The sequence below is a fragment of the Coloeus monedula genome, assembly GCF_965178545.1.
Source record: "Coloeus monedula genome assembly, chromosome: Z".
NCBI lineage: Eukaryota > Metazoa > Chordata > Aves > Passeriformes > Corvidae > Coloeus > Coloeus monedula.
This window is the reverse complement of record NC_138822.1, coordinates 35253436-35830151: the sequence shown is the minus strand read 5'-3', so window position 1 is coordinate 35830151 and position 576716 is coordinate 35253436. Positions and strand designations below refer to the sequence as shown.

General features: G+C 38.1%; 3 protein-coding genes and 1 long non-coding RNA gene across 10 annotated transcripts; 2 read left to right on the top strand and 2 right to left on the bottom strand.

Annotated features, from left to right (window-relative positions):
- The first annotated feature begins 93139 nt into the window (after positions 1-93139).
- On the top strand, positions 93140-94991 carry LOC309585245. Its single transcript, XR_014227285.1, has 3 exons — positions 93140-93254; positions 93523-93614; positions 94890-94991. It is a non-coding gene; the product is annotated as an uncharacterized lncRNA (long non-coding RNA).
- Positions 94992-144198: 49207 nt separating this feature from the next.
- On the bottom strand, positions 144199-397052 carry KDM4C (lysine demethylase 4C). Of its 3 annotated transcripts, none has more exons than XM_082301399.1 (22): positions 396878-397052; positions 384203-384367; positions 378239-378414; positions 375321-375435; positions 367141-367334; positions 354274-354323; positions 345931-346034; positions 341319-341456; positions 266327-266520; positions 262853-263091; positions 260412-260773; positions 258418-258529; positions 244391-244572; positions 243374-243590; positions 242374-242450; positions 225951-226006; positions 222694-222802; positions 179100-179285; positions 172670-172840; positions 150837-150956; positions 146982-147074; positions 144199-145149 (listed from the first exon to the last, which is right to left on the bottom strand). In XM_082301399.1, the coding sequence occupies exons 2-22, from the start codon at positions 384344-384346 to the stop codon at positions 144973-144975; spliced, it is 3216 nt and encodes a 1071-aa protein (XP_082157525.1). In that variant the 5' UTR covers positions 384347-384367; positions 396878-397052; the 3' UTR covers positions 144199-144972. The 3 variants fall into 3 exon arrangements, with proteins under 3 accessions (XP_082157525.1, XP_082157526.1, XP_082157527.1); XM_082301400.1 differs by having other exon boundaries at positions 243419-243590; XM_082301401.1 differs by lacking the exon at positions 396878-397052 and adding an exon at positions 380891-381055 and having other exon boundaries at positions 384203-384318.
- A 34492-nt stretch (positions 397053-431544) lies between these two features.
- On the top strand, positions 431545-461930 carry GLDC (glycine decarboxylase; the record flags this gene model as incomplete). Its single annotated transcript, XM_082301668.1, has 24 exons — positions 431545-431662; positions 434432-434567; positions 438566-438730; positions 441617-441694; positions 442243-442390; positions 442614-442810; positions 444010-444106; positions 445090-445195; positions 446243-446382; positions 447126-447206; positions 447690-447787; positions 448235-448319; positions 448409-448450; positions 449464-449606; positions 450434-450509; positions 453631-453756; positions 454651-454800; positions 455246-455358; positions 455986-456127; positions 457461-457572; positions 458838-458933; positions 459883-460055; positions 460720-460800; positions 461787-461930. 24 exons carry the CDS (start codon positions 431545-431547, stop codon positions 461928-461930), a joined length of 2847 nt encoding a protein of 948 aa, XP_082157794.1.
- A 3229-nt stretch (positions 461931-465159) lies between these two features.
- UHRF2 (ubiquitin like with PHD and ring finger domains 2) lies at positions 465160-544128 on the bottom strand. Of its 5 annotated transcripts, none has more exons than XM_082301937.1 (16): positions 543595-544128; positions 529764-530006; positions 524270-524532; positions 513424-513642; positions 496902-497011; positions 487869-488055; positions 484787-484910; positions 484296-484403; positions 480738-480842; positions 472757-472896; positions 470604-470766; positions 469925-470062; positions 469009-469132; positions 468443-468606; positions 467591-467689; positions 465160-465588 (listed from the first exon to the last, which is right to left on the bottom strand). In XM_082301937.1, exons 1-16 carry the CDS (start codon positions 543745-543747, stop codon positions 465442-465444), a joined length of 2487 nt encoding a protein of 828 aa, XP_082158063.1. In that variant the 5' UTR covers positions 543748-544128; the 3' UTR covers positions 465160-465441. The 5 variants fall into 5 exon arrangements, with proteins under 5 accessions (XP_082158063.1, XP_082158064.1, XP_082158065.1 ...); XM_082301938.1 differs by having other exon boundaries at positions 468443-468603; XM_082301939.1 differs by having other exon boundaries at positions 472757-472863.
- Positions 544129-576716: the final 32588 nt, after the last annotated feature.

Here is a 576716-nt window from a genome sequence, read left to right as displayed (position 1 = left end):
ATATTTGTGCCACATTTGTTTCAGCAAAACTTTTCTGAAAATACTTCCTTATTGATCATCTGAGGGTTTGGTTTTTTTTAATCAGGAGTGGAACAGAAGTGTTTCCTGGGTAAAAGGAAAATGGTACCTTTTTTGGGGGGGTGGAGGGGGAATGATTGCTTGTTTTCTGAAAAGAACAAATAAGGAATTTTTTTTTATAGCTTAAACAGTTGGTTTTGCAATAAGAAAAACTTAACTCATTTTTCAGAAATGCTCCCAACCCTTAATAACCCATTTTCCTGTTTATCAGCTGCTGATTGAAGGATACCAAGACAAATTCATAACAGTTAAAAAGTTAAATATAACTGCATAAACCTACAGAAAATACAGGAGTCATGCTGTAAAGACAGATAACATACAATGTGCTACATTTTTCACAGATGTTTGATGACTTAAAAAAAAAATAAAGGCGTAATATCTACAAATTCATTTTAGGAGCAAATTATTTCAACTAAATTGATCATAGGACAGTCTGATGTAGGCTCATGATGCCTACTGATTGTCAGATTGAGATAAATTCTGTCGTTACAGAACTTCAGCCCTACAAGATAGAGTGGCAAGGCATACTATCACAAAAAAACTCAGTTAAATGATCTTGTCCTCAAACCCACAGCTTCTCTCAAGTACAGACTTTTTTCACCAGAAATTCATTAAAATTGAACACATAAGGGATATCTTGCTCTCATCTCCTTAGGCATATCCTTAAAGCCCATAAGTCACATCTAATTCTGGACAGAACCTCAGAACATATTGAAACTGGAAACTTTGAGATCAGACCTAAAAAGGGCAAGGGGTTTCTTCCCCCTTCACTTGCATGAATCTCTCAGAAGTTTTTCACTTCCATCCAACTCATGATTCATGATTTTTTGCATCAGAATTTTTTTAAAAAATAAAAAATATGTAAGTTGACTCAAAACTTCACTTATTTATATAGCTCAAAGGCATGCCAAAACCACCATGCAAATAGCTTAAAGTCCATGATCTCAAAACTGCTTCTTCTGAACAACCAGTTAAACTGGTTTCAACTCTCAAAAATTCCTCAGTGTCATTCCAACAGAAGTATGAGTTGTTTTGTCAATGTCTCCTCCTTTTGAATTTAGTCAGAGATGGATCCCAAACTCATTAGATTTGTAGCTATTGTAATTTTTAATCACAAGCACCATATTGTAATCACAGATGCCATAGTATAAGAAGGTAGAGAAAACTGACAGTGTAAATTGAGAAAAATAGAAATAAGTTAAAAATAGAGCAATATCAAATGTTCTTTTAATAACACCTCTGTAACAGATTATCTTGTATGTTGTTGAAATGTGTCACATTTTCATTATTTTTTTTTTTTTTAAATTAAGCTAACAAGGGGAAGAGGAGGGGCAGGCACTGATCTCTTCTCTCTGGTGACAGTGACAGGACCCAAAGGAATGGCCTGAAGTTGTGTCAGGGGAGGTTTAAGTTGGATATCAGGAGAAGATTCTTCACCCAAAGGGTGTGTGGGCACTGGAATGGGCTCCCCAGGGAAGTGGTCACAGCATCAGCCTGAGGGAGTTCAAGTAGTGTTTGGACAACATTCTAAGACACAGATTCTTCGGGTGTCCTGTGAAGGGCCAGGAGTTGCATTTGATTATCCTTGTGTGTCCTTTCCAACTCAGAATATTCTGTGATTCTGTGTTAAGATTTGGTACATATTCCAGCACAGTTACAGGTTTATATTTTAAAAATGTATTGTTTGGGATTTTAGAATGAAACAAAATTTGTTGGTATTATTGGAGAAAAAGTAATAGGCATTTTTCACCTGTCTCAACTAAGAAGATAACACAGAAACTTGCCCATTATTATGAGAAACCCACATTATAAACCAAGAAAATTATCTCTTGTATTGAAATGACAGTCTCATTGGCTGTGTTTAGCTACCAGTGGACAGAATCATTTACACTTGTGTTCAATCAAATATATTTTGATTGACATAATGCAATGCTTTCAACCCTCATTTCCTACTTATGCATCATGAAAGTATACTAGTTGCTACTTTGCTTCTAATTCTGTTGCTGCTGGGCTTTAATGGTTCTCAGATTCAAATTTTGATTTCCTCAAGTTTTTCTCTGGTGTTGTATGAAAGTTTTGTCCCTGCTTAGAGAGGACATCTTTGGCTCAACATAAAAAAGCAGAATAAAAAATCATACTACTTTAGTCTTTTCCCCCCACAGCCAGCATCTGAATAGTGATGAGTATCTTGTGGTAACAAGGCAGTGCTTGGAAATAAACTTTGTCACTAAGAAGTTTTTCTAAATGTCTCAACTTCCACAAGGTACTTGAAAAAAACTTTGGTTGCATTTAATTTCAGATATATACAGGAAGGAAAGGAGGCTAGAGAAAATAAGAAGAAAATAAAAATGAAAATAACATGAATGTGTGATGGAAAGACCTGAGATTTCCATAAGCAGGTAAAAATGAACAATTGGCACAAACATAGGAAAGATAATTGGGCTTTGTTTACAAAATAAGGTGAAGTCCAAAGGAGAAACACTGGCTTTGCCGAGAACACCAGTGTTTTATAAAAAGTTTTTTAAAAGCTTTGATTTGGAACACAGGCACAGACAAATCTGTCTTGATTCTTTATGCCTTTCAAACAATTCCAAAATTAATTTGGATATGACTGTATGTGATATTTATGTACACAGGGTCAACATGCTTGGGGTACTCAAATCCATTAATGATCTTACCCTGCTTTACTTCCACTGCATTTATGAACGTTAATTATTAAGAAAACATCAATGACATCCAAACATGGGTAACTACTGGTTAAACTCACATGGCTTCCTTCCCAAACTGTCTTTCAATGACCCTCCTCCTGAGGTTTCAAATGCAGTTTAAGAGCTGCAGACATTTCGATGGCACCAGACTTGAAACTCATAATGGGCACATTATTTGGCCCCATTATAAAACAGCATCATCCATCTAACAAATGAAAAGAATTTAATGGGAGCACTCTTAATTACAATAATTTGGAAGAGAAAGACATCAGCTAAAAGTGAAGTGAGAAGGTCATTCAATGAGATTTGTGACTTTGGAGTCCCTTTTCAAGTTACAGTAGGTAATTGGACTCAATGATCTTAAAGGTCTTTTCCTTAATGATTAAATTATTATATAATTCTATGATGCTAATTCCTACCTAGTATTCCTGTTTTTCTTGGAGTTTATGACAAATTTTCTTTTTGCTGGAGAAAGCAAGACATGACTATTTGATGCTTTCGTTCTGATTAGATTTTTTTATTGGCACAACAGTTTCTAATATTGTTTAGAAGTAATGCAATTTTCTGACACTAAAGGTTGGGGAAAAGGGGAGATAACACACACCGATCCCCTACCGATGGATGTTTGCCCTCAACCAGGATGGAAGACAGAAAGGGCATGAAGAAAGAACAGAAACTGAAATAACTTTTTCCAATCTCACAACAGCCTTGAGTCAGAAAAATACTTCACATGCAGCTCTACTAAGCTGTTGCATACACAACTCTATTGCACAGGTTGTAGTAAAGTTCACAATAAAATATGTACTGAACCAACATACAGTTGTTTTTAGCACAGGGTACACCATTCACAAGCTTTTACTCACTTCTCTCTGGAGGTAATTCCTGCTTCCTTTTCTCAGAAAAAAATTTGGTGCCTTATTTCCAAGAACCAGTTCATGCCCAGGGACCACTAAGACCTGTGGTGAGACCTGTGCTCTCCCTCCCCTCTATGAGACCCCCTAAATGGCAAGGCAGGAAACCGCAAGAGTACCTGTAGTAGACATACCATATCTGTGCCACACAACTAGATGTCACAGATAAAAGACATAATTGACAGAGTGGTGGGATACACACCACCTTTTTGACTGACTAAGTTACTTTCACCTCAGGCACGTTCAGTAGGCCAGACTTCTGGAAAAGGGAAACAAAGGCAATTACTATAAACTTTTTAATATCATAGGTATTGACACTCTGTTTTAATAATGTAACTTTTATTAAAGGCTACATAAAAATTCCATTTTATCCACGGAGTCTGACTGGCTGTTGGCTGTTTGAGAAACAAGATAAATGAATACACTGTCTCAGCAAAGACAACAGTCCATTATTACAAGCAGATATGAATGACCCTAAACCAAGCTGTCTATAGGAAAAAGCAGCCCTTTGGCACCCAGGAACACCAAAGCTAATGGCAAACAATGGATGTGAGATCAAAACTTAGTGATATATGATTTTGACCGAGAAACAATTTGCTTAACACAAGTAAGTCACTATTTAAAAACTAGAGAACGCACTAATAGCTTCAGCTTCAAGGGTAATGTTAACAGTATTGACAACGCACTAACAATAATTTAAAATTTTACTTATTTCTTTATTATCTTATGTGGAGGATCTTGCTGACAAGTCTGACGTGGTCTGCTATGATTATAGTGTCTGATGGTTAACTTCAGAAAAACATCATCATAATGTTCCTTTGTTGAAAATTTTAAAATAGAGGCATTTCTTTTTCCCCTTCTTTTTTTTTTTTTTTTTAATTTAATTTTTAATTGAAATGTTTCTTGGCCAAACATATGCTGTTGCAATGATATGTTGCAATGGAGTGGAGTTTTCTGGTATTTTACTCAGAAATATGTATTATTCACTAATCTGATTGCCTTAATTTTGCAGGAAACAGGACTCTATCTGTATGGCCCTTCTGTGGCACATAAAGATGCAGCTGCTATAAATCACAGAAATGGTGACATAACTAAAGGGAGAGAGAGCTGCATGTAGCATTTTTCCTGACCTCTTTGCAAAAGAGTCAAGTCTAGAGTTTAATGAAATGAAATCTCTTTCAAGGGAATCCGAATGAGGCTGCCTCTGGATCAATGTTCTGGGGAAATTATTTCAGCTGGCCTCTGAGAAGATTTACACCTAGGTCTTCAGTGTCAGAAGTTAAGGCAGGCTGCATTCACTACCTGGAGACCTTCTTATCACTTCTTATCCTAAATCCAGGAGCTGCCTCTGAAATTGCTTGAAGTAAAAATGTTTTAGGTACAGAAAAGATATAAACAAATTATTAAGAGCCCAAGATCACTATAACTTTCATATCAAAAAAGTATTAGCCTACCTAGAAATTTCCTGACTGTAGCAGGGAAAGAGATTAAAGTTGTTTTTCACTCAAAAAAAGGCCAAAGGATGGAGTAAGTTATTTTCTTCTCATTAATAGTAATGGTTACTGTCTGTATTATAACAGTTCTTACACTAGGCACAATCTTTAGTCAGAAAACTGGTTTTCCTGTAGTAAACTAAGCAAAATAGCATTTGAAATTTATTTTTATTATATAGTTTTCTTTATTAATTTGGGGATTTTTTTCTTGAAACTGCTAACTCCATCAATAAGAGAACAAATTTCAAAATAATTTGGTTATTGCTTAACATCATTTACTACAAAAATCATACTCCAGTAAATTCCTTTATTACTCAAGCAACTGAACTATTAACATAGTTTTATATTAATAAGCCACTATCCTTTCATCAAGATAAAGCACCTGGTGCTTTTTTCAGATCCTAGCAAATACTAATAATATACTTCAATTAAATGTTTTGATGTATGTCCCAATTTGCTTAATATTAAAGAACTGCAATATCAGCTGTGTGAACACTTACTTGGTTAGCTGATCTTTAAAATCACACATTCAAACAGTTTAATTGAAGCTGGAAAAAGATAGGTTTAGGGTATTCAAACATCTGAATACAGTGATTTAAAAGGAAACAACCAAACCTCCTGATTTCTATTAGACAGAAACACCTATTCTTTTGCAGTGCCATAAGTGGTCTGAATTCCTCACCTGAGAATACAGGCAGAAAGGTCAACAATTATGCAAAATAAATGATGGGTTTAGAACAATCACTATAACCAGCTGTTACAAAGTAAGCAGACTCTGTATGCCTGCCTGCCAGGTGCTAGCCTCTTTTCCCTGTGGGGATGATCATCATTTCAGGAAATGACAAAGTAAACAATATTCCTAGATACCCAGGGAAAAACACCTACCAGTATGTTAGGAAACCTAAGGGCCCTATACATATATACAAGGGAAAAAATACTTTGGCTGATCAGTTTTATTTAAAAAATAATTATTTTTTATGAAATATATCTGTAGGAATACTACAAAATTATAATCTAAAAATAATTACCTAAAAAATGTCAGGTTTCCTCTTTGTTGGATGCATCACATTCTGCCACATTTATCTCCACTATTCAATGACCTGCGTTCTTGTCACTGTTTGTAAAAAGTCATCTGGTTATAAGTACAAGTATTGAGAGAATTAAACGCGAAGTAGCATCCCATTAGAAATGCTATTACCCTCTTTGACGGAACAAAATGAGTATTTTGTGACTTACATGTTCAATTTCTTTGTATTTTGAAGGATCAGTTTCACATCACTCATCTGCTGCTTTTAAAATTTGCCTAGAAGCTTCATCAAATACTTTTGAATAAAAATATATCCAAGGGAAAGTGGTTCAATTAGGAATTCATGTAAATAGAAGGTTTTACTAAGATTATTGGCCCTCCGTGCAACACAGTGAATCCTAAAATTTGGACCCCCTCTCCCTACTAACAAATGACTTCCCGAATAATCCTTCCCTCCCTTATTTATATTTTTTTACCTTTTTGTACTCAGAAAAAAATGAGAAATCATGGTCAGAGCCTAACATATGGTACATGGAGCTCTGCCAGTGCTTCTCTTTTCTAATTTGAAATATCCTTCCTGCTGTTTAAATCTTTGGTCAGCCTTAAGAGTACTCAGCAGTCCTCAGGAATCAGCTGTAGTGCTTTAGGAAATTATTCCTAAAGTACCGTTAAAATCAGTGCAGAAATTCACCAGCTACATTATTTCTTCTATTTACTTATTGATATCAAGGATCTATAACCTGGAACTACAAAAGAATAAAGCATCCCACGGCCCTTCTTGACCAGGAAGTGTCTATAGAGTTCAGGATGTACAGAAATACAACAGCAGGTTTGTAAGCGGTGCTTGTCTCTTTCTGCATTTGCCAAGTGTTATTCAAAATGGGAAGTGAATCTAAAGCAGAGAAGAAAATTATTAGAAAATATTTTCCTGATGTTTCATGGTCTGTCCTATCACTGGCTGCAGGGTGAACAGTGAATAAAAGACCAGACCCATGTATCTAATGTGCCTGGAAATCCCATATTCTTTGGAATTATGAGACCAAACTTCTGTAGCGCAAAAGGAAAAAGCCTTATCAAGGATGAAATACTGGATTATCATTTTATTATCATTCTAAAATAAAGTTTAAAAGGAAAAAAAATGAGAGAGGTGGAAGAAGCACAGGCCTAGGCAAAGATTTAAGGTTGGATCAACATCTAGATACGGGGATAAGTAAAGTACCTCTAAGCAGAAGGCTACCTAAAATTGTGAACACAACACTTAGTCAATAAGAAGTCAGTGTTCTTACTGGCTTTGGTTGCAAGCAAAAGCAAGTTTCTAACATTGCTTGAGCTCACAGTGCGAGCACTGGCAACGGACCACCATGATCATGCACTATCAGTCAGTCTGTCCTAGCAGCCTAGGGTGGTGAGACCTGGTATTGCAGAGAAAATCACAGCAGTAGGTTTAGAGGCTCTGAGGGAGTGTAATGAGGAAGTTGCATGGTTTCTTTGGTTGTTAGGTATCTCTGTACAAATCTGCATCCATTGTCTGTGGACCAAAATCACTGTCACGCTCACTGAAAGTAGTGCTCTGTAGTATTCCCACAAGCCAGGAGGAACAGGCACAGCCTTTTTCTGAAGGGAAAGTCTAATCAAGGGCAACTCTGACTTCTGCCCCTTTTAAGCCCAAGAACAATATCATAAGCCCTAGAAGTATAATGGGGGACCAAAAAATAAAACTTCTCAAGTGATATTTTGGCAGTGTGACTTTCCCCTGGCTTCGGAATGATGAGAACAAGCTCAAATTCAGCCAGGTCTATTTTTCCCTAGCCAGAAAACAAAGGTCTCAGAGCTAAAATGTCACATTGCTTATTTTCAATTTTCAGATTGTAGTCAAAAGCTGAGGCTGACATTTTGTCTTGAACTCTGATAGCTGCAAGAAAACAAAGGAAAAGCACAAAGGTGTGAGGAATTAAGGACAAAGTATCCCTTAGATTTGCTTCCATTTTCTGGATTTTGGTTTCTCATGACTGTTACTGAGCCTTGTGCCACTCAAGCCTTTGGAGTACACGTTGTCCATGCTGGCTGCAACCAGCCTTTTCCGCAGTGCCATCAGCCTAAGGAGCACTGTGGGTTCCTGGCCTTTGACCATATGCACAGATGCTTCTAGTTGCTGTGTCAGCTTCTTCTGCCATCAAAGCTAATTTTTTTTTTCTTATCCGAAAGCACTAATATTCCCCTCTAACTGTCCCCAGCCTATATACTGAGTGTTCTTTTAAGTTAAATTAAATTAAATTCACCTTAGACATCATGATTATAATAATTTTAGCCATCAGTTTTAGAGTATTGCACATGAAGATCTTGATTAGACACTAATTTGTGTTCCTGAAATAAACAAATGCATGGTAACATTTTTTAAAGACCTGACTTTTTGCCATATAGAACTGTACTGGGACCAATTTTTTCATAAGCCATTGCAGTTTTGATTAGCACAGGTATTACTTGCCTTCTGCATCCCTCAATCATTTGAATCTTGCTCCAGTCCTCTAGGGTTTTGTCATTTCCTTTAGTGAGACTGAAGGAAGGAGTTAACTCATGAATGCAAGCCTCTGGTGAAAGCACAGTGGCAAGTACCACACTCACACCGATAATCCTGTAAGTACAAACAATTTACAAAGGTTCAAAGGCATTATTCCTTAGTCTTAACAGCCCTCACTCTGAAACCAAGATGAGACATTGTGACAACTATTCCTATTGCTGACTTACATATTTTTGGGGTACAGAATTCGAACAAGCCAAGAAATTACAGTAGAAGAGATTGTTCAAAAATACAGCTGGAAAACTGTTATCTCATGTATAATTATCCTGAAGGAAATAATTTTTAGTGGTCTAGTGAAAGGTGTCTCTGCTCAAGGCAGCAAGTTGGAACTAGATATCTTTAAGTTCCCTTCCAAACCAAACCATTCTATGATTCTTTTGTAAAATATGCTCTTCTGTCCATTAGACACTATTTAGACCAGTTACTGTTAGAGGTTGAATGGAAAATCAGGGGGTCATGTTAACATTAAAATTTTCTAATACCACTTCACATTGTTTGAAAAGTTCTCACTGAAAATATGAAGATTTTGTCTTAGATAGCATGAGGAAGAAGGAAGAAGAAGACTGAAGCTGCTTAAGTACTAATAAATCAAGATACCAGAGAACATAAGAGGATAAACTAACAGATACAGTGCTGGCATATTTGCTCTATACTAAGCATAGGCACTTTACAAAAATCACTTACTAGCTGTTACTTGTACTGCATGTCCCCACCATTTTCTCCCATTTTGTCCCTGCCTCAGTGGAACACATTGTTTACGGTTCTTCCATTACCCTCTCTTTTCTTTGTTTACTCTTTTTCTGAAAGCAGGTTTCCACATCAGGATAGCATTTAAATCTGACTATGCAACCTTAGTGGAACACAGAGCACAGAAATGCATGCAATAAATGTGGTGTATAAAAGACAGTCTTCTATCATTTATTTGCCATCGTGATTTGTTAGGGAAAAACAGGAGAATAAAAAGAAGAAATGGAAAAGTGTTGTCAAGGTCGCCAACATTTCTCTGGTGCAGGATTTCCCCAGGTGAAATTATTTTAATTTACAAATTTGCAAAGATAAAAAAGGCCCTGCTGTGAAAACCACAATATTCACTGTAGCGTGTGGTGCTGATGAGTTCCACCAGACGATAACGCAAATTGAAATCCCACATTTCTAAGACCTTTCATTAGTGGGGGAAGAAAATCATGTGAAGAGTTATAATATAGTTAATGGTATTGCAGGGTTGATCTCACTAATTTTACAATTCTGTTACGTGCATAGGTTATCATACTAATTAGCTTCATCTGGAATACTAGTCACCCTAATAGAGGGCTTTCATGTTTCCTTTTACTTCAGTTCTAAAGCTTGCAGTTTGATGGTTTCAGACTGCAATAAAATTCACAAATCCCACAAAAGAGGTCAAAACTGGATAATTGGATTTTAAACAAACCACTCTGCTGTAGGCATGCTACCAAAGGGAAAACAGCACAAGAGAACTGTCCAGTAGTTATCAGATTTAAGTATATGAGAGGTACACCCCAAAAATCAGAAGAAAATCTGGCAGGTGCCATATACTGATTTCCTTATTTTTGTTGAGGGGTTTTTTTTTTGTGGTTTTGGGATTTTTTTGTAATCTCAGATTCATCCTGCAGACTACTGTGACAACCAATATCTCTAAACACTCAGCTGGATAACTAAAGAGTTAAATTTTAAACAACACTGTCATCAGCAGTGAATGGCTCTGACAGAAGGTAAGCACTAGATCTAGCTCTTCTCCTTAGTATTAAGGCTTGCATTAAGCATCTACTCAGCAATGAAAACACCTTTACTATGAAAAACAGAATCCTGAAAAAAACTGAAATAAATTCTATCCAAAAAAAAAAAGCCTTTGAGGGTTTTTTTCAATTCCTGAATTACTTTGCTCCTTTTTCATGTTGTTCCCAAGAGTATTATAGCAAATATGCAAAGGCAACAAGCCATTCAAAGAAATCTCACCACTTTGAGAAAAGATTTTAGAATGCAGAGAGTTTTTATGATTGAAAATTAAATCAAAAATTATGAATGGAAATCTTATAATATGCTTGAGTTCATTTAGAAGAAAGCAGTCTTGAGTATCTACATTGACCCATTTGTGAATTGTCTGCTTCCAAATTACAACAAATTACAGTTCCAGAGAGAACCTATACTTCTTCTCTAAGCATCTTGTCACCCTTCTTTATTACACTTTTTGCTTGCTCTTAAGTCCAAAGCTTAAAAACTCCAAACCAGAAAGGCAACATAAAATGAAAAAGTGATTATAAGTGATGTTGTCAATTGCATAGACTTTACTGACAGCAAGAAGAGTTTAAAAAGATAGTAACATTCTCTACACAAATTGGCAAGATATGTGGTAGTTTTTGATAAAATCTTTAATTTGATAGAAGATTGCCTTTCATTTTGATGGCTGCATGTTTCATAGGCTCCAAAGAGTTTAGAATTGCCTCAGCTTCAAGGCAACTTACTTGCTGATCTATATTCCTTATTGAAAAAAGTCTGAAAGAAATTTTTATTTATTGGGCCATCACAAATACAACAGAAGCAGAGTTCTGAGTAAACTGTTCCTACTGAAGCAGAAGTTTGGCGAGGATTTGGAAATTTTTCCACTATTCCTACTGCTTTGCTAAGGCCACCATGAAATCTCATGTATGCCGTGTTTTTTGAGAGCAAAGAATCTCCAAGGTGCTCTAACCTGAATTTTTTTTGTTAATGCAAATACCTTCTCATAATTATTTTCTCAGGACAGGAAATGGTGATTTTTCCATATCTGTTGGTTTGGTGTGGTTTGGTTTTGTATTTTCTTCCAAAAAGGTGGTGACTTTAGGATCAGTTTAACTATTCCAGAAGTGGAGTAATTTATATGGGCAAAAAGGCAATGCTTTACATATTTAGTATCCATATTATGAATATATATATTTGCTGCTTTAAAAAGGCTTAAGGAAACCTTAAGACAGTAACTTTCTGCAGGTTCATGGCAGATTTTGTTTTCAGTGTCCCTTTTAGTGTCCCTGTCCCAATAGAAAGATAAATATTTTCTCAGCTAGAGAAAACTCTGAAAGAAAAAAACCTCTATGGCTTATCCCAGTGATCATTCTCCCAAAGCTGAAATAGACAAATGCCAAATAAGGGTTAAAAAAATATTTTCATCTATGGCTCTGTAAAAAAAGAGGAGGAGACAAGGGAAAAATCATAAACATTTTTTTATCTTGAAAGTATTAAAATCTCTTGAAAGGACAGAAAACAGCCAGTCATTTGAAAACAGTTTTTTCCAGTTGAACCTATAGTATTCTTCATTTGTTTCATTTTATACACAGGTAAAAGAATCAAAAGTCGTGCTTAGTTTGGTTTGTCATTGAAGGCTTATAGCTGAGCACTCTCATGCTACATTTGGAGTTCTGATGCAGTCAGAAGGAAACTATCTCAAGTCACAGGAATCATTACATTGAAGGAAAGGCCTGCCGGTGTGTTTTGTATTAAATGGAAGCAGTTGTTCTCATCATCTCTGGAAGGGCTCCATAAAAATTGTACCTGAAGAACACAAAGATATTTAGTTATGCTACTATAAGAATGTGTTTTAAGCTTCTTCCAGATTTGGAAGACCATAAACTTAATACTCCATTGTATGTTACAGCGGGGATTACTGTAACAAGCATATATCAAACCAGGAGTCCCGTGGAAAAGAAGTATATATGGACAGATTCGTGGTAGCTGTTTCAGAGATGTTTATTTCTCCAGCCGCATGGCCGAGGCTCAGCTCAGGAACTGTTCCAGTCACGGGACCCAAGGGTCCTTGGCCACACCGGGGAACACAAACCAACCAATGGGAATGAGACTGACCAGGAGCAGGGAAACCCTGTGCCTCCGCCCCAGGGCCCCTCTCCCAGGGCTCTATGGTAGGGGGGGAGACCCCAACATATGTTATTTGATCATGTTTATGCTGCATGTTGAGGAATTATTCCTAAAAAAACCAACTTATTTAAAATGTTGTCTGTCAGAAGTTAATGGTTTTATTCTGAACACACTGTATGTTAAGGGATGCATATTTGTAGGCTGGACTGTACAAATAAAACTGTGGACTTTATTCCCTTGAAATGGTATGGAAGAAAGTCAGTGAAAACAGGAACAAGGGAGTAAGAAGTAAAAACAAGCCAATGGCAGTTCTCTGCTTAAATGACCTCTGTGTTTTCAGCTATCTATCAATCCTTACTTCAGGGGATATTGCAGAGTTTCCTGTGAATAAAATAGAGTGAATGAAAATGTATAGCCCTGACTTTTGAAGTCCGAGATACTTCTCAGCTCCATTTAAAGCTGAGAATGCAAAGTTCAGACTTAAAGAAAAAATATTTTGGTAAGTTAATAAATCTCTCCTTCTTAAGGTTTGTGAAAGGGTGAACACAGGAGGCTGAGGTTCCAAATATTTTTATGCAGAGTGGTAAAATGGAAAATGTTTTTAAAAGCTGGACTGTTCACCTTCTTTCTCAGCCCTGTGGAAGAAGATTTTGTTTGGCTAATGGGTAGGATATGCTCTGTATACTCAACACTAGTTCAATGTGTTCAAGTATAGGAAGATGTCTATCTTTGCAACTGAGAAGGGAAAAGAAAAGTTAAGTTTGTTTTTTGTTCAAAAGGCCTAACCTCAAAAGATACTCAAAGTCCTTCACCCTCAGGGGACTGGCTTAGCACACTGCCGAACCAGCCACTAATTGCTTTGTTAGATTATTTAATTAACCCTGAACAAACTCTCTTGGGGGATGCAACAAGAGACATTTAGCCAATCTCCCTCTACATGAAAACCTTGACTGGTGAAAGATGAGAAGGTAAAAAAAGTGGCCCCACTGGAAATTACACTGCTGACATTTTGCAGAGTGATACCTACTGAACATAGTATTTAATCAGCACAAATATAATTTCATGCACCTATTTTTAGATTAATTTTTAAAACTTGAGAGTAAGACTTGCTTTTCTTGGGATTTGCTTTGGAAAGTAACATTGCTTTCCTATTTCTTATCATCCCATCTATTTCTTGGGTAAGTCATTGACAGTACGATGTGTAACAGCTGAAGAAGGAATGATGTTACAAATGGTATCAGGATACCAGTCCATTTGTTTCAAGTGACTTTTTAGGACAGCAACAGCTAACTGTCCACCCAAAAATCTCTAAAAAATTTGATGCAGAATGAGATGCTATGACAAGTACCAGCTCTGACAGAGGACAAAAGGAAATAAAGCCCAGTTGCAGTCTATCATATATAAGGTATATTTGGATTGTGCTAATGTCATAGGTTAGCAAGCATAGTCCCAGAAGGGATGTCCTTGCTAAGGGGTGCTTAAAGTTTCCTCTGGGAACTGACAGAACCTATCAGCTGGCCAGTTTGAATATGGACAATTCTCTAAGCCACTTAAAGTTGTGACCACCTCTGTGATCCACACTTAAGAATAGGCAAACTCCCCCCCAAGCTCTCTCTCGTTTCTGGCACTGGCACAGGTGGCTGCGGGGCCCGTGTGGGGGCCAGCGGGCCCGGCCAGGCCCTGCTCAGGCCAGGCTGGGCCAGGCCACGGCTCCAGGATGACCCCCCCAGCAGGGCTGTGGGCAGCCAGAGCGGCTCGGAACCTCCCCCCCCTCCACTGCAGCCAAGATTTCAGCAAAGCAGCACCTCTGTCCTGCAGAGGCCAGGTGACCAACAGCGATAAGCCACACAGCTGCAAGGCTGAGGTGAGATTAACCCTTTTATTGCTGTGAAGAGCTGAAAACCTGAGGGAAGAGAGAGAGAAGATGCTTAAAGCTGAAATTCTGTTGTGAAGCTATGATATGTCAGAGTATCCCATTGTAATTCCATGAAGATATGGGGGGTGGAGTGTTCAACTCGCAAGCAAAAGCACCTGCGCTGAGATAGGCAGATGCTGATGCAGCTGTAATTTCATGAGAAGTTTGGACAGGGAGAGATGGACCAGATGAGGACTTTTGCTCCAAATGGGAAAGGAGAAAACCTCAGTCCCTAGAGATGCTCCCAGAGACAGTCCTAACAATGAAGATGATGAAGACCCTTTGCTCCCAGGGAAGGAGAAGGGCCTCTGTTTTTGTTTCTGAATGGCTCAACCTTAAAATTGTACCCCAAAAACCTTCAAGAGTGGACCCTCGAAAGCAGTTGTAGGAAAAGCTACAAGTCAGGAGGAAGGGATTCACATGCCAGCAGAGAACCAACCCGGGCGGCTGTCTCGTTGTGATAATGTTTTCATAGCACGAGCAAGAAGAGACTTTTCTTTCTAAATGGACTAAACAAGGTTATTATGGAAGTGGTAAACAGACTGAACATCTCAAGGGTTGTCTTTTTACATTGTCAGTGGGAGAAGGGAGGAAGGTGGGGGGAGGAGGAGAGTTCTGAAGGTGGTGTAATTTATTTTTCTTTCCCCCTCTTTTAGGTCTGTTAATAAACTTCTTTATATTCTTTCAAGTTTGGTGCCTGCTTTGCATTTCTCCTAATTCTTATCTCACAGAAGATAAACAGTAATGAGTATTTTGGACCAAACCACTACAGCTAAACAACTGCTTTAACAGTAAACATCAGCAAACACAGCATATACTTCAGCACAGATTAGTACAGAGTCTTAATAGAGACTCCACCTAAAAGAGCTGGTATAGATTCAAGACTGGAAGGAAAAACGATCCAGGTTAAGAAAGTATGCTTCATCTGAGTAGCCACATATTTTGTTGAGGAGACAGAAAAAGTTTTAATGTTTTCAGTCTAACTTTTGGAGGTTTTGGCAAAGACTTTGAAAACTGCTTCATAATTTGAGAATGATTAAAACAAATACAGTATCATACTATCCAGGAAAGCTACTGTAGGATATTTTGTTGAACATGTCTGGTCCAGCTGGGGTGAGCAATGAGTAAACATTGATGTCCATGCAGGAATGAAGCCCTACATAACTGAAAGTTTGCACAGCTGCATTTTTTGGGAGCTCATGACATATCTGCTAAATTGTAATATCCAACACATGGCTCTTATTTGAATATATTTATTAAGATATTAAGTATACCAGAATACCAAAAAATTACCAAGGCAACCGTGCAGCGCGCACTTTGAAATCTGAAGTACAACAAACTTTAACTGCTCCCTGCTCAGGGATCTCTTTCCCTTCAAATGGCAGCATCCCGTAGACATAGCATGTACTCACTCTCATGTGGTATTGAAACGTATGTTTTCATAAGAGTATTTTTTGAAGACTATTGTAGCACTGTGAATAACATCCTCAGTGTCTGTTAGACTGAAAATATTAGGAAATTTAGGATTAAAGCTTACATTATTTTTAAAGAGATTCCCTTCAATTGCTTGCAGAGCCATGAAAAAGCCAAAAGATTTCTATGGGTGAGTCAACCCAAGCAATGGCATAGCACGAAAGCAAGTATTTGTGGCAATACTGAAATATCAGATCAAGGGCCCCTGACCCTACCATCATTTTCTGTTTCAGTATAAAGAATGACAGCCCAGGTACCTCAATTAACCTCAGTTTTTATGACAACTCTCAGACCAATCTGTTACTATTGAAACATAACTACTTCTTTAGAGTTTTGATGGTAAAAATAACTACCTTAATTGTTTTCCAAAAATCTGTTGGAAATTAATTTCAACTGGATGGAAACCAACAGAGGGATCATACCATTGATACATTGCAAAATACGTTTATCCTTGCATTAAAATCATCTCACTGTGGGACTCAGATGTTCCTACTGCCAAAAAGAATGGAAGCAGTTGAGTTGCACCTATGCCAATCAGTAGACAGCCAGACACTGTGATAGATGGCATTCCCTCATGCATGAAAGAAAGGCAAAAAACCAAACATGCTTTGGACCTTTTCTGATGTCCAGCCATGGCTACAGGCTCATATAGGCCACCACCAGAAGTGAGGATATCTGATATGCCAATTCAGCATCAAAACTTACATGTACTTTGCCAAGGAGCACAAATTCAAAGCCTAAAGGTTGTCTGGAATTATGCTAGCAGACAAGCTATGGACACAAGAGCCTTTAGGGCCCTTTTATGCTCCCTTTCCCAGCATTCAATTGTGCTTTCCAGCCAAACTCTGGCAGATAACTTACTACATGGGAAAATGGTAGATGGTAATGGCAATATTTTTTGGTAGTTTGGAATGAGATTTGACAACCTATTCCCTCACTGGAATATTTTTGGCATGCAGTAGTTTACAAGAAAACCTTGTGTTATAAAGTAAAGTGTTGATGTAATTGGCTGTAGTGTAAATATAATTTCTTAATTTATTCCATGTTTCTGCCAACCTTATTTTTCTAGCTGGTCTTATACTTTATAGGCCATTAGAATAGAATATGGAGACTATCATTTATTATTCCATGAAGAAAGATATTTCAAATTTTGCAGTATAAATCCTGTGCTTTTCCAGTGCTGCTTCTCTGCTGCAGCTCAGTCATCTGAATAAGAAATAAGCTTATGCCAGTGTTAGGGCTTAACTAGCAATGAATTTAACTTTATTGTGATATTTATGAAAGCTTTTAAAAATGTGGTTAAGCGGAAACCTACCATTTGGTTTCCTGAGACGGAGGACTTAAAAAAGCTGTGAAGTTACAAGTTCTTTCTTCATACCTCAGATTACTCTGCCCTTCTTCTCTTCAGCTATTTCCCTGAGTCCTACCCTAGTGACCCAATAGTCTTGGAAAATTGTTTTTTGCATGTTCAACTGTATTTTTAGCAAAGATGTATCCATGTTATCTATAAGATAAGCAAGGAGTTTAAAAACTGGGACCAAAAAGCCCCAGGCATTTTCCAGGCTATTGCAAGTATAGCAATTATCACTAGTAGTACAACAGCTGTGAGAGTTGTTACTTGACTTTACCCAGTTGCACTTACAGCTCTTAAGAACCAGTTTGTAAACTGTTCCTTTACTGAGGAATGTTCCTTGGGATTGACAGAAAACTGCATATTAAGCACAGTTTTCCAAACCACTCCTCCTCCTTTTCATTAAAAAAGTGAGTGTACAAAGAACCTAGAAAACATTAACATGACAGCAATAAAAAAGTGTGTGTGTGGCAGGGCAAGTGGCTCCAACCATTCTGCCTCCCAAGGAGAACTCAGACAACCAGCTGTGGTGGTCACCAACCCAAGTTTAGCATGTAACTTTCAGTCACAGTGAGAACCCATAATTCCTTTGTTCTGTCTTTTACATGTTTTCTCCCAATTGGTTAATGTTTTCCCCTTCCTGTTTTATGTATGAAGTTATGTATATTCATTTCCCTTCTTTAATATGTATCAGTTCTAGAAAGTTCTTGGTCCTCGGCACGCCATTGGATCCTTCCCTAAGTCCCTCCTATGTGTTGTTCCCATTGGTTCCCTTGCTGTCAACCCCACCTACTTGCCTTTACCCCATTGGCTGAGATTCCTTTCCCCGCCTATCTTGTGCCCAGTATAAGATCCCTGGGTCCTTCTACCAATTGCCTGTTTGTCCCTGTCTTTTCACTGGAATGGAACTATCTGGAACACACACAGAGAGTCCCCTCTTTTTACTTCTTTATCTCTGCTGTTGTGTGCCTACTCGACCAGCTTAGAGGGAAGCTCCCTTGGGTGAGGAGCTCAACTCCATCAGCCTGCTTTACCTGAGGGTGTGTGACTGCCGTAGCAGGGACAGGACCATGGCTAGACGTCTGGGCCCCTTTTAAGCTAGCACGCAGCACCCCATCAAGTGTGTTTGATTAATGACCTATAAATGCAATAGAGACTGTTGGTTTGGGACATATTCTGAGGTGCCTTGCACTGGCTGAGAATTCCTGCACAGCCAGTGAAACTCAAAGGTGTTTTTCAGGGCAAGATCTTCAAAGGTTTAAATTATTTTTCTGGAGAGGTAAAGTTCTGATAATCTAATGTCTGAGGAAAAATGAAATTTTACTCACAGTCCGGAATAAGTAACAGTTTTCTTTCCCCCAATAGCTCTCTTAGTTGTAGCCCACTTGAACAATCCTGAAAAACAGGATCTTCTTTCCTAACTTATGTCTTCCAAGTACTTTATTCTCATAACTGGATTTTTTTATCCTGCTAACTTTACCTGCTTTCCCTGTGCCCTATGCATGTTGCATTTTTGTCTGCATCTGAGGAGGCCTAGAAGGCACCAGCCTACACTTCCCAGGAGCTGCATGATTAGAAAACTCTGCAACAAACAGTAAGCTGTGAATGAGAACACCTTGGTTCTGGGGACTATGTACAGAATGTCAATATTTACCCTGGAAAAGAAACGTTTAGTCATGTGGTTTATATCATGAAATCATGGAGTGGTTTAGGTTGGAAGATGCCATCATTACCATCTTGTTCCAACCCAGGAGCACCTTCCACTAGACAAGATTTTTCAACTGTCTGCCCTTGAGGACTCCTAGGATGAGGCACTCACAACTTCTCTGGCAACCTGTTCCAGTATCTCACCATCCTCAACAGTAAAGAATTTTTTTCTAATACTAACCTAAACCTGTCTTCTTTCAGTTTATATATATTACACCTTGTCCTGTTACTATGTAGAATCATAGAATGACATGAATTGGCAGGGACCCTAAAGGTCATCTAGTTCTAACCCCCCTGGGCAGGGAACTTTCCACTAGACCTGCATGTGGAAAGTGCCAGGGATGGGTCTTCCACAACTTCTGTGAACAGCGTGTTCCAGAGTCTCACTACCCCAATGCAGCAGTCTGGATGATGGGGAAAAAAACTAACAGGATTTAGAAGTCACTTTGGTTTAGCCTTGTAATATTTGCAATGCTAATGAAGGTTAAAAGCCTATAGTTAAAAGTCAGATGTAGATGTAGATAGAACTTTGAACTCATGCTATACACCCAAAGGCTTTGGAGTGCTTTTCAAAATCTAAAAATTTCCAGGAGGAAACTATATCTAAATTCACATAACCATAAACTGATAACTGCAGAAAAGAGATGTAGAAAAGAAAATAAGACAAAAAGACTGGCAATAAAGGATACACAACAACCAGTAACTCTCTTCTTAGAGAACACAGAAGTTCAAAATTATAGTGATTAAAACAGCTCTAAAACATGGACACATCGAGAACAACAACTAAATATTTCAGTCATGACAGAAAGCTGAGGTATTGTGGCTAATAAGCTTGGAGAAACTTGTCTTAGGGTCATTTCTTGTAAGTTTGTTCTTTTCCATAAGCCATAGTTTCAAGACAACTGATAACTCTGCATCAAAGGATTTCACTGCAGGGGGTCAGTAATGTCAAAGAAATGTTCTGCAACCTTATGTAAAAGATACCTGAGCATATACAGTAAGTAATTTTCTGGACTATAAAACAACGTGAAACAAATAACAAGAGAGCAACTACCACCATTTGATTATTGGGAACAGGCACTGAAATTAAAATTTCTCATAAATGCTTTTCTCTGAATCCTCTGGGATACATTGCAGAAAGATGGAAAAAATTTGCTTATTGTAATAACATGTTCCCAAAAGAGAGATGAACCTATGTATTTTAAAGGCTGTTTTATTACAAAACACTAAAGCACATTTCAGGTTTTCCCCTGTTAAAAACACAAATGAAGTATCAGTGACATCTATAAATAAAAGCATTCAAGGGTTCAGCTTGGTTCCCTTGTGCACATTTGGGTTTCAGTTGTTATCAATGGATTTTGGATTCAGCTCTTTCTATTTCTGAATGCTCCTAAATGAGAGAAATAAGCTAACTGCAGACAAAAGACATACTAGGATACTAGCTGTAGCATGTATTTAAATGTATATGCTTTCAAAGTTGTTTGGTAAACAAACAGAAAAATAAATCTTAACTAGAAGTGCAATAAAATGGAAACAGAAAAGACAAAGGTACATATTAATGAGCAGTGAAATCATCCAGGATGCCAGTGATGGTGTGAGTATTATAGATAACAGTAAGGAATGAGATAATTACATAGCTGAAAATATAGTTGCTATCTCATATAATGAGGATATTATAAAGGGAGCTTTTCAGTCTCTTTCTTTCCCAAAGGAATATGCAGAGAAATTGGAACTCATCAGGTTAAGAACCTAATAAAAGCAAGTTCCTTGCCTCTCATTTGTAACATCTCCTCCTTGTGGTAATCACAGTGACTTCACTTTCTAATCTGGTGAGCAATTACCATTACACAAGAACCACACATTCTTTAAAATAAATCATTTTTCAAGTGATTTTAGTTTAATTCTACTAGTGATTCCTAACCATATCCTGGGATCTAGCCATTTAGTAGTGCAGCCCTTTCCAAACATGGCCGAAACTTAGCTGCAGTTTTTATTCTTCAGTTTTCTTGGCATGTTTTTCTTTCAGTAAACTATACAACTAGCTCATTTCAAAACAAGCAGTAGGCAAAGCAAGGTAGATAGAATCAAATAATTTGTTATTTAAATACACTGCTTTCCAAATATCTGTGCTAGGTACTTCCTACAGTACCCTGGAGTCTAATTGAAGACCACTGGTTGAAGCCACAGACCTCTTAAAACAATTTATTTCTGTATTGCTGACAAAAATATAGTCATAAATACAAAAATGTTCTGCTGCTCTTTAAACTTGTCATAAAGATGCATGTATCTGGAAGACAAAAGCATCAATGGATCTCAAGCTATAATGGCACAAAAGTGTCTGCATGAATATACCTTTGTGCACAGACCAAAAGTGTATGTGTAACAGATATAGACTGAAAGAAAACACATCTGCTAGGAAAAAAATCGTGGAAATACTGTTATTTTAAAATGACATTTTAAAAAATACCTTTTTTTTAAGGGCTGTGAAATGAAGAGCTCAACAGGTGTGCATTGGGCAAACAATAGAAAGTAGAGTCTCAAGCTACAGAAGTAGGGACTACAATACAATAGACTTAAGAACATCTGCAAAAAATAATTCTGAAGATAGAGTGATTTTGTGTCTTTTGGGCAAGAATATATTTAAATTCTGAAAAGACAAAGATGACTTCTTGCTGAAAGACTATCATGATGAGACAGTAAAACCAATAATTTTTATCTCCTATATAATGGTGGAGGGAGTTAAGCAATTGTGAAAAGTGTTGCATGTTGCATTTAAAGTAGGTCTCAAAGGTGCATCTTTTCCCTAGGTATATGTGCTTCCAACAAACACAAAAATAGTAGAGCGAGTATTTTGAGAAGCATGTGTCATGATCTGCTAATGCAAGCGGGGGTTGTGATGGGTCGTTTATCGATCTCAGAGTGCAAAAGGACACAAGAGATTTCAGTTTTAATCAAAACAGTGCACCTTTATTAAGTGCCCACAACACAGTAATGCAGTGGAAGAGAGTAAGAGAGAGAGAGAGAGAAAAAAACAAGGTAGAGAGGGGGAAAAAGAGGGGCAATAGCTACCAACGGATGAGACGAAGTCCTCGTGGTCTTCTGCCAATAGATTCGTCTTCTTTCCGTGGGGAGATCTTGGGCTCAGTTATTTCAGAAAGTCCCTTTATAGTCCTTTTCCGAAGCGAGGGGCAACTGGCCAAGAGGTGGGGATATCTACAGCCGTTGTTATGGAGCCCGTTGCTTTGGGAAACAGGTACAGGACAGGCGTACAGGACAGGTCATTCCTTTCTGCTTCAGTGCAGTCCTTCCCGCCTGGGCAGCAAGAACGGCACAGTCCATTGCGACCTGCACTAATTTTCCTCAGGAATGCGTACCAGTTCCCAGTGGGCACACCCGTAGGCAACACTTGGCAGACACCCCACCTCAGCCAGGCCAGGACTCCTGTGTTTAGCCTCTGTCCTCGGCGATGATCGTGAGGCAGATGAGGGATCTTCGGACCGTCTCTTACAGCATGTATGATAGCAGGACTAGAATGTGAGCAGGGACCACAATTCCTGCTTGGTGAACACAAGAGTTTCTTAGGCTTTGAAGCACCCTGTGTATTTATTTTGTTCCAGCAAGGAGCCTCTTGTTCACTTCTATAGGATATTGTTCATAATATTGTTCATTTGCAAAATGCTTTTATCTAGAAAATTCAACAAAGAAACAAAATTTCCCTTGGAGGGCTGGATTAGCTCTTTCTACAGCTCAAGAGTTGTCTTTTGTATTTGTATTTTCCTTCTTTGGGGTCCAAATGAGAATGTCATTTAAAAAAAAACAAGGCAGAAAAAAAGATATTTCTGCAAAAGGCCCCACTTAATAAATAGCATGAAAGCGTTCTTTGAAAACTCTCCATCTTTTTTACTTGTTTTGTACTGGGAGTCAAGGAGATTGAGGAACCTCCTTCTGACTGGCTAAGACTCTGATTTTTCACTAAGTACAAGTATGCTTGAGTTCTGAGGAAGTACAGAAGCTGCCAGAAAAAGTCTTTCTGATTTTCCAGATCAAACTTACACTGTTGAAGGTGAGTGAAGAAGGGACAACTTTACTTTAGAGATACAGAGGATCTCAAGAGTTTTGCTAAACTCCTCTTCCACTGATTCATTCACCCTCCTGTCCCACGCATGTCATTTCTGATACTGACATTCAGGAATGATGAAAAGGCTCAGATGTGCAACCTTGGAGCATACGCCCAGACAAGAGTACTCTGCATTACCTAAGGAAAGCTGTACCCTTCAAAAGGCTAGAAAATCAGTCTTAAGCAAACCAAGGAATGCCTCCTTTAAACATTTGCAGTTTAAGCTGTTTCTCTCGTGGATGTGGATTAGTTACTGGTCTTAATAAAACTTACTTCATAGTGAACCCTACCCTTTTTATATTAGATTCAGAAATACCCTGCATTTCCTGTATTTTTTCATACATGGATGAAGTACTTTGATGTCTGATCAGAAAATACTTCCAAACAGCAAAATTTCACAGCACACTCTCAGTATCCCTTGAGAAGCCCATATTGAACTTTCAGCTTTCAATTTTAATTTCAGCTTTCAGCTTTCAATTTTAATTACTTTATCAGAGAGAGGAACTGATGGGATCCCAGTTCTATCTTTGCTTCCATCTAATTCCCTTTTCCAGCTCCTGCGTTTTTCCAAAAAGCTGGGGATTGCTCTCAGCAGTAGTTTTCAGTTCTGTTCTGAGTTTACCAGGAGGGATTTGCTGCACAGCAACAGAAGATGAGGACAGGAACACACGCACTGGAGAAGCAAAGAACCTTAAAGCTCTAAAGCAGAAAAGAAAGGTATCACTTCTGTGTGGTTCTGCCTCAGTACTTAGTATCACATGTTAGGACACCCAGAATATTATTGGAACTTAAATGTTATTCAGAGATGCTGAAACAGGTCTTCACATCAGCAGTAAAATTTCTTATTTGGACAGTGTTTCTTATGTCATGCAAAACAAGGGGGTTTTTTATTATGTTGTTTTAAATATCAGGGCTGGCCAGAAAACTATTCTGTTAATTTTTAGTCAATTATATAATTTTCTGTTTACTGCTAGTTCAGCTTTCTGCTAAGATGGAGAAAAAAAAAAATCAGCCAAACATTATACAACCATTTAGTGTGCACAATAAAGAATGCCTGAAAAACTGAATTATCTAATTGGCTAGAGTGTAAAACAGCAGAATTCACCACTCAGAACTTATTAGTATGTTCATTTAATTAAGATTATGCAAATTCTTTCACAAAAAGTAATATTTTATTATAAAATTGCATTCTCTTATTCAGACATTTCACTGTTTGAATTTTACTAGAGTATGTTCATTTAGGACAACAGCTTTGATCATAAATATGCACTTATTCACGCCCTGCCATGTCTTATTGATTAAACTGGATATTTTCTCTCTTGTTAGAATGAAGTTGCAGTTCAAAGGTTTTAGAAAAACCTCCACTGTAAGAAACTGGCAAAGGAAGTCTGTAGTGTACTACAACCTCCAGAGAATTGCACAATGTTCCCTCTTCCTAAGCTTCTGTGTTTGTGGCTGAAAAAAGAGTATGTGCAGTTTGTGCTGTAGTTGAAATTCAATAAATATTTGAAAAAAAAGGGTATGCTTGAAGACAAATAAGAACTGTGTTAAATGCCATGAAATCAGCAGACAGGTCTTCAACTGTTCATTTATTTAAACATATCATGATGTATTTCATCCAAAATGTCCAAGTTACAAGTGAAAGCTTTGGCTCACATCTCCTAACAGGACTACTAACCCTTCCACTACCTTATAGAAAAACGATCCCAAAATGTAGTAAAATTGTTGAATCCCAGAGACCTGTCATGTGAAGTAGGGAATTCTCTGATCGTTTTTGTGTATAAATTTCAATCAAGATGTCTGTAGGCTTTTTGCAGCAGAAGCAAAGAATGCAAAAGTTTCCTCTGTTTAGATAGAAGGATTAGGTGTGTGGGGGGGGGGGGGTCACTTCTAATTTTTTTCCCTTCTTTTTTCCTTTTTCCTAAAATCTCTTTGTGATTTAATAGTTCTCCGAAACTCTCACTAGTAAGTACTCCTATGGCAAGCTTCAAAATGGAAACGAAATATCTCCTCAGCCTCAGAGAGAGTACACTGAATAATAAAATAAAACAAGTCTTTGTACTTACACAGCATTCTCTGAGGATTTCAAAGCACTTCAAAAATACATTAATTCTCACAGCAAGGTGAGTAAGAATAGGAGATGGCAATGAGATTATTATCCTCATTTCGCTAATAGATACACCAAGATAGGAAAGTTGAACAACCTCCCAAGCTTGTGGTACACAGTCAAGAGAAAGCAGATCTTGTAACCCCTACTTCACAATATTAACCAAGACCATTGCCAATGGCTAGCCAAAGTTTGCTAACCTCAGGACCTTACAAAATATCCCTGAGATATCATACAGCAACCAGAAAAGGCACAATCCAAAATGCATTAATTTGAATGAGAATTTTTCTACTAGAATAAACACACTGAACTCTGAAGGCTTCCCTGAGCCTAGCCATCCCTAGTGCTATTAAAATGGAATAGGTTTTGGCAGTTCCTGCCACAGTGCCAGGAAGTAATCTAGTAATTGTAGTTTTTGAAGGATTTTGGAATTGCTTTTTTAAAGCACTGTTTAGCACAAAATAGCAGAGTTCTCAAGAGCATTTCTGTTCTTGTGCCTGGGATGACCAGCTCCACTCCAGGTGCTGTGGGAAGGGAGTTCTTACTCTGGGAGGCTGCAGGCCATGCCAGCTGGTTTTTTTCAGCATTGTCTTTGAATACAAGCAAGAGTATTATTTGTATTTTTACTCATAGATGTATTAATTTTTTGCTGGTTTCTCATTTCAAGTGGTCACCAAATAATGCCTTTCAACAGAGCTAAGTGAGTGCTACAAATCAAGAGAAAAGAGCAGCTAATTTCAGGATCAGATTAGCCCTTCTCTACACCATTCACTTTTTAATATCAACACATTTTTGGTTTGGATTTCTTCTACCTCTCTCCGCATAACATTACATGAGTCCAGCTTGCGGGTAAGAGTGCCACCTATTGAGTCCCCGGCAATATTTGTCATCATCTACAAAGGAAACAAAATCTTATATACTATTTTTTGTGATGCATCTGTAAATGACAAAAAGACAAATAATGTCTTCCCAACTGAACCCAAGACTGCTACGTATTTAGAGCGAAAAAAAATCTTTAAATTAAAAAAATTAGAGAATTTAAGACGTGGTGCTTCCGTAACAAACACATCTTCAAATACTTTTTTTGCCTGTAGAAAATCAGGAAGGGGGAAAAATCAAGATACAGAAAAAGGTCAAGTACTTATGAGAAAAAAACTGTCTCTAATAAAAGAGCAGTTTGTTTTAAACAGTTCAGATATAGTTCAGGATAAGTTTGTCCCCCAACTCAACCCAGAGAGGATTTTTCCCCCTCATCTTATTGGCTAGTCATTATGCTAATTAAATACTTCAGTAAGCCAGGGTGTGCTAGATGTCACCTTGGAAACACTTAAAACAGTATTGAATAATATAAAAACTGAATATAAGGCAGTCACATTACAGGGTTATATTACAGAATGAACTAGGTTTTCTTTCTTGGCAGCAAAATTGCAAAGACAGTGCATATTTTTAAAAATTGCTGGAATCTCTAGAAAGTGAGAAAAACCAAAAAGACTTACAAGAACACTGACGTTTTTCCACTTTATTACACTTGCGTATGAATCGCATTTTCCTGGCATCCTGAGCAATGATGACATATGAGAAATATGTATATTTTTAGAAGACTTGTATTATTGCTGACTTGGGTATATATACTGAGTTTAATCAAGAGAACTTTTACTTACCTTATATGCTTCACTTAGTGGGCACTAGCTAGACCATTTCCTGAAATGTGCAGAAAAATAATCAGATGAGAAAACTATCAGAATTTCATCAGTACATGAACTCTTATCTCCACAGACAAGTGCATAAATGTGTATACTTCATTTTAACTTTCACTGAAATAGCCCTTTTTTTCCCTTCCTTTTCTGAGCCATGATGCAGTAGTACTGTCAGTCCAAAGCAGAATTTGTGGACACCATCTATGTAGATAACCTCAGAGAGAGCCTACCAGATTGGGAATGAGGAAAAAATAAATTCCTTTAATTTAGCTACAAACAGCACCCTGAATTAATCAGATACTGATCACTCTTCAGGGTCATTCTCTCTAAGAGCAGTGATGTGCCAGAAATTACAAAGGGTGAATTCTGGTAGTGTTATTCTGGTGCCAGTGTGAGCATTGCTTCAATGAAACAAAAGCAGGAGGGAAAGAAATACCTCGAGGAAGCCCTGATGGAGAGTTGTGAGTGAATGTGCATATAATTATTGTCCCCAAATGACCACAGTGATGATCAGATAACCCCAGAGTAAGGAGGTGAACATAAACAGCTGTCACAAACTCCAGAATCTCAAATATCACAACAGAGGGGTGGATCCTCCCTCAGTATGCAAATATGTGTAAACATAGATACAGATACACAGATTCATTTCCTGAACCCAGGGATACCTTTTTCTTAATATTACTTAAGCTAGTCTGCAACATTCCTAGGAGATTTGTGAATCTGGCCTGTGAGCTGTACAGACAAAAATCCCAAAACTTAATCAATAAACCTTGTCTACATATGCTTACTTTATTCCCTACTCTTCAGAAGCTAGACTCCCCAAACTGTCTAGCAGTTCTAGGGCATAGCCCTTTCTTTTGCTGTAATTCTTTCCTTCCTTTGGATTGATTAACAAATAATAAAATTTAGTTCCCTCAGCCTTATTTACTTCTCAGAAAGGTCTGAGACTCCTGTGAAGAGGCAAGAAAATCTGACTTCATACAAATTGCTGAAATCATTCTGAGGAATCTTCATCTACCAAAGTCATGCTAACACTTCCCACTGGAATGGTCTATCTAAAGGTTTGAACCCACAGTATACCCAGGATGGCAAGATCCTGCCTTTCTATACATTTCTAGTTTTTGTATCAGTGACATTCCTCTGGATATAAGATGTATTTGTCACTTTGCACATAACAGAGATTATTCCTAGCTGTCCTCACTTCCTGGATGTCATGCAATTTATAAATTGGACACCAATGTTAAGAGGATGGATTGAAGAAAGGTAGGGAATATTTGTGGCACCAGAGCGCTTATCACCTGTAATACTGCCGAATATGTCCCTTTCCCCTGACCGAATTTTGAGCTCAGGTTTTGCCAGCAGTCACAGCAAGGTAAAAATCACACCAAATAAGAATGTAGGGGGGAAAAAAAGGAAAGAAATGGAGCACATCAAACAAAACATGCCATTTTAATTTAACGCGAAAGTTCTTTCAAGTCCTTTTAAGGGTAAAAATCACTCCAAGTAAGGATGTTAGGAAAAAATAGAAAATCAAAAAGAAGTATGTCAAAAAACAAGCTCCTTTATTTTAAAAGAAAGTCTTTTGAGGGCTCAAGGCCTGAGCCTCTGTTAGGACTGCTACACAGGCTGGATGACTGCCAATATATCGGGTTGCAATAGGCCATTAGAAGAGGCTGAATATGGATAATCTTCCCTAAGGGCTGAGTGGAGTCATACTGCCTTGATTACTTTTTTTAATTTAGATTAAAAATCCCTATAACAGTTGCCAACTAATTGGAAAAAGACTTTAAAGTAGCTTTAGGAAATTAGGTAAGAATAGTTTTTATTATTGTCGCGAGTAGCAATTGCTGCAAACCTCTTCCTCCTAAAGGATGGGAAGTCAATCACGAGAAACTCTTATCAGAACAGAAAACCAAACCTTGTCCCTTACGGGATTTCATCCTTTGAAAGCTTGTTTTACTCTGACTGTTTTATTTCAAGTCAACGTCAGAGAGCAAAACAAGTGTTGGAAATGCCAGTCTCTCAGCAATCCATGCAGACTTGCACAATGTTTTTAAAAAAACAAGTTAGCTTCACTAACTTGTGAAGGTGACTAGCCACTGCAACCATAGGTCCAAGTTATGATTTCCTGAACTTTAACAAAAATATTAAGACCAATATTTTAATTAAAGTAGAGGATGTTTCTGATTTAGTATGAGCATTCTCCCACAGTCTTGTGATACAAATCCCAGGATTCCTTGTTCTTTATCACTCCTGATTAGCAACTCATGGACCATATAAATTGCAATCTGATTTGAACTGTGGAACTCAAAGATCAACTACAGCATTAAAGACCACAACAATCATCTGATTTCCAGGAAGAAACATAAATATAAGAGTCACATGCAACAGCAGCAATATGTTAATGCTCAAAAGCCAGGTTGTGGAACTTCAAAAAAATTAGAGAAAATACCACTGCCAAAAGTGGTGAAATACTCACATGTAATCAAAATTCACAGGTTTGAGAAATAAATCAAACAGTGACATGGAAAGTAAGTTAACAGAGGCCTCTGTCTATTTTTTTCCAAGTGAATTTCCATTTGAATGTCATGATAGCAGTGCCTCTGCAGGCACTGTCAGTTTCAAGGAGTTACAGGATTATGCTCCAAACAATACTGCTTTCAGTCACAACCTTAATGAGAGGTTTGCAGAAGTAGCCACAGCATCCATGTGATTAATTCAGGTATACAATCAGATCAATGCTTTCAGGAAAATACTTTCTGAGGAAACAGATTGATGCATTGGGATTGCATATTCTTGGCTATGAGGGGCAGGTTTTCAAGTGCTCAGCTGTCACAGCTGGGGTGACATTTTAAAAATGTTGCTGAGAGTCCATTAGCTCTATTGCCATTTCTTCAATCAGATTTTTTCTATAAATAAATAAATAAATAAATAAATAAATAAAGTGTATATATATATATATATATACTAAATAACGTGTTTAAAAACCTGGGCACAGCTCTGTTCATTCAGTCTGTGGACATAGAGCAACACTCATATCTGGCACCTAAAGGTTCTCTAGAACTTTCTCTCAACCCAGTATGCTCATAGTACCTTTATTTTTTGTGTGTGGTACAGAAAAAAAAAAAAGCTAACTACTCCCTTGTATTCCCAAAGAACATCTAAAGCACCTGGAGCCATATTTTAAGAAGAGAAGCTGAGAAAAAATAGAGAGCTCTATGTATGTATCAAGATTGATTCTGAAATAATATAAAGTCTGTAAAGGGATTTACTGAATAAATCAAAAGAGGAAGGCAAATTCTTTAGACATACTAGATTTTCAGAGCAACTTGGTCCCTGACCCAAGATAGCTATTTACAATTCTTGGCCCTTGCTGAAGGTGAATGTGTCTCACCAAATGCTGCTCTGAGTGTCCCCTATAGCTAAGCATCTGGCTCCACTGTAGACTCATCTAATAACAAATGAGCAAATGTTCACAAATCTGGAACACATATTCAAACAGACTACAGCCAGCTTTAAAATTAAGCAACCCTCTCTTAATCTATACTGCACATATTTTGGAGAATGCTATGTTTCATGACAAATAGTAGCCATGTCATTTGACTAATTTCTGCAACGTAGTCCCTTTGTATGTTTTAGGTTATTGTTATGGTCTCTAATATCAACAAAAATAAATTCACACACTTGAACAGTAAAATTGCAAGAAATTTAGAGAATTTTTTTGCATCTCTGCAGTTAGGTAACTCCTGCTTCATAAAAAAACTTGTAAATTATCAGTTATTAAATATAAAGAATGATAGAAAGAACCTGTTTCAATTCTGAGTCTTAATACTGACTAGAGAAATATTTAAAATATTTTTTCCTCTTCTGCTTCTGTCCTAAAATTCAGTCATTGCATATTATAAGACTGGGGAAAAGAATCAGCACATTTTTAGTCTGTAATGCCATTGTAATAATGTGAATGGAGAGTTTACGGAGAGGAGTTGTTTTTTAAACCTATACATTCAAAACAGTCTTGGTCAAGTAAGGTGAAATTGCTGCATTTTGGGACTCATGGCAACCCAGGAACATAATTCTCATTTTCATTCTACTTTGGAGTCATGAAGGACTGTGAGAAAAAAATAATAAATTAGTATGAATTGACACTGGACCCTAGACATTTCTCACCTTTCTGTACCAGATTTCAATTCTGATGCCTAACCCACAGCCAACTAATTTTAGATAGGAAAAGAAAGGTTGATACAAGCTTAAAAATAATTTCAAATGAGACATAGAATATTCTAGAAGTATAAATGGTACAGAAGTATAAATGGTACAGAGCTTTGAATCATGGCATTCTCAGTGCCCAGCATCTGTGAGAAGTAAGGAAAGACTTGCAAATAAAAAATATTCCTCAAAAGCTAGTAACAGCATTCTCATATGTTGCTCTTCTACAAATAATTCCTCTAAGAAATCAAAAGTCACAAAGCCTTCAAAAGGAATGGATAGGAACCTTCTACCACTAGCTGCTTTTGAGCCCATTTATTTCTGTGTACAGCTATGAGTCATTGCAAGCAAAATAATCCAGAAATTTCAGCAGATTATTTGGCCTCAGTTGCTTTGGCTGCAGTGCTTACTAGAAAGAATGGTCTCCCAGGACAGTCCCACTCCAGAGACAGTGCATATAAAGCAGCTTTCAAAGTTGGCTAACTTTACTGCCTCAGATGTATTTTGGACATATTTCCATTTCCTTCTGTAGACCATTAAGACACAACCCCACTCCCATTTTCTTCAGTTGTAAAAAAAGCTTTCACTAGTTTTCTTCTTTCCAGTTCTTGCACAGAGGTGGAGTCTGGTTACCTGGGTAACAGAAACACAAAATCAGGTATAAAATCAGAATTTGTTTGGCTTCCTGATTAGGCTATTGAAGAGCAAGGGATGTGTTAGACTTAAATAGTTTTCTGCACAAATGTCACTAACTGTGTAATACAGATACCCTCTTAGGTATACATGTAAAAACTGAAAGAAGATGACATAAAAGTAGCCATCTAGGATCAAATCACAGAATACGGTCAGAAGTTCCTAGGATAATTCAGGCTGTCTTAGACTTCAGAAGGTCTCCTAACCCTGGTTCAGCTTACTGCTTGCCAGGGCCTAGTGCGATCTCACGAATGCTTCTGCCCAACCCCACTGTCCTAGCCTGGATCCTTGAAGGGCCCTGCCTTCCTAGGGCAGAGCTTGGACAATACCCATGTTGAATTTTATGGCATCCCTGTCAGCCCCTTTCTCCCTCTGCTCCAACCACTTCTGAATGGCAGACCAGCCCTTGAGTGAAACAGCTGGTTCCCCTCATTGTCATCTTCAGCCTTGAGGCACGTATCCTCCGTCTCCTACTCTGGGATCACTGAGATGTCAAGCAGAACAGCTCCCAGGACAGAGCCTGTGGGACCCCAGCTGCTACCCATCTCCACAAAGGACACAGCCCATTAAACATGACTCTCCAAGCCCTACCGTTCAGCTGGGGTGTTTGTGGTGTACAGACCCATACAGCATAGTATTGTCTCCCAAAATTATGCCAATTTGGAGGTGGTGCTTAAAGCAAATAATAATGGGGAAAAAATAACACTTGCACTGGTATGGTTTCTTAGATTTTAGCATCTAGAAACTAAGTAATTTAAATACTTTAAGTAGGATATATTGGTGGATATAAATATTTTTTAAATATTTTCAGTTACTTCCTAAATGAGTCTCTCCTGACAGTAAATCCTATAGTGTCATTAGTATTGTGTGGGGGAAGAAAATCTTCCCTTGCTGAAAACATCCTGCCAAATAATGTCATTTTCTCCATCTTCATTCTATTGCGGGAAAGTGTGACTAATCAGTCCCTGTTCACTTCCTTCTCATCATTCTTGGATTTATCTAGTACCCCCAGTCATTTTTCCTCCCATACTAAGGAAGCCTAGTCTGTTTAATCTGTCCTCATGTGGAAATGAATGGAACATAGTTGTCATCTTTCTCCCTTTCTAGTTTTATTGTGTCCTTTTTGAGATGCTATAATGAGAGCTGTGCTTAGTATTAACGATACGAGCACATCTTGGACTTGGGGCATAATAATGTTTTCTGGTTCGCTCTAATGTTCTTTCATAGTAAGTCGTAAGAGTTGATTTTCCTTTTTTCCTGTCTCTGGGTATTAGGCTGATGTTTTCATAGAAATAGACACAATGCCTCCACAATCTTCCTTCTGAACAGTAGTGCATTTAGAGTCCACCCCTGGGAATGTGTACACCCTGTGTACATATAGGCAGCAGGTTTTTTTCCCAGATGCACTACTTTCGTGGAAATTATCTTTCGCTTTATCACCAAGTCGCTCAGTATTGTGATGTCCTTCAGCACTTCTGCAATCAGCTTGCATTTAACCAATCTTAATGTTATACTATCAGCAAATATTTTTACCTCTCTCTCTCAATATATATCCACTTTCCCCATAATTTTAGTGAATATGTGGATGAACACTGTCATAGGTTAGCAAGCATAGTCCCAGAAGGGATGTCCTTGCTAAGGGGTGCTTACAGCTTCCTCTGGGAACTGATAGAACCTATCAGCTGGCCAGTTTGAATATGGACAATTCTTTAAGCCACCTAAAGTTGTGACCACCTCTGTGATCCACACTTAAGAATAGGCAAACTCCCCCCCAAGCTCTCTCTCGTTTCCGGAGCTGGGACAGGTGGCTGCGGGCCCCGTGTGGGGGCCAGCGGGCCCGGCCAGGCCCTGCTTGGGCCAGGCTGGGCCAGGCCACGGCTCCAGGATGACCCCCCCAGCAGGGCTGTGGGCAGCCAGAGCGGCTCGGAACCTCCCCCCCCTCCACTGCAGCCAAGATTTCAGCAAAGCAGCACCTCTGTCCCACAGAGGCCAGGTGACCAACAGCGATAAGCCACACAGCTGCAAGGCTGAGGTGAGATTAACCCTTTTATTGCTGTGAAGAGCTGAAAACCTGAGGGAAGAGAGAGAGAAGATGCTTAAAGCTGAAATTCTGTTGTGAAGCTATGATACATCAGAGTACCCATTGTAATTCCATGAAGATATGGGGGGTGGAGTGTTCAACTCGTAAGCAAAAGCACCTGCACTGAGATAGGCAGATGCTGACGCAGCTGTAATTCCATGAGAAGTTTGGACAGGGAGAGATGAGCCAGATGAGGACTTTTGCTCCAAATGGGAAAGGAGAAAACCTCAGTTCCTAGAGATGCTCCCAGAGATAGTCCTAACAATGAAGATGAGGAAGACCCTTTGCTCCCAGGGAAAGAAAAGGACTTCTGTTTTTTGTTTCTGAACGGCTCAACCTTAAAATTGTACCCCAAAAACCTTCAAGAGCGGACCCTCGAAAGCAGTTGCGGGAAAAGCTGCAAGTCGGGGGAAGGGACTCACATGCAGGCAGAGAGACCTCTTGTAGCGGGTTGAGTTTGAAACTAGGCAGAAACACCAATTAAGTGTAGTGGTTTTGGTTCAAAATATTCATTACTTACTTATTTTCCTTCTGCAAGATAAGAATTAGGAGAAAGCAAAGCAGGCACAAACCTTAAACAGCTGCAGTACAATGAAAGAGTTTTATTACTAATAGAATTAAAAGTAGAGAGAAAATAACAAGGAATTAAAGCAAATACCACCCCCCCCCCTTCCAGCTCTTCTCTCCTTTTACCCAGCTCAAACAAAGGATAACAGAACATGGGATGTTAGTCAGTGTTCCAGTTCTTGAAAAGTCTCTCTCTTATGCTTAAGGAAAAAAGGGTTTTCTTCAGTTGCACGTGGTTCCCAAACTGCCACCAACAGCAGACCCGCCCGGAAACAATCAATCTGCTGTGTGTAAAACATCTCTCCCATGAAAAATCTCACAGTTCCTTCACACTGCAAAACATGGGCCATCACATGGGGTTATTAATCTTTTTAAGGATAAGTTCTTTTGGCCTGCACACAAAGGCTTTTCTTCGCCACAAGTCTCTAACAGCCTCTTACTACTTCTATATAGCCTGGCATAGGCATTCTTCACAATCTTCACAGGCCACACGAGGATTCTCCATCCCCCCATGTACTTCAAATGGATTAAAGAGACAAACAGTTTGTGGTATTACAGTTTCTTACCACGGCATGCAAGAAGGTTTCTTTTAAGCTGCGCGCCAGAATCGCGGCACCGCCCTCTTTTCTCCCGTCGCCATTTCCAGCTCCGTCCCATGTGACTCACTTCTCTTTCTCTCTGACTCTGAAGGCGCCATGCTGAAGGGTGTTTTTGTTCGGGCTTTACGGTGGGGAAAGCCTCGCTCCCTTTGTGCTGCTGGCTGCATGGTGTCTTCTTCAGTTCAGCACGAAGTGTGCTGGCTGCAGACAGGAGGCTCTGCCGGCTCCCGTTGACTCTGCCGGCTCCGCATGGAGAGAGGGACCCGCCTGTCCCCAGAAGCCGCGCTGGATGGGTTTAGCTGTGAGCAGTCCATGGCTGGGTTTAGCTGTGAGCAGTCCATTGCTGGTTTTAGCTGTGAGCAGTCCATGGCTGGTTTTAGCTGCCTGCAGCTCTGAGGCAGTCCCCCCCCAGTGACCCAGGGTCCGTGCCGCAGCGTTGGGAAAGGGGGAAAGGGGCAGTGGCCCTGGCCTGGCCCGGTGGGGCCTGGAGGCTCAGAGCCCCCCCACCTTCCAGCAGGCGAGCTCCGACAAAAAAGGGGAAGTCCTGCCTTTCTGTGCGGTTTAAATATGTAAATTGTGAGAAGCGTCATTAGTCTAAAAGACTGTCCATCAGCTCAGGGTCAACCCAATACACCTCTTCCTAAATGGACTGAACAATATTTGGAAGTGGGCAGCTGTGTCGTTGTGATAATGTTTTCATAGCACGAGCAAGAAGAGACTTCTCTTTCTAAATGGACTGAACTTACTATGAAAGTGGTAAACAGACTGAACATCTCAAGAGTTGTCTTTTTACATTGTCAGTGGGAGAAGGGAGGAAGGTGGGGGGAGGAGGAGTTCTGAAGGTGGTATAATTTTTTTTTTTTCCTTCTTTTTAGGTCTGTTAATAAACTTCTTTATATTCTTTCAAGTTTGGTGCCTGCTTTGCATTTCTCCTAATTCTTATCTCACAGAAGATAAACAGTAATGAGTATTTTGGGCCAAACCACTACACTAAATTGGTGTTTCTGCCCGGTTACAAACCAAACCCGTTGCAACACATATCTCAACTCCACTCTAAATATTTCAACATCTGACAGTTATTTTTTCTTTTTGTTCCAATAGTAGTAGTATTCGGAGTAGAATTAGTATTGTTGTTGCTACATTTAAAAACCACAGGATCTTGTTCAGCCATATAATCTCCATCCTTAAGGAATTCTGATACATTTTCAGGGCATGACCTCATTCTTCAGACACCAAACTGAACATTTTCTCACTATCTCATACTTATGCATATGTATTACTGTGTCTGTATTGTAGCTTCATCCAGAGTGTCCAGTACAGAAGTCAAACATACTCATCTATTGTACCCAGACCTGCTGTGAATCCCTTCCTAAGAACAAGTTTCAAATTTGTCAGATTTGACTCTTCTGGTCTCAGGGTCATTTTAAACAGTAAGTTGTACACCACAGTTCATAGGTCAGCAATTTTGTACTGATTGCCTTTATAACTCTTGGTGAAATATAATTTGATCATGACAATTTATGGGCTTTCAACTGCCTTTATTGGAACTCCTCCACTGCAGAGTTTTGTGATGCATTCTGAACCTTTACTTACCATGCTTGAAACCTCTCCCAGCTCGATATAACTGTTCACTTTAGATAACTACTGTCTAGCCCATCATCTGCTCTTCAGACAAATAGTTGATGAAATGAACAGGCCTGCAGCCACAACAAGTTCTTGATGTAACTCACTTCAAAAGGTTTTCTATATTGATACTCAGCCTTCAATAACCAGTGCCACCATTGTAACTGTAACTGGGCATATACCTCCTTCAGGAACACAGACAGTTATCTTCTCTAGTCTTTAATCTTTAAGAATTTGACAATAGCAGTAAAAGCTATCCAGAAGAATATAGTATATTTTCGTTTGGATTCTCTGTTGTGACTTTTAGACTCTTGTCACTGAAGGGGAAAGAGCTGGAGGATCAGCGCTCTGCATGTTTGACTGCAGTCGGGGATATTTGCTGTATATACACATTTAAAGAGACATCTAGACACAGATTCAGTGCTCTAAATATCTGTCTGTCCTTGTTAGCTCTTCTTTCGGCCTCTGCAGTATTCCTGTTGCTTAGTAAATGACTGCCTTCAAGTGCCTGCCTTGACAACTGAGCTCTATATAACAACCGCCAGCAAAACTCAAGTTGAATCAAGGGGCTGCTTGAATAATTTATATGAGTGTTACTTTTACAACTTCAACACATTTACAACTAAATCCAATACAGATGAACGGTCTATCCATGGCAAATTGGGCCAGAGAGAGCCTACAAGCTCATGAGATTAAAAAAACCCAAAGAATGAAAGGACAGGAACTGAATTCTACTGGTGCTGATTATATACTTTCTACTAATATATAGCTTCCAACAAAATATGAAAATACCAAAAATGGTTTATCAGAACAACAACATGGGTTTGTACAGATGCAAGCCTTTAGCCCACCTCCATTCAGATTTTTTTTCCTGGATTATGTAGGCTATGCTCAGAATTACTGAATTTAAGAATGTGTTGACTAAATTCTTGTTAGATTTGGCCTTTTTTAAGTGAAAATGCAAAATATTATGCTTAAACTGGCATCATCTGGTTCCAGTTAAACCATTCTCAAGTAAAAAAAGTTCTTAGGCAAACTGTTGGTTTGCTTGTATAATTTTCCAGGTTGCACATACCATTTAGTTCTTCCTAATAATGTAGCACTAATTATAAACGAAGTAACAAAACTCAATTAAAGTAAATTGCTATTGTTTAATAGACCTCATTTGATATATACAACGTAAGATATGATTTTTAATTCATTTACACAGATCCAGGCAGATAGTAATTAAAATAAAAGTATTTATGGATTCTCTTTATTCTTCTATGCAATTTTTTGTGACAAGGTTTCAAAAAGGAAAGGGGAAGGAGAAGAGGAAGGGGAAGGGAAAGGGGAAGAATAGGCAGGAAGGGAAGTTCAGGGGAGGAAAGTTCAGGGGAAGGGAAAGGGAAAGGGAAAGGGAAAGGGAAAGGGAAAGGGACTGGGCAGAATTGATTAAGATGGACTAGAAAGATGGAAGTGGAAAGAAAGGAAAGCTGTGATTTTGAAAAACAAGAAATGAATAACAAATGTGCATGAATTTCTCTTATTCTATGTCATCTCAACTGTTTTTTCAAATTTCCTTACAGAGGAAACTGTATCCTGGAGATTGATATGCTATCAAGCAAAATATAATTTTGAAGATCAGAGAAGGTGAATCCCTTCAACAGAAATCCTGGCAAACTGTAAAACTGGTAACAATGGATTGGCTGCTAACAAGGAAGGCTGAGGTACTCAGCAACACTTCAGCCTCAGTCTTCAATGGCAAGCTCTCTTCCCACACCTCTTAAGTAGATGGACAGCAGGATAGGGACTGGGGGAACAAACTCCCTCCCACAATAAGTAAAGATTGGGTTCATGGCCACCTCAGGAACCTGAAAGTACATTAATCTTTGGGACCTGATGAAATGCATCCCAGAGTCCTGAGGGAATAGCTGATGTAGTTGCCAAGCCATTCTCCCAAGATATTTGAGAAGTCATGGCAGGCAGGTGAAGTTCCAGGTGACTGAAAAAGGGGAAACATTGTACTCATCTTTCAAAAGAATAGAAATGAGGACCCTGGGGACTACTGACCTGTCAGCCTCACCTCTGTGCCTGGGAAGATCATGGAGCAGACCAGAAGCTGTGCTAAGGCACACGTAGGACAGGGCGGTGGTTCGGGACAGGCAGCACAGCTGCACCATGGGCAGGTCCTGCCTGACCAATTCAGTGCCCTTCTACAATGGGGTGACTGCATTAGTGGGCAAGAGAAGGGTTACAGATGTCATTTATCTGGACTTCTGTAAAGCCTTTGACATGGTCTCCTACAACATCCTTCTCCCTTAAAATGGAGAGAAATGGATTTCATGGGTGGACTGTTAGATGGATAAGAAAGTGATTGGGTGGTCACATCCAGAGGGTAGTGGTCGATGGCACAGAGTCCTGATGGACAAGAGGAGCAAGGGGTGTCCTTATTGTCCATATGGGGACCAGAGTTATTTAATACTGTAATTAATGACATTGACAAAGAGACTGAGTGCACTCTCAGCAAATTTGCAGATGATGCCAAGCTGCGTGGAAGGATGGGATGCCATTCAGAGTGAACTGGACAAACTGGAGAAGTGGGTCCATGGGAGTCTCATGAGGTCAGCCGGGGGCCAACACAAGCCCCATTGCCAGCACAGGCTGGGGATGAACAGATCAGAGCAGCCCTGCCCAGAAGGACTTGGGGGTGCTGGTGGGTGAGAGGCTGGACATGACCCAGCCATGGGCACTCACAGCCCAGAAAGCCAAACGTGTCCTGGGCTGCATCCAAAGCAGTGTGGGCAGCAGGGCCAGGGAGGGGATTCTGCCCCTCTGCTCTGCTGTGGTGAGACCCCACCTGCAGTGCTGCATCCAGCTCTGGCGTCCCAGCACAAGAAGGACATGGACCTGTTGGAGCAAGTCCAGAGAGGCCAAGAAGCTGATCAAAGGGCTGGAGCACTTCTCTTATGAGGAAAGGCTGACAGACTTGGAACTGCTCAGCCTGGAAAAGAGAATGTGTTGGAGTGACTTAATTAATTGCAGCCTTCCAGTGCCTAAAGGAAGCCTACACATAAGGGGGACAGGGACTATTTACAAGAGCCTGTAGTAAAAGGACAAGGGGAATAATTACAAACTGATCGGATCGGATATTACAAAGATACTCTTTACTGTGAGGGTGGTGAGGCACCAGAACATGTTGCCCAGAGAAGTTGTGGGTGCCCCATCCTAGAAGGCCAGGCTGGAAATGGCTCTGAGTAACCTGGTCTAGTGGAAGACGTCCCTGCCCAGCAGCAGGTAGGTCATAACTAGATGATCTATAGGGGCTCTTCCAACCCAGACCATTCTATGGTAATACACCATTTATTTTGAGAGCTGCATTTTCCTTAATGTAGCAACAGCATAAATGTGAGTGGGAGTTGTCACCTTAACCATAGTTTAAGGTGGTAGAAGCTGTGTAAATTGCTAGCTATTTGTGTAAGTGTAATTAAAGATGAATCATAAGGTGAAATATACAATCAAAAGAAAAATGACTACTAGTTTTACTGTGTGACCCGCTTACAGAACCACTGAATACTTTAAATTTTAAAACTCCTTTTCTGGAGGGAATGTTGCCAGTAATAACAGTCATACTACCCCCTACAGAAAAATGTTGATTGCCTTGGTAATATTGGAGTTAAAAATACAGTCTGGATTCCTTACTATGAAATTTAGAGTAACAAAGTCACCAGTTTAAGATGAAAGACATGCAATACCTACTGAGTATGCATTATTAAATTACCATAATTCTAACAAGTGGAGGAATTAAGCAACACACAGCTAAACTGTTCATTTCCACATGATCTGGGTTACATATATCTTAGGAGCATGTCTCAAGTTAGGTCTGACAACATATATACAAAGCCACAATGTTCACAGATGTATCTGAACAGTCATAGAGACAACCATGGCCAGCTGTAGGGTATTTAAACTGCATGTCCTCACTTTCCTCAGGCAATGTGGTTTTCAAAGGAGCTGCAACGCTGACTGTCTAAACCAGAAGCATCCAACAGAATCCCAATTTAAAGAGATTAAGGCAACAGTGTAGAGATTTGAGGAAGGTCTTACTAGTGATTTGTTCAGAATTTAGAAAGGAGCATAAGACAGTTCACAAATATTTTCACAAAATGTAACTGCTAACTTTGCAGACAAACGCTATATGTAAGAGTGCCACCTGGTGACTGAATTATGTCAAACACAAAACAATTAAATGAGCCTATTAACTTGATTAACTATTCATAAATAGGATCCCAGCATCCCTGAATTGAGTGACCTAAGTCCAAACAATTAGCAAGGAACTATGGTTCAAAGTTCAAATTCAAATTTGACAAATTTCAAGATCCAAGTTCTTTCTGACAGCTGGAAATACATGTAATACTCAGTAACTCAGTGAAGCCAAGGGTACTTTGTATGTTCAGAATTTGTCACCTAAATGAGTCAACACCATTTTAACTTGACAGAACTAGTTTATGGTTGAGATGTAAGTGTGAAGTGTAACTGCTAATATTTGCTCCAGAGTAAACACACAGTAATGCATTTAGCATTGATTTGAACATGTCCACGGTTTAAGTGACAATCCATCTTTTCCACAACAGAAACAACCAGTATTGGCTAAGAAGTCTTCAATTAAAAAAAAAATAATTAGCTTTTCCAAAACTCTGTTCTATTTTAAGTATTGTATTTTCAGTTAAGGAACTTGGAAGCAACCATCCACAAAAGTCTCACTAATAATTGTTCCTGATTAACACAAGAACATCAATAAAAAAGATAATTGAACACCTTTTTTTTAATTAAAATAATCAAGTCAAGGAAAACAGCCTACGTGACAGATTGCTTGTGTAAAAATAATTGACTCATTAATCTTAACCATATGAACATGTTCACATTAGCAGGGTCAGCTGCTAAGGAAGGATGGAACCGTAGTTACATATTCACAAAGGTGTGCAGTTGAAGTTAGCCTAACTGCACAAAACCTTTCCTTAGGAACTTAATGGAAGCTTTAGAGTTAGCTTTAGATAGCTATGCCATGCCAAAACCAGAGAAATTTTCAGTGACTCTCAAATAATGGCATATGGATTAAAAATCTTGTCAGCAAAGAAATGCCCTTTTATCATACTAAATAATCAGAACAAAGATGTTCAAATCATGGTCTCCATCTACAGAAATACATCCTTAACCTCAGTGCAAAGGTATGTGTTTAAACCTTTTCTTGGTAATAAGGTAACTAGACTTTTAAGCTAAATAGGCCCAGAGTTGAATTGGGTTAATGCAAAAGGCTTCACGCAGCAAACATTGATAACAGCATATGAGACCATATAGATATTCAGGAAAAGTTTTCAGCAATGTGTGTATAGCTGCTTGAATGAAATTGGTCCTTGTGCTGATTACACATTATGCAGGGTAAATATCTGTAGCTGTGCACCACCATAATGATGGTGTTGGCAGTGCCCATAACAGGCCACAAACTTCGCCTTAAGCTGACAGTTCAGGGCTTAGTTCCCAAAAAGGTTTGTCTGAATTTCATTTAGGCTCCCTGGAGATTTATTTTACTTCAGCAGAAAAAGCAGTCATCTGATGACCAGGTGACTATTGTTTTGTCTTTTGTCCAGTTTTGAAAGTAAACTGTATTAAATAGCACTATGCAGGGATACGTGTTTAGTAGACAAAAGCAGTAATAATGTAGTTAATCTATATGGAGTGAGAGAACTGTGACTTAGAAAGAAATGAAGCACAGATAAGCAGCCATCATCATGCCATCAGGGCCTTCAAAGCCCAAGCACAGAGCAGTACCAGATGCCCTGTGCTACAGGCAGCTAACCAGTCATTTCTGGTCACGTTGGGAGCTGGGCAAAACCAGTTCTCATGGTAATAAAGAGAAAAAAGGACAAATATTCAAACAAGAGTGAAACATACCTTGTATAGCATAACATGGACTTGCATGAGGAGGTATACTTACAGCTTTTTGCCAGCTAGGCTAGTAGTTTAATGCCTTAGAAAGCCTCGGGCAGCCTAGAGAGGTAGCACGGGCAATCCAGCATTCAGTAGCTCTAAAAGCGGCCAATAGGAGCTGCAAATCTAATACCACCAGCAGAAGCAAAGAGGGAGAAATATAGCTCTTAGCTTGCCTATTTCCCACAATTAGAAGCTTTCAAAAGAAACAGAAGCACACAGATGCTCGCAGAAAAGAGTTGCAAAGCCAAAAGAGGGCGGGCCCCGCCTTGGTCCTCTCTTTTATTCGGAGAAGGGGAAAGGGGAGGACTGGGGGCGGACCCGGGGTGACCGGCCAATGAGACACTGCTAAAGAGTCTGAGTTACATTTGGCTTTGCCCATGCTTGGAACAAAGGAGTTCAGCTTGGGGAGGGGAGCAGGCAGCAACACTTGCAGATCAGTGAAGAAAAAGCAAGCTGCACAGTATACTGCTAAGCACACAAAATTGGCTGCTAGTATACCCTAGGTGGAAAAGAAATACCGCTAACATCAACCCCACCTTTCCGCCTGCAAATAGCTTAGGATACTGGTGATGGGCCATACTCCAAAGTCTTCAGACTGAAGCTACAATTAACCTTAGGGCCCAAAAGGTTAGTGAAAGGCTGAGCACATCACCAGAGTGAAGTGTAGACTTCAGGAGGTTTGTCTTTGTGCCATTTTATCTACAAGTGTTTTGATCTGTAAGCATCAGTTACATGCTAGTATCATTGCAAATGCGCTACTAACGTTCTTCAATTAAACTGTTAATATTTTCATTAGACTAAAAATGGATTATTGGCTTCACATGTAAGGTGGATGGCTGTGGATACAAATATGCAGCTAGCAAGAATTTCTCTTGCTTCTTTCCAGTCCCATGAGATATTTTTCTCTCTCATGGAAGATATTAGTAGAGTTCTATAAGCTATGAACACCTCCAACCTTGCAAAGCTTTGTTTATAGTACAGTAGGAAAATATTTTGACAATGGATGTTTTAGGACTTTAGCCAATCACCCCAAGGGGTGGCTGATCCTTTGACCAATTAGACTATGAAGAAAAAAGTCTATAAAAGAGTTTGTAAAATAATTTTTAAAAGGGAAATCTTGCTGCACAATTCCTGCTAATTGGATCTCTCTTCTCGTCCCTACCACTGTGGGACACCATGAGAGGTGGCCTTCTGCTGTAAAAGGATTTTGAGTGTAAAAAGGAGTTATAAAGGCCATTTTGTAACCCAGGTAAGATAGATGTGTAGTACTTTACATTAGTTTGGTTATTCGATGCAGAGGCTGGCACAAGAGGACAGCGTGTCTATGACACAGTACTGCTGCACAGAGCATCTGCCATTCTGAAGCACCTCAATTCTTTCACTCCTGGAATTTCAGCCTTTAGAGAGCACAGAAGTTACAGCTATGCATTTCCACATTGCTGTTTGATTAGACCCACATGGAGCATTTTCAGTTGTCCTCTATGCTACTGGACCATAAGATTTCTACACATGAAAGTCAGCTATTGTGATTGCATTGCCAATAATAATACACTACAATAAAATGGGATGCAAATAAATGCTTGGAGCCCAGCCAGCTGCTGTAAATCTCAGCTAAGCTAAGAGGACAGCTCCTTGAAACTATCCAGGCTAAAACAATTGATGGCATTTGAAGATCTGGGTCAGCATGTTACAGAACGAGGAACTATCTCCACTTTGATTATTTTGAGAATAATTGTTGAGATAAGCTTATTACTCTGATCTTCTCAAACATCTGCCTTTTCAGTGTCCATGATTGCCATCTCTTAATTCTCTTTCAATTTTTTAGTTCAGAGAGCACATTAGCTCATTAAAGCCTACATTATTTTCTTAATATACTGCAGGGTTTCCCCCAGAATCAATGGTCTATCAAGTACCATGTCTTTCACTAGGGACTGTAAGTCAAAAGGCGAACCTCAGCCATCCAAGCACATCTTTTCGAGAGCAATATAAATAGTTTCTCTTTAAAGAAGTGCAAATAAAATTGTATTGTAGCTTATGTCTTAATCAATAAAAGTTAGGTATTTTCATGCCTCCCCACTACCTTTTCAACATAGTTTTAAGTATACTCCTTCTTTCTTTTCTAGATGAGGTCTTCATAAAAGATCCTTTAAATATGGATTTTCTGGTAGGGTCTTTTTAATGCTTATGGAAATAGACTCCATGACCAGACCCAATGAAAAACCTGGAAATACCCAGGCTTTGGACACCACAGAATTTAAACACACCAATTGACAGTGCTTTTGTGGAATTTATCTTTGTGGGTTAATGCAAAAGGTTAATGCAAAAGAGCGCTGGATTTCAAAATAATTAACTGGTGATCTTTCTAAAAATTTCTTCCTTTTATCATGCCCTCTTCCAAATCAAGGAAAGCAATTTGCTTCACAGTTTTAAACTATCTGCATTCATTAGATGATTAATCAATCATCTACAACTTTTTGTATGGAAATAAATAAAATTAATGTTTGAGAAATATATTGAAAGAAAAGAAAGCCACAAAACTAATTTGTGAGGGACAGCCACAGTGAAAATGCAAACATCAAATGCCACAAAACAAGTAGATTTACTTTTAAGTTATATTCAGAAGAAAAAAAGAAGTATTCCAAGGGAGCTTAGACCAAAAAGGACCACATTTGCCTGCAGCTGAGAGATGTGGAAGGAACATATCTTGTCTCATTCAGAAAGAGATTTGTAAGGGATTTTTTACTGTGGGCAGCACCTTAACAGTGCAGACTTCAACCACAATAATTTTGTAAAAAAGAAATACTGGAAATATGGTAGAGATATTTTTGGTATCTGTCTTTAAGGAAGGCATTAACTAAGCAAAACACATACACACACGCACACACACAAAGTATCCTAGTGTGAGTTATTAATACTCTTCTTTATCCAGAATGATGTATTTTTATATCACTTAAATGACACACATGTTTTCCTCACTTTTTTTTCCACATATGCTTTAATAAAATTCATGATTTTTGGTGTACTGCAGTCAACCCCAGTTTGTTCTTTTTCAAATTCACTGACATATAAACACAACCAGTCCTTTTAAAAAGAAAACAGTTAGAAAGCTAGCTGACAGAGAGGGGACTGTGAGACTGACAGGTGTATTAAACAAACGTGTGAGAAGCTCCCAGAAGATGCAAGTTTTACCTTGAAATCTAAATAAAAGGTTAAAAAAAGTTACTCAATATATTGTCTTCTGTGAAAATACAGTTATATCATTACTAGATGTGAGGCTAACCAAGGTCTACTGAGGAAGGTCTGAAAAGTAAAAGATGGGGAAGAGAGGGGTTGTGGAGTTTGTCATGGCAGCTGTGTCTAGACATGTATTTAAACCCATTTTTGAGATGTCCCCTTAGGACTTCATCCCCATTCACAAACATTCCCAAATGTAGAGCTCTTTTCTCCAGCTCTGGTGATTTTTTCCAGACATTTTATAAAAATAAGCATTCATGAGACTGTTTTTCCCCAAAGCTGTTGTTCATTGTTAAGCTGGTCAGATTTCCACTCAGGAAAGACAGCTCTACAACTACGAGGACTTGCCAAGACACAGGCCTAGTGACCTCCACCTGCCCTCTCCTGCCTAGAGCTCACGTTGGAGTGCTTTGCTTCACAGAATGTCTTGAACTGATATGATGTCATCTCCTTTTAATCGTGCTTTCTCGGAGTTCTAGAAACACCAGGTTATGGCTGCATAGACATAGGGAAAAAAATCCAACCTGGAGCTTTAGTTAGTATTCCTAATTTTTCCCTGCTAAAATAAAAGGAAGAATAAATTTCCTTTGAATTTCCTAATTTTCTATGATGTCTGATATATGAGATGCTTTCCAGTACTTTGGTATTTTTACAACAAAACAAAAAAAATTAATGAACAAAATTCATCTTACTCTACAGATAAATTCACTCATTTTTTATTTCACTATAGGTCACCCTTTTACAATTACTTCCAAATCCTCTCTAAAACTGATTCTTACTAAATTCAGAAGAGACTATAATGAAAGGCAAATATATTTATGCTGAAGTCTTTTTATATTCTGTTTCTCTTACAGTTTTCATGCTGTATCTCTCTCTTCATCTCCTTCCAAGTCCTAGAACCTGGTTTATCCTCCAGAATAGATATATCTGAACTCTGAAGAAAAGCAGTAAAAAGAAAAAGAGGGAATATTTAGTTTCTCATAACAGGCCTCTCTTCCCTTCTGACTTTTCATGCCACTGTAATATTATGTCATTATAAAAAGGAGCAAAATAATTCAGTTCTGTGCTTTTTTAAATAACCTTTTCAGGTTATCAACAGAATGATAGCCAAATTTCTTAACAGGATTTCACAACCAAATATGCTTGGTGCACAACACATTTTCACACATATGCATGTATATTAAACTGATGGAAGAAGATGAAGAACCTGCATGGGCTAGGGAAAAACTAGAAGGCGAGTTCCCCAGATATTTGTGAAAATTTAGAATAGTTTTGTTTCCATATAGTTATGTCTCACAAACATTTTCCTTTTATTTTCTAGCTGTCTCATAGCAGTTTCTTTCAAGTCTGTGAAATCCTTCATAAACTGATTCAGATATAACAAGAGAAACTAACTGAAATAGCACAAGGGACACTTGATGAAAGTGGTAGAACAGCAGAGTAGAACTGATGATAGTATGCACTTTTCACAACAATGAACCTCCAGAACTTGTGGCCAAAGGAGGCAGAGATGAGTATAACAGCATGTTCAGAAGGATGTCAAATTCACTCATGAAAAAGAGGTTTCAAATCAGAGTAAAGGACGTAAATAAGGAGGTGTCTTAAAGCACTTCACAGAACCACAGAATGGGCCAGGCTCAAGCAGGGTCATGCCAGAGCACATGGCACAGGATTAAGTCCAGGTGCTTCTTGAATATCCCCAGTGAGGGAGACTCCACAGCCTCTCTGGGCAATCTGTTTCAGGGCTCAGTCACTGTACAGAAACCAAGTTCTTTCTCATGTTCAGGTGGAATTTCCTGTGCACCAATTTCTTCCCGTTGCTTTTTGTCCCACTGGACACAAAAAAAACCTCAGCATCACTGAGCAGAGCCTGGCTCCATCCTCTTGACAACCTCACTTCAGATACTTACATTTATGAGATCCCCTCTCAGTTCTCTCTTCTCAAGGCTGAACAGAACCAGCTCCAACAGCTTTTGTTCATAAGAGAGATGCTCCTCTCCTTTACTCATCTTTGTCACACACTCCACTGGACTTGCTCCAGGAGCTCCATGTCTCTCTTGTCCTGAGGAACCCAGAACCAGGCGCAAATCTCCAGATGTGGCCTCCCCAGGGCTGAGTAGAGGGGCAGGATCACCTCCCTCAACCTCCTGGCAATGCTCTTCCTAATGCCCTCCAGGACACCATTGGCCTTCCTGGCCACAAGGACACACTGCTGGCTCATGGACAGCTTGTTGCCCACCAGGGCCCCAATGTCTTTCCCCACAGAGCTGCTCCCCAGCAGATCAGCCCCCAGCCTGTTGCGGTGCCCAGGGTTATTCTTCCCCACATGCAGGACCCTGAATTTGCCTTTGTTGCATTTCAGAAGGTTCCTCTCTGTCCATCTCTCCACCCTTTTGAGGCTCTTCTGAAGGTCTGCACAGCCCTCTGGGGTATTGGCCACTCCTCCCAGCTTTGTATCGTCAGTGAACTCGCTGAGGAGGCATTTGTGCCTTTGTTCAGTTGTTGGTGGAGAAGTTAATACTGGACAGTATTTAACCTTTGGGAACACCACTAGTAACAGGCCTCCAACTAGACCCTGTGCCACTGGTTACAACCTTCTCGGATCTGCAGTTCAGCCAGTTTTCACTCCTCCTCATCCAATGAGGGGATGAGGGGGTGTGTCCATTCATCCAGTCCATACTTCCTGAGTTTGCCTATGAGAGTGCTGTGAGAGACAGTGTCAAAAGCCTTGCTGAAGTCAAGGTAGACAGTATCTACTGCCCTCCCTTCATCCTTTCAGGTATTTGGTTCATCATAGAAGGCAAACAGGTTGTTCAAACGTGCCTTACCTCTAATGAATCCATGCCAAGTCCTGATCAACTTCTTGTCCTCCATTGTGGATAGAATGAGGCCCTCCATCACCTTTCCTGGGACTGAGATGAGGTTGACTGTCGTGTAGTTTCCTGGGTTGTCCTTTCCCTTTCTATGACCAGGGTGACATTTGCTTTCTTCCAGTCCTCTGGCACCTCTCCTGATCACTACAACATTTCAAAGATGGTTGTAAATTGCCCAGCTTTGGTGTTCATCAACTCTCCCAGCACTTGTGGGTGCATCCCATCTGGGCCCATGGAGTTGTGGATGCCAGGTTTACCTGACTCCAACCCACTCCTCCTTGAGCAAGAAAAAGTCTTCCTTGAACCCTTCCTTCTCCCTAGTCTCCTGGGTCAGAGATCCCTGAGGGCTGTTCTTGTCAGTGATGACCGACGCAAAGGCAGCAGTCACTAACTCTGCCTCCTCTGTGTCCTGTGTTAACACAGTCCCACCTCCATTTAGTAACAGAGCTACATATTCCTTGGTGTTTCTTTTGTTACTGAAGTATTTAAAGAAGCCCTTCTTGTTGTCCTTGACCTCCTTGGCTTTACATCCCTGTTCAGATTTAATTCCAGGTGGGCCTTAGCCTTCCTTGTCTCATTTCTACTTACCCTGCCAAGCTCTTTCTATGAATTCCAAGTGGTTTGAGCCTGCCTCCATCTCCTGGGTATTTCCTGCTTACACTTGAGTAACTGACAGGAGTTCTTTATTAATCCACACAGATGCCTTTCACCCTTTGCCTACTGTCTTGTCCATTAGGATGAATCATTCCTGAGCTCAGAAATGGTGCTTGAATATCAACCAACTCTTGGATCTCTCTTTACTCCAGGGCCTGTTCCCATGGGATTCTTCCAAGATCCCTGAGGAGGCAAAAGTTTGTTAATTTCTGTTGTAGCCATTAAAGATTCTGGGGTAGCATGGGTTACTATTGTATCAGGAAATAATGATTTTATTTAAAACCTCTATTAAACCTTTCCAGCCTCTTCCACCTATTCCAAAGTAAGGATTTGGAAGAAGAAATAAAAGGTAGAATATTAATATTTAGATAGCTTTTTGAAAAGGATGTCCAATGAAACAACTCTCCAAAATGGCAGGAAAAGGCTAGTTATCTAATTTGATTAGTTGTTCACCAGTTAATGAAGAGGATTATGTCAAAATTTTGCCTAGAGTGCCAGAAGGCTGGACATGAAGACCGAAAAAGACTTTCAAAAGGGAAAGCAACAGTGCTGACAAATACAATACTTACATTGAAATAAAATATGACAGAATCAAACCAGCTCATTTCCCTATCATCCTTCTCTTGGTTTTGGGGAGAGGATTTTTGTTGGGTCCCCTCAGGATTTTGGGGGACCCCTTCTGTTCTACCAGAAAATCAGGCAGACATCTTTATTTGGCAACATTTATGCAACGCATTCAGTGTTGAGCAAATGCTCAGTCCCACTGAACACAACATAAACTTTCAGGCAGGCATACATATTTTCAGGCTTAAGGCCATGGTGATTTTTTTTCTCCCCTGTATGCAGTTATGCAAATTTTTCATTCTGCTTGTGTTGTGAGTCTTTAATTACTGTCCAAGTAACTGCACTAGCAAAATCAGACTAACAGTGTAGTCTGAAAGTCAATACTCCTACACTCTTCTGAGATTAAACCTCTGACTTGCAACAGATTGCAACCAAGGGGAATGAGAGAACTGGTCTTGTCAATGCTTATGGCTAATGACTCCTTCCATAAATGCGTGCCATAACAGAATCATACTTTTAAAATTAGGATAGATTACTTCAGAAGCAGAGATACAGAGATTTGGGCTATTATAGGCAGAAAGTGAGCTAATTTGAAGGTACTGCTATCACATGGGAAAAAGCAAAGCTAAAAGAGAGAATTTACTCATTGCAGACTGTTTGCAAGCAGAGCCTATGTAACCTTATTAATTGGGTAAACAAAACACAGATTTTTTTTTTTTTTTTTTTTTTTTTTTTTTTTTTTTTTAATATACCTTTGGTAAAGTATAAACACAGGCATTTAACAACACACTCTTTATTGTGACTCCTTGCTGTACCTATGGAATTACATGGGGTGAAATCCCTCAATAAAAAGTAAACATTCTCATTAATAAGCACATACAGCTGCCAAATAATCTGTGATTTCCTCAGTTAAAGAGTTGATTTAACAGTGCTGGGCCTGCACTATGGCTGAGCTCTGATAGCTGTGGGAAAATCCACCCGTAATCTGCCAAACACTAAAGAATAATTTGACTTTGAACATAGTGGTAGCCATTCATTCAAAATCAGGGAACTAGTATCTATATTTTTAGAGTCTTTGGACTGAAGCTGCGGCAAGCAAAATCACACGAGTTCTCAACCTAAGAATTTAGGTACTGCCTGAATGAAGTACAGCTGTGGCAACACAGACCACTGTGGATGCTGCAGAACCCACCTAAAAACCTGCTGAAATGGTGTTTATAAGCCAAATACATTAAACTGCTCAGTACATTTTTCTAAGGCTGGAAAACTTCAAGGAGCAGTAACAACTAAGATCATTGTCCTTAAAACTGAAGGCAGAAAAGTAGCAACCTGTACTGCTGCCTTTCTGCTTAGTGCTACAGGGATGCCAACACCAAGCCAACAAGTATCACCCTGCCTGACAAGAATATCTGTACACCTCCTGATCCCCTTTTTAGGGTTAGCCCAAAATTATCCAGGAAAATGTAGCATCTTAACTTTGTCATTAGAGGTAAACAGGTCTTGGCCAGCAATACTGGTGATAGATACTGTATAATACCTTAAATGAAAACCCCTAATTCAATATTTCAAACCCAGTATTGGCTTCTTGGAGATGGATGAATCCTTAAAAATCACATTTATCATCCCCTAAAGGATCAAATTCAAGGAATAGTTTTTCCTTCCATCTTTTTATAGTATAAAGAATAAATTGTAGGAAGTTTGTAACTGTTTTTAATTCCAGCAAGTGCTTAGCTGTGGGCATATTAAGAAACACTAGCACAGAAAATGCTTGACATTGTCTGAGAGTAGCTCCTTAAGTTCCTAGAAAAGATGGAAGTTAAATAACCTTGCTTATATTAGCTCACATACACTTAATTTTATGGGTTAGGATGTGCATGATTAAGTCAAAGAAATTGTTATCTTCTCTTACATTTGTCATTAAAACATCAAAGGTAAAAAGCAGTCTTCTTTTAAATTACATTGGAAAGTTTAAACTCAATCTAATGTTAGGGTTAAAGGGAAATGGGGATGGGGAGTGTGGGGAGGAATTACTATTACCTAGCAGCTAGTCACTTAAGCAGATTCCTTAACAGGTCTCTGAATAGAACTCCCAATGTGGGAATTACTTGTTTCTAGTACTAGCTGGCAATGAATGAAGTAGACAGTGATAGCAATGATGAATAACAACTAATAATGCATCTTCATTAACATCTTAGTTCAAATCAGGAATGTTTTTGAGAACAGACTTCAGGTTGTTCCCACTTAAAACACTTGATATCTCAGTCCAAATACATGAACTAGATGCCTTCTGGATGAAACCAATCTAGAAGAGGGGCTCTATGATCTCACCTAAAATTAATTTGATGATCTATTGTCAAGGAAACTTTATTCTCATTTAAATTTGTATCCATACCATCATTTTATAAATTTTCTTTTAAATACATATTTTGTTTATCAACACATTAAGCATTTGAGGTATGTGTTCTGGAAGATTTTTCCTCGAGTACCAGAGTTCTAAACCCTCAAAAACCTGAGGACATAGAAAATTTGCCTCAAATTCATTGATTATGCCAGAAAGCTCTCTCACATTCTTTATACCCAGACCAGGTTACTATCAGTTTTTGCAGGAAAGTTAATGGGTATATTTAGTATAGTTTTCAAAATGTAATATGAATTTCCTGTAGCATTTGAAGATCTGGATTGGATAGTACACATCAATCAGAACAGGAGCACTTCATAAGCTGTCCACATTCCTTCTTGCTACTGTCTGATCACAGATACCTGGGCATTAATTCTGTCAAGTTATTCTTCTTGTGGTGCCCATGTGTCCTGACTTTATTCTAGCTTGGGTAAAAGCTATGCCTCTCACACTCTTGGCCTGTTATTGTGGGGCTGAGGTTTGATAGCAGCTGCTTCCTCTAACATTCATGCATTCCTCTGCAAGGAATGATTGATGCCAATTGGCTCAAACATGAGCCAAAATCATCTTTTTCTTAAATAGTTAAATTGGCTTTGATTATTGGAGTACAGAACTTCATAGCTAAAGGACTGCAGGCTGCAGAGCACACTTCTGGGCCCAAAACCTACCAGTCCACTGTCCTCAGAAGCCCCTGTTTCACACAGCTCTCCGGCGACCTTGTGTGCAACCATTTCAGAAGGGGCCACAGCCACGAGTTCGCTTCTGACATGCCAAGGGCTGTGCAACCACCTGAGCCGCCAGCAAGGCTCAAGGTGCAGCTTCAGCATCAGAGCATGTGAAGGGAGCAGCTGCTTATTCAGCAGCAGCTGCAGAAGCAATAGATATGGAAGGAGCCAGTCAAGCTGCAAAAGAAGCTTCTGTTGTTTTAGCAGAAATCTGCAAGCTGATCTTTTCCTGTTTAGTGATACATGAGTAGTGGTATGGAAAAAGAATATCAAGAGCATGGGAAAGAAATCACTTTAAAATCTCAAGATGTATTCCATGTTCTCCATGTCAATTTAAACTAAAAAAAAGTGATCTTTTTAAAACTTACTCCTAAATGAAGAGTACAGACTGTGTTTCCTCTTCTGAGCTGAGTAAACACAATGCTCTACAGTAAGAGTTCCACATATTATTGAGACAAGCCAATATTAAGCATGGCATCTTCAGATATACTCTTCTTCTTCCCAAACCCAAAGACACAGAGTCTCCACCCCCACACCCCACGGTAAATGCAGGAATTTAAGTAGTCTGGAAGATTTACTGATTATCTCTGTATAACAAATGGAGTACTGTTAACCTTCTGTTCCTTAAGATTACATAAATTAAGAAAAAAAGGCAGGATTGTGTTACAAGAAAGTTCTGTAGCTTTGTTTCCAGCTTCAGTCCACTTCTTTTAGGAAATAAAGTCAAAGAGCTATGACTATATTAGCATAAGATTTTATATCAGTTGATCTACAGAAATTTTTTTTTTTAACTAAAAAGGTAGAACATTTTCTTCATGGTCATCTTTATAAATTAACTTGTTTATTGAAACGGATGTCTAATCTTGGTTTAGGGATATTTGTAATTATACTGTTGTACATTTAACTACTAATGAATAATTCAAATCATCAAGTTACTCGAAGATCCAGTCAAATAAAAGTGCAAAAAAATTTCCTCATTGCCTTGGTTTAGCCAGTTTATTTTATTCTTTCTTTCTTGTTGAGACAATTTTTCTTCAAAGCCAAAAGATATTTATTTATCAGCCATATTACAATGTGTTCAAGTTAACTGAACAACAAAAGCTCACATGTCAGTAACTTGGGAGAAAATTAAATCTGTTGGATTCCCAGTGGCAATTCAGAGTGTAAGGATCCCATCCAAATTTACAACTATGACTGGGAAAAAAGTGGATGACCAAGCACACTTAGGGCAACATTTTCATATGTGGGAGGGCAATTTAGTTTGTTTTCCCTTTTCATGACTTGCAAGCAAAGATGTATTTGCACAAAAATATGTGGATATTTTAAAGCAATTAATTAAGCATGAAATTTATAAGAAAAAATTATTGTTGGACATGATCTGAGCATCCAAAATGTACATGTAATTTCTGTGTCTTCTAATTTGTCTACATCCTTTATTTTGATTGTGCAATTAGGAAAGGAGATTAATTAATTTCTGTCTTACTAGAAGAAGCAAGGCAAATTCAGCAGCCAAGATGTCAAAGCTATGAAGGAAAAAAGAAAGAAAAACCAGGTCACAACACTGAAAAGAAAAGCTCCAGGCAAACAGAGCTTCTACATACCAATATAGGGAAAATAAGAAGCCTGAATTTAGGGAGCAAAAGCTAGGCTAAAATGTGTCATTTAAAGTCTCACTGTAAGAGAAAACACAGTTAATGTCAAATCTTATAAACATGAATGTAAAAATAAAGGGGGAGGAGATCATCTAGCTCTGAGCAATTTAGTGGCATTAGTGGTTCAGAAATGTTTTATGTGGTTCTCATTAGAGCTCATTGGAAGATTTACAGGTAAATATATTTTCATTAAATAAGTGTTTCACAGAAGCTGGAACATTTTACAGTGGCATATTGATTTCAATATAGCAGTTTTCAGCTAAAGAAAGAGTAAGAGACCAACAATTGCTCACAAGATTTGCAATCAAAAGACAAACTCTTCGTCACTACATAGGGGAAAAGAAACTAAATGTTTTGGTTTATCTCTGGTGCATAAGCTAAAACGAACTTCAAGACCTGGAAAACAAAATAGTCATTTTTAAGCCCACACTGACTTCTCCCTTGGTCCCCTTTCTTGCCATGAAAGCTACTGGCATTCCAGCTCAGCTGATGAGGCACACTCCTATACCCAACAGCCTTCCTGACAGTCAGGCTATTATCCTGAACTCTTTTTTTATGGATCTGCTGCAAGGATTGTGTCACAAGAAGACACATACTTGCATGGAGTGCATTGGTCACTTTTGGAAGACCTTATCACATTGTCTGAAATATATCCTTGAGTCCTAAAATATGTGGCTTCTTTAAACAGAAAAGACTTGGGCAGATGCTTAGACAAGGCTATTCTAAGTTTATGAACATATTTCAGTCAACAGTATCCAATCTGTGATATGTGATAGGTCATGATTACTCACAGTAGTCTCAGCTTCTTTGTAAAGATTCAGAGAGAATAGGATGGTGTTCTGAAACTCTAAAGATAAAAATCTTTAAGAAATTACTGTCTGTAATGACTCAGAGCGAGTAGATGATCTCTATACAGACATGTCCTGTAAAGACTGCATAGAAAACTTTCCTCCTCCTAATGCCTTAAGAGGCCTCCTAGAAACAGAGACTAGACAGGAGTAAGGGAATAAGGTAGGTATCTATTTGAAAGGCCTTCAAAGGTAGCCCCTGGAGAGCCAGAGGCTACTGCCAAGATGGACCCCAAGATGGACAACAGGTCACGAGTTCTTCACACTTTTATAGGTTTGGTTCATTTGCATATCAGGGTTAATTCTCCAATTAAAGCTTCAGTGTAATGATGTAATTCCCCTCCTCTTGCCCCCCCTTAGAGGCTCTTTGGTTTATATTTTTTGGGCCTAGGATGGTCTGGGTGTCCTTGAAGAGCAGGCCCAGAGAGGCTTTGTTATGTCCACCTGGCATGAGACAGCAGAAGTTAACAGGATACAAGAAAATTCAGAGTTACACACGAAGCAGTACAGAATTTGAAAAATATAAAAGCTAAAACCTAAGGCATCACTCCCCTCCCAATGCCTAATTCCCTTTTGCTGAAGCAGTTTTCTTACACACTTCCCTATTAACTCTCTGTCCATACCTCCTGTGTGGTAATCCCTTATAGCCCTATTAACTCTTCTGTCCATACCTCCTGTGTGCTAATCCCTTATAGCCTTTTAGACTGAATAACATCCTGTCTAAAACACCAGCATCATTACTTGTGCATGTTTGTGTCTGCAGCAATATTTAACCCAAAGTGATACCTCGGAGCCTCATGTCCTATTGTGTATGCTATTACACTATAACATTATAAATTGCTCTTATTAATGACAAAATTTCTGTCTTGAAATTGTGTTGACATATAAAAAGCACATCTAAACCAGATTTACACTGCTTTTAAAATGAATATTCTTTACAGTTGCTTGTTTACTCATGACAAGGGCTAAATGTATTGCAGTACCTTCTCACTAAAACCCATATATAAGTCGTCTGTAGAAAAGATTCCAGCATATAACAGTGTGATAAAGGTACTCAAGAGTACAACTGTAAATAATTGAATTCTCTTTTAAAAAACTATATGTGGAACTTATAGCCTTGGGCTAGACATCCTCTAGTTCAGACTCCTGTTTCAAGAAGAAACAGATCACACAGGGGAAGAGGAGAAGGCTCAGGTACTTCAGGTGTCACTCTCTAACAGCTCTCTGGAACAAAGGGTTATACTTTCTGAGTTTGACCACAGCAGATGGGATCATAAACTATTGCATTAGATTCCTAAATTGACTTTTTCTTGTGAACCTCATATCTGTGTGTTCAAACTGAAAATTAAACAAGCTATAGAAGGCACTGTGATTTGTGGATTTATTGTGTTTAGCAGTCACTGTGTCTTGTTGCTTATCTTGGGTCTGTACAACCCGAAAGTTTGTGAAAAAAGTAGATATCTTTAAATTGTTTTGGATGAGTTTGAGAGGGGTGTTTTGTATGTTTCCAAATTGTTAACTCTAGAGAGAGACATATTTTCAAAGTGCTTACCATGAAATTCTGTGTACTAAGTTTAGATCGAGTTCCTAGAGTTCAGTATGGCAACTAGTACATGTAATGGCACAACAATGTAAAAAGTAATATGAAGCAATGAAATGTCATGCCATAATAGAGAGTGCTTTTGTTAGATCTTTAATGCTAAAAAGTGGTTCTGACATTAAATGACCTAAGATGGAAATTGTCCAAACCAAAGACAATTTTGACAATTCATACGTAATTATATTTAAATTGAAATGTGTGTTAATATATAAAAACCAAACAACTTGTGTATTTCTGACTATTCAAACAAGTTGTCTTCCTGAGTACTAAGCATGAGACAAACAGGTAAGTAAGGCTCTGAGACAGATTTTGACATTCACTGCCTTGGATGTCACCAACTACTTTGATGCCACTGTCTAATACCTTAGCTGTATAGAGAAACAAAGATGACTCAGTGACCCTCTGTCTGCCCTGTCAGGGCTGATCCAGTAAAATGCAGGCTGAGTTCACAAGATGCATCTCTGCACTAACTTTCTACTGCAACTGGACCAATTCATGCTGCTCTGAGCAGGTCTTGTTAGCTGCCAAGCAAGTAACTTCTCTAATATAATCATACAGCTTCTTCATCAGAAGTGTCTGAGGTGCAACTAGCACAAGGAAAATGATAATGCCCACACCCACCCACACAAGCAGAGCTTTTTATACAATGTTGCAGTCAGAACCATACACGTTTTGGTGTAAGACAGACCTACCTAGAATCTGCTTTTGTACCATCATGACTTTCATTTTTATGAGAACTAGTACTATCCTGTGAGTAATCCTGTCAAATGGCCAGTGTTTCAGAAAGCCCTAAGAGCACCTGAAATTGCATAGTCCTTGGCACTGACACCATGACTTTTCTGTTTGTCTAGAACAGCTTCTTTTACAGAGCTTACCGTGTATGCTAACCACTAACAGAAAACAACATCGCATGGAAAATCTGATCTTTACAGAAAGATTCAAAATCTACAACAGGACATTTACTCTGAAAACCTAGATATTTGACAGTGAATAGACTTTAAATGGTTGCTTTGCTGTCAGCTATTGGCTGGATTTGCTAAGTGTTTAACAGCACATAGTAATCCCATACTCATATAAAATTAAAGAGATAACTGACAAGCAGAATGGAGTAATTCAAATTGGCATGTGTCCAAGATGGTAATTTTGCCATCCCTACACTGAATACTCCCAAGGGATCTTTAATGATTTACGGTAGGAAAGTATGAGTTTTGTCGGCCAGTGTGCCACAGTAGAACACTCCTCCATTCCACAATCTCTGCCAAGGTTTGAGTTCAGTGCTGGCTTAAAGAAAAAAATATCAATTCCCAAATCAATCTCTGAAGTGCTTTGGCAATAAGTGAGCCAATGTCAGCCTTCCAGAACCCTGACATAATTTTCCAATTTTTAGCATCTAGGGCAGAAGTGACTAGTAGAATCACGCTTTTCCTCCAGAAGTATCTGGTCCTACAAATGATATATAGGCCTATCCCAGTGGAAACCATCAGTGCAATTGATCAGTTCCCTTTTGTCCTCTTTATCTATGAGCACAACGAAGATGTGGGTCTTCAAAATAAACAAGAACAAGTACTGAATGCAAAGAAGAAATCAAAGATTTTCATACACATCTTTCAAAACTTGTTCAGTTGTCCAGGCATTCACAATACAGATCTCATTTGTTGAGGCAAATACATGGGATTATATTTTCAAGTTAATTCCAGCTCCACTAATTTAACCTTAGCACTGCTAATGAACCTCAGCTTAAGACCTGGCTAACTACCAATGCCGTACCTGTGCACCCAACAAGTGCTACACCAGAGTTCTGGTTTTAGGATGAGGTTTTACTACCAATCCTTATTTATGCCAAACAACAGGAAGCACAGCACTCCTCCTTACTGCTGCCCCTCCCAGACCTACAATACTTTGTCATGGTTTAACCCCAGTCAGCAGCCATGCCCCATGCAGCCTCTTGCTCACTCCCCCGCCAGTGAGAACAGGGAGAAAATTGGAAAAGTAAAAGGCAAAAAGCTTGTGAGCTGAGATAAAGACAGAGTAATAGGGAAAGCAAAAGCCACACAAGCAAAGTAAAACAAGGGATTAATTCACTGCTTCCCATGGGCAGGCAGGTGTTCAGCCATCTCTAGGAAAGCAGAGCCTTATCATGCATGATGACTTCGAAAGACAAATGCCATCATCCCAAACTTACCATCCTCCTTCTCCCTGCCGCTATATATACTGACATGGTGCCACATGGTCTGGAATATCCCTTTGGTCAGTTGGGGTCACCTGTCCTGGCTGTGTCTCCTCCCAGCTCCCATGCACTGCCAGTCCCCTCCCCAGTGTGGCAGTACCAAAAGCAGAAAAGGCCTTGGCTCTGTGCAAGCCCTGCTCAGCAATAACAAAAATATCTCTCTGTTATCAACCCTGTGTTCAAAGCAAATCCAAAACACAGCCCAGTGCCAGCCACTGTGAAGAAAGTAAACTCTACCCCTGCCCAAATCAGCACATCTCTGAAACAAGCATTGGCCCAGTAAGTTCCGAGTTCCCACACCCACATGCTGACAAGACAAAACAAAGTACAGGAAAGCTGGTCAAATACAAACTGAAGTGGAAGGAGGACAGAAATACTTGAGAATAAATGTTGCCACTTGTACTGCAGAACTGAAATCCAATATGTGGCCTAAATTAAAATATTTGGTGTTGCAGCTCATATGCACAAGTGAGGTAAAAAGATACCATGAAAGTGTTCAAGAAAAAGAAAAGACACGTTCATATTTAACCAGAGACAAGTCTGTCAACAAGGAAAGCAAATTTCAGTGCAGAGAAAAAATGGCCATGTCTTTCTGCTGAAGAGAGAAAAGAGGAGGAGTGGAGGTAAATAAATAAAAGAAGCAGAACATCTAGCATGGCACAACCATGAAAATTAATGCTTGAAGCAAAAAAGAGGGACAAAAAGGATCTGAAAAAGTACTGATAAGCTCAAGAGGAAGAGTTATAATAATGTACATGGAGGAGGAGAAAATAAGGGGCAGAACTATAATGTAAAGAATGCTAAGCTGGTAAATCCTACAACATTTTTATGACACAGGATACAGGAATAGATTATCTAGGATTCTTCCCAACCCGAGGAAAACAATGTCAAATGACAGTTAGTTTCACCTAAGAGAACATTGACATTAAAAGACACACAGAGACAGAAAAGCAATCTGAAGGAAATTACATGGATTTTCAACATGAAAGGAATTATTTGTACAAGCTTTTGTACATAACACAGGGTAATTTCATAACAGGAAAAATTAAGTACGAAATGGTATAATAAATTGTTCATTTGCTACAAATCTAAAGTTGCTGTGGAAGAAGAATGAGTCATGGGCTGTTTGCTGCACAGTATTTGCTCTAAAACCTGAATAATGTGACAATAATTCAGGGTTAACACAAAGGAAATCTTTTTTCCAAGGCTTCAAAGTAACAAGGGAATGAGATAAAGTGGATTCTGCAACTCCAGGAAATGGGAGATGAGCTCTATTTTTTCTACTAACATAGAACCAGTTTCACTGACCAGGGTAGTGTAATGTCAGCCATCCGCAGTGAGTAAGAAAGATTTCACACCAAGCTTAGTCCCCACATTTTAAAAAATACAAAAATTTCCCTGGTGACCCTAACTCTCTCTTATGTACTCATCTACATTGAGAACCTGAGAACTTTTACAACAAAATAAATCAAAAATCAAAATAAATTCGGTGTCAAGTTGTTGTGGATGGGAGCAGGGGGAGTTTTTCTTGTAAAGAATCTAAAAATAAATTACAGATACTAGTTCCCTGATTTTGAATGAATGGATATCACTGTGTTCAAAGTCAAAACTATTCTGCAGTTGTCAAGATGGATGGATGTAAGTGATGGACAACTGACTAAAGAAACTGCTTTTCTATGGAGAGAGAAAGGAAGTGAGCACTATTTGGAGTCCTTAACATTTCAGAAGCAGAAAATTGCAGAAGTCTATTTCTCCTGTAGTGTACAAGTGCTATCATCTCAACTGTGAAGATATAGTTAAACACTCAGAACACTCTTTTTTCCAGTTGTAAGGGCACCCTTTTACAAAAAAGAAAAACATGAATGCAATAGGGTCAGAGATGGAAGATGTGGAAAGTGAATGCTGGCCTCAGAAAATACAGCTTGTTTACCTTTTGTATTGGTGCAATTTTCTTTCATACTGTTTATTAGGCAGGAAGAAAATCTGCTTTCCCCAGATACACTCAGATGGGCTCAAATATAAGTTCATTCAATTCATTAAATCTCGCTGTATTGTAGGAAAAAGCCCCAACACATTACTTTATTGTAATAATTTTTTTTCCAACATGGAGTAATGGAAGTTTTAATTGCATACTCAAAAAGACTAGAATTGCTTTTCTACCAAAAAAAAAAGGAAAAACCAAAAAGGCAGAGTATAGTTCATGTTACCCAATTTTAATTTTTTAATACATTATTAGAATTTCGGCATGGAAATTATGGCTCATAATCAATAACTAGTTAATGGTATATCTCTATGTTTAAAATGGATAGTGCTAGGTACATATATTCAGTTTATAATTGATGCTGCCTACACACAGCTTTCTATACAGCCTTTCTGGCCTATTTTTCAACACCCTGCTATTAATTTTCTTGCATAAGTTATTATGTATATGCATGGAAACAGGCTCAGCTGCTTAGAGTGCTCTTAAATATGAAAATTTTCAAGCTACCTCAAAATGGTAGCATTTTAAAACATTACCAAGATGTCCAAAGAAGAGGCATTTATGTTTTTCTTTATTATATATGTTTTCTTTGTATGTTTTAATAGAGTATCTTAGCATAATAATAAAGGCAGTCATGATGGGATACACTAATTCAGGATATAAGGGACTTGCCAGAATTCTGCAGTCCCTGAAAGTGGATTAATTGTTCATTTTTTCCTTTATGGTTGCACTTTACAGTCGGGAAGCTGAAGCAGAGACAGAGAAATTCATTCATCCAAAGCCACACCTGAAGTGTGCGGTAGAACCAACAACTAAACCCAAAGACTCTTCCTTCTTCTGCCCTGTTGTGTTATTGTCTTCCTCTACAGTGATGCCTCTACTATAAGTAACAAGCCTGGAAATCAGTTGGAAAGGTCTCTGCTACATGGACAAGATTTTCTCTTCCTCCTCAGTCTATGGTGTTGCATCTGCCTATTGGATCAGGTCTTTCCTGAAAATGTCAGGTATCAACCCCCCTGCAAGAGGTATTTAAGGACCTTCTTTGAGATTCAGCAATACTTGAATTTTCCTTCACTTTCTCTGTTTATAAGTTATGATGTTTGGGATTGAAATTAATAAAAAACTATAAGGCCTTTCTGTAAGAACAAAGTCAAAGGAATATTATTGGTAGTTGTGTTTTGATTATCTTTTGGTTATATCTTTTATTCATAAAGTTTCCAGAATTTTCTCAGTGTCAGGTTTTAAGCAAATGAGCCCCCCCAAAAAGCCCTTTTCTTGGTTATTTCTTTGACAAATCATGACTAAGCACTTCCCAAGCAATATTCATCAGAGATTGCAAGAGGACAGAATAAGATTATTTTGATAGATATCTTAATGTTGAGGTAGATGAGGTAGGTCTTAACAGAACTAAGCTAAGACGGGTAAAAGAAACAGTCACACAAAAATGCTTTCTTCCTTTTAAGCTCAATTACGCTAAGCAGCTGCGATGCAACTACAACCTTCATCCTCAGACATGACACACTCAAATATTTAACTGTCTTCTCTCTACAGAAGGAGACCATTACAGTACCAGGATATTTTTTTCTCCACAATTGTCAATGAAAAAAATAAACCACACTCACCTATTCTTATATTTTCCAGTTCAATATAGAAACATATGGAAAGTTTGTCTTCATTCATCCACACCATAATCCACAATCAAAACAATTTTGAGGAAATGAACCAAGAAAAAAAAAAACAATGAAAGTTCATAATCTTCCTTCGCTTCACCTGAAGGACACCCCTTTCCTGAGTGAGAAGATGAACTTTTGACCTGAGTGAACCATTTACTTTTTGAGAACGCACTGTCATAGAATCAGATGGCATAAATACGTTAAAGGAAGTCTCTGGCTTCAGGATCCTGAAAGGAAAGCTTGCCATATGTTTTCTGGTGACATATGAATATTCAGTTTTGACTCTCAAGGTGCTTCACATTAGGAAGAAAAACAGTATTGGGGGAAGAGCAGAGAAGGCCTCTTCTGCATTTCATTTTTCCTTAGGATTTTTTTTAATTACAAAATTCACAAGGAATACAGAAATTCATACTAGCTTAGGATGAAAACCGTTTTTAGAAACCCTTTTTTAATTAGCCAACTGCTCACAGAAGCAAACTCGTCTACTTCATTTAGCCAGACTATTAAATTTTTGTGAAACAGCGAAGGGAATTTTGGCATGGTCTTTGCCCATGTTAATGTTGTTACAGTGGCAGGTATGGGCATGACCATTATATTGTACCTGTAAGGGTAAACCTTTTTACTTTATTTTGTGAGCAAAGAATAGTATTTTGTGCTTCTGTTCATGATGATTTGCTGAGTTTCAAATTCTTTGCAGGGAAGAACTTTTGCACTAGGAGAGCCCATTCTGCCTTCTTTTGTTTGTGCAGTCATTTTGAGCACAGAAGAATCCTTGAAGGCAGACACAAATTCTGAGATTTATATCTTTGAAAGGGCATAATGCCTGCTTACTATTTTCAGGCACTGCTATTTGTGAACAGGTAAGCATACTGATGAATGAAGATGGTAGTCAAAGAAAATAATCTGCTCTGACACTATTTTTCCTTTTCCATTCAACATTTATTCGAGTTTATTTATGCATTTGAAAGACAAGTGAATTTGTCAACTTAGCTTGTTAGATAAAATATTCAATTTCATCCTTTAAATAACATCCTTTTCACCAAGAAATCAATTTGTTAATCCTAAAAAATATTTTAAACCCCTCCCAAGGTAATAGAAAAGAGAGAATGGTGAGGAAGCAACTGTTTTTCAGTGTATAGCTTGCCTTCAGCAGTAACTAACTAGCTGAAACCTCTGTCTGGCAGCAGTTGTTATTTTCGAGGTCCTCCATAAAATATGTCTAGAAGATGATTCCAATTTCTTTTTATTTGAGTCTGTATATCAAAGGCCACACCTGAGTGATTTTTATAATTAAGATCTCTGAAACTCTGATTCATGTTGATCTTTCAGCCTCAGACCTTTCATGCTTCATAACTTCTTTCCTAAAATATGGCTCCTAGAATTGAACATGTTGGTTCCAACTATGCTCCCCCTAATGCTCAGCATTAACCAATTTATAATTCCAGCTCCTTTGAGTCTCTTTTTATTCCTGCCAAAGATTGTTCAAATAGCTTTGGTGTATTATTTATGATTAACCCTGTTTCCCAAGGTGATTTTTTTTTTCTCCCTACAATTCATGCATTTGCTAGGGTCCTTTCTAAGCCTACTGGTATAACTTTCCATCTTCAGTCAACTGGATGACCTAGATCAGTTCAGATCTATCGTTTTGCTGTTTTCCTTATCTTTTTGCAACAAATCTGACTTTCTGGTTAGTATGAAGTACATTTTCCTTCTTCATTTAGCTATAAGTAAGATTAATTTCCATACGGTGTATGTTGCATATGTGTACATCAGCAGTGGCACTAATCAGATTCACTCTGCAGAATAACAAAAACAATTTTTTGTTATATAAAAGTTTGGTGAATATAAAATAAATCTGATATATGCTTGCTCTAAAGGAATAAAGTGTTTACACAAGGTAACACTGACACTTGGTCAAAAAGGGATCAATGACCAAACATTGTGTAAAAATTCATATTCAAAAGATGTAAGATGCTTTTTTAAAAAATTGAAAGCAGATAAATTGCAGCTCAGTTAGAGAATAGTAACTCCACAGAACTCCCAAAGTAAGGAAGAGAAGAAGGATACATGCTTTCAGCAAGATCATGAACTGAAGCAACAGAAAATCCTCCTTGATATGTCTTTTACAATATGGGAAATAAGAAGTTTAAATTGAAATCAGGTTTAAATTACTGTTTTTAAAAAATGTGAAACTCTTGTAGCTCTTGATCTTAGAAATGGAGAATTGGCTCCAAAAGGGATCACATGAAGTCAGACAAAGGTTGAGGTGGAAGTGGATTTCTGGACATCATCTGATTCAACAACAGGGCTACCTAGAAAAGCCTGCCCAGGTCTTTGTGCAGAGGTGTTTTGAATACCTCCAAGAAGGGAGACTGCAGTGTTTCTGGACAACTTAAGCACAGGCTAAATCAGCCTTACAGTGAAAAAAGTGGTTTTTAATGTTCAGAAAGAACCACATGTGTTTAAGTTTGAGCCAATTGCCTGTTGTCCTGCCACTGCATTTCACTGAAAGCAACTCTTGCCTTCTTTGCATCCCTGTTTTGGGTATTCGTAGACATTCATAAGATCTTCCCAGAGCTTTTTCTTCTCCAGGCTTGACAATCCCAGCTCTCTCAACCTTTCATCACTTTAGAAATTCTGCAGCTTCTTAATAATCTGTGTGGCCCCTTGCTGCTCTCTCTCCAGTATGTCCACATGTCTCTTGTGTCTCTTCTGCAGAGCACAGAACTGTACACAGCACTCCAGGTGAGGTCTAGAGTAGTCAGAATTATTCAGAAACAGATTTTTCTTTATACTTAAGCCAGGTGTGCTCCACTTTGGACCCTCCTCCAACCCTATTTTTATGTTTCTAATAGCTCTCAAAGCTTTGCTGGCACTTATTTTAATTATCTTGACATCAAACTATGGAGCTTGCTGTTTCTCTGAATAGATCAAAAGAGCATATGCTATGCAATCTTTATCTCTAAATGATTCAGAGAGAAAATATCAACCTCAATTAAAACCATTAACATGGTCTCTTTTGCTTTATCACAGCTGTGAGATAAAGACCAGATGAGACACAGATTTTGGATACAAAGTTGGGGAAAATAAGTTCAAGAATGTTCAGTTAAGAAGTCAATATGAAATCAGTCTTCAAAGAATGTGGAGCCTGGGAAGAAGTGAGTGTCTGTGTTTCAAAATATATTCAAGATCTTTGCCTTTTTCTTTTCTTTTTTTTTTAAATTTATTTTCCATTTAAATAAAACAAATTAATTTCAAAAGGGAGTTTCATTATATTAAAGCAGAAAAAAAAAGGGTAAAATGCAACTTCATACCAAAAGTACTCAGAACACACAGTCTGAAATTACAGGTAGTACAAGTGCAGTGAAGTTGAGTTTCATTGCATTAAGGTAAACAGCTCTTGATTATTGTCAAGACATTTTAGGCCACTTCAGGTTTTAGCTAGGTGCCTCAGGATAGGTTAGAAGTCAACATGCCACTCACAGTTGAAGTGTCCGCAATGGTAGGAGATGAAGAGGCCAAATATGCCCAACGTTCCCAGTTAGTATAGCTTACTTTTACATTTGTTGCTCTGGGGAAAATATCACATCAGCGTCTAGTAATCCATATGATCTTCAGAGCACGTGTCAGACCCATACCTGGAGGATAATTGTCTCTTGCACAAAAGCATAAGAACAGAGTGAGGACAGAGTGTGAGAGATCATCCAGGAGACGAACTCTGAGAGTAATCTTGTATCTTCGTGGATAGACACTTCATCATTAAAAATTCTATGACTCTATACAAAACAGGTTAAAATTGCTCCTTTACAGGAGAGAGCACCAGGCAGCAACGAGCTGAGGCACAACTGCTTGTTTGCCTCTGCACAGTGCATTGGTGAGACTGCTGTTTCAACACTACTCTTTTAAGCCCAGATGCAGGAACAATGTGAAAACCATTGGAAGAGAACTGTAAGAGAATCTGAATAACCACAAATAAGCATGGGGGGTAAACTTGTTCCTTGTGCTGCAGGCTGTCATTTTATTACTGAGCATTAACACGCAAGGAGAAAATGGGTATATAACAACTGCAATGTCATGAAAACATCACAGTCAAGCATAAAACTGTACAAAACTAGTCTCTCTTAACAGTGAGTATAATCAGAATGAGTTTGTCTGAATCAGATCAAAGTTCCTTCTAGTTTGGAATCACATCTCTGACCAAAGTTATTAGGAAATACTTCAAGAAAGACTAGGAGAACAGAGGAAGAATATGGTGTGCTTCCCTAGAGTACTTTTTCAGGTGCCAGTGGATCCATACAACTTCAAACATATGACCAGCATTTTTCCTGTAAAGAGGGTGAATAGGTATTATTCTACAATTTAATAATGATACATCCATGACATGTCCACTGGGGCATGGAGAATGCTGACGTAAAATCTTAGAGGGAAGTCTTTGACGGGAGGAAGTGTGAGATTCATGCATGGTTTATTAAAAAAAAAAAAAGTTTCCTAATTCTGTTCTCAATACACCTAAGAGAATAATGAACATAGAATTTTATATGCATTAAATCAGTTTTAAAGTTTAGCTAGAAGTTGTAGCCTTTTTTTCCCCAAAGAACACAGCTAGGAATACCAGTATGCATAATTTTAACATTCAAGGTAACACGTTTTCTGCAGACAATTCAGAAAAATATACGTGCTTATTATAACACAGGTAATTTGTTTGAATTTGTAGACAGGTCCTGTAGACAGGTCTAACCCCATCCAGCAACCAAAGTTTACACAGATGTTCCTTCACTCCATGTGGTGTGACAGAGGAGAGATTCAGAAGGGTAAAAGTGGGAAAACTTGTGGGTTGATGAAGGTGACTGCCATGGGAAGCAGTGAATTAATTCCTTGTTTTACTCTGCTTGTGTGCATGGCTTTTGCTTTCCCTGTTAGACTGTCTTTATCTCAACGTGTGAGTTTTGCACCTTTTATCCTTCTCATTCTCTCACTTATTCTAATGGTCAGGGACTGAGCAAGTGGCTGCATGGGATTAATTTGATGGTTGGGGTTAAACCACGACACTTGAAAAGACAAACACCATTGGCCTGAATGTCCTTCCTTCCTTCTTCTTTCCCTCCTTTCTATATGCTGACCATGATGCCATATCCTATGCAATATGCCTTTGGTCAGTTGGGGTCAGCTGTCCTGGCTGTGTTCCCTCCCAACTTCTTGTAGACCCCCAGCCTCCTCACTGGGGATGGTGCAAGGAGCAGAAAAGGTCTTGACTCTGTGCAAGCACTGCTTAGTAGTACCTAGAGCATCCCTGAGCTATCAACATTATTTTCACCGCAAGTCCAAAACACAGGCACTTACTACTTACTGTGAAAAAAACCCACAAACCTATGCCAGCCCAAGCAAGCACAATCCCATTGTGTCAAACCTCATCATAGATCATCATGTCTTATCATGCATACCCAATACTCTGCAATAACCTAAGGCAACCATACTACTAAGGGGCAGCACACATTTGGGGAAAGAAAGGGAGAAATGATGGGTTAGATGTGAACAGTATGTCATATGTTTGTTTAAAAAACCATAGCCTTGCATGCTACACAAAAATAGTTACTAGATCATCTGAAGAATCTCTTTAGCGCTGTGACTTTTTCAGACCTCTCAATTCCCATTTATTTAATGTTCGTAAGTTCAGGAAAGGATATTACAAAATTTGGAAACTTTTCAAGTAAATATTGAATCCAAGCCCATAATCTTCATGGTATTAATAAATCATAAATCACCTGCCAGTGTATCCAAAGAACTGTTACTCATTCACATTTTATTGTAATTACAGAAATATGTTTTTCCTGAAAAATTTTTGAAAAGGTGCACATAAGATACAGGAAGGATACACAAAAAACATGCAGAAACAAAAACCACTTTGTTCTTCCTTGAAGTTTTTATCTGTTTCCAGTCATTAGAATCTATCTCAGTTATTAACAGGGAAATAACATTCATCAAGCTTGCACCCTCCATGCTATCAAAAGGAAGCAAACTTCTGAAGGAGCAAAACACCTTTCGGTTGATTCCATCGTCTCCTCTGGTACCAACATCACTGACTTCAAAGAGCTTTCATTTATACTGGTGTGCTCCAGAGATAAATTTGGCCTTTCAGCTTTATGTTTCATTTTCAAATACAAGACACTGAGGATGAAATCTTAAACAGACAATACAGCACACTAACTTTCAGAGAGTACACATACTTCCTGCTGAACTCAATCAACTTGATTTCATCTCTAACTTGCTCAGATTTTGCAACAGTAATGGCAATAATCCTGAGTGCCCTCAGTGAATAGAAAGAAAAGCCATGCCCTTTTTTTTTCCAACACTAATTCACTTTCCAAAAAAAACCGTCTTTGATTTAAGAACTTCAACATCAAGTTCAATTCCATTATATGAAGTAAATAGATTACTCCAATTTACAGAAATTTGTAACAAGTTACTTGTACAGAACAGGGTAGGTAATCTTATCTGCACAGGAAAACCTTGTAAGTTTATGGACAATGTTTATATATTGATTTTTCAAAAAGTGTGAGGGGGTTTTTTGCATTTTGTTGACACAAAAGGAGACAATGAGTTCATCAAACTTTATAACTTGGTCATGTGTTCAGTGAGAGAAGGAAGGAAGGATAGTGTAGTAAAGAAAAGCCTGATCTCAGTGTTGAAGTGGCCTCAGGCACTTAATTTGTACCTCTGGCTGAGAGAAAATGTCAGCCTGCCTATGTTCTGCTGCTCCCACTGAAACTTAAATCCAGCTGTAAGCCTTTTTCACAATAAAGAATCTCTTGGCTGCACTTATTTTAAGTTTTGTTCACACAAAAAATGAATCACCCCGAATGAAATACTTACTTTACATGGTCACTGATATATATATTATTTTCAAAGTGAAGCAGAGCAACACTGCAAAACTAAGCACAGGTAGGTCAGACTTCCATCTGAAGAACAGTGTATAATGTACCCATATAGATTTGCTAAATTAATCACAGGTTTCTTGTAATCTTGTCTGCTGCTCAAAAACAAACAAACAAACCACACAAGCACTGATGCTTCTAATCATGCATGCAGACACTCTTTCAATAAAGTCTTTCAGGCAACTAACATACCCCTGTATTAAAATACTGTGGGTACAGGTTTCCTGGCTGATGTTTCAGAAGTATTACCTTAAATTCCTTTAAACACTAGAGAAGGTTGTATAAATTTCTGCATCTTTCAGTGGGCACTGGTAACAGTCTCTCTGCATTTTTAACAAGATGCAGGTCTTCAAAATAGGAGGTTTTAATTTGAATAAGTTACTTTGGAACTAAGAGGTAAAAATCATCACAAATTAATTAAAACATCGTCCTTTGTTTGTGGTGATTAATAATACATAAGGAATCCAGGTTTTACATAATTCATCAATCTGACGTAAACTGGCACTTTCCAGTTCCACAGAGTGGAAACCCAGCTACTCCGTGACACTTGAAAAACAGCTCTGAATGGATGCGCCGCATCCTTCTGCCACAGGACTTAAAGTCGTAGCCATCCAGTTTGTCACATACAAATGAATTTTTTAGGACTGAGGCAGTAAGAATATAATAAAAAAAAAAAAATGTGCTGAGTTCCAAACAGGATTTTTTTTCTCTTTCAAGCACTAAACTCACAGAACCTAAAAGCAACATGCTAGCAATTAAAGATGGAGAAAGACTCCAGTAAGATAATGTAGCCTGTGCTCTTATGACTGAAGGATTATTTCCTGAGCAACTTGAAATTTTTAAGTATGTTGTTCACAAGGTGATCTAGCACTAAGCATATACACTACAAAGCTCAGTCTGAAGCAGCAGAGTGGCAACACTGGAATTGAATCATAGTGGCAGTAGATCCTACTTCTTTCCAGATGTGCAAATTCCTATCAGGAAGCAGTAACAAATAGGCAGGCAAATACTGCCTTAGCATAATTTTCTTTCCCACCATGGACAGACTTTGAGACTCTCACAGAAAAAAAGCAAAATTGTACTGAGCTCCCTCAGTTCTTAGTCTTGATCAAGTTGTGTACTTCTACCTTCTTTGATCTTCTTTTGTTATCCTCTTAACCCTCTACCTAATTGCATAGCCTCTGTAAACTTTTTTTTTCTCAAAATCATTCTAAGAACTCTGGCTTCTTCAGTTGTTCCCTCTCTGATTTGAATTTCTTTGTGACTTTTCTCTAGGGATCATGTTTCTTCTCCTTTCTTCACACTGTGACAGAGCATGAGGAAAAGAAGCAGCTCATAAAAATCCATCTCCTCTTATTGATGGGTAATTATAACCCTTGATTTGTACCTGTGCACAGTATGGCAACACAGTCAAAAATGTTGGCACAGAGTTCTGGTACCTGAGGGTGACACCAGACCCCCCAGCATGCACTGGCCTGCTTAGTGATTTAAGGAATTTACATTCCTGATTAGCTTCAAAATTCTGTGTCAGGTATTTCTACAGTAAATATTTCTACTTCTTTTAGTGTTCAGTAAACCCTGAGGTATGCTGACCAAACCTAAACCTCTGGCAAGATCTCAGCTGATTATCAGTGGGTTTGAATCAAGTATTTAAAAGTAAGCACCAAATTATCAAATTCTTAAATCATGATCAAATTCTTTCCTTACAGTGTGTATGGAAACTGTATTATACTGATCCCATTTAATTACCTATCTTAAAACTACCAAATCTTTTCTGGTGAGAATCACTCTTTATAAAATACTTCTTTCTTCATATAATTCAGCTATTCTCTTCTTATAAAATACTTGTTACTGAGTGTAATTCACCTCATCTTGGAACATAAGTAATTTGATTAATATTTTAGGGATAAAGTACGTAACATTTCTTTTTCTTCCAGTTTTCAAACCAGTCGTATTTTAAATGAAGATATGCCACAGCAAAAAGTCTGGAAATTAAGTCTTTTAACATCTTGAATATTTCGAATTCTGTGATGACTTTTTTTTTTAAGGCAGAGATGTATTTAACACTAGTATTATTTATATTTAAGTATTACACCAAAAAACAACAGCAGATTGCATTTGAGTGTGATCTATAGCCCCACCTCTTAAAAAAGGTTGCTTGCATGAGAACCTCATCTTCTTTATTAATGGCGGGTGCTCCACATAGCCATAGCTGGATCATTTATTTATGCTCATATACATGAATTTTCTATATGACTTTTTATAAGCAATTATTGTTTTACCAGACCTTTTTTTTCTTTCAGAAGGCAAATGTTCAGCACATCAATTATATGAGTCCCCATTTTAAGCCTTCTGCACCTGAAAAGATTGCCAGTTTATTGGTACAATTTTTCTGAATATTTTCATTTGTAAAATTCTTCTTTTGTGCACCTTCTCCTAACTTTTTTAAAAGTAACTTTTTTTTTAAAAATAACTTTTTTTCCTGCGATGCTAGCTGTAACCAAAGTACTGTTTGGCTGTGAATAAACAGAAAAATTAGGTAATATTTAAAATAGTTATAACATTTATGCACTATTCTGCTTCTTGTGCAACTATGGACTAGTGGCAAAGACCTAACTGCACGTAACCAAAGTTTTTGAGCTGCTACAATAAAGCACAACATTATGACAAGACAATACACTCTTATTGTGGTAAATATCTCTGCAAACCCAGTGGAAAGATCCTGGCATATGTGAGTGAGACATAGATCTATTGATGTATACTATGGGGTTTTTTTTTTCCTTTGGTACATTTAAAATAGAGAAATACACTTCAAATTTTAGTAGTTATTTTCATATTAAAATATAATTCCCTCCTTATAATATATTCCAGACTATAATTCTGTGTTTTCCCCCCACAGAAGAGATAGAATGAGTCTGTAAAATCTGAAGCATATTGAATAAGTTCCTTGGTTTCTAATGGCCTTGTGGTTTGTGAAAATATTCAAAATACAGGGACTACTGCTATTGATTACAAAGAAATTAATTTTTCAATATACATCTGTATCTCCAGTCCTTAGGTCTATCACAGTCTTATGTATCCACCTGAAAATATACTGAAAACAAAATAATTTCCAAGCAGACAAGAAAATACAGTTAGATTTTTTTTTACTTTTTTGCTTTTTAAGATAGTAGTATTTGCTGTTAGACTGTTTTACATTCTAATACTTCCATTTTCCACAGTCTTCAGCTTCCCTATTAAGTATTGACTTCTGAAGACATGTTTTCATTCTTTATTTAGATTTTTTGCAATAAATAACCAATATTTGCCTTAAGGATAACCTACAGCAGTTTTGATAAAAATAAGCCTGTTGGAGGATGAAACAAGCATCCCTAGTCCTTAAATAGGCAACCATTACTAGTTTTCCTAGTGAAAAAACAAAATGCTTCATAGACCTCCAGTAGAGGATGGTTCACACATGTATTTGAAGCATTTATTTATTTACTTCTAGAAGAATTAGAAGTTTTCAGTTTATTGCTCCTATTGCTCTTACAGAAAATACTGAACCCATGTATTATGCCCATTAGCCTAAAAGTCCTCAGAGCAACAAAAAACTTGTAGGGAAAAAGGGTCATAAATCAAATTAAAATCTGTTAACAATTAACCTCTTTCATTTTCATTGATTTAAATACATACTGACGGTTATTCTTCTTTTCTGTAAGATGGTGAACTTGAAAGACCTCCCAGGGTAAATTCTGTATATAACCTGATACACAGAAAGCTTAAGCAACTTTTCCTGACATTTACCAAAGTTGAACACTTTTTTCCCTTTTCTCTGATTTTAGTTCCAACAGACAGTGTCAGAATACAGAATATGAAGCTTATTGAGCTTCTCAGATTAGTGCAGCAGAAACTGCTTCTAATCCTCCGTCATCATCAAATTGACTAGTCTGACATTGTCGGTGCTGAGCGCTGCATGTACCAGCAAACACTGGAGGCTGAAAAAATATTCCATTCTAATCTAAAAGAAATTTATCCAGTACTGCATAGACCTTGCCTGTATCTCCTAAGAGAAGATACAAAGAAAAGGAAATAATCTAAAAATCTATATTTGATTGAAAAAGTGATGTTTGGAAAATGTTCTGATGCACTATCCATTTCTGAACTAATATTTTGTATTATAAGGCTAGCACAAATATTTTATACTATAGTTCAGCAAAATACGTATTTGTTAAACAGGAAGTATTTGCATATTCAAAGAACATGGGTCCAAGCCAGGATTCTGAATCCAAACAGATGGCAGGTAACTAAGGCTAGTTGAGACAGGGCTGTTGATGGCAAAACCCAAATGCTTTACTGGCAGGGTGATGCATTATAAAATTTCCAAGCTTATGCTGAGTTTATATTACAAACTAAGAGATTCCTCCTATCAACCTCCACTTAAGCTGCCAAATTCTCCTCCGAGGAGCTACCCATTGCAGTGCATTATTTTATCAATCCTAATGCTAATTTGCAAAAGAACAAAGTACCAAAACCCAAATGAAAATACCACATACCTGAAAAGGCTTTTAAAGTAAAGATTTCACCATCTGTTCTACCAGACAACACCCACCTACATTCCCCATGTTGAATACAGTCACCTTTTAAGAAGTTCCTAGAAAACCTAAGCATTGTTGATTTAGGACTTCCAGGACTTAAACTAAGCCCTGACTAACAAAACATTTTTTTCAGAAAAGAGGTGCTCTTCTTTTCTGAAGAAAGTCAAAATATCCATCAGAAGATGAACCTTCATATCCTTTTTCTAGATGCTCTACTGTCATGAGAGAATTTAGGAGGAAGCTGCAAGAACAGAATCACACCAACCAGAGACATAGATTTTATTTTCAAAATAATCCAGCCAATAACAGATAATCAGTGGTTGTATCTTTACATTAGTAATGACAAGAGGGGGTTAACTTAACAGTTGTGTTATGAAATTACTCACAGAATAAAAAGAGAAAGCTGTCATTGACACTTTTTACATATGTTTCGTGTTAGTTTTTGAGGCATTACATGTTTCAGACATGGCAGCAAATTAGGCTGTAGACTTGTCTAGTAATACTTCAACAAGATGACTTGAAAAGTAGAAACATTAATAATAATTTCTCATTGCTTTGATGTCTTTCTGTAAATTTTGGAAAAGGTGGGAATGAACTTCACGGCAGGATTTAGAAACCAATGTAGACTGCAAAATTCATGTGAGAGTGACTCTGTCACCTCTGATCTCTCCTTCAGATTAACACAGTGGCTAGTGATGGCTACTGATGATCCAATCCAGGAAGTCATCTGAAATGGGCTGCTTCTCCAAAGTTGCTGGAAGAAATCTCATCACAAATGCAACGCAAGCTTCTACTCTCCAGGGAACTGAAGTTGAAAAGAAGAGGTGATTATGCTAGTTCTGAGCGAAGAATCCTGTTTCATGTATCTTTGCAATTCTACAATCCTTTTAGGGCAGGAAATATGGGGATTTTTTCTTAGTTTGGGTTTTTTTTCTTAGTTTGGGGTTTTGGAAATGAAAAAATCTTAGTGAACAAATGGCCTGATGAATACCAAGTACACTGCAGCACATGACCATGCTCTGAGTAAGCCAAATGTGCTTTCTAAATGGAGGAATCTAGGAATATAGGAGATGCAGATTATAACTTCCCTGGAGTCACTAGGTGATTTTCAGTAGGCAGAAACCACTGCTGAAATATTCACTCACAAACAGCAAAACAAAATGACAAGCAAAAAAACAAATGAAAGTCAGGAGCTTCTCTCCAGCAAATACTAGATTTTGCAAGACTCACCTGAATACTATTCTCCAAAAGGAGTTTTCTCACTGAAAGAGTTAATAGCAGCAAAAATTACAAATAAAGCAAAGAACAATTATGTTCTAAATGCATCCCTGGTGTCATCTCAAACAGGTAAAAAATTTCACTGATTCTTTTACCAAATCTGTTTCATGCTGAAAAACACTGATATTTCATAGTTTGAAGATTATGCACATAGTTTGCTTTGGAAGTTGCATAACCTCTTATTGAGGTGTATGAAGATTTTCCAGTAACAAAATCTGTACTGCACAGAAGTGGCATTAGCAACCAGAATCAGTAAAGACAAAAACTGGATCTTATGAACTGAAAAATTCACATATATATATACAGACTCACATTCCATAGGAGAGGAGGAAATCTGCAGACAATGTATATAAACAAAATATTAAACTGTCATATTACCATGCCTGAGACTAAGCAGATATGAATTTTTTTTTTCTCTGCTACAATGGCATTATAAACTGTGCAAAAAAGATCTCAAGGACTCTAAACACAGTCACACACGCCAAGGTACTAGACAAATAAAAAACATTAGTTGCAATATCATCTATGGCAGTAGCAGGTCTTGACTGTACCATGGAAAAAAGGTATATCTTGACAGATAAAACTGTCAGGGGTAAAAAATTAATATATGTTTAATTAGAATTAGTACCTTGATGTGAGATTCCACTTCTCATCCATACTAAAAGGATGTTTAAAATTTATATTTTAAAGATAAAACATCATTCACTAGTACCATCAGTTAGCTGTTAAGATGGCAGTGTAGAGGAGGGGTTCAGGGACCAGCAAGTTCAAAGCCTGAGCTTCCATGGCTGGATGTTCTGGTCATGTCCAGTGCATTTTTTAAACAGTTTCCATTTCATATATCTCCTGTGTTTAAACAGCAGGGCACTCTGGAGCCAAGTGAGGCATTTCCCAAGAGTCCTTTGGTGGGGACAGAGCAGAAATTAAAACAATTTTGTTTTGAAGTGAAAGCCCAAAAGGAGTTTGCTGAGCCTTTCTGTTTCTCTTTAGATATTTATGTCCCTCTTTGGGAGGAGACTGCATGCAAACAAAAATGCATGTCTTCACACTGTGGCAAACAAGCTAATTTGACACTGGTTATTCTTATGAGCATACCAAGGAATATCACCAACTAGCATCAGAATATAGTCTTTAATCACATGGGGGAAGTAGTGTGTTCCCTAAGAAAAGAGAAACTCATAGACTTCAAATAATATTTACATCTGACCTCCTGCATAGTAGAAACCATAAATGTCATCCAGCAGCTCCTGCATCAACATTGTAGTTTCTGTTCCAGTTGCAACCTTTGCTTTATGAATGCTTTTTCATCTTGATTTAGAGATCTCTTGAGTAATGTCAGAATGCATGGTAATAGGGACTTAATCAGGACTGAACAGTCAGCAACTACTCACTTCTGGCTCAGGAAGAGCCAAAGTAATATGTCCATCTCAAGCAGTACATCTTAACACAGTCAAAAAAGGAAAGACTACGCAGTCTTTATCTGGTACAGTGACATCTGTTCTCTGACTGACTTTAAAGAGCACCATACACAGAAAAGCCCTGAAATCCAGTACACAACGTCTTTTTTTGGCAAGGAATAGAAAATCAGCTTTTCCAATTATGGTGTTTCAAATTTCTGCCTCTCCTTTGAACAAACACAGCAGAAAGCCCACCACAGTTAACACTAACTTAAACTTCTTGGTCTTCCACTGTGCCTTGGATTTTATAAAACTATTTATAATAAAATTAATGGCCATTTCAGCATAGATATTTAAAACAATACGGGGGCTATGCCATCCTTCTCCCTGACTCACAGCAATGGGAGAACTAACATACTGTATTTAATATAGAGTGCCCATATTTTAAGCAGGCTTCAAGATACATTCCATTGAAGGTCAATACACTGTTAGTGAAAAGACAATTTTAATATGGGAGATAAAATATCTTGATCAACCAGTCCCCTAAATAACCTTTAACCACTGAAATTCCTTCAAGATATTATGTAGTTTAGGGGCTAATTAATACTTTTAAAATGCCAGGACACTTACAGACCAAAAGATGCCATATACAGATGGCTACTCCAGTATATATGAAATTTTTGTCTATACTTTGGACATGAGCTATTGAAGAAAAGGGTGGTAGAACAACTACTTAAATGAGTCCTTCCTCTTCTATAAGGCTGACTGAAAACAGGCAAGATAAAATAACTTTAGGAAGAATTGCTTTGTAAAGATCCGCAATATTACTGACGTGTCACGTGAGTTACAGCCCAATATAGCAAAAGTGGCATTTCCATTACAAGATGCTGCTTTCAAATACTTGTAGTTTTCATAGAAGGAGGTAGAAAATATGGCTGAAAATTCAATACATGTTTACAATTTGCATGCATGTTTTTAAGACTTCTCTGTATTTCCTGGTCTAAGAACATCTTATACGCATTAGTCTCTAGTTTAAAATTCTATAAATGTGGTTCAAAAGGCTGTAAACACACTAAGTCATATTACATTCCAGGAATGTGAGACTATTGTTCAAATGACAGTTGGAAATAGTATCTACTTCCTTTCATCCAACTATATATTATAGTCTCCCTAAGTGTCCTTCCTGAGAAGACAGAAGAATTTTTCCTTCTGAAAACAGACAAAATCCATGTTGCCATGTTTTCACTGAGTTTTCCTGAAACAGCTTTTAAACTGGGACCATAAGCAAGGCTTTTATAGCAAAGCGAGGAAAAATTTGCCTAGGTCTGACTTTAATTGAATGATTCCCCAGCTGTCTAAATCCTACTGACACGAAGAACTGTCCATATGACAGAGGCACAAGCAGAATTGGTTTTTTCACGCTTTTAGAAAGATGCAGTGGATATATTGGGTTTACATGGGAAAATTAGTAGTGGGGGTGCTACAGGTGTGCCTTCTGTGACAAGACGCCAATAGCTTCCACCGTGTCAGACAGAGATAGTTCTCTCCTGAAGCAGAGGAAGAGAAGGAAGGAGTGAGATAATATGGAGTGAGCTGACCAAAGCCCTAATTCCCTATTCCCTTGTGCCACTTGGAGAGGAGGTAGAGAATTTGGGACTGAAGTCGAGTTCATGAAAAAGGGAGGGGTGCAGGAAAGCCTTTGAAGATTCATTTTCATTTCTCTTTATCCTACTCTAACTTTTCATTGGCAATTAATCAAACTAATTTTCCCAAGCTGAGTCTGTCTTGCCTATGACAGTCATTGTTGAGTGGTCCTGCCCTGACCTTCTCTTGGCACAAGCCTTTTGTCATATATTCTCTCCCATGTCCAGCTGCAGAGCCAAAGTGACAGAGAGGCTTTGGTGGGCTTAGGCATCCAGCAGGGCCAGCCCCCCCAACCCCTCCCAGCACTCTGCAGCACTTATAAAGAATAAGAACAGGTAGGCTATAGCAAGCATCTTCCAGTGTATTAATTCAGGGTTAGACACAAAACTGCCTACACGAGACAGTAAATGGAAAGCATCTGTACCTTGTGCTGCATCTCCCTGTCACTGTGAAGCTCTATACCTACTATCACCACTAAAGGTAACGTTAATCTGTTAATCTGTTAATTTGTGTAAACTAAAAGTGTACAGTAGAGAGCTGGCTGTGAGTAATTATTATGCTATAAATCTCTGTCTTTCACAATTTGTTTTACTCATCTGTAAAGGGGATTTAAATATGTACATAAACACTTTGGTCTATATTTCCCAGCCAAATATTAGCAAGCCTCAATACACCTTTAGCAACATCCCACAGCCGTGGGTGATAGAATACCAGTATAAACATTTCACATCTGAATTACATACATGTAGTAGAAGTGAAGCTGATTCATTTAGGCCATTTAAGAGAAGTTAAGCACAACTCTCTATGTTCATCTCTGTGCTAGAAGTGTCTTTTCTACATATACAGCGTAAAAAAATTAGAATTTTCACTTCTTCTACAACTCATCCAGTATATTTTAATTAATGCTCTAAGTGACACGAGCCCTGAAGAAAAGGTTTCAAACAGAAATTCAAAGAGGGAAAGAGAATGCAAGAGCCACGCTGTATTTATAACAGTACATTCACGAATATCACTAAGTAGGTCAGCGACCCTTTTGCACGGCAATCTAAAAATACACATGTGCTCACAAACCTGAGCAAATATGGACACAGCTAATGTTACTGCTTCTTCCTTTACTCCAGCATTTGTCAGCACAGTAGTCCAGAAACTCTGGCCATGACAAAAGCAATTCCAAATTTCTCAGATTTCTCTCTCTAGCAATAAAACAGAGATTTACGTGGTTAAACCTACAGAAGAAAAAGAAACAAAATCATCCCAGATGACTAGTTTCTAGTGGGTAGCTTAGTAACTGAACTCTTTATCCCCTGAAGGACTACTCAAACCATTTGTTTTCATTTTCTTGACATCCTGTCAGTGGTAACATAACTGGGGGTGCTGCTCTGCTTGTTATTTTCTGGGGTGAAAATTATTGTCTTTGCTGAGGAATCTTAAGAGGTAATGAATAATAAAAGTTAGAGGAATATACCCAGCCATGTGATCTCCCAGGAAAGAACACTTGCTCTTGAGTCCACTTGCAAACCACAGAAGGCAGTGAAAAATCTCAGGAGCTAGGCCACTAATGTAGGTGGAACTATGACGTTCTCACTATGGTCCCTAAAAAAAAGATTAATTTTATGAAATTTTAGCACTTTTTTGAGGCTGATCCTTTAAGAATTGGCGCTTTTCTTTGTGCACAAAGTAGCTGCTCAACTGTTAATAGCTTGCTACTTCTGTGCTTTCATTGTCCTTGTATTGCCAAGGATGTGGCAGTCATTGTGATGATATTAAAGACTTCAGGAAAAAGCAGGAATATCTGGGATGTTGGCAGTGCAGTGCATTAAAACATTACGACACCTAGACCCTCAATTCAGGCCCAATGAGCTAGAATTTTTGGCTTAGGAAACAAGTGAACACAGGTTAAATGATCTCATTCTAGCCTCTAGTGAACATTAATCCACATCACAGAACCATCACGCAATTTGTCAGAGTAGTTATATTTTCTTCAAAACATAATCTAAGACTAGTGAGTTCTGAGCATGGTGCTGCACAGAAATTGCTGTTTCTTTTCATAAAGAGTTTGCATGATGTTTGACGTTGACATCTGTTGGGGTTTGATGCTGGCTAAGTGCCAGGCACCTACGAAAAACCATTCACTCATTTTCCTCTGCTAAAGCTAAGCAGAGGAAGGGACATTAAAACGAAAACTTCAGGAGTTAAGGATTAGGGAAAAAACATTTTAAGGGCAAAACAGGCTCAAAAACTTAAACAGTATAAAGAAAATTTATTATTAAAAGAATTAAAAGTAAAAAGGGTAATGAGAATTAAAATAAACCTTTAGAACACTTATTTTCTTCCCAGCCCCTCCCTCTTTCCCACCAACAGCACAAGGGGACAAAACACAGGGTTTTGGTCAGTCTTTCACTTTGTAAGAATCTTTCTTCAGTTCATTCAGGGAAAGGAGTTCCTTCTACTGTTGTGCCGTGGGGTCCTTCCCACAGGAGACAGTTCTCTATGATTTTCTCTAGCATGGTTCTAATTTTCACAAACAGCCCGCCAGACCTGCTGTAACATGAGTCCCTTTCACAGGCCAAGCAGTCTTCCCACAACTGACTAGTGTGGGTCATTTTAGTTCATGGGGTTTAATCTTTTAAAGATAAGCTTTTCTAGTTTGGAAGGGAAGGCTCTCTTCTTCTCTCTCTAAAGGCAAGGGTCATCTCTCTTTGTTTGAGTTCCTCACTAGATAACAGCTTTTCAGTATACACACACTCCAGCGTGAGCACTCTTCTTCACAGGCTGCATGTGGATCTCTGCATCCCCCTATGCACCTAATGAATTACAGGGAAATACTTTGTTTTATTACAGTCCTCACCACGGCTTGTAGAAAAATCTTGGCTCCCACTCATGAAGCACCTCCTCCCTCTGCTTCTTTTCATGCCGCCATGTTGGTTCTCCTTACATGTCCTCACTTCTTCCCTTTTCTCTGGTTTGGAAGAAAAATGTTGTCCATAAGTATTCTTGTTCTCAAGTTCTATCAATTGAAAACTTCTTACAGAGCTTTGCTGCACTGAAAAGGTTGATCTTGTCTGCTTCGTGTTGGGGAATTGTTTACCGTGTTTTCGTTGCTGGCCACGTGGTCTCTGCCGGCACCGCACAGGCAGCCCCAGCTGCATGGTCTCGGTCTCGGTCTCGGGAGGGCCCCAGCCGCGCAGCCCCTGGCAGCTCCATCCACCCTCCCCAGCCCTCAGGAGAAGAAACTGAGATTCCCACAGTTTGCCTGTCTTAAGTATGTCATGACAGAGGCGTTACCAACTTGTCTAATTGGGCTAGTAACCTGCCCATCATCAGAGCCTTCAGCGATTGGCTCTGTGCCAGACCTAGAAGTTTCAAGCAGATTTTCTCCCATCCCCACCAAGAACCAGGCTGTGTTAAACTGACACAACATCTTCTGTTCCAGGCATTGTTTCTAGATACTAATTTTCATTCATACTTGCCTGTAAAAGTGGTAAGAGAAATCTAAAGGGGATTAACATGAAACTTATGTACATTAACAGCAAACCAGAACTGCTTCTAACAAGGGCAGAGGTGCAGTCTATTGCACCTTAATATTAGAGCTGCAGTCTCCCAGAGGTATTATTTGAATCTCAGAATCCTCATAGAAAACGATTTCTAATCTGGTTCCTCCTTACTCCCATGGGATGGTAAGTTACTGCTAACCTAACAGTGCACAGTTCCCCACTTCTGCGTTCAGTAGTAGCTTTACTGCAAAGATCAATAGAAAAGCGGCTGCATAGAGTGCATTTACCGATCCACCTTCTAGCCCCTATTCTGGTAAGGGAACAACTGAGTGAAGATCCCAGCTTCCTCCAAAGTGACAAGACCAAATACCTTCTCAAAGATGAAAGGTGGCTGTCACAGCGCATTGTATCCTTGAAATGACAGAACAGCCCAAACAAGAATTTAACCATTTCCTTCTATGTAGTTCTTACTTATGAGTTGAAGGACTGGGAAAAATTAGCACCTTATTCTGTAAATTTCTAAAAGCAACCCTTTTTATAGAAGAAAGTACTAATGGGGGGAAATTAAGTCTGGGATTTATGAGAACTCATTATGCAACAGCTCTAAGAGTACTCCATCTACTTGTCCTCTAGTACATCAACACAGTTCAGGAGTTGCACATTATTGTTATAACCTCAAAAGAAGGAATCTGATGAGCTTTCCAACAGCACAGTTGTAATTGGATTGCTTTTAATATCAAGAATTTACAAAATATTACATGTGCCACATGCAGAGGCAGTTAGAAGGCAATTATGTAAAGTCCCAGTAAACTGACACTAAGCCAGTCTACAGTATACAACCTTGTCAGAGACACAGCAGTGGCCCCTGAGGCTGGAAGAGGTCTGGAAAGCCCAGGAATGGTTGGCACTAGGAGCCCAAGGACCTGCCTATCACACATGTTATGACATACAGCTATGTAACAACCTAAAGAAGCTGCACTTAAGAGATCGCACAGGCAGAGCTGCTTTAAAAGAGAATAGATACAATAGGAAGAGTCAGTGATGCAATTGCGACACCTCAGAAAAAAAATAAGTGGAGCTAATTACTCTAGCACCCTGTATTGTATGGCTGCTTTCCTAACTACTGCCTTTACAATGTTGAAGTTAAATTGTATTTAGTAGTTGGTTTAATGTGTAGCTAATTTTGCCTAGGAAGTCTGGCTACCTACCTTTTTGGACTGGCTGTTAAATATTAATACCACAGGGTCCATCCATATGGCCACCTGAGCTGAAGGAAGCATTGTATCTGGAGACATGCTGTATATGTAGCATTGCAAATACTTGCAGCTTTTGGAACCAGTGGAATTTAACCAATCTACATAGTCGTAGTCTGATGGGAGAATGTTTTCAGATTTTGCCCTAGATACCAGGAGGTCTGGTGGAAAAGCTCCATTCCAGAGAAGGATGGGGAGCATGGGGTCAGCTCTTAGAAAGGCACTTGAATGTCAGGCTTGAAACCACGGAGATGATGACTGTTGCAGAAAAAAGAAAGTAGAGGCAGTCCTGCCAAACAGAGAAAGCATAACTACATCGTGAGGAGCCAATTTAATCTTGGTTTCTGTCTCAAATACTGGTTTTCAGAGGCATGTGGAGGAGGGGGTGCACATGTGCCATGTCCAGGAGGCAGCTAGGAGAAGATGGAGGAAAGCCTTGTGTCTGGAGCGACTCTGACCGGCAACCACTTGGCATCTCACATGGGACAGGCAGTCAGCAGGGAAACACCGAAGACGCTGCACCCCAGAGAGGCTCTCCAATTGGATGGCAAAAGGTCTCTACCAATGGACTGCAGTGGGACATTGCACAGGGCCAATGGTGCCCTGTCAGCAGGCTGGCTTTGGGAGGAGCCAGGGGCCATAAAAATAGCTGCAACACAAGCTCTGGGGACTTTTTGGCTTTGGCTTTTTGAGTTTTGTCATTTTGGGCCATTCTTGAGTCAGGGCTTTTTGAGTCTTGTGGTTTTGCTTTGGCTCCAGCCTGCTGAGGTCTGCTTCTTGCCCTGGCCCTAGCCTGTTTCTTGTTCTTTTTGCCCTGGCTCTAGTGTGCTTTTTGGCTCTTCTTCCCTTGCTGACCCTTGCTCACCCTCGCCCACTCCTCACTTGCCCTCTTGTTGGGCACTTTGTGGCACACCAGCTGACCTCCAAGCTTCATTTGTAGCCTGTGTTCTGCCCTACCCCCTCACCCGTCCCAGTCGCCACCTGTCCTGCCTCCCTGTGTCCGTGACCGCCACCCTGCCGCTTTGTCCCCGCATCCCTGCCTGAGCCACCTGCGTCCAACCCTGCCTGCCTCTGATCCAGCCCATTGCCACGATCCTCATTGCGACCCTGTCCAGGGTCCCACACCTCCTGCCCAATCCCCACTCACCTCGTGTCCAGCTGCCCGTCATGGCAGGAGCTCTGCCTATGGGGCCGCGCCTCTCTCAGTGCATACGCCACACCTCATGGACGTCGACGGCACTCCCCGACCCTCTGGTGGTAATGCCCGCTTCTTCTCTATGTCTCCCCTTCTCTCTCTCTCCCCCCATCCTTTTTCATTTTCCTTCCTCCTTTTCTGTCTTCGCTAGCCCTCTCTAGTAGGGCAACTCCTTTCTGGTTTTTCGTTACCAGTAAATGGTTCTCAGATAAAATGTTAGTCTCAGTTGACTTAATTTTGTTCTAGACCATCTATCTTTAAAAGAACTCCTTGCAGTTCCCCACAGTGAAATGCAGCATACATAAACATCAGTTCAAAACAAATATTTAAATCAAAACTTGTATATCCAGAGTAGAATAAGGACAGCTAGAGGCGCCCATGCGACTAGTTACTGGGTGGCATATTTCATGGTTGTCTGTAAAGTTCCTAGGATCATAAATCTTAAACATTCAGGACTTCACCCAAAAACTTCCGTATTAGTGAATTTGTGGGATGATGGACAACTAAGCTGTGCAAAACAAGGTAGCATAATCAACAACCTGAAGAGTAAAAATGCTGCCAAACTCCTGAAAAGAATTAGAAGCAGCAAACTGACTCCAAATTGAATTAGGTTCATTCAGGAATTTATAAGTAGTATTTTTAAAAATAGGAATGTTACTGTGGAAAAGAGTGGAAACTCAATGATACCATCCGTTAAACCTTAGTAAGAACCTCCTGAGGAATAAAATCTGATGTTTCAATTCAAATGTGCCTTTACTTCCATTATTTAGCCATGGCCGGAGAAAAGAATGAACACAAAGTAAAGCACAGCAAATCAGATCTTTTAAAGCTTTATATAAGGTAAGCCTTATGACTTAGCCAGTGCTTGAGCAAAGCTGTTAAGTGTTAATGCATATAATCTATCTAGCCAGCTAACTAGTTTAATCCATCACAGAGTGTGTGAAAACATAAAAGCAACCCAGCTGTGACAAGTTAATAGTAGGGTGAGGCAGTAAAATGGTAACAAAAACACACTTTGATTAATGATTCTGAATTGTCCAGCTCTGGTATAGATGGCTTTTGTCTAGGTTTACTTAGTGGCCAATCAATGCAAAATAGATCTGGTGATTTAAAGCATTACACCAGATCAGAAATGTTGCCCCACAATGACAAAAACTGGGGAAAACACATTTTCATAGGAAGTAAAAGTAATAATTCATGTAACTAGACCTGCTTTAAAACACACCGAACTCAGGGGTTATTCCAGTAATATCTTCAGTGGAAGACATGCTAATAATTTGAATGAAGTAAGAACCATTCCATACTATTAGTCAAAGAGGCAAGGAAAACCTTCTTTGACCTTTAAAATGTGTGAGGCTTTCCTTCCTTGTATCTCAGTTTCCATTTCACAACCCTACATGAGCAGTTTCCAAATAGGGTCAGGAAAAAAAACCTATAAAATGTCAGATGAAAGCTTCCTTTCTTGGCATCTCTTAAATCTGTGGTGTTTTGGATACCCCACTTAAGTTTAAAATAAGCACACAAACTCTGGGAGACACCAGAGCACTGAACAGTCATCATTCCTACTCCTTCAGTCCACAGAGTCTTTGCTGTTGAAAACACTATTGAATACACACGCAAAACGGTCACTTTGACCTCAGGATATGGGAGGCTTGAGGAAGTACCTCTCAATCTGAGGAATTCAGGCATCTGTTATATCCTAAGGGAACACTGCAAGCACCAAGCTGTGTCTCTTCTAGGCATTTTTCTTCCCAAATAGGTGTCCTACCATTCTGCAAAATACCTGTAATAAGGTAAAGATTATTCCTAAGTATGCTTCCTGTGGGAACTGTTTGGCAATTGAGCTTGTAACAATTAAAAGGGCAATGAAAGAAGATAAAAAACTATCTATAAGGCCTTTCACATTTGTTGAGCAGTAAGAATGACCAAGAGAAAATATTCTACATACCTGTAGAGTGGAAATAAAAGCTAGAACCAAGCATGCAGAAAGTGAAAAAAAATCTCTGTTTTCTTCACAGCAAGTAGTTACATGAATTTTGCTGCTGTATGACAACATGCTGTATGACAACATACTGCATGACTTGGACAAAACACTTTTTTAGCCTGGAAGATCAGACTAACAAGAGTCCATCTCTCTCACTTGTGCAAAATGCCCTATATAGCAGGCTTTCAGTTTGAGGTGTTTGATAATGCTAACCCCTCTGACCTGCACAGCTGGTCATGGTATGGACTTCCACGAGCAGGGTGCAGGGGAAAGTGAAAGCGATGAATGCATCTTGCCAACAAGGAGCAGAGTTTTCTGGAAAGAACACAACATCCCATTTCCTTGAACACTGAAGGAACCACAAAACTGGATATCGTTGCTTCATTCACAGTTTCAAATATCCTGACCATCCACTGCACAGCACACTTAGCATTCCTTTTGCTGCAACCCCGTCTGTGGTTTCTGTGGTTGCTTAAGTCTTACTACTCATTCTCTCACCCTTCATTGCCACCTTCTCCATTTGCTGTCATACAGACCTCTATCTAAACATGTTTAAATAAGTTGCATTTCACTCTTCACTCCTTAAGTTTTGAATATCTCTCATTCTTGTCTTTGCTGTGAGTTGCAGTGAAGTGTACAGTGACTTCATAAAAGGAACTTAACACTTCATAAGTGATATGAGCAATAATAGTGCTGGACAAAACAGTCCAAGTCTGTAAAAACAAAAAATGCATCACAGTTCACTTCTGACATCACAAGGTCTAAAACAAATACATTATAATAGTCCTGCTGCAGTGGCCTGTAACAGAAGTTGTAAGTGTATAGACTTGAAACAAGAATTTGTTTCTTAGCCATTGCTAGATATATGGGTATTTGGGGGGTTGTGATGGTTTTTAGGCAAAATAATAACAAAATTCAGTGTGTAAAAAGTAAAACAACTCAAACTTGGAATATCTGGCAATTTTTTAGGAGAACAGTACCACAGCTTAATTGTCAGCACAGCAACTAGCAACATAGAAAGGCTGTCATGTAAAGTGACAACATGCCTGCAAGTAGCATAGCTGTCCTAAAGAGAACTAAATTGGCCTGCCTGTTTATAGCTACCCATGAGAAACTGCATGCTGTACTAAGTAAAGGCTGGTAGCACGATATTTCCATCTACCACTTTTGAATGGGAAGTGTATCTGTCATCTCATCTAGCACAAGTAGACATCTAACTATGTCTGATAATGAACAAGGGACTTGCTGTGTTGGGAACTGATAGTAAATTGGAACCAACGTTTTCAAAAAGGCTGTGTAAGAGAAGGATATAACCTGTATAGATTTGGCTCTACAGAGAAGAGAAGAAATACTTAGTCACTGACTATTTCTGATAGTTGATAGTTCAAGACCTTTGTTACCTGACATGTATTCTCAGCAGCCACATTCAGAGTTACGTACTGAGACACTCATGTCCGACAATGCCTAAAGGTTAACACTAGCCTACAGCTGCTGCTAATCCTTCAAGCACCTTTTAGAGATAAAACAGTTCAGTGGGTGAACCTAACCTAGCCAGCTGTCTCCAAAGAAACACTTAGAAAGTCCTGTGAGATGTGTCAGATTACAAGCAGTGATTTGGAGCATCATCTGCGCCAAGTAACTGTAAGTGCTACTGGCAACATCCAATTACATGCTGACAGAAACACAAAACACCACAACCCTGATGTGATAAACCAGCTTGAAAACCCACATCTCCCAACAGAACATGACTGAACATCCTAACAGATGAAAACAGCTAAACGGGTGTGTGGCACAGCTTAGCTGTTTCTTTATCTCTCTTTTAAAGGTTGGGTTTCTACTTTGGCTGCTACATGGTGTGGCCAGTCCTCATGGGAAAGGCATGGCTTCAGTAACATTCAATGCAGAATTCAAAGTAGCCACAAGGACTAGGGAGAGGAGGTGCTAGAAGGAGTTTCCTTTTTTTTTACAGGATATTTTGGTCCAGGCCTGATACAATTGATGGCCAGTCAGCAGAGAACAATTAGAACAATGATTCTATGCAATGGGAGCATTGTATATGTCTAGCTACAACAGTTCTTCCCAGGTTTTGCCTACTAAATAAGAGCATCTTCCTACTGAATGTTCACATGAAGGAAGAGGCCAACATTTAAGATACTAATTCAGTTTCTGATGAAAAATTGCCAGACAGAATATTATATAATGCAAGTAAAATCTCTAAAGAAATTAGAAATGTCCAAGAGAATTTCAACAATATTAAAAGCAAAGAATTGATTTTGAAAAACATATGTGTATTTTTTGAATAGGAGTGGTTTTTTATAAAATATCTGCTCTCCTGACTGCTTTAATTATAAAATTACTTTTAAAATATGGTAATTTAAAAATACAGAGGGTAAGATTGCTTTCTTTCAGACATGAGGTGAAGCATGAGGTGAAGGAATGTGTTGCTACTGATTATCTATTGAGTGAATGGGAATTAGAGAAAATATGCTAGGACAGGTGCTGCAGTTGCAAATATCATATCTAAAATGTTAAGGAGAAGCCTTCCCTGACCAAAAGAGAGGAAAATTTCCTCAAACTCAGGAAAAAGTCTTAAATGAGAAAAAATAAAACCTTTAAGAAAAAACAAAATCTTTTTTTAAATAAAAACTTACAATTGAGATTTTGTGAGGTAACATTTTTCTGAAAATACTTCATCCTTTCCTTGCACTTTACTGGGGTCTAACATTGTAGTTTGCCAGACCAATAAGCTTTGTTTTCAGAGAAAGGGAATTTTTGCTGCAGAGTGAGAATGTAACTGGTTAGTGGAAAACAGCCTCTGATGTCATTTTCCCATATTATTCCTAGGAAACATCAATGAGCTTTATTAAATAAATCAGGTTTATGACAGAATATTCTTAACTATAAGTTCTTATGAAATTCACAAATTACTGAAAGCAAACAGACATTACACAAAGGAAGAGAACATTGCTGTGGGTTATTTTTTTTCCACAAAGAAACAGGATGATAGTCTAAGCAGGGAGGTGAAGGAAAGCGGCAAGGAAAGTACAGAAATAAGCAAAACCAGAACATCTTCACATTTCATCAAGCAATGTGGAAGGGAAAGGGGATAGGGGAAAGAGGAAGGCAAGGGAAAGGGAAAAGTAAAGGAAATATACCTAGCTGAGAGAAAGTTCTGCCAGTGTGCCGAGATGCATACTTTTGCATACAGAATTTGCCAAGCTGCTATAAATGAAAGCCTTGCAATAGAGGAGGGGAGGGGAGGGGGGCATTGGGGGCAGTGGGATTGACAGCAATGAGCTTACTAAAATAGAACATTTGTATTTTGCCTCAGGAATAAGATTCCATATTACGATATATTTCAATGGTTGGAATTGCCTGAAGCTTTCAATCAGTATATTTATTGTTTATGAGTTAGTGGGCAAAAGACATCTACCAGATACTGATAGGATTCAAAGGCCAGAAAGGAGAACAGCATTTCCAGCTGCAAAAGCAGCTGATATCCTACCTGTGTCAATGAGACCTTACTTCTTATAACGTTTCATTCATGGTTTTTTAAATGATCCTTAGTTATGACCCCTAGAATGATCCTTGGTCAGGGTTACAGAAGTGAGAAGATAAATTTAAGTTCAGCTTGGGACCCAAATGATGGTCTAACATGTTGTCCTTCTCACTTACGACGAGATAGATTAAAAACTTAAAATTCAGAATTTGAATGCTTGCCAGAAAGGAAGTAGATACATAGCTCAGAAGTATGGGATAAACAGGCTGATTGAAACTGGTGCCCTGTTTTGGCTCATCTAACACTATAAGAAATGTATGCAGAGAGTTCAGTCTAAATGACAATTTATCAAGGAATAGCTTAAAAAATAAAGAGAAATTTCTAAATTGAAGATCAATGAATGTGGTTAATCTAAGGCTGTTCAGTATCCCTAAACTACTATAGGCTGCTGTTACACACTATAATAGCTTGCTGAGCATTTGTTAACTCCAGCAGAGTATATGTGCAATTATTTCTAATGAACTCCCCAGCCCCTTAGGAAAAACTAAAAGTCCTTTTGAATTGGTTCTACCTGTTGGCTGCATTAAATTTGGAAACAAAAGCCATACGTTCTCCAATCTCCCCATACGACAGGGCTCAGAGCTAGATTGGCATGTTTATTTTCAGAAAACCTCCCAAAGCATTTTAGGCATGGCCAAACTAATACATCTTTCCTTGACAGCTGAAGAACTTTTATTTCCTTAGCTAGAGTGTAACAGATTGCTTGCAGTTTAAGTCTCGATGTTTAGGTTGCACTGCAAAATCTGGCTGCCTGCTGGGGTTGTAAAGAGGTCCCATGCAGAGAGGGGAATTCTGGGAACATCTGCCCACATAAACTTTATGCAGCCAAGGAGTCAAGGGAAGGAACAGCAATTTGTGGAAGGTGAGAGAAAATAATTTTCCCTCACATATCAGCAAACGTTCTACAAATATACTAAACTTTAAAAAGTCTATCTGCTCTTGCAATTCTTGATGATTTAGCTGGCAGAACAATTTAATCAGAAAGCTAGGACTTCATCCTAATGGGGACACATTTTTTTCATTTTCAGAAAATTCAATAAAAGTATTTTATTTATGTGTGCTTTCAGATATGCTTGCTTTGACTTTCCTCTATATCACAATGTAATTGGAAAAATACAGCATCACAATCACAGGATTTCCATTTTCATGGCAGATTTACATTAGATTGCCTTTATCTGGATGATTCTTGATCACCAGTCAAAGTAACAGCTGGTGCACTCCGCTTCAGCTGTACTTGGACATTGGGAAATGTCATGTTATCAAAATGTTTTAAGTGCACCTATCAAAGCTGACATAAACTGGAACCTGTGACATCAGCCAAGCAGACTGCAGGTTTATTGCACAGTTTCACATCACTCTGCAGAAAGTAAATTGTGCACAGGAAGTGAAACACAGAAATTATTCTAATGCTAAACTGACCTAACTTTCAACTTTCCTAGACAATATAATTCACTTTAGGTCACAGAACTTCTCAGGCTGTTTCTGGAACTTTAAATGTTTACTGTTCAACAGCCTGTAAATATCTTTCCAAGATCAGCCTGTAAAAGATTATGAGGGCCCTAAACCACTTGTTTTACCAGTATTTTATTCACACTCATGAACTTAAGTAAATAAAACACACTTTAGGAGTACAAGTATTCTGCATATGTTAAAAGGCTCCTTTTACTGAATGTACCAAACAATAGTTTAGTCAGTGGATAGCATCGAAACCCTTGCAAAAACCTTTATATGGTGTTAGATCAAGAACCATTACTGGGAGACAGTTGCAGACAATCAGAGAAGGTTTTCTTGGTATTTAAATCAAGATTTTTCCTCATAAACTCCTAATTATACACAGGGATTATGCTAGATGCATGCAGGATAATAATTTCCAGTTGCTTTAGCCAACGATGAGTTCAAATGTTTTTTTTCATAATATCTATACTGACACTTTATTTCATGACACATTATTATGTTCTAAAAGAATAAACAACACATATCACCAAATGGCCGACAATGTATAAGAGGTGTACACACCAAGTGTTCTTTTCACAGTGGATTTTCAAAAGGCTTTACAATTCCCATTTTGGCATAAAATTAGGCCATAAATTGACTGAAGGCAGCTCCCAGACAGAGCTAGAGTTCTGCAGCCTGAATTTCTCATTGCCAATTCGGAAGGCAAAAAGAATTTTAAGTGCAAACAGCTCATGTGTGCAGGAATAGATTATAAGCACCAGGTAGAAAGCAGTGAATTCATAGGAATCAAATGTTGCAATGAGGATGTTGCTGTTCAGTTGCCAAGTTATTCTCAAAGAAAACAAGATATAGGTGAGCACTTCAGTAGCTATATTCTCAAGTCTATGTCTTTTCCTGAATGTCCATGGTTTGCCCCTAGTACATCCCTCTTTAATCTCTATTCTTAGAGATAAGAATGCATATTTGCAAAGGAGCTTGAAACAGGACTAAAAAGCAACCTTAAGCTTAATGTTCTCACTCATAGCTCATACATACGTTGGTGAAAGTGAAAGAATTGCAGCCTCAAAAATAAACAGAGAAGGCTGAATTTACTGCTGAGTGTCTTGTGACCTTTTCAAGTACCTAGAATAGTAATCATTTAGAATTTGTAAACAGATACCCCAGATGATGTTTGCTGTGAGTAACTCTACTTCATCCTCCGCTACAATACTCAGCAGGTGTCAAGAGCAAATTTTAGTGAAACTCACATGGATATAGCAGAAGTTTGGTGTCTCATCCTAGCTGACACTCTTGGTAAGCCAAATAAAACAACTTACTGTAAACCATGGTGTATATGGGAAAGCTCTGTTAAAAAATAAGTTTTGTGAAATGTATCCTTACAAAGTTACTTCTGCTTTTCAAGTGAGATCTTTCTCTTTTTTTCTAAAGTAATTTTTTAAATCTATGCTCTCTATTCAGATATCTTTGATAAGCACATGCTGGTGTTATTAAAAAGTAATGGATTTTCATGTTTGTACATGAAGAACCAAAGGTCCTTAGCAATGTTTCTCTCCTTTTTCAGTTTACTCCAGGTTTATGTGCACTGCTTCAGGGCAACAACTCAAAGTGCCTGAGCTGATGGCAGGCTGGGCATCAGTTTGCACATAGGACATGGTAAGCAATTGCCTTTGTATCAGTTGTTCTGTTCTGTTTTCTCTCTCTCTTCTTCCACATTCCCTTAGCTTATCAGACAATTTTTATATTAACTCATGAGTTTTCTTGCTTTTACTCTTCCTCTTCTCTTCCACCATCCTACTGGGCATGGGGAAGGTGGGAGGAGTAAGGAAAAGTCTGTGTGGTACTTAGCTGCCTACCAGGGTTAATCTACAACATCAAGATAAAGCACTAAGAATCTTTAAAACAGAAAATCTATGATGGTAAATAAATAGAATTTTTCAGAGATGTGGGTGTGGTCTTTTGTTTTACTGAGTCCACTATAGATGAACATGAACTATTCATGTCTAGTGTTAAAAATCAGCTGCCTTTTCTGTTGAAAATAACTCAAGAGGGAAAGACCAAGCACACTGTTAAAAATCTTCACCGACAGGATGATCTGTCTTCATTTCCCAATGTCTTCATGGGGAAAGATTCCCCAGGAAAGTGGTCAGGGCACCAAGCCTGTCAGGGTTCAAGTTGCAACTGGACTACATTCTTAATCTAAGGTTTAATTTTAGTTAATTCTGCAAAGAGAAGAGAGTTGGACTTGATGATCCTTATGGGTCCCCTCCAACTTGTGATATCCTATGATTCCATGAACAAGCAAATGTTTATATATAAGCATCAAAGCAGATTTTGTTGAGGGGACTACCAACAGCACAGCTCATGGCTCTTCACACTATGAGCTACACTGTTTGTCAGTCCTCTTCAAGCATATCTAAAGAACCATGAGAAGAAGCATGTAAACTATTTGATAGGCAGCATTTAATGTAAATCTGCACTCATATTAGAGTGTGTAAATGTTTTGGTCAACACTTTCTTTCATTTAGACCACTCAGCTTACCATGTGCTGCACACCGAATAGCTGAGCAGCTCTGCAATATGTATGCCAGGACGCACCATTCCCTTGCTGGTACAGAACTGAATTGTGTGTTTCTTAGGTGGTGTTCATGACAAAATCATCCTCAGTTTGTCTCTTTGTCTCATCCAATCACCAATAACCCCATCTGATTTACATCATTACCTGGAGCTGTTGAAATAGACTAAATTCAAAGATAAAAAGATAGCTAGTCCATCACTTCACTTCACTGTTCTTTTCTTACATTGGGTTACTGTCCTATAGAAGAAAAACATGAAATATTTCCATGCTCTGCAGGTAGCCTTTTAGCTCAAAGGAAGGTCTTCCTGAAACCACTGAGTTACCTCAGCCAGTACTACCTCTGTTTTTGACAGGCACTCACGTTCTTCACCGAAGCTAACCTGACAGATGGGCTGAAAGCCAAGCCCAGAGGCTGATCCAGGCAAGAATAAACATCTGGAATCTTTTGTCAGGTGGCTTCTGCTTTCATACTTGAGGGTAAATTTGTTCAATATCCTTTAGCATCTGGTTAAAGAGGAAAAAAAAAAAAAACCCTAAAGAAACTACAAAAGCCTGACTTCTTAAATTGAGCTTTGAAATGTGAATAAATCTTCACCTCTGAAATCATCATAGAAGTACAAAAGGCAGAATTCATGAGGGGACTTCAGGGCACAGAAAATCAGATGTAACATAAAATGTCAAGGGTGAAACAAAAGTAGTTATTACTCTGGCTTCTCACAGTTATAACTGTGCATGCATGCATTTTAAACTCCAAGCTCCATTACATTGTAATCCTACTCATATACCCCTGACACCACGGAGCTGTGCTATTAATGATGTTGCTCTTTCTCAAGTCAGACCTAAACTTTTCCGTTTTGGAAAAATAAAGTAATAACTAAAATCTGTGTTCTCAATGTGTTTGCACTAAATACGGGCAGTGGTACCTAGAAGGGAAAAAAAGATTCCTTCTTTTGCTCAGTGTGACTTAATAGGACAACTAGGATCAATCTTCTCTAACATTTTATGCTAATTTGAGAGCACACTTTTTTCTTTCCACTAGTCAAGCCAACAAGAAATTAGTTCTGAAGATATAAAATTCACTGGAACAAGAAACCAGAGTTGCAGGTAGAACCTCATAGCAGTGAAACAGTGATCAGCCAAAAATTAGCTGATACTACACTGCCCATTTGAGATACTTATATTACCTAAAAGGAGAAAGGGACATACTGTGAGTGCAAATTGATTGTCCAAGGACACAAAAGCAAAAGTTTTGAGATAAGAGTTTGGAGAATTCCTATTGAGACCTCTACTTCATTTAATACCCCATTCTGCCATCATTATATACCCCTTAAACTGCAAAGTAACTTATTTCCTTACCCTAAACCCCAACATGCTACAATAAGAATACTATGATTGTAAAAAAATTAAAAGAACCAGATTCAAGTGGGTGATCTGACCACCACGCATTGTTACACGAACTTGTCTCAGTAGCAATTTTTACAATTGAGAGGTCAAAGAACCTTGGTGCATTGGCAAGTGGCTGTGTGGCAGATCTCAGAAGGTCATGATCAGCAGCACAGCATCTAGTTGGAGGCTTGGCATTAGTGGTGTCCCCCAGGGTTCAACACTGGGCCCAGTATTGTTTAACTTATTCATCAACAACTTGGATGAAGGGGCAGACACATCCTCAGTGAGTTCACTGATGACACAAAGCTGGGAGGAGTGGCCAATACCCCAGAGGGCTGTGCAGACCTTCAGAAGAGCCTCAAAAGGGTGGAGAGATGGACAGAGAGGAACCTTCTGAAATGCAACAAAGGCAAATTCAGGGTCCTGCATGTGGGGAAGAATAACCCTGGGCACCGCAACAGGCTGGGGGCTGATCTGCTGGGGAGCAGCTCTGTGGGGAAAGACATTGGGGCCCTGGTGGGCAACAAGCTGTCCATGAGCCAGCAGTGTGTCCTTGAGGCCAGGAAGGCCAATGGTGTCCTGGAGGGCATTAGGAAGAGCATTGCCAGGAGGTTGAGGGAGGTGATCCTGCCCCTCTACTCAGCCCTAGTGAGGTACATCTGGAATGCTGTGCCCAGTTCTGGGCTCCTCAGAATAAGCAAGACATAGAGGTCCTGGAGCAGTTCCAAAGGAGGGAAAAAAAGACGAATAGGGGATGGGGGCATCTCCCTTATGATGAATCACTGAGGGAGTTGGGCCTGTTCAGCCTCAAGAAGTATAAAAAATACCTTAAAAATTATCTAAAGTAGGGCATGTCAAGAGCCAAGCTCTTTTTGATGGTTCTGAGCAATAGGACAAGAGGCGATCGGCAAAAACTGATGCACAGGAAGTTCCACCTGGACATGAGGAAGAACTTCTTTACTGTGCAGATGACAGTGCACTGGAACAGACTGACAGAAAGGTTATGGAATATTCCTCACTGGAAATATTCAAGAACCATCTGGATGCAATCCTGTGGAATGTGCTGTAGGATGACCCTGCTTGAGCAGGAAGATGATTCACTGTGGTCCCTTCCAGCCTGACCCATTCTGTGATTCTGTGATTCTGTGAACCCAAGATCAAAAGATTTTGCAATCCATACAGCTATAAAAGCAGATTCAAATTCCATTTTGTCCTGCTGCATACAGCCTGTTTTGTTCCCTAGGTACTGTATTTACAGGGCAGATTATGTTTACACAATCCAGACTTCTTAGAAGGAAATTAACACTGTCAAGAGTATGGTTGTGATATGAGACTCATAATCTTATATCCATGATGAGTGTCTAGTGTGCTTAAACAACCATCAGAATTGTCCTGTATGGCTGTTTTGAGGTTCACTGGAGAAGCAGTTTGGATTGTTAGAAAATTCAGATGAAACAGAATGAATCTGTAATCCATGTTGGAACTGTAAAGTGACAGTGACTTAAAAGGAAAAAAAATACATCGTTGGCTCCAGTTTTTCTTCCTACTTCTTTTTTGAATAATTGTGTGGCAGGGTTTCTATACCCTAATCCATTTACAGAAATATTGAGTATGCATTACACATCAAAATAAATAATTTCCCCATATCCTTGTACTCCAAAATATGCAGTTAATTAAACTAATTTGTCAGTTTTTGTAATTTGGAAACTTTTCCTGTCATCCTCTCCAATCACTACTTATTTAAATTTCATCCTTGGCCAGTTTCATGATAATGTTTATCTGCTCCAGAGGACTGGAAATGAGAGTAATACACTGCCATACCATTTAATTTCTTTCTTAAAGCTGGAAAAAGCAAAGCATCAACTGGCCAGTTAGATAACACAATGTCCCATGTAGGTTATTTGCTTATGATAGCTGGGGGCTAATTTAATTCCTGAGCTGCTTGTTTAATGGTTCTGAGTGGGCTTCCCTGCAGTTAAAAATGAACTGTACATAAAGTTTCTATAAAATCTGAATGAAAATTTTCTCACATCAGAGACGGTTATATATTACTGCAACACACATTTAACATATTTCATTATCTGAATGGAATAGTAATTCTCTACTATTTATATACAGGTTGTTTTATGGCATTTATCTTGTAGAATAAAGACAGAAAGAAGGGAATATCAAAACCATACCAAAAACAAACTTTTTCCCCCCAGATGTCTCGCTTGAGCTTTATTTCTGATTTCTATTTCAACTGCTTCTGAAAAGTCTAGCAAAGAATTAATACAGGTTATTATATCAGATGCATAGTGTGTGCTTCTGGTTTTGCCACCCTAGGAAATTGAAGGCTCATATGCAAAAGAGTATTTTTAATGCTCTTTCTCCTAATAAGAAAGTTCCAAACTCCCAGATCTGTGAATATCCAGAGGGACATTTGTCTGTAGACAAGTAAAGATGTTTGCATGTATCCTGTCTCTCCCCTGGGGAGCATGCTATAGAACACTATACAAGGTAAAACAAGTCTATGTCCCAGCATTTTATCATCATACTGCTTCTTTTGGTATAATGTTCCTTACTGTGTACCAACTATATCTTGAATCAGATAGAAACCATTAAGATGTCATTCCTGCCTCTTGATTGAATCTAGCTTTCAACCAACTTTGCTACCAAAAGCAGAGGCATGTGCCAAGCATTTCCAGTTGCCTTAGCTTGTGTTCTTACTTACACTGCCTGCCTAGCAAAGCGAAGAAAGAAGACTAAGCTCAGGAGAAAGGGATAACAAAAAAGGTACCACGGCATATGTTGGGGGTTAGGTTTTCTTTTTTTCTTTAGGGAATTTTCTTCCCATATGTTATCATAGAGATGGTGAACAGATGTCCATTTAAAGGACAAAAGATGTAGCCAGGGCCTTTGGCATACCATTGAACTGGTCCTGGGAGGGGAGGAGAAGTGGTGTGGTGTTGGCAGTTTCTTAGCTGGGGGTGGGTCAGTTGGGAGGGTGCACAGCTTTGGGTTTTTGGTGCAGGACTTCTCTGCCCAGGGGGACTTGGTGCTACAGCTGAGCCTTCTTTGCCATTCCTCATTGCTATCAGTGGGCCGTGAATCGCGCCGAAACCGAGCCAGGAGACACTTCAGAGACAGAGTCAGAGAAGTGGGTATTTATTCGGCGCACCAGGTGTGTGGGGATCACTCCTCCAAACACACACACCGGTGCTCCTTACAACACAGTACTATGGGTTAAATTATGAATGTTCATCACATTCCTTGGGACAGGCACAGTTATACAAATTATTTCTTGGAAGTCATTAATATCATTAGCATGCAGTGCGTGTCTTGCTGGTTGCGCTGAGGAAGGCCTCTTCTCTTCCTCGGGGGTCTTTCTGATGAAAGTCAGTAGTCTTCCTCACAGTGCACTTTTCACCTTTCTCCCTGGGCACATGTAGTCCTTTGAGGAATGATTCAGCAGTCTCTGAGATGATCCTTGTCCCCTCTATCTTGACAAGATTAGGGCGAATTCAGTTTCTTTGGTTTTGTAATTAACATCTGTTGTCTGAACTAGTATTTGCTGTCTCCCAATAGTTAACTTGTGCTTACATGAGTTAGCTGTTGACTGCCCGTTCCTCAGCCGCTGCTCACAGAAGCGGTCATTGGACAGGGACATTTTGACATCCACCCTTGCGGGGAGAGAGACCCTCACCATCTCCCTGGGTGCCTCAGGGGAAACCTGGCCCCCGCCTCCTTCCTCTCTCTGAAGGAAGCACCTCCCAGCTGCTTACTGGAGCCTTGGCTGCTGCTGCCATCACCAGAACACCACACAGGATACATGAGAGCCAGGAGAAACCTGAAACACCCATCCTCTCCACCTTCTCTCTCTCCCTGGGGCAGCTCAGAGCTCTGGAGCCACCCGAGCCAACAGCACCCATGCAGCCATGGGAGAGGCATTCCACCCCTCTGCCTCACTCGGAGCCAGCAGTGCTCCCTGCAGCCACGGGAGAGGCACTCCACCCCTCTGCCTCACCAGGAGCCAGCAGTGCTGCCTGCAGCCATGGAGGAGTCACTGCAGCCCCTCTGCCTCAACACAAGCCCTCACCGCTCTCCTGCTGGTTGTGGTTGTAACTACACCAAGGGGGAAAGCCGATATTGGGCTTCCCCTTTTTGTTTGTGTTGTTGGTGGTGTTGTTTGTCTGTCTTGGTTTTATATATATATATATATGGGTTTTTTATATATTTGTACATATATATCTATTAGTAAAAACTGTTGTTCCTTTTCTCATATCTTTGCCTGAAAGCCCCATAATTTCAAAGTTACAACAATATGGAGGGAGGGGGGTCATCTTTTCCATTCCAGGAAAGTTCCTGCCTTCCTTGGCAGACACCTGTCTTTTAAACCAGGACAGCATATAACACACATGCATCAAAAAACTCTGCTATTTATAATGGGGCAGGAAACTGGAAAGACAGTGAAATATGAAGAATTTCACAGACCTAATAGCAGTAGCTACTGATCAATACTACTTCTGCCATAGAATTGGAAAATCTGAATTTCCTAGTTTCTGATAGCAGAAGTATGGTTGCTTTTTTTTTTTTTGTCTTGGGGCTTTGAGTCATTACTGTCCCTTTGCCTGTAAGAACCTTTATTTGACTTTCTGTATTCTTCTCAGTCTTCTCTTTTTCTCTTGAAAAGTTAGACTGGGATGTTGAAGGGCCAAAACAAAACTGCATTTCAAGTATTTGACCTACTTCCTCTTCTGGCATTCACCTGAGAATTTCAGTCTTAACCTTGTTTCCACCCAGCAGTTATATGGTGATAAGCAACAGCAAGCACCATTTTAATAAGATGCATTTCCCCTTATTGTCACAGAGAGCACTTTTCCTTAGACTTAAATCTCTGTTGCAATGATGTTTTCCTTTTTGAGATTTGTGTGGATAGTCTTGTAAACAGCCTTCTGGAATTCACTTGCTACTACCCTAGTATATACTAGCATATTTGTATTTTGTATGTGTCTTCTGCTCTTCCAAGTCACCTGACGAGGTGCCATCTCTCCATTTGAACACAGGTGGGCATCCAGGACTTATTACTGACATCATGTAGTAGGGAACTCTCAAAGGGTCTTTGCAGTACTGTGATTCTGATGAAGTAACTCAGTCATTAACAGCTGACTGAGGGTGGATGGAATGGAGATGATCTCCTTCACAGGATTTGTATGCTGCCGTGTTTTGGATTGGTGACTAAACCAGTACTGACAACACACCAGTATGTTCTCTGCTGCTGAGCAGTGTTTGCTTTTCTCTTTTTTCCATCCTCTCTCCTCCAGTGAGTAGGCAAGAGGGAAACAGCCAGCAGACTTGACCCAAATTAAACTAAATGACATTCTGTGCCATATGACATCATGGTCAACAATAAAAGCTGGGGGAAAGGAAGAGGAACTATGTACACTCACGGCTGCAGCATTCACTTCCCTAAGCAACCATCACAGCACTCTGAGGCCTTGCTTTTCAGTAACACCTCCCTGCCAACGGGAAGAAAAAAAATTCAACTTTGCTTTGCTGGCATGCTCAGCTTTCCTTAACCCATTAAATTGACTTTCTCACAAACTACAATCCTTCTTAGTTTTGCTTTTTTTATTCTGTCTTCTATTCCACCAGGATGGGGAAAGTCTCTGTGTTTTTCTTACCCACTGGACAGGGACAACCCATTACAAGAGTAGGAATCTTCCAGATGGTTGTTACAACTGTCATACTATCTGGCAAATAGTGTCTTATATTACTATTTTGCCAGTGAAACCTGCAATATTTTATAACATGTTAACTTTGGACAGACAGTCTTTCATGGTATTTCTTTCACACTGACCTGTCTCACAGCCACAGCTGAGGGAATTCAGAGATAGCAGTCAAGAGAAAGAAGGTATTGCTTATTTTATTTCCAACATTACACAGTAGTTTTCAGTGTAAACACGTGACCTTACCACTCAGCAACACTAAGTAACTATCAAATGGTAACGTTTAAGTCAGTGGTTTCCTCATGAAAATCCTAAGCTTCTTAGCTTCATACTTTGATCCTCAAAATTCCTGAAATTATTGTTAGAAACTGGCAGAAACTTGGTATTGACCAAGTAATACCTTAATATTTGGCATCTCCTAGGGTAAGAATTTGACTGGCTGTCATGAAAAAAAATGAAGAAAAATACTGAGTTTATCATCAATTATGAAATTAATGTGTCAGCTAATGAAGTCAGCTTCATGGCTATCAGATAGTTCTAGATCCTCCTGAAGATTTTGATACATGAAACTGAGACAGGTACAAGATTTTTCTTCTTTTATGCAGATGTGCATACGTTATGTCTTTCTGGTACACTAACTTATTCCAGTGAGTTCATCCTAACTTAAAAAATATGAATTGTACACAGTTTCATAACTCTGTGTTTTAAATATCAAATCCCATTATACTAAGGATTCGTCTAAATAATAGCACAGGATTTGCTTCTACTCAGAGTAAATAGAATAGGGACTTAAAAAGAGTAAATTTGAATTAGCAGTTAACAATACAATTTTTTTTTCTTCTTAGCTTATCACAAGCTCAAAAGCTCTCTATTTTCTTCACTTTATAGAGAAAACTTATGCATCTGTAATTTGAGTAAACTATCATCTAATTAAATAATTTAGATTGAATATGCTAATGTAAAGGATCATAAAAAAAGAATAATTACAAAGGGACTTCAAGAGGATAATGGCAAATGAAGAATGCTGGATCCAAATAAAATTCTTATGTTCTCTAATTACTGAAAACCCATCTAAACAAAGAATTGAGAATATCTTATTTAAGCATTGTGCACAATGAATGTCTCTTCAGACCCTTGAAAAATATTGATATGATCATGTATTTGTTAGATATCACCTAACAATTTTCAAAGCCTGTGAGATCTAGGGGGAAAAAAAAGGAAATACTCATGAATGCCCCGGTTCCACAGGTCTGTGGGTAGTCTCAACACCGTGTCTCATCCCAACAGTAAGGCAGCTCATGCCTTCCTCAGCATCATATCCCTGAAGGCATCAGAGAGGGAGTTCCACTTACCCAAAGTGCCTTCACACTAGCAACAAGATTCAAGCTGCTTTGGAAGAAGAAACAAAACCAAAACCATTTACTTCAGCAAACAGATGCACACGTACATGCACAGAGTACAGCACTGCAAACAGGCATAACAGCAGGCTTTGTGCCTCTTATATGCCCTTTTCTACGATTAGTGGGTTTGAGTAGCTCTCATATTTTTCCTCAAATATCTACTTTCTCATGCAGTGAACTGTTTGCAATGCTGATACATGGAAAGACTGTTGCTTGTTTTTCCTTTATACTAAAAAAAAAAAATCAAGATTTTGGGGAGCTTCCACAGGTTAATTGCACATTTTAAAATATTTTCAGTCCAACCTACCTGTAATTTCATCAGAATCAACAGGAAGTCTTCAGAATATTATCATTCAGCCTTTGGTCAAGAGACAAAGGTTTGCAAGGGTATGCTGTTTAATCACACTAGTAAGGTGTGCCTCTTACCAGTAGTTATTTCAGTATCTATATTTTCTGTATGGCATCCCTGTAGTAGCCTCAGATTCCATGTACATAAGCAGTCCCTCCAAATTTTACTTAAAATGCCAAAACAAGTAGCAGATATGGGGAGAAGTTGCAGTTTCTAACCAAACAATCTCCTTAATCTCTACATGCCTTTTATAACATAGCACAAGTATTTAAGAAGCATCAGTTTGATCTCAGGAAGCTGAGAAAGCAGTTACGTAATTTCTACAAGAAATATTCTACAAGAACTCTATGTCCAAATGAAAAAATACAAAAGAAACATTTAATCTTCAGTTGTATTTATTTATTAGGTAGAAAGCATTCATTAGATGAAAAGTAAAAAATACATAAAATCTTGTCTTTTTATTTTTTTAAACCCATTTGGATCATCCAGAAGCACAGCTGAACTACAGGTATATTTCTGAGCAATTTCAGCATAAAAGAAACACAGTGTTCTGAAAAAAAAGCAAAACTGGAAAACATCTGTCCGTCACACCATCAGACTACTCAGCCAAATACACCAGCACATACACATAAGCACCCAGGTTGAGGACAACAAGACATGAAAGAGTCAAGAGACAGATAATCTTAGACTGTAAAAGAAAGAGAAAAACAACTTGAAAAGCTAAAAATGTGAATACCAGAGTCTGTTTTCTACCCTGGTATGATCTGGGGATATAAAGAATTAAGCTTTTCTTGATAGACAGGAACTGAAATAACTGTGTATGTAAATAGGAGAATTTTGCATAATTGTGCAAGATCTATTACATTCCCAATGAAAAGATCTTGATTGAAGCCAGTTTTAGTTTATAATTTCTTTTGGTGTTTCCTTACATACGTATTATTTCCAATTAATGTGTTTCAAGTTTAAGTTGTAGAGCTGGTTGTAGTTTCTGAAAGAACCCTACTGGAAAGCTAGTAAGATTTGTGGAGCCATAAGAGAAACCCTCAAAGAAATAATGGCTCTAAGTTGACTACTAAGTAGAGAATTCAGCCTGCTGAATCTGGGATTTATGGGACAAGCCCTTTGTATTGCTGTTGAAATAATTTAGTAGAGAGACTGTGTAGATTTCTAGGCTTCTCTAGAAGTATTTAAGTGAGAAAATACAATGTACGGATGTAATAAATGTCTGAATTTCCTGGGCTTGGACCAGAAAGAGGAGTATACGTTGCACTGAAAATTGTACTTGTGAAAAACCAAGAGATGAGAATTTATGTAAACTTCAGTGTGTGTGTACACATCAACAAACACTCTGCAGCTGGGCTGCATTCCTGAAAAAGAGGCATAAAATTAGGGAAAACATTAGAAATCTGCAAACCCACCTATAACCTAACAGCAGAAAAAGAAGGTAGAAAATATAGGAAATTAGTTTTACAGTTATTTCTCACATACATCATAGCTTGTAGGTACTGAGATAAAAGAGAAAATGAACCTAACACCTATGATTGAGGAGAAGGCCTGCAACTTAAGAAAAAAACAATCTCACTCATACCTTAAAATTCTCTGGTTCTATTTTAACTTACCTAATTTTAATAGTAATTAGATACAATACTTCCCCCTACAGAGATTATTTTTGCAGGATTATTGAAAATTGAGCCAATCTCTAAGGCAATTGTGCTGTGATATGATCCTGTGTGAGCTGGTGAACAAAGGCTCAGGATGACTCAGATGCACCTTCATTGATGGTTCCATACTGTTTTCAGCTGCCCAATTATCTGCCACTCAAGGGGAAAGAACTGCAGCTCCCTAATTGGTAGAATTTATGACAACTTTTTTTTCCCCTTTGAGGAAAGTTGCCCTCTGAGACATTGACTGAAACAACTCTTTAGATACAGTAACAGCACAACCCAGTATAGCCATGTCTCATTCTAATTTTGCAAACCATACATACAGTATGCGTTCTTAATAGATTAGACAAATATTTCTATGAGTTTCAATAACTTACTAAAAAGGTATATTCAGACTTCGGTAGACTGTTCGTAATGTTGCTACCAACCTATTCTCCATTCCTGCAAATATCTGCTTCAAGAATCTAGCTTGCCCCAGTTGCCACAGCTATTCCTACAAAGTTCTGTTAACACTTTTTGAACTAGATTTTCTGCTGTGGTTTTCACAGGAAATTCCATAGACGCTCTCTCTGAAATATCAGGCAAAGTATGAATGTCCTTTCTAGCAAACCCAGGAAATATTCAGTGCTGCAATTACTAGGATGAGAAGCACAAAGTCTAGTTAAATTACAACCTCTTTGAACCCAATGTCTTCTGCCAAAGTTCACCCTGATCATTGACGCATAAACTATAACATTAAGGTGATTATCTGAGACATGAACCAATAGACTACAGCTGCATAAAGAACAAGTAGAGACAGTTGCAGTGCTTCAGTTGACTGAAACAGACAATCTTTTTGGAGCTTCATACAAGCAGATTGTTAAACAGGCTTTTTTCAGCCTGTTTCAGGACCAAAGAAATTAGAATCTGAGGAGAGATGACTCTCTACAGCCTAGCCCAAGTCCATTCATTACCAACAGAGGTTACCTACCATGCTGCAAAGTTGCTCCTGACTTCTAATGGCACAAACATGATCCTCATAGTGTGCAGTGATTATGATTCTCAAGAAAATGTAGGTATCTAATTCCTTTAAAATGAAGAAACCTACTAGCTTTTTTATTACTTGTATGGCTAACAGTTACTTAATTCACCACAATTAGATAAGTATTTTCACCCAACCAAGCCTCACTGGAAAGCATATGGGTGTTAACGTGAATTCTGAAGGAAAAAAAGTAGGATTCCATGGATAAGAAGAAGATTATGCAAACACAGGAACAAAATCCTACCCTTCCAGAAATCTAAATGAGATAAAATTACACTGACTCTAAATATATACTTTTATATATGTGTAATTACATTATATTCACTCCAGCATAAATGGTATACTGCCTACCAGCAGCACTCTGTTTATCAGTTTCTGGGCAGAGACTCTGCTTCTACATTCCACCTGCACATTCCCTTCCCCATACACAACCTTATCAAAACCAGATAAAACATAAATTAAGTGATTTGGAATACATTCTGCTGTCCTGAAAAATAAAATTTAATATAATGAAAGATCAAATTTTGGTCTTAAATCAAACTGTTTTATAGAAAAGGGATATGGAATATTTAAGTAGTTTTCTTTTCAGGCAATATGGTAAATTAAAATTATTGACTGCTTTGCTGAATAAATTTTAAAATATTTAAAATACTTTTGGGAATATTGAAATTGTTTATATACTTTGACAATGCTTACTGTACAACATTTGTTGCTATTGCTTTACTTTAATGTCTATACACATACAGTGGACAATATGTTATTTTTAGGTCTTTGAATTTGCTGAAATTTCAATGCAAGGACACCAAAGATATCTAAGATAACATAATAAAACTGTGAGTTTATGGCATGCCAAAATCACAGGCATTTTGTATTTGAAGGTGTTATTTTAGCAGCACCTGAATTCAAATTACCACAAGTTCCACTAAACATAATTACATTATGCCTAACTATAAGTTGTTGCACCAGAATAAAGATTTTTACAGTTCTGCTTTCAAATATATACAGAATGTATTAAACTGAGGAGCTCGAGATGCCAGGGTACAGCTACAGTAGTTTGAGAAAATGTGGCAACCATGTACCCAAATACACTTGAATTATCTTCTAAATCAACAGCAAAAAGTATTCAGGATGGATTTTGCAAACCAATCTGTGGTCATTGGTATTACCAAGCAGCTTTGCCAGATATATTGGTAAGATACAGCTATAGATGCTATGAATTCATTCTGTGGGCATATCCAGAAACTAGGATTTGCTTGATTCCCAGACAAAACTGACTACTTAAACCTGCTGCCATTCAAATGCTCCCATCTTTTCACCTCTGATGCACAGGCAAATTGCATATAGATTGGAAAACTGGGGCTAAGTGTCAGATAATACAGATTTTGGATATAATATGAGTATGTGCAGAATGCCCTGTCTGCTCTCTGCTGAGGGATATAAAAACATGCCTTGGACTATTTTTACAGACTGTGGTTTTCTAAAGCACATTATTTGAATATAAAATTATTTTTCCCTTTTCCAAGATCCAGCTTTCCCCAAACCATATACAAATTTTCCTTTTTTGGTACTATCCCTTAGTCCTGTTCTGTCTTGTACTGCATCTCCCTAGTCCTCAAGCTAACCTCGGCTTCTGACAAGACTGAGTAGTTTCATTCCATCATGACCATTTATGTTTTGCTAAGCCTGCTGTGAAGATTATGAAACAAATTGCCAGCTCTGGCTAAGCTGGCCTTTAAAAAAAAAAAAAAAAAAAAAAAAAAAAAAAAATCATCTGGTTCTGCTCTTACTAACAACCAGAAAAATAAGCACCTTCCCTGGATGGGACTTTGTCTGTTCTTTCATTCTATAGTTTTTCACTCAGGGTGTCCAGCTGGAATGGGAGCATGGTTCTTACAGCTTCTCTGAAGACAGTCCTGCCACCCTTCGTTATCACACACAGTCCCACACAAGTTCAATTCTGTACAGCTTACCTGCAAATTTGTCTTTTGGGCAACAAAGGCCATTTGCTAATAGTAAGGTGAAAATCACATAATCTATGAAACCAGACCTCAACCCCTTTCCACTCTTCAAACAAAGAGTGTTTAAAAGCAGGAGTTAAATTAAACTCTGTAACGTTCACTGAGTTAGATCTGAGAAGCCTCCTGCTACTGAAGGGTGGATCTGAGTGCTGATAGGGGAGGCTCCTGACTGAGCAAGCAATAGAATAGAGTTTGTACCTCCTGTTCTGTTGCAGGGATCCACAGTCTGCTCCGACTCGGATCAGCTGTTGTTTTGTAATTTCTTTGGGCCACCTGCTGTCAGTACTAATTCTGCAGACAGAAAAGCACTCAGAGGATAGGTGGGGCACAAATACTCTACTTCAGCTGAAGTAGGAAAGTATCAGAGACTAATACAATTCTTAAAGCTGTACTTTGTATGTGCTATTCTTTCCTAGGCATTAAGTACAATAAATGCAGAGTTTACAAACCATCAAGTTTAATGTACTAAAAAACTATTAGTAAATATGATCCTCCAGAGGAGTTTCCCTCCGTGTCCTCTCCTTTCAAATATTCCTTAAGCTTAGTAGCAAAACTGAGCATCTCTCACCTCATGCTATTACTTTCTTAGTAATTTGTGGATGGTTGGTAATAACACTGGAGGAAATGTTCCTCCCAGACTAGCACTGCAGGAGTGCCTATCTGCAATGCAGATGCCTGCTGCTTTCAGTACGTGACATGCACAAACGTCAATAATCTTAGAAGAGCAAAAGGGAAAAAAAAATGGAAAAAAAAACGTTTACCAATTAGGTGCCAGTTATTTATCCCTGGATTTCACCTGTTTTCAAAAGCTTACCCATCTGATCAGATTATGCTAATATAAATATACAATAATCAAACAATTTTTTCCATCACATATAGTGAGAGTGAAGAATACATAGCATAGAAATATTGTAATTCACCAATCTTCTGATGCCCAGAGCATCTAGTTCCTAATTCTGCTCCTCGTTCTTCTATGAACTCTGCCATATAACTTCAAGCAGGTTACTTCATCTTCTTGTAACCTACTTGAAGTTATCCCAGTCTCGTGGGCTTTACCTATAATACAGAATAGAATGATAGAATCATATAGATTGGAAACGACATCTAGGATCATCAAGTCTGACTGTTAACCTGGCACAGCCAAGGTCACCACCAAACCATGTTCCTGAGTGGCACACCTACACATTTTTAAATATTTCCAGGGATGGTGACTCAAGCACTTCCCTGGGCAGTCTGTTCCAATGCTTGACAACCCTTCCAGTGAAGAAATGTTTCCCATTTTAATGTCTTGTCCTACCAGAAGTTACCTGGGAAAAGAGACCAATCCCCAGCTGGCTGTAGCCTCCTTTCAGGTGGTTACATATATGCAGAGTAATAAAGTAATAAAGTCTCCCCTGAATCTCCTTTTCTGCAGGCTAAACAACTCCAACCTTCCATCAGCTGCTCCTCACAGAACTTATGTTCCAGAGCCTTTACCAGCTCTGTTACCCTTCTCTGGACACACTCCAGCACCATGTCCTTCTTGTAGTGAGGGGCCCAGAACTGAACACAGAATTTGAGGTGTGGCCTCACCAGTGCCGTGTACAGGAGGACAATCCCTGCCCTGGTCCTGCTGGCCACACTGTTGCTGGTACAGGCCAGGATGCCACTGGCCTTCTTGGCCACCTGGGCACACCCTGGCTCATGTTCAGCTGCTGTCACCAGCACGCCCAGGTCCTTTTCCTGTGGGCAGCTTTGCAGCCACTCTGCCCCAGCCTGTGCTGCTGCCTGGGTTGTTGTGACCCAGCACTCGGCCTTGTTGAGCCTCACACCACTGGCCTTGGCCCATTGATCCAGAATGTCCAGATCCCTCTAGAAGATCAGCACTCCTGCCCAACTTGGTATCGTCCACAAACTGACTGAGGATATACTCGATCTCTTTGTACAGGTCATCAATAAAGGTATTAAACAAAAATGGCCCCAGTACTGAAGCCTGGGGAATACCACAAGTGACTGTGTGCCAGCTGGATGTAACTCCCTCCACCACCACTCTCTACGCCTGGCCATACAGCCAGTTCTTTACCCAGTTGAACAGCACATCCTTTACATTTGTGGGCTGCCAGTTTCTTCAGGAGAATGATGTGGAAAATGGTGTCAAAGGCAATACTGAAGTCCAGGTAGACAACATCCTCAGGGTTATTCACTAATCAGCTCATCTTATCATAGACGAAGATCAGGTTGGTCAAACAGGATCAGCCTTTCACAAACCCCTGCTGGCTGGGCCTGATTGTCATGTGATGGCACTTAGGATGATCTGCTCCAGGCTGAAAGGCCTGTAGTTCCCTGGGTCCTCCTTCTGACTCATCCTGTAGATGGACATTAAATATGCCAACCACCGGTCACCTGGGGCCTCTCAAGTTAGACAGGACTTCTGGTAAAAGATGCAAAGTGGCTCAGTGAGCACGTCAGCTTCCTCAGTGCCCCTGGATGAGTCTCATCTGACCCCCACAGACTCGTGGGTGTCTAAGTGGTGTAGCAGGTTGCTGACCATTTCTCCTTGGATTGTGGGAGCTTCATTCTGCTCCCCATCCCTGCCTGCCAGCTCAGGGAGCTGGGTCCTCACAGAACAATTTGTCTTATTATTGAAGACTGAGGCAAAGAAGGCATTAAGTACCTCAACCCTTTCCTCATCTTTTGTCACTACGCTTCCACACAGCATCCAATAAAGGATGGAGAGTGTCCTTTTCCCTGCTAATGTGTTCATAGCAACACTTTTAATGATGTTTTATGGCAGTAGCCAGATAAAATTCTAGTTGGACTTTGGCCCTACGGATTTTTTCCCTGCATAACTTCACAACATCCTTGGAGTTCTACTGAGTCGCATGCCCCTTCTTCCCAAGGTCATAAACTCTCCTTTTTAACCTGAGTTCAAGCCAAAGCTCTCTTTTCAGCCAGGCTGGTCTTCATTCCCACTGTCTTATCTTTCAGCATATGGGGATGGCCTGCTCCTGCACTTCTAAGATTTCCTTCTTGGAAAACCTCCAACATTCCTGGACACTTTTGCTCTTCAGAACTGCCTCCCAATGGAGGCAACCAGTCTCCTACACTGCCATCTGGAAATCCAAGGCAAGAGTTTTGCTGATCTGCCTCCTTACTACTCCAAGAATCAGAAACTCTAAGGCTGCATTATTCCTATGCCTAAGACAGCTTCCAACCATCACATCACCCATGCATACTTCTCTGTTCACAATGGGGTGCCTTCCCTAGTTGGCTCGCTCAACAGCTGTGTCAGAAAGTTGTCTTCCATGCACTTCAGCAATCTCTTTAGAATGCAAATATATCAGGACAGAGGTGGGATTAAGACTGTAGGCTGCTTTTTAAAGACAGCACAATGATTCTAGAGCTATTTGTACCTATTCTTCTATGAACGCTAATTTTTTTTTCTTTATCTAAAATAAAGGACAGAGAAATTAAAAGAAAATTAATCCAAGGTAATCTTTGCAGTAAAATCTACTCCTGACTCACTTTTATGTGCTGTCCTTTCATTTATGTCTTCTGAAGCCTAAGCTTCAACATGTTGTTTTCCATCTCTGTAGGGACTTTGATATGCTTGAGGGTGGACTTGTTCACAGCTAAAGAAAAATTGTCTAGAGCATTATTTATGATTATTGGTTTTTAAAACACTCTGGTCCAGAATTTAATACCAAGTTTCATGCTAAAGCATAGATATAAAAGTAATAAATCCAATTGCCCAACATTGTTTTCTTGATTCAGGAAACCCAGCCAGGAAGTCTCTGAGGTATTTATGCTTCTTACCAGCTAGGCACATCACCCAAAGTATCACAGCCACATAGCAATTCTGGGATAAAAGCTGTCTCTTGCTGTCTTCTTCCAGTAAGTAAACAAAAAAATTGTGTACGCATTCACAGGAGTCAAGCTTTCCCTGAAGTTTCATAGGCTGTGGGCAAAAGGGAACAGTGTTGATTCATTTTAAGTAACACAGGGCACAAAATTAATTATTGTACAAGCTGAAGCATGTCTGTTACAAACAACCAATTCTGATAAAAAAATTGCCACAGTTAGGATAATTCAATACTAATGTTGGTAAGATATTTCAATAGCTAATTGTATTTGCTTAATACTTATGACCCTAAATGATAAAATGGTAAATTTAAAAAGAAATACAGACTTTTCCTTACATGATTAACATGTTAAAGCAGGCCCAGTCTATGACCTAAAATGCCAGAAGGTTCTTATATTTTTCATTTGCTGTAAGTTCTGTCTTAAAGAAAACTGAAAGCAATGAAAATGCAGAAGGTATCTATCCAGTTTTGGGAAAACATAGTGTGATAATAGACTTTCATTATAGTTATAACACCTATAACGGTTATAACTTGGGTAAATTAATGAACAAGTTAAATTTACATTCCGTTTCTAGAGGCCATATTCAAAGACCCCTTTCCCAGCAAGTGGATGTGAAATGTCTCTCTTTCACATCTGTGTAGGGTGCATATGCCCAAGCAGTGCAGGGGCAATTTGTGTGAGGAGAGGTTGGAGCTGCCCCATGCTAGATACATCTCATTTCACATGGTTCCAACAAACTCACCACAGACAAGATGGTGGCTCCTCTGGGAAAGAAACGTAAGAAAGTGCAAAAGTCAGACAGTCAGAGGAGGAGGGAAAAAAAAGAGTAAGAAACAAAAGAGGTAACATCCAGGACAGGGAAAGATGACTGGGAGGAGGTGTTGCATGGTGGAGCAGGTATTTCCCCATTGTCCATGGACAGCCAACACAGGACTGGGTTTAAACTAAGACCACAGCATGAGGGGAGACCCCATACTGAAGCAAAGGAAGTGTGACAAGGAAGGAGTGGTAGAGAGGAACTGTTATGGACCAACCACACCTACCATTCCCCATCCCCCTGCACTGCTCAGCATTAGAAGAGACAAGTTGGCAATGGATTGGAGCTGAGCCTGGGAAGATGGCTTTGGTTCTCCCTATCTAAACCTATGTTAACTGGCTATAAATCAAATTAATGTTTCCTAGGTCAAGCCTGTTTTGTCCATGACAGAACTGGGTAATTTCCTTGTCTTTATCTCAACACACAAGATTTTTCATCATACTTCTCTTCTTGTCCTGTTAAGGTAGGGGAGTTGGTCAGCAGCGGGACAAACATTGGGCCACATACCATAGCAGTGGAAGACAGCAGAGCTTTAGGGAGACTTTTAACATTGAAATATGGGAACATCACAAAGGTGGGAAAGAGTGAGGCAGTAACTGCTTGAGAACATATTATGAGTGGCAGATTGACTCTGGCCAGTAACTAAGAACCCCACAGCTATCTGTTCACTCCCCTTACACCTCCAAGGATACAGGAGAGACACTAGGAAGTGCAAAAATCAGGAAATTCATCAGTTACTATAAAGGTAGTTTAATAAAAAGGAAGAAAAAAAACCAAAAAACAAGAGATGTAGATGCCATAATTTACCATCTCCCACAATGTCCAGCCAGTCTCTGGGCAATCTCTCTCTCCCCAGAGAAACCCTCTTCTCTGTTTTTATTTTCAACATATTATATAATTTGGAGTTACCCTCTTGTCAGTTTTGTTCAGATATCCTAGCTGTGTTCCCATCTCACTTCTTGGATACCTTCACCCTACTCTGTGAAGGCAGAATAGGAAAAACAGAAACTAATGCTGTACAAGCACTGCTGAGCATTTGCCAAGATACTGGTGTGTTATCAACACTGGTTTACTCACAAATCCAAAACACAGCACCATTCAGGCTGCTGTGAGGAAAATTAACACCATCCCAGCCAGACCCAGCATATTACAGCAGTGTTCATATTGAACAATTCCTCAGAGGTGATAAGACTGCTTAAGGAAGTAAAAATTAATCTTTTTAGATTTGTATTCACCAGGGTTGTCACCTAGGAGGTGATGATGAACTGAAAAGAAAATAGTGGAACAGGATAAGAGACAAAGCAGAAAAATTTTGATGCTGTCAAGTTAGGTTCCTATCTCCTGCAGAGAAACAGATTTCTGCTTTGAATTTGTCATGGAGCTGATATCAAAAAAGTATTGTGGAACTGCTCTGAAACTTTTTCCATGGAGACTTAGGCAGACATGGTGGAGCTGCAGTAGGGCATTTGTCTCTCTTCATTAAATCTCTGCTCTGCAAACAATATAAATTCACCATCTAGCCCACCCTGACTTATTTCCAAATCTCAGCATTTCCCAGGCATCCATCTCCACACTCTTCCTTCCAAATGCACTGAAAGGTTTCCACTATATAGCCACCTATGGAACATACCACCTGGGAAGGTGTAACATGTAACATAAGGCTGAGTTGACATCTGAGGGGTTTTTGCAGCTGAGAGGAAGCTGAAGGGGGTTCACCCCTCGCGTGCCAACAAAAGGATGCCCGGAGGTCAAAGCCACAACCCCTCTGGAAGGCAGCAATCCCAGCTGAGACACACAAAAAGAAGGGGTAGAGCTCCTTACCCACAGGAGCTTTGCTCCTGTTGCTGGAATAAAGGCACGAAGGCAAAGAAAAAAGAGAGGGGACTCTCCGTATGTGTTCCATGCACGCACATTCCAGTGAAAAGACAGGGACGAAAAGCCAAATTTCTGCCCGGGTCCAGGGACTTTATACTGAGTACAGAATAGGCGGGGAAAGGGATCTCAGCCAATGGGGTAAAGGGAAGTAGGTGGGGTCGACAGCAAGGGAACCAATGCGAACAGCACATAGGCGGGACTTAGGGAAGGATCCAATGGGGGTGTCAAGGAACAAAGAACTTTCTAGAACTGATACATATTAAACAAGGGATATGAATATATATAATTTCATACATAAAACAGGGCGGGGAAAACCTTAACCAATCAGGGGAAAACATGCAAACAGCAGAACAAAGGAATTTTGGGTTCTTACCCGGACTGGAAAGTTATGTGCTAAATTTGGGTGCTGACCACCACAGCTGATTGTCTGAGTTCTCCTCAGGAGACAGAGTGGCTGGAGCCACCTGCACGGCCACAGACATCTTGACGGTAAGAACACCCAATAATTCTTGTATAAATTAGTTTTATTCTGATTTTCAGTATTGTGGAAGTGATATGTCGCTCATTGTAACTCTAGATACATGTGGTATCGATTAGAAATATATAATTCTACATAAGAATTCAGAACTTCAATGTTCTTGACCTAAAGTAATATGTATACAAAAAAGTCAGCAAAAGACTTCTTGAGAAAATGCAGATAATGTTTTTATTTTATTAAATCCCATTAATTCAGGTAGATTATTTTTTGCTCCAGCCAAACATCTGAGGAAGGAGCTGACATACAGCAGCCTGACACAAAAGCAATTGAGGCACATTGACAAATTGATCTGTTAGTCCTAGCAGGATGCAAAGCATTCTGGGATACCAACTGGAAGTCAGTCAATTTAATGTGAGGTAGGGAATGTTGGGCCCCATTAGCTTAATATGCTGTTAAGTTCACACCCTTTGCACTAAAATATAGGAAACACATTATCTGGCCGGTTAATTCACCTAAAGAGCTGCAGCAAGTAGAAGCAGGTATTTTCAATGTGAATAAATTAATTTGGGGGTGAATTAAACCCTGGTCCCCACTGAGGTATTTATTCACATGTACCTGTTTTCCAAAACTGCTGAGGTCATTTTGAAATAGATGAGAAAATATATTATTAGTCCTTTATTTTTTTTTCTGATTTCTCCTTTTCCATATCATGTTAAATATAACAATTAGATTGCAAATTGGCATCAGCAGAAAAATGTAGTGAGACTGAATTTTTATGATGTTTTTCCCAGATATTTTTCCTTTCTTCTACTTTACAATCAGTTTCCAAGATAATTGTGCCTCCCTTCACTGAAAATGATGACTGTACTTACGTAGTGCCCTGTAGAAAGTGAAACTGCATGCCTCAGTGAATTCTATCATCATTTCACCCCCTAATGAGTGAGATTGTTTGCAGGCAGATGAAATTAAATTGTAAGCTCTATTGACTTCAACAACAGGTGCCATTTGTGCAAACCCAAAGGGAACCATTGAATTGTCAAAAAGATTTAACTCTTCCTCACACCCTGGCATCAGATAACATCTTCTTGGTACCTGCACCTCACTTAGTTCCTGGAACCAAAATTTATGATCTCATCCATAACATCACCGGCAAAATGTCGAGAAGAGCTGAATTAACTGCAAACAAAACAGCTACGGTTTCTGACTGCTCAGTTGTATCAAGCCTGCATAAAGTAAAATTAGGTAGAAAGAGAACAGTTAAGCTGAATTAAATTCATCTGGAAAGCACTAAGGATTTCACAAACTTTCCTGCTGGTTTAGGATTTTTTGGTTTTTTCTTAATCCTCCATAGTTAAAACAAACTTAAACCTGTACTTGTAAAATTTTAGCAGGAAGAATTTAATTTACAAATGTTCCCATAGCCCCTGGCTGTGCCAATTATTTTGTCTGCATTTGCAAGTAAATCAAGATGTCACTGATAAGCTATGCAAAAGAAATCCATGCAGAATGAGGCTTTCACCCTTTTTGAGCAAGAACCATTGTGATCTTACACAATAAATTAGTATTAAGTCAATGACTGTTTTTTTGTGCAAGCACAAAATATTGTCATTCTTAGTTCCAAACAAAAAGAATGCTGAAATCCCAGTGTTGAACAAAATAAGAGCTGGTGCTCTTTGAGTTACTTTCTTAATGCTGTTTCTTTCCCTGACACAAGAATTCTGTTCTTGTCAGATAGAGAGTCAATCACTCCTATCTAGCAAGAGAATCCTCTCTGTTTCTGGATATAATTTGATATTTCAATGATGTGAAGAACAATTAAATACTTAAGAATTACATAACTTCAAAAGTCTCTTTTGAGATGAAAAATATGCAAATTATAGTGTCTAATATGGTTATGGTAAAATTCTTTAATTTTGACTTAAAAGCAAAGAGATTTCAAGACAGCATGATATATTTGATCCAATGAAATAATCAAACCAACTTTGTATCACTTTGGTGGCAATTTATCTTCTCTGCCTGAAGCAGAAAGATATTCCTGCTGCAATAATGGATTTATGTAGTTTCTCCCATATCTGTTTCTTTCAGTTTAAGTATTCAAAAATGTGAAGTCCTTTAGTGGGTAATAGCTCCAGGCATGTAACAGATACGAGACTTCCAGGAGATGAAGTTTAGAACATTCCCTTGTTGGATATTGTTACAGGGTTACAAGTCAGCACTCTTCCTCCGCTAACAGGCCCTTGCATTCATTCCCTTATTATGCCAGTTGAAAAAGGGAAAGAAAGGCTCAGGAAGCTAATGGCCTGCCATCGCAGAAGCAGGACAGAATCCGTGTTTAAATAGCCATCCAGCAGGATCCCAGCCTTAACAACCACGGGCGCAGGTCTGCAGTAGCAGCGGTACCTGTGCGTGCTCCTCGGAGGTGGCCTCACTGCCACGCCCGCGGCGGGTGCTGCCTGCTGGGCACGGCCACCTCCACCTTCCAGCCGGGAACAGCGAGCGAGGAAGCCTCGCGGATGCCTGAGGAGATAATGCCTGTTTTATTCGGGTAAGAAGTAAAATGTGCTGATGACATCTTTGACATTTAACGATGTTGCTTTCATTTTGAACACATCATTGAACAGATATTGAATCCATTCATTCTGATAATAGACTCAGTGCTGCAGAGCTTTCATTTAAATAAAAAAAAAAATACATAAAATGTAAACCACACACGCTTTTCTGTGTGGGGTGAAGGGAGGGAAGAGTTGTGACACCACATATGATACATATTAAGATTTTTTTGAGCTTGCCTTTTTGCGTGCACACATCTCTTTGAAAAACTGAGTTCAGTTTCCTATTCTTGTCTGCAGCTTTTCCAATCTTGAGATCAAGCTGCATATTATTCTTTGTCAGACTGGCTATGTTAAAATAAATGTTAAAACTTACATATATTGCTCGTGTTTTTCAATTTGGCTGGGGAAGGTTTGGTTTAAGTACTGTTTTTGAGGCAAAGTTGTAGCATTTTTCTTATCTCAACAATTACACTTCGTATTTATATTTTTCCAGCTAATAAGAGGAGTTGGAATTTAAATCAAATTATTTGCAAAAACCACACAGAAATTTTCAGCTTTTGCTATGTCATTCTTCTAACTGTTAGAGCATTGCCACATTTATTTCCCCAAATTCATTTCTTAGTGCTTTTATGTAAAGTAATTCAATTAAGAGTGTTTGGGCAAAACTAGGTGGTGTGGTTTAACCCCAGCCAGAAGGCAAGTCCGCCACAGCCTCTCACTCACTTCCCAGCAGAGGGGTCAGGGAGAGAATGGGAAGGGTAAAACATAGAAAACTCATGGGTTGAAATAAACGCAATTTAGCAGGGAAAGCAAAAGCTACGCACACAAGCAAAGAAAACAAGGAATTAATTCAGTGCTTCCCATGGGCAGGCAGGTGTTCAGTGACTTCCAGTAAAGCAGGGCCTTATCATGCATGATGATGACTTCAGAAGACAAATGCCATCACTCCAAATGTTCCCCCCTTCTTTGTTCTTTCCCCACCCCCCCTTAATACACTGAGCATGGTACCACATGGTCTGGATTCTCCCTTTTGCCAGGTAGGGTCACCTGTCCTGGCTCTGTCCCCACCCAAGCTCCTAAGCACCCCCAGTCCCCTCCCCAGTGTGGCAGTACCAAAAGCAGAAAAGGCCTTGGCTCTGTGTAAGCCCTGCTCAGCAATAACAAACCCATCTCTACACTATCAACCCATTGTTCAGCACAAATCCAAAACACAGCCCAATGCCAGCCACTGTGAAGAATGGCAACTCTACCCCAGCTGAAACCAGCACACTAGATAGGATACATTCAAAGCTGAGGATCACTGTGAGCCAAAATGTATACCAAAATCCAAGTCCAAATTTTCCTCTAATGTTGGGTGGGTATTTTTGGCAAGTGCATCTTCACATATTTTTGTGAAGTCAAATCACATTTCTAACACAACAATCCACATGAAAATATGTTCTTGTGCTAAAATTTAGATACGTTTGCAAAAAAAAAGTGATCCAAACAGCTTTGCCCTTGGTCATGGAATCGTAGACTGCCCTGAGTTGGAAGGGATCCACAAGGATCATCGAGTCCAGTTCCTGGTCCTGGACAGGGCATCCTCAAGAATCACACCATGTACCTGAGAGTGTCATCCAAACTCTCCTTGAACTCTGGCAGGCTTGGTGCTGAGGTTAAGCTGTTTCATCAGGAAAGTTAACAAAGAGGTTTGAAGTAAAGCACGCTCATAAGATTAATAAAAGGAGTCTCTTAAGGAATATAGTTGAAAGGGTGGGATAGATGTCCAGCTATGTAATGACACCAGGATAACTATTCTTTGTCCCATAAGCTGGCTATTTACTTTCACATATTAGAGGAAAGGTCTCGCTCCTTTAAATTTCTTGTTATTGCAAATCCACATAAAGAAAGCACTCTGTGGTCAACACTCTGTCTCCATTCTCAGGTTTGAACAATCTGTGCTATGGGGCAGTATGGACACCCTTTCAAGACAGAGAAGTTGGAGAATATTCCTGTTTTATTGTACATGCAGGCATCTAACCTACTCCCTGCTGCTAATTCTACCAGTGGATCCCACAAGCAAATATTTCTATAGCCTTCTTTTCTTCTCAAGAAACTTTAGCATACACCAGTGAACAAAACAACCAAACTTAAAATCATTAGCTACGCACCAATGGGGATGTTTATAAATGCAAATCTCTCTCATTATGTCCTACCAGAACTTTCCTGGTGATTTAAGAACTACCTACCCACATACTTTCAGAAGCTCCAAGGCTAACCAGCAGCTACTGATTGCACTTCCAAATTTAGACAACCAAAGTGGCAGGTAGCTGCCTAAACCCTTTATGATCTTTCTGGCTTATTGTCTCTACATTTTTTCAGTTTCGTCATTCACACAGAGAAGAAAATGGATTCCTACATCAGTTTTCTAAAAGCCTAGATAGGTTAGAGATTAAAATCTGCTCAGGTAATCCATCAGCACATGAATACTACTCAGATGTCAGAAACAATGGTAAATTTCTTTTGATCAAGCCATTTAAATCTCCAAACACAAAGGACCAAATATTCACAGGGCTAATGAACCACCTGGTAATGAACAATAAAAATTAAGTTCTTATTTAATTTCTCTATAGTTGAAGGCAGTTTTCTATCTCCTGTCACTTGGTATCAGTGAGCAGGTTTCCAGCACAGCTGAAACAACACTAGACTTGAAAGATGTATAAACATTGGTATCATCAAGAATATTAGCAGCTATGAAAGCCAAACCAAGCTTTTGCCAACAGCTGCAGCTACTTTCCCCATTTCAGTACAAAGGCTGCAAGTAAACAACAGCTCATATTAAATCCTGGATGTGGCAGGAGGCAAATGAGGAGACAAGCACTTCTTCTAATGCAAACTAACACCCTCATGGTAGTTTCTATATGAAATCTAACTTGAACTTGAATTCCAGCCATTTTTTTCAGTGCTTGATTAATCTCTGAACCAGTAACTTTAGACCCACTCTGATAGAGAATGCGGGTAGCATAACAACAGGTAGATATTCAGTGGATAAAACTATCTAATCAAGCAAGATTTGTGCAGCAGACCAATATAAGTCAGCTGTAACTACGTTCCTTGAAATGGAATACAAATTGAATTTATAGCTTTCTACTATGTGTGTCTGTCAAACAGTTCTCAGCAGCCATTTCTGGCATGTTATTAGCCCTGGCAGCCAGGAAGGTACCCATGTCCTGGGGGCATCAGGCATGGCAGGGCAAGGGAGGGGATTGTCCTGCTCTGCTCTGAGGCAGCCTCACCTCCAGTGCTGGGGCAGTTTTGGGTGCCACAGGATAAGAGAGATACAAAGCTATTGGAGAGTGTCCAAAGGAGGGCCACGAGGATGGTGAAGGGTCTGGAGGGGAAGCTGTAGGAGGAGCAGCTGAGGGCACTTGGTCTGTTCAGCCTGGAGCAGCCTGAGGACAGACCTCACTGCAGTTACAGCTTCCTTGTGAGGGGAAGAGCAGGGGCAGACTCTGATCTCTTCTCTGTGGTGACAGTGACAGGACACGAGGGAATGGCCTTAAGCTGTGTCAAGGGAGGATTAGGCTGGGTATTAGGAAAAGTTTCTTCACCCAGAGGGTGGCTGGGCACTGGAATGGGCTCCCCAGGGAAGTGGTCACAGCACCAGCCCGAGAGAGTTCAGGAAGCATTTGGACAATGCTCTCAGGCACACAGTGTGACTCTTGGGGTGTCTTGAGCAGAGCCAGGAACTGGACTCAATGATCCTTGTGGGTCCCTTCCAAATCAGGATATTCTATGATCCTAGATTCTATGATTGTCTTTTGGAAAGCATGCAAGTATGCAAGTAATAAAACACTTTTAAGTGCTTTGTATGAGACTACATAGTAGTGAAATACCCTCCACTCTGAAAGAAAAAATTTCTTCCATGAGATGGGAGATTTGATCTTTATCCAAATTAGATATTATTTTTATATTAAGATTTATTATTTTAAAATTTAGATATTATTTTTAAATTAACATTAAAATTAGATAAAAAATTTCAAATACCAAAATTCTTTTATTTCCTTGCATTCCCCTTTGTTTTTCCAGAGGCACAATTGGACTTTTTGCTACATTTTTATATGTCTAGGTCCTGTATTTTACATTGAAGAGAACAAAAAACTGCATCACATAAATAAAATATGTGCTACATTATGGTAAAGGGATTAAAACTGCAAACCTGACATGAACCTGATTCTCACATGGAGAATCAATCTTTATCAATTAATTTCACAAATTCTTACCCTGAAATTGTGATGGTACACAAATCTCTACTCAAAGTGAATAGCCTACCGTTAAAACAACAGATCTGAGCACAGTTCATTGTTGACCACTTAGTTTTGAACTAATAAACTTAGCCAAAAACATCTGAAATTTTCTACAATTCATAATAAACTAATTTCATTCTTTTAACCTGTAAGTCAAGGACAGTATGCTTCAGTTCCATGTTAACAATAAACAACAGAATTAACAGAAACATGCAAGCATAAAGCCTCCATACGAGTCTGAAATCAAGTATGCACATAGTTCTACAAAGTATCTTTTGGGATAAAGCTAAGATGATGCTAACGTTGACTGTTTAGGGGTCTCTGAGTGGCACAACAGTGGAGAATGTATTACACAAGAGGAAGGTAACAACCTGCTCCAAACACTTATTCACTTGTCCTGATATATGATGGGTAATTTTAAAATAGTTCTCTAGATGATACTGATAACAGTTATGAACTACAGTCTAATAAGTGCATGGTAGGATACAGAAAAAAAAAAAAAAAAGCCTTTGGTTACACATTTGCGTTTCCAAGGGAAATTGATCCTTTAGTGGGAAAAGTAATCTACAGGCTTGCAACACTGCATTTTGGTCTCTGTCCCACAGATGCAAAGCAGTCATTTAGTATCTGGCAAAAACTGTCTCAGTAGAAACTAGCACATACATAATTGTCTGTTTATTAGTTTAAGACACATAATGGGGAACACATTTTAAACTGATTACATCCTTTAGGTAAAGCCACATAAATATGCAGATTGATCATGCATTTGAAATTGTTAACTCTCAGTGCGAAGTCAACATTTAAATGTGTGTCCTCCAGTTCTGGAAACTGTTTATTAGCCAGCATATCAAAGCAGGTAGAGAACTAATTCAGTTCCCATGACAGTAGCATGCTGTTCTACTGCCAAAATTGTTGGTTTTCACATGCAGGAGAAATCCAAAGCAGTGTGTAAATTATACATATCAAGAAGGTTCTCCGTCCATCTACAGGGTGCCTGCGATGTATCTCTCTTCTGATACACTTCTCTAAATGGTTTCTCAGCTTTAAGCAACTTTCTGCATCTTGTCAAGCAGACTTTTCAAATATTAAAATGTCCCAGCCCAAAGCAATTACCAAACCCTCAAGCTCAAACACCAATACGGCTCTAAAGGAAAGGTGAAAATGTTTCATACAGTAAATTGAAAACATAATTCCTGTTTAACCTGCCATGAAAAGAACTGATAAAGTACTATCAGTATTTACAGACCAATTATTTAGACAAATTTTCGTGGGAAGGCATGCTTCAATATTCAGAAAGATGCCCTAACATGTGGATTTTTATTTAGCAGAAGTATATCCAGAAGGATCATTGCAGGAACTGCTCTGCTGTAGCCCAGTGTTGTTTTTCATATTATTCATTTCCTTCTACATACCACCAGTATTTTCCTTTTTTTCCTGATGCATTTTTCAATCTGGTGCCGATACACAACTGAAAAGTAGGGACAAGATCCACCTACAAAGACAAATTAAGCACAAAAGACTCAAATAATTTAAAAGTATTTGTCACCACACACACATCTGCCTAGCAAATCAACCAACACAGTAAGCCTTAGGTAACCTGAAATCCTAGCTCTAAAAGAGCTGATTACTGCAGGATCTTAATATTCATGAGATTTCTCTTTTCTTTCAAAAGTCCTTTGGTAAATAGACCTGTCTAACAAATTCTAATCCAAGGCAAACTGGGCCAGATTTCCCTTAGTGCCAGTTGCACAATACATTTCAAAATTCGAAATTTAATATTTGCAGGAGCAAGAGTATTAAAAGCTGGCTGATGTTAACACAACGGTATTTCAAAGCATGCAAGCAATTATTTCCCAAGTGAGTTACTGTCAACCCAGGGGAGCAGCCTCCCTGCCCAGTGGAAGGGACAATGAAGAATTTAGTAGGCCCAGACTAAGCAAACTTTAGGGAATTTTTCATTTTTCTTTCAAAGTGAGTGTCCTGGTGCCCCTTTTCTGAGGAGGATTGTTGTTGCCAGTAGTGAGTGCTTACCAGAAAAGACCATTCATACCCAGCTATGCCACTTGATGTAGTTTACTGCACCTGCACATCTCTAAACAGAAATTTAAGTGCCTATGTTTTCTTGGGATGGCTGCTTTTTACAAAACCTCTACGCTTCCTTGAATGTAAGTTCTCCCCTTCTAACTTCTCTTTTTCTCTATTTTTATTCTTTTTTCATCAATATGCAAATTTCGTTAAGGACACAATACAAGTCAACATTTTTTTAACTATATAAAACACTCCTCCAGCCCACTGATAATAATCCCACTAATGCGCATTATCTGTTAATGCATTTTTAATAAAAGGAAATGCTCCTGGTTCAAAAACTTCAGGAAATTCTCTTCAATATTAAATTCTTAAAGTTTAAGAGACACTAGTTTTTCTTCTGGAGTACATAGGGAACTTTGGAACAATTGCATTTTTGAGTCAATCTTCTTTATAAATACATCATAAAGCAAAGTTAGTCACAACAATTACTTAAACTATAATCATTTTGGATGTTGGGAAGACTCAGAAACCCAAGAGCAGTGCTTTTTAACCACTTCACATTTATGCATTATCTGCCTCGAGTCTTAAAAATTAATTTTATCTTGTTCCTATTCTTCCTATCTCTACTATCTTTTTTTTTTAATCTGATTTAACAATATTTCATAGTCTCCCTGATAAAATACTCTTAAACAATTTTAAGTTGTTTCACAAATATTTTCATAAACATGGTTAACAATTGAATTTGTTTTCATTGTCCAAAGCTTTGGGGACATTAAAGTTGGGTAACTCTACAAATAACTTGGTTTTGAAATGTTTCATTATTTGCTCAGTAGCATCATTGGCAGCACTTTTTTAGCATTAAAACACAATTGTGAGTTGATTTCTTTAGTGAATTTTATTTACTTTTTCATACCTGCAGCCATAGGGCCAAAATATTGAAGGGCATATAAATCACCGGTTTTCTCTGTTGTTTTGGTTTGGAGGCATAGTTATGGAAAACAACAAAATCTAATGCCCTGAAAGTTTAAAAACCATGAGATTTTATCCAGCAAAGTACAGCTCAACATATAGAGCAGAAAACGTCTAATAATTTGCAGAGGTAAATGCAACATCCAAGAAGAATATGATTGGAAAAAATATATAATTTTGTCCTCTTACATGTGCATAGCCCTCTTTACAACTGTCATAGGTTAGCAAGCATAGTCCCGGAAGGGATGTCCTTGCTAAGGGGTGCTTACAGCTTCCTCTGGGAACTGATAGAACCTATCAGTGGCCAGTTTGAATATGGACAATTCTCTAAGCCGCTTAAAGTTGTGACCACCTCTGTGATCCACATTTAAGAATAGACAAACTCCCCCCCAAGCTCTCTCTCGTTTCCGGCGCTGGCACAGGTGGCTGCGGGGCCCGAGTGGGGGCCAGCGGGCCCGGCCAGGCCCTGCTTGGGCCAGGCCGGGCCGGGCCACGGCCATCCTGGAGCCATGGACCTGTTCCAGCCATGGAACCCCCCCCACTGCCGTGCCGTGGGCAGCCGGAGCGGCTCGGCTCTCCCCCCTCTCCACTGCGATAAGAAAAATTCAACATTCCAGCTGCAAAGCTGCAAGGCCGAGGTGAGATTAACCCTTTTACTGCTGTGAAGAGCTGAAAACCTGAGGGAAGAGAGAGAGGAGATGCTTAAAGCTGAAATTCTGTTGTGAAGCTATGATATATCAGAGTATCCTGTTGTAATTTCATGAAGATATGGGGGGTGGAGTGTTCAACTCGTAAGCAAAAGCACCTGCACTGAGATAGGCAGATGCTGACACAGCTGTAATTCCATGAGAAGTTTGGACAGGGAGAGATGAACCAGATGAGGACTTTTGCTCCAAACGGGAAAGGAGAAAACCTCAGTCCCTAGAGATGCTCCCAGAGATAGTCCTAACGATGAAGATGATGAAGACCCTTTGCTCCCAGGGAAGGAGAAGGGCCTCTGTTTTTGTTTCTGAACGGCTCAACCTTAAAATTGTACCCCAAAAACCTTCAAGAGTGGACCCTCGAACACGGGAAAACCAATTGCTATCTGTGTGTGACCTTGAACAAGCTGCAAGTCGGGGGAAAGGACTCGCAGGCAGAGAGACTCCTCTTCCTAAATGGACTGAACGATATTTGGAAGTGGGCGGCTGTCTCGTTGTGATAATGTTTTCATAGCATGAGCAAGAAGAGACTTCTCTTTCTAAATGGACTAAACAAGGTTATTATGGAAGTGGTAAACAGACTGAACATCTTAAGGGTTGTCTTTTCACATTGTCAGTGGGAGAAGGGAGGAAGGTGGGGGGAGGAGGAGAGTTCTGAAGGTGTGGTATAATTTTTTTTTTCTTTTCATTCTTTTAGGTCTGTTAATAAACTTCTTTATATTCTTTCAAGTTTGGTGCCTGCTTTGCATTTCTCCTAATTCTTATCTCACAGCAGATAAACAGTAATGAGTATTTTGGACCAAACCACTACACTAAATTGGTGTTTCTGCCCGGTTACAAACCGAACCCGCGACAACAACAATTAAGATTATGGATATGCATGCCAAGCTGGCACAGAAAAGTCCAACTAAAATAGTGTCATAAATTGTTCTGATATTACAAAGTATAAAAAATAAAAATGCAATTATATAGGATAACAAAGACTGAAGAAAAAGCCTCACAGCAGGACAAGCCAGAAATGCTCTAACAGAGAAAACAGGACTTCATGGTGCCAACAATATGCCCAGTGACAATTTGGGCACCTCAGTCCTTAAGCCAATGACCATAAATATTTCCTGATCAACATGATTTTTCATAAATCTAAGTTACTTTACAGCTTTTCCTAGAACCTGAATCCAGCAGCTTGAGAGAGTTTGTGAGTTGTAGCTATAGAATTTTGCTATAAGTCTCATATGAATTTTCACCAGGAATGGTGAATGGTATCTCTAACTGAACTAGTCTTTCCATGTTAATCCCTTTTCAACTTACTGCCATGACTTGAAAGGAAGAATCTAGTAAAATCAGTAGGGGTAACATGAACATCATGTTTATTTGTCCTTCTATATTTCCACCCATGGTGGTTGCAGAGCTCCTGTTCTGAATCACAGATGAAGCCCAAAAGCACAGGTCATGTTATAATGCAGTGTTAACAGTACACTTCGTGATACCTGCCTTATCAAAGGGAAAAGACCTTTCTAATGGGCTGGTAGAAATTAAATGTATTGTTTTAGTACACCATCTGTAGTCCAAGCAGTACAGTCCCTTTGGGTATATAGAAAGGAGTGAAATATCTTGCAGATGTGATTAATTTTTGGCAATTCAGGTAGCTTTCTCCATCAAATTGAGTCTGACACAGAAAGATAAAACCTGGTGGTTTTGTGTTGGGTTTTTTTTCTCATTTATTACATGAAAGGACTAGCACAATAACAATGAAATTCATGTCTAAACTGAACCATTTTCTCAGCATGCTACCCTCCAATATTCCTAGGTGGCTTCTTTAGAGAAGTGGCATGCTATTCATGGACTTTATCTGACACAGGTGAATAAGCTAGACTTTCCTTAAATAAGCTATGGCATCCTGTAGTTCCTTTCTTAGTGGGTTTAACCTAGCTAACTCATTATACACAGATAGGTAAACTCCATTACATTGAATTGAATCATACACTGTGGAACTACATGAAGTTTAATGATGTGGTTTTTTCAAAGCCGCAGAACATTCAGCTTTCAGACATTTTGGAATATCTCCTGACTTCATGTCCATTTATAAAAAATCAGGTAACACCAGACCTTTTTGCCCATGTTTGGGTGACAGGCTGCCAACATAATGAAAAAAATTCTTCTGATTTCATGAAACCTCATTTCTGATAGATTCTCTTTGGCAAATTAGTCAATATTTTTCCTGTCATGAACGGCAGGCAGAGGTGGATTGGTTAATAAATTCATAGACATATTGCTAGAGATAAATCTTTAAAAGCAGGAGTTTTACGTACCATGGATGCTATAGCAAGTATGCTATTTCTCCAAACAAAGAGATGCAATTGATCTGTCTTGGGGAAAAGAGTAAAACACTGTTTAATGCCAGAAAAAAAGAAAAAAAAAAAGCTTTGTAGCCATGTTTAATTATTATGGGAGAGATTCAGAGCCCATGGAAATCAATGGAACAATTTCAACGCACTTTTGATCAGGCCCATAAATAGAATTGCTTTGTGAATCACTGTATTGCAGCAATTCAATACAAACTGCTTCAGAGGATTTACTGAACTTCCAGAGAGGAATTGTTGGATTTCACAGAAAATAAAGCAAAACTCCCACATGTGATTTGGATTCTTGCAGAGTGTAGCATTCAGAATGCAAGAGAAAGAAAGAGTGTGGCTGGTATTGTTTCAGGGATTAATTACTTTGGCACTCCTTGTATGTAGCACTGCTTCCCCACTACCAGGATCTGCTGGTAAGAAAGCTACACTTTTTTCTCAGGAGCCATGCTGGCTGCTAGACTGATAGCTCAGAAGAAACTACATCAGTCCTATGTGGGGAGCGTAGGTAAAAACCTCTGCTTACAGATATCTTCCAGCTGAGATGGGCGGTGAGTGAGTGCCTATTATTTACTCAGGGTTTCAGGGTCTGCCTTCAGGCTTCTGGACCAAATGAGAGTTTACCCTGCCAGCTATGGCAGATCCCAGGTGTAAAGGCTCTCTTCTGCTTTTCATGTCTCACTTTCTTTTCATGTTTCCATTACAAACCAAAGTCTCCTAGCATTAAATTTATCTTGAGGATAGAATGAACTTAGAAATTAGCAGAACTGTAGCCAGAATGGGGCATCTTCTCCTTGGCAACACTACATAATCCCCCTGAATCCCCTGAGTCCAGATGACATAGAGAGGAGAGTGTGTCAGGACACTATGAGTTCTTTGCTCTGTCGACTTGAGCAACGCGTGTAACTTCTCTAACTGTTCCAACACAAGCGTTACTCTCAGCTCTCTGCCTGCAGAATAGACTTGCCTGAGGGAAATTCAGGTCTATAATATTTCTTCTTCATTTGCATGAATATGCAATTTACACATACATATTCAAATGCTCAAAACCCAACAAAACCTTTTATTTTTTCCGTGTTCTTAAGTTTTATCCCATCTGCCTCTGGGTATTTTGTTTTGTATTTCCTTGAAACCAGATCCCTTGTTTCTATGCAAGATCTCTAAGCACAAAGGAAGCAGCAAGGATGGGAACTTTTCCTTCTTTTGCTTTTTTATTGCTCAGGTTTGATTGCATGTGGATGGTTACTATCATATTAGCTGGTTATGCTACAAATACTGGTCTCCATGCTGCAATGTATCAATTAGTAGTGACACAGGACAAAGAAATGTGTGTTCATTATCTTTTACTTTGCTACCCAGGAAGGTTCAGGAATTCCAACTGATTTGCTTCATCTTTCCCATTCCTATTCCATGTACAGATAATCAGCAAAAAGTCAGTGGTCTCCCCATCTGAAACCAACATATGACTTTCTGGTGTTTGGGATAGGATAAGAAACAGCATGGAAAGCAAAGGGTGGCCATATAAAATCAAATACACAAAAAGAAAAAAAAAATTTTCAGTGCACTGGTCAAGTACTAGAAAGGTGTCAGAATTACTCATGAAGGCAGCTGAAAGAATAGAGCCTACTATTATTGCATGATTACTTTCACAGCTGGTTCCAAGTATAACCAGCAATACACTGCAGGTACCAGTGTTACATCTTCTGAGAGGATGAAATGCTGCAGTCAAAGGAGGGTATGAAAAGATTGATCAGGATTAAAAGGCAATCCATGCCACTGTATCGAAGGCAACATTTTTCCTTGCTTGTATTTATTTTATTGCTGTCTGTGCATGTTTGTCATACTTTCTTATTGATGATTTTAGGAAATATTGAAGAGAAAATGAAGCTCTTTTATCTGCTTTGTTCCTCTATCATACTACATCTAAAGAGGTAAAATTCAGATAATATACAGATCACACACGTATCTTTTGAGATTTTAAACACAGACCTAAAGCAATGAATCAAAAACATGGCCAACGACATGAAAACTCTGTGCTTGTGTTGTTAGTCATACCTTCTAATATTCGGCAAAATTCTGTTGTTGGGTGGGAGGGGCAACACACCAGCTTACTGTGGTATTCTATACACAAGGAGTAGTCAGGTTTTTCTGCTTCAGACAAATTTATTTTCTAAGGAAAACAACAGTAGCTGCAGCAGTGGTGCAGAAATAGTAACAAGAGCAAGGTGTTCTCTGTGAGAACAGTGTTGTAAACCCCCCCCCCCCCCCCCCCGACAGCTAGCAAGTTACATAATTGCAAAAAGTCTTAGTTACTTCCATGTAAGATAAACAAGCCAGCCCAGCTAGAGGTTATATGTACACCACGAAACTCACTTTGAAAGACGAGAAACATCCAGGTTCACGGCTTGCCTTTTAGAAAAGAACAGAAGGCACAGCCATTACCTAACTGCAAAATTTCTTTTTTACTTCTTTCAAGCATATTTATTGATACAGTACATGCAAAAAAACCCAAACCAAACCAAAAAAACCCCACAAAGAGTATTACTTCATTCTCCTTATCTCCTTTTCTGACTGTTTTCACAGTCAGAGTATGTTTAGGAATTCCTTGTTGGGTGTCTCCGCTGACTGACACATCCAGCTTCCAGATATCCAACTTTCTCAGGATTTAAATTGGAAAACTTCCTGACTGATAATACACAGCCCCAGGTCTAGTGCACCCTTCCAATGAATCAGTAAGGAAGGTTAATGAAGTGATCTCACTGCATGTGCGAGAACAGAGAACAGCTCTCTGCTTGCCAGCAAATCAAAGATCAGACGAGTCTGAGGCAGGACATGCAGTTGCATAGCACTGCTGTGGTTGATTATGTCACACTAGAAAAAGGATCTGATAAATAAAGGAAAACATACACACAGAGGGTTTATGATGTGTCCAAATAGAAACAGTGAAAGAAACGGAGATGTACCGCAAACTTCAAAAATACTTTTCCTGTTATTATTCTCTCTACATAGCTCTCCTGTAGCTCTTATTAGCAATAAGGCATTGCTAATATTTGCAGGCTAGAGGGGTTGGGTGGTAGAGGAGGCTTGTTCCTTCCCGAGTTAATTAATATTAAATGACTTATTAAATTATTAAATGATGAGAAGGTAACATTTGAAAACTTAGGAAATCATGTGACACATCAAATATGTATTCATACTTCTAACACCTGTCTTCATTAAATGCAGCCAAGCTTGTGTCCCTAAGTAGAGAAGAACAGAGGAATTGTTACATTGCTATGATTAGGATGGAAAAACTACATCATATGATAATAACAGTGGTGCAAGAGTGGAACAGGATGTCCAGAGGGGTTGTAAATGCCCTATCCCTGCAAACATTCCAGGCCAGGCTGGATGGGTGTTTGAGCAACTTGGTGTAGTGCAAGGTGTCCCTGCCCATGGCAGGGGCTTGGACTAGATGATCTTTAAAGGTCCCTTCAACCCAAACCATTCTGTGACTCTCTGTGAAAATTAAATCACAAAGATACTTTCCACAAAGATGACCAGAACCACTCTCTGAGCTCATGTATTTATTTCATAACCAGTATTGTCAAGGTTCAGTTCTCAAAGTATCAAATGAATCATGCTGCCACTGCTTTTATTTATAGTATGAAAAGGTATTCAGCACTGTGCAATTATTAACATTGACTTTTCTCCACCCTGCCTCCAGTAAAAGGCTTGTTTCTTCAGTCTTTCATTTCACTAGCTTTGCAATTTGTTCTGCAATGAGACTGCTACAGTAAGCAGCACTAAAGAGCAGCTCCAATACCCACTCTCTGGGGTTACTCACCATCTTTTACATGGGGAATGGAAAAGGGACAGATGCAGCTGAGAATCTCAGGTTGCAGAAAGATCAAGTCAACTGCAATTACCATTATATTCATTTGCTAAATCATTCAGTTGAGATTATAATTACAATAGGACAAATAATTTTTATTCATTAGAGCTCCATTAAATTAATTTGAAATTCAAGATAGTAGCATTGTGATAGTACAGCCATATTAAAGTTGAAATATATTATCTCCTGATTGTTTTCCCCTGACAGAATACTTTTATTTACACAGAATTAATATACAGGCATCTTCTTTAGCAGGACATTGAAATTTTACAAACAAAACTTTGGATATTTTTAACTAGAGTCATCATAAACAGACTTCATTTGAAGATAAAATGGGAAACCCATATGTTTTCCAAAAATGGAATTTCATGGTAAATGTCTTCTTAATGTTAGTACCAAGAATATTTTCCTTTTCTGACCACCAGTAACTTTCTCCGTAGTCCTTACCCTGTAATCAAAGCTTACATATAACTAGCCTTATTCAGTCTGAGGTTTTTGAAGCACCCATCCTTTTTACAGCACAAAACTGTGGTAGAAAGAAGCTTCCTGCCCCAAAACAGCTCTTGCTATTCCTTACCTATTTTAGACAGATGTTGGTCTAAAATTTTCCTAAAGACCTACAGCAACAGAGATTTCACAATGCATATCACAGCACTTTGTTTGTTTTAACAGAGCTGTCCCTCAACTGGCAGGAAAAACAAGGGACTAAAACTGCATCTCTGCAGGTCATTTATTACCAGCTTGTCTTGGTAGCCTGTGTGATTGGAACTAAAATCATCTCAATCCCCATTGGTGTCTGTGTTTAGGACTTTATTGTGCATTTTATAAATCTTCATGTTGTTACTTTAATTAGCACAGGAACTGCCAGCAAAGCCAAGCCACAGCTATTAACATCCAGCCAGGCTTCCTTAGGCAGGATTCTCCCTTGGAAAGTAGTATTCCAGTCACACTATCCATGATTAACTGCTCAGGATTTCTATTCACCCAGGGAACAAGTGCATCCTCACACTAACTAAGTTTGGAAGAAAAATTCTCCTTCGGTGAATGCAGCTCCCTCTCTTCCCTGTATCTTTGTAGTAACTTTGTATCCAAATGTAGAGAGCCACATCTTGTTAAATGAGAAAAGTTTGATTTGATGCCAGAATGCTTAAAAACCAAAGAAACTATTAAAAATCAACCATAACTGGGGACTTAACTATTGAGCAGGGTCTGGTAGTTTCCTCCCAAATGCAACAATGAAGCTGACCCTGGAAGTCTGGTGGGGAGGAAGCAATTACTGCCTCAATGACTGTTTAAGCTAAAAGTCTGCTTCAAAATTAGGTTTTAAAAAACTTTTTTTTTTTTAATTACGAAAAGCTTTTATATAAGACTGTGTTCCTTGTACTTCATTGAAGAATACATCCAAACTTACTAAATCCCAATGAGATCAAGGGGTATCTTGTTCATGCCACCAGTCAACCAACAATCAAATCACAAGGGGAACAGAGAGCAGAGTGATGACAGGCCACTGCAAGGAAGACAGCTTCCAATTCATCATGAGTACCAGCCACTATGACTTCAGCCTTAAACCCTTCACCAAGGGAGGAGGTTTAACTTTCTTTAGAACTTTAGTGGGATATTTTCATTCCATTTTAACTATTTTCAGCATTTCAACTGAAGCCACAAATTATCTAAATCATGTGTTTCCATATTGCCTGGAAAAAATGAAACAGGAATAGGCTTTCATTCAAAATTAAATGTCCATTGATCTATCTGTCACAAGACAACTTTTTGAAGGTGTGGAGTTTTTGTTTGGTTTGTTTGTTTGTTTGTTTTTTAATATGCATTTTAAGTACATTCTTTGGTTCTGTAGGGCTTAATTGAGATTACTCTCATTTTCTCATAATTTTCTCACTAAACCTACATGACTAAAGAATTGGTGGTTGCATCTGCCAGCTAGTCTAAAAGGAGAGAACCATTAAGAATTACTTTGCCTTATTCTTTCTTTTCTAGAATGTGCATTTTCAGTCATTTAAGAAAAAATTACTTTCCATTTATAAACTTGAAATGCCCCATTCTACCCCACGAAAACATGATTAGAAGAGATAGGACTAAGAAGCATATGCATTCCCTTGTTTTACTTTGCTTCAAAAGCAGATTATCAGAATTAATTTTGCTGCAGACAGAGAGTCTTTTATGAATCCATAAATTCTAGTTAAAACCCAGTGAACATTCATTCCAAATACTTTGGTTCCCTTCTATGATCTATGCATTATTTTATTTCTTCAGAAATGTACGCTTGAGTACAGCCTGTGCTGTGCTATAAGATCACCTCCTGCTTTCTTATTTCAATGCTCTCAAAGCGTGAGAGCAAAAGGAGATACCAAATTTTGTAGGAATCCATTGTATTTCATTTGCAAACAGTTCTCTTAATTTCTGCAGTGGCCAGCTCTTTTCCCATAAACAAACAAACAACACAATCAAATAAAACACAAACAATCCACCTGAAATGAAGTACTCAGACAGTTGCCTTGCATGGTTAAAGTATGCAGGTTACTATTGAAGGATGTGTGTTACATTGCAGAGTACGTCTAATTAAAAATTCAACTACTTCAGATGTTGTATCATGGATCTCACATCTGAGAGTAATTTACTGCATTTTTACATGTAAAGACAAATCAAAAATAAGAAACTGGAGTTAAAATAGTGCTCTATTTCTGCAAAAGTGACCATTTGTCGCTAAGCATAATTCCTTTTCTGAAAGGACTGCTAATGACAAAATCACTATCAAATGGAATGCCATCACAGCTCCCATTACCTCTCTGGGGAAGCTGCTAAAAGACTTTCAAAAATCGTGTAACTTTCAAAAGTAGTGTAATCTTTCAAAAGGTTACACTACTGATGAGTTTCTGAAGTTCTATCTGAAAATATACACCTAGAAGTATATTTTACATTCAGAGGCTGCTGCTCCAAATGTCTAGATACAGAACTTGGGTTTTCTACTGTTACTCTTTTTTAATGAAAAATTTGCTTTAGAATTAGGTCCTTCTATGGATATGTGGGAATAAATTTGGTAAAATTCAGTTTATGAAGTACTGTGATAGAAAGTAACAAGGAAAACCTCACTTTTTCTGGATATATTTTCATATCAAGCTGGAAAAACCAATGTCAAAAAAATCCACCTTTTAATTATACATGCTGTTTACAAGATTTTTAGAAAACTGATTTTTTACATAAAAAATTGCCAGGTAATTAGTTCTAATGCCGTTATGGATCAGTATTCTTGCAGTATACTGTCACAGAAAAACTAGAAGGATACTCATGCAGCGTACTGATTTAGCGAGGATTCTTGAGGTATTTCCCTCTGGCCTGAACCTTAACCCCAGAACTACACCCTAACAAATTCTAAAAGATTCAGAGGGAAGAGTACAGCATGTAATGCACAATTAAAATCTTAACTCACTATGCAACAAGGCAGGAGAAAATAAAGCTCACAATGGAAACTGAAGATGAGTCTGCCACAGACACTGGAGGAGTATGTACAGAGCTGTATAGAAGATAAGAATATTTTCAGTCATCCATTCTACCTTGCCCTTCACATGTTAAAAACTGTTGGGGAAGGGAGCACCAGACAGGAAAGGAGAGATCCTAGCAAGGAAATTATATTGGCTAAGGGCTATATGCAAAGCATAAAACACAAAATCCAGATAAAAAGAAATGGAGCAAAATGCAAAGCAGTATTTTTGCCATAGGGAATACCACATAATTCACTAGAGAAAATGGATTTCATGGCCTGACAACAGTAAGGGGATGCCAGAGACTGTTCTCATAGCAGAACTAAGCTATAATTGCTGTATTGTTATAATTTTTATTGGGCAAAAACTTGCAGCTTTCACTCAGTCAGCTCTCACATTAGTGCTACGCAGCATTTAACAAGTAATTTCGGCCCCCATTCTCCATTTGAAAAATATGATGTTACTCGCTATGGAAACTTTTAACCTTCCTCATTTAAAGCACTGTCAGACATGTCAAACAAAATGCTGCAATAGTATTTGCCATGGAGTCAGAGCTGCTCTTTCACTACCATGAAAAGAGTAGAGATGTGCATGTCTCAGACTTGAACTATCATTTCATCCTTTAAGGCATAAGACTGGCAAGGAAGGGGAGAAGACAAGACAGAGAAGTTGTGAAACTAGTGAATACACCTGTGATATATCCCAGCACATCTGGTAAAAAATGGCAAAAATGGCAAAAAAAGTTGGTAAGGTGCACCAACCCTTTTGGTCGCTCCTTCCCCAGCAATCATAGCCATCTACGTAGGACCCTCCACTGGCCCAGAAGTGGCATCTTTTCAACTGGAAACTTTTAAATTTGCCACTAAGACAATTTGCTTTGAATCACTGAGAAATCAATTGTGTTGACATACCAGTATTGTGTTCCTCCAGGGCCTCCTTTAGCGGCTGTCATGTTCTTTCTCTTAAAACGCATCATGAAAATAATAATTCAGATGGCAAGTGATTACCCTCCTGGGGTTTCTCTATTGTTTCTCCTGTCTTTTAAAAACATTACTAATTGACATGAATTTTCTCATTACTATCTCAGCAGTTTATTTGATGGACACTTCACAAGGAAATATCTACAAGAGAATATTTTATTTTTCATGAAGTGCCTTATAGTTAAATAGCTTTGGGGGAGTGCCACAGAGCAAAGTGCTGAAACTTGAGAGTAATGCACTCAGATCACATGTTTGTATAGGGTGGGGGTTGTGGTCTATAGGCACCCCTACAGCACTTGTCACTACCCCCAGCAGTGGAAGCCCAGTCAAATAGCAGGTGAATTTTCCTGAGAAACAATCTTCTTTGATTATTCCAAAATCTTAGAGTGCTGTAGCGCGCAACACTATTATTGCATATCAGACATCCACCTTCTTTGGGAAAAAGGATCTTGGAAAGCTCAACAGTTGATTTAAATCCTCCTTTAGTGTTTCAAAATATTGGGGAAAAATTTCTGCACACATGATTGTGTCTTGGTCCCGCTTGTTCTCTGAGCACACAGTGATACTTACGCCACTGTCTCAGGGGTATCCTGCAGCTCATTCTGCAAAGATTCACCTCCATTTATGGCAACCATCTCATGTAGCCTCTCCTTGACTTTACCTTGGCCCAAAGGAGCTACTGAAGAATTTCATTCATGTAGTTCTTTGTGTTATTTGACAATGAACCTTCCATTTATTTTTCAAATATTCTTACTGAACCAGCTTACATGGTCTCACATTCACTAACTTCTCTAAGCAAAGACATGATCCCTGGAGACCTTCCCAAAATCAAACCAGGAAGATGGCATCAGAGTTGTGAGCTCTTGCTACAATATGCTGTTCTGTGTTCCTTTGTTTCAGTGGATGACAAGGGTAAGAGCATTGAGAACCTGATGATTTCTCGTTTTAGCCTACAGCACCATTTCCTGTAGCTATGTCTTTACTCAGTAGTCTCCAAAATGCAGTACAGTCAGTATCCATTTTGTTATCTGAGATAGCACTGCTCCCTCTCTACAGACCATACTGGCATTATACATGAACAAGTGAAGCAGAACATGTTCTGCCTGTCTCAAGCCAAGTCTTAAAGCACTGGATAGATAAAACCCACAGAGGGAGCATGAAGACACCCTGGAGACACTGAACTCCTTCCCATTCCAGAGACCTCTGTCCCTTGCATCTTGGCCCCACATGATTGTCACAGAATAATAGGAAGCCATCCTTTTTTATACTTGTGTCATTGGAGCTGGAAGAATTTTAGCTCATTTTAGTCTGCTTTTTCGTGGGAGACTTCGAAGTGGGAGATACAAAACTAGATAAGTAGAGAACAGAGTGGTTCCATCTCTTCCTTTGAGAGGACTGAACACTTGAAATAAGGAAAAGAGATATTTAGCACAGAAATCTATCTTACCTCTATTTCAATATGCCAACAGGAAAAGGCAAGTGTTCTGCTCCTTTCTCTTTCCAGCTAAAAAATAATAAATAATGAATTCATCTGTTCCTGCTTTTACCCACCTAACAGGACTTGAAGAAAAATAACAGGGTCATGCAAGTCACCCTTGGCTGCCGCACCTGCACTGGTCTGAGGTTAGCAGCATTTTTACTACTCGCATACACTACATATGCCCACAGAGAAAGGAGGATGTGGATTGCAGTGGCCTGCGTCAGATATGGAAGCTTCTCAAAGATAATTTTGTTCTGTTACATTGTTCCTTGAGCTTTTCCTCCTCAGTAATGTAGCATGACATTGCCATCAAATGTTAGTACTGTGCCAAAAAACACCTTTGGGAATGCAGTGCCTCATCTCTATTCTTCCTTGCTTTTAACTCCTGTGCATTCCAGAGTCATTATGGTGATTCTTTCCTACAGTTCCTCTGTGACTGAATCTGTAAGGAACATAAGAAGAAGTTTCAAGCATTGTGTATCTTCGGGGAAAATTTTGGCGTTGGCTGTATACCTCATATTTTGCATCCTTAACTCTAGCATAGTAATTTAAAAGCACTCAAACACAAAACCTGTTTTTTTTAGTAACCAATATGGGAAAAAAAATTTAAAATCTCATCCCACATAACTGACTTTCCATCTGTATAGAAGGACCACATCCTTAGAAGAACAGACTGCTCCTTGAGTTCATGCAGTAATTGGCATCAGGAATAGCTGTTCCTAAAGGCAGTCATTCAGTAATTTGCTGGTACATTTCACAGCTATTTGCTTATACCACAAGAAATTTGCCCCTCAGGCATCCTGGGTTCTGCAGAGACTGTGAACAAATCTCTTTTTAAGAAGCTGGTACCCCTGTTTCTTCTCCTTCCAGCTCCATGAATTCTCCATATTTGCCTCCAACTTTTTACACTTTTGTATTGAAGCAGTTTAGGTTCCTTATATTTCTTGTTTAGGTTTTTATTTTCCATCCTGTTTTTCTATACTACAACAGCAACTTTATTAGGCCATTGAGAACAAGACCTTGCCACTGTGTTCCACTGTAGTAACTAGGGTGAACAAGAAAAGGACAAAAGGCTCTCCCAGACTGCAAGGCTGGCAAGGTGAGTGCTGAGCTGTGGTGGCAATGCATGCACAGCCCAGTCCATCACTGCAGAAGGGCACCCTGGTGGAACGAGCCCTTACATGGTACAGGTTCTTCCAAGACTTTACCTCGGAGCCCCAGCCACAGACCAGTTTATGACAGCTCAGTCAAATGATAGCACATCTACAGAAACACTTCACAAACCTACCTCTAAATTCTGATGGGAATCACTCTTTCAGTCAATCACCAGCAAGTCCCTGTTTCACAAAGGAACCAAAGAGGTTGTCAAATAAATGCCTGTGAAACTTTGGGACAGAAAGAATGATTACTTTTTTATCCTTAATCCTCCTCTTCAAAATCCTTCCAAAAGACCAAACTGCTTGAGGTAAAGTTTCCTGACTTTTTCAGACATGAAGCAGCACATAAAAATTTCAGCTGTAGGATATCTAAATTGCCGAAGTTTTTAGTAACTCAGAACAGGCTCTTATAGTTTTAGCAGCTCTAAGTTTTAGCAGCTACCAGCTCTGCCTACAAATCTAAGTATAGCGGAAATACATTTAAGTGTTGAGAACAACAGCAGTATGGCTGTAGGACAATTCAGTCTGATAGTAAGTGAAGCTATAACCAAGTAGACTGTATATACAATAGCTAAAATGAACTCCAGTAAAACTTTTATGCCCTACCATAACATCATCATTTTCTTCTTGCTTAGATGTGTCAGAGAAAAATGCTATCTAAGGCATTTGGAATTTAAGACTAGAAGCCTCAGAGATGGCTTTTGAAATGTGAAAGTGAGTGATAAATCTATCAGATAGTTCTGCAGTTTTTAAAAAGGGATGGGTATGCCCTTTGTGCATATGTGCAGGAAAGATTCCTTTTGCCCGTCCTATATAAGCTTTCTCTCCTACTAATATGCTGTTGAACACTGGCATCAAATACTTCAGTTGGCTAACAAGAAACAGAAAAACTACTACAAAATTTAGAGACTGAAGAAAAAGCAGCATTTCATACCAGTAAGTGAAATTATAATTTTGCCTTCATCTACTGTCAAAGTTAACAAAGATTGTGCCACTAAACAGAGATGGCTATATTGAGAAGCACAGATAGCAAATACAAAAATTTGTTATTTAGCACAAATAACAAATATTTCGTTATTTAGATCATTCAAGCAGAATTTAGCTTAGCAGTTATTTCTCCCAATAATGTCTTCTACATTGGAAAACATCACACAAAATCAGAAAGAGTGGAACTGCATAAGAAGGCACAGCTTTTAAATTGCTCTATTTTGCTTATAAATATAAGGATATCATATTAAGTTCTCTGTTACAAAATGTTGGGGTTTTAGTTTAGTCCTAGTTTTTTTTCCTGTTAAAGGAATTTTTTCCGATATGCATGTTGCTAGGGGACAAATGGCTGTACTTAAGAAAGACAAAAGAGCTGCCCAGTGGAGGTGGGGTGTGCTTGGCTACTCTTTTGTTTCACCTGGGTGTGGGGTCAGTTCGCTCTCGGCATTTGGAGAGAGAAGCTGCTGGTGCTTTTCGGCCGTTTTTCTTTCTGCGGAGAAAGATCCCAGGATCCCTGGCCCACTTTCCCTGCCCTGCTGGAGGCCAGGCTGCGGCCGCCCTGCCCCGCTGCTGCTTCGAGCCTTCGCTGTGCTGTAGCCGTGCCCGCACTGCCTGCCCAGACCTCAAGGGGGGTTCCCCGCTTGGATACATCGCGTCTGCCAGCCGGGATTTGTGCTCAGCCTGCTGCTCCAGCCTGCTGCTCCAGCCTGCTGTTCCAGCCTGCTGTTCCCAACGCTCCAGCCGGACACCGGGGCCAGCCGTCTGCGGTTTGTGAAGCCTTTGTTCCATCCCTTCCCGGCATCCCAGGCCACCAGGGCCGCGTGCTCCCCGAGCTCGCTCCGGAGCGCCCCCTGCAGCCGCGGGGGAACCATCGCACCTGCCCTGCTCACCGGGAGCCGCCAGCGCCCCTGCCGGCTGCGAGCGGAACTGCACCCGAGGGGAAAGGGCCCGACAGCCGAGAAGGCTGGCACTGGATTTGGGATTGTTTGCTGTTACTGCCGCAGTTATTGCTGTTTGTTTGACTGGTTATATATATAATAGTAAAGAACTGTTCTTCCTATTTCCCACATCTTTGCCTAAAGGCCCTTGATTTCAAAATTATAATAACTCAGAGGGACAGGGGTTACATCTGCCACTTCAAGGGAGGCTTCTGCCTTCCTTAGCAGACACCTGTCTTTCAAAACCAAGACAGAAAACATTGCTGTTCACTTGCATCACAGTTGGAAAATATAAAGAAGCTTCAAAGCAAAAATATTTTGTAAAATTTTTCTATTACTCTCTTTAATTGAAAAATTTTAACCACCATAGCACAACACAATATACTGTAGAACTCCTATTAAGCATCAATAAAATTGCTTTGCTACAGTAATACAATAGCAAATAGGATTCAAAAGAAGTAATCTAATTTTTATCTAATTCTAGTAATTTGATTTTATCAGACCTTGCTTATAGCTGTGGAAATCAACGTCATAGCATTTATGCATTCTACTTCACAGCCCAGCATAAATTGAAGTACTTCAGATTCTTCCTTGAAATTTTTCAGATGAGAGTGAATAATTTCAATGTATCCTGACCAAACCACTACTTTCAGTACTCACCCATGACCTTCAGGATTTTTGAATACACAGAACAGCTGCTTCGCTCTTGTACGTATAAGGTAATAGAAATGGTTTGTCCTATCCTGGGGTATGCTGTGCTCTCTTGTTATGAACATTCAATTTTTGTGGGGTTTTTTTGGTGCTTTTGGGGTTTTGTTTAATCCTAGGAATACCATGCCAATTCAGTTAGCCAGTCTTTAAAAGGGCTTGACTCTTTCTACCTACTGCATTCTTCCTCATACAGTCACTGTGTATGTAAATGAAATGGTCATGAATGGTGACATGCTTTTTCACCAGGAAAGATGTATCTGTCTCTAACAGCAGGAGAGGTTTTAATGGAGTGAGAAATTGGCTATTGGGAACTGGTTACACAGATAATAAGCAGCCCTGTTTTGGTGTCCACCTACCTGATTCAGTTCATGGCAAGCTTCTGGTTTCCCAGAGCATTGCACACCAGTGTATACTCTCTCTCATATACCTGAAAGGTCCATAACAATATCTGTTGTGGAACAGAAAACAAGATTCTTGAGGAATTGTAAGGGAACAGGAACTGTCTTTCTAGGCCAGTTGTTTAGCCAATCCAGCTTGCAAAGACCATGAGTCCTGAAACAGGAGGTGTGAAACTGCAATGATGACATTACACTTTTCATTCACTCAAGTACATTTTTTAGTACCTTACAAAGGTCAGAACTAATTTCAGTGTCTTTGAGAAATTCCACAGTAAAGATCTTCTTGATGAAAGGTAGAAGGGGAAACAAGCCAACTTTTTGCATGAATATTTAAAAAAAATTGCAACCCATTAGTCAACAAATTTTAAGGATCTTGAAAAGAAAGATGCTGGATCCACTCTATAGAAATGAGGGGGTTTATTCACGGTGTCATAACATGGTGTCATATCAGAACCAGGCAAAGGACATGCATTTGATTTCTAGCCTCTCTTGTACCACACAGCATCACCTGTTCAATTACAAAATATTTTAATATGTATTTAACCATTTAATAATGCCATAGTTTTTTTGAACCTTAATGGAAGATTATAAAAGCTTTCTTACCACAGAACACAGTATTTTGAAACTAAGCTTCAGTAATTAGTTGTAGTGGGTTGACCCTGGCTGAGTACCAGGCACCCACCAAAGCCACTGTCACTCACCCCCAAAGCTGGACAGGGAGAAGAGAATATAACAAAAAGTTAATGAGTTTAGGACAGGGAGAGATCACAAACCAATTACCATCTCAAGTAAAACAAGACTCAAATTGGGGATATTAACGGAATTTATTACTAAAAAAATCAGAGCAGGATAATGAGAACTACAATAAAATCCTAAAAACACCTTCCTCCCATGTCTCCCTCTTTCCCCTGGGCTCTTCCTCCTACTCCCAGAGGTACAGGATGACAGTGAATGGGGGTTATGGTCAGTTCATCACACATTGTTCCTCCCAGTGCTCAGGGAGAGGTGTCTGTTCCAACATGGGGTCCCTCCCACAGGAGACAGCTCTCTATGAACTTCTCCAGTGTGAGCTCATGCACAGGCAACAACAGCTCTCCTTGAACTGCTGCAATGTGTGTCACTCTTCCATGGGTGCAATCCATCAGGCACAGCCTGCTCCAGCGTGGGTCTGTCTTGGAGCTGGCTGGCATTGGCTCTGCTGGACAGGGGGGAAGCTTTCAGCAGCTTCTCAGAGAAGCCACCCCTGTAGACCCCACTACAAAAACCCAGTCACACAAACCCCCCACAACATGATCATCAGCTGCACAAAACTGCAGAAGGCAGCAGCAATCTTGCATTTTGCAAATCTATCACTAGTTTTCATCTTTTCTTTACAATAAAAGAAGGAGCCCTGATACTCTGAAATATGCCAGACAGCATCCACCAAAACCAGTGCCTTTAGAGAAAGTGTTATCAATTAGATATACATTCCAACTGTCATAGCTAAGCAATTTCTTAGACTAAAGGGATTCTGAGTGATTTCATGGTACAAGAAAAGATAGTTAATGTAACACAGAAAACTTACACTGTCATTTGAGGTGTCACATAGCAATCAAAAGGATTTTACTGTCCGCTTGAAAAAATAAGAATAAGCATGCAAGGGCTTCAGTGAAACAAAGATCTGTATGCCTCAGCATATAAAGGACTGGGGTTTTGCACAGAAAAAATCTTTGGGTCCATGTATTCTGTTTTTTGGAAGCAGAACCCTAGAAACAGCAGTGCTCAGATATAAATTGGATTTTGAGAGGGCTCTTTTTCCTGTGGCAGACAGTCAGAAATCCTGCTGACTGTCCAATTTACAAGAAACAGATGATGTCATTTTGATAAAGCTCCCTTCTAGGTTCACATACCCAAGTGTTCAGACAAATTCAGACTTTCTGCTTTCTGTGAAACATCTGAAAAGGTCAAGATCCCAAAGACTGATGAGAAATAGAAAGACAAGAAATTAAAGTACAGTACTTATCAACTCTGCATTTTAACATTAAGCTATGTGAGTGTCTGTGTGTATATTCTGTTGTGTTCAGGAAAATACAGCATATTCCTATGCTACAGGAATCATGATTCCTATAGGTATAAAACAATAGGGTTGAAAATCACATCAACAGGAAAAATGTTGCAATTGTAGTAAAGTATTTATTTTAAAACATTATTACCTTGCTAGAACATTATCTCAAAATAAAAACCATAATATATTCATTCAAAACTAGACTGTTAAGCATATATATTTAAACTCTAATTTTCATACACATAGTGAAAGAAACTTATTTTATTTTACAAGTAGGTATTTTTAATAGACTTTATGAAAAACATGTTTAAAAATAACCATCAAAATCTGTCTCTTTAAATATACAAAATATCCTTGCTGTGCTGTGCTTGCTGTGTTCTCTTTAAAGCCAAAAATATGTAAGTCAATAGCTGAGTCCACATCAATCCTACTGAAAACAGTAGTGACATAAAAATGTAAAAGCACTGTACAAAGTAAGTACAGCCTTTGTTTGTCTCAGTACTGTACATATCTGGTTTTGTTTTAAAAATGTTTTATAAAAACTGCTATTCTTGAACTTAACATCCTTTCCCATGTGCAGAAAAAAGTGAGCCACTGACATTTTATCTGTTTACTAAAACGTCTCCTTCTCAGAATTGTGAATCGAAGAATTCAAAGGAATTTTACACTTATTTCAATGAGAGCAGGACTGAAACTTCAGTGTATCATTTAGTAATCTCTCTTGGTTTTCACCCTAGTTTTATAATGCAAAATATTACAAATTCTTAAATACAGTAACTAAAGTAATCAGAACTCAAGTACTTCAGATTACAAGGCTGGTGCATGGATTAGTTCACTGTAAAACAGAGTGTTCAGTTAAAGGAAACCCAATTGCAAATAATGCTGCATGCTTTTTAATCAAGAACCCTCTCTCTTCTCTTGCTTCCTTTATAGTCCCTTCTGGCATTTCTTCTGGAATGAGCTCTTTAAGAAGGTGCGGTATCCTGGATCATCCACATATTCATTCTTAAAACGGGAACTCAATACTCTCTGCCTTTTCTTCTCTCCCAAGATAATATCTGCTCCATAAAATGTGTCTTCAAATCTCATGTCAGAAGCTGTAGACTAAAACCAGACCTTAATTACACATATGCACAATTTTTACCTTTCCATATTTTGCAGGTCCTATTCAGTATTTAATTCTCTACGTCTGTAGTGTTGCTTGGAAACATGTAACTAACACCTGTTGTTAGTCTGGATTTTATCCAGGTATCACACAATCATGCTAATTCTGGGTGAGAAAACAGTGCTATGGAAGTGATGGAGCTGTTGGGCAGGTTTGATCTTAGCAGTATCCTGCTGTATTCACCACCTTGTGTTATTCAGGGAAGCTTTAAATACGAGGTACTACGTCATGGATGCCTGAAGAGAAACCTGGGCACTGCCTAATTTGCAAAGGATCAGGGTCACAGTTTGGTCACTTGTCATCAAACTTAAACCAGTTGGGAATCTAACAAAGCAGTGGGACAAAAAACAGCAAGCTGTTTGGGCAAAGTCAGAGGCAGAATACTTCGGACCAACTTTCACTGCTAGAGTTATGGAAAAATTCCCAAGATAAAGAAAAACATCATTTAGAAGGAACTGGTGTGTTTTAACTTCAATAGACAAAAACAGTATCATAGGCTATCTTTAACTTGCACTGTGTTCAGCACAAGGAGGGGAAGAGGTCTTAGGCATGCCTTGAGGACTAACTTACATATTTCTAGAATTTGAGGCACTAGTAGAAAATCATGCAAAGGTCTGAGCAATGGCTATGGTGTGTTTTATTCAGCTGACCAAGTTTAATGTTTCTAACCTATAGTTAACTCCCTAACGAAGTTAATGATGTAAAATTAAAAAAATAAATAAATAGAAATACTGATTTATAGAAAATCAATTTTAAAATCAATAGCATAAATCCTGTTACTATTATCCTGAGAATGTAACAGTTTGCATTCTTTAGAGCATGCAGTTAATTAGAGAAGCTGTTTCCATTTGGTCTCAAAACCAAAAAAAAATGGCAATGGTATGCTTTCCAAGTATAAGAAAAAACCCCATTGAATATAATCAAACAGTTCTTTTAACATTTTCCAAGACCTCTGTCTTAACCCTAGTCAGGATACTGAAAGATTTGTGCATTTATCCCTAATTCACTGACAAAAAGTTTTCTTAACCCAGAATATTTGACCAGTGCACTTTGCATTAGAAAGAACTGTCTTAACACAGGTAAAAGCAGCCATCTCCTCTAACAAATGTATGTTAGCCTTTTTCAGCCTCTAAGTGTTATGATCTCTGTGAGCTTCAGCACTTTTCCACTTGGCATACATACATAAAAATGGCTAGCTAGTGGATGTGTTTTGAAACAGCAGGAAACTTTTAAAAAGGAGCAAATATTTGGTCTTAAACCAAAGACTAGTGAAATGCTCATAAATCCTGCCAGCAACTTTAATGAGTTTCGATCAGTTACATTGTTTCTTACAAGAAGTTAATTGCCTGCTTATTAATTCAAGGCTTTTAAAATCATAAAGCTCTGAGAAGCTGGAAAGTTTTTTAAAAACTATACATGTAATAAGCATACTGAAAGAATAGAATGTCTGTCAATTTAAATGTTTACTAACTTGATCATTCCTGATCTGACAGATGATCAAACATGATGTGCCTTTTAGGAGAAAAGAATTATGTCTGACAACAGTATTTGCCTGGAAGAACAACTAACCATCTCACCAGCAAATGGACACATCTCCTAATTGGGCTGATTTAGCCACTCTTAATAGCACAGACTTCACAAAACATGAGTCAGTTTAAACCGAAAATCCAGAATAAATCCAAGTATTGTGTTATTGGCATTTTGAGCATATATATATATACGTGTCTATATATATATATAAAAAATAAAGTTAGCATCAGCAAATACTCACTAAACGTGCTTTTACTCTCTTAGGAAGCTCTTCATCCAGTGTATATATTTCCTCTCTCTTCATTACTATTTGAGAACCATCTTCAAATTCCACCTAATTGAAAAAATGGGTATTTGAAAATAAAATAATAATTAACTCTTGCAGGAAGTTCCTGTAAGTGTTTCCAGATAAAAAATATATATGTAAGCAGACTTACACACAGACATTTTGCTGTTTTAGCACAAAACTAGGCTGAAACATAAAAAATGTTATTTTTTATGAATTGCAACACATAGTTACATTGAAAATAATATCTAAGCAGAGGCTTCAAAATCAGCACTGACACATATATAATAAAGTAAAACTTGTTAGATTAGGAATGCTGAACAAGTAACAAGACAGGCAACATTATTTTGCAGGAGTGACATATTAAAATGTCCTTGTGTCATTTTTAGTTGTCTCTAATTTTTTTACTTGCTTCTAATAAATAAAAAATTAATTTTAACATCCATGATTCAAGGTTGAGGAAGACCATGTCAAAAGAAAGTGTGAGTGACAACTAAGGAAATACCAGTTAACAGAATTTTATTGAATCTGATGGAATTTCTTTTAAATGCTCTGTTCAGAAGATGAAAAGCTTTATCATGCTTAGGTTTAGATTTAATCCAATATGAACCCCGTTAGCAGAAAATGAGAAAGGAAATGTAACTAGGTGTGAGGAATGTTAAAATGCTGAGGCTTTGAAGCATTTAAGCTTTTTCAGTAGCTGCTGATTTTTTCCTCTATTTTAATACTTCATCTAACAGTTTTGAATTCCAGCTATTATCTGTGATGGCAGTTTAGCTCCCACAGAAACTATAATTTAAAGTTTGGTATAAAATTAGAAGTCTCATTCTACATCCTCAGGTGATTTAACGAGATTATGTGAATGACAACAGCACACTTGACTAGAAGAATAAGCATAAATACAAACATAAGAGAACACTGACTTATCAAAAGTATTATTACAGATACAACTGAAAAAGCATGCATTTGAACTCGTAAACGGACTGGGTTTTTAGTTTCAAATTAAAAGCTTGCCATGGCTGAGTATGTCAGATTAATATGTGAACAGCTGAAAAATCCAATACTGTATATCCATTCTTGAAAGCCAGGATGAAGACTATGATCTATTAACTTCTTTTAAAACAATTTTTTCACTGCAGCTAACAGGGATGCCCAAATCTGGAATGCATTTAAAATGCACAGAGCACACAGATGGATAACAAAGTCATAGGAGTCATCCTTACTAACCCCATAAGCCTGCTCTGTTACCAGTATCTTAGAGGAACTTAAACGTTGAAGTGCCTTAAGCTTTTTTAATTAAATGATGGCAATCCAGGATGCAGCAACAGTCTTTCTGCTATCCCTGCTCCTTCCTGCACAATACACATTTGGTAATGTTCTTGCACAATACAGTTGGTAATAATGTATTTTGTATCCCTGGTGAAAATACTGGGTAGGAAATTAACTCTGCCACTCCATGTGATAAGAAAATCTCCTCTTAAATGGTCAGTATCTTTGTTTTTACTCACAGTGTGCAGTAGGATGCAAGTGCTTCATACCAGAGAATCTGTCATGCTTGCAATATGAAATGTATTGCACATTTATCAGAAGAGTAACTGGAAGTTCTTCAGTTAAAATCCAGCATATCACAATGGAAATAATTTGCCTACACTTGATAGCAAACACAACAAGAGCTTCTCTAAGACTTTCATCAGTATCATGATTCATGCAAAATATAAGCCCACCATCTCTAATAGCTCAAATTCAATTCAGATGGCAGATCCTACATTTCAAATCATCAGTTTTATCAAGTAAGTTGTTTTATTTGGATTCTGCTGCCATACTGAGTCTGTATTACATGTTACTATCTTCATGGGATTTTCTTCTATAAGAACATAATAAATTAAAGCAAAAGCTGTTAGAAAGCAACTAATGGAGTGAATGGATAATTTAATAAACTGTAACTCAATTGTGAACCTCAATATCAGAAATCATCAAGAAATCAAATGTAGATCACATTAACAATTTCACTTGAACACCTGCTTCATTCGGCTGTTATAGCTCTGCTTAGGGACTGTGTAGGATACTGGCTTACAAATGTCAAACTGTATGACACAAATTCTGGTGCCTTGTGTCATAGCTCCTGCATGCTCAAGTACTCCCACATTTGGTACAAATGTCTGATGAACATGAGGAAAATTCACAGATTTTTTCAACGAGAACAGATTTGCCATATGAGATCTAAGGAATCACACAAAAGACTGGATAAGAGAATCTCAAAGGTGCAACACAGATCACACTAGAAGAAAATAAACCTTTGTGTGTGTGTGTGTGTGTGTGTGTGTGTCCTGAGAGCTTTCAGACACTGTTTATAAAGACCAGAGGAAGAACTACTTATAGGTCTTGAAGTTAACCTTACACCTTCCCTGTCATAACCATTTTGTAATCTGTAGCCACATGGCAGCCTCCTCTCTCATCCTGCAGACTGAAATACCTGCTTGTCTCTATAGTTCCATGTATTGCAATATGGACTCCCTCTCATCTTTAAACTTTGTCATTTCCCCCATTATAGGGGTTGTTAAAGGAAATTTACAGGAATTTATGTTTGTTATGCTGAGGAACTCTAAATTTTGCTGAGCCTCCACATGCTTATCCATTTTCCTTAAACAAAACTGGTCTCATCATGTTGCTGAAGAGGTCTAAAATAAGACAAAGTTGTTTGTTTTGACTATGTCAAATTCCTTCAAATATGAAAGATAACAACATTCATCTAATTTACCTCACAGTACTCTTCAGAAGACCAGTTGTTCAAAAGATTAAATGATTTGAAGATTAATGTTACTATAGAAAAATAATCTTCATACTTTATAAAGAACTTTCCACCTTCACAACATAATACAGCTGCTAAATATAAGGGAAGAGGTAAGATTTAGAGACTAGCTCAAGGCTTTAGGCATTTGAGGACTTGAATTCGATTGCAAGTCATTGGCAAAGTGAGAAGGTCAATGCAGCAAGTAATTTAGCTTCCCTGTGCCTTAATTTATCTACAGATATAATAGTAAATTTGCCATTTTCGTACAGTAATGTGAGGCCTCCTGATGAAAAGAGTTACATAAGTGAAAATTATTACATATATATAAAGGAAATGTATCTAGATTCTCATTCTTTCAGAAGTGCTATTATTATTGTGATTGTTTTATTGCAGTTTCAACCATTCACTTGGGTACTCAAAGCTGCTGACTGATTTTTCTCAAAGGCAAGCCCATAAAAAAACAGTAATTGTTACTCTGAAATCAGAAGTCAGCTTTTTAGCCTTGCCTTCACTGTTCATTTCCTTTTTGTCTTTGCTGAGTATAAAATGCTCCTTAAGATTAATAAATTCAAAAATGCCTCAGACAAATGAATGTTATACTCTTCTTACTGTCCTTGCTTCCAACCACTTACGGAATGCCTCAGGTTCACTGTAGGCAAATACCAATACTTGATTTTATGTCATTAATCGTCTAATTAGCTGATATAAAATAAAAGTAAATAACCCACAGAAAATAGCAAATGTTATCTTGCAATCTTAATGTTCCACCTGTTTATCTGACTTCTTAGTAAAGAAGAGATTTTCTTGATTTTGTAAGAACAAGTGAAACCTCACACCCGAAGAGTGCACAACACTTGCTACTGGGTTAGAAAGTTTTATGTATTAGTTAAAGTGTGTTAACAGTTACAATAAGAGTCCACTCTTCAGCCTTCTGGCCACTCTAATACTAGAGCCAAATGAGCAATTTACAATAAAGACATCTGAAAAGCAAGTGCATGGTAATAAATATAGATACTCACCTGATACATGTGAGCTGTATTTGTTCCCAGATACTTTGCACCATACAGTTTTCCATCAGGCCATTTCACTTGGACAACCTCTCCCTCTGCAGGTGGACCCAGCCTTACACAGTCTCTGCTCTATTTACAAAGAAGGATGGATTCTCAAATCAGTGTGTGAGCCACTGAACTTAAATTACCAGTAAGATGCTTTTACAACTTTGTAATTGGAGAAGATTTATTACCATGCATGTTTCAAGTTTTATAATCCTGCTAATGAGCTAATGCTAATGTTAGCCCTTATGAAAATGAAATACTGACCAAAGAAACACTCTCTTTACAGCTTGATGCTGCATTGGCAAGACAACGTATGCATAAATCAGACAGCTAGCAGCAACTGTGATACACTTCCACCAAAATTAATTTCTAACACACATTGAAAATAAGGATCACTAAAGTGCAATTGCATATGTGCAACACTTTCTCTTTTGCATATCCCAGTAATTCATGTTTTGTTAACCACAGCATATTTTTGCTTGATGCTATCTTTGCTGACTGAAACATATGTGGATCAAACCATAAATGGTGAGAATGCCAATGAGATTTTTGCTTAGCTGATGGAGAAACACTGAAAGAATCCAAATGCTTACAAAATAAAATTAGGGGGAAATATTTTTTTCCCATAAGATATAAAGCATTTTTGTTCCAATGGTTTGGCCAACTTTTGTGCCTGACTTGTTGAGCATGTCAGAGTATCAGTAGCTGTTTTCTTTTGTCCCATATGTCTTGGTACAAAGTAAATGACTCATTTTCAGAGCATGCCAACCACACACCCATACCAGCAGCTGCTCACATGAGGAAATAAGACAATGGATCGGAAAATGATGTGTCACATCTGGGCTCACCAATTCTTTGGTCAAATGCTCACCCCAACAAAGGCATTTCTACTTCATAGTGATTACATGACAAGACCTGTCCTGTAAATAAGTGCTAATTTAGTGGTATTCTCCTAGGTGTGAGAGGACTTACTCAGTGACCACATTACCTGAGCTCACTCATAAGTGGTCTAGAGTGGGAAGAGAAAAGGCAAAGACAAGGACTCGGGTATAAGGACTCAGTGACAAGGTCCTGCAGGACGTGGCGCTATCTCAGGCTGCCACAATAGTATCACCATTTTCTTAGATTTATTTAGAATAACTTAGAAAACTATTTGTATTTTGAGTTGAACAATTCACTTCCAACAGAGGCCAATGATTGTCATAACAATGAACTTAAAATGCAGAGCAAAAATGCACTACAGTGATCCTCACTTGGATGTTATCTTGATATAGTATCACTCAAGCCAAATTCAACCTTTATAAACTCATTTTAGTCACATGTATCTTAATCCATGAGTTTGATTCAACACAGGATGAAAGAAATTAAGAGCTGGATTTTCACAGAAACACTGTCCTGCATGACAATACTGTCTCTGTCACCCCTCAGGTGCCGTGCAAAGGGGACAGCTTTAAAATATGCCCTCTGTGTTTGCCTGGCAAAGGTTGCTGTGACAAACACAGAAAGATACATCCTTTCAATGTCACCATATATTTGGAGTAGGTGGAATTACTGTATTATCCTTCCCAATATTTTCAGGAGAGGCAGAAGGAAAGGGGAAGGGATGGCTGCTGCAGTGGAATCATTATGACTTCGCAGGGGACAGGGATTACTAAATACTATCATACCTCTGACTATAAATTAAATTAGACTGTATTTTTAGTTGCTCTCTCCTCAGTGATGACTGTCAAAATGGTTATTGTCATTATGATACTTCTGCTGTCTGTTTACTGCAAAAGTGCAAAAATGAGTCTTGGCTAAGTGTCTTGAAACAAACTTTTAAAATGCATCATGGAATGGAGTAAATTTCCTGAAAACTAACAATCCAACAACAACGTCAAGCCTAACATTAATTTTCCAAGAACAAAAGCCCAGCATGAATTACTCCCTTTGCAACTTGCACAAGAAAAAATATCTCACAGACTCTCTTGGATAGCTAATGGAATTGCTCATTTGGAAAATTAGAGTCCTCATGCAAATAACTAGACAAATAACAACCTCATTCTTCATGTATCATCACAATGTCTTAGTCTATGGAACAATATTTGGGAAATTGGTACTAGTTTTTATTAATTTCTACCAGAGCTCCTACCTTTTATTTTCACAGGATCGTAACCATTTGAGATTCTCTTTTTACTGCACAAATAATTCTTACAGTTTTTTTCTTGGGAATGATTAGATCCATTTCTTAGACTGACAAAATGGCAAAAATGCAACCTCACTTTTTTCAATTGTATAATGAAAAGTCAGACAGCAGGGTATGGCAATCCTTCAACATCCTCATATACCAGCCGTAAATAACATATAGTGTGGGCTCAACCTACATTGAGCTTATAAACCATGTACATTTCCCATACAATTACATAATGTATTTCCTTCTTTATAGAAATGGACAAATCGTGTCCATCTGTACTGAAAATACAATTCACTTATATGTCCAGTTTCACATTCCTGCTGTTGGCACAGCTCAGAGCTTCAACTCCAACCATGACTAGCTATCTCTAAAGATGAATACTTCAAGGCCTCCCTGAGCCATTAATCCAGCATTCAGCAACCCTCACAGAGAAAAAGCCTTTTCTCTAAGTGAAGAAAAATTCTGTGTTGAGGAACTTCCTGTATTTCAGTTGGTACCTGTTGTCTTTCATCCTGTCACTCTGCATTACCAAGAAGTGTGTGGCTTCATCCTCTTTACTTCCCCCATCACGTGTTTATACATTTGGATAAGATCCTTCTGAGTCTACTGTTCTGCTGAACAGTCCCAGCTCTGTCAGCCCCCTCGCATGACAGATGCTTCAGTTCCTCCATCACTTTCATAACCTTTTACCATATTTGCTCCTCTATGTCCACATCCTTCTTGTACAGGTAAGACCATAACTAGACACATTACTGCAGATATAGTCTTCCCAGCGTTATGTTTACAGCCATTCAAATAGACACTTTAGGAGCAAATCCTGTAAATAATAATAATAATAGTTCTGGAAGTTTTCTTGTTCATTAAAGGTAATACTTCCAGGGTTTAGAAACATTTCTTCTGGAGTTAATTATACACACTAAACTAAAATAGTAAGCAATCTATTTGCAATAGATTTTGGAAATACATGTTGAAATACTGGGGTTGTCTTCTACACTAAGGAATTCACATGTACAGCACTGCAGATAAAGAAGATTTTTTTTTCTATTCTTCCTCTGATATTCCGTTGTTTTTAACAGACAGGTTGATTTGGTTATTAAGGCAGGACTGCGAATTTGCGAATAACAAATCCAATTGCAGTGGTAGGTGATGGTTGACACAGACTAGGAACTGTGGAGCCACACTAAGGAAATAAAAGGAAGACTGTACCTGAAGCATGCACTGGAATCCAGGAACTGGAAATGCTGCAATATTCCCATAATTTGAATACAGCCACTAACACTTTAAGAAAGTATCTTCAGATACATTCAAATGCTTTCCTAAATCAAGGCTAAAAGGTATAGATATTCTGGTCTAAGGCGAACATATGAACTATTGAGATTATTCTCCCAAGCTGTCAAAAACTGATGTACCTTGGATGCCTATGATTTTATTTCAATAGTTTTCCCTGATCATTAGGTTATTAAATCAGCTATCTCAAACTCAATAATTATTTTCAAAATTGTAAGACTATAGGAGCCTTCGACTTCTTTTAGATTTGATCCAAAGGAGCCACACTGAAAACAATATCTACCCCTGGACCTCTGTATGGGCTTGGAGGAGCAGTGTTCCTTCCACTGTAAGCGAAGCAAAGGTTTGTGTCCACCTGATGAAACTGAATAGGTACAAGTCTATGGGACCTGGTGATATGCAGCCTAGGGACCAGAGGGAACTGGCTGGTGCTTTTCTCAAGCCACTCTCTATCATATTTGAAAATTCGGAGCAGTCAAAGTTCCTGGTGACTATAAAAGGAAACATCACTCCTATTTTTAAAATGAGGAGAAAGTAGAGACAGGAAAATACAGACCTTTGAGCCTCATCTCTGTGCTTCAGAACATCATGGAGCAGATCCTCATGGAAGACATGTCAAGGCACGTGCAAGACAAGGAGGTGATCCAAGACAGCCAGCATGGCTTTGCTAAGGGCAAATCATGCCTGACTGATCTAGTTGCCTTCTATGATGGTGTTCTGGTTCTGGCCAGGACAGGGTTAATTTTTGCAGTAGCCAGGAGGGGGGCATGGATAGGGCCTGGAGGTTTTTCTATACCACCTCGTGTCATTGCTGGGCACAGGGAAAGGAACTCTCTTCTGGGGAGAAGGGGTTCCTTGCAGTCAGTGTGGTACAGGAAGCTGTCTGGTACTGTCTACTGTCAGGGAGGGCACTGGTTATTGTATCTCAAGAACTTGTTTGAAAACAGGAAGATGTGGCCCGTATGGCATCTTTTAGAGGAAGTATAAACCCAACGGTAGACAAATATTTAAAACTGCTGCAGAAAATAATAATACTCTAATAGAAAATCACCAATACTTGTCCATTCAAATCAGGGGTCCATCACATCACCTGGCTCTTGTTAATAGTTTGGATGATGTGATCCCACCCTGACTCAAGAGAGGATAGATGAGTTGTGATGATGAAGATCCCCAACTTGATCCTGCAATTGATAACTTAGACTAGTGTGCTTGCTTTCAAAGCTGCTTTTGCCTCCCCCTCATGCTTTTGCATAAGCATTCTGTAGAACTTCTCCTATCAGGATGAACAAAATCGATATTCATTTTGATCAGATCAGAGTGGGAGATTAGTAAACTCAGTTCTCACATCTGTGCTCTTACAGTAGGCTTACTAGGGGAGAGAAGAATAAAACACTGCAAGGTAAAAGACATTTGCAATCCGTAAGTAGCAAGTCTGAAGACCTTTCTCTAAAGCTGATGAGTATTCCAGAGACATTTCCCTGACACAGCCCTAAAAATTCATATCTAAAAAAAACCCCAATACAATAAAGATTGAGATTTCTTTTCCTATGTATGAAATGATAAGGCCAACAACTTGGAAAGGTGTTGAAGAAAAATAAATTTATGGTATACAGTAATAAATGTGAATATTCTCTGCAAGTGGTTCCCTCTTGAAGATTACTCATATTCACCACTAACTCATCTGAATAAGCATAAATTTTTTTCTCATATCACTGTTTACAATCCTGAGGTTTACATTCATCAACTGGCATAATTTGAAGTAAATTTTTAGACAGGCAGAATAGCCTCCTCTTTTTCTGAACCATTTCATTCTTTTCAAACTAATTAAATAATTTTCACACCTACCATACCAATAACATTCTTCCATCCATTTCCCGGGGGGAGGACTCTGCAAAATCCGTAACACAGAGCAGTCAACTGTCATCAAGCATTAACTAAGACAGAAAACAAATCTGACTGGCACCTCTTTCTTTAGGAGTGTCTTAACTGAGTAATCCCAGTCCTGTGAACAACCTCAGGAGCTACCATTTTATTTTCCTCAACATTAATAGAACTGTTTATCTGTTTAACTGGCAGATACAGCACTGAGCTTTGTTACTTTTCAAATCACTCTGGTTTAGACTGTATTCAAAATAAATTATTTTTGTTTGTTTAAATTGTATTAAAACTACAGTATTTTCCTCAGTGTCACTTAGCAAACATTTCTGCATCTCCTTGACACTCCTGGCTTTCACTTCCTGATCTGCTTTGTTTCCAAAACAAGGTACAAATTCCTCATTGTTTACTGAAATTCTTGTCAAATACCACTGACAGTATAATTGATATAAACAACATAGCTTGAAAGTGTTTAAGTGTGCCTCTTGCAACAGGTTTTATGAACTAGTACATACTTCTAATCTGTTTTTTGCTGTATGGCACTGTAAACATAGCAAGAGAATAAAATATACAGAAATTTAATAAATTATTTCACTTAATGGTAATGGAATTGAATAAAAATACACAGCTGACTGGGATTATTTCTCCTGGGATGCTATGAGTTTAAAGATGCTTCAAATGTTAGTTCCAAAGTAGTATTTGTAACAATTACTTTAGCTGAATGGATTTTCTCATCTATCAAAGTCACTCATTATTTCTGTATCATATGACACCAAAACCCTCTAGGAAGTCATATTCCAAGCACTCAACAGCAGTCTTCCAGAAAGACTGTTTAAGAATCCATTTCATTGTGCTGCTGCAGCTTTCTGTATTATCAAGTTCTTCCAAATTCCAGTATGCTCTTGTCCATGCAGTCAGGCAATATGGAATGGCAAAAGGCAGAGGTAAGCAGAAGTTTGGCTTCAGCCCCACAGTGTGCCTGGTGAAACAGATACATTCTGTATTGTTCCATCCCTTCTGCAGGGGGGCCATGGCACAATATATTAATCCTCCTCCTGGTAGACTGAAAGCTCGTAATCTAGCCCTGAGGTTACAAAGATCAAAGAGAAGCAGATACTGAAAGACCGACTAGAGAGAACTCAGGTTCTGTAATTGTGCTAAACTTGGCTTTCCTATGTACCTACATATCATTTTTACTCTAAATCATACTGTGTTCATAAATTTATACACATTGTTAAAATCAATCAGAGAAATAGAAACTGTTCATTTTCTGTCATCCAATGCATTTCTTAAATACCTAAGAATAGTTTGGACCTTCCTATTAGTCTATCTAACCACAATTTGCATGGAGCAAGCCATAGTATCAACTTTTATCCTAGAAATGTCATCGTTTCTGAAAAATAACTTAAAATTAATACATGGTCTCCAAAACTCAAAACTCCAAAACACCTTTGTCCTCTTTTATTTGAGAAACTGAAATTCACTTTACAGCAAACTGAATTCATAGCATATTCATTTCAATTTAAAGCAAATGAGTATTCTTGTGTTAATCACAAAATTAACAGTAACTTCTCACAACACAGACAAAACACACTGAGTACATCTGATTTTCACTGGTAAGACTTCAAGTGGGTTTTCCCTAGACTTAGAACATAAAAAAGTAAGAAAAATCCAGGCTTGTTTATTTGGCTTTGCACAGAAATGGTCCTCATGGTTACTCCAGCTGAAGTGGAGGAATAGCTTTTAAATTTTCCCTTTAAATTAGAACCTGAGTTAAATTTACTATCCTAGTTCATTGCTGCTAGGGTACACATCATGAGACAGTGCTCCTGTACAGACAGAAACCAGATGAAGACAGTTTAAGAGTGCAGAAACAAGCACTGGGTAGCCATATCGTCAGGAAATGGCCTTTCCAAGGCCATTCTGCAAAAGCACTTAACACAAATTTTCTTCTCTGCCTACATTCCTTCAGCTAATATTAACTTTCAACATGAATGCTAGTGATTAAGCTTCCACAGTCCTGCTCACTGGTGATTGTTTCATAAGGAGCATGACTAATGCAATTACAACTAATACCTACAATTTAGAGAAGCTGGCCATACAGACAAATACCACACCACAACTGCAAACACTGAATATATCTACCAACACCATTAAAGGGCAAGTGGAGAAAAAAATAGTGGAAACTCTCTGAAACAGCCACTAATCTCAACAGATTGTCAAACTTTGTTTTTCTTTCAGAAGCTGATAGTATACACTAGTTGACACAAATTTTTAGAAACACAAAATTCAGTTTCATATGTTCCAAGACAATTTGAATGAAAAGGAGAGTGGTAGCTAATTTGTCACAGTCAGAATTTTATCTAAACAGGAACAGCAATTTACACAGTGCATTAGCATTTGAAAGAGAAGGCCTGATTCCCAGGAGTGCAATTCTGGGTTTGAACTGGTATAAATTCAGTGAAATCACAAGATTAACAGAATAGTTACTGTAATTCAACAAATTTAACCTTGAATCATGTAATGCAAGTATAAAAATACTTTGAATTTATGTATATGTTGTCTTTAAAATACTACTGAATGTTCTTCTACAAAGTGAATATATGCTTTTACAAAAGAAAACTGGAATATAAATTGGACCATGAATTCTTATTTTCTATCTACCTTAGGAAGTTACTATTTTAAGCATTGCATTGCCTTTCAGCAAAGTATTTATAACACAAATTCAAGCATAATGCTAATAGAAAGACACAGAATCGCCCCAAAGGCAACAACTTAAACCCACATTGCAGAATGCGACTTAGGATGTCCAGGGTGGTACTGGGCATCACAATAAGGTACAGTAGAGAGGACACTAAAGGTTACAATATACTCTTATGGGACAAAACTGAGTGTCAGCAGTAGGAAGCTGAAGTTGCCAAGGACACCAGGATGTCTGATTTGCTATGAGGAACAAAGCTTCTGTAGTGCAACAGAAAATCCTAGCTTTTGCTTACAGTTAAGTCAGATGAGACTGAATACTACTACCTCATATCCTGCCCACCTGTATACTGGCTCCCTGTAAACCAGTTATAGTCAGATGAGTACAAAGACCAGTTCATGTGCTGCTCATGCCCCCTCCTCAGGACACAATACACACATGAAGGAAAATGCAAGTCTTCCAACACTTCCTCCACTGTCCCCCAGTAACTCTGGAAATAATCTGCTTCTGCACAACAGTAGTGTGAATTAACAGAGACAAAAATCCTACAATTCCTGGATTACCTCCGAAAAGCGGTGCAAGGTGAAATAATGCTCCTATCCCAATCCCAGCAGTCCCACCTCATCTCGGTGGTTCCTGTGCAGTTCCAGGGATTTCACCATGCTCCACAGGCTCATCACAGCTGTACTCATTGTGGTCCTGGACAAGGACACACACTGTCTTTTCAAACACAAGAAACATTGTCCTATATCTCTGTCTCTCACCTGCCTCACTACAACATCAGCCATCTTACCATGAACTGCAAAGCAATGACTTATCTTCCATTTTGTTTCTCCTGCTGAGCTGTGAGGCATTACCTTCAACTCATCTAACATCATTATTGTTAAGGATCCATAAAGCATTTCATCATAAAGTGGAAAAGCTATTCTACAAGGAAACAGTATAAAGATAATATTTATATTTGAGGCTTTAATTTGCCTATAATCTGTTATATATTCATTTTTTTTATGTTTATCTACTAAGTTGCCTGTCTTTCTGCTGTAATAGGAAACAAAAAAGCAAGAGCCACAGAAAAATTATTCCTGTTCTCCATAATGGAATAAAGTGAAAGTAACTAACTTAAATCAATACAGTTATAGTACTGTATAAATTTTAGATTAGACTATTGCATCTGTTGATTATTTGTAGCTTCAAGAGTTAAACAGTGGAATAAAACCATTCACTCTGCAGCCTTAGAACTTAGTCTTTGGTTTTGCAATAGCTTGATTTTAACTTATTAGAAGTACAGTTTTAAAAACAGGAATTAATTTGTATTAGCATTCAGAAGATGCAAACAATTATTCACATGTAAAAAGCATAGCATTCTGTGTATAAGCACTTGTAAATCTACTGGGAAAAGTTCACAACTACAAAAATGTGTTAAAATAAATTTTCGCTGTTCACACAAAAGCAAAGTAAATTCTCCAAAACATATATAAATACTTAACTTATTAGAGTATTTCTCAAAACAAGAATGCAAAATCCTACACAATTTCTATAAATCCATCAAACCAGGAAAAGAAACCTAAGTTTTTTTCTGAGACATGTCACGCATCTCTCAAATTTGCTTTCCAAAATTTTTCAGAATTACCTGTCAACGATCACATCATACAACTTGCTGAGTAGTAAGTTCAATTACACAGCAATTTTGTAATGCTGCAAAAAAACAAGTGTACCAGCCCAACATGAATTGCACATTATTCAGTTTATAGACTCAATGTCACAGTTAAGAAACTTTTTGGAAAGTTGCTAAATGCTGGAACCCTGGGTTAAGAGAATTTCAGTCTTTCAGTGCTGACAGGCAGTGATCCTCAAAAGCACACTGCACTCGACCTGAGGCCTTGGGAAAGGCTTCCCAAATTATGTGATAGCATTGAGATTGTTGCTGTGTAATTAAAAAAGAAGTTTGTTGTATCACTGGGTGGAATATGTAGAGATGTAGACATGTAACAAGATGTAGGATTTGGGGTGTAGGTTAGTTCTTCTTTCTTCTTCCTTCCTCTTCACAAGCCTGGGTGATCTGGTATTGGTTCAAAAAAAACCCGCAGTGTGGAACACAAATGATTAGTTATTGGATTATAAGTAAAAATAAATTAGTTGGCATTCCATAATTGGGTAGTTTGGGCTTTAAAAGACCTTGGAAGGTAGAACTCTGGGGCCATTTTCACCTTGTTAACTTAGAGGCACATTCTTTGCAGCTGCACTATAGATAAGAACATCTGAGTCCAAAGAAAAACTCTGCGTCTCCTGCATTTCAGTCTGAACTTTGAGTGGAAGAACCAAAAGACAGAGGCAGAGAAAGAGAAAAGAACACAACAGAAAATTGAATAGCTAAACCAATTATAATTCATTATGTCTCTTTTCCCACATCACAAAAACAATTCTCAGAACTTTTTGACCAAGTTTATACCAAATACAATCTAGCCTCTTGCTACCTTCAGAAATGAATTACTTTCCTATTTCACATTCTCAGAAATTGCTGGTGATGGTGATACTGGAGTGCATCCAAAATCTATAGACTGCCCAGAAAGTGTGCTCATTCAACCGGTCTAATTTCCTTACCAATTTTTACAGATTTATATACCATTATAATAAAACTTGAACAATAAGCTATTATTGTATGCCAGAAGTCTAATGGATCTTTCACAGATACAAAGAGGCAGTAAGCACTACTATTTAAAACCTTGATTTGAACAGGTAGACAAGCAGAAAAGAGTTGTCAGAAGATGTAAAGAGAGAAAGAAGAGAAATCACTAGGAAAAAATGCTGGAAACTAGTCAGGAGTTTAGTCATTTATAATGCCAGACAACGTTGGTAGAAGAAAAGTAACACATGTCTTCTTTGCAGAACAGATTTTCAATAGAAAACAGCATCTCTTGGGAATTACTAGGGCTAGAGTCTGAACCTCTATTCTTTTAGATACAGGTGGACATTAAATAGGCTCTCAAGACACATGCTAGCCCAGTTATCTCCAAATGTCTATTGTTCAAGAAGTATGGATTTTCAAAAGCAGAGGGAAATGTATTAACATAACAGATACTGAGAAGCTGACTGAGTGTCACATCTGCAGACACACAATTCCTGCACCAGTGAAAGTCAGTAGTCACGGACAAAGTCATAAGGGACAAGTTCATAAAAACAAGTAAGATTTTGTTCTTGAAACAACATCCAGAGCACTGACACTCACAGGTCTCAGAAGTGAGTTACCGTTTCTAACCTGCACATGCAAAAAGTCCTACCAAGATAATGGCACATTATGGTTTTCTACTAATATTGCCTTTAGCTGGCCTGGAGGAAATAATTTTTGAAAAACTGTCCAGCTAAATCCCATTTATTCTGCATCTCAAAGGAGGATAAAGTAAATCTGTTTTGTCTCTCATTTGTCTAATAATACCTAATTGTCTTGGGACAATCTGTATTCAGTCTGACTCCTTCACCTGTAATCTACCCCAATTAGTTCACCTTGTCTCAGGTAATTACTAAGATTAGAAATGCCTGTACAGTTTCGAACCCCTGCCAGATACCTAGGCCAGGAAGGATCATGCAAAACCTCAGTAAGTCCATGGCAGATAGACTGGCAGCTTTATACACAAAGTGTATAGAGCATATGTGTATACAGTATGCATATACAATAGCGTGTGGATCATGGGATGTCAAAACTTCTATTTCATAATTTTGTAGGATATTTTTTGTAGGAAGTGAGCAGTTGTTGTCTAGGAGAGTAGACGATTGCAAAGAGGTCCCTCACTGAAAAAAGTTGTGGGTTATTGTCAGGGGTTTATTTCATTAACAGATTCTTAAATGACATTGCTGTCACATTGGCAGGTTTTTCTTCAAGTACTAGTAATAAAAATGTGGGGGTTTTTTTTATTTTTGCCTTTTTTTTGTTTTTTTAACAAAGAAAGCAGGGGACAACAATTTTAGATGCTGTAAAATCTAGGTGAACAGTTAGAAATTGTAGCCTTTGTAATAATTTCATTGAAGTAATTTGGTTGTCAGAGTTCCCAATAGCCCTGTTCCTCCCTCTCCTGACAGTGGCAAATTTAAAGTATTGATGGACACACAAAGACAGAGTTTAATCTCCTCTTTTTCTCTTCACACTGAGGGCTTTCTTGGGTCCACTGCTGGAGGAAGGTACTTGCAGTAAGTATCAACAAAATTCTGTTAAGGATTCAGGTATCACTGTTGATATGTTAAAAAATTCACTGCTTGGTGGTGCTTTTCTCATGCTTGAATTTATCTGAAGATAAGGTGGCATCCACTTAAAAAAACTGGTAGACAAAAAAAAATAGAGGAAAATGTTGGAGGGAGCAACGTGATGCAAAAATGAACTGAAATTATCTCTGAACAGAGAGGTCTAGCTGGAGCTCAGGAAAGAAAGGAGAGTTTATCACCATAATGAGAAGAGGCAGCCAGCTCCAGAGGACTACAAGGATGTTGTGAGGTTATGCAGGGAGAAAATTAGCAGGGCCAAAGCCCAGCTAGAATTTAATCTGTCTACTGCCATAAAAGACAATGAAAAATGTTTCTATAAACATTCACACCAAAAGGAGGGCTAAAAACATTCTCCATCCTTAACTGGATGCTGTGAGGAAGCATAGTGACAAAGAATGAGGAAAGGGCTGACATACTTACTGCCTTCTTTGCCTCAGTCTTTAAAACTGATTGTTCTGTGAGAACCAGTCCCCTGAGCTAGAAGACAGGTATAGGGAGCAGAATGAAGCCCCCATAATCCAAGAGGAAATGGTCAGCAACCTGCTACACCACTTAGACACACACAAGTCTATGGAACTGGGTGAGATCCACCCATGGGCAATGAGGGTGCTGGTGGAAGAGCTTGCTGAGCCACGTTGCACGATTTACCAGCAGTTCAGGCTAACCTGGGAGGTCCCAGTTGAATGGTGGTTGACAAATGTCACACCCATCTTCAAGATGGGTCAAAAGGTGAACTCAGGGAACTACAGGCTTGTCAGCCCAAGTGCCAAAGAAAGAGGCACTTTCCCTCAGTGCCAAGGAAAGTTATGGAGCATATCATCCCAGGTGTCATCAAACAGCATGTGCAGGACAATGATGCAATGAGGCCCAGCCAGCAGGGGTTTGTGAAAGGCACATGCTGCTCGACCAACAGGATCTCTTTCTGTGACAAGGTGACAAGCTTAGTGGATAAGGAAAAGGTTATATATGTTGTCTATCTGGACTTTGGTAAAGTCTTTGATGGCATTTTACACAATATTCCCCTGGAAAAACTGACCTTCCACAGCTTGGACAGCTTACACTGTTCACCAGGTAAAAAACCATCTGGAAGGCTGGGCCCAGAGGGTGGTAGTGGTAAGCTGGTCATCAGCAATTGTAGAGAAATGGCTGAGTGAACAGGGACATGTATACGTGCACAATCCAAGCTATATTAGTGAACTGTCCTTGACTAGGGAAAAAAGAGATGAGCAATGCTGATGTGGCAAGCAACAGGATGTTGCGGAGGGGGATGCTGACCATAGAAAGAGAAAGACTTATGTTAGTTAGTAGCGTGCATATTAATCTGCAACCAGTCGCTTGCTATTAAAGGCCACATGAACAGTAGCTGTAATCCAATAGTATGGAGCTTGCTTATGCGTGCTTGGGGAATTAGGGTATAACCATGGGACTGACAATAGAATAAACGGAGTTCCATCATATCTCTGTGAGAAGCGTGGTTCATCCCGGCAGATCTCTGGCTATTTCTGGCATCCGAACAGGGACCATTCCTCAGAGGAAGATACGCTCACTGATCACCGAAAGAAGGGTGATGACGACGAGCGACAGAGATACTGCAGGTGGAAAGTGTCGACCGCGAGTCAAAGGTTGTTGGTAACGCCAGTAAGAAGGGTTGCTACCTTCCCTCCGTGATACCCTGCTAGCATGGATTTAGAGGTTGTGGCAGCACAGAAATTACTCCTCAGTATCCTCGCTAAGCGAGGGGAGGAGGTCAAGGAAAAGGATCTAAATAAGCTCGTTTTATGGGCGTGGGAACATGGACATTTGCGAGTCCCCCCCTCCTCTTTGATGCAGCCGAGTGGAGGGAAGTAGGGGATCACCTGTGGGACTGTACTATCCAGGGAAAAGGGAAAGAAATTACAAACTTAGGGCCCACCTGTAGAACTGTTATACATACCTTGAAAAATATGCAAGCCGAGTCGAAAGTAGCCACGGCTGCGGTGGAGGCAATTGCAACACTGCTGGGGTTGTCGCTCCTGCCCGAACTACGCAGCGCAGGGGGCTGAGTGGACTGTTTAAAAGCCCAAGCAGGATTAAAGGGCAGAAAGCAGAGAAGCACTTTGAGACTGTCAGTGAGCTCCTGCGGGAGCAGAAGAAAGAGCTCTTGCAATCAGAGCCAAAAGAGGAAGCTACTGCCACCGTGCCTCAGAGCAAACTGAAGGCAAACGCCAAAGTTACAGTCAACCAGTCAATGGGCGGAGCAACGGGCGGTCCTACTTGTCCACCACGCCTCTACCCTGCTTGCCCGCCCCCTCCACCTCCGCTGCCAGCAGAGATTCATCCCGGACCACAGACTGTTTCTCTGCCAGAGCCACAGATGATGACATACCAATGACAGAGGCAACAAATGAGCTATGTGCTCATCCCCCAGGATCTTGCGTGAACCCACAAGCATTGGAAAGATGGGCTCATCAAGTAGAAGAGGTAATGCATCAAATGAAACAACACTTTGATTGTGCTCTGTCTTCTATGGAAGAAAAGCTCAATTGGAAGCAGGAGCCAGAACAGGGTCCCACTGAGTCCCAAAAGGGTGTGGCCCAAACGGCCCTGCAACTACAGGAATGGGCTCAAGTCGAGTCCTCCGCTCCACCCCCCGTAGTCACACATAACAGCCATATTAGGTTACAAGCCACCCCAGGGGTACAAATTTGTTACAAAGACCCATGGATGGGACAATGTGGGGGGGCAGCTCCATTGTTATTTAACAGTCGAGGTTATAGCTGTGTTTATACCGGACCAGTATGGGTTCCTTGCAGATGGACCAAGCCTGCTCCCAGTCCCACTGTCGACAAAAGCGGCTCCAGCGAGTGCGTGACCGACTGAGCCAGGACGTAGCATGTACAGCAGATGTTCCCAACCTTTGGGAAGTGAACCTTCACTTGGTGGCCGACGACCTCACATTTGGACAACCACTCGGAGTCTGGGAACAGTCCCCGAGTGTGCATGCTAATTGCTGCAGAAATTGTTTACGCTGTTATAATAGCTCGTGCTTGCACTTGTGCTGTGGGGGCTGTGGGGAAGAGCTTACTAGGGGAACTTGGAATGTAGATGAGCGAGGTAGTTTATGCTGAGAATGTTATCAAGTGCCTGAGACAAGAAGTTTTAGGCAGTGTGCATCTATCGTGCTTGGAATTCCACCACAACAGATTAGAGTTAGCTCATTTAGGGATCCACATGAGTTTTTACTAAGCTTGGAAGTGTGGGCAGGGAAGGAAGCCATCAGACGTCTGCAAGTGAGTAAAAAGACCACTGTAACCCAGTCATGGTGCCCTACATGTGGCTCCTCCTCTCAAGTACTTTCACCCTAAGTAAAGCTGTGGTAACTTCAGTGTCAGAAGGAGAAAACATGTAGGTAACATGGGCTCACCAGGAGAACGAGACGGATTTCTGTCTGGCCATGGGGTCGGCAGCAGATCCATTTCGCACATGTCTAATTGGCGTGCCATGGATCTCACTCGAGGACACGTTTCAAAAATGGGTGACAGATATAGGGAAAATCAATGAGGAAGTAGAGCAACAAATGCAAAACAAAAGAAACCGGGGTGAGTGCTTAGGTTGTTGGTCTAGCTATTGGCACTCCTTGCAGCAAACCCGTATTATTGCCAATTTAACAAAAAATGCAACCTTGCCTCTTCAAGAGCTACAGCTTTATGGGTCCCTTTTTCCCAGCATGCTTGTTAACGTAACACCCTGGACCACTGTTCCAATGTGGTGCCTCCAATGCAATATGCCAACGGGTCTGGGGTTTTCTTCTTTGGAGATCCTTGGGAGGACTATCAGGCATGACAGGGCATGGCCTCCTTTCCATGGAAACAGAACGCATCGGGGCACTCCATTGGAGGCTGGAACGTGCCGGCCACATTGGGAGGAGCTGAGTCTATTGACACAACTGGAGGAAAGATTTTACCTCCTGGAGTGTTTTTGATATGCGGAGATAGAGCATGGAATAGGATTCTGCATAGTCCAATTAGGGGTCCTTGCTACCTGGGAAAGCTAACTATGTTTGCCCCTTCTATACGAGCATGGAAAAACATTACGGCATCAGAAAGCTGGAAACATAGGATGCGAAATAGATACCAGCGTAGTGTTTCCACGTTTGATAAAGATTGTAATGATAAGGTAAACATTATGAGTTTGAGTGCATTTATACCATTAGCTATTTTTAACCCAGGGGGTGCTGCAGCTCATGGCTATAACAATCTGAAAAAGTTGGCCTGTTGGTCAGAAAAGGAATTTAATAGGACTTCCCATATATTAAATGAGCTTTTAACTGATGTATATAGCATTAGGCATGCTGTACTACAAAATCGAGCTGCAATTGATTTTTTATTGCTAGCTCACGGCCATGGTTGCAAGGAGTTTGAAGGTATGTGTTGTATGAACCTATCAGACCATTCCCAGAGTATCCATCGACAGCTCTCAGAACTGCAAGATGCTTTTCAAAAGATACAGATCCATACAGACAGCTTCTCTGAGTGGCTGTCCTCGCTCAGTCTGACAAGATGGTTAGGAAACCTGGTTCAAGAAGGATTATGTCTGCTAGCTACACTTGTAATTGTGGCAATAATAACTTGTTGTGGTTTTGGGTGCATACAGAAAGCTTTAGAGAAAGTTGTTCATTGGGCTTGGCTTGTGCAAGAAGAAAAAGGGGGAATTGTAGAGAAATGGCTGAGTGAACAGGGACATGTATACGTGCACAATCCAAGCTATATTAGTGAACTGTCCTTGACTAGGGAAAAAAGAGACGAGCAATGCTGATGTGGCAAGCAACAGGATGTTGCAGAGGGGGATGCTGACCATAGAAAGAGAAAGACTTATGTTAGTTAGTAGCGTGCATATTAATCTGCAACCAGTCGCTTGCTATTAAAGGCCACATGAACAGTAGCTGTAATCCAATAGTATGGAGCTTGCTTATGCGTGCTTGGGGAATTAGGGTATAACCATGGGACTGACAATAGAATAAACGGAGTTCCATCATATCTCTGTGAGAAGCGTGGTTCATCCCGGCAGATCTCTGGCTATTAGTGATGGTCCCCAGAGCTCAGTACTGGGGCCAGTTTTGTTTAGCATTTTCACTGATGACCTGGACAACAGGATCAAATGAATTGTTCATCATTTTGCAGAGGATACCAAGTTGTGTGGGAGTGCTGATCTGCTGGAGGGTAGGAAGGCTCTGCAGAGGGGTCTGGACAGCCTGGATTGATGGGCCAAAGCCAGTGGTGTGAGGTTCAACAATGGCAAGTTCTGGATCCTGCCCGAGTCACAACAACCCCAGGCAGCATTCCAGGTTGGTAGAAGGCCAGTGGCATCCTGGCCTGTATCAGCAATAGTCTGGCCAGCAGGACCAGGGCAGGGATTGTCCCCCTTTACTTGGCACTGGTGAGGCCACACCTTGAATCCTGTGTTCAGATTTAGGCCCCTCACTCCAAGGAGGACACTGAGGTGCTGGAGCATGTCCAGAGAAGAGCAATGGAGCTGGGGAAGGCTCTGGAGCACAAGTCCAAAGAGGAGCTGCTCATGGAGTTGAGGTTGTTTAGGCTGGAGAAAAGGAGGCTCGGGGGGACCTTGTCACTCCCTTCAACTGCCTGAAAGGAAGGTGTAGCCAGGTGGGGGTTGGCCTCTTCTCCCAGACAGCCAGGGACAGGATATAAGAAAATGGCCTCAGGTTGCCTTAGAGGAGATTTAGATTGGAAATGAGGAAAAATTTCATCAAGAGGGTTATCAAGCACTGGAACAGGCTGCCCAGGGAAGAAGTTGAGTCAACAGCCCTTGCTGCAGTCAAAAACCATGCAGAGGTGGCACTTACGGACATGGTTTAGTGGTGGCCTCGGTAGTGTTAGATTAATGGTTGAACTCAATGATTTTAAAGATCTTTCTTGCCTATATGATTTGTGTGAAAAATAATTTCTCATTCCTGCTTTTGACAGCTGTAATCTGAATGTTTTAACCTGAACTAATACGTATTTTTTAAAGAGGATGCTTTTTGGATTTTATCAGAACCTCAGAAAATTACCAAATAGTGGTTCTGCAAAAAATCCTCATGAACTCCTGAATACAGGATCAATTGTCCTTCCAAACACATCTCATTTCATCAACATTTAAGATGCTCTTGCTTTTAAGGAATAATTACAGCAGCATTCTATAAGCTACCATGTTAACCCAATGTTATTTGATTTATAGATTTTAATAAGCAAAGTTCATTTTGGGTTGTGGACATGATTACCCACAGACCAACTTCACCTTCTCAGTGGATAACACCAACATTTATACACTTAAAGGTAAACTAAAACACAGTGTGGTTATGTTGGCATGTCATTTTTCTTTGCCTAGTTCTCTTGATAACCACAAGGTGAAACCATGACATCAAAGAATTCTCTGTAAACTCATCACTGAAGGAACAGGGCACTTAATGGGGCAAGTGCCTGGAAGGATGTTTACCACTTCAGGACGTGTATGCTCAGCTCTCCTGTAATCAGACCTCTCAACAGACTCAAAGCATGCTTCACTCTGCAATTATCAGTTTTCAGTGATTTGCAATCAATATAATATGGTGGTATCTATCTCCCCCCAAACACATATACTGCAAAGCGTCCTGTTCTGTTGGGATTTTAATAAGGTAATATGGGAACAACTTCATCCAAACCTTATACATATATGTATATAAGGCATATTGGCAGCCACAATATATACAGAAACAAAAAAACCTTCTAGCTATATATCAAGAGTATTAATTTCTAGCAAAATGCTAAGATATGCCAGTGCAGACGTATCCATTAGGTATCAACGGGAAGGGGGGCGGTGGGGGGGGGGGGAAGGGAACTGTGGGACACCCTCCCTAAATGATCAGACCAAAGTACCGAAAAATTTCCTGATGCATAACCTGTGAACTGACATCTGGCCTACTGGGTTGAACAGTACTGTTCTTGATGCTGAGCTAGGGGCTGTTTGACAAGTTACAGAGCATTAATACTTCAAGAAGTGGCAAGTGGCACACATACATGCTGTCTGCTGGTATCAGTTACTCAGGACTGCAGTATATGCACTCCCTAGCTGTGTGCACGCATCGTTAAACTAACTGCTGAAGTTGCCATCTCATGTCCTTTAAGATACCATGTACTGTCCCCCCTACTGTAGTCTTCCCATGAAGTACAAGAGGCATTTGTCCTGCTGCTGCTTCCTGGAAGAGATTGTCCCATATACTCTTTTACACCTCTTACATCTTCTGGGCTGAAGGAAAACAGATTGGTTAGCATATTGAACAGCTAACTCATAGGTTTAAACCCTGTAATTGAGGAGTGATTAGCCTAAGAAATCATGTATTACACCCAAGCAATAAATACTGTTGGAATTAAAAAATCTAAATATGTATCTATAGCTAACACACTTAAAAAGTCCCAACCTAATATATTTAGTAAATGCTAACACAGACCAAGAGAAATACATATGAGAAGAGAACAATGTATACGCTGATTTGGTTGCTATTGAATGCAAACAGAGTTTCACAAAGCTTCAAGACTGAACTTTCCCTGCTCCCTATTTTCCTCCTTAAAAATAAATCCCTGTGTCTGAACATTGGAATTCTGGTCTATTGTGAGCTGAGCTGAAATTATGTAGCGGATTCAGCACGTACTAGAAGAGCAAAAAGCTCCTGCTATCTTTGTGAGCTGGTTGAAAAGTGAAAACAGATTAGAAAAATAAGTTCTTCAATAGGCAGCAACATTGCTTTCACACCAGATTTGATAAATAAGTCCTCCCAGTGGCACTAACACCTGATACGCACATTGCATGGATTAGTAAGTTTTAGTCTGAGAAGAAGAAAAAACACTTTTTTTTCAGTTCCAGTAACTGCTGCAGGTATATTATCTAATGAAAACACAAGAAGATTTCTCTAAGGAATGTGAAATTCGTTTGGTGTTTCCATCAAACAATTAAATGTTGTTCATCCACTATCTGAGAAGCATTGAGGCATATCCAGACCTGATTACATTTATTCTTAGCTCCAGATCAGACTCCCCCACTAGGACAACAAGCAGTTCCTCATCTTAGCCTTACCAGATCCTTGATACAGGCATTTACAAAAGGGGTTTCTAATAACAATACAGCCACATTTACTTAGCATCTTGATCATCCTAAATCAGAATGTCTTTGATCATTAATGGAGCCCTTTGGAGTGTTTCTCATTAAAGGATAAACTTTCAAAGACACGTAAGAGAGATTTGCTGACTGACTTCTATTCAGACCACTGGGAGGTAAGCAGCTCAATCCCCACACACTGATCTGAAATGCAGATCTTTCAAATACCGTATTTTCAAAAGGTGCCAGACTTTTCAGTAACTAAGAAGCTTCTAAGAACAACAGTATTGTTTCCACTGACATTTCCATCACTTAATGCTACTTTCAGGAAAATATTAGGTGTGCAGAAAGCAGAAGAGCTCAGAGAGAAAAATATGGAGCCCTCCTAGGAGTTGTATCTCTTGAGCTGCAAAGCCAGTATTCTCTGGCACCACTGTGTAAGACAGGCTCTTCCCCTCTACATAAAGAAAAGGACTAAATTAAAAGTGGTCTTGCAACAAACAGCACTTTTGCATATCAGTGTTCCCTGGAGGCTCTAACTTTTAGAGATTATTAGTAGGCGGTTCTCCAAAAGTACTGGCTTAGTACAAAAAAGACTCAGAGGATCATGAAGGTAAACAAGAATTAGAGTCACATCATGAGAGAGATGTCAAAGGGCACTCAATAAACACCACAAAGCTTAACATCCAATGTGTTCATTGCAAACATGGAGGGAAACAGAATCTTTCTCCAATTGCGAGTTTTGTTCATATGTGCCAAGTGCACAGTGGGGTCCTCAACAGTTATGAGAGACATGGTAGTTTATGTAAGCGCATAAGGGAAATCAAAATCTCAGCTCCTTTTTGAAAATATAATAAACTATACTACATATAGATAAACTACTATCTTCTCCCTGATGATTTTTATCATTAATAATGTAGTCTCACAAACTAAGTATCAGGAAGTGTAAATAAGTTGTTAGAACAGATTCTTGAGAGCTATTCTTCACATTACAGCAGAAGTTTTCTATTCTGCAAGGAATTTTTACAAGTTATCTCTAAGTGACAGAGAAGGATATATGGAATTCCCTCATTCATATCCTTTATTAAATACATATTTCTTATTTAATTAAAAGATTTTCTAAGATTACTCTTGATTCATTTGGCGAAATGGCAAAGACTAATTAGAACAACCAAGGTTTGGAAACCCATTAGAAAATAATCATTCTCAGCAGTTAAAGTAGGAAACATGAACTGAATATTAAGACGTTATTTCCTCAAGGTCATAAGAATTAGTTCAAGAGGTTCCAACTCTCTAATTTACAAAAGAAGAACAATCAAATCCTGCAAAAAAACCCACCCAAAAACCAAAAACCAAGAAAACAAACCAGAATGAATAAGAATCTGAGAAAGTACTTACTACAATGTCTTCAGGAAAAGTATCCAGACTGAAGGAGCCATCATCAAACATGACTTCATAGAAAAGCTGAGATGTCACTCCTATGACTCTGCAACTATAGTATCGTGTATTTCTATGTTTCGTGATGACTGTCTGCCCAACTGTAATGGCTTTCTCACATGCTTTAGCTCTCTTGAAAAAAGGAAGAATTTAAAAGAAAAAGTAAATTTAAAATACCAGCTTATTCATAAAAAATTTATTAGTGTAAAAACAGGGTTGATAACAATATAAAAACTTCAAATGAAATTAATTAAATTCAATCATGATAACATAATTTCTTTTACATATGAAATTTCTCTATTTTGTGGGAAAACAAATGACATCTGAAGAATACCAGATCACAGCATATTTTTGCAACTGATGCCTTAACACTACTCTGCATTAGATCAATAAGAACAATTAGAAAAATTTGTAATTTTTATTTGTAGTATAATTTGTAGAATTTTCCTGAAAGACATAAGATATAATGAACCAAGAGTATGATTTTTTTTAAATGATGGGATTCTAAAGTACTGGATTTCTGTATGATTCTACATAATAGAATGAAATTTTGCCCAGTGAGATGCAGTAACTAAATGTGTATCCAGTTCTTGCCAGAGCTGTCTACAGCAGTGTATCTGAGAAACTTTTTAACCCATATTGTGCGGAACTTTTGCTTTAAAGATTCAAACAGCACTGATCACTCTTCATCAGTTATTTACATAGTATATCAGTAACAATATTTTTTTTTTCACTTTTCATTTGTAATTCTCCAGAGCTAATTATATCAATCAGAAGACTAGCAGGGTTGTTAAACTAAGTCAAAATTCTACATCAATTCTACATCTACTTGATGGCTTCTATAAATATAAAAAGAATGAAACCTTATAGGAAGGCAATCACTAAGAAGCTCACACTATGCAGAGTTCCCAACTACTGTATCCCCATGAACCTTCCACTTTAAAAGGAACCTTCTTCACCAGGAAATATAAAATCAGTATCTTCTCATCCTAGTAACACAAGTGCCTAGAAGGCACTTCTTTCCTATGAGCTTGACTATTCAGTATCTCACAAAGGTCCATTTTTTTGCAAAGGTGAGCTATTCCAAGTTTGGCTACATCTGAACAGTTGAACATTTCTAGTTATGTAAGATATATGTGCACTGGAATATCTAAGGATGAAATATTTTTTTATTAGAAATGTTTATATAAACCGTAAGAGAATACTTTTATACACAGTCCACACTAAAGTAATCACCAAATTTCCTAGCACTGCTTTTGAAATGTTCAAAAGCAGTGAATTCTTCAGTCAATATAATAGTCATAAAATTGTCTTATGAAAATCTGGAAAATCCTACATCTGTAGGATTTTTATCAGTAGAGTTGAAGAGAATAAAGAACAGCATCAGTTCTTTTAATTAGATTTCAAGTACTAGCAGTAATGTGAATGCTTCAAGGTAAGAGGAAAAACCCAGACTAAACTTGAAGACTTCTGGTTTTGCACTGACTTCTTGTCACTACTGGGCTTCTTTCTTGGACCTACTTATGGGATTTAAAACTTTTAAACCTGTCTGCTCCTGAAAACTAAGGGCATAACAAGTACAAATATTCTGTGCCATTTTTATAGGCAGTGCAGTAAATCTCTGTGTGTCAGAGCTCTGCCTGTCACAGACATTTGGAGGATTTAGTTGAGGTCACCTCAGCTAGTAAAACTCAATGATGTTCCTAAAGCATTTCCAAGTGTACCTAGAAATAATGTTCTGAGCATACTCACAAATTATTTAACCACTACATGTATAATAAAATTATTTCTTCCTCATTTTAACTGTCTATAGTTAGACTAAATATAAAAATTAATTACATAAATAGCATTTGACTGTTATTATCATAAGAGCGATAAAATGTCTATAAGTATGTTTTATCCAATCTTGAAACATATGTAAACATACATGCTAATTTATTATCCTATTCAGCTTTTGGCAGGGGCAGAGGTGGATCAGATGTAAACTAGAGACTATTAATTGATTTATTTATATGAGATAACAGAAAAAGTATTATACTATAAAAAAACCCAAGGAGATATTGCTCTATTAAAAGGTTTAAATCTTCTCTGAAAGAAGGTGTAACTGTTCAGAGAAGATGGAGTGCAAATTATAATATTTTAAGAGATAATACAGATTCATTTAATGATAAAGTTTTCAGAGAAGGATGCCATTTCTCATTAGAAAAAGTAATAAAACCCAGAAATGCATTCTAGCTCAAGGAGAAGATTGTTTTTTAGTATGTTATCTTCATAGGATTCTTAATTTCTCAGAAAAACATATTCACAAGTATACTCTGTAATTGATGGCGTGTGCCAGAAATCATTCCCTGACAGAAAATCTTACGAATTTATTGATGTTAAGAATGTCATTTTTGATCAGAAAGGACAGCTGTTATGTAAGGAAGTCTATCAGAGCAAAGAAACAGCTGTGGTAGTTACAAGACTATTGAGAAAGCTGTGATTTAAAAAGCATGATTTTCTTTAATGGTACCAAAGCCAAGAGTGAACTAAGATAGTGGCAGAAATACAGAAAACAACCAGATACAAAGAAAAAAACTCTCATCTCCCCTTCTGTGTGCAAACTGCAAAAAGATAAAAGGGAAAATTACTTTCTCCTTAATCTTCTGTATGGCAGGAAACAAAAACCTTAAATACATAAACTATGAGAGTATGAATTCAGAATAACTATCATGAAATAGGTATCTGATGTACATCTAAATACCTAGAAACTTTCTCAGGCTACAGTTTTTAATGAGGGATCCTAAAATATCTGAGACTTATTCCATTCAGGAACATAGCTCTCATGTCATCGTTTACTCCTTGGAATTCCAATTTAGGCATAGAAATTATGCATGACATTTCAAAAATAATCCAGCTCATGATTTTTCAATAACATGACCTTCTGAATGCATGGCTTAGTCTTTCCGAGATGTTCAGGGGCTGGCAGTAGTTAGCAGAAAGTGGCAAACAATGACACTGCGTCACTAAGTGACTCAACAGAAGGATCTACAGCTTCCATTGGACAACATCCCTTCATTCCCTGTGTCCTGCAGAGGTTAAGAACTGGCCAATAATGGTAGAAGGTAATTTTAAATAGCTCCAAAACCAGCAACAGCAGGTATTTGCATTTCCTGTCTTTGCCTCTTCTAAAAGACCCTTATTCTTTCAAATGTTACTGGGGCTGTCTAGAGAGCCCCTTCTGTTCACAATTTCAAAATGAAACAGCTGTGAGAATAGGTTTGTCTCCAGCTGGCTTTCTCTGATCCACAGGGCTGTCTTTGCTAATCTCATATGGATCTTTTGGGTTTGGTTCTTCTTCTATTAGAATAGTTGCAGACAACTTCTTTTTCTCATTTTCTTGTGTATGAACAAGTTCCTTTAATCAAAATAAATCCATCTGCAGCACCTATTCTCAACTGTACTTCCAAGTGTTCTTGCAGTTTTGATGACAAAAATGTGAGTGATACGTTTCATGCCCAGAAACAAGCACAGTCAAAGAGAAAAAAATAAAAAAAAAACCCCAAAACCTGTAAGTAGCAAATCACAGAGCCTTCCTTGTATATTGACAGTCCAATTTACATAAAAATTAACACAGGAAATGACAGCAATAGCCCAAAACACTGTATAAAAAAATTTTTTCTACTGGCAAATTTTTGTGTTACTTCTAAAGCTGCACCTTTAGCAAATACAAGAGGCATACTTCGTTTTGAGTCCACGAACATGCAGAGAACATATTTTTGAATTATCAACATTTAAAAACTCCAGCTCTTAGTATTTCTACATTTACTTCATTTGGCAGCACCAGATGAATTCAAGGATTATTGCTTCCCCTTTTGATTTTCTCTTCAATGATTTTTCTTCAGAAGACCCCACCAGTGTTTTCAATGACTGAACACACAAAAGTACTTCAAAATACTGAAGACAATACAGAACCTGACCCCAGTGGAAAAGACTTACTGAAAGTATGTTGATGAAAAATTTTGCTTGAGTTCACAGCCATAATTAAGTTGGATGCATACTCTACTTCATCACTACAATAAGCTCTTGCCTGAGGTGAAGAGATACACTAACAATAGTAATAATACACATTTATCTATTTAGGTAGGTCTTTCTTGTTGAGCACCCTCATTGATTTACATATTAAAATACCACTACAGGTATGTGTCACAATTTTTCCTAGTACCCAGAAGTCATTCTTTGATTGAGTTTTTGGGTTTTCAATTTTTTTTAAACTTGAAGAAAGCATCAAACACAGCAGGTAGTCACTGAGCATTTAGACACAATACTTAAAGACCACCATCTTGATGAAAAATCAGACAATTTTTATTTTTTTTTCCTTGAAATTAGGAGAAGTGATAGTTGTCCTTGCTTTATGAACAATATTTTCTGTTAAATACCAGAAGAGATTTTTTACATACTGACAAGACAATTTATTTGACTCCTGTAAAAATTTGCTAAGTGAATATAATATTTCAGTCTGGATGATTCCCTGTTCTGCTTCTAAGCAAGGAAAGTAAAACAGGCAAAAAAAAAAAAAAAAAAGTTGATCAAAAGTAAGATACGTTGTTATGCCTAATGGTGAAGAGCAATGTTAGTTCTGCATGAAGAAATAGCTAATAGCTAAGAAAAGCATAACAAGAAAACCACTGGTGAAAAAACTTCCAAAGGCTTAAAGATGTGATTAGATTAATTATCCAAAAGACAGAGTATAAAACCAAGCATTTAAAAACATATGGCATTCTCCTTTGTCTCAGGAGTAAGCTAAGAATTTTACAGAAAAGGATTCTTTAACAAAGTATCTGCTCTTTCCAAGTTTTGACCCAATTGAAAACACAAAAGCCTAATTTTTGTTTCTCTTCTGCAAGCCTCACTTTCAGCTGAGCCATGGAAAAAAAAAGGTAATAATACTGAATCTTTTCATAAAAGGTTAGTGCTGAGTTTCAGAGAAGGATGTAATAGTCTCATTCCAAGATACTTTCAATGTCCTTCACACAACCTCTTAAACAATAGCCACACAAAACCCTGGTTTTTTCCATAGTTGATGGGGTTTCTTTACTTGTAGACTACCTAATATAGGTCAAGAAAATCACTAAGAAAGCATGGGATTTATGGGACTGATGCAAATCTCACTACCTAGAATATAAAGACTTTTTCCAAAAAGATACTAGAAAAAATTTGGGAAATGTTGGCCCTATTTTTACTGGCCATTAATTTAATCCAGTAATTTTCAGCTAATTATAAAGTTTTCAAAATACCCCAAGTAGAGTATCTTAAGTTGCCTGTACAGATAGAGGTTTGTTTGTTTTTAAAACCAGACTAATTTTCTTGGAAAATGTTTGAAGAAATTAAAACCATGTAAAGGGTACTGGTTTAACATGTTAATTCATCTTGTAAAACAAAAATATTAAAAAGCTTAACAATTCTATGGAAAATTTAACAGGGATAAACAATATATCTCCCTTTTTAAGAACCACCTGCAGATTGAACACTCAGGACTGATTACTCTAGTTGGGAGGCATTAAAATTTAGTACACTTGAAAGAAAATCCTACTCTTCAGTAGTCTTGTCATTAAGACCAAGGATTCACTGAGAAGGTCTTGAAAGAACAACATCTATTACACAGACATTACCTGGGTTTATGTCTTTCATTCCTAAGGTATAAAGGAGAAAAAAAAGTCCAACTTGACTAACTTACCAAGTTCTTTTAATAAGACTATGTTAAGTCTTTCTAGTTTGCTAGGAAGCAAAATACAGCTTTAAAAGCCCAAGATGAGCAGCAAGAGTTCTCTCTTAACTGAGATACCAACCATTTTTTCAAGTAAAAGACATTAAACTAATTCTTCATTGTGTCTCATCGAAAATTAAAGGCTCCTCCTCAGCACAGAATAGAAATAAAAAGGCAGTCATAACATGAATTTTCATGGCATGCCAGTGTGACTTTGCCAGATGACAGAATAATTATAATTGGATATTTTCAAGAGACTCTTTGGCTGCAGAACAAAGATTTTACATATACACCACATCCATTATCTCACAGGCTCTCTGAGTATTTGCAAGATATTGTGATCTGGGTATTTATAATACACTTCAGGTTAACAAAACAGAGAACTCAGAGATTTGTTCTGGCTGTCAAAACAATATATTCAACAAGGACTTTAAATGCAAAAACGTGTTAGGCATATCAGGAATTATTTCTCCCAGGTAGCAGCATAAGGAAGAATTTTCAAGGTGTAATAGATTGCTAAGCATGAAAATATGACAGACAGAACTACTATAATACATAGTGTGGATCCTCTCCTCCATTTTCTGTGAAAACATAATTTAGTTCTGCAATTCCATTTTTTAACAAATAAGAAAATATATTCCTTACCACATTTTGGTTGATCTTGTGCCTGAAACATGTGATGTAGACAACATATGGCCAGTCATCAGGTTCCATCAGCACTCCTGTAGCATGGGCACAGGTAACATGGAAGGATGCTGGGCAGCGTCCATATGAACACTGAATGCAGGCACCAGAGATTTTCTTAACTCTCTGCCTGCAGAAGATACATTTCTATAGGAACAAAATAAGCAGAATATTTTCTGTATTACTCCAACTTCACTGACTCGTGCAAGTAACTCAAAGACCAAAAAGTTATTTGTGATCCAATTATTACATTTTTTACCTTACAATATGCACAGCAAAAGGAAAAGCATTTATTAATTACAAGGAACTTAGTAATATGGTAATTAACACATAGCATTTTTGCCTTTTTATATAAATTTGAAGACAATCTGTTCCAACGCTATAGCAAGAAAAATAGATAGATAGATAGATAGATAGATAGATAGATACTTAAAAGTTTAATTTTAAACTCCATACTCTGAAAATTAACCTATTCCTCCTGAAACTGGTAAATCAAAAAACCTATACATGATTTGAAAAAAACAACAGCAAGACTCAAAAATAAAGAGAACAGGCACACTGAAATGTAGGGCTAAACAGGACTTCCATATATCATATAACTTAGTTCCCTACTATAAAGCTGGACTAAATATATATGTAGACAGTCTTTGTAAAATGGCTAATCTAACACGTTCAGGAAACAGTTTCTACAACATCCTCAGATAGCCTGTTACAGTGGATAAATCTACGTCAGAGATGTTTCCTTTATCTCAAGCCTTTGCATAATTCTACAGCTGAAGGCTGTTCCTAAGACCATTTTTATTTTTTAGCCTGGTTTTCATTGGCTGAGTATTTAATATAATGTCAACACAGTAGCGCGTATTTCCTCATGTCATGTACTCAATCATCATGTCAACAGACTTACTGGTATCAAGACACACTGGTTTCTTTCCTTTTGAAAAAATGAAGACCACATCAAAATAATGTCACTATTTTCTAAGTGACACAAGTAAGGAGCCAATAGGAAAAGAAGATGAAGGGATATAAGCTAGGTTAACCAAGTCTGGGGAGTAAGTGCTAATATACTAAAAAATACAATACAAGATGAACAGTACCTTGCCACCATAAGGCATTAACAAGTACACCAGGTAGAATAATTATTTCAGTAACTTCTACGGACAACTGTTTTATATCACATATGGGAACTATCCTCTGATAGCTCTCATCACAGCTAACAAAAATGCAAATATTATTGATGATCACAAAATTATCTCAGCTATCATAAATAGATTTTATGCAACGACACAAAACAATTAATTCAGTCAAACATACTCTTGGAATATTGCTTACTTCCATTCGTTCTAAATTTGCTGCCCACCGATTTGTTAAACACACTCATCTGCCTATGTTGAGAACACAAGTAAAAATAATTTTGATGTGGTTTTGCTACATGATTAATAATTCAAAGTATTTACTAATAAGTCACGTCTAATTCTTATTCAGGGGTGACCAGAGAACTTTTTTCTCCATTGTTATTGATTTTCATATTCTGCATAAAACCAGCAGAAATTTTATTATATAATTCAGCACTTAAATAACTTCAATGACTTCTGGCACACAGTGACAGAAATAATACTGGTAAGGGCTAGTCCTGACACACTCACTGGTTCTAGTTCCTGTATCATCCTGAACGTGAAATACTCTTGAAGTTCTGCCTTCATGTTCACCCTTTGAAAGCAAACTGCCTGCATGGCATTGCACACGCAGAAATTAAGAGTAGTGCCTAGCATCTGAACTTAGTGAAAAATTTTAGCTATCATTCACTAAAAGGACCAGAATTCAGCTCACTCTACTGTACCACCATCAGGTTTGAAAGCCTTATAAGACATAAAGATGATTTTGCCATCAAAAGAAATGTTTCAGAGATTTCGCTCATGTGCTGACATCTTGTTGTGCGTTTGTATTCATGTGCATGAGGTACTTTTCAGGTAAGTGGAGTAACTGTTTTCCAAGGGAGCTTAAAGATTTCTTCTATATATACATATTCAGAACCTACTAAGTGGAAATTCCAGGTAGATAATACAATTGAAATCTGATACGTGAAATGTCTAGACACTGAGTTCATACAAATAACAGCACTCCTCTTGAATGCTTTTTCATAGATATACACATAAATTCACCAATCCAATTAATGGAAGAAGAGCACTTATGAGTATTAAAAGAAAAACAAAATAAAGCAACAACAACAAAAAAACAACCAACCAAAACCCCAACCAACCAACCAAAAAACCCCAAAACCAAGACCATACACAAAAAAATCCCACGTGTCCTGAAACAAATACCCCAAAAATGCAGTTCAAACAAAATGTGGAGAATGAGGAAAAGGAATGAATTAAAGTACAGCTCAACTAGCATTAACTGAAGAAATTGTAATGTTACAGCAGGAAGTGCCTGTCCCCTTTAAATTACTGGTTGCACATGCACAAGGGAGCAAACATGTAAACATTACAATGTGTTTTTAAGTTCCTCCTGCATCTTACTAAAGTATTATAAAAACCTGGGAGATGCAAAAATCTAAAACTACACTATGTGAGTAATGCTTCATAAAAAAATATGAACTTACAATTCTAATTATGTACAATTGTTCTTCTATATTAATATTTTAAGGTTAATTACCTTCCAGAAGTAGAAAATCTGAGGAAAATAAAGCCATGTAAGGACAGGAAGAAATGCTGAAAAAGAAGCTGGAAATGTAGTCAGGAAAACTGCAACTGGGACACATTAAATGGCATGGCCAAATCCTTGGAAATTAGAGCAAAACTTCATCCCTCCCCATAAGAGAGGCTGATTATTCTGTTCTCTTCCAGCACAGGTTAACTTAAGGAGAACATGTCTGACAACCCGGCATAGTGAGAGCAAACCCTTCTCACAGTGTTTTTCAGAGTTTCAACTTGAAAGTACTGAAAATAATTAATTAAAAAACAAGCTGTCCAATTACTATTGTCTATATTCTTATTTCAGTCACGTTGGTGTGTTAAATTAGTGTAATTCTGATGAGAAGTAAAGTTGCTTCAAATTTACTCTTCTATAAAAGGAACGCTGCTTGGCAATATGTATTTCTGTGAATGCAGATTTAAGTTTGCATGATGAAAGTGAAAAAATTCCTATTTTAACCATGCAATAAATCCATCTCACTGCCAAATACAAGGAAGGTAATTGTTACATCAGTTAACTCCAAAACATTAATCTTTCATTCATTAATCACTCATATACTCTTCAGGTATCAAAAAGATTAAGATCATGGATGTGAACAGGAAGAAAAATATTACTGTACATGCAGGAAAAGAAAAAGCATCCTATTTCTCCCTGTCCTTAAGGAGTACCAGAAGAGCTATGAAAACCTTCTTCTTTCAAGAATGCAGGAAAATAATCAAGATTTGCAAATAAAGAAATATGCTTCTTATTTTATGTAAGATGCTGTGTCCTTTGTCCAAGCATGACACTGAGAAGGATGTTGCAGATGTATCTCAGCTTTACAATGACTCTCAAACCAAGGCATGAATTTTGAAAAGTACACATAGAAGTCCAGTATACAAGCAAACTACAGCTTGCATAACTGTATCAGGAAACATAGCCCCATTCAGACATAAGACAAAAAGCTCCTTCATATTTGAAACTATACATTGAATAGGCAATCCACTCTAACTGATAGATAAAATCAGAACACATAGAATAAAAGCAAAGCTATAAAAAACCTGTTTTGCATAGACTTTTGGAACATTAGCTGAACTACATGAGCTGTATATTAGCTGTATGTTAGCTGTATGTTAGCTGTATATTAGCTATAGATAGTAAATTGAACTGTGCTGTGTCTGGCCCATACTGGCAATTCTTTCCCTCCCTGGCTTGTGAAAAATAATGTATTTCTCATACTCTCACTTGGGCTTCTACAACATATGAATTTAAATCTTTTTTTCAACTTTGTGATACATGGAAAAAAAAAGGGGAGGATGATGCCAATGTACAAAAAATAAAAAATTAAAATAACCCCACTGGAAGAGACCAAAGGAAAAAGGCATTAGAATCTCATGAGAAAAAAGGGAACTACTGGCTGTGAAGACTGAGGTTTCACTCTTCCCCCAGCTCTTCCCTGAAGTCTGACTTTCATAAATTTGTAAAATGAAGGAATCGTATAGAATGGAACCAATCACAAACTATTTCTGCAAAAGAAAAAGTCTGAACACCTCTTTGTCAGAGCAAACCTTGTATTTAGGTATGTAAGTACACTACTTGTGAAATGAAAAACTTTACATACCATGAACACATTTTCTAAAATACAATAATGTTAATTCAATGCCCAAATGACAGTTTTTCAGTAACTTGAAACTACAGCTGTTCCTACCAGCTAAAGCAATTCTAGACAGCTAGGAAGAATGTAATTTTGATTTAATGATTCCTAGATATTAGTGCAAAGCAGAGACCAAGGGTAAAGTAGCTGAGGATCAATCTTAATCAGAAATCCAGATGAAAAATGAATTTGAGAATAAATAAAATTGTTTATATAACTGGAGATTAAGAATATAGGACAGAACAATGTACTGCAATTTTCTAGATTGTGAAATGACCCCTTTTTGCCCTCCAAAAGAAAAATATTCTGGTGCAAATGAATTCCATCATCATGGAATAGCTCTTTAATGTTAATAGTCTGCAAATCTATAAACAGAATGGATATTTAAAAACTAGTCTGGGGAAACCGGATGTCAGCATTTTGCAAAAGAAAGCCCACTGGTAACTTTTATAATAATTTTTATGCATCCTTATTTAAAGATTTAGAAATTGCTTCCCTCAAAAGGAGTGGTATTTACAAATAGAATTCCAGTCCCTAAAAGGGGATCATGAATTAATCACAGTAGCAGTGTTTTCTGATGGAAGGATTTATGAAAATAAGCACAAGCTGAGGTCACAGCAAAAAGCCAGGGATGGATTTTAGGAAACAATTTTCAGTATTGATTTCTCCCAAAATTATCTCTATGCCTTGTCAATCAGAGTGACTTAAGTGAAGGAGTTCACTGTAGTAAAGCATTAAATGCTACAAAAAGAAGCTATTTCAAGAGAGCCTCTAAAAATTATTAGATTTCTGAATATTACTAAAACTCATCCCATAAGAGTTCTGCTGCTGCTGCTGCAGTTGGTTAGTAACACCAGTCAGTAACTGATTTGTATATTCTCTTTCTCTTTTACATATTCGCCAGCTTTTTGCCTTCTATGTATCATTTGAAATATTAAGACAGAGACACCATTGTTAACATTAAGAAAATTAATGAAAAATCACAGGTTTTTTTTTCTATAATGTCTTCTTTATCATATCTTCATTTTGTAATTAATCTATTTTGCTTCAGAATTTATATTACCAAATAAGCAATATTGCTACTATGTATGACCACACCCTAGATTTGAAAAGTCACCCCACTGTAAGCAATAGAACCCATAGATACCCATAGATTTTTAACAGAGCAAAGATTTTACAGGGAACACTGACAGAAAGAGCTTCACCAGCTTATCAACTGTTATAACCTGAGACTTACAGTATAAACTGCACAGTGAAACGAATCTTTTCCATTCCAAAGCCAGAACACAGAATAAAAGTGAGAAAATATTATAGCACAGGTTGGTAGCAAGGTACTGGCACAAAGATTTGTTAACAATGCACAATGCAGTCAGAAGATGCATACTAGGAAGACATTTGACGCATTATCTGCAGACTAGTGAGCGCATGTTGTCTGCACAACCATCTTTTAGAATACAAAGTCAGCACTTAATTTTGGCAGAGAGCACGGTGTGTTTCTATGGAAACAAACTCATTACTGTTTTTACGTTTTATGTTTCCTTTTATTCCTGATTAATTTAAACTGAGATGAGTATTGGAGCTATGAAACTGAGAGATCTTAGAATCAGAAGATGTAAAGAAAGAGACTATTAGATGATCTATTCTACTTCATTGTTCAGCATGTTTAGGCAATTATATAAAATTAACTAGGAATGTTGTTAGAAAAAGTACCAAGAGACTATCTGGCATCACTCTGGTATTTCAAACATAACAACCAGTACCTCAGGGGGAAAAGCCCCAGTGCTTATAGAAAATGATTTGTAATTTCTTACTATTCAGTAAGTCCGCCTATAGGATAGGGTTGTGGCAAATTAAAGATGGCAGACATTATCTAGATGTAGGCGAAATTCTTTTAGTTGCACATTTCAGCAGAGAAGTAAACATAACACTTCTGCATCAGTAGCAATTAGAAACAATAATCCTATTCTCTAATAACTCTGTGGTAATGTAGTTTTGGGTCTACTCTCAATGAGTGCACTTGTAAGTTGTTTAACTTTGAACTAAACATGAAAAGATACTGAAATCGTGCCACATATACATACTGATTTAAAATACAACTTTAACAACAGATAAAAATCTACCAGGACTTGCCAAAATCACATATAAATACAGTATCCATCTATTATTTCAGTCAAACTGTTAAGGTACGAATAGCTTCTAATTAATAAGAAAGACAAAAATACAGTGCAGAGCTAAGAAAAATCTTGTTTTTCCTGAAGCATGGATTGTGTGATTGTAATGAAAGAGTCATTAACTGTAGGTTAAAAGAGAAAGAAAAAGAATCAAAGAAAACAAAATACTTGGTGAAGAAGTACTTATTTTGAAAGTCCATGAAAGGGTATGTGCTCCTGTGATACAGACTGCAGTCTCAATAGCTGGTAAAACAAGTGTGTGAGGCAAAAAGTAAGAAATAAAAGGCCATGTCAGGGCTTCAGCTGTGGTCTGCACAGTAGTACTTGCAATAACCAAATCTGTGACTATGCCATATCTTGGCAAATAAACTGCTGTATATTTATTTTCAGTATTCTTGAAGTTCTCAACTTCATAATCACATTTCAACACCAAGCACTGCCATTAAGTCCCTACTTCTTTTCAGGCTAGTGCAATACCACTAGTATTCTATACTGTCAGAGATACTCTGAAAGTACATGAGAAGTCTCTAATTCTACCATAGAATAAAAGTACCATATAAACATATCTCTACTATCTCCTCAGTTTTATTTACAACAAGTACTAAAAGGAAAACATTCAATCACCAACATTTTCTTCAAAGAGAAGAATCCCTATATACATAGGGAATATTCTGCTAGCACATATTAACTGAACACAAGAATAAACCCCCCTTTCTTCCAGACTCATATACACCAGGTGACACTGAGAATTTAGTCATCCTAACTCTTCTTTTACCCACTTCGTATCCACCTGCTTTCAGAAATAATATTATGTGACTGTGAGCCCAAACCTTATAAGCAGACTCTCAAGATTTTATCTTTAGTTTCTACATAGTCACTTTTTTTTTAATATGCATTTTTATTAGAGTACAAAACAAATATTTTTCCCAGACAATGTTTCTTTCCCTGTAGCTTTCAAATGTTGCAGGTCTTCTTTTGTGTTTCTATCCCCCACAATTTTCACCTTCTAGTCTCCAGAATGTACTATAACAAACACAGAGGCTTAAAAAGACCTTTTTTTCAGCAGCACTGTGCCTGTATTCAGTGCATCTTTCAGGCATCCTGAAGTGAACAAGAAATGATTGATGCTAGTGTTGGAAGGGCAAAATTTGAAGAAGATTAATACAGGAGGCTAGAAAGAATCTCCTTTTCTTTATTCTTCAGGAAGAAAGCCTTTTTATTAAAACTTTCCTTCAGATTTGTATAGACCAGTTTGAATAGATTTGCCATTTACACAAAAGCTAAAATATCTGACAAGCTGTGAAATGCCATTTAGGCTGAAAAGGTGATGAGGCATCATTTCACTGCCTCACTGCTGCAGCCTCCAGGCATCCCATTATTATACTGTAACTGCACTTTTTCCAGCTGATTCCTACAGGCATTACAGGAATTTAAGGCAATGGTCAACTTCAGGTTCTTTTCTGCACTGCAGTCATTCAGTCACATAGTTCTAAACCCCAGTGTGTGGCACAGAGACAAAACAACTGTGCAAAACAAGGGCTAAAATGTTCCAAAGAAGAATGGAGGTTAGTGGGGACCTGCAGAGCTCATGTACACCAACAATGACAAAGCAGACCTAAATCAGGTTGCATAAGGCCCATCCAGCTGACTTTTGAACATCTACAAAGACAAAGATCCCTCAACCTTGCTGGGCACCTGTTGGAGTGTTCAACCATCAGCTTTCATAGTAAAAAACTCTTTTCACAACACTGGAATTTACCATATTCTGATTTGTGTTCTTTGCCTCTTACTACAATGCACTTCCAAAAAGCATCCATCTCCCTGTTGCCTGTATCCTCTGATTACCTTGGTATAAATAGCAGTGAGATCTTTGCAAAAAGGTGTCTCTTTTCCAGGTTGAACAGACCAAGTTTTCTCAGTCCCTCTGTACATGTTCTGTGCTCCAGACCTGACCATCCCAGTGACCTTTCATTGAATTTGCTCCCATATGTCAATAAAAGGCAGACCAGGTGCTGTCTTAACAAAAGTCAAATAAAAGCCAAGGATGGATCAATACCTTGGGCCTGATGGGTACACTATTACAAATCATGCCCCAGATGCAGTTGGTCCCCTGCTGCAAGGGCACACTGCTGATTGATGTTTAACTTCTCCATCATAATCCCCACTGGTTTTCCTGCAAAGCCAGACAAGCTAAATTCCCGTGGCAGACTTTGTATTATTCAGTTTCAAAAGAGACAGACTCCCCATAAAATACAGCATGGCTATACAAAATAGTTAGAGAAGACATCTAGAATTTGCCAGCTCAGAAAAGCCTTTAACAGGCAATGAATAGAGAATTTTAAGACACTGTAGGGCCATTTCAGGCTCCAATTCTTCATGAGTTGCCATTTAATGCACAGCATTGCTCTGAGTAACATCATTATTTATACTTAGTACAGAAATCAGCACTGTTTCTACATAGTTTATTTTTTAACAATTGCCTTATAGTACTTCATATAAACACATACAAATGCACATAAATTTGCTAGTCTAATAAGAGAGCATTTAAAGTTAGACCACCGAGATGCAGCATTGAAAGGATTATATTCTTAGCAATATCCAAAAAACAATTTAAGAAATAAAAAAAAAATGCAAAGACAGTTTTTATCAAAATAAAGGTACCACCATCTAATAAACTATCATTTTTGAGAATGGCTAGTCAGCAAGGCAGTATCCATAGACTAAAAATGTAGTTCCATACAGAGTCAAAAGAAAACAGTATTACTAAAGAGATAATCATACAGAGTTTAAGACATGCAAGTTTAAATGCTCAGAAACAAGAATCTTGTCAAGCTCAAACAGAAACCTCTGATGACAATAAAAGCACACATATCAAAATTCCATCTACCTACTAGTATGACATTAATGTGCTGCTTTGCATCTTAAAATATTAGAAGGCAGGAATGGACTTCAGTATCTGTCCTCTGGGCAAGAAGGGGTCATGGCCAATTATGTAGGTGAATGCACTTTGCCTCTGGGAAGGAAAATATTGTGCTTGTGAAGTACACTGAATGAGGGCACAGCTGCTTGTCAAGTTGTTCTCTGTTGAAGGGAAGCTGCTGTGGACAGAATACACTATTAGAAAATTAGGATAAGTATAAACATTTAGTGTACTTATGTTACTGGCCACGTTACCCGTCATTCCTACAGTAAATCAAGCAAATGCGAGTCATGCCATTCCCGGGTACTAACAATGGTATATAAACGTTTAACCAAGAAAGTCAAAACTTGGAATAAACAGCTATTTCAGAATTAGAACTCTATAGGGTATTTTTTTTGGTGCAGGCTTCTTCTTTTCGTTCTTGTTGTTTGGGGTTTTTTTGTTTGAGGATGAGGTCAAGGCACACATAAGTTTAACATGCACTGTATCACAGAAAGTTTACTTTTCAGTTCTAAAAATCTTGAGGGACTCCATAGTTTACAAAGAAAAGATTATTTCTGAAGCTTTCAGCCAAAAGTCAAAACCTATTTTTCAGCAGAGTTGATGTTAACATTATACCTAACCGGAAAATACTGTCATTTGAACAGACAAAAGTGATAAGGCAGAACAGAAAATGTATTATATTCTTTAAGACATACTAAAATGTATTAAAAAATTCTACAGTCTAAAATCAATCAGTTGTAGTATCTCAGAAATAGAAAGCTATTTCTAAATGTTTCCTTCATTTCTAAGTCCTGTACTAACATCACTAAGTAAATAGTCAGAAGAACCAGATGCAGAAGAGAGTGAGTCTTGCCTTAGAGTATTTAGCCATCATAAAAATTCCACAAATCATTTTTCTCTCTAGACTGAAACATATTGGTTGTTAATATACTTACTGGTTAAAATTATTATTGGCAAAAAATGCAGAAGCATTATATTTAAAATGGTTTCCCCCCTCCATCTTTAATTTGTTTTCCTCTTACCTTCCTCCCGAGATTTAAAAAAAAAATAAAAGAACAGTATGATGTCATTATTGCAGACATGTAAGCAAATGACCTTTTGGTTAAGAAAGTATCACATAGTATCATCCTTCTTGCATAAACCCAAAGTATGTGGAGGTAAGCATAGCTGCAAGCGTTCCAAGTTTGCTATGGAAACAACATTCTTATTTCAAAATATTACAACTGCTCACTGTGGACTATTGGCATGAAAGCTCCCAATCCAAGCTCATTGACAGCTTGTGGAGTGGACAGATGAGGCATGGAAAATGTTTTAAATTAGTTCATTTATCTTGCTCAGACATGGGAAGAGAAGGAGAATTTTTCATGTTTATAGAAAAAAAAGCAGTGAGAAAAAGAGAGAGAGAGAAGTGGTGAAGAGGGGAAGGGGGAAAAGGCAGGGGTGAAGTTGACTAAAAAGTTGGAGGAAGGAAGGAAAAACGGTAGAAGGGGGATAAAAGTAGGATAAAGGAGTGATGGGAAAGAGAGCAAAGGTGGAAAGGGAGAAAAAGGGGAAAGAAAGCACCTTTTTATACAAATTATTACCAGTTAAGCTACATTTCATACATAATGTATTTTTTGTTCATTAGAAAATATACACCCCAACACTAGCCAAGCTAGCACATGTTCTTAACCAGTTTTGATTTTATCTCCACAGTTTTCTGAGAATGAACACTGGGTTTTACTACTGCATCAAACACATCGAGATTTAAATGGTTTTTGTCCTAAGGATTCCGATTGTAGACATTTTTCAAACATGCTTCAGAAACTCTGCCATACACATCCAAGATGAAGAATACAATAGATTAAATATTTAGTTAATACAGTGTCTAATTGCCATGGATGCTATTGGAGCCCAAGACATGATAAGGGGAATGGCTTAAAGGACAGACTAATGTTCCAATGCCTCCTAAGAATATGATTCTGACAAGTTCAGACAAAGATGGGTTTCCTCCTCCTGTTACGAGCTTGGATCACTCTATGGTTACATCTAGAAAGGCAGCCTAGTACTGTATGAAACCACTAGGAGAACAAAAATACCTGATGCATACATGTCAAACTTCAGTGAGAAGCTCACAGGGAATTTTGCAACAAATAATGAAGTGCTTGGAAATTTATGTAAGAACATAGACTTTTTTGTATCAGAATGATGAACAAACATTACAAAGGTCTGCAATTACTGACTGTTTCAGCGGTATCAGTTCTAATTCCTTATGTAAAGAGGCTTTGAAACCTCTTTGAATTTGAATGTACCATATCATTCTAAAAGTAAATAGAACAGTGAAACATGCAGTTCAAAGAGAACCTGAAGAAAAAGGAATGTGGGTCTTGGTTATTTCCAACAGGGACACCACCTATGGATAACATTTGGTTATATTTGTACTGCTACTTCGTGTACGCAACTTCATGTAGAAATATGTATGTCTAATGTTTATATTTGTAATTTATTCTGCATGTCTTCTCCTTTAACTAGCTTTTCAGACACAGTGATTAGGCTTGAAGGAAGTTAGATTTTCCTCATCTCTTTCTCTTCAATGTTTTTCATTTTCTAATTTCCAGCTCTGGGAAATACTCCATATCCTTGATGGACATGGAATTGATTTGTTTAGTGTGAGTATTTGGCAATGACTGTTATTGAAGGGCAAGCTGGTCTCTCTTCCACTGTGATGCTCAGTCCAATAAAACCGCATTAGAAAAGGAAAATTTTTATAAGTTAATTACCTGTTCAGTGTGTTTACTGTCTCATCTATTTGGTCTAACTGGATCCATTTAGCATGCAAATGATTTTGTTCAATTTTGAAATACCCTTTTTAGCATCTTTGGCATCTGGCTGCACACTTTTCTTTCCCAAAAAGCATAATCTATTTATCACTGCAAACAGAACTTCATTAAATCAATAAGTACTAGCCTGACCCACTGGCCCAGTTGTCTAGTTTTGAGAGCTTCTTTCCTTCTGCTTTTGTATCACAAAAATTTTCATGAATGCAGGACTCATTCACAGGAAAACAAACTCCTAAGTACAGATCTAATTTTAAAGGTGATTTTAAAAAAATCGCTACCAAAGGCTATCAGCAACAATATGTAGAAAAGTATGAAAGCCCAGTATTTTAAAAATCACAGAACAGGAAGAGCATCCAGCATATAGCCTGACTTTTGACACCAATTTTCTAAACTTCTTTTTGACTAGTTAGACTTCTGGAAGATATTATTTCTCTCCACACAGTGCAACCAACTTCTTTGTTAATGGACCACTAAAAGATGCTTCATTGTGTCTTAACAGCATAATACATTACAGAAGTCAGGTGAAGAAAGGAATTACACCTCTCAGTCTGAAGACATGTCATATAAAAAGCTATAGCTGATATTTCCAGAAAGAAATATAACAACAATCTGCAGACATAGTACTGCCAAGTAATTGGTGAATTTTTGAAAACTTGTCTATCATCAATCAGAAAAGATTTTTTATCACTTGTCCAGAATTCAGCTGAACCCTTTAATAAACTAGAGTCTGACTGAAACAACCAACACTGATTTTAACATGCCATTCATATGTCTAAGCAACTTGATAAATTTTTAGAGCAGACATGTAAAATATTTCAAAGCACAATGTACTTGTTTCAGCTCCTAAATAATGCAAAATTGACATAGTATACTATGCTTGGTCCCTAAAAACATTTTAAATGTTTATTCAGGAACTGCAGAGAAGTTTTCACCCCATACACTGTCCATTTGCTACACACAACCTAGTGACTCAGGACCAGAGAAAAAAGACATGGCTATTTGGATCCCTGAAGTATCACAGTATAGAACAGCTAATACAGGGATATGGAGGCACTTGTGATATCCAAACTTTATATGTAACTGTGAATCATTAATATACTTATTTCTGCCAGTCTGTGCAACATTAAGACTAATAAACCCCTGTGACTCCTGTGGTGGGGGCACACACAGTATATATCTTCATATAGACTGTACTTGGAACAGTGCACCCTTAGAACAGTGTCTGAGAGGACCCTTAGGACTCCTTTCTGAGAGAGCTCACCGTAGCCTGAGATCACACAGCAGACAACACCAAGAATCTGTATACCACAGAAAAGACAAAGATCAGTCAAGTCTGTAGATGACAAAACTGGTATTTCCCCACTCCATGCTAAAAGGGTTGACATAAATCTCTGTAACAATAATTCACTTTTCTTTTTTAACTTCATCTAAAAATAGAAGCTTCAACAGTAAGGAGGTCACATTTGTTAATCATGCTTTTTAAAAGTTGGGTTTAAACTTTTTACAGAACTGTTTCTAGAAGAACAAAGGAAAGCTGAAAAAGGAAAAGGACACAGAATCTTTGTTACATTTAGGATTCAAAGTCTATGTTTTATTGCTTTCACTGCTTCACTCTGAAATACTGGGGGGGTTGGGTTTTTTCTCTCATTTTATCTCATTACTTTGACTCATATTTTTAATTTATGATTAACAGCCATTTTTTAAGCTTTGAGGAAGTTTGTCCAGAGAAACATAGAAGTTAGCAGAAGATCACACTAAGTTCTCAGAGATATTTATCACTAAGTCAGAAAAAGGTGAAGAACATAATCAATTAAAAAACTTAAGTAAAGCTGCTTTATCCTAATGTGAGATATCAAAAAATTTTATTGTATTTATCATCATTCATTCTTTAAGACAGCAATCCTATGTTTCTTTATGCAAATGTTCAATAAAAGTGGAAACTCTTGTCAATTTCCTCTATATCCTTTTGCCCTGGAGAGACTGGATATAACGACTTTTGTGATCTAGAGCTGAAAATGAGTAACTATTAAGTAGAGACAAGTTTAGTTATCAGAAATCAGGCAAACATATGTTCTGAACAAAATCACCTAAGTTTTGTTTTTTGTTCTAGAAAGTGCATTCTGAGATCCTGGTGATAAGTTCCACAAAACCAGTTGAAGCTTCTTGGAAATCTTCACTACCATGACTAGCATTTCCAGTGCCAGAAAGCATGACTCTATATGAACTATTGTGCTACTCTAGACAATTTTGAGCCTAGTCTGCATCAGTTTGATTAGTTTTGTTTTATTGCACTGAGATGGACAGAAGAAATGGTGCACTTTCATGTCTACTTATATATATATTTACAACAGTACACTCTGCACACTGAACTAAGAGTTTAAAAAGTGGTTTGCAAATGAGTTCCAGACACTTCTTAGCTTCTTTCATTTTGTTTGACATACTTCTGAAAGAGCACATTCAAAGTCATGATTCCCTGTACCATTTCCAGAGTTGTTTCTTAGCTAATTTTTATCTGTCACTTAACTGTTTTCACTACTTGAGGTGATCTCAACCTGAACCTGTTTCACTCTATAAGCACAGCCATAAGACCTTTTAGAGTTGAGAAGATCTCTGCTTTTACTGAAGTTCCTCTCTCCACATTACTTCTCTATCAACTATCAACAGCAATATGAGAAAAAAAATAATAATAATCTTCTTTTGATTTAATGACATCTGTAATTTCTCAGAGACACAAAAACCTCAAAAGTATCAGTTGAACAAAAAGTGAAGACCTAAGTAAATCTTCTAAGAACTTTTAAACTCAAAATAGATGACATCAATGGTACATGACCTTATTTTGAATAAGCAATATAGTCCTCTCAATTGTCAATAAAAATAAAATAAATATGACTGCATATGTGCAACAGTCTTTTATCTACTCTTTATGTACAAATTAACAGTTTGAGTAGCTTATTTGTCTTCGGCTGGGTTTTTCACAATTGACCTTCTTTTCTTTCCTTCAATACCCCTGAGGCCCCCAAAAGATGGTAGAATACATAAGATGTATGAAAATATAATGTATTGAAGCTCTATACTCAGTGACTACCAAGACTACTAAAGTAGTAAATATCTAATCAAGTTCTCTCACTTAAATTGATATATCATACAGTAACCAAAAGCAAGCAATAAAAGCCTAGCTAGTTCAAGAAACGGTCAATAATTTAAAAATATTGGAGGTGGGGAGAGGTATGTATGTTCTATGTTTATGCAAAGTTCAGTATAATTTAATACAGTCTGCTCTCAGTGTTTAAGTAATTCCTATGTATGGTCAAGATTGTTCATAATTCTAATAGTCTTTCTATGACCTGTGGATTTTACAGTATTAACTACCAAAGAACAAAGACAGAGATTCAAAAAGTGTAATAATGTGGTTATTGTGGTTCCCATTAGTGAAAACACGACAGCATGTATTTCAGTGCTCTCACTAAAGCCATTTAAATTTCAGAACTGTAGAAATATCAAGTTTAGAATAAATACGATTCATCTTGCATTGGCTGGGCATTATTTCTGTTCCTTCTGCTTGCTGGAGACAAATTATACAGCTTGTCCATGATTAGGTACAATTTCTCCACATTAATTTTTGCTGATTTTTCAATTCAGCAAACATGAGAAAAAACTAAGATGTAGCAAGTACATCCAGTAAAACTGCATATAACTTTTACAGCAGGAATTAAGACAGAATAAATTCTCACTGAAAAAACAAACAAACAAATACCAGAAGTAATGAGCACTATAGAATTTAAATACTTTTGGGGGGTTTTATTCTCTTATTTTTCCAAGCTGCATGGGGAAGGAAATGCATGGAATTGCATACTACAAAGTTATCACTCATTATGAAATGATAATTAAAACTCTTCATACTTAGTTTAGCACTCACAGACATTTATTGCAATGGAATCAGACTGCTCACTTGGTAACAGAAGAGGATTTGTTCAAGAAAAGACATGTTTTACTAAATATTTTGGAAGATACAGCAGGCAGAAGAGAGGTTCCTAAATGCAACTTGGAAAGTTCTTAGGTGCTAACTGATTGAACTCCAGGCAAAGAAAGCAGCACATGTATCCTGTCAACAACAAGCAACGAAGCAGCAGCTGCCTTTTAGCAGTGAGGCAAGTGTTAGAGCAGGCATGTGAACTGTGATTCTTGAAACATGACATTGTGAATGTGCATTGCCTCATGACTTTTCCAATGTGAGTTTTTCAGTAAATTAACACATCTGAAACCTGACCCAGGACACTTGAGTTTAGCATGACAGAAAGATCTTCATCAGGGCAGACTGCTGACCACAACATAGATTCATTCAATCACACAATTTCATGAGGTCTCTTCTGCTCACACTGACATTGCCCTAGCACTTATTATTAATGTGTAAGGCAAAATAATCAGGCCTTCATGTAATAAGCATGTACAACCTGAAACACTTGATTTTTCCACAGCGCATGCTTTAAACCACATACCAGATAAATTATTTTTTTTTTAAATCCGCACAGAAAGCTTGTTTGAAGTGTGGAACTTCAACAAGAGCACCATAATTACTATTTCCAAGCACTTGTCAATATGCAGAAACATAATAACTGATGATTAATATGACAACAAGTATGGCAAAGAATAACTGACCTGTGCTTAAAGCTAGGATGAAGGGAAAGATACTGAAAGATAAGATCAAAACTACCAGATAAAAATGGATAACTATGACACGTTCCTTACAGGTGCTTATTACCAGCAATACAGACCCCAGAGGTCTTCAGGAACACCTCTAAGGCAAAAACGCAGTTTTCACATCCCTCCAGAGCCAAGCATTGAAATAAAAAGAATCTCTAAGTTTTAAAGAGTAACCCTAGAGAATTTAGTCACCTAGTCATATTGCCCAAAGTTTGTTAATTAGTGTATCTGAAAATGCACACTCACCTACTTTCAACCTATCTGTTTTAATCTGCAATATTTCCATATTCCCTGCAAGTCTAATGCAAGACCCCAGGTGTCCATCTTTGACGCAGTGAGCCAGTGCATCTGCTCAAATGCATAATGCTGTTTTCCACCACAGTGAATTTCCAGCAAAACATCTTTTCATGAAAACAGAACGCTTTGAAAAAATACTGAAATAAAAGCAACATGCTGCTTTTGCTTTGGCAGAGCTGAGAATATTTTAAGTATCTATTGTATTTTCATGTCTTTTGATATGCTGCCTTCATTAATGAATAAAAATTTCATACTTTTTCCTGCCCATACATTCAATTTTTTTCTCAGAAAAATATTTTCAAACTTAGACTCACGAAATGTCCCTGTAAATCTCCCCTGAAAATCAAAAAGGAGAATTTAAAAGTTCCTACATTTGATAAATCCATCTGTTTTTCTTGATATGAATTCTGTACATTTTCTATTCCACAGAGAGCAACTGACGGATTTCACTGATTGACAGACATAGCTTACTCACAATGAAGTAAGACATAAATGTATTAATATAAACTTTTTTTACAAGGATGATACAGCTGTTTCCAGGAGAAAATGCACATAACAACTCACCCTAAATCCTGTTTTTCCAGTTATTTAGTACATAGGCCTAAACAGAGGATGTTACAAGTCCTCTTATAGTCTGTGCTTATGCAGGTCCTTATAAAACAAAGGAGTAAGAGAGACATCACAAATCCAATTTTGTTGCAAATTGTAAGTAGCTGCAAAACACACTTGGACATTGAGTTTGGAAGTATACACCTTTTTCAGGTTTAGACACAACCTGTGACAATTCAAGGCTCCTTTTTGTTATAACAGTTTAAACACAAGTTTTCACAATAATCAGAATTATTTTTAGAATATAAAACAAAATCCAAGAATTATCTTTTGAACTTGTCAACAATTTTAAAAAGCAGGTTACAGATAACTCTGTAAAAAGACTTTAAATATTTATTAACAGCTGAGAAAACAGGTCAGGCCTGCACTATTTTATCTTTTGACAACCTCCTTCTTGACAATATTTTCTGTAGCATGTGGCATATTGCTTTTGAAAATTAAAATGGCTGTTTCAGGTTGAACCATGCTCTTTTTTGCACATCCAAGAACAGGAAAAAATTTCACAACAGCCAAGAAAGTGAATATAATTGTCCCAAAAGATGTTTATTACTTTGTGAAATCTTTCCATTCATTGAAAGAAATGAAGCTTGTGTTGTGTTTTACTACAACTACATAAACATGTTGTAAGTTCTGTTACTGTTAGCTGGGCAGTAGCTATCTGGGACATACCTTACAGGGACATGCATATTTCTAGTCTTTTTCTTGAATAATTGCTTTCTCTTTAGTGTGTTCAGAAGTACATCCCAACTGCTAATTATGGAGTAAGACTGATACTGTTCCTCAGCCCAGAAAAAAGTACAATTCCCCCATACTCCTTTTAGGAAGATATTGTCGGGGTTTAACCCTGGCTGGCAACTTAGCACAAAGCAGCCACTGGCTGACTCCTCTCTACTCCCCAGTGGGACTGGGGAGAAGAATCAGAAAAAAAGGCAAAACACATGGGGTTCAGATAAGAACATTTAACAATTGAAACAAAGTAAAATATAATGATACTAATAATACTAATGAGGATAATAACAACAATAATAACAATGGTAATGAAAAGGAGAGAGAGAGCGAGCGAGAGAAATATAAAACCAAAGAAAAACAAGTGATGCACAAGACAGTTTCTTACCACCCACTGACTGATACCAAACTGCGAGCAGCCCCAGTTCCAGGTAACTCTCCCAGTTTATATACTGAGCATGACATATGGTATTAATAGCCCTTTAGCCAGTTCAGGTCACCTGCCCTGGCCATGCTCCCTCACAGCTTCTTGTGTACTTCCTCAACTGCTATGGGACACAAAAAAGTCCTATCGATATTATGTTTATACTAAATCCAAAACACAGCACTGCTTCGGCTACTAGAAAGAAAATGAACTCTGTTCCAGCTGAAATCAGGACAGATATAAAACAATGAAAGAGCACAGATTTATTTGTGAAGAACACTACATGCAATGATTTTCAACTAAAGCAATTAACACCTACAGAAAACTTTCAGTTGTGCTTTGCAAAGATAAATGTCTTAACAATCAATGGCAACCAACAAGTTCACCCACATACCAAACAGCTACATAATCATACAGGTACAAAGAAAGAGATGTGTCAATTAAAGGACCAGTAGTTGAAAGAGGAAGGCTTTTATCTTTTCACAATTTCTCAGTGTATCAGTAAGGAGAAAGTATTAAATTACTCCTACCTGTTGATTTGCTGTAGCACGTAGCTTGGCAAGGCAAAATGAGGGAAGATACCTGGCTAACGTAGGGAATCATTGTCCTACTCCTCCTTGAGAGAGTGAGTTTCTAAGTTACATTTGAGGGCAGCACGCACTTCAGCACTGCTACAGTTAGTACATTTCTTCCCTCCAACAGCAGGCACACAGTAGACCAAGGTAACACTTACCTCAGGTTTACCACCTGAGGAGGAAAGGACTAAGAAACTACACCTCTCCATGGCTGGGTCAGAGTTACAGGGTAGATAATTGTAAAGCTGTTTGTTTCAGTTACTGCTGAGGTCTTATTTCCCACCCTATGACAAGCTATTCGATCACAACTCCCTTCCTGATTCCCCTCTTTCTCTTTTTCTTCCCTTCAAAATATTAAAGATACACCTACCATAAGTTACATCTTTCAAGATGCATTAAGTATTTGACACAACATAAGATGATACTGACATAAAAGATCTCTGTTATAATGCAAATTACCCCCCTATTTGAATGTACTACAGTTTGAGGAGCAAGGTTATTCAAGATTGGCTCTGCATTGATTTAAAGTGCTACTGATTTGTAACATGAATTCAGGAAAGCAGACTTTTGTACCACTGTGCCCCCCATAACTGAAGTTTATTTTTTATGTTTGGATGGTGAGATAGCAGCAAAGCTGTTCGTAAGAATTGGTGCAATAGGCTAAAACAGAATATTTTTTCTGCTTTATCATTATGAAATGTATGAAATTTGTTTAAATTATATAAAAGACAATTCTTAGAGAAATCAAATAGCATTTTCTCACAGTGCTACCTTTAAAAACACTATCTTAATTCTTTTCTAAAATCATGGTATTGTAGCACCTCATAGGACGTGAAATATATGTGTCTTAAGAGATCTCAGATTTAATAATAGGATAATTTTTATTACTAGTGATTGCTAGTGATTTTGACTCATGCCTAAGTTCCTAATTAGCACACACTAACAGAACTAGAAGATAGAAATATTTTCAATAATACCGTGATAAAGAACAAATGCAAAATATAGCCATTAATATTTATAATATTTTTTAAAGGATTGGATACATTCCATGACTTGAAAAAAAAATCTACCTTTTTATTTTCTTATCACAAATATGAAATTCAAAAGCTTCTTAAAATAAAGGAAGAATTTCACTATTGATTTTTTGGAAAAAAGCTCAGCAGCAACTGTAAGGAATAACAGCACAGTAAAAATTGAGTAAGCATGTGAATGGAATATAAACCGTATGTAAAGAGGTTCATGATCTTTGAAGTGCTAAATGCTACTGTTTCAAAGATCAGGGCTCCTAAAGGTTTTAGATAGTACATTTTTACTATCTGCAAAAATAAAGAAATAGCGACTGGGCAACTGAAAAAAAACCCAAAATATAACAACTTGAAGACAAAAAGCTGCCATGGATAAAATACATATTATATCCATATGATGCTATCGAAAATCATGAAAAAGACATTTTGAAATGGAGTAACCGAACTTCAATATCAAAAGCGTTCATCTTTAAAAAGCTATAAAAACATGGACAGGCAACTTTCAGATGTTAGGATTACGCTATATACTCAGGAACCAACTAACAACTTGTACATTCCATGATTCAGCTATGAGTGTCAGCATTATGGGACACGAGTCATGGTAACTTGGTTCTGCAAGACTTCTGGCTCTGTGGCATGAGGTTTTCTGCTGCCCTTGTGTCATTTTGGCTGAAGTACTTATTTGCGTTATAATACCAACAGTATAAGAAATTTATAGACATTTAAATGAGCAACTTTTCCATTATGCCTTTCCCCTAGGACATAGCAATGAAGCCTTTCTTAGAGAACATCCAAAGTTTATTCTTCAATATATAGAATTTTTAATGATAGTGCTCATCCAGGCTTTTACATTTTATAGAGGAAATATGATTGTGGCAAAGGTCTTTTAGCATCTTTTTCATATCAACATAGCTTTTTAGTATTTTCTGCTTCCAGGGTGGCATGTCTGGTATACTCATCATGAAGATGCCTGAAAGCTAAGAAATGGATGTCTCTTGAGGTCAAAATTTAAAAAGGTTATTCCTAGCTGATGTGAGTCAAATTGTTAGTAAAAAAAATATTCTTTCCAAATAACTTTTAAAGAAAAACTTTGGTAATGCTCACAGAACAATTTTATAACATATACTTTGTGTAGCATTTTGAAGGTAAATGCTCTGTGATAATGGCAGTGTTTTCAGTAACACCAGTATGGATATATGTTCTGTGTTTTACTCATGGTATGTTTTCTCTTTCTTATTTGAAACTATTTTTTCCTGTTACTTTTCCTTCTATTTTGTTGGGTTACTTTACAAATATACAATTAACAATTATATAAAACTGACAAGACTGTACAAATAATGAAATTCCATGGACTACACTGCAGTAACTGAGTGTGAAACACTGTTCTGTGACCATTACTAAAATGCAGGTGCATTGCAGGAAATGTAGTTTGCTTCAAGTTGAATGTTTCATTTGACAAACAGAATGGTCAGCAAATCTTATTTTTCTTACTAAGTCAAAAATATATTATAGAATCAGAAAATATTCTGAGTTGAAAGGGACCCTTGAGGATCATTCAGTCCAACTCCTGGCCCTGTGCAGGATACCCTAAGAATCACAGCATGTGCCAGAGAGGCATGAGCCTCTGTCAGGCTGGTGCTGTGACCTCTTCACTGGGGAGCCTGTTCCAGGGCCCAACCACCCACTGGGTGAAGAACCTTTTCCTGATACCCAACCTAAACCTCCCCAGCTTGATGCCATTCCCTTGGGTCCTGTCACTGGTTACCAGATATATTTTTCTAAAAATAAATAATGTTCTGCAAATCCATCATCTGAGTTTCAAGTAAGTCAGAAGTCAGCAGCCTCAGTTTACAGAAAGCAATTAAGCTTTTTGTCCTCATCTGCTAATTGAAGCTGCATGGCATGATAATTCTCTTGGGAAATTATGAAATCTTAAGTACAAAAATTATCTACAGTTATAATAGGTTTCCCTCATAATTCAGTAAGATAGGTTGCACAAATTCTTGAAGCTTAAAAATTCTTCTGCATAATCTCTGCAGATTGCGGATTCAATTCCATTGCAAAAACAAGAAAGTATAGGGATGTTCAAATTCAGGATTTCACACAACAGAAGAAAAAAAATCCAGATAATTTAGCATTAGGATGCAGATTATTTAAAAAATAGAAAATAGATTTAGAAGCATTCTGTAACAACTCTTGTAAAGCTTTATTACACATCTCATTCTATTTCCTGGCTGGCTGTGAAGGACTGCCAGGTTTTCATTTGGATTCCAGCTGTATCCGGTGTTGATTTACATCATTAAGCATAGTTTTGTCTTCCAGACAAAAGGCATGCAATTCTTAAGAATTATTCTCTTAATTCCCAGCAAATGCAACACAGCTATTATTCAACCAAATTATACTTATTGTCATGGAGGTTTTGAAGATATCTTAGAGCTGCACAGAACTCAAACACACAGAACTGCATACCTCTCCAGTGACAGTCTCTACCATAATTGTCTTTTACATATCTGAAGAGATATTTTGTCAGAGTAATAACCGGAATGTGACTGCTGCCTCACAGTTTACTTCACTGTGTATATCAGTTTCGAAGTACAATACTTTTTGGATTTGCTTAAGCACTAAGAAGCTTTGAATAGACCCTGTCCTCAGTGGGTCAGGTGATTGTAGCGAAGCAGCAACAGGCAACAGGAACTGAACTGTAGAGCAGTCTAGTCAGGGATGAACAGAGATCAACTTTTGTGTGATTCTTCTTCAGACTAGGTTGATCTCTGTTTTTTTCATTGATTTTTTTACTAAATGTTTTACATTTAAATGTTACACATAGAAGGTTCTCCCTTTTTTACCAATGAATTTTAAGGATTGCAAGAATTTTATGAATCTGGGAAGACTTTACTGTGCAAAATTGAAATTGCTGAAAACAGCAATCTCCATTTATTAGAATAATGTTAATTTATACATAGATGGATATCTATAAATCACTAATTGAATTATATTAGCAGATTATTTTTCGCTTTCTATTCAGTTTCAAGACACAAATAGCATAATTATACCAGCTTTCGAGAGAGTGAGAGAAATGTAAGGAAAAAAAAAGAAATTTTATTTTCTGGTAAGTTTTAGTCATTTTATTATCATTTTTAAACCAAAAACCCAGTATTGAATTAAACAAAATGTAGTGCCTATGTGTCACCTAAGGTACAATTTTCCATCCTTGGTTTTTTTTCCTTTTAAGTCATTGACTTGAGATATTTCAATTATAATAGAAACCTAACTAACTTCTTAGAATACTATTAAATGCTCATTTTTAATTTTATTCTGCATGTACAGATGATTACCTCCTATAATTCTACTCCTGCTCTAAAGAAGCAATGCCCCCTATGTCCTTCAGTCCCAAATAAGCATGAATACAGGTCCTTAGAGCACAAAAATTTTCATAGATTCTTCAGAAAAGCTAGAGAAATTAGTAATTCCAAAAATTTTATATTTGCTTTTAGTAAGGAGGAGGTTCTCCCGAAAAGAGTTCACAAAATGCAGATTTCCAAAAAGATTTCACTCTTTTGCCCCACTGTATCTAATAGACTACCAATGCAGCTTTTGAGATGAGATACAACTGCCAATGTGTTATGCATTGATTTAAAAGAAAAAAAAAATCAGACTCACTGTATTTTGAACACTTAGAGGTTTTGTCATTAAATATGGGTCAAAAATCATTAAACACATCAACAAGTGACACTCATTAAAACAAATCACACAAAATGGCACTTATAGATAACACGATGTGACAGTACTACTGCTTTCATAAATAAAGAATGAAAATTAAACTTTCACAGTAAAATATTTCACTAGGCTAGATAGCAAAGTTTGACATGGTTAATTCATCACTGAAGGAATCAGACAAAGCTCAGTCTGCTGTAGTAAGAAGTTCATTATTTCATTAAAATTGCACTGTAGCTAGGACTCCAACATTCCTTTTATTAAAAATAATTATCAAGAAGTTGAACGGTAATTGTTAACCTCCTACACTAGAATTTGTTCTCCCATATAAATGAAGACTGAAAAGAAAAAAGCAGTCATGGTCAATAAAACTGCATTGGTCTCACTGTGTACAGAAAGCAGAAGGATAGATTCAAAGAGTAGTTTCCAATTTGTTCAGTAATCCAGAGCAGCAAAAGTGCTCTAAAAAGTACTAATCAACCTATTGCAATCACAACTAAAACTACAGGAAGGGTCAGTTTTAATGTTCTGGACCAATTCTCTTTTGATTGCCTTTGGACTATGCTTTATGACTTCACTGCCACACAGAAGAGCAGTAACAGGTAATAGTCCAAAGGCTGTACCAGGCTAGAAAGTTTCCTAGTGATGTCCTTAACCCAGACCCAAGAAAGGCAGCTACTTTTGCAAAGAGGAAGGCTGATCCAGCACAGGGGACTTTCTGTTACCCTCAGAAGAGAGCCACCTACAACCATAACCTGTCTTTTCTTCCTCATGAAGATGGTCTTGATACGAGGTAGGCCTTTCTGACCTTGGAAACACCACTGCTTTAAACGGACCATCATTACCACATCAACTGACTGAGTTTCCACACCCAGAGACTCATACCGAGGGACTATGGCATCTAAAAAGGCAAAGTGGGCAAGAAGGAGGTTTGCCTGTCACCCCAACCATACGCTTGCCTCCATTAACTCTTTTTAAGTTACTGCCTTCTGTCTGGTAGTGGGAAGACACAGGATCCCCTTGATCTTGTAGTTTGTTTCTGGTAGCTTTTCCTGTTTCTGTCTCAGACTCCCTAATGGTCCTTAACCTTTTTACATCCTCCCGAAGCTCTGACACCAGACTGAGCAGATACGTGCTTGGTCACACCTTATACCACAGCTGTCACTTCTGCCAGCCGCTTACTGGGCAAAGGCCCTGCAATGCTCCAGGGAAAATACTGAAAAACAAAGGTCAGCAAGAAGGAGTGCATGCATTTACTACAGTTCACCAGGGACAAACTTAGGAACCAGAACACCAAAGTAGCTGGGTGTACCACTCCAAGAGAGACATACAACAAAGGATGGCATGACATGGAAGTGTAGACATATTCTGTTGAAAACAATGCAGCTTATGAGATCTCCTAAGACAAAGGAATGACTCAAAATGATGACTCAAAGCTGAACTTTGCTTCATTAACTCTACACAAACTCTTTGCTGCAGGCTGTCTTGAGAAGGAGAAGGAAGCAAATGAGGCCTCCTACAGGCACCATGAAGCAGCCTCAACATCACAGGCCCTGGTTCTTTTGGGGGACTTTAACTACCCCGACATCTGCTGCAGAACCAGCACAGTGAAACACAAACAGCCCAGGAGGTTCCAGGAAAGCACTGATGACAATTTCCTGACACAGGCAATGGAGAATCCCACAGGGAATGGTGTGCCGCTCAACTCATACTAACAAACAGGGAAGGCCTTGCTGGAGGTGTGGAGTGTGGAATTCAGTACCTCATCCTCAGCAGGATGAGGGGGAAGCAGGGCAGTAAGTTTACAACCATGGACTTCAGGAGAGCTAACTTTAGCTTCTTCAGGAATCTTCTTGGAAGAAGTCCACAGGAGCAGGCCCTGCAAGGCAAAGGGGTCCAAGAGAGTTGGTTGATATTCAAGGATCACTTCCTCCAGGCTCAAGAATGATGCTTCCAAATGTGCAAGAAATCAGGCAAAGGGAAAAAGAAAACTGATGGATAAATAAAGAACTCCTGTCATTATCAAGGGTAACCAGAAGATACACAGGAGCCGGAAGCAGGGTCAGGTCATTTGCAACAAATTTAGAGAGGTTGTCAGAGTAAGTACAAATGAGACAATAAAAACAAAGAACCATGTGGAATTAAATCTGGACAAAGACGTCAAGGATAACAAAAGTGGATTTTTCAAACACATCAGTTACAAAAGGAAAACAATGTATGAAGTGGGCCCATTGCTAAATGGTGGGCCTGTTGCTAAATGAACTGCCTGGAGCAATCCTGTGCAAGGTGTTCAAGGGTGACCCTGCTTGAGCAGGTTGGACCAGATTACCCACTGCATTCCCTTCCAACCTGACCCATTCTGTAATTCTGTGTTTCTCTAACTCGAAAAAACATATTATTTTTCACGCCCTCACATATGCTTATGCCTAAAGTCAATCAAACTCCACCTAAACATGAAATTACAACAACTGTAACTTTACCTTTTCCCCTCCCTCAGAAAAACCCATTGTAAGTGTAGCATAAGTGGAGATGGATGACAGGAGATTCCACCTTTGTAATCTGGGATGATCCAACGGCTATACCTATCTCCTCCCCTATAGGGATGCCTACTGGGTAAGACTCGAATAGCTCTACAGTCTGCTTCAGGAATTCAGAAAGCAAGCTTGTGTTTGTGATCATACTTTTAACACTATATAGCCATCTCAAAATTCAATGTATTTGTTGTTGGCTCTATTATTCATATTCTAGGTATTCATGTGTGCTTCTGCAGACAGTGTATTTATCACCATCAATCCAGTAAGAACTTGCATTTCTGCTGCTCAGTAAACTGCACTATTTTGCACCTGGCCATGAGGGTTACTGAATGTGGCTGCACTTCTAAGCCCTGCCATGAAAGTTCACGGGGCATGACCAGGCGTATCGTGTATCACACTATTTGTAAATCCATAATCATGGTAGTTCTCATTGAACCCAACCACTTACAGTGTCACTTGGCACATTTATGTTGCTTAGTGTTTAATTTGCCATCACTTAGTATCTAAGCCTAGCAGCTCCCAGTCCCTCTGATATCAGAGGAACAGCTATAATGCAAGGGAGTTTATCTTCTGCCAAATTTAACACAACAGAAGAATCTGCCTTACTCTTAATGCAACACATGCACCCTGAGATCTAAATGGCTGCAGGTTCTTGGGAACTTACTCTGGGTAGCTACATCAGTTCTGGTTAGTGCAGAAGACATAGCTTTCTGCCAGCTGGATGACTGTTGGAGTTTTAAGAGTTCTCCTACGTTTTTTTCTGTTAAAGGAATTTTCCCCCATATTGTTGCTAAGGAAACAAATGGCCAGGCCCTTAAGAAGAACAAAAGACCTGGCTGCTCTTTTTGTTTCACCTGGGGGTGTGGGCAGTTCCGTCTTGGAGTCCAGAGAGAGAGGAAGCTGTTTTTTCTACAGCTGCTTTTCTTTCTGCTGGAGAAACACTGAGATCCCAAGCCCGCCTTCCCTGCCCCACTCAAGAGCCGGGCCATGGCCGCCCTGCCCTGCCAACGCTTCCAGCCTTCGCTACGTTGTAGCTGTGCCCGCCCTGCCTGCCCAGACCCGGGGGGTTCCCTGTTTGGATACATCGCGTCTGCCACCCGGGATTTATGCTCCTCCCTGCCCTTCCAGCCTGCTGTTCCAGTTTGCCGTTCCCAAGGCTCTGGCTGGACACCGGGATCAGCTGCCCAGGGGTTTGTGAAGCCTTTGTCCCATCCCTTCCCGGGATCCCAGGCCGCCATTGCCGCGTGCTCCCCGAGCTCGCTCCGGAGCGCCCCCTGCAGCCGCGGGGGAACCATCGCACCTGCCCTGCTCACCGGGAGCCGCCAGCGCCCCTGCCGGCTGCGAGCGGAACTGCACCCGAGGGGAAAGGGCCCGACAGCCGAGAAGGCTGGCACTGGGGTTGGGATTGTTTGCTGTTACTGCCGTGGTTATTGCTGTTTGTTTGACTGGTTATATATATAATAGTAAAGAACTGTTCTTCCTATTTTCCACATCTTTGCCTGAAAGCCCTGTGATTTCAAAATTATATTAACTCGGAGGGAAGGGGGTTGCATCTGCCATTCCAAGGGAGGCTTCTGCCTTCCTTAGCAGACACCTGTCTTTCAAACCAAGACAATGACACAGCATAACAGCTCCTAGGAGGATGAGGACCACCAACTGAACTTACCATCTGAACTGATATGGTGTCAACACCATTACTATGCATCCCTCTGCATTAACTGCTGCGCCATTCCCTGGTAACTTGCACTTCCCAGGCTGTTTTGTAGATGTATGGAGGTGGCCGCAATTCGTGTGGCAATGCCCAGACCTTGTCTCTCCTGAGAGCTGCCAGATCCATGTGGGTCTCTCTATGCTCTGGCATTTCCCTGCCTCAGAAAACCCTGCTGGGTACCAAGATCTGCTGCTCCACTGCGGACCTCGTCAGCTTTGGAGAAGCTTGCCTTGGCAACTGGTTTATCAAACATTGTAATAAGACTTTTTAACAAAACCCACAAACTACCACTTTGGTTATTTAGAGTTGTTCTCTCTTCAAGTTTACTACTTAAGATGTGCCATTTAGCAGATATTTGAAAAGTTTGAAGCTTTCTTTTTAGATTAGAAGAAATTTCATTGCAAATTAAGTACAGAAGTCAGATAATTCACCAAAAGCTCTAAGTGCTGCATTCCCAACCTTCCCTAAGTTACAAGCTGTGATCTGCTGTGGAGAATTATATTTCACCCTCCTAATTATTTTAGCATAAAGATCTATCAAGGAATTGCAATAGATATAGAAATATTCTGTGCTTTATAACCTTGCCACAAAATAAACAAATCCTACTGTCTACACATATACTAAAAGAGGAAAAGACTGTATAATGCTAGTCTGATTTTAAAAATATTAACTTATTTTTATATTCACACAGGTGGTTAGCCTAGAAAATACTTTGATTTATATAGTTTATTCTTCAATCCCCTTATTCTTAAAATTTCACTGAATTAGGCTGTTTTGATTACCATTGTGAATTCCTTCTTCATAGTTAAATATGTGGATCTGTAAAACTGTTTGGTCTATTTAGCAACATCACCTCTTTTTGCTTTTGAGGGATCTCAGGATTATGCAATGAAGTATTCTGACTTTCCAATCAAATCTTAAGGAAAGCAGGAAAATTTTAAATCTAAGAGAAGTTTTATCTAAGAAATCTAAATAATACCAAGAAGATCCTATGAAACAGAAATCAGTGACATAGAAACACAACAAAAAACAATTCTCGAATGTGACACCTACTGAAAACTGCCATTTTGATGATTTCTAAATGAAAGACATGAACCTTCTAATCACAAAAAATAAAAGAAACCAAAATTAAGCTAAATGTTTCAATTTTTTTAAAAGCCTGAAAAGAAGTGAGGTTGAGTTTTAATTTAAACTAAGTATTTCTGTTTCCTTTAAAAATAATCCCCTATTTCCATGAAGCACTACATTTTTGCGTAACATAAAACTCTCTATACAGCTCTAAAGAAAATCCCAGGCTTTTAAGAAATGTTCCCATTTTCAGTAAAAACACTAATCAAAAAAAACATTAGGTGAGATGTTGGTAAGCTCTCAAACATGTCTAAAAGTACATTATGGGCATTCCTTACTCCTTAAAGTCATTCCTACAGAATACCTGCACAAGTTTAATTTCTTTTGACCCCAAGTACTTCCTTGACCAAGGGTCGGCACTGTCACCTAAGCTCAGCTCTATACACCTGTGCATAGTGAAAATTTTCACAATGAACCTGTTAGCACAGAAGACAGTTTTTATAGGACCAGCTTATTCATGCAAGAATTAGGGTCACCTCCTATCCTAAACACTTTCCACTCTCAGGGAAAGCATATACTATCAAAATTTGTTGCCCAGATTGAGTTGATAAAAACAAGAGGGGAGAAAAGGGGAGAGGGGAGAGGAAGGGAGGGGAGGGAGAAGGGGGAAGTTGAGGGAAGTTGAGGGAAGGGAAGGGGACGGGGAAGGGGAAAGCGAAGGCGAAGGGGAAGGGTTACTACAACAACATACTCAGAATCTTCACCCCTCAGAGGATAAAGTAGTATGTGGATATCCTTCATTTCAGAACTGTTTGAGAGGCTCTTGATTGGTAGAGATCTACATCAAAGATCTACATGCAAACAAAAGGTAATACAAGAACTCAGCCTAGTTTTAATATAAAATCACCTTACTGATATGGAAGGGACTTTCCAATACCTTTGAGCCACCTGGAACATAATGGTAACCATATTTACACAAAATTCATCACCAGCCCATGAAAACTTCAAAGCAATGGCTATGTAATATACCATAGAGGGTTATCGTTATGCAATAGCAAAATGACACAATGCAGAGCAAAAGAAGCGGGTGATTTCTTCAATGGTTTTTCAGTTGACAGTCATCAACATATAGGCAACTATATGATGCATAATAAAATCTTTAGGACCCAAAAAGTGTGGTTTATACACCTAGATTAAGTTAAGTGGGTGATCACATGCACTAGGTAAAGAAAAATGTTATTGACAGATTAAAAAACAAAGAAGGGTTTTATGGTGTCATCAGTACACAGTGCTCCCTAAGTCTGAATTTCAAACAGCTAGACAAATACAGCAAGCCAAGAAGATCCCCTATGACACCCCCATTTTACCACTTCTACTACTGTTCTCATAGTGACAGTGGAAAATCGAATGTACTGCACATAAATGTTATTTATTAACATGTATTTAGTTCTAGTAACAAAACTAAGTTAATACTTGAAAATGTTATGATGATAATTTAAGAATAAAAACATTTCTGGTACAGCTACTTTATTCTCAGATTTTGCTGTATTGAAGAAAGCAAAAAATTTAGAAACTAAATCATTCAAAAATTATGGCTCTGGACACCCCAAATAAACTACATGGACTGTACTCATGCCTCTCAGTGTACTTCTGTTATGCATCTTTCTTTTGCTTAGATATAGTGTTCACTTGCACTTTGAAGTTTTCTCTTGTCTCTCAAACAATAATCACTAAGGTCAAAAATATTTAGCCTTTGGCTGCTTTGCTTACGAAGTGCTCTACAGTTCAAGTTTCTATATTTGAGTGATAGATCAATCCCCGCCTTCTGATCTAAAACAAGAAGAAAATCAGTTTGCAACATCAACCCTCCTTTCATATAGATCAGATACATTGGAAGTCTACCAAGCCTCATCCATAATCCCATCCCACTGACTGCTCACTAACCATTTCATCACACTCAGGTTGACAAGGACTTTGATCTTAATTTTCCTCTTTTAAAGTAATGTGATAGCAAGGGATAAACATCCAGTATATCTTCCTTATGTCTATGTTGCCTACTTGCTCTTGTAATCTCTATGCTTTCATTTTGTCCCACTTATTTTGAAAATCACGATGAAAAAGGGCTGAATCACATATATCTGGCAATACTGGAACAAATGTTTGTAATTTACAAGAAGCTGTCTAGGACAGCAAAAAGCTCTGAATTATACAAATATTTGGTAAGCAAGTACTCCTCTGATGCCTGCTTGTATGCTAGTCACAGCTACTCTGCTGTATAAACAAGGAAATCACCCAAACAGACTGAAAGACAGCACCCAAACAACTAAACTGCAGTTTCCTGTATTAAGAAAGATATAACTTCAAGAAAGACATTGAGGAGCTGGAGCAAGTCCAGAACAAAGCTGGTGAAGTATCCAGAGAGTAAGTCCAACGAGGAGCCTCTGAGGGAGCTGAGGTTGTTCAGCCTGGAGAAAAAGAGGCTCAGAGGGGATCTTCTCACTTTCTACAACTCCCTGAAAGAAGGCTGTAGCTAAGTGAGGGTCAGCCTCTTCTCCCACATAATTAGCAACAGCGCAAGATAACACAGCCTCAAGCTGCTCCAGGGGAGGTTCAGGTTGAACAAGATAATTAATTTTTTCATGGTAATGGTTGTTAAACATTGGAACGTACAGCCCAGTGAGGTTACAATACCTGGAGGTGTTTAAGGAAAGACCGGATGCAGCACTCAGTGCCATGGTCTGGTTGACAAGATAGTGTTTGGTGAAGGGTTGGACTCAATGATCTCAGACGTCTTTTCCAACCTAAATGATTCTGTGACTCTGGAAGGGATGGCAGACACATTCAGCAAACCTTCATCTCCTAAGTTTTCCACTAACTTAACAAACCACACCCAGTAGAGAGCTGCAAATTCTCAATTTCTATTTAAAAGCTATGCAATTTCTACTTGCTATAATGAGATAATTTTTACCATGACTAGTTGAAGAACTAGATGGGATTATTGCAAGCAGAAAATTCCTAAGGGAAAAAGACACATGACAGTTATCTCAAAGGCAGCTTTCATAATGACCACCGATTTTTTCAGATAGATGGGGTGTGTTGAAACTATGAAAAACTGGAAAGTGCACAGGCATTATTAACAGTTCTGAATATGCTACATCTACACTGCAAACTGTGTTATAACAGTGAAAATACCCAGCCAGCAGGTATCAGTTATAAAAATCAACCACTTCACACAAGGATAGAAATACTCTTCCATGATGGTCAAAAAACAAAAGGCTCACAACCAAAAGGACACCTGCAATGTAAGTCAAGCCTTCTTAGTCAGAGATCTGGAATTTCTCCAAAATCATCTAAGTGCTGCCCTACTGCGAGACTGTAATTCCTCTATCATCAATGAATTAATTTTTAATACTGTAGAAGAAAACCAACAAGCTATAGACCAGACGGTTAGCTGAATATCAGATAGTATCAGGTAACATGAATTTTTCTGCTGTGTGTTCCACTCTCTTTCTCCAGCCATCATTTCTATGGAGAACATGTTGCTTTAACATTGAAAGATAACATAGATGGCTACCTTCCTGTTAAGGGGATGACCAACATGAGACACCATATTAAAGACTAAAGCTCCTGTATATTATCTCTTCCTCAGGATAAGAGATTCTTTAAAACAAAGTTTGTGTCTGGAATGGCTTCTTTATTTACAGTCAAGTTGATGTGAACTTGCTCAAGACCATAATGTCCTACTATTGCTCTGATGTGCAAAAAAGCAGAGGAATATCTAATTTTTCAAATCCAGGATATTTTCTACATTCTCTGCTTGTGTTCCTATGCCCTTGTATCTGCCCAGTTTCATCAAGTTAAATTTTCTGAACTAATGAACTTAACATATTAATTACTCATTTTATGAGCTCCATGACAATCTATGTATGATTTTATTACAGAACCTATGGACACAGCCCCTTCTCTGCTGAAAAAAGCAGAGAGTAACACTGACTCTACACCAAGAGAATTTTCTGTCATAATGTCACTCTGTAAATTCTCCAGGCTACTGGAGAAATTGGAAGATGATGGAGGCTGCAGTGCCATCCTTACAATGCTGACATTGCTTTAAGACTTATATTTGTCAGACTTGGACAGTGTAGTCTCTCAGCTTGCCAAGTGCCCTGCTGCGATAAGGTGCAAGAAATAAGTAAGCTGCTTAAGTTCAGAGCTGACAAGACAGATGCAACGCTTGCTGGTAATGAAAACAACACACAGCCATTCCTGAAGACCACACGGTTAAACATGCTGGATGTGCCTAGCAAATGATCTCACACGTACAGAGAAAATATGCCACTGCTCCAGAAACAAAATGCTGTTCTCTGTCATTTGAAGCACTTAACACACTCATCTCTAGTGCAAGATGTGGTGGCTGTCTAAGAAACCATACTTTCTTCTGGTAACAGTGGGATCCTAAACAAAACAGCAGCATGAAATAAACTGAATGTTAAAAAAGCTACAGTGTAAAAAAAGGCAGGACGAATCACTAGTCTCTAAAACAATGTGCTATTTTTCCACTAGCAAAACTTCATCTAAAGCTGATACCTTATCCTTTTTCTTGGAAACTGCATATATAGAAAGCTCCCAGAGAGCTACTTCAGCTTACGGAAAAAAAGCTAAAAAAAGGTAGCAGCTCAGCCATCATTTTTTCTCTTTAAAATGAACATTAACTTGAGTTACTTTAAATCCCCGGAATTTGCTGTGCAAATCAACTTACTACTTTCTTCAGCAGCTCCTTACAAATATTATTTCAAATAGCAGTCAGCTTCCTCAAGGAAAACCAGTATCTCTTCATGTAGACAGGCTCTCAAACATATAACCTAAACTGGACCTTTTTCCTTTCAGGGAACAGGTCTCACAGTAATGTTCCAAGGATCACCACACAAATGCCTTGTGGCAGAGAAATTAAAGTAAGGAAAACAACAGGAAAAAATTAGTTTGAAGTACTAAAAATCCAAATTTAACCACTGAAAGCTAAAAATTCACACTGAACTGGGCTTTGTACTATTTCCAATTATGTACAAGTAATTAATTTATCAATTGCTCATCATTCTGTCCTCAAAACACATCAAATCTATGAAATGGCATGTAACATAAGTAACAATCAGAAGGAGCTAGAAGTGACTGTGCAGATGGAAAGCTATGATCTAACCACAAACACTGAAACTTGGTGGGACAAATCATGTGACTGGAACACTCCAATTGATAGCTACAGACTGTTCAGAAGGGACAGGCAAGGAAGGAGGGGCAGGCAATTTGCCCTCTATGGACTGATTGCACAAACCTGTCTTTGAAAAACAGCAATGAACAGGTCAAGAGCTTGTGATCGAAAATCAGAGGCCAAACCAACAAAGGAAACCTCACGGTTTGCGTTTATTACCAGCCACCCAACTGAGGGGAGCCTGCTGACAAAACCTTCTTACTTCACCTGCAGGAAGCATCACTCTGGCAGGTTCTGATCCAGCTGCAGGGACTTGTCAGGACAGTCACCCTGACATCTGCTGGAAAAGCAGCTCGGCAAGATGTAAGCAGTCCAGGAGACTCTTGGAGAGCATCAAGGATAATTTCTTAACCCGGGTGACAGAGAAGTGTTACTGCATCTGTTGCTTACTGACACAGATTAACTAAAAGGTGAGGTCAGGACCAGTGGCAGCCTGGGCTGAAGCGATCATGCCCCGGTGGAATTCATGATCTCAAGCATTATGGGCCAAAGAAAGGTTAAAGTCAGCACCCTGAATTTTAGGAGCCTGAACTTTAGTTGTTTAAGGAATTACTACATGGGACCCTCTGGAAAACTGCACTCAGGGAAAAAGGAGCAGAATACAACTGTCAGATCTTTAAGGACATTTTTCTTAGAGCCCAAGAGCTCTCAAGTTCCACCAGTGAGCATTCAGGCAACGATGGCAGGAGACCAGCACGGCTCAGCAAATACCCTGGCCAAAGTCAGACACAAGAAGGAAAAGCATAGGACATGTTATCAGGGACAGGTACCCTGGGAAGAAAAGAGAAGTGCTGTCTGGTTGTGTAGAGACAGGATTGGGAAAGCTAAGGTATAACTGGAGCTGAATTTGGCATGGGATACAAAGAATAGTAACAATGGCTTCTACAGGCATGTTGGTCAGAAACAGAAGATTAAAAAAAGTGTGAAGTACTCGATAATTTTGTTTGCCTTGGTGTTCATCAGTAATCACTCTTCCCATATCTCTGAAGTCCCTGAACCTCAAGACAGGAACTGGGGAATTGCAGTCATTCCAAGTGTAAGAGCAGATCAGATTCAAGACCACCTGGGGAACCTGAACATAAACATGTCCATGTGACCCAGTGAGATGCATCCCAGTGTCCTGATGAAATTGGCTGCTGTAGTTGCTAAGACATTCTCCATCACATCTGAAAAGTCATGGCAGTCAGATAAAGTGCCCACTGACTGCAGGAAAGGGAATATTGCACCCTTTTTAAAATATGTATTTATAACAGAATTTTTTTTTCCATAATCTTGCATCACCTTTGTGTCCAGGTAAGATATTTTTAACTAGAGCATCACTGCAATTATTACCAGTTGGATTTATGACACCATAAAGTTGTATTATTCAATCTTCCAGAAATTTACCTCTTTATTTTATTTAAGGCTAAAGCAGTTTTGAATAAATTTTGCTGTGCTACTGACTATATAAACATTATACACATTTAAAAACACCCAACAGTTTCCGAGACACATCAGTGTCACCTCATTACAGTTTTATTCCTTGACAGTCCCTGCTGTTTCATGTCCTCCAGAATCCCTGAACAGTTTGGGTTGGAAGGGATCTTTAAAGACCAAGTTTCAGCCCCACTGCCACTAGACCAGGTTGCTCAAAACCCCATACAACCTGACCTTGAACACTTCCAATGATGAGGCATCCACAAGTTCTGTGGGCAGCCTGCTCCAGCATTATACCAATTCCATTGTAAGAAAAAAGGTCTTCCCTGTATCCCATCTAAATCTACCTTCCTTCAGCATAAAACACTTGCTGGTTGTTCCATCACTGCAGATCCTGGTAAAAAAAAAATCTTTCCCTGTCTTTCTTAGAAGTTCCTTTTAAGTACTAAAAGGCCTCAGTAAGTTTTCATCAGAGCTTTCTCTTCTCCAGGCTGAAAAGCTTCAGCCTTCTCAGCCTGTCTTCATAGCAGAGGTGCTCCAGCTCTTTGATCATTTTTGTCTTGGACCCACTTTAACAGGTTATTTTTTCTTGTGCTGGGAACCCCAGAGTTGGATGGTAACTCCAGCTGGGAGTACTCTCACAAAAGTGGAATAGAGGGGCAAAATCCCCTCTCTTGACCTGCTGGCAATGCTGCTTTTCATGCAGCCTAGGATGCACTTGGCTTGCTGGCTTTTTGGGTTGTAAGTGCACATTGATGGCCTGTGTACAGTTTTTCATTCCCTGTATTCCCAAGTCATTCTCCGCAGGGCTGCTCTCAACCTATTCATACATCAGCCTGTATTGATATTTGGGATTGTCCCTAGCCCGACAGAGATGTGATACAAAATAATGGAAGAATTTTTCAGTTTTAAATTCACATTTAAAAATATGATATGTATTCAATCACTATACAAACAAAAAACATGCACATAACTTGTGCATGTAATGATCAGAGATGAATTTACCTGGATTATGGTGTCTGCAAATTCTTTTCTTACAGATACAAATCTGGTGCCAGTTTTCTTTCTCCCAGATTTCTAAGTTCTGCATACGCTGGACACATTTAATCCTTGACAGTTACTACACTTACATCTGCAGACATGTTTATGTCTCTTTCTGTTCATGTCTTCAGACACTATTTATAGTTATGCATTTCTAACATTTGCCATATCTTTCATAAGACCTGATAGTACTGTACCACTGCAAGATACAAATTTGACAGTTTGCAATAGGATCTGCACATTGTAGCAAATTATTCTGACAGTAAGTACTATACAGCCAGCAAACTATATTCTTTTAATATACTTACTAAAAGTCTTATGAACACTGTGACTAAATCATATACAGTAAATTCTATTATGGCAATGAGTCACTATGTTTTTAATAAATTTTATATTGCAGTTAGCAACTATTGCATTACTTTTAGTTTAACATTTTTAAAATCAAGCATACTACTATAAGCTATTTCATTAACAGTTTTAAAACAATTTGCAAATATCTTAAAATCTGGCTCAAGATTTCTGTCTATTTTGGTCCCACTGCCTGTGAATGTGCGCAATGATCTAGTTAATGTGTGATTGCGTGTATGGCATAATGATTCTACTCAATGGTCCTTCCAGCAATATTTTTGGAAACACTGAAAGTAATCAATACTTCTTTGTATTACCAGAAACAGATAGCAACAGTGGTATACATCACTGCAAGTGCTTCTTTACTTTTTCACAAACACAGCTGCAATAGTTCTACTACCTCACTGTAGTTTAACAAATTAATTACATTACAAATTAGAACAGAGAAGATGAGCAGTGTCCTCAAATGTCTTTAATCCTTTTTAATCATTAAAACAGAATGACAGGCAGGAGAATATGTGCCCACTCTTTTAAAAGCTCATATAAATTTTTGCTTTTATCCCATTCTTCAGTGCCATACTACTGAGAAACCTCTGTATTTTTAGAATTGATGTACCTTTCAATACTATAATCTTTGGCTTTCAAGCCACTATTATTTGCCTTCAGGTGCAAATTTTAAAGTGTACAGCCTTCTAAAAAGCCTTTATGGCTTCAGCCAGATACTGAAAGGCTTGTAGATCAGTCATCATCACACTGTAGATTTCTTTTCAAAATAATGTTCTTCACTCAGAGTACACTTGTGGTTATACTCGGTTCACTTGTCAAATACAAATCTGAGGTCATCAAAAGCTTGAGGGCAACTTCAGCTATTCCAAAACTCATTTTCTACCTCTATTTTGTTGGAGAAATAGTATTTCAAATATAAAAATAATAGGAAACTCTAAAGATAGAGAAACAAAGGCATTGTATGTGCATGTTTCAGTACAGTATTGCAGTGACTGCCTATAACGACAAAGTCAATCCAATACCCAAGCATTTGAAAACATAAAAAATACCAAAAGGAGATAATGTATTTCACTATCAAGTTGATATATACTCTATTATAAACACGATTTTAGAGTTGGCATCTCAAAATACATAGGTCTAGGAACAGATGCTAATGATTCTATTTAAGTATTTCTGTTGTAACAGATGAAACATTTAAACACTCTTATTTACAAGGTTTACGTTCATTAAAAGTCATGTGCCTGGCAAGGGTGAATGACACTAGGCTCAATATTCCTGTTGGCTTGAATTCCTTGGCCACATACTAGCAAAGGCTTTTATTTAATTCTAGTTTTAAGTCCTATGTTTTATTAAAACAGAAAAACAGACAAGAGAGAACTTTCTTTCAAAGGCTGATTTGATATTTGAGAGGTCAGTCTGAATTTTTCATCTCCAGAGACTTTTTCATGCAGCTATAATTCATATTTATAATTAGAGCTGAGTAATTAACACTTTTGAAAACAGAGACTATCTAGGTACTTGGGGAAAAGCTTTCCCCTTCCCAAAGCAAAATTGAGTTTTATCATTGACTTTGACACACAAAGAAATCCAGTTTGTTTTCTCTGACCCAAAGCCCCATACACATAAATAGTCAAGGAAAATGGAATTTTAAAAGCATAAGCACACACCAAGCTTCTCTTGGAGACTTAAAGACAAATGGAACAAGGCAAAAATAAAATAAATAAAGCTAAACTCAGCTAGAAATCTAAGCTTTGTCTGCTTTGGGTAAACTGTTAAATACTGTTTAACAGCATTGGGATGGAAGCTGACACCACACTCATTCACAGCATGAATTCTTCTACAAATGACATACTTTTTCCAACTGGTCATCAGCTAAAACTCTGCATTTACATTTAGACAAATTTTGTGTGGTGCCCCTGCATCCCATCACTTCTCAGCAACATTGCCTCTCTTTTATCTGCTCCTAACATTTTCACTGTGATTAAAAGCACTTAAGTGAGCATTTGTGTATTTCCCATTTTCACAGTAGCTCATGTCTGCTGTTAAATGTGGAGACCACTGGAACAGAAAGCAGCTGAACTATGTGTCCACAAAACAGCTAGCATACTGTAGTTTATGCAAAATATTGGTTTATAATGTGTGATATGGTAAGGTACATCCCTTCAGCCATTTCATTTTAGAACCTGTACTTAAATGTCCATATTCAATTTCTTTCCTTCCTAGCTTGGTAATTACAAATTATCATTTCATGTGGCTATTTCAACTCAAGGTGTCTGATGGATGTGACCATCATAAAAAGAAGAAAGAAGCCTGACCCTCTGACAAAAGGAGACCAGGACAATCTCATTTCTGCATTCACATATATTTGAGGAAAAAAAAAAAAAAAAGAAGAGAAAAGGTATATTCACAGATGTAACATAGAGAAACTACAGGCTACAGCATCTCTGTGGCATGGTCTCCACACTGAGGTTGCCTAGGAGGCCTTTTGTATTCACATGAGAAGTCAGCTAAAGTCCAACAATATCATGGGTTTACACCCCTAAAATAGAAGTGATTTCACCAGAGTGTACCACATTCTTTGTTTCCCCTATGGAAACCACAGCAGCCAAATCTTCTATTTATTTTATCCACTTGCATTAAGGAAGAATTTTCAAAAGTTTTAGTTTTTAATGAAAATTTCAATGTCATGTAAGTTCTAACAATGATGGTACATGACACATAACCTACTGAAAATGCTAGAGAAATATGAAAACATGTTGGCAAGATATAACAACCCCATGATTTGCAAACATGAAACAGTTTAATAAAATAATTTTAAGCTACGAACTACTATTAGTATGATACAAATACTGAGTTTTACTCTGGAAGGAAGGAGTATATCTTGAATATTTAATAGCAGAAAGACAGGAAACACACTGATTTCAACCCAAAATTTCTAGTGAATTGAAACTATATAACAGCAAGCACTACACCAACTAGCAAAGCAATAAAAAACAGCCTACCAACATGTTCATGTTTGCACAGATGTTTCTTAATTTGTAAAAAAATAAAACATTGGCTTTTTATTTCCTTTCGTGTTTCTTCGTAGATGCTACATTGAAGAAAATGTCAGCTCCTCCTCTACAGGTCTCTGAAAACAGTAGATATTCTGCTTATTTGGGTTTCTTACTATTTCAGGGGGAGGAAGAGGGAAGACAGGGATGGAAAATGTTTAAAAAAACTTGAAACATTTGTTCCTACAGTGTAGTATCTAATTTTGGTATGGCTGCATGACAGAACATAATCTATTCCTTTATAGTTTTTTCCATTGTATTTTCCTCATTTAAAAAAAATCAACAAAACACATCCTAAATTTTGTAAAGGAAAGGTGGCTTAGTAGAGCAGGACTGTGGTGCCTTCTTCCCTCACAGAAAGGCTGTCTTCTACCTGCAGCACTACTACATTTATGAGTGTTATAAAGTACACTGCCTCTCATTTTTATTGTATTCAGCCGAGTTCCTTCTTCACAACACAGATTCCACACAAATATACAAACTCTTCTTTTTTAAAAAACAGTGTTAAGGAAGGCAAATATTCTATTTCTAAACATTCACATATTTGCAGGACACCATAGGCTTACATACAGTGTTATACAATCTGTAGTGGTTCAATGTCATGTTAAATTGAAGGAGGCATCAAGAACTGAAAAAGCACTAAGGACTAAAAGCAATACCACTGAAGGAAAAAACAGAACAAAATCTAAAATCTAAAAATCCCTCAACTATTCATAACTGATTAATATAATTGCTTCATTGTCAGCAGAAATAACCTAGGATTGTAAATCATGTAATTTCAGAAACGCTGGCTCCACACCTTCATAATCAATAATTTAAAATTAATTCAAGCCTTCTCCAAAAGGCTCCGGTTAGTCTTAGAGTGTTTTAAGTCATGGACAGTCCAGAGAATACATTTCAACATCTGATGAATTAATTAATTAATTAATTAACTAACCAATCTAAATCCAGTTGGTGGCTGGTCATCAGTGGTGGTCCTCAAGAATCAGGGCCACTTTTCTTTAATATCTTTATCAATGATCTGGCCAAGGGGATCAAGTGCATCCTCAGTCAGTTTGCAGATTACACCAAGCTGGGTGGGAGTGTTGATCTCCTGGAGGGCAGGAAGGCTCTGCAGAGGGATCTGGACAGGCTGGATCAATGGGCCAATGCCAGTGGGGTTCAACAAGGCTGAGTACTGAGTCCTGTCCATGCCCTGCCCAGGTGGCCAAGAAGGTCAATGGCATCCTGGCCTGTATCAGCAAGAGTGTGACCAGAAGGATCAGGCCAAGGATTGTTCCCCTGTCCTCAGCACTGGTGAGGCCACACCTTGAAACCTGTGCTCCAAGAAGGACACTGAGGTGCTGAAGCATGTCCAGAGAAGGGCAGTGAATTGGTGAGGGGTCTGGAGCACAAATCCTGTGAGGAGTGGTTGAGGGAGCTGGGGCTGTTTAGGCTGCAGAAAAGAAGGCTCAGAGGGAACCTTATCACTCTCTACAACTGCCTGAAATGAAGGCATGGTAGCCTCTTCTGCCAAGCAAAAAGCAGTAGGACAAGACATAATGGTCTCAAACTGTCCCAGAGGAGGCTGGGTTTGATAGCAGGAGAAACTTCTTCACTGAAAGGATGGTTAAGCATTGGAACAGCCTCCCCAGGGAACTTGGATGGTGTCACCATCCCTTGGAAGTGTTCAGAAAATGAGAAAATATGGCACATTGAGATAAGGTATGCCCAGTGGGCTTGGTGTTATTCAGTCAAAGGTTGGACTTGATGATCTTAGAGGTAATTTCCAACAATGTTTCCATGATTTCTGTGTTTTCAATCCTTGAATTAACAATTTCCAAGTCACCTTACATTTTTATGTTACATATACACTCTTTAGATATGTCTTTCGAAATTATTTTAAAAAGGACACATGAAAACCAATTGTTTATAAAATTCCAAACAATAATTCAAAACAGATTACCACTTGAAGGACAGGCTATCAATTTTAAACCACTCCAAGCTGCGTTTCCACATTTAGACATACAGCTACAAAAGGCAAAAATAATGAATGGAATAAAATGAAATTAAATATAAATAGAATGAAAATATTAATAGTGTGAAATGAGTGAGTACAAGTTCAGGTAGACCAAGAACCACATTGCAAACAGTGTGGAGTGATCCAAAAAACTTAACTTTCTCTGAAACTTTGAATGGGCCATTCATCACTTTCTTTGTATTTGACAACATCACAGTCATGCACACACTGACAGATTAAGTAATTATCATATGACATGGCAAAAAAATGCATTTTGCACTTGTGCATATCCTCTTCTTGAGTACATCAGTGTTCTTGAATGACCCTGTTTAATGTGTGATTTGTTTTATGCATATTTTTCAGTACCCTAATGGCAGAAGTACCACGTAACAAACATATCATACATCCTTTTACCTTCATAAATAGTTGAGCTAAAAATCAATAATAAAAAGACCTCACAAATATGTACTGAGTAGTATTCCCAATCTATTTGAGTTTCATCACCAATACAGCTCCAAAAATGAAACTTTCACAGTTGACACTGGTCAAGTTTGTTATTCTTCTTTTGGGGAAGAACATGTTTGAATTATATTTAATAGAATACTAAACACTGTTACTACTATAACTGCCATTATGTTTCAAAACGTCCATCTTTGTAAAACCCTGGTAATTTAATTCTTACCTTAAACATAACTTACTGCTCTTTACCTGGCAATAACCATCACAATTCAGATTTTTAATACATTTCAAATATTGGAACACCTTAATAGCAATGCATATATGGAGCATATATTAATATACTACTCACCAATTTTAATCTTTGCAAAGGTATTCTGCTAGTGTCTATCGGAGTACGCTCTGTGACATTACCAAATCTGACTTCTGGGATGGCAATTGCACATATTATATGTGCCCACCTGTGAAAAGTGGCAAGTCAAAAATACCACCAAAAAAACCCATAGAAACACAAGTGCTTAAGTTGTTGCTTGCTGTGTGTTTGGCTTTTGCTTTTGATTTGGATTGGTTTTCTTAAAGGTACCCATCTGTACTTACTTGCTTATTAGGCTTTCTTAAGCTTCTTTAAAACATTTTAACAAACCTTGTAACACTACCACTTTCTGTAAATAAAATTTCAGACTGAGGTTTTATTGCAACAATTTTAAGTATGTTTTACTTTTTAAGTAAGAAGTTTTTGTAGGTGTGCTATTCAGGTACACATGTAAACATCACACTATTTGGTTCTTGTGTAATTTATCATCTACAGCATCTATTACTCGTTAGTAACATTACTCAGACCTGAGAAACTAGTCTTAATGCAACATACATAATTATGATCAATCATGTATCTATCAAAATGCAAAATGAAATGCAAATGCTACCAAGACCTTCTGTCTACAGATAAAATGGCATACAAGCAGCAAAGTGATCAAGCCACCAGTGCAATGCCCAACATGAACTGGATCTCCTTTAGCAGAAAAAGCACCTGCAAGTGCCTAGGACCAGTGTTACATTTAAGACTTCAGTGCAACTTCAAGAGGTTTGTCAGATGATACTACCTGCTTCCTATATCCACCAGAAAGCACTCCAAATCCTGTTTTGATAAATGAATCTCAAAAAAAAGAAAAGCTAAAAGAAACTTTCAAAAGTCTGAAATTAATGCTAAAATTGTGTACTTCCTGAAGTAAAAGAGAAGCTAATGACACTTTTATTAACAACAAGCAGCCTTCTGAGGCTACTTCTAAAATCTTTCTGGGGAAGACAAGTAGTAAATCTTAAAAGGAAAACATTTCCATTCTTTGACTCATATTTGCCTTGTTCCCTGTCGTTTCCCTGTACATCTGTTTTCATTACCCCATTTGCTCTACTTCTGTAAGCTCTGAATGCTTGCCTCCATCCACTTTCTGTACATTTCAAAAAGACACACATTACGTGTGTCTTAGCAGATTAATAGGAATGTGGGCTGAAGCTGAAGGAGATGAAGGGTGATGCAGCAAACAGAAACAATTTCTCTTTCCTGCACTAGAGCAGCAATATTTCAGTAAGTCATCTTTAACAAAAATATCTGCAGAAGTATAATACGACACACAGGGACCAAACAAATTGCTGTCATGTGACTTTAAAGTCGTATTGGTCGAAGTGTGAAGTAAGAGCTGTACATAAAGATGACATATCAATTAGCAAGTTATACAGTTCAGCCCAAATAAAAACTGATAAAGCTTGCAGATCCATCCTTTTATTATGGTGACAGTTTGTTCATGTTTTAACTAACAGAAAAGAGTCCTGTTCTGAGACTTTAAAAAAACTTTTTCTAACAGCCTTTTTCTTTTCATTGTGACGTGCTCACCTGCTAAACCACATTGTCTTACCGTCTAAGCTTTATGAGACAGAAATGCTATAAATAAAATGCCTCTTCAGTCAATCTTCAACTAAACATTTATACCCTGACATCTCTCAACCTAACAGACTCAAAACAATTGCTGTGCTCTGCTGAAAAGAAGGAATCTCAGCTTTCCTATCTGGCAAACTGCTTACTGCATGAACACATACCAGTTTGATCCATTAGCTTTTAAACGCATTTCATGCTCTTCCTGTATCTCTAATCAGTATGCACATAGTAAAGAAGGAGCAAAGGGAATGCACATGTTAGATTTTATAGATGTTGGAGAAAAAAGATACACGTGTAACATACTTTTCTGAAAACTCAAAATTTCCAAATGGTAGCTAATGCTGAAACATAGATTAAAATGCCACAATGTGTAACAACTATAAGGCTCATGTTATGGAAACATGAAAAACAGAGCCAAACTGCTTTTACAGAAATCCCATTTCATAAATCTGTAACCCACAGAGTAATAGAATGTAAACCCAAAAACTTTACATATAATTACACAAGCAAAGTGACTTTATGCAAACCTCTGTAGATTTTTCTACTAATATATCTTAGGAGATGTTTGAAAAAAATTTAAATTGATGTACAAAAAAAGATATACATAGTTTTAAAGATGAAACATGTAAGCTACCGACAGCAAATATCAAAAGGGCATGATAAATTCTACTGATATAATATTTTTGTCATTCTCTTTTTATTTAGCAAGTAAAGCAACTAGCAAATCTAAGGGAATTTAAAACAGAACTAAAAATCAACTGAGAATTTTCATGTACTGGCAAAAATCTCCATTAAAATGTCTACCACAATAATGTTTTCTGAAGGTAAGATATGGCCTGAGTTAAACAAAAAACTTTCTCCTTACTGGATGATTTACAAGGGTCATGAAATCAGCTGCAAATCACTGATATATAAATTCTTTCCTGGTTAGTGAAAAAGAATGTTGCATCTGATCATGTCTTACCACTGCATTCCAAAGCATGAAAGAAAGAGATCTGCATGATATTGCTAAGCTACTAAGATAAGCTAATTAATTATGAAATAATTCAAAATGCATAAAGACTATTCTGCTGTTGGGCTTGAAAAAATATCAAGCTCCAACATTTTCCACTTTAGCTCTTAGGGTTACTTGCTATAGTGTTCTGTGACCCAGATACAGAGAAAAATCCTGATGCTGTTAATAGCATGATGTCAGCAACAACAGTATTTTTGACAGTATGTGACACAAGTGCATTTGAAAAAAGCCCCCAAACTTCAGAATTGAAAATAATTTCAATATGATTAAAATTAATTTGTTGAAAATATTGGGTTTAGAAGTTCAAAGGTATTGTATTGTAATTTTCAGAAGCAAAGAAGAACACACTTTGCTGTTTGATAAGACTTGACCATGCAAACAATGATAAATGAGCTCTCATTTACTTTCTTTGCACAAAGGCCAGCAGATTAAAATTTGAAACAAGCAAGTGTGTGCAAATACTAAAACAAATGTATGTTTTAGTATCTAACTATTTAATAAAATGCCAGTGCTACATTTCAATAGAAGTAATTTTAATTCTGTAACGATTCAGCTTAAAGGGACACTGTCAAGTAATTAGGTTCACAAATGCTTTGCACATAGGAATGGACTCAGAATAAAGTCTAAAATAAGCACATACAGTCCTGAAGAATATATTACTTACTTTTTGTCAGTAGTTTGCTTTAATGCACCACCTCTCAAATTGCAGAGACAACATTCCTAAAAATAAAAATAAAGTAGAAAAAAGTGTGCTTTAATGATGGTTTACAAATCAGTTTTATTCATCTGATCTTGAGGATAAGTAAACTGCTAATGCAATTAATTACTGGGTTACAAGCTGCCACTTGAAAGCATAGCATTTCCTTGCAGGGGAAGAAAAGGATACAGTAACAAAAAGAGAAACAACTCATACCACCTAAAGAAAAAGGATATTTGAGTATTACTTACAAAGTGACAGAATCACTTTGAAATGTAGTAAAAAAAACCCAAACAAAATTAACACCAAAAAAACCAAACAAAAAAAATTCCCAACACTTTTAATCAGTACTGCCATAGAAAGGCTGGAAACTGCCATACATTTTACAAAGATAAAACGAAATACTATGGCATATAATTAGTTTAATAGAAGTTACTGAGAAACTGACCCATAAGCTATTGATCCAGCTCAAATTATTGTTTTTCTTTTTCCTGCAGTATACCTTCACTGCTTTGATCTTCAGTACTACTCCTCTCTTTCAGGGCACTCAGCAAGGTGTTCAGTGGTTCCCAGATAATATGCCAAAAAACACGACTTCTCCTACCTCTGCTTAAAACTGAGCTTTTGAACAGATACAGTCTTTTATTCTTTCCAACCCTTCACACCTTCAGTGTCCTCCATTTCTGAATCTATTCTTTCCCTTTTTTCTTTTTTTTCCTCTTGTCCCTTCAGAGGAGCTGATGAGAAATTGTTTCCAACATTAGCTATTTTTCCTCCTGCCTGTTTTTTCTCTAAAAGAACCAAATGCACAAAATAGAGACAAGATATTCTGTGACTGTACAACTATACAAGACCACATCTTTTGAACCCCTATATTTAAGTTGCCCTTGCAGGACAAACAAACAAACCAAACAAAAACAGAAATAAAGAGAAACCCCAAGAACTTTATGTTATACTCCAGTCCAATCTTATCTTAAAAACTTCAATGATGAAGACTACAAACATCTGCAGAAATTCAACTGAATGCAGTATTACATTTCCTATGAAAAACACCTTTCCTAACCATCAAAAAAATGCTTTCTTGTGACACTTGGATTTTCTTTGCTATTTAAGCACAAAAATTTTGCCTTACCAACCAAGACCACGGGGAACAGAACATCCTCTTATGGAGCACCCTTTTAAATACTTAATATTATTGTAGAATTTTAAAGAAGAGAATGGAGGTTCGTTATTCTATCCACAACAACCTTAGGATGGGACCTAATACTTTCCAGATCACATTTCCCTTTCTAAAAGTAAACACTGACTATTAAATCAGGGAACCTGATTTAAAGGCTCAGAACTATACAGCTTCCAGTAAAGTACCAGTACATTCACAGAAAATTTTATCCTAATTGGCTTTCAGTTCTGAAAGGCAAGCACTTACATGTAAAAAACACATCACGAAACTGTACGCAGATCCTTAACATTACCTGGGATTTTGAAAACTACATTAGCACAACCACAGAGTTACCTTACAGTACCTCATCATCCTCAATCTGATTCACCTTAGAATCTTGCTTACAAACCAGCAGAGGGAAAACATGTTTCTTCAGCTCTTTCTTTGGCTGATTTTATCACCCTCAATGTTACCTATTGTTACCAGTGTTATCTATCTTTATAAACACAGCTTGGTCACTGTCATAGTGAGATACTAAGAGACTGGGTCCAATATGTTGATTTTATATATGACAACTGGGGATGCAAGATAAAAACAGTAAAAATGGATGGGCATATATCTCCATGACTACATGAGAGTAACAAAATAAATGACCCAAGCAGCATAGAAAATTGTACCTAAAATGGAACAGACACTCTGGAAGAGGCAAATACCACAATCTCCTAAAAAAGGAGCCATGCAGGACTTCCTGTGAATCTGATCTCAAAATCATTTGCAGTTGTCAGGGTAACACAAAATGTTACTGTATTCCAGATGTCACTGTGCCCAAAATTTGTTACTGTCTCTTTAAAACCCTGCAGCCAGAAAATGGAAATGGCAGAGAGGGCATTGCCACGGTCTCATTGAAAGTCGGAGCAAGGAGGCAGGGAGCTCTCTCTGCTGGCAGCCTTTGCTGAAGGCAGAGGCTCCTCTTCTGAGTAGGTTGCTTCCCAGGGTTGGTTTAGGTTTGTTGGATTTTTTTTTCCCAGGCTTGCAACAGTAGCCACTCAGAAAAACGGCATTTTACAATAAAAACTGTATCAGAGTGATCTCTGTAAACCTGTCCCACGGGCCAGGTCACCCTGCATCTGACAGACTGGGTCTTCCCTGTTTCCAACACTTGTGCAGTGTGGTGGACATCAGCACCAACACCAGCAGAGCCCAGTGGTCAGGAGGAGGAAGCAGCGCTCACCCCACACATACCAGCACTCATCTGCCACTAGAGTGGCTCCATGAGGTTCTGCTTACCCAGGAAAGTTCTTTCTGTCCACCGATGCCTTAGGTTTTAACTTTTATTTTTTTCAAATCCTGTACTGCCTAGTGTGTAACTCTGAAGTTTCTTGTGGCCTGTTAGCTGCTGTTCTCTCATGCTGGTTAGACATAACAAACCTCTCTAGGTTTCCACCTCAAGGACACCAGGCCACAAAATGTGTAAATTAAAAGCCTCTAAAATGGGGGGCAAACTTGGGTAATCACATCATGAACTGAGGTTATAATTGGAGAATTAACCCTGATATGCAAATAAACCAAACTATTAAAAGTGTGAAGAACCCGTGACCCACCATACATCTTGGGTATAGCCTTTTGACTGCCCAGGCCGTACCTTTGAAGGCCCTTCAAATAAATACCCACCTTTATTCTCTTATTCTTGTCTAGTCTCTGTTTTAGGTAGCCAACCTCAAGGCATCACCACCACCTTTCCCTTTGTCTCCTGGACAGCGTAGTCGACTGTCATGGGGTAGAGAGCTGATGCCATTTTCCCTCTGTCTTTCAAGCCACATGAGCACTCGTGGTGGGCACCATGTTGGAAATGCTATTTCCACCACTTTGGGTCACCCTTTGTTTCCCAGGGGTTCATGAGCGATTTTCTATCTAGTGATTATTTACTGGGTGGTTTTTTTGCTTGTTGCTGTTTTGCTTGTTAGTAAACTGTTACTTTTTCACTTGTATCGACTCACATTCTTCCTTATGGGTGGAAATGGACTGGTTGAAACTAAGAGGAGGTAACTCATTTTAAGCGCCTACCTCTTTAAGGGTTGTCTTAAACCAAGACAGCAGTTCTGCAAAGCATGAACCTTTACAATTTAAACACAGAATAACAACAGCAGACTGGGGAAAAGAGCATGAGTCTGACTCATCAGAAATCTTTGCAGGGAAAAAGCTTCATTCTCCACTTTGAAATGTAAAAGTTCAGGGGATCCTTCATAAATTCTTTTTAATCTGACCCACTTTCTTTACAACGGCCACAAAAATACTTCAGCTGACTGACTCTCTGCTTTGGAAAATAAAGAGTGAGTTTGCTCCTATTTTATGAGCTCTGACGTTCTTAGGGCACCTGACTTTGAAATTTGCTATTTGAAAAATTATGACATTTTCCTGCTTCTAATGGGTGTGTTTCACTTTTAAGGAAAATTTTCATTAGATCATCTGCTGTGTAATTTACTAATGCAACCAGACTGAGAATCCAAGGCCCTAAGGAAATTTTACAAATAAATTAAGCTAAAATAGCACAGGAAGAGACAGAAGTCATAATCTTTACATACTAACTACAGAGCTTTGACATTAGGTTAAAAAATAGAAAAAAAAATTATAAAATGAGGGTAAATTAAAGCAGCTGCGACAAAAGAGAAGGTGGCTCTAAATATCCTCATTACATGCTATAAAAAGATAACCCTTATGCAGGACCTACAGGAATCAAATATTGTCTCCTCTAAAAAAAACCTAAACATATCTTTGGTGAACAGAGATGGTGGGTACTTGTTCACTGTCTACTGGACCCAGGCTATAACAAATTAGATCCTTAAGAACTAGAAAATTTTACCAGTGTTCATAACAAACCTGTGTGGGTAGGAACACAGGTTTAAAGCCCATTAAAACTATTTTGCTGATCATGTCTGCATTGCAATATATGCATGTCCAATATGCAGGCAACATGGCTATTAGTTTAACTTCTGTTTCAACATACTACAACTAATGAAAACTTATAGGATCTGACATTTACAAAGACTAATATTCCTAAAATGTCTATGTGCCATGGATGGCAGTAAAATCACATGGACACCAGTTATTACCCATGTTATTATCCATGAAGGACATAGGCCTGTTGAACTAGTCCAGCGCTCCAAAAGCACCTCTCTTACAAAGATAGGCTGAGAGAGTTGTTCAGCCTGGAGAAAAGTAGAGAAGGCTTTGGGGAGACCTCACTGTGGCCTTTCAATACTTAAAGCAGGCTTAAAAAAAAATGGGGAAAAACATTTTAGAAGGAGAAATGGTTTTAAATATACATGAGACATAAGGAAAAATTTTTTGACAATAAGACTGGTGAAACACTGGAACAGATTGCCCCGAGAGGTGCTGGATGCCCCATCCCTCAAAACATTCAAGGTAAGGTCATACAGGGCTCTGAGCAAACTGATCTGTTTGAGAATGTCTCCGCTCATGGCAGGGAATTTGGACTAGATGACCTTTAAAGGTCCCTTCCAACACAAACTCTTCTATGCTACTGTGATGCTGTGTTCTCACAGAGAAAGAGAGTGTGTCTGTGCATCCCTGTGTGCCTGCTGTCAGCCTACACACAAAAATAAGAAGAATATATTTCATTACCAAGCATCACCTTAGAAGGTATCCAGTCTCTCATTCATTATTCCTTTGCAAATCCTTTAAACAAGTAATTTTGTCATTTGTATGTGCATTAAATAATAATTTCATAAGCATATTATTTTATATATATCTAAATTAAAACTTAGACCATTTAAAATTGCTCATCTCCTTAAAAAATCTCCATAACATTCTAGAATTACAAGAGAGTTTTCTCTCTTCCGGTATCTGTATGAAGTAAGACATCTCCATATAATTCGCAAGCTTTATACACTAACGTTCATTTAATCTTTCAGCTTTTTTGTGGAGATTATGCGTTTTATTTCATAACAATACATGTCATATTCACTGTTTCTGGACTAAATGTTTCCCCTTGCTTTCAAGGAAACCAACAACCCTAATCTCACTTCTCTACTTCAATCACTTCAAGAAACTGCAGGAAAAACCTCGAGTCAGTGTGAATTAACCATGCTTCCTTTGGTACATACATCCAAAAGATGGATCACCTTTTTTGGAAGGGTATGTCGCTACTCAGGCATAGCTGCATATTAATTATAGTTGCATGGATAAATATTACACAAAACCCAAGCCTGTTCACACTCATTTATATTTTAAAATGAATACATTTGCTTATCTTTGAGTATTTTTTTAGTGTCTGCCAAAACTCAAAGTCATATTCACAGTAAGACTTATAACAAGCAGTTTTCACGCTTCCCTATTTCCATACTTACTTCATCAGCAATAGCATTCCCTGGGAGACAGGAAGATGTCTGACACAGCAAGGCAGTAGAATTCAGCCAAGCCATGGCACAGGGATATATATTAAGTCATCTAACAGTTATTTTTGTTGAAAACTATGACCATGCATGACACAATCCCCTTTCTTTTTAAACTGCTATTTCTCCTTTACTAAGGTCCTGTCAATTACAATAGCATCTCAAAAGAATTACATTTATCCAGATAAATAAAAAAGAAAGCTAAGCTTATATCAGTGGATGAAGACAGAGTAAAATAAAATATATCTTACTCTTAATGAATTGTGCCTGACACATTTTCAAAAATTTCATTGTAAAATGTAGTTTCCATAAGCAACCTAATAATCTCTTCCAGCTCTTTGGCACCCATGCCATTAGGGAGCTTTTCATTACAACTAACATGAAGATTCCCTTCTTAAGCCTGTTCCTTTTTACTTTATGCATGATAAACATAAAAAAACCCAGATTATCCCATTCTTTTTTTGACATTTTCCGCATGTAGACCCTTAGTCAGTTAAACAACCACAACTTTTACACCTAACTGACTTCATCTGAGGCCACATTCTCCCCCCTGAAATGCGATGACAACAGATCTTCACTGATGTCAGGCAAAGCATGTTTAGTTTTTATCCCACATCTAGGGAGATGTGATTACACTGCCATGAGTTGTGTAGCACGTGGACAATAATCTTCAGGACCTCTTCTACAGCAATGGCTGACATGACTGCTCCGCCTGGAATCCTTTGTCTGTATCCTAGCTTCAGTATCTTGTACTTTTCTCTAATTACCTCTTGTCTTCCAGGTTACCTCAGTAATTTATCAAGATCTTGTTCAGTTCTAATTGCCCTTATTTCACCCACCTCACTAAAAAAAAGCGAAAAGCTTGTCTTCAGCTAACATTTCCTACAACAATTTCTGCACAAGGGATAACTGTGCAGGCTGTGGCTGGTCAAGCCAGTAAAAAGATTGTTGAATGTTTGACAGATGCTACTAAAAAAATGAGACTTCGAAAAGGGCTTGACTAGGTACTCCAATAAGAAGGTAGTTGCTATTGAAGGAAACTAGCAGCAGATTCAAAACAAACAAACAAAAACCAGAAAGATTCTTCACACAGTATGTGTGTGTTTGCCAGATGTGGATGCTAAAATTTTACACTAGTTGAAAAAGAAGCTGCGTAAGTTCATGAAAAAGAAATCCAACAAAGGTTACTTATTACTAAGTAATAGAAAGATACTGCCTTTGGCTAAGACAATTTCTTATTTCCACATTGTAGGAGACTGAGAAAGCATTAGGAATGCCTGTTCAAGACACATATTCTTCACCAGGTGTTAATTTCTTGTTGTGAAAGAGAGGATAACAGACTAGAACAGACTTCAGTTTAATTCTCATAACACATCTTACTGTTCTATGTAACCTGCAGTTTTAAACCTTTATATGTAGAAACAATACTTAGATATCAAGGAAAATCCAAATGCTTGGCACTGAGCACACGTTGCAGTATCTATTACATATAAGATACACTTAATTTTCCTAATTTGTGATCCCAAAAACTAAACAAAATGCAGCTTTACTAATATATTATTATCATTCATGTGACATGTTATTGTGGTAGCTTTATTGTCACAGCTTTATTTAGCAGTGATTTTACTTGAAATAATATTTTCAAGTAATTTCAATACATTTTGGCTAGTGATGTGAAGCATTGCAAGTGTTGATTATAGAATAGTTTGGGTTGGAAAGAACATTAGAGATCATGTAGTCCAACTCTCCCACAATGAGCAGGGACACCTTTCACTAGACCAGTTTGCTCAGAGCCCCATCCAACCTGGCTTTGAATACTTCCAGGGACGGGGCATCCACAACTTTTCTGGTCAGCCTCAAAGAATTTCTTCCTTACATCTAATCTAAACCCTCTAACAATTTAAAGTCACTACCCCTTGATAATGTCTTAAGCACCAAGTAGAATACTACTGTTCAGTAAATAATGTATTTCCACCCTTTTTTTCATCAGCTATTTTCCCTGTCAGTTGACTTTAACTAGTATCTAAAAACCTATGAAAAATGGTTAGGAAAGGTATTGGGTTTGTTTTTTTCCCCTGAAGTATTTCTAATAAGAGGTCAGAACAGTTTTAAGAGTCAACTGCTCCAAAGCTGTGTCACAACAATACCTACTTAGTACCCTCCTTTAAAAGCAACTAATTAAAACAGGCATCTAATGTTCAACTCTGCCAAAGCTAAGCCAAACAGATACAAATTGCAGGGCTATGGCTGTTAAACATATTTTGTTTTCTTCAAGCCATTCAGATTGCCTTTTCAGATAGAAACCTTTGAACTGAAAATAGATATCCTTAGTCTTCCATCTTTTCTCTCAATTGCATTGTAATGCCCAAGGTGACACTCCTAGTAGTATTAGCAGATGTGCATTTGGATACAGCATTGCTGCATTTTAGTTATCTCATTTTCCCAGCTCATTTATATTTGTATTTATACTTGTGTAAAGAGAAATAGGTTGGTGTTTCTTTTGACACATTTGAAAATACTGTTTTCAGAAATGGTCTGCTAATGAATATGTTAATCTTTCTACACCAAGGGAATAATTTTCACTTGGAAAATAGCTTTTGAAATTTTTGAATTCAATTCAAAGTCCACTATTGTATCCACTTCAAGCTATTAGCTTCAGAGATAAGCTTCCTTTTTTTAATGACAAAATATTTGCAAAAAATAATAAACTGCAGAAAAATTGATCTTTATCTTGTAAAAGATTCTGTTTCCTGACAAGGAGCATCATTCTTAACAGAGTTGCTAGATGCTACCAGTATAACTCACAACCTTCATTTGTACTGTAAGTGATTAAACTTCACACTGATTATGGAGGCTGAGTAAATCCATAAAAGAGATATCCACCACAGGCTAAAATTTATTTAACACGTAGAAAGATCTTTGGCTGCAAGCTTAAAATAGGTTCTTGAAAATAGAAGGTGGCCACACTTCTTCACAGATGAACATTTTACTCTTTCAGATGCATCCAAGTCTGTTCAAGATATCCACCTTTGGGAATTTAAAGTTTATAAATCATCAGGTACTTAATTTCCACATTTTAGTAACCTAATCCTGCAAACATTCAGGCTACCCTGCCCTTGGTTTAGGGATAGCCAAAAATTTCCTTGCAGTTTCAGCTCCCATATCATGCCAATCTAAAGCAATAGTATAAAGAGCACGTAGTGTTTAACTATAATGTGCATAGCATTATTAACAGTAATCTCCAAGAATGCGAAGAGCAGGAGAGAGCTGGCTTGGATAAGAAGACTTTTAAAAGGACAGGAAAGAGATGTGAGATGGAAAATGGGAATATGGAGAGAATTCCACAGCCAGAGAAGGAATGAGAACTGAGGCTGAGACTGAAATGAGAATCAAAATACTCATTCAGGTCACTGGAGTAAAAATAGCTCTCACATTTGACAGGGGTGGGTACTATGCGTCCTTTCTCCCTAGAATGCATACAAAGTAAAACACATCCATAAAGTATGAAATGGAGACTATTAAATCCCTGAATATGAAGGATTTTATGTCATAGTGGTTATTGGTCACTCAGATGTAGAAAATACTTATAGTAGAAAGAGCAACTGTTCCCAGGCAATTGAACAAGAAAGATTACATTTTCCCCTTTGAAGAGGAGTCAAAAGGAATGAGATTAACTTTTTAAAAACATTAATAAGTAAGCCATTGAGAATACAAAACAGATCATTCTTCCTGCAAAATATAGAGAGACTGCAAAAATCCCTTTTACACAAAAAGGGCAATTCCAAGCACAAATACAGGCTGGTTGGAGAATTGATCAAGACTAGCCCTGGTGAGAAAGAGTTGGAGCTGTTGGTTGACAGGAAGCTCAGTGTGAGCTGGCTCACAACCCAGAAAGCCAACCACATCCTGGCTTGCATCACAAGTAATGTGGCCAGCACGTCAATGGAAGTGATCTGCCCCTCCAAAAGACCCCATCCAGAGTTCTGCATCCAGCTATGGGACTCCAACAAAAGAATGACATCAACCTACTGAAGTGGGTCCACAGGAAGGCCAAGAAAAAGATCAGGAGGCTGGAGCACCTCTGCTGTGAAGACAAGCTGAGAGAGTTGGGGTTATTCAGCCTGGAGAAGAGAACACTTCAGGGAGACCTTATAACATCTTCCAGTACCTAAAGGGGCTACAAGAAAGATGGTAAGATGAGGCTTTGAACTGAAAGCAGGTGGGTCTAGGTTAGATATAAGAAGGAAATTCTTATCTAACCTAGATATAAGAAAGAAATTCTTGATTATGAGTGTGGTGGGACACTGGGACAGGTTGCCCAGAGAAGCTGTAGATATTCCTGGAAACTCCAGACATTCCTGGAAATGTTCAAGGTCAGACTGGATGTGGCCCTGGCAACTTGGTCTAGTGAAGGACTCTGTCCATGGCAGGGTGTTGGACTAAATTATCTTTAAGGTCCCTTTCAACCATTCTATGATACTGTGAACGCTGAGACTAAATGCTTAGCAAACAAAACAGGACTGATGGTGTATCTAATATATACATACTATGATTAAAAATATGTAAGCTTATTCCAATTATTATAGACAGCAAATACTAGATTTAAACCTGAGTATCTTTAGAAGAAGATCTGTGTCTTTAAGAAAGCAGCATAGCACCAGCTGGGCAGGTCAGGATATCCTGCTACTGGCTATTTTTAGCATGTTTCTTCTCAATGACTTTGCAGCAGTACCTCTAGAGATTAGATATGGTCTTTGAGGATAAATTAAGATTGGATGAGATTGAGGGAGGTTTTCTGGTCCAATGCCATCTCCAAGCAGGGCCAGATTCAAAAGTGCATCTGACTGAAATCATAATTCACCCTGCAGGGAATCCCTTCCTTGTAATATGAGAATACCCACACAGTTGGAGGTGACCAAAGCTGTCAAGCCCTTTGACATGGGTATCAGTAGCAAAGCTTGACTTGGCAAACTCCGATGAAGGGACTGAAAGGTCAAAATGGGCTTTGGGTTTGAGCCTTATGGCACTTACATTAAAAACATATTTTCTGAGTTTAATGGTCTTCAATTTGGTTTCTGTGACAGCATCAGAGAAACCCCATATTTACAAACATGTTAAAGTATGTTATTTCAAAGATTGAGTTTTGTAAGCAATAAATATACTGTTACTAGTATAATACCAAAATCAGAAAGAAATATAATGCTCCCCACATCTGAGTCCATACATGGTTACCATCAGCATTTACAAGTAATTCTCCCAGTAAGGCAACTGTTTTGCAGAGAAGGTTTGTGAAAATACAGATTAAATAAATTTTTTTAAATAAGTATTTTTCTAAATAATCATCAGGTTTTATTTTTCTGGAAACAAAAATCCACGGAAGCATTTCAGTTTTTACTTTTTCTATTATAGCCAGATTTTCCTGTCCAATAGTTTCTTTTATTAACAATATTCAAATGCATTTAAAGCTTGGTAGAAAAATCAGGCTGAAAATTAAGACACTGTATAACCAACTCACATGTATTGAGTTAATTTTGGCAGTTACCAGGCTCTGAAAACAGCAGCTTATAATGGAAATGCTGACTCAGTATCAGTGAGAAAGGCACCACTACAAAAAGAACATTCAAAATTATTTTCAGTAGAGTGAAATAGGGCAGTTTCTGAGCTGGAATGTGGAATGCTCTTACATGCCACTTTTCTGATGCCTTTGGGAAAAAGAAACTAAAATCCTTCAAGTTACATAAAGGGCTACTCTAATCATAAAATGCAAATAAACCCAAAGACTGATTATCAATACGTAATATAAAAAGCATGAAAAAGCTCATCTATAGAAAAAGAAATTCTGCTAAGCTATTTAAACATAGGATCTGTTCTCAAAATCAGTGCCAGCTAACCAGATTAGGTACTTAACAGTTTCTGTAGTGCTGTGGAGAACAATGTAAGAATCACTTGTGAAAAGTCATGCAGCTTCCTTAGTAGCCTTATGAACAGCTACCTGATTATGAAGCAAGCCACTGAAGTGTATTTACCTATTCTCGTACTTGCCCTTCTTTCTATCTCTTTCCTGTCCCAAATCCTTTGTCCTCTAAATAACAAAGGTACTCCATGTTTATGTATTATAGCTATTAGGTGACCACATCTTTGCTCATTGTACAGTACGTTGCATTCTCTATAATGCCAGTCATTATTCTTCCTGACTTCACTAACTTTTTCTAGCTGAAGCATTTAAGATTAATGAGGCATTTGTTCTCAATCAAGGCACTTTGTATGAATACAGTTACACTTTCAGGATTCATGCAGATGACTTATTTAATATTATTTGATTTTTTAAAATTGTTTTGGGGGATTGATTTATGGCTATTTTTGTCCATTAGCATAGACAATTCCGTATCACTCTTCTCTTTTGTCAATAACTTGTTATCAAACAGGACCTACTGCCTAATAGAATATAAAGATGTATTATATATTATGAATGCAGGTATATCGTAGAGGGTGAAAATTCAACATAAAGTGTTGTAAAGCATACTATTTCAGCTACTTAGAGATGCCTAAACTAAAAGAAAACAGTATGCTTCTGAATCTCAAAATCTGTTTCCTCTGATAATATAAAATGGAATAGAATGGAATAGCCATCAAGGAAAAGTCTGGCTCTGTCAACCTAAATCCACAAAGACATTTTTCTATTTCCATATTTTAATGATGTTCATAGTTGGGATCCACACATAATAAAGTTTGATTCAGCTATTAAGACAACTCTCATTCCAACAGTGCTGTCAGCTTCATTGCTCTGCACAGTCATGCTGATATACAGAAGCCTAATAGAGACCAAATTTTCCATAAAGTTAACATAACTGCTGTGATTTTAAGAAAGTATAATTTAACAGAAGTTAAAATAACTTTGTGTAAGCAGAGGAATGACAAGGAATTTTCCCTCCTAAGAAATAAACTCTGAAACAAGGTTGTACCAATGTTTCATAACTTCCATTATATTCTTCATTGCATCAAACTTTCTTTCTCCTTGTTTTCCTATCAACCTTCTCTTCATGATTTAGTGCCTTAGCCAGAAGGGAATTTCTCAGATGGGTCATCTTCAGCTAAATATCCTTCTTCTAGGAATCAACATGAAGTGTAAAGAAAACAATTTCAAACATCCAGGAAGCTGGAGTTTCAGGGATTAGGTATTTCCTAATAATTAAATCTTCCCATTCTGTGCATTTTTCTGATACAAAAAACTTAAGTTTTGGAAGGCACATGTATATATAATCCCACAGAGAGCCAAATCTGTTTCAGATGTTCTGCAACAGGTGCAGTTTTTTAGGAATGACTATCCGGAACAAAAATTTAGATGAATACTATTTTTTTATTTAATTCATGTAGAAGCTTGAAGTCTGAACTGTATCAGTTGGAATGTAAAATACATTCAATCTGTATTCCCTACAGTAAAAAAAAAGGTCATGCAAATAAAGAGTTTTCTCTAATTTCATCTCCCTCTCCAGAGAGATTTATGGTACTACACAGCAATTTAAAATACAATTAAAATATTAGATGCAGAACAACAGATATAGAAAACACACTGTGTGTTCAGTTTTGGTCAAAAAAGGTGTGGACAGGCTAGAGAGGTCCAGAGACAGGCCATATAGGTGACCAAAGGACTGGGAAGCCTGCCAAATGTGTAAAAGCTGAGAGAACTGCGTTTGTTTGGCCATGAGTAAAGAAGGCTTACAGGAGACTTGATCATCAGGTTCCAGTATCTAAAGGGCGGCTACGAAGAAGATGGAGATTCTCTTTCTTACAAGGAGTCACATGGAAAATATGAGGGGTAATGGGTACAAGTTATTCCTGGAGACAATCTGATTAGACACAAGAGGAAAAAATTTCAGAATGGCAATTGCTTATGTTACTCTTAGTCATACACATACAATTTTACATGACAGAATACGACTTTTTTCTTTCTGCCTTCCCCTGGCTATACTAAGAAGCTTAAATCTTTTCAATCGTCCCTTAAGGAATGATAAAAAGAATTTTACTTTATTGCAATTTCAGTTGTAACATTTGTTTTCTTCCATCATGGTTTTTTGAACATTGTATATCCACTCTTAAGACACAGTTCTTCAGCTGGACTCTCACCAAAGCTGAAGAGAGCAGAAAGATTGTTTCATGTTTTTTTCTAGGCTTTGCTTCTAGTACAAAGCTTAAGCATCCTCGTGTGATATTTCAGATTCTACAGAACTGATGGCATGTTCAGTTTGTGACTAAAGTGGTCACAACTGCAGCTGCCAACAGGAACTATTGCTTAGGTAGAGTCTGCCATATTATGTGTTCATAGCTCACAACTCCTAAGTACTCTGTCTCTGTTGAACTCCATATGATTTTTTTTTCAATATAGTTTAACACTTCGGTAGCTTAACATTACGTTAATTCCCCCAGCTCCTGTGCAATCATCTTAAACAGCTTAAAGTAGACCAGTCTAAATTTCCACAAATGCTTCGTAACAACATGAAAAGCAATCAGCAAATAATGCCCAGAAATTTATTCTCCTAATGATTTTAAAAGTCTTATGAGAATGATGGCTGGTGGTCTGAGATATTAAAGGTAAAGAGCAAATCCATATTGCTATGTGTTTGGCAACTATTATTTTCATCAACTCTCTTCTGCCACTTCAATATCAGAATTTAAAGCACCATCAAAACCACCTGTAAGTTAGGATGCATTAAATTTTTTGCTTATTCCTTACTCCCATGGTCTGTCACAGCAAAAAAATCAGTGGCCTGTTCTTAAATAGGTATCTCTTCATATTCTGTTATTGTCTAGGTTGTTAAAAATTGATAGATTCCGCAATTGGTCAGTATTTTTGTTGGTATCTGAGATAGGCTGACTGCCACCCAGTTCCTTCAATCACCCATTTCACACCTTTTTAAAACATAACAAGAAATTTTCCAGGCTGATGTCACCTCACCTAAGCTCTACAAACTCTTGTAATCACTAATAGCTCTGAGATTACTATTAGTGCAACATCTGCAAGTCAAGATTTTTGAAACAACCTATTATTTAAATAGTGAATTTGGTATCATTCACGTGAAAGTATTTAACAAACCATTATTCATATCCTTGAAACAGCTGGATTTCTGCTATCTAACTTGGGTAACAGATGCCTACTACCTATTACTCCCATGTCTTTCAGATGAAAATGAACAGTTCACATTTACATGTGAATGACATAATCACAAAGACTATAAGACAGCAGACAAGAGGACAAGTTTATAAGTAAACATAATACTAAGTCTAGACGTCTATTCAATCTTCAATATTTCATTAAAACTTTCCAAACTTAATGATGACTTAAGGCATTAAGAATGGAACTTTATTCTACAAGCATGTCCGAATGAAGGACTCTCTTGGGGTACAAATTAATTTCACTCAGGTTACCAAAGTAGAGCTACAGAAAGATTACAGATACAGAAATACACTGGGCCTTCTCTCCAGTTTCTAGAGTATGCTTGTGCAAAATCCAGTTCTAAAACCTCATCACATAAAATTTTCATTCAGCCATTTCCCATATGGTTTTGATATCTCTTTCACTGCTTCATCTCATCTCAAATAATTTGGCTAAAAAAGTACTTCCTCTAGAATTCAGATTTTCCTTCTTTTCAGAAACATACATACATCATAAGAGAATAATCCCAAACTTATTCAGTCAAATGTGAATAATTCTTCTCAAATTAATGTTTTTCACAGGTGTTAATTTTTCCCCTAAAAGTCCACCAAAGAACAATTCCAGTCAAGTTTTAATCTTCTCACCAATAGTTTCCTTCCTCTATCATACTACCAAGCTTCCCCCTTAATTGACCCATAGTGAACGTAAATGAGTCATCAGACACTTCACTAATGTTCTTATCATTCCCCTAACTGCTGCCATCTAAATGTCCACTTCGAGAATATTTGTAACCTTAAAACCTCAGAAGAATTTTTGAATCCTTTCTACAACACATAATTCAAATTTTAAGACTAGATTTTGTTTTACAGTTTTTTTAGTGACTTTGCTTTTAAAAAACGTACTATAGTCAAAAGACAAAGAGTCCTAATTTCCACTCAAAATGTGTTATTTTTATATTGCAGTTAACATCAGGTCCCAAGGCAACATCTTAAATTTTTCAATGTTTTTAACAAAAAGTATGTGATTTAGTCATACATGGTATTTTATTAATAAGGATATTCTCCTTAGAACTCTCATACTTGACATCATAGCTGTAATTTCCCTCAAAGAAGTTAACATTTTTTAATTTTTGACAGAATAGCGGGTTTCTAACTCTGCTTGTTTAACTAATAATTAAATTCTGAGCTCATAACAACAACTTACACTTTTCCCCTTGATACTCCCCTGAATCTAGAACAGGAGTCACAAAAGCATTTCAGAAGACCCTCAAATGCATGACTGTCAGAAAAGGAAGCTGTAACAGGGTATTCTGGTAACCAATGAAAGATGAAAATCAGGTTATAACTATTTAGGAGATCTCTCACTTTTTCTGTCTTTTATATGCATTTTAATTTTCAGTTGTTTGCTTGAACAATGTTTTTCACAAAACTATATACCCTGTTAGCCAATTCTTTTCATGGGTCTACGAAACTGCTCCAAGTTTGTCTATCAAGATGCCATTACATTTTACATTGAAATCTACTCATATTTAATAAATAGTTTTTCCCCAGAAAGTGTGATCAGAAAAATACGCAGGCTGCATTCCACATGAATTAATGCACATGCTACCTTTTTTTTTTCCCCTTAATATCTAGTGTGTTAGATAGCTAAACAACGAGTGAAACTTACAGCTGTCCAGGCTTTTTTTCTGCATCGAGAACACAACCACTCATTATGGATTTCATGAGAAGGAACACCATAGCAACCTAAAATAAGAGAGCTGGATTGATTATTATATTCTGCCTTTCTATAAATGATGTCATACAATTCGATTATACATAAACCTTAGTAAAACACATGCCTGTCCTGTGAAAAAGGAGACTTTTGCAATCTAGGCTTACTTCTAATTTCATAGTCTATGAAATATATCTTCCCAAGACTGAAAAAAAAAAAGAACACACAAAAATCCCCACAAGAAAAACAAAAGAAAACAAAAACCCCAGCAAACAAAACCAAACAACAAAATTCCCAAGCACCCAAAAACCAAATCAGAGTGGATTTCTTATTTTTGTCAGTGCAATATCGTATCACCAACTCTCCCTGAAGTAAAAATTTGATGTACTGACATAATGTACTGACATTTATTCTGTGCAAATATACCACATCTCCAAATATCTCATTGGCTTCTTAGACTTTACTATTACAGTTCTACAGTCCTTAGAAGATACTGCAGAAAAATCCATGCATTCATCAGTTACTCTTGCAATGAAAAAGAATGCTAAGTGAAGGAAAATACTGCATCCCCAAATTTAATAGCAATATTCACAAGTCCTCCAGGAGAATTTCACTTTAACTACCTAATAAGGACATACTAGCATTGCACAGTGATTTAAAATAGAGAAGCAAAAGAGTAATTAAATCACTCAGAACAGAAAAAAGAATCAGAAGTTTGCGATTATTGGAAGTTTACAAGAAAGTTAATTCTTCAATATTTTCACAGCAACCATGAAAAAGTTACAGAAAATGTAATCTAGTTTTCAAAAAGAATTACCCAGTGATTGAAGCATTACAAATGGAAATGTTTTTCAAGTACTTTTAAAGACATACAAGAAGCCTAACTAACTATTATTTATCAATAAAGCAAAATTTGAAATTGCATTTCTGCCAACAGAACAATTAGATTATTTACTTGCATGAACCCGTACACAACACTTTGCACATGAAACCAGAATACTTGTTCCATCTTCTTCCACAAAGGCATTTGATGGATAGTTTTCAGTGTTTTCTTCACTATAAATAAAACACATCTCTGGAATAAGAGGTTTAGTCTTCTCATTTTCTGCCATCAGTGTTTCTGCTGAGTTTGCTTCACTGAAAATAGGACTTTCTTCATCATGATTGTCTGGCTGGAAAATAAATAAAATTTTATTTAAGTAGAAGAGAGTCTTACTCTTCCTTTTGACAATGATGGAACTATTCCACCCCTCCCAACTTTCATACTAAGTGTAACAGTTTCATGAGAAAATTAACTGCTTCTAGGTATTTATCACATTGTACCTTAATTGATCCAAACAACTGTAACATCTAGAATAGCACTCAGACTGCAAACCAGCGTTATTGCAGCAGTGTTCACTGGGTCCAGTGCAAGAAAGGCTTTTCTCCTGGTTCCCATGCTGAGGAAATTCCAGTTTAGCAGCTTCAGAATTAGCAACACAGTACTGCAATACCATTTTTAGTTGCTATTTAACACAGTAATTCCACAAGACAGTATCAGTGCTCTGCATTAGACTGCTTCCAAGGGAATATTTTTCCTGTGAAGGCCCGAGTACTGTGAGAACACGTATTTCCTCAACACTGAAGGAAGGCAGCATAAGAAGCTCTGATAAAAAGCATTTGGAGATGGACAAATAAGGAAATAGCTAAAAGATACAAACCTATTTGGTTTCACTATATCAAAAAGTGTAATTTCAAGGGAAAATCTACACACACTAACCCTGCATAAATGGTAGTAGAAGGCATACATTGTCTGCAGCCAAGGGTAGATACAGGTGAACAAAGTACCTGTTCTAACTTTAACAGTAGTGAGTTTATTTACCTCTCTTAAAAATGAAATGTGTGTCTCTTTTTTATAATTCCCTGAAAATTAAGTAGCCAGGCAGCAATTTCGCACTTCATCCAGAAACGGAGCTGTGAGAACCTTGTTTACCTTATAGTATGGCATGAGAAGAGTGCAAATGGCACAGTGAGGCTCCTTTTTTGCACAAGCTGCATTGTATTCTTTTTCAGCATTGAAATTGGGTTGTCTTGTCTGCCACAGGTAGACCAGAGGCCTGGCCCATGCCTCTGACTCTTGAACTTTCTCTTCAATTAAGGTAGTCTCAGGCAGTTCTAAAAGAAAGTAAACAATGGTTATATTGTAGTCATGGAGATAAACAACAATTAATCTGTCATGTGCTAACGAAGACAATCAAACAATGTTACAAGAAGTCTGTGTGCAAATACGGGTGCAGAAGTCTAAAAGAATGTCGAGACAGGAAAAACCCACAATTAAGTGCTTTGACATCCATGTCATGAGCTGATTGCTCCACATACAGCATAGGAAAGTAGCTCTACTACTTACAATTGGCATTCATATCAACAACATTATGTCTCCTTACTCCCCACTGTTTCCTTACTCCCTCCAAACTTTATCCCCTCTCCCTCTGTGCACTCTGCCCTAAATTCCCTATGGATGGAACACATTGCATCCTGGCAGCAGCACCTGACAAATCACTCCATTCACACAGGATCGCACCTCACAAACTCTTCATGGAGAGTGACACTTATTTTCCAAAGGGGAAAAAAAGGCAAACATTATAGCCAGAGTGTAATGGGGAACAATCAGATCTAAAAAGTAGAGAGACAGGCATGCTAGATCATTGAGGTAGTGTCTATTAAATCATTCACAAAGTGAGAAGGCACGTAGGTGTCAATCAGAATAATTATAATGTGAATGTGGAACGGAAAATGTGGAAAGTTTTGAATAAAACTTTCAGATAACAAAAATGGTCTATAGCATACAGTCCTTTTCTAATGATGTATCTAAGAAAAACTGTTTACTTCACAAGACCAAAACACCAACACAGAGAAACATTTAAGTACATTAAGCTGATTCATCACGTTCCCATGATCGCTTTCTCCACTTTATGAAAAACCAGAGGCTTTATGGGTCTCCTATGATAAATTGTCACACATTGCTACAAAAGCACAATAAAGTTGGCAACATTTTTATCAGTGTTGAATAAAATATCAACTAAAATATTTGTCTACAAGCAAGCCAAATGTAATAAAAACAAATTAATAAATACATCCTGCATGTGATTTTTAATTCATTTTTACAGTTTCTCAAAAGAACTAATGTCAATTCAATAAACATTTGCCAATAATCTGGGTAGGAGGGCACAAAGAGAACAACTGCAAAAAAGCTGTCAATATTTAGCAGCAGAGCTTTCTGGTGAAAAATTTAGCTTCCAAAGAACAGCAGTGAGAAACAGCTGAACACAATGAGAAGATGAACATATAAATTGCCAGCATTACCTTAATAACTTTTTTAATTACTTACTTTTTAAGTTAAAAGTTTAACAAAGTTTTTGCTTAAAAACATTCTGTTCAATCATATTTTTTCTATTGCTTGCAATTTTAAAGAACTGTAAAACATATAACTCTGAAAGTTATTTCTCTAGTTCTCTTCCTATTTAAATTTTCCTTTAAAGAGCCATCTTACAAGTGGCTTAAACCTTACAGATTTTTTTTTTTAATTCTTCCTTTTACATTATTTTCCTTCAGGGGCTTGTACTCCTTATTTGAAATATTTTCATTATAGCTGTGACCTCACAGAAAATTCAGAGCTTAATTCTCCCTTATGAAGAAAATGAAGAGGCACACAGAATTTGTTGTGAAGGTTTGTAATATCTTCCTTATCTATTATCCACTTGGAAACTGACAACTTTTGATTGCACCACTCCTTATCATCACTGAATAATTCCCCCATGATAGCTGAAGCCTTTGCCCAGAACCTCAGCCTATAATGCCCTTCTTTATTCAAAAATCTATCTTCAGATTTACAGTCCTGGAACCAATTCTAGGTTGATTACTGTAGTTCCCTCACACCGTGCTCTGCCTTTCCACTGCCTGCAGCATATTGCTTAGTTCATGACTATATCAGTTCTGGTTTTAATGAAAACAGTATTTACATCTTAATTCCATGTAAACTCCATAATTTCAGTTCCCTTTTGTGTGATCTTTACAAATGCTTTCCCAGCCAAGAAATTGAAAAGAATGCAAGAGACAAGAATAATGCTGGCTTTTAACAGCCTTTTGTTGCTTTCAAGAGTTCTTTATTTAGAACCTCATTCCAAAATAAGCCAGGGACAAAGCGTCATATGCATATGTACTAGACTCTATCTTTCACAAACTCATAAAAATTAACACTATTTTAATAAATTTATTTTCTCCTTTACATTATGTTTAGAGCACTTCCAGTTAGCTATTGACTAGAAGCAAACACTCCTCATTTATTTGCCTCTGATCTCTAATGTCTGTAATTCTGAATTCTATGTCCTTCTATGTCCTTTGAGGTGTGACTTTCTTCTCCATGATCCTTACTGCAGTCTTCTGTCTCTGCATGAACTGCACGAGCTCTCTAATATGATCCTCTAGTATATTACACCATGCAACCTCTCACTCTTCTCCACCATAACAAGAAAGGAAAAATATCCGTCCTCCTTTCAGAGGGAGGCTGCCTAATCCAGTACTTAAAGGAATGGTTCATTAACAGGTTACAAAATTAAGAGTAAACAGAGTAGATGTTCCTAAGGATTACAAGCTTTGTCTGATATTCTGTTATCACTACTGTAAGGCTAGTGAATTTCAGTTCTCCTCAGGAATTTCCTAGGCAACCTTGAGCCCAAATTATCATCTTTCAAGAGCTTCAGAAATATTAGTTAATCTCCTCATAATTAACATTCACACAGCCACACTGAAATAATCAAATGTCAAAAGAAATTGGTTTTTAAAAAAAAGAGTTACAGACGACACAATCCCATTACAAAACATGACAACAATTCTGCCTTAAACAACTTCCCACCAGGGACAACATGCAATCGTCTGTGTAAATACTCTACATCAGTAGAACTTGGGCAGTTTTACTCTGTGTGCTTTATTTGTGTGTGTGTGTGTGTGTGTGTGTGTGTGTGTACACCAATATCAGTGAGAGGAAGAATTTCTATATAAGCTTCTCTGGTAATACAAGTGGAGGTACCTGGTTTCCACATAGTCAGAGAAGTTATGTACCGTATATAAAAACTGAGAATCTACTTAACCAAAAGAGGCAAGGAAATTAATAAAACAAACCAGCTCTCCAACTGTTTGAGAGAAAGCACAGAGTATGTAATTACTTGATGTAACCAACACTGCTGTCTTGGCACAGTTTATAGCCTTTCTTCCCTTGTTCATTTGATGATACCAATGCCCTATTTATGTCCAAAAACACCTTGGAAAACTTGAGGGACTTTTAGATACTTTTTTTTCCTGTTTATCCAGTGCTTCTCACTCTTATTTTCTTTAATTAGTCCTTTCATTACTTACTATTTAGCTGAAGAGCAATCAGTGGCTCAGGCTAAAATAAATTTACTCTCCTAACTCATGCCTGAAGCATGCGGTTTCAGGCTAGACATTCAGGGGCCTCATGAGCTCAGTGTTTCCCTGATCAGAGGTATCATTAGAAGGACACAAAACAACTGCAGCCTCCAGCTGGCTCCATTCAAAATCCACCTTAACTGAGGATTCTCAGAATAAGAACAGAGAGCAATTTGCAGTGGTCATACTGACTGGAAGATCTCAGAAACTCCACTGTCATAAGCAGGCATACTTTTTACTTCCACTGTGTTATCAGTGCCAACTGCAAGTACTCAAAACCTGCAAAAACAATGGTACAAGCATCTGTTCCTACAGTGAGAGACAGATACACTGCCCCCCCCAAAAACCCCAAACATCTACTTTATAAGACCAGTATGCAATGTTTCAAGAAGAGCTATGAACATGATGTTTCATTCATAATCTTACATACTGGCATTGTTATGAAAGAGCATAAGAATGCTCTCAGTTCTGGTAGAGCAAGTTTTGATGAATAGTCACTTATGCAATGCTGCCAACCAAAAACACTCTACGATATGCACCATTATGCAATCAAACCTTCATTGTGATAACTTGCCCTTGCTCTAAGAGCAGCTACCAACGGCCCAAGAGAGGCAATTCAAAAGATTCAGGTCAGCCAATGCAGTGATATGAAACATAATGTATGCCTGTTGGGGGCATTTTCTTTACACAGCACATGAAATGGGGCTAGGGAATCTACCTTGACTTCTATGACTGCTGTAACTCAGATCAAGTCACTTACACTTCCTCACAATTTGCTGACAGTAAGTGCATAAACAGGACTCTGCACAGGTGCACAACAGAATTCCTTGGTGTGAACTCTGATGCGCTTTTTTTTTTTTTCCAGCTTCTCAGCATGAAATACACATTCCAAATTAAGAGGTAATCAAGGCAGAAGTGAATAAAGCATTCTTGGTATTCTTTTGTATAGAAACTTCAACTCAACTAGAGTACAAAATACATCCCGCTGTCAGAGAGAATAAAAGAAAAATACAGGATTTGAACCTGCTAGCCACGACAGGGAAATTCAATATATATTTGCACCTCAATTAACAGCACTGTTCAAGAGATTGCACGCCTATGCATAACACATAGACACACAAATATCAAGGAAAGCTTATTTTGCAAGTCTGTTAGTATGCACATGGTTTTTAAACACTCTCATATGAATGAAGTCCATTTCTTGTAACTTCTGTTATGTTTCTGGCTGTAAATATATCACACATTCATGCTGAAGCGTAAAATGGATTAATACCTGTCAAAAACTGTATTAACTGGATGATGTAATGCAACCTATTTCTAAGTATGTAAAAACATCTTACTGTCACCAGTAACAGTGGTCACAGATCTTGAATCCCCCTAAACCACCTGGTCATTTTTACTTCACTGCAGATATAATGCTTTTTTTGTAATATTACTTTACCAGATACAATTCATAATTAGGTTGAACACTTCATTTCCTAAGGGGTTAGACCAAGTGCTCTTTTTTCCTACAGAAAAGCAGAAACAATTGATGATACAATTACGACTTTAAATAAATGCATAACAGTTGATATAAATCTTACTGTATCATATTGTGCTGGTTTTGGCTGGAGCAGAACTCATTTTCTTCATGGTAGCTACTCTGGAGCTGTGTTCTGGATTTGTACTGAAAATGGTATTGATAGTATAGAGATGCTTTTGTTATTGCTGAACAGTGCTTGTACAGCATCAAGGCCTTTCCTGCTTCTTGTGCCACCCTGACAGTGAGTGGTACAAGAATATTTCAATTCTCTACCCCATCTAGTTGGTGGGGGAGTGAGTGAGCAGCTATGTGGTGCTTAGATGCCAGCTGGGCTTAAATCACAACACATATAATTCAGCCATAGTATTATTGATAGTATAAGGTGATTAGCAATGCTAAACTTAATAATAGTTCCTGCTATCATTCATACCTGAAAAGAGTATTTATAGAGGATCAATTAATATCTGTAACATAATTTCAGAAATACCAGTTCTCAGGAATGTGATTATTTATATGCATCTGTACCCCTTCACATAGTTAAGAAAAGTGAAACAATTCATTAAAACAAACAGTGTAGACAAAAAGAAAATTATAGCCCAGAACCTGTTTTGATACAAAGGAAACTCCTTCCACAGCAAAGTACTTCTAAACAGTCACTATGCTGCTTTCCAAGTGAGTAAGTGAATGAATGAATTGTTTTCACTAATGTTACTGGTTTAACAGTTTGTGGGGAAACTTGCTCCAACATACAATGCTAATGCTCTGAATGGTTTTTGCTTACTAAGTTAAACTCAAATTATCAGGCAGAAAACATTTGGGCCATTTGCAGAATGGGCTGTTGCCAGCATTTGCTGATTTAACTCAGCAGATGTGAAAAGCCATAGACACTAATACAGTACAATTTGCTTTTGCCAATCTCAACAATGATTTTGCTGCTTGGGGTTATGTTCCACTGATGTTTCCTGGCTTCGTACAGCAGCATTCTCCACTATGAAGAGCACAGAAGCATCTGTTATTTTTCAGGTAGTTGAGCATAATCTCAGCCCTGGGAGGCATTATCTACAGTTTCAAATGTCCTGGAAGAAATAATAATAATACAAATTTAAAAAAAAAAAATTTAAAAAAAGATAGTCAGGAAAAAGACTTGTATTTGAAAACTTTACTGTTCCAGCAGTGTATCAGCAAACTCAGTTTCAGACATTTTCTTTTTTTTTTTCAGTAATGAAAGACATAGATTTCATAGCAAAATATGAAAATAAAAACTTTTTTATTTATTCTACTGTTCAAGAAACTTCATTTCTTGTATGGGACCATAGAGTAAAAGTACAGTGAAGTATGTATGCCTTTTTGGTTAGAGAGTCTAATTGCCAAATTAGTTATAAATACTTCGGTTCTCATAAAAATTGCATGCAAAGATAACCATATTGAATCAGAGTTCTAGAGGTTAAGCTGAAGAGCTCCTGGATCAAATAAGGTTTAGCTGCCAAAAAGAACTAATGTGGTGCTTTAATTAAAAAAGGTTAAATATCAAAAAAGTATTAGACATCAGTTGTAGCAGATCTCAAAATGTTTTGAAAAGTCTGAAAAATTCAGCATACAAGAAAACATTCCTAAAAGACAATTTGACAGCTTTGAAAGATGTGATACTGGGATACTCTGATTTTCCTTCAGTATACTATTAGAGCTCCATAATGAAATTCACATTTGTATTGTGATTGAACTGTGTATTGTGATTGCTACACTTTGCTCAATGTAATTTGTACTTGTATTGTGACTGAACTGTATATAACAATTCAAAACCTTGCTAAACATAACTTGTATCTTCACTGTGATTTAAGTGCATTGCTGTATCACTCTGCTAAATCGAAATCCCATGTAACTTCAAGTAAATTCAAATAAGAAAATTCTGTATTATTCACTAAACCATCCACACATAGGATATTTAAAAGAACCTGGTCAGAGTGTATTGTACTCCTACATTAACTGGCTTAGCCAGCAAGCTTTTCCTGAGGGTGAGTAGTACCCACTAAGACAGTAAGGATTACTTTGGCAAAAACATTCTTTCTGATTTGGTATCAGTCACAAATAAGAACTTAGAAGAAAAATCTCACTGTAATTAAGACTGGCTGCAGACAGGACCACTACTATTTAAAACAGTAGATAAAATAAGTATAAATACTAGCAAAGGCTGGAAAAATCTTACCAATAACTTTGAAAAGGAGGGATGGGAAAACCCTAACCACGATTTTTCATGGACAGCAGGACAAAGCACTGATTCCACTGATACTTTGGATGAATGAGAAAAACTGAAAGGTTCTAAGAAGTTGAAGAAAGGAGAGAAAAGCAGGGCTTCAAAGGTTGCTCGGTATTTACTTGTGAGCAGTAGCACATAAGTTAGAAGAGGAGAAATTAACACAGTATATTAGAACAAGTAAAAGAAACAGTTAAATAGCATAACTTAAACTAAGTAAAATTTCTATTGTAATGCATTTTCAATATGTGGAATATGTAAAATGACCCTCTCAGGCTGTACTGGACCCCAATCTTTCTCTCTAACACATTGCAAAGCAACTAAAATAGATTTGATTTACATTGCTGTGATTCTGATAAACTAACTTAGAGAAAGCTCTAAGGACTCATAGCATAGAAATTCAGTTTACATTTAAATGTAGTTTAAACTAGTTTTACAGAACTATAGCATTGTTATTTTTGAAAATTACCATTTTTGTTTGCTTACTAATTCCTGCAACAAAAGACTTCCCTATGTGAAACACTAGATCATAAAGGCACCCAATAATTACAAGGAGTAAGAATCAATTTTTCATTCACAGAATTCCCTAAATAGCTGCATTCCGTATGCACAACTTTTTTGTGCATATGGAATGAAGAATATAACTGTTAAGATTCAAATTGTCAAACCTAAGCTGAAGCACAAACAACACATTCTTACTGATGCTAAAGTCTATGAACCATCGAATGTCTCCAGAAATACAGCTATTTACCATGCCCAAAAACCAAACTCAAAGGTGACCCACTAGTCAGGCAACTTTTTTAAAATGTGAACAGGAGGCACAGAAAGTGAGATGTTCTTATATCTGTGTGAACTGCCAGCATGAAATATTTACAGCATATTGGTATTATAATTTCCATTACTGTGTAGATATTTATATATATTGTATATTTTAAAGCAATCCCAGTAATTTCACCTGTCTTTGCACTGTGTAAATTTAAAGAACAGCCCCTGTATTTATAAATCTGTTCTCAGCAAAATCAAAACAGAAACAAAAGAAGATCTGCTGGAATCTACTGCACACCCTATCAACAAAAAACAGTTGTCAGTACAAAACCATTACAAGCCCAGACTACAAGATGAAGATTAGCAGATATCTGCTCTATTGAAAAGCTTTAATTCATAGCACTTATTAGCAGCTGCTTTCTCCATTCCCTTTCTGCATGCAACTTTTCACAGTTTTTATGAACAAAATTCATATTTTGCATTCTAATATAATTTGCTTGTGGCCAGTGTACTTACCACAAAAACACTTGATCAATAACTAAAATTACACTGGAATTTTTAGGAACTGATATTGCCATCCATATACATGCTTACTGATTTACCAATGAAACACCATACTCTTCCAGGGTATGCATCTCTACAGAAGTGGAAAAACACAGAAAGCTTTCCCCCAGTTATCAGGCATGTCTTGCCTACTAATAAAACGAGTCTCTCAGATGCAACAGGATTACTTGGTGGTACTTCCTTATTATGGAAATTAAAATGCATCATCATTGACCATACTGCCAAATACTATACAGTCAAATAAATACTCAATTATTATGCTGTTAGAGTGTTTCAGAAGTATTACAAAGCAGAATCACCAACATACTCCTGTTTTATGCTACACTAAAGAGAAAAAACAGTACCAAGTGAGGAAAACATATTTTAATGTTATTTTGTATCTCTCAGGCAGCACAAATCTAACCTATGCCAATATACTATTCCAGCACAAGTTCCTCTGGATAAAACACAACTGAAATTTCAGGAACAAGGTTACTTGAATGTATTCAGTTAAGATTGTCCAGAAGTTCTTCACTGAACCAAGGCCTCTTCATAAGTTAAGTATATAAGTCATAAGTTAAGTACAGAAGATGCAAAACAGAAGACTCACGGATCCAAATTAATGACAAATCAATGCCCAAATGAGAATTATAATTTTATATCTTCAAGCTATAGTTCCTGCAGATCACTAGAACAAAAATCCCCTAAACACTTGATACACTAGACAACAGTTGCATCTAAACTCCTTCAAGAATCAATTTCTTAAGTCTAATTTTTTTGTACATTAAAAAATACATATGATATACACTTCTCAGCCATGAAAAGACAGTTCGCAAAAACCCTTTAATCCCTTTGGTATTAAAATTAAGTCACTTTCAATACTAATAGTTTACAAATCAGCTTCATATTTTGACAAAGGCAATGATAATTCTATGGGCTAGGGTTTTTTTAATTTGAAAAATGAAAGTTATTTCTAGAATAACTTACTAGGCAATACTCTGCACCAATACTTCAATGAATTAATCCTTTATTATGGATCATATTGTCATATGCTTTTGGTGTTTCTCTTTGGACCATAAGTACAGAAACAGAAACTCAGCTCCAAAAGATCACCCTACAGAAGGGATATCTGTCTCCTTGGTAAACGTCACATCTAGTTTGCCTACCAACTCCGCAACTACCCTTGAGAAGGCTACTGAGAGGCTGCACTAATGCAGCAAGAAATCCATTTTCATTTTGGCATACCTGATAATGAGAAATTATACATGCCTTTCTATACAAGACTGCAATTCTATCCAGTCCTTGATGAGGTAAAATACCGTATTTTAAAGCTAGGAAAGCTGCACAATTAGAGCTGCAAGGTTCACCTTGAGAACTGTGACTCTTCAGTGGTCACCACATGTACCACTGTCCAGCAAATGAGGATAAATGTTAGAACTGGTTTGTATTCCACTCTTGATCAAAATAGTGGCTAGTCTTAGATCTTGTAAGTGTCCACTGAAAGGCAGATAACTGCTACTCATGAAAGATGTCAGGGGACAAGAGCTGTCAGTGGTAATAATCAAAGCTGTCAGTTCTTGCCATTTCTGGAGATCAGCTGCTGGCCCACAAGGTTGACAAGAGTACTGGAAATTCAGGAAAAGCTTTTAGTTGACCTTTCAACACATCCCTTTCCTAAATACTGACTAAAGATTATACCGCATTTTTATAAAAGGTTTCTTGGGGTGTTCAGAACACCACATGCTTCATAAGCGTCAGAACTTTATTGTAATTATGGCAATCGTACCTTGAAAATTGAATTTAAACAAAACAGAAGTAATTTAGGTACCAGAGAAAAGGACAGAAAACAGATTTTTCTAGCACACTGATACTGTTGCAAATGGTATAGAGTGCTGGACTCTTCAGTGCTAAGTGATGGTGATATATGAAAAAAGTAAATTATGTACTTGATTAACCCACACTCACACAAAGGCAAAGTATTTTAAAAAAGTAAAACTTCATTCAACAAAACAGTATGAGAGGGAAAGCAATACTGGAAACTGTAATACTAACATGGTAAATATAAACATTTATATAAATAAAGATATTAATAAAACATCAATTGGTTACTGAATTCTTACCTATCTCCCATGCAACGCAAGGGAAAAAAAAAGTTAAAATTTCTTTCTGAAGTAAGTGAAAATCTTCAAGCAAAATTTCCCATTTTAAGCTCTGAAACAATAGAATAGTAACTGCATCTACAAGTGTAATTTTCCCCTATTTAAGCAGGCTTAGCCCATTTATGATGTTACTGAACAAGCCTTAAATGGTTTGACTTCTAATACCAAATCAAGCACATCTCACAGAATGCTCACAGTGAATGTAAAAACCAAGGCTTTTTACTATGTCATAGCAGAAGCCACTGTTTCCATTCACAAAAGTTCTCTCTTTCTGTTTCCTTGTCTTACAAACTAATGAAAGCAAAGTTACTTTGAAATTCAGAATCATACTTAAAATGCTAAAAAACATATACAAAGAGCCCCATACTGAATTCAGTCTGTATGCTATAATTACATCATTGAGGGCAACGGGAAATTTTGGTCAACTTGACTCTAAAAACAGTTTCTAATGTTGCGTGACCAAATAGTGCTGGAAAGAAATCTTTGGAAACAATCAATGTGCATGCAAAGTTAGTATGCTTGCTCCTTCTGCTGAATTTGCTTTTTTATTGCTTAAGTGAGCAGAAATACAACTGTATTAAATACAACAGAATAGTATTACCACAAGTTAATATACTGCATTGAGTATAAGACCAAGGTTCATTACGTAAAAATTGTTAGTATGTTGAGTGTGACATACAGCCCAGACTGTACTCCTGCACTTATTTTCTTGAACTGGCAGCTTGAGTTACGATTCCTAGGATTGATTCCCCAGTCCCTAGTATTTCTCAGTGTATGTCTTTAAGGCATTAATTCCATGAGAAGTCAGACATACACAGGGAAAGGCTTCAGGGAGAGTGAAAAAAAGTAACACCAATAGACAACAAATAAACAATTAACCCAATTATTTTTCATAAAGAAATACACACACATATAAGCACATACAGTGACAAAAAGAAAGCACAAAACTCAAATGTCCAAGTGATCCTGTGAAAAAAAAAAAAATTTCTGACAAAAAACTCTGTATTAAAAGTGAATTCAAAAGTCTCTGCTAAGATTTAAGCATGCTGTTCAATACCATAGTATTCTATTTTCAAAATTACAATTCTGAAACGGCAGACAGTGTCAAAGAATCCTGCCTACACATCATTAACAGCCTCTGATCACCTCTATTCACAGGAACTTCTTAATAGAACCCTCGTATCTGAAAAACTTCAAATACATTAATCTGAATATATATTATTTGTATTAGAAATGGCTACAGACTATCCAACTTGTGGAAAGTGATATGAGTTGCAGATGAAATATAAAGCCTCAATTTCTTAACTTTTCACAAGAGCACTAGCCTGCATCCTCTTCCTTCATTTTGTTTGCAGTTATTATTTTACTGGACCCAGAAAAATTAAAATATAAACTAATGTACAATACATAAATCCCCCTTGTAAAAGAATAGATTAACTCAGAAATTACTGTACCAAGAGACTATACTACCATAGTCTCAGCTAGCATCATTTTTGCTCAAAAAAACAGAGAGAACAAGAACTGAGTAAGTATGAATGCTGAATTACATTTCTACTAACTCTGGAATATGGACGAAGCACCTTCATAAAGACAAACATAGATGTCAGCACATTGATGTTGATTACTTCCCTGGTATCTGACACAATCTTGAACAAAATCAGAAAATCATCTAGCCACACTTCTCTAACCCACATGCCAGCATGTGTCAGGCAACTTAAGGCTACAGTTTGCCAGCCTCCTTCAGCAGTTCTTCAATATTTGTCTTGGATATAAACATTCTGCTCACCCAAACGCTACTGTTTCTCTTCTGGTGCTCTTACAAAAAACAACTGATAAATTAGATTACAATGAGAAACAGATGCATGAAAATAATAGTAATTCCAGTTCCAGCTGGGAAATAGCAGTAACTGTCATGTCCAGTAAAACTCTTAATTACTTCCTTCTATCAGTAAGCAGACATGTTCTTAATGGCTACTGATTCTAAGACAGCTCTTACTTTCCTAACAAAAATACATCCTTATGTATCAGGAGGACAATCATCACGCAAAGAGGAAAGACTTTAAGGTATATGACTTCTTGTCTGGATGTTGCTACTTTCACATAAAATTACAGGAAGCTGGCAAACTACTGGAAGAGACGGAAAATGTCTTGGTATTAGAAAAATCTGTGACTCAAAACTGTCATCATATCATCATCTAGCCAGATTATATCATACACGATCCATGTTTAAATAGGAAATTCACAATATGTTTCAACCATAATGTTGAAAAAGCATCAGTAGGCAAAAGGAATATAATCTCTAATTTAAAAAAGAGCATTTTTACTGCAACCTGCCACATATTACATCTTTAATTACTTTACTAGATTAAATTTAATATCATCCTGTAAATTACCATAACATTTTCTGTCTAGCCCTCAAGGTATCCAAACATTCTCATATATGATACAGATCATGGGTCTAAGATGTCTTTAATTTTCAGAAAGATGCTTAACAGCTAATTGAAGTATCATGCCTGGCAAAGCTGTGGCCCAGATCAAAACTAAAAGAGAGAGTATAGTTTTCCAAAACTATTGAGACAGAAGACACAAATCAATTACCAAGGAGGGAGAGGTATTGATGAGAGGTCAATTGAACTTACAGCAGTCAGTTCAACAATGCCTAACTTGCCAACTGAAAGTTTAATATTGCTTAGTTACCAGAAGAAAAATCAATTAACAGGCATGCTCTCTGAAGTCAAGAAAATTTATCTGCAGCTGTAAGAAACAGCTACTGTTAATGAGAAGTAACTGAGAGGGAAAAAAATTCAGGTAAAAATTGCAGGTAAACTGTGAAATATGCAACGATGTTGGAATCAGACTCGTAGTCACAGAAATGGCATCAGCTCCAGAATATCAAACTGTCTAAGGGAGTGTGAGAACTAATCTCCAGTTCTGCTAACTGAGGAGATTCTGGAAAACAGCACCAGAAAAGCTTGTGCTTTACAGAACAAAAATGGTACAGTGATATGAAAAAGGAATGAGTTTGCATTCCACTTTGATCTATACTTTTGATGCACGTTTCCATAAGCTTCACAAGTCACATTTAATAGAATAAAGTATCTTTATTCATGAACTTTGGGTGGCTGTATATGTGATTTCTGGGTAAAGCAGATTTACTTTTTATATTTACTTCAGAGAAGGAAATCCCTGTCTTGGGTACATTTCTTCGATTTTTCTAGCCTGTCTGCACAAGGCAGTGACTCTCTAAATGCCTATATATATGGTCTCATAAAACCATAAAATTATCATCAGAAGAATGTATTAAATAGTCCACTCACCTTCATCACTAATTGCTTGCTGTTTAACCAAAGTCATTGGAGATCTAGCTGGGGGTTTATGTAGTGGATGACGCCAACTCTTAGATATCTTCTTTCTTTCAACTTCCTCTGACTGAACGGAAAAAACACAACTAATTTAGTATGTAATTCTGTATAATTAATTACAACAAATAAAAACTGTATTATTCTTCTATACAGTTTATTCTTAATAAACTGTACTTATTCTTCTGTAAACAAGCACAGATGTCAAGTCTGTAAATACTACCACAGTATACTTGAAGGACCTTTAGTGTACCAATACAACACTCGTCTCTAATTAAGAACATATATTTTAATTCAAAAAGTGAAATCCTTGTCATACACAGATCATTTCAGGTGTAAGTTACTGCAGCCCTTCCCAACTTACGGAGCATAAATCCTGTTTTGCTGAAGCGATGTTTGAGAGGAAGAACAGCCCAAAGAATTCTGCAGACCTGAAGTACAAAACAGCCACTAACTGTGGCTAGAAAAATGCAGCAGAAACCCACTGGCTTAATTTGTGAAAGACTCCAAAATTCCTCAGGAATAAAGAAAGATCTGGAGTTCAGATAAGAAACCAAGAGTCTTGATATACGATTAACATGTTGATTTAGTATATGAAGACATTCTTTCCTGCCTCAAACACCCCTATGTACACTCAGCTTAAAGTTATTCAAGCTTCAAGAACTAAGGCCAACACTTCTAAGTCTTGAAGCACCACTGGGAGAATCCCAATGTAAACAAGCTACTGATGGTGTCTGGAGGTTCAGGACCAGAGGAAGGGCAAGGACAGTGGTAGAGGTGTGGGAAGGATTGAGTTTCACACAATTCTTATGGACCACAGCACTCTGTGCCTCAAGACCCTGAATCCAACCTAGCAAGTTATACACATGCTCCTTGAAGTGAATTACAAAACATTGTATTTACCATGATAAGCAGAGGACAGAAGACGTGATTAATGCACAGGACAGGTCAGCAATTAAGTAAAAAGGGAACTGTCAGGCTTTTAAAATTGCATTTGTACAGTACATTTCTTCACTTAAAAGGGAAAGAAAGAGTCTGTAATAATACTGCAGAAAATCTGAAACCTAATATATAAATGGATGAAAGGCACAGGAAGAGATAAATATAATCTCTAATACATGTTAATTAAAACACTGAGATGTTTGTACTGCTCCTTATTACAGTGGAAAGGCTGGAGCCAAGATTATTAAAACCCACAACACTGAAAAAAATCATTAGAGCACAGCTCATGTATGTGGAAGGGGTCAGCATGACTTTTAGTTTGGCTTCTAAAATATATTCCCCATGAAGTCTGGCAACTTGGCAGTAGATTTCCTGCTTTCTCTCTGCCAAACTGAGATTTAACTCACCACTCAGAAGACTATTGTGACAACCACCACAGCTTAATTTTTCATTTTGCATCCCAAAGTCAAAGCTGACCATGCATCACAGCAGAATAGGAAGAGTAAAGAAAAGGCCATATGTTTGTAGGTGGCCCAAAGAGAAAACATTATTAAAACCAACTATTTAAAAATTGAAAATATATATGTCTTTCAATATTGGGATCTTTTCCTTCAAGTGTTTCCTTTCCATATTTTAGTTCATTTCCAAAATCCAATAGCATGTAGGTGAAGCTCACAGCCCTGCTCATTTTGGCAAGAAGCGAATGTGGGAATAGCTTTGAGAATAGCTGCTGACACTTCAGATTCACAAATATAAAGTGAAATTACTAGACATATAAAATTAAAGGGAAAAATATGTCAATAAGCTAACTCCAAAACCAGTTTGCCTTCGGATCAAAATTGCCACTCTTGTCAGAACACTTCAAAACATGTTCAAATTATCATCTGATTAAAAGCATGCATATTCTTAAAGGCTTTAATATGGATATCAGGTCTCATTAGAAAAATGCTCATTCATATTTCATTAAATCAAGAATATATTACTATTATGATGTAATTTGCTACACATACACAAGATGTTTCCATGCTGTCTTCTTCATCCTTTTTTACAATGGGCCCTTCTCCATGTTCCAAACCACTTCCAGAACTTTGCACATTGCTGGTATCACCCTCTGTGGAGACACTTTCATCTCTATCTAGATTTTCTGCTTCAGAAGTTTGTCCCTCTGATTTATGGTATGGTATGGATGAAACACATTGATTCTGAGGTTTCAAATTCTCTTCTTTTCTGCAGCTATCAAAAGCAGGGTTGCTGGCCACAGAATCTTCAAACGTAAAGGAAGAATGACTGGAATCCATCTTGTCCTCATCTCCCATTTTTGTTTTCTCTAGTACAGGAACAGGACTCAAAATTGAGTCTGAAGGGATGTTTCCTACAAATCAGAACATGACTTGTTAATAAATCCCACTTTACATTACTATATTGAATTGCACAGCAATCTAAATTATTCAAATTCAAAGCATGGTTCCTCATTTAGAAATCATACAGAAAAGCATTTGGTGGAAGGGCATACACAAATGTGGAGCATAAGTTTTATCAATGAATAAATTAAATGTAAATGGTTTGAGTCTGGAGTACAAAATATAGTTTTGATCATTTAATCAGTATTTTGCATTTGAATTATAACAGGTCTTCATTTAATTCAAAATAATCAATATTCATGTAGTTTCCTTACTCTTTACTCATATTGCCCATATGCACTTTGAGTCAATGGAAAAAAATACAAAAGGCTGGTATATTAAACCTGATACCCTGCATTTTATACCTATTATGCCTGTTTACAAATGAAAATAGACAAAGATTAATGGTTTATAATTACGAAGACATATTTCAAATAGATACCAAGAATATTTTTAAAACAACAGCATCAGTCTAAAAATGAAAAGCAATTAGCATAATTTTATTTTTTAAAAATTAGCATAATTATATATTCTAGTAATATTGAAGAGTGAAATTGTATGAATTTTACTTTACAAAAATTCTTCCTCTGCTGATGCATGCATTGGAAAGACAGAACAACAGGCTAGAGAGGTCACTAAAAAAACATATTCCTGAAGAACTCTAGCACATACTGCAGTGAATTCTGATTCAGCAGCACCTCCATGATATTAAAGAAAATAGTTTCTGTTAAGTCCCTTGCCATTCTTTCTTTACAAAGATTACTTGAACTTGTTTTTTCTGAAAACTTTCCTTTTCATGTAAAATGAATAATGGATTTAGTAATACAAAGACAATACTAAAATGTAATCTCTGGGCACAAACAGCACTGCCTCAGCTGAGTATAATGGACATACTAGCCAGAGGCAATGCAAAACAAACTACCTTCTTCAACATGAGTACTGGAACTTCTATCATATCTAAAAACATCCTTTTTCCTACAAAGGTCCAGGCACCACCCTTTAAGAGGACCAAGGAGAGAGGGCAGCTCTCCACTCTTCTCTACTTTTCCTTCCCTTGACAATAAACACAGAATGGGTGATAACTAAGTACTACTTTCTCTGTGGTCATGAACATTCAAAACTTCTATCAAAAGCTGTGGGAAGATGTAAAGCAATAGCACCTTTAAAAAAAATATATTATTAAAACAGACCTGGAAATGCTTTAATAGAGCACCAGATAACTCATGCAGAGGAATTTTTTACCTTCCATATTGCAGCATCTTGTTATCTTTATGTGAATCGATCATGGTGGTGATCACCTCCAAATAAGCCTAAACATAACCACTAATATTCACAATAATGAAAATACTTTCTATATGCAATTTGAAAGTAAATTTTCAGTAGGAACGTAGAACAAAATGGCACCACTTCTAAACTTGAAGTTAAAATTGCACTTTGCCTCATGAACAGGAATGGGGAACTATATTGGAACTACAATGGAATGTGAAATAGAATAAATTAAGTCCAGAATAGACCAACTCTATTAGCAAAAAATGGTTGTGGCAGGAAAAAAAAAACTTTGCCTTGACAAGAACTTTATAACTTGCACTGTCAGACAGCTCCAGAGGAAATGAAATCTGGTGTCTCAAAATAGAGCATGTTTGTGTATAGAACAAAAATATAGGTATAGAACACTCCTAATTAGCATCATGTAAATACATGTAGCATACTCGCAAGCATATACATTCTGTACTGTTTGAGTAGTGTTAACACATTCTGCATTATTTCCATATCAAAAACACTTTAACACAAATGAGTCCACTGAAGAAATAAAATTTACAAAACCTCATTCTTTTTGCTCCTTTAAAAAACAATTAAAAGAGTTCGGTGGTATTACTCTCAACTCAGAGTATAAGCTTTGGTCTTTTTCTTACTGAATATCAATCTTCTCTGCATAAATAACTCTCTATGCAAGTATTTTCGTACTCTAAATACTTCCATTTAACATCCACTAATTTGTGGCATTAGAGTATAAACAGGCTACGACTTACATGTGAAAGTGCTTATCTCACCTGCAACCTTGACATGATCCAATAAATGTTGATCCAGATGCATTCTACTACTGTTTTCTTCTTCCCCAGAAGGCACTCCTGTGTTTACCACTCTCATTTTTTTTTCAGGTTGTTCACTGACCTTGAAGCCATCAGTAGCTGCTTCAGTCACTATGATTTCTGCATCAGCTACCATAGCAGATACTCTCTTGTCCTCTGGAGTTTTAAGCCTTTTAGATCGAGATCTGGTGTGCTGGAAGCTGTTATAGGAGATATTGCTGTCAGAGTAGAAAGTCTGTCTTGGATAAGATAAAACATCTACCAATATATGTCCCTTTCACCTGCTTAAAGTGGTAAAAAACTGACAATTTTTCATCTTTTTTGTGTTGAGATAGTGCTACAATTTATTAAGTGATAGATTAACAATTGATTGGATTTAACCTTCTAATCTTTTATCACCATTCTATAGCAAATTTGTTAAACTCTAAAAGTAAAACAGTCTTTAAGTAACTATTTCTTAACTAGCACCCAAACAGGCTTTTTAATAAATCATTATTTTGAACCCAAAAAAGAACTACTCTTACAAGAGTAATGAAGACGAAACTCTTTCAGTAGCAGTAAAATCAGGATATTTCCAAACCCTCATGCTAATTAAACACTAAACTGAATAACCACATAAAAGCTGATCTGTTTGGAAGTTTTCAAATGAGTTTTAACACAACCAACAAGCATCCGGAAAAGGTAAAAATTATGATCACAAAATATTTTGAAAGGCTACAATATCAAGCAATATATATAATTATTCTGTGTTAAAAAAAATAAACTTGAAATTAAAGATTCAGTGTAAGTTTTTGCACCCTCAGAAGTATAAGGGAAAGCTCAAGGCAGGAGAAATGGCAAACCCATAAGAAATAGGTTCATAATTTATGTGCTCAGAATAAATACAATAGGAAATTAGTCCAGTTTCAAATCAACTATGTGACACAAAAGGAGATTTTAAAGTTATTATACAGCAGGTTTCAAAGCTCATACTACATTAGAGATAAAAGCACTACTATCACAGGTGAATTTTACAAAGTTTTAAGTGAGTTTTGCAAAGGTCTTGCATCTTAGATTCTACACATCTCCAGAAACACATTTTGCTACCCTCTAAATTTTATTCTGTGTCTACAAATGTACATCTTTCAACACACTCTTTATAAAATAGTAACTTCCAGAAAACTTGCCAAAGTATGAGACAACCATCAGTTCACATAGTAAATAACAGAAAGTATCATTACTATTTACATGCACTCATTAGATGTTATCTAGCAGCAACGTATTTCAGCCATCAATGTCAGAGTTAAGCTCTCCCTGTCACTATATTCATGAAGATTGCCATAGATGGTATTTTTATTTTCATTTTGCTGGAACTTGTATTATTCCCATAATCAAAATGATAATTTCAATTGACACATCACACTAGAAATGAAGCTGAATAAATATATTATCCTCTGCAATGTACACTGTTACCATGCCTGAACAAAAGCCGATTCAAGATTTAAACATCACTAGAATAGTGTTTATTAGCTTAGCAAAGTGCATAAATCAGCCCATGTGTTCCTGTAATAAAACTTGCAATGTGATTATTAGAAAATCTTTTGTTTTACTCAGAACCAGCTACCATAAGGGTACTACAAAATGAATTACTGCTGGTACAAGTGGGAATTTGCATTTACACTGTACAACAGATACAGGGAAACCCACTACAGGGAAAAATGGCATTCACCTAGTTAAACAACAGAATTACTCTCTCTGTGAGTCCAGGTTAGTATTATACATGTACTTATAAACTGGCTGTTCAGCTGCTTCACTGGTTGTCTTCAAGAAGTGATTCTACCTCACAAACTACCCTTACCCAGAACAAACTCGGTGTTCTATTTTCAGTAACAATATCCCACTACAGTGCCAGTTGGTCTTTTACTTTACAGGTTGACTTTCCTATCCTTTCCTCAAAAAATACATTAACTTACAAAGAAAATGAGGAAGTTTAGTTTAAGACCAAGTTTTAAAAGCAACTACACCATAAAATTACTTGAAGAAGGAAAAAGATCTTTAAAAAATCAGTATTATCTCCAACTCAAAAAACTGCACTACACAAGTAAGGAGATACCAAAAGAAATGCCCACCTCTGGCTAGAAATTAAGTAGATATTTTGTTAGATAATGAAGAAGAAAATCCATAAAGATCCTGTTAAGTAAGACAGGAAAGCACAACCATACAAAAAATGTTTGTGCAATGCAAACAAAAACCATAATGCACCTCAAGAAAATAGCTACGGAACTGCTTTAATAGGTCAAAGCTTTTACAGTTTCAGTGACAAGCTGAGAAACTTTATCCTCTTAATTTTCTTAGTGGTGTGAGCACCACCAGCTGAGACTTAGACCTTGTTATCATCTGCCACTGACCTGTGGTAGACAAAGACAGGTTTTGGCTGCAGCACTGCGAGAGCACAACAAATAGGCAGTGGCATCTTCTTAAAGTTAAATAGGAAGTGAGTGGTAAGACTGTTACTAGAGACTTCAAACAGCTGGAGGGATTCTGTCACAGCTTTTTGATAAGATTTTCCTGTTTAACCTTTACCTCAGCTCTTAGGAGTCTTCTTCCTTGTTTTTTGGTTGCAGTGATCACTAGAAACAATGGCAAGCATCCACACCTTGAAAATTTTACTGGAATAACTTTTACTAAAGAAAGATTTTAAATGCAACACTTGAATCCATTTTGTTGTTCTCCATAACCATTAACTTTAGCTACACACAACTTATAAGTTAAATTAATTTTTCACAATCACTCTAAAAAAAAAGACTGCCTTGTGTCCAAGTCCATCTTAATACAGAAAACAGAAAAAACATTTTCGTCTAATTTAAGTGAATTAAAACAAAACATGTGACATGGTTTAAGCCCAGTTGGAAGTTAAAATCCATGCAGCCATTCCTCTCCCTCCAGCCCCTCCAGTGAGAGACAGAGACACAGAGAGAGAGAGAGAGAGAGAGAGAGAGAAGACAGAGATTATGGGTTGAGAGCAATTTACTGAAAACAGCAATGAAGTAAGAAAATTAACAGAAACAGCAACAATACTAATAACAACAGTTTATATAAGCAGGTGACTATACACAAAATGCTCATTGAGTCAAATCAACCCAACCCGGAGCAATGAGGCTTTCCAAAACAAAAGGGCATTATGGCCCCCAGGCCCTGGCACACATCACACCCCCTCCCTTCTCAGAAATGAGAATCCCTTACTTCTGTGCCCCGGCAGTGACCCGTGTGTGATAGAGAACAATGCAGGCACACCCACGCAGCTCCAAGCCCCACCCCCTCACTGCTACTATGAGAAAATAAAATCTGATGTGGCCAAAACTAAGACAGCATTAGAGGAAGTGGCCAAAAGGAAACAAAAAGGACATTGCCATCCTATTAAAGACAATTAAATAGACAGTAAAGAAACATAAATACCTCTTGGGAACGTTCTGTACTTTCCTTCTTCTCTGCAGCCAGATCTTTACTTCAGGCGTTGACTCAGGAGTTGGTTTTGTATGATCAATGGTATATAAATCCTTGCCCTGTTTCCACAGCTGGTATCTGTCTGGTTGAAACTTCCTCACAAAGACATCCATGGATATTGACACCATGTCTCTCCTACAAGTGCACTGCAAGACAAGAAAGGAATTTGTAAGTGATAAGTACTGGAATATGCCACAGTTTGCAGTTTTAAAAGTCCAGAACAGAAATTTCCACATGTAAAATCCAATTCTACTTTAATCAATATTTTCCTCTTTCCATTGTCCTCAATTTTCAAGAGGAAAGGATTACTCAAGAGAAAACACTATCTGAACAAATGTGTCACAATAGGATTCCCAAAAGTACTTAAGGACACTCCATTGTTTCATTAACTCCTAAGGGTTAAAACCAAAAAGAAACAATAGCATTTCTTTCCGCTCTATTAGCTGGTTTTGATAATTTTAAGCAAACTGCCATGCTAAATCCAGAGACTGCACACTCCAGAGACTGCAGACTCCTGAGACTGCACATCCAGAGACTGTCCAGAGGCAGTGACATCGCAATTTTACTTTTAAAAATAGCTCATATAGTATCCTGTTCACTCAAAGGTCTTTACAGGCATTTACAGTCCCAGCACCCAACTCTTCAAAACATAAATGCATACAAGTACCACATCAAGTTATAGTTTTGCCCATTTTTTTTCTACAAAGAGTAAAAAGGAAGCAAGAGAGGGGAGTATTATGTCTAAGGTCTGGAAGGGTGTGCTATATCCATGTAATCCGATCCACTGTACAGTGCAGACCCTAAAATCTCATGTAGTACTTTCCTCATCAACTTAAATCTAACCCCTGATTTTAATTCCCTAAAGAATTTTTGCATTGTTTTTCTTATGCATCTGAGTGGAATATTTTAGACGTATTTGAATAGAATCTTAATAGTCATGAAAATGCAAAGGAGCCTCCACTTGAAATACTGTAGATGCTGAGTCAATTTTTAGACTAAAGTCATTGTGCTCAATACTCAAAAATACTTAACAGTAGGAGACTATATTAAGTAAATCAATATGTCGACAGCAGATAAACTATCATAGTGGGTTAACCCTGGTTGACTGCCAGGTGTCCATAAACTTGTTCTCCCATTTCCCTTCCTCAGCAAGACAGGGGGAGAAAATAAGATGAAAAATGTCACAGGTTGAGATAAGGACAGGCAGATCACTGACGAATTACCATCTTTGACTTCTCTTGAGGAAATTCTATTAATTTAATGCCAATTAATAAGAGATTATGACTGAGAAATGTGAAAAAAACTGAAACCCTTCCCTCACACCCATTTTTTAAGGCTTTACTTCACTCCTGACTGCTGTCTGCAGGGATGTTTCTTTCACATATTCCTCACTTCTTTCTCCCACAGCTGCTGCAGAGTGATTTTTATTCATTCCAAATTCACTATCATATGAATGCCACCAGAGTCGCTGACAGGCTCAGCTTCATGCAGCAGTAGGTTCATTTTGGAGTCAGTTGCATTTGGCTCTGTCCAGTGCGTGGACTCGTGATCTGTTCTGACATTAGCAACTCCTGAAGCAACCCTACACTACTAAAACCTTGCCACAAAAACCTTAGCAAATTTTTTTCAAATTGAAAGCAAATTGATTGGCTAAAACATAGTCTTACATTAAAAAACTTTGGAAGAACTTCGCTATAGCTAAATAACTCCGCTAAAGCACAGAACTGAGACAGTATTTTCTTTCAGGTAAGAAGAGATGTATCGAAAAACCTGGTAAATGCATGGCCTGGCTTCATGGTTTACTACAACTAGTTTTATTACATTTTTTTAAACAAGCTGAAACACACAAAGGACTGAATGCAACTTTCCTACTAGCTAGGTTTCTGTGAAGTGAATGCAAATTTCTTTATCTACTATTTCCATCTATCATTTCTAGTTCACCCTTCTTCCTCTTGAAATTCATAAGATACATAATGAAAAAGCATCTGAGATGCGTTAAAAATGCTTGCTTTCCTTTCAGTATGTCAACATTGATATGCTGCATACTCACAACACTGCCATCTAATGGAGGATGGAATGGAAAGAAGGAAAAAAAATTCAACACAGAAATTGTAATTTTATGCAGCTGCCTTTAATTATAGTTTTTATCCAAAATACATCTGAATGCTCCCTTTTCAAACAATATGCATATACACACTTATATATACACTCTGAAAAAAACTCAAACATATTTGAAATAGTATGTTTCATTCAGAGAATCCTTGACTGATCACAAAGAACAGTAAAAAAAAAGCAATGAAGACACTCCTGTATACTGGAAACATGCACAGAAGTCCACAGTAATATTTTTAAATTTTAAAATTGAAATTTGTAACATAAACACAAGCAACAGTGGATTTTTCTCTCCTTTCAATGCACAAAATGTTTTTACATTTAGGCCCTGTTGCAACAGACCAATAAGAAATTAAAGAAAAAATTTTGCTGTTAAACACCAAGACTTCCAGTGCCTTGAGAGAAAATAATTACTTAAGTAAACACTGATGCATTAAGGAAGAAAATACATGAAGAAATAAAATGTATTCTGTGATGGAATGATAATAAGATACTAAAAGACAAAATATATCACATCTAAATGGGACACAATTTCTGTCTTCAGTAATTTTCGATCAGTTTACACTTCATTTTAATAGAACTACTGCAAAAGAATTAACAAACCCAGGCAGGTATTAGAAATAGAGTAAATTTTTTTTTAAGTTTTCAAACTTTTAAAACACACTTTTGAGTAAAAAGTAATGGAGTAACATCATGCTCAAAACTATCACTGCCTGAAAAAACAGAAGACAAGCTTCTAGGCACTGAAGGGTAGAAATACTTCGAAGTATCATATCAGACAACATGAGCAGGTATGTTCTGAAAATAATTTCTACTCCTATTTCCTTGAATGATTCAAGAAAAAAAAAGAAAAACACCACAAACACAAAAACTGTTGCTCTGATAAATAATCTGGAGGATCTTTCATTCTTCTTGGTGGTGGTGGTGGGGTGGTGGTGATGGTTTACTGTTTTTAATTCATTTCTCTTTTGACTGGCTTGTAGCTGGCAGTTATGTCGCTTACTGCTCCCAACTTGAAAAAGGGACGGAAACATTCTGTCTAAAATTAAACTAAATGTCCTGCTGTTGAAGAAGGCTCTCAGGACAACACAAAACTGGCATGTTCCTGTCTACTAAAGTACTCATAGCGATTTTTTTTTTTTAAACTTGTGATATTTTTTAAAGTAAATGCAAAATCAAAGCAGTTGGACTACCATGTAAAAGGCAGCTGATGTTGCCATCAATAAATGTCACAGCCTTTGTACTGGAAACAATCATTTTCTATATGCAATAGAATTAGTTTGATACTTTTCAATCAAAGGCTAGGATGAGAAGCAGAATACTTAAGAAAATTCTTACTATTAAATTCTTATTATTAACATCATTGGTGATACCACTACTGTGATTATTATTTATCCTGCCATAAACATACAGCTTGAAGGTAAGCAGTTCAACTAAAATTTATTAGTAAGGGCAAACCTTTACAGAATGAATTGGAAGAAAAAGGTTTTAGCAGCTTTAACTAATTGGCATAAATATATGTGAGATATATTTGTGATATGAGAAAATCACCTAGGAGAAATAAACACAGCCAAAAGAATTTTTTCAAACACATGCTGTTTGTGAATGGAAAAGAGAATAAATATTTTATAGTTAAAAAAAAATAAATAATTTCTTTTTTTTTCCATTTTGGACTCTGATTCAGGAAAATAATAAGGAATATACAACAAACTTCTAGACTTATACATATTAGACACAAGCACATTCTAAAATACCTGAAGTACCTAAGAACAGTCATTATAAAACATTTTATTTCATTAGGAGCCAAGTGCACGACTTATGGGTCTTTCTAGCCTTTCATCGTTAATATTTAATATTTAATATTAACGATGAAGAGCTCTTTCATAACATGAATTACTGGATTTTTAAAACTAACATAAAAATACTCCATCTGTAGAGTATATCATATTTTGCTGCAACAGAAAGCAAACAGATGGTTTATTATTATTTGATTAGTAGTACCGGAGTAGTATTACTTAGTGCCATAGTTTTAAGCATCGAAATGTATGTCCAGAGTCAAGTCTTTGTGATCTGCATTTTTATATTTTAGTTCAATGAAGTACACCTCTGATGTACCTTGTAAGATAAGAACGGATGTCTTTGTTCACAAAAGCACATTCTCCACCAAAACATTAGCTGTTACACTACTTAGTGTGTTAAAATATTTAACACACAAAGCTTTAAATGTCTAAGGATTTTGAACATTTTGCACTAAGTATTGGATTTTGTTAACTAAAATGGGATTTTCATTATATCTGGAACCTATTTTAGTTTAAAGTCTTCCAGCGTTTTAATTTGAAGAATAGTAGTACTTCATTAGGCTATTTTTTTTCCTTCACTTACATAATCACATAATCATTTCAGAAAGAAAGCATCACCTAATTCACATTGCAACTGCACAATGTAGGTAAACTACACACCTGTGGAACATCACGTGGAGGCTACCTGTCACAGGAAACCATGGAAAGTTCTCTTCTTTGTAAAGAGAGAAAGGATTTTTACAAAACAGTTACAAAAGCAACAAATTAGCAGGATGAGGCAAGCATAAGGCTGATAACTTTCTTCACATTCTGCAAGTCTCAATCCACAAAGCATGTCCTAAAATTATTTAATCAAGCTATTTTTCAGTGATACTCCTTCCTAAGTGATTATAATGACTAAAGCTTTCCTCAGAGAACAGTGGCAATGGCGTATCTATTGCAAACAAACATTTTAAATACTTTAGATTCTTCTTACCAGCTTCAACTACACACAATAGTTTATTTCATGCACTATATCCCACTCTTGCAATACTTTAAATGAACCATGTCCAAACAATGTAAAAAATGCGTTTTGATAGAAAACATTTTAAAGATGCCGTGACTGGAACTGCTTCTTGTGGACTACCTGTAGAAGTGCTTGATAGGTACTGTTTACTAGGAGGACAGCATTTAATAAATCTTGGTAACAGTAACTGTCCTTTGCTATAGAATCAGGCTGTAATGTACTTTCACACTAACCTTCTTGCAACTTGTAAGCAGTGTTGCAACTTTGATAGCAGTTAGCCATCTGTAGGAGCATTGAGAAAGCAAGCTTTCTTTTGGTAAATCAAGGACACTACACTCCCCTGACACATCCAGTCACACATAACAAAAACGCAAATGCAAAACACCACTCTTTAAGGTCCTTTTTATATTACAGAAAAAAATTCCTACTAAACTCATTATTGGTATTCATATATGCATAAGCAAACAGTCGGAAATATTTTTTAAATGGTTCGATATTAAATACAAAATAGTGCCTTTTTTCCTTAATTCCTATTTCTAATTTATTTTACACTTACACATAATGCCACCTACACATTCCTACAATAAAAGATTCAGTTTGTGTTATGTAGAATTTATTCTATCAGCATCAGCTGCCATTGCAAAAATGTGGTCATTTTACTCCCATTCCGTCAAAAGCTGGACAACAGTAACAGTGTGACAAGACACAACTAAAGGAACCTCATATTTTCTTAAATATTCCACCTCACAACCCTTCTTCCTCTTTATCCTTCACTGGTATCTTTAACGGCACTACTCTTACTACTTGAAAGATTAAGTCACTAGCTATCCAAGTTTTTTTCTTTAGTCCGATTTCAGTCTGTATTTCTAGCCTGACTCCTTCTCCTCCTTCGCTCACATTCACTTCTCTGTCCACCCCTGATTCCTTCTACAAAAGAAAGAGCCTTTACCTCTCTGCTTCGTGTCCTTCTCTTAGCTCTCTATTCTTTCCTTTCTTAGTACCTTTGGATTTCACTTTCTCAGATCCATAAAATGACAGCTTCTCTTCCATGTCTTGAACTGCCTACCAATTCCTGTATTTTAAAATGGAATGATTCTGAACATGTGAAATTAGAATTTATTTTGAAGAAATTAATCTCTAGCTGCAGCAGACCAGAATTAACCAATTCTTTAATAGTTCCTAAAAGTAAGAAAACAGTCTGTGCAATTACATCTGTGTATATATATTTAAACGTATATATATAATTATAAACATTAACTTGTAGTTATGCAATACCTAAAACTGACACATTACCATGTCACTTATCTTGTTCATACAAACATTACATTCATCATCATGGACTTACTAACAGAAAGTTTACTATCATCAAACATAAAAAAGAAATTCACAAATGACCCAAGTACAGTAATTCTGATAAACTGCATTATTCTTAGCTCACTAATTACAGCCAAGAGAGAGATGTAACATATTGTAGGGTAAGAAGACAATGTAACAGGATACCTATTCCTTCTCTATTCTCAAGAAATCAAAAGAAAATCAATAGGATATCAATTTTAAAATTGTAATCTAAACATACCACCTGGGGAAAACCTCAAATTAGAACTTGACATATTGCAGATTAAAGGGGAAGACACACACCTCGTATAAGTAAATGGGCTGAGAAATAGGAGGGTTTTTTTTTTTGTATAGTTATTTATCAGTTAAAATAAACTGTTGCTCCACTGGATTATTTAAGGCCATTTTCTGGCACAATTAGTCTGTGTACCCTAATATCTCCAGTTAGTGTGACATAGCAACTCAAATTATTGTTGGGACTTTCAGAAGTCATTTTTAAATTCAGGTTTGGGTTTAACAATAATTGAAGATTAATGGCAATATAACCAGATGAGTATATGGAATTTTTTTCCCATGCAACGCAAATTTTTAGAGAGCTCCAAGTCTAGTTGCCACTATTAAAAACTATGGTTGCATTTACATATGGTAATGTTGACAGACCGATCACGTTGAAAACTGAAACACTATTATTGTATAAACCTTAGAACTGTTGGGCATTCCTCACTGTTGTCTTAAACACATGACAGAAAATGGAGTAGTGACTTGTCCCTATATTAATAAAATTATAAATTATTTTTCAAGTTCAGAAAATATTTTTCTCTAAGTATTTGGAAAGTGTTCTAAAATTTCATTTCATATTTTTCTCAGGTTTCGCCTTTTAGCACCTAGTTCATTGTATTAACGGATGCTAAAGCCAGCAAATTAATATTATCAATGGTAAATCACAATACATAATGACTTCTGTCTGAGGGAAGGAAAAGAATGAAATTAAATTCCCAGCTAAGTCTCATGTGAAGCATGTAAAACTCCATCACATTCATTAAGTTTCTCTAAGGCATATGATATATTCTTGCAAAAGCTTGGCTAATTTTTTTCAGGACTTAGATGCCCAAAATTCATCACTCATGTATATCTTGTAGCTTCTGTAAATCCTCAGTCAAACAGCAGGATGAATTAACCAGTTTTCTTTATACATCAATAATCTCACTGCTTGATCTGGTAAGCATTATTCATAACTGAAAATTCACAGATGATAAGACTACAAAAATAAAGACCAAACAGATTTATTCTAGATTTTCAATCTACTGAAATTTTTTTTGACCAAAATGACTCTTCCATCAAGTTTAAGGCACCTCCTTTGTACTTTTGCTCAGCAAAGTAGAAAAATATTTAGAAAACCTATATACCTTCCAATAAATAATGAAAAAAGGTGTAGTTTTAAACAACTTCCTTCCAAGAATTTCAGAATGCTTTGCAAATATTTGTGTTTCTTCGTCATAACACAGAAGAAACCAGACTAAAGAAAGGCTTATTTATGGTCACAAGGCAAGCCACCGTCAGCACTGACACTGGAATATATTCGACCTTCAGTTTCCTGCTCCAGATGTAAATCCTGATCTCTAGACTGAAGAGAGGAAAAAGCAATCATTTTTTCTGTTCTTAAAATAATTTTTTTCAAGACTCTCCCACCATTCAAATTCTATTAAAGAGTAAGTAAAACAAGAGCAGAAAAACATTAGTAAAAAAAATTATGGGGTCCTACAATGTATTTTAAAAGGTAATAAAACATCAAAATTTTTTAATAATTTGCAGCTCTTTATGTAGCTTACCCCTTAACCAAAGATGGAAAGGAAAGAAACTAGCTATGTCATGTTCTACATAACATTACATTCTATTTATATCTAAACTAAGTAAGCAAAAAAGTACTGCGATATCAAAAAAAAACCCTAAACAACAAAATTTAAACGAAACAAAAACAACAACAAACCACAACAAAAACACACACTCACAAAATGAAAAAAAAAAAACAAAAAACAAACCAAACCACGCTCAAAAATCCCATAGCGCCAGCCCTCAACAAAAAAGAGGCAAACCTGCCAGGAACAATGCAAAGAAAAAGCAAGAGTTTCTGTCAGTGATAAGTACACCATGTGGCTGAGAACAGTGCTGTGTTGAGACTGTTTTGAGACACTGGGAAGAGAGACTTTGTAACACAGGTTGTCCAGGTCTGAGAAGGTAGTAGAGGGAGAGAAAGTAGTACAAAATATCAGTAAGACAGGAACTGCAGAATCCTGTACAACTTTTTCCTCCAATAAATAAAAACTGCTTGCAAACCCCATTTTTCCAGTGAAGACACAAACACCCTCTTGCTATAAGCCATCTTGTAGGCCTATGAACTAAACTCCTCAAATGTTCCCATCAGGGTAGTGAAGTGGCAAGCTGAGCACAAAAACAGTAACAACATTTAAGAATGAAATCTACTCACAACAAAACATAATGGCTACTATCTTGGAACACAAGGTTCAACTATTAAAGCTGCTCAAATATACAAACTGCGAAAATAGGAATCAAAGAAGTGAAACCACAGCATTATGTATTTTACCTACCACACAGAGAAAAGAGTAACTAAGCCAAACAAAAATTCATTGAATGAAGTATGCATTCAAAACAGAGTGAAACTACCCCTAGACATTTTTGGAAGAAATAAGAGTACGTTTCTGTTGACTAAAGCTCTCGAACAAAAAACCCGACACACTGATGGGAAGCGAAGTCCCTTTTAGCAAGCCCTGGGTTATCAACAAATACATCATTGTCACTGAAGATCCTAGAGAAACATCTGCCACCAGTCATGGAAAATTGAACTCATTCCTAAAAAATATGAGTTTCCAACCAACAAATATGATAGACAAACAGAAAAGCTCAATGTAAATAGAGACTGCATTCAATTTAAACTCTAATGAAAAAAAATGACAGACCATTCAAAGCAACAGAATTTCTTTTCACTCAAGCAAAGAAAGAAACAAAGAAAAAATTATATTAACAATGCAGGCTTTTCCCTTCCCTCCTTTTTGTCAAATAGGGTTTTTTTAAATCACTCACCCTGAGTTCCTCTCATAAAGCTTTCATGAAAATGTATTTAAATCATCCTTATTATTAACTGTCACCAAGCTACTGTAGTGCTGCATGCTACCTGGAGTCCTATAATCTTTAACATTAGATCTTTATTGCAAAAGATGTGCTTTAATTTTAAATGAGCTAAGACAAATTTGCTGCCTCAATGTAAAGTTCTGCAGGACACAGGAAACAACCTTTATCACCAGTTAGTTAGTAGGTTAAAAATGCCTTGTCTCAAACAGGATTTACATTTAGATGGACAAATTGTGGTACTTAACACAAAATGCGCAACTTTCTTAGTGAAGAGAGTCTCACTCATCAAAAGATTGCATTTTCAATATGTATATATTTATATATATATATACTTATCTATATAAAATATACTAGAGAACAATTGCTTTGTTTCACCCTGCAGAGAATATGACTGAATCCCAAACTCCTTCACCATTCTGCCTTTGAGAAGAACGAAAATTAAGTTCTACATTCCTGTTCTTCTTTCCTCTGCTCTCCCTTGAAGGAAAAGATAGTATTTCCCCCTTCATTGTACCTTTTAACCTAGACATTCTTACTATTGCCTCATCACTTGTGTTTTCCAAAACTCTTTTAACGATTTTATTTAAATGGCTGGAGAAAGGGGCCAACAGGAACCTCATGCAGTAACAAAGGAGACTCCAAACACTGCGCCTGGGGAGGAATAACCCCATGAACCAACACTGGCTTGGCCAGAAAGGCCCAGGAAGAACACAGGCCAGCAGTGACTGCCCCAGTGCCCTGCCAGGGTCACTGGAAGTGCTGCCAGGCAGACAGGGAGGGATCCCACCCTCTCCCCTGCCTGGTGAGGCCACACCTGGAGTGCTGTGCCCAGCTCTGGGCTCTCCAGCCCAGGAGACATGAGGAGCTACTGGAGAGAGCCCAGGGAGGGGCCACAAACACGGTGAAGGAACTGGAGTGTCTCTCCTATGAGGGAAAGCTGAGACAGCTCGGACAGTTCTCCCTGGAGAAGGCACAGCAGCACCAGACACACCACAGGACAAACTGGGGGGTTTAAGGCCACCAAAAGACGTCTGACAGCTGTGGAGCAGGGGCTTTCCCCCTCTGGGATGTTTGTCGCGCTCACCAGGCCGGGTGCCAGAGGCTCCTGAACCTGCACACTTGGCCCAGTGAGAGGGCTTCAGCAGGACCCTGGCCCTGCACTGGCAGTGCCCCACGGCACCACTGAGGGCTCCCAGCCACTTCCTCCTTCCCTGACCGCCTCCTGCAGGTACCCTGTGCCAGCTGAGTCCCACTGGCCGGGCGGGAGCAGTGTGGAAGGGGGGTTTCTCCTGGAATGGGGGGCAGCGTGCCCGGGGGAAGCGGAGGGGGGGGGGAGGCACCTGTTGGAGGCACCTGAGGGGCCGGTCGGCCACTTTCCAGTCACCTGCAAGGAGACCTTCGGGAGGCCCCTGTCTCCCCTCCCTGCCCCACAGGGAGATCTTCGGGAGGCCCCTGTCTCCTCTCCCCTCTCTGCCCTGCATTGAGACCCTTCGGGAGGCCCCTGTCTCCCCTCCCTGCCCCACAAGGAGACCTTCGGGAGGCCCCTGTCTCCCCTCCCTGCCCCACAAGGAGATCTTCGGGAGGCCCCTGTCTCCCCTCCCTGCCCCACAAGGAGACCTTCGGGAGGCCCCTGTCTCCCCTCCCTGCCCCACAAGGAGACCTTCGGGAGGCCCCTGTCTCCCCTCCGTGCCCCACAGGGAGATCTTCGGGAGGCCCCTGTCTCCTCTCCCCTCTCTGCCCTGCATTGAGACCCTTCGGGAGGCCCCTGTCTCCCCTCCGTGCCCTGGGGCCCCCTCTGCTGCCCGGTTCCTGGCGCCAGAGAAGCTCCGGCACTCCGCCCGTCTCTCGGCAGCACATGGCGCCCGGTGCCGAGGAGGCTCTGCAGGACAGCGGCTCCGCCACGGCGGCCGGGCTGTGCCCCATCTGCCTGGACGACGTGGACGACGCGGCCCACGTGGACACCTGCCTGCACACCTTCTGCTTCGGCTGCATCCGGCAGTGGGCTGCCGTGCGCGCCGCCTGCCCGCTCTGCCGCCAGCGCTTCGGCCGCATCCTGCACGCCGTCCGGGCGGACGACGACTACCAGGAGTACGTGCTCGGCCCGGCCGGCTGCCGGCAGAGCGCCGCGGCCGCGCCCAGGCTGCGCGGCACATCCCCGCACTGGCGCTACCAGCTGCGCCCCCGGCCCCGCAGCGATCCCGCTGCCGGGAGAAGGGGGCCGCCGGCGGAGGGCCGAGGCAGAGATCCGAGGACCTCTGACACCTCTGCCTGATAGGCTGCGCTCGACCGGCCCTGCCGGGGGACCTGCCATCCTCTGGGAGCGCGGCCTGCGGCCTTCATGCACTTGGAATGAATATCCAGCAGCTTTCCAGAGTGCGCGTCTCTCAAAACCACTTGGTATATTGCATGTGACCACACTAATTAGGGGGAGGTGTTACTTTATCTCTGCCTCTCTTTTTCAATACTATTATTATTAGTCATAATAGTATTGTTATTTTTTAAATTATTAAAGTGTTCTTAACCCACAAGGTTTAATCTTGTCTTTCCAATTTTCCTCCCCACTGGGGAGGGGGTGGCAAGTGGCTGCACGGAACTTAGTTGCTGGCTGGGGTTCTGCACTTCGTTGTGCTGGTGCTGGAAAATCATTGGCTTTGTGGACACTGAACGAAGATCCAGAAGCTTTTCAGAGCATGATTGTCTCAAAATCAAAGAAAGCCACTGCAGGCAATGCTTTCCAGCAGTGTCTCATCAATGTAGGAAAACAAAAGGGCAGAATGTCTGGAATGTGCTGTGAACTTTATATAAATGCTGCGACAGAGCCCCCTTAGCTCTTACTCCCCAAGCCTTCCCTCTGCAAGCACCAGAGCATGGCTGTCCAAGCCCTGTGGCCATCAGCCAGGATGCCTGACCTGAAGCAAAGCCAGGTCCACAGATACAGGCCATGCTGACAACCCTCTCCCTCCTGGTGCCTCCACAGCCAAATGAATTCGGTCAGAGCCCTCTGAGCCCTGTCAGAGCCCTCTGAGCCTTCCTCTGACACATCTGTACAGCAGCAGCCCAACTCCTCCAGCCCCAAACCCCACGGCCATGGCTGGAAGGCAGGAGAGGGCTGGATTCAGGCTTCACAAAAGGTACTGCTGGGGACCATCTGCTGACCTGCACACCTCAGCCTGGCGTTTTTTGGAGAGCAAAGCTCTAAACTCCAAGCATCCCGGGGCTTCAGGAGCCACCCAGGAAGCAAACTGCCATGCAAGCCAAGCATATCTCTGCCGTGGGCCAAAACATGGGCTTCTCACCCCTCTCCACCTCCCAGTCTTACAGGGCCCATCCCAGTCCCCCACTTTGAATCCTTTCCCCAGATACACCAGCACCAGGCTTGAACATTTCCACAAGCTCTGCAACAGTCCCCTCTTGCAGTGTTGGGGCAGCCCCACAGACTCTTGTCCCACGTCCCACATGGGTCCCCAGCCCTGCTGGCAGAGAGTCCCCACAGCCAGTGAGGCCCTGGTGCTGCATTCCTGTGGGAGCCATCTCAGCTTGGCAGGGAAGGGCCTGGGGACATCAACCTGCGAATGGCACTGGTGGTGTGTCCTGCGGCCAAAAGGCCAAGAGCCTCCTGGGGGGCACTGGGTGTGCTGCCAGCAAGACAGCCCTCTCCCCTGCCTGGTGAGGCCACACCTGGAGTGCTGTGCCCAGCTCTGGGCTCTCCAGCCCAGGAGACATGAGGAGCTACTGGAGAGAGCCCAGGGAAGGGCCACAAACACGGTGAAGGAACTGGAGTCTGTCCCCTTTGAGAAAAAGCTGACAGAGCTGGGATGGTTCAGCCTGGAGAAGAGAAGGTGCATGAGGATCTCATCACTGTTTGTAAACACCAGATGCAGGGAGTAAAGAAGAGGGACTCCTCTTGATGGAGCCTAGTGACAGAACAGGACACAATGGACACACAGTGAAATGCACTGCATTTCATTAAATTCCATTTAAGTATGAAATTAAACTTTTTCACTGTGGCAGTGGGCTTAGACTGGGCAATTGTCCATATATTTCATCACCATCACTGGCCTTCAGTACCCTGAAGAAAATGGAAGCAGAAGGTAATTTTTTCTCTGCCACCTCCTAGGTGTACTCAGTTGTGCAGAATTAACCTGTCAAAATAAGGCAAGACCAACTAGAGGACCCTGTACACTTCTAACAACAGCTATGATGAAGTTATCACTGATTACCTCCTATAAAATATGGATGAAAAATGCAGTTCTTGGATGGCAAGCTAAATGTATAAATGAAAGTCTTGACACAAGATGATGACCAGCATTCCTCTTAACTCAGATCATTTACCATGCCCCAGGACTGGGAAAATAAACATTACTTCACTGTGTTTTACTGCACTTACATTTTTCAGAGAACAGTAAAAACAAAACACACTAACTCTGCAGCAATATCAGAAAAGTCTATTTAACTTGTTTATATATTCATCAGCTTATAAAAGAGAATGAGAGGCAAACTAAGTATCAGCAAGTGTTACAATAGGTAAGAATGCATACGAAACTGATCTGAGGAGCTCAGTGTGGGGCATGCAGGCTCATCATTATGTAAGAAACTGAAAACCATTTACTAGGGTACCAGAACTCCTTGCCATGTTTTTTGGTTTAATTTATTTTATTAAACCAGTCTATAACAGGAATTGTCTCAATCCATTACTCTTTGTCTTACTAGTGAAGCTAGTATCTTCAAATACCAGTGTAACTTGGAATAAAAGCAATTACTTGTCATTACCCTATTCAGAGGTGGGCTAGATGGTGAAATTACTGATCCAAGAAGTATCTTGTAGCATCAAACACTGCACTGACAATAAAAAATATGCACATTTGGGAGGAAAAAAAAAGCAAAAAACAAACCAAACCTTTTCTGATTTTTTTCTGAGATTCACGTTGTTCTGCATTAGCTAGGACTAGTACAGAACAAGAAAAAAGTACAAAACAGGAAATAACAGGAAAATTAAAGATGTTCAGTATTGCAGAGCCTTATTACCCTATAGAGTGGGACACAAAGAGAATTTCAGAACCAAAACCTCTGTTAATCTGTGTAAAAGAAGAGATGGCCACATACATCCATGGTCTTTCTCCCACACTCCTACATCCAAGCAGATCCTCAAGCCATCCTCCAAAGCTGGGAAGGTAGTATGACCAGAGATATGTGTGGTTGCAAAGCATACAAGTATCACCACTTCCTTGATGATGGTGACTGCACCATTAACATGTTTATACCAGCTTCTATACACTGACACCACCACAACTCCTTGGCATAAGGAGGTTGGGAACATGTGTTCAGTCTTGTCTTCATCAGTAAACAGTTATGGATCACTCTCAACATGCCAAGTGTTCTTACACTAAAACCTCTTTCACTATGTTTTAGTATTTTTAACTCTGCATACAATTAAACTAGCTGGCAAACTTTTTAAAACACCTTCCTCTTATGGGTAGGGCAAAAGGCTGTATAAATGGAGACAGAAGGGTTACAGACTTCTCTAGAAAGAGTTAAAATGCAGTGAGGATTTGCCAGAAATGCTGATCTTATGTAGCATACAGATTCAAAAGGCATCACACTTATGACAAAATTATGACAACTTTGCTCTTACTGAACAGTATGCTTACTTTTAGCTCTTTTCCTTTTTTATTAACCAGAGCACAACAAAAAATATGTGTAATTTTATCATTATTCCTTTTGGGTGGTTGTAAAAGATAAAAGGATCGTTTGAGATCTATATGCCTTCTTTCAACAATTACTTTCTTAAGTAATCAGAATTGCCATCAGCCAATTGTTCCTTATGTTTTGACACAAGATCAGGATTCTGCTTGCGAGAGCAACAATATGATGTGCTGCTTATTCAATTTTCCTGCCAAACTAATAGGAGATCTTTTCCCACAACACTGCAAGAAAATAATTTCTCTAGTCATAAGGTCTAATGAAAGTAATGAAGCTTCTGTAGGAAAAACCAAAAATTTGGCTAGCTTCATGTGAGTTAGGCCCCAAAACGGATAAATAGTTCATTAGGAGTTTAACTGACTTTTTAAAGACACTCAGATGATCAGATTTACCTCTTCATAAGCAGTTTATCTAGGATATTAAATATCAGTATTTTTAACAAAGGATTTTGAAAGAGTGTACAACCCTAAATACTGCATTTCCAAAGCTGCCAGATCCTTAAGAATATTTTAATCAGATAGACACAACACATTATACATGAGTTTCACGTTAGTGTGATTCTTACTTGAAAACTACAAAATGTATTCTTTTACTGATTTTTAGTCCATTTAAAAAATACTTTTATCCTACCTTAAATAAATAAAAGTGGTATTGAAATTTAAAGTCTTTAACTTCAAAAAATATCTTATTTGCATTTCATGCAAAATAATATTATATTACATACCTTTCCCTCTGAGAAACCTCTACAGGAAGGTTGGTTTGGCAGGGACAGAATTGGTAAGAGTGAACAAATGGTCCTGTATGATATCCCAGTTGCCTTTTAATCTGTGATAAGTCTACTAACCACAGAGAACATGCCAAAACAGTGAAAGAGATTTCTGCATCAACTCTGTATTAACTTCCACCTGTTCAATACATTTCTATGAAATGTTCTATGCCCACTTGCAGCTAGCCTGAAGTCTAACATTAAACAAGCAAGTATCAGATCTGGAGGCTGGCAGGCAGTGAAGACCGATCTTAGATAATTCAATCTCATTCTAGCCAGTTGTAGTTCTGGTTTAAACAAGCACCACATCTGTATGTTCTATGCAGTGACACTCTCCCCCTCTCCCCCCACCAAAAAAAAAAAAAGGCTGTAAATAAAGAAGTGCAAAAGGAAATCACTATATGCAGTTCTTTTATTTATGCCTTGAAAAATGCCTTTCTATTGTGATCTATTAACTGTCAAGAAGATAACTAACAAATATGTTCTACATTCATAAATAGTTCTCGGAGGGGGAGGGGGAAGGAAGGAAAAACAAACAAAAAATGTCAAGCAGTACCTTTCCATTAAAAAATGCAAAGCCATTTTTCCTGGCTGTTTGACACAGTAAATTGAAGAAGGAAAATAAGAATTAAAAGAAGAGTAAAAAGGATCAATAAGAAATAGTATTGACTATTGACTAATTCTACATTAAATACAATTTATATAGATTCAGTACAGCAAAACTAAAATACTGACATCAAATCTGCTCTTAAAGACTTGCACTAAAAAAGTTTTCTATGCAACCACATAATTAAACCATTCCTATTAGAGAACTACCTTAACTCAAAGCAGAAAAATCAGAATTTGTTACACATTTCCATCATTTCACTAGATCTTTTCCTTGCTTGCTGCATGTCTAAAAAGCCAACAACAATTCAATTAAAGAAAACAATAGTTTTCATTCTGTAATAGTTTCAATTAAGAATTGCAACTTGAGAAACAGAATTGAGTTCAATTTCCATGCAATGTCCAAATTTCCAGGTATTTCCATTCCACTTTGAAAAGTTGATGAAGGAAGGGAAATCCTCAACTGCAAAGCCTAAAAATAGAAGATCTGCCATCTTGATGGTCAATTGTGCACGTTCAAAAATAAAGTGATGCTCCCTTGCAGACTTTCATAAATTTAGGTAATACATATATAATATGTTCTGATTTGCAGAAGCTTTCTCTCCTCAGATCTGGCATTCTAACATGAATACACTTCATATTGCCCTCATTGAATCATCGCTGTCATTTCATTCAGGCAAAAGCTGTAATTATGTCCTTGTGTTTTTCTGACAAAAGTGAGTCTGATGTTAAGTCACATCAGCAAGGCCAACAGGAGAAGAAATGAAACTTCAGAAAGCATAGAACTGCATATGTAAAAATCTTCAACAAAGGATGGAAATGACCACAGAATTTTTATTTTTCTCCCAGTTTTATTCCCTTATTTCCTGTTAAACATATGTAAATGTTGTAAGTCCAAATCCTAGAAAATACTATTTAGAAGTTTTGTGTTCAGCAGGGTCTCTGAATACTTAATAGGGTTATTTTTTATTTATATTGCATGTGATAAGACCAAATTAGATCATTAAATTTTAACATTCCATGGAGGAATGATAATGGTTTTCTGGTGATGTCAGAATAGTTAGTATACAACTTCTGCGTTTACTTTTCCAGTGTGATCAGCATCTTATTTTATTGCACAGATGTCACTCTACCAAATTATTATCAGATTGTTCCATCTTTAAGTAGATAATTCTATGCCATATGTTTTGTAGAAATTAAGATTCTTGCACTGGTACGTACCATATTGCTCTCTCCTACTAAATACAGTTAGAGAATTAACGCTTAATAGACACACGCAGTGAACACTAAACCTGCCACTGGGAAGGACGTGACACAAGAAGGGGAACATTACTTGATGTTCTTTTCAACTGTAACCAACCTATTGGAAAAGAACTAGCAACTTAAACTCAAGACTTGTACATCATGAAATTGCATCAGGAAAGATAGAAGGACTCAGAATTAATGCAATTTTAATTCATCGATAAGTTGCCTCTATCTTCTGAGAAAACACAAAGATTTTTCAGCTTCTGTTGACCAAGGGTGGAAACTGAGGATGCACCATGACTTGCAGAATCAGAAGTTTTGTGAACACAGGTATCTTAAGGGAAAGTAAAACTGGGCTCAAGAGAGTCACAAACAGAAGAAAAATTAAGTTAAACAAAAAACAATTATTGCTGCCTGGGTCAGGAACACTGTATTCATCCAAATTAATCAAAAGCATGTGTGAAGTATTTGTACTGCAGGCCAAAAATGTAGTAAGATGACCTTTCTAAAACTGGATGCTCATCTTCCTGAAATCATTTTTCTCTGAAACATTTACTCAGCAAATAATATACCTGCTACCCTTTATGCTAAAAAGACAAAATGACCCTTTCCAATTTCTTCACTACTGCAGACAAATATAGAAGGCATTGGGATGGATTTATTATATACTGTCTTCTTCAAGGACAACATTCCTATGGAAGATGTCAACTGCAGTAAACAGAGAAGCTAAAAAACCCTTCTAAAAGTTCACATTCTTCATATAGTATCAAGTTAAATGAAACATCCTCCAACAGAGACCTGCAATTACCACAGGAATTCCCACAAATGAGCTCTTTTGTTATGTACCTACCAAATGAGGTCTGGATTGTGAGGTTCATTTCCTTCTAATGTTTATTTCTTTCAGGCTGATTACGGAGGAAATAGAAAAAAAAAAAAAAAGAGATACCAAGAAGTATATTTCAAGTACAAGAAGCTATCTGTTTTTCCTATTTTTCTAGGCACAGGTTTTAACCAGGTTGAAATTTTATTAATGCTCCATTTATGGCAATCTTAACAAGCAAAATTCCAATTTCAAGTAAGTAAGTGGTTCTAGTGACAAAATGAAAGCAGAATCAAGATGTCTATTTCTACTGCACAAGAAGCAAACAATTTATTTTATGCCCTTTCTTGTCCTTCTGCTTTTGAACTCAGCATTGACCTCTAGAAAAAGATATGCCAAATTCATTCCTATTATATGGGTTTTCAGTTCTGATTAATAGCCATAGAATTACATGTATGCCCTGTGTCTTTTTCCTTATTTGACCTACCCAGCTGCCCACTCTAGTATTAAGAAGAGAAAAAAAAAAAAATTTTGTTACCATATTCTAAACTGTTTTTACAGACCCCAATCTGGAAGTTCACTTCCACTAGGCATAAAAATTTAATTGTGATGCTAGCTTAAATACATTCATAGATTTCATAAGTGTTTTTTTCATATTTGTACTGGGATTAACATACTTGCAAGGATAATGTTTCAAAACCCACCAGGTCCACAACAGAGGTAACAGGATTTGGTTACCCACAACTCAAGTACATTTTGGTATCCTAGATCCAGCCTATATGGAGACAACCAGAAAGCTAAAACACATTTATAAATAAAATTGGAGTTTGTTTTTCAATCCAACTTCTGTACCTTTGCTGTCTCTCTCTGTGCTGACTCTGCTCTTTTCAATAAACCAAGGGTGGTTTTTTGTATTCGCTTTCAAAAAAGATTCTTTCCTGTCAACAACTTCTTGAATTAACTTTTTTTGGAACACAAATGTTCAGAATTTTATAGTCTTTCAGGTGAGTTTTACTGTGGTCTTCTACAATGCCAGTGACACTTTTATATCACTGCTACTACTACAAAAAAATTGTTACTGATACTATCTACAATTCCATTTCTTCAATTGAACAACATCCTGTAATGTTCACACAGTCATCAGCTACATAGGCCCTAGGTCTTGGTCATTTCTAAGAGATGAGGTCCCAGCTGTCACCAGAGGTCCATCTTTTTACATCACTGAACAAACAAATGAAATTTAGGTGTTGACACTGTGCTGGCTTGCATACTTCTGCCAGAAGCTGTGCCAGATCACTCTCCTGTCACAACAATATAACTTAGGCCTGAAGTGACATTTTTCTCCACATTTGAGAAGAGACACCTAGGGGGTGACAGGTTTGCATAACTGAGAGAGAACAATTTAGTAAGAAGACACCTCCCTGCCATGGTTTCAGCATTTTAAAATGGTGGTAATTAATTTCTTCATCAAACACAATATATCATAATAATTCTAAAATATGCATAACACTAAACAAAAAATTACCAATGAGGCAGTCCCATTACCACCACTCCACACTTTTGTAGGTCCATTTTTCATTCATAGCTTGAATACTTGTGCTCAAGGCTTCCTGCCCTTCCAGCTGACTTCGTCTGCATCCTGTTACTCAAAAAACTTTATTTGTTCAAGTACAATTTCTAGATTTCTGGGAAACCTAAGTTTCTCCAAACTTGGAATGGAAAAGTGGCAACTATTTTACATGTGAATAAAATGATAAACAGATAGTAGATTTCTAATAATTACACGCAAACCAATCTGTATCAATCTTCTCTGCTTCAGCTAAAAAGACTCTTCCCCTGATGTAACCTGAAAGTTCATGATTCCTTGCTAGCCAAAAGAGGAAACAAAACTTAAACCTGTAACTGGGCTCAAACATAACTGCCAGCCATCTGCAGGCCCTTGTTTCAGAATCTGTGACCAGTAATTCATGCAGCCTTTCACACCTCTTTTATGAAAAACAATGTTTAAACAATGTTTAAACAATGACTGTCCACAGATATCTGTTTTGCACAAGTCTAGTCCACATGCCTAAGATCATGTGTGCAGTCTCAATCTCTTTATCTGCCTGTTCTTCTGCAAATAATTCTCATTGTCCTGACAATACTACTTTTCTAATCATTTCAATTGTCTGAATTAATGTCTTCAAGCCACTGCAAGAAAATACATCATTATGAGCTAGGCTTGGAATAAATGTTTTCTCAATTAAGAGGGTGTGCATTGTTTCTTACCCTGACAACTGGGAGATTCAGTTACTGCACGTAACAATAGCCTCATTGTAGCTTCTTTTACATACTTACTATTGAATTACTGTATCACATACACAGCAACACAGTCATGTGGACCATAAAATGGTACCATGCTACTCTGCATGTTTTGAACTCCTCAGTTCAAGCATAAACTAAAGCCACTCCTACTTTCAAGCCATACACTCTGTTTAAACACTTTCTTCTCTCCTCACGTGAAATACACAGTGATGTGCAGGTGCACACTGTTTATAGCACTACCATTAACCAGGAGATGCACATTATAAGAGTAACCAGATGATGGAAAAACTTTAACATTGTTTACAGGTCAACACCACCAGTTAACTTCTGTGATTTTACTATAAAACAGGTAATCCTCCACAGACGAATTGTCTCCACAGGACTTTGATGGCAATTTTGAAATCAAAACAAGATTTCAAACTAACAGGGAGTAAGGGTGATGTGTATTTAAATATATCATATTCTCAACAATGTCAAAAATACTTTCTATCTGTCAAGAATGGTCTTTTCCAGTTTACAGAGATTAATTTTCAATTGATTAGAAAGCTGACAGTGCATTTTAATATACTAGAAATTATGTTCTTTCTTAGAAACTCAACTACGAGTTAATTACTCAATTAATTATATTTACAATTAGTTACATTACTTTAATCCATGGTCCCAGTTACAGAAGAAAATTAAAGAATTTTAGTAACTTGCACCAGAGAATCACTCTGGATTGGACAAGCTACAGAAAACTTTGACAATATGTAATTTATAGTGTAACACAATGTAAACTAAAAGGGAAATTCCAATATTTTCGAAAGTCATATTCCATTTGGCCCTTCTGTGCCTGTGTCTTCGTCTCAAATGGCAAAAGAATCTTCTGTTAATCACTGCTTCAAAGATAAGCAGTTTGACACAAAGTATGGCTAGGAACTAGTTTAAACTCCCAACTATGAAAATGTTGTTAGAAACGGAAGACAGACACACAGAATACTGATTAAAAAACATAGACCAAAGACATTTGTACTTCCTTCCAACCCTAAATGCTCAAACTTATTGAAAGTCACTTAGAAATTTCCAGGTAATATTTTCTGTTTCAGGAAGCCATCAGTCCATCACCCAAAGGGGGCTAAATACATACAAATGACAAACTAACCTCCTCTTAAGTATGACTGAGGAAGATGTCATCTTACTTCTTCAGTGAAAGTGAATGGTGCTGCTCAGAGAATACAATTATTTTCTTAAACACGCCTAATGGTACTTGTAACTCAGTTTCTAATAATTTTTAATAAGGTAAAATAAATTTATAATATTGGATATATAATAGAAGTTGATCACCTACCCAAAACCAGAATAGTTTTTCATGAGTTAGTACAAAATAACATCGCTTGTACATACACCAAATACTGGCAAAAAAAGAGAGGTAAGGTTATCAGCATGAAATATTTGATTGATCTCCTATATATTAAAAAATCTGGTATTCTGCTCACCTAATTTTGTAGGGCATGGCAACACTCTTAATGGACACTGTTAGAGTTTGCTAATTAACACAGATTGGGGAAAATACAATATAGTAGTCATGTTTTACTGCCCCCAGTTTAAGACATCTAACAACAACAAAAACAAACCAACCAACAAACAAACAAACAAAAAAGACAACCAAAAATAAAAATAAAAATCACCCTCACATCTGCCCCTACTCGCCCACCCCCTTTCTTCACTTTGGAAGACTAATTTCTTTTTTGCACCTTTTGGATAGATCACACCTAGATAACTGTGTCCAGTTCCCTCCCTTTAAGAAAAATGCAGATAAAAAGGAGCTCAGCAGAGGTTCAAGGCAGTCAGAGAAAAGAGCATGAGGAGACTGAGATGAGCAAATTTAGCATGGAAAATGCTTCAGGGGGAAACCAACACCACCTCTCTGCTACTTGATACCAAGAGAACAGAGTAAGAGTGGTGGATCACAAAAGGGCAAGAGACAGTGGTCATTCATCGAAATACAAGTGGTAGAGTTGGGAAATAAGAAGAATTTTTCTCCAGGTACAGACTGGCCTCAGTGGAACTAGGGCCCTGAAGTAGTCTTTGATCCTGTGAAACATACAAAATAGCTGACAACTTCATCTATGTATCTTTACATGCCAGGCTTGTATCAGTGCCTGAAAACAATAAACATATGCTGAAAATGGTAACTTCTATAAGGTTTAAAAGCCAGTAAAGTTTCCCCATCAGTGATTACTGAAGGCAAATTTTGAAACTCTTTAGTTATGGTACACATTAACCTTTATAAATTCCACTAGTTAGAAAAAGAAGACAAATTAAAGAGATTGGTTATATTCCAAGGTAAAATGCAAGAATGATTGTTTAACAAATCCATAAGCTTAAAGAGTTGCATATTCTCAGAGAAAGAAGTAGGAAATACTTTTGCCATAATACTGATAAAGGGTCAAATCACAAAAAGCAAAAAAAAAAAAAACCAGGAAAACTCAGCAGGCCTAGTTAGAATACTTCACTTGACTTCTGAGCACCATGTCTGAGGGTTTCTCCTCAACTAATTTAAAACCTATCAATGCTGAACATCAGGATATTTTAACATTTAAATGTAGTGGTCAACATGCATTGAGTATAGTTACAATAAACTAGAATGCAAAGACATATGATCTTTCCTCTACGTGGAAGACTTTTATTGTCATGCCTTCATTTTTTATGTACAATATTAATGTAATTATAATTGCTCAGAGTTTTAATAGTCATTTAGTCTGATACTTTAGATTCAAATTAAATCTTTAGTTATACACTATAAGCAGGCTTTCTTTTGATAAAGTAGTTATCCCTAATATATTTAAGCTTTCTTATTGCTCATTAAGACTTCATGACTACTTAGAGCAATGCAGACCATTGCTACTTAAAAGCTAACATATTTTAAGAAAAAACAGACTGTCTGAAGAAAAGACCTATCATTAATAGCATACAAATTCCATAAAGTGGTGACTCATTATGTACAATTTCTGATAGGGTTGTATCCCTGTTCTCACAGGGCATATTCTAGCACAGGATTTCTATCAGCGTGACTGAACTGAACTGAACCATTTCAACCACAGCTACAAATGCACACCAAGAACAATGTTTTGAATGTGCTCTGCAGCTTCTGAGAATGACACAAGACCTGCTTGTTGCCATCAGGTGAACCATCAAATTTGTTTTAACTGCAAATGAGAACAAGAAACAGGAACAGTACGTGTAAAAAACGGAAAAAAAGCCAGCCTTTCTCCAACTATAACTTTGTACGTAGCATTTATTTTTCTTCAGATTCACAAAGTTTGCTGAATTTCTCAAGAATAAACAACTGTAATAAATCAGACTGCTCTCATCTAACCATTCTAACAATGGTATCTTTCAAAAAAGCATTGGGTCTGAATCTGGGCATTTGCTGTGTACAGTCAGACATGTTTGATGTGGAAATACCAGACTCCCTTAAACAACATTTAGGTGCAAAATATACAGAAACATTATAGCTTTAACATTTTTCCTATGGCACAGTGACCAATAACAACAATTTTATGCATAGCATTCCTGAGGTTTTTTCAGTGCATAGGGATTTTGAAAGTCAAACCAAACAGACTTGAAAAAGAGAGTAATAATTACAAAACAAAGCATACAAGGGAGAAAAAGTACTACATAATATATTACTGTTCTTTCCCTCACCACTAACTCTGAAGACAGCTTTACAATAATTTTGTAAATTTGTGTTACAAAAACTGTTGCCTAAGATTGCAATTAATATGAAAACACTTATTAATTTCATAAACCAGATTTTTTGATAATATAAACCAGAAACTTCAGTGTGACTATACAGGAAAAGAAGGTACAATGGCAGCTTATGTTAACATACCTGTACTAACCTTCATGCACAAGCACAGGTTAATAAGAATTTTAAAAAAGAGGGGGGGAACACAAGTTATAAACCAGCACAGCTATCCACAGTTAGGAGAAAACAAGTACTTTCATTTCTCAGGCACATTAAAATTACAGAAACTCACTACCACATACATAAGTACACGTGCTAGCACAGACTATGATTAACTTCCATTTTGCAGTTTGACATGTGCTACAAGCCAATGTTCATGAAATTTAATGCCCTCAATACTTCAAACTTCACTACAGAACAAGTCAGTCTATAAAGCAACACTTTCTCCCAGAGAATACGCTGTACCTTAATAATCAGCTATGGTATCCAGAGAATTGCAGTTATACTGCATTTGTCCCTAAGAACAGAAAGGCGTATCTTGAATTCCCAGCATAATAAAAACCAAAGCCAAAAGTAGCATAGATGTAATGTCACATTTTTAAATGTAAATGTGACAGGCATTTAAGGAAAGACAGATTCCAAAATGAAATATAGTGGAGGGATTAGCAAAGCCACTATGATTCAAATAACAGTGAATACTCCAAGGGTTCAAGCTTATCTGAGTCTCAGCAGCAGCATAACAAGCAGAAGGCCAAATCACAGATGCAGGGATTTTAAAGCACTACAGCAACACATATATACCGCTAAATAAATCATTATCGTGAAAATGTAATTTCTGAACAACAATACTGGATGATGAACCTTTGCTTGAAGATTAAAAGTAGAATAAAAGCAGAAATTGAAAATGGTCGAAATAGTATAAATCACTGCATTGTGTGCCTATGGCAGGGGAGAACTGCAGGGGCAGCCTCCATGGGGAGAGGCCAGAGGTTGCCCAGTGCTGGACATCACCCATTCCAGCTGGCCCCATGGACCACCCCTAGGGCATGACTGAGCCCTGCAGCCAAGAGGAAGGAGACTCAAAAAAAAAATGCCTAACAAAGGGAAAAGCTAGCAGGCAGTAAGAGGAGTAGGGAACACAAAGTAGAGTGAGAAATGGGGAAGGGAACACCAAGGTCACAGGATGAGGGAAAGAGGTCTCCATGGCAGAAAAGGTACTTCCCAGAAGCCTGTGGAGAGTCCATACCAGAGCAGTTGGAAGCCTAAAAGAACTGTGACCTGTGGGCAAAGCCCACACAGAAGCAAAGGAAAAGTGAGAGAAGGCAGGAGTGGAACAGAGAAAATTCCTGTACACTGAGCATACACCCTTTTCTCCCCCATGACCCTCAGGAAAGCAAAGGGTGAAAGGGTCAAGAATGAAATGTGAACTTCAGCCTCAGAGATGGGAGGAAGAAAGGTGTTGTTTTAAAAGTTTGTTTTCTCACTACCCAAATGTATTTTAACTGGCAACAAATTTAATTACTTTTCCATAAGTTGAGTCCACAACAGTCGTTGGTGAGTGAGCAAGCAGCTGGGTGGGTGTTTATCCTTCAGCCAAGGCTAACCCATGACAATGGGTGAGTTGAGAACAGGAAAATAAATACAAAAGGACAAATGCACTGTACTGTTTTCCCTCACACCTAATAATATTATGAGGAACTGATACTTTTACTTGTGGGAAAAAGAAAATTTACATGTGGCAGACAGTGTTAAAACTCTCAGTAAGACACACAGTCTTAAAACTCTCAAGAAACTGGAAAAAATGTCCAAGATTACAACTGACAGTTTACTATTTTATTCTGCAAAAGGCAAAGTGGTTTTTTTGGGGCTTGTTTCAAAACCATATTGATTTATGTGATGTATATTATTATGATACTACACTTAATGCAGACAAAACATTCCAGGCAGAAATCTGTGTTTCATTGATAAAAAAAGTAGGAAAATCTGACATCTGACTCAAGGCAAAAGGATTTATCCTGAATAATTTAAGTTTTAATCCATAAATTGAATCACTTATTACATGGTCAAATTAATATTGCTGGGAAATCTGGTCATTTGCACTGTCTCTTTTTAACATTGTTATTGTTCCACTATGAAATGTTTTGGCCCTTTATTTTGTTATCTCTTCTTTGGTTATTCAGATTCTTTCCTTTAAACTTGTAAAGTATCTAAATCTTAAATGGACTTACCTTTTGTTATTCTTGAGAATCAGACAGTGGGGTCCTACTGTAATTTTTCACAATTACAATCACTTACACATCCTAAGAAGTTGCAATATCAAGGTTTGTTTGCTTTTCATTTCCATAAAATCAGTAGCTTTCTGATGATCATTCAATTTTTCTGTAATTCTACAAGCCCTCCTCTCTCAAGAGGTGGCTTTTTATTAGGCAAAGCACAGGGCTTTTACAGCTTCTCACTTTACAGAATGCTGTAAAAAAAGAATTCTTTTTCTTAAACATAATAGAAAACTTGTTCAACAGAAATCAGCTCACACCTTTTTTCCGAGGCTGCCTCACTTGACTCTTCAACTATCTCCTTATCCAATTAAGCACTGTTGACAAGAGCACTGCTGAAAGCTATGAAAGAAGCCGTATCGAATCTTCCTTGGCAACCATGACATATGCCACAGAAGGATTATCACTGGGCTCCCAACATCTATGCAGAAAACCCATGCTGGTTTTGCACCAACATTTTATTAGAAGAATTTTCATATTCTTATTACTACCAGCCTGTATCCACCCAGAAGCCACAGTGATGTAAGCTACAACAGAGGCAAATTTCCATCGTACAAACTTTGCCCATGGCAGATTTAGAAAAAGCAAAAAAGCAAAATTGCCAAGAGCTTTCAGCACCTTGCATATGCTGCAGCTCTCACTGCTCCTGCCAGCTGTACAGTTGAACCAGTGATAACGCTGGCTGGAAATTTTAGAGTAAACAGACATGACTCCAAAGGGATAATATGAAATGAGCTTCTGGCGAAATAATAAGATAAATTAAAAAAAAGAAAACCTAGTAAGCTGATGTGCCATAAAGAGCAGAAATAGTTTTGTAGTCATATCTATGAGGAAACTCCTGAATGCATTAGGTAGCGTACCATGCTCCTAAGCAACGATGTGCCAGGCAGCTTTCACAAATGTGTTTTCAAAGCATTATAAATAAAGAGTAAGTGCCAAAGTCATTATCCTCCTTTCCCTGAGCTAAAGAGTATCAGGCACATGCAGTTACTATTCATGCTAATCATCACTGCTGTAAGACGGAACAGCAAAGAAATAGACCCGCTTGGTGTTTCTGACTAATAATTTCTGGCTAGGAGTCATTTAGCTAATAAAATGTAGTATGCAAAAGCCTTTTAGCACCTACCAATCATACTTTGCAATAACCTTCCTGAACAATACTGGGAAATTATATCATTTTATATCTTGTAATTCATAAATAGAACATTTCACTCATGTTAATCCAGATGAACAAGTACCATCAGTACAAACAGATTTTTGTACATTTGGCCATGACAAACAGAAACAGATGGGAATCCGCTTTCTAGCTACTATGTAGAAAAAAAAGAACATATGTAGGTTTCTTAAAACACAGTTAAGAAAGTTTTTAATCAATGTTGGCATTTACTGTGCACCAGTCTCTCTTTCAAGAATCAGGGTTAGAAAATGTGCTATAACACATTATTTTCATAGACCAATTTGTTTGGTCTTCCAACAACAATGAAAGCCAAGCTGGATTCTCAGCAAGTATTCAACAGTCTTAAAGACCATAAAAGTCTGAGTATGGAAGAAAGAAGTTGAGTACATAGCCAATCACAATTTTTGTAAAGTTTGTTAGGAACCGAACGTAACACTGAGCACCACCAGAAAAAAGGCTTTAGCAAGGATATTGGAGGTAATACACATAGTAGAACAAAACAGGAATGTTTATATTAGTGAAAAAAAGTTCTTAATATACAAATTCTAGACTAAAATCTGCTCCTTTCTGAAAACTGTCCTTAAAGATAAAGATACTCAAGACATACGTCTCTGTGACAAGCTGGCCAAAAATGTTTGTGATGACAAGCAAGTTAATTTTTCTCAAATCTTTCATAACATCAAAACAGAACTGGTTTAGGCATATGTATTCCATGTCATTTCACAAAAGAATCATAAAAGTCATAGAATAGCAATCTTTAGACTGAATATAAATTTCTATGTTGAGAAATTTAATCTGAAACACAGATTTAAGGGAAAGAGAAGAACTAGAAATCTTAGATTTTTTTTTTTTTTTTTTTTTTTTTTGCGCCATATGAGGACAAATTGAACCAAACTAGAAAAGCAAAGCACAGAAAATGACAATCTTGCCTTGTACCAACATTAGAACAGATTAGTCTAAGTAACAATAAAAGGTTCAATCAGACCTAAGTATGCTGGATTTTCTCATTATGCAGAGTTAACTTGCTGTTAGCAAGTAGTGCGTGTGTTGATTAACATCATCAAAACCAACACTGTACATTTAAAACACTATTTTCTTTGTCAAACTGGAGGTGGAAAGAAGAATTTGTAGAAACGGCATTTCTCTCTTCATGAGCAATACACTCCATTTTTTTCAAGCAAAGAAGAAGCCAAAGTGATCTTTTCAATGGTTTGAAGAATATAAAAATCCATTTACAGACAAAGGATAGAAATAAAATTTCAGGACAGATGGATTGTGTAAGTATTGCAAATAGTCCTCTATGAATGATTGAAATGCAATCATTGCATCAGTCCATTGATAAGGTAAAGGCAGAGACTAATCCAGTCTGCAATATTTTAATTACAATATTTTCAGGGTAAATAAAGAAATAATTTCTATTGCTCATATCCAATACTACTTAATAAGCAAAAAATAAGAAATAACCAGAGAAGTGAAAGATACCAAATTAAGCTGAAACTCCCGATTTACTTCTTTCAGTTAAGAAGAGGACTTTAATATACATGATAACAGATAGGCACTCTCTCCTCAAAAATTGCTGAGTTAAAGAGAAAGGACTAAAACCACATCCTGAGCTACTTAACAAAGCAAAGTTTTTAAGGCTTTTTTAAACTACATAGAATTTAAAGATGGCAGTTAATCCTATGTACTAAAAGAAGGCTGTTCTCTGGCACTACAGTATAAGTTATATTCAGTCTTTTCACAACAATATTCCTTCATTTCCCTGGTATTCCAGTTCAAATCATGCCTGAGTTTGACTCAGTCTATATAGATGCTCTTCACCAATTTGCAAAAAACTATTTTCTGCAACTTTTCTTCCTTAATGTGGGAACAGATACCACTAGGGTTGTGATTTTCTTTCTGTTAACTCAGAGTTTTAGTTCTTTTTTTTTGTATCCTATAATGTATATCTTTTTTCCATCTTTGTAATTAACATATAAGGGTAGCTGGCAATGCTTTATTTTTATCATATCTGAGATAATTTACCCAAGCTGCTTAAGATAAGAGAAAAATATTAATCACAATTTGCAATTTTAGCAAGTTTTTCTGACAAAAAGAAAAACCCTAGTATGCAATTATGGGAGATCTTGTCGACATTTAGTACCTAAAAGAAAACGTAAGATGAATTCAGCAAAAATTAATTTGGAATTCTTAAAGTGTAGGAAAAACAGTCTGATAAATCTCCTATAAATTAAGAGGTTTCTCTCTTAGAGACAGCTCATAGAGAATTGATATATATTTACAAACTTTGTCATCAATTTAGTGTATAATAAAATTTTCCAAAATCATAACCTCTCAGAACTTACATGCATACTAAGAAGATTTACCTGCTATCAACAGCACAAATCTGTCATGTAGAACTTCCAGTGAGAGTATATGCAGAGATAAAGAGATAGATAGATAGATACATAGATAGATAGATAGATAGATAGATAGACAGATGACCAAGTTTTTACAATTCTACACATTTTGTGGTTGTATAGCTCTTAATCTCTTGGCAAGAAATACCTGAAGAAAAAATAAATCCAGCTCTATTTACTCTCTACCAGACCACACACTGAATGTCTTTAGTTGTTACTTGCATTTGCTTGAATACAGGTGTCATAGAGAAATGACTTGCACACTGCAATAGTAAATATATTGCAGTTGGCAAACTTCAGGTTCTGTTTATTCTGCACTGAAAGGTATTTCTCAGAGCTGTTCTTCGTACAACACAAGTTCTTCAAAATACCTAATAACAGATATTTCATGATCTGATAGCCTTTCAATAAGAAAACGTTTTCCTAAAAGGTAATGTAAATCATCTTTCATGCAACTGAAGTATAACCTCTTTCATATCTTATTTTCCTTGGACACAGAGAACAAAGGAATAACACTGCCTTTAAAAAAGCTTCATGAAAGGCTTGTAATATCATGCTTCAGTCTTCCCTTTTTCAGACTAAGCAAACCAAATTATTTCATTGTTCATGTAATTCTTACTACCTACTACTGCCTTCTACTACTCTCTCATTTTCATATTAGTATTTACTGACATCTTCTACCCAAACTGGAAAGAGTTCTCCAAATGAGACTTCATCAGCTTCAGGCAAAATAGTCAACTCATGTGTTTTTCATAATAATACTGTTGTTAATGCAAGATGCTAGGAGAAAGGTGAAAATGTTCATTACTCAACCAGTATCAGCAACATAGGCAACTAGAGAAGAATTTGTGTTAAGCCATGAATTCTCTTTAACAAATTCAATGCATTTAATATCAGGCGTGTATAGTAAAACCCAGTGCATTTAGAAAATATCAGAAAATGCCAATTTTCAATTACGTATTGTCATGATAAACCAGCTGCTGTAGTAGAAGCATTACTTTGAACTGAAGCTTGCAATAGCATATAGATACCATGCTTTGTTTATACACAAAAGTATTTCCCTAATTTTCTTCATTTTCTTTCTGGGTCAAAAGTACAACTAGTGTTACCCAGTTTAGAATATTATCTTCACTAAAAAAATGCATGCTGATGACATTACCATTATTTGAACACAACAGGACAAACTGGTAGCAAATACTGCATTGAAATAGCCAAATTTCCCATCACAGATGATCTTTGTGATTCAATCCCTGAGAAACTCGCCATTTGTCAATGCTTGAAAACTAAGGAGGTCCCATTCTTTTGTCCCAGAAAATTCTGTTCAGTTATCCTTGCTCTTCCTCAGGAAAATTGCGGCAGTTAAAAATTACCTTGTCAGCCAATGCCAAAGATTTAACACTGTCTTCACTGCTAAACTATTAACATTTGAGGCTATTGTGGCAACTGCAGTAGGGGGTCTGCTGCAGACACTCTTAATCTCCAAAACCAGCGCTCATGCCAATAGTCCCTTAACTCCAGCAGCATTAAAACCTGGAAGAGCACCTCTAATTTACCTGCTGTCAGAAAAAAATGGTTCTTAAAATAATGCCTGGAACCCACCTTCTCCCCTTGTAACCCAACTGTGGGAAGGAGATCACCTAAATCCACAGCAGAAATCAAAAGGGAAAGCAGAAAAGCTGAGAAAATGCTATTTTGGGTAACAATGGTCTAGTAGCCACAACAAAACCCACAATGCCTTCAGAAACCATGTGACAGCACTGGACCTGCAACAAGGCAAGGTGATAAATGTAAAAGGATATCTGGTATATCCTAATTTTATAAGTTTCATTTGCAAGTGAGAAAACCTCTCTTGTAGCAGTTATGTTCTGTAAATGTGGCATAGTTAGGCATATTTTGCCTATAATGAAGACTACTTTATCTTCTAACCATGGCAATTAGTCTCTATCACAATTTATTTATAACTCCCATAAATTCCTGTATCCTTAGAATAAAGCTGGTGCAAGATCATTTGACATTCCATCCAGTAAGATGCAGAAAGTATATTCTTTGCATAGTATGACAATAAACTGGTGGGTTGGAAAAATAATAATATAATCATGACATAGTTAGCAGACAAATATAAACTTTTGCCAAGGCACTGGCACAGATTCTACTCTGTGCTTGAAAGATTCAGAGGAAATCAGAAATGGCTTCAAGTGATCACTATTTCCTATGCATTTCTCTTTCTTTTGTCTGTAGCTGGAGGCCAGTTGAAGAATAATAAATGTTGCACCCATCAGGCTGTTTTTCTTCCTGTTACAACAGTTTCTTTCAGAGAGCTATTCACTGATAGAAACCTCCAAAACTGAGAGTCTCTGGTTTCTCGCCAGTCTAATTGAGGGTGAAACACAGGATCACCAGTCTACTGCAGTGGCTCCACATCATTCAAGGATTCCTTTATACAAAAAAAGTTTCAGCCTGGTGAAGTCTCCCAGGCTTCCTTCTAACATGGGAAAGTGGGATGAAACACAGGAATTTCTGGATATGATCCATTACCTTAATTTTAATAACTGATATGTCTTAGGAATATGGAGATAGTATTGTATCATCAGGTTTTATCAAATGCTCCACCTAAAAATTGAGGTAATTGCGGGGGAGGCAGATAGACAGAGTATTTTAAAAACAGTTTTCAAAACTAAGGAAAGCAAAAAAACCTTGAGAGTAGTTTCTGTGATGGTATAGTTTTGTGTACAGAAATGTTCAGAGTAAAAGAAATTCAAAAGTGGTTAGATATAACTTAATGTATCTTTTCTACAGCTTTTGATGTTACATCATTCCAAACTCTTAAAAAACTCTACTGTGTCACCTATGTATTACATCTTCTAAAGCTAAATCAATCTTCAGGATTGACTCCAGCAGTCTAGCATCTTAAGGATACCACCAATGCTGAAATATCAGCTATTCCTAGTGTTACTCAAGTCTATGGGATCTGGCAGAAATTTAGCTGCTGTAATGTTCACTCACTAGAGGTGAAAAAAATTAGAACTTCTAGGTATAAATCACAAAACTACTCAAAAATCTTCACATTTAAAAATTTTAACTTAAAAATAGTGTTTTAACTACTGTTTTCAAGTAAGTGTGTGAGCAAGTCCAAGATACTAATGTAAATACCTTCCAAGATGGAGTTCAGCTTCATTAACTAGTTTAAATTACTTTTGAAGTACTTCAGTTTTAGTAGCTTATAAAGCAGCCTGTGTAAGCTTAAAGATGACCATTTGATTTTCAGATCACACTGCTGTAACATCCAACAGTGATGTATAAGAGACTGTTAGAGAAAGAACATTAAAATGCAATTAGAGCTTGATCCTGCTAAATTCTCAGCAACTCTGGAAGGTACTGAATGCCTTGATGCTCCTTTTGAGTGTCTTGATGCACTGCTCGGACTGTGACATGACACATGAATCAACAAAGACTGCTTCCCCAAGATCCATGTATTTTTCAAGTTCTATGTGAACAACACCATCAAAAGCATGTTTTGAAAAGACAACATAAAGAAAACAATGTCTTAATATTTTATGAGATTAGCTGATGCACAGAACCAGACTAGGTTTTTATCTTACTTTGGGGTGGGGAGAGGGAAGGATGTTGGTCACTACTTTACGGGAAATAATCCTGTCATGAAAAAAAGACAACACCAAAACACTAATATATAACCTCTGTCATGACCCAGTTTTAAAGGTCTTGTTTGATTGTCTTTCCTCAAATATTTAAAACACATTCCTTATACAATAAAAGCCAAATACATAAATACAGTGAGGGAAAAGAGGAAAAAAAAAGGGGGAAAAACCACAATATCCTTCCCATTTATATACAAGAAAGCAATAGAACAAAAACCTAGTCTATGTCATGCATTCTGTGTGAATATTAATAGTTCAGTCATTAATTAGAGCTACATGGCACTGAACTTTGTTTCAGATAATAAATTGGAATTGCAGTTGCTTCACTCATTTTCTTCAACGAATCTTTTTGTAATTGAAAGTGCATTGTTTAGGAATGCTTAAAAACATATAAAAGGTTACAGCTATATTTTAGAATGGTAACATTTAAAATAAAACAAAAGTAAGATTGCCCAGCATCCACTTCAAAGATTGTCTGACAGTGACATCAAATTCCCAGGCAATAAAAAGTAAACCACCCTATAACTAGCCCTACTTCTTGCCTTTTAAACTGCACCACCATATTCAAAAATTGTTAGATACCATTTGGTAGTATGTAGAAATAGATCTGAATTTAAGCAAGCATCCTACACTGTTAACCAGAAAAGCTCAAACAAACACCAAAACCCTAGACAAGGTTTTATTTTGTAGTGCTGATCTTATCACTTCTATGATACTTTGTAGTACTGAACTACAAAAGATGTAAACACACTCCTCAAAGAAAACTGATGTCATTTTTAAGATTAAAGTTAATTTATACAAGTCTAATTTCTACACAGGCAACATGCTTTATGGATATAGATGGAAATTCTAGACACAGTCACACCCTTGTATCTCTGGTTAATGTGCTAAAAGTACCCATAAACAAAGGACAAAAGTCTGTAGTAATGAAGAGCATGCATATCAGATGCTCTGAATGAAAAAAAAATCAAACAAGAAACTTTCTCCCAATATATGCCATGCCAATATATTGAAGGAAAGAATTCAATATAATGCTTACTATAAGGACACTGCCACAAGAGAACAGTTTTCAAAAGTTTCAACATGAGCATGCTATACCGCAAGTAACTCATTCCCCTGTCAGAAGAACAAACTAAATACTAACTCCGAAATTGAGAAGAATGTTCCATGGAGTTGTGACACCCAGGAAAGACACTGAAGTTATCTGGAGTGCTAGAAAGGATTTCTACAACCTTCAAATTAAAAAAAGCGGCATGGGCAGTGCTGATGGAGAAGGACAAGAAACCCAAACACCTGTGGATGCATGGTTATTCATCCTCTTCACAGTGGCCATGAGAGGATGCCTCTGCAATGCAGTTCTCCCCAGCAGAATCAGACTCTGCAGTTTCTAAGCAGTTGAGACCCATAAAGTGTGCATCATCCTCCTCTTGACACGACACATGCATTTGAAGTCAAGCTACAGAGGCATGTTTTAACTTCACCTTCCAGCCTTTCACATGTCATTGTAAGAGAACAAGAGGACACCTTTGCTGACTTACAGGGAAGGAGACTGCACCATCAGATACAAACTGCAGTCATGTCTCAAAAAAGCAGGACAGCTGATATCTCAATAAAGTACTGCTGAAATCTCAATCCCTTTCTTTCCAGACCTGCTCTACTCTGACACAATCTCTGCATTTAAACAGCCTAAATCTGTGAGAGGGAAGAAAACAATACCTGGAGACTTATAAACAAAAACATACCGCATGGAGTTCAAGGTATACTATGTAAACATTAAAACAAATTTCTACTCCTCTCATTTCTGTGATTCTGCTCTTGAAAGGAGAAACATTTTAGTCCACGTTTCTTCAGAAGTGCTGAACTGTAGAAAGTGCAAAGTGTAAGGTCACCTTGCTGTGAGCAGGGATCAAACTAGCAAAATAATGGAGTCATAATTCAAACAGATTAAAAAATACAGTGTCTCTCAAGTGTTTTTAAAATGTAATTATAAAGGTTAAAAAAGCTTCTTCTCTTCTTAGCTACAGGAAATGTAATTGCAAACTTTTTTAAACTCACTATTTAGAAGCAAAATATTTAATGGCTGCCTGAACTAAGCATCTGACCTAGAAATGATTTTCAGAAGCAAACCCCAGCTGAGCTACTGTGTTTACAATCACAATTACGATTGTCCAATTTTCTAAAAGCAAACATAGCCATAGAGTATAAATTTGTCTCCAGTGGGTATAAGTCCCAACACAGACTGAAGAAATCCTCTCTTATCCAGCCAGTTCTCATATCTTATAATGAGCCCTATCACACAATGGAGTAATTAAGAGTTGATTTTATACAGGAGAGCAGCACAGGGGCTTACTCATGACACAGGTATAAGGCATCCATAATGAAACACTGCAAGAGAAAAGCTAGGGGGAAAAGGATTACTTACGGCCTTTATCTCAAATTACAGCAGGCTTTGTTTGCTAATATCATTAACTTACTGGGTCAATTTTAAATCTTGGAATCTATTTACCCTGTATAAAAAGACTTCTCTTTATGCACAGAAATTGTATTTACTGTGACTACAATATACCATTTTATTGACTATATTCATGTTATAGCATGAATCTTTTTGAATCAGATGTGTAGCTTAATACATATCAATACAAAACTGCAGTGATGAAATAGAAGTCAGAAAGAAAGTCTCAGAGGTACATTTTTATAATGTACCTCTACAATTACCTGGTGTTTAAAAATTGTTAAAACTTTGGAGTTTTACTTGTTCCCAGGAAAAGCTCACATGGCAAAAGAATTTTTATATACTGTTAAGCATCAATAATAAAACAATTCCCAACAAAAGGTACAGCATGTACCAGAATATAAAAAGCTGCAGTTTAATCACAAACAGGAAAATAACACAACTGGAGTATTTTAAAATATTCTAGTGAAATGCTGATGCCACTTTTCAACACAAGTATGCAGGTCCTACCATATTTCCCTGAAACCCACTAATGGAAAACAACATTGCAAGTTTAATTTCACATAGGCTATTCACAGCTAGTTCTACATACTTCAAAATCTGCTTTGCAAAATGGCAAAAAAACCCCCTTTCTCCACCTGCTCAAACATGAAAATGAAACATGGATTTTAAAAGAAACATTAGGATTTTAGTTAAAGGTTAGCTGTGTTGAAATTAGTTAAAGTAGATAGCCTGGCTGGAATTAATTAAAAGTTAATAATTACTTAAGAAGAGCTGGACCTGAAATAAGCTTTAAGATATAAGTAACTGATTGTTAAATAACTGATTGCTTGTCACTTTTATATTTGTTTAGCTGTGTTTAGAATGAGAAACAGAAACATTAATAAATAGATCTAAAGTAATGTAGACAATTACCAACTTCCCCCACCTGAGAACCTATTCAGAAGTCATGAAGAGAGGAACTGGAAGGTTCTGACAAGAAGTTAATCTGTATTGTCAAAACCCAGGAAGGTAGAAAGGTCAATTCGAGGGAGACTACTTTTACTTCATCTTCAAGACCACTGACCCAATTCAGAGAGCATACTATGCATGCTTAAGGATCTTTTAAGCTAATTACCATATGAAGCAGAGAATGGGAGGTGTCGGTGTTATGAATACGCATTTGTATTCTGGATATTCAGAACTTTTGTAGATAAATAGACTTTGTATTGGTTTGTAACTTTGCACGGCATATTAGGGAGCTATCCCGTGCAGCTTCCTGGTGCTAGAATAAACATACACTTTCTAACTCTAAACTGTTAGAGAGTCTTTGTCTGTCTCATTTGGGTGTCAATACTAGATCAATGCCCATATTTTAGTAAATCAAAAAGATTTCAGCTTTTGTTTCAGTTTTCTTTTTAGAAATGTAGGACAAGAATCTTCTTAGACAGGACCTAGGAATCACCATTATCTCTTGCACTGAGTATCACATTTACAAACCAAAGATGCTGCAGGAGTAGCTTTTTTTACTCATCTTTCTTGTTACTCTCAAAATCAAATTTGGCATATAAGTAATATCACAAATGTAATCTATATAACTCATAATTATTTACAGCAGAAGGAAAACAGTGTTCAGGAATGCTGGTTTTTAAGATGCTCACAAGCAAAAGGAGAATTTCACAAGTTCTGTGTACACTTCACTAGAGCATATCATAAACTCACTTTTAAAGCATAGTAGTTTTACAATGCCATACAATCTCTAGAAGTTGTGAACCAGTGAAAGTTCCATGACATTAGGAACTTCTGCTTTCTATACCTCACATCACACATTTGTACCTGTGCTTATGTTCCTTGGTTTAAAATCCACACCAGAGTCTGAAACTAAAATATAAAACTAATAATTTACTACTAATTTATCTATCTGGCTATTTAATACATTTACTTACTAATTATTTTTGCTAACTTTGAAATATGTGATACTTCACCACAGGAGACAGGCCTTACATATTTGTACTTTAAATTACACTATTTTAATTCACAAATCTTGGCTAGCTGATCACCATCTTTTCATCTGTTGTCACAGAGCTCTGTTTTCATGTAATACAGTTGAGCGATAACTTCTACTAAAAATGTCAGATACATTCACAAGACAATAAACTTTTAATAAAGTCAGGAATTACACAAAATCCTGCAAGTACTTTAATAAATATTTCATATTTGCACCTAAATTTTTTTGGCCAGCAAATATATTCGTAGACTTTATAGGTGAAGCCACTATTTTCTTAACGACTACTGAAGTCACAATTCCATCAATGTAATTTTAAGTCGATCAGTAGGGCTGCTTAGAGAAAAAGGGACTTGCTATACATAAAGATATTATATTGCCCAAATAAATTACCTTGCCATACAATTTGAAGGCAATTTTTAATTTATGTAGAAAATCACATTCTTCTGGTACCTCCAATACTGGAACCCATTCTCTAATATTAAATTTAAATAATTACTAAGCATTTTTTTTTAAATCAGAGCTATAATTAGGATTTTTATAGGCCAAGTACAGTAGTCACCATTCAAAATTGTCCTGCCTCTGATGCCACCTTAATAATACCCTGTGTATCTACTGCAACACCCTCTCACATTCACAATGTCAAACATATGTGATGCTTCTGATTTCACCATATAGATACCACAGGCATATGCTGGACTTTTTAATAGAATTCAGATAAAACCTTAATAGAGGCAGAGAAAGTGAAATAACTCACTAAAATATCACTGTTTGCAGAGCTGTGGAATGGGAGAAAACAAAAAATAAAAAAATACTTCAGACATAAAACACACGCAGTTTTTAAATACAAATACAGGCAACCAAATATAAGTTTTTCCCTCTCAGGTGCCTCTACATAATTTCTTAATAAGATCAGTATGTTATTCATACATTACTTGACAAACTAAAGGAAAACAATTCATTCATATTTCATAAGTACACAAACAGGTGGCTTTATTAAAAGACACCCTTTCTTAAAAAAAATCTTTGACGTTTCCTTGACTTGTGTTTTAAGATATGTATTTGTCTTACATTATAAACCATTAAGTATGTCTCCTAGGTCCCAATATGCATTTACGCGATTGCCACTCCTGTATTAAATGTTCCACCTTCTCTTCTGGATGAAATGCTACATGGTAGAACTACTAAACTGTTACGCATAGGCAGTGAACATGGCAGCAGGAGTGTATAAAAGCACTGGGCGAAACAGCAAATGAGGCTGTAGAAGAATGCTGTATGTGGAGCAAGTAGTATTGAATAGAGCAGCTGTAAATCCTAGGAAGAACCCCAGTGAAACAGAAAACAGGCACGTGCAGGGTGGGGTGGTGACCGAAGCCAGGCCACACCACAGCTAAGGAGGCAGCAATGGCACCAAAGAACATAACCTGGCCTGAGCAAAGCATCTGCAGAAATGACAGAGAATTACTATTTGAGAGGAAAAATCTGCAGTGAGAGGTCAAAATTCAGTGTTGCCTTGTCTGCCATACCTCCACAACTAATCCCAGACTGCTTGGACACCTCAGGAAAGATGCATATGTTAAGAGAATGGCTGTAACAAAGTCAGTGAGCAAAATCTACAAAGACATGCACACAAATAAAAACAATTCTGCTTAAAATTTTTAGAAATCACCTTCCCTTCCTACAGAGTCTTGCAGTGAGCTTTTCCGTCATGCGTATGAAATACAATTATTTCGTATCTACATTTGCTGTCAGCACTGCAAATGACCAAGTACTACACATAGGCAGAACGGGCCATTTTTGGCATATCCAGTTCATTTCTGGGTTTTCAGTTTTGCTGGATTCTGTTTCTAATAACATGTCAGTGAAGTCTAGTTTATTTCACTTCCCAACTCAATTGGTATTTTAAGCTATGCTTTCCAGAGGGAAACACAGCAAAGGTAAAGAAAAGAACTACTTTTTTTTCTGGACGTAGAGCCCCAACTAAAATTGTTTTGTAGACAAAGCAAAAATCAGCTAGAGGACTGGAGTTTCAAATTTAGTCTTTCATTCCTCAAACTTTCTCCTCATAGGAGAAAGTGCCCCAAAAAAGCCTAATTAGTCGCAGCAAGTTGTGCACTGAGAATACACACAGACTGTTCAAAACCAGCTCCTACAAGATACACAGCTCTCAACAGTAACTGGCTTCAAAGGGAGTACTGCCTTAAGTCTGCTTGAAAAGGTCTTACCACCTTAGTTCCAAAAGGTGGGATTCTTAGATGGGGAGATGGAGGGAGGGGCAATAAATAAAAAACCCTTCTGGAAGTTTATGACCCACAAGGATTTTAAGAACTTCCACAGGGGAAAAAGAAAAAGCTGATCACAGCCTAATATAACAAGACCTCTACGAAACAACAGCAAAAAGTTCAGGTAAAATGATACAGCTACAAGATTCTGGTGGAATCCAACTTAAAGATCCTGATTAGAACTTCCACTATTTTTAAAACACTCAGAAGGAAACATAATCTACTACTTTCCACTACTTCTACTGATTATTTTTCTGTATAATTCACCATTTTAATGTAACTATTTTCTATTGTTTCAAGGGTTTTGTAACAAACAGGTTCTACTTGTTGGCAACGCCACATGTGTTGCATAGAACTATTCCTCAAAACTTGCACTAAGAAAAATGGCTGCATACTCTCAGACACTGCTAAAAACAAGAGCACAGCCAAGGGGGGTGAAGCTATCTGGACAGAACACAGAGTTGGAGAGGATGGAAAGGCACAGCAGGCAGAGAAGCACATAGCTGCACAACAGTGCTACAAAAGCCAGAAGGAGGGGAAACCAGCTGGAAAAGATTTGGATAAAGGCAGAGAGAGAAGGTGGAAAAGCCTGTGTCAGAGGAACAAGCTGGGAGGGCAATAAGAAGAAATGATCTCTGAAACGCAAACCTGGGAGTTAGAATGGAGAGAGAGGTGAGTGAGGAAACAGACGTGTGGGCAAGTCAGGATGGTATACAACACACACAGAGATGAGACCAGTGACAAACTGGTCTGTAACCACTGGAATATTGTATTCTCCAGAACTCAACAAAAAAAACCAATGTATTTTTCACTAAATCCTCAGGACAGATACAACATGGAACAGAAGAATTTTGTAACCATTAGTTTTGCACGTCTTTGCAGATACTTCAAGATGTAAAAACAGCACAGTGAAGAATATTCTACGCAAATGGGAAATCTCACTTTTAAGAAAATGGCACACCTATCAGAAGAAATCAATTCTTTTCTTTACTCAGTCATGGAGTTCCTGTGTGATGGCACACAAACCACAAAATCCAATTTTTCATGAGCAGTAGCCAATAAAATATTACAAAAGGAAGCTGAAAAAGTGACAAGCTACTACATCCACAGTTTAAGTCAGCTAACTGTGGCTCAAAGTACTACAAGAAAATACTAACATTTAAATCTCAAGTCACTGGCATCTTAAACTGGACACTTTAAGTCTACAAATATTTCAGTCTTTATAGATTTTTAGCTAAAAGTTCCACAGTTGTAAAATACAGACAGTAATATGAATTAATCCACAGGAGTACTGTAATTTTAAATTAATTTTTATCAAGTTTACAGATGCAACAATGGAGACATTACAAAAAATGTCTAGAAGGAATTTTCTTTTTTTTTCTGGTGCCTGTTGTTAATAGTGAACAGTATGTCTACACATTGTATACTCTAATAAAGGAATATGAAATAAATGAACCTTTCTAATGGAGCACAGTCTGTAGAAAAAAAAATTCATCTGCTCATAAACTTAAAGATTACACATTAACATAATGAGGGTGAACTGAAGTTGAACTGACCTCCTAGTTTTGACAGACTAATTTTTCAGTACTTTATTTTGTAACCTTTCCGTTCTTTCACACTGAGTTTTTTGATTAGTGTAAGAATGGCCTACTAAGATGTTAGCTGTTCAATTTTAGACTTCTCTAAACAAGAAAAAGTACACAACATCTTGCTGTTCTGCAATCATGTCAAAATACATGAACATGAATATCTTAGGCTAGCTGACATCTTACAAGCACTTATCTGTGAAACACTATGTAAAGATATGTTTGGTTTGTTTTTATCAGTATGATAGGTTCTTCATGAAAGTATCTATTTATAGAAAAAACAACAAAAAATTTTAAAAAATGCAAATTAAGTTGCAAATCTTACAGTAAAACACCCCAATGAAGACTAACATCTTACAGCAGCTGAATTGTGTTATGTTCGCTAGAAGAATTATTTTGAAATACCTTTAATGCTTAAGTTAGTTAGCAATGACTTCTAAAGAAATTTAACCATTTGTGCACACAACCTTTTTAAAAAGCATCTGCACCAACAAGATTACCTATGTAGTCACAGCTGACTGAAAAGGACCTTTCAAATTCACAGCAAGCAGTATTTCACCCTATTGAATAAATTCAAGGCACCTTAATTTTAGTGTGCTGTAAAAGAAATGAATTTTTTTTTTTTTTTTTTTTTTTTTTTTTTTTTTTTTTTTTACATTTCTAATTGTGATTGCTCAAACAGAAATGGTAGTTCTGGTGGTTTGACTTTGGCTGGATGCCAGGGCCCCACCAGAGCCACTCTATCACTCCTCCCCTCATCAACCAGACAGTTTGACCCGCAGGTCACACCAGATTTCCACACAAGATTTTGCAGCTCTTGCATAAGAATTCTGAACCTTCCTGAAAGCTTCTAAGTCTACCTGAACAAAACATTTGAATGGAAAACCAAAATGCAGGAGAGACATGCTGAAGATGACAAAAGTACTCCGAGAAAATCTCCAAGGCTGTAAGATCACTAGCTCTCAGAAGTGGAGCAGCTCAGATATGTGCATGATGAGGGAAAGGGAAAACCAGTGAAAAAAGGGAAAGGGAAAGGGAAAGGGAAAGGGAAAGGGAAAGGGAAAAGGAAAAGGAAAAGGAAAAGGAAAACCAGTGAAAGAATTTTTAAAAAGCAACCACTACATGCTAATAACCTATATGTTGAGGAAGAACCTGTGCCAAGCTTTCTTTTTCCTGGAAGATTACACAGGATGTTAGAAATTTTACTATACAAATACTGTCAAATGTGTGGTCCAGATACCAAGAACAGCCTGCCCCTATTTTTTAAAACTCAGCCTTGAGAGCTATCCTTACAGGCTTTACTTACCTCATTTACTCATTTATGTAACTGAATTGAAAAAGTTTTTACCTAAATAGTCTAAACTGCACCCCAGAGATTATATTGCCTCTGTAGAGAATGCAGTATATCACGCACTTCTGTCACAAGTATGGCACTAGAAAAACTTATCTAATTAACATATATTTCAGTGTCTTTTTAACGGAGAGATTTAGTATCTTTGTTTCCAAATACATTTTTTTCCTCATGTAAAAAGTACTTTTAGCAATTAGAATGTGTTAAAATACAGAACAAAGGGACTTAAATCTAATGCATAATCTGAAGTAAAAAATCTTCCTGAAGATTAATTTTTAAAAGTACTTATACACCTAGATATGCAGGCAGGTATGTTCTGGAATTTCCAGAAGTATACATGAGCCTAATTCACAAAAGCTCTGTGCTGTCATTGGCCAAAAGAAGACCTCACCACCCCACCAACAAATAAATATCTTTTCCCTTAACAGAAGAGATTGCATTTTCTTTGCACAGCGGATCCACTAGACAGTCAAAAGATGACTGTGGATTATCATATCAGAGCTTTATAAAAAGTAAACACTGGTTTCCCTAAGGCACATAAGAAAGAGACACTGATAAATGTTAAAAATACCACCAAGAAATCTAACAGTATCAGGTAAGATCATTTTTCTCATCCTACATGCCCTCAAGAACGTTTCTCTTTAGCACTCTGATGATAACAATAAAACTTCTTTAAAAATGCATAGTGAATTTACTCCTGTTATATTTTTATACAAATTATTTCCATAAAAATCAATGTTTAACTCTTACACTTAATACTATTAGCAAGTTACTGCAACAGAAAGCAAAATATGGTAAATAATTATAAACATTAAAAGATCACTGATTTAATTTTCCTTTTCCTTTATGCAACGTATTTTACACTGTTAAAGAGAACATATTCTGCCTAGAAGCCTTTTTCGGATCACATGTATTTCTCAAACAATTAAAAAAATAAGATTGAATATATAAATGGTCAGATACTGCTGCTTTTTCATACCTGACAGTTGTTACAAATGAATCTGAAAATATTCTCAGCACTTTTGCGTTCAAAGAAAAGTAAAATGGATTGCCCACATCCCCCATCTTTCCTAGAACTTGTGAAGTCAAACACAGTACCCGGATTTCAATAAAACAGTCTTAAAAGTGAAGTATGAAAATTCTTCTCATACTAAGTGCCTTCTGAAGTATTAGTGAATCACTTCACATACAAATTTCACAATTATCATAGCAATTAAATGAAACAAAAATGAATTCAAGAAATCTGCTATTTCAAATTAACTCAAATTAGACTGCATTTAATTCTCTTGGTCAAATATGTTTGAATCCTTAATTTCCCTTCACCACTAATATTTTTATTCACATTTAATAAATGGTTTTTTTGGTCTGATAGTTAATGTCATCCTTTTCAGGAAAAAAAAAGGCATATTCACTAAAGACATACTTTACATTCTATTATCATTTTATTATTTAGAACCTATCACTGTTTGCATCTATTGTGTAAGTTAATTCTGTCAAATGTAAAACAGAAGCATATTACATGCCAGTGACGGCTAAGAAATGTACCTTAGGAAAGATACGTACTTTCCACTTCTCCCATCTCTTCACCATTATTTTTCATTTTGTTTGCTTGCTAGTAAACAGCTCCTTTCTTGGATGCTGTAACATAATTCCTCAAAACAGCACTTTCATTACCAGCAGCACCACTAGAGCTTGTCAACATGCTCATCTTTGTGACTCTTCTTCAAAAATTACCTCATTCCAGAAATTTCTATCAACAAATCAGCAAACACATCTCCTTTTTTCTACCAGTGTAGAGTTCTCTCTATGGAAATGACAGCTCTTATAATTCCTGTGTGCAAATTCAGACAAGAACATGCAGGCAAAAGTTCTACTGGTTGTTTCATGATTCCGGGAATAATGTTTTCCACCAAAACTTTTTATATAAATAAACTTGGACTAAACAAAGCTACTCAGTACGAATGTGACACAGGATTAAAATACTCAGCCCTATAAAAGTAGGTATGGTTTGTTTAGTCTTCTTAGTTGCTAGACTAAGTAGTTGTTTCTGTTACTTAGGATTAATTTATTGCATCTCATTGACAAAAACACAGTGTTTTCTCACTGTTTTAAGTTACTCTAAAGAAATCTTCCCAATTTCAACTGGTTGTCTACTGAAATTTAAGAAACTGATTTCTCTTTTTAAGAAACACAAAGAAAGCTGTTCAAAATAATTATTTTAATCTAAAATACATTCTAAGCTTTAGCAGCTATGATAATAGCTGATTCGGCAAATTGCAAATAGAACCCTGTATCTTATTGCTTGATGGCAAATAATGATTTTTGAAAAGGTCCCTCTCACCTGTTCAGAGCATGAATAACAAAATGAGAATAAGAAGAACAAGTAAAGAAAAGAACACAGTGCCAGAATAAAACAAAAATGCTTTCAAATATTCACAGAGACACAATGTGCTTCTTTATGATCAAGGAGCAGTCATGGAGAAAACAAAAGAACAAGACTTTCAAACACAGCTATGTAATGAACTTCAACAAGCTCGTAGTCTATGCAGTGCACAAAGCAAAATGGACAGAGAAAAGTATGCAGAATTCCAGCCTAAACCACTATCACTGCTGTCATTTAAACAGAGCATGCAAATTTTATTAAGCATTTATTAAAATTGTAGTTACCCATGCACATAAACACTTCTGTCACAGAAAGATATAGAAGAAAATAAAAACCCCAGCCTCCTTTCCCACAATTATGTCCTTTTAAAGAAAGAATTCTTCCCACTTTCCCTCTTGTTTTCTCTGTATTCATTGTTTCCCACATTTTTCTCATTATCTCTGTTCCCTTACCTTTTCCATCTATTGCTTTGTAGTTATTATTCTCTTATTTTGTTCTTTTATTTCTTTCTACTGCTACTAAAGTTATGTTGCAAAGAGAAAAAAGTAATGTTCCAGGGAACTTCATGCAGCTAACAGGGCTCTGGGTACAGTGCCATTCACCAGTCTCAGTAAAGCCTTCCTGCTGTGTAAAACCTCTCAGTCACAAAACACTTTCACACACAGGATGTCAAACTGCATGGGCTCTTCAGAAGACACACTGTGTATTCATAAAACTCTCAGCTTGGTTGAAAGCTATGTATCCTACAGCCACAGAGACACACACATGGAAATTCTGTGCCGAATATCACTATGTGACCTATTCCTGGGTATGGTCACTCACCACCAGCATACAAGCAATGAGCCTCTTTCTCCATGCTGGTCTCACCAGGCTACAGTCCCAGACAAGGACACTTTGTTTAAAACACAGGAGCTCATACTTAAAAGCTCAGACATCCCCAGCAAAACAGACAAGGAAACTGTCACAGGCATACTCGCCTTAAAAAAACAATGGAAGGAATTTTATTTCCAACATCCTATAACCAGTGTAAGACACACCTGAACTTAAAGCAAAGATAACTATGTGTAGAAAAATCAGACAGGTCATGTAGACCAAGCCATCACTGTCAATAAAGGCTGGTAGAACTGCCCAAGGGACACTATTAAAAGAAGTATGTTTAATTAAATAATTAAATGGCTATGCCAAAGAAATGCTGAATAATGCTTTTATTCAGTATTTTTGCTGTTCTTATATAGGTGTCAGAAGTTTATGAATACACTTGGTATGAGCTATGCCACAGGCATCTGTTGTCTTAGAAAAGAGAGAAAGTGCATTCAATCAGTTTAGAGGCAAAGCAGTTTGAACTACCTACTTCTTCTTGCCCCAACCCCTCTGGAGAGCTTTTCCTGAAAAAAATATATTGGACATGTTTAGAAAATGGATTTTTTTTAAATGAAATAACAGCTTCTATAACTTAAGCAGTTAAAAGCCCCCATCACACATTTTCTTCACTTTTAACATACAAAGACTAAAAATTACATGTATACAAGTTAATTCTAATCTACATTGCAAAGAATTAAATGAGGGCTCACAGAATCTTTGGAAGATCACTGAGATTTGGTAGCAAATATTAGTTTCATACATAATATAAAACCATAAAAAGGTGCTATCTCTGTCTCAAAATCATTCCCAAGTAGAATATCTAACTACAATTAGTCTAGGAAACTCTAAAATAGAACACATAATAGCTCAAGACACAAATCACACAGAACTGACTGAACTCTAACACAATTTCCCTGTATTGCAGACTTCCCATTTAAGCTTTACCTAAACACCAAGAATTAAAAATTACAGACAGCATGCTGGCACACAGCACCAAGCACATGAAATTCATGAATAGCAAATCATCAACACCATTTTTCTGCAGCTTGGGACATGCTTTTAAGGAATAACCATATTTCCAAAACAGTTTCTGGAAAGTGATCAACATTTTGATTTGTTTTGTGGGAAAAAAGTTTAAAACTGTTTGGCATATGGTTTTCCTTGAAATACGGTGTATGTGGAAGATCTTACATTCTCAAATATTATCTTCATTTTTTTAATATATCTTACTTTCAGCAAGACAGCAATCAAATGATGCAGGCAGTTTCCATTTAGTGACCTTTATCAACCATTATTAACTACTTCATTTTGACTAGAGTACACACTTAAAGGTGTGTAAATATACATTTGAAGTTAAGCTTGGCTGATATATAATAAAGTTCCTAATTAAAAAAAAAGAAATACAGGATACTAGGATATCTCCTTTTGATTAATCTTAAACATAGCAATGGGCTAAAGGTCACTGAAATGAATTTTTTTTTTACAATATTTGGATTCCCTTGCCATAAGATCAAACATTTTAAAATAATATTGAATAAGTTATCAAGACTTAAAACAAAGTGGTTTTTTTCATATTTGTTTTCAACAAATATGAAACTTTGTTCACATTTTTCTTCCAACACTACCTTTGTTTGTTTCAAACAAATTCACTAGTTGGCCTATGTATTATCATAGCAAAATAAAAGACTGTCTATTTTCTGCCAAGTATCTGCTTCTGTAAAAGCAATGATTTTATTATAAAATGCCAAGGAACCCAGCAGTGCTAAGATTACTCCCATTAAGACAGCAAAACTGAAGGAAAAAAAAAAGAGACATCTGACTATAGCCTCAGAGAACATGCACCAAATAGCATTTTCTTAACATGCTCTAATAGATTCAGACAGAGAAGAGAATTTGATTTGGAAATGAATTATCAGCTGTCACAAAACATGGACATCATTAAAATGAGAAAATGTGACAAACAAGATATAACCTATCCTTTTTAAGTTTAAATCTAAAATAATACCAAATTAATAGTCAAATAACAGTTAAAATTATTGCAAGATAAAAGTTCAAATATAACGTATTTTGAATAGTGTCCTACAACTAGAAACACGAAAAAACCCATAAATTCATACTCACTTTCATCCACAATTTCCATCATCTGTACTTTTGGTAACAGACAAAGTAGTTTGAAACATAGTAAACAATTGCATTTTAAGGATACAGAGTTAAAGTCAAAAAACCCATTATCAAAAAAAAAATCCAAGTCCAATCTGAAAATTGGTACACCAATGATATTGTATAGAAAGCAGAAACCCTGGTGTAAAAACAAATGTGAAATTTCACTACAAAAAAAAAATCTATGGTCTCTTCCTGACTTTGGGAATACCAAGTTCCAACTCAATGAAAATGGACTTTGCACAGGACTTCATTCTTGTCCTTATGTGAGGCATAAGATTTATTTAATTTTTAGGAGTTATTCTGGATTAAACATCCTTATTCATATCACAGCACCCTCATGCTGCCAACTGACATGAAACTGGTAATGGACTGCTGTATTCCTCTCATAAATCACCGCAATGCCCCTTTCTGGGAATCTGTGCAATGCCGATATATATCTACAGGTCAGCCTTTCATTCTATTCAAGTACACGTCAAAAAACCATATGCCAAATTACTGTGCACATATCAGACCCGAAACCAGCATTAAGGACAGTAGAATATAACAGGTATCCAAAAGCACACCATGCAGAAAATGCAGCTTTTTGGCAGAGGATCCCCGAGACCAAGGTGCAGGAGGATGACTGATACTTAAAACCCAAGCATCTCTTCTTCTCTATGCAGAGAACAGGGAAAGGTACTTCCCTCACCCTATTTTATACAGGCTTCTTTTCAAAAACCTTCACTTTCTCCTCAGCAACGTACACAGAATTCAACTAGTGTTTCATCTTCCTTTATTATTTATTTAATATAGAATCATTAGGACACCAAAATCTACTGATATGTCACACATGTAGTGTGCCTCAGCTTGCACATATATTCAGCAGAGTACAAAAGGAGTAGAGATGTACAAATCAGTATGTGCAGAGAAATGCAAACCAGGCACAAGAGGAATCAAAACTGTCAATCATGTGAGAATTAAATGCTAATTTTCTTTAAGATTACTTCCTACCCCAGCTTCTTTCAAGGGAAGACAGGATGTATCATTTAGGATGGTAACCAAAAGGAGGTATCCAAGCACCTTAACACTACTAGGAAAACATGTATCTCAAACTCTGCGTTCTACACCTGAACAGGTGAAGGGAAAGTGTACTGAATTTTTATTGTCTCATTTCAGTGTCCGAAAGCATAGCTGATCAAGTCCAAGGTTCAAATTGCAAACCACTTGGTAAGAGGCAGGTGGCACAAGTGTTGTCACCTAAATAAGCCATATTCTCACTGGACAGATGTACAGCCTTTTGTCTTACATAATCAAGACAATAAAAATTGAATCAGCAGTTTTGAGTTCAGACAACTAATGCAGAACAAGTTAATTTAAAATATCCCCATTAATTCTGTAAGAAAAAAACTTGAAACAATACTGTTCTCAAGAAAGTCAACAAAAAAATAGGCTATGGGGAGAGGGAAAAAAAAAAAAGACAAGACAAGGAGACCCACCAAAAAAAAAAAAGACAGCAACACAAAACCAGAATCCTGTTATTTTCTTTGCTACCCAATAGTTCTAAACACAAATATTCTACATGTGGGGAATGAATGTTTTTTATCATAATAATCTATGCCATATCATGATCACACAGTATAGGAGCAGTGATACTTAATATATACCTCCAGTTATAGCTGGCTGAAGTCCCAGAAACTACTACAAAAAAAAAAAAGATCACCACAAAAAACTCCACACTTGTAGCTGTACTTTTCCTTTCTCTTGCATTAGAGTTGCATAAATACCAGTTTAATTATACAAATAGCTAAATGAAGTTTGCGACATGAAGTTAAAAAAAAAAATAAAAACCCAAACCTTTTAATAATTAAACATGACTATTCTAAGTAGAACTACCTAAAATAAACTCTTACGGAATAACCAGTTCAAAATATATTTCTGACAACAAGCTTATCACATCATTACTTTGGTTTTAAGGTAGGTTCTAAGAGACCGAGTAGAATGCTACAGATACATTTGTTCATGACTAGTTTACCAGCTTTCTTCACAAATCATATTTTCCAATAATATGTTTGCTGCTGAAACAGAGGGAACTAAGGCAATATGTTTTGAAAGTCTACCTAGTACATTACTACTGAAGAACATCTACACTAAATTCATTATCCACCAATCACCATGTTAAATAAGCACTCTGGATACTTAATATTTTAATGGAAACGTGCCTAATAAAATTAGTTATGTCTCAACTTGCTCTACAGTCTTCAAAATAAAGCTCTTTTGTAATTTGTTCAATATCACATATAAAATAATTATAAAACAGCAGTGTCATACATATTTGGTCATTAACATTTTAATAACAAGGATCAAAATCAAAACATCAAAATTTTAAGGGAATTGTCCTTTGTCTTAGAGCATGGCACAATGCCAAGCGCCTAAAGCTATGGTAGTATGATAACTTATCTATTTATTACATTTCAAGACATTCTCTACCAAGACACAGGAAATTTTCACATACAGGTGCTTGGACATATCACTGAGATTGACAATGGTTTCGCTTTGAAAGTCATCCAGTTTATTGTGCTAGCTTCTTCTTTTTCCACTTAACCCTGTAAGAATGGCTAACAAAATCACCAACTGCAGATTTCTGTAAAGCTGTCTTTACATTCCCTGCAACTAATGATTTTTTTAAAAAATTTATCCTCTTAGCATAAAGGAAAAGTCTAAGGTGCTTTAGAACAGTGATTTTTAAACTATTTACCTAACTTACATGTTGCCAGTTACATTTGCATAGATCCCATGTTCTTTTCAACCATCTAACTATGCTTTATTTAATTAACCATTCATGTATGTTGCAAGATATAACCATATAATCAGCACTGTATTTATGCACTAAAAAAAATCCTGCAGGAATTTTCTAAATAAAAATTTTAAAGCCATAATAATTATTACTTGCATTTATGTATCCCAGCTTAACACTTCAATACCTGCTGAAGCTGATTTGAATTTATTCCCATTTTGCATCAGAGTGATAGTGTAAAGACTGAACGATTTAATCAAATCCTGTAATTAGGGGCAGATCTGGAACTAGAACACAAGCACAAATACCTGTGCAAAAAAACTGAATACAAAAGCTATATTATACCAAAAACATATATTCTTTATGATCTTTTTTGCCATTTTAATCTGCATGTAGTACCTAAAGGAGTTCTATTGTCATTTGCAATTTAAATATTACAGCTTAAAGAGAGGCAAATTAATCTACAAAACAATTTTGGTAACAGAGGAAGGCCAGCATTATCTAAGGTATTTCAAACAAAGTAAAGAGAGGGAGGCTACTGCCTAAGGTCATTCAGTGAGCCAAGGGCAGAGCAGGAGCTGAAACTCAAAATATTTTAATCCTAGTCTTGTGTTTTAACACTGGTAAATGCTGCCTGTCCCAGGCTGTTAGCAGGAATTGTATTTATGCTCTGACAGTAAAGTAGACTCTTTGAATGTCTGATGCCCAAAGGAGAAGATGAAAAACAAGAAACCATATGTCTGAAGTCTTTCTGAATATGCCTCAAGAGCATTAGAAATAGTGAAGCAGATTTTCCAAAAAAAAAAATTGCCACACATGAACATCCATTTTAGGATTCCTGACATGTCCTGAAAGAAGAACTAAATGGAAATTTAAATGGCAGCATAAAAATTAAAGAACTATCATAACATATTAGTATTAACATGATGTCCTCTTGAAGGTTATGATGCACATGCTTCCTTAGGAGGGTAAAGGCTCATTTTACCACCCCAGCCATAAAACAAAACTCTTCTTCTAACATCCAGAATGAATGAGTTGAAATGAAGGCCTGAATCTAGTTTTTCTTAATTATCACAGCACAGCTTCTCACTACACTTAATTTACAATACATGTACTGAGAGTCTATCAAGTACTACAAGTTCTTCATACGAGATTTAATCCTACAATAAAACTGAAACAGATGTAAAAAGCATCCCAAGCTTTGCATGAGATTGTCCCAAGGGAAAAAATATATATATCCCAGAACAAACAAACAAAAACCCACAAACAAAAAAGAAAACAAACAAATAACAAACAAGGGTTGCATGAGCTAATTCCTGAGGATGTATCAGCTAATCCAGTGGAAAAGTAAAAATACATTTTGCTATCTCCATAAAACCTGGACATTTTCTGTCTGCTTATGAACTCAGAGAACACATCCCACAGAGTACAACTACCAGGAAGTTTATATAGGCTTCTGAAAGTGTGTAAGGAATACTAATACTACAGCTCATTGCTTTTTCATCATGAGTTCACATATTTTCTCAGTATTTACAAGTAGGTGCTCCCTTAGTTAAAACTAGAAATAAAAAGATCAACAAATTAAATTCTTTCAAGGAAATATATGTAGTTATATTGCCCTCTGCTGATGAACAGCTAAAACTGGATATAAAATCAGAGCTTGTGCTCCAATACAAATATGAGAAACATCTGTTACTGAAACTCAAATATTTGTTTTGTTATTATATAATTCCAAGACACCCAAAATTTTTCTTTTACAAAGGATTTTCAGGGAAAAAAACAATATAAAAGAGATCTGAAGACAAGAAAATATCTAAATATTAGGGGTTTCTTCCAAGAGTTGAAAAATAAACATTGCTAATTTCATGTTACTGTAAGATAGATTTACCTGCATGATCTCATTTAAAATCACTTGCTATATGAAAATGTTTGTCCATTCAAGTTGTGTATTATTAATACCATTTTTCCTTGAAATGAGTAAGAAATTATATTTAATTTATTGATAAGAAAAACAGTCTTCTCCACACTGACTTTAGATGGCTGATTTTAAAAAGGAACAATATAGAAGAGGTTATTTTCAGTCTATAGAGACTGTTTGAAGATAAAATATAGTTACATAAATTACAGATCAACCAGTATGCTCTTATATAGCTTCCAGATATTATCTTGTTTAAACAGATTTACAATTATAAATATTTTAATCATTAGTTGGAACAAATTCTTGATGCCTTTTAAAATTGCTCTTTTTTACAAAGAGTACAGCTTACTGCTGGTAATGCTACTGTGTCATTAACACCTGCTGGAGCCAGGGAGAACTGTGAGCCACCTAATTCAGCACCTTGTATGGGAAGAGTTTACAAGAAGTGTTGCTTACTTTAGCTTTGCCCTTGTCTGGACTAATATCTTCAGTGCCAATAGTTCAAATAAACAACAGCAGTGCAGATGCAATTAGACATAGTTTGGAAGGCTCAGGTAGATCATATGACAGCCTAAATTCCATTCCACCATTAAACCTCCTGGTTCTGCTAAAACACAAATTCTTTACCTTACCTTCAGTTTTACACTGTGTCAATTAGATCACACTAAGTAATTTCATCTCATTTCACATATTTTAGTGCAAATCTACACAGGCATCTGATTCCTTTGTATGCTTCTTGAGGAACGATTAGCAACACACACAGTATAATATCACCTTGGAAACAAGGCAGTGTGTTCTCTCAGCATATGAACAACAATACTGCATTTTTTCAATAGGATGTTTTACTAATACTCTTTTAGTTTTGTTTAAACCACAAAAGGGCTCAGGACTGAGGTAAAATGGACAAACAAAAGGAAATAGTACATACAACATATTCTAAATAAAAGAGAATTATGTTCATCTTAGTATCAAATTTTCTTCATTATTCCTGTCTTAAAAGCCTCTTTCACCAACATTCAGCAAGTTTAAGACAACATAAAACAGAACACTTTGAGTTGTGATTTTCTCTAATTTTTGTCTTGCCCCTACACGTTTTATTTACAATGCTCAAACATACCAGAGGACTACAAGAACTATTTCAAAAGTAAAAAAGAATGGGTACCATGAAAGTACTAGTATTTCTTTGACTTTCTTAAGTAGCAGATAGTTAATCAACTAAAATATGTAAGTGATGCGACTAAACAAAAATATTCAGCTGTCATAAAATAGACACATCAAAGCTGTAAATAGAAGTCAATTAGCAAATTAAGCCACCAAAGCGAACACCTTTTTATTTTGTGACTATACTGCTGACCACTATTTCTTTTTTCAAACAAACAACAAAAAAACTTAAATATCTATCCTAGAAAGGAAATGTACTATAAATGTATTATACGTATACTTATCTCCATATTATTAAGTAACATATTATCCAAAAGATATTATATATTTGTACAAGGTAATTAATTATTTTATAATTTTATCATGTAATTTATTATATTTTTTTATTATTATTATGTTTATATTACATGTTATTTCTACAAATGTGCTATAAGATACAATTTCAAGTCTGGTCCTACAGAGAAGGGACCCAAGAAGATCATCTGGTTCAACCTTCATAGGAAAGGCAGCAGAGATTTATCTTCCACCTGAATACATCCCAAATTTCAAACACTAGTTAATCCGAGTAACTTTCCTCTGTACTGAGACCTTATAGATTAACCCACCATATCACAGTACGGTGAAAAATTCTTCAATAAATTCTAAATAAATAAAGGCAAATTAAGTCTCTTTAGCATATAATTTCAATTTCTACACTATATATGATTGCTTATAAACACAACCTAGTTTTCTTTCACATCTACTGAGAACTTTTGTCCATTATGGCCAACACAACTGAGAAAGATAACTATGTACATACCTACGTCATGCTCCTTCACTGACCACTCCAAATCATAACTAAGCCTCTAAAATTTCAATTCCTGCAACATCCTCTGGTCTTCACCAAAACACATGCAGTCCATGAAAAATCATGAAGAATACTTCTTACTCCAGGAAGCTCTGAACTACTAAAAGATCCTTTTATAAAGGTATGTTCCTTCTAAGAGTAAATGCATTAATACCACTAAAACAATTCTTACTCTCACTTGCTGTAACTTTAAATAAGGCATTCATGTCCAGCAAACAACTTGTATTCAGTTTCTGCCTAGACTAAACCATCATAACATACCAGTAAAAACATATTTCTAAAAGCAACAAAATCCTGAGAACTACTGTAACAAACAGAAGATTTACTTTAAAAAAAGGGAAAGGGGGAAAAACATAGAAGAAAAAAAGAAAAAAAAAAGGAGAAAAGTCTCTAAAAAAATGTTTTCCTCATTTCACTACATTAAAAATTTCAAAAATTATGTATATTTTATACACCAGGGAAGCCTTCAAAAAACAAAACTTCTGTGTGTCACCTGACTTTACACTTTCTTCTGCAAATTAGCAGTCTTTCAGACTTTGCAGAGAACAGTTAATTCACCATTCTCATTAATGACCAGTTTTGAGAAAACTCCATCAATTCTAACTTGCTTCCAAGAGTCCTACATTATCAGTAAACATCTTGTATCTTGTTTCTTAAGATTCACAATATCAACAGAGTTAAATCTGATCATGGGAATAATCCTCTGTGGTTTTTTAGCACGTATTCATGTATTTTCAACTGTCTTACCACTGATGACAAAAAAGAACAGAGACAGAAATGCTAAATAGTTTAAACATTGTTTTAAGTAACCAACTAATTCATTTATAAGTTACATAAAGGCAAAAGATAAAGCAAAGCAAGTAATTTTCATTATGAACTGTATTTTTAACATAAACATTTTCTGATCATTTACACAAAATATCCAAATGCATTATTGTTTAATAAAAATAGACTCATTAATACTTGCAAATTGCATATAGTACATCTATATAATACTTTAAACACAGATTTCTGTACTTCATTTCTTGCTGTATCATCTTGGCTAGTAGGACACTCAAGAATAATAAATAAGTACAATTAGCAGTTTACACTAATGACAGGGAGACCCACTGTGCATTATCTTAGAGAAGTAAGAGATGAATAAACATGGTAAATAAGCAACTATGCTGCTTCACAATGCTGTTACACAACATCATTTTTAATTACTTTGAAAATGCTTAATCACACATAAACTTGAAAGGCAAGCATAACCACAGGCTAGGCAAACACACAAATCTGTGCCCACATACAAAGGCACTGAAGAAATAATTTGGAAAGCAAGATTATTTTACTGTCAACTATCTTTCCAACCCATGAATACAGGCAGGAATAGTCATAACTGCAGAAAGAACTCGTGGAAAAATTCCCAGACTTGCTTACTGCTATGATTTTATCATGAAGAACAATTAAATGTACCAATAATCCAATCATAAATGAATTCTGAAGAGATACAATGACCAAAAATGAGACCCCAGAAAGTACCTCAGGATACAAACTGCTGGAGATTTCTGCTTAGTTTGTCAAAATCTCATATAATTTTGATTCCAGCTGTAACATTTAAATGTGATTAGCTCACTGTTTTTCAGCTCTTGCTCAGATATAGAATCATTAACTTTTGAAAAAAACCTTTAGGATAATCAAGTCCAGCCATTAACTCAGCATTGCCAAGGCCACCACTGAAGCATTCCCAAAGGGTCACATCCACAGGTCTTTTAAATTCCTTCAGGATGGTGACACAGCCACATCCCTGGGAAGCCTGGCCAATGCCTGACAGCTCTTTCCATGAAGAAATGTTTCCTAGTGTCTTATCTAAGCCTCCCCTGGTGCAACTTGAGACCATTTGCTCTTGTCCTTGTGACTTGGAGAAAAGCTCAACCCCCACCTCGCTACGAGGTCCTTGCAGGCAGCTGGGGAAAAGGAGAAGGTCTCCCCTTACGGCAAATTATCTGACAGAATTTACTCGGTACCACTGCATTACCAGTAGCTGAAATACTTATTTCTAACAAAAAAGACTTCTACTTAGTGAGTCAACATCAGATCAGCTTTTTGAATGAATTCAGGTAAACTAAATGTTAAAGCTCAAACCCTGGTATTTAAGGTTATCACTTAGAAAGCTTTTGTCTGCACAAGTATTTGCAAAGACTTACATGCACACTCATAAGAAAATGCAAGTGTATCACCCACCATGACTCAAACTCTTTTCAACCTGCTAACAGACCTAACAAAGGGAGGGGAAGAAACCAAAGTAATAGCAATAAATCTTAGCACAGCATTTATGGCCTCAGTTCATACAGCCAGCCTTTCACTGTGGATTGCTCTCAACACAGGCAGTTCTATCAGCGGGCAACTCCCTTGCCGGAAAATTATTATGCGAGCATTCAAGTTTGAGACTGTGTTTCAATGCTGCACAGACACCAGCTAATAGGGAGAAATCCCACAGCAAATTACAGGATGCCCAAGGAAGTTACAGGCTCATGCTGCACTTTAGTAATCATCCCGTCAGCTTCAGAAGGTAGTGTTGGCAGCTTCTGAGGCAAGTGGAGCAAAAATGTACCCACATTGTTCTAGGACTATATGAGGACTATTGAGGTTGGACTTGCTAAGGGGAAAAAAAGAAAAATTCAAGAAAAATTGCACTGTTGTCCTTCTAATAAATATTACTGTGTATACAGGGCCTTTATGGGGAAAAAAAAATTATTACATGCTTTTGGTTTAATAAATGTATATAAGTGTTAACTTAATTAACATGCTTTCTATTCACAGTAATTTTATGAATAGCTCTTGAAGGTAAAACAAGATTACTGAATCTTAATTAAAAACAAAAATCCAAATGAACTGCAGCAGCATAATCAATACAAATTACATTATTTAAATTAAGCAAAATTCAATTAAAGGCATTCGCATTAAATTTATTCTCTTTGCATTCAAAGCTTTTCCAAGTCAAACTGTTTTGTAACAACTTTCTAAGCAGCACAGCAGTCAGTAAAATTCCATACTATTCTAAATTAGCCATTATGTGCTAGACACATCATTTTTATGAAACAAAGTACTGATTAGGTTACATATTGGAGTTGAGCAGGAAAGTCAGGTTAAGAAAAATCCACTTTACTCTACAGACTTTTTCTGTACAAAGGTAATACACTATCACTGTCCATTCGATTGTGGAGACCCATATTGCACAAGCAATTGAATAGCTCTATTCAAGTTACCAACTCTGCATTCACAAGACAAGTACTTGATGAGTACATGGCAGAATACCTGTCTCACACAAAATATGAATCTGCCTACAATATCTTTTATTTTTCATTCAGGTGTTTCCTGGATATTTTAAACTGGACTACCATTTAGAAGCAGGCACTGTTCAAGCTTTCTAGGGCAAAAAATGTTTTTTTACATATAGATACATAGAAATATATGAAACTTCAGGTCAAAATTCTCCCTCAGAATCCCAAGAACATGGGATGTTACATGGCAAAGGTGAGATCAGGTGATTTTGTTATTAAGATCTACAAGACAGTAATTTATCTGATAAGGTTTTTGAACATATAAGAACATATTACATACAGAGAACACACTGAAAGTCAGTCTTAACTGAACTTACTTGGTTACATTAGTTATGAAAGAATGAAATAACTTATTTCATGTGCAAGGTCTTGTAATGAACCATATGGAAGTGCACATTCCTGAAAACTTTAATGCGGGTTTTTTTTGTGTGTTAATATTTTATCACAATTAATATTTTATCAATTAAGAGGTGACTCTATATATTGTCAGAAAAAGATGACACCTTCAAGGTGATTGATTCTACCGTTTTTCCCAGCAACATAAAGGTTGTGCGCACTTCAGGCAGAAAGACAAACTTTAAAAACTGAACACAACCACACTTGCACTGAGGTCTTAATTCAATTTTTTTTGCTATAAAACATTACAGAAAATTATTTCTCCTCCTTTTTGTAAAGCATAGCAATATGTTTTGTTGTGGGTTTTATCCAAAATCAAACCGGTGCAATTTACACAGTTCATTTAAGACCCTTTTCAAGACTTCAAAGCTTAATAATTTCTAACTTGTAGCATATGAACAAGTTCTACTCATTCAAGTAGCAATCACACTGGAGAGACTAAACATGCAGCTGAGGCGTCTGCGTGTGTTCAGCTCCTGTTTCACATATCTGCTAGGCTACATAAGCTCACTGGTACTAGAAGTAATGCCTACACTTTATTTACCCTGGTGTAGTTACCTCAGGATGTGAATATATAATTTATTTCTCTTCATTCATAGAAGCCTTCTCTACTGCTCTAAATCAAGGAATTGTGCATTTATACTCACAGTGTTTTCTTTCAGAAGCAGGAAGTAAATAAATCATGTTTCAAATATATGATACTGTTACTCTCTTCTTCATTTTTAGATAATATTCCCCAGACTCTCAGAAAAATAGTGAGAAAATTGCATGCTTATCTCTACGATGTTTGGCCTGAACCAAACTAGCAACTACAGTACCTACTGCAGGACCAGCAGAGGTGTAGGTGGTCCCAGTAAACACATTAGGTAGCTGAGTGAGAATCATCCTTATACAAAGTTTTACCTCTACATACAGAAGAGATGAAAAAGGAATAAAGAAATGGAATAACAACCTAACAAAACCCAGTAATAAACAAAACATTGAAAGAATCATTTGAGTTCCAAACCATGTCAAAGACAACATGAAACTGCATGGAGGAACACAGCAGAATGGTTTCTAGTATCTTGAACTCTCTGATGGTTCAAATGCAGCATTAAAATGGTTCCAAATTGAATAAATGAATAAAGAAATGTAACTAGTACTAGTAGTAGTATTTGGAAGTTTTGCTTTGTGAGAAGAAAGGTTGGGTGGTGGCAGTTTTAAGAGACCTTAACCCTAACATTTAAGTCACCTTTTGGCCTATCACTATAGGTCACCTTCCAGTGCCAAAACACAAAATTAATCTAACAAGACTAGAGAACTGACTTCCTCTCAGAGTACAAGAGTGCAGTTAAGACTGAGTCTTACATTTGCAAAGAGTATCAATAAAAGAATACAATGACATGTGACCCAGTTCAGTTGCCCAGGCATGCACTGACACCCGAACCGCATTCTGGTATATACAGTGTCTGAACTCTAAATATTACACTGGATTCTTTGAGATTGGTAGTCTTCAGTCTAGACATAGGAAGGTAGAATATCTCAGATGGTGTCAGACACCTGTGTTTCAGCAGCTGATTCAAGCCCAAAGAGTCCATGGGGTGAATCTCATATTTATGAAAATAATTTCTACATTAAATTCTACTCTGTTTAAAAATCTGGAATGAAAATAGTATCTCTCTACAGGCTATGACATTAATATATAGACAGAAATGTATGTAGTGGCAAAACTTTTTCCTCAGCAAATTGAGGATAAATATAATCTGCATTCTCACAAGAAGTAAGGAAAGGCAAACTGTATTGATTTACTCAAAATTTTATATAAATTATATTCTGAAAAGGCAAGTTTATTGTAAATTACTGACTTTTTCTTTTAAAAATGAAAAGTTAAGTGAAAGCTGCTATAAAACAAAAACTTCTAAACATACACCAAATATGCCAACTTGGTACATTTTTTATGCTGATACATGGAACCTCTTAAATATCACGTAGAGAAAGAAAGAAGAGGATTAGATTCCGTCATTTCTACTCATTCACAGTTGCCAGAATGTACTCCAACATTTAAAATATTACTTTACGGAATTCTCCTCTCCTTACTTAATCAAAGCTCCATGTAAGAAAGAAGAAGTGGTAGTATTGTCGGTTTGACTTTTATTTAAAAAACAGTGCAGCAACTTGCATGAGAGCCCTGTGCCAGAAACATACATGCATAATGCTATTTACACATACGCTACATCACACAGAAAAAAAGTTGTGCTAGTGTTGGAAAAGATTAATGAGAATACACTGGAACTTCAGAACCACAGAACACACTACTCACAGACAACAACAGTACTTGCACATAACATACCTCAGACTGTGAGAAGACAGAAACACCACCATACGATATTTCCTATGACTTTATAACCAGATGCTCTACCAAAAGAGGAAGGTGCAAAAAACCCAATAGAATATTATTCTACTAGAACAGGTAAAAATACTGTTATCATTACTGTTCTTTTCTACTCCTAAAACCCAATACTTAATTCAAGATGTCACAGTGCTAGAAATCCAGAAATGTGCAAGTTACTGCCCAGTGGGAAACAGACATTCTCCCATTCCAGCAGCAACTTTAGAGTAGGAAATTTTAAGAGCTGCTGTTCTCAGGAAATTATGAATTTGTGATATAAGAACTAAACAGAGGCAGTAAATGATGGCAGTAAGATAAAAAAAAAAATATATATATATATAAGTAACAGATCAATATAAAAGAAATAAAAAATAGAAGAGAAAATTCCATGGAAACTGCAAAGCAGAGAATGACACTGTGATTATGAAGTGAAATGTCAAAATGCAGAATGCACAAGATTTGCTCTGAAGTAGTGGACTAACAATACAGACCAGAAATGGATAGCATGTCTGGTTCCAGAAACCTTGTAAAATTTCATTAACAGACAAGTCAATGATATAAGATGGCTAATTATGATCTAGCAAGTAAAAACATTGATTTGTACAGCATGAATGATGCTGGTATTGTTGCAGACTGGTATCAAATATATCAACATGCAGTGTTTAAAAGAAGTTCTAAAAATCAAACTAACAGAGTAAGTTGATAGGTAAATAACTCATGAGCATATGCACATAGCTATTTCTGACATTCAGTGTTAAACCACTGCAGTTGGGGTAAGGAGATACTTTTTAAACCTACTTTTTAAACCTTTAAATTTAACTCACCCACATTTGAAAAAAAAAATGGTACAACTGAGTTGTATTTTTTTTCTTTTTGAGCAGACACTTTATAGTACAAAAGCAACCTAAACATAATCCTCACTAAAAAACAAACATTACCTCAATAAATTATGACAGGTGGAAGTGGTTTTGTGCGGTAAGTATCATTTCTCCTCTGATAAAATTAGTTAAATCATACATATTGTGTGTCAATACATATTTCAAAATAAATACACTGTTTGGATAACATAAGCTGGACATGGCTGTCTTCAAGACAATGACTTTCTTGTACCCAAATAAATCAAGATATTAAATAACTTTTCTTCCCTTTGAAACAGTCATAACTGCTTGAGGCTGCTGCAGCACAAAAACAAAATATCTTCACATAGGTCTTGAAACAGTCAAGCTGAAAATCTAAGCCAAAGTTTCATTTAACAGCCTGTCAGTTTTTTGATGTGAAGCTAATGAATGCAGTGGCAAACAAATCCATCAAACCTAACATCAAAACAACTGCACTTCATCCCACCAAAAGGAAAAATACAACCTGCAGGCCAGCACTTTGATCTAACCTATCCATGGAAAACAACAAAAAAAAGCGGTTGCTAAGCAGCTAGCACTGAAGAATGCATGAGTAATTACTGACTTAGTTTTATGAAAGAGAGCAATAATACTTAAGTACCCCTAGTTTCAAGTAGAAAAGGTTGGTAGACTTGTCAGGTTCTACGTATCAGACAACAACAAAAAGCTTCCCAGCACCAGCATCGGAAAACAAATCACATCTTAAAAGGAGTTGCAGTACAAAAGAATCATTACAATGACTAGTAAAATCACCTAGTGTGACACTACCCCTGAGAGCAGGCAGTAAAATTTACATACATTTATACTGAGAGAAAGTCACCAAGTGGTCCCACAAAACAGACACAGTAAGCAACAAGAGCAGTATTCATAAATGCCAGTACTTTCTCTGGAAGCTTGTGAAAGCATGGATGTCTGAGAGTTGTGAGAGACTCTAGACAAGAATTTGGAAAAGCAGCAGACAGGGGTCCTTTTTTTAGCTGGGACAGAACTAAGTTTCTTCCTAGTAGCCAATACAGTGCTGTGTTTTGGATTCAGTATGAGAATAATGTTGGTAACACACTGATGTGTTTTGGTTTTTGCTCAGTTGCGCTTACTCTACACACCAAGGACTTTTCAGTTTCCCATGCTCTGACAGCAAAGGGATTCAGAAGAAGCCAGGAGAGAGCATGGTTGTGACACCTGATCTGAACTGGATGAAGGGATAGACCACAGAATGTCATGCCCAGTGTATAAACAAACTCAGGGGAATTGGCCAGGAGGGGCTGATCATGGCTGTGGAATGAGTCAACATCATCAGTCAAGGTCTGGTTGACTGGCAGACTTTCTCTTGGGTTTTATTCCTTTCTCTCTCCTTGCCTCGCATTTAATTCTTATTATATTATCATAATAGTTTATTTCAATTATTAAACTGTTCTTATCTCAGTCCATGGGGTTTACCTTGTTTTCCCCAATTCTCCTCCGCATCCTACCTGGGGATAAGGGGAACAAGCACTTTGCTTCAGGCTGGGGTTAAACCAAGACACAGGGCATTGAGGGGATTAAAACAGTAACCAGAGGAAAATGAAAGGAAATAAATTAAAATAATCCTAACTGTATAAAGAAGAATTAGAGATCCCTAGCCAAAACTGCTAGTATCACCAGAAGATACATGTGTAAATATTTCTATTCACCAATACTGACTGATAACTGAACACCAAACTTTTTTTCCCACACAAGTTACCTACTCAGCACAAATCAAAGTAGATAGCTAGTAAACATACAAACTAATAGCCACTGACTCATCTGCTTTATCAACAGCAGCAAAATCCACTGGAGTAAGGAAACTCAAAAATGCACTTCATGAAGCCACACATTTCCAGCCTACTCAAATTAATGTAGCACCATTAGGAAAACAAGAAAATTCACAAAAGCCTGAAGAAACCTGCTAGTTGCCCCTATTTCATACCATTCAATTATTTTTTTCAGCAGTAAAGAGCATTCCACAAATGAAAGTCATAGGATGGTGAAAATGATTAAGAGTAGCTAAAACTTAAAGCACCTCTCATCCTCACAGAACAACACAACTATACTTGCACTATACTTGTGCGCTCAGCACTACCTCCCTTTGTTTCACTAAGCTCTGACATGTCCACACACCAGCACTGCACCAACATCCCTCTACATGGCATCCTTTTGCCAAGCATCTTAAGGAGAGGGTGAATGACTTGTTCCTTCCACCAGATTCTCCTATTTCTCCTCCTGTGTGTTCTTGACAATGGAAAAAGACAGCAAGAACTACACTTCTCTACTCTTCTCTGGAGCTGGGAGGCTTTTAGTATGTTACTAAGTCAGTTACTTATCCAGTTTTGTTGTTTGAGAGGGTTGTTTGGATTTTTTAATCTATTTTTCACTTCTACTTAATTCTGTACAACTGAATTTTGTCCAAAAGCAAGCTAAAAATAGCAGTTGAGCTGTAGCAAACAGCACACTGGAGGTGCCACCTAGTATTTCTTCGGGTATGTTGTCCCAGGTCTTCTCCCGGCTAGAGTAGAGTTAATTTCTTCTCAGTAGCTGTTACAGTGCTGTTTTAGATTCAGAATGAGCACTGTGTTGGTAACACACTGATGTTTGGGGTTTTGCTAAGCTGTGTTTATCCCAAGTCAAGGAATTTTTTTCCTTGTTTCCTGCTCCACCAGTGAGGAGGTGAGCAAAAGAAACTGAGGGAGCACAGCAGAGACAGGCCACCGAAAGTGACCAAAGAGATATTCCACACCACAGAACATGATGCCTGGTATATAAACTGGGGGGGAGTTACCTGGAAGGGGCTGATCTGGGTTCGGGAAGGGAGGTTGGGCTGTGGCCAGTGGATGGTGAGCAGCTGCATTGTGCATCACTTGTTCATTCCCTTTTTATTATCATTATTATAATTTACCATTATTACTGTATTTCACTCTATTTTCAATTATTAAACTGTTCTTATCTCAACGTGCAAGTTTCACTTTGGTTCTCCTCCCCATTCCACTGGGTGGGGGAGGAAGAGAGGTGGAGTTGATGAGTGTCTGCATGCTGTTTCATCTCCAACTGTGATTAAAACCGTGATAGTCTTGCACAAAATCTAGAAAACAAGCTGGACGGTACACCCCTGCCTACACGATTCAACTACTACAGGTAGTTAGGGGGCACACAGGTGTTGCTGTGGGGATACTGCAACAAGTGTATTTCAAACCAGGAGTCCCGTAGAAACGAAGTATATATGGACAGATTTGTGGTAGATGTTTCAGAGATGTTTATTTCTCCAGCCGCATGGCCGGGGCAGTGCTCAGGAACTCCCAGGTCACAGGACCCCAGGGTCCTTGGCCACACCAGGGAACACAAACCAACCAATGGGGAATGAGACTGACCAGGGGCAGGGAAACCCTGTGCCTCCCCCCCAGGGCCCCTCTGCCAGGGCTCCATGGCAGGGGAGGGACCTCAACATTTCACCCATTTTATTTTAATAAAAGGAGAATGAGAACAACTGGATAAACATAACAAAAACAGTTTCAAGACAAAACAAGCCACCCTCCTGAGTCTTTAAATGTCCAACAGATTGTCTGGAACATCTTAGGGCTGACAGAAGGGAGAGAACTCTCCGGGCATGCTTTGTGGGGAAACTGAGGCAGGAAAGGGTTTAATTTCTTCCCTCCCCCTTTTCATCCCCCCCTCGGAATCGGAGACGAATTGTAGGGAAATGGAATTGTATAGGGAAGCCATGGGGTGAAAAACGGATTAGGAATAAACTGGGGATAGGGTGAACTTAGGAAGGGGTTCATATTGGGTATAGGGAAAAAGGGGAAAGTAGGCTGTGAGTAGGGAAATTGCTGGGATGGATATTGTTTATAATTTTGTGCATAACGGCTGCCTTTGACTGGAATACCCCCAGGCCCAGTAACATTTGCTGCTTGTAAACCCTTCTTTCCTTGCACTATATCAAATTATACAACTTCTCCATCTCCTACACTTTGCAGGTAATTTTTAGGGTTATTCCTTTTAATGGCAGTTCTGTGGATGAATAGCTCTTCCCCTGTATCATCTCGTGTTATAAATCCATAGTTGTTTTTTACATTGTACCATTTCGCAGTTCCTGTGATTTTCGTTGCTATAACTCCTCCTATCACGTGCTTGCGTGTTCGTTGTGGCTGCTGGTCCCGTGTGGCCGCTGCCTCGCTGACTCCGACGTCTCGGCCGGGCCCCCGCATTGCGGCTGCTCCGCGCTCTCCAAGCAGCGCTGCTCCGGTGCGTGTCTGGGCTCTGCGCGGCCCCGCGTTGCCATCGCCGCTGGCTCCGTGCCCTGTGAGCGGTTCCGCTCCGCAAACTCCACGCTGCTTTGAGAGCGGCCCCGTTCCGGCTCGGCGCTGCGCTGCGCGGCTTCTCGTGTCGCTGTGGGAACCGCGGCTTCTCCCTCTGCAGGGCTCTCCGAGCCGTGTGCTCAGAGCGGGCTGCCACGCCGATGCCGGTTCCTGGCTGCTCGTGGCCCACGGCACCCGCGGCGCCTGTGGCATCGCTCCCTCACTCGCGGCCGCGTGGCCGGGGACCCCGAGACAGGGATGGGGTCCGCGATAAGGCGCGGGCTCCCGAGGGGGCCGGGCTCATCCAGCGCAGGCACCTCCGCCGGCACGGCTGCAGTCATGTGCCACAGGGATGGCGGCCGCGTGGCCTCAGCCACGGGATTAGTATGATCCTCTGCTTTAGGGGTAATGGGACCACACAAATGCTCCTCAAGAGCTTCCCTGATTATAAGGTATGCATGGAAAGTTTCTCTTTGATCCCATACTTTATCCCAGATCTCGTCCCAGAAACACCCCTCACAAGATACAGGAGGTTCGATATTAAAAAGTAAGTCTCGAGAAATACAGGAGAACCTTTTGAAAAGCCAGATGAAAAAGTGTTCTAGATCTCCCGGTTGCATTACTTTTTTGTTTTGTTGTTCAAGGATTCCTTTTACTTCTAGATACATTTTTCTCTGTGGCTCAGAGAGCCCCATTTCCCATGATTCTTCCATAGTCCAGAGAGAATATCCAAACCAAGATGAGACGAGAGGGGTCTAGAGTGATTATGTTACTCACGAATCTTCCTCAGGGATCGGTATCTTGCTCGCATTCCTCCACCAGTTTGTTGCTGCGGGGATTACTGCAACAAGCATATTTCAAACCAGGAGTCCCGTGGAAACCGAAGTATATATGGACAGATTCGTGGTAGATGTTTCAGAGATGTTTATTTCTCCAGCAGCATGCCCGGGGCTCAGCTCAGGAACTCCCCGGTCACGGGACCCCAGGGTCCTTGGCCACACCGGGGAACACAAACCAACCAATGGGGAATGAGACTGACCAGGGGCAGGGAAACCCTGTGTCTCCCCCCCAGGGCCCCTCTCCCAGGCTACATGGCAGGGGAGGGACCCCAACACACAGGGAAACCAGGGAAGCCAAGACCACAAGTTTAGCATTTTTAAAGACAGAAAATCATTGTTGGAATTTGCATTCATAGTCTTTTCATCAAAGTGTCCAATACCAAGGGTCAAAAAGATCTCTTATTTAACGTTTGCATGTGATTTTGATAATCTTTAGCACCATCTCATTTCATGCTGGAAAGCAGTATCATCACATAGCCTAAATATTTACTACAACTTTAACAAAAATCTTTGTTGTTTTTTTTCCCCACAAAATCAATGAAGAATATTGATTGTATTTCAGAACTTTTTCTTTTTCTAAGACAGAAATCCAGCTGTAAGCAATTAAAAACTACTCTAGAAAAAATAAAAGTGTTCCTGTAGGAAGACAAATAATCAGTCATCAGTATAGAATACTCTCTATGGAGAATACAGCAATAAACTGACCTAGATATTGCTGCATTTTGCTGATGCAGACAATTCCTGCAGTACAACACAGAGGAACCATGGGATCCAAAACATTGTTTTCAATTAAAATCCTTGCACATTACACATAAAGAAAGAAAAGGTAAATCAGCTGCAGTATCAGTAGTCTGAAGAATGACAAGCAGGACTGCAAGGTTGTGTGGGTTTTGGTTTGGGATTTTTTGCTTTTTATTTTAAATTAAATGACTGGACCTGAAAGTAAAACTTATTAAATATCAGTATTCTTTGGGCACAGTGACTTTTTACTTTTTTAATTAACACCTCCAGGAAGAACTAGTCATAGATATATTCATGGTTTTCTAGAGAAATACCATAACCAAGAAACAAGAGTACAGTTACACAAAATCAGATTGTATTTCTTTTTTTTTATTATGGAATCTTAGACCTCATAATCTTGTGTCTTAAGTATTTATTATTCAGACAATGATGCAATTTTTCTTGAATTTTTCTTTTTTTCCCCTTAGCAAGTCCAACCTCAATAGTCCTCATATAGTCCTAGAACAATGTGGGTACATTTTTGCTCCACTTGCCTCAGAAGCTGCCAACACTACTTTCTGAAGCTGACGGGATGATTACTAAAGTGCAGCATGAGCCTGTAACTTCCTTGGGCATCCTGTAATTTGCTGTGGGATTTCTCCCTATTAGCTGGTGTCTGTGCAGCATTGAAACACAGTCTCAAACTTGAATGCTCGCATAATAATTTTCCGGCAAGGGAGTTGCCCGCTGATAGAACTGCCTATGTTGAGAGCAATCCACAGTGAAAGGCTGGCTGTATGAACTGAGGCCATAAATGCTGTGCTAAGATTTATTGCTATTACTTTGGTTTCTTCCCCTCCCTTTGTTAGGTCTGTTAGCAGGTTGAAAAGAGTTTGAGTCACGGTGGGTGATACACTTGCATTTTCTTATGAGTGTGCATGTAAGTCTTTGCAAATACTTGTGCAGACAAAAGCTTTCTAAGTGATAACCTTAAATACCAGGGTTTGAACTTTAACATTTAGTTTACCTGAATTCATTCAAAAAGCTGATCTGATGTTGACTCACTAAGTAGAAGTCTTTTTTGTTAGAAATAAGTATTTCAGCTACTGGTAATGCAGTGGTAAATTCTGTCAGATAATTTGCCGTAAGGGGAGACCTTCTCCTTTTCCCCAGCTGCCTGCAAGGACCTCGTAGCGAGGTGGGGGTTGAGCTTTTCTCCAAGTCACAAGGACAAGAGCAAATGGTCTCAAGTTGCACCAGGGGAGGCTTAGATAAGACACTAGGAAACATTTCTTCATGGAAAGAGCTGTCAGGCATTGGCCAGGCTTCCCAGGGATGTGGCTGTGTCACCATCCTGAAGGAATTTAAAAGACCTGTGGATGTGACCCTTTGGGAATGCTTCAGTGGTGGCCTTGGCAATGCTGAGTTAATGGCTGGACTTGATTATCCTAAAGGTTTTTTTCAAAAGTTAATGATTTTATAATTTTTTTAATATTTCCTTTGTTTGTCTTGTTTACCCTGTCTGTATGGCATAAACAAATACCAGTAAGTTTTATGGAGAATTAGTTCACTATATTTCCTTTAGTTTTTTTCTTCATACGCTTTTCCATATTAAAAAAGAATCCTACCATCAGTACTTTCTAGCATGTTCTTTTCTATTAAGAAAAGAGGAGAGGAGAGAAGTAAACTTTGATTCTTATTCTTGTGGTAATAAGTGATAAGAATTAAGCAAATAACATTAAGGTCTCTGACCATTTGGCAAAGGAACTACAGTTCATATTTGACAATGGTATCTAGGATTTCTCTATAGACTGAGATTAGTCATTATTGCTCTGATGCCACTTTGAAACTTGTAGGTATTTAAATTTAAATGCACACACCCGAGAAATACTTAAATTTCTTGTATCATATATATGTATCATATATGCATATACAATACTGCTCCTACGTACAATAGCCACCAAGCAGAATACAGTGTCCTAAGATGAAGGTTTCATCCATATGCTAGAGAATTTTGACAAAATAAAACCGTATTAAGAATGTATATGCCAAGACTTCCTAGGCAAAATTTCGGAATTTCAGTAGCACTTTTGGAGTGGTGTAAAGCAACACAATTACACTAGCTTTAAAAAATTATCTAACTCCACTGAATTTAAAGATGACATTAAGTTTACAGTATAATACAGTAATAGAGGTGCATATTGAAGGCATAAAACATTTACCAGTTTGTACTGGGAAAGCTGTACACCAGGTAGTAAACTATCTTTTAAAAACGTAAGAAATACGAAGCCAGAAAACTGTCAGGGAGGTACCTCCAGGGAGTACCACCTCACCTTTGCTACATCTGAAGATGCAGTTTGCCATTCTTGAAGTTCAGCTGAATCAATTTCAGAGCTGCATGACATTAATATCTTTTAAAACCCAAAGTCAGTTTTACCTGCCACAATTAACTCCTGTGTATCCATGGTTCTCTCAACTTTGTTTCATTGTACTAATCATAGAAATTTCAAATGATCAAATGTATAGGTTATCAAACGCATTTCGGAGTTTAAAATTAACTTTAGAGTTGCTGCCTTATCTGGGGGCTATTAAAAACACAATTTTCCTATTAGAGGGAGAGACCAGTCTGAACATTAGATGTGTACAGAGATTCTCAAAACTTTCATTACTGTTAACATGTGCATACAAAGCACAGGGGGAAAAAATATTCATTAACTTTTTCCTTTGAAGCATATTCCATCTCATTAACAAAAATAATCATTAGTGACTAAATTTGTAAGTTTCTGTTATTTGAGAACTTTCTCATGAAGGTGTTTCTCAATCTCCAGTGTCAAGTAAGAGCTCACTCTCTTTACTGGGCTGTTAAACTAGCGCAGCTGATTTTACCCTTTACTCCACATCATTGTATTAACTAATATATTAAGGAGGTTGCTATTGGAAAGATTTTTTCCAGTTACAAACAAGTCAATGCAGAAAATGCCTCCGACTGAAACTTTTTCTTAGTAATAGAAACTAAGGCTTTATATAAGCCTTAACACTGATTAAAATCAGAGAATATCGAAAAACAGTAAAAAACTTCAGCTGAATAAAGTGCCCACTTTTTTGGTTTTGCACACATACTTCATTACCTATACATCCATGGCTACAAGCTTTCAGAAGGGACAGGGGAGGAAGTAGAGGCAGTGCAATGGCTCTCTGCACCAGGGAGTGCTTTGACTGCATAGAGCTCTAGGTGATGATAGGGTTGTACAACTATGGGTAAGAGTCAGGGAGGCTGGCAACGCAAACATCCTGGTGGAAGTCTGTTATAGACCACCCAACCAGGATGAAGAGGTGGACAAAGTATTTTGTGAGCACCCGGGAAGAAGTAAACTCATGACCACTGGACCTTGTTCTTAGGAAAAGCTTTAACTTGCCAGATGCCTGCTGGAAACTCAACACAGCAGAGAGGAGGCAGTCTAGGAAGTTCCTGGAATGCATGAAAAATAACTTCCTAACACAGCTGGTAAGAGCCTATCAGGATTGAGGCCCTGCTAGACCTGCAGTTTACAAACAGAGATGACCATGAAATGATAGGAGTTTTCAATTCTTGGTAAAGTAAGGAAGAGGGTCAACAAAACCTCCACCTTGGACATTCAGAGGACCAACTTCAGCCTATTCAGGACACTGGTTTGGAGAGTCCCCTGCACAGTCATGAAGGCTCAGGAGCAGGCCACCCCTATGGGTTGAAAGATGAGATGGTGGGGAGAATGTGTGGCTTGGCTGGAAGGGAGCTTTCACAGCAACTCAGTGAAAAGGAGAGAGTTTATGACCTTTGGGAAAAGGGGCAGGCACCTCTTGATTAGTACAAGGATGTGATGAGGTCATGTAGAGAGAAAATTAGAAAGGTTAAAGTTCAACTACAACTGGCCACTGCTGTCAAAGACAATAAAAAGTGTTTCTATAAATACATCAACAGCAAGAGGAGGGCCAAGAAAAATCTCCATGCTTTATTGGAAGCAGGGGGGACCACAATCACCGAGGCTAAAGAAAAGGCCGAGGTACTTAATGCCTTCTTTGCCTCAGTCAGAAAGCTATCCCACAGCAACCTCTATCTCAGCAATCTGAGCTGGTAGACAGGGACAGGGAGTAGAACAGATCCCCTGTAATTCAGGAGAAAGTAGTTAGTGGCTTGCTATGCCACTCAGATACTCTATGGAGCCAGATGGGATTCACCCAAGGGAGGGTGAGGGAGATGGTGGAAGAGCTCACCAAGCTGCTCTCCATCATTTATCACCAGTCCTGGTTAACTGAGGAGGTCCCAGAGGACTGGAGGTTGGCGGTGTGATGCCCATCAACAAGAAGTGTCAGGGAACTAGAGGTCTGTCAGCCTGACCTCAGTGCCAGGAAAGGTTATTGGACAGATTATCTTGATTACGATCACACAGCACGTACAGGACAACCAGGAGATCAGGCCCAGCCAGCAGAAGTTTGTGAGCAAGCAGGCAGGTCTTGCTTGACCAACATGATCTCCTCTTATGAGCATCCATGGACTGGACACAGGGAAAACTATTGATATTGTCTGCCCGGATTTCAGCAAAGCCTTTGATACTGCCTCACAACATTCTCCTGGAGAAACTAGTAGCTCATGGCTTAGACAGACACACTGTTCGCTGCGTAAAAAATCATCTGTATGTCTGGGCCCAGATAGTGGTGGTGGATGGAGTTACATCCAGCTGGTGGCCGGTCACCAGCAGTGTTCCCCAGGGCTCAGTACAGGGGCCAGTTCTGTTTAATGTCTTTATGGATGACCTGGATGAGGGCATTGAGTGCACCATCAGCCAGTTTGCAGGTGACACCAGCTGGGTGGTACTGTTGACCTGCTGGAGGGTAGGAAGGCTCTGCAGAAGGATCTGGACAGGCTGGATCATGGGCTCAGGCCAACTGTGTGAGATTCAACAAGGCCCAGTGCCGGGTCCTGCCCTTGGGTCACAACAACCCCAGGCAGCGCCACAGGCTGGGGCAGAGTGGCTGCAAAGCTGCCCACAGGAAAAGGACCTGGGCGTGCTGGTGACAGCAGCTGAACATGAGCCAGGGTGTGCCCAGATGGCCAAGAAGGCCAATGGCATCCTGGCCTGTACCAGCAACAGTGTGGCCAGCAGGACCAGGACAGGGATTGCTACCGTGAGGCCACACTTCAAATCCTGTGTTCAGTTCTGGGCCCCTCACTATACAAGAAAGACATGGAGCTGCTGGAGAGAGACCAGAGAAGGGCAATGAAGTTGGTGAAGGCTCTGGAGCACAAGTCCTGTGAGGACTGGTTGAGGGAGCTGGAGTTGTTCATCCTGGAGAAAATGAGGCTCAGGGGAGACCTTATCACTCTCTACAACTGCGTGAAAGGAGGTTGTAGCAAGGCAGGGGTCAGTCTCTTCTCCTACGCAAAAAATGACAGGACGAGAGAACATAGACTCAAGCTGTGCTAGGGGAGGTTCAGGTTGGACATCGGGAAGAAGTCTTCACTGACATGGTGGTCAGGCACTGGAAGAACAGCCCAGGGGAGTGGTGGAGTCACCATCCCCTGATGCGTTCAAGAAACAACTGGATGCAGCACTTAGTAAACTACAGTGTAGTTGATAACAGTGGTCTTCAGTCAAAGGTTGGACACAGTGATCTTGGAATTTTTTTCTAACACTACAGATTCTATGATTCTATGCTGTACACAAAAGAAAGGAAGACACACACACCACAGAACAAGATTTCAGTCTAAAATATCTTCAGTTATATACACCTCAAACAGTTGCTTTATTATCTTGTACTACAAGTTTTCTGATTAAAGAAGAAAAAAATTGAACTTGTTTCTTTAAACTTTGAGGTTTCACTATTTATGTTTCTTTCCAGGTACCAAAATTCCTTGTTGAACTAAAGTGCTTTCACAAACAATAGAGCTTAAAGGAGATTTAAGAGCAGAAGTCAGTTGTCTTCACATATATTAACCTCTGTGTATGTAGCTTCAACTTAAAAATATCCACAAACAGAACTGGTTTTGAAGAACAATAAATACATTCAGCTGCAAACAAAATTCACTACTGTGAGGAATATATATTGCTGGAAGTATAATACCTACTATCAAAACAACAGCTATAAATAAAATTTGAATGGCAGCTTAAGGTATTACCTGATCTAATAGTTCTCCCTTTCTCATCACCTTCCTGAGATTCTCACAAAGAAATAACCACAGGAAATATTTCCTTACACATCAATTTTCTGCACTATGACTTACCAATTTTGCAGCTTTTCCATAATCAATCCATCGAATGGTGGCAAAGTTTGTTGACTCTGCACAATTAAAACCATGGTTAAACCCTGCATGGTATCCATATGGGAAAGTGATCATAAATTCTCCTGCCTCTTGGGTAACCTGTAACAATAAAAAAAAAAAAAAACCAACACAGAAGGCCAAAATAAATAAACTTTAAAAAACCTCAAAGTGAACCACATTACAAAGCAGTTCTGGTCCTAAAGCAATAAAAACTATATATGCTTTTATAACTAACTAAAACAAATAATTTTTTTACCTTGCACAGAGATGAGATTTAATACAAACAGAAACAGTATACTTGAGACAACGCTCTTTACTCTAAAATACATAGCTAGGTGTAATACTTAACAAATTCAGAAAGAACTCAAAAAAGTTAATCTTGGAGCAGAGGTTCACTGGTAATAAAATCTGGAAGTAAAAAGAACTAGAAGACAGTATGAAGAATATATCATTTTTACTGGCTGAGAGGAAGCAAAGACAGGCTAGATCAAAATACCCACAATTACCATGCCTAAATGTGCAGAATATCTCAAGATAAGGCTATTAAAACACAAGTTTTAATCTGCCACTGTCCTTCCCCTCTTTCTCTTTAGGCAAAATTTTAGAGAGCAGAAGCACGTTGGCACTACTGGCAACAAGAATTTCACATAACTAAAGGACAAGTGGGATAGAGGGAAATTCTAAAAGATGAAAAGCTTGACTACAGTTAAACTCTGACATTGTTGTAGAGATTGAGCAAGGGTAATTTCAAAAGACTTCAATCAAAACAAAAGTGTGCGAAGACCACTGGCTCAACAAAATATTACAGAAAGCAGGGGAAAAAAAAGGAAAAGAAAAAGCCAACCTAAAACTCACTGCACAGTAATTATATTTTTGTATCTACAAAAAAAACCCAAATTCAGCTAGTTTTAAGAGAGGTATCAGACTTAAATAAAAGCTTTTGGAGTAAACTACAAAAAAAAATGTGTGGTAACATAAACAAATCACTGGTCAGATTATTCTCTTTCAAGAGAGAAATCTCATCTTCCTATTACTAGGATGGACTGCTGCTCTCCTACATGGAGAAAAGAGGAGACAGCACTTCTTGTCAACCACTAATATTCTCTCCACACAGTGACAGCTTTAATCTCTTAAAGTCAGACCACCAGAGACTTTATCAAGGACAGGCTAGTCAGAGACTTGAAATAGCACACTGTCTTCTGAATTATCTGATAAGAGTTAATGAATAAAGTAGATTATACAAAAGTAAATAATTAAAAGATATTCTCCATGCTCTGTTTGATACACATATTACATAAAACACACATCAGACAACAGGCCCACTAAAAAGCAAACATCCATTTAAATGAAGCAAATAATCTGAGCAGTGACTGATGACTATTCAACAAGATGCATTTGTTGATTACAGGAAAATAAGGAGACTTCTTAGAGTCTAAATAGGTTGTTTTCAATGTGTGGCAATGCTTTGCACAAGCAATACAGTAAGAAAATCTGAAGGACAAATATGACTCTTTTTAAGGGAGTACCCTTATGACTCAAAATCAGAAAAAGGGTTAAATTTTAAACAATCACCAAAATTAAAACGCACAACTTCAAACATTTTTCTTTTTAATGTCATGTCCTAAATCTCAGCCTTCTACTGGTATAGCTGTCTTACATTCAATATCTGCTTTTACAGTCTCCTTCAAAATTGTTATCTAATAGTTTTATAAATTCTGTGAGTTCTTTTTTGCCCAATGCAAGAACACACAGGGTTAACACTTCAAAGAGATCTGGTTTTGATTGTATTAAGGGATGAAGGAAAGAGAGGAAAACAAGAAAAATAGCCAACAAGGCTAGAGAAAAAAAATGGATCTTACATTTTGCATGGTTAAATTTTTTGTAGATTCATATTTAGTATATACATGCAAATGCACATATAGTTGCATATATTGTAACTGTTACTGCAGCACTTTAACAATCGCCGTGGGAATGTTTAAGAAAGATTATTCTCAACGCTAACGATTCCAAAATTTATCTCAATACACCTTCCCACTGCTGACAGTTTAGCAGGTGTTCTATTGCAACAAGCAGCAGTTCAGCTGCCACCTGGTAGGCGTAGGCTGACTTATCAGCATTCAGCACATTTCCACTTCTATCACTTTGAGCCATGAGAGATCACAGCCTGGTTCTCTCTATTCACTTTCTCACTGAATCCCATTAATTACAATTACACTTGGGTACAGTCTGCTTCCTCCAAAGACTAGGTGATAGAACCAAACTTAAATATTTAACTGTTTATAGCACTTTTTTTTCCTTTTCCCCCCCATCTTTTTAGAGGATTATTATCCTCTAAATTAGAATACAGAAATAATCAAGACACCAAAATACAAAGATCAACTCCCTTTCCCCACCTCACATGTGTCATATTGAAAATAAGTATGCTGGCATTCTGCAATATGCTACTTTAAACACCAACTACTGAAAATTATACTGTTCAGAGTAATGTTCTGTAAATTCAAAACTATAAATCTGGTTATAAAACCTTCCAGCTTGGAAAGTTTCACCTGACACTTCATGATAAAGCACAAGGCTATGAAGGGAATCAGTATATTTACCTACATATTACAAAAACTGAACTCAGCAACTACATCTCCATATGATAATAAATCATTCAGAAAACAAACTACTTATTTTATGAGTAATTTATTCAAAAAAGCTTGCTTTCCCAGGTAGGCAGTGTCATTCTAAATGCCTACATCTCCTCAATTTTACACATAGGTTGACTTAAGCATGAAAAGTGAAGTGATATTCCAAAAAGGCATAAAACGCATCTGTGTCTTCATCCCACCTGTGTTGTCAACAGGACTGATAACACAGAGGTGTCCTGGTTCTTGCCAGCCATGTCTTACACAGCATCAAGGCCTTTTCTGCTCCCCACATCATGCCGCCAGTGAGAAGGACGGGGGTGCACAAGAAGTTGGGAGGGGACACAACCAGGACAGCTGAGCCCCTGGTATCCTGCTCAGTACATAAAGCCGTGATAAAAAGAAGGCAGGGCAATCGTTTGGAGTGGTGACATTTGTCTTGCCAAGTCACCGTTATGCATGACAGGGCCCTGCTTTCCTGGGAATGGCTGAACACCTGCCTGCCCATGGGAAGTAGTGAACGAACTCCTTGTTTTGCTTGGCTTCAGTGCACAGCTTTGCCTTTCCCTATTAAACTGTCTCTATCTCAAACTATGAGTTTTCTACCTTTTATCATTCCAATTCTCTCCCCATCCCACCAATGGGGAGTGAGCAAGCCCCTGTCTAGTGTTTAGCTTCCAGCTGGGCAAAAATATACATGAAAATATTCACATCATTATTACTATTATTATTATTATTATTATTATTATTATGTTTCATACTGTTAGAAAAACACCAACTAAACCAGACAGGAAGCACTGCATTATCCTATATTTTAGGCCAGGGAACCTGTTAAGCAAAATTTGTACACACATGCCCACATTATATCAATAAATAACCAGCACATAGACAAAACCAGAAACCACAACAGTAAGCAAGGTGTGTGGCAAGGATAGCTTACGCAACTACACTGCAGTGGGAATAAACTGTGAAAAAGTGTATATTGCTTGGTTCTTCTGAACAATTTAAAACAATCTGTGCAATGGGAAACCAGGAATCATAGCCCTTTAATGATCAAAAGTCATTTGAAAATTCAGTGTTAAGATAAACAGATATTCAGGCAGGAGACCTTCTGAACCAAGCTCTAGTCTTCTAAGTAGGTTTACAGAACTCCAAAATTTAAAATTTTAGAATTTACAAAGTGTATATAGAATAAGTACACTTAAAAAACCCCAAAACAATGCATTGAAAATATTTCATTAGCTGGCACCTATAGGAAGTTCAAAGTGGAAAACAATGATACAGAAAATCTTGTAGAAAGCAAAAGAAACTGAATACTTTACATGCTTTTAAAAGCAGCTATGTATTAAATTCATCCACAAAGACAATTATTCTTTCTCAGTTTCTGTTTGTATCATGTTGTTATCATTTATTCTACCACTACCTAACAGTCAAGAATAATCATTCACTCTTTTTCTACTATGTTACAGCTTTTAAAATAGATTTTAAATTAAGTAATAGTTCTTCTGACTTCATTCCACCTTAAACCTTTCAGATCCTAATAAAGATAAAGTTACATTTAACTGCATTAGAAAAGCAACATACAGACATAAAGAAATTAAACACTTGTGTTAAAATATTAGGTATAGAACTTAAATTAGCAGTGAGTTAAGAACTGTTTCAGTCAACAGAAAATCCCATCTAAGCTACCATGGAAATAAACTAAAAATAAGAAATTTTAGTAATGCCTTAGAAAAAAATCACAGAAAGGCGGTAATGGCTACAACTGTTTAATGACAGAAAATTCCTGGCTAAAACTATTGGAAGTTCTAACACATATTTTCATGCAGCCACTACCTAAATACAAAAAAAACCCTTTTGCCTCACCTTTACTATAACAATGTTTATACTAAACACAATCTAATTTAATACATGAAAGTAGAGTGTAAAAAGAAACATTAATGTACCTTGTCAAAAGGAATTCCATACTTTTTTAATATTGAGGGAGAAATCAGAGTCATCTTGTGGCGAAGAAAAGCATCACATCCTTGAGAGCTGCTTGGAAAGAACCCTAATAAGGCAAGAAAAGCAAAACTGTACATCTTTTCATTAAATCAAATATGGTATCTTTGTAATATTTTTCAAACTTAACAGTGTTTAAACTTGGTTTAGAATTTTTTATCATGTCATTCCTAGGTTCTGAGAGATTTCACAAAATCAAATGTACCTCCTAAGTTTTTCAACTGCTTTCCAGGGGCAGGGACTACAGGGTCTTCCTTGTTTGTCAAGAAGTGAAATAATTTAGAATAAATCTGGACCTGTATATTTAGGTGTATTTTCTTACCATTTAGAGAAATCATTGTTGCTGGGAGCTTTTTTTATGTTAATGTTCACTCTACACACATGAAAATCAACTGCAGTAAATAAATTTAGGAGTCCATGAAGACTAGGTTTACCTAGCACTCACAATCTACACAGTAAAAAATACAACTTTCTAACTTCATACAATCTGCTGTGTAGTCCTCTCATGTAAACGTTAGTTCATCATTCACAGAAGCAGCTTAATTCTTGGAAAAACACATTCATTATTCAATTACTAAAAAAAAAAACAAACAAACAAACAAAAAAGAAAAACAACAATCACTTTCAATCAACTATCTGAATTTTTTTAATGTCTTGAAGAAAAAAAAAAGAACAATAATTTTCCGTAATATATCGCTTTCTCTCTAATGTTAGATTTAATTTCTTCACTCTGGTGAGTCTTACATATTATGTTCATTAACCACCCTAAAATTCCAGAACAATTTTAAAGTTATCGCATTATAGTTGTTATATTCTTTGTACATTAAATCTAGCACACTCACCAGTACTGGAAGAGTAATATTTTTCTAATTTCTCAGAAATAAGGTTAAGCAGCACTTAAACAGCAAAGGTATAATGTAGACTTCTGCTGGTCAGCATACAAGGAAGCCTGTAAAGTTGCCCTGAGACCAAATTTTATTCAAATTCATCATTCTTAATTTTTTTCTCACCAACAAGCACAGACTTCTTTACTCTGTCTTTGAATTGCAAATAATGTTGCAAGTTTCAAAAAGTACTATTTGATAGGCACAGTTTTATAAATGTGTGGCTTCACTGACTAAAAGACAGTTAAAAGAAACTAGCCCACAATTAGCGAACTCCAGCAAAAAAATTGCAACTCTTTTTTCGCAATTAATGCCTATAACATAAATGATATCAATCAAAACTTGGGAATCTACAGTTTATGAGCATCAAGAAATTGCAGTCCTGAGCAGTATAATAGTAGAAATACACAAGAACTTAGAGTGAAAAATGTGATTGAAAGTGATACTTGAGACTTGAGAGAAGAGCTGGTATGAAAAGTAGCTAAAAGCTTTATCAATTAAAGCAGAGGAGTTTGACTGAATTTTTCTTGAGAAAACAAATTTTGTACCAAATTATGTTACTGCAATATGCTTAATTAGCTCACTACAAGATGATAAAAAGCAAACGATGGGCAGACATCCAAAACTTAAGTTGTACCGTTCCAGCTCCAAGAGATCAGACATAGCTCTGGCAAGTCCAACCAGAAGGCAGGCCTGTTGCTGAATTCCAAGAAAGTTGCAAGTAACACAGAGCAGCAGAACACAACCTGCTCAAAATCCACTTCCAGAAATTTACAGGAGAACATCTGCTGTGGTTACAGAGCCCTCACAGTGAAATCAAAGTGCAGCCTATACATTCTGTACCACTATAACATATTTTTTGACTTGTCAAAGTCTACACTTTTTCAGCCTCATTCACCTTATTTTCTCAAAGGAACTCCCCTTCAATGAACAAGGAAGGAAAGGAAGGTAGTATTTCCTCGTTACAAGATTCTCTTTATCAGAAAGTCTTTTGTCTGCCAGGCTAAATGTAAGGTCACACAAGCTTTTCTTCAGAAAATAAAATCCCTGTGGGAGAACTGGCTAACAGATGTAAAAAGTACCAAATAGAGGGCTTTGCATCAGAAATATTACAAGACTCTTACAAAAACATTAAATGCAGGCCAATTCAAGATATGCCCACAACATTAAGATCCATTCTGAAATACCAAGCTTATGTTAGAATTACCAGTTTCAAGGATTACCATGTAATCCTGCATGTTTAGTGAAATCCCATATCCAAAAGAAAAAATACTATCTAGAGTGTAACTACTATTCAAATTCTGTAGTACATTCATACTTTTATGACACATGTGAAATCTAATTGAATCCATTAACATTAACCCATTAACTGTAAATCAGTTCTGCAAGAGCAGGTATGTTGTAGGAATTCATATGTAATCCCAGTTTCTTGGATGATCCCGTGAGACATGGCAGACCTATACACTATTCATCTTCTTGGAAATGATTACAAAGAAACAAAATAAGAATTCAAAACAATTACTTCCAAGAAGCCAAGGAGAAATAATCACTCAGGGTAAAATGAAATAAGGTTGCTCATTGATTTATGTCCATGAGAAAAAGACAATCGAATTGAAAATTCTCCAATCCGTGATTTACAGAAACACTGACATTTTTAACAGCTAGAGCAGAATTAGAACAGTCTACATGGTAAGTATGTGATTCAACACTTGGTGACCAAATGTTTGGGTACAAACAACTACACTGAGAGTACCTTTATCCACCAAACTCAAGGTCCCTCTCAGCTTTTTAAAACCCTGATTTACCTAACACAAGCAGCAACAGCAGAGAGTATTTGAAAGCAAAAGCTTCAGACTGTATTAACAACCAAAATCATGCCCTTAGAAAACACCAAATATATACTCTTAACAGATCACATAGCCCAAAATACCTAGTCTTACCAATGCTATTTGTACAAACAAACTACTTTAACAGCAGTATTGGGCTGGTGAAGACACATCCTTTGTCAATGCTATTCCACCTCAGCATGATGCTTCCACAGAATTTAAGGGTTTATAATCCAAATATATGCTAGATAGAAGTCAAAGCCTTCTCATTTTTGGGGGAAAGGTGGAAGGAGTGGACACTCAGCAGATTCCTAGCTGTGGATCCTTATGTGTGTCTCTTCCAACTCAGAACATTTTGTGATTCTGTGACTGAGGAAGACAGAATTCACACACAGAAGGCAGTGCTGCCCTGAGTCTTTAAAGTATGTATGAAATGGTTCAGGGATATAGAACATATTTTAAAAAATAAGTCCAAATCTCTAAATTATTGAGGGACGGTGAGCATTGCTACCTGGCAGTCTCATTTTTCCTTTCCACCCTGAGAGTGTCCTTCCAACATATCACATGCAGCTCATATTAGATGACCACACCAATATCACACCTACCACTGGGGCAAACTGAAGTGCATTGGGTTCCATTCCCTGGTTGCTTAGCATTTTCAAGATACCTGGAATGCTCCTCTGTGCTACTAAGAACTTGCCTGTAGTGTTTTCAATTACATTGTCCAGCTAAAATCATATATGCACAAATTACAGTACTACTCCTGAAAGTATAATTCTTCAACTCCATTGGACTGAACAGATTGGTTTGCTATATTGTACCTTGAATGATCAAGGAAATTGCAATTTGGTCACTAATAAAGTAATTATTTAATGACATCACATAAAATCATACTCTTAAGGAACTTTCAAATCAAATCCTGCCTAGTGCAATGAATGAAGCTAGACATCCTATAGTTTTCAACACTTCCTTACTCAAGACCACCTGAAATTCAAAGGTGCTGCACTTCTAGTTAATCTTTTTTAAAAAAGAAAAAAGTAAAATAAAATCATAAAACTTTCAACGTAAGAAAAATAACACCCTAAATTGCAAATCTCTTTAATGTAATTTAATATTAATGAACGTAAAATAAATCAAATTAACATAATTAAGCTCTAGGTTATTATTTTTTTAATATTTATGCAGACCTTCATTTAAGGGACTGTCTTGGGGTGACAGATCAGTACTATTGAAACAAAGGCAGAGATTAAAGAAGTACTGAGTTCTCTAGTAATTCTCTTTTTAGATTTTGCTTTGGTAGGTATAAATACAAAATTGATATAATTTATTTAAATTATTTTCCCATGACCTGAACTAGTTTGATTTAACTTTCTGTGTTGAACATAAAAGAAATTAGGAGGGTAAGTTTTCATGACAACAACCATCACAAAGAAAAAATGGCAATTTGTATGCTATACAAAGCAGAGTACGAAAGCCACAAACAGGCTTTCAAGTGGTATGAAATACAACCGTAGGTATGCCCAGATGAACATGTACGTACCAGCCTTAAGTTTATTATCTCTTAAATAAAACTTTCCTAACTTGACTGATATCAGTTGAGAAAACCTTCAGTTCTTCAACTGCTGATGTTTTCTCATTCAAGAGCCTTAGAAGTTACGCAAGTTCTACTTCAAGTCTCATTTCAACAATTATTTTGCTGTCATACACAACAGGTAATGACTTCTGCATGAAATGAAGTAATTAATACTATACGCCCTACAAAGCTTTGTATAACAACCCTACATACTTACAATATATTAAACTTTACTTTAGTTTCTTCTTTAGCATAACTGAACATCACAGATAGACGTCATCTCCCTTCTGAAAGAGTTTCTGCACTCAAATGATCTATTAAAAGATTTTCAAAATCCTTCAATCTTTCCTGTCTCATTTGCCACTCTGCCTCTATTCTCTTTATTTTCTAACCCATTTTGTGAAACAAAAAATCCTTAAGAATACCATGGTATTACAGATTAACATAACAGCACATATAAAAATTACAGTTAACAGCTTACTTGAGATTTTTATTACATTTATGTCTACATAAAATTTAAAAAAAATCTACATAAATGAGAAAGCAGCTGAAGGGCAAAATCAAACTGTTGTCTTTATTAGATGCAAGTCTAATGTTTTTCAGACAAAGCATTTGTAGGCGCCACAGTCAATCAAGATTTCAATGGAAAGCAAAAATGAAAGCATTCATGCACAAAAGGCATGTGTTGTAATTGTGATGTGCAGACAAGATAATGGAAAATATTCTAGCCTTCCTTTAATTTTATCAACTGCTGCCTTGACTTAGACAACCTGTCACATGTAATGTATTATTTTATTATTTTAATTATTCAATTCATTCAATTAATTCAGGAGGCATCTGGCCATCAGAGCTAACCTTCTTGAACAAACTACCTTTTCTTGCCTTCAAATGTTGCACTCATGCAAAAATATTTTCACTACACATGCTATTAAGTACAAAGGTCTCATTTACACTATGTTTTATTAATGTTTTCTCTTAAGTGACTTGCAGGCGTGCAGCTTCCTTTATACTTTCACCTTTGTAAGATACCTTACTGTGAAACAGGCTGCATTTTAGAAGGCACCAGTTGCAAAGTAGAAGATCACAGCATGGAAACAGTAAGAAATGGTAATTTTCAGTTTAAAAAAAAAGGTCCATTATCTTTATCGTTAAGTACTACAGCATCATCTTCTACACTCCATTCGCAGCTAGTAGCTGGACCAAAAATATCATGAAAAGAATCTACTCACAGAAAAATATCCCAGACTACATTAAAATCAAATATTAAAAACTTAGCTTCACAGAGAGTATTTCCTAACTCATCTATCTTATATTGCTGCTACAATAATAATCTCTGTACAAGTACCTAGTTTTCCTACAGAAATACAGTTTCATTCACTAAATGTAATAGAATAAACACTATTTGAAATTTTATCATCTCTGTTCAGTATCTGATTCTATGGTTTATTTGCTATTTTCTATTCAAAACATAGTACTGAAATAAAAATAATTAAATAATTATCATAAACATGATTCATCAAGGAAGTTTTACATTCACCCCACAGTTCTTTATAACTTACATAATTAAGAGCAGCAGTGAACAATTTACACTGTGCAGATGTGCCCAATTCTGACTAGCACTCAGACATCAAGACCCTGCTCCCCAGTAGAACCTACTGGTTTCTGAAAAACAGTGGGCTTGGAGATTTCCATTTCTCTGATGCTTAATGTCCCATTTCTATTACTGTACTACGCCACCATCAGCAGTAAGAGGGCTCTGCACCTTCAGGCCAGTTTTCTAACATAACACTTTCTTTTTTCATGTAGCAAAACATGTATCACCAAAAGCTACCTACTTCCTGAATTTGTATACGTTACTCTACTATCTCCAGAAACCAAGGTATTTCAAACAAAAATCTGAAAGAGCTTTTTTTTGTCTGCAACAAATAACGCCATGCCTCAATACCACTTTATTTTTAGAAATGGGTGAACCAGTGTAACTGAAGCTGCCCATCCCCTTCTCTCACTGAAAATAAAGAAAAATTCGATGCATACTCAACTACAGGACACTTAAACTTGAATGAAGAACACTGCACAGCTGTTATCAAGCAATATGAAATCTATAACAAATGCCAGAGCAGCCATAAAATCACATGAAAAGTCTATCTACCCAAAGATGTTGCTCCCATCAAATGTCAGAACTGTGTACAGAGAAGCGTTTATATACAGCATGAAAAGTTGGCTTCCTCTAACTAATCTAGTAGCAAATAGTTGCTGCTCCAAGGCTTCCAAAGCCAGGGGCAGTTCCTATGCTCCTCCAACAGATTTCTGTGCCGCTGTGTTCCAATCTCCCTCAGAATCCATGAAAATTTTAGAATCCACCAAGGAGAGTACGAAATGCCTACTGTGAAATATACCATCTCCTTAGGCTTACTTTGAACCTGCCAAGACACTTCACTTGGAGTCTCTACATACACTGGAAAACTCAATGAACAATAACCTTTTGGCCCACTTTGCCCAGTCATCACAGATCTTTACTATACCCCCTTCCCTTTATTTACATTCCTTCTCATTTGGAAGTTAGAGCTTACTAGCAATTATGAAAAGGAAAAGGCAATTTTTTCATCAGTCCTAGTGTCCCTCTCTGAAATTTTTCCAATTCTCTACTTCTTTTACTCCTATCATTTCTTGTAAAACTAAATTATTGTATCATGCTAAGTCGAAGTCCATTGCCCAGCCTACATGTTCCAATTTGTTTACCAGTGAAAACCAAACAAAGTGTATAAAGGTCTATACTTTGCACTTGAAGAGGAAACTGCAAAGCAAAGAAAATGAGTGGTAACTTTCTCAAACAAAACTATGACAAAATTTAGGAATAGGAAATGTAATTATCCAGGTTGAAATCTGTTCTCCTGAGACATGCTTTTAGGACTGGAAATTCACAGGTCTTTACTTTCACATCTTTAAATGCCTTCCTACTGTTCTCAGCAACAGTTTTATTATAGCTCAGAAAAGGAGTCATGCACCTATATAGTAAGAAAAAAAAAATGGGTGTGAAAACAAAATGTACACAAATTTTCAGAATTTTGTCCTGATACACAAGACGTAAATATGAACTTTCAATAGCATTCCTTCCCTCTAATTCCATTTCATTAAACACTCCATTCCATAATTCCTTTAATACTTAATAGCAAGCTATAAAACATGAGCTGCCAGGCCAAGAAACATCCCTAAATATTCCCATGTTCATAATTTGCACTCCTAATTTAGAAACAAAAATAGAGATGCAGTATTACTGAAAATAAAACAAACTACTGAGTGAGAATCTTTCTACAGACTAGTGATGTTTATCCCTTAGACCTCAACCTTACAACCGTTATCTCTGCTCCTTCTCCCAAACGTTTCTGCCATCTCTAAATGATAAAAGCCAATACCTGCTTTAGCTAAAGTGGATCTATATGCCTGTTCAGTAGTCAGCAAGCTGTTCACAAATAAGACCTAGTGTTTCTACATTTTGTCTGCTTACTCTTTCACAGAGGTACTAACCAGGACTCCATCCTCTACCCAACCATCAACTTCGATGAAACTTTTGGAGACTCATCTGTCTTCAACATTTGTATCTCTGTGTCAAATTTGGGTAAGAAGTTAAGACTCAAAAAGTTGCTTATGAAAAGAAGCTAGGACAAGAAAAAGCAAGGGCACAAAGGAGACAAAGACACTAACAATGAAAATCTAATGAACAACAAAATACTAAGCCTCATTTTTGTAAGTTTCACTAAGCTAAAAATGCCGGTACAAAATAAAGTTCTAATAGAAGGAAGAAGAAAAAGAAAACAAAAATTTAATTATTAATTAAAAATTTTAAATTAATTAAAAATTTAATTCCTCAGAGCAATAATAACGTAGACACATAAAAGTCACAAACATTAAGTAATAAAACAGTAGGTGAGTCAAGAACAATGTTTCTCACTTTCCTGAAGATTTGTCCTTCAAACATCATACATATGGAAATATTGAAAATACTACCTTGAGCTAGTCTTTCAAGCCGTTTCCCATGCTCTGGAGGAATAGCGTACCTATAATTCACATAAAGAAAAGGATTAAATGCTTAAAGACATAATTAATACAAAAACCATCATTCATGTGTGATAAATATCTAATAATACAGAAGCCAAAAAGATTAAAGACTGAAACATTACACAGAAAAAAAGCATACCAACATCTAAGGAAAAAATACAGACATTGGGTTTTGGGAGGGCAGGAGTTTGAGGAAAAAAATTAGCTTATTTCTAGTTTAAACATTATATTATGTAGTTCAAAAATGTTACATTCACTATTTAAAGTCACGTACATTGACAATATTTGATATTACTACATCACCACAATTAAAAAAGACACACATACTTTATTTTTCTAAATGAAATGAAAAAATGTAAAGTAAGTCTCATTTATACAAGTTTAACTTCATTGAATTTCATTATGCTTCACAAGACACAGGGGTTTAACAGAAAAATATGAGCATTAAACATCTCTTTTTTCCTATAAGCAAAAGCTGTGGAATAAAAGGGTTACTTGCCCTTGTAGAATCATTACAATTAAGAGTTTTAAATTATTAAAGAAATAGATTTTCTTTAATTTAAAGAACTGTGCATATCTTAGAACCCCACTGTTCTTACAATAATCTCATTTTTTTTAAATTCCGCATGCTATCTGCAACGATTCAGCAAAAATACAAAAGAACATGTTATTTTAATGCTTACTGCAGCCAAAAAATAGAAAACTATTGAAAAGCTGTTTCATTTCTGCTTCTCTTTGTTATTAACATATTTACTGCACTTCATGGATTTACTGTATGTTTTAATTAGGATTTATTATTGACTTTAACTGCTTTAATATGTGATATAAAAGGCTTTTGTTTCAGTTTACTGTTGCAATAACACCGGATTGATTCTTCTCTATAAAAAAAATATGGTTCAGAAAAGAAGAAAATGTATATTCAGTTGTATAAAATAATCCAAATCCACACTGTTAAATTAAGTAAACATAGAGCCTTTTACTACACTGCAAACACATTTCATTCATCAGCCCTGAAAACTCACTCAGAAAAACAAGCAATAAACATCCCCGTACCTCAAGTTGTTATTTGTGCACACATTACAATTCTACTCTATTACAACTGAAACACCTGCATAGAAGGAAGACCATTACAGAAGTCAGTGCAAAACACATGCATACTAACAACCCACTCCAAATGGTATTAAACAGACTTTCAGCTTACTACGCTCAATGTTTGCAGTTTTAATCAGAATTTTGCCGTCTCATAAAAATGCATTTTGTTTCTCTCCATTTGTACTTCCAAAGTGTTTGTGACCATTTTTCACGCCATATTACACATGCACCCATGTATCCATACCAATCTAAACTACATTTGCCATCCTTCACACTCTATCAGAGAAAAATGCTTTGTATAGCATTAGATACTGTATTGTATGTCTTTAAATACACAACTCCATAAAGCAAAACATGAACAGATACTGTTTATGTCTAACAAAAAAACCTCAAAACTAGATACTGTGCTTTACTTTACTTGACTCTAATTGAACTGGTGCTCCTCCTAAAATGTTACTTCTTCAAAAGTAGAAGTTAATAACAATATGGAGCCACATGCTTCCATTTTTACACATAAACATGTCAATATTACAAAAATACAAAAGTGAACCAAGCTCTCAGTAAGTCTTTTGGAAAGACAGTGCACAGTTTAACTGGACTACAGCTATTTATTTAGCTCATCTAAAATTACAAAGCAATACAATACATTCAATGCAAGTTACTGCTTTTCATTATAGTCTTCACTTGGGTTGTGTGGTAACATCTGCTACTCAATCCTTTACTTCTTCCCACTGTTGCAATTGCTTGTTCCTCACAGCTAAGACAAGCACTGAGGAATGGAGACAGATGACCCTTTGTACCATCACACATTAGGAGTCCCAAAGTCACTCTCAAGACAGTTCAGGCTTGATTCCTAACACAATTTTTTAGAAACTGAGCTTAGCACATGTGCACCTGCCCTGCATGGTGAACGACATGAATCTTGCTGGATTCTCGGTCTACTCTACATTAAACAAAAAGCTCTCAAATTCAAATGACCAAGTCAGAGAAAAAAAATTCACTCTTAGTCTCAACAGCTAGTTTATACGAGAATTTGAGCAGTTAAAAGCTTTTATAAAAATATCTTCAGCTTGTGTCCAGCTTTCTTTTAGCCACGTTACCAAACAGCCACTAACATTTGTTTGACTTCTCACATATTAAGGTCCAGTCCAGACACCTTCAAAGCAAATGCAATGGACATTAAATGGTAAATCACTAAGATGCAAAAAGAGTGTTTCTTAGATAACAAGCAAATAAAAAGCAAAAAGTTAAGACAGAAAGGGAAATGGCGACACTAACTAGATCTTAATTTTACCAGTTCACAAAGACATACTTCGTAAAGTATGAAGAGTCCTGTTCATTGCTAGTCATACTACAAAGACAGAAAAAATACGGTACATCTACTATTGTTCAAAAACATCTTCTGAAATGTGTCTTAGTTCAGCAAATCAAGGATACTGGCTATAAGATAACTACAAATAAGTAATAAATATTAAACTTAAGTCATTAACTGGTAATTCTGAAACATTTTTTCATGTATGTTTTCAAGATTAATGCTTCTACACTATTTTTCAGTGTGATTTAACTAATTGCACCAAAAACAATGAATCGTTGCTTTACTGTGCGAAAACTACTCAGCCAACCAAGATGATCATCACACAAGCAGCCTCTTCTGTCCACCCAATCATTCTCATGTCAGTGACCATTGAGGAATGGTTAGAGGATCAGGGACACGGGTCCCTGGAAGAGCTGTACAAGCAAACACCTTTTTAGCTTGACATAAGCAGGCCTCGTGCTAAGTGCAAAAAAAAGGAAATCATGAGAACAGAAATCATGAGAATAAAGAAAGAAGGCAGGGACACAAACACAGTGTTCTTGACAATCCTGTTATAGATAAACAACAGGATGTGCTGACAAGATGTACTGACCATGAGAGATGAGGAAGAACCCTGATTTCCCAAAATCGCAACATTAGCAATACGTGCAAAATGTAGCTTTTTACCCAGCGTCAATAGAGAAGTGACAAGTATGCATATTTGAGTGTATAAAAGCAAAGCCTGAATTTCAATAAACTGAAGCTTGCATTATCAATCACACTGATTGTCTGCATGTCTTCCCTTGCTGGAGTCAACATCATGGCGCCCGAACAGGGACGGCTCTTATCTCATTCTCACTGACTGAAGCAAGAGACTGGAGAAGCACCAGAGGGCAGAAGATCGGCAGCTGCAGGCAAGCGTCTGATCTGTGCCTGGACTAACCTACAGAGGGGTCCGTCGTCTGGCTGACAAGGGCTAACCTGAAAAGGCTGCACAACTCCTGTCGACAGGGAAAGTGTTAGGACACAGGTATGGAAACAGAGGTGGCCCTTGATTTATTTTTACGCTTTTTAGAAAAGCGGGGAGTTAAAGAGATAAACCTTTGTAAGGATTTAAATGGGTTAGTGGCGTTCGGAAAAAAGCAAGGGTTCTTTAAGGACCCAGGATCATTTTTTCACAAACACCAATGGCAAGAATATGGTGCTTGTTTATGGAATCTAGTTATAGACAATAATAAAGAAGCTAAAAAGTTAATGAAGCCATGGAGAGCAGTAACTAATTGCCTTAAGCAGTATCATGTTGAAAAACAGGCAGCAGCAGTTGCAACTGCCCACGTAGAAGGGAAAGACACCCCACCTGGTATGATGTAATTAGGAAGTGATTATGTCCCCGTGCCTCCAACAATGAACACTATAGTTGTTCGACCTCCTACAGAGAAAGCTGAGATATCAAGGGGAACAACAGGGGAAGGGTCCAAACCCAAGCCCACTGCTCCTCCCTTGGAGGAGGAAAGTGAGCTATCAGAAAGTGAGGAAGAAGAACTAGAGCAGGAAGCAACCAGATACCATAAAAGTCTTGTTACTACTAACAGCATTGGTAGCAAAGGAAAAATTAAGGCATGCCAAATCCCAAGTACAAGAGTAAATCGAGTTAATTGGAGGAACATAGCAAAAGCAGCTCTTGAGCATAAAGACTATGAACTCGTAGAATCTATCAGAGATCCTTTAGCTTTCCCCGTCATTTATCAGATGGATAGAGAAGGTATAGCAGGAGAGTATAATCTCGTGGACTGGAAGTTGTTAACTCAGCTACGAGGCACAGTCAGTGAGTCAGGGCTGCACAGTGAACCAGCTAAGCAAATATTAAACTATGTATGGGGAAGTGGGATTCTTTGCCCAGAAGATATTAAAACTATTGTCAGAATGATTATGACTCCGTCACGATTAATGTTGTGGCAGGTACATTGGAATCGGCTTTGTGATGCCTCTGCTAGCACGCCCCGTGACCCACCAAGACCCTTTAAATGGGGTCACAGTGGAGCAGCTTATGGGTGTTGGGCAGTTTGCCAGAGTTGAAATGCAAGTACAAGTGGGGCCAGAAAGATTATTGGAAGCTATGCGACTTGCACAGCAAGCTATGTCCTATATAAAAACAACACCCCCTCAGCCCTCCCACCTATCGATCAAGCAAGGAAGGGACGAGTCATTTGCAAGCTTTGTTGATAGTTACTAATGCTATAAACAATTCTGATGTACAAGAATGGATGAAAGGAGCATTGTTAAGACAGTGCATAATAGAAAACTGTAACTCTGCCACCCGATCCATAGTAGTTACATTGCCAGCAGACGCACCAGTAGAACTGATCTTAGACAGAATGAGCCGAGTACCAGTAGGGCCACACGCAATGCTTGTGGAAGCTGTTAGAGTCAGGGAAAGATCCAGTGCAAGCCCAAAACCAAGCTTTTACAGCCCTCACCCCACTGAAAGGAGCAGAAGCACCGAGAAGTGGGAAAGTCTGCAACAAGCCCATGCATTAGTGCATGAACAACTAAGCCAAGGACATTTGCAACCATCTACGAGTCCATGGAATACTCCTATCTTTGTGATCAAAAAGAAATCAGGAAAGTATCGATTATTGCATGATTTGCGTGCCATTAATGCTCAAATGCAAGCCATGGGAGCCCTGCAACCTGGTCTTCCCAACCCCGCAGTTGTGCCCGAGAACTGGCATTTGTTAATAGTAGATTTAAAAGACTGCTTTTTTACTTTGCCGTTGTATCCTAATGACATGCCTCGTTTTGCCTTCACCCTCCCTGCTATAAACAGGGAAGGACCTGCGTCTCGATATGAGTGGACAGTGCTTCCACAAGGGATGAAAAACAGCCCCACCTTGTGTCAAATGTATGTTGATGCTGCATTAAAGCCAGTTCGGACACAGTGGCCAAAAACTATTATTTATCATTACATGGATGACATCCTTGTCGCTCAGCCAGACCCAATTACCCCCCAACACGAACTTTTGCTTACTAATCAGCTAAAACAGTATGGCTTGATTGTTGCACCAGAAAAAGTTCAGTGTACACCTCTTCGGAAGTATTTAGGGTGGAGCATTACCGAAGCACAAATCAAGCCACAAAAATTAACCATTCAAACTAATATTAAGACCCTGCAAGATGCACAAAAACTCATGGGTGACTTGCAGTGGTTACGGCCAGTTATAGGCATCAGTAATGAAGACCTAGAGATACTGAGACCTCTGCTGAGAGGGACTGATCCCTCTTTGCCAGTTCAGCCCACATCAGAACAAATCGATACTATCCAGCGTATCAGTACTGTTATTGCAGATAGAGCAGTTGATCGTATGGATGCTGATCTCCCAGTCAATTTTACTGTCCTCCACAGAGAGAGTCAAAGGTGCACTGACTCAGTGCAAAAAGAAAAAGGGGGAGCAAGTTAGGGTCCTGGAATGGATGTTTACAAGCCTACAGCCCCAAATAACATTGCAATAAAAAATCGACAATGTAGCAGAATTAGTACAGAAAGGCCGCAACCACATAATACAAGTCACTGGACAAGAGCCAGGAACAATTTATTTGCCAATGAAACGAGATGAGCTCGATTGGTACTTGCAACACTCTCAAGCTCTACAAATCAGCCTGCTAAGCAATGCCCAGCAAATTGAAGTACAGCCGCTTAAAGCCCCCATACTGAAATGGATGGCTCAGCATACGTGGATTCAGATCCCTAAAAGAAGTAAACAACCACTACAAGGAGCAGTAACAGTGTTCACCGACGCCGGAAAGAAGTCTTGGCGAGCAGCTGCGACGTGGCAGGTTCAAGGTCAATGGTGCCATCAGATACTAGAGGCTGAACCTGGAGACTCTTTGCAGACCCTTGAATTAGCTGCAGTGGTCTGGGCATTTAAGCAGTGGTTGACTGTTAAGCTCAATGTAGTGTCAGACTCTTTATACGTTGCTGGCATCGTAGAACGAACAGAGGATGCTAGGATAAGGAACATAAGCAACAAGCGCTTATTTGAGCTGCTGCGTCAGCTCCAATCAGCCATTGGTCAGAGAACGTGTGCCTATGCTATAATACACATCAGGAGTCACAAATGGACAGAGGACCTGGGCAAAGGGAATGCTTATGCAGATCAGTTAGTCTCAATGACAGTAGCACTGAGTGAGTTTGCAAAGGCACAAGAAGCCCATAGCAAATTCCACCAGAATGCCAGAGGCCTTCATAGACAGTTTGACGTTACTATGGAGGAAGCTAGGAGAATAATACGGGCATGTCCTACACGTAGCCATCATGGTCCGGGCCTCGGTATTGGGGTTAATGCCCGAGGCTCAGGCTCGAACAAAATATGGCAAATGGAAGTGACCCATGTTCCTGAATTTGGCAGACTGAAGTACATGCATGTCACCACAGACACTTGCAGCAAGTTTATATGGGCATCATTTTCTGTTACTAGCCCAAGGACATGGTTGTGAAGATTTTGAAGGAATGTGCTGTATGAATTTATCCGACCATTCCTGATCGATTCACAGGCAGATAAAATGAATTGCATCAATTAACCACACAATTGCAAAAAGAAGACAGTTTTGGCTTAGAGGGATGGTTGAAATCACTGGGCTTAGGGCCATGGTTAGTTTCACTGGTACAACACTTGATCACCGTAGGCCTACTAATATTATTCATAATAGTGTGCTTACCTTGCCTGCGCCAATGCTTGCAAAGAATGATATACTACATCTGTGACTAACCAGGTATTATTGCTTGTACAAAAAGAAAAAGGGGGAACTGTTGAGGAATGGTTAGAGGATCAGGGACACAGGTCCCTGGAAGAGCTGTACAAGCAAACACCTTTTTAGCTTGACATAAGCAGGCCTCGTGCTAAGTGCAAAAAAAAGGAAATCATGAGAACAGAAATCATGAGAATAAAGAAAGAAGGCAGGGACACAAACACAGTGTTCTTGACAATCCTGTTATAGATAAACAACAGGATGTGCTGACAAGATGTACTGACCATGAGAGATGAGGAAGAACCCTGATTTCCCAAAATCGCAACATTAGCAATACGTGCAAAATGTAGCTTTTTACCCAGCATCAATAGAGAAGTGACAAGTATGCATATTTGAGTGTATAAAAGCAAAGCCTGAATTTCAATAAACTGAAGCTTGCATTATCAATCACACTGATTGTCTGCATGTCTTCCCTCGCCGGAGTCAACATCAAGTGACCAGAAACAGAATGTGAAACAATTTGAGTTCCATTCTTCCAATGCCACGTGTATGCACAGATAATGGTTAACAGCATCAGTTGCAAGCAAATTTAGTGTGATGCTAAATACTTAATCAAACTACTTCTCTAAATCCCATGTTATATATACAGACCAGGTAAAAACAGCTGATGTTTTTTCCTGCAGATTGGTATTTTTAGAATTCAAAAGCTGCAAACCCATGAAGTGTTTTTACAACTAAACATCATTAGTTTTTTTCAAAATTAACCATATTCATTGGTTTTATAATTGGCAACAGACAACTTGCAACATTCACATTGTATCAAAATAATGCTATCTAACTCCAGGCATTGAGCTCAGAATCACATGACCCTTTTACTAGCAACTGATGTACTCTATTTAGGTGGTTCACATTTATTATACATAAACCTGATAAATACCTTTTCAAAATACAAGCAAATTTAAATTTCATAAACTTAATTTAGGAAGCTAACACATTTTTTGTTTTGAGAGGGGGAAATTTGAAAGTCTGTTGGTACCTAAAAATTTTCCTATTCAATCTAAATATTTTAAGAAACACAATCCTTTTCCACAAGGGAAAAACAAGACAATCAAAACTTCTCCTTTTCTTCTAATCCCTGTGTAAAGTTCTTCCACTTCGTGAAGAACATTGAAACTATCAAATGATTGCTCTGTTTCAAGCACAATAACCCATCTGGGCTACTGACAAACCACTATATTATTTGATTATAGATACTTTTTTACAACCAGAATCCCTATTTGATTACAGTCATCTCTGTGACTCATAATATTTCTAATTTTTATGATAGTTTTCAGCAAGATGTCTGACTAACCACTGTAGCTTTACACATTATTCCCATTTCTGTCATACAGGTTTGACTTCTCTGTAGTTTTCTCCATCTGTTTTGTTTCCTAGACATAAACCCTAACTAGGAAACACGTCCATTCTGTCAATGGTACGCAACTTTTGCAAAGCTACCAAGATTCTTCCTCTTATGCTGAACTTTGCATCACCTGGCCAGATTTTGACTAGTTTTTGTCAGCTGCTGTTCACACAGAAAGTTCTATTAATCCTTCCCCAGAAGGCCCTGTAAGACCTAGCTGAGTCTTTCTAAATCCATTTACCTTATTGCCGTATCTGTTCTTAAATCATGCAATGTTACCATCAGTCTGCTTTTCCTTCTTCACATTTTTTGTCTATGATTTTGTCTAATACTAATATCAGAATGCCATCCATTTTTATCCCATCGTAACCCCATTACTATTTCCCCAGCTATTGAGATTCACAATCTGGAAGCCTTCACATGAAATGTTTTAAAGACTTCCACAACCTCTACTGTGTAACTATGTATCCTTCCTGATTTTACCACCTCATTATGCAAGGTGAAAAAGTGTTGGTACACATTCTACACTAGCAAATCCATAAAAACAGATTCTAGTTACAGCAATCAAGAGTTAACAGTAATGTTGCTCATAGTATAAATTTTAGACAACCTAGAGATCAGATTTCTTGCCATCCTGCATCCACTGGAATCATGAACAGAATTCCTGAACCTAAATCCCTGCTTTATTTTGAATGTCACGATAGATTTATTTCCTCTTACAACCTAAATAAACTGTCAGGTCCAGTCGCACTCTCCTAATCCATCTAATTTTGGCTGTCTAAGCATTTTCTCTTCAACAACCTGGTCTCTTTCTTGACATTGTCACAAAGATGGAACCATCACCTCTTTCTGTAGTATTTATTCCTGTTTACTTTATGACTCACCAACCCTGCAAGGCATTTCGTGATTTATGAAAGACATTACTAAACAGGAGAGTTTTTTAGCATAATGTATTGTGTCTTGTCATTTTCAGTCTTCAGAAAAGCTAGGAAGCAAAGACCAGACGGAATGTCACAGAAAACATACAAATTGATATTTAAATTATTGTTTGTATCATACTGTAAGTTTTCACTGTGACCCTTTCAAGGGAAAAGTAAAAACCTAGTTCTTCGTGCAAAAAAGAATTCAGGCCTCCACCATTAGATATAAAAGGTGAACAAAATGAGCACAATATTTTAAAATACTACTTTCTAAAGTAAAGTAATATATTCTCTACACACCTCTTCTTCTTCAAAATAAATTATAAAAAAAATTTGTGCTATTATTATTATATTTTAAATACCCCCAAGTGCCATGAAAATAATTACTTTCACCCTGCCTAAGAAATATTTCCACATATTCTTTATTATTCTTCCTCAAGAAGATTTATATCATCTCAACATTTAAAAGAATTCAACATCACTGTTTTTTCACAAGTCAGGTAATCATAACAAAGTGTAAGCCTTCGTTTCAGGTATTTAAGAAATCCAGAATTATATTCAAAAAATGTGAATATCTTATTCAGATTTTTTTTAATTTATAAATTTATAATGTAAATTGAAGCATTATCCATATTGTACCCAAGGATATAGTACATATATTAATAGTGTAACATTTCTACTAGTAACAAAAGTCTGGTCTATGCTAAGCGTTAATTTCCAAGAGCACTTTAATAGTTTAACATGACAAAATTCCTCAAATTAGACAAAACAAAAATTAATTATTTAGTCAAGACCTATACCCCGAAATAATAAATACAATAGAAGAAAATATTTAACAACGAATTCCAGAGTGAAGAAATTTTTAATGTTAGTAAGCAGTTTAAAATACCATTACAAAATATGTCAATATCAAGAGATAACAATTAATAAGCCACACCATCAGTCACACTAATGGTTTCTCTTGTTAATAAGACTTTTTCTAAGAAATTGTAACGTAAAACGAGGTACGATCTTCAAGGCACCTTTCCCCTCAGAATGCAAAGAGAAAACTGCAGTAAAAATTCTTGCCTAATAGCAAGTAATTTTAAGTCTCCCTCCAGAAAAATCTTTCTCCAACATACCCCAATCTCTTCTGCCCTTTATATTATTCTATTTCAGAGCTTCTAAGTTCAAGTTCCTTCTTCTCCTTCAAAATATTTCCTCTTTATCAGTATTTCTTCTATATGTTTGCAAGACAAAGAAAAATCTATAAAATGAACATATGTATTACACAAATATATACATAAACGTCTAAACAGATGTAAACCTGATTTATTAAGTTAGCAGACACACTTTTTCCCCGTGTTTCATATGAGGCAGTCAATGAAGGAATCAGTATACACAGTATAGAACTAACTTCTCCGCATAACTCTTGAAAGTAAAAGTGCAGAGTGTAAGAAATCGTGCAAGCTAACCTATGCCTAAACACTGCACAAGGCTTCAAATTCTTTTATAAAGACTGCTACAGCAGTTAGACTCAGCTGCTACCCACAAGTCTCATTGTGGCTCCCAGATGGTAGTGGCTGTCCTTTCACAATTCAGAGAAAATATGCTCCATGTTAGTTCTCCGTAAGACCAACACGGCTCTTCAAGAACCACATGTACACCCAGTAAAACCTGACAACATGTATTGCTACCGTATATGTCAGGTTATTTGGTTTCACAAAGGATGCTTTGTCAAATCAGTTAAATTTAAGAGCAGAGAAGATCTTTACTATCTGTATCGTAAGACTGAGCTCCTGCCCCACTTTCTTGAGTATTATACTAATATCACATTAACACATGACACATCTTACTTACAAATTAACAGCTTTAGCATAAATTATTGCAGCATTCTTCCATTAAAAGGCACATGTGTAACACCAAATAAATCTTAAGCTTTCACTCAACTTTTTAATAATGCTACATTTCTTAAAAATATGGGACAACGTGGTGCAGAAAATGTATTCATATCCACCACTATTTCTCCAAAATATCAAGAGGACAATGTTTAATGATTTTGTTCATTAGAAGCATAAACAAGTATCTGTAAACCAGAAAAGCATTTATCCTGTTATCAACTCATACCTCCTTCAAAAATACTTAAAGAAGCTTTCCTAGCTTCTTCCCATTGTGTCTTCCCATTCAGAGTTTAAGTAAATGTCTCTACTACTTGGAGTATCACAATATGCAGTGAGTTTTTCTTCAAATAGCACTTTTTAAATTCCTAAGAAGCAAGAAACATCCTATTATTTACATTTGTCCTATCATCTTGGAACATTTTGGAATCACCTATCTTTACATCCATTTTTTTAAAAGATATTGATTTTATGGTTAACAAGACTTTCCATACATTTAATTCTATCAAAGCAGAAATCTCACATATCTATGTATTTAATTTATCAATTTCAAACATGGACGAGCATTACTACAATAGCTGGTACTCACCTTCTCTGCCATAACTCAGGAGATCCACTACATAAGCAAAGCAGGTAAATATAAAGCAGTGACCGAAGAGTGAGCATCTGACTAATTTACCACACTCACAGTATAAATATATGATTGGTATTTGAATTTTGTATGGGTAATAAAAAAACAATGATGTTTTATGGAATTACGAGCTATACATTTTCTGTCCAAGTCTGGACGACTAGAAACTGCCAGAATTGAACTATGCATAACTTATCTTTTGCATATCTTTCTAATGATTTTACATTCTCTTCACAGGTATTTTGAAAAAAAAAAAATTTATGATCAAAAGGAATATATTTGTCTTATATACTTGGGATACATGTATATCACAATGTTTTAAACCAGCTTGTTTATTAAGGCTGTTCAACGAAAAATCTAAGATTACAGAGAAAGGATAGTAGAAGTTTCATATACAGGAAGTACCTTTAGCCCTGAATCTTACCTCCCACTGGTCCAGCTGAGTTAACAGTAGAGAATATGACTCTGATTCAAAGAAGAAATTAAATGCATGTTACATACAAAATATGGTAGGTAGTCCCAAAGGGCAACAGAACCAAAGAAACTGATTTCAAAGAGCTCTTTTCTAAGTTCCTCCAATAGTCTTGGGGTTCCCAACACATCAAACTGCTCATATTGTATCTTTCAAATATTTTTCTGTTGAACTCGATTAAGTCTTATATACTTATTTTTCCTTTAATATCAAAGAATACATTGGTGTGATTTCATAGCATTCTGAGCTTAAAAAAAAACCCTCACCAAACTACTATCTTAGCTTTTTAGTAGTTTACCACTGTGAAGCAATTGTAACCCATCTGCTCAGTTTAGTCAGCTGAAATAAAGAGATATCATCTAAAAAAAAAAAATTAACTTGCCATGACTTTGGCTCCCCGAAATGGAGATAATTAATACTGTAGAGATCCATGTCTTCGGTGTGCCATGCAAATGTTGTTTTCCACATGCCAAAATAGAGATATGGTGTATTTACACCTTCAATAGAAATTCCACACTCTTCTCCTACAACATCCAATATTGTATTAAGATGGGCAATATTCCATTCCTCAATACCCTGAAAGAGACACATAATAAATATATTACTAAGCTCATAAAGCAATGCAATTTTATATAACAGTCCCAGTCAAAAGATACACACTTGATCTAGTTTTTCAATATGTCCATACATATTTGTAAACACTTCAGAAGACAGTTGAAGTTACTTGAGGAAAAATTCTCTTGACCTTAGTATTAGGTAAGTCTGAGATGTTCAGAGCAGAGAACATAGCAATGTCCTATCTGGTTTACACTTCTACATCAAATCTAACGTGGATTAAAACATCATAGACCATACTATATACAAAAAGGTACACAAAAAAATAGAAATAATAGCTGCAGACAAAACCTTTGATGAGTTGACAGCTGGAAGTCACAAAGTTTCACTGGGCCTATCTAAGCTTTTTTATTACTTACAAAGTAATACCAAATAGTATGAAAAAATTGTTTAAAAATTTTTTACATGCATACATTGACCATTTCTCTGAAAAGGACAAAAACTAAAATGATTACTTCACTTCACCTGTATTTCTAATCATAATGATGTACTACATAAGAAATATACCACAGAAGAAATCTATTGATTTAATGGGAGTTAAGCTGTTTCCTTATGCTATTGCCCATAAAATTTGTGTATTAAAAGTCATTCAGAAAGCAATACATCTAGTTTTTGTTGTACTTCAGATTCAACTGTAAAGTGCAGTTCTAATTTCAGGTAATACAGCATGTAAGAGACAGTATAACCAAGATCAAAGCTACAAAATTGAAGAGAAAAAAATTAGACTTCACTATAAGAGCAATTATTAACGCCTCCAGGGAAGACATTAGATGGTGCTCAAGCAGTCAGAAAACCAAGAAATATACTCAAAACTATTAAAAACTCAATTCAGCCAAGTTTTATTGGGAAGACAGCCTCTAAGCACACTTAACCATGCAGTGCTCTGCCCTACACCCTCCCTGAACCTACAGTTCTGGTAATCTTACTCACTGGGGGACAAACTGATGGCAGACTGCAGTCCTGATGCAGCTGATTAAGACTAGGTAACATGATGATACTTAATAGCTGGACAGCTGGAATAGTAATAATACAGGTTAAAGCAAGAAGTAATGAAAATTTAATACTCTCAGTTTTTGTTTCATTTGCTTTTTGACATTTTTATGTCAAGCATGATATATATATGAAGCAGCTAGAATTGATGGACAAGAAGGTAATGTCTGTGTGAAGTTCAGACTTCTCATGGAACAAGCACTTCTAACAGCCTGCTTTGACTGTTCCACTTATTAAGAAATACTAAGTTATTTGGAATTTTACAAAGGAGTAAAGGATGTTTATAGAATGATTTTATTTCAGACAGCATTTTTTCTTCTTTTAAAATGGAAGTCTTGGGTTTGATGCATTTGTGAAACAAAAGCACTTGAAATTTAAAAAGTAAAAAAAAATAAAACTAATATCCTAATAAAAGAAAACAACACCAATCTGAACTCAAACAATAGATGCTGGTAAAATCTGCACCTTTCAAATATAAAAAGTGGCAGCAGCAATTTAATACACCTGTAAAATAAAAAATTTGAAGAAATAGTTTTTACGTAATAAATCCTCAAACTAATTTACAGATTTTATTTTTTTAAATCACATTAAATTTGTATCTGTTTACAAATTTTGCATTTCATTTGGAGAAACAAATTTATACAGCAAACTAAGACCAATGATTCAAGCACAAACACATGTACAGGATTAGAAGAAAACAATAAATACTTGTAAAAATCACCTGCTCATCAGTCAATCTAGGAAGTTACTATGACAGTGGCCAAACAGTGCCAGTATTGCAGCAATTTACACTTGAAGGTTTCTTCAGACAGATGTGTTATCTTTTTCTATTCCATGGGCTTTTTTACCCATTATTCATCCCATAGCAACCTTTCACCCATATAAGCTTCTAGCAACCCTAACGTTCTGAAATCTTAAGTCTTCTACTAAGAATTAAATAATAGCTAAGAGAATATCTTTTTTTTAACAACACATCTCATCTTTGCACACTCTGTTAAGTCACATCACAACTAGTCATCAAACAAAAGCAAATCCTACCATGGGGACCAATCCTAGAAAAAATAATTGCTTCAAAATACCAAACATAACAAATAAACAATCCACAACTTCTACACTCAAGATGAATGAGCTATTTCCTTTTCCTAAAGGCTATTTTGGAGAAGTATTCTTAGCTCAAAAGGAAATGTTCACTGAATCTGGCCAAAACACTAAAATCACACTGATTCATTTCAATTCCTCCTAATTTCCTTAGACTTAAAACAAAAAATCAATTTCATATTTATGCCTAGATTGTTACCACTTATTGTTACAAATTATTATTAAAGGTGTTACTTTGTATTTTTACTTTATACTTTATGTATACAAAGTATATTTTTGCAGGTTATGCCATATTTAATAATTGTTAGAACAGCACTACATGTATTACGTATATTGAGCATACGTAATATATACGTATATTACGTATACTGAGCATAACACATAACTGGTAGTTTCTTACAAATACATTTAGATATTATCATCCATTCAATATTAGGAAAATACAAAATATTTACTCTCCTCAGAATATCACAATACTATCAGAATATTAGAATAATTTCAAAGGAATATGTCAAGATACTATTTCTAATTCATCCACATTTCTGACGGTAAATTCTTTAAAGAAAACCTGTCATCATTGACAACTGTACCACACAATCCAATAACTAGAAAAATGTTACTTTTCAGCTGTTTTCCTTCTATAAGATTACAGACAGGCTTGAAACACCTTACCAGTTATGGTCATTGCTATGCACATTACACTTACCTGGTATTTCCTTAGAGAAATACTATAAGGTACCTAGCAGTTTATATAGAAAACCACTACTCCAATCTTCAGTCATTTTGAAGGTGATTCAAACTCGCTGTAAATTACTATCAAGAGTTTTTATTACTCTTAACAGCCTTTGCATCTGCTTTTAATGCAATGTGGAGACAAAGTGGGACACTTGACAACCATTTCTCATCTGAACGTTTGCACACTTTGGAAGGAGCTGACCCATGTTTTCCCAAAGACACAAAGAATAACGTGAATCTCAGCACATTGGTAAAAAGTGAAGTTCTGAGTTGAAAGCAGAGACCTCTTTGCATGTAAGAATAAAATAGGCTTCAAGTGCAACAATTTTTTATTAAATTTTTTTGAAGTACTTACAAAAGTGACAGGATGCTATTCTTTTCACTTTACTTAAACCAGTCAACACTGTGATGAACATGATTTCTCTATGTATACATTATTACACACAATCCTTTTTCAGTGTTTAATTTTTCCTTTGATTATCTCACAGCTTCATTTCAATATTAATCTGGCAGACAACACATCAGTTGTATAAGTAAGATTGAAGAACCCTTATGACTGACTCTAACAACTCAAATAATAAAGTGTAAAAAACCTAATTAAGAGACAGAGTGGAAAGGAATAGGACAAACGTTACAGAAAAACTTGTGCTTTGTAACCCACTCCTCTCTCCACATAATCATTCACTCACATCAATGAATATAACAAAGCTACTGCCAGGCTTTTATTGCGCCTTGCAAGTCATTAAAACAGAGGAAGAAAAATGCTACGAACAAAATCTCTACACCATAAACACACAGATTAGGAAATACAAACAATCTCCCTCATTGAATTGTTTTTAGTTCTCAGCATTTTCAAGGATATAAACACTACTTTTTAAGCACCCTTTTGAAGAGTGGGCAAGCAGATTCTTTGGAAATCACACTAGAACCTAAATTACTGCTCACATTCATCTCAACTACGAGTAGATCACAGAAAAAGGACATTATAGAACAAATTGAATAATATAGGTTGGAAAAGACCTTTAAGATCATCAAAAACCATCATTAACTCAGCTCTGCCAAGACTAAACCATGTTCCCAAGCGTCATACCTACAGGTCTTCTAAATACACTAAGGGATGGTGACACAGCTACTTCCCTGGGCAAGCCTGCCCCAGTGATTGGTACTGCTCGCTTTCCATGAAAATGAGCTTCCTAAAAATCCAAAGTAAACCTCCCCACTGGCACAACTTGAGGCAGTTTCCGGTACTCCTGTTGTTTGCTTCCTGGGAGAGGAGACCAACCCCCACCTGGCTACACCCTCCTTTCCAGCAGCTGTAGAGAGTGGTAAGGTCCCATCCTCAGCCTCATTTTCTCCAGGCTAAACACCCTCAGCTGGCTCAGCTGCTCCTTATAGGACTTGTACTCCAGATTCTTCACCAGCTCCATTGCCCTTCTCTGGACACACTCCAGCATCTCAAAATCCTTCCTAAACTATGAGGAACAGAACTGGACACAGTATTCAAGGTGCGGCCCAACCACTGCCGACTACAGGGGAAGAATCACTTTCCTGGTCCTGCTGGCCACACTGTTGCTGATCCAGGCCAGGATGCCATTGGCCTTCTTGGCCACCTGGGCACACCCTGGCTCATGTTCAGCTGCTGGCACCAGCACCCCCAGGTCCTTTTCCTGTGGGCAGCTTTGCAGCCACTCTGCCCCAGCCTGTGGCGCTGCCTGGGGTTGTTGCGACCCAACGGGAGGACCCACCCCTTTGGCCTTATTGAACCTCATGCAGCAGTCCTTGGCCCACAGATCCATCCTATCCAGATCCCTCTGCAGAGCCTTCCTACCCTCCAGCAGAGCAACATCCCACCCAGCTTGCCTGCAAACCGACTGAGGGTGCACTCATACACCATGTATGGTGCCCGCACCTTATACACTGGAGAATGTAGGCATTAGGAATTGTTTTACCAGGAGAAATAAAACTAAGAGGAGAAAAATGGAAGTAAAGTGATATCTTCCAGACAGCAGCTAAGGACAGTGGTGAGAGAGGACACAAAACAATATTTATATGTGCTTCTTCCAAACTTGGCTTTTCTCTGCAGAATAGCAGATGCCATTGTCAGCACTGAAATCAGATGAGTTTTATGACTCATTATAAACTTTAAATCAGTCACTTTTCTTTGGAACTTCTTTGGAAACCAGGAAGATTGTCCCCCTTCCAAGTAGCTAGATCAATCCATGAAGAGATCATAGCTTTACTTGAATCACCTACATAGTCATTCTCCTAGAAAGCACTGCCATTAAATGTAACAGCAATTAGAATGAAAATAACACAGAATAATACTTCCAGCAAACCTTCAACTATATGGAATTTATTTTCCATAAAGCTCTACAGACAGCACAGAACAATCTATAACAAGCCACAGATTATTTGCTTATTTGTAAAGACTTAATCTGAGATAACAAATTCTGGAATAATCCAAACACTACATGGTAAACTTGAACAATTAATGGTAGTTGTCAGACTTCAAAGCATGCACTTTTAGCTTTGTTTCTTTATTTCTTTGTTTTCATCGGAGTTTTTCATTTTGTTTGTTTTGTGGGGTCTTTTTCTGTTCCATGTAACACAGCTTTTAGAAAATTTTGCCCCCTCTTCCAAACCCTTCAGAACCTATCATCCTCTGGTCTAAAAAATGAAATACTACAAGAGCTATAATCTCTCTGGCACAATGCCAGGAGGTGTTGGATTCCACAAATAACAATGTTTCTCAAATGATCTAAATAGTAAAAATTAAGGCTTCATCATGCTTCAGATATAAATGTCTCAATATAAAATTCACAGTCACCAAGTGGAAAAGAAAATACAATTGGTAAACTGTTAAATTGAAGAACAGATTTACAGCACAGCAGTACCTCTCACTAATTTTGATGGCCCACATACACATCTAAGTCACATTTTCCTTAAGTTTCAAGTGGCTTTTTACCTGGAATTCTGTCAGATATTTATGTCAAATGTAACATATATAACAAACTGTTTTCTACAACAGTATTTTGTAAAAAGTAAGCATTTGTTTTGTTTCATGCAAATAGGCCTCCATGACAAATCAATCCCACCATATCCTTTCTCCTGAATGCTGCCCAAAACGTCAGTGATTTGTATTCATCTCCTTTCCTCAAATAATCACAGTCTTGAATAAAACTGAATGAAGACATGAGAACAACCTCCAATTTCAAACAAAATCAAAAAGATCCTTTCTTAGCACAATCAAGCAATAAGACATGAAAAATATTAGTTGTGCAAGTACACCATCTGCTGGCCAGAAATTAACTGCAGCAAAATTACTCTGAGAGACAACATTTTGATCAGTGGCATCACAACTTTCTCACCAGCACTTCGGTACCAGAGTATATTTCTTCTTTTCCTCTATACACCAAGTGAGCTGTACACCAGCACCTGGCTGTCACATTAAGTGCTTAATCTGTTCACATTCCTTAACGCCAATTCGTTTCACTAACATTTCTCCTTTGTTACTTGCTTTTAAATGATACCTATGGTATTATAGGCATCAAGGTTTCTTTATTCTACCTTTTATCACTTTCTTCCCCAGTCACTGCAACTTTCAGTGCTTTGTTTCCTACCTAACATCTGAGCTAGGATCCCTAAATGCTGCTTTTCTCACTTTCGTCTTCGCTTTTTTCTGAGCTCCCTTCCTCATCTTCCCAAGAGCGTAATTCCCTAAGAAGGAAATCTCTGACCTTCTCTTTGACCAGTCAGCATTTTCAAATAGGACATTATTGCATTCATTCTCTTTTCTTTGGAAATGTTGCTCATGGCAAGAGTAAACTAAGATACTAAACACAAAAGAAAATACAATGAAAAAAAAGTACATTTGTAAAAAGTTATACCATAAGGCATTATCTGCCAACAATAAAGACACAAAGATCAAAGCAGAAAAAGGGCAAGCTTCTATTTCTTGAGACACTGTTTTTCTCTGCCTCATGTTGGTCTTCACAAAGCAACCATCACCTAGAATGTCTCTTCACAGAAACATCCCAAATTAGAATCTTCAATTATTTTCTAAATGATTTCTTAAAGCAGCTATGTGGACACACAAGAGAATTTGAACTTGCTTTCTCTAAACAACAGACCATTGGACATTCTTAGCTATCTTTCAAAGACCACATAACTCAGCGCAAAAACTGAATTGCCTTCAGCCATATTGGCTGTTTTTATCTCTGGACAGTTTTCAATTTTTCTTCCGTGAAGAACTGTGAAACACTAGTAGAGCCTCAGACTATCTGTCACAGCAAAATCATACTTTTTTAATGATTGTAGAAGGCATTTACCATGAAATAACCCAAGAACTTCACACACGGTACTTTCTTTTCATACAAGTTCATCCTGTATTTTTCAAATCCTTAAATCTTTTCCGAAATGCTAGTATTTCTTCTCTTAGTCTCATTACTTAAATAATCCTTTCAAAATCTAGTTCCTGTAGTTACTTACATAGCCTAATTGACATCAATGGGTATTCTGTAATTCTTTGGATAATGAGCTCTGTTTTAAGAGTCCCTTTATTATCCTTTTATTATGGAGATCTTGGCAAGTAACCAGCAAAATTAATTTCCTTAGGAAATTTTAATTTCATCTGGTTTAATTGAAAGGTAAACAGTATGAGTAAGTACATTTCCGGGAAACTGCAGACATTCCAAGCATGTAGTACAGCTACCAATATTCCTCATTGAAAGAGAGAAATAAAAATATTACATCTTTTAATTTTAAAGTAAAACTTAGTCAAAATATCTCTAAATTTCCAGAGGTACACACAGGAAACATACATACTAAAATGTTAATAAACAAATAAGTAGGAAGGAATCTCAAAGTTCTGGAGAGTTCAAAGTGAAGAAAGGGAGGAGTCTTACGATCAGGAAGAGTAGCAATATTCTACAGTCTAAGGACAGAATTGTCTGACTCTTGCAGATGTGTAGAGTTAATTTCAACCTTGCTTGGAGGCTTTACAGTGAGCAACACAAAGATTTCGAAAGACAGATTTTCAGTCACAAAGCAAGAGTGTATCCTCTAAGTAGAGTACCCTTTAAAAGAGGGCTGGAAGGGATAAACTTCATAAAAAACTGTGCATACTTCATCATAAATGCTCCCATTGATATCTGCTCCATAAATTGGTGCCACAAAAGTCAAGTTCTTCCAGTATTTACGCTCCAAATCTTCATAGTCTACGTATCTTGGAGTGCGGTATCTGCAGAGAAAGAGGTAGGCAAAGGTTCATCACCGTCTTTCAACAACCACCTTTACAATGGACTATGCTTCTGAACCTCCAAGATGGAGACACTTTATGCCAAACTGTTTGAAACAAAGGAATTACCAGTTGTCCTGAATTCTTAGTTTCATGATTAACCATATCATGGAAACCTCCTACCAGCTACAGTAACTGAAGTCATCCACCAAGCCATACATTTGCTTCAGTCTCTAGCAGCACATCAACCCATCTACCAACTGCCCTTAGGCTGAGCCCCTCCTTTTTATTTCCTTTCCATAAAAAAAGACACATATGGAAAAGCCACACAATTAACAAGTATTTATTGTTTTCCTACCTCACTACGAGCTCCGTAAACAGTCAGATATAGGTCCTGTACAAGCCTGTCTCAAAACAATGTAAACTAACTAAGCCATGCAGCCTTCACAGGCAAAACCAGTACTTCCTTCTCCTCTTCCTTCTGCAGAAAAACCTTTCAAAAAAAGCTGTTGTTTCAAACAGCTGATACAAAAAATTCTATGATGCAGAGAAAAGAAATATTTAAGGAAAATTTTATTTTTACTGCTTTATAACAGGACGAGATACCACACTTACATGCTTAATGATAAGAACATAATATACACTTACATGCTCAAATATACTTAAGAAATTTCAAAATCTTGTGGGAACACAACACAAGTACACTACTAACAGCTTTGCCTCAGGATCCTTTGTCAGTCCTCTGCACTTCCATATTTAGGTCTTCAGAAAGAAAATTTACTCCCACTTTATTACAACTCTGAGAACTAAACTTTCACAGTAGAACTGCCAGTTCTGCTGCAGTTCTACAGTGCTACAGTTGAATGACTGGAAAGAAAATCCAAACATACAACACTGGGACCAGGTACTTTTATGTCATAACTCTATATAATAACTCTAAACAGAGACAAAAAAAAAATAGCAAAACACATCTTAACCAAAGCATTCTCAGCAACAGAGTTGTTTAAATTATTTCTCATGACAGCTCCAGAAATCAGATTGTATTTCTGTTTGGCCCTGAGTAACATGTACACATGAACTCCTTGATTACAGGATGTGGCTACGCTCCTATTTCCTACAGGTCAAATAGAGAAGCACTTTGGTTCAAGGGTGAGCTGCAAATGTCTAAACAAATAAGAGACTAAATGCATTAGACTGAGTACACATAATCATTTTAAAGGCAACTACGATTTAATTTAGATGTTTATGGCCCTTCTCTCTTACCCAAAGGAAACAGATAACATCCTAATACTCCAGAAAAAAGTCTTTAACAGAGAAATCTTCTCCATTAAGGAACAAAATTATTTTTAAGGGAGAATAGAGGCTCTCAGCTACTTAACGGTTATAGAAATAGAGACTGCAGTAAGAGTCATAGAAGGTTATATGACACATTTTCTCAAGAGCAGTGACAAATATTTGGAAAGACCTACAGCTAGTAACAGACAGGAAGTCCTCTCCATGTTCTACATTTGCATATAAAATTAAGTTGCCATCTGATATCAGTAAAAACAATTAAAACTGAAATCAGAAACACTTCCAAAATGTATTCCATGATGAATATAATAAACTTAACAAACACCATGACACACATTAAAAACTTCCCAGCATTTCTGCATTAACTATTTTAAGAAAGTAGTGTATCTCAATTTATTAGGGGTTAATAAAATGTAAACTTTAACATCTATGAAAAAGTATTATTGAAAATTACATCAGATATCATATAGGTCTTATGATTTACTCTCACCTCTAATATATACTAAACAAATAATTTCAAGAAGTACAAAATAGGTTCCCGTTTCCAATTACCAGAAAAAGAACACTGGGCACTAAACTCAATGTTGCACAAGTAATATTATGTGCTATTCTTTTTAATTGGGAAAAAAAAGGTCGTCAGTTTTGCACTATCATGAAGGCAGGGATACTATGGAACATTTGATAAGGAGCCTCCTTAAAAGCTTTACATGTCCTAGTTTTTTCCTGATCTTGATAACAGCTTCTACTGTTACATCTAATTTCTGAATTAACCCATGAGAGAAACTTGCCTTCAAACTAAGGCAGTATTACCTTTCCTAATTCAACTATCTTTTATTTCTAAGATCCTTTGATTCATCTTCCAGAAACTACTTCCACTCAGTTTTGAGAAGACACTCAAATAAAATATATTCTTTTTATACGGCCAAAATGACAGGCAATAATTCCTTCTATCAAGTCCCTCTTATTGGAATGCTCACCAATTTGAAACATTTCAGTACAGTGCCTAGCCCTTCATGAACATTTTTTCTCCCCTCCCATAATATCCATCTTGCCATAACCAGAACACAGATATTCATTAGATGCCGCTGAGTTCTCTAACATCCATGAAAAAGCTTCTTGACTGGTTATAAAAGATAGTGGGTTTTTTTCAGAATTACATGATGATAGGCCATTCCAGTATCTGAGAATTAAACATTAACAGGCATACTCAAATTAAAACTCAGATACACAGTCTGCATCATCTTCACTATTTTCTACATAAGCATCTCCTGGAACATAAAGACAAAAAGGTAGACAGAAAGCATCATGTCTCAGGTTTTTCAGATGCTTTCTTGCTGCCATGGTATCAGATGCTTTCAACAACATAAACATGAACAATATTCACATTGTGGTACCCTTCCATACCTTGGAAGACAGGACAAAAAGTTAAAAAGATCACTGGATGTCTTGCACAATCCAAAGAAACCACAACATGTGAAGATAAGCATTTGTCTTACTAAACAAGAGTACGTACTTGTCACTGTTGGCTAGCTGCCTGAACTCCTTCACTGTCATGGGCTTTTTCTGAATGTTGTACTGTGTGAAAAGCCCAGACTGGCCAGTGACCATCTGTTGAATCGGAGCAGGAATCACCAAATCTTCAATATCATCATAGTGTTTTCTTGGCTTCCATTCCTTTGGTGGGATAACCTTTAAATTCAGGAAACAAAACAGAACATCACAGTTGCGATAGCAATTCAAAACATCCTGGAAAAAAAATTGAAAGAACAGTTGAATATGCCCACATGATCAAAGGAGCATTTGTTTACCACCTGTTTCACACTAACTGATAAGTGCTCCTAGACAATGTAGAAACCCATTCAAAACACACACAGTATCACCTCAACTCACAAGCAGCAACTCACCAATTTACAGCAATTCATAGACAACTGCGCAAAAATACACATTTATAATAAAAGTTAACAAATTTTTACAATCAGAAAGCCTTATAATTGACAAATAGTTTGCAATCCATGACATCATACATATTTAGTGTTAAAAAAATGTGTGGATTTGGAGATACGGTTTAGAGGCGAACATGTAGGTGCTAAGTCAAAAGTTGAGCTCATTTATCTTAGACATCTTTTCCACACCTAAAGATTCAAAGATATAACATTTTTATCCTCAATTAAAATAAAAATTCCTAAAAAAACGTGAGAGTCCCCTGTCTAAATATTATTTGGTATAAACAGAATGTATAACTGGATTTTTTAATGAAGAGTGAAAAAAACCAGCTGTTTTAGAGACCTTTACATTTCAGAATCTGTTCAATTTACTCACCATAAAACTATAGGGTACAACTCTATTACAGTAAGAGTTTGCACTAATTTATATATATTAGCTTTTATAATTACATGATTTACTCCTCATAATTGAAGATTAAAACTGTGTGCAGATTAACCAGTTGTAAACACATTTATTTCAAATACCACAGAACTACGCACAGTCAATGAAAACTCCTCAGCAGATTCTGAAGTGTTAGCAAAAGAAATCATTAAGAATTTCAAAGAAACCTGTAGTCATACCAGTGTTTTTTAACAGGCTGGGTAATTTTGAACATTCCTTGCATATATTATTTCAGCTGAAAACAGGTAACTCTCTAGATGTGAAACTGTATCACTTCTAAAACAGAGCAACAGAAAATTTTTGTATTTATTTTTTGATCTGGTTTTGGTTTTGAACTTTTACATGTCCCAAGGCTTAATGACATATTTTTAGATCCACTCATTATTTTCATTCTTCTGCTATGCTCAAATCAGATTTCCACAAACACTGACTTGGAAACTTTTAAAATATCTTACTACAAAGTAGGACAGCTCTTATAAACATGCAACAAGTGAATTATATTGTTTGAATAATTAATTCATAATTTAGAGGTAGTGTGAAAGACTTAGATGTTATGGTTAAAGGCTTAAACATTGTTATGAAGGACTTTTTCCCCCATTATGGCAAAACTGTATAAAGAAGCTACACTTACCTAAGCCCACCCCTCCCTGAATACACCTCCTGACTGGAACTTTGGACTGTGAGCTAAACCACCTAAGGAAACTTGAGATGAGTTACTATCCTTCAATTGACACAATTTTCAATTATCTCAAGTCTAGGGAGAAGTAAACCAGGCTGAGGGAAAATAATGCACCCACAAGAAAGCCAAACCCAGCAGCTGTCCTGAGAATCAGCCCTGGGTGGGTTTGGGGTGGGGGAGGCCATAGCCCACAAGCCCATCTGCTGAGACCAGGTTTGCACAGACTCCCCCACAACCAAGTGGGGAGGAGGAGAGGTTTTGGGGGTGTGGCATAACCTCTGGTCAGAGACAGGGAACTCCCATCCTCCCCTACACAAACTGGGCTCAGTTGCAAATCCCCCCACCCCTGGATGGCCACATACACAGGGCATTCACATGAGAGGCAGCTGAGGAGGTGTCATAAGCTATCAAAGACCCCAACGCACCCCCAGACTCATTCCTGAGGTAAAGGGATGCAACTGATCAGTTGTCAAACTTGCTCCCCATGCCCTCAACCAAGGACAGCTACCTGGGCATTCCCACCTGTCCTGAACATATATTCATCTATGGAGCTCTGTTTTTTGGGGGATCCTCATCATCAAAAAGACCAGAAGAAGGTGACGATCGGAAACCACAGAGCAGTGATATTTCTACATTTCTACACAACCTGTCTCTCTGTCACTCTTTCTCTCCCCCTTTTCCTTGCTCCTTTTGTTTCTTTCTCTCTCTCTCTCTCATTTACTGTTAAATAAAATCCATACTTTTCACTTCAGCATATGCCCTTGTTTGCACCTTAATTCAGGCAGAGGCATCTCTCTAACACTTTCAATAATGGGATCACAACAAGGAAGTCCTTCAGATAGGCTGTTTTCTTACAAGCATTTCAGGATGTAAGGACCATATATAAGTGTCCATTAGAAATTTCACTATTACATCTCTCCATGAAAGTAATAAAATTCTAAAACAGATAGATCCTAAGATCATTGGCCACCTTTTGGAAAACTATCACAAATAGGCAAATTGTAATGTTAATGTACTCAAATAGTCCAAGGAAATCCAATCAAGACTGTTAGTGCTAAAAGCACACAGGAAAAGACGAACATCAAGCCAAAGAAAATTTACCTGACAGCAACATATTTCTATAGCTAATGTTTTCATTTTACACACAAACAGGTGTTTTTATCCAGTTTTTACACAGATGCAACTCCCTCTTTTCCTTTTTTCCTTCTCAGTTTCCACAGGACTTCTGCTGTACAGGAACTACTTAACAAGTTTCAGTGTTGTTTGCTTTTAGAGAAAAAAAAAATAATCCAATCATCTCGTGATTCCTACTTATTTCTTTCACAGAAATCTTAAATTATATGCACATTAACAAAATACAAAATGTTAGTTTGGAAGCAGGGAAGTCATGCATTCAGAATATATGCATAGAAATCAAATATGTGCACAGAGATTGCCATTTTCATGATTATTAAGCATGAAGTTGGAGGTTTGGCTCAAATATATGAATACTGAAAAGCGAAATTTGCATTATCTTATTTAGTTCAAGGTCAGCATGCTTTAAGCAGTAAAAATATTTTTGTGAATGCGGGTTCAAGATATCCCCTTCCAGCTAACTGGAATATGTTTATTACTGTTGTAATTAGAGTGCTGGTTAGGGAAGCGAACTCTGTGGGGACCAATACGCAAAAAACTGTTTTAAAAGAAGATAAAAATAAACTTCCTGCCCCAAAAAACTTGCATTTTCTAATGAAGACAAGGACTGAAGATGTTAATACATCATGTTCAAAGCAACATAGAGATAGTATAAGAGCTGGAAATACTGACTAGGTCTCTGTTTTTGCCACTGACCTGTCCCACTGAAGCCTCTTCATGTTTCCTTTAGTAAAAATAGCCTCTTCAAAGTCAAGCTAGTTAGATTTATTCAATGGGTGCAATCTAGATCAAATTCATCAATCAAGCTGTTGAACACTCAAATATGAAAAAGGAAAAACTAAAAGCAAGGCTTTCTCATTTACATATTTATTTATCAAAGATCCTAAGCATATTAATCCAGTCTAGTATCATTTAGTGTGATAAACATACAGGTTTAGATAGGGATGTCTTAGTTATACCATTCAGTCTCCAGCATAAAGACTCCATGTCAGTACTAGTGAGGTTAATGCAGAGTGCATTCAGCACATACATTTCTGTTAAATCCTCTTTCATATACTGGTAATCTCCTGTAGATCTGATTCTGAATGGCACTGACAGTACTACTTCTATGTAACTATTTCTCCCCAACTCATCTGAAAATTGCTTTTCTTGCACTTGCCAGTATCTATTTTCAGCATAGTGTTCTGAAATTACTTTTCTACTTGCCAGTGTGACTGCAAATTAATTTAACTATTTCACCCTATATTAATGCAGTTTGAGGTTTTGAAACACTTCGTTTTCCAGTAAAGACAACTAATCCATCAGTGTCCCTTTCTTGTCATTTGTCCTATTGTTTTCAGCCTTTTCCTTCCTTTTTAAGTATAGAATCCTTTGTAACAGTAAGACTAAAAGAGATTTTCTACGCCTAAAGCTCATTTCAGACTTTCAAAAGCCTAATGGCAATTTTTTTGCCAATTTGCTCAAGGGATGACACAGTTATGTGCATCTGTTATCTGCTTTGGAAACGGTTTGATATTGCATGTCTAGTACCTTAATTACTTGTTTCAGACATAGTATTAGGAACTTCAGGAGTGGTTGCAGTTTTTTTTAACCTTGTATTTCCCATACTCCTTCCTTCCTTCAATATTTGCAAGCTCTACAGTCATTTCATCCCCATTGTCACACACATATTCTTCTACACAGGTAACAAGTCCTCTCCCCTTATGTGCTCACATTTAACCCAAAGTGCTGGATATGCCTACTCTGATTGTGTTCTCTGTTTAGAGCTTAAATTACAGTTTCTGCATATGCATATAGATCTTCTGGTAGTTGTTACTCTTCTTGCATTCATACTTGAGAGTGTGCATCCCAGACTTCAAAAAAAATTAGGTGCCATGTTAAGTTAATTTTCTATCACTACCAAAACTGAAACAAATATTTTTTCCTGTTACTTTAAACCAGATTTCCAAAACTCAGAAAATGTCCCTTAAACTTCTGCAGTATGAATTATTCACGTCATAGGATTTGTTTTTAAAAATACTTAGTTGGTTTACTTTTATTTATAAGTTTTTGAGATATTATCAAAATATAGTGAAAAACAGAATATAAAATTCTGAAGACAACCAAGTATTGAATAGCAAGTAACTGACAGACTGAAAACAGCCAGAGATGCTTTAACTGCTATTCAAGCAAGCAAGAAGATACCACTGTAATGAAGTTTACTGTCTGAAATGAAAGGACTGCAATAGCTCATACCCACACAAACAAACAGGTTCCAGAACACAAGTGAATATAGCAATAACTCACCTCAGGCTTTCCACTGCTGCCTATTTATCACATTTCTACTTCTGTTTGCAGAGAAAAGTTTGAGAATATAACCTATATGTACTATATTGGCTGAAATGAAAAAAACAACCTAAAAGGTTTTCAAAGAGTGAGGAGTTCAGTTTTGCTTTGTTTCACAGGAAGCAGGAGGGGGCAGGGGGGAAACCAAGAATTTCAAGTTTTGTTCCTCCTCTTTCAGATTCTAAATGCCTTGACCATGCAACATCAGCTTCAAAACCCAGTGACGAAGACGGCTATTCCCATGGACTACTTACAATAACTAAGGTGGTATTTCTAGATCTGCACTGGCTTCTACTGATTTGAAAAGTGGCAAAACAGATACAGCATAAACACTTATACAGTGTACCACTAAATTACATCAGACTGACAATCACCTTCTGCTAGGGGAGGAACTCCTGCTGTAAGGTCCTGCATGTGCCATTGTTCAAAGGGCAATACAGTCGCAGTTAGTGTGCCTCCAGTTCTCATTAACAAGAACATAACCCGATCACCATCAAAATGAAAACTATTTCCATTTAAACACTGCCTTACTACCTTTGTGTTCATCATTATGAAGTGGGATTATTTGCTCCAGAAAAGTTTTACACAAACCTAAAACACCAAGTTCAACACCTGGTATATCAGGACTACTTTAATTTATACTATTAACTTCCTGTTTTGTTCTGATTTGACAAAAAATAGCTTAAATCTACTTAGAAAGAGATCCTATTTTGCTATTGTAAACTTGTAAACAATTTAGAGAAAAAACACTACGTAACATCTTCATTAGTCGGCATAAAACATCAGAGACACCAAAAGGCTTTCTTAAAACAGTAACAAATTATTACCTACTCCTTGAAAACCATTTGGGAAAAAAAATTAAATACTAAAAAGGTCAGATTTGTAATCAGCAAAATACAAATAATGGGAGAACAGGTATTAGGAGCATTTTTCTTCAATATCATAGATGTTTACCTTTGCAACTCCAGCCCTATGAGCACCTTGTGATTCCATGTATGCTAAGTACTTGTTGAATTCCCTAAATTCATCCATCGAAGGCCTAAAAGTCATGATTTTGCAGCTTGGATTTGGAGGACTATCTGAGATAACAGCAGCCATTCTGGTTCAATTTCAATCCAGCTGTAAAGAAAAAAAAATACACTGTAGAGAATAATCTGTAAAACAAATTCTGATATTCAACATACATGGTTTCAAATAGGAAAAAAGTTTCTACAATTATCTGCCCATGCTAGTATAAAAGGCACAAAACAAATGTATATTTTTTCTCCTTAATCCTTGAAGAATACTCAGCCTTTACCCAGCACAAACACTATTGTAAATGACATGTACACAGTCCAGTCAATACCTCTGCTTTTACAGCACATTTACTCAAGTTAACCTAGCATCTTCCTGTGTAGATCCAGCTGCACAGTCTCAAGAGTTACATTACACAGACATAACCTAGAGTAACAAAGCTATGTGTTTGATAAAATATCACTACTCCCATTAAGTAAATGGAGAAAAACAATTATTCACTTCCCACACACACTGCAAACGTAGAGGAAGAGCACTCGGATTTTCTAGTTCTCACCATCTGCAGTTGTCCTGGATTGCAGTGTATTCTATTACCATCCTCATGAGCTGTTGAAACCAGGTGGGGCAGTGTTTCCTTGCCTCCTCCCTCTGGACTATCCCTCTGTTAATGGCCCATCAATGCCCTGCCACATGACTCAGGGATAACTCCCTCCAGACTGTCTTCTGCTTAATGGGCCCATCAACACATGGCCTCATGACTCATCATCCCATTGTGAGATGCTCCACCCAGAAGGAGGAACCAAGCATTCCATCCTGGATATGAGATTCTGAACACCACAGCCAGCCCTTACCTACTGGATTCCCAGAGGACAGGAGCTACATAGCCACCACTGGACCTTCTGAGGAAGAGCAGACCCTTTCTACAGGATCACCGCTTCAACAGAACCACATCCATCACTTCAGGAGGACTGCAGCCACCATCTTATCGGACTGTTACCACCACCTTGACTAACAGGGCGTGAGGTTGTATCCTGACTCTGTCAGTTTAAACCAGTATTTTCTGCCTTTATTTTTTTTTAATTTCCCTATTATATTGTTATAAATAAAGTATGTAATTCATGCTATTATGTATGAAACTGAAATGCAATAAACCCATGCAGAATCAGAGTTTAAACCCCCCCCCCCCCCCACCAACCTGGCTGAGAGGAAAATTTCACAACACTAGAGCAGTTGAACAAGAAGTTTTTTCAGCACAGATGTAATCAATAGGTGAGGATTCCACCCCAGGTGGGGTTGGATCTTATGACCGGGACATTAACACTATGATGACTTGATCACCATCTTCTGATATCTACATCTCAGCTGATAAGGAATTGGACATTCCGGGAACTAAAAATAACTGTTCCAGGAACCAGAGATGGCGCATTCATCACTCAGGATGGACAATTCATCAGACCCAGGAAAGGCTTTGTGCAGCCCAACTCTGGGACAAGAAAACATCATGAATATGCTAAAATTGTGAGAAGAATAGAATTAATTCGGACTCTGCCCAAGAACTGTATAAGAAGGAACCAGCCGAAGCAGCATTTGTGAACTTGGGAGGTCTGATGCGATAGAGGTCAGATCTATGAGTGTTCACCCAGCTCCGACCCCAGGCTCAGAGCTGCTTTTCTCGATCGTGGCTTTCTGTGTGACCAATCTTTCGGCTGCAGAATAAAATCTATTTCTTTATTAAATTTAATTTGGCTGAATTTCTTTACTTCAATATTGTTCTCACTTGGTGTCTCCCACTGGTTTGTCTTCAACCTAGTACAGCAGTTTAGCAACAGGACACTATTACTGCTCGTTCTCTGAAAGCTTCAACAGAAAAAAAAGCATGCAAGCTATACACACAAAATCAGCACTCCCTCTGATTTGCATTTCTGCATTGAGGATGACTAAAAGAAAATGTCATTTCTATTTCATACCAGTATTCACGAAAGGACTGATCTTTAAGCAAGTGACAGATATACATTATCTTCAGATCAGAAGGTGTTGCAATTTCCAAGTATACATCACCATGTGCCATCTGCTGTTCACAAAATTCTTCACTAACCTTACAAAAAAACTGCTTGTAACAAATTTCTTCCAACATGCTCTAGTCAGATCTGTGGTTACCTCAACCCTTCATGCCTCACACTGGGTGCCAACTTGGCAACAAAATACCACACAGCTGATCACTCACTTCCCCCCTCCACAGTGAGATTAGGAGAATCAGGATAAAAAGTAAAATTCAAGAGTTAAGGACAGCTTAATAATTGAAACAAAGTAATTTTTTTTTAATTTATTTTTATCAGAGAGAGAGAGAAAACCCAAAAAACGCCACGGAATGCACAATACAATTGTTTACCATCCACTGACTGATGCCAAACCCATCTCCAAACTGCAATTAGCCACCCTTCCAAGTAACTCACCCACGTTATATACTGGGCCCGGCATTCTGTGATCTTGAACAGCCCTTTGGTCAGTTCAGATCCCATCTCCTGGTCAGCTCCCACCCACATTTCTGTGCATCTCTTTACTGAAAGCACACAAAACACTGCAAAGTCCCTGATTCAGATAAAGCGCTGCTTGGCAACAACCAAAACATCAGTGTGTTATCAGCAATATTCTCATACTGAATCAAAAACACAGCCCTGTACCAGCTAAGCAAATTAGTATTAATTCTGCCAATTCATGCAAGCACACAGTGTCAATGTCACCAGCATCACCTTTCACTACATCACAGATGAAGACTATTTCCAAAAGCATCAACTAATTTACCAATTAACTCTCAGTTGCTATGTAAACATATTAAATTAAATTATTCATATAGAAAGTCAGTGTCAAAAGGAAACCTGTTATCAACCTTTTAATCCTTGTTTTGTCTATGGGTGCAGAACATAAGAAACCATAGTGCCTCTATCAATTCCTACAAACCTGAGACGCTCTCTGGAATTAATTTTTTTTTTTAATACGAAAGGGTAGAAGTTTGAAATACATCTGATTTCCTATATTCCTTGTGCAAAAGGGTAAAGAGACAAGAAAAAGCCATATCCAAGTGGTTCGGCTACAAGAAAAACAGCAGGATTATTTTGGCCAATGTCTGATTTCAAGAACCAGGCACAACAAATTTATTATTGCATTAAATTAGCATGATAAAAATTCCTCTTAACCAAAACGTCTCACCAAAATACACCAGTTTTAACACATGAGCTGCTTTAAATACAGCCATGCACCAAACCAACTGAATATACTCTGGCACTTGATACAATGAAAAAATGCAGTTAATTTAAGGATTGTTGATTGAACTAATGAACTATGATTAACTCATGCCAACTTCCACAATCACACATCAGCATTCTTGCCTGGCTACTAGATTCCTAAAATCCTGTTTGTGAAGATACTAACAAGATTATTCCCTTATTTCTCTGGAACTAAGACAACCATGTAGAGTATCGTACTATGATGAACCTCAATCTGTATCACAAGCAGAATTAATAACTTTCAGCTAATTATGAAGACACATGTAGAGCACTGAAAGGCAGAATTTTGCCAACCTTCACTGCAGTGTAAAAAAGACAAATCCTGCCTTCCACAGATCTTTTTTCTACCAGCTTCTACCAGATCTTAGGGTCCAGGTCCCTAAGCAAAGAGCACACAGACCAGCCAGCTGGCTGTGTTACTTTTGGCAGAACTAAAGGGCTCAATCCACACTGCTGTGTAAGCCTTCCTACTCAGTTAAAAACAGCTTCTCGTTAACTTACTGGGCACAGCTGCTCTTTGATAACACTATGTTTGCAAGAACTCCTTGAGCAGATTCTACTACATAACATCTTTAGATTAAGTGGCAGAAAGATCATAAACGCTACGGAGAATTTGCTATGCTGTAAGTCCATTAGATATTTCTATTCATTTTATGATTTCTTAGTAATTCAACACCTTTTTACAACTATGATCTATAACTTCTTAAATCTGTTTTACAATTTCATTATTGCACTCCTTCATGACAAACACCAATCTGAAACAGTAAGCACAAGTACTGAGTTACAGGGTCTAAATTTACCACAAAAAATAAAGTCATGCTACAAACTAATCAGAAAATGTTGGCCTTCTGATTAAATTCTATTAACTTCTAACACAGTAGGTAATTCTTTCAAGGACTTTGTCGAACTCCAGAGTCCTACATACTTTCTCCAAACAATTCCTAGTTTTGGGTTTTTTCCCACATGCAAAAACTCGGTTAAACCCTAGCCAAATCATTAAGACAAGCATAATATATAGTCCCCTGTAAGAGTTAAGAGTTCAGAGGTTCTTTTGCAGACAAAAATCACAACTACTAGGAGGCCATTCTAATGGTAAATCCACACTGCAATCATATTTTGCTGACTTAACTGCTGCACTTAGGTGTACACATAACTACCTATTTTGTGATATTACAAAGCTATACAACCTAAGAAATAAAACTTCCAGAGTTTTTATTTACTACTACACAATGAAAATGTGCAAGATATTAGTAAATACAAAGTTATAAAAAGAAGGCCAACATGCCCAGGCTGCACTTTATGAAACAGAAAGACAAGTAATATGTACATAGAGAAATTTTACAGTTATTTTAAATCCCTAATACCAACACTGTAATCAGCCATTTTGTCTTCTTGCAAGACAGTAGTGCATGCTGAAAAAGATGCCCATGATTACCTGGAAAAACAAAGGGTAATGTGAATAAATGAGAAGACAAACCTCACCCAAATTATCATGCATTAGTACTTAACATAACACTGAAAGAAGTTCATGCTTGATAACACATGTTATTCTGCGTGTTTTTTGGTAATTGCAAAATCTCCATAATTGTTTCTTCTATATCCTAAGAAAAGGGAAGGACCTCTATACCCCCACCACAGTCAACTGAAGCTTGCTGTCTTGGGGTGACCGGAACACTTGCCTATACAAATTAGTACCAGGCAACTACAATTTCCAGCCTCCACTGCCAAAACACTGAACTGTTTCTTTGCAAAGTCCACAACTTGCCATTCTGTTACAGCTGTCAGAATACTAAAAAAATTTTATTGGCGCAAGTGTTACCAGTTAAACACTGTTCCTCCATGCAGCATCCTCTATGCCCTCAGAAGAATACAGAAAGTATTATTTCCAGAACTGGAAACCATCTTCCAAGTTCCATTTATTGGATACCTATTACAGAAATCTAAACTAGCAACTGTGTTTAGTCAAATTACAAGCAAGAAACCAATTCACACAACTAGAAAATATTAAACCAGAATGAAAAACACTAAAAAAAGAGCACACGTTCATTTGCAGTTAGTTAAAACTGCACAAAAGTTAGTTAAAAGGCACAAAAACCTGTAGCCTTCACTACATGAAATCAACTTTCAGTATTAGAATATTCTTTCTCCACCTTAATACTAAAATGGCACATGTGCTCTGAAGGCTATTCACTTCTTTTTGCTTCTAGTCTAAAATAAACTAACGGGTACTTTGAAATCCACCCATCATCATGGAACCAAAACTTCCTGGCTTTAAAACTAAACACAACTTGACAAAATAGTTCTTCCAAAGATGCTTTGTTGGAGGTATCTCTCAACTGCCTACTTTGCCCTCTACTGAAAGCCTTGTTGAACAAAAATAAAAAGCACGGACTGCTACATCTTCTTTGCTAGACACAAAATTATTAGCCAACATGGAAAAGCAGTAAATAACTATAGGCCACTGTATCATAAATGTGCTCATATTTTGAAAGATTATTTTTATTCTGTGCATTCTAATACATAAAATTGCAACGTTCACAAGCTTTACTCCACTATCCAAATTAATCAAATTACATAAAGCAAGCTCCAGCAAAAGAGAAAAAATAGGAAGGAAGGTGGGAAAAAAATCAACTCTCTGAAGGTCATTGCTTCTCACAGACAAATTAAAATACACATTTTTCCCTTTTCTTTTCTTTCAAGTTTTCACCACACTAACTATGGGACAACAAACATTTGACAAAGAATTAATCCCAGGAACTTTTTTTAAGTAGATAACAACAACAAAATAAACTTGTCCAGAGAAAGGCATGCAGAGGAAGTCCCAGCATTTTTTTTGAGGCTGTTTTACAAAATTAATGTGTTTCCAACACTAGCTCTGCACAAGCTGGAAAGGAAGTAAGTAGTAGAAAACCGTGCCTTAATCTATAATAGTTTCAGCAGCAATTTTACTTATAATGTAAGTTAAAACTCCATGGGTAGATTCATAATTTTTAAAAAGTTGTTAGCATATTCTGTAAGCAGGTACCATCCAACTCCCTGTACTGTTCCGCAAAGCAAATTCAAAGACACAAAATATTGCAATAGCGTACTTTCAGGTAACTGGGAACATAAAAGCACAGTTTGCATGTTCAACTCTTACTGAGCATGCAAATAGTTAACTCTCAATGTAATTTGGCTTTGCATACTAATGTTTGAATTGTTCCTTTAATAACAGTAAATGTGCAGGCAATTAGGTCTGCCCACTTTATGCACCCAGCTTCAAAAGAGATCCTATCAGGAATTCCAAATCTGTTACTTAGGTTATTTGATTGTATTAACTGTGAAAATAAGTATATGGAACATGATGCTTTGTATTTGTGAAACAAGGCTAAATCTCAAGGTTAGGTATCTATTTCTCAGACATTCACCATCATCAGAAAGATTCAAGCTTAAAAATGTTAGGAGTATTAAAGATTTTAATAGATTATAAAACCTTAAGAAACGAGGAATCTGGGCAGATAACCACATTCTGAAGATCCTGAAACCACCTCAATTTTACTACAAAACTCTGAGTAGTTTGTAAGCTTCATTTCAAGTTTACATTTCTATGTCTGGTACTACCCTACAGCAACAATGTTTCAAAACTATAAAAATGGCCTAATTTGAGCCCATAAATTTTGAATTGAAAAATGACCTGAATTCATTCCATAGACATTCTTCTCCCACACCAGGCTCACAGCATGAAAAACATCTTGAAATAAGTGATGTGGGACAAAGGGCAAGGAAAAAAAAAAAACAGATAGAAAAAGTATTTTTTCTCATTTTTATCTGCAACCCACGATTCAAGAGTTTTTACATTTTTTTTTAATGAAAACACAGGTATGAAATCCATAGTCCTAACTGGAAGCAGCATGTAACAACCTCCAGCAATGGCAAAAGCAAGTTATCAAAAATCTAACTAGTTTCCACAATTGCTAGCAGCACGTATCTAGAAATAAGAAAGTGCTAGGGTAGCTTATAATATACATTTTCAGAATACCATGTCATTCTTCAGCAATGTACATACCAAGGAATCCTTAAACACAGAGGATATTACTTGTTTCTGCAGAGTTTGATATTTTCTTCCCCATGATTTTGAACCTCTGCAGGCCTTTAATATCCAAAATACTTCATGACAAAGCACTATACAATCAACAATATGTTAAGTGATACATCCTCCTCTGTGTATGTTGAATATTTCACCTTTTAGTTTCACCTGATAGCTCATCTGCACACTGAGAACAGTTATCTAACTGCTCATGTTTACCTTCAGACCATACAGGACTTACAGATCTCTACCATGGTCTCATGCAGCTCATCTCTCTTCTAAGCTGAAAACTTCTAGTCTCACAACAGAAAACCACTCCACATTTCTGATCATCCTATTTCTAGATCTCTACCAGTTCCAGTAAATTACTTTTAGTCAAGGCAAAAGAATATCCAAGCTGAAAGTACTATTTAAGACGCAAGTAAACCATCAACTCACACAATGGTGTAACATTTTCAAACTTGGGAGTAGTCCTCATGGAGTCCAGACAGTGGTTAGGCCAAGCTCTCAGTTTTCAAAAAGCTAATTTACAAGTACCTAAAAGTTCAGAAAAATATTCATTGCTAATGCAGCCTATAATATTGCTGGGGATAGAAATTGCAGGTGGTAGATGTGAACTCCTTCCTGATTAACCACTTTTCAACAGTTTTACTAGGCCTGTTATTTCTGCCTATGTGGCATATAATTAACTACTTTTACAAGTCCCCTCCCAAAAGATACCCTTATAGCTTGAACTTCACAAGTCCTTAACATCAAAACGTACATACTCTTTTCAGGGATATGCTACAGTAACTGTGATAATAACTTTCCCAAGGAACCAATATATGGCAAATGCTTTATTAGAAGCTGAACAAGGACAGCATGAAAGGGGAAGAAAAAAAAAAACAAACAAAAAACACCAAATACATAAATGATGCTCCATAACCTGAGAAACAGAAAGATGTACTTGTCTTTCTTAAAGCTGCTTATTGACGGAACACCTGAAACTGCATTTCGGCACAACTAATAAAGCTCACCTTCAGTGTGAGCACTCCCACTCTCATAAAGGATTTTTTAATTCAAAGACTTTATGCAATTCCCCTGCCCCCACATTCTGGTCTAAATTACCACAGACCCAATACCTAGTGGCCAGGCCATAGTCAGGAATGGCCTGCCTTTTTGTTGCTATGACTGAAAGCATGCACACTAAAGTAAACCGCCATATGGTCAGCTTGCATGACCAAAAGCTCCTCACTCCAAACTGATCCCAGGCCCCTGAAATGACATACCATTCAACAGGAGTGGCAGACCACACCATGAACTCACAGAATGGTATCTGGGAACAACATGGCTCTAACCCACAATATTATATCAGGCAAAAGGAGCAAGTTCAACTCCAAAGGGCCTTGAGGAGAAGCCATATGGGGTCACTTGGTCTGTTCAACCTGGAGAAGACTGAGGACAGACCTCACTGCAGTTACAACTTCCTTGTGAGGGGAAGAGCAGGGACAGGCACTGATCTCTTCTCTGTGGTGACAGTGACAGGACACGAGGAAATGGCCTGGAGTTGTGTCAGGGGAGGTTTAGGTTGGATATCAGAAAAAGGTTCTTCACCCAGAGGGTGCTTTGTGACTTTTGGGGTGGTCCTGTGCAGAACCCAGCAACGAACTCAGGGATCCTTGTGTGTCCCCCTTCCAACTCAGGACATTCTACGACTCTACCCAGGTCTGTATCACAGTAAATCCAAAGCAGATTTCCACAGGGACAACAGAAGAACCCTGTGAGTTTAGAAGTTTCACCAACTCATATAAGCATAAGCCATACTACAATTTTGAAGACAACAAATCAGTTACAAAAACATTTTTTCTCTATTACTACCTATTTTTCCGAATTTTAGGTATTTTACCTATCTCAGTCTTGAAACATTTATCATAATTTATTCAAATCAAGTACTTCAAATACTTCCATCAAGTCAAACCCAAACATGAAGAGTTTGATTTCTAAAACTTAGTTTCCCACACTTTTCTATATCTTTATTTGTAGGTTAGTTTACAGAGTTCTACACTTTTCCCCAATTTAATTTTAAATGGAATTCACTCTTTTTCGAAACAATTTATGATTATAGACAATTTATCCAGCTCCAAAGCTATAGGCTCATTTACCATTTTGGCAACTTATATACTTTTTTAGTCAAAGAAATAAACTGTGAAAGTGAAACAAAACCTGACACAGCAGAATAATGTCTATCATACAACATCTACCATGAATATAAGTATTTATGTAGGCCTTCTTAGAGACAAGCTCTCTGCTAATAACTAGTCCTTTAATTTTATTAGACAAAATCCAGTGGGATATCACAAGTGTAATGAGCTAAACCCCAACAATCTGATTGAGTGACTCTATATTTTACTGGCAGAAATGTGACAAAGGAACTAGAGCATATTTTATTTGTGAAAGTTCCCTATAATATCTGCATCAGTCAATGAATTATTCCATCTTGCCTGAGAATCAGAAACTAACTGGACACTGAAATTTTTTCAGTATTCAGTTTTCAATAAGAGATGTGTTTTGAACTTTAACTCTTGCAACTTTAATACCTTACATTTAAAACCCTGACATGTTTTCTAACCTCTGTTTATATAGATTATAAACAGAGGTTTATAATTGTAGATTGTAGATTGTCCTCAGTTTTCAGGGTATACTGTCCTAAGTATGGTGTCCCAAGTATATTGTCCCAAATAGCCTGTCCCACAAATGTTAGACATAAACAGAATTAAGTATAAAAATGAGTACTTGCATAACTCAGTAGAATAACTACTCACAGACAAAGCCAACAACTCAACTGCTATGTGCAATTCCATAATTTTAAACAGGTGAAATGAAGTTGGAGGAAAGGGCAAGTCTACAGCTGAATTTATTATGACATACAATGCCACCTACAAAACCTGAAGTAAGCTGTAAGTCTTCATAGAACAAAACTATGATAAGTTTCTTTATAACACATTTGGGGACTTTAGATCAGCAAATTCTTATTAACATCTTCATTTTGTGATTTGATTACACAACAATTACTATCCTTCAAGTACAAAATATTGCTTATCCTAAGGGTCTTCTGTTATTCTAAACAGAAATCAAGAGAAGAACTCACCACATAATTTGCAAATTTTGTGATATGAATTATCAAGCTATCAAGTGACTACGGATATTTTTTACTAGGTAAGTACTAAAATCTTAACATTTCAGAACATCACTCTTTGAACCATTCCTGTGATCATTCAGAGATCTTGAAAATACCTTATATTGACAGAATTACAGTAATACACCTTCCATTCAAAGCTCCATGTATGCTAAATTCATGTTTCAAAAGGTGTTGGGGTGGGGTTTTTTAAATTTACATTGGTAGGATGAAAATACCACCTTTAACAGCACCACAACCCCATTCACATTCTGTTCAGCATAATGCTGATGAAACATATCTCACCAAAAGAAAACTAAGATAAAAATTCAATATCAAAGTGAATTACCTGAAGAACTATGAATTAGACCAACCAAGAGCTGCTTAAACTCAGAAAATTCTTAATCTATAATCTACTCAACCCAATATCTTGTAATACAGTTAAGTATAAAATTGTATTTTTAATAATTACTAAGTTTGCTAATATTACCTTAGGAATAGTCTAATAATTAGCAGTTGACAACATAATTTTATTATTTGAATGCAATACAGATTGTGCATTCAGATCTAGTGAAGAACTATTTATTTTATTTGTTTAGAAATTAGGTCAAGAGATAAAAAATTCTGCATGCAATATTCAGCAATAATTAAAGAGTAAAACTTATAGGATTTGACTTTTTTCCCTATTTTATTGTATTTACCGGGGGGGAGGGGGGGGAAGACATCAGAGACCAAATCAGATTACATTTTTTTAAAACAAAAACTGACCAAAGATTTTTCTCTCATATACATTATTCCAACTCTAATCCAACAGTTATTTAACCATGTCCACGTATCTGGGTGATACATATTGTTTCCTGGGTCACTCCCTAGAATGGAAATTGCTAGCACCAACACCACTCCTAACCTAAGCTGAGAAAAAAAACAGCATGAGGGACAGTAGCTCAGTTTACTCGCATTTCAACTACTGAAACAGAAATCATGCTTGTGATTTCCATTTTCTTGTGTTTGGGAAGTACTTGTCTGAAGCAATGCCATCAAGTATTTATGACAGTTCAAGGAAAAATAAACATAAAGCCCAAGACAAATTTTATACCATAGACATAAAAAACCACACTGCATTAGGCTGCCATTAAGTTTCTTGTGGAAAAAGTGATTCAGCCGAAAAGGCGCTGGTTTGGTACCCACTAAATGTAACTTCAGTTCCTACAGTTGATAATTCTCAGCAAAGAATCATAAATCTGCAGTTCAAAAAGTAAAAAATAAATGCCGTTTATTCTCTAAGCCAGCATAATTGTTTTTAAAACACACGGACACACGAGTATTGTTCCTAACATAGTTAACCTATCAGAAATAATATTTTGCACACACTTCCCATTCCACATTCCCAGCTAAAAAACAAATGCAGAGGAGAGAAAGCTCATTAAGAGAAGCCTGGTATCATGGCATACGGCCCTGATCACACAACCAGCTTCGAAAGGGTGCTATAACCACGGACAGATGTGGAACGGGCGCTTAACTCAGTACTTTGCTCAGCAAACAGCTCGTAGCTACATACAGGAACAAACGAGATGCACCAAGAAGAGACTTCTGTTTGGAAACTCCACAACAGTTTCATCAAACCCCCGACAGACACGGAGAGAGGTAAAACTATTTCACGCCGTCCACCCACTCCGAACACGTGAAGAAGCCGCCCGACCTCCCGGAGAGCTCCCACCGGCTGCCCCGACGCAGCACTGCCGGCCGCGAGCAGGAACGCGAGACCCACTTTTCCCACTCCTGCCGGTTTCGCTTCCTCACGTCGGTCCCAGCCGCCACCCTCTCGTCCGCGGCGCGGAGCCCCCGCACCGACCCCCTCCGGCGCGGGGGCTGCCGCGTGCCCTCTCACGCCTACGGGAGCTCCCCAGCGGCACTTCGGCCGCCCCGCCCCGCGCCCCGCGCCCCGGGCCCTCCCCGGCGCTACCCCGCCGCCGGGACCCACCGCGGACCCGCGCTCCGACCTGGTCCGACCCGCTTCGGCCGCCCCGCCGGCTCCCCCCGCTCGCAGCAGCGCACCTCCTCCCCGCACACCCACGGCCGCCGCCAGGGCCGGCTCGGCGCTCGCCCCGCACCTGTCCGGGAGAGGCTCCGGCGGGCAGGCGCGGCGAGGGGGAGCGGCGACGGAGCGGCGCGGGACGGGACGGGGCGAAGCAGGGCGGGGCAGGGCAAGCCCGCTCCCCGCCGCCGCCGGCACCCGGTCCCCTCGCGGCTCTCGCAGCCCCTGCCCTGCCGCGCCGCAGACACCTCGTTCCCAGATTTCGGATGACAGCTGCTGGATGCGCACGCGCGCGCGCGGGGGGCAGCGCACGTGACCCAGGGAGCGGTGCCTCGCGCGTCACGTGCCGGGGCCGGGGGCGGTGCCGCGGGCGCTTCCGGGCGGAGGAGCGGCGCTGTGGGAGGGCGCGGGAGCTGCGCGGGTCGGGCCGACCTCGCCGCCGGCTGGCGCGGATCCAGCGCTCCTGCGGGCCGGAAGGAGCGTGCCCGCTTCTCTGGGCCGGGCCCCTGAGCGACGTGTGCACCCACCGGGACACCCCTGGGGGAAACGCCAGCGCAAAGCTTAGAGCAAAGTCGGTCTGTTGCAGAATCACAGAATCAGCTGGGTTGGAAAAACCCTTTCGGGCCATCGAATCCAGCCTATGACCCAACATCACCACGTCAGCTAGACCATGGCACTGCGTGCCAGATGTTTTCTTCAACACCTCCGGAGGTGGTGACTGCATCACCTTCCTCCGCAGCCCATTCCAGTAATAACCTTTTCTGTGAAGAAATCCTTCTGCAGTTCCTCCTGTTGTAACCTCAGAATGGGCAGGACCTTTCAGGTCCATAGGAATGGTGGATCTGCTGGAGCAAGCTGCAAGGTCGACATGGTTGTCCTGATTAATCTCTGTGCCACAGTGTCTCACATCAATCAGTACTGCTGTACAAAAGTGATTTTGTTTGCAAAATGTTAACGTTGCTTTTCATGACAAAGGCCCACAGTGCTCAATGCCATGTGTTTCCTTTCTGAAGTGCCATGGTACAGTATAATTCCGACTGTTCAGATTGCTGCTAAAATGAATCAGTCAGTGGTTTAATCACTGTGTGATGTGCTTTGACTTTTCTTATTCATCAGTAGTCTATGTTAATTTTTTATTTTGCACCCGGTTGGTGTGTTCTAGAAAGTAGTGAAAAACAACCAGAAGATGACTGAAGGACAAGGCCTCTTTAGTCCTTCTTCAAGTATACCTGTTCTGTTAAAAGAAGTCATACTTCATCTTTGAGAGTCAAAGACTTTTTTCAGTACTAAAGGAGCCTGAAAATACAGGAAATTTTGGGCCAGTGTTTTTTTGGTTTTTTTTTTTTAGGAAGCATACTTAATGCTGTAAGTTTGCTGTGCTCAGAGACACTCATGTTGTTTTGTCATTTGGACACAATATTATACATAAAGAAAAATTGTGCAGCTGTATCTCTGAATATCTCTGTATGGCACTGTGTCCAGCAGTGTCTAAAATGAATCATCCTCTTCTGCCTAGGGAAACAAATTTTGTTTCACTGAATATGAGTAGAAGAAACAGGGAGTTACTTGCCTTCTTCCTTGAGCCTTTGATGGGGTTAATAAAATATTTGTTTAATGCTTATGGGAAAACAGTGCAGCTGAATGCAGTTGTTCATTGTTTGTTCTCTGCTTGCTAATTCACTATGAAGCAGAAAAGATTGATGACTTTACATTGTTTTCAAATGAGATCTCTAAGACTCATGCAGAGTACTTGGTTGAAGAGAAATTACAGCAATAACTCTTGGAAGTATTGAGTCAACACGTCTCCTCATCTGTTTTTCTTTCAGGTTACAAGTGTCTGCAAGGTCATGGAGTGCCTCGAGTGTGTTACAGTATTGCCAAAGCATGCACCTCCCACAGCCACAGGCTTGAGCAGTCCCGAGTAATGGACTAAGGGTGCACATGGGTAGTCTGGGAGCATTAATCCCCATAGTGCTGTGGCTATGGAAAGCTGTGTCTTGACATCATTTTTCAAAGCCAGTAGCTAAGAACTTCTGTTTTGATAGATGGAAGTAAGGACAGGGGCATTTTTCAGTTATGTAGCAACATGTGGTCAATAAATCAGCATTTTGGCTTTGTTAAGCTGCGCTGGCACGGTGCTTCCAGTACTTGTTCACCTTGCATGGGTGCGTCTCAAAGCACCTGTGAACTTGCTGGCATGTTCTACCGGGTGGGAAGAATCTTTTTATTACTGAGGTTTCAGTAAGCTTTTCTGCACTTTCTTCCTGCCTTTCATGTTTTGGGCGATGCATTTAGGCTACTACTGACTAGTAACAAAACCCTGGTCCCATGACTACAACCACTAAGAGAAGAGGATAACCTGTAAGTTCCCTTACCTGTGTTTTAATGCACAGGTGCTGATGCAATATCTAGGCAGCACAAACCTCTGACCGAAAAAATAGCCTTTTTGCTGTGTGACAGTATATATTTTCTCTTTCACGGAGGTCAGAAACCATTCCTGGTTCGAGGAGTTAACATCTGTTCTGTTTTAGTTACAAATTTGTCTTCCATGACACCTCTGGGTCCCTGTTTCAGTGTGGTACCACTCATGGTGAAAATTTTTTCCTTGATATACCCTGAATTTCCTGTATTGCAATGAATGTATTTGTCTTGTCTTATCACTGTGGTTTTCCAGGGAGACTCCATCTTTGCTATGCCTTCCCACTGGGTAGTGGTGGACAGCAATGAGGTTACGCTGAAGCCTCATCCTCTTAAGGCTGAACAAACCTAGCTCCCTCACTTGCTTCTCATTAGAGATATCCTCCAGTCCCTGACAATTTTGTGGCCTTCTGCTGGAAATCTGGAAATATGTCAATGTCCTTCATATACTGAGAGTTGAGAACTGGTCACAGCGTGCTATTTCGCTCAAGTTGGTGCAGAATATTTCATTTTGGTTTTAAATGTAGGTCATTTTCTTATCATGTAGCAGTAATGCTAAAAAATCTTTTCAGAATTTTAAGTAATGTATTTGCTTAACATTGCAGTCACATAGCTATCTAAAGTTATTTTAGATGTACGAAGCACTCGCTTCTAGAATTCCATTGCAATACTTCTTGAACACATGAGATGGCAGCAAATACCAGAAACAAAACACTAGTGTCCCCAAGCAGAGAAGCTGATGGCAGTGAGACAGATTTTGCACTGCTCCTGATGCAGTTGTCAAGTCTGTGAAGATTGCTGCAGCTTCTGTTATGCTGCATTGAGTTATAGATCATGATGTGAGTGCTGGCTGTTTAAATGCAATAGTGACTGAAAATTTCTGTAGCCTGTATGTTTCATTAAGAGTATGCAGTTTGGTAATGTTATATAATAGAAGAAACAGCTTTTTTTTTTTTTTTAACTATACATCTTCTGTCAGTTTTGCATCTTTTTCATCATATTTTTAAAATATTGACAGCAATATGTAAGCTTCTAACTTGCAATGTTCTGGAAATTCATTCACTCATGGAATTCTGTAGCAATTAAACATTTCCATGACATGAAGATGAAGTTAAGCACATTTGAACTGGGAATGATGAACAGTAAAAACATTAGCAGGACAAATAGGGAGTTTGTTTAGCCACAGATATAGTTGGTAGGTATCCTTCTTCCAATAATGTCATTCTATTCAGATGAAAAGAATTTTAAGTGCTCTGTCTCAGAATCTTTTGGCTTTGTGTAGACAGTCCCAGAATATCGATGCATCTCTTAGAAAGGCCAGACTAGATAATCATAAATAGAACTTCCAAGTTGAGAATTCACATTAAGTATTTATTTTTATTGTATTTACCCTTGAAATTTTATTTTAAACATAGAGGGAACCTTACTGTATTTAACATTAATCACTTTCATTAGAAAGTTTACTTATACAAACAGTGTTCCTTTCAGCTGACAGCTTTTTTTCTCAAAAAATTCCAGGATAAAATACAAAGGCTATTCCATATTGTCTCTGCAGGGCAGTAGTGCCAGAGCAGTGTATTGCAAGTCTACATAGGTATCAGGTCTCTGAGGACCAGATTCTGGCCTCCTCATCAGTTCAACTCAGCAGTCAAAGATTCATTATTTGGTGACCCTAGATTTTTCTTTGGTCGTGTTCTTGCTGCCGGATTTATGAAAAATATAATTCTGATTTCCAGTAGTACTGGACAGATGGTTAAGAGCCTTAATTCTACTGTAGTGTGAAAGGGATAAAAAATTAACATTACATAATCAGGTCAGCTTGTCTCCCCTCTGTGTAAATGAATTTGTCTTCTTTTCAGTACACTGTTTTCTGACCTATATTTAATAGTGTTCTAGATCAAAATTTTCACAGTATCTGTCCATCTGGTCTGCAGTACCCATGTGACTTCAATGGGCTTCTGTAGTTTTACATGTATAAAAGACAATTCCATGTTAATGACAAGGTTCAAGATAAATATTCAGAGAAGGAGAAAGAGCACAGAATTTTTTCTTGCCCTCCACTGTAAATAAATAACAGAATTCATGTACATAGGTTCACCTGAAAAGAAAGCAAATACATTGTGTAATTACATACCTCACCCAGGTACTTTATACTTCCAATGAATTTGGTTTGTTGATGCGGTTCACTGAAATGTGGGAAAGTCTTTCAGTTTATAAAGTAGGCATAGAGCCAAGATGAATTCCACTTAGATAATAGCTTATACGTTAGGGGAACCAAAGTCCTTATTGGGAAAGTGATAGAGATGGCTGAAGCTCTGAACTCAGGATGCTCACGTTCTCTTGCTGTATGCAGAGATTGTCCTTTATTTCAGAACAATAGGTGGCAGTCTTTATCTTCTGCTTCTCTAATCCACAAGCAGTTAAGGTATCTTTCTTCCACACAAAAGAATTACTAATATGCTTAGACTGCAGTAGCAGAAAGTAAGGCTTGGCTATGTCAGTAATCAAACTGCTTACATTTAAACCATAAATTAAACTTCTGTAAACAGTACATGAATCCACACAGAATCTGACAAATATGAGCCTGCAAACAAGTGGCATTTAACCATTACTGTCCCTTTTCTGCATTTGTGTAATTTGAGGGCTGAATTGAGAAAAATTAATTATGTCCCTTTGTAAAGCCCTCATCCAGAAATATATTCTGTCCTTTCTTGCTGAGCAGGTGAATATGAGAGGTTTTTTCACTGTTGTCTCGAAGAGTTTGTGTCTCTGCTGAAGAAAGGTAATGAAGGACAAGAGAGGAAACAGTAGACACCAGCTGGGCAAGTACTGGCCTAAAGATAACATGAAAAGAGCTGAAAGTCCATTTCAGTCTGAGAGATTCCTCAAAATAATTTGAAACTATGAAAATAAATTAGTTTGTATGAGCTACTTTGGCAACTTTTTCCAATCAAAAGAAGATGGATGTGGACTCTGCCACAAGTTGACTAACAAGAAAAGTCAACCACAAGGAAAGTCTGGTGCACCCATGATCATAGGTGGAAATTAAGAAAGCTTCTTTTAAAAAAAAAAATTTAAAAAGCATTGCTTCCATCAGCTGTGGTATTTATTCTAGTGCCTTTTGTCTCTTTTGTCTTTAAAACCCCTTTATGTGTGTAGTGGTTTGGTCCAAAATACTCATTACTGTTTATCTGCTGTGAGATAAGAATTAGGAGAAATGCAAAGCAGGCACCAAACTTGAAAGAATATAAAGAAGTTTATTAACAGACCTGAAAGAGGAAAAAAAATTATACCACCTTCAGAACTCCCCTCCTCCCCCCACCTTCCTCCCTTCTCCCACTGACAATGTAAAAAGACAACCCTTAAGATGTTCAGTCTGTTTACCACTTCCATAATAACCTTGTTCAGTCCATTTAGAAAGAGAAGTCTCTTCTTGCTCATGCTATGAAAACATTATCACAACGAGACAGCCGCCCACTTCCAAATATTGTTCAGTCCATTTAGGAAGAGGAGTCTCTCTGCCTGCGTGTGAGTCCTTCCCCCGACTTGCAACTTTTCCTGCAACTGCTTTCAAGGGTCCACTCTTGAAGTTTTTTGGGGTACAATTTTAAGGTTGAGCCATTCAGAAACAAAAACAGAGGCCCTTCTCCTTCCCTGGGAGCAAAGGGTCTTCATCATCTTCATCGTTAAGACTATCTCTGGGAGCATCTCTAGGTACTGAGGTTTTCTCCTTTCCCGTTTGGAGCAAAAGTCCTCATCTGGTTCATCTCTAGGGACTGAGGTTTTCTCCTTTTCCGTTTGGAGCAAAAGTCCTCATCTGGTCCATCTCTCCCTGTCCAAACTTCTCATGAAATCACAGCTGCGTCAGCATCTGCCTATCTCAGTGCAGGTGCTTTTGCTTACGAGTTGAACACTCCACCCCCCATATCTTCATGAAATTACAACAGGATACTCTGATATATCATAGCTTCACAACAGAATTTCAGCTTTAAGCATCTCCTCTCTCTCTCTTCCCTCAGGTTTTCAGCTCTTCACAGCAGTAAAAGGGTTAATCTCACCTCGGCCTTGCAGCTTTGCAGCTGGAATGTTGAATTTTTCTTATCGCAGTGGAGAGGGGGGAGAGCCGAGCCGCTCCGGCTGCCCACGGCAAGGCAGTGGGGGGGGTTCCATGGCTGGAACAGGTCCATGGCTCCAGGATGGCCGTGGCCCGGCCCGGCCTGGCCCAAGCAGGGCCTGGCCGGGCCCGCTGGCCCCCACACGGGGCCCGCAGCCACCTGTGCCAGCGCCAGAAACGAGAGAGAGCTTGGGGGGGAGTTTGCCTATTCTTAAATGTGGATCACAGAGGTGGTCACAACTTTAAGTGGCTTAGAGAATTGTCCATATTCAAACTGGCCAGCTGATAGGTTCTGTCATTTCCCAGAGGAAGCTGTAAGCACCCCTTAGCAAGGACATCCCTTCCGGGACTATGCTTGCTAACCTATGACAATGTGATATTACAGAAAGCATTTGGACTAGCTCTATCCTCAGGCCCCTGCACAGAACAAGTATAAAGGAAAAAAATAACCAAGTGTATACAACCCAAAATATTGCATCAGAATATTATTTTCTAGAATTTGCACTATGTTTAGGCTTCTTCAGAAACTGTAAATTGAATGTAAATCAAGTTTCCACACTTTTAATTGTTCACTTAAATTCTACATTGTAGTATCTTACAGGGCGATATAAACAGTTAGTATTTGTAGAAGAAAGGAGTACAAAGCTAATATAAACATTAAGTAAAAATTTTAACCATAATTAATGGCTTCCATAGGTAGAATCCTTTAATGAATAAGTTGTGATTTGTCAGTAGTCAGAATGAACATGAAATATATGAATCTTCTTGCATTTGAAGTTTTAACAATTCATCCTTTTGAGAGTTAATGTAATGTAACTAAATATTGAAATAAATTTTGACTTGGTTTTCATTTGGTAGTTCACAATTTGTTTGCTTTATTTTCAGTGTGGAAGTCTACACACTTCTTAAAAAGGATTTTTTAAAAAAAGTTGATTAAATTCAAAGCACTAATACTGTCATGGTTCTGAGAAGCAACATGAATTCAGAACCTTTAAAGATCTTGGAACATATCAACAAAGCAATGCTTGAAGATTAGTATACTGTTTGTCTCACACATGATTTGATTTGATTTGATTTGATTTGATTTGATTTGATTTGATTTGATTTGGTTTGGTTTGATGTAGCCATTTTTGTCCTTAGATACAGCTATCCATCCCATTAATAATACTGTAATAAAACCTACTACATCAGAGCACCAGAGGAAGTCAAAAAATATACTTAAGTCACTTGACACTTAACTGAATTTTTAATTTTTTTTTTCTAGCTGTAAAACAATGAAGAATACCATTTGCTGTACTGGAATCAAACAACAAAATTTCTGTGACCAGAAATTCAGGTGTGTGCAGAGTAGTATTGTCATCTTGGATGATGATGACCTTGACTCTATTAAAAATGCACAAAGTGACTTTGGTAAATGGAAAATACTGAAATCAGTGACACTAATTACAGGATGATAAATACAACTTAAATTTATGAAGAGAAATGCATCCAGTAGAAAAATATATTGTAACTATTTTTTTAAAGGTGTATGAACACTCCTGAAAATCCTTTTCCTGTTCTCTCATGCTGGTCGGTTTTGCTTATTCCATTTCTGTATACCCATTCCATGTATTATTTTCAATCTCATTACTCTTCATTCCTGTGGGAACTGCCAATCCTTGTAAGAGATTATGAACTCTCATGTGCCAATTTAGTAGGATTTTGGTAAAAACAGTAAATCAAAATGGGGGGGGACAGAGCTTGGGGATGTCTCTTAGTTTTCTTCCCACTATGCAATGGTGGAATTAATCCACTGGATATTGACCTGATGTATATCAGTATATAACATTTTCAAAGAGCAAATTCTTGATTTTTTTCCTGTCTTGGTTGTTAAGGCATAAAGGGACTTTACAACATCTGTCTAAAGTAATGAAAACATTTTAAGAGACAATAGTTTGTGGTTTTCAAATTAAATGACATCAGGGATGGCTGCAGTCCAGAGGTCATCCACAAAAAGCTAAGAAACAGTAAGAAGTTCTGCAGAAATTAAAGTCTTTCATCAGCTCAACTCTCTTGTATTTCTACCTTAGAGCTTAGCTCTAAATTCCTATTTGCTTCTCAGTGAGATATATTCAAAACAGATGATAGTCACTCTGTCATGGATATAAATAAAGATACTGGTAGAATGTTGGATTTCTTTTGGAATTACTCTCTGAGAAGAGATTTTGAGAAGAGGAGCTTACAAGCAAAAGATCTGACTGTTTTCTGTGCAACACCCATGTGATTTCAGAGAGCTTAGGAAGTTTTGTGTTCATAAAAGACCATCCCAGGATAATGACAAGAAGAAGATGAATACTGAAACAAGAATGGAGACTGAGTGGGAGGGGGTGGGGTAGAGGATGATTGTTGCTTTATTGGGGCTTGCACAGCTGGCATAGCTTCTAATTTTTTTAACCAGATCAAAATCTTAGGATATCACAGAAATAATTATAGGACCAGAATCTCAAATTAGAACTTCAGTTAAAATAAGACAGCTTACTATGCAGGTTTTTGAAAGCAGATACTGCCAAATTAGTGTTATTGTGTTCATACTTTTTATTTGATTTTTTAAAAAATAAAATTAATTATTTGATCTCAGAGCCTGTTGCAACAAGGAATATTCTTATCCAGTTGAACCACAACTAACATGCATTTTATTCTTTTTGTGTATCTTTTATCCACTTCAGTGTGCTCTTCCATGTGTTGCAAAGTACAGATGGTGGAATTCAATGTTGTCAGTTAATCCTTTTGTGAGCACCAGCTAGTCCTCATTTTTCAATTTCTGGTGTGATCTGTGCAATCACTTTGTTTAATCATTATGCCTGAAATAAAGAATGGCTGTTAACAGCAAAAGTCAAGGGGATTGAGTCAAATTGTTTTTCCACAGACATCCATGCACTTGATTAGCATCACTGATACGAAAAGGTTTAGCAAAAGGGAAAAATTTACCCACTGTTTTTACTCAGTGGTAAAGTCCTCACAAATACGAGAAATAAGGCTACATTAGACAGCCACAGAATGTACAGGAGAGTGCATACCCCAGACAGATGCTTGAATGCACTTGGTGGGATATTGTAGTATAAAGAAAATAGGGAAGGAAGCAGTGAGTCACAGAGAAGCAAACAATGTTACTAGGGGTGACAGATGTAGGAAACATAGGTACTTAGTATTGCAGTACATGTTCTAACATATCCTTTAAGCCCAAGACTAACTATATGAGCAGTGTTAATCTGGGGGAAGAAGCTGAGGAGGGAACTGTACGCCTCACTTAACTGTAGCAGTGGTGAAGTAACCCAATTAGAATAAAACAGTAAGGTTACTAACACAGATAATGCACATCCCAGTATTGGGCTGCACCCAGATACTGTGCTTTCCAAGACATACCTTGATAATGAAACACAATGTGTTTCAAAGGCACTGCCATATAGAAGCTGAGCTTTCTCACAGTGTCCAGTGTCACTGTGTCATTTTTTTGCTGTCTGCTTCTAAATGTGGTGGGCAGTGAGTGGTATTCTTGTTGAATCAGGATATTTTTCCACTAGGTCAATCCAACAACTTGCTCCTACTGAGATGAGATGGTGTTTCTTCCACTCACACCTACACAGGCACACAACCACACATGCTTGTTTCTACCACTCACTCTGCGTCAGCTCTGAAAGTTGATAGACCCCCTATCTGTGCAGTCTTAGCTTATTAATTAAGTGATAAAATACTTATCTGTAACTTTCTGATAAACTGGGATATTGTATCAGTACATAGAAGGACCTTTCAGAGCACAGAGATGTTACAAAAGCACTTGGCAACTGGTGTTAACTGAAGAGTATATGACATCTCTCATTTTTTTAGTGATCTGTTCAAGCCCTCACTGGTTGCACAGTTCTCATTGTCCACTGGTTGTTATCTGCATCCTCTTACTAGGACAACTTCCTGTTTGTCTCTTAAACTCTTTCTACAAAGTTTAAAAATCAGTTTTAAAAGGGCATCTTTTTGAATACTTTCTAACTAGAGGAGTTAAACAGGGCGATACAGGAGATACTGTTAAGAAATATGGTTAAGCATCTCACACCCTACAACCACAACTGGGTAAAAGGAAGGTAAATTCTGCCATACTTGTATGCTGTGCCTGTCTTCTGGAGGGTTGGAGGGTAGGAGTAGGAACAGACACAGACACTGGAGGACAGGGTTGGGGGGACAAAAGGAGTTTGGATTTTACATTAACCTTTTACTTGCTAAGAGTTTTGTGATAAATTCCATGTGAAGTACAATTATATGACTGACAGTGTGTTGGCCCCTACAGTGTCTTCCCTAAGGAAAAGATTATGAAGAATGTTATTAATGAGAATGGTAAAAAAAAAAATCTTTCTTATATTACTTCCTACTAAGTAGTGTACTTCAGATTTTATTGGGCAGTCAATATAAACCATTTGGCAAATGGCTTAAGGTACCCAGAGGGAAAGTTGTGAATGGTTTTTTTGCTCTTATCAAGGATGTATCTGCATAGACTTCTGAACAGGACTAAAACTTCAGATGAGTAAAATTATTTTACAAGGAAATAGAACCCTTAAAGCTGGAATTCTCTGATTCTTTTAGTTAAACAGGCTGTTGGAAATTCTCCAATTTTTCAAAAGATTATTTCAGACTATTTCATTGAACATTTTATTGTTGTGTTCACAAATATTACTATTCATATACATTTTCATAAATTAATTACAGACTGCAATTACAATTCTGCAATTAAAATTTCAGAGACTTATAATGCTTTAGAGTCTCTTACTAGCGTGCAGTTATTTCGCATCTCTCCGTCCATTATCCACTTTGTTTCTTCTGTTACTTCCTGCTAAGTAATTTCTGAAATGTTCAGGTTAATTTATAAACAAAGGTTCTTAGAGAAACATGACACATACTCCCTGGTCATAAATTTAAAATGTAAGGTTTTATTATCTGCTTCTTAATAATGGGTGACCAAAGTTTAATTATTTATTTATTTCATATATGACTGAATGGGTTAATGAGATATGACCAGGAGAGAAAAATGACTCTATTATTTTGATTTCAATACCACTACTGCATTTTATTACTTTAGGAGCTGCTGAGTACTAAGTCCCATTTAACAGTCCATATTGCTTACCTTGATTAAGAATTGCTTAGACAAGGAGGTACAGACTGTATTAGCCAGTACTCCTTGCCCTGTGTTTTCCCTGCCAATGGGTCTGTTTCTTTGGAAAGACATATTTCTGTCTTTTAATTTTGTTCTAGAGTTGATGTTGATTGACAGAACACCAAACTTCTGTTGAAACAGTAAGGAGAGTCATGTGCTTTTTAATCAAGTGAAAAACAAACATGATTTGATCCTATTATTTATTTCAGCTTTTTTAAAAGATTACCAAGAACAGAGTTGCTTAATGCTATTTTGCAATTGGTAAACGTAAGTGCAGAGAAGATACCTTTTAAATATTTGCACTTAGGCAGGCTAATATATTAGCACTGTTAGAAGGTAGTGTTCTCTAATGTTCTCATACAACAGTAGTAAACTAACAGGCTATCCTTAATTAACTCAGTGTACACTGGAAAATGAAGACAGAGAGATGAATCCATGGGTAACAGGTATAGAGTGCTATAAAAGCAGATATACTATGAAACTACATAATTTTCAGAAGCTAGTGTTACAGAAATTCCAACTTCCTCTTGCTTCTGTTCAACTATTATTTAATATTTTGCCATGTCATCCTTTAGGAGAGTGGCTGTAATGAGAAAATTATATGAGATAGTGTGTCCTTTCTTAATCGTGATTATGTTGAAAAACAGCAAACAAATTGTTAGTAGCATCTGAGATTTCTCAGCTTCCCTCATCATTGTATGGCCATGCTGGTTTAATTACAGATAATGACCTGTCAGTTATCTTTACATCGAATGAACTGAAACACTGCAAATAATGAAATTAGGATTTAGGATTTCCTCTGCAGGTTTAATCTAGTCTGTAGACATATGCATTAGAATATATTTTTAGACTATTTAAGGTCATCATTTTCTGACATATACCTTATTTAGTAAATAGGTAGTTATTTGACTACTTTTTCAGTGCTACACTCTCTGTTACTCCTAGCTCACTCTCAGCTTTTTCTCTTCTTTTTTACTGCTGGTCAGTCCTGTCTCAGTTTCTATTATGACCAACTGCTTGTTCCATCACCCTTCTTCCACATAAACCATGTTGACAATGACCAGCAGATATCAATCTGTCAGTAGATATCCCAAGACTGCATTTTTCATTTTCTTTTTGCAGTCTGCCTTTCCAATTGCTCCCCAAAGTCTGAGCATTGCTCCTTCTCCACCTGAGTCACGTCAGGTCACCTTGCTGCACTAAAAAACCAAAATTCTGAATTAGTTGAAGGTCATTATCATGTTTAAATCCTGTAGAGAGGCAAAGTATGTTAATGCAGCACTGCACTGAACCAACATTAATGCATGCTCTGTGGCCAGAGCTGCAGAATTATGGCTGTACAAATTAAGTGCAATCCCTTAGAGATTCAGGGACCATAAGTGAATGGCAAGTCATGGTCAGGTAAAACATGCTTACTGTAACTGGGATTTTTACGGGAAATATGGCTGCATCCTAAAAAGTCTTTGGTAAGTGTATGTGAACCAGTCCTTTTAAAGAGCTTGTATTTTAGCCATGTTTGATAGTTTTTATTTTCTTTTTTTTTTTTAAACAGGAACAGTGAAAAAATATCTAATACCACAACCTGGACATTGCAACATCTTACTCTTTTTCTAAGTTACATGTTAACTAAGATATTATGTAACATAAAAGTATTTATTCAGTTTTGATTTCAGAGACAGATTCTTCAGTGCTGGTTCAGTCTTGGTCTATATTTAAGAGTTCACAGTCATTAGGAGTTTGAAAAATATCAGATACTCTAACAAACTGCAAATGTTGAAGAAGATATCTGAACCAATCTTTGCAGCTTCTAGTTTGTTATCAGAAGAACCAGTCCCATTTCTTTCACTCCCCCATCCTCACTGTGCAGTCCCACTTCCTACCTTGTACTGTCTGTGATACTCATCTCCTGTGATCCTTTGGCAGGCCAGCAAAACTTATTCACCTGAGAAAATCACTCCTCTTCTTAGGATGGACACGATATAATGAAGTCTTACGTTGATTCGATCAGAAACTTTATCTGCCTTTATGTGGACAGATCTGTGAATACGTCGGTGTAGTCAGGCTATGATCAAACAAAATGCCATAACCAATTGCAGGCCACCTAAAGCCTGATAGAAAGTATGTTTTGATGGAATCGCTTGCTGCATTTGCAGAACTGGTTTAAATAATCTCTTAAAATCATAAATCATTACAGCTCTGAAAGCAACAGCTTTCTTTCAAAAGATGAGAACTCAGAAACTCCCTAAAAAGGGAAATTCCCCATACAATTTCTTCTCAAATCTTTTGCTTTGAGATGCAAAGATGAAAGAGGTTTGTCCTACTGGAGTTTCTGTGATTTACAGAGAAGAACTCAAAAACTTTTACCTGAAACAGAGACTAGGAAAATGGCTTTGTAATTGATTTCCTATTACCAAAGGATCTTGTTCAAACCCTGAAAGATGAGTAGCTGTGACCCAATCTTGCAACAGGAAGAGGATTTTTATTCAGTGTTTTTCAAGATGAGTGATAGTTTCGTTAATATCTGTTGGACTGATAATCTAGAAAGACATCCTGGATCTGAGATTTTTTTTTTAATGAAAAGTTAAGTTTTTGTTGAAGCTCTCTTCTCAGCAGTTTGTATAGGTGTGCTAGCTGAAGAACAAACAAGTGTAATAATAATTCCATTTCTACCCTAAAAGTAAGAAAATAAAATTCTACGCATATGCAAAATCTAGTCTTCTGAAAAAAAAGTCTCAACTTTTAGACTTCCTGAATTCGCAAAATCTGTGTATTCTGTTGCATAATACCTTTAACTCCTAGATAAGAATAAGAGAGGTCAGATGTTTATTTCCCAAAGAATACCTCGTCATCATGATACACCTGTTAGGGTCAGCAGTATACAGGTCTCTCTGTGCCAGAGAGAACTCTTTTATTGCCTAATAAAACTAGATTAGGCAAGAGAAATTCTTGCAATGCAATGTCTATTACATAGGTATTCATAATAGACAACACCTCCTGATATAACGTATTTACATAGGCAATACTCTTATCATATAGCCATATTCAGTATTTAAAAGCCAGTGGACACAAATAGCATGATAAAAGGGATAACATATCCAGTATTAAATAACTGAATTTGCATTCAAGGTTTATCCAGCTTACCTTTGAACCAACTTAAAAAAGAGCAAGTGACAAAAAGAAAGACTAGAAAATCATCTACGCAGCAGCAAGTAATTCTGACTGTACGAAATCCAGTACAGGTCCTCCTGGATTTCTTTGGAGGGTTTACAGAGGACATTAGTGGGCATTTGTAAGGATTGACAGTGATAACAGGGAAAAAACCCCACATATTTGATTGTAATTCAAGAGATTTCAGGAAGGAGAGATGTTTGCCATAGAGACTGAGCAGCAGCTGCCCTGCTTGGCTAAGTGTCTCAGAGGTGTCTGGCAGTTCAGTTAGTCACAGCATAAAAGAGCAAGGTAGCAGATGGTGACCAAAACAGTGATGGCTGGAATTAATTCTGTTTATCTCGTCTGTGGATATCCCCAACTCCAAATAGAAAAGGAAGTGAAGTACAAAAACAGTTTAAAAGAGATTTAGAAGGCTGAAGCATTAAGATACATTTTTTGCCAGAGGACTGGATTATTCAGGGGGGGTTAAAATAATTTAAAAGCCTGTGGGCAAAGCCAGAGTACAGAGAGTCCCTACGTAACCAGGATAGAGTCCAGACACCAAGTGCACCTCTAGAATCTACTGACCCTGACCAGGCTCACCTGGGGCATGCACATACTGCTTGTGAACCCAAGGTCTCCATTTCACCTCAGCCCTAGACCCTCAGCTATCTTGCCATATGCTGTTCTCCAGCCTACTCTGGCCCTGCCATCTGGATAGACCTCAAACCTACATGGTAGCTAGTTTTCCTCCTGAATATATCTCTCAGATGTCCACTGCCCACTGTCTTTAGTCCTGTCTGCTGCATGGATTTCAGATTCAAGATGAAACTTGGCCTACAATCCTACCAGTAGTCTCATCTCCTTTTTCTCTTGCCTGGGACTGTCAATGCCACTACTACCACCACCTAGCTCACCCTGCTATGACTATACCTGTGGGACCATGCCCTGGAGTTGCTCTTTACTTCTGGAGCACCTAGTTGGAGGGAAAAGCTGGACTGTGGTGCTCTTTGACAGACGAAATGGAGAAAACAAACTAACCCTCAGTACCTTAAAAACCTTCTGACGCTTGTTTTCTTCAGCGTTTGTCCACACACGAAACGGAGTTGGAAGGACTTTGCTCCAAGGTTAATATTCATGGATACTTACATGTATATTCAGTGAATATCCCCCGTCTGGTGGAGTCCCTGCTGACTGGAAAAGAGGAAGGATAACCATTTTGGAAAAAATGAAAATAAGGAAGTGTCTTGGTTTGAAAGACAGGTGTCTGCTAAGGAAGGCAGAAGCCTCCCTTGGAATGGCAGACGCAACCCCCTTCCCTCCGAGTTAATATAATTTTGAAATCAAGGGGGCTTTTAGGCAAAGCTGTGGAAAATAGGAATAACAGTTCTTTACTATTATATATCTGTAAGTGTATAACCAGTCAAACAAACAGCAATAACCATGGCAGTACCAGCAAACAATCCCAAACCCAGTGCCAGCCTTCTCGGCTGTCGGGCCCTTTCCCCTCGGGTGCAGTTCCGCTCGCAGCCGGCAGGGGCGCTGGCGGCTCCCGGTGAGCAGGGCAGGTGCGATGGTTCCCCCGCGGCTGCAGGGGGCGCTCCGGAGCGAGCTCGGGGAGCACGCGGCAATGGCGCCCTGGGATCCCGGGAAGGGATGGGACAAAGGCTTCACAAACCCCTGGGCAGCCAATCCCGGTGTCTGGCCGGACCCTCAGGAACAGCAGGCTGGAACAGCAGGGAGGAGCATAAATCCCGGGTGGCAGACGAGATGTATCCAAAGGGGGAACCCTCCGGAGATCTGCGCAGGCAGGGTGAGCAGGGCTACAGCGCAGCGAAGGCTTGAAGCAGCGGCAGGGCAGGGCAGCCACAGCCCGGCCTCCAGTGGGGCAAGGAAGGCAGCTTTGGGATCCCGGGGCTTTCCAGCACAAGGAAAAGCAGCCAAAGCAAGCAGACTCCTCTCTGTCCAAACGCCGGAGACCCAACTGCCCACACCCCCAGGTGAAACAAAAGGAGCAGCCAGGTCTTTTGTTTTTTCTTAAGCACCTAGCTATTTGTTCCCGTAGCAGCATGTATAGGGAAAAATTCCTTTAACAGAAAAAAAACCTAGGACTAAACTAAGACCCCAACATTATCCACCCTGAATTTTTCCCATACTAACATGTTACATGAAACTTAACCCTTTGAACCATATAAATACATGTGTCACCTGAATTATATATATATATACATGCTGATACTGATACAAGTACAGAGCCATGCGTAGTTCACCCTAAAACAAGGTCCCCTTGAGGTATGCATCGGGTCTCTCCATCCTTTTGCATCACCCACCGGGTGCAACCTGGTCCCTGAGCAAAAACAACCCCACAGATGGGTTCGTCTTTGCTCGAGGCAGAATTAACCCAGTTTTTCCAAGCATACCTCTCATGTGCACCACTGGAACCTTATCCCCCGTCTGTTGTTTGTAGGGGTTCAGACTGGGCAGGGCCTGCTCGGCTGGTGGAGCCTCGGGTGTTAACTAACCAGGTGCCTCGTGCTAAATGCACCTCCCAGTTTTTGAAAGTCCCCCTACCCAGTGCCTTCAAGTTTTAAGCAGTCCATTACACCGCTCAACCTTCCCAGCTGCTGGTGCATGGTAAGGGATGTGGTACACCCACTCTATGCCATGTTCTCTAGCCCAGGTGTTTATAAGGCCGTTCTTTAAATGAGTCCCATTATCAGACTCAATTCTCTCAGGGGTACCATGCCTCCAAAGGACTTGCTTTTCCAGGCCCAGGATGGTGTTCTGGGCAGTAGCATGAGGCACAGGATAGGTCTCCATCCATCCAGTGGTGGCTTCTACCATTGTGAGCACATAGCGCTTGCCTTGGCGGGTTTGAGGCAGTGTGATGTAATCAATCTGCCAGGTCTCCCCATACTTGTATTTGGACCATCGCCCACCATACCACAGGGGCTTCACCCGCTTGGCCTGCTTGATCGCAGCGCATGTCTCACAATCATGGATAACCTGGGAGATACTGTCCATGGTTAGATCCACCCCTTGGTCTTGTGCCCACTTATAGGTGGCATCTCTGCCCTGATGGCCTGAGGCATCATGGGCCCATCGAGCTAGGAACAACTCTCCTTTATGTTGCCAATCCAAGTCTATCTGGGACACCTCTATTTTCGCAGCCTGATCTACCTGTTTGTTGTTATGATGTTCTTCGTTAGCCCGGCTCTTGGGGATGTGAGCATCTACATGACGGACCTTCATGGATAGCTTCTCTACCTCAGTGGCAATGCCTTTCCACTCCTCAGCAGCCCAGATTGGTTTTCCTCTGTGCTGCCAATTTGCCTTCTTCCACCTTTCCAGCCAACCCCACAGAGCATTGGCCACCATCCATGAATCAGTGTAGAGGTAGAGCTTTGGCCACTTCTCTCTTTCAGCTATGTCCAGAGCTAATTGAACAGCTCTGAGTTCAGCAAATTGGCTCGATCCACCTTCTCCTTCAGTAGCCTGTGCAACTTGTCGTGTGGGGCTCCATACAGAGGCTTTCCATTTCCGGCTAGCGCCTACAATTCGGCAGGAACCATCAGTGAAGAGGGCGTATTGTCTTTCACTCTCTGGTAGCTCGTTATATCATGGGGCTCCTTCAGCACGTGTCACCTGCTCCTCTTCTTCTTCAGAAGATAACCCAAAAGTCTCACCTTTTGGCCAGTTCATAATCATTTCCAAGATCCCAGGGCGACTTGGGTTTCCAATTCGGGCACGCTGAGTGATGAGGGCGATCCATTTGCTCCAAGTAGCGTCAGTGGCGTGATGTGTGGAGGGAACCTTTCCTTTGAACATCCACCCCAGCACCAGTAGTCGGGGTGCCAGAAGCAACTGTGCCTCTGTGCTGATTACTTCTGAGGCAGCTTTCTTTCTTTTACTTCTGAGGACTTTCTTCATAAGCTGCTGTGTATTCTTTCTCTGTGGGAGTGTAGTTGGCTTCGGCTCCAGAATCCCAGTGATCGGCCCCGAGTCTCACCAGGCACCTTCTGCCAGAGGCTCCAGGACAGACCATTGTTCCCGGCTGCAGAGTAGAGCACGTTATTCACCTCTGGTCCCGTCCTGACTGGGCCAAGGGCTACGGCGTGAGCAATTTCCTGTTTGATCTGGGCAAAGGCTTGCTGCTGTTCAGGGCCCCAGTGGAAATCATTCTTCTTGTGGGTGACCAGGTAGAGAGGGCTCACGATCTGGCTGTACTCGGGAATGTGCATTCTCCAGAAACCCATGGCGCCTAGGAAAGCTTGTGTTTCCTTCTTGTTGGTCGGTGGAGACATTGCTGTGATCTTATCGATGACCTCAGTGGGAATCTGATGTCATCCATCTTGCCACTTTACTCTCAGAAACTGGATCTCTCAGGCAGGTCCCTTGACTTTGCTCTTCTTGATGGCGAAACCAGCTTCCAGGAGAATTTGGATTATTCTCTCTCCTTTCTCCAACACTTCGGTTGCGGTGCTCCCCCACACAATGATGTCATCAATGCACTGCAGATGTTCTGGGGCCTCACCCTTTTCCAGTGCAGCCTGGATCAGTCCATGACAGATGGTGGGACTGTGCTTCCACCTCTGGGGCAGTCAATTCCAGGTGTACTGCACACCCCTCCAGGTGAAGGCAAACTGAGGCCTGCACTCTGCTGCCAGAGGAATGGAGAAAAATGCATTGGCAATGTCAATAGTGGCGTACCACTTCACTGCTTTGGACTCCAGCTTGTACTGGAGCTCTGTCATGGGTTCGGTTTGCAACCGGGCGGAAACACCAATTTAGTGTAGTGGTTTGGTCCAAAATACTCATTACTGTTTATCTGCTGTGAGATAAGAATTAGGAGAAATGCAAAGCAGGCACCAAACTTGAAAGAATATAAAGAAGTTTATTAACAGACCTAAAAGAGGGAAGAAAAAAAAATTATACCACCTTCAGAACTCTCCTCCTCCCCCCACCTTCCTCCCTTCTCCCACTGACAATGTAAAAAGACAACCCTTCAGATGTTCAGTCTGTTTACCACTTCCATAATAACCTTGTTTAGTCCATTTAGAAAGAGAAGTCTCTTCTTGCTCATGCTATGAAAACATTATCACAACGAGACAGCCGCCCACTTCCAAATATCGTTCAGTCCATTTAGGAAGAGGAGTCTCTCTGCCTGCGTGTGAGTCCTTTCCCCCCGACTTGCAGCTTTTCCCGCGACTGCTTTCGAGGGTCCACTCTTGAAGTTTTTTGGGGTACAATTTTAAGGTTGAGCCGTTCAGAAACAAAAACAGAGGCCCTTCTCCTTCCCTGGGAGCAAAGGGTCTTCATCATCTTCATCGTTAAGACTATCTCTGGGAGCATCTCTAGGGACTGAGGTTTTCTCCTTTCCCGTTTGGAGCAAAAGTCCTCATCTGGTTCATCTCTAGGGACTGAGGTTTTCTCCTTTCCCGTTTGGAGCAAAAGTCCTCATCTCGTTCATCTCTCCCTGTCCAAACTTCTCATGAAATTACAGCTGCGTCAGCATCTGCCTATCTCAGTGCAGGTGCTTTTGCTTACGAGTTGAACACTCCACCCCCCATATCTTCATGAAATTACAACAGGATACTCTGATATATCATAGCTTCACAACAGAATTTCAGCTTTAAGCATCTCCTCTCTCTCTCTTCCCTCAGGTTTTCAGCTCTTCACAGCAGTAAAAGGGTTAATCTCACCTCGGCCTTGCAGCTTTGCAGCTGGAATGTTGAATTTTTCTTATCGCAGTGGAGAGGGGGGAGAGCCGAGCCGCTCCGGCTGCCCACGGCAAGGCAGTGGGGGGGGTTCCATGGCTGGAACAGGTCCATGGCTTCAGGATGGCCGTGGCCCGGCCCGGCCTGGCCCAAGCAGGGCCTGGCCGGGCCCGCTGGCCCCCACACGGGCCCCGCAGCCACCTGTGCCAGCGCCGGAAACGAGAGCTTGGGGGGCAGTTTGCCTATTCTTAAATGTGGATCACAGAGGTGTTCACAACTTTAAGTGGCTTAGAGAATTGTCCATATTCAAACTGGCCAGCTGATAGGTTCTATCAGTTCCCAGAGGAAACTGTAAGCACCCCTTAGCAAGGACATCCCTTCTGGGACTATGCTTGCTAACCTATGACAAGCTCCAACATGTCCGGCACAGCAGCGCTCAGCGGTGGAGTCACTTCATTCAGGGCACGATAGTCCACAGTCAATCTCCATTCCCCGTCAGACTTGCACACAGGCCAGATGGGGCTGTTGAAGGGTGAGTGGGTCTTGCTGATCACCCCTTGGCTCTCCAGCTCACAGATCATCTTGTGGATGGGGATCACAGCATCTCGATTTGTCCGATACTGCCAGTGGTGCACTGTCGAGGTGGCAATTGACACTCGTTGCTCTTCCACTTTCAGGAGCCCAGCTGCAGAAGGATTCTCAGATAGTCCAGGCAGGGTGTTCAATTGCCTAATGCCCTCTGCCTCCACAGCAGCAATCCCAAATGCCTACCTGAGTCCTTTTGGGTCTTTGTAATAGCCATTCCGGAGGAAGTCTGTGCCCAGAATACACGGGGCCTCTGGGCCGGTCACAATCGTATGCTTTTGCCACTCCTTCCCAGTCAGGCTCATCTCAGCTTCCAAAAGGGTCAACTGCTGTGATCCCCCGGTCACCCCAGCGATGGATACAGGTTCTGCCCCCACATGTCCCGATGGCATTAAAGTACACTGTGCCCCAGTGTCAACCAATGCATCATATTTTTGTGGCTCTGATGTGCCAGGCCATTGAATCCACACTGTCCAGAAAACCCGTTTCTCCCGTGCCTCTTCCTGGCTAGAGGCAGGGCCCCTCTAGCCCTGGTTATCATTCTTTCCCTGGGCATACATGCTCGAGGTACCTTCAAGGGGATCCGACATATCATCCTCCCTTCTGTAATACCTGGCAGCTCAGTCACGGGAGGCTGAGGCTACCTTCACCTTAGCGGAACCCCCTCGGTTAGTGCCTCCCTCCTTGAGTTCACGCACCCGCGCTGCCAGGACAGAGGTGGGTTTCCCATCCCACCTTCCATGCTCACACAGGAAAAACCACAGCTCAGCTTGTGGGGTGTACCCTCTCTCTCTAGCAGGGGGACGACGGGCTCTGACTTGGGGGCCTGTGACTCACACTGGTGTCACACTGACCTTCCTCATCTCCTCCCTCATCTCCTCCATCTCCTCTTTGAGGTCCTGGACCACAGCAGAGACATGAGCTTTCAGCGGGCCATTGATCATGCTGTCATAATGCCTGAGCTTGCTGGCAACAGAGCCCACGGTTTCTCGGGTATTGTCAGCATCAATCGTTGCAATGAAGGTGGTGTATTGCGATGGCCCTAGCCTTGCCAGGTTCCACATCATCTGTCCTGTGCACCTGACCTTATCGGGGTCATTATCATGCTGTCCATCCCTCCCAAAGAGTACCTCTAATACTGCCACCTCTCTTAGCTGCTGGATCCCTTGCTCGAGTGTCTTCCACTGCATTCTATGATGGTACTCCTGCATTCTTTCTTTGTGAATGAACCTTTCTCTCACACTTGTTAAGAGTCGCTCCCAGAGAGAAAGGGGTCCTGGCTCCCTCATAAATATCTGGTCCACACCTGGGTCCTGGGTCAATGATCCCAGATACCTTGCCTCACCACTATCCAGTTGCACACTTGTGCCCATAAGGTCCCAAACCCGAAGCAGCCAGGTGGTATAAGGCTCACGCCCCCTTCGCACAATGTCTTTTCGCATAGCATGGAGACTGTCGTGCGACAGGGACTCAGTGATGATTTCTGGCTCTGGCTCTCCTGCTGGTTGTGAGGGCCCTGGTTGCCCATCATCATTAACTGGCCGTACTGATTTGGTCTTACACTTCCTCCTTTGCACAGGGGTGACTGCTGCTGGCTGTGGTTGTCCTTGTGGTTCAGCTGAAGCCTGGACGGTTGTAACATCCGTGGGTTCTACTGCTGCACCATCGGACTCACCCTCTTTGGCGCAGGGAGAGGGTTTTTCACTAGCTGAGGAGGTGTATTCCCTTAGCACATCTCCTGGCCCATCTCCTGGCATATCTTCTGCATCCCTTTTACCAGTACCCCCACCCAGTTCAGGTAGTCCATTTCTGAGGTGGGCTGTTGGGCGATATCAGGCTATGGGGTGGGGCAGGGTCTCTAGTGTCTGGGGCTGTATCAGGTTCTGGGGCAGAATCAGGCTCTGGGGTAGGATCTCCAGTCTCTGGGCCCAGTGTCTGGGTAGTTATCCAAGCCGATCTCAGCTTATCCCTGAGTCCTAAATGGAGTAGGCCTACCAGCACCAGTTGGTTAGTACTCAGAGGGAATCTAAACCCTTCGAAAATTGGTGGGGTGGGCCCAAAGAACTGGTTGAGGGGTTGGGAGAAAAGTTCGCCTGGTGTCATTTCCTCACAGAAGGTACCATTTTTAACATAACCCCAAAAACATGTGCTCAGTGTGTGATAGCCGTTTATCCACATGCCCACATTCCGGAGGAAGTTAAAAACCCATGAATTCCTCACCTTCTCAACCCATAGTGCAAACTGGATAACAGCAATGGTAGCCTTAGTGAGAGGACCCTTGTTTAGGTAAGGAGCTGCAAAGGGGAAGAATATAGCCATGACCACCTGCCACCCGAACCAGGGTAAACTAGACCACATAGTGCTGCCTAGCAAGGTTCCTATATCCAGCACACAAAATTAGGTTATCCAGGAACTGTTATTCCTTTTTCACCTCTCTCTCTTAATGCCCTCAGGCCCCATATTGGGTGCCAAGATCAAGACTCAGGGAATTATAAGCCAATCAGTATCATCTCAGTGCCAGCAAGATCATGGAGCAGATCCCTCTGGAAACCATGCTAGGTCACATGGAGGACAGGGAGATGATTAGTGACAGCCAACATGGGTTGACCAAGGGCAAATTGTGCCTGACAAATTTGGAGGCCTTCTATGACAGGGCTATAGCATTGGTGGATGAGGGAGGAATGACTGACATCATCTACCTGGACTTGTATAAAGCATTGGACAGTGTCCTGCCCAACATCCTTGTCTCTGAACTGGAGAGACATGGATTTGACGGACGAATCACTCGCTGGGTAAGGAACTGGCTGGATGGTTGCACTCAAAGAGTTGTGGTCAATTGCTCAATGTGCAAGTAGAGACCAGTGATGATGACACCAATCTGTGTGGTTTGAGACACAAAACACGCTGGAGGGCAGGGATGCCATCCTCAGCAACCTGGACAGGGTAGAGAGGTGTGCCTGTGTAAACCTCTGGAAGTTCAACAAGACAAGTGTGAGGTCCTGCACCTGGATCAGGGAAATCTCAAGCACAAGTACTGTCTGGCCAGAGGTGGACTGAGAGCAGCCCTGAAGAGAATGATTTGAGGGTGTTAGTGGAGAAGAAGCTATATTGTTCTTTGTATAACGACAGTCATAGTGCTTTCCAAATCTTATTTTAAACGAAGAATCATGGTACAGATTAAATATTTCCTGAAGAGAAAAAAAAAATCTGTGTTAAAGATGTCTCAAATTAAAAGGCAGCAATATGGTACAAACCCAATTACGGTTTACAGTACAAACCCATAAGCAGGAACTATTATGGAGATGGTAATTTAAACTGCTAAACACTTGCTTTCTGTTGAGGAACTTCCAAGGAACAAATCTTGCATCAGGACAAAAGTCAGCATATGTTGGACTAAGTCAGTACTGATACTCGCATTTTTTCTTTTGCTTTACTTTTTGCAATGTCCTTAACATTATGAGTGCTTTTCATTACTTTAAGGAATTGTAGATAAAGGAAGAAAGAATTATAATATGACTGCTTTTGAAGAGTAAATTGTTATATTCATTCCATTAAGGGTTTACATGGGCTCAGTGATCAGCTGAACAAGTTTGGAAAGAAAGTACACTAAGGAACACTAAATACTGAAATACTGCAGCTTGGTATCAGTACATCTTTTCTTCCTAGTCTTGTGTTTCTCTTTAGGTAGCTGTCGCTGGCCAGTATCAGAAATAGGTTATTGTTACAGATAAAACTGTAATCTGACCTAATCTCCATGTTCTGTGGTACAGTGGTGCAGAGGCACATCAACTGGAATAGATTTTCATCTGTGGGTCATAGTAGGGAACTGAAGTGAATCTTAAAGAATACAACAAAATTTTCTTATTTTGATAGTTCATGATTTTAAAAGAGCACAGAAGGATAATGCCACCACCACCCATGAACCTTGCAGTATTAGAACTGCAATATATATTTGGGCTAAATCACAGCTGGAGTAAACACATACATAGAAAGCTTAAAATACCAGTGTTAAAAAGAGTACGTATACCATGTCACTTTAATTTAAAGAGTATAGGGCAATCCTTTTAAAGTCTTGTGCTTTATCTAACAAAACTGACATTCCAAAAACTACATAGCAACTCACATAGTCAGCTCATCAGGCAAAGACATATGCATCTCTGAGCTTTGTGCAAATGGCTGTAATAATAGCGAGATGTGGTTTCACAATGCTTTCCTCTCTTCCGAGAAATCTCCTTCCTTCTGCTGATATACATGAAGAAAACAGCTGGGTTTTTGGCTATGTATTTTGAAGTGACAGATTTATTCGAAGCTGCAAGACGGGTTAGCTTTCCTTGATTTGATATCAGAGCACTAGTCACCTTTGGTATCCAAGTTTCAGTTTCTATTGAATCTCTTGTTCAAGATTCCTATTTTGCTAGTTAAGCAACAAATAATATTTTTCAGGAAGCAGCTCAAGAGCTGGCTAACTGGTCAAGCAAATAAACCAGGCTTGTATCCCTACCAGAGTGATTACACATAGCCCATGCTAAGGTGAAGTCTGTGCTGAGTTTCTGAGTAAGAAATCATTTTCCATAGAGTGGCTTAACAAGCCATTCCAGACGTGGTGCTTTCCGAGGTGGAGTGGGCAGGCATTGACATTACTGCATGATTCACTGGGACATCTCTCCAGTCTACCTGCTCCAATGCATAGTTTTTAAGTTGAACTAAAATTGGGGTTAGATCTGGAAAATGAAGAAATATGGATAGAAATACATTGTTTGGGATGTTTGGGATGCTTCTGTATTTCCTCAGACTTCGCTTCCTATAGCACTACGGACAACTATAAAACTCCGATCTCACACTGAAGAAACAATTCTGTCAAAGTTACCGTTTTGAGTGAGCTGACTGTAATGTCTTATTTTGTGTGAAATATCATCCTGATACTACCTGCCAGAGAAAACAGATAAATTTTTAGGAACGCTTAGTACTTGAACAAAGTCTGAAAGAATATTTGAACGCAATCTGCAATTTTTTTCAGAAAGCTTCAGAATTGCTTTAAAAAGAAATTATGTAGGTACAAATTCATAACAGGATTTAATTTGTTACTATCATGGTTTTAATGTATTTTTCTAATATTTCTATTTCACTCCTGTGATTTCAAGATAAAGCCCATAGCAAAATTTTAATTTCCTTCATGCTACTATCATGTTTATAAAGAAGCAGTATATACATCTAGAGGAGTAAAGCAAAACATACGTATATTTTAATGGCAATCAGTTAAAGTCAGTATTGGATTTATATCACAAACCCTTGCAGCAAACAGCCTTGCCATTTGAAGCAAGTTTCATCTCACTTAATTTCGGGATCTCTCATTCTGAAACCAGGGACTTAAATCATTACTCCAAATACATACTGGCATGAATTTGTGAGGGCCTTTTCCTTTATAAGGGAGTATTTATGATAACTCAGATTATATCAGAGAAGTAATTTCATGTTTACTACAGGAGAGGAGAGCTTGCATGGATCAGTGATCTTTGGTGCAAAGTAAATTTACTTTTAGGTTCAGAAGTAGTTATAAACATTCAGAAAGCAGTATATCTGTGATACAATTAAGATGAAATTAATTACCATCTTGGATTTTTTTTCCCTTTCTTTCATTGTTTTATTTAAATGTTGATTCAAATATATATCCTCAATGTGGCAACACTGAGGTTAGTTCTGGAAGATGAAGAAATGTGGGCATCTGTTTGTAAGTAAAGATACAAGTTTGTAACTATGTCGATATCATTCCCAGAGAGACACAGAACTGAAAGATGGGGAAAAGTAGGTTCCAGTTACCTCTTCGTTCCCCAAGACTAACATTACCAAAAGTTAAAGCAGTAATAAAGTTCTCAGACACAGACACAGACACACACGCCCCGGTAACAGCTGTGAATAGTGGCGTGTGTTGCTCATCCTAAAACTCGGCTCTCGAAAGCAAGTCCACGCTCTGCTGCGGAAACACAGAAACCTTTTTCTCCTATTCGAGCAAGGGTTTTGTGAAGGAAGACCCTCTCTCCTGGGAAAATGTCCTCCGGGGAGTGCCCGCGAGCCGGGCAGAGCAGGGTCAGCCCGGCGGGGGATGCTCGGCGCGGCCCGGCGGGGGTCAGGGCCGGGGGCGGGCGGGCGGGCAGGTGGCGGCGGGCGGGGCGAGCGCGGCACCGCCCCCGGGCCCCATTGGCGGGGGAGGTGGGGGCCGCGCCGCGCCGCCCCCCGCACACAAGTGCGAGCGCCCGGCGGCGGAGGAGCTGCGGGGCTGCGGCGGAGGAGCTGTGGGGCTGCGGCGGGGCCATGCAGAGCTGCGGGCGCTGGTGGGGGCGGCTGGCGGCCCGCGGGGCGCCGCACCTGCGGGTGGCGGCGGCGCAGCGGCGCTGGGGTGGGGGGGAGGCGGCGCGGTGCATCGAGCAGCTCCTGCCGCGGCACGATGACTTCTCCCACCGGCACATCGGGCCGCGGGAGCAGGAGAAGCGGGAGATGCTGCGGACCGTCGGGGTGCAGGTAGGCGCCGTGCGGGGCGGGGGCGGCGCGGCCGGACCCTCCCGGCGCGGGCTGTGCCGGCCCGCGGGAGCTAACCACGGCGTGCGGGCGCTTCTTGCAGAGCGTCGAGGAGCTGATGGACAAAACCATCCCGGCCAGCATCCGCCTCCGGAGGCCGCTGAGGATGGATGACCACGTCTGTAAGTGAGCGCATGGCCCCTTCCGGCCGCCAGCGCCTGTGGGGGGTGGGGGAGACTTGGGGTGCGCACCCCCTGCCCCTGATGTCCCCGTTGACACGTGTAGCGATCTGATCTTACCACTCAAGTATTAAGTGCAGGGTAAGACTTAGATAAGCATAGCAGCACCATCACCGACACTTCATTCTTCTCCGACCAACTCGGTAGAGTAGTTTGGCTGCTGTGTTTATTGCTCTCCTCTTGGAAATCGGTAGGAAAATATGTGTAGCAGGCAGGGGCTGCTCGAAAACCCGGTTTGGAGCTCAAGTGCTCCATTGACTTCACTTCGTCCCGAGAGCCTGATAGGGAGGGAAAAGTATGGCTAAAAATCGTCCCCTTAGTGTGGACCGTAGCTTCAAATGGTCTTTTGTTGGTTCTGAAGAATCTGCAAGATTTCTTTGTTATTCCTTCCCCTGCTCCTTCCCCCACACTCCCCCAAAATAACCTGCATATTTTAATAACCTGAAAAACCTGTGTCTCCGTATTATGGGTACGCAGATTTTTATGGCCAGATTTTTAAATCTGTCTGATTGAGGGTTAAGCTTCAGGAATACAAAACATCTTAGTCAGCTATCATGGCATTACAGGAATTCAGCAAATTGCTGTAGAAAACCTGACGTGATTTCATGAGGTTTTAGATATTAATGTTTTTAAGAGTTTGCAAGCACAGTACAAAAGTTCTTCCAGCATAACTGCATTTTTGAGCGATATCTGTGAACATCATGCTGGAAGTCCTGTAAGTGAAAGAAACACTTTAAAATCCCCAATGCTAAACAATTACACTAAACCTAACAAAGCTCAATGGCCATTCAGATGTGGGAGCCAGTTACATCAGTATTAAATTCATTTTTGTGTCAAGATCCTTTGCCTGGTTTGAGAAAACCTGATTCCTCTTGCTGGCATTTTCTCATTGCTCATCCGTGTGCTGTAATTTGAGTGTAAACTTCAGGCCTGCAGCTCTGGTGAGGTTCCTGGCCAGTTCAATCTGGTTACTCTGAGATGACATCACGCGTGAGAGGCAGTACCACAATGAACAGCCGGGAAAACTAGAACCTGAAAAGATAGATTCTAGCCATGAGGGATACAACAGGGACTGATAGTATCTACTTCTAAAATGTTTTGTTAGTACAGTGGTATTACAGTTTTTGATAACTTTCTATCTTATTAAAATGGGAAGAGGCAGAGTAGAGAAGCGGAATTTAACAACCTTCTTCTGTCTATATAACTGCTGAAAGTATTGTTTGGCATAATTTCCTATGGTTAATGTGTTTTAATCAAGGTACTCCCTTACTGACAAGTGATTTTCACTGACCTCAAAGAAAAGAACTTTCTAGGATATTATATTTTTAGGTCAGTAGAAGGGGTTAAATGCACTTAGTCACTAATAATTATGTCTTAGGAGCCTTTCTATTTTTTTTAATTACTATCTTTTTATTAATTAATAAGATACTCTTATGAAATTTTACTTCACCGAAACACACATGAAAATGATCCAGGATAGTGGGCATTAAAATACATATATGTTATTGAAAACTAAACGGTGATGTCAACCCAAGTCACAATCTTGATGCAGTGCTCAAATGCTGATTTTCATAGTAATTTTGAGTGGATGTCTCCTACATAGCAGTACATTAATTGATGTCCTGTTGTAGGCAAGTTCTCACTGTACAACAGGACCTCATTAGCTAACAGTGTGTTTCGTTCATTGGCATTTTGCTCCACTTGCTATGCTGTTCTTGTTCCCTTAGAGTAAACTTTGAAAGAATGTGACTGTGATGCAGTGTCTCACATTGCGCAGCATGCAACAGTGAGTTTTCAAAAGACATGCTTGCATGAGGTACAGAAAACCTTTTTCTGTACGCTACTGTGTTTTTCTTCTGCAGCCAGTGTGCTGAACTATATTTTGTAATTTAGTGTGTAGTTGTTTGTCACTAGTTTTCCCCTGCATTGGTAGCAGAAAAATCCACAGCTTTTAAAAGAAAAGTTAAAAGCCTCAGCTTAAAATTGTGCAATGTCGCATTGAACATCCTGTGCCCAGGACACTAATCTGAGTGATGCTTCCTCTTTAATGTACCGTTAGAGAGAACACTTCCAGTCACCAGGGTGGTATTTCTTTTCTGAGTATGGGGCATTATTTCTCTATCATATACCTTTTACTAAAGGGAAATAGCAAAATTGGGAAGTGTTGTGAAAACTATTCTATTTTAATTTAAACATTTCTTTTTATTTAAATGAATGCTCCCACTGTCCCTCTAACTCACACATGGAATGAGAGAACAGGACAAGGCAATGCAAAACATGTCATTCAATGAACTTCAGCATTTATAGAATTTATAGTACAGCAATTTCCACTTGTCTTTATAACTCAAAAATGTAATCATAGTGACTCCACAGATTGGAGCACAGCTGAACAAATGAGCTGTGGTGGAGCTACTCCTTTGTAGTAACAAACAGCTGAGCTTATGTTGAAGCCTCATTCAAGTCAGTCCTTACAGGTAGAACTAGACATGCAGTTCAAGAAAACCACACACTCACCATAAAAAGCATGTGTGTATATCATAGGCCTCTGCAATTATGTTTGGGTGTTTTGGAAAACTGTCATAGCTGTAGACCTCATCTCAGGTGTGTACATTTGATGTATATGTGCATCTTCAGGTTTTGACTGGGTGTTTGTCACTAGGAAAAATTGCATTATGGATCATTCCATTGATAATCTAACAAATTATCTAAAAGAACAGAAATGAATCAAATGTGTGTATGCAATAGCAGTAAAAAAAAAAAAGTCTCCTGTGGATGCAGCTTGTATTAAAGAGATGGTTTATATGGCATTGCATATTCCATTGATGATAAATAAAACCTTTGATTACAGTAGAAGTACACTCTTTTTGTACCTTTGTTGTCTTTCCTAGACATTTTAGCACAGACCTACTCTTCCGTGGAAGAATCAAGTTTCATTACTTCCCTGAATAACATTACATATATATAGAGAGAAAGTCTTTAATGTTACTAAACCGGACATTTCCTGAGGGTAGGAAGGCTCTGCAGAGGAATCTGGACAGGCTGGATCAATGAGCCAAGGCCAGTGGTGTGAGGTTCAACAAGGCCCAGTGCCGGGTCCTGCCCGTGGGTCACAACAACCCCAGGCAGTGCCACAGGCTGGGACAGAGTGGCTGCAAAGCTGCCCACAGGAAAAGGACCTGGGGGTGCTGGTGCCAGCAGCTGAACATGAGCCAGGGTGTGCCCAGGTGGCCAAGAAGGCCAATGGCATCCTGGCCTGGATCAGCAACAGTGTGGCCAGCAGGACCAGGGCAGGGATTGTCCCCCTGTACTCAGCACTGGCAAGGCCACACTCAAATCGTGTGTTGTTTTGGTCCCCTCACTCCAAGAAAGACACTGAGGTGCTGGAGGGTGTCCAGAGAAAGGCTACAAAGCTGATGAAGGGTCTGGAACACCAGTCCTATGAGGAGCAGCTGATGGAGCTGAGGTTGTTTAAGCTGGAGAAAAGGAGGCTCAGGGGAACCTTATCACTCCCTGCAGCTGCCTGAAAGGAAGGTGTAGCCAGGTGGGGGTTGGCCTCTTCTCCCAGACAACAAGTGACAGGACAGGAGGAAATGGCCTCATGCTGTGCCAGGGGAGGTTCAGCTTGGACATCAGTAAGAATTTCTTCACTGAAAGGGTGGTCAGGCATTGGAATGGACTGTGCAGGGAGAAACACCATTCCTGAAGGTGTTTGAGAAACAGCTGGACATGACACTTAGTGCCATGGTTTACTTGACAAGGTGGTAATCAGTCAGAGATTGGAGTTGATGATTTTGGAGGTCTTTTTCAATCTAAATGATTCTGTGATCTGTTTTTTTTAAGTCTGAATGAAGTAGCCATTCTGGTAAATGCTAAGTTTTGCTGGTACAAGTGCATCTATACTCTAAATGCTTTTTCAATAATTATTAGTGTTATTTGTATTGGCAGATTTTTTTCTTGTATTGCTATGGTCAGTGATGGAGGAGAGAAGGTATGTAGCTAAGAGGTTTCTGAAATGAAATCCTTTCTTTGGTATGAAACATGACAGAACTAGCTATTTCCATTTTCTGACCAAAAAAAAAAAAAAAAAGCCGTTTTAAAAGTGTCTCTTGACATGAGCCTGCTGACTGTGTTGTAAAATCAGCTGAACATGCCACTGAACGCCAGTAGGGGTGAAACAGCAAAATGTCTGATTTCATCTAACAGTAGTTTTCAGTCCTGTACCTCAACTGATTCTGGAAAAGGGTTGGTTTTTTTTTTACAGTCAGATTTTTCTTTAGATACAGTCAAGGAAAAATGTCATTTTGGTATGTGACTTCTGTTCAGTCAATATTTACAACAAGGCTAGACATCTGTTTGATACTTAATTGGGATAAGCTGTTATTACAGAGCTTTTTTCCCAGGGTTACAGTAAGTAAACTTGAACGATCAGCTTTTCTTTAGGTATTGAAGATGCTTTAGAACATATGTAGTGATTGACCCGTTTGAAGTAAAATAACATACTGTCTTATATAAGAGTAATCCTCTTTATTTTATCCCTACAAACCTGCTGTCTGTGTCAGTCGTAGTTATCCCTGCAATGCTGCCATGGTATGTCTGTCTTTCTATGTAATGGGTAGGTCTTGTGCATATGTTTGTATTTCTGCTTTTTAGTTCAGGATTTGAATTTTTTAAAAGTTTGAATTAAAAACTTTTATGAACTCCACCACAATTTTCCCCCAAACATTCCCACATACATTCTCGAATTTTAGAATTTATACACATTAGTTCCTAAAATCAAGAATGCGATTGGGTTTCCAGTCTAAGTATTTTAGAAGCAATACTGTTCAGAAGCAGTTACATTGTAATAAAGACTATTTGTGTCTCCAAATTTAACAGCTATTTATGCAGTGAATCTTCTTTAATTGGATTTTATATTTAAAATGCCAGTTACAAATTAATTCTGGATGAGTTTATAATCATCTCCTGATGTCAGTCATATTTTTAGAGGTGATTTAGTAATTTCAGATTCTCTGCTGCTGGAGTCCAGGCAGCATGATTCAGATGCCTGTGGCAGGGGTAATAGTTACCCTCCAAAGTGTTGCCACATGTAGTACACAATCTGCATGACCACTCATGGCACTTTGCTCCTCATGCACCTTCAGGCTGCTGCTCTTTTTTCCACAGGCAGCAGCCCTTGTGGGTAGAACAGGGAAAGGCATCTTGTCACTCAGTCTGCCCATGCTTTTGGCTCCTGGCAGCATCCTCAGGTTGCGTGTGGTGCCCAGGCTGGCTGGGTGAGCACGGGTAGCCTGAGTGAAGGAGGGGGAAGGGACAGGGCAACAGATGCTCTTGGCTTTCTGCCTGTATCTTGAAGTTATGGACACAGCACCTGGAACATGCCCATTCCTTGTGCTGTCCTACAGCATTATTACTATGTGTCTAACAGTGCTTCAGAACTAGTTTGCTTCAATATAATCTGGTTTTGGGGGTTTTTTTTTAAGAGATCGCATGAATTATTAAAGTAAGAGAAGTAAATTAATCCCCCTTTTGTCAGCTGTTCTAAGGATCTTGCTTCCTTGATCTCAGAGGCTAGATTTTCTTTTTAAGATCTGATATAAAGTAAATAAAAATACATCAGACAAATAGTAACCTTCTTTTTATATTGCATGGTTCAAGTTGTGTAACTTGAACTTCTCCTTTTGTATTTTCTCCCCTCTCTTTCTCTAGCAGGTATCTCACAAGTTCAAGGGAACCCTACTGTGCTAACCACAAAAACACTAGCAAAAATAAGTGTATCATTTTATGATCTGAATTTGGTCCCTCTTACTATTTTTGTGATATATTCTGCCTTTGCTACTTGTGGATGTAGCAATCTGGAAGTGTCCTTGCATAACTGCTCAGACCCTCAGTAAGTTTTCTCCAGTTATAAGGTAGGAGTACAGCAAAAGCAGTGGACCTTATTCTGAGTACTGTCATTGATCATAATTTCTAAGTAGTTGATAAGGGAAAAAAGATCAACTGCAGTGATTAGCTGGCAATTTTTTTTTTTTTTTTTGCTGAACAAGGTTCTTAAAGAATTTTTATTGTACACCCAATAAAATGAGTTCATGATAAAGGCATTTCAATCACTTTGTCATAGAACACTGGAAACAAACAGCTGAATGTGAGGGTGGCCAGAGTCCAACCATTACTTAAATATAGTCAATTTTTCTTTCTATTTCCCCATTTTGCATATTGCTTCTTAATCTCATTGCTGGGAGAGCAAAAAAAAAAAAATTAGTAACACAACCAAGAAATATCTCAAGCTGTGATTTTTGAACTATGTAATTAAAATTTTTAGAACTCCTGTATGTTTTAATTTTAAAGGAATGAATAATTATTTAGAATAATACATTTCTGCTACATATGCTCCAAGTTATATACTTTATACAGCAGAAAAAGTCTGTTATTTTCTGAGTTTGGTGACAGTCTTGTGGACGAAAATGGAAACTTAGCAACTTTTTTATGAATTTGAAAATTGATTTTTAAGCATATGTAATATCACTCTTGTGGTTCACATTCATCTGCCTTTGTATTAGCATTAGTTATTTACAAAATGATCAATAAAGAGGTAGACCCCTTTCATAAATAACATTATGGGAATACACTGTTGAAACCTAGGCTTGATGGAGTGGGAAATAAGGCTATTGACAGAGACAGAGAGTCCTGTTCAGGCTGGTGGAGACCTGGGTTGGTCTCCAGCCCCTGCCCAAAGCTCTGCTGTGGGGTCAGAGCAGGTTGCTCAGGGCTTCACTCAGTCAGAGCATTAAACCTCAAAAGTTGCAGACCCTGCTCCACTGCTGCCCTGTCCTCATGAGCCCAGCTCTCCTTATCTCAAGCCTGAGCCTCTCGCCCTCCTGCTACACATGCACTGCTGTTAAGAGCCTGGCTGCATCTCCTTTGTCCCCTCCTGTTGTTGCTGGGGGTACTGGTAAGAATGGTATGTTTCACTGCCTTGCTGTCTGATCTTTGGACTGCAGCATCTGTGTTAATTTCTCTTACCGTTACCTACATCAGTCTTATTTGAATTCAGAACCCCATCAGTGTAAACCAAACACTGAATTAATGGAATCTACACAGATTTATGTTTGGTCATAGGTAAGCCAGCCTAATAGATAAATCAGGAGCTATTGACTTCCCTTTTTCAGGGGCGCAGTTACTTATGAGCTATCTTCCTAAAGATATACTGTGATGAAGTACTTCAAGGCAGTAGAAGGCAAAGGATCTTTATCCCAGGTGTCTTTAAAGAGGCATGTCAAATGTGGGAGATGTACATTTGAGCTGTACTGCTGCCATTGCCCTCATAGTGACCAAAGGAGTAGGGTCAGTAAGGTGAAGCTGGAGTGGAAGGAGTATGCCCCTCCAGCATTTTGCCATCCTGGTTAAAATTAGCTGTGTAACTGTCTTCACAGGTACCTCATTAAAATGTGGTAATTAAAAATATATTCAGTCTTAGAACCTATCAGTGTAGGTATTCTAGATGGAGTATGGTTCTGCTCTTAAGCATAATCACTTTCTAAGCTGCTTGCAGTTTGCAGTCTCACTAGGCTTTTGGCTTTGTGCCTTCGATTGGTTTGGAAGTAGATTTATTTCAGAGATCCCCAGCACAAGCTAAGCGCCTGCATGTAGTTGTTGTTAGCTACACTTGCTGAGAAATAACTCTAGAAGAAAAGCTCAGCGGGGCGAACAAAGGAAATGTTATCTGTAACATTTTACAGTATTTGAGGCATGTGTTTACTGCAGAAAGTGCACTCAGTGCATTTTTGTGTGTGACATTGAGCTAGCGAGCAAGTTAAATGATAGCCAACTTCTGCCTTCAACTGCAGCTTGGAATTAAGCAAGGAAATTCATTACCATTTCCAAGAAATCACTGATGTTTGATTATGCAAGAGTACAAGCCTCTGTCTGAAATTGCAACCAAACTGTTTCATCAAACTTTTGGTTTGCAAGTGGTAGAGGAAGGTCTCTACAATGTTAAAGCTCACTTAAACAAGCAAGTGCATCTGTCTTATTAGAAACTCTGTGGGAAGAGTACTGGGGAGTGGAGTTTTTCACTACACTTTTTTGCCCTGGACATTGCTGTGTTCAAGCCTAGTAAGCATATAACAAGTCTCCAGAAAAAAAAAAAATTGCAGTTTCCTAAAACGAAGAAATCAGTCTTCATATGTTAGATCTAATGGTAACCCTGAGTAAAGGCAGAGAAGAAAGGAACTTTGAAATGAGAACTGAACATCAGTAAAAGAAAAAACAAACCAACTCTGTGAAAGGTGTAATGTGACTGTGTAAGAAATTAATTGAAATCCTGGAGATTTTTGAAAAAATTAATCTTTGTGCATGGAATGCAACAGTAGCGACTTGAGTAAAAGGAAAAAAACAAACTTTGAAATCAGAGCTGAAGTTCTAATATCCTTGTTTGTGATTGCGCTAGAAATTAATTCAAAACCTAGATAATTATTTGCCACCACATTCCAGAGAATTAACTGTTCTGACTTGATCTCTCTTGCTGGAGTAACTTACAGAGAGAAAACAGATTTTGAGATATCCAGGACCCAAGCTATTCTACTTCTGTGATTTGTAGCCTTATATTACAAAGTGTGGTCTTCAAGTTGCAGCACAGAGTGAACCTAACTTAGTATAACTGTCCTGTTACAGCAAACTCTAAAGTCAGATTTGGAGGAAGAATTAAAAAACATCTGGTTCCCTCACCTTAGGAGGATTGGTGTCCAGTTCTACCCAGGTCTGTTAGGTTGGGCAGACCTATCTCTGCACAATCTTAAGACAGTGTACTGACCATCTTGCTGCATCCTCAACTAATAATGTCTTTTTTAAATACTACCCTCAGGCAGATGTTTGTAGCATTATTTGTTGACTGCTAGGAATGGGTTGACTCAGTGTGATTTTTGCACAGCTTTCAGGACACTGAGAAGTATGTAGAAGCAAAACAAACAGTAAACTATGGTTGGGGGAGAGAGGGAGTGCAAACACTTTCATTGTGTATGCTTCAAAATAATTCTTTTGTAATCTCTTCAAACTAGATTGGCAGACTTATTTAAAAGTTAATCACATTTGGAATTTCTTCAAATACTCTTATTAACACCTTTTTTTTTTTTTTAATAAACTCGTGAAGCATGCTAAAATTGAATTAAAAGAACTGTTCTGTTTTATCAGCAGTTTAGGGAAAATGTGAGAAAATACAGTTCTATAATACTAAGAAATTACTCCTGGGTGCTTGCTGTAAAAACAGTTTGTGAAAACATGACTCTGTTAGAAACACTAAATGACAGCTGTGGATGGCAATGGCTTCAACCAGTGTAGATTCTGCAAGATTCAGCTAATATGAAGTGCCTCCTGAGGTATGTTTTAATGGCATGTGCAAGATGGGTTGAATGTACATTGTGTTACCACAAGAAGGGCACCTTCTGCCTACAGCTGGTTCTTTCACTGTTCTTTCCACATGCTTTGGAACCCTTTTATTATTCAGGTGTTGCATTTTCCAGAATTCTGGCAGAATTTAAACTTTTTCAGAATATTTTACCACTTTATCTTTGCTATTTTTGGCTTGCACTTCATTCTGCTACTGTTTATACTTGCACCACCAATGTTTGGGGTTTTTTTTACACTGGGATAGAAGACATTTCAGTTAAAAACTGTTATTGTTACATGTAGCTGTAACATTCTGACAAAATTTCTTTCCAATTAGGTGAAAATGAAATCCTTGAAACTCTGTACAATATTGCAAGCAAGAACAAGGTATGGCGGTCCTATATAGGCATGGGTTATTACAACTGCTCAGTGCCTCAGCCCATCGCACGCAACTTGTTGGAGAATGCAGGATGGTAATGTACCACATTTTATTGTTAAATGTATATGTATAAGTACACATTTGCACATTTGAAGTTTGTCCCACAAACCTTTTTTTTTTTTTTTTTTACTAAGGCTTTAATAAATTTGGTAATGATGTGTATCCTACTGTGTAGGAACTATGTTCATGCTTAAGCTAGAAATCTACTTTCTATAAAATGTGCCACTGATTCTGTGACTTCTATTTACCGCTCCTATGTATTATGAACTAATACAAGATTACATGTTTGCTTTAAGGAAGTATACAGACTTACCTCCTAAATGAAAGTAATTCTTTCCTAACTTGTGCCTAAATTAAAAACAGTTCCCTCCTCCACTGGTGTATGCTATTTGGGTGGAGGTAGTTAAATACTGTGCAATACAATGATCATGATTTTCTGATGAGGAAGTAAGAAATTTTGAAAATTCTAAAGGCTATTCTCTTAGTATCTCTTTCCTCTTTTTTTTTTTTTTTTTTTTTAAACCAGAGACCTTAAAGAGTTTGAATGTTTATCCATAAAGTGAGTTCCTGTCTTGTCTGATGAAATAATTCTCTGGTGAAGAGCAGTGATATTAAACTATCATAATAAGATAATACATTTATGAAAAGGCTGAGAATATTGTACTTGGTTCTGATGATCCAGCTGACTTCAGTTTCTAAAGAACAGTAACTCAGAAATGTTGCAACAGGAAAAGCTAAATTTCACGTCGAGTCTCAGTTTCCAACAGACTGAATGTCACTGGTACCTGGCATTTTCTCATTCAGTTTACAAGTTCCCCTATCACTAGTTAGTAAGATCCTCCTTTTATACTGTATTAAAATGGCAACTGTCATCTTTATTATTGGGTAATTTTTATTTGGTAAAATAGGTATTTAAAAATTTTATATAATAAAAAAGCCCAAAGATCAAAAAAACCCACAATCAACCAAAGGATCATATTACTCAGTGCAAAAAGTCATTGTTACTTATATGTTACGTATTTTTTATACTTTGGGTTGCCATAAATGGGCCTACGTATCTGTAGACCACTAAGTCTTATTTACTTTTAGATTTGTTGGCTCTGTTTGCATCACTGGTGGAAAAGTTGCATTGTTTGGAGTCAAAGAAGAGATGAAGTATACCTATGCAAAGTTTTATTTGGCCTTATCCTCATTCACTTTTTGCAACATATGCAATCTAAATATTCAGTACAGTACCAGGAAACAAATGATCAGTTGATAGAGGCAAAAATAAGAACAGTTAGAAAGTAAGTGGAACAAAATGAACTGCAGCTTATCACTATATAACTTTTCAATCCTAAAAAGTTATGTAGTGTTAATGAAACAACTGAGAGTTCATCCAGAAATCTCATCTTGCACTGTCCAGTGAAATCAAACTAGATGGCTAAAAGCTAAACTATTAGGTGGCTAAAGTGAAGGCTAAAATGTTTGTTGGAGAGAAAGTATGTGTGTGTGTGCATGTGTGCTAAAACAACTACACAGGCTTTATGGAAGCTGTTTAAGACTTCTCCTTACATCTGCTGAGTGTGTAACACTTCCCATGCTGACACACTTCACATTGCAGCTCCAAGGGACATGCTGCAAGCTCAGGCTTATTGCTTCGGATCTTTTCTGTCTCCCTTACACAACTTGTTTCTCTTTGCTTGGCATTTGTTAGAGCAACTAAAAGTCTTCAAAGTTCAACTTATTTGATTCCTTTGCCCTCAGACATTAAATATGTAAGAATACACACCTGTACCAAGGAAGCCTACTGTCTTCACATCTCTAGTGTAAATTATTAAACTTGTTAGGTAGTGACACTCAAAATATAATGAAAGCATTACATACTGAAAATAGCTACATACTCTGCAATAATTACTTTTAGAGAGTTTGTTTTTAAATGAATTTAAAAAGTTAGTTACCATGTAGTATAGATTCAGGCAGAACACGGAATACAGACTAAAGCCAGATATTTTATTTGGAGAAACTGTGGAGAAGTAGAATAAATTAAAATATATTGATGCTTAGAAAATGCCAAAAAACCCTTTTGAAAGAAGTGTTTAACTAAGTGTTCGTAAGTTAAAATAGGTGTCTTTACTTGTAGAATTTTTAAGCTTCATACACTGTAGCTTAAAGTACTGCTTGTAGCAGTACTGGAATTCAAGATTTCTTGGTTGATTTTTTTTCCTGTCTTTCTGAAATTGATTTGGTTTAGTTCAACTGTGTTCACCACTCAAAACTATAACATCAAAATCAAAGGCCTTCATTAATTCTGTTTTGTAATATAGTGGACTTTCCCAATTATGTGCATAGGATTTCTCTAATGCATTTCAATTAATCTCAATGTTTTAATTCTTGTTAGTCTAATTCTAGTTCCTTCCTCAAGTTAAAATACAAAAAACAGCCCTTAAATTAAAGAAAATGAGAAAGCACGATTGTAAACTGTACTGTAGGTACAGAGGAGTTTCTTCTACTAATCAAGAAAAGTCATTACTTGTGCAAAGGCATTTGGAATAATTCTTTTTACTGGTGAGAACTGAGAGGGCAGGGGGACCATACAGAAAACAAATCTTAATTCTCCCAGACTGAAAGTTTATCTGGCAAACCAAACACTGGGTTTAGCTGCTATGGAGAAAAACACCCCTACTATTGGGATTAGTAAGGTTGCATGCAGCCTGGGACATGGTCTCACTTGTGAACTATGCAGTCATATGATGATAATTAGTTTAGTTCTAGAATTGGCCAAAAATGAGAAAAAACCTACAGGTTTTGGGAAAATCATCAATATTTATGTACTCGATACATAGCTATTGCTTTCTGTTACTGTGCTGAATAGTGTATGTGAGTAATTTGAGCAGATGTATAACTTAATTAGCCAGTACATACATTAGCATTATATATTACACTTTGAGTTCACATATTAAGTATGTCCTTCTTCTTGCTCTTGCATTATCTTCAGGACTTTTTTCCTAGTTTGTCTCTCACATTACTATTTTGTTGCTCCTCTCACCTTGCTTGATACCAAGTTCTCCAGCTTGTTTTTTAAAAATCTTTGGCTTTTACCTGCTATTGACTTTTTGAGCTCCCAAATACTTTAGTCTTTCTGGAAAGCTTATACCTTCACTTCATTTCTCAAAATTCTAAGGCTTACTACTGCCCTTTCAGGGAAGAAAACTGCTGTTTTCTTCTATCACTAGAAAACAGAGGCCACAAGTGTTCCCACTTACCACTTGTTTCTGGCTGCTACTCTAAATTCAATCTGGCGTAAAGTATGTCCTGAACTACTGTGGAATCCAGTGGCCAAATTTCCTGCAGTGAGAGAAGAGTCTGACTTCTATTTTTGCCTTTCATCCCTGGACCCATGCTGCTTTGTTTTCGGGACTGTTATAATAGAGAGTTTCCCTTATATTCTTGTGTTTTTGAAGGAGTTCCTTATCTTGCCACTACTGTTTTGTTCGCCAAATGACAACAGATAAGACTTATATCAATCTGACTTCCCTCAACTGGAAACTGTCATTTAACAAGAAGTTACATATTTCTGAGCTTGATTCTGTGAAATGCCAAGTGCCTTTCCTCCTAGAAGGGCGGAGACAACTTTACAAGTAAAGGGCTTCAGAAACAGTGTTGAAAAATCATGGCAATACCTAGATATGATTGAACAAAACATACTCAACAAAAATATTCAACTTCTTTAAATATTGTGACTTGATTTAATTCTTCCACACTCAGCATCTACTTACTCTGTCCCTTCTCCATAACAGCATCACACTTCAGCTTTAAAAGTAACTTCTCTTTTCAAAATGGAGAAACAGAATTCTTGTCCTGTAAAAAGCCAAGTCAACACCAGAAGATAAAAATTAAGGCATTGAAAAATAACCGTTTTCTAACAAATTTCCATATTAATGAATTACACTTTACTATTTCTTTTTTCTCTGATATAGTTCAGTTATATATTGTCATAATTTTGTTACACATTTCTTTTCCTAGACCTAAACTCAGAACTTTTTTTTACAGGGTTACCCAGTATACCCCTTACCAGCCTGAGGTGTCCCAGGGCAGGCTGGAGAGCCTCCTAAATTACCAGACTATGGTGTGTGATATCACAGGAATGGATGTGGCTAATGCGTCTTTGCTGGATGAAGGGACAGCTGCTGCAGAAGCCATGCAGTTATGTCACAGGTACTGTGTTTAAATCTGTGGTTAAATCACAGCAGAAAGTAATTTTGGAATTTGAAGGCATCTACCCATGTGTAGGCAATGAGTTGAAGTTGAGTGTGGCCTTCTTGGTGTGAGCAGATCACTGAACAGCTAGAGTCCGTGTTGCCATGCCCCCAGAGAAGTTCCTAGTGTTGATGTAAATGTTTAACTCAGACATGTAAGGCCTTCAGAAACCTAAGGACCTAAAGAGAGGACTGGAGAAATTCTAGAGGAAAGAGGACTTACCCTTGTTGGAGGGGGGTCAGGCTACAGAGCACTTAAGCAAACTGGACTTACTCAGGTCCTGATGTGCTGCTGGTGTGGCTGCTGAGGGAGCCTCCTGACATCAATCCGAGGCTGGCCTTGATTGTCTCTGAACAACCACAGTGATTGGGAGAGGTGCCTCAGCAAGGGAGCAAGGCAAATGACACTCCTGTCTCTAGGAAGAGCAGGAATGAAATTGCAGGGAACTACCAGCCAGTCAGCCTCACCTCAGTGCCTCAGCAATGATGGAACAACTGCTAGCCCTGGAAGCCATTTCCAGACATATGAAGGACAAGAGGGGATAAGGAGTCATGAGCATGAATTAACACAGGGGCAGGTCATGTTTGACCAGCCTGATGACTTTCTACAGTTGTGTGGCTGCCTTGGGAGGGGAGAGCAGTGGGTCTCCCTTAAATCTCCCCAGAGAAACCAAAAATTACAGGCTGGATGAGGTGGGAGTGAGATAGATGGAAACTGTCTGAATGTTGGCCCATGGGGTGCTGGTCAGTGACATGAGCTCTAGGTGGAGGACAGTTGTTATACCCCAGGGGCAACACTGGGTCCAGTTGAGGATCTGCATGATGGGGAAGACTGTATCCTCAGCAAACTTGCTGGTGATCCAAAACTTGGAGGATCAGCTGATAGACCAGTGGGTCACAGGGACTTCCAGAGGGACTAGGACAGGCTGGAGAAAATGGGCTGACAGGAACCCTATGAAGGTCAACAAGGGGAAGTGTGAAGTCCTGTACCTGGGGAGAAGCAAGCCCAGGCATATGGGGTACATGATGGGGTCTGGCAGGCTGGAAAGCAGCTTTGCTGGAAAGACCTTTTTGGGGTTTGGGTGTCACCAGATTGAACACAATCAGGCAGTGTGTACTTACTTGTGGCCAATAGGCTGAAAATCTCCTGGGCTGCACTGGGAGGAGTTCTGCCAGGAGGCCAGGGAGGGATCCCTCCCTCTCACCCTGGTGAGTCCCCATCCCACAGTGCTGTGCCCGCCTCTGGGCTCCCCAGTACAACAGAGACATGGACATACTGGAAAGAGTCTAGCTGCCATGCCTAGGGCACCAGCCCAGCTACTGGCACCAGCACAGATATGAGGGCCTATATTGGTTGATGTGCTGCTCCAATTGCTGGCACTGAAGTCCACTCACTCCATTCACTTCAGCTGCTGCACTATGGAAATGTGGATCCGTCATGGTCTGACTCCAGTGGCACTCAGCCAGCCATACACACACAACACAGAATACAGGGTCTCCTTACCCATGAAAAGAATCAGAAAGTCATTTAACAAGAAGAGTGGACAGACTTCACTAGTTAGGTGCAAGTGCTTCAGAAACCAACTATTTATATGTGACTGTCCCAGTTTATCTCCTTACTCCCCTATTTTGTTATGCTTGTTGCTTGCAGAATCACTTAGCTGTATTATTTTTCCCCTAAACATCTCATAATAAGAGATGTTTGCAATCCTCAAATGCTCTTCTCATGCATACCATAATGTATACTTGCCAAGTGGGGAATAGCACCCAGTGTGCCTGTTTGGGTTAATTAATTAACTACAGTTCCCACCTGCCAGGTGGTCTCTTTGCTCCTCTGCACTTGTGGAGATGGGTCTCTGTTGGGCTGTTTTTTTTCCCTGGGGAGCAGCAGGAACAGGGTGTTACTTGGGCTCCTCCACCAGCCATTGCCTCTCTGCAGGGGGTGCAGAGGACCTTTTATCACATACTCTAACAGACTGTGGCACAAGTCTCTTGTGTCCATGAAAGTTGAAGATGTGCATTATCTTTTTCCATTAGTGATTAAAAGAAGCTTTAAAAAATGGTGGAGTACATCTTTCTAAGTTGCTAAAAGTGAAACTCTTACTGGTGTATCCAAATGTGCTTTCATGGATGTCTGTTGTAGAGCCATGTGAAAGGGATCTGCAAATCAAATGAAATACAAGAGATGATTGAAGGTCACTGCAAAACTGTGTATCAGGAAGGTGATTACACAGCAGAGAGTGTGTAATCATAGTTATGCGTGTGTAAAAATAGTTTTCTAAGTATTCACTACTTCAAAGCCTCAGTATGATGTAAAATTCTGCTTACCAGAGAAAGCTAGGGAATGGTCTTACCAGAATCATAGAATGGTTTGGGTTGGAAGGGACCCTAAAGATCAGCTAGTTCTATCCCCACTGCTGTGTGCACAGACCTATCTTCTTCATCTCCCTTTACCTACTTAGATGGCTCATATTTTTTTTATCCAGGGCAACACTGAAAAATCTGTATTAAAGACCACAGTTGTATTCCTTTAAAAAAGTATGTGTGTGTGTGGACCCATTCCCATGGCTTTTCAAATTACCTACCTGCCTGTTCTCTTTCATAATCTGTTTAAATGTATGAGTCTCATTTGAGTGTCTGAAATGATCTTTCTTAATGTAAATGTGACAGAAATGCCATTTAATCTTACACTTAATCTGGTTATAATGTATATATAATATATATATAATATCTTCAACTGCCTTTTTACATAGGAAAACTCACTTCTAGAAAATAAGCTAATTTTATTTCCAAGGGAAACAATATATTATTGATATGTAAGCCTTCTTTTTCTTTTTTTTGACAGACACAACAAAAGGAGAAAATTCTATGTAGATGCCCGATGCCACCCTCAAACTATAGCAGTGGTCCAAACTAGAGCAAAGTAATGTTTTCCTCCATTTTTAACCATATATTTTCCCTTACGCTGAATCGTTTTCCATCTGTGCCTTTTTGCCATATACCTAACATTTCTGGCCCGTGCTTTCTTTGCAAACTAAAAGCAGAAATCTGTTATCATTTGGCATCACTTCAAGTTCAAATACAACTGCAAAGAAATTAAAGCTGTTTAAAAAGAGACTAAACATATGATAAAAAGAAAATATTTAATTTTTCCTTAAATTGTTGCACAAATATATACATTTGACTGTTGAATTCAGTCTTGTCTTTTTTTTTCTTTTACTAACAAGCATCTTAAGCATTCTCTGTTTGCTTTGCTCTGTATTTCTGATGGTGATATTGAGTGCAATTTTTCTTCAGTACTATATACAATGACGTGAAACTTTCTCAACATTTAGTGCTGAAAAGCATGTTCAACTCTCTGTATATTAAAGAAGAGAGTCATATATGGGTCCATGAAAACATCTTATTAAGTGTCACCCCAAGGTTGGAAGTGGTTTGAATATTTTGCCTTCTGTGTATTTTTGTTTCCAGTTACACAGGTGTTATTACTGAGCTCAAATTACCCCATGAGATGGATTTCAGTGGAAATGATATCAGTGGAGTTTTATTTCAGTATCCAGACACTGAAGGGAAGATCGAAGACTTCTCTGAACTTGTTGAAAGAGCTCATCAGAATGGGGTAAAGTAAATTTTATTGGTCATACAGATACTAATCTGATGCATCAAACAGCCAATGAGTTATCATCTCACCTACATGCAATTGATAACCATAACAACCATTGAACTTCAGCTCTGTGAAAGTCATGTGTAACTGTTTGAAATTAAATTTAAAAACCTAGCTCCCACATAAACACCATTCCTTCAGAAGAGAGCCTGACTGCTTTGTGCATTTCTGTTCTCAGACTCTCGCCTGCTGTGCTACTGACCTTCTGGCGCTCTGTATTCTGAAGCCTCCTGGGGAGTTTGGGGCAGACGTTGTCCTGGGTAACTCCCAGAGGTTTGGCGTCCCGCTGTGCTATGGGGGACCCCACGCAGCTTTCTTTGCTGTCAAGGAAAATCTAGTGAGAATGATGCCGGGCAGAATGGTGGGTGTCACAAGGTAAGGGGTCCCTCTGCCATTAAGTGAAGATTGAAATCATAGTCTTGGAATCCTTAAGGTTGGAAAGCACCTTCAAGATCATAAAGTCCAGCTGTCAACCTACCACAATGTTCACCACTAAACTGTGTCCTCTAGTGCCACACCCACACATCTTTTGAACACTTCCATGGTTGGTGAGGCCATCACTTCCCTGGGCAGCCTGTTCCAGGGCTTTAGAACCCTTTCTTTGAAAAACTTTTACCTAATATCCAATCAGAAGTTTCCCCTCAGAGATCTTAGTAATACATAAAAAACCACAAAAGAACACACTATGACTATCTTGTGCAGCCTTTGAGAACAATAGCTGACCATGGTGTTGTACTGAGCACCCTTTTTTCTTGAAAACTCTGAGAATAAAAGTTGCCTTCAGTTTTGAGGAAGCAAGCTTCAAGAATTCCATTTGTGTGGAACTGTCTATAGTGCTTGTGGCAATGTGGGATGAAGAGATAACCAAAAGCAGAGTGGATTCATTGTGATGGCAGGAGGCTTTGCAAGCTAACTTGCTCCACTTACTCTGTACTGTTAGACCTTTATCAGTGAATCTTAAAAAACATCAAATAGCAAGAAGTAGAAAATTCAGTGAACCTCCAAAATAATCTAGAAGGAACTTAATCAAGTTCAAATTTTAGTCATGCTTAAACAAAGCAGAGAAATAGTGTACAAAATCTTGCCTCTAATAGTTGCTGTTGGTGATGTACTGTGTATTTTGACAAGATGTCTAACTAGTAATAATTGAAATGCAAAGTCATTGTCACTAGAAAGACTGTGTATCTTTGGCACAGAAGTTATCCAGAAGTACTTCAGTAACCAAAATAACTAAAACATTCACAGTTATCAATAAGTTTAGGAATATTTAATTTATATTATTACTCAGTTAAAGTAATTGCAATAATCTGTGTCATTTTAAGGCAAATACCAAATTCTCCTGTAGTATGCTTAGAAATTTGGCTGTGTGGTCTGCTGACCAGCCATGATATAAACAGAAATCTAGAAGTGCTTTAGTCTTGCTCTGTTTGGTATTGCAACTGTCCCAACTTCTGCTTTGTTCTCTCCTTCTGTTTCTGAGGATAACTAGTTTCAGGTTAGCATGCATAAAGCCCTATGTCACAAATAACTGTAATTTTAAAGTAACAGAAGCAACATTTTCACTTGTGACTTAGAGATGCAAGTGGAAAGGAAGTGTACCGGCTTGCTTTGCAAACACGAGAGCAGCACATCAGGAGGGATAAAGCAACCAGCAACATCTGCACAGCACAGGTAACTTATGCTTTATTTTCAGCGCTAGAAAGGAACAAGTTGAACAGTGAGTTAGCTTTACTTTTGAGAGATTTTAGTAGAAAAATGGAGGACATAGATATATTCTGGTCTTTGTTCATTTGTTTTGAGCCCTTTGAATAATGGGTCTGCTTGAAAAGAGAGTATTACTATGTGTTTCCTTACTGTAGTCCTCAATTCTTGCAGTGTCATGAATCTGTCTGTCTTGTAGCATGAACACCACTGAGTAGTGCTGTGTTTGTTATAAATGAGACAGAACTCTTAATAAAATAGAAGGGAATTCCAATAGCCTGAAATTCCCCACTCAAGGCAGAAGAAATAAATTTTTAAATTCTTAAACTAATTATTCAAATTGCCACAACTTATGTTTTTGTCAATGTGCTTTGATGCAAGAGTGTTACATCACCAAGGAGATATCTTTACAGGAAAATTCCACAATTAAGTAAATAAGTATCCAGAATAGTTATCTTCACCATACCTCCACAGATCTCCAGACAGACAGGGTCATAACTTTTTTTGCTCCTATCATTGCCTTCCTCCTGCTCTTAATGTTGTGCCAGATTTTGAGGAGAGATTATTATTATTGTTCTTGACACAAGTTTAATTACGTAGTATTCAGGAGATACTCTGTAGGTTTTTTGTACTGATCCTAAACAATGGGTTCCTGTGAGACTAACTTGACTTGAAAGTCTTCAAATGTCTTTGTTGCAATAGTTGAATTTAAGTATGTGTTAATTGCTAAAACAGTTACATTTCAAAGGGGATTGAATTAATAATCAGTCCTTACAGTTTCATGAAAGTATTTTACCTTTCCCTCCTTTTATTTTGTAGGCAACACATAATCAGCTATAACATCGGCTGAGGATACATGGTTGTCTCTGGGTGCTAAAGAAACATTTCACTAAACTTACATGAAATAGTTTCTGCTAAGAATAACGATGTCCTAAACTGTGTTTGGATCCTAGGCTCTTCTGGCTAATATGTCAGCAATGTTTGGTATATACCATGGATCTGATGGACTAAGACATATTGCAAAACGAGTACACAACGCTACTCTAATCTTGGCTGAAGGTGCGTGCTTAACATTTACAGAAACTGTTCCAAGATCCTTACCCCTTAAATAGTACATCTTAAAAAACTTACAGGATGGGGGCAGGGGGGTCCATCTGATGTGTGTTCTCTCGACTTGGGAGAGACCATTTTAATATAAAATATACAGCTGATGTTTTTTGTGTAGTGCTGATAATGACATTCAAGAATTAGATGTCTGTGATAAGAACTTGGAGGCATTACCTCTGTTTCCTTGGGAAACTAACAGAAGTCTACAGAGCTAGTCTCCAGATGGTAGTGTTGAACTGCTGTTTGCCAGCTTCTACTTCTTTTGGTGGACCATCCTAGTTTACACACAGAAATCTGCACAGAGTATTAATAACATAGCAAAGGAAGGTAATAAATTATATTAAAGCAATAGAAACATTTCAGTTAAACTGGGTGGAGTATCATACCTGCTACGAACATTGAAATCACAAAGGTTAACAGCTAAAGAATAGCACAGAATCTGTAGCAGAAGTTAATGATTGCATCTGGAGTACGTGGTCTGGTAGTTTTTTTTTCATTGATACAACTATCACTGCTGTCAGAGCCATACAAAACTGGCATGCTTGGAACTAAGGGATTATTGTAAGAAACATCCATACTTTATTTGCCAGTTTAGCCAGAAGACCTCTTGCTACTACAAAAAACCCTATGACTCCAAACTTTGTTATGGCAAGCTCTGTGACAGTTAATATCTGTTAATATCTTTCTTATTATTTTGTCCTTACTGCATTCATATACCAATTCTGCTACTGTATATATGACAGATTTGATGTATCAGACTGACTTTCCCTAGACTCAGTCTGCATTATTAATTAGGTTTGAATATGATTTAGTTGCATTTCATACACAGTGACATTTCACTAAAAAGCTGGTGATTTTGCTGCTCTTTACACAAGGGGCATATTTTGCTTTTTTATGTAAAAGCATTTACTTATGAGATAGATGGTATTGTTCTGCAGCTACTGCCTGAGCAAACAATATAGTGTGCATATAATAGAATTAACTTACTGTTTTTTATAGGTCTCAGGCGAGCTGGTCATAAACTACATCATGATCTGTTCTTTGATACCTTGACGATCACGTGTGGATGCCCAGTCAAAGAGGTTTTGGACAGGGCAGCTCTTAGAAAGATAAATTTTCGGATTTATAGTGATGGCAGAGTAAGCAACTTTCTAACCCTTTGATAAATCAGAAATTTTGTAGTATGGCATTTTCTTCATTAAGTTTCTAATCATTACATGTGCTAAACGGAACAAAATGATTTAAGGTCTTGTAATTTGCTCAGATATATTAGTAAATTGTAAAGATAATATAAAGAATGAACTTGTTAAGTGAGGCACTGAACTTCCAGAAATAATAATTGTATTTTCATTTTATGCCTTTTAAAAGGAATATGTAATTTTCTCCTGTTAAATATGGCACTGAAGGGGAGAGATTCAAAAATTTAGTGATGAAATACAAGGTGACATCCAGAATTCAGGTCTTATGACAGTGTTTGAAGACAGACTGAAATCTAAACCACATTTTGGTAGGCATGAAGGAGTCTTCACGAAGTGTAGTATGTTCTGTAAATTGGAGTGGGGGGAAGGGGTGTCACAGGAAAATGGGCAATTTTCCCATTAAGTAGGAAACACTTAGAAACATTAGGAAGCTGCTCATGAGTCTCAGTTTCTGAGCCATCTGGCTTGGATAGTTTGGGAGGGTAAAGGGAGGAATTGGAAAGTGTTACATAAAGAAAATAAATTTATATATCATAAATGCCTATAAATATGTATGTTTACATATTGTTGGGTAGATTGATTCCCTCCTCTTGTGTTTCTGGAAAGTTTTTCTTGACCAAAACAAATGTACTATGTCTTTAGAGTTAACAGCTTTGAGTAATTGGTAGTGCTTTTATCCACAGCTTGGAGTATCACTTGATGAAACTGTAAATGAGAAAGATCTGGATGACATATTATGGATTTTTGGTTGCGAGTCTTCTTCTGTAAGTACATAATAGGTCATGTGGGTTACATTATCTGAATGTTTCCAGAGTTTAATGAAAACCAAAACTGGTCTTGTGTAGTGGGTGTCTATGTGATGACCATTTGTTAAATATTAAGAATTTCATATCTTCTCTTAAATAAAGAGGTAGTGTTAAATAAAGGATTTATGTAATGCCATTTTCTGGTTGCAACACTTAGTTCTTTCGGTCAGCTTGGACACCTTGCATTTAGGCTATTTCTTCTTTTGTGATGGTTAGGACATGGGGTCAGTGATTTCTTTCCCACTGGAATTTTTGTTGCATGTCACTAGCATTTAGCAGCAATACCTACAAGATGAGGACTACTGAGATATCTGTACCCAGTTTTAATATAATACTGTTGTCATGCTAGATATATACAGATACATATGCTAGTAAAATTGGGGGGTTTTATCTTGAAAGCTGACTAAAAAAAGCTTGACTCTCTATTTCTTTGTGTCGAAGGAGCTAATTGCTGAGGGTATGGGCGAGGAAACCAAAGGCATCCTTAGCACCCCATTTAAGAGAACTTCCAAATTCTTGACACACCAGGTTTTCAACAGGTTTGTGAAACTGCTGTATGTTTGCTATTTTTATGGAAACTGAAATATCTCCCTTCAATACTAGCAGTGGAGTCTGTTGAGGACAGTTTTGTACCTGGATTTATACAGTGATTTGTTACTCTGAAATAAAATGTTGAGTAGCATTTTTAGTTATCTTTCTCATTTTAAATGAGCAGAGCAGTATTCATGACTGTTAATCTGCTGTATTGTACAACCTATTATTTGAGGACATGGTATCCTTATATTCTGTATTTTCTGATAGTGCTACTGAGATAATAAGCATTTTTAATCCATTTTGCTATTAGCAAACTTAGAGTGCCTGTTTGGAAAGAACTACTTAGTATATATTAATAACTGTCATCAGTCTTCCTTTTTGTGTTCTTTTCCTATGTTAGCAGCTGGTATAGCTGATCTGCTTGCCTTACCACTGTGTTTTGTGTTCTCCAGCTATCACTCTGAGACAAATATAGTGCGGTACATGAAAAGATTGGAAAACAAAGATATTTCTCTTGTTCACAGCATGATTCCCTTGGTAGGTATTTACCAAAAAGACAAAAAATTATATACTTACCTAGGTGTTTATGTATTTCAATAAATACTAAAGTGTATTTGTATTTTTAGGGGTCCTGCACAATGAAACTCAATAGTTCAGCTGAACTCACGGTAAGTTGCAATAATACTGTCTCACTTGATACCCACATGAATAAACTATCTAGCCAGCATCATTGTAGAGAAATAAAGGCTGCTCTTGGTCTAATACTCCAGCTGAGTGAGGAGGCAGTTTCAGGGGTAGCTGAAGTCACCCTCTCCCTTTTCCTCTAAGGAAAAGTTCTGAAAAGCACAAGTAGGACTGCAACAACAGTAGGAGAGTGTGTGGTCTTGAAGACTCCATTTTGAAAAAAATAATGAAAATAATTTTTGGAATTAGGTATCACAGTCCTGTTCCCTTGAGCAGTGTCGCATTACCTAACTTCTGTCTGCTTTACAAATCTTAAAATCAAATCCTCAGAAATATGGAAAGAGTCAGGTGGGACTGACAATTCATGCTTCTTTTTCAGTTTGCAATTTCTTAGGATAATCCTCTTTTCCCCAGCTGAAGAGTCCCCAGATGTCTTCATTTTCCTCCTGTTGTTTCTTGCCCATTTACACAGCGTGTTTTTATCAAAAATCCTTGGTTGGTTCCACAGCTATCTGTCTATCAGTGTTTGAGACATATACATTAGCCCCTTACCTTCTAGGCTTCTGTACCATCCCATAGCACAAACATCAGCATTTACTTGGTGATCTGTTGAGAAGGGAAAAAAGAGCAAGAGGGAAAGGGGCAAATGCATTCTGTAAGCTACTTCTAAGCTTTGGGGGTAATCTCTTTATAATGCCCCAAAATCTTTGTATGTAATCTGATCAGCAACATAAAAAGCTAAAACATTAACATTAAATCAGTTAACATTAGGCCTTGTTGAATCTCACACGACTGGCTTTGGCCCCATCAATCCAGCGTGTCCAGACCCCTCTGGGCCTGCCAGGAGCCTTCCAAGCCTCCAGCAGATCAACGCACTTGGTGTTTGATACTTAACTGACCACAAGGCAACTTCTTTCCTTCACAGTGTTTAACAACAAAACAGAGTTGTCTGTAGAGTATTTTGTTGCAGCACTCTTTGTTTGTTTTGTTTTTATAGCCTATTTCATGGAGAGAATTTGCCAACATCCACCCTTTTGTTCCCCTGGATCAAGCTCAAGGATATCAGCAGCTTTTCAAGGATTTAGAGAAGGACCTATGTGAGATTACTGGCTATGACAAAATCTCCTTCCAACCAAATAGGTAGTACCTTTTTTTCTGAGTATTTGCACCTTGACACATGATTCCAAAAACTTATCTCCAAAAAAATGCAAACTGAAAATGGAAGAATTTACTAAAATCAAATTTGTCTTGAATGCAAGATTATGAAATTACTAAGTAGTTGTTTTTTAAAAAACTATGGTATCCTATTTTGTCTCATCTCTTCTAAAAGTTTTATGATTTGATCATTTAATTCCTTTAATATTTCCCCCTCTATGAACTGAAAATAAAGAATTGGAATAGGAATAAGCTGTATGACCTGCCAACTGTTTAATTGTTGAAAATGGTAGTTAGTGCGTGAGGTTTGACTGAAGAATGCCTAAGATCTGCATGCTCACTGAAATTAATAAAGCAGCATTTCATGAGTACTGCTGCAGCCTGTTTATGTCCATTAGCAGTTTTGATACAAAATGAACAGCATGAACTTACTGAGGGTGTCACTGAAAGACCTTTTATGTTTCATTGCATACACTTTGCTATGCATTTCAATATTAGTTTGCCTCTCTGTAATCAAGCACAGAGCCCTGCTAGGTGCAGAAATGTGGATCAGCTCAGTCACCAGAAGGATTTAACGTCATAGTGTAAACACATAAAATGGCATGACCTTTGTCATCTACTCTTTTCATTCACATCCAGCTGTTAATTTAAACATGTCCATTTGTAACTTAACCTATGGGATGTACTCAATTTGGTGATACTTGCCTGAAGTCATTGATAAGAGTCAGGGTTGGACAGTTTTGAAGCTCTGGCAGAGAGGTGGCACTTCCTGATGTGTGTGCTGTGTAACAGTGTTTGTGTTCTTCTTGCAGTGGAGCGCAAGGAGAGTACGCAGGCTTGGCTGCAATCAAAGCTTATTTAAATGCCAAAGGAGAACGTCACAGAACCGTAAGTGTCAACAATCATGTAGGGAAGAGTGTTGGGTGAGAAGTGGAGAAGGGAAGAGTTGATTCAGCAGCTGGGACTCACCTAGAGAGCAACTAGGTTGTGTATCGTCCCCTCTGATAGGCTTTCAGTGTTCCCTGCTTCCTGCATGGATCCTCGTTACCGTCTTAGAAGTTTTTACAGAGAGTGAGAATCACCCAGAAAGCGTGATTGTACTGTGTCTGACTAGGGTGCATTTAACTTTCTCCATAGCAGCCATATGGTGCAGTGCTTTGTGGCTGAAGCACTCTTCCTAACACAGGGATCTCTTGGCAAATGGTGAACAGTGCTTTCAGAGTGTCAAGGCTTTCTTCTCTCTATGCCACTGCCCTGTGCTGACCCTGTCCTTTCCCAGCAAGGAGACTGGGAGAGACACAGCCAGGACAGCTGACCCTGGCTGACCAAAGGGATGTTGATGTTATATAAGGGCACGCTCAACAACAAAAGCTCAGGGAAAGGAGGGTAAAGCAGGGAAGGTCATGCTTACGGCATTTTAATTCCCAAGCAACCATTACATGTGCCATGTGGCCAGCCATGGGACATAGTGAAGAAAGGAAGGAAGGAAAGAAGATTGAGATATTGAGTTTACAATTTCATCTAACACCCTCTCACTCTTGAAAGATGAAGAACAGTTCTTCCATGTTCACAGTTGACATATCATGTGTAAATTCTGGGATTATTTATTTTATCCTTACCCATCCTCATTTCCTAGTTGGATTCAAGTTATTTGTCCATCCTTCTCAAAAAAGCAATTTTATAACTTTGTTTATCTTTAAAGTTTCTGTGCTCCTTTCACTTTTTTCTCTTACTCCCTTTCTGGTTTTTGATGCAGTTGCTTTCTTTCCCACCAAAACTGTGAGATCTTTCAGTAGTAGTAGGTTCAAAGCTAAAGATCACAGTTGTGGGTTGTTAAGATGTGTTTGCTCGTGTCATACTTTAGATCTGTCTGGTTCCAGTATATGTACACTGCTTTGAATGCTGCTTCTCAGTACTGTGGGTCCTTTCCTGAACTCTGCAATCAGTTCTTTTAGTGACCTGGGGCGTTTTGTATTAACAGGATATTTGGCATTTCACTGTGTATCTCCATTATAAACCCAATTATGAGTAATTTTAAATGCTAGAGAATCAGCACAGATATTTATAATATTCTATTAGGATGACCTTTCCCTACAGTGAAAACTGACTATTTTTCTTTTCATTTCTTTGCCATGTATTCATTAAATATTTACCCACATGTACCTTCCTACTTAACCCACTAAACGTTAGTTTAGGAACACTTTTTTGGGACCACATCAAAAACTTCTTGGAAATTTGAGATTACTTAGGTCTTCTTCTTTCACACACTCATAGAGTTGGCTTTAAACAGTAGGAAAAAATCCTTAGTGCAATAACATCCATATCCTTTGAACCTGATTTCATCCTCAGCTTTGAGACTCATTTTCCTTCTCAAAAATGGAAGGGTCGCTGTCCTGGCCTCCTGGGAACTATAGCCTCTGTGTGAGGAAACTACCTAAAATTGAATCTAAATGTTGTCCTCTTCTGTCTTTGTTTCTTTCTTGCATCCAGATCATGTCAAACTTAATAGAAGGCAACCACCCTTTACAGTTACAAACTTCGTTTTGTGAGTAGTTTTTCTCAGTGGGAAGTGAAATTAGGCTAAAATTCTATTTGTTGGAGAGTTGTCTTCTGATTATCTGCATATGATCTGCCATTTCTTTTACTCTGTGCAAGATCCTTGAACATCTCTGAGTGATACCTCTGGAAATACCCAGAGGTGAACTGCACAGGAGAGCCTGGGGGCTGCTTGCACTCTACTCACAATTTACAGATTTCAAATGTTACAAGAAAATCGTGATACTCTTGGGAAAGAGTAAAAAGGAATAAGAAAATAAGACAGCCTGTGAAATGCTGACCTTTCAACTGAAGTGCTCTTTTCTCCTGGGCTGGAGAAAGTAATTAAACCAGCAGTTCAAGGTTCTCACAGTTGGCCTTGTTTGGATTTGGTGCCCTCTCGTGGGAAAAAAGTATGGACATGAACGGACAGCTCACATCTCTGCTTTTTTGTGAGATCGATAATGACTGTACCCTGCAAGACTCAGTGGCCACCTGGAGTCACTCTACATTTCAGCTGCGCAGATAAAATGGCTGCAGGTGTGGCACAGTGCTTCCTGGCACTGGCGCTGGGATCCCTGTGCTTCCAGCGTTCTGAAGGAATTCACATTTGTCTCGGCATCGCTGTGGATGATGGAGCTCCATGAGCCATCGTGCAGTTTCTCAGGAAAACAAAGTGCTGTGCCCTTGTTTAATGAAGCTAAGCTTGAATAACTTAAGAAGCATAGTTAAATATTTCCAAGAGAGTCATTATAGACAGATGTTTCAATTTCCCTATTGAATAGAAGCAAAGGATTTTTTTTTTTCGTGGGAAATATTTATTGTCTTTACAAAGGGTGGAATTACTAGAAAATGTCTGGAAATATCCTGACACGTGTACCATTTTCCTATCGTTAACAAGAGCCTACATGTATTTAAGTAGAAGTGCTTCTCTTTTTTTCCTTCTTAAATTAATTGTACAGAGCATGCAACTAGCTCTGAGTTTCTTATCTATAGCCAAAATATTTTGGTTTAAATTTTTGTTTTGAATAGAATACAGAAGAAAATGCTTTGGAAACCAGAAAAAGCTGTAGTGGAAATTTGGAATTAGACAGTTTTTCTTTCAAGTCTTTGTACATATGGAGACTGATAACTGTTTAAAAAAAATAAAAAAAAAAATCAGTGTTTTAAAAAAAGGTGGAGTGAGACAAAGAGATTCTAAATATGAGTATCTGAAATAATATTCTGGAATTGCATGCCTAAATATGATTATGCAGCAAATGAAACTTTAGTAATGAGTATTTAAATGCTAATACCTGAATGGATTTTCTTAAAAAATTGAGTTGCATCATTCAGCAAAAGAGGCAATTCGCTGGTACAATCAGGATTTCTTTTTGAAACTTTGATAATGAATTGTAGCTGAGTGTAGACTGTAAAACATAAAGATTTTTTTAACTAGTTATACTTTAGGTTCTGTTTTTCTTTCCCTTCTAAGGTTTGCCTTATTCCTAAATCTGCTCATGGTACTAATCCAGCAAGTGCACAAATGGCAGGGATGAAGATTCAGCCAATTGAAGTGGATAAAAATGGGAGCATTGATATTTCCCATTTAAAAGCAATGGTGAGTATTAAATTATCTTTGATTTTCAAGCCAGGAACACTTCTTCTCTGAAGGTAATAGTGTTGGCAGCTGAATCACATTTTTCTGTGAGAGAAAATAAAGCAATAATAGTGAATACATGCTTGGAAAGTGTAAGTAATTCTTTTTTTCTTTTTTTTTTGCTCACTCAGACACTTACCATGTGACACTTGTGAGATTTCTTTTAATTTGAGGATCTTTGGTGCAGGACTTGCTCAAAGAGTCTTTCTACACAGTAGACTCTTTTATAGCAGACCCTTTTGGTCCACAGCTAGTACTGGAAATAAACAAGCCATGATCATGAATGTGAAGCATTTGAAACTGCACTTCAGCCTTCTTTTAGTGAAGTTTGAGTCCACCTCTGCTGGAGATGGTGTTGCTAGGCAACTTTTTTTTTCTCTTTTTTTAAGCGTACTGGCTGCAGGTGACTCTTGCAATCCAAGGGAGATTAGCAGGACACATTTCCACATTTGAACAAACTTTTATGGTAATCGTAGAGCTCTGTTGCTGAAAGTAGGGGGAATGGTCATTATTTCACATAAACTTTAAGGCCAGATGTTTCATTTGGTTGTCTGAAGGTCCCAGAAATGACTGTCTGTCTGTCTGTCTATCTATCTATCTATCTATCTTTTAATACCTGCCTTCTTCCCTGATTTAAAATTCTGATTTATTCAGAAATCACTCTTTTTCCATAGGCATGGCCAAAGGAAGGAGCCCGGTATCCTTTGCTGACTATAAACTACTTAGACTATCTGCAAATAGACTTGCTTCTCACCTGTAAAACATCTTGACTTTTGTTGTACTTTTTAAAAATAAAATCTTGAGAAGCTCTAGGGGCCTCAGTGACATTTTTTTCTCTCCTCTCCCTGCCACCAGGTGGACAAGCACAAGGAGAACTTGGCAGCCATCATGATCACATACCCTTCCACCAATGGTGTGTTTGAAGAGGAGATTGGAGATGTGTGTGACCTCATTCACAAACATGGAGGCCAAGTTTACTTAGATGGAGCAAATATGAATGCTCAGGTACAAAATCTAGGCAGATTTATTACTACTGGGATCCCTGGAGTAAAAACAGCACAGCTGTACTTAGTTCAGACCATAACACAGCTTCCATGCAAGATGGCACAGTGTTAGGGGGAGGAAGTGGTATTTCCAAGAACAGTAATAAAAGATGGTGAAAGTAATTCTCTTTTATTTGATTTTGCCCTGAAACGTGTCATAAGATGTGTGAGTTGTTCACTGAAATTGGCTTAGTCTGCCTAACCTTTATCAAAGATACTCTTTACAGACATAATTAAGAATTCCTAAAGCAAAATATTATTTGCATCACGTTCTTGTTTATGATGCATCATGATAAAGAAAACCATAAAAACATACACCATCTTTTTCAACCTGTTCTTCTTGCATTCATTAATAGGTCTTAAATGGCATATGAAGAATGTATTGAAACAGAGTATTCCCTTTACAGGTTGGTCTGTGTCGTCCTGGAGATTATGGCTCTGATGTCTCTCACTTAAATCTTCACAAAACCTTTTGCATTCCCCATGGAGGAGGAGGACCTGGAATGGGACCAATTGGAGTGTGGGTATCTCTTAAAAAAAACATATATAAAAAATATATATATACATATATATCCCTTATTGAATCTTGGTTGGCCGTTCCCTTCAGTACGGAGTCATGGATGGGAGAGGTGTTATGCTGGTTGTAAATGTCCATCCTTCTCCAAGCACAGTCATGTGCTGATCTCATGAATGGTGGTGTCCACCTGTATTTCCAAACCCTGGCTTCCATGGTGGCCTTTTAGTGTGTATGGTAGACCTCACTCAGCAATCTCTTTCCTGGGTAAGGGATGATTTGTGGACTTGAGGGCTGATAATACTGCTTGTAATCCAGAACACAGAAGTGGTATATGAGCTGTGTGAATTTATCCTGTGGAGCATTCATGTTTAAAGGAAAATAATCTTGTTTAAAGGAGGTAATTTTTATTTGGATAGCACCATGAATATCTTGTGATAGGCTGAAAACTGAGTGTCATCCTCCACTGGTACCAGTTGTGTTAATAAACTTTCCTTTGAAGAAAGCATAGACCAGACTTTCCTGGAGGACTGTAGGTGGAAGCAAGGTGAAGAGAAACTACTGCTGAAACTGTCCAGATATGGTAACACAGGAACACACATTTAAGTTCTAAAATCAATGTTTTTGTTTTAGGAAGAAACATTTGGCTCCCTACTTGCCTACCCACCCTGTCATCAAAATACAGCCGGATAAGGATGCATGTTCTTTGGGTACTGTCAGTGCTGCACCTTGGGGTTCCAGTGCTATATTGCCAATTTCCTGGGTGTATATCAAGGTGTGTAGACTTTTATAAGGAGTATCAGCTGAGGTTCTGTTTCTCTTTCAAGTTCAATCACCACTGGAATCACAAGAAAAGGTTTAAGAGCAACTCATCATAAGATGTTTGCACAGACTGAAATGCAGGTGACTACAGTACAGTCATAAGTTATTTACATCCATCAAGCCTACTTGTTTTATAGTAGGACAATGGTGCCATGAGAAAGGATGTCAGGACAACTGCTGTCTCTTTAATCTCTTCTCTGTAATAACTCTTGAGATAAGTGGACACCAGGCAGAAAACTGCAGTCAGGCTTCCACTTTCTGACATTGAAGTTTTCATGTTTAAAAGCTTCTTGGTAATTACTGTTCCCCCAAGAGTATTTTTAGTTGTGTGATTCAGTATTGTTATACTTGATATCTGTGTAACATTCAACTTTACAATATCCTGAATTCCGGAAGATTTTACTGAGTTTGAAAACTGAACTTAGTTTTTGGCTTTACATGTGAGACAGTTTGATCATGATCTGTGTAATTTGTTAATCCCTTGCAATTTAGTGATAAGACAGCAAATATTTGGTTACATGTATGGAAGTGTTTAGCCAACAGAGATGAATGTTGACTCACATTCTATTTGAGAGAAGAGTGCACTGGGACTCTGAGCAACATTTAAGGCTTCCAGTGACAGAGTTGGAGAAGATTGAACCTAGGCCGCTGTCATTCAGGATACTTTGTTGCCAGTTTCATATTATTAACCACGGAAACTTCCTCTGCTGCGGAAACCAGCTCTCCTGGAATTCAAAATGTGCAACTATGAACTGGTGCAATTTCCATGGTGGCTTTTCAGCTGTGGGTAAAAATCACTTGTGACTGTAAGCTGGTTCCCATTACAGAATATTTAATCCCTTAGAAATTTTTAAGGGGAGCTGTTTCTTCACAGTGCAAAATGCCATCTATTTACACTGTCCCATCTACAGTTCCCTGCACACTCTTGCTGTGGGATGGAGACAGGCAGCCTGTGCCTTTTGGCATTGTTTGTGTTCGCACTTTTTTCTATTTAGTTCAAAGCTTCTCAGTTTGAGCAAAGGTTTGGGTCACTCACTTGTGGACTTCACGCTAAACCTCTCACACAGTAGATACTCTCATAATCTATGTACACCAAAGGTGCTCTCAGTCAGTATCCAGTGCTTCTCTGTGAGTGTCGTGTGGAAAAGTGTAACAGCAGAGTGACTGCCTTAGAACTAGCCAGGTGCATCGAGGTGTGCTGTCTGTCGTGCTTGCCACTGCAGAAGCACACTTGGCTTGCTTGGGACCTGCTTTAGATCTGTTTCTTCATGTTACCTTTCTTTCAGACAATGGGAGCAAAGGGTCTGAAGCATGCTTCTGAGATTGCTATACTAAATGCAAACTATATGGCAAAGAGGCTAGAGAAACACTACAAAGTTCTTTTCAGAGGAGCAAGAGGCAAGTATTAGACTTTTTTTTCCCCTACCAGTCTGACTTTTTTTTGCTTCATGTAGAAGTTGGCTTGCAAATATGGGGTTTTTTTTTCAATGCTATGTGATAGCTGCATTTCAAACTTCTCTTGATGTTGTTCACAAGGAGAGAAATAGCCTGCCACACTTCTTCTATGGATGTATTGGAATGAAACTGAGATATTTGGAAGTAGAAGAAAAGTAATATCTGTTTGTAATGAGAAAAAATTATGCCAAAAGATAGAGTAAACCATTAGATTGTTCTCCTTGAAATCTAATCTAATGGCAGATTAATGAACATTAGAAAAAGGAAAAGCAAACAAGTTGAGACTTCCAAATCTCCACAACCAATGGTGCAACAATTTAGGAACTGGAAGTGATTTTTGGACCTGTACTTCCCCTTGCACACTTTCTCTGAAACAAAAATACCACCAAGTTTCCCTCATTTCTGCTCCTTGTTCACTTCTGTGAGATAAGACAGAATCCCCTTGGCAATGCACAATATTTTAGCTACATTCTGGTACCCTGTTTTGGCTCTCCAGACTTGCAACAGGACAGCAGTAATGAAGAAGAGATGAAAAAAATTATTGTAATAGTAGAGTAACTATCAGAGAATTTATTTTGCTTGTTTAAGCTGAACAGCATCGAAGAACATTTGAGTACAATATATGTTATCTTTAAAATATATGTCTTAAGTTTAATGGTGTACACCTTGGTTAAACCTGCAAGTTGTACTTTAATAGAATTGAATGAAAGTTGCAAATTTTTAAGGATTTAACAATATAATGAAACAAGGTTCTCCAGAATCATGCACATAAATACAGATAACTTTTGCCTTTAGCCTCTGTATAACACTAGATATGAGATTTGCTCTGGCATAAAACTGATTATCTTGATTAATTTAGGATAGCCTAAGACCCAAGTGGTGTTGGGCCATTGACAAATCCAATTAATTTATCAGAGAACTTGTAAATTGTAGGAGTTACTTTGACCACTCATTCATGATTCTGGTCTTCATCCTAGTCTGGATGAGGCTTCTTCTTAACGTGATGTGGGACTCAAGGAGCCAGTCTTCAAAAACTGAGTTGTATGTCTCCTACCTGACAATTTCTCAGATTTGAGGTTTTGCCCAAGTGGATATTTTTGAGTTTGTCTTTTTGCCATGTTCTCCACAAAGCCAACCAGAATAGACAGATTGGTAAATTGCATTGTTCCCCTACTAAGTAAACCTAGTGTTCACTTTTTCACTTACAGGTTATGTAGCCCATGAATTCATTTTGGATACAAGACCTTTCAAAAAAACAGCAAACATTGAAGCTGTAGATGTTGCTAAGAGGCTTCAGGATTATGGTAAATCAAATGTCTATTCTTTAAAATAGCACTGCAAGTGAAAATTTTCTAAATCTCTTCTAAAGGGAGACACAAACATTCTAGTTCTGTGCTTATGGATGATGAATCTGTCACAATCATTGCAGGCTTCCTCATGTTCTTTAAGGGCTTGGAGAGATATTTGCATATACTGAGTTGTAGTAGGTACTTCTGACTCTGCTGCTACTTCACAGTTTTGTCTACTGCCCCATCAAATTACTAATTACATGACTCTCAACCGTTCAGAGTAAGTGGGTTGGAGCCAAAAGCTTAGTAAGATTCCAACAAAGCAAAACAAAATAAAATAGGGGAAAAAAAAGAAATACTGTTGAAGTAGGATAATAGAATTTCAACAGTTCCATCCTCATGAAGTTTATGCAGTTTTGTACACAGGCACTTAAGGATCTGACTGTGGATGCTCTTTGGATGCCAGACAAGAGAACCCATTGAACTGCTTGATCCTATAGAACTGTGCTTCTAATAAATATGCATGAAAGCAGTCAAAATCCTAATCAGTAATATGTCTTCAGTGAAATAATCCAAAGCCTAATTGTGATACTAAAAAACCCACCCTTCCTGCCCTTTGTAAGTGAGCCTTAAATATCATGCACCACTTTAAACAGACTTTTCACTAGGTATAGAGGTGAGTTCCCACAGATAAGTATATTGAAGTTCCTTTTTAATTAACTGTTTCATTACATCAGTGTGTAACTCTACTGTAAAATAATACAGTGGTGGTACCCTTCAGTGCGAAAAACAAAGATACTTGAAAAGTCTGTCTTACCTCTAAAGTACAGTGCCAACACTACCAATGTTCAGTCCTGTAAAGATTATTGTATAGGAAGGGCTGAATTTGTGAATCTGCTGATAGCTAATGCATGTATTCTATTATAACTTATTGAGAGTGACTGATTTCTGCTATTGTCATCAGGTTTTCATGCTCCAACCATGTCTTGGCCAGTGGCAGGGACACTTATGATTGAACCAACAGAGTCTGAAGACAAAGCAGAGCTGGACAGATTTTGTGATGCAATGATCAACATTCGGCAGGAAATTGCTGAAATAGAGGAGGGCAGGATGGACCCCCAAATTAACCCACTAAAGGTAAGATGACATGTAGAGCAAGGTACCAGCATCATCTTAACCCTTGAGACTACAAAAGCCCACGTCCTGGTCTTTCAGTACTCTCAAAACTAACAGTGCACAACAGTGAACACAGTATTTTTTTGAGAAACCTTCAATGTTTTCTAAAATTTGAATTTTGACTTTTTCAAGTCAGAAGTAAAGCCCTTGCTGACAGAGCAGAGAAAGTTATTTCCACAAGCATTTAATCTATATTTCAAGACTATCTCAAAGTAACAAGAGAAACGCTTATTTTGTGCGCTTAAGACAGGAAGTGGAATGATCTTAGCAGTAACAATTAAATAAAGATTGAATTAATTATTTTAGCAATGGCAGGACAGAACTGGTATCAGCTCAAGTTCTGTTCAAATATTCTTTTAATATTTTACTGACTTTTAAATTTAGTGAAAAGCCAAAAGCATATTATTCAAGCCTTGGGTAGCATCTTTAGGCAAACTGAAAAAAAATCCAAATACTGACTTGCCTCCTGGTTTAAATCTGCCTTTCCCCCACCTCCCCTGATAAACAGTGTTCTCTAGACAGTAATTATTCATATGTGGTAATGTGAACTTGAAGAAGGCTTCACACTGATATGCTCAACTGAATTCAGTAAATTCATGTCCTAAACATGTCTTGTTTCTTGCAGATGTCACCACATACTCTGAACTGTGTCACTTCTTCCAAGTGGGATCGTCCCTACTCCAGAGAAGTGGCAGCATTCCCACTGGTGAGTACATAATGGGAACTTCGTGGTGTGGTAATACATAAATATGCTTTGTGCTCTGTAGTTTCTTACTCAGTTGGAGATGAAGTAATGTAGTAAGAATGAAAACTTCAGAGCCATTTTATTGTAGCTCAATTTTTATGTGTGTGAGCTCTACTGCAATTTCATTAGTTTTGTTTTTAAAGACAAGGAAAGAAGAGCTCAAAAAAAAAAATCTCTACATATAGGTTCAGACTTGGATTTCTGAATTAGCACTTCAACACTGAATAGTCATTCCTATTGGAAACAGCCTGTTCAGTTCTGACATACTGCACCAAGGGCTCCCAAAACAGAGTCCCATGTGCTGACCTTCAAAGCTCTGCTCAAAAGAACTTGCATAAGGGTGCAACCAGATGCCCCATGGTCAGCATAGAGAAAGCACCACCAGTGTGGACCTGCTACAAATAAAGGTCACATTGGAGCTGGACTCTGATATCAGACTTCCTAATTGCTTCCATAGTCATAGCAGCTAAATGTAGGTGTAACCAACCTTTCTTATCTGAAAGTTAAATGCAAGTATTTTAGTGATATGTACTCTTTCAAAGAGTAAGAATTCAACTACACCTGTGAAGTTTGCCACTTTCCTTTATGTATTATATTGTAACTATATTGAACAGCACAGCAGTCTCCTCCACTTTTCCTTCATTCCTATCTGTAAGCCAGTTGTTCAAAGGATAATAAAGTTTTCTTTCATCTCATGAAAACTGCTTCTTTGCAAGCATGTGTTAGAGGACATGACTACGCTTTCTTGAAAATCTAAACATTCTTTTGACTGTCACCTCTATTGTACATGCTTGTTAATTTTCAGTGACAGCTAAGAGATTTGAAGGATGGCTTAAAAATCCACTTTCACAGCACTTGTAATTCTTCAAGCTTCTAATGTTTATTACAATTCTGTAGCTTTACTTGGCAGAAAAATTAAGATGGTTGGGTTTTTTTCTCTCTGTTAGCCATTTGTGAAGCCTGAAAGCAAGTTCTGGCCCACAATTGCTCGCATTGATGACATATATGGCGATCAACATCTGGTTTGTACCTGCCCACCAATGGAAGCCTATGAATCTCCATTTTCTGAACAGAAGAGAGCATCTTCCTAAGACTGCTTCCAGCTGCCTGCATTTTTGACTCCATCAGGATGGCCCTTTCCTGATTTCCTGGGGATATTTATACTGTGTATATTTTGAATAATCACCACGTTTGTTAATCGAATCACTGCTCAGTTAAAATGTAAATACAATCAGTATGTTAGGTGTAAACAAAATGTGATTATTTCACAGCAGTTCATGTTGGAAGTTGCCTTGATTCAGCATATTGTCTGTTTTGTGCTGAAGTTTTAACAATTAACACCCAATTTGCAAAGTGGCATGCAAAATACAGTTTAAAAAGTAGAAAAGATGCAGATACGCAAGGCAATACTAATAAATATTAACTGCAGAAGTAATTGTTTATATTTTGTAAAAAAATGATTAAGTAGATTTTAAAATTTACTTCTCATGTTACCACTAACTAGCATTGCTAGTGTTAATATTTCATACTGATTTTTTACCTGTCAGTGTTATTAGTCTAATAAAACTGGTCACAATTTTAAGTGTTGTCATGTTTTGGATTTAAACTTTTCAGCTGGATTTGTCCAACAGAACAATATGAAATTATGAAGCTTAAGTTCTGATTTATGACAATGGCTGCAGCAGCAATAAACTTCTACACAAAGGAATACTGTCAGAGATTAATATTTAAATAAATCTCTAATTTTTTTAATGAGCCAGGATGATCCATTTTACCAAGCAGTAACAATCTTGTTCTATATCACATCATTTTTTCTTAGTGGTTCCATCTAGTCCTCTCTTATTCTGGAGAAGGCATAAAAGACCACTGTGAACTTTTTCGTATTACTTAAATCTTGGGTAAAAAACCCATTCTCTTTCTACAGTTTCTCAAGTCTCCCTCTGGTGCTTTTTTATACAGAGCGCTCAATTTGCCTTAGTTTATCTACAGCTTGTGTAAAAATTGATGCACAGCTGAAGCTGTGGCCCTCCAAGAGCACCAACTGCACTCAGACCAGAGCCCTCCTGCAACACACAGTGCCACATTAAATCACTCTGCAGCCAGAACTCCGACCTTAAACAGGAGCCTTTTCCAGCATGTTCCAAATCAAATTTACATAAAACCAATCCTCTCCATCCTCTGTGTGACTAGTTACACAGTCAGACCTTTGTGCTACGAGCACATTTGAAAGGAAGCTGCCCAGGGCTGTGCAGAGTTGTCTGTGTTTGATGTATGTGAGCATCCCTGAAGGGAGCAACTCATTTAGCCACACGAAGCACAATTTTCATGAATTAGGAAACAGGCACTGGGACAACACTGAGACCACAGAAAGAACCACAGAGTTTTGCACCTTACCACCAGCTACTACCCAAACTCTTCTTAAAGATCTACGTGCACACTCAGCCTGGGAACTCTCTCTCAAGTGACGCAAACGAGGCTGGTGCTCACAGCAATATTTTAAGTACTGTAAACTTTGGGTCTTTTACAGTGAAAGTTTTGGGACTGCAACTTTTTCATTACCTACCTCATGTCTTCAATAGGGGGCTTTACACAAAGAGACTGTGGATGATAGGAGATAGGAATGGCTTTCATTAAAGGAAAGTCAGGCCAGATACCAGTTTTTATGTGAAAAACTGCACCTACATCATAAATAACCTCAATATATAGTGAAGAAAATCAGAATTTTTTTACTCTAGCTTTCAGTAGCTATTGATATAGTATTAAGGATGTAAGAATCATGAAAAGCCACTGCAGACTTGTAATGTGAGGAAAGGACAGTCATTCTGTGTTGCCAATCTAATTCCACAGTCTTGACAACCTCCTTTAGTATTTGTTAAAAGCAGTCATGTTGCCTGATTATGTCACTGAAAAAAATATATTAAAAAACTGGTTTACATATTTTTGTATAAAGAAGGTAACTTCCCACTGTTGATCTAAAACTGATAAAATTTATATTGTGAATTAATTGGTAAAATCTATCCAATGGAAACCAAAGCATTAAAATATTTTACAGTACTCAGCTAAAAGCTAGAAGTCTTATGTGCTTACGGCATAGATGCGATGACTGTTACACAGGTAAAATTATATCTGTTTTCTCCAGAAATTACTGAGCTACCTGTAGCACTGTGGGCTACAGGCTGTCACTGCAACCTCAGGGCCTACAGAGGCCATCGGACTCACCCAGCTGACCAACCACCGTGCAGGAATCCCACAGCTCCCAGCTGCGCCGGCAGCCCAGTGGGACAGGCAGGGCTCCCTCCCTCTCTGGGACATGAACAGAGCACTGCTACAGGCTGTGAGCAACTCCATAGGTATTAATGTCACCACTGGATTTTGATTTGGAGTTGTTTGGCCTTTTTTTAACTTAAGTGCTCTTTTCATTGAGAAATGAGTTAAGGAATATAAAGCCTCACACCCGAAAAATAAAGCCACCCAAGGAAAGCATAGTAACCTGAAAAATAAATTCTGTAAAAACCTTATGACTTACTTAAGTGGATAATAGTAAATACAAAACTAGCAAATTTTCTGAATCATAAAATATTTAATAAGGTATATTTGGGGGGGGGGGGAGGGGAATATATTGTATATAAAATTTCAGATCACAATATGAAGCGATTTGAACCCTCTCCAAGCTAGCACTGCCTTTAATGCTGTGTAGATGTATTGCCACTGATACAAGACCTACTAAAAGCATACAGTTTAACTAATACAGAAGTGGCTTTTTTTATATGAACTATTTTTTACACAACTAGAGTGTCTTGAATACCCTCTTTAAGTGCAAAAAACACAGATCACTTTACACTAATGCAGCAACAATGCATTCATATTGTTCTCATTAGTCATTAGTAGTCAACTTGCATAAGATACAAGAAAAGCACAATGAAGCTCACAAAAATAGACTAAAAATCAGCCTGTTCTTGCAAAAAAATACAGCATAATAGAAGAAAAAGACAAAAAAGGGATTATGCACACCACAAAATTTACTGTTTAATCCAAATGGCTTAAGTGCTGAATCTGTTTCTTTTTCCTGGTTTTTTGTGGGTTTTTCTTTTGGTTTGTGTTTTGTTACTGGGTTCTTTTTTTTTTTTTGTAAATCAAACCACATGGACCAGGCACAACTAATATTCAGGAGGCAGTGTGTAGCTAAAACATCACTAACTTTTTTTTTCATCCCCAACATTGTTTCATTGTTTGACACAATTTACTTTCCTCTGTCCTGAGGTAGTTACAAAAAAAACAAATCATAAATTAAGCATCAGCTAGGCCAGTAAGAGCTGAGGCTTTTCTTTCTTTCTTCTTTTTTTTTTTTTTTTTTTTTTTTTTTCTCTTCTTTAAAAACTATTTGTTAACTGGCCCAAACTACCCTTGATGTTAAAAGACAGCTGAGAATTAGAGTTCTCACAACACCAAAAATGGCTATGAGGGGAAGAGGGTTAGCTGCTTCAAAATGTGACAATACATTGAGTCCCATCAAGCAGGCTGGTCCACTGCTGACTTTCCCATGTTTATCCCCCTTTACTGTCTATAAAGTCACTGGGAGAAGTACAGAAGGGTCTGAGCACATCATCGTCCTTTACTGTAACCAGGAAAGAACTGGTCCAGTAGTGTCTGCAGGACCTTGTTGGGAGCCATGGTGTAGCCCTTCCCCAGGTCATAGCGGCAGGCAGGGCAGGTGAACACTTCGGCTCTGAAGGAGCGCTGTAAACAACTCTAGGACACACAAAGACAGAGAAGTAAATTGTGACAACTTTGTTTTAGACTGACAGCTTAACCAGCAAAAAGTAAGGAATCACTGTAAACCGAAGGCACAATCAGCTGTACTACCAGAAAAAAGGAAGTCTTTGCCAAGCCCTCTGGTGCCTGACTCTGCCTGTGACTAAAATGTCCTAGCAAAGGAACTCTTCTCTCTGCTGGGGTGGGAAACACTGTGCTTGGGTGGAATTAAATCACTAATGAGGTTTCCCCTTCATTTCCACTAATGCCTTCCTGTAAGTCACAGCCAGTCTTTAGCTTCCTTATAGCTTCACGGATTGCTACAGTTTTCCAGACCTTCATTTCAAGAGGAAAGTGAATATACCATGTATACTGTTTATGTAACAATCTCCATCTACCTCATCAGAATAGATTCAGTTAAGCCTTACAGATATTTGTAGGATAATATAATCTCTAACACATTAGCATCTGTGCTGTCATCCTTACTACGTTACTGCAGACTGCTGAGCATCGTAAATTTGTCAGAGCAGATCTGTGTCCGAACAGCAACAGCAGCTTACTATCAAACTATTCCTTACAACTTTAACTGGATGTTATATTGTATCCTCAAATATTTACTGACATCTTCAAATATGGTGCTTTCTGAGTTTGCTGCCATTCAGCTTTCTCTTCTTTTTCCATGATTTTCCAACTTCCATAATTCTAAATACTAACTCCTTCATAATATTTCTTGTTTTTCAAGGAGACATAATCTTTCTATGTGTGCAGGCCACACATAACAACACCCTGATTCTTACTGGAGTGGAGTCTTCTTGAACAGCAGCCTATCATTACCAAATACTATACTAGGATGATAATAGCTTGAGTCCTTTTAGAGTCTCAGGCAGAAATACTAGGTACAGCTGGCACCATTCAAATATGCACAATTTAGATCATGAATCTGTACACACCAGTGCCACAAAATTAACTCTGGTTCAGATTTGATTCCAAGCTCCTTACATTATATCCAGATGACCATGATTTTAAGACGCATGAGAAATGTACTGACTTCTGTGGCCCTCCTACCAAACATGGACAATGCCAAGAATAACAAGATAACGTAACTTTCTCTGAATCAGCCCAAATAATTTTCTAGGGTATTTACCCTCCACTGATGCCTTTTCCTGGTCTTAAAATCAAGAATCAAACATGGTTAGAAGGGGAAAGGGGATTTTACCTTGGTATTTATTTTAAGGATCCTTAGGTGCACACATCCAGGTCAAATGTACCAAAATACACACCGCAATGCCCACCCCAAAAGATCAGGTATAACATTATAGATCTTTACTAATTAGCATATCTATCAAAGATTCCCTAATGAGAGGCTCAAGTGAGCCCACCTCCCCAAGGAGCCTTCCCCTGGATGGTTCTATCTTAGTTTATAGAATGTGTTCTGGAGAGGACCTTGGGGTCTGGGCACATTGATCCCTAGCTATGAAGCTTCTAAAATGTTTAGTCCTCTAGCTGAACTAACAAGTCCAAGAATGTAGGCAAAAAGCACTAAGAGTACAGAAGTTGTAAAAAGGTATAACAGGGGTGTAAAAGAAAAGGCAAAAAATCTTCATGGCATCACCAGCCTTTCACAACTCTTTAACAGAGAGTTATAAAATCATAAAATCTGGTTTTATTTCTTAACGATGTATAATTAAATCATTGATACTGTGCCAAAATCTAACCTGTGGGCCTAACCAATTCCTAGAGCACCTCCACTGATCACAAAGGCATGATAGCAATGGTAAACCTCACTCATTATGTCTATCAGGAACTACATGAAACATACTTCCACTCTTCATTACACAAAATTAAAGTGTTTACACAGCAAACACTGAATGGAAACTTGTTGCTTGCTTTTGCTCAGAATGTTATGCAAGTATTACTGTCTTTCTAAAATGCATATGGCTTTGGTGACTGCAGTCTCAGAGCCAAGAAAACAGCCCAGAGCAAGGCAGTTTATTCTTACTTTACAAACGTTGTGGAGGCACTCTGTTGTCACTGGCTGGTAAACCAACTCCTGGCAGCAGACACACATAAAGGATTGTTCCAGTTTCTTCAGAAAATTCTAATGTAGGGCAAAGGAATAAAAGAGACAAACTCTATTATAGTTCTAGTAAATGCCACTTACTACATAAAAATTATATACTTCCAGAAGTTCTTAAGACCTTGATATCTCTGAGAACAGATTTCTAGTAGTAATCAGGAAGCATGTCTTTAATGGCTTAATTTCCCTGCTCTTCTACAAATCGAAGAATCATATAATCAGAGAACAGTTTGGGTTGGAAGGGGCCTTCAACAACACCTATTTCAATCCCCATGCCATGGGGAATTTTCCACTAGACCAGGTGGCTCAGGGTCCCATCCAGCCTGGCCTTGAACGCTTCGAGGAATGGGGCATATGTCCCTGGGGAACCTGACATAAAATTATTTTCTGCCTACACAAAACATAGTGACTACAACCATCTTTCTTCATGTCTGATTTCTGACATTAGCACAGCATAAAAATACATTCAGTATTTCAGAGAAAACATGCTCTCTTCAAAAATGAAAATAAACTAAAATCCACTTTTAACTTCAAAGTGTTTTTTGAGCAAGAAAAGATCTCTATTATGGAGGCATGAACCCATCCCTCAAACGCAAACTGCACAGATGAGGCTTATTTTCTTGAAATATACGTCTTACAAATAAAAGTAATGCTAGACAGTCTACATTTTGCATAAGTTCAACAAGCAAATGAGGTTTTAAGAGGGACTCAAGATTTCTCCTAATAACATAAAGAAAAGGCAAACAATAAAAATTATGCATGCAACAAACATACTGGTCCTTCCTTAAGAGAAGCAAGTACTTCATCCCACAGCTTCTGGTTCATGCAGTCTTCTCTAATCAGCCATTGCTGCTCTTGGGTCAGCTGGAAAGCTTCTCCTTTCCCTCCATCTCCCATCCTCATGGCTTTGGGTGTATTCGTAGGTTCCTCTATACCTGCTTAAGATTGTGACCATCAGACACAGTAACAACAGTGTTAGTCTGAACTAACAGAAGACAAAACTGTTTCTAGGAGGAAACATGGATTAACATGGATTGCAACATGGATTTGCAGCAAGGAAATTCCTACCCCAATTCATACTGTTCAGCATTGTTTTGGATTGCAGCGCACAGCTGCACAGAAGAATGTTCATTTTTTTTGCAGAGCTTAAGAGAAAAAAACACATTAGGAGCAGTAAAAAGGATTAAGACCCCTACACTGCTACGTAATTAAAGAGCATGCGCTTATCAATTTACATTAGTACTACAAACAACTTCACACTTCCACAAAGATTTCATGGCTTAGAAATAATAATGTGACAGATTTTGCTGACAAATGCTAAAAAAGCAAAAAAGAAATACCATCATCAATTGTCCTTTTCTGGTTTCCATTACTTTGGCTGGTTGGCTCCTGTTTCACAGTTTGCTTTTTAACCTTATCTTTCTTCTCCTTACTAGCCATGGCTTCCAAATAACCTTCTGGATACTAAAATTAAAAAGCACAGATTTTAAACAAAAATCACTGGCATACAGGAATAACCAAATACCAAAAAGATTAACTTCTAAAAGACTTTAGATCCCTATGACAACCTAGTAAAATAATTACAAAATAATTTTAAAATCCTGTATGATGGAGAAAACATTTAAATTAGTATCCATCATTAAAAAAAGCATAGTCAAGTCAAAGAATCTAATCCATACTCAGCTGTATTAAACAGTGTATCTGCACCTGTGTGCTTACAAACTATACAAATCAGGCAGATGATGGTATGCTGTAAGATATACCATTGCCTTGCCAGGAATAGATGTTAATTCTTTCCATCTTTCATCGTTTCTGCAATGCCAAAATTTTCATGCATCAGCCTATTTCTGTACCTAATTTACACTATGTATACAAATTCTCAGTCACATGAAGAGAGAAATACATAAAAATGCACAGTTGTCTTGGTTTCTCTGACTCTAGGTTACTCTAGTCACCTGCAGAAAAATTTGTTCCAGCCTAAGAATCACAAAACTGGACACAGACTCTGATTTTCCAATCCATATATGCAAACCAATTTACTGCTAGGGCAGAAAGCTTCATTCGCAGTTCCTTCTGCTGTGTCACTATCACGGGATTCTTTCAATTTGCATATAATCTGCAGTAGTTTTTAGTATTAAAAGCTGCCACAGTGAAGTACAAGGGAAAAAAGGGAGCTTTAATTTAACTGATTTCTTTCTTTGGAATTTGTTTACTGGAACTAAGAATGAAAACAACTGTCCAAGTCGTGATACCAACCTGTACACTTAGACCCAGCTTCTTTGACCGCTCCATTCCTTCTGAAGTCCAAGGTGCAGGCTCAACATCATCTCTTCTCAGAAGATAGCGCCAAACTAAAAATCCACATTTCCCAATTTCTGGCCAATACTTCACCACCTAAAGAACAATATAAAAGTACTGCCATTATTTTATCACAAGCCAAACACATGAACATTATACTTTAATTGCTCAAGAAGAAATGAGAAGAATGATTTATACATTATTATTATTATATACAGCAGTTCTTTTCTCAGCTGTGAAATTTTTGTATTTTTTACAAATATGGTGCTCTTAAAAGGCACACTCCTTTGTTTCAGAAACCAAAAAGTCTTTAAACGAACAAAAGACTATGATATAGTTGGAAGGACTGAAGAAATAATGAAATTATCTGATTTCAGGGATGAATTTAACTTGATAAGCACATGCAAAGCAACTTACAAATTCAACCTTATATATCCCATTACAGATTATGTTCTATTATCATTGCTCTAAGTAATTTCTGTTTGGCTCACTTTGCAAAATAAACTAAAGCTAAAAAGCTATAGTAAAGAAAAAATAACTACTTCTTTCAAGTAATAAAGAAGTATTTGCAGACTAATGCATACGAGGCTTTTAAAAACAGACTAAGAGAAATTTTATGTTGTAGAGCTCAAAATACCTTGTAAATGCCATCGTATCTGTTGCCTTCCTCTGGGGCATACTTGCTGATCCGCCGTCCTTTTGAACTGCGCACAACTCTGACTGGTTTACCAGCTCTCCAATTCTTTGACTCTGCTCCATTTTTGTCATCCAGTGGGGCATCACAGTTAAGGGCCAATGCCCTAGAAAGACATTTAAATTCTTCATAAGATAGATTGCCTCACCGAACAGAGTTTAAGAGTTAACATAATTAAGTCGTATGTGTTTCCCTTGCCTAATTTTGCTTTATCAAGAGCGTAAGCTTCTTCAGTATGTTTTTTAGCAGAACTGATGGAAGAAATGAGATCCATGCTATAATGCATGGCATGAAAAAAAGATGGCAACACTAAATATTTTATTATCTAGGTTCCAGATGAAAACTCATCTGAAATTTCCAGATAAAACAAACCAATCCTTTTAGACTTAATAGTCTTCATTTTTAAAAATAATCCTTTCCTAAATAGCATTGAGGAAATTAAAATTATAACGAAAGGCAAGCTTTCCCCATTGCTATCCTGCATCAATAAAGGCTTTTTAAGTGTGTACACAAAAGTAATGAATATGATGAAAAACATATAGACAAAAAAGTACACAATTACCATTCAAAAAAGCTCTAAGTACCATTCCACTCTCACATGATACATAAAATACCTCAGAAGGTGTTAGAGAAGGACTTAGAATCATAGTACCTAATTTAAGGACAAGCAAACTCCTTTAGCCATGAAGACCCTCTTCTAGAAACCTGGAGCAAGACAGTATGACCAAGTTGCCAGTAAGAAACAGTATTTCTACTACCACAGCCTGACTTGAAGGGATTGAAAACCCTTCAGAATCAGCCACAACTCAAATTATGGATCTCAAAAGAGAAGAAATAATATGGGTTATAAACAGACATGGTACAAGTTCTCCACATTGTAGAGAACAGTAAGAGACAGGAACACAATGCCAACATTAAAAATGTTTCCCATTTAAAACCAAACCTTGTAAAACTATCTGGACAAGCAAAACCAACACAGATTCAACTACACAGAATCATCATAATATTCTGAATCAAAGTGCTTGAACACTTGTATCAAGCTCACTAAATGAGAGCAGCATGTTGTTACTCCATGTACCCTAACGTCTTCAAAGCTAAGTAGTTTTGCCTGTGGATTTCTCATTTGCTAAGAGAAAGGCTGTCACTAAGGAGTCCAGCCTTTAATTCTGTGTCCCAAAACAACTTTGCTCTATTCACTAAATCTGCTTATAAAGCTACTGCTTAAATCTACTTCCCTCTTTCTTCCCTCCTTGTTCTTGTTCATGTTTGTATCACATACCCCCTCCCCCTCCCTGTCTCAGCAGCCAAGTCAGGCTTTTCCTCTTTCTCCTCTAGACAGCTTGAAAGAATCCCTCTCCAGCCAGTCTGAGAGCAGCAGAACGTGTCTAAATGCAGACCTGGCAAACAAAAGTTCTCAGTGACTCTCAGCATCCCACAGGTGTTCAGAGGTCAGTTGTGTAATAGATTATGCTCTTAGGAACAGAAAAGGATGGAGTACTCTTTGTTCAGGCAGGCTTTTGGAGGATGGAAAAACACTTCAGGCAGATGTCTAATTCTTCCTCTGGATGTATGTTCTCTTTCAAGTACCTGTTTTGATAAAGCAGCACCCTAATTCCTTGCTCTTCATAGAAAAATATGATGGAAGAAAGGGCTAGCAAAACAGAAAATATTTCTTTTATCATGGGAAAATGAAAACGCTTTCTTCCTACTTAAATTTATAACTGATTTACCCACTGGAGAAACTTAAAAAACGAAACACCCAGAATTAGAAAACTTCTGCTCAAGAGCTTTGACAAACTTCTCACTTAATTAAAACAGAGTCTTCTGAGGGTGACTGTAGAACAAATTCAACCAGAGGCATGACTGCGAGCTGCAGCAGCGATTCAGCAATGTATTTCACCAAGATGCATGTTCCTTAAAGCAACAAAACTTTATAATGCTTGATAAAATGCCTCTTAGTAGCAAGAGGCATTGCTGTTTACAAACACAGCATGTACAGGAGTGAAAAAATACAGCAAAACATTGGTTTTAAATTAAAGCACTACAACCCAACTTTTTGTTTTGGAATACTTTTAAATTTTATCTTCAAAACTTACCTATTCATGTGCGTTAATGTCTGATCAAATGAATGTTCTCCAATTCTTTTATTGCCAGAAAGATCTCTACCTCCACTCCCAGTGTAAGTGAATTCATCTCCTCGATCCTGTGCAAGAAGATTATCCTTTGGTTTAACGCTCTAAAGTAAAGTAACTCAATTAAAAAAAAAAAAAAAAAAGAAAAAAAAAAAAAAAGCAACTTTATTTGTTCTATTTACTCAGAGAAAAACTGTAATCCAAGGCATGAAAGACATGTTTTCAATTTCAATATCACCGTCCTACAGCAGCTGTGCCAGCACAAAACTACTGCTCTAGATGTAACCTCTTTCCCAAAAAATTCTGATTGAAAAACTGCCTGCCTTAAAAACTGCTACTTTTGCATTTTTTATAAAGCTATTTTGAGAAAAAAATCTGAGGAAGAGAACATATTCTAGCAAGTGGTTACTTGCTCTTGAGCTTTCATTGAGTTTACAAGAACATCATGTTTTTAAAATACACAGTAAATACCTTGGATGAATCATGTCAGCCACTTCAGCTTGTGCAAGGAGCTTAGTGCTAATAAGTACATACAGCGCTGCCTTATGTACAAGGCAGGTGCTTTAGTGAAATACTAATCCCAACTCTTCTGAATCAGTGAGAGTTTAAAATAATTTAGATTCATATTTTGTAAGCTAAAATAATTCTGTACTATAGTTCCTATGTCGAATTTTCATGAAATTGAAAGAAGGTTGATAAAATCTTTTACCATGAGCTGTGAAAACTGTCAAAATCTAAATACACTTAAGTAAAGCCTGTATTTCTACTTCCTGTACAAAGTCTGTCACAGAATTTCATATTACTCCTGGGAAATTCATGTATTTCCAGAAATACATAAATATACACACTACATATATATTTAATGCGTTATTTCTTTGGAAATGCATACTGGGTACAAAGCATGTAGCAATTGTGGAAGATAAACATTTAATAGGAAAATAATATCTAAATGAATTTTTAAAGCAAAATTCGGAACATCTATGCAGTAATAAAATTCAGTCCATTTCTTACCACTATTAAAAGTCTGACATTTTTTAGGATCCAGTGCAAGACTGTTACACATATTTCATGACTGACAACAGTAGAAAAAGAGAAAGTTAGAAAGAGAAATGCTGGTTGAACAAGGCCATAGATAATTATAGAAATTAGGTTCATTTTATTTTGTGTAGGGAAAACCTAACAGAAACTCAGCTGCAGTTAACTGCACATAATAAATACAAGTGCTATGAAGTTAAAAAGTATACTCAAAACCTAGCAAAGACATGTATAAACTTTGGTATCTGCTTTCTTAAAACAGTCTACTTACTCTACTAAATAAATCTCTAAAAACCAACAGAAATAGAATGAAGTTCTATTAAAGACAGTATAAGAAACAACTTTAAAAGACCAACCAGACAAGAACCATTTACTAAGAAACTATGTAAAATAAATTGTATAAAATAAAGTATCACAGAATTGGAATTAATCACAGAGTATGTTTCATTTTTCAGTGACTGTCAAGGCAAACACAATGCACAGATCACGCAAAGATGATCCTGATAATAATATGAACAAGGATGGATTTGCTTGATGTATCACAACCAATCAAACAAATTGCATTTTGACAATGAATAAGAAGCTTGTCACAAGTTCAGAAAAACAGGGAAACATATCTTGTAAGGTCATGAATCCAGAACAGCCTGCATTTTCTAACAAAGAAAGAAACACACACATGTTGATTATGTGGCAAGGTGGGGAGGGACTGTTAAGGCACTTTTTGATATACAAGCAGAAATAAACTGAAACCAGAAGGTGATTTTTTCCTCTCTTCTTAGAATATAATTTTGAGATAAATACTGATATAATATATATATAAGAATGTGAAAAAATCCAAGAAAGACAGAAACACTTCATATGAAAGCAAGAGGGGGAAAACTATTTACAAGACAGGACAGGTTCTTGACAAACTTTTGTTTATCAACTACCAGGTTGTTGATACATCTTCACGAGAAGAAAGTATGGAATAGACTTTTATTTTCTGGCATAACAGAAAGACATAAATCAAGGACAAATTGCTACAGACTTAAGACAAAAAAACTCAAGAGAGAATGCATAAAAGCAACAGTATTCCTACTTCCATACACTTCTATGGAAAACGGTTAAATGTAAATGGCCTAAAACCAACAAACTTCCAGCATCTTCAGAGAAAGACCAAGTGGTTCTCTGGTGGTAGTCTAACCACAGGCAAACTGAAAACACTGTGCTTGAAGAGATACTATGGATAGAAGGCCTATGCATACATGCTCACCTCCTGAACATATCCTGCACTTCATAGGTTACATTTGCTTTTCTTTAATTATCAAAGTGTTCTATGCATAAATAAGCAACTGGAAATGCAGGGGAAGGAAAATGGAGGATAAAAGGAATTACTATGGAGCATAAATGTCACAGGTCAAGTTACAAGGATCTTTCAACATCCTCCAACGTAAGGAAGACTCACTGCTGCTTTATTTTCTAGATGAACTATACTCTTTTACTTCATATCAGACACATTAGAAAAAAAAAAAACCAAAAAAGAGATTTCAGGGAACAAAGACACAGTTTCTAGAGCTGAAGGAAAATGACAGAGATCTTGTCATTGATCTGAGCTGGATGAAGAGAAATGGGAGGACATTTGATATAATCTCTGATATAAGAGCAACTCTCAAACAGGAGAGGAAGAAAGCTCAGAAGAACTCAAAAGTGCTTGTAGAGAAGAAAATCAAAAATGGCAAGAGTAAGTGATGCACAGACCCAGTGTCTAAAGAATGGAATAAAGGTGGATATGAAAGTGCCCATGACAAGCAGAAGTGAAACAGGGACACTGGTACTCCAGAGACTTCATGGGAGCCCTAGAGTACCTACTTCCATAGGGCTTATGGTGTTTTACTTTTGAAGTGAAGTACGACAAGAATATTCACAGCTTATTATTTGGGATGACTGGAGAGTAATGACTCACTAAAACAATTTCTCAACAGCTCTGAGTTCTATCTATAGATAATACAGGATCTTCCTACCACCTACAACAACTTTCAACTGAGAGCCAGTATGAGACTGGTAAAGCTATTTTTGTCTCAAGAGGATCAGAAAGCAGAACTGAAGACAATGCTTCAAACAGGTAAAGAAAACATAGGGCAAAAGGAATTACTGATGTCTGTATGTTCTTCTTGGACAAATAAAATAGCTGTCAAAAAGCCTATCAAAACAATCTTATCTTTTCCCTTCCCTTCTTCCTACATTCTCCCCATTTTCTTACCTTAAAATATGTATTTCTGCCATTTCTCTTCTGCTTTCCACAGCTTAATTCCACTTCCTTGGAACTTTCAAGAGCTAGTAAGTATTTTGTCATCCTGTCTTCTCTTAACACCTTTTGTATGCCCTTTTTTCTTATGTTGTGTCCATAAAGTTATTTCTTAACTATCCTGTTTGCAAACTTTGATCATATGATAGTTCAAATGAACTTCAGCCACAGTAGCATTGACCCAGTATCTCATACTGAGGTGCATGAGTGGAAGACAAGCCTGAAGCTCTAGTACTACAAGCCAGTCAGCCCCAGACAGCCAGTACAGTCAGTCAGTTGTAATAAATCATACTCCACTATCCACTGTTGTTATATAGTCTGTTTTAAGTCTAACAAAGAAATAATGTAGAATGAAAAAAGCAAGATTTTGAATTCCATTGAATCATTTGACCACATTATTTCTATGGATTGCTTTTATTCACCAGCTGACAGGCACATTAGCTACTTCAAGTTACTAGAATATCAACTATCTCAAGAGAGCTCTCAATCATTTTCTCTTTCCATTAACACCTCTGCTATTATGCTCAGATTTCAAAGTTTGGTTCCAACAGATAAAGCAAAAATTGTATTTCTCAGTAATAGGATATTACAAACTCAATCAGATTTTCTAGATGAGTTCCAACCCTCAGTCTGAACAACAAAAAAATGTCTTATTGGCTTTCTTGATACAAGAAATTCCCAAATATCATCACTTCATCAATCCCACATCAGCTTGACCTCAGCAAAATGTAATGAATAAACGCTGAGTTTGATTATATGATAAAGCAAAATAAAAAAGCACTAAACCTTTTTAAAGGAAGTTATTAAATCCAAGTCAAATATTAACTATCAAGCAATTACCTTTGAAAGCATTTTCTTTCCCTAGCAGTAGGGATATCTGAAACTGAATCATGTCATCATTCATCTCCATTAAACTCTGTATGCATAAAGTGCTGAGAGAATTGGTCTATCTGCCCACTGTGTGATTTATTTTTGAAAATTTCGTGGTTTAACACTGCAGTAAAAGGTGCCAATTGAAAAGGAAGGGCTAAACTACAAATTTCATTTGTAAATCAATAAAAATCCCTTGCATTAAGTGCAGAGCCTGAATACATCAAAATTTTTCTTTCTGAGTCTTCCTCAGAATCGCCCCTGACAGCAAGAACCTGGCAGTTTCATGGCACATTCCACCACAGTGAAAACATTTCACCATTTTAGTGTTGATTAATCTACATATCTGAACAGTAAGAAAGTCAGCTTCAATGCAGGAAACAGCAGAAGGTGGCTAACTGGTGATGGATGCAGGGCAACATCCTAGTTAATTCCTTTCTGAGGTTTTTCTTACTCCTTTCCATGTAGTGGCCAAAAACGGCGGATTACCAGGCTTTTAAAACGAACATAAATATGTAAACAATTCAGGCTACTCAGTGTGGATTAATTATCTTTCATTCCATTAAAAATCTGTTCTGATTTTGAACCAGGTTCACCAAAAACAGAGAGCCTTTTCAGGTCAAAGACACTGTCCTGTAGCAAGAGTTTACTTAGGAGATATAACAGCTCTTAGATGCAGCATTTTTTAATTATGGTAATCTTTGGCTCTTGGGTGGAGATCCAAAATTGATTGGCTTTTTGAGGGAAAAAAATCCTACAATCTGTATGACTAATTTAATTAGCCTACTATAATTATAGTTAAAGTAACCCACGGAAAATCTAGAAGACATGCATTTTGTATTAGACATTAATTTCATTAAGTGGTTTGTGAATGCTACATTCCAGGCACTGAATGGGTTTGGTATAAAATATCAACAAACCTAAACAATGACTATATTGCTTGGGGTCCCTTTTGAGTCATTAGAGTCATTATTGTCTCAGAATCTTTTATGAGAGGATGCAACTGCTCACACCAAGTATTATTCTCCAAAGAGATTCTGAATCTCAGTTCAGAGATTTCCCATATGATTCTATGTGCAACAACACTTACAGAAGAAACAATTTTTGTTTGGATTAAATTAGAGCACACAACACAACTAATTTACCATCTTTACAACACTACCTCAACCCAGCAGAAACATGAATCTTGAAACTTTTGACAATAAGCAGCAGTTTCAACCTGATACATAAAAACAGTGACACAAAATAAGAGGCCAAGTTTTCAACATGGAAGTTAGACTTCTCCAGCTGCTTGATTTAATGAACAGACAAATCAGCATATGTTCATCATGAACTCTGTGATTGCACAATCAGTGCTAATGTCCAGTATCTAGTCTTTAAATGTTAGTCTGCTCTGAAACAATTCTTAAATTACAAATTACTAAAAGACTTCTCAATTTCTTCAGCTAATGTTCCTATTATTACTATCAAAACAATACCAGGAGACCAGCAATATTAACATATTCAAAATAAAAGCTAACTATGGGTAAGCTATGTAATACATCACTAGAATTCAAAATTACACATTTTCAGGAGAGAGATTAATGTGCAAATATTTTATATGCATGTAATTAGAAATGAGGATAAAGCTTCATGTGCAAAACAATTTCACCCACTGCTCATTTTGTTAGCTATGACTGTACCTGTTCTCAATCTTGAGGGTACATCTGACAGAACTGATAAAACTTGTTATTAAGGAGCACTCCAATACATCCAGAACATCCCAAATTCAGCAAAACTGGAGATAATTCTGGGTCTCCAGGATTTTAAGTTTCTAAAGGCATGGCATAAAAATGTCATGATCTGAAAGCTAGACAGTGAACTCTGTTTCCTGCAATGTATTTTTGCAATTACTTTACCTGAGTGTGGCTTTGTTGATTTAAAGCAATAAGAAGCACATTAAGATGGCACACACCATCGGTGTGCATAAATAGTACATAAAGTTTATAAGCATACAGTATAACACTCCTCCAAAATGAATTTATTTCTCACTTTTATAAAAACTGACACACAAGTACTTTTGTTGTACCATTGAAATCCAAGTAAGAGTCATCTCTCTTTTTGGTACTCACACAATAAAATGAATAGATGTGAGCAGAGGTTTTTACCTGTATCTTTTATTTAAAAGTTTCACTTCTCAAATTGATTAGATACTGTGCTCAGGATACTTAAAAGTACAAAACCCGATTTTTCTGTGTATATTCTTACAGGAATTTAATCTCAACCTTTTCCAAAAAACCAGGAAAAATTAAAGTAAATTGGAAAATAAAATCTGGCATATGAAAGAAGAAGAGAATAAAAACTAATTTCAATACTGTAACTGGGAAAAAAAAATCCCTTGTATTATTAGTTTAGAAAACAGAAAAACACTGACATTCATGTAAGTTTTTAGGGAATTTTCTGCAACACTTCTCTCCTACTATGCCTTTTCAAAATTATTTATGTCTTTCAGACTATGGCAGTACTTAGGTGTCTACAAAACCACACAATCACAACATCACTTAGGTGAACTGAAAAGACATGCAAAGAATCCAGTTAAGCTTACTAAATATTTTGAATTGAAGAATTACCACCTCAGAAATAAGGGGACATCAGTATCACTAAAAAGAATAAAACAGGAGTCTGCAGCATCCCAGCATAGCAGATACAACTGCTGTGCAACAGTGTTCTTAGGGTCCACGAGCTTGGCCCAGGATAGACGCTAAGGACACCATATCCAAACACCAAGTACCTCCTCATGCCACTTGTTCAAATAGAGACACACACTCCTTCAGAGGCAATACTCTGCAGCAGCAGCAGCAGCAGCTGGTAGATGCTGTTGGCAAAGAATATGTTACATTCTAATGCTATTTCATTCATATGCTTTTTTTTTTTTCTTCATTGCCCTTTTTCTTGTGTTTGATAGTTATGCGTGTTTTAAAAAAAACGGGTTGCTTACTGCATTATCCTTCACCTGATCCATGATTCAAAATTCCACCTGATGAACCGGAACTGCCGGAAGGGATGGACCTTGTGTAAACATTACTTAATGGAAGAAAACAGTAATCTCTTCACAAAAAAATGTTGGTCAATACCAGGAGATGAAAACTGAAAGCAGTTACTGTTTTGTTTAGCAGCATAATTGCTTTTGTTGCTCTACTTAGATGTTAACACCAAACTAGAATTCTTTCCCAGCACATTTAGTGCTCATAATACAAGACTGTGAGACTTTGCTAAGAAGTTCTGAAAGTGCTCATTAGCAGGAGCCAAGAACCTTCAGAACTTCCTAGTATCAAGTAATACATATCTTTTATTCTTGTGCATTAAAATAAATGTATCACATATTTAGAAATACTGTTTGGAATGTAATTAAATCATGACAAAAGCAGAACATAAAGCATATTATTTGCATATAATTACACGATCAGATTTTATATTACGCTCAATTTAAACTCCAAAAGTATACTGAAATGTAACTACCATAAACAATGTCAAATCCAGCAGTAACGGATGTTTTTCTTTAATGTAAATCTGAGCATAAGCATTCTTTAAGATTCGCTAAGATTTTTCTCTCCAAAATACTAAGAACTACTTAATTTATCAGTAGTAGCTATTTTTTTCCACAGTCACATCTGCCTAAACATTAGTTTTAAACAACAAATATAACTGCATATTTACAGACATTGATACATTTGATGCAGGAGAACAGCAAGACCATTGCTCGCATGAATGACATACCACTTCATCTTCAAATCCCCCAGCTAGTACGAGTGAGTAAGCTCCATCATTACTGCGTCCATGGATTCCACCAACATGGGGCCTGTGAACACCTGCTTCACTCACCTGCGAACAGAAAAAAGCCAGTTTCCAGCATTTTTTTCAAAGACCAAGTCACCTACAACCACTTTTAACAATCAATTTTCTGCTTAAAATATTCTACAGAGGTTTCTGTGTCAACAGTTAATGCAAGACTGCTATTAAAGGTGGGAACTCCACTGTTTATTCCGTAAGAAAAACTGAAAGTAAGAACACCGAGAAAATCAGCAGGATAATGTAGGACAGTAGTGACAGTGGAAGACGTAAAGACACACTTTCTTTCTTGGGAAAAATCTCCAAGTTTTTTTTCCATAAGCAGTACCTAAGACTGTACTCACTGATATACTCCATTTGCACAGTCATTTAGAACAATCCAAAGCAGAAGGAGGTCTGCCAGTTTGGTAACATTTTACAGTTTTTAATCAAGGAAGATCCAAGTGTAAACATCATTTTGTCAGGGACTTTTAAGGTAACACTCTAAATGTAACCAGTGGAGAGGAATATTATCACAATGCCCAAGGAAAAAGAAGAGGCCACTGCAGCACTATATGGATCATAGACTAGTTCTCCAACCAGGATAACTCTCTGGCAATAAATGTTCAAGTCATCTGCAACCTGACCACCTGAAAGCTGCAGCTGTAGCATAATCTGGCAACATCATTAGTCTGCTGGAACATCTCTCCCACAAAAACTTATTTAATAATGATTTCAAACTACTGATTATTAAAAAAAACCCCCACAAACAACCTTTACAAATAAAAAGAGACTATATATTAAATTATGCATTTTCTCAGTATATTATGCAAAAAATACTATTGATAGAATGAAGGCTTCCAGCACAAAACCAATTACACTACTTTCTACCTTCATCTTTTCTTTCAGACCTTGATTTTGCCTGTTTTTCTCGTTCTGCTTCTCACACTCCTGAGCTCCTTTTCTCAGCCTACACTTCCAAACAACTTTCAAGGAAGTCTATATTCTTCTGCTGTAGTCCTGACATTTCATAACACAATACATCGAAGATCCAGCTAGTAAAAAAGGCAGTTATAAACAACAGATTAGAGCTGTGCAGAGTATGAAAACTAGGCAAGGACACAACAATACTTCCTTGCACAATTTCTCAGGATCCAGCTGTCTGTGGCTGACTTCCTGTACTATTTAAAACTTTTGGATTCATAGTATTGAAGAGATAGAAGAGTTCAAGTAGTACCACTTGTCATATGAACTAGTACCACTTTCAGTCACTTTGGAGTGGACAGCTGATGTTTTTGTCATGATCACTTTACAAAATTTGACATCACAAGTTTGTAAATTTGTCATTACAAATTGTCCCACTTTTTTTATACTGTACATCATTTTGTAGTCATCTACACCCCACACAATTTTCAACATTTTCCAGATGAATGAAAACAATTCCATTCCTTTAATCATCCTGATTGCTGTTCATAATAATGTATTTTATTCTCCTGACCTTTCATTTAATGATAATTTAGTATTTGATTTATTTTTCTGTTCACTATTGGGTATTAAAATGACATATTTTTCAGAATTAGCTATTAGAATATCTCTTTGCTAAATAACAAGAAGAAGTAGCTGAAAGCCAATTACTAATAACATACTTAGAACGGTTCCCAGTCCCATGTTTACTATCCACAACAGCTTAGGACTTTCCCTTAACTTTATCAGCTATTTGCCAATTTTTCCAGACAATTTGTGAGTATGCTGAATAAAAAGGCCACACTATTGTGCTCCTCTTTCCTGTTGTATCAAACATCCTTTAATTGATTCCTCCCTCCCTTCTTTTCATTTCCAGGTTTTATCAATTAAATCTAGGTTTCTGGTAGGTGATTCACCCCCCAGATGAACTGTGGTAAATAATTCATGGCAAAGATGATCTTCAGATGCTCTGAAACATTGCTCCAGAAGCAATATTTAGTCAATTTCCTTCTAGGGAAAAGAGAGTTTGTGTCATTAAAAAAACGATGCAAATCAGAAATAAAGAAGTCTTTAAATTCTCATACAGTCTCTAAATTCTCATAGATTTGCTAAGACAAACTATTTTCTCATGAAGAAGACAATGAGAAAATAGAAAGCATTTCAATTTTTTTTTAATGACAAAATATTTAATTTGTACCCAAAATAAATGAATTATGCATAAATGGTAATTGTCTTTTGATATCTAGTCCATACATATATATATATATATATATAAATTTCTTTGATAGATTTTTTTGACAAAAGCAGCACTCTAATTCTGTTTCTTTTTCCTACCAGTACTAGAAATACCTGAAAAGCATTACCTTTTGTCTTACCAATAGAACTCCTAACAAAAAGGTAATTCCAATTACCATTGAAGCAGTGAAAATAAATATTGATTGTGATACTTTGAGTTTGCCTAAGTGATTTTAGAAAGTTCTCTTACTTACTAGACTTTACATAATCTGGCAGCCAACAAAAAGAAAGCAAATGATGATAAGTTCATGAAACAAATCAGAAGAGGCTTTTAATTTTTGGCTTGCCCCTCCTCAAGCAGTTTAAAAACCCCTGGTTTTATTCTTCCAAATATGACAGAAAACATTCAGTTACAGTCATTTACACATACAAGGGACAAAGAACTAACCGATTTAGAAAACAAGGAAGTATGTATTTTCATGACTAAAAAAACCAATAAAAAAATGAAAGATAACCCATTGCAATTGGATCAGACTGGGGAAAAAGGGAGGAAGCTTGTCGCTTGCTGGACATTGTGAAACTACAAAAAAATCAGTACTGGCACAAAATGAAGCTGTTCCCTCCTCCCTGCTTTGTTTTTTCCTGCCCCGTTGAGTATTGGCACTGTGCTTACATAACCAAAATGTGAAAAGGACTGGGAAAATTAGCCCCCATTATACTGTATACAGGATTGTTTGTCTTCCAGTTTTTTACCCATCTAGTTTACCACAGAGCCTAAGGAGTATTTGAAACAGAAAACGAGACAGTTCAAAAAATCACCAAAAGCTGAATACAGAGTGAATTTCAGTAGCAGCACAGACTTAGAGTGTAAGCTGTCTAAGCTGTTCATCAGCCTAAAAGCAGATTTGGACATACACTACATATGACCAAAAACACCTACAGAGCCGATTCACAGTGATACCACATAATGTTTTCAAAATCTGCAGTCTATGCCCCCTGCATGGGATAATCAGTTCATGTGAAGAAAACTCTTCAGAAAATACTTAACTCTATTCACTAAGTATCCCACTTAAAATGTGAAATATGTTTATCATAATTCCAACAGACTTTCTATTAAGTTGTATGGTAAAATCAGTACAGTTCAGCCTTCGCTACTATTGGCATCACTTCCAATATTGGAATCATAATGTATTTGCTTTACTCAGTCCTGGTGAAAATGGCAATTGTCAGTTTAAATTTATTTAGTGCCTAACCCATTCATTATTATTCCTACTTTCTTCAACTACAGCTAATACTGAAACAACATACCTGAACTCTGAATTTCCAGGTTGTCCCAACAGGAACACCAGGTATAGGCCCATAATGATTTGAAGGAACAATAGTGCATTCCTTAGTGCGACCAACACAGGCCATGCCCTAAAAATACATCAGACAAAATGAATCAGTATTACAATATTGAAGACTATTTGCAAATTCAATGCAGAGATCATGAAATCTGTATATTATAGCAAACACATACTTTAAAATATGTTAACAATTGTTAAAAGGAATTAAGTCACATGTGGTTATGGGTTTTGGAGGGGAATTTGGGGTTGTCTTTCTTTTTGTTTTTACATCTGGTCACCTTAATAATCCTTCCACTGCTTTAACTGCCAGTAGACAGTGGGCAGGATTAAACATTGTCTTGTTGTCTGTACAACCCAGTACTGAATTTTGTGTAGTGCATATGTAAGCAGAATTATAGATGTAGCACATACATGAACAATCAGAGTAACAGCTATTTCTAAAACACACTCTACCTTTCCCCAGTCTCTCTGGCTTTCAGTACTGGCAGATGGCATCTTTGCTTTCTTTTTACTCTGTTTGAGCTTTTCTCCAGCCTTTACAACTTCATTAGAATCATTTTTGCAGGAAGGACAATACCTAAAAAAAGGTTTTAGTAGATCCTCAATTAACTTCATAATAATGGCAATACATTTTTTGTAGCCAAAAGAGTGTCCATTTGTTTATTTTGACTGAACGTTTCAAGCTAGCAAGCATACACCAGTCTTAAGCAGCTGAAGCCTACGGCTTAAAAAATGAACTCAACATGAACAAATACTGTCAACTTTTTTTAAAAAAGGGATTTTCAGTATCTTTAAAGATAGAGTGCTAGCGGCAAAACATATAACTATTTTTTCTCATATGATACATAAGAGGTCCCCATGTCTCCTGTATTCTCTCTTCATTTAGTCCTCCTTCACTTACATCATGTAAAGGAGAAAATAGCTGAGATTAGAGTATGCTGCTAACCACTACTTACGGTCTATGTCCTGCCCAGTCTTACTTTTTGCTGGTAGTGCAACAAATTTCACTGCAGATTGCTGAATATCAAGTAGAGCCAAGACATGACATAATGTGTACAGAAACACACAAACACACTCACTCCACAGTGAGGCCATTTGGAATATAATGTTGTGGCCTACTCCAACTAACACAAATCCATTCAGGTAGGAAAGTAGAGATACTAGTACGCAGTGACTACAGAACTGAGAGAAAAGGAGTACAGTGGTCCTTCTGCTGTTTCCAATAACATTCTAATCCCACTCCAGGAACATCAATACAAAGGCACATCCATGTTTCTGGCTCCCATAGGCTAGGTTTGGACCATACACCATTAGAAGAGGAAGCCAGATCTACACTAACATCAATAATCTAGTTCAGATAACAACAACTGTTACTACTACTACTACTTGTAGTAGTAGTAGCAGTAGTACTTCGACTGTTTTGGATTTATTAAGTTTTGTATGTGGATATGAATAGAAGAATTAATGATTAACGTCCACAGGAATAGATTTCACTATCTCAGGAAAGGTGTTGAACCATTAAAACAATGAAGCCATGTACATTAAAATAAATAATCATGTAAGATGCTGAAATTATCTGACACTATGACTTTGAAGAGTATTACAGCTGCTTACAGAAAAAGCGCATGCAACAACCAATTAAAAGAACAGATATGACATAATGCAAATTCACAAGGTGAATTAACTAGGTGAGCTCACACAGTGAATTCCCTGTTTCTCGACAGGATAAAAATATTACCTTAATATCTTTTAAACTGAATCTTGTATGGAATATTAAATACTGTTTCACATACAGAGTGACTTAATCTCCACAAGGTAAATTTACCCTTTCCCAAACTGAAGGCCTAAACCCTGAAGAGAGTTTGCCAGATTTTACATTCTAAAAACATGAAATGGAAGTATTTCCAATTCTAAAGCAAACTGTTCATATATCAAGAATCAGACAGCCATGATTCTTTGCTAGTATGCAAAAAGAATGGAGGGCACGAACTTCTTCTTTGGTAGGAGATGCTGCTTTGCGTAGTGCAAAAGCATTTCTACATAATGACAATCATTGAGACAGCACAAGGCTGGTGACACTAAGCATCCCGAAACTGGTTCACGTAAGCCAGGTCCATAACTATACCTCTACCATCCTGTGACTTCATCCACAGATGCACCTATGGACTTACATGTAGAGATCTTAAGACTCCTATTGTTAGTTACAAAGCAAACAAAAACAAGGTAAAAAGCTTGATAGCCATTTTCCAATGAATTTTAATTATATGAATTAAACTTCTGGAAATTCGTAATTTGGAGAATGAATGAAGACTGGCTCTGGAGAGGAGGAGGTGTTTGTGATCAAAAGGCTCACCATGACCCAGCAATGTGCACTCACAGACCAGAAAGCCAACCCACCAATCCTGGGCTGCATCCAAAGCAGTGTGGGCAGCAGGTCAAGGGAGGTGATTCTCCCCCTCTACTCTGGTCTTGTGAGACCCCACCTGCAGTGCTGCATCCGGCTCTGGGGCACCCAACACAAGAAAGATCTGGACCTGTTGGAAAGAGTCCGTAGGACAGCCACTGAGTTGATCAGAGGGCTGGAGCACCTCTGCCTTGAAGACAGGCTGAGAGACTTGGGGCTGTTCAGTATGGAGAAAAGGCTTCAGGAAGACCTTAAAGCACCTTCTAGCTAGTTTAGATTTTAGTAAGAAATTCTTTCATGTGAGGATAGTTGCCTCAGAAAACAGGCAGACCATCAGGTACCAACCAATAAACATTATGGAATCCAGTGAGGTGTAAGAGATTGAGTTATTCATTTACAGAGAACATTAAAACTTCCAAAAGACTTACACAGATTTTTACATAAAATATAATCACAAGGTTCAAAGAGATTCCATGTAATGTATTCATAGACATCTTAGATATTTAATGAAGTCTATATAATGGAAAACTTTCTTAGAATAAAATTCTACTTATTACTCAGCTATAAAGTATTAGAATCTCAAGTAAGTCGTAGACAGGTGATAAATATGAACAGTATAAATTGTAGACAGCTAATAAAGACATAAGAGTAAGTACATAAGACATGAAAAGTAGCAATGCAGTTGTCCTTCCATAGCACGAAAAATGAATGTAATAGAGGCAATGAAGAGCACAGGGGCATGAGCAGGGACAGAGGATGAAGGGGCAGAGAAGCATGAGCATAAGAGAATTGCTCAAGCAGTGAAGCTTTTAAAAAATGAAGAGGCTAAGGAACAACAACTGTCGATAAATACAGTCAGATCAGGTAATGTCACAGAAGATCATAATGATCATAATGAATAAAATGAACATACCAGTCTTGAAATTCCATAAGGTCATTACTACTATCCCTTGTGAATGATTTAAAAGAATTATCTTGACAGAAAACATAAGCCTTTTATTAAGTAGATGGATGAAAACACCCCAGAATTTAAAAACATCTTCAGCATTTTCTTTCATGAGGTGCAAATATCAAAAAGGTACCATGTATAGAATGTCAGTATAGGTAAGTAAATCATCCTTGTATATTTACCAGTCTTCATCTTCTGGTATCTTGCTTAAGGGAGGGTTCAGGCAGTATATATGATAAGCCATATTACATTCATCACACAGGAGTTGCATGTGAGCATCCTGTTTGCCACCACACAAGTAACACGAACAAAACCGGCACTCCTTATCTGGATCAGCCCTACAGTGCTTGCATTCAGGGCCACTTTTTCCTGTCAAAAACAAAGAAACATCAAATGCCATGTATCTCAGAAAAGTGCATTACTGTATCTAAAGGAATAATTATTTCTGAACATGAACACTGTTCTCTTGAAAATACTTTTTTTCTTACAATGAGGTAATTAACTATCTAGGTCTAACAAGATTTCTTCTGCTGTATAAACAAGCCATAAAGAAAATTACTAAAGAAAATTAATCAGCAGCTTCTCTTTATTTTCTCCTGTCCCCAAGATGCACCTGCATATTCTCCCTACAGGTGGAGCTTTGCTGCCTTTTGAAGCTGTACAGCTTACCAGTTCCTTGTAAGTTAGCTTGGATAATACAAGCAATAAAAGTAAATATTTCTTTCAGGAGTTTATTCTTGAATAGAAATACAAGGTGGATCCTTGATGCATCCAGAGGAGTTCTGGAAACTTTAATGTTTTTCCTAACTATACCAAGAAGGAAATTTATGACTAAGAGTTTTGCAGAAATCCAAGCCCCTTTCTGCTGAAGAAAAGCATGCCCTCCCAACTGAATGGACCTTACAGAGAAACTCATCAACACAGTTGTAAGTTATCAATGTAAATTCTCTGTGGAGAGAAACTCCAGACAAAGTTTTATAAGAAAGGGGGACTGGAATGCCAAGCATTGTGCTGTATCTGCAGTCTTTCTGGAGGACCTTGAACAATACTTCCATCTTCAAAGGCAGAATGAGCTAGATTTTGAGTGGGAAGGGGATGGAGTTTTGATTAACAAAGAAAAGTCAGGGGCTCTTGATGAATTAAAAACTGACTGGGGAACACCTGTGAAATGCCTAAAAAAACAAGAGTTTTTTTATCTAAAACGCTGACACACTTGATAGCCCAGCTAAAATGTCTATACAGTGGCATGTATACATATATGTAGCATGGGTAACAATCAGAAGAATTGGAAGTGACTGTGCAGATGGAAAGCTATGATCTAACCACAAACACTGAAACTTGGTGGGACAAATCATGTGACTGGAACACTCCAGTTGATAGCTACAGACTGTTCAGAAGGGACAGGCAAGGAAGGAGGGGCAGGCAATTTGCCCTCTATGGACTGATTGCACAAACCTGTCTTTGAAAAACAGCAATGAACAGGTCAAGAGCTTGTGATCGAAAATCAGAGGCCAAACCAACAAAGGAAACCTCACGGTTTGCGTTTATTACCAGCCACCCAACTGAGGGGAGCCTGCTGACAAAACCTTCTTACTTCACCTGCAGGAAGCATCACTCTGGCAGGTTCTGATCCAGCTGCAGGGACTTGTCAGGACAGTCACCCTGACATCTGCTGGAAAAGCAGCTCGGCAAGATGTAAGCAGTCCAGGAGACTCTTGGAGAGCATCAAGGATAATTTCTTAACCCGGGTGACAGAGAAGTGTTACTGCATCTGTTGCTTACTGACACAGATTAACTAAAAGGTGAGGTCAGGACCAGTGGCAGCCTGGGCTGAAGCGATCATGCCCCAGTGGAATTCATGATCTCAAGCATTATGGGCCAAAGAAAGGTTAAAGTCAGCACCCTGAATTTTAGGAGCCTGAACTTTAGTTGTTTAAGGAATTACTACATGGGACCCTCTGGAAAACTGCACTCAGGGGAAAAGGAGCAGAATACAACTGTCAGATCTTTAAGGACATTTTTCTTAGAGCCCAAGAGCTCTCAAGTTCCACCAGTGAGCATTCAGGCAACGATGGCAGGAGACCAGCACGGCTCAGCAAATACTCTGGCCAAAGTCAAACACAAGAAGGAAAAGCATAGGACATGGAATCAGGGACAGGTATCCTGGGAAGAAAAGAGAAGTGCTGTCTGGTGTAGAGACAGGATTGGGAAAGCTAAGGTATAACTGGAGCTGAATTTGGCAAGGGATACAAAGAATAGTAACAATGGCTTCTACAGGCATGTTGGTCAGAAACAGAAGATTAAAGAAAATGTACACACACAACCCCATCCTCCTCTCTGTTCCCCAAAATGGGACAGAACTAATGACAATCAACATGGAGAAGGTTGAGGTATGCAGCAATTTAGTTTGCCTCATTGTTCATTAGTAATCACTCTTCCCACATCTCTGAAGTCCCTGAACCTCAAGAGAGGAACTGGGGAATTGAAGTGTAAGAGAAGATCAGGTTCAAGATCATCTGAGAACCTGAGCATAGACAAGACCATGGGACCCAAGGAGATGCATCCCAGGGTCCTGAGAGAATTGGTGAATGTAGTTGTTAAGCCACTCTCCATCATATACAAAAAGTCACGGCAGTCACATCATGTCTGAAAATCCACAGCAGTCAGGGTAAGTTCTCAGTGACTGGAGAAAAAGGAGTATTTTTTTTAAAAGGCAAAAAGCAGGAACCCAGGAATTATTGACTAGTCAGTCTCATCTCAGTGCCCAGTAAGATCACAGAGCATAGACTCCTGGAAGACATGTCAAACCATGTGGAAGACAGAGGGCTGGTTAAAGACAAATAAAATGGCTTCACCAAGGGCAAATAGTGCCTGATTGGCACATTGGTCCTCCACCACGGACAGAATACATCAATTGTCAAAGGAGAACTATAGATGTCATTTACCTGTCTGTAAGGCCTTTGATTTGGACCCTCACAATATTCTTAACATAAAGTCATAGAATTATAGAATACTGTGAGTGGGTAGGGATCCACAAGAATCAGTCACGTCCAACTCCTGGCCCTGCAGACGACATCCCAAGAATCCCACCATGTGTGCGAGAGCATTGTCCAAAAGCTCCTTGAATCCTTGCCAGGCTTGGTGCTGTGACCACTTTCCTGGGAAGCCTGTTCAGGTGTCCAGCCACCCCCTGGGTGAAGAACATTCTCCTAATATCCAACCTAAATGTCCCCTGACACAGCTTCAGGCAATTTCCTTGTGTCCTGTCACTGGTCATCACAGAAAAGACATTGGTGTGTGCCCCTCCTCCTCCCCTCATGAAGAAGTTGAAGACTGTGATGACTGCCCTCAGTCTCCTCTTCTCCAGGCTGAACAGACCAAGTGACCTCAGCTGTTCTGTATAAAGCTTCCCTTCAAGGCCCTTCACCATCTCTGTGGCCCTTGTTTCGGACACTCTTTAGCTTTATAGCTGTCTTACATTCTTGCTGCTAAACTGAAGAGAGATGGGTTTTATGAATGAAATGTTAAACAGATAAAGATTTAATTGGATGGCCACAGTCAAAGAGTGAATGGTCCATATCCAATGGTTCAACTTAAAAATGTAAACCATTAAGGAGCGGTGTTCTTCAAGGGTCATACTGGGAACACTATTATTTTCTACCTACATCAATAACATACACAGTGGAATTGACTGCACTCTCAACAAGGCTGTAGATGACACCAGGCTGAGCAGTGCAGTTCATCACAGAATCATAGAATCGATAAAGTTTGAAAATACCTTTAAGATCATCAAGTCTGTCAACCTAGCACCACCATCATCTTCAGCATTAAATCATGTCTTCAAGTGCCATACCCACTCACCTTTAAACACTACCAGGGACTGTGATGCCACCACTTCACTGGGGAACTTGGCCTAATGCTTAATAACCCCTTCCATGAAGAAATTTTTCCTGATATCCAATCAATACTCTCAGGCACATGGTGTGACTCACTTCAGCACCTCAATGTCTTTCTTGGAGTGAGGGGACCAGAACTGAATTCAAGGTGTGGCCTCACCAGTGCTGACTACAGGGAGACAATCCCTGCCCTGGTCCTGCTGGCCACACTGTTGCTGATCCAGGCCAGGATGCCACTGGCCTTCTTGGCCATCTGGGCACACCCTGGCTCATGTTCAGCTGCTGGCACCAGCACCCCCAGGTCCTTTTCCTGTGGGCAGCTTTGCAGCCACTCTGCCCCAGCCTGTGGCACTGCCTGGGGTTGTTGTGACCCAAGGGCAAGACCCGGCATTGGGCCTTGTTGAACCTCACACCACTGGCCCTGGCCCATGATCCAGCCTGTCCAGATCCTTCTGCAGAGCCCTCCTGCCCTCCAGCAGGTCAACACTCCCGCCCATCTTGGTGTTATCTGCAAACTGGCTGATGGTGCACTCAATGCCCTCATCCAGGTCATCCATAAAGACATTAAACAGAACTGGCCCCTGTACTGAGCCCTGGGGAACACTGCTGGTGACCGGCCACCAGCTGGATGTAACTCCATCCACCACCACTATCTGGGCCTGGCCATACAGACAGGTTTTTACCCTGTGAACAGTGTGTCTGTCTAAGCCATGAGCAGACAGTTCCTCCAGAAGAATGCTGTGGGAAACAGTATCAAAGGCTTTATTAAAGTCCAGGCAGATGACATGCACAGCCTTTCCCTCAACCACTAGGCGGGTCACCCTGTCATAGAAGATCAGGTTGGTCGAGCTGAACCTGCCTTTCACAAATCCCTGCTGGCTGGGCCTGATCCCCTGGTTGTCCTGCACATCATGTGTGATGATACTCGGGACGATCTGCTCCATGACCTTGCCCAGCACTGAGGAAGGCTGACAGGCCTGTAGTTCCCCGAATACTCCTTCCAACCACTGTTAGGACAGGTCCAGAGGAGGGCCATGAAAATTATCAGACGGCTGGAACATCTCTCCTAAGAAAGGCTGAGAGAGATGGCTTTCTTCAGCCTGGGGAAGAGAAGGCTTCAGGGAGACCTTTTTGTGGGCTTTCAATACTTAAAGTGGGTTTATAAGAAAGATGGGGAAAGATTTTTTACCAAGACAGTAATGACAGGGAGCAACAACAATGACAACAAGGAACAGTTTTAAATTGAAAGAGACACGATTTAGACTGGATATAAGGAAGAAATTTTTTTACTGTGAGGGTGATGAGACACTGGCACAGGTTACCCTGAGAAGGTGTGAATGCCCCATCCCTGGAACCTTTCAGAGTAAGATTGAATAGGGCTTTGAGCAACCTGATTTAATGAAAGATATCCCTGCCCACAGCAAGGGGCTTGGACTAGAAGATCTTTAAAGGTCCCTTCCAACTAAACCATTCTATGATAAGAAGTTCTATATCAGAATGTTTGAATCATTGTTTTCAAGAGAAAAAACTTTGAAGAATATAAAAGAATCACTGAAGAGGGAAGATTACCAGCTGCAGATAGAAGGTTTAGTGAGATGTACTGACTGGAAAACCTGAGAAATAAACACGTAAAGCTACCAGCAGTGACTATTTTGCAAAGCCTTAAAGGCAAAGGTACACTTAAATATATACTTCTAAAAAAGTGCCAAAATCTATGAGAATATTGCTTCTAGTAAAGCGTAGCCTAGCAGACTTATCACGCTATCCAAATGGAGGCAATCTTCTCTTAGTTTGAGACTTCTCTCCCAAAGGTCATTTGAAGAGAAAGGAAAAATTTTACAAGTGTTGATGAACAAATCTGAGGGTTTTCCAGCACAGCTAGGTTAAACTCACAATCTGTGCAAGGTGTCAACACCAATTCAAGTCAGACTATGAAATCCCAGATAACTGTTAACTCCTTTGAAAAATTTTAGAAGTGATGACTGAGCACTCCCTAAGGAAACCGAAGAGTCTATTTCATCCAATAAATAATAGACAAAATGAAACTGCCTACTTTTCTGTATCTCTTAACACCACAATTTGTTTAGGTCTATGTAACTAACTGGTTTCAGTTATGAAACCAGTTTCTTAGGTAAAAGGTTAGTAATTTTTTTTTTTTAATAGAAAAAGAGAAAAAAAGGTCTACATATTGTAGATCAGTTAAACAATATGTGAAGTTCTCAACTTTCTTCAATATACAAACAAACTACAAGCTGTCATTTTTGTGACATGACTTTCATTTTTCACATTTGTGTTTTAAGCATGTTGTAAGTCAAATGCACTAACTATAGCTGCACTGTTGGTCTCATGAAAACAGGTCTGTTCACCTCAGCCAACAATGCAGAGTTTAGTTGCATATACAATTTCATATTATCTTTTTTTTTGCAGGAAGAGTTATCACAGCACAGGTTTGCATTCTGATGGAAGTAATACATGTTGATACCTAGGTCTTATTTCTATGTTGTATATAAATATTTTTAAGATATTTACAAATATGTTGCTTCTTAGATTTTTTTAATTCTAGTATACTTTTCTAATAGGCTTAGCCTTACTCCTTTCCTCAGCTGTAGAATTTTATTTCCATTAATTAACTAGAAAATGACTACTTTATTTTTAATTGTAACTGCTAAATGTATAATGACATCACTTCACACATACAAAACCTGATTATTATGTGACCATGCTCAAGAAATAAGAGTTTTTCTGCAGTGACAGCCTACACTGTCTATTTGATGAAGATTATTTCCACAGCAGGCATTCTATCTTTTGACAAGGGCATGGAGAGTAGCTTAATATAGACAAAACTACAGTCAGTGCATTTTCTGATTGTGCTTACAACAATCTCATAGAATATTTAAGGTCAAATAATGGTTTTAATTTCATCTGCTGTTTTTGTAATAAAATTCTGCATATTTCCAGAGTATATAAGCTAAGGGAACTGTGTGTTTATAGATATGTGTATATATACTTAACCTCTTTTTAATACACAGTACAAATGGGGTTGCAAGTACAGTCCAGAAGGAAAGGCTACACTGGTGCTTATGGCATACAACTCAAGTGACGTACACTGTGCATGCTTGAATGAAGGCAAAACAGATGACCTGGCTGAAAAAACAGAATAATATGAACAGGGTTGTGTGGTGAGCGTTGGCTTCAGCAAAAAGAACAGTTCAAGAAATAAGGCTGAATTCCGAGATCAATTTATTTTCATGATCACACTTTTAAAGGTTGTATTTATGAATTATATTTATTTATGAAGGTTATAAACAATATGTTAAAATTAATAAGATTGGGACCAGGAACAAAATGGAATAAAACATACACAGAGGTGCCAATCTCTACACAGATGTCAATATTTGGGTAGTTTAAGCAAAGAGGTTACAAATAAAGAAACAACTATCAACATTGCAGGGAAGGAGCTATGATAGACAATGAAGGTCTTGACTCTGAAACAATTAGTGTGGCAATGAGTGTACAAAGTATAGATTCACGAGGCCACCCCTCAAATCGTGTGTTCAGCTTTGGATCCCTCACTTCAAGAAGGACACTGAGGTGCTGGAGTATGTCCAGCATAGGCCAGTGAAGCTTGTGAAGGGTCTGGAGTACAAGTCCTATGAGGAGCAGCTCAGGGAGCTGTGTTGTTTAGCCTGGAGAAAAGAAGGCTCAGGTGACCTGAGACCTTATTGCTCCCTACAACTGTGTGAAAGGAGGTTGTAGGCAGGAGAAGGTCAGTCAAAAGGACAAGAGGAAACAGCCTGAAGTTGGGCTAGGGGAGGTTTAGATTGGTTATTAGGAAAACTGCTTCACAGAAAGAATGGTCAAGCACTGAAAGAGGTTGCCCAGAGAAGTGATGGAATTACCACCCCTGGAAGTGTTCAAAAAACATGTAGATGTGGCACTTAGGGACATGGCTTAGTGGTGGACTTGGCAGTGCTGGGTTAACAGTTGGACTTGATGGTCTTAAGGGCCTTTTGCAATCTAAATGATTCTATGATAAGTAAATACTCGTGTCAGATCAAATAGCACCATTGTAGACAATTTTGTACAGTCAGCAATACAGTAATCACTCATTTCCTTGACACACACAATTTGAAAAATTAATTCACTACACAGCAGCTGCAGGGAAGAACTAAATGAATTGCAATAATTTTTTATGCCATTTAAAACACTGCATACTTGTAAAATAAAGAGTATGTAAATGCAAACCAGTATTTGTAGATCTTAAATTTTTTCACACTGCAATCTTTTTAAATCAAAACATGCTTTAAGATATGCAAACATCTTTTAATATGACCGAGAAAACATAAAACAGAATGAATAGTTTTCTTTTTTCATTTTTTAGTAATCTGACGAAAGTAATTCTCAAATAATAAAAATGAATAATGACTTGAGAAATTGACATTTTTACTTTTAAGAATACCACAGGGAATGGTACTTGCTCCTTTGAAAAATAGTGATTTTTTTTTTTTTTTTAGACAACAAATAAACATTACTCAGACTCCTTGTGCACTGAAAGCTACCTCCAAAGGTTCTGAAAAATTGCATGGAGTCAGGAATGTAATATATAATTATATCTAAAACCTACTTGCAGACCTGCAGTTCAGTCTTCAGTGTTGCTATCACAAATATTTAGCACTCATGACTTTAATATTTCCAACTTAGGGTAAAATGTCACACTACTTTTTAGATAAACTGCCACTAACTCCTTACCATGTTTGTGGGGACATTAAGGAGGTCTGGCATAGTCATTTTTTTAGAAGGTCATGCAGGGTAATCTAATCCAAACATCAATTATCCCTTTTTTTTCATGGTACAACCAGCTTTAGAGCAAAGTTCCTTATCTTTTTTTTGTTTCCTGACATAATGACAGAGTTAAATTGCACTACTACAGACTAATTCTATCTTTGGCATTTATTAATTTATTAAAAGCTTAAATTACATGTCAGTTGCAATAGAAGTTTTGGTGATCTGAACACTTCTCTAGGAACTTAAATAAGACTGCAAATTCATTCTGCACTGTTTATTTAGAGCATTATCAGCTGTTTCCCTTTTTCACCACTTATGACTGATAGCACAAAGCTGTTACTAGTTTCTGAATATGTCAAGTAATACAGCCATCTAATAGTAACTATACTTTTAGAACAGAAGACTAAAAATGATTCAATGTTACTACTTTCCTGAACAGAAAACAATTATTACTACTACCTCTGCATGCTGATATTTTCTAAATAAACATCACTTAATTTGTACTTATATTCAAATAATTTAAAAAGCGCATACTTTTGAAATCTCCATCCCCAAATGTCAATGGATAGGCTCCTGGCTTTTCAATCTTGTACATTTCCTCTATAAAAAGGATTTTACAATCATTTATTGTGTCTTCTGGACCTCTGAAAAACAAAAAGAATAAAAAGTACATTCAACTTAGCTCCTCAGACCTAGATTCTATACTTTCTGAATCCTAAGATAAGTAACCTTTTTTTTTTTATCACTGATAGGATACTTTATTTCAATTCACACACAAAAATCAGTCCAGTGCTGTAACTCATAAGAAAAAAAATAAAATACATATTTAGGGCTTGCTTAAAGAAAAGACTACTCCATCATCCTCAGACTGTCTGGCAGTTCAGCATATCTTTGACAGTTATCCACTATGGCTTAATTCCACTTCTAAAACCTGAAAATGTTTTTATTGGTCGAACACAGCAGACTACACAAAACCATATCCTGTGGAATACAGCATCTCAAACATTATAAAAGTGTAGTATCACAAACAAACCAGAAATGTAACCTATAAGGCAGATTAATATTTGTAACCCATAGAGCAAGAAAAGCACAGAAAGTGTCAAAAGCCCTTCTATAACTTTTAACTGTTTCTCAACTCTGGAAAGCCACATACAAGACTGTACTGAATTACATACTGTAGGTAGTCTTGCTAATGTCAGGTTTCACTGCAAAATCTCAGTGATTAGTAGTAAAAAATACTCCAAGACTCCACAACAATAATGCCAGAAGACTTCTAGAAAACAATTAGAAATTATATGTAAAGGTTTTAACCTATTCTTATTAAAATATATTTGTATCTACACAGATTCTAATTCAATGCAAACATATCTAGGAAGAAATGGCCACAATGACACCAACAGTTGTGAAGCACTCCCTTTTCCTTCCTCCTTAGGATGCTATTATGCTCTCTTCAACTGCCTGTTCTCTTACCACTTTCAATTTACTACCTGATCTAGAAGTAAGCAGGAATTTTCAGTATAATACTGATGGATATCTGTAAGAACCAATCACAGAGGTGACTAGAACACCTTTGAAGAAAGCCAGCCAGGCGGCAGATCCCTATAAAAAAGTCTAGCAAAATGCAATTGGACTATAGACAGATAGGGAAACAAGATACTAGATTCATATTCAATAAGGATAACTGCAACAACAGAACATCTCCAGAAACATCAGGCTTTGGTCTGGAATCTGTGGTTCTCTGCTCTACCTCTTTGCCTGCTCCCACCACTTCCTTTGTGCTGACTATCAGTTCCTGGACAATGACACATGATGACCTAACTAAGGCAGAAAAAAACTAAGCCAGGGAAAAACCACAGGTAACAAACCACTTCTTCATGGCCCTGAGCACTGCAGTATTTAGGTCTCCATGGAACTGGGACTGAGAGGATTCTGTCAGTGTCTTGACCGACTCTAACTGCCTTCTAAGTGTACCAACAGCTGTTTACTTAAGCACCTGTATTTATTCTGACCCTTTTCCTTCCCAGCAGTTTTTGGAGGAAAAATGTTCCCCATTACTGGTCACATGTATAAACAGCAAATGCTGGCAAATTTCAAATATTTAGGCTATTTGAACAGAATACACAAATGCTGCATCAATGCAAGTACATCCATCAGATGGAAGAACTGTTTGCTTTCCTGAGGAGAAAAATCATGCATTTAGAATAACTTTAATTTGCACCCTATGCGGATAGTACTTTAAAGCAGTTCTGGTCATTGTGAGTAACACCTCTCAGATTTAGCATGCAAAGACACTTTGAATTACCCACAATATTCAGCAATTCACAATCAAAAAGGCACAGTACATTCAAATATAGAAGGGACAAGATGTAAACATATCTTCAGCAGGAAAACTGAATCAACAAATACAGACCAAACTCCTCAAAGCACCAATATTTCTCAGGTTATTTTCCGTACTTTGGAGAGTCTTTATTAACTGTCCTTTATTTCTTGTTATTCCTAGATTATTTGAAGTTAAAAACAAAACAAAACACACCTTTTGACATTCTTTAATGCCATCAATCTATATTAGAACCTTCCTTACTTATAACATTGCTTGACTGCCTATCCAAAGTTATTCCTCTAGGACTAACTTCTAACAGAACTCAAAGTGATGAATCTAATCTAAAACAAAAATACAGAATTATGACCTCTTTCACATAGTTAATGTGAAATTTTATACTTAATATAGCAGCTACAAATGACTGATATTCTCAAATTGCAGTAAATTTCAGACAAATCTAAGCATATTTTTCACTGATTTTTGCATCCTGCAAATCTTAAATGTGTGCTTAGTCTGTAACTACTATCCCTATTATGAGCATCTAGGAAAAAATTCACACTTTCTCTCCTCTCTCTACAGCGTGTTATGGTTTACAGCTACTTAACTTTAACTTACCTTCCCCCCCCCCCCCCCATTTTCCCCAGAAAACTAAAAAGCAGCTGTTAAAAAAATAGTTTTTCATTATCTGTATTCTCTGCATACAGTCTATGGGTCAAGAAGGAAGGTGGCAAAACACCATACAGCCATACTCAGAAATCTAGACACTTGTGATACTGCTATTCATATCTTTGGGGAAAAAAGCCAGACTTGAGTTCAGTAGAGTATTAATTAGAAGTAAATTCCACTGGTGCCAATTTGAACTATAAAATTACTTTTAACTACAATGATTAATACATTGCTTCCTTAAAAGATACCATGAAAAGATTTGTTAGCTGGTTTGATGACGTAAGTGTTCCAAACAGTAACAGCAAAGTTTTTGTGAAGTATGCAGAAGCACAGACTTTTATCATCAACTTTATTACAAAGTATCATCTCAAAAAATGTTATTTCCACCTCGAAGTGTTGAAGCACAACATACTTCTTAAATTTAGCTAGTTAAATAAAACAATTCCTCTAATACTGGAAAATACATAACTCTTGAAATAATAAAAAAATTAATACAGCTGCATGGCATGTTTTTCTCTCATAGCACTGCAATCCTACTGACTAGCAATACTATTCCTTAAATCTAGGCAGTACTTATTAAACAGATGGAATTCATAATTTCTCTATTACATACACTAGATCACGGTAGACATTCCTTCTCTTTTTGCCCTGTATTTTTCCTCTGAGATAAGGACACTTAGAAAGCAACTTTCAGACTATGTTTTCCCAAAGTCTATTCAGTATTTGAACCAGAAAAAACATTTTATTTTCTGCTATGAGTTACATAAGAAGAAAGAAAATACTACCAAAAAACATTACAAAGCTGGTATGTTCCAACAAATGTCACAGCTGCACATCTGGAACTACAGAGGAAGATAACTAACATTGTGAAAATGATGGCTAATAATAAATGGTTAAGCCTTACCCAAGCTAAAAAAATCTGCTCAACTAATTGCTCATAAAAGACTAATTCTTCTGCCACAGTACACATTCAGTGATTTAATAATGATCATCTGATTTTAAAATTAAGGTTATCTAATAAAATGGTGGCTATATTATGCTGTCAAACATATAACCTTTCTTAATTTCTTCACCCTACCATACCAAAAATGAGATTATACAATACGCATAGTAAATGGGGTATTTGTATTTCAAGTAAGAACTTTAAATCTTTAATTAAGTCCCAAAACAAGGCCAGATTCTTCAACACAGCAGAATTCCTAATGCAAGCCTTCCTTTGAGATAGGTTAGACTAAGCCAGAGAGAAACCTTCAACTGAACCTTCTTATAGCTACACCTTCCCTACACACATTTCCTTTTTTTTTTTTTCAACCTTCAGGTGGCAAAACACTTTAGACATTCAGAATCACAGTTAACTAGACGTGTGACAGGTGGGCATTATCCTGGATATTTCAAAGGTCAGTTTCATAACTGCTGGACAGTTACCACTCTTAGAGAACCTTATCAGTTCTTACAGTCTGATAGATTCAGTGACAATTGTCAGATCTCTGTCTGGAAATTTCTGGGTTTATCACTTTACCACACTGAAATTAAAAGTATAGTATTTTAACACACACTAAAGTTAAAATACAATGCTGAAAAAAACCGGGGGGAAAACTACTAGAAAAATACACACGAAGTTTATATTCACACAAAGAGTAATAATGAAAAGTGTCTAATGACAATTTATCTTTAGGCCCCCTAAGAGCAAAATCTTACTCACACTGTCATGTTTACCACAAACAACTAATTCACAGTCAATCTCTATGGCTAATGTCAAAATGTACTGTCCAGGTCTGCATAGAAACAACCACGATCAGAATATAACATTGGCTATGCTCTCCAAATATACAAATTCACTCAACAAACAATACACAAATCAAAACAAAACCAGATTTACTACCACTTTCAGCATCTATCTTTTCATATGCAACACTTTGTTTACATGCCTTACATCAATCAGCCTTTATTCTGCTTTTGTAAAGTTTTCAGCCAGCAACTCTTTCTGTTCTCCGTCAACAAACTACAGTTAAACTTCTTAAAAAACACATAATCTTTTAATATTACCATTCAAAATGCCTGACAGAACTTTCAATATCATCTCCTTAGAAGTGGTTGACTGGAGATTTGATTTAAAACAGGCTTGTTTCAAAGGTGACTTACAAAATCTTCCCACATTAAGACAGCATATTACATTGATAATCTGACCAAATTCTGCTAGGTTGTACTGAATTACATAGAGGTTCTTCTATTTTTTATTGCACTCAAGCAAAAAAGCAGAGTGTATGTACAAGACTTTTTTTCAGAATATTCCACACACATTTGTTTTATCATTAAAATAAAAATGCACATTTACAAAATGGGACAGTATTAGCTCTGCTTTTAATTCAACTTTTCATTTATTACACAGCACTGTAAAGATAAAGACACATGACAACTTCCAAACTATGCAAAGATTTTATTACTCTCTTTCCATAACACTAGTATTTAAACAACAGCAAAAAAAATTAAATTAACATTTTCTAGGCTATGTTGAAGATCTTTAATGCCTTAGAAACAAAACACACACACTCCCCATCGTTTTTTAATGTCAGCAGTAGGTGTGACGCTTGATGCATTTACAAAGCAATGTATTACAGTTCATTATGTCAGATTCTGAAAGCAGAGACTGGGACGCAGAGACTCTCCTCCTTAGCTTGGGAGCTGTAAGCAGGTGAACACTGGAGTACCTGGGGAAAGAACTGGGCTTGAGAGAGCAGCCAGCAACAATGTCAGAGACTCACGACTCTGCACACATCCCAGTCCCACGCCACGGAACACACCGAGGTGTGGAGCCTCCGGCGGGCCCTGCTCCCGCCCCAAACCTGGCCCTGTCCATGGTGCTGCAGGAACATCCCTGTCCCGTCGGGGAGGGAACACCACTGCCACCACCCCAGCTGCTCGCTCCCTGTACTGAGGACTGCGTCTGCGGCTGGCACTACCACAAATGCTCAATGGGCATCTATAGCTTCCAAATCCAAGTTCAAACACACATGTTAACACCCGAATGACCATAAAGAACCAGGTAAAAAAGCAGATTGATGACCCATAAAGGTGATACACCAGAAGTTTCATATATGAAAAACAAAGAATATGAAAATATATGAATATAAATTTTCATAAAATTCATAAAGAATATATGAAAATAAGAGCTGTGCTTGGGCATGGTCTAAGCTCAGTCCACTTCTCTCTGTGTTTGCAGACTGAACTGCTGTGCACAGAAACAATGCTAAGACTCTGTTCAAGACATCATTCCAAGGGTCTGGGCTAGTCAACAAATTCATTCATGCTAGGAAGAAGCAAAGATACAAATAGGTGATTCTTACTAGAAGAGGCTAAACACTTCTATCCAGATTTTAAATTATATTGCAATTCAGTGAGTAGATGCAGTACACACTCATCATGAGCTTATACAGAGTTACAAGAGACCAGTCTGTGAACCCTGCCAGACTGAGTGAGAACCTCAACTCAAAAACAAAGACACAAGAAGAAGCACCTGCCTTCATAACAAACCCACAGAGGGATATTGTCAGGATGAAAAGACCTTCCAAAAAAAAACAAAGAACAGAAAAGAAGGAGTCCTAAAAACACAGAAACATATTAAGCACTCTGGAAAAAACAAACAAACAAACAAGTAAAATACAAAATGAAAAACCAAACCAAAAAAACAAACCAACCAACTAAAAAACCACAAACTCCAAAACCAAAAACGTTCCAAATACCCCCAAAACCTAAGTGAATAAAACAACAGCAACAACAAACCCCCAAAATGTAAGGTGCTTTAAAACCAACCAACCAACCAAAATCAAACAAAACCAACCAACTAATCAACCAAAAAAAGGCAAATAAAAAAAGACCGGGAAAACCTTCTGAAGGTATCCACCATAAAATCATAAAAGAGAATACAATGGCACAGAATCACAAAGACATTTCCAAAGAATGGTCATATCAAAGCAAAAGCAAGGAAGGAGAACTCCTCGCGAAGAAGACCAAACCCACGCTTCTAGCCCAGAAAGTTAGTAGTGAATTTATTATCATGGCTTGAATGTATATGACAGCATTACTGTAATGAAAAAACTTGGCATCTAGGGATTCTCCTGCTCAGAACATGCTGAATCTAATTCACCAAGAATTCCTGAAAGTCAGAAAATCCTAGGAAAAGAAGCCCTAACTAATTTGGCATTTAGAGGGCAGCTGTTTATTTTGGAATGTCTTCATTCCTTATATTGCCCAGTTCTCTTCAGAAAAATTTCAGCAAATGCTTCCACCATGATTTCCCATTTCATTAGTGCATGATATTAAATCCTCCATTTAAGTGCCCAATGGCTATTACATAATGGTAATACAGCCTCTCCTAGTCTTACAAGTTCGTGTGGGATCTCTGATAATCCCTTAACTGTTAATTTTTATATTGATAAATCCAAACGTCCATAGACTTGTGGGTCTAACTGTTGGAGAGATTCCCCAACAAACAAGCGAGAGAAGCACATTTTGGTGGTTCCCTGAAACACCTATACACCAATGCATGGGCAATGAACGAAGGGGATTACAGAGGTGTGTGTAATTAATGCAGGTCCACAACAACACTGGGATCATGGACACATGGTGGGATAACTCACATGACTGGAGTGCTGCAACTAATGGGTAAGTGCTCTTCAGGAAGAAGATGCTAGGAAGGCTAAGAGGAGTCGTCCCTTATATGAGGGCAGATTAGGAACTAGTCAGGAACTTATAGGTCAAGGTTAGCAGACAGAACAACACTGGTGATGCTGTAATAGGTGCATGCTTTAGAGAGTAAGTATATATGAGGACTCCTTCAGGCAACGGGAAAAAAGTTTCATGTTTACAGGCCCTGTTCTCACAGGGAACTTGAAGCATCATGGCATCTGCTGGAAGGTCAACAAAGCAGAACACAAACAATCCAGGGAATTTCTGGAGTGCAGTGGTAACAATGTCCTGATGATAGAGAAGCAAACTGCTAGACCTGACACATACAAACTGTGAAGAACTGGTCATGGAACATTAAAGTTTCACTGCCACAGTGATGAGATGATTGAGTTCAGAACCCTTAGAGGAAGGATACAGTACAAGACAACCCCGGATTTCACGACAGGAGAATGTAATCTCTTCAGAGACGTACTTGGAAAAATCCTACAAATCCTAAAGACACCCTTTAGAGAAGGGCCCAGTAAAGCTAGTTGATACTAAACCATCATCGCAAGCTAAAAAATGATCTATCACCATGTGCAGGACATCAAAGGCAACAGGAAGCCTGCAGAAATTAATAGGGAGCTTAGATATAAAAAGGAAATGATCTGGGGCAGGAAGAGTATGTCTTACTGTGTAGGCATAGGGTTGGGAAAGCCAAGGTCTACCTTGATTTGAACCTGTGCAGTAAAATTCTATGATTATAAAAACAGGAAAGGAAAACTAGAGAAAATGTAGGGCCACTCCTAAATATAGCAGAGCCCCTGATGACAATAAACACAGAAAAACCAAGGAACTCAGCACTTTATTTGCCTCAAATATTTAATGCTAATACCTGTATTTAGGAACCCAAGGTCCTCAGGAACAGAAGGAATGGCCAAAGCAAGGAAAACTTAGCCTCAGTGGAAGACTAGGTTATGGAGCATTTACACAGGACATATAGAAGTCTACTGGCCCTAACAGGTCATGCTCATGAGCACTAAGGGAGCTGCCTGATGTTTGGATGAGTGTACTCTTAGTCCTGTAATTGAAAGGTGATTACACCTTCCTGTTAAATAGAAGAGTGTAAATATCAGTGCTATCTTCAAGAACGAAGACTGATGACAGACTGATCAGCCTCAACTCAGTCCCTAGGAAAGTGAGTATTACTTGCCTCTGCCACCATCTAGAGTTGGGCAGAAAGGAATTTCATCATGTTCAACAAAGAAAAATTCAAGTCCTGCACAAAGGGAGCACCAGTACCTGCTGAGTGTCTCCACCTGACTGGAGAGCAGCTTGGTAGAGAGAGATCTTGAGGAACATAAAAAACCAAGCTGACCATAAACCAGTTACGTGCCCTTGCAAGCAAGGACAGTCCACAGCTTCTTGGACTACATTAAGAGCAGCACTGCCAGCAGGTAAAAGCAAGGCGAATGCGCTCACAACTCAGCATTAGAAAGGCCAGGTGTAGGCTCCCCAGACAACACAGACGTGGGTTTACAGGAGCGGTTCTAGAAAAGGGATACAAAAATTATTAAGAGACTGGAACATCCTTGATACATGAGTGTTTAGTCTGAAGAACAGAACGGCTGTGTGAGGATGGCTCTTATCTATGTGTATAAACAGGGAGCCAGACTCCTCTTAACTAGTCTACTGCCAGGATAAGACGTAAGAGATACCAACACACAAAAAATGTTAAGAGTGTGCAAGAGTGTGGCAAGAGTGAATTTTCTTTTTACAGTGGATTGCTCAGAAAGCTTGCTGAATAACCATCCATAGCATTATTAAAACCCCAACTACACTTAATCCTAGGCAATCTGCTCTGACTGATCCTGCTTGAACAATCTCAGGAGCTCCTTTCCATCCTCAAAGTTTCTCTTAAATGTATACCTAGGTTTCAACACCACTCCTTTTTTCTTTTAGTAATGCTTTGGCTAATAATGTATTCACCACTGTTTCCCACCCACCCACCATTTGCCTTTTTGCACTCAGATTTGTTTTCTTCTGTTCTTCCTCTTCTGTTTGGACTTACTTTCCTCAGAGGGAAGAAATTAAACTTCAAAACACTTCTAAATACCACCCCCCCTAAAAAGCAAGTCAAAAGACTCTGTGGTTCCAAGTCTGCATGTTTATTAGAGAAAGGACACTTACAAATACTGAAGATATAGTTTATATTCTGGAAAACCAAACAAAACCCTCAAGATCCAAGTCAACCCATTCTTCACCTTCAAAATATACTTTGATCTTATAGCAATGGTTATGACACCCAAAACATTTGAAATTTTAACAGTTTTTACTTACGCTTTTTTCTGTTGATGTTAGAGCAATTTATGTTTTAATACATAATTAATTGAAACATTAAGCTTTTAGATGCAATCCAAAGAATCAGTTTTCTGCCCCTCTGCTGAAATTCACTGCAGTTTATGTGTCTCTCTCTTGTGCATTTAGATGAGAGGGGGGTGTCCGTTCTGACATCGGTGGAATAGTAGGCAAGTGGAATAGTCTTGATGCAGTTGAATTAGTGCTCAGTAAAGGAGAGTAAAGTCTTCTACTTATCCTTCTTTTTTTACAGTCCAAATACTGTTAATCTTCATTACACACTGCTGGCTCATATTCACCTTGCTGCCTACCAAGACCCACAGATCCCTCTCATCAGAGCTGCTTTCCAGTCAGTACTGCTTCAAGGGGCTGTGCCTCCCCACGTGAAAGAAAACTCTGCTTTTATCCACCTTGATGTTCTTCAGTCTCCTGCCACCCAGTCCTCCTCTGCCTGTTCTGGTCTCTCTGATTGGCAGTACTACCCTTGGATTTTCATCAGTTTCATGCATCTGCAAACTCGGCCAGAGTCCACTGTATTGCCACAAGAGACTGAACAGTATGGGTCCCAGGATACATCCCTGCAGGTCCTTGCCTGTCATCAGTTTCCAGGTAGTGTACAACTTACTAACCACTATCCTCTGAGCCCAATCATTCAGTGTTTTCTTTTTCTAAACCCACCTGGTTGTCCATTCTCCCAGGTTAGTACAGAAATCACCAGACTGGGACAGGATATTATGGGACACTTACACATTGAATTAAATTACATCTTTTGCGCTACCCTTGGCCACAGAGATAATAATTTTATCACAGCAGGCAGAGGAGCTTGTAAGGCATGATTTGCTCTTGGAAAAAAATTTCACCCTGGCTATTCCAAATCATCACCAACTGGCCAGCACTTCAAGAGAACTGTCCCCTTTTTTTCCACAGACTGAAATAAGGCTGACTGGCCCTCTTTTAAAACGGATGCAGTATCTGCCTTTCTCCAGTTGTCAGGAACAAAAGTAAAAAGTGGCATTATTAAAAGTCAAATGTCTGTTGACATTTGGTATTTAACCAGGTTTTGATCCACAGAATTTGCTCACTCCTTTTCCTTGGGATGATTTGCCCTCCAAAGTCTTACCCTTTTCACCAGCAGGACTAGAAAGATCTTAAATAATTGGGCTACTTACTCTTGGGCTCCCTCTGTAAGGCAGACTTGGTTTGCAATGAAAATTCTACAATTTCAAAGAACAGTATATTCACAGTTTAAAAGACTAAACAAAAATTACAAGTATCTAGTCTACTTTCCCTCCACTTTGGGAAACCAACCTGAAACAATCAAGCATCAGTTTTCCCCATATTGCTAGTTAAGATCAGGCAGGGAAATGGCACACAGGACAAATCAGTTACTTTTTATATTCTCTTTTTAAAAATGACGAAAAGGGAAGTATGAAGATAAAATATTTATTCCATATCTGAAAAGAATTATGGACAAGGAAATCTTAAAAGAGTAATCCTTCAAATCCCTTCTATTCAATGGAATGTCCTGAAGATTTGTCCTCTTTAAGGTACAACAAGGAAGCATGCAGGTAAATAGTGTGGAGGAATACCTATGATCTGTGTAGAACCTGTCCATCACAACTATTCAGGAAGTGTTTGTAAAATGGAAAATTTTCTCCAAAGGGAAAGGAGAAAGAAACATGAAAGAGCTTTCTACAGTAAGTCAGCCAAATACTTCTCAAAATGTACTCTTCCATAGAATCATAGAATGGTTGGCTTGAAAGGGACCTTAAAGACCATCTAGTTCCAATCCCTGGCCAGGGACAGGGACACTTTCCACTAGACCAGGCTGCTCAGTGCTCCATCCAACCTAGCCTTGAACATCAACAGGGATGGGGCATCAACAGCCTCCCTGAACAACCTGTTCCTATGCCTCACCACCCTCACACTACAAAATGTCTTCCCATATCTACTCGAAACCTACTCCTTCAATTTGAAGCCATCTATCTGGCTTTCTTGAAGGCTTCCTTCAGGTACTGGAAGGCTGTAATTAGGTCACCCCGAAGCCTTCTCTTCTCTAGGCTGAACAGTCACAATTCTCCCAGCCTTTCCTAATAGAAGAGGTGCTCCGTCCCCCTCAACTATCTTGGTGGCCTCCTCTGGACTTGCTCCAACAGGTCCATGTCCTTCCTGTGCTGGGACCCCAGAGCTGGATGCAGCACTGCAGGTGGGGTCTCAGCAGAGCAGAGCAGAGGGGCAGAATCCCCTCCCTGGCCCTGCTGCCCACGCTGCTTTGGATGCAGCCCAGGACACGTTTGGCTTTCTGGGCTGTGAGTGCCCATGGCTGGGTCATGTCCAGCCTCTCATCCATCAGCACCCCCGAGTCCTTCTGGGCAGGGCTGCTCTGATCTGTTCATCCCCAGCTTGTATCAACGGCAAGGGTTTGATGCATCAAGGTACTGTATCTCATAAAGAGCTTGCAAAGAGACAAGTACCATGGTGAATGGTTACAGGATTAACTCTGCTCATGCTCTCTTCATGAGTTATTTTCAGTCAGACACTGTTCTTCTGTCTCACATTTGACAGAAACAATACATCCTGGATACCAACCTTTCTCTAGAACCCAGGAACTACTGATGTCCCAATATCTCCTGGGCAGTTTGTCCTGTACACCTGAATCATTAACAGAAGGCACTTCACACTACACAGAAGTCTCTTTAATAATATTCTGTCCTTGTGTCCATTGTATATTTTAATTGACTTTTCCCCAAAACTGAAACCGCAACCGAAGAAAGGTTAAAAACCTAGCCTGGAACTTAAAAACGAAGAGTTTTATTTCCAGTAAACTTCACTTCTAAGTTCAAACAGAGAATTATACTCACACAACGCTTCAGCTAACATGATTTCTTTTGTCCAACAGGGACAATCAATGACACGACAATAAAATAAATAAACCAGGACATTACTTTGGGTAGAAAATTACTCTAGTAAGGCATAAACCACACTAACGAAAATTTCAGACCTACAGAAGAAACACTATGAGAACTACATTACTGGGCATGCATCAAATTATGACAACAACTCAGACATGATGATTATCACAATATATACTGAGAGTGATAGGAATTATGGTATGGTTATTTTCCTAAGTGTCAAAACAAGGTACAATTGCCAATAACTTTTTTAACTAGAGAGAAATCCACAGAAGCACAAGAATTCTTGAAACTGTAAACAAAAAACCCTATGCACAGCTTGTTTCACTATTACAGAATACCTCACTATTCTGTAAAGTGTTTCATTTCTGTGCCTTTGCAAAGCTGTAAAAACAAATATATGTATGATTTTTAAAAAATCAGAAGTTAAACATAAATGGAGACTCTTGTCCAAAAGAACTAAAGGAAGAAATTAAACGTAAAATCTGTACAGGTAGCATAAAGATAATTTTAAAACATCATACTACATTCTGAGAATAAAACATGCTAGATATGAATAAAAGCAGTAGTAAGATGATAAATATGAATGAATTCCATAACAAAAAAAAAAAAGAGGAAGACAAACACCAGATCTGGCAGGTTACAAGAAAAACACAGTAAGAATATATAAAAATTAAGAGAAAGTAATCTGAAAAATAAATATTCCTCCTTTGGGAGCAGGAAGGCTCATACAAAAATCTACAGAACTAAAGGATGACAAATATGAACACGAAAATTTAGGACCCTTCTATTACATTCCTCTACAGCTGCATTGGTGAAGACATTCAGTAAATATTCACTCATCTAAAGAAGATATGAGTGAACGTTTAATGTTCACTCTGTATAATTTATATCTACATTCTTACACATCTCCAAAGGTTTAAGCAAAATACAAGTCTTGGTATTGACAGAGTCCTTGCTAAACTCAGACTTTTCAAGGGTTTACTGCAGAAAACTAAGATCTAATTTTGTCTCTATCTTCAATTCTAGCAATGAGCAAATGCAGAGCATCATTTGATTTACTTTGATTTGATTTGGTACAGTGAATTTAAATACATCTGCTGGCTCCAAGGTTAAATTGTGAACAGTTAGCCTCAAAGATGACAAGTCATATTATTCTCGATTACAAACAAGTGTTGTCATTATGAAATAGAACATGATCCCCAAAGACAAAAACAGAGGATATCTACAACTGGAGATGCAACTTGCCAGTTAAAATCAGTTCAGAAGTACCACAGATACTCTGAACTAGGAATCTCACATTCAGAGATGCTGAACTGCAAGTACGCACACACAGTCATGAGAACCCTAAGGTCCTATTCCATGGTCAAAGCACCGCTGTTTCCCTAGTATTTGCATCTGAGACACAGTAAATCCTGTTTGGTATGTTTTAGACATTCTGCAGTTACAAATTTCAGCTGCAATGTGAATACTGCACAAATGAGAATTAATGATAAGCGGTCAATTATTCTGCATAATGATGTTTGTCTCCCCTGTTCAGTCTCTTCCTCTCTTTGGTAATATTCTCTATTTCATATATACTTTCCAGAAGATGAACTAATGATGACAGACTGTACAGGAATTTTCCTTTGGGTTATGACTACAACATGAGTAAAAGTAACACCAAACAAACACACGTCAAAAGGTGCACCAAAAAAAAGTATTCATCATACGTTCTACTAGCTTCAAAGCATGACCACAAACAGCACATTCTTGTTATTTCCTGTGATTATGTCAACAGCTTCATGAAACCTTTGTCAAAAGCAACCAAGATCAATAAATCAAACCTTTAAATATCACATACAAAATTGCTTCATACAAAGTCTCTTTGGTATAATACCACAAAGGAACAAAAGTCCAAGCGATGAATATATCTGATTCAAACCTAAGAGTTCTGCCTCCCTTTTTACTGCCTGCTAAGGCTGTTCTTAAGTAGTGCACAAAAAACTAGTCATTAGCATACAATCAACTACTCACGAACATATAATCATAAAAAATTCAAAATAAATTTCACCTTTATTTGAGACAAATAGTTAATGCTAACATAATGTTAAGAACTCATAATCACATATCAATATTATAGAAGAGAAAATATTAATTATATTATTATGGATTAAAATAATAACAATTGCATTATAATTCTAATCTAAATATATTTCTATATTATTTTATATATTATATAACATTATTTATATTATATATTAATAAAAAATGAAACATTGAGATTGGTTTTAATTTGCAAATCAACATGCCTGAAATTCAAAGCAATTATTTTTGCATGTTCCTTACACAAATTTATGAATACTAGGAGATTTGTCTTGTTCTTTTACTACTAATTGAGTGGAATAAGTTGGGTAGTACAGATGATACAGAATTATTCTTTGATACATTTAAGAAATGGCAGGGTTCAGTTAACCTTACTTTCTGCAACAAGTTGATTACTGCATGCATATACGATCTATCGACATTTAAAGGAAACCAGAGTTCTTAACGAGGAAGAAAATTCTCTGAAATATGATTCAATTTGAAAAGTGGACTTAAATTCATCACCTTAGACTAGGTATTTGTCAACTGTGTTGTTTTCCCCTGCAATTCCTTTCAGAGGATAGTAAGTGTAAGTATCATGGGGAGCCCCAATGTACCTGCCACAGTACTGACATTAAATAATTATTTAAAGTTACCATCTTCTCGTTTGAAGCATAACTACCGGTTTATTTAGATATAGAAAAGATTACCCTATAGAGTTCCAACCAGAATTTTTTACTAGCCACCTTTTGCCAATATAAAACATATTTTGATTATCCTATTTTTAATAGATGGGGAAAACTCTGAAAGAATGCACATAGGCAACAGTTTTAAAATATGTTATCAATAGACATTTGAACTTCAAGTAAACTGCTGTCTGGACAGTTCTATTTATAGAAGGTCATGAAGCCCATCCCTGACTCACCAAATGCCAGAAGCACTAAATGCACTACAATGAAAATCTGCATCTCTCTATTGATACTGCCCTCCATTTCTTAATCTCTTCTCTCTTTCAAGTTAATAATTCAAAATATCTACCCATTTTTTTCTAGCTTTATATTTCAAGTTTGGGGTTTTTTTTTGCTTTGCCTACAAAAAAAGTCCATGTGCGAGCTTTACTTAATAAAAGATGATCAGAATGCACTGAGATTGTCCAATAAAACTCCTGTAATTCTAAAAATAAAAACCACCCCCAAAACAGACTTTCATTTACTTGTATGCTTTACCAAGTCAATGTCTTTTCTATTTCCCAGTACTAGGTAAGACTGCACTTTTACAGAAAATACTGAATTAGACCTGATTCACAGAGACTTCTACGTGTCTCTTCCAACTAACCATGTCCCACACTAAGTCTTCCTATAGATACAATGTTCTCTTTTCTTGTAAAGAAAACTACAAGGTATGCTAATAGTCCAATTCATTTTCAGGAATACACTCCCAGAACAATGATAACACTCATGAGTGAATGTGGGACATGCCAACATTAAATCAGTCATTGGTCAGCTGCTCATCCCTAAGAAGGCAATAACACAGCTCACTGACAGTAATATCTTATGGATATCTTCCGAAAACACTGTTCCTTAAGAACTGTATGGAAACTTTAAAATGAAACAGTAAAACAAAGCAAAGATATTCAGGTAATTTTAGTCACCATGAAAACTTGCAGTTCCCACATTTCACAGCTCCACGCTTTACTTACTGGAGGTTATAATATTATATAAATATTTTATTATTTGAAAATTTATTCAGCCAGTTTGCAGACTTATCCAAACTGTTAGAGATGACTCATACTCAGTGAGACCTAGGGGTTCCCAGTTATCTAAAAAATTACTGGAACACACTCTGATCAATCTGACCTTATGGTTGCCTCCAGCAATCTCAGGAAAAGCAAAAATTCTGACTCACAGTTAAGTCTGCACACTGTAAAAACCATGCACTGTAATTCTGTAATTCAACAGCTGTGGAATGAAAGTATGACATTAATCTAGTGGTGACTAGCAGATAAAAAACCAAACCAAGCACACTTCGTATGATATGTAGAGATTTTCTGAGTTGGTCAAGCAAATCTTACCCCAGCAGAATTTTAGCATGAACCTCTTTGTTAGTCCTTGAGATTTCTCTCAAAGAGGTAATTTCTGCATCAAACCAAAATCCTCTTTCTTCTGGTGTCTCAACATTGTAGTTAACCATCACCACATCACCCACTTTTAGCTCACTCCACTTCAGAATGGTTCTTGCTCGGGGTCGAAGATTAACTCTGTCCATTTCTATTATGCCATTTTCTGGGTACCTTGAAAAGTAAAACCAACAATACCAATGATTATGAATCCTGCAAGAGTAAAAAGGAAGTCACAGACAACATTTTTCAGAAGTAAAAGTTTTTACATATTCTTTGGTCACATAAGAACCACAAAATCTGACCTTATATCCTTTTTTAAATATAGCTTTCCTCTCAATACAGACTAAGAATTTTTCTTTGCTCAGATGGGAAAAACGGTCTCCATGAGTTCTCATAAAAAAAAAAAAGTAAATCTATATGCACTTCTTGATAATTTAGTGTTATTTGACACCACTATAACTAAAATCTCAATGCAGGAAGGAAACCTTTTCGAATTTGAGATGCTCTTCAGTTTAACACTACAGTTTTCTTATATTCCTCTGAATAAGGCAAATATTACTTGATAGCAGAGCCTGTATTTGCACATGTGCAGGAAAAACAGCAGAATATAGACATGATCAAAATACTACTTGCAAAAAAAAGCTAGCCTGTAACAAAAAGTTAAAAGATGCTACAGTGAAGCTCCTTTTTCATGCTGTGTGTAGGCAGATAAAAATCTCCCATCATTTAACTAGTACTACATGAGCTCACAGAACAAATTGACCAGAGAAAATGAAATTGAGTCTACTGCAAATAAACAACTGCTATTAAAATTATTCATTCTCCCTTCTCAGCAAACAATGCTGAGGATAACATATCTTAAGTCACATTTTCATCATGCAGTTACTGGCACTTTACCAAGAGCACTCACAGTTAAATTAATATACCTTTATCAAACAGCATTGTTAAATTGTAACGGCAAAATCCTACTCTTACTAATAAAAGTATGGCTCTACCTCTTTCCAACATGCCTCCCCCTGTAGTGAACAAGAAAATTTCAAGGTCTTGGGAAAATCACACATTGTAACTTACTACAGGAAGAAATGCTAAAACTGTCATTAACAGCATGAGACTCTGACAGACTATAGCCCAAAATCAGGATGTGTACTCCTGAACAGTTGACTGAAAGCCCACCAATAAAATTGAATACATTTTAGACAAGTTCATCTTGCTTTGTTTTGTGCCTTCTATTAAATCTAACACACCAGTTTGCTACTACTGATGGCGGGGGGGGGCTGGGGGACAGGGGAGATTTATTGATTGTTTTGTTTAAAGAAGCATGAACCCCAACAGTTTAATAGTGGGTGTACTTTCAGATAAACTAACGGCTAAGTAATAGAATATATCTCTAACCACTTACAAAAGTTAAATACAAAGCCTGTTTTTTCACCAGCATTTTCAGATCCTAATTATAAAATTATGCACAACAGAAGTTATATCATACAAAGACAGGTGCTTGGGATCAAGTCGTTATCAAAACAACAGTTTCATATGATGTAACTCTCCACATTTCCTAAGGTTTTTTTGCTCATGTTATTTCCGAATTCACTGCATACTAAAAAGCTAACATTTGAGGTTTTGCCTTTATATTGTGCAACTTTCTCCTAAAATAATTACCATACCACTCTGCTATATTAATTATTAATATTTTAACTACAAAATCCACAAAAACCACGATTGATTTACCTACAGGTAATAAGACAAAGCAAAAAACAGCTATAGAGGTCATGCCTATTTTATTGAGTGCCCAAATAACATCACATTACTGTACAACAGCCTACTAAATCTTAAGACAGCTATATTTGACCTACTAATCAGTTCCAAAAGTTTTACAGTAAACCCCTCCTAAAGTTTGTAGAAGACAAGAAGCAGAACATAGTAAATAAACAATAAATTTACTTGAACTCTGAAACCAAAATAGTGCTTAAACATAGGAAACTAGAAAAGATAGATCAAAAATAGACACCATTTATGTATACAGTGAAATAATCAAATAAAAAGTACATATGGGATTGTAAAAATAACCAATAAACCTTTTACAATTTCCCATGTCACTGTAAAAAAAAAAATCAAAATATGTGACTTACAAGAGTTTACATTCAGAGAAACTTCACCTTCACCCAAAAAATCTATTCTCTTCTGAAAGTAAAATGTCTTCAGCTTCTGTTTTAACTGGGAGAGCTTTGGACAACATTTTTTCCTAAATTCAGATTCATGTTATCTTTTCCACCTCTATATAACACAGAATGGAATCTTTCCTATTGTACTGATGAGGAATTTCAAAGATTGTCATCATTAACAATGTCTCCACTGTTGTTCTTGGTAATAGCTCATGAAAAAATCCCAAGCAAAAAAATTGCCTATTAGCTTGACTAGAACAAGACCACTTACCGAAAGAAACCCCCAAAATCCTCTTTTACAAACAGAAACTAACTGTTTTCCAAAGGAAGAAAAGGAAGGCTGACTCTCCACTGAGTGCATTTTTCCTCTAATCAGCTGGTCAGAAACACATGCATAGAAACTTCAGAAAAAAACAAATGAGATTTCTTTTGCCATATTTCAACTTTCTTTTGTAAAGGGTTCCAGACATTGAATGTTTTTACTGCCTTCACACAGAGTGAAAAGTCTTCATAGCTGTTGGTGAATGCTAGGAGCGATTTAACCCTTCACTTCTGTCTATAACTGATACCTTAGGCAGAATAGCAGAAGCAGTATTTGTCACAAGTTTTGAGTTAGGCTAAAAATTCCACAGAGTTAAACTCTGTATGTTAAACTCAGTACCACTATTCATTATTACACTAATAAGTAAACAGTACTTTCACAGTAAACTTGTGCCCTCAAATGTGTCTAATGCCACAATTTACTTAAATATGGAAAAAAAAAAATCACACTCACATTAGAAAATTCTACTACCTCACATTCATTTTCCTGAAGTTTACCATGCCATTTGTAAAAGTCACGCATTAATTTAAGACCTAATCTCTTAAATATGCAAGAATAGTATTTAAGCATAGAATCACAAGATAGGAATATGTGGGCTTATGTAGATAAACTAAAATATAAAGAGAACAAATAGGATATTTTAACCTCAAGAATTAAGTGAAAATTAATTCTTGCCCACTCTGGCAAGCTTTAATAAAGGACTACTGTGAGACATGAACATATGCAGAAAGTGTTTTCTCATTTATTGAGTTACTTTCAAAATCCTAAGATAACACTCAAGAGAAAACAAACATTTTCACAGCAATGTTTTACTTAGACTAGCATAAATTTGGTCCAGTTGAAATGAAGATTACAAGGCACAATTAAACCTTTAAATTTAAAACAGTTGTGGACTGTTTCTTGGTTTTCCATGTTTTTAGGACATTTGGCAACTAACATTGAAAAAAGGAGCTGTAACAGCAAGCATAATCATAAGATTTAAATGAATATTGCACATAGGATGTCTCTATTTACCTCTAATTTAATTCTTCCCTGTAATATTTCTAACACCAGCATAGCAAGGATTTCTTGAGATTTCCTATCTGTGTAGATGTTCCCCATAGCAAAGAATTATTCATGAAGTAACAATTCCAGTATTTCTTAGCTATGGTCAGATGACTGGCTTTGGTTCCTAAAATGCTCAAATACTATGACACATAGTAGTTCCATGTCAAAATAAACCTAAGTCTGCTCAATTTACTGAGACCTTGCAACATTACCCTCTAAAACTTTTCCCAGCTGTTACTAGAACAACTAGAACTGGAAAGATAAGGTTCTGGGAACAACCTCATCCACTCTCCACACTCATATAGCAAGGAATGTTAGTGCAGATGTACAATTTTAAAAATAATTTTCCAATATTAAGAAAATGAAAGTGTAATTTATTTTCTCAATTTAAAAATTCAGAAAAGAGTCATTTCAACCCTGGAATGAAGGAATAGAAGGGCAAAAACAAAAAAAGAAACAAAATGGAATTAACTCCTAGAAGAGGTAAATCTGACTGAGAAGGTAGACCTGAATAAAAACAGGATTCCCACCATCCTGATAACCTGAGGAAAAAATGAGTCCAGTTTTGCTGTAGTGGTTGAGAAAGCCAACACAGTGTTTGAAAAAACACTACACTGGAAGACCATGTAAGCCACAATTATGAATGGGGAAAAAAAGTATCACTGGGGTAGTCGAGCTGTGCGCTTCCAAAAAACCAGTAGGTCTGATAATTTGTTGTTACAAGAAAAACAAGCAATATATTTCAAAAGGCAGACTGGAAGGCAGAATGAATACCAATAAAGATAAACATCAGTCACAAGGAACATAAACAAGATTTTGAAAACCTTACCTAACAACTAATAATTACACAATTAAGCTGCTTAAACACTGAGAAACTGTATTAATAGACTAAAGAGAACCATCTTACTTTCCTAATTACTTTAATTCTGAATTTCAAGAAAAAGTAACTTCTAGTCTTACACGACTGCGCTGTGTGGACAACACGGATACCCTGAAGGGAGACAATCTGGAAATAAGAGTATCAAAACAGAAGTTCAGAAGCGTAAGAAATACATAAAACATTCAATTTTTAATACAATACTGTTGTATTATAAGTTCAAGTAATGTGAATAAAGTGAAGACCAGGTTTACTTCACTAGACAGTAGAGAGGATGACATGTCATGCGCTTACTAACAGACTTTTTTTTAAAAAAACTCTCCTCAGGAGTGCAAGGAGAACACTTACAGCTAATTCAAGATAAATGAGTAAGTAGTAAAATTCAATCTTATTCTCACTGATCACACCATTTTTTTCAGCGAAGAATCAGTTTTAACCAAAAAAAAGTTTAACTGTTATTATGTTAGTTGTTCTCTCAAAACTAGGACAGCAAAGCCACCCTGCCTTAGCTCAAGTCCTTTCTAAAGAAATATAGGAAACACCTGGATTGTCACCTCAAACTATTTCCTTTTCAGTTTGCACAAGGTGTCTACTTCATTAGAAATCAAATAGTTAATGCCTGTTGTCAAAACCCTGACTTCAATACCTATGATCCGACGTTATAAAATACAGAATATGCAGTCAGAAACCCATTGCAAATGGGACACACAACCTTACAAGGAACAGACTTCTTGAAATGAAGAGCACTAGTGTGCAGCTCCCACAAAATACTTTCAAGTCTGAATGATTCTGGTGGCACTCTTTCCAGTGAGGATATATGGAAAAAAGACATCTGACACAGCAGCTCTTTTATTACTTTAGCATTGCACAATAATCTATACGAGGTAAAAATTTTGAATGAGTAAACAAACTAATCACTGATATTAGAAACTGGAAAACAAAATTACACAGCTAGGAAAAGTAGTTCAAGTAGTCACTCAGACTACTTACAAAAATGGTTTGTGACTGACAAAAGGTCAGAAAAAAAACATGTGTTAGCCTTAGGAACAGACTGTCTTAAAATTCTGCGCAGCAAACAATATAGCTCTTATTCCTCTTCTGAAATTATACATAAACTGTCCAACATAAACAAAAGTAAATAAGTGCCTTATATTTAAACTACAGTCTGTAGCTCCCATCATTTTGTTATGTTTCTAGCCATCAATTTCATGTCATTCAAAAGGAATCCCTTTCTTCACCTCAGTGTCTGAAACTACAGTCAGGAATCTGATAGCATGCATCCTTCTGAGATGCACTCTTTCCTGTATTTGATGTATATAAAGAAAAAGTCAAATTAACTCAGCTAAACATTTACAAGGATTAATTGAGAAACACATAGCATGCAAAGGGATGTATTTTGGCATTGCTTCACTGAAGACAAAACAGAATGGTTTACATCATGCACTATCACTAATGCTGCACAAAGCAGCTACCTCTCAAAAAAGCAGGGATGCTTTCCCATACTCCAGCCCGGCTGGGCAAATTTATTTGACTGATGAGTGACAAAACCCAGTAACATTCACCTAGTAAACACTAGTTTTTACATGTATTAGGAAGCAAGAGCACTTCATTGTACAGTCACACAACCACAAAACTCAATGCAACTTCACTATCAGATGTACACAGCTGGAAAGCAAAGTATGAGAAAGAAGTAGGGGCTACCTCATCTGAGAATGGCCCATACTGTCTTTTGGTCTCCAAAAATCAGTTTATCAGTAGTGTCATCTATGTGAATTTTCAGATACAATCTATTCAATCCCACCCTACTACCTATATCTGAGAATTTCACATTAAAAACATTTCGAAAAATGGACCTATTGAACAAGTCTAATCTTCAAACCATTCCTTGAGAAAGTAATAGCAAGTTTAATACTATTATCCTCTTGATGATCTCTTCAGCTGGGGATGACACTTTCAAATAGAAAGTGGTTTTTTTTGACCAGGTAGTTCTTAGAACTTTTCTTCTCATCGCCCCAAGATATTCTGTGCTCTCCAACTATAAGACCGTGTCTTGCATGTTGCTTCAACAGCCACACAGGACAACTATACTTTTTTGACCTCTGTGGCAACATAGTGGGATCCTAATTTTCTTAATATGTGTGTGTGTGTGTGTGCGCGCGCACGCGTTTACAACTTTAAAGATATGAGGGCATCATTCCACAGCTCACATTAAGCATGAAGCAACTAGTTCCCTAGAATAAATAACCGTATACTTTATGGCATATGATGCAGAAATTATCTCATGGTTTAAAATAAAATTCTCTGATTGTTATAACGCCTGAGAGGAGTATCATCAGCCAAACACAATGGATTTGAAAGAAGTTACCTACACTTGAGACATACTGAATCTCTACTTGCATAGTACTGAATTTCATACTGAAATTTCATACTGAAATTTCTCATGCTGCAGAAACATCCAGCCTCCCTGTGGCTTCTGCTGAGAGCCTTCTTAAATGAAAAGACTTGATTACAAATGAATTAAACAAGAAAAGGAAGGAAAAGACATTATTTGATTGTATACCCCTAAGTCTTTCCACTGCTTTGGGGAGCTAATGATCAAGAAGCTAATACTTGCAGAATGAGAACTGTCTCCCTGTAAGTACACTATGACCACTGCTACACCAGTAACAAATACAAAATACAGAAAGTTAAGAAGCGGCAAATATGACACAGCATTGTAGGCATGTCCTTATGGCGCCACTCTGAGCTCCTGATATGTCCTACTTCTGATCTGAAGTGATTCTTAAGCAAGCTGTGGTGGAGATCATCCACAGTTATCTCAGTTAACTTCAGGATCTCAGCATGTGTCGGATTCTTCACAAGTCCTTTTAAATCAGGATTTGGCTTTATGTTCAAGACAGGTTCATTTCTTCTGTATTTGAAGTCAGTTGCTGGGCGCAGAAGAAAGAGATGTATGATAGCATTTTATGAAACCTGATAGCACACCCTTGACTTCAAAGTATTTAATGACTCCTTGTGATACCCACAAATGCAAAGGTGAAATGGACATAAAGGGAATAAAGTCTAAGAAGGGGAGGAAGATGACACTTCAGAAACACACCTTCAAACTGCTACCACCAGAGAAAAACCTGCATTCAGAAATTGAAAGCAGAAGATGGAGTGTCACACAAAAGTTACATAGCCTCAAATGGACACCGAGAAATTTGGTACTGTCTGAAGTTCAGCAGTAAAACTGGTACTTCGGTCTCTTCCTCACTGATGAAAATAGGGCTCTCAAACAAGCACCACACGTCTTTTAAACCTTCACATTTATCAAGAACTGTGACTTCAATTTAATCTGAAGCTGAGTTCTGTTCCTCCCAATGGCCCTAGGTTTTCTCTCTGCAGAAATATGTGGGCCTTAAAACTATTGCAGCAATTTAGTTAAATAACAGACACACAGCTGGGGTGGGGGGTGGTGGTGGAAGAGGCAGGAGGAAACCACTACAGAAACAACTCAACAGTGCTGTTATCAAAAATCACAGAGGGATATGCAGTACCTCCTATCTGTGGCAGTCACAGCTGCTAAGAAAGCTCTGTTTAGTCGTAAGTTAGTTACCCCTTTGAAATTACTATAATTAATTCTTGCCCAGGAAGGATAATTTCCCTTAATTTTACTCTTTGCAAAAACAGCTCTGTCATACTTTTTCCTTTCACATTCACTATAACTACACTATTTAAACAAGAAATGGAAAGAGGAACAAATGAACACTGAGCCCCTCAGAGGAGGTGCACTTTTATGGAATCTGAAACTGCATACCAAAATGTTCAAGTTTTGCACAGTCAATATATCAATGATTTTTGATATTTCGATCTAGCAGCACTGCTGCTAAAGCCAGCTTTCTCACTTAAGAAAAGGACAAGTCCTGCTTCACCCTTTAAGAACAACGGCTCTAGAAAACCATAGTGACCTAGTGGGTAGAGTAGACCAATCCAATCCATTACAGGTGACCTATCCCTCAACTGTAACCTTTGTGGTGATTTTTTTTTTTCTTTTCAAACTGGAAGGATATAACAGACAGATAAGCACCAGTTATGATTTGAGAAGTTGTGCACCTGTGCCCACCTCTAACATATAGTCCTTCCAAAGTACTAAAGTAATTTTGATGGCTTTACTGGCACCAGGCTTATGCCTTCCATTTGTAAATCATTTTTACTCTACTTCAGATAATGGAGAGTGTTTTCGTGTCATGTAAGAATACCTGTTGTAGGAAAGACAGAGCTGGAACTATGCCACCCATGACAGCCATCATCTATCAGAGATAAAAAGAAGAAGAGCTTCTCCAAAACAACACAGCAAGGACAGACTAGAAAATGCCAAGTACATCTGGCAGTATGTACTTTGTCCAAACCTGAAAAACAAAACACCCACGCACATTAACTGTGCAGGGCACAGTATTCACAGTGAGATATGAAGAACAGGAGTGAAGAGATAAATTAATCTATTTCTGGAGCAGAGAACAACTGTGTGTCAAAGCAGACCATGATCTTCCTACTTATCCACATCGCACAAAGAGGTGGCAGAATACAAGTGTTGTCTACAGACCTCAAAGAAGTAAACACTAATGTATGAAAACAAAGTGGTAGGAGCACAAACGCAGTTACAATAAGAATGTGCATGTTGGGTAACACTAAAAGAAAGAAAGAGAGACCCCAAAAGAACTGTATCAGGAACATCCATCAAAAACTTTATCACTCCTAAGTGTACAAGTCGCACTTTCCAATAATTTTTCTTTCCAAAAGCTCTAACTTCCATTACTTTAGATTGAACAGCTTAAATGTGACTATCTTGCCACATTATGCTTTTGCGTCTTACTTAATTTTGCTGGCTAAGTGTATACAACTGCTATACACAACCACCTTATAGGAGTAGGCAGACTGTCTCCACCTGCCGAAAGGGAAATACACATAAACAGAGGTCAATGGTTTTTTGTTCAGTAAGACTATACCGAAGAAAAATCAGAACTGTTGCGAAACTTTTTCTACTTCTGTACTTCCAACTCATAAAAAAAGACAGCATCTACAGTAAAGTAACATTTCACCACAACAGTTACAAATACTTTCTCAGAAATGTTTGCCCATTGCTAACTTACATATATCCACAGCAATGTAAAATCATGTAATATTAAAGACAGGTCTTTGAAATCACACCATCAAAGACATTAATTCCAAGGAAAAATATTTTCATTTTGATCATAACAGTTGGCTATGTTATTTTCAAGTATTTTTTGCAATATTCACTGAAGTATTTACATTCCTATTTCCACCATTTTAATTCTCTCACATTTTAAGTAAAAGGCTTGAAGTCACAGATACGGAATCCAAACTCAGCATACAGTCAAAAAAGTGCATTAACTTGCATCTATTACTAGTAAGAGGAACAAAAAGTGTTTGCTCTATGTAACTCAGACTCACAGTTGCATATTAAAATATGTAAAGCTGAAATAGCTACTCTAAAAAAGTGTTTTGAAAGTCTACATTTAGTTAATATTGAATATACTTTGCATCCTTCTATCTCAATCTTACATTGCACAAACTACAGTACTTTTACTAATCTCAGTGTCAAATATTAAAAATACTCAACTCATTTAAAATTTTATTTGTTTAGAAGCTTAACTAACTGCTTTAACACATTATTACAAAAAAATTTCAGAACCATTTCTCAAGCAAATGAAGCGATGCAAAGCCTGCTCATAAATACAAAATCCTTTCAAACTCAAGATTTCCCACCCACACATTGCAGGCTCTAGAATTTGTTATGACTAGAGAATGGACAAAAAAACCCCAAACTAACTTGAAAAAAACCCCACCCTCTCTCCAGTTCAGCATCAGTTTCAAGTCCTCAGTCACGAAGTTCTCAATAACAAATTTCTACTGTAAGTGCAAATCTGAAATTTTGTGCACAATTGCTCTATTTGGAATAAAATAAATCCAAATTAAGCAAAAAGATTTGTTTTACGGAGAGCTCCCCTTCAGCTCCATTTAGAGGAATTCAATATACACAGGAAATAATTAAAAAAAAAAATTTAAAAACTTTACTTAAACCCACAGTTAAAATTTGGTTGTATGGTTTCTTTTTCTTATGTAGAAAGGATGTCTATTCTTATATAGAAAGGATATTCTTATGAAGAGAAGATATTAATACTTCACAAGTATTTAAGCACGAAAAACATCATTACTGCCAATGGATTTGCTATATCCACTAAAAAGTGTTATAAATTTTTTAGTATTTTTTTTCTTGGTTGCAATATTGAACTTGCTTTCTTTGATTCCAAGCTTCTTCAAGAAATTCTTGGTTTATACAAACCAAATAACAACATGTGATGTCCTCAAAATAGTATCAGGAGCACTTACTCATCGTACTTGATATGATAAATAGCTTCTTCATCAGTGTCCATACAGTCTGAATAAGATGTGGAAGGTGTACTGTCCAAATTATTTGCATTTTCTCTAGAATGATCTTGATTTAAGTTTCCATTAGTCCTTTTGTAAGTGTTACCACTCTTCCCTTGAGCTTTACCATTCTTATGTCCCTTTGTTGCTCGGGTAACATTTTCTATATGAGCTTCAAACCAGGCTCCAATGCTGACATCACGTGCATCCACCAATTCATTTATCTAAAAGGAAAATTCAATAATGAATTTATGCTTATTTTATAAAATACCAATTAAGAAAAAAATAAATCAGACAACTTACTATGCTACTGCTTAACTCTGTTATCAGTAAAACCACTATAATAACTAGTAGAGCTTAAGCAAGTTCAAGTAATATGCAATCATAAATACTTTTATATCCACTTTCAATATTTTATTACTCTTCCTTCATTAAAATCTAGTATAAATGTAATTTGTATGTAGTTTTAAAAAGCAATGCTAACTTTATTTTCCCCTTCAAACCTGAAAATTAGCTTAATCTCTTTCATTATCCTTTCCTCTTGTTTCACCAACTGCTCTTTACGGCTATAAAAAGCACACATAGTATTAAAATACTAGCTCACAACCGAAGGGTTTACAGACCTTCCTGAGCCTCCAACTTGGAATTATTATTTAACTTTCTACCTTTCTGTCCTGCAAGATTTTTTTCATCATTAAAAACTCAAGGACAGATGGGGAAAAAAAAAATCTAACAAGGTTGCCAGTTAGCCAAAGAGTTACAGTCAGCCAAAATGTTATGACTGCCCATTTTACCATTCTAAATCATGTTTATTTTTTCAAATCTTCAGGTAATAAACAGATGTCCCTTTAATAATACTGAGAACATCGAAAGAAAAAAGATTTAAAAACCACTTCAACAGTACACCAACTATAAAAAAATTATTACAGCAGAACTACTGCACATAGAAGATACCTTTAATTATCAATATGAGACACATGCATGTATGTAAATACACATACGGTTCAAGATACAGTCTTTGTCAAGTACCAGCACTGTGCCAGAGAGATACTTACTCTCACACACTCCAAAGGCTAATTTCTAAGATATGAATCATCTTACTGTATTTTCACAGGAGCAAAACTCAGCTAGTTTTAGTATTTAGAGTGAAGCAATCCTTAGGTTTGAAAGCACAACTGACATCAGTTTCAGCTAACAAGTTTATCCCATTAAAGGAATACTTCCTGCTTTACTCTTTCCATTCCTCCTCTTCAGATAACTTCCCAAACTTATGGTATGTAAAATACCAACATGTATTTTTATTCTTTCTTAGAACCTACAGTATTCAAAGTACAGCTTATTACCAAGATGATAATTTCAGCTACATGGTTAACGAATCAGAGAAGGACAGCCTTATTTCAAATCTATCAGTCTATTTTAAACATAAACAGTGGACTCTGGCACTTCTAGAAGGAACCTTCAAGAAGGCATCCCTATGCAATCTTATGTATTTGAATTAGTAGCAGCTCAAAGTGGTGCTTTACCTCCTCTTCTCCAAAACACAGTTGAATGAGATACACGCTACTAAGGATTCCCCCATCTACTGCTACTTCTTGCAACCAGTTATGGAAGTCCCAAAGGAACTATGTCAGCCAAGGTAAAATCCATCATCTCCAGATCCAGAACAATAAAAAACTGAAAAAAACAACCAACCAAAAAAAAAAAAAAACCAACCCAAATACATCAGTGCAAACTCCCTTAACTATTCCTCTATAATGCATGCATATGTAAATTTGATGTGAAATATACTTCCCCATGCTTGCAAAGAGTAAGAGCAAATAATCAAATAATTATTACCACAGACTTCTGAGGAGCATAATACAACTATTTTGTGTGAGTGGTGTCAGATTTAAGAACTGTTTTATTAGTAGCTGTTTGTGAACAGTATTAAACAAACACTGATTTTAATTACAGATTCCATTTGGTTTTTATTCCAAGCTAGTGTTCTTGGCTAAAATGTTTCTGCTGCAGTCAGAGTTTTTTGGAAGAAAAATTGACCATGTGAGAATCAAAAAATGAAACATGCATGTGCTTCTGAACGAGCTGGTTTTTCTAACATCATGTTGTATGCCCAAACCAGTGTTACTGTAACTGCTCTCTTACAACTCATCCTGTATTCGTCTTTTTGGCCACTGCTTAGCCAAGGTAGTGTTCTTCACTCACGCCAAGTCCATCCTGGGATGGCCTCCCAGGTCTTAGACCAGACACCACTAACAATTCTTAGTAACAAGGAACAAGAGTCGCACATAAATCCATCCACTACTAGTCCTTCAGAGCCCATAAAACTATATCAGATGTCAGGTACAACTGGGATATAAAACAAGCTAAAATATTCTGATATACATAATATACAATGACCACACAGAGGAACTCTGTTTAAATCACTATTTTAACCACCTAACAATAATATAATTATTACTAACTTTTATTTCCTGTATCAACTCTACCATTATTTTTTTGTTTGTTTTTTATAATTGCTGGTTCCATGGCTAACTTTCCTTGGGGTAGCTGAAATCAGAAAGAGAGAACAGTGCACAGAGGTTGGGACTACCCATAGCATGGAGTAAGTAACAGGTACCTTGTTGAGTCTAGCTCTGTATGAAGATCCAATGAGGCACAGGACTTGGCTCAGATAGAGTAAGTTGTAGCAAAATAATTCTTCCAGTAAGTAAACAATTCCTTACTGTTTGACAATGAAATCCAAGATCATTAAATATATCCATCCACCTATTTAGTCACCTAATGTACCTTAGTTTATTAGGCCCTAGGCCTTTTTTACTGACTTCCATTAAACAAGTTTATGGCCTCTGAACTACAATACTGGGTAAAAATACATTCTTCAAAGTTTTCAAATATTGTAATTAGAAATCCTCTGTATACATTCATACTGTTATCTACAGATAGCAAACAGTGAAATGACTACACCCTAATTTTTCTTGAGGCATACTGAAAACACACTGTTGACTGAAAAGCTAATCACTTCACAAGTAATGAAGAAGAAAGTGTTAGGTCTCTCGAATGAAACATCACAAAAATTTCAGCTGACTTGACAAAATAGGTTTCCTTGGGTATGCTTGCTGGTATCAGCATTCTCTGTTATATTTTCTGGTTTAATCCTGAACAAAACAGCTAAGAGACTACTTAACTACTGCTAAAGTTAACACTGTTAAATTAACTAGTTAATTTAACATATTGAAATTTAGCATTTTTGAAAAACATGTATTTTAGTACTCTTTTCCTCAGATCAGTCTATCTGCTATCCCATCTCCCCAGTATCCTCCCCATCTTTTCTCATATTACCTTTTACACTTTTTGACTAACGGAAAAACTTCAGAACTGAAGTTCTTCCCATTGTAATAAATGGACATAAAAGAAAAAGGAAGCACACAAGCTTGTGTCTCCATATTGAAGCTACTCATTTTGTGACTCCCTGATTCCTCAGAGAATGAACAGAACTCCAACTGACATTACCTTGTATACGTGCGGCAGCCTCTGATGCATTAAAGCTACAGAAATTTGGCAGAGAATGAACGCCCTTACATTCCAGCTGGTCTTCAGAGATCAGAGGGCTGGGTGCCACTGGGCTTGATTTCTGATTAATTCAGCACTAAGTCTGGTTGTGCTCAGTAACATCCACAATCCAGATTCACCAATAGTGCAGTTTTACTGAAGCAACAGGAGGAGGGTTCAGGACTGCCAGTGAGCAATGCACTAACTACGGAGTGTTAATATGTGTCATGACAGAAAATACAGTAACTGAGCTCCGTTAGCACTATAAACACATATATTCATATATAAAAATAAATACTCATATATACTAATAAATATCCATATATACTAATACATACTCATCTATAATAATAAATATTTCAAACATCAATAAATACTCATATGTGAGTGTGAATAAATATTCCTGGGTCTGCTCCAATGTAACTTGGAGGTACAAAGCCCACCTAAATGCACCCCTTCAGGGGAGGAGGAGAGACACAGTCCATCAACCTATCCCAAGCAAGCAGAGGCGTTTTCCACCTGTCTTCTATCCCAAAAATACCCCTTCTATATTGTAATTTTTGGTCCTACCCAAAAGAAACAATTTCATGTTACCAGTGGGGTTATGGTGACTGTGGTCTTACACAGAGATGCTCTCTTTTCATCTGCATTCCTAGGTGTGTGAAAGTTAATATGCAAATACGACATAATGCAGATCTTAGTAACTTTTGGTCAGAACTTACAGCTGATACAGTTGATACAAAAGGTAAAATAAACACTCCAGTCCATCTGATGAAGTTGGCTCACTGACATCAACCGGACAGCCTTTGTGCACATCCATATCTCCACAAAGAAAACAGACTTTTAGCAAGGCTTGTTAAACATGGTGAAGGGGGAGTGAGGCTAAGGGCTGGTGCAGGTGCTCCTCTGTGCCCCACTGAAACAACACGGCCATGCGGCCTCTGCTTCACACCAGACATCGCTCCATCCTTAGGCCTTGCTTGAGGCAGGTGCAATATAAGCCAGAGGCCCAGCTCATGGTTTTCTCAGCCAGACTTGTCAATTCTTCAAGGACTTTAAGGCAACACTGTACTAAGTCTGCCCATTTACTGCAACCTCAACCTCCTTTTCCTTCTCTGTAATTGTGGATGTTTTCCAGCAAAACAATTACTTCCACATCTATATCTTATCTAAGAGAAATACCCAAAGAGGAAGTGAAATGCTATCATTCCCTACAAATAGATATACATAGAGATATTCATATACACACGTCCTACTAAATATTCAATAAGCTAGCAATCTGGAAACTGCCCATTTTCTGTTTAAATTAAAGTTCTGGTACACTGATGTAATCCTGCATGACAATACTGAAAAATTCAACAAGGTACAAAACTAAATGAATACTAGGTATGCAATTCCTAAAAAACCTACATTAAAAAAAAGGAATCACTACATAACATATAGCTTATAGAAACTGTGTATTTCTACAATTTGTCTAGTTCTAATGCAGCACTGAAACATTAGTACTATAACAACCATTTGGCAAGCTGGAAGAAAAAATAAAGATAAAAGCTACACTTTAACACATTTTCCTTATTATTCCTTATTAGTTTCTTTTGTCCACAAGAAAGTACTTGTTTCACAGCTACTCTAAGAACCTTTCAAGAACCCGCTTTGAAGAACACAGTGCATCAGAGTTTGAGAACTCTCCTGAAAAGTGAGCTTGGTACATGGACATGCTCATGACTCTCCAAGAGTCAGTTTAAATTAAGTGAATTTCATTTAAGCCAAATTGGGGAATTTTATCAAATCATAAAAGAAATCAATGAGGATACACTCTTCGATACAATAAAACAATACATTTTCAACAATAAAATTAAACCCACAGGAGTGAGGCAAGTTTCCAGCTTTTAAAGCTTGTACATACCTTGTACAATCCAATGCCAGGATCAATGAGAAATGAGCGAGATGATGTAGATGGCTGACTAGGTGATCCACTGTTTGTTTTTTTGACTTTGTTCTTGCAGTTGGAAACAGCACAGGGATTGACTTCTCCATCCTGATCTGTCACAGATGCAGTGGTAGGAGCTTCAGAATCAGAACGTATCAAAAGCTGAACTATGTCATTTAGTCCAACATTGTAGTCAAATAAAGTGTGTCCATCTTCTAGCTGTCAAAAAGAAATGTGTACTTGTAAAACTCTACCTTAAGATACCCAAGTAGTTTTCAAATCCTCTTTTTATAGATAATAATTGCACAGACCAGAAGAGGCAGCCATATCTTACAGATAAATAAAAACCTATGTCTTGAGTATATGAAAAATCAAACTCATCAAGCTAACTAACTGCAGCCATAATTTCATTCAATGAAAATCACTGGAAGGCTTGAAACTAGAAACACATGTCTACAGACTAGTGTTACCTGCCTACAATAAAGCTAAGAAACACCAAAAAATGACAAGTTGTGCACCAGGAAATACAGGAAGCAGTACTGCTGCTTTGCTCAGTTAAACACCCTCAATGACCTAGAGCATCTTTGAAGCAGAGATTTGATTCACCCGAAAGTATAATGCATTGGTCTGAAATAGCAAAATTAGAACTAGCTACATTTTACTTCACATCGCAGTGGGAGAAAAACACGCATGACTAAAAAACTCTCATGCCTTTCCAAACTATTCTAGCAGCAAAAAAGTCACCTACCCTCTTTTTCAGGAACAGGTGGTACTTTCGACACCAGTTGATGTTTCATGAATCTTTGCAAACAGAACTGTTTTCATGAGCTTATGGCCAGTATCCACAAGTATCCAGCACAACAAGAAAAATGGAACAAGAAGGAACAGAAAAGAAATAAAAGGAGCACTTCCCCAGTTTCTCACTAATATAGTTTTCTGTAACACTCAAACCATCTCAGTATAGATGAAAGTGGAATCCATATTTCTTTCTCCATCCCCTCTGCTTTTTCAAAACAACTCTAAAGAGCAGGGGACAGTTATGAACAGAAGCTGACAGTCAAGAAATGAACCAGTTCTTCTTCCATTAACTTAAAATCTGTGCAAAAAAACCTAATTCTCTTTACTGATGAAAACTACTGTACCCACAGCTGGGATCTGTAAACAGGAGTATTCATAGCTTGATTCAAAGTAATTGAAGCTGACACAGCTGTCTGGTCAAGAACCTTGTTCAGCTGCCTGTTTTCAAACCAGTTCAACACAAAGCACACAAAACCATACTGAAGATTTTCATGCTGTAACTATTAAAGAAATGCAAGTCTTAAAGCAGAAATCTCCAGTAACTGTGATTGTCCAGGTGACTACCAACACCACCTCATATGCCTGGGCCTTCAGGGCTGGAAGTTCATACAGAGAAGAAAGCTGCTTAAGTACCCTTTTCTGTACAACCATATCACACGTTCCTATACTTCTGACAACTCTTTCACAAAGGGCATAGGAGTGTTCTTGCAGCCCTATTACAATCCAGATTTGGGGGCTTTTCACACCACAAGCATTTTCACTGTTAATAAGCTTAAAGCATTATTCTTATATTCAAAGTACAAATAAACCCAAAACAAAGACAAATACTGACACTGCAAAAACACACTGAAGGGGATATCCACATAGCTGGAGTTGCTAATGCTTCTGATCACTACTCCTGGCCACCTTTAAGATTAAACACCTACCAAGTGATGTTTTTTTGGTTGCAAAGTGGTTAAAAAGTTCAGCAGCACATCTGCAAAACAGACCAATTCTGAAATAATTAATAAATTGGATACTACTGGAGACATGTAACTTATCCTCCATTTTTCTGTTCCAACTGGACTGTATAGGCTGTGGCAGAGATTACAGTATAGTTCCTAGAATACTGTGGGGTATGACAAAATCTTCTGAAAGCTAATGTGCTGGAGAGAAAATGATAACTTTGCTCCTAGTAGACCAAATATATGTAAGAAACACACAGATGAGAAATTGCTTTCCTGTCTTTGTTCCTGTTCTCTCAGGACAGGTCCTGTGCAGAGTGACAGAAAAATATTTTGAGGCACTGCAGTTTAAAGTTAATTCAGTAAATATGTAAATCTGAACAGCCTGAATTATCTACAATAACTAGGTAAACAGTGTTAACACACAATTAAAAAGACATCCTGCAGCTAGTCTTTGCAATCTATTCTTCAGTTACGACTGCAGAATAAGTTACGTTATTGATTCACAAGTAAATTCTCTCTATTAGCATGAAAGGTAAAAAGCCTCCAAATTTAAAAAAAAGAGGGAGAAAAAGGAATTTGTCCAGAAATAGTTATATTTAACATATGCAGAAACAAAGACATAACAAGGCTAGACCTTGAGTAAGAAGCTGCCTTCCCTAACAGCATACACACACCACCATGCACAGACTACCTATTCCTGCACAACAGTAAGAGAAGTCTCCTCTCTGTAGGTACTCAAAACCCACCCGGGCAAACTCCTACTAACCTGTTTGAAGTGGCCCTGCCTTGGTGGGCGCGGGTTGGACTAGATGACCTCCAGAGATTCCTTCCATTCCTAAATACTCTGTCATTTGGTGAAGTCAGCTTTGATGAACATGAACTAAATGGTCAGCCAAATAAACTGATGACTGCAAAGTTGTCTAATTAAGAGAATTTATAAAAAATTAGACTGTTAGATGGATAAGAAAGCGGTTGGATGGTGGTAGCCAGAGCGTAGTGGTCAATGGTTCAGAGTCCAAATGGACATCAGTGACAAGTGGTGTCCCTCAGGGACCATACTCAGACAGGAGTTATTTAATTAATCTTCATTAATGATGCAGACGATGGGATTGAATGCACTCTCAACAAGTTTACAGATGACACCAAGCTGAGTGGTGCAGTTGACACACCTGAAGGATGGGATGTCATCCAGAGGGACCTGAACAGGCTGGAGAAGTGGGTCCATGGGAATATCATGAGGTTTAATAAGATCTATTGCAAGGTGCTGCACCTGGATCAGGACAACCCCCATTGCCAGCACAGGCTGGGGATGAACAGATCAGAGCAGCCCTGCCCAGAAGGACTCGGGGGTGCTGATGGATGAGAGGCTGGACATGACCCAGCCATGGGCACTCACAGCCCAGAAAGCCAAACGTGTCCTGGGCTGCATCCAAAGCAGCGTGGGCAGCAGGGCCAGGGAGGGGATTCTGCCCCTCTGCTCTGCTGTGGTGAGACCCCACCTGCAGTGCTGCATCCAGCTCTGGGGTCCCAGCACAGGAAGGACGTGGAACTGTTGGAGCAAGTCCAGAGGAGGCCAAAAACACGATCAGAGCAACGGAGATGGAGCACCTCTCCTATGAGGAAATTCAGATTTTTCAGCCTGGAGAAGACAAGGCTTAAGGGTAACCTAATTGAGACCTTCCAGTTCCCAAAGGGAGCCTCCAAGAAAGATGGAGAGGAATCTTCTATAAGAGCATGTAGTAACAGAGCAAGAGGCAACGGCTTCAAACCCGAAAGGGAACAGGTTCAGATTAGATACTGGGAAGAAATTTTTTTCTGTGAGGGTGGTGAAGCACTGGAACAGGTTGCCCAGAGAAGCTGCGGATGCCCCATTCCTGAACTGTTCAGGGCCAGGCTGGATGGGGCTCTGAGCAACCTGGTCTATGAAAAGCGTCCCTGCTCATGGCAGGGCATGTGGAACGAGATGATCTTTACAATCCATTCCAATCCAAACCATTCTATGATTCCATGATCTGTCAAAGTGACTGTGGTTTGTTTTGTCCCCTCTGTTTTTATCATTTATACTCTTTGCAGGAATATTTTATGACACCAGATTATTCTGTGACTAGTGAGGTCACACTTGAGTCTCAAAGCACAGTAACAAACATAAGATGACTATAAGCACACTTCACATGAGGCAGGTTGTAATGTCTGGCAACCTGATAGGTCCTGTTTACAGCATGAGCAAGAAGTCTGTTCCTGAGCATGAGCAACTGTATAAATTTAGACCAAGTCAATACACTGCAACAGCATCTGCTTCTAGAAACAAAGCAGAGCAACACAGAAACTCAACCAGTAGAATCAATCACGTGCTTTTTGATTTGCAAGAACTGATGTGTGAATCTGCAAGTATACCTATGCCTAGCATTACTGCATCACTGACAACTGAAATCATTGGAGTAACAAAGTTGGAAAACAGCATTTAAAGAAATCCATTTCACAAAGGAGAGCAGAACTAGATGATGTTTTTTCTTGAATTTCAATAGACAATTTTATCCCATTTTGCTACATAAAGATACTACGAAGATTCCCTAAAAATATGTTTGCATGGACAGAACACTAAAAGAAAAGAAACAAACATTACATGTTTAATAGCATTTAAGGTCATTTGTCATTCACAAGTTTATATATGCAAACGAGAAACAAAAGCAATCACCCTAGAACCAGATATTCAATCTCCTTCAACTCAGCTATGATTTCTTAATTGGTGATTAGAACTGGTACTAAAGCAAAAATAACAGAACAGGCAATTTCATTTATGAAATTTTACTAGCTGTTCTGATCCTACTGCAGTAGGAAAAAAATGCGTTTGTTTCCTTAGCAGTAGATTTCACTTTGTTTCAATTCCTCTTAAAGACGTGCATGCTTCAAAAGCCTTTAAGGCTTCATTAACATATTCTGAATGAAATGACTCTGAAGAGCAACTAGCTTTACTGCATCTAACACTCAGTACTACTCTAAATTAAATATAACTAAGTAAGTTAATAAATAGATCACATCTTTCAAATGTATTTTCATCATCATATGTTAGAGACACTATCAATTTCAAAATACTCCTAGGGAAGGCTGTTATAAATACTTAAATGTAACACAGCACTGTGTTTACACTACTACTCAGGAGCAGCTGCAGCAATGCAATACCAGAATTGAAAACTACCTACTATTACTCTTAGAAGAACTGTCTTGAAACACCAAGCCACAAATTACCTTAAAAGCATGTAGAAGCTGCACTTATGTGAACATGAAGAATCATGCAGAGTGTGGTATGATACTGCATTACTTGGGGAAAAAAAATTTGCCTGGCAAGTAATTTACCAATTACTATCCCATCAACTATAAGTCCCAGCAGAAGGACAGCTCATTATGGCTTTTACAGCATGTACCAAGACCTCCCAAGAAAGAATTTAGTAATTCTTTTAAGAACACATTATCTATTGTTTTTATCTTAATGTGTGATCCAGGAGTGGGGTGACCTTAATCCAGCCATTCCACTTGACAATCCAGATCTTTAATCACTTATGAAAGTGTGCCTTAAAGCATTGTCTGAAGTTTTCTTTTCCAAGAGATGTGCCTGTATCTAGTAATACAGATGAAATAAACTATAATGAATGCAGACGAGCTCTTTAATTAACAAAGCATAATGAAAAGTTTAGTGACATAAATCTTATTCTACACAGGCATTACATGCACGATGCAAATTTAACAGGAAATGCATAAGGGTAAAGAGCTTCAAGCTCAAGTTCAGTAAAAAACCTTGGTTAAGAGTTTGTCAGGAGTTATCCAGAGGGCATGAGTCTGAAGAAATCAAGAACCTGTAACTTCCAGCTGGGTACTTATTGAAAGCAAGCTAAGTGGACTTCCACAACTTCTGGTATTCCCCATCTTAAAATTCATGTACAAACCTAACTTTTTCTGCCTGTAGAAGGCTGTTGGAATTAAATTCCACAGAAGCATTCAAATATATCTCTAACCAGCATCTAGTAACTGAAAACTCAAAATCAGGTTTTCAGCATGTAACAGTGAGTTTTGGGCAATGGGACTGGCTCAGGCCAAAAAAGTTTCAATAACCTTTATTACCCAACACTGGGCCCTCAGTTCATAGACTTCAGCCATTCTCAGAGCGTGCTCCATTTGCTTAACATTTTCAAAGCTGAAAGAGAACCTGACTAGTATTTTTAATTTCACATGGAAAAACTGTAACCTGCACCTGGATTATCTTGTATCTGAAAAGAATGCTTAAGGACTCTGGTATCTTAAAATTCATGTATTAACAACATTCAGAGTAGTAGGCACATGGTGAGGTTTTTACAGTAACTGTACTGTGACACTGTTTCACATGGAAGTAGTTGTCTCAGCTGCAACAGAGACAAAAACTAAATAAAGGGGGAATCTAGCAGCCAACCACTTAAGGAAGTTAGTGTGTTTATAGATTTAGGCTGTCTTCAAGTGCTTGCAACTCTAAGAGATCCACTCAAGCAACTGTAGTTTTAAAAGTACTTGTTACAGGTTCCATACAGTCTGCTGTCAAAAAATAGATTGTCCAGTGATCATTCTACTAAAACATCCCATACTCTTCTGTCACATGGGGCAGTTTTGATGCCATCAGTGACCTTTTTTATACATGTATAACTGTTGAATGACCAAGATATTTCCAGCCCTGAACCATGAAACCCCTAAAACAATCCATTATATTAAGAGGATAAGAAGGCAAATATCTTTAAGCAGAGACTGCACATCTACAAGGTTTACAAGCTCCTTCTCATATGTCTGCAGCAGACCAGTTCTGAAGTGTTGGCTTGACTATACCCTCTCCACATTAAAACTAAGGTTTTTACATATATACTCTGCAGTCATAAAAACACTCTGTTCATACTGCTTTTTCTCTGATACTCCTGAAAGTTTTCACCTAACTCTCACCTCCTTATTGCTTCTGGCATTTTTAGCAGAGATCCTGCAATACAATAATACAAACCAAATAGCAACACCTATCAGTGTCATACAAAAACTAACTAAATAGGAAGTAACTTCTATCTTGCTTGAAAACAAATACCAAAGAAACCCTGGGTCACCATCAGAAATAAAAAAGAAACCCTAGGTTAGCCTTACTAGTGCTTTTTGTCCTGATTCAGATTTTATGGCTTGCTGCTAAAAATAAACAGACACAAATGACAGACCATTCCCTCATTTCAAGAAGGAGAATTTACTCATCAACTAAAAAAAACCCATAAAATCATTGCTCCACCTTTGCTCTCTCTTTCGAGAAACACATGAGTAGGTCAATTATCTGGACAACCAAATTCTCTGACAGGCTGTAGATCCATATTCTAGATCCAAAACAGAATACAGACAGACCACAACATTTCGTAACACAGTAACCAAAGAAGTTATTAGTGTCTGGAGAATACGGTTAAGACTCAGTTCTGTCAATTTCTTGCCACAAGCTTCACATTTCAGAGCAGCCTACAAGAACATTTGAAGATACCATGCCACCAAAAATCCCAACAACAAGGTGACACAAACTAGAATATGCGCCCTTTTGACTGCTTCTGTGTGTTTTACAGCAGCTTACAACTTGTCCTGGACTCAAGGAAAAAGGCAGTTATAACACTATAGTATCAAATGATTTACTGTCAATAAACCATATTTTAAGTAAGAATCATAGTCTCACAGAGACTCCCACAGTCTCAACAGAAAGCATACAGCAGAAAGAATTCCTAGGTAAGGAAGAATATGGAAGCTTCCATATCCTAAAAAAGGCTTTTCTACAACTTCAGTTACAACCAAAGAGTTTGATCGTACCACAGTGCGAAAGTCTGGCATGCTATAAAAAGCCACACAACATAGGAAGAAATTACAGAATATTGTGGCTGACATGGTCTGCAATTACACATCAATCTCAGTATAAACACCACAATAAATGTACATTAGTCATCTTTGTACTCAATCAACAAGACTAGCTTTCTCTGGGAAGACATGGATACTTTTCCTGAAGTTCTGTACCTAAAATTAAGCACAAAAGCCTACATTCACCAATGAACAAGAGGGTTTTACACCTTTTCTACAAAACTGTTTGCGAAGTGTATTGGTGGTACCAACATATTTTACCTTTTGGTCTGAAATAAATACAATCCAAAATAGATTCCAGTGTACAAGATTAGTACACAAAAACAAATGAAAGTCAAGAGCTGCAAGTAAAGTCTTCTTGACTTTATCAGAAGATCATGGGGACGGCAGCTTGCTCAGTATCAATTTATAACTTCAGGGAGTTCAAGCCTGCACCTCTTCCAAGTTAAACTTTTTAAAAAGCAGTTCATGTTTTGAAGATTATTTTTTCCTGTATTACTGAGATACAGAGAAAAAAATTGTTAATTTAGATAAAGTAGTTTCTTCTCAGATGCAACTCTAAATCTCATTAAAGGAACATTTGCTCATTAACTTCTAGCTGGAAGATAAAGTTAGAGCAGCAAGGTTTCTTTTCTTTTGCTATACTAAGGAGACTTCTAATTAAGTAAATAAAAGTTCATGGTATCTTCTGGATACTCTTTGGGATTATTTGATTCTTTCATTAAAAAAAAATAAAAGCAAGCATGTCAAAATATAAAGCTGCACAGAGATCCTCAGCAGCATGGAAAGAGTCATCCATCCCTGTGCTGATTAGATGAGAAGGGTCAAGTACCTCCCGTATGATGGTATGGGCTTCTATAGCAAAGGCAACTGAAGTTCAGCAACAGTGGTGCCAGCGAGAGCAAATGGCTATCTGCAGCTTGTGAGGACACCTGTAATGAAGAACTGGATATTATCTCAAGCTTCCATAATCAACAACAAAAATCTAAAAACCACATCAGAAAACCCCCAACAACCAACTATGTTTTTACATAATTTTACAGTTAAATAATTAGGAGTAGAGATTTAATTAACAGCTTTTAAAGAAGAGAATCCTCTCGTAACTTCCATCTTATTATTGATATCAACATTTGATCACATTTCATCATGGAAAATCCTCATCTACTTGTCAGGATAGGCCCTGCATGAGGTGTGTTCTGCATCTAAGGGTTTGTGGAGTTCTTTATAATATAGAAACATATTAATTTTCTAAGAGTTTCCAGATTAATTTTAAAAAGTGTATGGACTAAACTGTCCAAAATAAATTATTTGAACGTATGACTCTCAAGTGATGGTGTGACTCTTGGGGATGTCCTGTGCAGGACTAAGAGTTGGATTTGATGAACACTGTGGGTCCCCTCCAGCTCAGCATATTCGGTGATTCTGGAAGTAAATATACATGCCATAAATACAGCCTTAAAGTTGGCTGCAAGTTCTTAGATGTTACGTAATGCTCTTCCAGGTTCCTAATGCTTAAGTAATACATACAAAACTGTATAAAGTATTCTGTTTTCACTTACGCTTCTTTGCTTTGCCTTCAGTTCGTTTAGGTGCTTTAAATAATAAAGACAATCATACCCAAGAATGGTAAATTGCATTAGTAGACGTACAGCAACAATTTTAGAAGAAGATGGTTTCAGTAAACTTCTGCAATCATATAATAAAAACTCGTTCACCGGCCTACCAAACTTACTATCAGGTAAGTTTTGCGTATAACATGAATTCACTATGTTGGGAATTTTGGCATGCAGTCAGATCATATGTGACCTGAAGAGTCCAGGTGACTCCCCTCATGCTACAGAGCTACTTGTTACTGGCTTCATCAAAGAATGACAGTTACTTCCCTTCTACTGTTTCTTCAAACTGCTTCTCTAAAATAAAAAACTTAACTGCTCCAGCGGAAGATTTCTCACCCCAGATTTCTGCCTGAAGCAGATGGGGTTTGGACAGCTTCAGCTGAAAATGTTTACAATTTTCCAAACAAAATAAAGCTGGGAAGAGTCTGTGCTAAGAAACTCAATTGTTCTATGAATAGGCCTAGCACTCCCATTCTTGAGGGAAACACTTCACAAGTATTGCTTTTCTAGCCTTCAGGAAATTCACCCAAGTTGTAAATATTAAGAAGGACTTAAACATACCATTTACAAACCTGAAGTTTGGAAGCTTAAACTCACATAAGATTCCATCCACCACTCATGTGCCAGCCCAGGTCACCCAGAAGCTAGAGGTCTCGTATAATAAAGGCATGCCCTATTGCCAGATTTTTAACTGTGTGTTTTACTGAAGCTACTTTACCACAAGCATGTTCTCATGCAAAGCTGAAGCTCCTCCACTCCTCTTACCCCTCTACTGTTTCAGTTAAATTTTACAGAAACACAACTCTAAATACTTGGGCATTACACCATGGGTCTGACAAACTAGACTTTAAATATTCAACTTGCACAGCTAAGTAACACGATGCATACTACCATACTTGTTTGCGCACAAAAGCAGAGCTGAATTTCTTCCAGTGAAGCAGGCCTGATTTGCAGCAACTTTCACCTCAAGTAAATAAACAGCTTCAATATTTTCACCTCCTCCTGCTGACTTCAGTCTCCCATCAAACAGGTCAGGAGTGGTTTCCTCACCAACAAGATTAATGACTTCAAAAGTCGTTTCAGTCACTGCCTCCTACATACACTGGCAAAGAAACCTTTGGGCTCCAAAGTCTTTTTTCTCCTACTTTGGTAAGAACTATAGAAAAGACATTGAGATAATGGGGTTTTTTAACAGTAGACATTTACAAAGTTTCACCAAATTCAAATTGGAACAGGGTGGGATGGGATGATGAGAGAAGACAACAAAAGACATTAGTTCTTATCTTCCACAAACAGTAGATATTGCTAAAATACAACAGTGTGCATGTTTAGTTACATGAAAAACAGAAGTAGGTATTAATACCCTCACAGTCTTACAGAAAACCTTAAGCTCTCTGGTATGTTTTCAAATTTAAACTTCCATATATTTTTACTGCTTTATTTTTCCAGCATTGTAACTGAAAGCTGGAAATCCCACAACGTCTGCAACTTAGTCCTACAGAAAATCTGCTCTGGTAGGTCAAAATGCCAAGATATCTCCTTCTCTTCCATGAATAAACTGAGAACTTCTATCCTCAAGAACGGCTTCATAGGCTTTCCAGTTAGGAGAAAGAATATGCTGCTGGAAGTCAGATTGTTGTCTTGCTTTTCTGAATTTCTCTAAGAATGAGTTTACTCAGAGTCAACATGTAACACAGTAAAATATTAGATGTAAATAAATAGTCTGTGGTGGAGCAAGGTTAAAACATGTTTTATTCCAGCATAAGGAAATATTTGTGGCCCTTTAGGAAAATCCTTCCAGGCAATGATCCACCATCTTCACGAGGGAAAGCAAGAGACATCACTGCAGGTTTCTATGTTCAGTAGACTTCTCCAGCTAACTGCAAAGTAGGCTATTGCACCACAGTCAAGAACTATGCATACATTATTATTCTCTTTCCTCTGAAAGTTCCACCTCAACCTAGAATATGGCTTGACTGCTGCAGCTGGTGGACAGTCATTCAGCTCTGCAGAAATGTGGAACCCCAGAGAACAAAGGATGTCCTGTACATGTTACAGAGTAATACTATCTTGGTCAATCTTCAGTGACACATGTGAATGGTAGGTCCTTCTGGCAGTAAAAGAACAGACATCAACCTATTCAACAGAGTAGTGCTATTCCTGGCATTAACAAGAAAAAACTCCAAAACAACAGTAATACAAAGTACTGCATTAATGACAACACTAGGTTTCCTCCAGTAGTTCTAGGTTATTTTAACCCTTAAAAACAGACATGTGAAGTACTGCTCACTTAAGTTCTTGCATTGTCTTTGAAGATAATTGTCAAGAGACAACAGCAAATTACAGTACAGCACATTAAACTGGATCCAGACATTCCTAAAAAACTGCAAAATAATGGCTCCAGCTCAAAATCTTAGTTGAAATTGTTCTCTGCTGCAAGCTAAGAACGTGATGCTGTTGAAATTCAGCCTATAAACAGTGCCTCACTTAGGTTTCTACATCTGTATAACCTCACATACTTCCCATTTTTAGGAGGACATTACTTAGCCAGGCTTCCCACCACTTGCAAGATCCAAGGATTTCTAGAAGTTCCCAGAGAGACTACAGTACACAGTACTCAGTAGCAGGATCATGGTTCGACTAACAGAATGTACAGATTTAACCATACTGAGCGCTAACCAGATAAACTAAGAAAAAGATTTCGCCTAGATAATATTTTCTACAATACATACAGCAATCTTCAGGGGTTTCTTAAGTTTTCACCTCAGTATACTGCTTTCTGTTCATCTCACATTTAACCAAAGTGCCCTTTTTTATTCTTAATATTAAAAGAATTATTATTTTATTTTATCACAGCCCTAAGAGAATTTAAGTTATTTCATTTCATGTTCTCAACACCCAGTTTTACTTGTGCAAAAGCAACCCTTCTGACCTTTTTTCTTATGAGCACCATTGAAACAGAAAAGCAACCCATAATCAAGAAGGAAAGTTTAGAATTAATTATTATAATTACAAGAAAATTAACATTTATGGGAAGTGAAACCATAAAACAGAATTCCCTAACTCTTCACTGAACACGATCCCAAGTGTGTCCTAAACTGGATATACTAAGTACCAAACTCACAAATGCTGCTCATGTAGTCAACTTCAGCTACAGTATTTCACTATCCCGTTTTCTCAAGCAAGACATCTGTTAACTAAAATGTTCATTGGTCTGGCCACTGTCAGACTACACAGAAAAGCACAGCTCATTACAGGCTCATCTTCCCTGCTTCTTAGATAAAGAATTTGGGGTAAAAACCTCGGGTTTGTCCTACATAAACCTCTATATCCAAAGAGGTATGCTAGCACAGAACAAAGCTAAGAAGGTTACACAACTCCAAGTCATGTTCCTTGACCTGGCCCTTACAGAAAAACATGTGATTGTACATAACGTTCCTTATAGACCAGCCCTCGCAAACGCTCTCTGTCACCAATCTGTAAAACATAAAAATCTAGTCATTTGCTATTGGTTCAAAATCTAGGCTTAGCATCTACCCACTAATGCTTGCATCCTGGTCAAGAGCTAAGTTTCTATTTCTTAAGTTTTTTCCATGTATTTGTAAAGATACACACGTTATCTCTTTTGAGGCAGAAATCTCACTGCCCTGCATTACTCAGCTTAGGTGAACACTTCAACACTCATCTGCTGTAAGAAGATGCATCTTCAGAGTCACTTTCCGTGAAATTTACCACACATCCGGTGCCTTTCGTGTCAGGTAATAGCTATGCTTCACTTTCACAACTCGAGCACTGCGCACACCTCGTAGTTTACGTAACGCAGCTTCAAAGGTTACACCCTTCAGCAAAGTTACAGCCTGGGGCGACATATTCGGAACAAAATCTCTCCATCACTCCAGGGCAGGGGAAGTACCACCTCACGGAACGCTTCCAGCCAGTCACCCCTGCCATACCGGCTTCCCGGGGTGGAGATGAAGCGCCTCTCTGGTCTGCCAGCAGTCGCCCTGATCCCGCCCGGGACACGCCGGGGCTCACAAGTCGAGGACACCGCCGCATCACAACTTCTTGCCCGCGCGAATTAACCCCGCGCCACCGCCTCTCCCCGCCCCGCCACGTGCGGACCCGAGGCGGCGTTTTCCCTGGAAACCTCTCGCGGTGGGCCCGCTTCCCGCCCTGCCCGGCCGGGTTGCGGCGGGGCGGAGGAGAGCGGGCGTAGCTCCCTCCTTCTCCCCGCATCCCTCCGGCTACCCTGTCACTTGGGCAGGATGAAGGCGGGGGCCGAGGGAGGAGCCTCCCACCACTCAGGTGGGAAAACAAACACACAAAGGGGCCTCGCCAGGACCCAGAGAAGGGTTTTACTCCCTGGGGTTTTTACTTCATAGGGGAAAACGGGGGTCCCGGAACATTCTGTCAGGGCTGGCTCCCCGCTGCCCTCCCTTCCCCCCAGGCCCGGGAGTAAACAAAAGCGGGAGCTCATCGAACGGCACATGGGTGGAGACGGGGACCCCCGAGCCGCACAAAGAGCCGGGCCCGGGATTAGGGGAGACCCCCGTGGGTCCTCACCTGCTTGCCCCGGTAGAAGAGGCGCTGGCGGTCGGGGCTCACGCGGAAGGTCTCCTGGATCTTCTCCCGTAGGCACTCGATCTTGGTGAGGCGGCTCAGGTCGTCGATGGTCTGGGTCTGGGTGCCGTCGATGGTGCGGACCTGGATCCACATGGTGTGCGCCCTCCCGCCCGCTCAGCCGGCCGCAGGCAGAGGGGGGGAGACCCGGGCAGGGGGTGGGAACGGGGTCCGCTCGGCGGGTGAGCGCCCACGGCGTGGGAGGTGCAGGGGAGGGGTCCGGACGCTCCCCCGCTCTTTGTTCGGCCCGGCGGGGCAGGAATTTCAAACGCCGCGGAGCGGGCGCGACCCTCCCGCCCGCAATCCGGGCCGCCCGTCCCGCTCAGCGGGGCGCGGGAGAGGAAAGGGGAGGCGAGCGGATCCCACGGCGCTCCCCGATCCCGCCGAGGCAGCGCGGGTCGCGGGGGGTGCCGGAGGGGCGGCGGCGGGCAGGGCTATGGAGATGCGCCGGGAGCCATCGCCCGGCCCGGGCACTGTTTACCGGGGAGCGCCGCCGCGCTCACATGGAGGTCACGGCGCCAACGCCGATCTCGCGAGAGCACCCGGCCGCGGCCGTGCAGACAGCACGGTGGGGCGGGGGCGGGGGGGGAGCGAGGTGGGCACGCGGCACCACCACGCCCCCTCCCGCCGCCCCCTCGCGCCGCGCGCGGCACCGTCCGCGCCGCCCGCCGGCCCCGCCCACTCAGCCCCGCGCGCTGTGCCCGGCAGGCGCGAGGCCTGCGGGGGGGGAGGGGTTGGCGCGCGCCGGGGAAGAAGCGACCGTTGGCGTCTCCGTGGCGGCGGGCGCGGCCCTGAGGGCTTTGAGGGCCCTGTGGCCCCGGCTGGGCCGGGCAGCGCCGCAGCATCCATGGGCAGCCCGGAGAAGGGGGCCGCTGGAGATACCGAGGCCCCAGCGCTTCCTAGGACATAAAGCTACGTGTAACTCTACCCTGAAGATACGTACTAATCCTGGCTGTGGATAGAAATACGGGGCGAGACTAGGGAAGGCAAGCTTCGTTTACACTGCGAACCTGGTGTGCGTTTGGCTTTCTGTATTTTTCTGCATTGGGTAATTCTGCAAATTAACACCAGGCAAGTCTGGAGTTACGTAGCTGTTGTGGGCTGGTCCTGGTGGGCAGCTGGGCCTCGCACATTCCGTTGGTCACTGTCGCAGGAGGGTGGAGAACAAAGGAAGAAGGTTAAAAGTGAGAAAATGGCCATCTAAATAAAAGTTTAATAGGTAAAGCCAAAAGCTGTGCACACAAAGCAAAATGAGGAAGTATTTCAATATTTGAAATTGACAGACACGTGCATTTAGCCATTTCCACAAAACCAGAGCTTTGTCATGTGTAAAGGTTACTTAGCAAGACAAGCACCTTAACTCCTAACAACCCACACTTCCTCCTTCTTATCCCAGCTCTCATTGCTGAGCATGATGCCAAGTGGTTTGGGAGGTCATGAGCCTTCCCCGCTGGGTCCCTTCCTAGCTTTGTGAACTCCTCCAGCTGCTTACTGGCAGTGTTGTCCCAAATATGGGTTCTTTAATCTGTTGTGTAAGAGGTCGACCTCTATGAGATACTTATTTCATGTTTGTGCAGAGGTGAACCCACAAAGCCAGCTACAGTCAGGCTGCATATTTCTACTTCGATAACACAGAAGTACAAGCCTAGTTTCTAATTACATGCCTATTGAATAGTTATTGAACTCAAAGAAAAGCCTAATTTCTAATTACATGCCTATTTAATAGCTATAGAACTCGAAGGGAAATTAAGGTTAGATATACAAAAGAAATTCTTTACTGTGGGGGTGATGAGACAGAATACCAGGTTGCCCGGAGAAGTGGTTACTCCATCCCTGGAAGTGTTCAAGGCCAGGTTGGATGGGGCATTGAGGAACCCAGTCTAGTGGAAGAGCCCTTGCCCGTCACAGGGAGATTAAAACTAGATAGTCTTTAAAGGCCCTTCCAAACCCAGCCATTCTATGATTCTACAATCTTTTGCCCATTTTGATGTAAAGGTACAATGTATTTTAAATTTACTGCTCATGTTCAGTGTGTGAGGGTCTTCAGCTGGAGGTGGTAGCCTAAGATTTAGAGGTGTGGTTTTCATGTAATAATGAGCTAAATTCATCTAAAGGACATGGGATTAGTTGATTTTGCTAACTTGAGTAAAATTTATCGTATACTGCCATACACAGTTTCCTACTTATCTGAATCTTTATGGTATTTGTAGTTCTCAGTTATCCACTCTGCAAAATCTTTTCCTTAAATCATTCATCATTCATGATTCCTCCCCTTTGAGACTTAAATTTCTCAATCTGAATGTGAGATCATTTGAGCCTCATTTGTTTTATCAAAAAACATCTCCTCTTGTTTTCTCTCAAATTCCAAGGGATTTTCCCATGCCAGCAAGTCCCACTGTATCTTTTCTCTTGTAATTATGGTAGTACTTCTCTTACTGTTCTTCATAAAATTTGAGAATCATTTAGCATTCATACTAGCCATCATCATTATTGGGTATGTTCTAGAAAGTACATTTTCACATGCTTCCATTTGTATATGTATACACTGTAAGACACAATGAACAATAAGTACCACCTGTAAAAGGATAAATAATCAACACAATTGTTTCAACTACCCTTTATTTCTTAACTATGAAGTTAGCCAAGAAAAATCTGCTCCTGTATATTTTGTTTATCTCCTGAGATATCTATGGTACTGGTCGATTTTCTCTTCAATTAACTGCAAGTTCTCAAGTAAGTTGAAACAACACATCCCTTAAAGTCTTTACACCCATGATTGCAGTAACAAATAGTCTATAGCTGCTCTGTTCTCGTAGCTTCATGTACTTGGGCCATTTCTGCACTTAAGGCAGCTAGGGCCTGTGAGGTAAAGTTTATGCTTTTTACCATATTACATGTGAGTCACTTAAAGAGTGTGGTAACTCATTGCCAGCCCTGCTCCTGGGATCAAAAAGGGCACCGCATTCAGGCTCTGCAGGCTAAAAAGAATAACTCCCAGTTCAGATCCATCTGATCTATCTCTCTCCTTAGTCTAGACAGTTCCTTTTTAAATTCTTCATCAAAATCAGCCTTTGGTGGCATAAATGCATGGGCTGCCTGTGGCATCTGCCAAGATATACAAATAATCTCCGTGGTCGCACATCAAAAACCATCTGAAGGGTAGAGCCGCATGTGCCTTTGCAGAGCTGACCTGTTATGTTATAGCCTAAGGGCACCAGGAGGCTGGTGAGGTTTTTGCAGCTGTTCGTGCAATTTACAAACCTTACACACCTCTGCTAAGAAAGATCCCTTCACTTTCAACCCTACTGAGGGGAAAGTTCCTTTCATTCTCAGCTTAGCCTGGAGAGTTTGGCAGAGAGGAACCTTCTGCAACTCAACGAAGGCAAATGCAGGGTTCTGCACCTGGGGAGAAATAACCCTATGCACCATTGCAGGCTGCGGGCTGGCCTTCTGGAAAGCAGCTCTGAGGAGAAGGAGCTGCGGATCCTGCTGAACAATTTTTACCAAAATTTTTTTGAAAATAAAAACTCCTTAACACTATTGTAGCATTAAGAAGGAGGCATTCTTTATTCGGCCAGATGCATGAAGGGATGTGTCCTCTAAAATATTGTGCAAGCTGAGTACAGGAAAAGGTCCTATTTATATACTATGTTTTGCATAATATTAATTGATTTTTCCAGAATAAACATACATATGATGATCATTTCCCTGAATTCATTAATATATGTTCCCTCCCCTTTACACTTGTGTTCTTCTGTCCTGGGAGTCTCTTTCGTGGTGCCTGGTGGTCAGTGACCCCAAAGTCATACCTGACCACCCCGTGAACTGGTAAAAGTTGGCACAACTGGGTTGATTGCTTTTCAGTTCTTCTTCCTACAGAATAAGTATTATGCGGTTCCACAGACCAGTGATTTTTGAGGAATAGGCATTGTATTAACCCAGCAGGTACAAACGATTTTTCATCTGGCAACTTTCCCTCCCTTTGAGGCTTGTGAAGCTTGTCTTCCCTTCAGGCCTTCATAAGCCCCATTTTGCTTTATTACTCACATCATACAAGTTGCTTGTGTTGCATGAGAAATCGTGTTTTTAAAGTAGCTTAAAGCAAGTATCATCATCATAATTATTAATATGATCACAGTTATACTTTGCGAAAGTCAGGCCAGCCAGCCAGTCAGAGAAAACACAAGTCCTTTGAATATGTTATTTAACCAGTTACTTTCTAATCCTGCCCTTAAGTGTCTGCCAGATGCAGCAATATTATCCTGTCTATCTGATCATCCTGTTACGGAGTTGCATTTGGAATGTGTACACAACAACTATTGTTTAAATTCAAGCAAGCACATATTTCATGTTCATGTAACAGCAATAGATCTAAAGACAATCTGTTCTGTGTGGTCGTTTTAGCTGTGGCTTACAACTACATTTATTTCAGCAAAGCCCAACTAAATTGCATTCACTAAAGTTTCCATTTGTAGAGTCAAATTGTGTATGGCTAGTCTGTTCCTAAAGGTAGATAATTGCGGAGTAAAGATAGATTCTGAAGTCCATCTCAGTATAGTTTTCATAATGGGATATTTCCAAGTTTCATCATGTTTAACTTCTTCCCTTAGCTGGCTTCCCAATGGTGACTCCTTCCCCAAGGGGCATAATGTTAATCGTCCTAATGTCTTCTGTGCTCTTGATTCTCCTAATGCTAAATGTGTGGTCCAAATTCCATTACTTCTTTCCTGTGCTGTGGATCCTAATGATTTTATGATGTCCTGCTGACAGTCTATATCTCTCCAAGTCTCACTGTTTGTTAGATGAGACCAGGTGTCATTAAGAAAGGGAAAATAATTTCTACTAACACATCCCACACTTAGAGCCTGGGCCACTGACATGAGCTGCTGTAACTCAAGATTCCTACTAATGCAAGCATATATTTGAGTGCAATTCCACTTTCTCTTTCTATTTCTCTATTTCCTGATATGTTTCCTGATGTTTTAGTTCCATTGTCTTACACTTTAATTGTGGAGGTACAGTTACCTGCCCAAATGAGGTTATCAATCAGCTGCTGAGATTTTCCGTAACTTTTAATGATGGGGCTAACTCCCTGTCCTGATTACTATAATTTGGTTTTTGTTCTAGGTATTTCAACTTTTTGCTAGGTATTAGTGCAAGGATACTTTTTCCAGCAACCTCTTTGGCTGTTTCATCAGCTAATTGATTCCCTGTATTATCTTGGGGAGTTTCCAAACTGATGGGCTCACAAGTGCATTACAGCCACCTCTTTTGGCTTTTCCACATTCTGTAGTAGTTGACTAATTTCTTTTTTATACTTCATAGGAGACCCCTGTGCATATAACAATTCCCTTTCCTTTCATATGGCTCCATGGGCATGTATTATTCCAAAACCATATTTTAAATCATATATTTACCTTTTTACCTTCAGTGATTGCCAGCACTCAGTGTAAAGCCATTAATTCTGCTTTTTGTGCTGATGTGTTATTAAGTAATGTCTGGACTTATATTACCTGGGTCAAGGTTACCATTGCATACCCAGCTGCCCATCTTCCATTTCCTACCATGCTGCTCCCACCAGTGTATACCTCCAGTTCTGGGTTCTGGATAGGAGTGATATTGAGGTCTGCTCTTAGGTTCAGCATTGTCCTGCTCCAGTAAGGCAACTTGGTATTTCAGCATCCTGGTAAGAAGGCTTGTAGATCTTGTACAGATCGTGGCTCCAGAATCTGGCAAATGGCTTATTTTTGGCTGCTTCCCAAGATTTTTGGCTGCTTTTTCCTTGAGACATAACAAAACCAAGATGTGTTACTGCTTTGTTTTTTTTTCCTGTTTGTGCCATTTTCTTTGATGTCATGTATCCAGATTGTCCTAAGAAATTTAACAAACTCATAGTAGCATTGAGGCACTTCCTTCGGTCTTGGTTGCTGGCAGAGTATTATCTATACATTGTAGTAAAATTCTGTTCAGATTTTCTTTTTCCAGCTTTCCACTTACTTTTGCCAATTGATTGCCAGACATAGTGGGGCTGTTTTGAAGCCCTGGGGTAGCAGAGTCTGTGTTAGCTGAACCTTTCACCCAGCCTTTGGATTCTCCCACTCAAAAGCAAACAGTTGTCCAGCTTTGATCATCCAGGCATCTCAGTTGCCCATACCAGTGGGGTTACAGCATTCTCTACCTCCTCTGGGATTTCTTCTACCTCCTTGGATTCCTGTAACATAAAAATCTTTGTCTCAATGTCTTTTCATTCAGGTGTTTCAGTTTCTATTTCCCTGTCCAGGAAAGTTATTTGATTGTTCAATTTTCCGTATAAATCTCTCCCTAACAAGGGTATTGGGCATTCAGGCTTATACAAAAATTGATGTGTCCCCTACTGTTTTCTTAATTTAAATGGTAACAGTTGTAGAAAAAAAGGCCTGTTCTCTTTCCTTACTCTCACAGCACTCACAGGTTCCGAGCTAAGTTTTCCTCTGCATGTATTCAGTACCAAAAAAGTTGTTCCTGTATCAATTTAAAAAATTTACCTTTTCATTCCCCAGGAATAGTGTAACCAGGGCCTCAGCTGAGGATGATTCCCCTGGTCCCCTTCAGGGGAATTCTTCATCTTCACTTATGATCATGAGCTTGATGATTTGAAGAGCTATGTTTAGGTTTCCTGTCTGATTTCCCCTGGCCTGGCGACACTCCCTTCTCCAATGTGCCCTTTCTTTACAAAATGCCAAAGTATACTTCAGCCACCAATTATGACAATACTCAACCAATTTTCCAAGTGAGCCGGGTTTTTGAGCCAGTGTCTTTTGAAAAATAAGTATTGTATTAACTCTTTAGGTGCAAACGGGTTTTTGTCTGTCAACACAAGCTCTCCATGACCCAGCAGTGTGCCCTTGAGGCCAAGAAGGCCAATGGTATCCTGGGGTGCTTTAGGAAGAGCATTCCCAGCAGATTGAGGGAGGTGATCCTACCGCTCTACTAAGCCCTGGCAAAGCTGCATCTGGAGTGCTGTTCCCAGTTCTGAGCTCCTCAGTACAGGACAGATATGGAGCTCCTGGAGCAGGTCCAGTGGAATGTGACAAAGATGATTAAGGGGCTGGAGCAACTCTTTTGTGAGAAAAGGATGAAAGAGCTGGATATATTTATCCTGGAAAAGAGACAACTGAGAGGAGATATCATCAATACCTGTAAATATCTGAAGGGGCGGTGCCAAGAAGATGGAGCCAGGCTTTTCTCAGTGATGCCAAGCAATAGGACAAGAGGTAATGTGTAGGAACTGATGCACAGAAAGTTCCATCTGAATATGAGGAAGAACCTCTATGCTGTGTGATTGACCACTCACTAGAGAAGATTGCCAAGAGAGGTTTTGGAGTCTCTCTCACTGGCAATGTTCAAGAACCATCTGGACACACTCCTGTGCCATGTGGTCTAGGACAGTCTACTAGAGCAGGGAGGCTGGACCAGATGTCCCACTGTGGTCCCTTCCAACCTGACCCATTCTCCGATTCTGTAAAGGGCTCAAAACCTTTACGTGCTTTCAGTTTGATTGGGCATTGCTTTATCATCACCAAGACTGCTCCTGGTTTGAGTTCTACTTTTAAGGGGAGTCATGTTGTTTGCATTAGCTGGTTTCTTTGAATCTCATACCAGAGGACTTACTGCATTCAGTATTGCTTCCTGGATGTCAATCTCAGGTCCTTCTGAGGTCTCATTCATTAGCAGGCAGGTTCAAGCCTTCCATGCCTTTTCTTGTGGGTTGTATAGCTATACAGAGTTTTCAAAAAAAAGTTATTTGAGCATTTAACTTGCATTAATAAATCTCATCTTAACAGAAGGGAATATTCTGGCATATATAGGAACCAATTAGTCAGTTTAGTATTTCCAATTGTACACTTAATCAGTTGGAGGAATGGCTGCAGAGGTCTTCTGTCCATTGTCCCAGCAATTGGTATTTTAACTTTGCTTCGCAGACCCTTGCAGATAATTATTACTGAACATGTGACCCCTCTACAAATCAAATATCTCGTTTCATTCCCTGGTATTACTGCAACTAGGGTATCTGCTGGAGATGCCTTGATATTTTCCCCCAGTCACCTTTACTCATTGTCAAAAAATCCTCCAATATCACAACATTTACATCTTCTAATTAACCCTTTCTGCTGATAAATAGTGCAAAGATTTAGGGCAAAGGCGGGGCAGAAGCCTCTTTCAGACCTCTGCCTAATTGCTCATTTCACCTTTTCTAATACCATTCTCTTTTCTTCCACAGTAAAAAGGGATTGACTATAGCTTACATATCCCCTTCATTAGAGTTATGAGTCAGTACCATAATTTCCAAAAAATTCCTTCAAGATTTTTTTGGTAGGAACCAAAGATGGTTGCAGTTCAACAAATCTGAAGTATTAAAAAGGACACGTGTAAAAGATGGGTAGACCTTCCACTTCCATTGCTTGATTGAAAAGTGACTGTTTCACCAGCTGGGACTGAGTCTGACCTGAGTCTGGCCCACAATAGGACTAAAATCCTCACCACCTCTCATATGCTCTTTATTTTGATATATATCCTCTTTATCCATCCCTGCCCCAATGTTATGTGTGGTGGAAAGGAGGAAACTGATGCTCACACATGTTTCAGTTCCTCCATTCCACAACATACTTGCTGGCTTTCCTCCTCAATACATGGTGTCAACATCAACATATCTCATCCCATTTTACACTTTTCAGAATATAACCCAGAGGGCTACAGGAGGAAAAAAAGCTGATTATTTAGAAAGCAATAATGTCGTCTTTGGGTAATGGTGGTGCTGATGAGAGAATTAGGTAATGCTAAAGGGCAAACTGAATGAGTAGCACAAGAATGTATGAGGGACAGGGTTGACAGTAGCCCAAGAATTATTAGAATTGATACAGCAAGGAAAGGAGTCGAGAATAAGAAAGTAAAACATGGGAGAAGTGAGTAAAGTGCAAATTTTGCCTCTAATTGGAGACAAACTCAAGAAATAAGTGACAAAAAAGCATAGAGTTGTATAGAAAAAAAAATCTGACATGGTATTTTATGAGATAAGACAAAACTAGTTTTCTTAGAAGAAAACTATAGAACAGAAGTGAGAAATAAAACAAAACTTAAATAAATTGAGAATGACACAATGATAAGCATGATTTTGTTTTAAAGTTGAGTTCTTTTATGATGGAGTGTTCAAAAGAAAACCATGTTGCAATTTTTTTAGTTTTTGAGATAAAATACTCAAAGGTTTAAAATCATGGATGAAAAATGGAAACTATTAGAACAGGATCTTCGCATGTGTAGGAATTTTCATCGTTTTCCATGGCTAGGTTGCTTTAGCATGAAAATAAAGATAATTGGTCACTTGAGATTATGTTTGTACTGGTATTTGAAATGCTGCCTGAATTCTTAAAAACACTGTAGATTGTTTTGCATATTTTATTGTTGCCAGTAGGAGACCTCTGTAATGACCTTAATGTGGATAAAGTAATGGGGACAGCAGAAGAAGTGAGCAATTAACTTGACAAAGAGACAAATGTACAGGACATGTGAGGAGGGGATGGAAGAACGGAAGAACATAGAAAATAGAAAACAAAGAAAATAGAAAAAAGCCACTGGAAGAGGGAAATATGAGCCACAGTTTTAAGAAGGAGCTATGCAAGGGGAGCGGTAAGCCAAGAAGGAAAAGACAGGAAATTTTTTTAAGGACTTATTTTTCTAGACAGCCTTGTAATGACTTGCAGGCAATGTAATAACCTGTGCTGATGTTTCATTATTGTCAGATGTGCTGGTGTGTCTTCCAGGAAGGGGGAAGAAAATAAGGAAATTGAAACTGTCCTTCTACTGAACTTAGCAGAAATGTGTCACTTAACTCCCATGAAGTCAATGTGATTATTCCAGCATGAAAAGAAGAGAGAAAACCAGGATGGCTGACTTCATTAACCTAATTTAAACTTAATGAAAGAACAAAACCAAATGAAGTATAATTATTACAGATAATGCAGTAAGTGTGCATAAGAATGGTATCCTTTATGTTGAGTTGACTGTGCTTTCCATCCTGTCGGGTGAGCTATGAAAGACAGCAAAGTTGTGACAGTAAGAGTTCATAACATAAATATTTCTATTTGATTATAATGGGAACAGAACTGCTAACAACTCTGTCTCATTAAAAATGATATCTGTACCAATGTTTCTTCCACCAGAAGGGTTGAGGCAAAAGTTGCTAGCACAAGTGTTGGCTCTGTGACAGCTGGAATGAGAAGCTTACACTAAGCAGGGTAAGAGTTAAAGGCAACAGAGCAGTGAGTGTTTTGGCCTGATTATAACTAATAAAAGTTATTTTTCTTTACAGTGAGAAGTGTCCCTGTCCTGAGGACCATACAACCTGAAGCATATGCTGCCAGTTTCTTTAGTACATTGTACCTGTTCATGGAGTTGAGTATTTAAAGCTCAGAGAAGTAAAATAAGCCTTAAATTTACTTTCTACAATCTGTATTTATATAATTGCATACTATTTTTACTGTGAAAAAGGGAAAAGTAAGAAGGCTACATCATTCTAGTAAGTCCCTTCCAGAGCTGATTCAGAAGTTCACGTTGTTTCTTCACAAATCTCTGTTGTTTCTAGCAAACTTGCTTTAAGGATTTAACTCAGTATACACTTCCATCTGTTAAAAGCTTGTTAATTCCTGATAGTAAAGTTGTCAACCTTAATTATTTCAGATGCCAGTAATATTTGCAGTGAAAATTAACATTTCATAAGATGACAATCTCTGCTCTGTATATGATTTAGGACCTTTTTCTTGATTTGGATTGTTCACGTCAATTTAGGTATCAATATGATATATTGCAGCATATAGGAGTCTTCCATTTTTTAATGGAAAGGCAGTGATTTTATGAAGAATTATGGTTTTATAATTGTGTTTCAAATTTGACATTATTGAAATGGCTGAGACATTACATTTTTTTTCAAGTTTTTATTTTTTAATTGTGTGATGTTTTGGCCAGATCTAATAATATTGCATTCTCTACATTCATCTTTCTAAAAAGACGCTTAACTTAAGAGCAAAACTATTGTGTTGAGTATAGCATTCATAGTTATGTAGTTTATAGTTTTCATATAAAGAGATATTTTATGTGTATCATAAAACTAGTCTTCTCTAGCAAGACAAATGTTAAATTATTTAATGACTACTTGAGAAATTTAAATGGCAAGTAGGGCTATTAACGCTTAGTTGGTCACCTGGGCATTTTAAGGTATTAGGAATGAACATACAACTCATCATGTAAGCACAGAAGTTAGAAAATTGAGAGTAAAACTGGTCAGTATTGCTCACATTTTGTTATGTAGAAAGAAAGGGGCGTATCTACTCTATGTGGTGTTGTCCATGCTTTCTCTGTCTCAAAATGGTGGTCTCTGTAAGTCTGAGCCTCTGTTATTTTTGAAATTATCTGAAAGGATGACGTACATGGGGCCATTCAGAGCTTTCCACAGTACCATTGTCTTTTATTCATGTGGATGTTTCTGTGTAAAAGACAGACTGGTGTAAACACAGTCTTGTCCTAGAGTTGCATCCAGTTCTCAAAATTTGTCTTAATCAGGAGTACAAGCCACTTTTCCTTTAAGAATCTCCAGATAGTTTGGAGCCTTACAACCTAAGATACCACCATTTCTTTACCAAGTCATCACTGTAGGACTGAAACTGAGGACAGTTCTCACCACATGAGCCAGCACTGTGCCCAGGTGGCCAAGAAGGCCAGTGGCATCCTGGCTTGTGGCCAACAGAACCAGGGAAGTTATCATCCCTCTGTACTCAGCACTGGTGAGGCCACATCGCAAATCCTCTGTTCAGTTTTTGCCCCTCACTACAGCAAGGACATTGAGGTGCTGAAGTGTGTTCAGAGAAGGGCAACAAAGAAGGTGAGGTGTCTGGAGCATAAGTCCTGTGAGGAGTGGCTGAGGGAGTTGGGGTTGTTTAGCCTGAGGAATAGGAAGCTGAGGGGGGATGTCACAATTTTCTACAACTACTTGAAAGGAGGTTGTAGCCAGGTGGGGGTCACTTTCTTCACCCAGGTAATAAGCAACAGGATAAAAGAAATTAGCCTCAGCATACAAAGGGGGAGTTTAGATTGGATATTAGGAAATGTGACAATTAGGGACGTAGTTTAGTGGTGAATATGGCAGTGCTAGGTTAACAGTTGACTTGATAATTTTAGAGGTCTTTTTCAACCTAAATGATTCTGTAAACTTACCTCATCAGCTGAAGTCATTTCAAGTTCCAGGTCTTCTCCAAACTCGATATAATGGCATCATGTTTTACCAAACACAGCAATTTCTTGTGGATCCAGGTATGACTGTAGGTCAACAGTGTCTGTAGGTCAGCAAAACCAGCAGTATTAACCTTAACTCTTAGAACAGCTCCCAGTAAATAGCACTAAGACTAGCTCATCATTCCTAAAGCTTATTCCCAGGTTAATATAACTATAATCCTAGTACATCAAAACCTGCAAGTGCAAAGACTAGAAATAGCATGTCAGGACATTAGTTTCGGGTCTAAACCTAGGTGCAATGACATGTCTCCATGATTTGTAAGTATTAGTATGGGTTACAGCAGTCTGTTTCTAGGTCTTTCACTAGCTCAACAATGCCAGCTAATCCTCCCTGAAACCATAGCCCAGCAGAGCCATCTTCCAGCCTGATCGAGCCTTTCAGCAGCCATAGCAGATCCAGCCTTTACTGTAGATCATCCTTTGCTACCCTTCCAAACTGAAATGCTAACCTAATTTTACTGTCTAATTAAAGACAATTGCTTCTTTTGTGTCTGTTAACCTAGGAGTAAAGGTTCTGGGTTTGCAACTGTGTTAGTACATATGTTGACCTCTGAAAATTCATGAAAAAAACCTCTACTTGCTTGACCGCATTAAAAACCAAGAATAAAGTTGGTACTTCTCAAACAAGGTTTTCAATATTTGCTTAAAAAAATGAAAGGAGCAAATAGGAAAAATGTTTCCAGTAATTATACCTTAATTACAAAAATATTTACTTATGAAAGCTGAAGCAATTAGTCATCAATTAAGAAACACATACATGCCAAATTTTACTGGGTTTTACTTGCATAATAAAATATATCAAGCTTGATCTGCTGAAAATGTATTAATTTATAAGGGTGTATCTTTTCTTATATAGTGATCTGATTATTAATTAAATGTCAGAGAGAAAAGTATTTCAAAGCTGAAACTGTGTGTACCAAGGTCAGAATTCTTTTTCTTCTCAACATCATAAGCTCTAGAAAATACAAGCAAAGGAACTAGAATGTCACTCATAATCAAATTGTCATTACAGTATATTGCTTAAGTATGAGAAAATAAACAACAATCAAAATTAAGATGATGTATACTGAAAATTATTAGATGTTGCAAGTATTTAAGTAATATAAGGTCAGTTGAAATTACACTATACCTATTCTTAAATGTTTTTGGAGATTCATAAAATCATGGAATGGTTTAGTTGGAAGGAACCTTTAAAGGTCATTTTAATCCAGCTCCTCCCCTTGTAATGGGCAGGGACACCTTCCACTAGACCAGGTTACTCAGGGCCCCATTCAGCCTGGTCTTTAACACTTCCAAAGGATGGGGCATCTACATCTTCTCGTGGCAACCTGTTCCAGTGTCTCACTATCCTCATCATGAAAAATTTCTTCATTATTTCCAGTCTGAATCTACCCTCCTTTAAGCCATTATCTCTTGTTCTATTGACACAGTCTGTGCTATAAAGTTTGTACCCATCTTTCTTATAGGTCCCTTTTAAGTATTTAAGGCCCCTTAAGACCAGTTAAAGTCTCCCTGGAGCCTTTTCTTCCCCAGGCTGAACAACGCTAACTCTCTCAGCCCATCTTCATGAGAGAATTGTTCCAGCCCTCTGATTATCTTGATGGCCTCTTCTGGGACTCGCTCCAACAGTTCCATGTCCTTCCTGTGCTGGGACCCCAGAGCTGGATGCAGCACTGCAGGTGGGGTCTCACCACAGCAGAGCAGAGCAGAGGGGCAGAATCCCCTCCCTGGCCCTGCTGCCCACGCTGCTTTGGATGCAGCTCAGGACACGTTTGGCTTTCTGGGTTGCAAGTGCACATTGCAGGGTCGTGTCCAGCCTCTCATCTACCAGCACCCCCAAGTCCTTCTGGGCAGGGCTGCTCTGATCCCTTCATCCAACCCAACCTGTGCTGATACTGGGCTGCCCCAACCCAGATGCATGACCTTGCATTTGAACTTGAGTATCATGATGTTCTCATAGGCCCATTTCTCAAGTCTGTCCTGTCAAAGTCCTTCTGTATTGCATCCTGTCTCAGGTTTGTAAACTGTATCACTCAGTTTGGTGTTGTCAATAAATTTGCTGAGGCTGCCCTCAATCTCTTTGTCAGAGATAAAGATGTGAAACAGTACTGATCCCAGTAAGGACCCCTGAGGGACATCACTTGTCACTGATGTCAGTTTGGATATTGACCACTATTGTCTGGATGAGATCACCCAGGTAGTTCCTTATGGAATGAACAGACCATCCATCAAACGGTATCTTTCTACTTCAGAAAGAAGATGTTGTAGGGGGACCATGTAAAAGGCCGTACAGAAGTTCAGATGCATTTCATCCATAGCTCTTCCCTTTCCACTGATGGAGGCACTCCATCATAAGAGACCAGTACATTGTTCTGTCAAGGCTTGTCCTTGTTGAAGCGGTGCCGATTTTCTCAAATCACCTCCCTGTCCTCCATGTGCCTCCTTCTAGGAGGATCTATTCCATGATCTTCCCAGACACAGAGGTGAGGCTGGCAGGCTGGTACTTCCCAGGGTACTCCTTTCTACCCCTATAAAAAATGGGTGCAATGTTTCCTTTTTTCCAGTCACCTGGGACTTCACCTGACTGCTATGATGGTTCAAGTATCATGAAGAGTAGTTTGGCTGCCACATCAGCCAGTTTCTTCAGGACTCTGGGACACATCTCATCTGGTCCCATAGACCTATGTACATTCCGGTTCCTCAGGTGGTCACAAGCACTGGATACTCTGTTACAGTAGGAGAGGGTTTTCTTCCCCATTCCCTCCCTTGTGGTCCATCCACTCAGTGAGTGTGAAGAGAGATTGCCAGAGAGGACTGAGGCAAAAAATTAGTTGAGCATTTCAATTTGTTGAGCCTTCTACTCATCTGTTTTTACCAGTTTGGTTCCAGTTTTGTTCATTGGAGGTGGGGGGTTACACTTTCTTTGACCTTCCTCTTCTGGCTGACATGCCTGCAGAAGTATTTATTGTTCTTTGTGTCTCTTGCCAGGTTCAGGGCTGGGTCTTTCATGGCTTTAGCTACAAATACTGCTTATCTAAACATTTATGTATTATAAAGTCATAAAAGAGATTACAATTTTACCCCTTGAAAGTTATATTATAATTTCATCATGTACTTTTTAGTGGCAACTAAAGAATTTATCTTTTTAGAAATTTATTCCTGACTATCCATCAGAGAAGTGATTCATGAACTATGTGCTACCCAAAACAGCAAAGAGCAAGACATTTCTAAATGGTTCACATTTGCTCCTCATTACACAGAAAATAAAGAACATTCTTGTCCCAGGCTTTCCTGGGGGCCTGTGAGAAACAGGGCTTTCTTGTGCCAACAGCTTACTGGAATCACTGGACAGCACAAAACTCTCTGGTTAAACAGCTAGACCTTTACAATGACAGGTAGGGTAAGTGGGAGTAACCTCACAGCAATGCAATACCTAGTACTTTTGGTGTCAGGTGTAGACCTATGAGTGAAGCATTAAGCTAATTGCACATCACGTGCTAGAAGTGTACCCAAGAAGTACATCCAAAACTGGCAACATTATGAGTATGGACAGTCTGTGTCTGTCTTGATCTAGAAGGACAGTAACGATAAGGGAAGTCTTAAATTCTGTTTTGCAACTAATACAAGCAGCTCAAAATAGCTAGTTCTGGATAACTACTTGGTCAGTTTGTGATAAATAGATTAGCGTTTTCTTTAACTAACATATCTGTCTAAGGTATTTTATACATACAGTAAGGTATCACTTCCTAAAGGTAATGTAAGTAATTTCTTCCAACTGCTTAATTGACTTGGTATAAGTGATTGTGATTTTGGTTTGCTGTGATGGCATTCCGAACATCTCTATGTTCAGCATGGTATAAAACTGTCAGCCATCTGTACACCATGACAGTCATCCTTAATTTCTGAAAAAAAAAAAAGATATTTTTGTCTCCACAGTGCACACACTTACATAGCTGTTACATTCAACATATGCAGAGTCATTCTACATGTCAGATAAAAACTATAATGTAAGAAAACAGTTAAGACTGAGAACTAGAGTAATGGCTGAATGCTATATGACATTACAATATTGAGTAAAAACATTTTTGGGCATCAGTGGAATTTTATAGAGTAAGGGATTGAGATGATTTCCCAAGAGAATGAAACTGTGACTGGTGACAGAATTGGTCCATTATCTCCATTGATTTCATGATGCCTTTATTTTAAAATGTTTTTTAGCTATCTGTATTCAAGGGGATTAGCAGAGAATAAAAAAGGAAGAATTAAGTAATTTTATACTGCTCTTCTATGGGATATAGACTAGAAATCTAAAACATTTTTAGAATTTTATTGGAGACATTCAGGAATTTTATAATTCGTGTTGGTGGTTTTTTCACATAATAGGTTTTGCAATAAAATCTCTCTAGGAATATTGCTGAAAATGTAAACAAATGGCAAAAGAGGGAAATAAATAGGGCTGTAGCTTTTCAACACAAGATGTAGATTTGAATAATGCTTTTTTCATGATAACTGAAGGCCCTGCTGTGTGTTAACTTGTGGAGATCATATAATCGCAAATTTTGCCATCTGCTCTAAAACTATTACACCAGAAAAATTCAGTGTAATCAGCTCTCTGACATGTCACATCTTGCATATATCTAGATCTAATTAAAGAAAGCACTGTTTGTTTTAGGATCAACTTCCTGATAAAAGTAATGTAAATCCTCAACTTTAAACTCAAACTGCTGGAAGGATCAGAGTGTGCTCTGACGGACACCTCTCCTTTTTATTATCATTGACTCCCCCAAGATGAGCATTTTCAACACTTCTCTGTTCCTTAGTCTTCTTTGTCCTGTTGCTTTTACAAGGTTTCTGAGGGTGTTGGATTACTCAGTGTTCGGATGACTATGCCTGGCTCTTTCTGTGGTGCGTTATAAGAGGATGGAAGAATCCAATCCAATTGTGGTTTTGGCTTTTATTTGTTTGTTTATTTATTTATAATTTTTTTTCTAGTCTGGGTTTGGGGTTTTTTTGGTTGGATTTTTTTTTTAGCTGTTGTATCTAGTATTTCAACCATCTTTTACACTTGCAGATTAGCAGCCAATCTGCTAATTGTTGTTCGATGTTTTTGGAGGACACCTTGCACTTGCAAACCCACAGGCCGTAAGTGGAAAAGCTTTTTCACTTACTGTGAGCAGCTTCCTGAGGCAGTGGAACTCACCTGATGCAGTTGCAACATGGGAATAGACTGAGCGTGCAAAGTACAAAACCTGACAGTAGTAAGGGAGCCATCCAGTGGACTCTTGTGAGACATGAAAAATTAAAATTAACTAATCTTTGGGGAGTTTCTCTCTTCTTGAATGCAAGATGTTGGTTGTTGTGCTTTTGTCCAAAACATGCTTGTACTATCAAATGCTAAGTCCTTTACTTTTTGTCATTGTAGAGAACTAATTTTCCCTGAAATGTTAAGTGCTTCTGAAGATCAGGATATGGACCTGCACTTTCTGAATACTCATTTAATTAAGCCGTGGGCACCAAGTTTTAAATACAGTTTAATCCTAATTGTTTTGATTTTTTTGGTGTTATTTTAACTGAATTTTAAAAGTTTCCAAATTCTCATTTATGATTTCTTTAGATTCTTTGAAAATAATCTTACAGTTCATTTATGGATGATTTTTCTATGATTTGTTTGCTTACCAGAGTAAACTAAAAAGCAATGGAAATGATGACTTCTAATGCTTACAGCAGGCCAAGGTCTACAATCCAGAAAATTTTACATTATAGCTGAATGAGTAAGGAAAAATCACCAGTCCTTTCTAAGCTTGGAGAAAATGTTAGTTGAAAGGAAAATTAAGTTTTATCTTTAGTGCAAATAATCTAGCACATAGTATCTTTTTTTCTATCATTTTTAGTCATCAGAATTTGATCAGGGACTGATCATCAGTAAAAACACTTGACTTTGTTCCTTGAAAAAGAAAGGCTTAAGTTGTTGTAATGTGAGATATAATCGCAAAGTCAGAAAAAGATGCAGCTGAACAATTATTAATTTAAAAAGTAAGGAGAACTCTCTGCAATACCAGAGATGGCGTTCAAATTTTTTTTCCTCCCTGTATGGTATGGTACTCTGAGGCTTCTCTTCTGATCACCATTCAAATCTGTCATATAATACAGAATCTTGTGCAGAAGTTCATCTGACATAACTGTAAGTATAGTTTATTAAGTAAGCCTATTCTTAACTTTTTTATCTCAGGCAACTCCTAGAACATCAGGAGTTTTTTATTCACATTTTAATAAGTGATAAGCAAATCAAATTTTGGGTAACATTTATAAGTAGTCTAGGTACCTATGCAAAACCCCCTGAATTTAGCTATGTTGTAGTATCAAATAATCAATGTAGTTCCACAATGCGCAAAAATATATTGCAATCATGTTCATAAAATGTAATATCATTGTCTTATGAATACAATATGAAATGTAGGTTGTGGTACTTGTTACTTCACTGTCTATTTCATATAAAATTTGAGATATTTAATGATGTTTTAATCACTCTTTTAAATTTGTTTATTTCTTTTAGTGTAGTGTCTGAAAGCCCATAAGTCTCTTACAAGTCTGAAACAAATGCACATACAAAGTTGGAAACTATGTATGCTGTAGCTACAGTAGCTCAGGCTATCATTTCTTAATGCTGTAGTATACAAAGGATGTCTCTGGCTAACATAGCATTGCAAAGCCCTACATAATTTTTCTCAACAATTTTCTCCTGTGAATTTTGCCATATATGTCTGTGCAAATTTGTATGTTGGACCAATAAAAACCCTGGTAAAATTTGTCTTTCTCAGCTTTGGCTCAAAACCACTCTGAATTCTGTAAAATTGTTGCAATCATAGTTTTTTGCTGTTACACTTGATTCTTGGACTACTTTGTAAGAACTCCCTTATCTTACAAGAAAGTATTTTCTACTTGTTGCATTCAAAATACAGTTATTTTTTATTTCAGAGAGAAGGAAAGACTGGATTAGACAGTTCTTTGTATAGTTATACTAGTATTAAAAAGTCCTTTTCATTGAGAATTAAAGCAGTTGAAAATAATGTATTTCAGGAGAATACCTCCTTTTTCAGCCTTTTACTGACTTGTTATTTGGGGATGGTTGGCTGGTAAGTGAGCAGGTGCTGTTCTTAAATGCAGTTTGTTTCCTATTTTTTACATGACCACCACAATTCATGCTGCTATTTGAAAAAAAGGCTTTCAGACCTGTTATAGTATATACTGCATGACACATTTCCTCATAACTCAAAACAGATGTAAAATGGTTTCTCCTCTTCCATGGTAATTTTATTCCTTGACTTCCTTGATTCTTGTTTTTCTGTTTCTATTCCTTTTTCTTGGGGGGGAGGGGGGGAGAGAGGGGTGGGGGTAGTTTGAGGGGAGGGCTGGGGAGAGTAGCTTTGGCTACAAGAATACAGTTTCTTGCCAATGCTGGGCTATTTTGTATGTTGAGGGAGGAAAGATCAACAAATAGACCTTCTGTATTGATTTCCAAGAGAACCGAGAGGAAGCAAGCAGTCCAAAACGTGTTCTTCCTGAATCTCTTTGCAAAGGTCTGGGGGAGGTGATGAAGTCTACCTTTAAAATCTAATAACAAAGTTTTTTAAAATGGCAATTTAAGAACATTAAAGAGTGAAACTGATAAACTAAAAAGACTGTTTTGACATACACTATATTTCATTAGTATATTTTTACTGCTAGAAATACATCAGAATGCTATAGGATTCACAACTACTATATGAGCAGCTACACTGTATGAACTAGACTGCTAGATGAGAATGTAAAGCAGTTCCTCCTTCCAGCATCTACAGTAAAAAGGGACATATCTTTCCATCTCGAGTTTCAATTTTTTCATCATCTTTCCGTGCTTCTGCTAAAAATGAAGTCAAATAGCTGATCTTTTCTTAGACTTTTGGTTATGAGACAGCACCAAGCTATATCTGACTCATCTGTTTGCTGAACTAATCAGTTAGTGGCCAATATAAAACATTTTCATAGCACGCCCTGAGAAAGAGGCACTTTATTTCTGACATTAAATTTTCAACCTATGAAATCACATTCCAGGTAAGGACCTACTTTCAAAGCAAATTGTTTTCAAAAGGTAAGGTAAAATTCTTTCAGATTTTATGACTGCATCTGACCTGCTTCTACAAGGCTTTAGTGCTGTATTTTCATGTTTTGGTCATTTTCTTCTGTTAAAAACCCATTCAAACAGAAGACCACTCAACTACAGTCTTCATTGTGTAGCTGAAGTGGCAAGGGTTCAAGAAACAGAACAGTTACTAGGAGATCTGAGAAACCATAATTCACAGTAGCCCTAAAGCCTTCTAGAGTCTGCCTCTGCCAACGCTAGCAGGTTCCAAACGAAAAACCTCGGAGTCACTGTTTTCCAAATGACAACTTCTCAGCCCTTCAATCACCCTGGTTGATCTGGCCAAGAAAATTATGCCCTTGTTTTTTAATTGTCTCAGGCATTACCAGTGTGCATCATGTTGGTAAAAGTGTGATTGGTGATTTGCCCTATTTAGGACCAAAGTTAAGAGCAGAATTAAAAACAGTTGTGTTCTTATACAAGGGGAAGCATAACATTCAAACCCAAGGAAACTGGTAGTGGCAGTACCACTGCCTTAAGCAGTACAGCTGTACTGAATGTAGCTGAAATCCACAGTTAGAAATCACTTGTTAATATCTTTATTTTCTTTGTGCTGAACACAGAGAGAAACAGTAAATGCAAGCAATAAGCTCTTCCTAATCACAGAAAAGGATGGTGCCGTATCCCCCAGGGAGGAGGGGACTGGCTAAAAAGCATTACAAGTGCCATTATTATATCTCAGGTTATAACTGATACTGCAATCTCTCTGTCTTTACCCCCCCAAAAAATACTTTCATCAGAATGCCTTCTGCTCTCTTTGACAGTTAAGTAACACATATATTTATGTTATAAACATATAACACATAGATTTATGTTATAAAGTATTAACCATTTATAAATTAACACTTCACTGTACAGCCAATGACCTCTTTGCCAAAAGCATATTCTGCTCTGTTAAGGTGTATAATTGGATATAATAGTGCAATTATACTAGTATGTCTGTTCTCCTACCAGCATTAAATAGTGGTTCTTCTGTTTGTTGGTGACAATACCACAAAATTGCCCACAAATTAGCTAGTCTGTGTAGAGGTGGTAGAATCACTTTTCAGCAGCCTACTTCAACCTTATTTTTAATAAATATATAATTATTAGAGCTGTTGAAAGAGTAAACATCTTCATTTGCATTTATTGTGTGATTAAGGGTCCATAGTCGGAACTTGGACCTCGCTGAAATGTTACTCCAACAGTTTTTTTAGATGTCTGTTTAAGGTCAGACATGGTAAGAAAGTACAACAAACGATTGAGAGACTAGGATTTCAGGCAAGAAAGGATTATACTTTTTGTGGATTTTAGTACATTTTCAGATTTAAGGGGAAGCATAAGGAATGTAAGTTCTTCTGGGCTATACGACTAGAAACCGAATGTCTATTTTGTCTCTAATTTCACAACCAGAATTTGTTGCTCAGCTGATTCCTTTCATTTTCATGGTTGTTCTCTATTTACACAGGTGGTCCATAACTCAGCAATCCATGGTAAATTCCTGGCCCTATGAAATTAAATTTGAAAGTTAATTTCAAGTCATATTACTAGGTTTAGGGTATTGCCAAATGGAAGCTGAAAAATTCTGACAAATATATAGAGATTTATCTTAGGTTGTAAATAAAAAGAGTTCATCATCATGAATTAAAATAGTGCTTTCAGAAATTGAACAGGACTAAAAGACAAAACAGAACATAGTTATAACATTTATTTGCCCATAATAATACCATATCCCTGCCATGAAGACTACAGGACTGAAACCCAAGAGGTACACCCTTTGATGCAAAGCTAAATATACTGTCACTTAGATTTGCAGAAGGTTTATAGTAAGGATATGGTGTATCTGTATTTCTAAATTGTAATTTCAAAGCTATCAGAGCCTTATATGTGTTATGACTAATCAAGAGGAAAGCTGTGTAAAGTTCAAATAATTTTTCGGATCTTTGCCACCTATTAGAAATTTCTCTAACAGACTTAAGACAATTATATATAACTTAAATGCTAAAATTAAAGCAAAACCATGATTAAATATGTGTAATAAGACAAAGTACAGTAATCAACTAGCTGTTTTATAACAAACCAATTCTTTTTTATGGTTCTTTAAGGAAAATTGTGTCATGTCCTTGAACACATCAGCAGGTTCTAATTGCCATGAGAAGCCTGTAACCCTCTTTCTCTGTATGCCCCCTGTGTAGACTATTCCTCTCACTGAGTGATGGACTTGTTATGTTTCATTAGAATAAAAACAATACAAAATTACTTTATTTCAGCTTTGAAAAAATCAGCTAAAAGGTCAAAATCAATCCTGATTGACACACATTTGCAAAACGCTTAGCTTTGGAATTCATCCTCTAAAGTGCTTATTCTCTGATAGATATGGAGAATCTGTTAGAACCTTGTTGTTTACCCGTGAGAATGCACATGAATTTCAGACATACCATGGAGCTTCAATTATGCATTAGAAAGAGACCAGAGGAATGCATGTAGGAATCTGGAAATCATAAGACAGAATTATAGATTTGCCTGGTATTGGTTAAGTAATTTTTCTGTCTGTAGTTTATTTAAAATGTACACAGTGAACTTTGTCTCTATCTTTATTTTATGAAACTGATTCAGAATTTATTAGGGTACTGTGAGTGCTATTGCAGGGTATGTCACTTTTTACAATACCACATCTTCAACCATCTTGTTTATTTACAATTCTAGCATGAGGAGTTAAGTATGTATTTTCACTCAATCAGTATGTTTGGAGCATGATACATATGCTATTATACCTTGGAAAGGTGTATATGTATGAATACAATGAGAGTTAGGGAGCTAAATTTATAGTTTGAATACAGACAGTTAAACCACTGTTGTCAGAATGAATGTTTCCTTTACCTCTAAAAAAAGTAGATAGTACTGAAAACACTGGACACGGAATGAAGACATTGTAGAACTCTTACAGTAACATAATCTACCAACAGAGAGATTGTTCAAGGTTGATATTTGAGGATTTATTTCAGTGTCCTGAAAGGAAAATTTTATATGAACAAATGTTTTATTCTCACCCAAAGTATTTATATCCCATGTCTGTGTCCTTGAGGCTTCTCCCAGAAGCTTCAAGTTTTCCTGGCATAAATTCCTCTTACAGAATAGAATCACCAGCAGTTATCATAGAGTAACTGAGGTTGGAAGAGACCTCCAGAAATCTTGTAGTCAGCTCTGCTGTTCAAGCAGGTGGAACACTAACATATTACTCATTGCTTGTGATGAGCATCATCACTTTTTTGGCCAATTCGTGACTGACCTGGAAATCCATCTGACCATCCGTAACCAATCTTAGAGCTCTTTTCATCTAATGCAAGAACTGAGGTTTGTGCTGTATCCAGGTTACACTGTAAACTCCAGTTTCAACAACGGTACTGGATTTGCATGGCCTGGTTTTGGTAGTGGGGGAAGGATGTGTGTGTGTGTGTGTGTACTTGTGGAGTACAGGGCTGGCTTCTGTAAGAAGCTGCTTGAAGCTTCTTCCATGCCCAGCAGAGCCAATCTCTGGTGGCTCCAAAGACTGACATGCATCTGGCCAAGGCTGGGCCGATTAGAAATGGTGGTAACGCCTCTGTGATAACAGATTTAAGAAGAAATAAAACCAAAAAATTGTTGCACAGTTTCAGTATCAGCCAGAGAAGAGCAGAGTGAAAACATGTGGGAACAACTCTGCGGACACCAAGGTTAGTGGCCCTGAACTGTTGTATCTATCAGTCAGATGCACCACAAACATCACTGGTGGCCGTTGCTCAAGCGGAAATGGGGAAGTGGGGGCACACCATCACATGCAGGCATAGCCTTGAAAATGCCAAATAGAGGGGAAAATTTTCTTTCCTTGACTTGCTTGTCTGCACCCTTTAGTCATTCCAGACACAGGAAAGCTAGGCTCTGTGTCATCTGGAAATTAATAGCAAGGTTTGGAAAAAGAAATACGTATTTTTCTTTCAGCTAATGAGAACTTGTTATAGCTTGCTGATGTAATGAAGTGTGGATAGCAGTTTACAACAGACCACGAGATGGCGCTAGAGACGGACGACTTCAAGGAACTGTACAACAGCAGCTGCTGTTTATTCTTTCTGGGCACCAGTTAGCCCATGTAATTTGCCAGAAGCAATGAACGGAGGGGCTAGTAGAGAATCGTCTTCTCTGCAGTCTCTTTGTATAAACAGGGAATATGAGGAGTCGCATTTAAAGCACACAAACTATTGGTTAGACAAGTTACGAACAAGCAGAATCAAAACCAAAATTACACTTAAAATAATGTCTGTTTATACACATCTTCAAAATTCATGCTGTGTGTACATAAAAGTAGTAACACTCAAGGCAGAATACTCTTCTGTTTAAATCAGCCGGGAATTACAAGATATACGTGTGTTGTATTTACTGTAATGGCACCCTGACCACATCATCCTATTTAAGAAAAAAGAACCTTGACACCAGATTGTGAGTGACTGCGAAGTGAGAACTTAACACCAGGGAAGAGGCATAAATGAGTCCATCTACTGAAGTGTTGTGTTACTGAAGATCCTTAACTGAAGCAGCATAATTTGTATTACTTACAAGTTTTAGCAGTATTGCAATCGCACCAAGCCAAGATTGTAATATTTTGTGTAGACTGTAGAGACATACAATAGACTGAAAATTTCCAACTCCAGTTTCTAGTTCTGTTGGCTCCCTATAATGAAGGTACTGTGTAACACAGAGAAGGATCACCTACTTTACAGCTGTTGTTGTTCTTCTCACAGGTTTTATTGTAGAAAGTCACAAATATGGTCAAAATACTAGAAGTTATATATGAAGAATACTTGCATTACATTGGTCTACAGCAAACAAAATGCAGTACTTTCTTTAAGGCACAGCTTTAGAAGGGCAGAAATACAAGAGAAAAATATCTATATTATTATTTATTAATCACATCTGCTAAATAAAAGCTAAAGAATATCATTGTTGGTTTTGAGAGCAAAAGAGTAATTACATTTCATATTCAAATGTTAGATTGGATTTTTTTAACTGTAAAGTGTTAGAAACTATATTTTTCTGAAAGACTAATGGGCTTTCCTTTTCTATTTTAAAATAAAACTTCTGTATGATTTCCACCTCACATAATAAAAGTTTATCTGCCACTCACTAGACACTTATGTTAGTGGAATATTAGTGGAATTGGAAAATGTCAGTTTGAAGGGATTTTATGATCAAAATAAGACTCCAGAAAAGATTAGAATAGAGAATTTTGTAACTTGCTTTACTGTGTACATTTAGAGTTAAAAAGATGTCTGATTTTATTTTGTTTTATGAGAAAATAAGTAAAATTATGTTACTATCTTAGATATCAAATCTGAAATTTTACAAAATTGCCACTGCTGTTTTCCATAAGGGCTTTTTTCCCTTGAATTGTTAAAAAAATTAAGATGGTAGATGGTAAAAGTACAAAATTCTCCATATAACCATAATTTAAATTTTAACTATAAAACAGATTCAGATTTAACAGAGGTAAATGATACTTTTGTGGTGATATCAGCAATGCTGATTTCATTAATGTGCTTTGTACAAGCTTTATGGTGTCTTGTCATCTTTTCATCAACTTGCCATCTAGCACGTTCTGTAATTTAGTGAGATGATTACACTACCAATAATAAATGCATGACTATAAAATACTGGTGTATCACATAGTGAAATTAATGTACCTACTATGTGACTGAATCTGTATCTTGTGCAACATCTTAGGTAGTGCTAAAATAACTTGATTCTAGTGTAACAAATGCTGAAATTAGTATCTAGAGTTTTGGGGTTTTTTTCTTCACACTAACTTTCATGAATTCTTGGCAGTTCCAGAAGTTGTAAGTATTATTTATAATATACTTAAAAGCTCTCTTCAATCCACATTATAATAAACGTAATGATTTTCCCTATTTGAAGAATACAACAAGCAAGCCATGAAATCTTTTAAGATCTCATAGACTTTTGGAGTTAAGTCTACAGCAGAAAATTGCCTTATTGCAATGTTCATTGGTGTGACTGACTGACATTAGGATTCCTATTTCAGGTGTGCATTGTTTATTATATATACACAGGACAGTTCTTGTAAGTGTTGTGTTATCTCATAGGCTGTTTTGCTGTGACTCTTGGCATAGGTGCATCACGTCTATCATTTGTACTCATACAGTCTCAAATGACTTGCATCACAGAAAATTGCCACTAAACCAGAGTGGAATTCCATGTACAGCAGTGAAGAACCAGATCTTTAACACCTAGTGATCCTGATAACTTTTTTGTTGTTTTCTCATGTATTTCAAATGTGTTATGCTTTGCAGAGTATGGTCTATGGACATTTAAGTGTCAACATCTTCCATTTGACACTGACAGACCCTGCTGCTCAAGGTAGGTACTCTTATGTCGCCTCCAGTGTACCCCACATAAGCACCTAGTGCTTATTTTATCCAGTAATTTTGAACATTATTGTTTTTCTGATGTTGTTCTGCATGCTGCTTTGCAATGAACATGTGATTGCATTTCCCTGTATGACTCAGAAGTGGAAGCCAGTATGTCAGAGCAATTTTCTGCTGTGTTCACAGGCATCTCTTATGACCCGTCAGTTCAATGTGCCTCCCTCCCTCTGCCTGCACATTTTGCATCTGATGCTCTGTGTATTTTCTTAGAAAGCTGCCACGCTGGACAGATGCTGAAATTGCCTAATGGAGTATATGGACTGACTTGGAGCTAGCTACAGATGCAGAGAGATCTTCTAACTTTCAGCATCTTCCCTTATGCTCAGATAGACCCAAGACACCTTTTCTACCTCTTTCTTAAGTCAGTCAGTCAGAATATGCACATATGAGTTTAACAACTTCTAAATGTTTTCTTGTCAAATTCAGGTGAGCTTATAAGAGACATTTTTAAAAAGTAAAATGTTACCACATGGAGAATTAACTGCACATTTTATGATCATATTCATATATGTTCTTTATTGTTGCCATCCTTGAAATATCCCCTGTATATGATCCCATACCAGAATATTTTGTTTCCTTAAAAACATAATTGTGTAGGTAAGACACAGAGACTGATGCGTTCATATGTTTTTCAAATTTAGCCTTCGTCTTTTGCTACTGAAAGTACCGAAATGAAGGATGTTGGTGACTTAGAAATCATGAAAATGGAAGAATTTAGCTCAAACAGAAATTAGTTGATTTCAAACTTCCTCCTCTTCTTAGGAGCTGTATGGGCACTTAGGCCACTGAAAGATAGACAAGTTACTTTTCTTGTAAATATGACACCCTGAAGTAAAACTTTTTGTCCTCATTGGGTTCTTTGTTTTCCAGCTTGCGAATATCAAGTGAGTCGTCATTCACACACAGATAGTAACTTGTATCTTCATAGCATTGGAACTGCACTGAATCTCCTTGGTAATGCATGATGAAAAAGTTATTATCTTCACTCAGCTGTGAAAATACACAAAGTAAAGAACACGTTGTATTTCTAATGCCTTTCTGTAATGTTAAATGTGACAAAAATCATGGATGTTGTTGGCTTGTTGTATTTTATGCTTCTTATGCTTTTCCCTAGTGACTCATATATACCAATTTTTAAATAAACCTTAGACAACAGCTAATAATTTTGGGATAGATTCTGTGATAACTATGAATAAATAATACCCATCTCCCTCAAAGGACTGAGTAATACCAGACTAACAGATGCATTCCTTTGCTTCACAAAAACACCAGCACAGTTTCCCCAGTGTCATGACAATAACTTCAGTTTTTCATCTGGTTATTTTCTTACTATAGGCCTACCCTGTCAACTGCCACTAGCAATAAAATGTCAATCCACAGTTTTTCTTGCCTCTTTTGAAGTAAAATTAGAATATTACAGTAGAAATTACTCTTAAACAACTGTTCTGTTACCTATGGCTTTTCGGTACATCTCTAGTTTCCAATGCACTTTTTTTAAGATCCATCTCTGGAGCAATAGCTATTGTCTAATGAGCTCCTTTGTGTGTGTGTGTCTATGTATGTATGTATTTGGGCTCACTAGGCACCTCAGGGTGGGGATGGAGAAGTAGTTACAAAAACACCTCATGCCGGAGAGAGGAAGAGTATGTGCTGAAATCTGCAGAAACCAGTAAGCTTGGGGCACCAAAGGGCTGCTGAACCTGCCAGTGGTCTCCAGCACACCTCTGGCACCTACCACGGGTCGTGTAATCCACACCACATCCAAGGGGGCAGCAGCTGCTGCAGCTGGACAAAGATTACAGGGCAGTGTATGTGAACACAGCTCCTGAAACTGGGGCTCCTGGGTGTGACTGTGCACAGCTGCTTGGAACCCTCTGGAGTGTGGGTGTGAGTCCCTGCTCCTGCCTGTGTGCACTGAGAATACTGTGTGAACAGTTATCTGCTCCTAATAGTAAGATATTAACTAATAGAAGGTTGAGATTTGTGTTTCCTCAAACTCCTGTCAGATAGCAGGGAATTTATAGTATCTTTTGGGAAAGAGTGAACGTATCATAATCAAACTATTTAAACTTTCCTTCTAAGTGACCTCTTTGAACACTCTCATCCTACCCATGAGACAGTTCTATAACTCTGACAAGTCTGGTGTATTATCATAGTTTAAGAGGACCTCTAAAAGAAAACTGAATGCTTGAGGAAAACCAGGAGCACATTTAAAGGTACCATCTATGCCTGAGATTACAGCATTGTCAATAACAACCTTTCCATGGAAGGAGCAATGTGTTCTTTCAGCCCATATGACAACAGGAGATGGAAAGAAAATATCCTGCAGTTATTGCAGAGTACCTGAAAGAAACTTGAGGGCACACCTTCTATTATCAGCAAAGCTATAGTGGGAAGCAGCTAAAACATTCTGTCCTGATCAAGCCAATATAACAACAGTGTATCAGGAGCTTCAATCCAACAAGTCTGTTTTTAAAAGTGCTATTAAGAAAGTTGAAGAAAATTTGTCTTTGGGAATGAAATACCTTCTAGGGACTAGGAATGGTAAAAAGTAAACATAAATGGAATAAGAATGTTTGCTGAAAGAAAACCTGCAGAAGCAAGGAGATTCATATGTATAATGCAGAAATTCATGCTAGAACAAGGGAGAATCCAATGGGCTCTTGTAAATGGAAAGCAAAAATTACATGCTTGCAAAAGCAGATTGAGATCCAGAAATTTAAAATACCTGCTGTACCTGCATGAAATGATGGAAAATTAGATGGAAAACTGTAAGAGGAAAATGATTTGGTGAATGACATTATGTAAGAAGAAAGAGGAACTCCAACTAGAAGCATAATGAAACACCATCAGGGCTGGGAGGTGGAGCAGGTCATTGAAGAACAAAATGTTTTGCAAGAAATCATGGCAGAGGAAATTTTCTATTATGACCTGTAAGGAAGGATGATGAGGAAACTTGGAGAATGTAGTGGACTACTGTCAGAATAAGGTCCTCCTCAGGACAGCTTCTACAGTAGCAGTCAAGATAATTTGCGAATTCCAAGAAAAAAGCTACTGATTTTTAGTTAAAATCTGTTCATTTGTTTTCCATTGCATTAAATGAAGAACCAATATGCAGCTTAAGTTTCACATTTAATGACAAAAATTACACCTTTATTCATGTCCCAGAGGTGATTCACAATGCATTTGAAATAGAATACATATGCTCATGTCAGAAAAATGCTACAAATATTGTCTTCACAGGCTAAAGAAAAACACGTCAGTGATGGGAACTACAGAAAGAGATGTGAGAGAGTAGTATACAAGTTTTAAAATCAATGTTATATAAAGTCAGATTGAATATGGCACAATGAGCATTACTCCAAGCTTGGTTAAAGTGCTGCACTCTAAACTAGGAAGAAACTAGAAGATAAAAAGGAATGGATTTGAAGGCCAGCTGAAACAGAGTATCTTGTGTTGACACATTACACAAAGGAGCATAGGCCACACTGCAATCTACATTTTGCCTCAGATGAAGCAAGGAAATGAGCACGTCATCAAAGAGACACGAGTCATACAGTGATGATACGCGAACTAGTAAAACTGAGCCGCCATCCCAATTACATCAGAGAAGTTATGGACTTTGGAAGATATTACAAATTAATTATGTGGTTTGTGGCTAAAACAGGGTTGATGACACACCAGTAAAAATTTTGGCTGTTGTTGTGCAGTGCATGCACAGCATCACTCATTTCTCTTTCTGCCCACTCAGCCTCAATAGGCTGGGATGGGCAAGAGGCTGGGACACAGCTGGGACAGCTGTCCCAGAGTGGGCAAAGGGATACTCTATGCCACGAAACATCATGGCCAGTCATAAAGCCTGGTGTAGAGGAAGGAGAATGTGAGGCTGAGGGAATGGGTGTTTGCTTCCAAGAAGGCTACTGCTCAGAAACTGGCTAGGCAGTGGTCTGCTTATGGGAGGAAATGACTAAGTACTTTTGCATCACTTGTGATGGTTTTTCTGACCTAGATATGTTTTGCTTTTGAGTTTTTTTCTTGACTCAAAAGTTTTCTTACTTTTGCTCTTGCTATTCTCTCCCCTGTCCACTGGCAGGGAGTGGGTCTGAGTGAATATCTGGGGCAGGGTCTTGGATGCTGACTGGAGCTAGCACACCTCAGTGCTTTTTTTTTACTACAGCTGGTCCTGTTCTGACAAATGGTAGGACTGTGCTTCCAGCCCTGGGTCAGTCAGCACCAGGTGTATTGGACATCACTCCACTGAAAGTAAACTTTGGCCTGCACACTGCTGCCAAGGGGATCAAGAAAAATGCTTTGGCATTATCAGCTGTAGCATTCACTCTGCCACCTTTGATTCCTTTCATACTGAAGGTATAGAATCTCTGATACAGCAGCCATCAATGGTGGCGTGACTTTGTTCAGCCCAGAACAGTCCACTTTCACCCTCCATCAGTCTTCCACACTGGCCATACATGACTACTGAAGGGTGAGTGAGGTTTGCTGATCACTCCTTGGCTTTTCAATAGATGAATCAACTTTCAGAGCCAAAAAAGAAGACCCCCTCTAGCTGCATGCTGGGTGCCAAAAAGGACTGTGCCCCCACAGCCTGCTGCCAAGCACAGTAAACATGACATTGTCACTACTTACAAGGTCAAAACTTCTGAACAAGGATATCTTAGTGGGCCTTTCATGCCAGATTTTACCTGTTCAGAGTTTATTTTGGCCTACTTAACTAGAGTAAAGAGTAAGTCTCTTAATAAGGTCTTTCATGACTGCATAGCCTCTGGTGTAATCTCTCTCGTATTTAGGTTCATTAAGCTATTCAGTAAAATAGAGAGGACTATAGAATAAAAACTCTTACAGCTCTTAATAGGACTTTTACAGCTGCAGTCCTTCACATTCCAGTTCATCCAGGCTGGGGTATTCCAGTCAAAAGTTTGGGAAAATGCTGTCCAGATACAATCACCTAATAACCTTGCATTATCCAGCAAGGAACAACTTGAAGAGAAGCAGCCAGATCCAGTGATTCAAATTGTTGAATTCTATCTTTTGGTCATCTTTTAAGCAAATGTGTTAATTCATGAAGATTTGAAACTGAGGGAAAACTGAGTGCTAGTAGTACTTAAGAAAAGCTGAGAGAGTAAAGAATACATCTGCAAAAGTCTGAGGGTAGTAATAGGTCAAGAATAGTAAAATATTATGGTTGAACAGGAACAGAAACTACATTGAAGTGAGATATTAGAGATATGTACTGAAGATGATACGTACTTCTTTGATAACCAGTATATACTCACTAATTCCTGCACTTCCGGAAGAGTGAAAAAGAAGAATAGTAAAAATTTACACATAATTAATGAAAATGGTTAAATTAGAGCTCTCTTGCTTACAGGGAGAAATATGTGTAAGGGTGGGGGAACTGGGAAAACCTTTTCCGTGGAGGATCTAAAGGGAAATACTGTTCTGCAGCTCTTAGTTCATCCTGTTGTGTGGTTAACTATTACAGCTGGAGATGGGGTCAGTAGCTCTGACTGAGGAAGAGGTGACCGGTCCGGAGAGATGATCCCAAAAGGAATCGTCTTCCCGAGGCCCAGTGTCTTCCCTCAGCTGCTGGAGGAGGGCCCTTGCAGAGGCTGTCAGCTCTTTAGTGATTGTCAGCTCATGATTCCAGCTCAACTCTGCAAGGCAGCCTCCAGGCCAGACTAGGGAGAGAGATGAGAGGCTCGTATAGCTGCTCCACACGAGGCAGCTTTATTAGTTTGGCGAAGGGGAGCCAGGGACGAGCAACTCTCCGCCCTCACAGGGGCAGGGGGCTAGCTCTTATAGGGATACAGGGGGTGGGTGTCAGAGGGTAAAGGCCAATGGGTTACAAAGGATCTGCATAAGGTCTCCTAAAGGATTCTGGGTCTGTCTTTTCTCGCCATGACCAAAGAAGTGGTTGTCTTTCCAGGGAGTTCTGCTGGGAGATTGAGCAATCTCCTTATCTCAGCAGACGTCCCTCCAGGGCAGGGGCTGGGCATACCCCACAGTTAACTGCACTTCCTTCAATGATATTACTAATTATGAAACACATATTCTAGCTCTATTATAGAGCTAGAATAATCACGGTTATAAGTAAA

Coding starts and splice junctions, on each gene's coding strand:
- KDM4C (XM_082301399.1), bottom strand. CDS start 384,346: ATGGCTGCTGTTATCTCAGATAGTCCTCCAAATCCAAGCTGCAAAATC. Junction 346,035..354,273: donor GCTTGAAAGACTAGCTCAAG/GTAGTATTTTCA, acceptor TTGCCTTATTAG/GGTTCTTTCCAAGCAGCTCT. Junction 150,957..172,669: donor CTTTTCCTGAAGACATTGTA/GTAAGTACTTTC, acceptor CTTTGTAAATAG/AGCAGAGACTGTGTAAGGCT.
- UHRF2 (XM_082301937.1), bottom strand. CDS start 543,747: ATGTGGATCCAGGTCCGCACCATCGACGGCACCCAGACCCAGACCATC. Junction 530,007..543,594: donor TCTTCTACCGGGGCAAGCAG/GTGAGGACCCAC, acceptor TCTTTTTGACAG/CTAGAAGATGGACACACTTT. Junction 470,063..470,603: donor GATACGATGGCATTTACAAG/GTATTTTGAGCT, acceptor ATTGTTCTTTAG/GTGGTGAAGTATTGGCCAGA.